This window comes from Euleptes europaea, chromosome 12, assembly GCF_029931775.1.
Source record: "Euleptes europaea isolate rEulEur1 chromosome 12, rEulEur1.hap1, whole genome shotgun sequence".
NCBI lineage: Eukaryota > Metazoa > Chordata > Lepidosauria > Squamata > Sphaerodactylidae > Euleptes > Euleptes europaea.
In genome coordinates, this window is record NC_079323.1 from 18,763,916 (window position 1) to 19,340,631 (window position 576,716).

General features: G+C 43.5%; 9 protein-coding genes and 1 non-coding gene across 10 annotated transcripts; 5 read left to right on the forward strand and 5 right to left on the reverse strand.

Annotated features, from left to right (window-relative positions):
- Window positions 1-20,952: 20,952 nt before the first annotated feature.
- Window positions 20,953-36,412, forward strand: RAB39A (RAB39A, member RAS oncogene family). Its single transcript, XM_056858598.1, has 2 exons — window positions 20,953-21,275; window positions 35,921-36,412. Exons 1-2 carry the CDS (start codon window positions 20,953-20,955, stop codon window positions 36,345-36,347), a joined length of 750 nt encoding a protein of 249 aa, XP_056714576.1. The 3' UTR covers window positions 36,348-36,412.
- Window positions 36,413-47,867: 11,455 nt separating this feature from the next.
- On the forward strand, window positions 47,868-80,461 carry CUL5 (cullin 5). The gene is made up of 19 exons (XM_056858592.1): window positions 47,868-47,895; window positions 55,338-55,447; window positions 57,231-57,330; window positions 60,708-60,884; window positions 62,142-62,283; window positions 63,725-63,870; window positions 63,956-64,036; window positions 64,367-64,460; window positions 65,498-65,628; window positions 67,454-67,561; window positions 68,668-68,732; window positions 72,019-72,151; window positions 73,958-74,089; window positions 74,243-74,366; window positions 74,527-74,702; window positions 74,835-74,996; window positions 76,207-76,325; window positions 76,784-76,907; window positions 80,045-80,461. Exons 1-19 carry the CDS (start codon window positions 47,872-47,874, stop codon window positions 80,237-80,239), a joined length of 2,343 nt encoding a protein of 780 aa, XP_056714570.1. The 5' UTR covers window positions 47,868-47,871; the 3' UTR covers window positions 80,240-80,461.
- Window positions 80,462-89,826: 9,365 nt separating this feature from the next.
- Window positions 89,827-103,719, forward strand: ACAT1 (acetyl-CoA acetyltransferase 1). The gene is made up of 12 exons (XM_056858594.1): window positions 89,827-89,880; window positions 93,370-93,417; window positions 94,910-95,027; window positions 96,169-96,264; window positions 96,438-96,538; window positions 97,270-97,413; window positions 98,487-98,637; window positions 100,020-100,115; window positions 100,370-100,483; window positions 100,822-100,886; window positions 102,944-103,101; window positions 103,522-103,719. The coding sequence occupies exons 1-12, from the start codon at window positions 89,845-89,847 to the stop codon at window positions 103,640-103,642; spliced, it is 1,248 nt and encodes a 415-aa protein (XP_056714572.1). The 5' UTR covers window positions 89,827-89,844; the 3' UTR covers window positions 103,643-103,719.
- A 2,840-nt stretch (window positions 103,720-106,559) lies between these two features.
- Window positions 106,560-131,029, reverse strand: LOC130485405 (protein NPAT). The gene is made up of 19 exons (XM_056858591.1): window positions 130,973-131,029; window positions 126,464-126,582; window positions 125,753-125,813; window positions 125,329-125,331; window positions 124,574-124,646; window positions 123,301-123,341; window positions 122,343-122,573; window positions 121,729-121,810; window positions 121,158-121,302; window positions 120,518-120,609; window positions 120,337-120,424; window positions 119,260-119,359; window positions 117,953-118,081; window positions 114,782-116,401; window positions 112,513-112,628; window positions 112,321-112,423; window positions 112,011-112,074; window positions 109,126-110,248; window positions 106,560-106,738 (listed from the first exon to the last, which is right to left on the reverse strand). Exons 1-19 carry the CDS (start codon window positions 131,007-131,009, stop codon window positions 106,661-106,663), a joined length of 4,305 nt encoding a protein of 1,434 aa, XP_056714569.1. The 5' UTR covers window positions 131,010-131,029; the 3' UTR covers window positions 106,560-106,660.
- A 6,954-nt stretch (window positions 131,030-137,983) lies between these two features.
- Window positions 137,984-195,333, forward strand: ATM (ATM serine/threonine kinase). The gene is made up of 62 exons (XM_056858073.1): window positions 137,984-138,055; window positions 138,136-138,248; window positions 139,356-139,501; window positions 139,946-140,110; window positions 140,491-140,656; window positions 142,546-142,784; window positions 143,615-143,778; window positions 145,669-145,838; window positions 145,920-146,291; window positions 147,227-147,421; window positions 147,926-148,021; window positions 148,905-149,130; window positions 152,270-152,395; window positions 152,847-152,972; window positions 154,079-154,168; window positions 155,345-155,510; window positions 156,371-156,570; window positions 157,612-157,694; window positions 157,775-157,930; window positions 160,448-160,523; window positions 160,612-160,745; window positions 161,700-161,820; window positions 162,315-162,491; window positions 162,860-163,020; window positions 163,959-164,205; window positions 165,288-165,406; window positions 165,842-165,968; window positions 166,860-167,059; window positions 167,394-167,568; window positions 169,742-169,906; window positions 170,801-170,933; window positions 171,288-171,377; window positions 171,835-172,000; window positions 173,381-173,522; window positions 174,641-174,817; window positions 175,068-175,245; window positions 176,099-176,186; window positions 176,644-176,799; window positions 178,196-178,304; window positions 179,814-179,902; window positions 180,082-180,184; window positions 180,899-181,047; window positions 181,300-181,404; window positions 182,225-182,344; window positions 182,801-183,029; window positions 184,852-185,019; window positions 185,240-185,359; window positions 185,519-185,736; window positions 186,086-186,293; window positions 186,804-186,917; window positions 187,250-187,408; window positions 187,666-187,804; window positions 188,202-188,284; window positions 190,493-190,633; window positions 191,808-191,924; window positions 192,390-192,539; window positions 193,119-193,284; window positions 193,993-194,079; window positions 194,173-194,287; window positions 194,529-194,592; window positions 194,885-195,021; window positions 195,109-195,333. Exons 1-62 carry the CDS (start codon window positions 137,984-137,986, stop codon window positions 195,290-195,292), a joined length of 9,177 nt encoding a protein of 3,058 aa, XP_056714051.1. The 3' UTR covers window positions 195,293-195,333.
- A 2,074-nt stretch (window positions 195,334-197,407) lies between these two features.
- Window positions 197,408-217,269, reverse strand: C12H11orf65 (chromosome 12 C11orf65 homolog). Its single transcript, XM_056858879.1, has 9 exons — window positions 217,256-217,269; window positions 216,043-216,160; window positions 213,822-213,914; window positions 212,666-212,719; window positions 209,504-209,704; window positions 208,214-208,347; window positions 201,636-201,806; window positions 201,363-201,418; window positions 197,408-197,538 (listed from the first exon to the last, which is right to left on the reverse strand). The coding sequence occupies exons 1-9, from the start codon at window positions 217,267-217,269 to the stop codon at window positions 197,408-197,410; spliced, it is 972 nt and encodes a 323-aa protein (XP_056714857.1).
- A 6,869-nt stretch (window positions 217,270-224,138) lies between these two features.
- POGLUT3 (protein O-glucosyltransferase 3) lies at window positions 224,139-229,333 on the reverse strand. Its single transcript, XM_056858880.1, is given in 6 exon segments — window positions 224,139-224,264; window positions 224,883-224,899; window positions 225,563-225,665; window positions 228,857-229,027; window positions 229,029-229,052; window positions 229,277-229,333. Coding segments are annotated over 6 exon segments (498 nt in total).
- Window positions 229,334-240,356: 11,023 nt separating this feature from the next.
- On the reverse strand, window positions 240,357-287,575 carry EXPH5 (exophilin 5). Its single transcript, XM_056858881.1, has 6 exons — window positions 287,457-287,575; window positions 270,216-270,373; window positions 265,645-265,825; window positions 250,242-250,299; window positions 246,481-246,601; window positions 240,357-245,166 (listed from the first exon to the last, which is right to left on the reverse strand). The coding sequence occupies exons 1-6, from the start codon at window positions 287,573-287,575 to the stop codon at window positions 240,422-240,424; spliced, it is 5,382 nt and encodes a 1,793-aa protein (XP_056714859.1). The 3' UTR covers window positions 240,357-240,421.
- Window positions 287,576-307,451: 19,876 nt separating this feature from the next.
- Window positions 307,452-388,526, forward strand: DDX10 (DEAD-box helicase 10). Its single transcript, XM_056858882.1, has 14 exons — window positions 307,452-307,634; window positions 316,001-316,061; window positions 316,589-316,719; window positions 318,525-318,683; window positions 319,844-319,964; window positions 321,966-322,155; window positions 326,443-326,569; window positions 329,373-329,535; window positions 332,118-332,202; window positions 350,007-350,108; window positions 354,062-354,149; window positions 362,741-362,829; window positions 371,313-371,718; window positions 388,431-388,526. The coding sequence occupies exons 1-14, from the start codon at window positions 307,452-307,454 to the stop codon at window positions 388,524-388,526; spliced, it is 2,001 nt and encodes a 666-aa protein (XP_056714860.1).
- Window positions 388,527-490,822: 102,296 nt separating this feature from the next.
- Window positions 490,823-490,894, reverse strand: TRNAT-AGU (transfer RNA threonine (anticodon AGU)). The gene has a single exon. It is a non-coding gene; the product is annotated as a tRNA-Thr (tRNA).
- Between the last annotated feature and the right edge of the window lie 85,822 nt (window positions 490,895-576,716).

Genomic DNA, 576,716 nt, shown 5'->3' on the forward strand with positions numbered 1-576,716 from the left:
TTATCTACAAAGAGATACCACTACATGCAGAATAAGCAGACTGCTCCTGCCCGGCATAAAAATGCACTGCACGCTGCATTCTGGCTAACTTTGTCCTCAGTTTTTATCCAACATGTTAGATTAATCAAAAATATATTGAGATTTTTCATTAGCATTTGTCAATTCCATCTTCAGTATTGATGGTAGGAAAGGCAGTTTGGAAGTTGTAACTGTAGCCTGGGCACAAGGCCAAAAAGCAATTTCAATTCTTTTTTCCCTCCAGCTATTACAGGAATTAGCAATAACCCTTAAATCCTTCATGTGTCTTCAAGAAAATATTAGGAGGTTCTACTGGGCATTTTTATAGTTCCCACTTTGCATTTTCAACCTCAACTAGGGTTGCCAACCTCCAGGTACTAGCTGGAGATCTCCTGCTATTACAACTGATTTCCAGTCGATAGAGATCCGTTCACCTAGAGAAAATGGCTGCTTTGGCAATTGGACTCTATGGCATTGAAGTCTCTTCCCTCCCCAAACCCCGCACTCCTCAGGCTCTGCCCAAAAAACCGCCCACCAGTGGCAAAGAGGGACCTGGCAACTAGGGTTGCCAACCTCCAGGTATTAGCTGGAGATCTCCTGCTATTATAATGGATTTCCAGCCGATAGAGATCAGTTCCCCTGGAGAAAATGGCCACTTTGACAATTGGACTCTATGGCATTGAAGTCCCTTCCCTCCCCAAACCCTGCCCTCCTTAGGCTCCCGCCGGTGGCGAAGAGGGACCTGGCAACCCTGCTGGCAACCCTAGCAACAGGTAAGAGATAATTTCTTACAATTTCACAATGTTTTGGAGCTTTTCTAGGGTTTATTCAGGAGGTTATTTTATCTATGTCCTACATTTCCATTTAACTAGGTAGTCAGAGGCATATAAATGTGTGTACTGTAGTTCGTGTAGTATTGTTCGTTGGTTTGTTTATACCTTGCCTTTCTCCCTACTGGGGACCCAAAGCTGCTTACATCATTCTCCTCTCCTCCATTTTATCTCCACAACAACCCTGTGAGGTTGGTTAAGCTGTGTGACTGGCCCCAAGTTAGCCAGCAGCTTCCATGGCAGAGCAGGTATTTGAACCTGGATCTCCCAGATCCTAGCCCATCACTACTCCATGCTGGCTCCCATATTTTAAATGTGTATATAATAATTTTTGTAAACAATTTTATGTATATCTGTAATTGTTGCAATTTATAATTAAAACGACAGACCGGAGTAACTCTGCATAGTATCGCACTACAAGCCTGATAGAATCAAATCTGTTTCAGAATTCCAACTCAGCAGCTTCTAGAGCACTGGTTCCCAACCAGGGGTCCGTGGACCCCCAGGGGTCCGTGAGAACTAAATTAAGGTCCGCGAAACAAAGTTATAAACCCATAATAAATTAATATTTTCAATTAAAAGTTCTCTATTATAAAAATATATATTCAAATATTATTCTAAGCTTAATGTTTAACTAACAGTTATGATTAAAGTTTATTTTAAAATTCTTGGAATTTTTATTTTGAACCTTGGGGTCCCTGCACTGAACAAAAAAGTCCTAGTGGTCCCTGGTCAAAAAAAGGTTGGGAACCACTGGAGAAAATGGCGATAACATACCTGTATTCATTGCTACCACTAGAGGCCGCCTGTTAATAGCTCTGCAATTTCAAAATTGCAATGGTGTCTCTTGGAGTGCCTTTAATTTTAATTTAATATACTCTTATGGGTTTTGTTTAGTTTTCGCAAACCCCCCAAATCGTAATATAAAAATATGCTACCCTTAAATCATATTGCAATAATGTTTGGATGCCATTGCAATTAGAGGAAATCGCAAACCAGTGATTAAAAGGCCCAGATCATCCCTTTTGGTTAATTCACAGATTGGTTAATTCACAAATTAACCCTTTTGGTTAATTTGGTTAATTCACAGAGAACCACAGCCATCTACATCTCTGTTGCCTCTTCTTGGGAAGAAAATGTCCGTCTCCTAAGAGCTGGTGTAGCAGAAAAGCTACGGAGCGGAAAGACCCTGGATCAAACCTCGCCCTACCACCTTAACTCACTAGGACAAGACATGCTGCTCTCTCCCAGTTAGGGTTGCCAGGTCCCTCTTTGCCTAAGGAGGGTGGGGTTTGGGGGGGGGAGGGACTTCAATGCCATAGAGTCCAATTGCCAAAGTGGCCATTTTCTCCAGGCGAACTGATCTCTATCGGCTGGAGACCAGTTGTAATAGCAGACCTTCTGCTATTACCTGGAGGTTATATTCAAAAATCACAGATGTAGGCTAATGATTCACTTATATCAATGTTTATAAATATAATTTCCTCAGATTACACTATTGCTTCATAGTGCCTTTTCAATCAACAAAATTAAATGTACAGTTTTATATATACAACAAGGCAAAATTCATAAAAAATCAAATTCAACAGAAATTAGCAATTGACTTGTGGTGTCTTTCTTTCATGAATTATGCATATATTGTCCATAAATGTCCTTGAGTCCAATTGGGTAGAACAGGATTCCGGTATCTTTGCCTGTTTCAATATTTCTTCAGCTACCCTGAAGGACATATATTTATGACGTCTGGATCCTCTCTCAGAACGTCCCTTGTATCCTCAGCATTTGTTTGTAATATCAGAATGCTGGTCTGTTGATAAATTATTTAAATAGAACTATAAATTAACATTCTAAGCATTGTAATATTAATTATTTTACACATATATAATATAATTACAATTATACTTACAATCATAAACGAATTTTCATACACAGTGACTTGTGTGGTGTCAACCGGACAAGAATCCTTTCTTGTTTCCAGTCAATTAATTCCATACAGGCAGTATACTTAAATGCTTACTGCATTACTCATTAGGATCGATCCCAGGTGCAGGTGTTAATTTACAAGAAGGAGGTAAGATCATTGACCATATTTAACCCCTTAGGGGATATGCAGTCAAAGAGTTGCACAAAGCATGCTTCCTGCTGACTTAAAATTCGTTCTATGTTAGATCTCTGGAACTTCTTAGGTGTTGCTTGCCAAACCGCAAAGAACTGAAAGTCACTATCTGTATGTTTGCACTTCAACCAATGCTCCACTAGGGGCGCCTCTAATACTTGATTTTTTATTCTGGACCTGTGCTCCCCAATTCTTAATTTAAGGGGGCGTGTGGTTTTTCCAACATAAATTAATTTGCACATACAAATGACTAAATAAATAACATTTGCAGAGGAGCAATTTGTAAATTGACGCAGTACATATGTGAAGCCAGTGTCTTCCCTTGTGAAACTCTTTACTGGGAAGGAGAACCGGCAGACTGCACATGATCCACAGCGATGATGTCCAACAGCCCCTGTGGTGGGAGGTGCTACATTGAGATCTGTATGTATTAGCGCGTCTCTTAAAGAGCCCGTTCTTTTAAAACCAATCAAGGCTGGTATTGCACATCCTGCAATGCTCTGTACTATGTGCCAGTGTTTATAAATGATTCGTTTTATCTTAGTTGCCAAATGTGTAAATTGTAAAGAAGCTGTTAAATTCTGTTTATCACGTTTCTTGCAAGTAAAAAGAGTAGACCTATCTATCCCATCAGCTCGAAGGCGTGCACTATTGATGATATGTGGTGGATAACCTCTGCTCTAAAGGGTGTCTTCCAATTCTGATGCTGCTTTTATATAGTCCTCTGTGCGTGTTGCATTCCTTTTTAACCTTAAAAACTGGCCATAAGGTAAATTGTTCCTCATAAAGGAGGGATGATGAGACTTATAATGTAACAGAGCTCCCTTATCTGTGGGCTTTTTATAGGGAGCTACCCAAAGCTTTCCCACTGAGTCAACATTAACAATTACATCAAGAAATGGTAGACTGTCATGATCGGTCTGAAAATCAAACTGAATATGCTCATTGTATTGGTTAAGCTGTTCCAAAAACACATTACAATTCTCTTGATTGTCAAATAACATGATCAGATCATCCACAAAACAGCGAAAGAATAGAACATGTTTTTTAAATACCTCATTACAAAAAATAAACCTCTTTTCAAAAGAAATCATAAAGATATTTGCCACCGATGGAGCCGCTGCTGACCCCATCGCTACTCCCTTGATCTGCTGATACATCTCTTCACCAAACCTAAAATAATTGTTCTCCAGGAGTAGGTCCAGCAGATCCATTAAATAATGGGTTGGAGGTGTTTGGTCTGCTCTACTGCTCTACATCTGTGATTTTTGAATACTACCAATTTACAGTTGAATTTACATTTTTTTGAAAATTACCTGGAGGTTGGCAACCCGACTCCCAGTCTAGATCTCCCACAAAATTTGTACCATAGGGTTAATAATACTGACCAACCTTGCTGGGTTGCTGGACGTGAAATGCGTTGAAATCTTGAAATTGCTATACAAACAGTAAATATTAAGATAATGTCACTATCATAAATTTTAATTAGAAGTATAAAATAATTCTGCAGATGATCCGTTTGGGTTTTCTCTCAAGCTGCCATCATAACTAGACCAACTGTCCCATTTCCATGTGTTACAAGATAAAGGATTGCCATCTCCCTTCTTTGGTCGTTATTTACATATCTTGTAGGGACAGAAAAGAAAGCTTAGGTGGGGGATCTAATATCCTACGTGTCTTTCTTTGAGGAATATCAATATTTTTTTAATTTTCTGTTTCAGTGGAATGTCTGGAGAATTACATATTTTTGTATTGCATTTATTGAGAGCACTGATGTTATACATATTCTCTGTGTTGCAAGTAACCCTGAAGTTTGACTACTGCAACATGTTCTACATGAGGCTACCCTTGAAGACCATCCAGAAACTGTGATTACTATCAAAAATCTAAAGGGCTGCCTGCCCCTGTCTGTCCCTTTGTGTCAGCTGGGGTCTTCCCCTTGACATTTTCTGGATGTTCCCTCACTAAAGGCAGTCAGCTCACTGGCATCAGTTAGGGCCTGTGCTTTCTCTGTGGTTGCTCGCACTTTATGGAACGGGCTCCCCTGGGCGCTTCAGAAGGGAGTCATCCTTGGAAATTTTCAGGAGATCCCATAATATTTTATTTTCTACAGCTTTTATTGGAGTGTAAGTTGTAGGCTCATTGGAGTGTAAGTTGTAGGCAGGAGCCCTATGGCGCAAAGTAGTAAGCTGCAGTACTGCAGTCCAAGCTCTGCTCACGACCTGAGTTCGATCCCAACGGAAGTTGGTTTTAGGTAGCCGGCTCAAGGTTGACTCAGCCTTCCATCCTTCTGAGGTCGGTAAAATGAGGACCCAGCTTGCTGGGGGTAAAGTGTAGATGACTGGGGAAGGCACTGGCAAACCACCCCGTAAACAAAGTCTGCCTAGTAAACGTCGGGATGTGATGTCACCCCATGCGTCAGTAATGACCCCATGCTTGCAGAAGGGACTACCTAAGTTGAAGGCATTTTATTAGGCTGGGGGTGAACTGGGGTTTTATATCTTTGGATGCTTTTAATTATGGGAGCTACCTTGAGTCATGGAGAAGGCAGGGTGTAAATGTTTAAATAAATAAATAAAACTCTGGAGCTTGGGTATTTTGGGGAGTAACCTGGTGACGGTTCTCTGTGTGGTTCTCATTGCTGCTGCTGTGAATGCAGAGGCACTCCCCCCCACTGTACCACTTGAGGGGTTTGGGGTTTTAAAACAAATCTGTAAGTGACAGTGGTTAGAATGTCAGACTATGATCTGACAGATCCAGGTTCAAATCATCTCTCGGGCAGGGAAGCCTGCTGAATGACCTCCAGCTAGTCTCTTTTACTCTCTCTCTCTCTCTCTGCCTGACCTGCCTCTTGGGGTTGTTGGGAGTGTCCGGCCCAAAGAGTGTCCGGCTGTCCTTAACTAGGGCCAGGGCTTTTTCGGCCCTGGCTTCAGCCTGGTGGAACTCCCTTTCCACCAAGACCTAGGCCCTGCGGGATCTTAAAAAATCCGCAGGGCCTATAAAATGGAGTTATTCCACCTATCGTTGAGGGCCAGCTTTGGTTATCCATCAATGCTGGCCTCCCTACCCCCCCCCCACGCCCTTGTTCTGTTAGATATTGTTACCACCTAAAATGGGGTCCTGACTACCCTTGTGGGCCTTGCAGTGGCCCCTATTCTCCAGTTATGAGTGCCATTGTCTGTTTTGTCTTGTTAAGCTTGTTTGGAGGTTCTAGCAGGGGAGCGCAGCTATCGTATACCCTTGACCGAAGAACGGTACACTCCTTCTATCTGGGATGGTCGTCCTCTTCCATCGAGCGCGCAGCTTTGGGAGGGACGCACATGGAGCGGTAGGGAGGTAGGGGACACCCGCCTAGCCAGCCAGATCAGCTGAATCAACCCTGGCGGTCAATGGGGTTTTGTCTTGTTGATGATTTATGGGGCTGTTTTATTCTATATTGTTTTATTCTATATTGTGATTTTATTGTATTTTACTGTGTTTTATTGTATTGATATCATGTTGTAAGCCACCTTGAGCCTGGCCTTGGCCGGGGATTAAAGGTGGGATGTAAATCTAAATAAATAAATAAATGGAAGAGGGGAGAACAATGTTGTAAGCTGCTTAGAGTCCCCATTGGGGAGAAAAGTAGGGTACAAATGTCCAGACAAATACGGCTACAGCTACGGTGGTGGAATGTGCCATCAAGTCGCAGCCGACTTATGGCAACTCCATAGGGTTTTCAAGGCAAGAGCTGTTCAGAAGGACATGTTCATCACCAGTTTTTAGCACAAAAAAGCCCTCTGATGGCACAGGAGGAAATGGCAGGCATGAAGGACATGGGGCAAGGAAAATGGCACCAATGCAAGACCAGGAAAAATATGTACTTACCGTCCACAAGACATCCACCCTGCTTTGTGTGCAACGTTTCCAAAAATGTTGTTCTAAAGCAGGTTTGGGAAGATTACAGCAAAGCCCAGGGAAGCCAGGAGGTGTATGAATGGAATGGGCAGATACTTGAAAAAAGACTGCTCCTGTTTAGGAACTCTCAGCTAAAACCATAGTTTCCACTGATTCCTAAAGCTGAGCGACATCACTTTTCCCCCCCCTTGGAAATGACATCACGTCATTGCCCAATGGGTGATTTTTTTTTAAAAGATTTTTTTTATTAAGGGTTTTTGTTTTGGGGTATAAAATGAAGGAAAGAGGAAAGGGATAAAAAGGATACACACACAAAAAAAAAAAAACCAACCCCATACATGATCTCACAATTCAAACTTTCTCCCTACCACCCACCATTGTTGTTTCTTCTCAATTCTTTTAATCTGTATAAAATATTTTTTTGGCCTGTCGTCTACTTAATTTCACTACAATTGTTGCATTGTCTCTTTATTTACTCCCTTTTTACAAATTCAACGCTTTTTGTTCTACTCTTACCTTTTACTTAAGACAAGTATCAAAAACTTTCAAAACTTTCGTCATTCAAATCCTGATACGCTCTAGATTAGTCTAAAGTAGTAAACATCGTTGTTTATTAATAGCCGTTGGGTGATTTTTAAACAACATTATTTTCTCCTGCCAGCTGCAGGAAACGGGAGCTGGGTGGGGATTTCGCACCCCCTGTGGGAAACTGGTACACCTGTTTTAGGAGCCACAGCAGTGCCAACTGTAGTGTTGAAACAGCCTTGAGGACTGATTACTTATCACCACAGTCTGTTATTTTGCAGCCTGATTATGCCTAGCATGATATTCTGTATTGGATGAGACAAGGTAGCTATTACAAGTTGTATTGTTTCTGAGTTACCTTTGTGTTGCCTAAAACTAACTCACTCACCCTTTCTCTCTGTGCGCGTGTTTCTTTGTTATATGCTGCTATAGGGGTACCAGCCTCCTGTTCTTTTATTGTACACTGCATGTGGTCCTTGATGAGAAAACCTTCCATTTATATGCGCACAGCTGCACAAGTATTTTCTTACTGGCATTAGTAATGTTTTTATTTGTATCAGATAGCCAACTGCAGATTTTACATATTTTTTCTAAAGTGCAGTTCTATATATTTATATCAATTTAAACTTAATGCTGCCTACTGTAGGGATCTTTACTAAGATGGATGGAGGGTATAAAAATTCTTATAATAAAACGAATAATATATCCATGCCACTATAACATCGAGACTAGAGTACTGTAATACACTCTGTGTGTGTGTGTGTGTTAAGTGCCGTCAAGTCGTTTCTGACTCATGGCGACCCTATGAATCAATGTCCTCCAAAGTGTCCTATCCTTAACAGCCTTGCTCAGATCTTGCAAATTGAGGGCCATGGCTTCCTTCATAGAGTCAATCCATCTCTTGTTGGGTCTTCCTCTTTTCCTGCTGCCCTCAACTTTTCCTAGCATGATTGTCTTTTCCAGTGACTCTTGTCTTCTCATAATATGTCCAAAGTATGACAGCCTCAGTTTAGTCATTTTAGCTTCTCGGGTCAGTTCAGGCTTGATTTGATCTAAAATCCACTGATTTGTTTTTTTTTTGGCGGTCCAGGGTATCCGTAACATTCTTCTCCAACACCACATTTCAAAGGAATCTCCTTTCTTCCTATCAGCTTTCTTCATTGTCCAGCTCTCACACCCATACATAGTAATAGGGAATACGATGGCATGAATTAACCTGATCTTGGTTGCCAGTGACACATCCTTACACTGGAGAGCCAGCATGGTGTGGAGAGCCAGCGTGGTGTAGTGGTTAAGAGCGGTGGTTTGGAGCGGTGGAGTCTGATCTGAAGAACAGGGTTTGATTCCCCACTCCTCCACATGAGTGGTGGAGGCTAATCTGGTGAACTGGATTTGTTTCCCCACTCCTACACACGAAGCCAGCTGGGTGACCTTGGGCAAGATAGTTTGAGTCTCCCTTAATTGGTAGAGAAAGTCGGCATATAAAAACCAACTCCTCCTCCTCTTCCTCTTCCTCTTCTTCTTTTCTAGCTCCTTCATGGCTGCCCTTCCCAGTCTCAAACGCCTTCTGATTTCTTGGCTGCAGTCTCCCTTTTGGTTGATGATGGGTCTATTCTTAAAATCAACTTGGAGATCCTAGTTGGTACAAAATGCCACAGCTCAGTTATTATCAAGAGCTAGGCGTAGCCAGCGTGGTATAGAGGTTAAGAGTGGTAGACTCTAATCTGGTAACCCGGGTTGGTTTCCCCACTCCTCCACATGAGCGGTGGACCCTAATCTGGTGACCCGGGTTGGTTTCCCTATTCCTATACATGAAACCTGCTGGGTGACTTTGGGCCAAACTCTCTCAGCCTCACCTGCCTCACATGGTGTCTGTTATGGGGAGAGGAAGGGAAGGAGATTGTAAGTTGGTTTGAGACTCCTTAAAGGTAGAGAAAACCAGGGTATAAAAACCAACTCTTCTTCTGCATCCATTCTGCAGCTGCCTGGGTTTGATTCAAGTTGCTGGACATCACATACAAAGGCCTTCATGACCTTGGACCCTCATATTCACAGGACCCCATCTCTGCTATGCTATGTTGGAGTAAAATGAGACTCAGCATGCCAGGATACTAAGAGGGGTGCTATATTTCTCTTTCCATTGGAACCAGATTGTGTGTATTATCTCCTTAGTGGATGGGGTACCTCTTGTTGTCTAAGATGGAAGTTCCTTTGACTCCTCCTTCTCTTCTGTCCGTTTGTAGTCTACCCTTCTTCTCATGGTCTTGCTAGAGGTAACATGTCTTTGTGGACCAGCAGTCGTCTTGTTTGTGGGCTTCCTGGAGGTACCTGGTTGGCCACTGTGTGAACAGACTGCTGGACGATGGACCTTGGTCTGATGCAGCATGGCCTTTCTTGTGTTCTTATGACCTCTCCTGCAGGAGGCCATACAGATCACACCTGCATTCAACTGATGCTAGACAAGCTAGTTGGTTGTTTTGGAGGGGGTGGGAAGTATTCTTTAAATTAGGCTTTTATCTATCTCTGCTACAATGGATATAAACCTACTTCAATAAAAGTAAGTTTTTTTCCCTAATATATTTGCCTCACATGTTTGTTTATTTGCTGTAACTTTGTCAAGGCTGACCCTGCCTGGTGCAGTAACGTAACCAAGCTTCACCTGGGTGTGGTCTCAGTAACTCCCTGAGTAATACACACCATAAAACAAAAGGTGGCTTTATTGAAGACTGTTAAGTCTGCGTGGGCAATACACAAGCCCAGAGACAGAGTTCCAACAGCAACTGCTTTATTAGGTAACCGTAGAACAGAACTGGCGAACTGTGCCCCAAACCCCTGCTTATATGCCCGCTCAGCTGCCCGCAGCCACGCCCCCCAAGTCCATGATTGGGCGGTTGTACCTCGGGAGCCAATGAGAACATACAACTCAGGAGCCTGGGGAACTCCAAGCTCAACAATAGCCCAGCTTCCCGCTGCATACATAACAAAGACATTCAAGAAAAGGTATTAAAACAAAGCATATACGGTAGTTCAACGGCAGTGTAACGCACAAAATAATAAAGCTATCTAGCTGACACTGACTCACTTTAGATCCTACTGCAGAAATGATGGTTTTTAAACACAGAGTCCCAGAGCATAATATAAATATTAGCAGCAAAGGAGGGGTAGGGAGGAAAAGAGTAAAGGGTCAGAATCTTCTTCCTAACACAAGCTGTATTTTATAGAAAACTGCTGCCCGTAACCCCCTGACCTTCTCAAGCAATCACAGGGCTATACTGATGGAACTTTCTCGGGTAATACTGAGCTCCCCCCCCATGCCAGATTCACAGCTAGGGTTGCCAACCTCCAGGTACTAGCTGGAGATCTCCTGCTATTACGACTGATCTCCAGCCGATAGACATCAGTTCACCTGGAGAAAATGGCAGCTTTGGCAATTGGACTCTATGGCATTGAAGTCCCTCCCCTCCCCAAACCCCACCCTCCTCAGGCTCCGCCCCCAAAACCTCCCGCCGGTGGCAAAGAGGGACCTGGCAACCCTATTCACAGCTGAACTATGTGAACTAATGAACAGAGCTGAGTATATTACCTTGATGAGTAACCGCCAGTTTTTTTTGGGGGGGGGGCAGTGGCTGATACCTGTAGAGGGTCAAAGAACAGTAAAATGAAAACTTAGCTGGAACTAACTGGAAAATTCCCTTAAGATGGCTTCCCTCAATTTATGCTGAAATGGCATATGATTACTTTTTATGATTACTATTTAGGTGGCAAACAAACAATTCAATAAGGTTGAAGGCAATTTGTAAGAGAATTCATAGAGATATATAAGATATGCATATGCCTAAGACATTTAATAGAAGCCATGGTATTAGATTTTCTTAAGTTTAGCTGATGTGGAGGCTCAGAGGATGAAATATATTTCTTCTCTTTTAGAGAATCTTAAGATGCAGTAATGTTTAGGACGAATGATAGAATATCTGGTAATATCTTTTCTTAACCTTTTAAATTTAAACTGTGTGGAAGCTTGGAGGATGATGTATCTTTTATTTTACTTTCCCCCCTCCCTTTTTTTTCCTTCCGTATCCCTCTTATATAAAATAAAAAGGGGAAAAAAGATGGCTTATCTCTTGACAACCTTCCACCCATGCTTGCTCTGCTATGCAATTTAGCTGTAGAAACTAATAAACATCCCTGCTATGCTCCACCATGACAGCTTTGCTCATCTGAGCAGGGCCGTCTGGGGGTGGCAACCTATAAATGGGTAAGATCAACAACAGTACATACTCATGCCTTCTCTGCTGTGCCCCCCCCCCCTTGTGGAACGGCCTGCCCGAGGAGGTCAGAAAGGCTCCCATGCTTCTGTCAGTCTGCAAAATGTGTAAAGCAGAATTGTTCAGAAGGGTATATTTTGAAAAGTGACAGAGCTACATTATAACAGAATGGCTCAGGAAGGCGTTTTAATGAAGGGAATAGGACTGTGGAATATATATACACCATGTGTAGAGTATATATTATCTGTGCTCACTTTGGCAGCACAGATAATAAAAACATATAATTATCTTTTTCCTGTCTGTATTATCTTACCACCCTGACCAGGATGTCCCAGGCTTGTCTGATCTCATTAGATCTCAGAAGCTAACAGGGTTGGCCTGCTTACTTGGGTGGGAGACTCCCCCCAGGGAATGCCAGGGTTGCTACGCAGAGGAAAGCAATGGCAAACCACCTCTGGTAATCCCTACTGGGTTGCCATAAATTGGCTGCAACTTGATAGTACTTTACACACACACATTATCTTACTTTCACTTATTGTTTCTGACTTTATGCTAAATCCCATTTTCTGCATTGCTAACATATCATGTCTAATACGTGTGCTTTCTTTCAGATTTCTGTAATCTTAGTCCTATTGATTGCATCAGTTTATACTATGTAATCTGCTTTGAGTCTCACTGAGAAAAGTGGACACTAAATAAATAAATAATCAGAGATAATGAAAGTGTTCCTTGACAAGCAATGATAACACCTTAAGTTTCTGCTTTATGTTAACCTACTTTTAGCTGCTTCATGCATGAAGCTAAACTTTCCTTTCCATGCATTCTTATTTATCTATTTTATTTATATCCTGCCTTTCTCCCCAAAGGGGACCCAAAACAGCTTGCATCATTCTCCTCCTTTTAATCCTCAAAACAACCCTGTGAGGTAGGTTAGGCTGAGTGTGTGTGACTGGCCCAAGGTCACCCAGCAAGCTTCCATGGCAGAGTGGGGATTTGAACCCAGGTCTACCTAGATCCTAGTCCAACACTTTGACCACTACACCATGCTGGCTGAACATTCTGAACATTGTTTAGGTGAATCAATCATGGTACTTAAAATCAGCATCAGGCCACCAAATTATTCTCAGGGAATAAATGTTAATTGCAGCTCTCTGATGCTCTTCCTGGTACATAACCAGGCTGAGATACCAGATCAACAGTATAATCTGAAAATGCAATACACCTTTCTCAGGCTGCTGATTTCAGTTTACTGAGAAGTGTACAACTCTCTTCAGGACTGCATGGTCATCTTCAATGCAAAAGAAGACCAATCCTTGCATAAATTAACCTCTATCTTGGCAAAGACTGAAGATGCATCCTGATTAGATTTACCTAAGGAATGCCTCCCCATTTTCTTCTTGACAGTATAAAAAATTCTATTTGGAAAGTGGACATGAAGAAAGGAAAATTGGCTCAAATGTAATGAGGCAAATAATACTATAATGGGAACAATCCACCATTCTGTATTTAAGGAAGAGAAAACTCTGCCGCGCTCCAGCATAAATATTGAGAGAAAGCAGAGGAATGTTTGCAGTTCCAACATGCTGTAGAATCTGTTCCTTCAGATTGCTGGAATTCTTGCTGGAGCATCAACATCTGTTTCATATTTGGATTTGGCACTATGGTTTTTAATGGATGAGGATGGCCTTCCCAGGGAGGCACAAACCTTGTTGACCCTGTAGGGGAGCTGGTTGGCCATCCAATGAAACAGGATGCTGGATTGGGGGAGCAAGCCAAAGTAGGCCTACTCAGAAGTAAGTCCCATTTTATTCAATGGGACTTACTCCCAGGAACACATTCTTAGCATGGCAGCCTGGATGGACCACTGGTCTGATCCAAAAAAGCATCTCTTACATTCATATACTCTACAGGCCACTCCGATGGGCAATTGTGCTGAGACTAAAGTTTGGTTAATTCACGGAGGCCATTTTAATAGGCAAGAGCAAGTTTTTATCCAATGTTTTGGCTCAGGGCCAAAAGTCATGTTAGCAATCCTTTTTCCCTGGTGGAAATTGCCCCATCTCCTCAACTTGCTATTAGCTACTACAGTAAAAAAGAAGGAGGAGGAGAAAAAGAAGAGCTGGTTTTTATATGCCGGCTTTCTCTACCATTTAAGGGAAACTCAAACCAGCTTACAATCACCTTCCCTCCCCCACAACAGACACCCTGTGAGGTAGGTGGGGCTGAGAGACCTGTGACTAGCCCAAGGTCACCCAGCTGGTTTCATGTGAAAGGGTGGGGAAACAAATCCAGTTCACCAGATTAGCCTCCGCCGCTCATGTGGAGGAGTGGGGAATCAAACCCTGTTCTCCAGATCAGAGTCGACTGCTCCATACCACCACTCTTAACCACTACACTACGCTGAAGAAAGAGATATACCAATGTTATCTCTGTCTCCCATTATGGTTAATAAGCATACAGTTTTGGGTGGGTAAATTTCTGTTGACTTCGTAGAGGCATCTAGTTGCCCACTGTGTGAACAGACTGCTGGACTTGATGGGCCTTGGTCTGATTCAGCATGGCTCTTCTTATGTTCTTACGCTCAATTTGGTGGGTCGATTTCTATTGATCCCAACTCCGTTCCCCCTCCCCTTGCCTTTCTGCTTTTTGTTCTTAATGGTTGGAAGATCCAAGATCAGATCTTCTGAGAGTCCAGCTAAACGTGACAGCATCCATGAGTTCACCATGGGGGCACCTCTGCCATTTTCGGGATAAGCTGGGGGGGGCGCTAATCCTGATTGGGCATGAGCCGCTGCCCCCCCAATGCCATTTTCAAGATCTCAACCCCCGGCAATTTGGGGATGCCATCCTGTCTAGCTTACCACTCTGCGCCATGGGGCTCTTCCTTGGTTTGAGTAGGCTACTTTAATAGGGAATGAAAACACATCATTTTCCTTTTAACAACTGGTGGCAGCTTTTTTTTTTTTAATTGAAATTATAAGTTATGCTACCCTTCCCTCAGTGTCTCAAAAAGCCATATATGCTGAGATTGGGTAACATGCAAATTTAAATGGGATTGGTCCAAAGGAGGGGATTTCTCAATTAAAAGGCTTTCTTTGATGTACCAACCGACTTCTCACCCCTCCAGATGCATCTCATCTGATCCCTGAAAGATACACATTGTAAATTGAACCCACAGCATTTTCTTGTTAGAGAGGGGAAAGCACAGGGGCAGAAAAATATGGGAAGACAGGCTTCTTTCTAAGGACTTTTCTCCCCAATTTTTTCACTATTTGGAAAAGTCTGGGGGATTCTTATGAAATATATTCTTTCGGATTTGATAAAATTCTGTTCATAGGATAGCGTGAAGGTATTGATGTTAGACAATCAGCCCATGGACTGAGACCCTTAAGTGGGTCACTGACTCCAGTCCCCCCCCCCCCCGCCAAGCTGGGTCATAAGAAGGACCCTATAGAACCTCGTTTTTCTGCTAGCTCATAAGCTTAGAGACCGAGGTCTCCATGCTTCCTGTCTTTCTTCATATGCATAGGCAGGTTCAAACACCCCTCCCTGAAAAGCTCTCCCATATCTTTTCTCCCTTCCCCAGGCCATCCACCCCTACCACTCGAGCCCTCTGATACTCCATGTTTGCTTGCAGTGTGGATAGCCCTCCCCACAGGTGACGTCATATCTCTGGCCTCTTCTCTTCCTGTCATGTGACTGACTTCTATGACTTCCTGCCACGTGATTGCAGATCAATGTGTCCTGTGCTGCCATTAAAGAGTTAAATGTGTGCCCTGGGCTTCGAGATGCTGAAGACCACTGATCTACAGCATTAGATAATGATAATTGCTATGTATACTGTAGACACATGTAACATATTTTCAAGGATTGTTCTTCAAATGTGACTTTTTTCGTCCACAATAAATATCACACACAGCGGATATGACAATAATACATGATTGTAGGAAATCATTGTTTTCCCTGCTGTTAATACAATATCCAAAAACACTGATTGCTCTTTACACTATGACTGTATAAAGATGGTTTCCAGGACCAAATGATAAATCTTCTTTTGTTTACTACCAAATCGATGGTTTCTGTTTTCAGCTCCCCCCGTTTTCATCTTCCCCCCTCTGTTTTCAACTTCCTCCCCCTGTAATTGCCAATCTTTGTATTGGTTTACCTACATCATGTGCTATATTGGAACTGAAAAGCGATTAGTGAGATCCACTTAATGATTGTGTTAGGCGTGGATCTTTAAAAATTTCATCCTTCAACCTTAATCTAGGCTCATTGTGTAATCTTGGATCAAGTCACTATAGCTTTTTCTAACCTACCTCTCAGGGTTCTTCTGAGATATATATTTACTTCATTTGTACCCTGTCTTTATTCCCAACAGGGATTCAAAGTGAGAAAGGGAGCCCTGTCTACAAAAACCTGGAACCAGGCCTGACTCTAATCACTACAACACTTTGTAGTTCCTTTGGACAAGATCGCCTGACAAAACCTCTCTTTTCATCTTTGTTTCAGTGAACAGAAGGCTCAGAATGTAGAGTGCTTTCTTCGCTAGTCATGATCCAGATGGCATAACCAATGAACGCCTAACTCAGTGCGAGCACATAATGAATGACAACTTACCATCTCATAATACTGATTTTAAGCCAATATGCTACATCCGTTTTCCAGCAGTGTTTTTTAGCACCTACATGTGCAATGCCATATTTCAGGGATCCCAGTGTAGCACCTATGGGAACCATTGCACACACACCCCGACACCTTTCCTGGTACCTGCCGAGTGTTTCTAGAAAGTGGGTGGGGCCAACTGGGACACCTGCTCAGCAGGGTTTCTGATTGGCTATGCAGTTTTTTAAAAAGTTGCTTCAGCAACTGCTACCACCACAGCATCCTGTTTCAAAATCCAAAAGGTGCCCTCTGGCTCGGAAAAATTGGGGACCCCTGCCATATTTTAACAGACAGGCATCCTGTACACATCCTGTACTTTGCTGCAGAAGTATAAGAAATACATCTCTCAAGACTCATAGGGCAACCCAGCGTGGTGTAGAGGTTAAGAGCAGTGGTTTGGAGCGGTGGAGTCTGATCTGGTGAACCGGGTTTGATTCCCCACTCCTCCACGTGAGCGGCGGGTGCTAGTCAAGTGACCTGGATTTGTTCCCCACTCCTACACATGAAGCCAGCTGGGTGACCTTGGGCAAGTTACAGCTGTTAGAGCTCTCTTATCCCCACCTACCTCACAAGGTGTCTGTTGTGGGGAGGGGAAGGTGATTGTAAGCTGGTTTGAGTCTCTCTTAAGTGGTAGAGAAAGTTGGCATATAAAAAAAATGCTCCTTTTTAGGCCAAGAGCCCTTAAAATGTCCATTTCATTTCCACTGCATGGAGGGAGGCCTTTGATGGGATTGCAAAGCCTTCCCAGGAATCAGGGCATTTGCTGGAACACCAGGAAGGTAATTAGTGGCAGAACATTTTAGGCCTGCCTCACTCCCCGCTCTTCCACATGAGCGGTGGAGGCTAATCTGGTGAACTGGATTTGTTTCCCTGCTCTTCCACATGAAGCCAGCCAGGTGACCTTGGGCAAGTTACAGCTCTGTTAGAGCTCTCTCAGTCTCACCTACCCCACAGGGTGTCTGTTGTGGGTAGGGGAAGGGAAGGTGATTGTAAGCTGGTTTTATTCTCCCTTAAGTGGTAGAGAAAGTCAGCATATAAAAACCAACTCTTCTTCTTCTAAGCAGTTACCCCATCCTAAATCCACTGAAGTCAATTGTCTTCCAAGGACGAAATTCTTTCTGTTTACTGTTGGGCTGTGTTTTTATCGCTGCATCAGCTGCGGTACTTTGCTCCCAAGGAGTGCTGAATGGACAGCTCCCTTTCTTTCCGCCTTGGTATATCAGGCAGGCTCCGTTCTCAGTTCACCTTCCCTTTGAAAAACAACAGGACACAAAGCCCAAACCAGTTCTGCCACAACAAGGGCACCCGCCCTCTCCTTGCCAAAAATCTTTCAGTGCTGCTAAGGAAACCAAATCCCACCCTGCCGTCGTCCAACCCAAAAGAGCACAGGGAGCGTGACCGCTTGCCCCCTCCAGAATCACCAAAGAAATCACCAGTTTTCTTCCCTACAATCTCTTGCCACAACTAAACAGCTTGAACATATGAACATCCAACATTGATATCTGTGTTTGGAGTATGTGTGCGTAAGATTGCAAGAAGAGCCCTGCCAGACTGGAAAGAGTGGTTCCTCTAGTCCAGCATCCTGTTTTACATAGCTGCCAAACAGTTGGTTTCCTCCAAAGTCATACAAACAGAGCACACAGGCCAAAGCCTCACTTGGTTGTGGCGCCCAGCAATTTGTATTGAAAGATACACTGCCACTGAACATGGAGGTTTCATTTAGTCATTGTAGCTAACAGCCATTGAAATATGATATTTTATTTTTGCCCCTCTACAGTGTGGGTCTTGGCTTGCCTGGCTTACTTGAATGGTGCACTTTACTTAGAGAACAAAACGCACAGCTCCAGGTTACATGTTCTGTCTGCAAACGGTCCCTCCTTGAAGAGTTTTGCGCAAGGCTGGTAAAGCCCTCTGCTTGAGACCTCGGAGAGATACTTCCGGTCAGGTTAGGCAATGCCAGGCTAGACAAACCAATGGTCTTACGATAAAGTTTGTTTCAGACACAAATGTAATGTGTGAATGCAGCAAACACACGTTTGCAGCCACAGAAATAATCAGATGTCTTGGGGCTCCTTCAAGACACTTTTATTCCAGCATAGGTTTTGTGAACTAGACCCTACATCTTCAGAGGATCACTCACTGGATCCACTCACGGTATATGAAAAATGGGCTCTGGTCTATGAAAGTTTACACTCAAACTGTTTGTTAGTCCACAAGGCCTTTGTTTATTTTTGATGCAACAGCCAACACAGCTGCACATATGCGCTCCAAAGAACCAGGGTGAGTTCCAGCTCTCTGTTAAATGTTCACCAGTGGCAGATCCAGAGATGGCTTGAGTTTATCACTGGACAATGAGCAAAATGATTCCAGGGCAGCTGCTTGTGGGAGGGAGAGGATGCTGCCAGCCCCATTCAACTTACAGGGAAGGGCTGTGGCTCAGTGGGTAGCGTATCTGTTTTGCATGCAGAAGGTCCAAGATTTAATCCTCAGTACCTCTGCCTAAAAGGATCAGGTAGGAAGTGATGTCCAAGACCTTTACTCCAGACCCTGGAGAGATGCTGCCAGTCAGAGTTGATAATACTTATCTTGATAGACCAATAGCCTGACTCAGTATAAGGCAGCTTTCTGCATTCATCAGAAGGCAAACTCCACTCCCATAAATATTTGGTGTAGTGGTTAAGAGCATGGTGTAGTGGTTAAGAGCGGTGGTTTGGAGTGGTGGACTGTAATCTGGAGAACTGGGTTTGATTCCCCACTCCTCCACATGAGTGGCAGACGCTAATCTGGTGAACCGGGCTGGTTTCACCACTCTTCCACGTGAAGCCAGCCGGGTGACCTTGGGCTAGTCACAGCTCCCTTAGAGCTCTCTCAGCCCCACCTACCTCACAGGGTGTCTGTTGTGGGGAGGGGAAGGGAAGGTGACTGTAAGCCAGTTTGATTCTCCCTTAAGTGGTAGAGAAAGTCGGCATATAAACACCAACTCTTCTTCTTTTTAATATAAAAAAGAAAAACCCGCCCTACAATTCTTCCATGAAGAAAGCAGAGCTCAACTGCAGCCAGAGCTGAACCCCAGAATCTGTTTCCCAGGCCAGCCCTGGATCATGTGTGTGTGTAAAGTGCCGTCAAGTCGCAGCCGACTTATGACGACCCCTTTTGGGGTTTTCATGGCGAGAGACTAACAGAGGTGGTTTGCCAGTGCCTTCCTCTGCACAGCAACCCTGGTCTTCCTTGATGGTCTCCCATCCAAATACTAACCAGGGCCGAACCCTGCTTAGCTTCTGAGATCTGACGAGATCAGGCTAGCCTGGGCCATCCAGGTCAGGGCAGCCCCAAATCATGCCCTCCCCCCAAAATTAGCGTGCCTCTGAACTCGTACAGAAAGCCTATCTCTGGCCACCGAGCATCTCTGGCACATCTGAGATGAAGGGCGGCAGGTTTCCTGATATCTCTCAGGCCATTGATGCCGGGGAGGTTTTGCCTTGGATGTGCCGCTCTCTAGGTGCACATTTTCCCCGTTCAAATTCTCAGGACTCCAAAATCAGCGCCCCCCGGGCAGAGTTTTGACCATTCGGACGGGGAAAACGTGCATCTAGACAGCGGCACATCCAAGGCTAAGACCTCCCGGGCATCAATGGCCTCGTTGTCCAAACCGGAGTGCAGGAGGAGGAGGAGGAGGAGGAGGGAAAAAACACACTGCGGCCATTGACGCCCGGGAGGTTTTGCCTGGGATCTGCCGCTCTCCAGATGCACATTTCCCCCTTCTGGATTCTCCAAACTCTGCACGGGGGCCTGATGGTTGAGTTTTGATGATTCGGGTGGGGAAAAACGGTTCGGTCTTAGGTAGCGAGTGTCATTGTATTTCAGCCACTCAGGGGTTAAATTGTTTGTAACCAAGCTGACCAGATCAAAGGTGATGTCACCTACAGTATGCGCCAAGTAGCTATCGGCTAAACAGGACAGTTGTAAAAGTATGTGCATGCTAGGGCTTCTTCTTTGTTCTAGCAAGAAGAAGCCACCGCCATTGCATTTTAGATTTGACCATGCGGAGACGTAAAGCAGCAGAACTCCCAGCTTCCGGGGTGGGATAGGAAATTGAGAATGCAGTAAGCAATTTGTTGTTTTAAATCCAAGATCCCCTTCCCTGATGTCAGTAAGCAAAAGGGAGTTTTCGCTAAGAGAAGAGCCTGCGAGCCTTGGTGGTGCGCGTGCAACATCAATGAGCTTGCACCGCTGACACCATTCATAGTCAGCGACCCGTTTCCTCGGACAGGGATATCCTTCCCATCCAAAAACGGGCATCGGGAGAGCGGCAGGCGCCAGGCAACACCTCCGGTGCACAGCCAAGCAGCGGAGAAGGCGGGAGCGCACGAGGCGAGCGCCTGCCAAGGCCTGCCCGTGCGCGCAGGGAAACTCCAAGCCCCCTCCCACTCTTTCTCCCCCACCCCCAGAAAGAGCGAGAGGAGACCCCGCCCTCGCCCTCCTCTGCACCCCCGTCCCTGGGAGGAGGCGTGGGGAGAGCTGCTGCCCGCCCGCCCGCGCTGCACGGGAACAAAAGGCTCTCCGGGCGCGCCGGCCTCGTGGGCAGGGGGGAGCCGCCCCACCCGCGCCCCTCTCCTCCTCCTCCTCCTCTCGCGCCATGCCCGGGATCGGGGCCGTGGGGGCCCGCTGCAGGCACCGCCCCAGGAGGCGCCCCGACCCGGCCGAGGCCGGCGGCCCCCCCGCCGCCAACGCCAACGCCGCCGCCGCCCTGTGGCTCTGGCAATTCCGCCTGATCGTGCTGGGCGACTCGACGGTGGGCAAGTCGTGCCTCCTGCACCGCTTCGCCGAGGGCCGCTTCCCGGGGCCCGCCAGGGCCGACCCCACCGTGGGGGTGGACTTCTACTCCCGCCTGCTGCAGCTCCAGCCCGGACCCAGGATCAAGCTGCTGCTCTGGGACACCGCCGGCCAGGAGCGCTTCAGGTACGCGCGCCGCCCCCCCTCCCTCCCTCCCTCCCTGCCCCCCCCCGGGGGCCTGCCCTGGGGCCGAGGGGCGCGCCCCCCTCTCGCAGGCGCCCGAGCGGAGGCTGCGGACGACGGGCGCCGCTGAGCAGGTGCAGAGCGCCTGCCCCGTAAAGGGCCTTTCCTTAAACACCCAGCAATCTTCTCTTCCAGTTTTCTGTCCCCCCCAATACCAGTGCTGACCAAGTGTGTAAGGAGAACGCTTCTGAGCATGTGCAAAGGGCCTTTCCTTAAACACCCAGCAATCTTCTCTTCCAGTTTTCTGTCCCCCCCATACCAGTGCTGACCAAGTGTGTAAGGAGAACGCTTCTGACCATGTGAAAAGGGCCTTTCCTTAAACACCCAGCAATCTTCTCTTCCAGTTTTCTGTCCCCCCCCCCATACCAGTGCTGACCAAGCGTGTGATAAGGACACTTCTGAGCATGTGCAAAGGGCCTTTCCTTAAACACCCAGTAATCTTCTCTTCCAGTTTTCTGTCCCCCCCATACCAGTGCTGACCAAGTGTGTAATAAGAACGCTTCTGAGCAGGTGCAAAGGGCCTTTCCTTAAACACCCAGCAATCTTCTCTTCCAGTTTTCTGTCCTCACTGTTCCCAGAGTCTGTTCCCCCCCTAGGGTTGCCAACCTCCAGGTACTAGTGGGAGTTCTCCTGCTAGTACAACTGATCTCCAGCCAATTGAGACCAGTTCACCTGGAGAAAATGACCGCTTTGGCAGTTGGACTCTGTGGCATTGAAGTGTGCCCCACCTTCCCAAACCCCGCCCTCCTCAGGCTCCGCCCCAAAACCTCCCACCATTGGCGAAAAGGGACCTGGCAACTCTACCGCCCCATACCAGTGCTAACCATGTGTCTAATAAGAACGCTTCTGAACATGTGCAAAGTGCCTTTTCTTAAACACCCAGCAATCTTCTCTTCCAGCTTTCTGTCCCCGCCTTTCGCTGAGTCTGTTCCCCCCAATACCAGTGTTGACCATGTGTGTAATAAGAATGCTTCTGAGCATGTGCAAAGGGCCTTTCCCTAACCCCCATAGCAATCTTGTATTCCAGTCTTCATCCCTTTCTTTCCCCAGAGATTTTTTTTGCCAAGGTTCAGCCCTTTAAGGCCTCTCATGCCAGTGCTAGCATATGCATATGCTTCTGAGCATATGCAGTGTGCTTTCCCCACCCCTGCAATCTATTGCAGCCTGCCCTCCCTCCCTACGCACCTTCCCTTCTCTTGGTATCTGCAATAACCCTAACTTTTCCCCTTTCCACTTGAATATGCTGATTCAGATCCCCGCCATTAGCAGCCAATGTCCACCCGGTGTCCAGAGCTTTCACTTCCATTCCCAGTGCTCCTTTCCTGCCAAACCTGGCATTAGGAGTCTTGGAGCCAGAGTACAGCTTTGGATCACATAAAGCAGAAAAGAAGATGAGTGCCTCTGAGTGCATATAGAGGAAATTTGTGTCGCTACTGCTGATTCCCAAAACTGCACAGAGTAGGGGCAAAGAATCCCCGTGAGAGTCAAAGGCATCCCTTCCCCTCCTCTGGGCAATGTGTGTTCTCAAAGGAACAACTGTTTCCAGCTCTCTTCTCACTCTCTTGCTTTTTTTCTGGTGCAGGCGAGCAGGTGGTGTTCTTCCTTTCCCCTCTTTTTAACCTTCCTATGCATTTGTGGCTAACCTGACTTCACTTTCCCCATGAAAACAGATCTGCGCTGTGAGTAAACACGTAACCTGAGGTTTTATGCTGCCTGCTTCCCACATCAGTGAGAAGCTCGAAAAGCCGCTCTTACCTGGCATAGTTGCCTTTGCGAGAGATATCGCTGGAAACTTCAGACATCACAGCAGATCTCATATCAGATTTTCAGAGAGAGAGAGAGATCCTGCACTCTTGCATGCGCACACATACACACACCTTGCTTCTTTCTCTACCCCTTCCAGAATCTATATTGCTGTTTACACAGATTAAAATAGTTTAGGGGGGTGGTTGTGTTGATCTGCAGAAGAAAAGCAAGATAAAAGTCCAGTAGCACCTTAAAGACCAACAAGATTTCCAGGGTATACGCTTTCGTGGTGAGAACCAGCATGGTGTAGTGGTTAAGAGCGGTGGTTTGGAGCAGTGGACTCGGATCTGGAGAACCGGGTTTGATTCCCCCCTCCTCCACGTGAGCGGCGAAGGCTAATCTGGTGAACTGGATTTGTTTCCCCACTCCTACACACAAAGCCAGCTGGGTGACCTTGGGCAAGTCACAGTTCTATTAAGAGCTCTCTCAGCCTCACCTACCACACAGGGTGTTTGTTGTGAGGAGGGGTAGGGAAGGTGATAGTAAGCTGGTTTGATTCTTCCTTAAGTGATAGAGAAAGCCAGCATATAAAAACCAACTCTTCTTCGAGAGTCAGCTTTCCTTTCGTCAGATACCATCAGACAAATGTGGATAAATGTGTGGTTTTAATCATACATCCAGCTGTACATATGTTGAGCGTAACAATTACAATCACTAAATGCATATATAAAGAAAACCCAAATGTACACTGTAGATGGATTGCACGTGTGTTCTGTGTAACTTGTGATCAGGGCTATTATCTTTCTTTTTAACAGGGTCTGGTTTTCCCCAGCACATCACTTTAGGCCAAGCTCATAGGATAGCCTTGTTTACTGTACATTCACACCAAAATATTCATATATTTTATGTATATTCATAATTATTTTATGCAGAACCCTGACCTGACTCTATAAAGGAAGCCAGGGCCCTCAATTTGCAAGATCTGAGCAAGGCTGTTAAGGATAGGACACTTTGGAGGACATTAATTCATAGGGTCGCCATGAGTCGGAAACGACTTGACGGCATTGGTTCTTGTAGGTTATCCGGGCTGTGTAACCGTGGTCTTGGTATTTTCTTTCCTGATGTTTCGCCAGCAGCTGTGGCAGGCATCTTCAGAGACACTGTCCTTCAGTGTTACTCCTCTGAAGATGCCTGCCACAGCTGCTGGCGAAACGTCAGGAAAGAAAATACCAAGACCACGGTTACACAGCCCGGATAACCTACAAGAACCAATGAACTCTGACCGTGAAAGCCTTCGACAATATTTTGACTTGACGGCACTTCATACACACACACACACATATTTTCTATCCTGTGTTTTAAGGGGAGAAGTGAGAATCCAAAGGGTCTGACTTGAAGTGAGTGTAGCTGTAATAGTTCAGGAGCCATAGATAAAGATGACCAGAATGAGAAATGGCGGAAAACCACTTAAATATGAAGAGTAACTAAAACACCTGGTGTAGCAGTGTCTCTACAGCTTTCTCTGGGACAAGCAAGGATCATGTGACCTTCGGGCAAGTCCACAAAGTTCGGGTGCCTTGACACTGTTAAGCGTAAGGGAATGTCTCCAAATTGTAAATTCTGTCACTGCAGGCATCACATCCCCTGGCTTAAAGTATGGCTCATGCTGAACAGGTATAGAGTAGGGGTAAGGGGGATTTCACACAGGAGGACAGGCAGAACAGGGGTGCCGAACTGTCCCTCCAGCTGCATGCCCCATCCCCACACTGAAACTGCTCATTCCCTCGCTTGCTGCTTCGTCTATTCCTGCTTCGGAGCCCAGCCTGGGGGAAAAACAGCTTTGAATCTCTAGTGATACAGCACAATGCCCCCAAAGCGCTTGCGGCAATTGAGAGCATCAGCTGAAAGTTATTTTTACTTTTCTCACACCATGCAATATTATAAGAACTGGATTTGGGCATGCTTCCCCCTACCAGGGGTGTAAACTATTGTGGGGGGGAGCAGGGCTCAAGCCCCCCCCCCCATGGAATTTTGGGGGGAAACTAATCTGGCTATAGGATGGGATTGTACTGCCCCTAACAGAGCAACGTTGCAGTTTGGACAGACACTTTGAGGTGACCCTTGTTGAGCCAGTGTGGTGGTGTGGTTAAGAGTGGTGGACTCTAATCTGGAGAACCGGGTTTGAATCCCCACTCCTCCACTTGAGCAACGGGCTCTAATCTGGTAAACCGGGTTGGTTTGCCACTCCTGCACATGAAACCTGCTGGGTGACCTTGGGCTAGTCACAGCTCTCTCTGAATTCTCAGCCCCACCTACCTCACAAGGTGTCTGTTGAGGGGAAGGGAAGGCAATTTTTAAGCCAGTTTGCGTCACCTTAAAGGGAGAGAAAATCGGGGTATAAAAACCAACTCTTCTTCTTGACCGTGGATGTCAATTCTAAGCAACGTTATGTTGACTTCAAGAGCCTTAGAGGGCTATAACTAATTAATTTGCTCCGTAAGGGACAAAGGTAGCCAGGAGTGCATTTTCCTGTGTAGGTTGGTTTACCAGCTGTGGGCTTTGCTGGAAAAGGCTGGCCTGGCCATGGTTACGCAAGCATGGGGACATTTGGGTTGGACTGCTATGATGTGGTCTACATGGGACTGCCTTTGGAGATAGTTTGGAAGCTTCAACTGGTTCAGAATGTGACAGCCATGATGCCTATTGGGATTAGCCTCAGTGAAAACATTGGTCTCATCTTGTGCCAATGTCATTGGCAGCTCATGTTGTTATTGGCCCAGTAAAAAGTGTTAGTATTAACTCTGAAGGCCCTAAATTGGTTGGGTCTAGGGTACTGGGAGGGGCCGTGGCTCAGTGGTGGAGCATCTGCTTGGCATGCAAAAGGTCCCAGGTTCAATCCCTGGCATCTCCAGTTAAAGGGACTAGGCAAGTAGGTGATGTGAAAGACCTGAGCCTGTGACCCTGGAGAGCCGCTGCGGTCTGAGTAGACAATACTGACTTTGATGGACCGAGGGTCTGATTCAGTATAAGGCAGCTTCGTGTGTTCATGTATACTTTGTCGGCTGCCCATCACTTGTAAATACTGGCTTGGTACCCACCTTGTGCTCTTTGGAATTCCTTTTCCCCAGCAGATTTCCTTTTTGAAAGGCCTTTTATGTAATTTTTCTCTTTATTCTATTTTGTTTCTTTTTATTCTTTGTCCCCGGTGCTTGTAAGTTTTTAACAGTTGTTATTTATTTTAACTGTATTGTATGGGTTTTATGGTGCAATCCTAGGGAAAGTCACACTGTAGGTGTAACCTGGGGTTCCATTTCATTTGGTCATGCCAAGAACTGGATCCTAGAGTGGGGACATGCAGATGAACCGGTAGAACTATAGAGAAAAGTACTAGCTCATTTTTGAATGGGATGAAGTTCTCTGGTAGTGGTCCCCAGTGTAGCACCTGCTGATGGTTTCTCAGAGGGAGTCCATCCGTGTCCTGTTCTCAGACCATTTTTACCTGTAACCCACATAATGTGGTTTGCTTATTATAAAAAGCATCTCTTCACCACAGCGAAGAACTGGTCCTGATTTTCTTCCACCTCATTGGAGCAGGAGGTTCTTCAGAAGAACAAAGGAGGCAACGCCCATTCTACAACAATGGGACAAACCATTCTAGTGGTTTGTCCCAGCGCCCTGACCTGGATGGCCCAGGCTAGCCCGAGCGAGTCAGACCTGAGAAACTGAGCTGGGCTGGCCCTGGTTAGTGGTTTGATGAGAGACCACCAAGGAAGTCCAGGGTAGCTACAGAGATGCAGGCAATGGCAAACCACTTCTGTTCTCTACTTACCTTGAAAACTTTTACAGGGTTATCATCAATTGACTGTGATTTGACCACTTTCCTTCACAGCCCACGGCAGCCATTTTGTTATTGTTGCCCTTTTGTGGTGGCACTATCTCCCTGATCTAAGAATTCAAAACATGCTCAAAGGCTTGACAAGATTGGGGACTCCTGTTCTGTAGGCTAAAATTAAGTGCAATGTAGGGACTTCTTGACTCTTAGGTCATTTATGCATGGGTACCTTCACTCACGTTCGCCCCTGGTCTGTCTCGGTTCCTCGGAGTTGTGCATGAGTTTTCTGTCCATTAGGGGTGACCTCGCTGCCAGCCCTCACAAATCCCGGGTCTTCCTATTCCTCTATCAACCTGATTCTTCCCTCTACTTCCATCTCAGTCCGGGTTAAATCCCCATGCATAAGGCAAAGTGTGGGACATACAAGCTTGGTTTCTCTCACAGCCAATTGCAAAACTGCATGCAAAGAGGCGGGGAATCAAATACTTCCTGCTTCCTGGGAACTCTTTCTGAACAGAAGAAAGGCTTTTTAAAAATAAGGCTTGGATTTCTCCCCCCCCCCCTTCCTTTCAGATTGCTCCATTTTTTTGTTCTTAAAATGCTTTTTTGTGCGGCAATTGGGTTTTTTTGGGGGGGATTTTCTCTCATAGTAAGGTCTACAAAGTAAGTCAATTACAAAGCAGCATTTAAAGGGGAGGGGACTTGGTTTGAGCTTGGAGACTGCTAGTGCATAGATTCCCAACAGGAAAGTGTGGATCCAGCAAGCAAGGAACCTCAAGTAAAACTCCCATGCATAAACGACTTTAGGAACTGAAGTCCGGAAGGGCAGAGTTATCCCACCCCATAGATGTTTCCAAATGCTCCCCTTTACTTTCTGCCATAGAAATTTATGGTTTATTAATCCTGTCCATTATGTCATTAATATCCAGACCTTTCCTCAAGATGCTAACCCAATAACATGCAGTTGGTATTTTTCTTCTTTCCTGTTCTTTTTTTTAATGTTTTCTACTCTGCTAGCTTGCATGGAGTTTTCTGGGACGGAGCCAGTTTTTCTGATTACAGCATTCATTTCAAAGAGGCTGTAAATAAGCCAACAGGCCCATAGACAAGAGACTCATCTATTATTCCAGCTCAAATTACAATAATAAGGATAATAATTTATGATGACAGTGGTGCAGGGCAGTATATCATAACCAACCATATAAGCATGTTGATGTTTGCTGTTTCTCTGCTGAACAAAGAGACATGCTGGAGGAAATAGGACTCAAAGGTACTTTTGCTTTACTTATCTGTTTTGACACTTCGCCTAGGACAAATTATGGAACAATACGTCATGTAGCATTTTACATATGTTCAGGCGAATTACATACATACTTGATGTATTAATTTTGCATACTGTGTTCTCACTGCTTGCTGAGCGGCAAATAAATCATGTGACACACAATTCCTAGGACTGTATTATTTCAACCTGTAAGTGCTAGATTGAAAATCTGAAGAAGTGAGCTGTGACTCACGAAAGCTCATACCCTGTCTGAAATTTTGTTAGTCTTTAAGGTGCTACTGGACTCTTGCTCTTTTCTACTGAATATTTGAATGTAATGTACAAAGCTAGCATATTAGGGGAAAGTCTAAACTAGAATCTTCTACCTGATAGTCTAGTATTTGATGGGCAGGGATATTTTACTTGGGGGAAATGTGGAGCTGCCCTTTTAGCCCCAGGAATTCTGTTGTCCAGGGCCAGCATCTGGCCTAGGGTTGCCGGGTCCCCCCTGGCCGCCGGCGGGGGATGGGGTGGCAGGGTTGCCAGATCCAGGTTGGGAAACTCCTGGATATTTGAGGATGGAGCCTCAGGAGAACAGGAACCTCAGTGGGGTGCAATGCCCATAGAGTCCACCCTCCAAAGCATCCGTTTTCTCCACAGGAACTGATCTGTGTAGTCTGGAGATGAGCTGTAATTCCAGGGGATCCCCAGGTTCCACCTGGAGGCTGGTATCCCTAACCTGGTCCAACCTCAACCAAGGTGTCTGCAGCAAAGCTGGGGACTTCCCCAATGCTGCAGGAGCTGAGTGGGTCTCACCCATCTCCCACATACATCAGCTTGACCAGAACTACCAGGATGAGGTCCAGGTCGGCAGGTATTTGTGGCAACTGGGTGTGGGACTTGATACCTCCCTCCTGGGCCCCAGAGCTTTGGTTGTTGGCTGCTGACCTCAGTTCCCGATGCCAAAACAACAAAGAAGAGGCCCGGGAAGAGGGAGCCTCAGAGGCCATCAGGCCAGCCAGCTAGGGTTGCCAGCCTCCAGGTACTAGCTGGAGATCTCCTGCTATTGCCACTGATCTCCAGCCGATAGAGATCAGTTCCCCTGGAGAAAGTGGCCGTTTTGGCCATTGGACTCTATGGCATTGAAGTCCCTCCCCAAACCCCGCCCTCCTGAGGCTCCACCCCAAACACTTCCCGCCGTTTACAAAGAGGGACCTGGCAACCCTACAGCCAGCAAACATGCAGGCTGCCAGTAGAACCGCAAACATGATAGTCTGGGTGGGGCAAAGAAGGAGCCCATCCATGCAAGAAGCTGGGAGGAGCCAGGCAGGGAGGGCCTGGCTGAAGGCCTCCCAAGAACTGGCCAGGGAGAGAAAGGGGGAAGGTCAACAAGGATAAAGAAGGAGACTGGGGGAAGTGCTGCTCCAATCCCTGTCCCAGATAAGGGTTCAGGCCAGGGAGGCAGGGCTGGGGCTGATGAGCAGGGGGTGGGAAGGGAGCATAAATGAACACATGAAGCTGCCTTATACTGAATCAGACCCTTGGTCCATCAAAGTCAGCATTGTCTGCTCAGACCGGCAGCAGGCCTCAGGCAGAGGTCTTTCACATTACCTACTTGCCTGGTTCCTTTAACTGGAGATGCCGGGGATTGAACCTGGGACTTTCTGCATGCCAAGCAGAGGCTCTGCCACTGAGCTATGCCCCCCCCATGGTAGCTCCGCAACCAGGTGAAGTAGGCCATACTTAGCAGGAACACTGCTCCAGGAACGAGAGGCAGGACTTGGGTGGTTCAACCCTGTGCCCCCCTTTCCTATTCTGAGGAGACCCTGGGAATGTAAAGTGATGCAATGGCTAAAGGCCCGGGGGTGGTGCCCGTGAGGGAAGAACCTCACATCTGCATTATTTGGTTTATATGAATGAATCACTTGTCTTAAATTTGTATGCATGTCTCACTGATCTCAATGATAGTAGTGCAGCTCTGTGCATGCAGTGAATCTGGTAGTTAGTGATGCGTCTTGACATACTGGTGTTTTCTTTCTTTTCCTGAAAGGTGTTGCTGTTGGAATGGGTACGTCACAGTTGGTTTGCGTTAGCTCTTCTTCAACTAGGGTTGCCAGAACCCTCTTTGCCACTGGTGGGAGGTTTTTTGGGGCGGAGCCTGAGGAGGGCGGGGTTTAGGGAGGGACTTCAATGCCATAGAGTCCAATTGCCAAAGCGGCCATTTGCGCCAGGCGAACTGATTTCTATCGCCTGGAGATCAGTTGTAATAGCAGATCTCCAGCTAGTACCTGGAGGTTCTAACACAAACAATCACCTATGCTGAAATAGTATAAGCTAGAAATAAACAGCAGCACGGGGGCTCTTAAATTAGTAGTACCATATATTGTGAAAGAAATATATATGACTAATATAATAACAACCAAGACTGAATGTCCAAGGTAGGTATATTACAAGCATACACCAGGTAAGATTCCCAAATCACAAATGTTACAAATTATACATAAATGAAGAAGGTTACTTCACCTGAGAGATTGAAATAAACAATACAGGTTGCTTCACCAAAGAAAAAATGACAATACAGGTTGCTTCACCAAGGGAGAACAATAGTAATATGGGGTTAAAAAACCTTACAAAAGATCAATGAATACAGACAAAGTATAACCCAGAAAATTTCAGTTTCTTCAAAGTAACAGCGAAGAAAATCTCTCAGGCAGCACCCGAGAAAGGTCTCTCAAGAAAATAGCCCATGCGAGCATAAACAGCATCAAGAACAAAAGACGACACCTCCGGATTGGTGAACGTTTCGCTTTGGAGCAGCTTCTTCAGTTGTGTTCAGGGCAATGCCTCGGTGTGAAGTTTGGCTTTATATGAATATCATTCTAGAGATGGGCATATAAGCCTCCGAGTACAGAAGAGAACGACCCAGCGGGTTCCCTAGCAATGAAGTGCTAGGGAACCCGCTGGGTCGTTCTCTTCTGTACTCGGAGGCTTATATGCCCATCTCTAGAATGATATTCATATAAAGCCAAACTTCACACCGAGGCATTGCCCTGAACACAACTGAAGAAGCTGCTCCAAAGCGAAACGTTCACCAATCCGGAGGTGTCGTCTTTTGTTCTTGATGCTGTTTATGCTCGCATGGGCTATTTTCTTGAGAGACCTTTCTCGGGTGCTGCCTGAGAGATTTTCTTCGCTGTTACTTTGAAGAAACTGAAATTTTCTGGGTTATACTTTGTCTGTATTCATTGATATTTTGTAAGGTTTTTTAACCCCATATTACTATTGTTCTCCCTTGGTGAAGCAACCTGTATTGTCATTTTTTCTTTGGTGAAGCAACCTGTATTGTTTATTTCAATCTCTCAGGTGAAGTAACCTTCTTCATTTATGTATAATTTGTAACATTTGTGATTTGGGAATCTTACCTGGTGTATGCTTGTAATATACCTACCTTGGACATTCAGTCTTGGTTGTTATTATATTAGTCATATATATTTCTTTCACAATATATGGTACTACTAATTTAAGAGCCCCCGTGCTGCTGTTTATTTCTATCTAGTACCTGGAGGTTGGCAACCCTAGCTCCAACACCAGCATTTGCCACGCTTGTCAATCCCTTGAGATTTGGGGGTGGAGCCTTGGGAGGGTGGAGTTTGGGGAGAGGAGGGAGCTCAGCAGGGATGTGATTCATAGAATCATAGAGTTGGAAGGGACCACCAGGGCCATCAAGTCCAATCCCCTGCACAATGCAGGAAATTCACAACTACATCCCCCCCCCACACCCCTAGTGACCAGAAGATGGTCAAGATGCCCTCCCTCTCATCATCTGCCTAAGGTCACATAATCAGCATTGCTGACAGATGGCCATCTAACCTCTTAAAAACCTCCAGAGAAGGAGAGCTTACCACCTCCCGAGGAAGCCTGTTCCACTAAGGAACCGCTTTAACTGTTAGAAAATTCTTCCTAATGTCTAGACGGAAACTCTTTTGATTTAATTTCAACCCGTTGGTTCTGGTCCGACCTTCTTGAGCAACAGAAAACAACTCGGCACCCTCCTCTATGTGACAGCCCTTCAAGTACTTGAACATGGTTATCATTGAACATGTTATTTCACAGAGTCCGCCTTCCAAAACTGCTTTTTTTCCTTCAGGAGAGCTGATCTCTGTAATTTGGAGATTGCCTGTAATTCTGGGAGAACTCCGGGCCCCACCTGGAGGATGGCAACCATAAGGCTCTCAGTCCTGTGTGGGAAATCATTTTGAATCTTGGAAGAGTTTCAGAAACAGAATGTGATACAGCATGGGGAATCTTCTGTTCTGAGATGGAAGGATGAGGCAGAAAATCTGCTGGTTCCTAAAGTGGCTCTCTGGATTGCAGCCCTAAGCTTGCAGATTGGTACCAGTGCCTGGGGGAAATCTTCTTTCCAAAGAACCCAGTGGGAGACCAAGAGAGTTCCCAGTCCAGGGGTGGTGGTGAGATTTCAGTCTCTGCCTGACCTCTTATCCCTCCTCACATGAACACATGAAGCTGCCTTATACTGAATCAGACCCTTGGTCCATCAAAGTCTACTCAGACCGGCAGTGGCTCTCCAGGTTCTCAGGCAGAGGTCTTTCACATCACCTACTCGCCTAGTCCCTTTACCTGGAGATGCCAGGGATTGAACCTGGCACCTTCTGCATGCCAAGCAGAGGCTCTACCACTGAGCCACAGCCTCTCCCCAAGACTAGCAGAAGCAGAATCCACAATGCCAAATCAGAAATGTGTCCATGTTCCATGATTTAGCTAGGTCACAGGCTTTGCCTCTGGCTGGCCTATTTTTAGCAGAGTGGTCTGTGTCCCATCCTGTACACGTAGGCTGACTAAACGGATAACACCAGTTTTAGAAAGGATTATTGTCAGGTGTCTTCTTTCTTCCCTTTTTTTACTTGAATTATTAGGAAGGCCCATGCAATAAATATGGGTCATTATCACAAGTCCATTTTCAGCTTCTTTTTATTTATTGTAGTGGTTTAATGCCCTGACCTGGATGGCCCAGGCTGGCCTGATCTCGTCAGATCTCAGAAGCTAAGCAGGGTCAGCCCTGGTTAGTATTTGGATGGGGGACCACCAAGGAAGACCAGGGTTGCTTTGCAGAGGAAGGCACTGGCAAACCACCTCTGTTAGTCTCTTGCCATGAAAACCCCCCAAAAGGGGTCGCCATAAGTCGGCTGCGACTTGAGGGCACTTTACACACACACAGTGGTTTAATAAAAACCAAAAAACATGATTCTATGACCTTAGGCAGATTGTGAGAGGGAGGGCACCTTGGCCATATTGTAGGCATGGAGTATGGGTCACTAGGGGTATGGGGGGAGGTAGTTGTGAAATTCCTGCATTGTGCAGGGGGTTTGACTAGATGACCCTGGTGATCCCTTCCAACTCTATGATTCTATGATTCTATTCTATGAGGATGAATGCAGTGCAGTGACTCTCACATGGTTTTTGACCTGAAAGCTGGGAGACCGAACCTCACAGTCCAAGACTGTGACAGTAGAGTTGAGCAGTTCATTCCAGGGCCCAAGCATAATATATGGTGAGTTGCCATTGCCTTTCTCTGCAGAACGACTCCAGTATTCTTTGGTGGTCTCCTATCCAAGTACTAACCAGGGCCGACCTTGCTTAGCTTTTGAGATCTGATGAGATGGGCCATCCAAGTCAAGATCCAGGCAGCATATATATATATATATATATATATATATATATATATATATATATATATATATATATATATATATATATATATATATATATATATATATATATATATATAACTGAAATACTGTTTGCTTTATAGATATAATATGATATGAATCATAAAAGTAATATTTTCTCTCTCTACCCATAATGTGTATATTTGAATAGGAAATGGCAATTTGAGTTTACACTCCCCATATATTTTACATATCACTGTGGGATTGGGGTTTTAAAATGTTGACTGAGATCCTTTCTAGATACATAATGAAACATATATTAGTTACAGTGAGATCTAATGTATAGCAGTTTTTGCAAAAATGAAGTGATGTTCCCCATTAAAGTCACAATTTATTGTATCTTGAAAATTCCAGTCTTCCCTGTATCTCGAGAGCTAGGAACCTACCAGAACTTCCTAGTGCATGGATGAGCATAAGAATGGCCCTGCTGGATCAGGCCAGTGGTTCTTCTAGTCCAGCATCCTGTTTTACACATCTGGCCTGGAGGGCCAACAAACAGGGCGTAGAGGCCTTCCCCTGATGCTGCCTCCTAGCCCTGGTATTCAGAGATTTACTGCCTCTGTTCGTGGAGATTCTGTTTAGTCACCATAGCAAATAGCCATGGATGGACCTATCCTCCAAGAATCTGTCAAATCCCCTTTTAAAGCCATCTGTTCTAGGAAGCTAACGCTACATCCACTGGGACTGAATCCCACAATTCAATTATTCATTAAAGAAGTATTTCCTACACATGAAGCCAGCCGGGTGACCTTGGGCTAATCCCAGTTCTCTGCAAACTCTCTCAGCCCCACCTACCTCACAAGGTGTCTGTTGTGGGCAGGGGAGGGGAATGGAAGGTGATTGTAAGCCAGTTTGATTCTTCCTTAAGTGGTAGAGAAAGTCGGCATATAAAAACCAACTCTTCTTCTCCTGAGTCTGTTGCCCATGCAATTCATTGGGTGGTCAGCCTGTCGTGGTCCCCCACTAACTGTTATTGACCCTCCCCCCTAACTGTGTTGTTATATGTTTTGTGTGTTTATATGTTTTATTGCATAGCTTAAATATTTTATATATATTTGTATTTTAAATCCTTTTTAAATGTCTTGATGTTTTAAGTTGAAATGCTTTAATGGTTTGATGTTTGCCGCCTTGGGGACCCTATTTGGGTGGAAATGTTTTAAATAATATAGGAATGTTTTAGAAATAATATAGAATAGAATATAGAAATATGGAAATGTTTTAGAAATAATAATTTAGAAATAATTTAGAAATGTTTTAAATAAATTAATCATTCTGGTGCCATCAGTAGCATAAGCTGTAGCCAGTGTGGTGTAGTGGTTAAGAGCGGTGGTTTGGAGCGGTGGACTCTGATCTGGAGAACCGGGTTTGATCCCCCACTCCTCCACTTGAGCGGCGGAGGCTAATCTGGTGAACTGGATTTGTTTCCCCACTCCTACACATGAAGCCAGCTGGGTGACCTTGGGCTAGTCACACTCTCTCAGCCTCACCTACCTCACAGTGTCAGTTGTAGGGAGGGGAAGGGAATGTGATTGTAAGCCGATTTGATTCTTCCTTAAGTGGTAGAAAAAGTTGACATATAAAAACCAACTCTTCTGCTGCTGCTGCTTGTGGGAGTCCCACGTTGGAGCATGTGGGCCTGAAGCCCTGGCTATGGCCAAGAGTCTGGCCAACAATCCTGCCTGCCTTTCCCCATCTGCCTTCATTCAGCTCAGCAGACTAAAGGCAAAACCCCAGCCAGGCACAGGCTACCCATACACTTTAATTCATGCAAGGAGGGCAGTCTCTCTGGTTTTGGAACACGACTTGCAGCATGCTTAACTAAAAGAAGCTGGTCACCACTGAAATGGACCATGCCTTCTTTTTTTATTATTATTTAAAGGTTTGGTTTTGTTATGTTCCAGGACTGTGGCTGATTCCAACAGACCGTGCTGATTTTTAACGTAAATGTAAGACTACAAATTGCATCCCTGTTGAGTTTCTCTCTTCCCTTTAATCTTTACAGATCAATCACCCGCTCCTATTACCGGCATTCCGTCGGGGGCTTACTGGTGTTCGACATCACCAACCGGTCTTCTTTCGACCACGTGTGCGATTGGCTGGAGGAAGCTAAGATGCACGCGGACCCTTTCCAGCTGGTCTTCATCTTGGTCGGACATAAATGTGACTTGGAGTCCCAGCGCCAGGTCCCCAGAGAAGAAGCAGAAGAATTGGCTTCCGCCTGCGGCATGAAATACATCGAAACCTCAGCCAAGGATGCCACAAATGTGGAAGAGTCTTTTACCATCCTGACAGCAGATATATATGAACTTGTGAAGAAAGGAGAGATTACGGTGCAGGATGGATGGGAAGGGGTGAAAAGCGACTATGTCCCAGACGCTGAACATTCCCCGGAACAGGAAGACTCACCTGGAGACCACTGCCCCTGCTAAAAAATGCTTGCATGCTAAAGAGCTGTATCATACGGTGATGTGTTGGCGCATGAGGCCAGTGTATATAACAGATCGTTTATGGAAAGGGGCTGTGTGTGGCTCACTGGTAGAGCATCTGCTTTGCATGCAGAAGTTGGCGGTTCAATCCATGACATTGCCATTTAAATGAGGAAAGGGATGATGTGAAGTGCCGTTGCCTTGACTCAGTATAAGGCAGCTTCATGTGGTTGTGTATTTACCTATCCAATCACAGGGGAGTGGCAAATGGGTTCCGGGCTGCCTAGGGCATCCTGAGTGTAGCCGACAGGCTCCTGTTAAAATCCTGAGAATTACACCAAAATAAATGTTTGATGATGAAATATGGGATGGCAAAAATCCTGAAGGGCTGAAAACAGGGTAAAAAAAAAAGCAGCTTGATTTCATTACGTTTTGTTGAAATCAACTTTTGTGATTTTTTGAAATGCTGTATCAAGTTGTTTTTTTTAAAGGGCTGACTCGGGTCTATTAAAGCTTATTTGCTAATCGTTTTAGAATATAACTCTGAACATCATAGTAAAAAAAAGTGCAGCATGTTGATCGTGTGTAGTCTGGCATCCACTGTGTTCATGAAAATGAGCTGCAAGTTAATTTAAAAACAGCAGCAACAGAACAACATTCCTACGCAGTTTTGTGATGCTTCCCCATCTGTTTTTAACAAGGGCCTCCACTCTAACCTTGCTTAGTATGCTAACATCAGCTCACTCATCCTGGTGGAGGTCATAGAGACCCAGACACGTCACAAAATGATAGCTAAGTGTCATGTTCCCTGCCCCTTCTTTATATCCTCATGTAACAGGCAGCTTTATTTTTTTTTTCCAGTGAAAGCATGTGTTACTGATGTGCAAAAGACAGATAATGGTAGCAAGCAAACTACTGCTCAAAAGCAGGATTCTTTGACTTTACATTGTAAAAAGCAGTCACAATAAAACTCTGGAATATGCCTTGTATTCTGATAAACTCCCTGCTTTGATTCACTTACTTTGTGACATCTCAGAAACAAGTACATGTGGATGAGTGTAACCCCAAACCGCTGAACCCTTGTGGGACTTCATGGGTACATGTAAGTTCTCTAGGCCCTACAGTGAAGGGGCCATTCTACGCATATATTAGGAAGAGAGGCAGCGTGGTGTAGTAGTGGAGAATGGTGGACTCTAATCTTGAGAACTGGATTTGATTCCTCACTTCTCCACATGAGCGGTGGACTCTAATCTGGTGAACTGGGTTGGTTTCCTCTTTCACATGAAAGACGGGCTGTGGCTCAGTGGTAGAGCATCTGCTTGGCATGCAGAAGGTCCCAGGTTCAATCCCCAGCATCTCCAGTTAAAGGGACTAGGCAAGTAGGTGATGTGAAAGACCTCTGCCTGAGGCCCTGAAGAGCTGCTGCCGGTCAGAGTTAGACAATACTGACTTTGATGGACCAAGGGTCTGATTCAGTAAAAGGCAGCTTCGTGTGTTCATGTGAAGCCAGCTGGGTGACCTGGGACTAGTCACAGTTCTCTGAACAGTCTCAGCCCTGCCTACCTTGCAAGGTGTCTGTTGTGGGGAGAGGAAGGGATTGTAAGACAGTTTGATTCTCCTTAAAAGGTAGAGAAAATCAGCATATAAAAACCAATTCTTCTTCACATCCAGGCAAAGGCTTGTGTACATTATAATCCCTATGCTACTGTGTTTCAGTGTCATACATTCCTATTGTGATTCTTTGCTCTTGTTGAAATAAATGTACTGCAAAAAAATGCAAAACGGTTGCTCCATCAGTAAATATTTTTTCTTTGCTATCTCTTTAGTGAGAAACCTTATTAAAGGTGAATTCAATAAGCATTAATATATGTTCACATCTTTAAAAGTACATAGAGCAAACATAATTTAGAATGAATTATTTTTGCGTTTTCAGTCTATATGACTCATGTGACTAATGGACTAAGTATGAAATTGATTTAGATCTTGCCAGTGGTGTAAATAAAGCAGCTAATTTTTCTGATAGGGAAAACATTCCAAAACATTATTTACAAAGCCAGCCTTGTAAATAAATGCATAACCAGTTACCAGCTTACCTTTTTAGCAGCCCTCTTGCCTGAATGTACCCACGTTACTAATTTGTAGTACATTGACAACATGAGAGTGTTTTCCCTTCTGATGTACAAAAGCATCCCTTCGTGATCACCTGGAGGTGATGCTTACTTGTCACAGGCGACCAGGTGAGTGTTTATCTGCTTGGCAATTATTTTATTTCCTGATAGGTTTTTCTGAGATGGTCAGTTTCAGCTTATCTGGGATCATGCTGTAGTAATTAAGCCTTTCGTCCATACAAATTCCAGAGAGGTAGCTAGTAAGATATTGCAACAAGAAGTATTGTTTATAATAGTGGTGTATAATGCTATGGGCAAACACATCTATAGTGGTGTAAGCTTTCAAAGGCCACAACCCACTCTGATAGATACAACAGTGGTATTTGTTATTTTATTTATTTGTGTAATCCATTTGTACCTCACCTTTCTCCCCAATGGGGGCTCAAAGCAGCTTACATTGTTCTCTTCTCCATTTTACCTCACAACAATCCTGTGAAGTAGGTTAGGCAGAGAGTGTGTGACTGACCCAACATCACCCAGCAAGCTTCCAAGGCACTAGAGGGGAATTGAACCCGGGTCTCCCAGGTACTAGTTCAACACTCTTCACCACTACACCACACTGGCCCTCACGTAGGTGGCACATGAATGTGTGTGTGTGTGTGTGTGTATATATATGTGTGTATATCTGTATGGTGTCACAAGATTCATTGTTGTTATCCATGGAAATGTTTGTTGCAGTTGGTAATCTAGCACAGCTGTCCATACCTTTTAATCCACTGCCAGCCAACAAGTACACAATATTATCATAAAATGCCCCCAAGCTAGAGGTGAAAAATTAGGATATAAAACCGGCACGCCAGAGAAGAACATTACTGATATAGTGGCTAACAGGGTTGAAACACATCTAATCAATACTGTCATAAAAATAATTACCACAGAAAACACAGGCCATGATACCAATGAAAAGACTTTCATCTAATGCGTATCTTTCAAGCCAGGACAATAACCTTGGGATATCAAAAAGCTTCTGTCCCAGGATGAAAACCAGCCAGTTTCCAATTCCAAAAGCAGCTGGGAACAAAATGGCCTTGCACAATTTTCTAAATCATGCTAGAGAAGCCACCCATGTACTTTCTCTGATCAATCGTTCCACAGACTGGAGACAGTGGGGGTTACCGCATTATGTATTCCCAGCGATGTATTAAGGGTTTGAAAATGTTATAAAAAACATTCCTTTAAAAGGGTTTTTGGATGCCACGGCTAAAAAATGGTTGGAAGATGTCTTCACAGCTAAAGGGGACTCTATGGCACTGAAGTTCCTCCCCTCACCAAACCCTGCCTTCCCCAGGTTCTGCCCCCAAAAAATCTCCCACCGGTGTCAAAAAGGGACCTGGCAACCCTAAATGTTTCCTTCCTGGACAGATTGACTCAGCTATGGCTTAACCCTGCAGACAGGGTGCAGCAGCCAGGAGGACAGGAGCTTGAGCTGGGAAAAGGACTCAGGCTGAGAATGTGGCCCAGCACCTAGGTGGGAATGGGTGAAGGCGACGAGTGGTGAATGGCAGTGCCAGTTCCAGGTTTTGGAAGGCCCTGAGCAAATAGTGCCCAGGGGGCCCCTTCCCCTTCTCACAAGCCCTCACAACCACCTGCGCCACCTTCATGTCCTTTCCTTCCCAGTGCTGGCTGTGGTGTGCAGCTGTTGTGGCCAACACGGGGAGCTGCCACTATTCAGCACCTGCATGCACTTCCCCGTGGGTTCTGTATCACTATCAGTCTCACTGATTTAGCATTGTGTAGTAGATTAAATTGATATATACTGACACAGCTCTGCTGAAGTCCAGAATCCTTGCCCACAGTTAACTTTTGAAGACATTTCCATTTTTAAGATTTGGTACCAAGAACATATTTGGGATTATGTTTTTAGAAAATGCGTCACCAGAACGGTTTGTGCATTCTACTAAGCAACCGGAGCTAGAAGAATGTACACACAGTTCTGTTTGTACAACCCACGGACAGAATCTGGTTCCCAAAATACCCTCATATTTGTATGTGCCACCTGATCATGCATACATGCACTTGGAAGTAATTCTCTTTGAATAAAATGGGATTTATTCTCAGGTAAGTGCCCCGTGGCGCAGAGTGGTAAGCTGCAGTACTGCAGTCCAAGCTCTGCTCACGTCCTGAGTTCAATCCCAACGGAAGTCAGTTTCAGGTAGCCGGCTCAAGGTTGACTCAGCCTTCTGCCCTTCCGAGGTCAGTAAAATGAGTACCCAGCTTGCTGGGGGTAAAGGCACTGGGGAAGGCACTGGCAAACCACCCGGTAAACAAAGTTTGCCTAGTAAACGTCAGGATGTGACGTCACCCCATGGGTCAGGAATGACCCGGTGCTTGCACAGGGGACCTTTACCTTTTTAACACTGAAGTCTTATGATGCAAGCCCTTCGACTTTGGTTGAGGGCGAATGCTGACTCGCTGACTCTCTCGTCTTTTGAAAAAGAATCAAAGACCCTCTTCAGCAAAGGTCCTAAGCCTAAACATGAGGGCACAGCACCCCTCACAAATTCCCACATTAAGTGATATGTTCTAAAAGATGCTTTGTTCTATAAACACACATTTTTTTAAAGAAGCCAATGGACCATTGCGGTTTTAAGTGGTAACTGAGGATTCCCTAAAATCATGGGTGTGGGAGGTAGGGTAGTGAAGCTAATAATGGCAGCCTAGAAGGTCTAAATATTTGCTTGCTTTGAAAAAAGAAAAAGGTAGCTAACGGGTGAAGCTTGTCATCTGAGATCTCAGGCTCTGCCCTGGGTGCTGTTTTTCTCGCAGAGGTCTATGTTGATTACCTCTCACATCTACCATGTGAGAATAGGCACTGTGTTATTTGTCAGCATGGAAGAAGAAGAGTTGGTTTTTATATGCCGACTTTCTCTACCACTTAAGGCAGAATCCAACTGGCTTACAATCACCTTCCCTTCCCCTCCCCACAACAGACACCCTGTGAGGTAGGTGAGGCTGAGAGAGCGTGACTGGCCCAAGGTCACCCAGCTGGCTTCATGTGTAGGAGTGGGGAAGCCAACCCGGTTCACCAGATTAGCCTCTGCCGCTCATGTGGAGGAGTGGGGAATCAAACCCGGTTCTCCAGATCAGACTCCACCACTCCAACCTACATCATTACAAGTCTCTGCCCTACGCATCACTGAGGAACACTGCATAGCTTTACTTCAAATTCAACCTTCCTGCTTTTCTCCTTTTGATCAGTCTTTTTTTTTTAAATACAGTAAAACACACACACAGAGTAACATGCAGGCGCTGGGACAGAACTTTTATTTCGGTTTTTAATGTAAAAAATTAGCCCCCAAAATGGCATACAACAAGAACTAAAAACATACAGTGATTAAATGTCACAATATGTATTTAAAGGTATTTCCCATCCTTCCCTCCAATATGATCCCTAGGTGTGCCTTACATCAACATTTAAAAATATAAAGTCAGCATAATACAAACCACTACTCTTAACCACTACTTCACGCTGGCTCTCAGATAATGCCTGCAACTGCCAGAGTCCAAAAGAGAGATGCAATGTTAACTAAGCAAGCAGGATTGCTTTGGATTGGCTCAGACAGTAGCTGATGGAGGCAACCAGGGGCTAGCTGATGCAAAGACACCAATGTTATTGGAGGGGGCGGGGAGAGAAATATGAAGAAATGTTGGGGGTGGGAAGGAGAGGGGACTGGGCAAAGGGCCAGTGCAGACAGTCATATGTTTCTTTTGCTTGAGCAGCTGAGCAGGAAAAATTCTGCTAACCACAATGGAAAGCATGGCAACCCTTTTTAGTAATCAAAGAGGGGACAATCTTCTTACACAAAACAGGGAATCTAAAGCATGGCCATTAAGAGGAACACCATTCCATGGCCCAGCCATGTTTGCTGTTAGGAAGTGCTGACATTTTCATCCAGTTTTAATTCAACCACCGGAAAAACACGGGTAAGTAGGAGGCCAGCAGGAAAAAGCTGACCAGGCCAGAAGGACACGCTCCAAAGGGAAACTGTCCGAACTATAGGCAGAGAGCAAGTTCACTGTCAGACTTTCTAAGAGTAGCACACCATTCCCTGGCCACTCAACCTTAGGAATTTTGCACCAACAACCATCTGGCATGGATCTGATGAGCCGCAGCTCAAGGGAAGTGTATAGGCTTTTCATATGTCCAGTTCCACCCTCTCATGGAGTTAGGCCAGAAAACACCCAGTCAAGATTCACAGGAGAGATGTCAGAGCAGCCAAGCAATTTGCAGTTGGACCAAAGATCTTGCAGAGAGCAACTTCCTTAGTGCTCATGGTTGAGGATGTGAGTCATTTTGCCCTGCATGCTCCGTCCTGTCCAGCTTTCCTAGTAATCCTCCCCCATATACACACATTTCTGTGTGCAGAGACTATTTGTACATCCTCCCACAAGGGGAAGGGGAGGGAGGAAATTATTATTTGCTCAAGCAAAGTTAATTATTTGGTTTAAATTCACACGCTTGGTATTCTCTAAACTGGATGGCCCAAGCTAGCCCGATCTCATCAGATCCTTGGAAGATAGGAAGGGTTGGCTCTGGTCAGTATTTGGATGGGTGACTACCAATGAAGACCAGGGTTGCTATGCAGAAGCAGGCAATTGCAAACCACCTCTGAACATCTCTTGCCTTGAAAACTATACCGTCAGCTGCGACTTGATGGCACTTTACACACATGACAAGGTATCTGTCAATTACATTTTTGTCCCACTTTTCCTTTAAGGAGCTCAGGGCAGCGGATACGTTCTTTGGACACCGAGATGTTGGTGTGGTGTTCATGTTTACAATGCAATTCTGTGTTTCATAGAATCATATAGTTGGAAGGGACCACAAGGGTCATCTAGTCCAACCCCCTGCACATTGCATGAAATTCCAAACTACCCCCCACACCCCCAGTGACCCCCTACTCCATGTCCAGAAGATGGCCAAGGTTTCAAGTTCAAACACATGTGCAATCCCCAAACCAGTTTTCAAATGGGGGAAAGGACAATGCATTTGTTTGTTTGTTCATGACTCCAACTGGCAGGACACCGTTTTCAAGCCACTGTTTTCAAGGTGGGGGGATGTGAAAAGCAAAATACACTGAAATGTTGCCTCTTGCCTTGTAGACTGAGATAGTGGAATGAAACCTGAGCGCATTTACAAAATTGTTCTCCCTATGAACCTAAAACTGCAGTTCCACCTTTGATTTTAGGGAGAGGTGGAGTGTACGTGCCAAATACATTATAAAGCATTATATGAAGCATGGTCTGTTGTAATTTACTAGTTTTTATTTAATTTCTATTCAAACGCAGAGGGCAGAGTTAGGAAGGGAGGGAGCTTAGCAGGGATGTGATCTCTATGGTATACCATAGAACCTGCCCTCTGAAGCTGCCATTTCTTCAGAAGAACAACTGCAATTCTGGGAAAACCCCAGCCACCTCTTTGAGTTTGGCAACCCTGCTGTATTCTTCTGTACCAGGTCTAATAGCAACACTAGTGGAAACGGAAAGAGTTCAGCCCCTTAGCATTGCAGCCCTGATTGAAATCCCTTCTAGCTGCATTCTGAGTTTAAAATGCATATTGGGAGATGCCCAATATGTGCAGTTTGACCCTTAGGCCAAGCTCTGGCTTGATTTCGAGCCGGAGATAAGACCACAAATCCAACAATGAACTCTACTTCAGCAGGCTTCCTGCTCCGTTCTGGCTAGGCTAGCTAGATGTCATCTTTTTCAGAGCACAGTCCTCTTTTTTTCAGGCCTGTCCCCTAAAAGTTTTTGTCGTCAAAACCTCGTTCATAGTATTTGGAGAAATTCCTCGAGCCATATCTTCACCACCGGTTCCTTTGGGTTTTAGAACAGTGGGAAATGTAGTTTGCTGAGGGAGATGTTACAGAAACCCTCTCTAGATCCCATCCGCTCCTTCAAACTACAAATCCCTGCTCTCGTTAGAGAAAGGCCTTAAATCTTTATTCTCTGGATAGCCAGGGTGGATCATTTCTGAGGAAAACATCCTCAGAAGTGTACAAGGAAGTATTTCTTCAAACAAGGCATAGTTAAATTGTGGATCTCCCTGGCCCCAGGATATAGTGATGGCTGCCAACTTGGAAGGCTTTAACTATAAGAGGGGAGGGGATATGTTCATGGAGGATAGGGCTATTCATGGCTGCTAGTCAAATTTAGGGTTGCCAGCTCCAGGTTGGGAAATACCTGGAGATTTTGGGGGCATAGCCTGAAGAGGACAGGGTTTGGGGAGGGGAGGGACTTCAATGCCAATTGCCAAAGTGGCCATTTTTTCCAGGTGAACTGATTTCTGAAGGGTGGAGATCAGTTGTAATAGCAGGAGATCTCGAGCTAGTACCTGGAGGCTGGCTACCCTAAGTCAAAATGGATACTAGCCATTATGCATACCTATTCTCTCCAGGATCAGAGGAGCATGCCGAATATATTAGGTGCTGTGGAACACAGGCAGGGCAATGAACACATGAAGCTGCTGTAATGCCCAGATATAAGGGCTGGTTTAGAACACTATGTATTCATATGCACCTGGAAGCTTTGGGAAGTTGGCATCCGGGAGCCATGAACCAACAAATCATGCTCTCTGTGCCTGGTACGGCCTCTCACCAGTAGAGAGCTCTGAATTACGTTCATCTTCAGGAATGTGGTTTCTGGTTACCGAGCTCACAAGATCAGGCACTCACTAAGTGACGCCTTCGGCCAGACAATGTGCATTGGTGCTTTTGTATATCAATCTGCTTGTCAGCAGCCATGGGCCTGCCCCATGCGAATGCATAAATGATACTGACTTTCCTTTGTTTCTCTGCATCTTATTCGTGGATTATTTCACCCCAGGGTCTCTGTTTAGCTAAATAAAGAACTCTTGTTTATTTTAACCTCCTCCTAGTTGTCTTCATTGGACTCTATAAGACAACCAGGGCACTTCACTGCCTTATACTGAATCAGACCTTTGGTCCATCAAAGTCAGCATTATCTACTCAGACTGGCAGCGGCTCTCCAGGGTCTCAGGCAAAGGTGTTTCACATCGCCTACTTGCCCGGCCCCTTTAACTGGAGATGCCGGGGACTGAACCTGGGACCTTCCGCATGCCAAGCAGACGCTCTACCACCGAGCCATGTAATGCCTCTGAATCACCCTTAATAGCCCAAACAGTAATTCAGGGAGAGGTTATTTCATTTCATTTCTTTTACTGGCCAGTAAAGAACAGCAACGCGCGTGGAGGAAGCTCTTAAAATGTCAGCGATCTTCCACCCCCAAACGAAGGGATACAGCTTGTTTTATATTCAATTAAACAGACAGCACTAATTATCATTGCGTGTAACAAGTGAACCAATAAACCGTTATAGATGTATAAGCAACTATTTGCATGTCCAATAGAAAGTGCTCTCCAAGGCGTTACCTAATGGTTAATGAGGAAAGGAAAGCTAAGATTCCTGGCTGACATTTCTTGTCTTAAATCAAAGCTTCAGGCCTCATTAAGGGGCCTGGCTGTGCCAGCAAAGAGAGAGATAAGAGAATGGTCTCACCAGCACTTGACTAGAAGTGGTGCTGGGTCAACCTGACCCAGGCCTCACACTAGTGAATCTCTTGACCAAAGATTTCTACTTTACCCATCATACATAATGCATAATGTTTTACATACGTATCAGAATGATATTATTTTAATATCAGGGTATTAAAATAATGAGAATAAGGGGAGGTGCAGGGAAATAATAATAATAAAAGTTTAATTTACATGATAATGTTATGTATGTGTAGTTCTATCCTAGTTTTTGGAATAATTTATACCCCATTAACCTTTTTAATTATTTTTAATGTGAACTAATCATATCAAATAGGGTTACAAAGTTATGGAGTTTGCATGGATATTAGAAAGAAATAGATAAATAAAAATAAATATATAATGTTTTAGAAGGATAGACAAAGAATGATACAAAGAAGTGACCGGATTAAGAATGGCACTGGTTCCCAACTGGGGGTCCATGGACCCCCAGGGGTCCGCGAGAACTAAATTAAGGTCCGCGAAACAAAGTTATAAACCCATAATAAATTAATATTTTCAATTAAAAATTCTCTATTATAAAAATATATATTCAAATATTATTCTAAGTTTAATGTTTAACTAACAGTTATGATTAAAGTTTATTTTCAAATTCTCGTGATTAAAGTTTATTTTCAAATTCTCGGAATTTTTATTTTGAACCTTGGGGTCCCTGCACCGAACAAAAAAGTCCTAGTGGTCCCTGGTCAAAAAAAGGTTGGGAACCACTGGGTTAGAGGAAGTTGGGGGAGGGGGGGGAGTTCAAATTGTTATATGTATTTTACTATGAAGATATCCATTCAGCATTGTATGATTATTGTTTATATATGGAAAAATAAGCTAGATGGCATATCGAATGGGATTATTGTATCAACGTTATGGAAAAAGCAAAAAAAAATTTTTTTTTGTAAAAAAAAAAAAAGAATAGATGCGTCTGATGCTTAAGCTCTTATACAGGAGCATGGCATCTTATGTGAGCTTGTGGATCTGCATGCATGTGAAAGAATATGTGTTTTCCCCATAAATGAAGTTAATAAGGCTTTACAGCAGTGGTTCCCAACCTTTTTTTGACCAGGGACCACTAGGACTTTTTTGTTCGGTGCAGGGACCCCAAGGTTCAAAACAAAAATTCCGGGAATTTGAAAATAAACTTTAATCATAACTGTCAGTTAAACATTAAACTTATTATTATATTTGAATAGATATATTTTTATAATAGAGAACTTTTAACTGAAAATATTCATTTATTATGGGTTTATAACTTTGTTTTGCGGACCTTAATTTAGTTCTCGCGGACCCCTGGGGGCCCACGGACCCCTGGTTGGGAACCAGTGCTTTACAGCCACAGCTCAGTCGTCTTGTTTGGGGGCTTCCTACAGGCACGTGGTTGGCCACTGTGCCAACACACCGCGGTGCCTCGGTCTGACCCAGCAGGGCCCATGTCCTTGCGGGAAGCAGGGAGGCGGCCTCCGCTCGGCAGGGGTCGCTGTGGGCCGCCGCCGCCGCGCCGCTCTCCCCTTCGGGCGGCGCATCCGGCTCCTGAGCGCCGCATCATGTGGGCTCGCCCAGCCCCCCGCGCGGAGCCGGGCCGCCGCCGCTAGTGGCCGGACGCTCCGCCTGGGTTGCGCCATGAGGCGTTGAGAGCGGCGGCAGCAGGGGGGACGGGAGGAGCCAGAGAGGCCCCGAGGCGCTCGGGCGTCGTCGTCGTCGTTCGCGGCGGCGGGGACCATGTAAAGCGAGACCCGCTCCGGAGACCGGGAGCCGCCGCCGGCCCTGCCACAAGGCCCCGCCGTGCGCGTCTGTGTCTGGAGGGGGGGGGGTGGGGATCATGGCGACGTCGAATCTGCTAAAGGTGCGGGAGGGACGGGGGAGGCGGAGGGAAACCCCGGGGGGGAGGGAGGTTTGGGTTGGGTGATATGTGGGGCGGAGGAGGAGGGGGGGATTGAAGAGTGGGGTAGGCGGATGAAATGTGTGTCACAGAGAGGCTGGTGTGGGTCAGGGGGGAAGCTGAAGGCAGAGGGGCCAACAGTGGGGACTGGAGGAGGAGGAGGAGGGGGGGGGGAAACACCCACGAAAAACGGGCCTCCCCGGAAAATGTGGGGAAAACCCACACACACACACTAATTCTTCTGCTTTTCCTCTGTTCTTCCTGTTTGCAGCCCCCTTTCTCCTTCCCCTAAACCAGTGGTTCCCAACCTTTTTTTGACCAGGGACCGCTAGGACTTTTTTGTTCGGCGCAGGGACCCCAAGGTTCAAAATAAAAATTCCGGGAATTTGAAAATAAACTTTAATCATGACTGTTAGTTAAACATTAAACGTAGAATAATATTTGAACATATATTTTTATAATAGAGAACTTTTAATTGAAAATATTAATTTATTACGGGTTTATAACTTTGTTTCGCGGACCTTAATTTCGTTCTCGTGGACCCCTGGTTGGGAACCAGTGCCCTAAACGAATGGCCTAAAGAGGAAGGATTGGGGAAACCAAGAGAGGTGCCTCAGGTCTCCAGGTTTCGGGAGGGTGCCGCCGTGTTCTCTTTTCATCCCCTTTCAGGGTTTTCTAGAGCAAAGCTTAAACTGTGGGTCATGACCCCATACGGGGTCGCGTAAGTGCATGTGGGGGTTGCGACTTTTTTTAAAAATATGTTTCTTTTATGATTTATTATCAGTAAGTGTTTGATTTGTGTACCTGTTTTATATACCTGTATACCCAGGGTCGCGTGAAAATTTCTCAGGCGAAAAGAGGTCGCGAGTGGGAAAAGTTTGAGAAGCCCTGTTCTAGAGGAGGCCGGTGCCACTTAAATCCTGGCTGCGCCCACGCCGTTGTGGATATTGTGCACTGGTTGTGCTGCTGTAGTCATTCACGAGTGGAATTTCCTGTGTGAACGAGACAGTCCAGTTGTGAATTATGGTTATCCAGTAATAAGAATGTAGTACCCATCAGCGTATATATGCATTTGCTTGTGATGCTGTGGAAGGTGCTTTGCACATAGCCTGTACGCGCGTGTGTGGGAGGGGATGCGTGTAAGAAGAAACCTGTAAATGCAGGAGATCATAAGAGGGTTGGAGATGAGGACTTGAGAGCAGAGCTCTGGACCAAGGTTTCTTGAATACTCTGTACATTTGTGAAGCTGCTTTGTGCTGTCAGTCCAGTACTATTTATGTGGCAGCGACTGTCCAAGGTCTTGATTCTTTCACAGTCTTAAGATACTTTAACTGACATTGACTGATACATAAAATCTGATATATAAAACTGGAGATTTATATATGTTACCACTGAGCCTAAGCCTGAATCCTATGCACTCTGCTTGGGCATGAATCCGATTGATGTGCTTGGGAATTGACTTCTGAGTAAATGTGCATAGGATTGAGCTGTAAGGTAGGCAATCAAAATCCTACCCTTTCTCCTCCAGCACCAATTAAAATTGAGGTTCAAGTTTGCTTGCATCCCTTCAAATAAGCAACCATATTCTTGTGCAGCTCCTGTTTGTTTCAGTGGGACTTGTGCAGGAGATGTTCCCGATGGGTTGGTGCCCCACCTGTCAAATTAGATCTGCCCTTAATGCTACCCAGAGCCTGCCACTTCAAGTGGCTGCTTCACTTTTCCTTTGGATAGCGCCTTATGGGTTTGCCAGTTGCCACCTTCGCATTAGCTATTGCACATTAACCTTTAGTGTAGCTTCTGTACACAGGAGTATTAATGCAGGTGAGAGTCCCCACTTTGCCTGCTAACACATGCTGCAAAGTCTGAGGAAATAATTCTCTCTCTAATGTGCTCCTACAGTTCACCTGTCAGATATTGTCATAGCCTTTGGTAATTGACTCAGAAGCATAATGTGGAGTAGCTGTAGTACAAGGGTTTCCAACTTACTTCTGAGTAATTAAAAATATTCTGTGCTATGTCCTTCCCCCCTCATGTTACTGAATTTTATTCTGTCCTAAAAACAGAACATAGTCTAGGACAGTGATGGCGAACCTTTCAGAGACTGAGTGCCCAAACTGCAACCCAAAACCCACTTATTTATCACCGAGTGCCATTGTGGCAATTTAACCTGAATACCACCCCCAGAGGGGGCCCAGAGGGAGAGGCTAGGGTTGCCAAGTTCCTCTTTGTCATTAGTGGGAGGTTTTTGGGGTGGTGCCTGAGAAGGGCAGGGTTTGGGGAAGGACTTCAGTGCCATAGAGTCCAATTGCCAAAGTGGCATTTTTTTCCAGAGGAACTGATCTCTATTGGTTGGAGATCACTTGTAATAGCAGGAGATCTCCAGCTAGTACCTGGAGATTGGCAACTAGTTGCTTAGTGTTTTCTCTCTACATATCAAGACAAATGGAAAGGTGTTTGGAGGATGGCTTGTGGGCATTCCAAAGATGGAAAAGGACTGCACGCCCCTCCGCCCGCACTGACCCAGAGGGCGCCGAAGAAGCCGCTGGAGGGAAAAAAGGAAGGAAGGAAAGAAGGAAAGGGAGGGAGAAAGGGAAGGGAGGGGGAAAGGCAAGGGAGGGAGGGAGAGAAAGAAAGAAAAAGAGAGAGAAAGGGAGAAAGAAATGGAGCGAGGGAGAGAAAGAAAAGTAGGGAAAGAAAAGGACGGAGAAAGAAAGAGGCCACTCAAGCATGGGAGGTTTTGCCTTGGATTTGCCACTCTCCAGATGCACATTTTCCCCCATCCGGGGCAGGGCAGAGCCGGAAAGGCCAGCGGCTTGGAGGAACCGCACGTGCCGGCAGAGAGGGCTACGCGTGCCGGAAGTGGCACCCGTGCCATAGGTTCGCCAACACGGGTCTAGGAAGAACACCAGAAATGAAGCTGTGAGATATTAAGTACAGAGAAAAATCCTATGAAATAAAAGCTTTAAAAAGCCTATAGCAGATATTTTTGAAGTCTTTTTGGAATTTAGGGGTTACACAAGCTGCAGAAGTGTAGCTCATAAACTACCTGTTGTGGAACCCTGATACAGGATGTAGTGGTACAGAATTAAAGGGCTGGAACTAGAGAAGCAGTCACATGACAGCATTTTTTTTAAGGAAATGAGGGTCAGAAATATTGTTTCCCTCATTTCCAGAAGCAAAGTCTGGTGGCAATATGAGTTCAAGATCCAGGAAACTGAGAAAATGATTTGAAAATGTAATGAAGTAGCCAAAGGGAAACAGTGAAGAAAGGTTAGTAGAGGGCAGCAACTATTATTATTTTTGTTTACAGACCACCTTTGTCATTGGTACCCAAGGCAGATTATGATAATTCAAAAAAAACTTTTCAGTTAATCAGTAGGCAGATTACAAAATTTGGTAACATTGGGCAATCAGTAAACAGATTACCCAATATTATTATATTGTGAATCTGTCCGCAAAGATTCCTAGTAAGACTAGGGCTGGGATTGTAGAACATGGGGGGGAATACTAGAACAACTCGTGCAAATATACCTGTTTAAGGCAAAAAAACAATCAATGTACTGAAGACTTTATTCCTAATAAAAGTCACTTCCTGAGCTGAACCGTTATATGGCAGCTTTGCTCTTTCTACAAGAATGCTCTTCTGAGCAACTAGAGGGAAGCTATATTCTTTGGGGGGGAGGGCTGTGATTGTTAAGCTCTGTTTGGTTGTTTGTGTGTTATGTGTGTGTGAGAGAGGAATGTGTATGTAGAAATGTGGTATTCGTAGAGGGTAGAGCTGGAAAATTCCCCAATCTAGAAATTTGATGCTTGTGCATGGAAATACAGGAGGCATTTTTTCAGCCTTATGCCATGCTGGTTCCTCTGAAGCTTGTTCTGAAAAATCTGTGACTGAAATGTAAAAGTCTGAAATATTTTCCATCTGGGCATGGAGTATGGGTCGCTGGGCGTGGGGCAGTTGTGAATGTCCTGCATTGTGCAGGGGGTTGGACTAGATGACCCTGTTGGTCCCTTCCAACTCTATGCTTCTTACAGAGACACTATAACAAAGCTTCATTTAATTCATAATACTTGGGTATTAAGTGCAGTGTTTTGCAACTAGTTTTGCTTGTATTATCTTTCTGGTTTCCTTTGCTCCAAATAGTATAACATTATGTTATATACCTGTAAATCAAACACACTTTTCTTTTTTGCCTGAACAATGGAAATTGATATGCCCTGAACTTGCTCATAAACAAAACAATGAGTTATAAGTGAATGTACAGCAATTAGGTCTTTTGCCATATTCTTTACTGAGAGTACACCTTACCCAGAAAAGGAATAATCACAAGCCACAGAAATTTTAGTTTGTGTTAAGTTGCTTGTTAACTGACTCTTTTGGTCCTGATCATGTTGCTATCAAATGATAAGTAGATAGAAAATGTTTGATGTTTTAAAACAGTACAGTATTTCTTTAATAGCAAATGTGCTCTCACCAAAGCTGATTGGTGGCTTTTCTTTGTGCAATGCAGTTGAATTGATTGGAGCACTCATAATATTTCAATACCTGGGCGCCATTACCTGAGGACAATGTCAAATGTCCTGTGTAGAATTCAGATAATTTAGTGTTCCATATAACCCAAAATGGAACTTCTCTTGTACTTTTTAACTTCGTTTTTACGGTTTTCCCATGGCATCATCTTTGTCCAAAAATTGCGGTCAGGTTGACCTTTTGTTTTCTGTCTTCTCCGTCTCTATACTCTGTATATTCCTCAGCCTTAATAAGTTGCTGTGTGGATGTCTCATTCCAAGCATACCCCTTGTCATTTTTGATAGCATTGGGGTAATTTTTGCTACCGATTTCATTGAAAGGGGAACTGAATGTTGGATGAAATTGAGAAAAACCCTTTCCTCAGGGATCTCAGCGGTACAGCATCAGAATGCATGAGCTACATGATGCATCTTTATAAAATCATGATCATATGTGCAAGGCGTGCACATTTCTGGCTCTCAGGATAATGTTAGAGGGTGGAGAAAGCCTTGAGAAATAGAAATTGGCCATCCCTGCTCAAAAGCGTTACTGTTCAGGAAAGTTGATTATAAAAAGTAGTTCAAAGTTTGGGGTTTGCTAGCTGATCGCTGGAACAACTGTTGCTTCCTAGTTTCCAGTGTCCCAGTCATGGCCTTCAAAATAAAATTTCCCATGCATGCACACAAGGAAGTAAAAAATGGTGGCATCCATGAATTTCGTGTTAGGGAATTTTGTATGATAGAGGCATAGCCACCGACGTGATGCAGCTCAAAGGCTGCCTATTGAGGAACGGGGTTCTAGGCACTCACCAGAACCCGAGTGTCTGCCTTGACTTTTGTGTAAGCTTTTGATATCTTATCTCTCGGCATATGTAAGGAAACAGTAAAGGGCTTGGCACAAGTTAATAAGGTGTGTTGGATAATTTTGAATTAAATGTTACCAAGCCACTTTGGAATAGAGTGAGATCTAAAACTAGGTAAAGTAGTGCATTAGTGAAGTTCTACATGCAGCGAACTTCCACAAGCCTAAATGGAATCTTTGATTGTCAGAGAGCCACAGTCTGCATTGTTTATTTGCATCTTACACTGTATGATCACACGGTTGCTTGCATTGTTCAGTTTTATACAGTTAGTCAATCAGTCAATCAAACCTTTATTGGCATACACAATACCTGCAGAGAGCATAATCATACGATTTTACTCAACAGAGCTCGCCTGTTCCCATTTACAGTGTCTTTCGTGGATCCCACAGTTAGTCCTATTGCATTATTGATTTGAGGTCCTATACTGTATGATTACTTCCCCTCCCTCCCTCTCTCTGTAATCCACCTTGAGTCTCAGTGAGAAAGGCGGGCTTTAAATAAGCTACATAAGTGGAAACATCCTTCTGAGTAAACATGGGTAGGATCACCTTACCACTTTTCCCCCTCTTCCCAGAGGCCCCACTCTGCTGCTGCTTGTGCAGCAGCCCTCATTGCTTGTCACCTTCACAGTGTATATAAACCCCCTATTTTCCCACAACCCCTGCTTTCCCTCGACGGTTTCTTCTGTGCATCTCCCAGACCTAGTTGATCAAGCTATGGCTGATCTCCTTAAATATCACCACTACCAGCCTGTCAGATGATACTCACCAGCAAATTTATTCTCCAAATGGATCTAGTAGCTGTAATTGACTTGCTTAGTTTTGCTATTACTACTATATAGCTCTTGTCACCCTGGTAGCCGGATACCAGCTATTTTCAAACCACTTCTGCCCTTTCTTCTCCCCCTGTTCTCCTTTTAGTTTGTAATTATAAGTTCAGTTCTGTGATTCATGCCCTTTTCTTCCTATTATATCTGAGAAGGCATTCCAGAGTTTACCAGCAAGTGACACAGAACTGAGGAAAACATTGCAACGTGGAGTTCCTTTAATGACTTACTGACTCTTCCAGCATTTTTAAAGTCCATCTCTCTGGTTCTATTACAGCTGTTGTGCAACTGCATTAGAATTGCAGCAGCAAGAGAGTTGTTAATGGGCTGTAGTGCTTAGGATCCGATTTCGTAACGATTTGAAATACGTGTGTATATAGTTGGATTCAAGCAATCTTTGGACTGGGCTCTCCTACCCGTGATCTCACCTCCTAGAACAACATTGTGTTACAAGATCATATGAAACCCAACAAGCAGTGTAGCGGACTCTGCCTCGGGTGATATGACTTAGTGTTTCACTGACTGCTTAGTGTGTACCATGCAAGGCTCCTGAAGATAATCACAGCATGCAGTGCTGTTATGATTATATTAGGAGAACAGCGCGATGCTTTCAGAATCCTTTAATCCATTATTTTAGATATATGCTACAGCAGTGTTTCTCTGTAATTATTTGAAATTCGGTAGATCTTACAGTTCATAACAGGTCAAGTCGTATTCCTGCCTTATTTATGCTTATGTGTAGCAGGAGGTGGCCCCTGATCTATAAGTCAGCAGCTGAAATGACAACATGAATTGTTCAGATGGTAGCAGGGGCACAAAAATATGATTTTGCACAGTGCCCTGGAGAGGACAAGGGAACAGAACCTAAGGGATTATGAGAGCTATATTGAGCAAATCAGTGAACAATGGGGGTTACCGTTATATGTATTCCCAGCAATGTATTAAGAATTTGAAAATGTTATAAAAAATACTGTTCACACTTTGCTTGGTCCCTTTAGCTGTGAAGACGTCTTCCAACCATTTTTTAGCCGTATCCAAAAACCCTTTTAAAGCGATGTTTTTTTTTATAACATTTTCAAACTCTTGATACATTGCTGGGAATACATAATGCGGTAACCCCCATCGCTTGATGTATTTGTTTCTGAACAAGTGTGTGGTTTATATTTTACCTGCATTTAAATTATGCTTGTTCCTTTCTTTCTTGGAAGAATAAAGGTGCACTTCAGTTTGAAGACAAATGGGATTTCATGCGCCCTATTGTTCTGAAGCTTTTACGCCAGGAATCCGTCACCAAGCAGCAGTGGTTCGATCTGTTTTCGTAAGTAATCCTTATAACTTGCAGTTCTTAAGTACTGTAAAAGAAATACAGCTATGGTATTTTGTAATACCATCATAAGCATTGTTCTAGGAAAGATCCTATCAGAAACATTTAAATTACAGTAAGCATTTTTTGTGATTGCTAGCAGCCATCCCTGAAAATTATGAGTAATTCAGCTTCTGTGATTTACTTGGACTTATTGTGTACTTTAAAAAAAATTGCCACAGATTGATGAACTGTTTTCTCATTCAAATAAACGGTTAGATGATGATATCTTTTGCTGGCTGTCGCTGCTCTGTTGACAGGGTTGTGAATTCTATTCAGGTTATTAACATTCAGAATAGAAAATATGCTAACTAGAACAATTAGCATAGCTCTGATTTTTGCCTCCTCAAAACTAGGTCAGAACGGTTAACAGTACACAAGCTGCAAAACATATATGGTTTCAAGAGGTGTTCTTTTTGATTCCGTGAGGGGAGAGGCTAAGACTGTATAAGAACTGGGAGTGGGGGAAGGGAAAGTGGAGGAGAGCTGAGTGAGTGAAACACAAGACTTTCCCATCCGAAAGCTGCCTTGCTCTTAGAAACGTTGTTGGCCTTGCCCTCGGATGATTTTTTCCTCTGCTGATGCCTCCTTGGAGTGCAAGTATTCAACTCCAGTATTCCACTCCAATAAGTGGAATGAAAAGGGTATAATAATCTTGGGATGGGTGGGGAAGGTTGGAGTAAATCTTTGCAAGGTTTTTTTTTATTATTTGCTTTTCGAAAGGCAAAAGGAACCATCTAATCTTTGCAGGGATTCTGTTATAGTTGCTGAGTTGCATAGGTGCCTGGTTGGAATTTTTTTTTTTTTAAAATATATGTATACACATTGGGGATACAGAAAGAAAAGGGGAAAGGTAGAGTAAAACGTATTTCAACTTCTGAGCCTCAACATGGTTTACATTTTAAAAAAGAAAATAAAAATATTTTCAGATGTTTTATCCTTCATCCTTAACCATAGAGCGAGTGCCTGGTTGGAAGTTGATGGATGCAAAAAGCTGAAGTTAGGAATCTGATCTCTGTTGTCCATATTGTTTCCTATTCTAGAACTGCAAAGAATAGAACATCGCCATAATTATTCTTGAAAATTTGTTCAGTTCAGATAACGTACTTTAAGCGGACCACTTGTAGGGTTCCATTAGATTTGTAGTATGCTGGTGGGCAAATCAGCCACTGTGAGGAGACCCCTGTTCTATGCTGATTGGTAGCTCACGGGGGTCTTAAAATCTAGTCTGTGAGATTAGCTACAAATGCTTCTCTACCTGGTGATAACAGGCATCGAGGCTAGGATCTTGTACACAAAGCTGTATGATCTAGTATTAAGTTACAGCCTTTCCTGTGTATGTTTAAAAAAAAATTCTTGTTCAAGCTGTTTTCAGTTTTTTGCCTTTTTTCCTCTCCCGGCTCTCCCGTAATCTGTTGTCCTGTGCCTAAGCCAGTACATTATTGCAAATGAAAAATTCAGTACACGGTAGCATGGGGTTATTTTAATGTTTCTCAGATGGATTAACTTCTTTAGATGTTAATACTATACCTTGTTGGTGCCGTTGTGAAATGACTTAGTGGAAAGGAAGTGTGCGTGGCTCCTCCCCCACCACTGTGGAGTTTCCTACCTATATATTTAGTACACACTATTTTGTTAGGCAGATTGTTCTAGGCGCCCATTTGTTTCTGAATCTTACTGGTTAATAGTTCAGAGGTTTTTTTTTCTTTTGTGCTGACTGTATGTATGTACTTTCTAGGGATGTGCATGCAGTTTGTTTATGGGACGATAAAGGCCCAGCAAAAATACACCAGGCTCTAAAAGAAGACATCCTTGATTTTATTAAACAAGCACAAGCAGTAAGTGTACAACTGAAAGAGTGCAAATGCTTTTCTTGCTGTATAGTGTTAGAGTGTAAATGGCTTCTTTTTATGGTTTCTTTGCATAAACTCAGGCAGTCCAATGTGGCATATTAGGCTGTGTGAAACCGAAAACTGGAACAGACGCTATGGATCATCTCTCTCAAACACCTTCCTTGAGAAAGGCTATGCTATTCAAGGGCTGTGCAGATTGTGTTCTGGACAAAGTGTAGAATTCTAACAACTTGATATATTAAGTATGCTAACAAGACATTAATTTTTTTTTTACTATTCTGAATAGCCTTAATAAGCGTAGTAAGGCATGTGCTTTGTGGTCCATGCTTGGGGAAATAAGTGTCGATGAGTTCAAGGGGACTTATTCCCAGGTAAGTATGCACAAGAGTAGAAACTTAGCCATGTACTGCAGGCCTCCTAAGAAGGAAATACCTTAAAAAAAAATTTTTTTTTTTAAATTCTGTCTTGGCAAACTCCAGACAGGTTAGCTGGGAGAAAATCATTAGAGATGTTGGCATTTGACCAGAAATATGCAGGGGTCAAAAACTAGGATTCTGCCTAGAATATCTGTGGTCTCAAAGCGTGTGTGTGTCTCTTCTCCTGCAGGAGATCCAGGGGCAGCATCCGGGGAGGGGGCATTTGGGGCTGTTGGGTGGGAGGAGGAATCAGCAGAAATCGCCCTCTCCACTGCACTCACGGAAATTCTAGGCAGGATCCGAGCCATAGTATATAGACGAGCGTGCTTGCCAGATATTCCACTATCTTTACAAGGTCCAGCTTAAAAATAAAGTGTTAATACAGTGATAAAATGCAGATGGCAGCCAAACAATACTCCAAAAAGACTTCCCTGGTGTTACAGTTTTCAGGCAGGATTTTCAAGGGACTTACAAAGGTCTTCACAGTTAAAAGCATTGAAACGCTGTACAAGTGCATGTTTGCAGCCCCATTCCATGCAGATTTAGGGCTGATGTAGATGTTAACATTTGTCACTTTTTGTCCATGGAGACTGGCAGCCATAAGCCAGCTGCCAGTCCCTGTGGAGGACTCCCTCTAAAAGTGTTGTGGGGCCTTGATTCTGGTTGGGACTGTGGCACGGCAGGAAAAGGGGCGCGCTGCCCCATGGTGCTGCTTTTGCTGACCTGAAATAATGCAGGGGAGATGCTTGCCCATTCAGGCGGCTGTGAATGCACAGATGCTTGCGCATGCAGCCACCCGGAGGGACAAATAATTCTTCCAAAGATCTAGATTTTATTTGCTTTTTAGAGTTTGAAATAGAGGCAACAATCTTACCATGTATAAAGTCACATCTATTTAGGATTCCACAAGTACATATTAAATAGTCAACTATTGAGTCTGAAGCACTTCTCCATATCTGAAATGAGTGGCCAGAATGATAATAATTCTGCTGATTTAATTCTTTTTGGAAATCTGTAGATCATTCTACAGAGAAATGAACTTGTAAGCTGAATTAAGCCACCACAGAAAAAGAGGGCTTTGTTCTCTTCCTCTCTTTTCCTGCAACTATCTATAAAGATGTTTTTTGATGCTAAACTTTGCCTCGAATCACTGTTTCAGCACTATGCTTTCATTTATAAAATAAGAGGCAAGTGCATAATGATTTGTAGGCATGCCAAAGATGAATCTATAGCAAAGTTTGTTTTTCCCTGCTGCCTTGAAAGGAAGCACTACTGTACAGTGTTCATAGCCCAAGATTAACACTTCTAGTAAAAGGAAGTTGTTAGTGGGACTCTACGCTGCAATAGTGACGATTAAGAACAAAATACGGCCATACGAGTAATTATGAGCACTGATTGGTGCTGGACCAAGCTGGCCAGAGGTTCAGGGCATCTCCTTGCCCCTGAAAGGTTTGGATGGGTATGGTGTGGGAGGCCCAGTCGGATCCCAAGGACATTCCCAAGCTTAGTAATCATGTCAGGAAGTGCTGCCTGCCAAGCCATAGGGGCAGAAAGCAAGGCCCAGGGGTGAGGACAGAAGGTATGCCAGAGAGCCAGCATGGTGTAGTGGTTAAGAGCAGTGGTGTGATTCCACACTCCTCCACATGAAGCCAGCTGGGTGACCTTGGGCTAGTCACACTCTCTTAGCCCCACCTACCTCACAGGGTGTCTGTTGTGGGGAGGGGAAGAGAAGGTGATTGTAAGCCGGTTTGATTCTTCCTTAAGTGGTGGAGAAAGTCAGCATAAAAACCAACTCTTCTTCATCATCTTCTTCTTCAGACTGGTGGGGAGGGTGTGCTGTGCCTAAGTTGGCTGGGCTAGGGGTGGTTAGGCTAGGATGTTGTCATGTGAGACTATGGGGAACATCCTCAATTTACAGAATGATCAACAGGTAGCCAAGATAGAAAAAGGGGTGGGTGTGCCTTGCCCAGGGTGGGCTCATGCTCAGGCCTTAAAAGAGGTGTCATGGCGTAGCCTGGGGCTAGAGTGAGAGGGCAAGGTGACAGTGCTCAGCCTTGTCCAGTGGAGAAGGCTGCTCCGTAATGCAGGCTTGAAGCACTGGAAAATTAAAGGAAGCCTGTTGCAGGGAGTGAGACGCATGACCATGACTGAGTGGCCAGTCACAGTGGGGTGGTGGCCCAGATCCAGGACGCAGCAGGTGTAAGTGGAGGATGCGATGCACCGTTTCTTAATCTTAACTTTGTTTCTTTTTTTAAAAAGCACTTTTTGTCTCTGGTGGTTGTGAAGTTATGCTTGCAAGTGTATGGATTGATGTCTGGGGAAAGTAACTGATGCCAGGGAGATTGCTGAACAAGGTCTCCAGACGGAGTGGCTTCAGCTCCTTGTCCTTCTCTTGACTTTCCAATGCATAATAGTTTTGAATTGCTTGCTTCAGTGGCTTACTGATTTTTCAAGGTTTAGTCTTAATTTCTTTGTCTTTTTTTGTGTTTGTAGAGTTAGGCAGAAGGATCCCCTATATCATTCCAGGACAGTTGTTAGGCGATTTAAGTTCTGAAGCTTTCTCACAGAACTGTGCTGGTAATAAAAGATGTTGCAAATTTATTATGTTTGGCATAGTTGCCCTGACCTGGATAAACCCATCTCATCAGATCTCCGAAGCTAAGCATCCTGGTTAGTATGGATGGAAGACTGCCAAGGAATACCAGGTCCGATAAGCAGGGCATGCAGTGGCAAACCCCCTCCGAGCGTCTCTTTCCTTGAAAACCCTACGAGGTCACCATAAGTCAGCTGCGACTTGACAGCAAAAAAAGAAAGTTATCTTTTAAAAAAAATTAAGTTTCCAAAACTGAGTTAGTAAAGAGGCGTTATCTCTACAATAGGAAAGCTAATTTGCAATGGGAATATTTTATAGATGCCTTTATATTTGGATCTGCCTCTTCTTTTCAGAGGGTGCTGAGCCACCAAGATGATACCGCGTTACTGAAAGCCTATATTGTAGAATGGCGGAAATTCTTCACGCAGTGTGATATCTTGCCCAAGCCATTTTGCCAGCTAGAGATTACTCTTATGGGCAAACAGGGCAGCAATAAGAAGTCCAATGTAGAAGACAGTATTGTTCGAAAGGTAGGTTTTAACGTTGCCCTTCAGAAAACTCCCCATCGTGGAGATAAGGTTTGTTACAGTACTTACAAATGTATGAAGATACTTTATGTCCAGTCCAGCCAGCTCAGTATTGTCTACTCTGACTGTCAGTGGCGCTCCAGGATCTTGGACAGATCATAGTCTTCCCCATTCCCTGCTACCTGAGGTCTTTTAGCTGGAGTTGTCAGATTACATACAAAGCAGGTGCTGTCGTGCTGGACTGTGGCCCTGTCCTGATGATATGCTAAGGGTCATGCTACCCCCAATCTAGTGAGACCCAGGCCCTGCGGGACTTGGCTCAGTTCCGCAGGGCCTGCAAGATGGAGATGTTACACCAGGCCTATGGTTGAGGACAGCGATGGTCTATACATCTAAGCTGGCCCTTCCTCCTTCTCCCTCCTTTCTCCTCCCCCTGGGTCCCCCATTTTTATCTCTGCTCCAACCATATCTGAATACAGGTAGAGTATCCATTATCCAGGCATCCGATATCAGGACTGACCCGAAAACCGGACTTTTTGAGCCACCATGTAGGCATTGCTCTCAGCAGTATGCCAGTTTGCTTTCTGATGGCTTAATGTACACAAAATTATTAAAAATATTGTTTAAAATTACATTCAGGCTGTGTGTATAAAACATACCGGTATATTAATTTTGTGTTTAGACTTGGGTCCCACCCCATCTCATTATGTATATGCAAATATTTTAAAACACGGAAAGATTCAAAATATGGACCACTTCTGGTTCCAAGCGGTCCAGATAAGGGAACCTGTACAACTATTGGGGGTGCCAAAAGATAATGACATGGATCTGTTATGTTTTAATGGGAATATGTTTTACTCACTTCTAATGATATTTTTTTATTGTGAATGTATTATGTTTTCATATAGAATTACTTGTTGTGTGTTCATTGTTGGGAGCCACCCTGAGGCCAACTTGTGTCAGGGGAGGGTGGGGTATCAATTGAATAAAATAGAATTTTAAAAAGTAATGCTGATTGATACCTGCAGCAACAGAGGAATTAAATTCTACTGCAGCCCCAAGTGTAGACATTAGCTGTGTGTACACACAGCATATCTGACTGGGTACAGAGCTAGTACACACAGAGGGGAAGGGCAAGCAGGAGTGAGCCTGCTTTCATGAACTAGGCTTAGACTGAGTGCTTAATATCCTTATTTGCTACTTTGTTTGCATGCCTGGCAATTAGGGTTTTTAACTTTTTCCCCCTTATTGTATTTGTAGCTCATGTTAGATACGTGGAACGAGTCTATATTTTCAAATATAAAGACTCGCCTTCAGGACAGTGCCATGAAGCTGGTACATGCTGAACGGCTGGGGGAAGCATTTGACTCTCAACTGGTCATTGGTGTTAGAGAATCTTATGGTATGTCTTGTTACGTGGGGCATAACTGCAGTCTCCCTTCTAATATACAACCACCAATATCTTGCCTCCAGTTGGAAGGTGCTTGACAGCAATACATTGCTACAGAAAATCATGGTTTTGACAGTTATAGCGACTGACAAGTTCAGAGAGCTGTCAGTGTGGTGTAGTGGTTAAGCATGGTGGACTCTAATCTAGAGAACTGGGTTTGATTCCCCACTCCTCCACATGTGCAGCGGACTCTAATCTGCTGAACCTGGTTGGTTTCCCCACTCCTCCGCATGAAGCCAGCTGGGTGACCTTGGGCTAGTCACAGTTCTCTTAGAGCTCTCTCAGCCTCATCTACCTCACAAGGTGTCCGTTGTGGGGAGAGGAAGAGAAGGAGATTGTAAGCCGGTTTGATGCTCCTTGAAAAAGGTAGAAAAAATCAGCATATAAAAACCAACTCTTCTTCTCTCCCCCTCCCTTCCCAACCAGTCGCAAAATTTGTAATCTTAAATCTGCGTCAGTGGTTTAAACTGCTTGCAAACTGTGAGCTCAAGTCCTTTAACTAGCTGGTTAAAAAGAGATTGCCTCATACACTATCAGTATTGGTTTTTGAAAGCTGTGAGTTGGATTCAGAGTGCTATAAGCAGAGCTCTGCAGATGGAGCAGAACATTCCTGCCTTCCCACTGACCTCTATAAAATGCTGTTCATGAGGCTTTTGGGAATAGCATGTGGGGCAGATGGAGGGGCAGTAGGAGGGGGTAACAGGTAACCCTCCCCCTTTGCTTGCTGATGCACTTTCCCTCATTGGAAGATATCCTTTGTGTCCAAAACCATGTCAGTATCAAGCAGATGCCCTGAGACATATTTGGCGGGGGGCAATCCTTGGAATCACTCTGCTCACAATTGTTCAAAAGCATCCTGAGACCTTACTCATACTACACCTGTTGACTTTGAAAAAAGTGAATCCCCCCCCCCCCCCGGTACATTTCTGTTAAGGGAAGGTGAGGGAGGGGAAGGGAAGGTGATTGTTAAGCTGGTTTGATTCTTCCTTAAATGGTAGAGAAAGTCGTCATATAAAAAACCAAATCTTCTTATTCTTAATTCAGAAATCACTTGTTAGGCAAATTTCTAAGGACTGGTTACTGATATCCTGCATAGTCATTATTAAAATCTGTACGGAAGGCTAAACCATGGGCACTTTCACACATACCAAATAATGTACTTTCAATGCACTTTATTGATTATTTGCAAGTGAATTTTGCCGTTTCACGCAGTAAAATCCAGCTGCAAAGTGGATTGAAAGTGCTTTATTTGGCATATGTGAAAGTCCCATCATGTTTCTGTGGATGTGTCTTTGGACTGCTATATTAATTTCTTCAATCAAGTAAAGGAGAGGTGTTTCTTCATTTTAAAAGTTCCAAAATGAAATATCTAACTTTACATTTCTTTCTATAGTTAATCTATGTTCTAATCCTGAAGATAAGCTCCAGATCTATCGGGATAACTTTGAAAAAGCTTATCTTGATTCGACGGAGAGATTTTACAGGACTCAGGCCCCTTCGTATTTGCAACAAAATGGTGTACAGAACTATATGAAATATGTAAGTGAAAAGGCATTAATATGATGAAGGCTGGTTTTGGTCAGTGTCAGTACTTTTCAGTGATGGTGGTTCTGCTTCTGCACAGGCAGATGCTAAATTAAAGGAAGAAGAAAAAAGAGCACTGCGATATTTAGAAACCAGACGTGAATGTAACTCCGTAGAAGCGGTAAGTACATGCTGTACGTGAGTATGTAGCAGAGTCATCTGTCTCCTTTAATATTGGCAAGGATTCACATCTTAAAACTGTATTAAATCGGAGCCCTTCTCCTACAATCAGGAATGCCATGTCACTGTGTCCTCAAATTCTATCCAGCTTATATACATTAGGGCTGAGTGCACTTAAAGTGAATCTGAAGTCTGAACAATTAAAAGCTGAGATACTACGCATGGAAGAGTCTTTTCTGTTCAAGAAGCTTGTGCATCGCGGGATCCAAGCCACTGGGTTTGTAAAACAGCACTGTCTGAAGCATACTAATGGTTCTTAACTGCTTTTCAGCTTATGGAATGCTGTGTGAATGCTCTGGTGACATCTTTTAAAGAGACCATTTTAGCTGAATGCCAAGGCATGATCAAACGAAATGAAACAGAAAGTAAGTGGAACTTTAAAATACCTTTGTCCCATTAGATTGGCTTAGAGTAAAAGGCATTTGAGACATACTCCTGTTTTGTAAAAGTAGTGGACTAGAAAGACTGTGTGCTGTAAGCTACAGCGGAATGATTTCATTGCCTTAACAAAGAAATTTGTGTTCATTCAGTGGAACAGGTAGAGTAGGTAGCTTTAATGGTTTAGAAGTGATGTTAATCAAGTTACAGTTTGAAAAGTGTGTCTCTGCTCCTCTCACGTGCGTTGCCACTGCACTGTATTCTGTTGCTATGTGTTTTTTATCATTTAATCTACCATAAGAGAGTTGCAGAGTCACGGAGTTATTGTCACATTGAAATGGAAATAAACAAGGATATAGTTTTGCCCTGGTAATCAAATGAACTTATGCATTTTGTTGGCGAATGATTCTGTTAAAGATGGGGGATATTTAGTTGTGATCCATGTATGGGGCCTGGAAGGAACAAACTGGGGGGACCAAAACATTCTTTGTCAGTGTTCTACCTCCCTACATGGAAACATTACATAACTATTCCATACGATAGATGAGAAACTATTAATGGTTTGAACAATGGGCTGTTAATTCCCAATAAGAGACTTCCAGCTTTCAGAGCGGAAAGTTGTACTCTTGAGCTTGGGAATTCAGAAGGCAATCTGACCTTAAAACTATTCCTGACTCCCTGTCCTGACAGCGCTTGTTTGGATCTGGTCCAGTGCTGAATATAGCAAGATACCAAACCGCATGCAAGTATGACTATCATCTCTCAAGGCAGAATTGCTACTATGGAAACATTGATTACTGAACATGGGAAACTGTGGAGAACGCCAGTGAAATTCTTTATACATAAACCCCAGTTTCTTTCCCATTGTTTTACCAATACTTTCCCCCAGTAGCTTACAGTGTGCGTGTGCGAGTTGCACACAGAGCATTACTGTGAAGTAAACACAACTGTTCGAACCGTCCTTCCAGACTGCTTGCGAGTGTGCGGATTGACTCATTGTTTCTTCAACTTTTTGTATCTTCAGAATTGCATTTAATGTTCTCATTGATGGATAAAGTTCCTAACGGAATAGAGCCTATGTTAAAAGATTTGGAAGAGCATATTGTTAGTGCTGGATTAGCAGATATGGTAGCAGCTGCTGAAACTATTACTACTGTAAGTGGGTGTTTTCTTGTCCTTTTCCCCACACCTTCTTGGAGAAAAATGTCCCAAAATCATCAAATGCCTTGCAAGGATACATTTTAAGTTGCTGTAATTAATTACGGGAATGCAATTTTTTTTAAAAATTACTAAACACGGTAAGAAAATATTACGTGTTCCTTAAAATTATGGGATTTAGAAATGTATTTCAGTGAAGACAAGCAAGCTTTACTGAGTGTAAAAGGTAAAGGTCCCCTGTGCAAGCACCGGGTCATTCCTGACCCATGGGGTGACGTCACATCCCGACGTTTCCTAGGCAGACTTTGTTTACTGGGTGGTTTGCCAGTGCCTTCCCCAGTCATCTTCCCTTTACCCCCAGCAAGCTGGGCACTCATTTTACCCACCTCGGAAGGATGGAAGGCTGAGTCAACCTGAAACCGACTTCCGTTGGGATCAAACTCAGGTTGTGAGCAGAGCTTGGACTGCAGTACTGCAGCTTACCACTCTGCGCTCCGGGGCTCCTTTAACTGAGTGACATGATTTTAAAAATGAGTTCTCCTTACTGACAGTTAAAATGTGACTTCATGTTATTTGAGAAGACTAGCAGCAAGTCAACTTCCTGGGTCTTGGGGAACTAGAAAGACCTGCCACTATGCATGCTCCATAGGCTCCCTGCACCAGTTATCATTCAAACTAACACATAGTATGCCATGAGATTTTTCTCACAGTGATAGGAATTGCAGGCAGTTGAAGTAGGCTGCCCATATAGGAAATGGACTCTACCTTCTGGAGATCTTCTCCAGAAGTTTCAGTGAGAATGCCTGGTATATTTCTCCAGTCGGTAACTTCGGGTGGACCGAAAAGGTGACCACAGCCAGGCTCTCCAGCTTGATCTGTTAACCAGTACATTCCTTTTTTTAAAAACTGGAGTTTGAAGCTGTTTGTAAACCCTGGTTTAAGCAGAACTCCAACTGACATTAAATTATAGTTATTGCTGGTTCAAATGCAATGGTGATCCACAGTTATGGCAGACAAGGGAATGGAGGGAATTTGTTGAAGGGAGGAGAAAGTACACAACACAAATGTTTCTGAAGCTGATTCCTGTGCAAACTGGGATGGGAAACCTGTGATGTGTGTGCGCCCGGCCACAGGAAGCACTCCTGAATGGGATGTTCTGTACTCCTAATCCTACCACATCAAAATAGGATGGAGCCTCTTAAGACAGGGGTGTCAAATAGGCTCCTTGAGAGTTTTTATCCGGCCTGTGAGCCAGCCAAGGCAGCCACCCCTTCCACTCTCAATCTGGGCAGGCGAGGCATGGCTTGGCCCCTACCAAGTGACATTTATGTCATATCCAGCCCTCATAACAAATGAGGTCGACACCCCTACTCTTAAGAAATGCACTTGGGGGGGATACATAATTGAAACAACTCCATGTAATGAGTGATACAGTTTCTATTTACAATGTGCCACACTTTGGAAGGGGGTGTCCAATCTTTTGGCTTCCCTGGGCCACATTGGAAGAAGAACTGCCTTGGCCCGCACATATAATACACTAACACTAACTTAGGCCGCACATAAAATACACAGATATTAACGATAGCTGATTCATAATGTTTTAAGTAAGCTTATGATTTTGTGTTGGGCCGCATTCATAGCCGTCCGGGGCCGCATGCGGCCCGGGGGCTGCAGTTTGGACAAGCCTGACTTAAAAGCATGAGGAATAAGCAATTCACAGTTTGTCAGTGCTACTGAGTAATGATCACACATGCGATTTCTTCCCCCCATCACATATTTGGCTTTTTATTTTTTGCTGTTCTCTTTGTTTTTTTATTATTAGGATTCCGAGAAGTATGTAGAACAATTGCTCACATTATTTAATCGATTTAGCAAGCTGGTAAAAGAAGCTTTTCAAGATGATCCACGATTTCTTACTGCCAGAGATAAGGTATGCTGTTATAAATTCAATTGACCTGTTGCTTCAGTTATTCATATGGACTGTAAAATCTAGAAACTATTGCTTATGTTTTCAAAACATACATGATGTAAGGGTTGGGCTCCGTGGAGCTGTTCTACTCCTTGCATTGATGAAAGCGCCAGTGATAGTGGAATGGATCCACAGTATTCACCCCCATTATCAAAGAGTGCTGTTGTACCTGCAGGATTCAGCAAATTATTTTCTGTGTATGCTCAAGTATTAATAGTTCCATTATCTTAGTTAGAAACTTCTCAGAAAGTCAGAGAATTTACTGAAGGTCCTGTTCTAGGGGTCCCCGCCTTTTTTGAGTCTGTAGGCACTTTTGGAATTCTGACACAGGGAGGCGAAACCAACCACCAAATGGCAGGAATATTACTAGCTATTGAAAGTTATCTATGAAGTTATGAAGCTACTTCAATAAACTCAGAGTGCTGCTGCTAGTTGGGGCTTATTGCAGTCTGTTCACACAGTGGCCAACCAGGTACCTCTAGGAAGCCCACAATCAAGTCAACTGCAGCAGCATTATCATGCCTGTGTTCCACAGCACCTCATATAATAGGCATGCTCCTCTGATCCTGGAGAGAATAGGCATGCATCATGACTAGTATCCATTTTGACTACTAGTCATGGATAGCCCTCTCCTCCATGAACATGTCCACTCCCCTCTTAAAGCCTTCCAAGTTGGCAGCCATGTCCACATCCTGGGGCAGCGAGTTCCAAAATTTAACTAGAGGCATGACTCTCTATACTTTGTGGGCTTCTGAGCTGCTTCCCCATGCTCTTCCTTGTTGGCTTACTTATTGCTTATAGTGTTTTGTGAACCAGGCTAAACATGGTTTGATTTCAAGCTGGCGTTAGCAAGTCACCATGGTCACTCTGATTCAGATGTCGAAGTAAATGATAGTTGCCATGGGGAAGCCATAGAGATGGGGAGGGTATATTCCAGGTTGCTAAATCATGGTCCAACTTGACTTCTAAACCAGGTTACTGAGAATGGTGAGAGATGTGAAATTATTGTTTTAGAGTTTATTCCTGCATTACAGAGTTGAGTGACTGGTTTCTTTTCTTTTTGTTAGGCATATAAAGCTGTTGTAAATGATGCTACAATCTTTAAACTTGAATTACCGTTGAAACAAAAGGGGTGAGTAACTTTGATCCGTCTTTGAATCTGGTGGCATTCAGTTTGAAATTGTTAAGGCAAGCTCCATTACAGTTTGAATGAATAGTTAGCTCTTTTCTTATTTCCTAAATGCTTGCTTAGAATTTTGTTTTTTTGCTTTTGAATCTCAGAGATTGAATCTCAGCAGCAAAATAATTTAAAGTGGATACAATAAATACTAAAATATTTGCAGTGCTGACTTTTGGCTGTCAAAAAGTGACAAAATAAGGAGTTTTCCTCTTTGCAAGAGGATCGGGGTTTGTTGAGTCTCTAATGAAAGGTTGTTCCATACATACTGTGGTTGCTTGAACTTGTAATGCAAATATTCATAATTAAGGGGGTCCAATTCATGGAAGGTATTTTTAAATGTATGTAAAATTGACCTGGTGATGGGACAATGGCTGAAAGTATATGAGTGTGGGCAATCACTAGTCCACCTCACACTAGGATGATGTATGACAAACTACTTTCACTGGAAACTGAGCACATGTATCATCCACAATAGACAGAGAATAGTGACTTACCTTAGAGGTTGGTTGTAACCATTACTAAGGTAATGCACAGTATGTGGATTAGATAACACTGTAATTATAACTGTTTTCAATTGAAATGTAATGAAAAGTGGCTAAAACAGCTGTTTTAAAACTTCTGCTATCCAGTATAATATAGTCCTCCAGAGCCGAGTACCAGTAAAGCTAATGATATTTATTTAGAAAAAATGTATGCTGACTCCAGGAATCTGCCTGATTTGGCTTGCAAAATAATAACAAAACATTAAAAGGTATGTATTAAAATTCAGCATTAAAAATGCCAAGCATAAAAACATATACCATTAAAACAGACCACTGATCATTAAGATAAGTTTCCAGACCAAGATAGTTCAACCCCTTAATTAAATGCCTGGGTAAATAGCAGCATAGGTGCCAGGTGAGCCTTGAGGGAAGGACATTACATAAACGAGGGGCCCTTACTGAAAAGCCCTGTCTCCGGTTGCCACTTGCTTCACCTCGGAGAGCAGCCCCAGTATCCTGCCCCTGACAATAGCCTAGCTGCTGCATTGGGGACGAGCTGAAGTTTCCTGACTGCCTTCAAAGGTAGCCACGTGTAAAACTCATTACAGTAATCTGAACTGATTGTAATCAGAGGATGGATCACTGTGGCCAGATCATGCTTTTTTGAGGAATGGCCATAGCTGGCATATCAGCCTAAGCTGATAAAAGGCACTGTGGGTCACAGGGGAGGCACAGGCTTTCAAATGTTGGCCAGGATCCAACTGTAGCCCCAAGCTGTGAACCTGTTCCAGCAGGGCCAGTAGAGCCCCCTCCAGGACTGACTCCTCAAACAGCTTTGTTATGGACCAGCAGCATCTCAGCCTTGTATGGATTTAGTTTCCGTTTATTAGTCCTAATCCCTTCCATTACTGTCTTCAGGCCACCAGTTCAGGACGTCCACAGAGTCACCTGCCTCAGCTGTTAAGGAGCTGTGGATCTGGGTCTCATCTGCCTATTGGATGGTGCCTTCCTGCAAATCCCTCGATGATCTTTCCCAGTAGATGTTAAATGAAATGGGGGAAAGGATGGAACCCCTGTGTGGCTCCATAGGATAAATGCCATGGGGCTGAGCAGCAGTCCTCCTGGAATATGCCAGTCGAGAAAAAGTGGAACCACCACAGTATTCCCCTAGCCGATGGCATCAAGCTCCACAAAAGAATTCTGGGAGAACCAACAGGGGCACCCTCTCCCTGTCACTCTCCCAGTAAAGATCATCCCTCAGGGTAACCATGGCTGTTTCTGTCCCAAATCTAGGCCTGAATCTGGGCTGAAAATGGGTTTAGATAATCATCTCCTCCGAGACCACCTGAAACTGCATGGCTGCCACACGCTCAGGTACCTTTGCCCAAAAGTGAAACGCTGGCTGCCGGGCAGCAGTTGTTCAAGTCAGCGGGTTCCAAGGATGCCTTCTTCAGGAAGGGGCAGACAACCGTCTCTTTTGGGGTGGTGGGAACTGTGTCCTGCCTCAGAGGGCCTTTACTGCCTCCCGGACCCATTTGACCAAACCAGCCCAGATTGATACCAGTAGCCACGAAGGGCAAGGGCAGGGTCTAGACGTGGTGAGTCGCACACTTCTGAGCGCTTCATCAGGCCTCACTAAGAGTCATTCATACAACTAGGACCAGACTGCACTCCAGTGGCATCCTGAGATTGAACTGTACTAATTGTGGAATCTTATGGTGGTTGTGAGTGATTCTTAATCTGCAAAGTGCATCACAAAATCATCATAACAGGCAGAGTCTGTGGTTTCAGGAGCCTGGGATAAGAGCTCCTTTACAACCCAAAAAAAGCTCCACTGGATGATGTTGCATGAACACAGTGGTGGCAGAGAAGTGAGCTCATTTTCCGCTATCACCAACGCAGAGTTGGCACGATAATGTACTCTCGCCTGTGCTCAGTCACATTTCTGGGCCTGATTTCATCACTGTTTCAGTCTTGTCTGGATTCAGTTTGTCGTATTAGCTGCATTCAGTCTTCAACCATGAGCAGGTACCATTGAAGGTCCTGGAACACTGGTTGAACTGGAGGGGGGGGCCTATGGCTCAGTGATTGTGCGTCTGGTCTATATGAAGGAACTTTCCAGGTTCACTCCCCAGCATCTCCCCTTAAAAGGCTCAAGTAGTTGGGGATGTGAAAAACCTCTGCCTGAGATCCCCAAAGAACCGCTGCCAGTCAGAGTAGATATTATTGATCTTGATGAGCCAGTGGTGTGATCCAGTACAAGGCTGTGTTGCATCATTTGCTTGCAACAAGAACATTTCTGAATCCTTAATTTAAACTGTCCTAATCTAGATGCTGTGAAACAGGCCACCGTATTTTGTGACCCTTTTGTTCTGTAGCCTTTCTGTTGTAACCCTTGCTTGTTCACCTAGGAGTGGGCCAGTAGCTTAAAGCACGTACAGCTTGTGCTGATTGTAGGGTTGGAAAAACCGGTTGTCTTGGATCGTTCTGCACTCATCTTTCATGCACAGTTCGACTTGTTTTCTGTAGCCTTCTGAGTACAATTGATCTTGCTAACTAGTTTGTATTAATGAATTAGGAAAACGTGAATCTTTTAGAGGAGATGCAGCAAATGGAATTTATGAAAGTTGTGGGTGCTATTGTTGCCCTTGAGGAGAATTAAGTTGTCCTTCATTTGTTAGCAATAACCTGTGATTGTATAATGCAGGAATGTAGCATGGATAATCTTGTGACCAGTACTCCTCCTCTTCTATTAGGGTTGGGTTGAAAACGCAGCCAGAGTCTAAGTGCCCAGAGCTACTCGCTAATTACTGTGACATGTTGCTAAGAAAAACACCGCTAAGCAAAAAACTGACCTCTGAAGAAATTGAAGCAAAGCTGAAAGAAGTGGTACGTTCTTATGGTTTTTTATGGCCTTTCATTTGAGAGAAATAAATTTTAAACATCTCTTGCCTTCAAACACACCAGAGCACTACGCGAGTGGTTTGCAGAGTTCGGCGCTAAATTGTTTCTAAACTTAATTTAGTTGCTGACCAGGGGAGTTATATTGTGTTTGACTGGTAAAACTGATAACTAGCAGGTTAGCTCACTTTTATGCATGACTTTTTTTTTTTATTTGACTTTCTGGCATGCACTTGTTGGCTGGATGGCAGCTACTCTTTTGTATTATCAGCATTTAGCCCTTTCTCCTTCTTATGGAGTATTCATTAACAGCCCCATATATCCAGAGCTAAGGGCAAAAAGTTGCAGGTCATGTTTGAGTCTTAGTACATCCGGTTTGGCTAACTTTCCCCCAGGCTCCAGTATTCTGTTCTTGAGCAAGATGTTTGAGTATGTGGTGGCAACATTTTTGGATTAATGATTATTTCCAGTTTGGGTTTGTTTTGTAACACAGACTGCCTTGGTCACCTTGGTGACTTGCCTCGTGAGATACCATCAAACTTGGTGTCCTTCTAGACTGGCTGGCCAAGTTAGGTTTGAGGTAGACCATGGTATGGAGGGTTTATTCCTTCCTGGAGGGCAGGTGTCGAACAGTAAACTGTTTATTATGTTACATTATTACATTAGCTAATGCTGACTAAACGGAGGCTATCATACTTTGGTCACATTATGAGAAGACAAGAGTCACTGGAAAAGACAATCATGCTATGAAAAGTTGGAGGCAGCAGGAAAAGAGATGGGTTGAGAAGCCACGGCCCTCAGTTTGCAAGACCTGAGCAAGGCTGTTAAAGATAGGACATTTTGGAGAACATTGATTCATAGAGTGGCCATGAGTCGGAAGTGACTGACGGCACTTAACACATGCACACACAATGCTGCCTGCTGGCTTTTTGATTTACTTCTTTAAGTGTTTTTTTTAAAACTCTGCTCTAATGGCTTTAGGGCTCAGTGGAAGGTTTCCTTTCTGTCTGTTTGCTATGTTTGATTTGGTTTTTGTTTGTATTATGCTGACTTTATGTTTTTAAATGTTGATGTAAGGCACACCTAGGGATCATATTGGAGGGAAGGATGGGAAATACCTTTAAATACATATTGTGACATTTGAGCACTGTATGTTTTTAGTTCTTGTTGTATGCCATTTTGGGGGCTAATTTTTTACGTTAGAAACCGGAATAAAAGTTGAACAAAATACTCTGCCCCAGCATCTGCATGTTACTCTGTGTGTGTGTTTTACTGTATTAAAAAAAAAAGACTGATCAAAAGGAGAAAAGCAGGAAGGTTGAATTTGAAGTAAAGCTATGTAGTGTTCCTCAGTGATGCGTAGGGCAGAGACTTGTAATGATGTAGGTTGGAGTGGTGGAGTCTGATCTGGAGAACCGGGTTTGATTCCCCACTCCTCCTCATGAGTGGCGGAGGCTAATCTAGTGAACTGGATTTGTTTTCCCACTTCCACACATGAAGCCAGCTGGGTGACTTTGGGCTAGTCACAGCTCTCTCAGCCCCACCTACCTCACAGGGTGTCTGTTGTGGGGAGGGGAAGGGAAGGTGATTGTAAGCCGGTTTGAGTCTCCCTTGAGTGGTAGAGAAAGTCGGCATATAAAACCAACTCTTCTTCTTCTTCTAGTATGTTGATAGGATGTGCCTAATGACAGCAAAATAGATTTGGGACTAGGTTGCTAGTACTTCCGGGTTGTCTGTAGTGACAATATGTGCTAACTGTGGGTAGTGAAATTTGTTTAATGCTTTTTTAAACAGCTCTTGGTGCTTAAGTATGTACAGAACAAAGATGTTTTCATGAGGTACCACAAAGCTCATTTAACGAGGCGTCTTATATTGGATATATCAGCAGATAGTGAAATAGAAGAGAATATGGTGGAATGGCTGAGAGTAAGTATTATCAAATCCTGTTGGCCTTTAACTACACTTCATACTTTTGTGTTTACTGCTTATATGTAAAAGGTGGGGCCTTCTGTGTAATTAAGGCTCTTACTTGTAGGATCCTGATAAGCATTGGCTTAATTTGGCACCTCTTTTTTGCAGGAAGTAGGAATGCCAGCAGACTATGTGAATAAACTGGCAAGAATGTTCCAAGATATCAAAGTATCTGAAGATTTGAACCAGGCCTTCAAAGAAATGCACAAAAATAATAAATTGGCCTTACCAGGTACTTTTTCCTCACGTTTACATTGAGCAAGATTGTTTCCTTAACAAACTGCATGGAATTAGACTGTATCTGCTTATCAGAGCTCTTTTTTTTTTCTCCTGCTGGTTATGTGTTGCATTTCAGTTCTAGGTGCTTCAGTGTTGTGTTTTTATTTTTACAGCCGATTCTGTGAATATAAAAATTTTGAATGCCGGGGCTTGGTCCAGAAGTTCTGAAAAAGTATTTGTATCACTGCCAACAGAGCTCGAAGATCTCATCCCTGAGGTAGAAGAGTTCTATAAAAAGAACCACAGCGGCAGGAAGCTTCACTGGCATCACCTGATGTCCAACGGAATTGTACGTTGTCGCACTTGCGGGCTGCCGCTTCTCTTTTACATTGATTTGCAATATGTACTCGCTCTTGGCGTACTGGGACATATTTGTACGTCAGTACAGCTGATGCTCTTGTGTTTGGTTTCCCATTAACAGATAACTTTTAAGAATGAAGTTGGCCAGTATGACTTGGAGGTGACAACATTTCAGCTGGCTGTGCTTTTTGCGTGGAACCAAAGACCCCGAGAGAAGATCAGCTTTGAAAATCTTAAACTGGCGACAGAACTCCCGGATGCTGAGCTTAGGAGAACTTTATGGGTATGGCCCCACTTCTTAAAACCACTTTCTTGGTTATGGGATTCTGGGAGCATCGCATTAAGTGCTGGATGAAGGCTTTTGAAGCAATGTACAGAGTGGTTTAATGCTCAGGGTGTTGGACTAGGATCTGAGAGACTCGGGTTCAGCTCTATATAATTCACTGGGGTGAGCTTTGTCCCGGCTTTCTCTCCCTCTCTCCCCCTACCTCAAGGGATGATGTTGTGGGGAGAAAATGCGGAAGTAGAGAATGTGATGTAACCTGCTTTGGGTCCCCATTGGGGGGGAAAGTGGAGTATAAATATATAATTTAAAAAAATCTTTTGCTGCTATCTTAATGATAATTTTTTGAGCTATAGCCTAGAATGGGGGAGAGTCAAGTTACCAGAGCAATACACTTACTGGGGAATTGCGAGAAGATATGTCAGATGTGAAGCATGGCAGAACAGTTGGCCTTTGATCATATTTCATATTGTCCTTTTTGTGGTTTAGCGGAACAGTTAAGTGACTTTTCACAAGGCTATGGTCCAAACAGTTTATTATTTGTATGGGGGAAAGAAATGTGTCACGGCGCCTGATATTTATTTATGTGTTTATTTTATTTACAAAATTTATACCCTAATGTAAAAGGCAGTGACGTACGTATTTCACTTGTTAGCCGTTAAGAATGGTGACAGATTGTTTACCATGTTGGTTCTTCTGTTTTTCCTGTTAGAAATGGAACTTACCCCAACCATTTACTGTGGAGGGAGGGATTGAAAATGGGAAAGGGAGAAGAGTTTATTATGTTTGCTATCATATTCTCTGTTCAAAAGGACAGAGAAACGGAGCTTGTCCACTATTTTCCTTCATTCTGATCCTGAGCTCCTCCTGTGAGCTTCATTTCTTCAAAATGAAAGCTAACATTTTTACTCTTCCTCTGACATGCACACATTTATTCTGCTGTGCTTTTGCTTCTGCACTAACAGATGAACTGAGTATACCGATGGAGAGAATAAGAAAATAACCTTAATTTTATTAACAAATTGCTGTGCCAAAGCAATTTTCTTTTTCACATTATTTTATTATCTCCTTGACTCATTAGATTTTTTAAAGCTTAATTACATCCAGCTCATCATCATTTCTTAAGTGCTTCAAAATACTTGAACAATTTTTTATTTTTTTATTTAAAAATATTCCCTCTCTTTCTCTTTTCTTTTTTTTTTCTTAACAGTCTCTTGTAGCATTTCCAAAGTTGAAACGTCAGGTTTTGTTATATGAACCTCAAGTCAATTCACCCAAAGACTTCACAGAAGGAACTCTCTTCTCAGTGAACCAAGAGTTCAGTTTAATGTAAGACATATTTATTTTATTTACTAATTTTATTTATAGTCTGCCTTTGTCACTGCGGTTCAGGGCAGATTCAACAGTGTAAGTAGATCCAGTCAATAGGATGAGTCATCTAGGAAGCTGTGTAATAAGACATTACCGCTGGCCTTTTCCCTGAATATTTCTTAGAAAACAAGTTTTAATATTTAATGGTCCAACTATTCCTAAAACTTGTCTCTAAGTTTCATCCCATCATGGCAAAATTTAAAATTCAGAGCCTCTGCATTTTGTGACTGACAGCCTTCTATTATAGTTGGGAGTAAATGTTTAGTTAAAGACTCTGGGGCGTGAGAACTGGAGAGTAGTTTTGCCTAAGATCCCGGAAAGCCTAGATGGGTTAAAGGAGCTGCTTCTATCCTGAGTTGCAGGGGGGGGGGTCTTTGTTTTTATTTTTTGCTTCATCTCCTATTTGATTCTTTCAGAAAAAATGCTAAAGTTCAAAAAAGAGGTAAGATAAACCTAATTGGTAGACTGCAACTAACTACAGAGAGAATGAGAGAAGAGGAAAATGAAGGGATAGTTCAGCTAAGAATATTACGAACCCAGGTATGTTTAACACTACAGTGTAACTTACTGACTGGCTTTCCAATTTTCTAGCTGCTGCTTCAGTTTACAATGTATTCTTAAATGTGTAGAATGTGATCTTTCGGTATGCTATTAAAAAGTTTGGGAGTGCCTCAGCAGTTGACAGTTGGACCTCCCTCCCCCACCATTTGCAGTATATCTAGTTAAAGAATAGGGACAAGCAACAGTGTACGATGTGGAAAGGCATATTTAAGCATCTCTCTTTGTGATCAAAAGAGCTTGACAATGCAGAAAGCTAAGAATCAGTTTTGCTCTATAGTGATGCAAAGCTTAAATGGGCAACTTCACTAGGGGTTCATGCATATTTCAGTACTAAAGAGCAGCAAGGGGCGTACGGTGCAGTTCTAAACAGAGTTATACCCTTCTACACCCATTGAAGTCATTGGGCTTAGTAGGGTGTAACTCTTAGGACTGCTCTGTGAGTTGTACACCTGTCATGAGGTTGTTATGACCAGGGCCATTTCTGCAAGAGCACCAAAACATGCATGCTCTCAGATAGCAATATTGGCCACAGGCTTCAGATTCCTAAGAATCTTTTCTTTCCTTTTGACAAAACCCCAAGTTTCTAGCCCTGATGACTGAAAGTGTGGCTGTGTGTGTGTGCTGGCAGTGCCTTTTGGAATCGTAGAAGCTAGGAAAGTAGCCAAGTAAGATTTTTCAGTGGCTTAAAGCAGAGCTTCAGTGTACTCTATCCTCCTTTGACTAGAGAACCTAGCATAAGCTCTGCAAAGCAGCAAAAACTGCAAAACAAGAAATTGTGCTATTTGCATGATTTATGCAAGTAACAGCATTGTGATCACTTGGATGCAGCCTCTTCTTTTTTAGCATACTATATTCACAGCCCCGATTGGTATTCAGTAGGACTTGTACAAGAAGGGGGAGTTGTAGTTCAGTTTCAGAGTGTGTGCCGAAGGTCCCAAGTTTGAACTCTGGTGGCAGGGCCTTGGAAATCCTGTCCCTCGAACCTTTGAGAGCCATTGTCTGTTGGACTAGGATAGGTGGACCTGTAGTCTGACTTGGGATAAAGCAGTGTGACGGTGATGTAGCATAGTAAAGCCAACTCACAGCAGCATGCTAAAGCGGGTGCAGTTGCAGGGAAATTAAACTGACAGGTAACCTCTCGACCCTTCTCCATTGCCTACAAAAGGAGCATAGCTAGTGGCTTTGGAGATTAAACTTCCTTCGTACAGCTTCATGCAGCTGTCCTGATTTAGTTTTTTTTGGCAGGTAAAGCGAGAGTGACAAAGGTTGGTGGCAGCAAATAGATGTCCATAAATAGATTTTGCATGGCTTGGCCTGTCTGGTTATCGACCAGCGCCCGGGCCTTTCCCATCATGGCTCTTGGTCTGTGGATTGGGCTCCCTGAAGAGATGAGGGGGAGCCACCTCCTTGGAGATCTTCAGTGTTTTAACTGGAAACGGTTTTAACTTTTATTGTAAGCTGCCTTGAAGCGCGAGGAAAGGAGGAGTTATAAATGTTTTAATAAAAGTGACAGTGACAGCATTTAGTGCTGTGGTGCTGCTCTGACACTATAAGCCAATTCATATGTTCACCATCTCAGTATTACATATGAAGTGTGTCATGAGCCTTAGGAAATGTGTGCCTGGCTGCCACAAATGTGCATATGTGTGATTTGCTTGATTTTGTATGCTGCCTTTCAGCCTTAATACTGGTCTCCTTTCGAAGACTTTTCTTTTTGGCCAGACATAATGCCTTACCCCTCAACAAATTATTTTGTAGATTCTTAGATAGTCCAATCGAACAGAGAGTCTCCCCGTGTGGAGAGGCAAAGGCAGAAACACTTACGCATTTTTTATTAAGTTGTGATTTATATTCTTCTGTAAGATCTTCTCTTATTACTCCATTGATTTCACACTTCCTTGTATGTACTCACAACTATCATTTAATCTATCTGCTGTCTGGTAAAGATAAGGCTGTTACTCTACCCATAGTTTATTACTTAACGGCCGCTTTGAAGATACCCTGAACATTACAATCAAGTTACGCCTGAATGCTCATTTGCATACAGGTGCTCATTTTGCCCTGGAACTGGAATATTGGCCTCCAAGGAGAGGGCATTTCCATTTCTCTCCAATTTGATCTGAAGTTCCTGATTCATGTGTTGTACACTTCTTGTATGAATGACATGTTCTGAGCACCATACATGCTCTACAGTATGGGAGCTTGCAGCCAGAGTGAATATCTGAACTAGTGCTATGATCACAATGGGTCCCAATTGTGTGTGTGCATAAATCCAAGTAAGCGTATTCCCATAATCTTCTAGCCAAAAGCGATTAGTAACTTGTGCTGCCTATGTATTCAGGCTACATACATTGACATTGTATAATCTTAGGCTAGCTGCTTACATTATACAACAACAACAACACAAATAATTTTTGAAGTTATGTGTGCAGCTTTCTAAAACCATCAGCTTTCCTGGTTAAAAAAGCCTAGATGTTTAGAATCCTTTTCACTTTAAAAACATGGTTGCAGTTTCTCCCTCGGTTTCTTCCATGCTGGTGGTAATAGCAGGTCTGAGGGCTTCCTCCCACACGTGGGTTCCTGGCGCGGTATGTTCAGCAGCCTTGCAGAAACACCCTGGCCTTCCTGTCACCTGTGTGGTAGCTCATGGTGTTGTTGAAGCAGATGGCGTGGGTATAACACTGCTAAAGGTGGCTGGCCTGAGCTTGGCTATCCTTGAGAGGTATTATCTGCAAGCTCCAGGTTAGATCCTGAGTAGCATCACCGTCCTGAATTCTGTGGAGTGGGACTTCCCGGTCTCTCTCATCCTGCTGCAGCTGACTGTCTGAAATTCTGATCCTGGTGGGTTAAGTGACCCTCAGGAGCCATGTGGGGGGAGGACCTGCAGTAGGATAATCTGAAGGAATCCCCTTTCTTCCTTGGCCAATAGAAGCTCCATTCTGCTGATGTGACACCACCTTAGGATGCCCTCTGTTTTTTCAAGCACTCCTGCCCCATTCTAAAGTGCAAACCTCATTCTTGTGAAAGTGGCTGTATATTTGCTCTGGATTGTAGCTTGGCTAGACTTGATCAATGTATATCATAAGCACATTTCCCCTCCCTTGTCGTTGCTTTAGGAGGCTATCATCCAAATAATGAAAATGAGGAAGAAAATTACTAACGCTCAGCTTCAGACTGAACTGGTAGAGATATTAAAAAACATGTTCTTGCCGCAGAAGAAGATGATAAAAGAGCAAATTGAATGGCTTATAGAACACAAATATATCAGGAGAGACGAATCGGATATCAACACTTTTATATACATGGCATAGCGTGGAGGCTCGCTGGAAGATGCCAAGAGAAAAGTGCATTGAAGGTGGCTTGGGCAGACAACTACCGGAAAAGGGACTGAGCGGGAGAAGGACTTGGTTTGACTTGCATTACATATTCAGATCCCTGCCTTGCCTTACCAGAAAAGAACTTTTGTTTTGCCAACCTTTTTCAGCTAGCATGATGGCATTCCCTTCATGTTGCACACATTTTTTTAACAGCATGCTGGGTTGTTGTTTTTTGTGGGGAATTTTACATTCATGGAGAGTCTGTTGTGAGCGCTTTTTTTAAAAAAATAGGTTTGATTTACACCCACTTGGGGGGAAGAACAGATTTGGAAGGGGGGGTTAGATGAACAATTCTTGCACAAGGAAAAAGATCTTCAAATATTCATGCACTGAGGAACTGCTTATTAGTTTTCACTTTTTAAAAAAACAAACAGATAGGACTAGATGTAGCACTTCACAGTTTGTGTTTTGAATCAGCAGCTTAAGTATACTGTTCTTCGATCCCTTTTTATGTATAAGGTTTGAACGACCACATGCACATCGCAGCTGAAGGTCCGTGTTTATCTGTTGGCTCAACCAGGGGCTTCAGGAGAACACCTGGGTTTGGATCCTGAGACATGTGGGTGTTAAACAGGATTATCCAGTTTGTCAGTTTTCTTTACAAAACTGTGGGTCAACCTGATTTGTTTATATGGACAAATTGATTTCAGTCCCCCCCCCCTTTTTTTTTAAAGTGTTGGTTTCTCTTAAATATTATTTCACCTTTTAAAAACTGTACTTCATGGATCGGTCTGTTTATAGTGAAACAAGATGAAATATTAAGTGTATTCCTTTGTACATTTAATATTTGTATTCACGGTGTTAATATGCTTGTATAAATCTGAATGCATTAAAAAAATAGCCAATGCACAAATTACCCCACCCACTCCATAGAAATTAACTTTTTGACAATCCCTCTATTTCTTCCTTGATTATTTATTTGAAAATATTTTAATGTTACTTTAAAAAATACAATGCAACTCTGAAAAATGACGGTGTGGAAGGAGACAATTCTTTAGCCTGGTTGGTAGGTCTGCTTTGTATGCTTTATATATATATATATATTTAATCCCTACCACCACTTTCCTGCTTGTTATGCTGACAGTGTAGAACAATCTAAAAGGCCCTGCAGCTGCTCTATTACGGCTGCTGCCAACTTACGTTTCTTTCTGTGGAACCTCTAGGAGCCCCACTTGTGGATTCCTTCCCCCCCATTACAAAAACTGCATCCAACATCAAAAAGCAAAGCAACTGGGAAGCGTACAGTGAGGCTTAGGAGGAAAACCTGCTTTACCTAGAACAAGGGAATGGCTGTATTACGCATTAAAGCAAAATGCAAATGTCTCCTTCACCCAGTCCTAAATCATTGCTCGCCATCTTCAGCTGCTTTGGAATGTCTGTCGTCTCTTGGGATTTTTGTTTGCGGCCTCCATACTTAAAAAAAAAAGGCAACGAAATCGAATGGAGAAAACGCAGCTTTTATTATACCCTGCCGTTTCTTTTGCATTTTAGAAAGCAGTGTTGCCACACTACCTTAAAAATTTTGTAGGCCCAGGTGTACACTCTCATCCCGGGCAGTTTGTGTTGGCCAGTGGTGATGTTTAGTAATTCTGACTGTCATGGATCCTGCTTATTTGGGTAAAGAGAGAGGCCATTACACAGGTATGTGGGCAGAAATAACTTTATAAGGGCTGTTGTATTCCAGGATGGTAGGGTTCAACAATGTCTGTTCACATAGAGAGGTTTGTATCTGAATCTCTGCCCTTAAGCAAGCTCCAAAGTACAAAATGGCGGGGGTGGTGTGGAATTGTGAATTCTTTTAGATGCCATTGAAAACCAAATTGTGTAAAGGCGGGGGAATAAAAGAGGGTACTGATCTAAAATCCCATGTGTTCAACTTCAGAGTTAACATAGAGTTGTTGAAAAAAAATTGTAGATGAGAAAGGGATTTTGTGTACCTGTCAGTCGCAGGCTGAACATGCTAAAGAAAGAAACCTGTAGTTGGTTCTGTGGGGGGTGTTTTGGATATGCTTCAGGATTTCTAGATTTCTGCGTTTGATTTGGAAGTTCACTTAGCAGCAGTGGGGTGGGGAAAGATACAGATGGGTATAGATGTTTCTCCTATACATTTTGATTGGATGCTTTTGTATTATAAGGGCCCCTTTTGATTCTGCTTTGGAGGAGTGGGCATGACATGTTAACTATAAAACCAGCTAAAATCCTTATGTTTACTTGGACTCCCCCCTTTTGGGGGGGGGGACACACTGACAACACATGGTTTAGAAATATTCCCCTTTCAGTCCCTGGAAGTGCAAGTATTTGTGAAGACTGGAATTAATGGCTGGGGGCGAAATGGCGCTCAGACTTGCATTTGTGCCCTGGGACTGTTAAGAAGTCCCACCGCAGAACTTTTTTTTCTCCCATCTTCACCCCAAAAAGCCATTCCTGGAGATAGTGGGGAGGGGGTCTCCAGAGCAGCATCCAGTGCTGCACAAGTGAAAATTGCCGTCTGTTCCCCTCTGTGGGTGGAGGTACAGAAGGCATGTGCACGGAGCTATTTGGGGCTTGCCAACGAGTAATTTTTGAAAGGGATTCTGTCTTGTGCATTCACACTGAACACTGAGTGCTCGACATGTCCATATTTTAATGTACGGAATAATTATACATTGTCTAAATGTGTGTAAGGCGAGGGGATTGGAATGGATTGTGTGCCTATAACGGTACCAATCCCCCCCCCCCGTTTTGTGTATGTTTGAACAAGATGTCATGTAGAACACAATCTGGAAAAATCACACCAGCAATTTTTTTAACAGGTGCAGAATCATATTTAGCATTCCTTGTCAGGACAATTTTTTCACCAAGATGCCCTTAAGGCTAAAGTTATCAGGAGTAGAACGGTGTGGTTTTTTTTGTTTTGTTTTGTTTTGCAGGAAGATGAAAACATTCAGATCTAAAAAATGGAATTATCCTCTGTCGCAATATGGAAACATGGCACTTTTAAATGACTTTTAGCTTTGGATATCTTTCTCCAAAGACTTAGAATAAAAAGGGTGCTGCTTTTGAACAAACATTTAAAAATGTGTTACAGCAAAGCACTGCTATTGTGGTTGATATTAAATAAAACAAACCCTAGATGTGAAAAATAATGTAGGCTGCGTTGATTTTAAGCATAGTTCTAAAAACGCTTTGTCCCAACAAATGAGATTCAGATTTATTAATTTTTGAAGTCTTCCACATTTTCCCTTTACCCCACTTGGTGTCCCTGGTTTTCTGTCTAATCATTTGTTTAACCCATTTGTTCTTGTTGGAGTAGAGTGTAGTTAAATTATGTTTTAGTGGTGGCTCTCCCTCTTTTCCCCCCCAACATTGTTGTATGGCCTAAGAAGTCAATCATTTTGGATTTATTTGCATTGTGATACCTGTTGTAAAAGATAAAAATTTTAACAAATGCAGCCGAATAAAAATGTTTGATAATTTCATGGAAAGATTTGGTATCTTCAGCGCAAAACTATTTTCTATTTTCATGGAACTGGCTGGGATGCTACCTTTGTAAAGTTGAGGTCTTATTTGTGAAATAAATACATGAGAGCTTTTCTGTTAATAGACTCTATGTAGCCTGGAGTGCAGTGCAAACTTGAGTTTCCTAGGTTGTATCTATCTACATACGGTTATTTACATTTTTTTTGAATGTGTGCCACTACAAACTCAGATAAAATGCTGTACAATTTTGACTGGTAGCAGTTTTTTCTTGTATGGCAGTCTGGCTGAACTATTTTGATGTACTGCTTAATTTTTGAATTTTATTTTTTAAGTTGTATAATTTATTTTCTTGCAAAATGTAATATAAAATATTATAAAAAAATCAAAACATTGTTGTGTCCTCTCTGGAGCCTTTCCTAAACAAGTATTAAATACATCTTCTAAACACAGTTCATTAAAGTAGGAATCGTAGAGTGTGACTCTTCGATTGAAAGATTCCAGTTCTAGTATGCTGGTTTGAGTTCTAGTAGCTTAGAAGTTTTGTACTCATATGCTTTAAAAACCATTGTCAATTTAATGGTACCTAGATGAGCAATATAACAGGGATGAACATTCAGATATGTATTTGCATCATTATCAGCCACACGTGTAGCATGTGCTTGACTTATAACTATAAGATATAAAAACATAAAATGTAATGGTATCCTGTCAACTACAGAGGATTATCATTATGTATGACAAGGAAAAACTGGAAAGGAATAGGTGTTCCAGCAAGATGTAACGAGGATCCATAATAGCAAAAGCCCTTCCTACAATACCTCGACTCCAAAACTTGTTGGCAGTTCCCCATAATATGGATTTTTTTCCCTGCACTGCATGCCTATTCCATAGGTCAGTTAATAGTTTTTAATATTTGATTAGATTCATGTACAAAAACAGTATAAAACATAATTTAAAAAAGGTAAAGGTCCCTGTGCAAGCACTGGGTCATTCCTGACCCATGGGGTGACATCACATCCTGACTTTTACTAGGCAGACTGTTTATGGGGTGGTTTGACACTGCCTCCCCCAGTCATCTTCCCTTTACCCCCAGCAAGCTGGGTACTCATTTTACCGACCTTGGAAGGATGGAAGGCTGAGTCAACCTTGATCCGGCTACCTGAGACCGACTTCCGTTGGGATCGAACTCGGGTCGTGAGCAGAGCTTGGACTGCAGTACTGCAGCTTACCACTCTGCGCCATGGGGCTCCAATGAAAGATAATACACAAAGCTTTTTACGTACCAGCCACATAAAAATAGGGTGTAGTTGGGTTGCACCTATCCTGCTCTCTGTTCTTTACAAGTATGAATCTGATCTCCAGAAGCAATGATAGTTGTGAATCTCTGGAAATTACCATTATTCTGGTGCCTTGCTGTATGCTTTTAGAGAGGCATGAGGTGAGCACAGTGGGAGAGGCAATGAAGGGAAGTGTTCGTGTGAATCCACTGGTAATTTAACTGATGGAGGTACCTTACAACCAGATAAAGTAGCTGGAATTCTTCCCCATCCTTTATGAAACCACTCTCCTGAATAGTTCCATTGTATAACAGTAACCTGTACAGAAACACAAGCAGTTCTAGGGAATTTTCAAATGTGATCACAATTGCAGGGATGAGGATGCCCCTGTCCAAAGTGAGCATGACCACACAGATACTCCAAAACACTCAAGCAGCGTCCTCTGCTCATGCTACATGACAAACCTCTTCCAAAGCTCCGGGGAATCTTGCAAGCTGCTACGTTTGAGGGCTGCTCAAAAGAAAAATAGTTGCCCAAGTCTTAAAGGAGTGTGTGCCTGTGGTGCATACACATGGAAAGGTCACAGGCGCTTTTCTACAGCTGAACGTTTATGTAAAAATTCATAAACTTCTATGGCCATTCCACCCACACTCCAGACTACGGTGATCTCTTTGCTAAAATAACATTTACATAGCTCAAAGCCGGTCGTAAGCTAATCTTGTACAAAAACCTTTGGTTTTATTGCCTAATCCTTTACAGCATGTAGCATATGCGTAGGGCTTCACAGTCTTATTTGGTCAGCAATAAAACTCCTAGCAATTCTAGAGAAAATATCGATAAATAACCTGGTTAACTCAATTGCTTAAAAATAAAAACTTTAGATCAGGTCCAAAGGGTTAGTTCTGTTGCTTTTTAAAAGCCAGAAATCTGATGGTGGCCAAAATACACAGAACTGCATAAACGTGATGTTTCCTGTATAAGAGTTGGTTATGTTTTACTCAGTAAAGCCTCTGTTTCAAGGATCCATTTATTAAAGAAAGTCTGACAAGATAAAACAGATTAAAACAACACCTCCTTCCATCTGCACACTATAGCCACTTCTAGAGTGGTGTAGTGGTTAAGAGTGGTTGTTTGGAGCAGTGGACTCTGATCTGGAGAACCGGGTTTGATTCCCCACTCCTCCACGTGAGCAGCGGAGGCTAATCTGGTGAACTAGGTTGGTTTCCCCCACTCCTACACATGAGGCCAGCTGGGTGACCTTGGGCTAGTCACACTCAGCCCCACCTACCTCACAGGGTGTCTGTTGTGGGGAGGGGAAGGTGATTGTAAGCTGGATTGATTCTTCCTTAAGCGGTAGGGAAAGTCTGCATATAAAAACCAAGTCTTCTTCTTCCTACATCCTGGCTTATATATGCCTCCTTCCTCCTTGAAAATCCTACAGGGTTGCCATAAGTCAGCTGTCACAACAGCAAAAGACCGAAATAATGTCCTCCAAAACATCCTATCATTAACAGCCTCTCTCAGGTCTTGCAGACTGAGGGCTGTGGCTTCCTTTATAGAGTCAATCCATTTCATGTTGGGTTTTCCTATTTCCTGCTGCCTTCAACTTTTCCTAGCATTATTGTCTTTTCCAGTGAGCAAATGTGGACACATATATGTGTAACACACTGCTCTCACCAAGGAAACTCACCTGAGCCCAACTGTCCCCTTCGCTGCATATGTACATGCCATTCCTTCTTTCTAAAGCCTCTCCTTGGCCTGCTGGATATTGTGTTCATTTTACTCTACAGCAGCTGGTTCAGCATTAGCTACCAAAACAAGGTTAGCTTAATCAATTGATCATAACAGTTTCCTTTCTCCCTGTAACAATCTTTAATAAAATATTTAGTGTTAAATCAAATGTGGTTAGAATCATAGAGTTGGAAGGAACCACCAGGGTCATCTAGTCCAACCCCCTGCCCAATGCAGGACATTCACAACTACCTCCCCCCCCCACGTCCCCAGTGACCCCAACCCTCCCCCCACCATGCAGGATCCCACAATCAAAGCACTCCCGACAGATGGCCATCCAGCCTCTGCTTAAAGACCTCCAAAGACAGGGACTCCACCACCCTCCGAGGCAGTGCATTCCACCATCGAACAGCCCTCACCGTCAGGAAGTTCTTCCTAATGTTTAGGTGGAATCGCTTTTCTCTTAGTTTAAATCCATTACTCCGTGTCCTAGTCTCTGAAGCAACAGAGAACAAGCTAGTTCCCTCATCAACATGACATCCCTTCAAATATTTAAACATGTCTATCATGTCTCCCCTTAACCTTCTCTTCTCCAAACTAATATGCATAAGCAACATTCATTTGAACAGGCACTTGTGGAAGGTATAAAGGAAAACATAGTGAGCTGGATCCAGGTTTCCATGCAAGGATGACAAAAGAATCATAGAATTGGAAAGGACCAACAGGGTCATCTAGTCCAACCCCCTACACAATGCAGGAAATTCACAACTACCTCCCCCCACACCCCCAGTGACCCCTACTCCATGCCCAGAAGATGGCCAAGATGCCCTCCCTCTCATTATCTGCTTAAAGTCATAGAATCAGCATTGCTGACAGATGGCCATCTAACCTCTGCTTAAAAACCTGCAGGGAAGGAGAGCTTACCACCTCCCGAGGGAGCCTGTTCCACTGAGGAACCGCTCTGCAAGAAAAATTCTTCCTAATGTCTAGACGGAAACTCTTTTGATTTAATTTCAACCCATTGGTTCTGGCCCAATCTTCTGTGTTCCGACACTGCTGTGTTCCCCTTCTTTCTGCAGCCCTGAAAAGTTGCTCCTGTATGTGTGTGTGTACATGGGTATCACTGAGTATGGTGTAGAATGTGACATGCAGTGGGAAGGGAGTTGGTAGAAATTGTTCTTCTCTTCCTGCAGGACCTCTTTCTCCTTTTGCACAAGAAGGTTGAGCATGACAATAGGTCCTGCATTTCTATAGCTGTGGCTTTTAGTCCAGATGTGCCCTCCTCACAGAGAATCGAACTTCTAGAAAAGCAAGGACAGTGAAATCACAAAAGGGATTTATTTATTATCAATAGCCCGCCTTTCTCACTGAGTTTCAAGGTGGATTACTGGGCATAGAGCAGCACAATCCAACAGTATGAGACAACTAACGAACAATGCAATTGGATTCAGAACAAACTAAAACAAAGTGATACTATAAACACAAAGTGGATTGCAAGATATAAAACAGTGCAGTAAAAGCAAGATGATATAATAACAGTTGCAACGGACTACAATCCTGTTCCATTATAAAGGTGCCCTCCTGGGTCTTTTGTCCAGCCTTGATTGCATATTTTTAAGGAGAAAAGTGGCAACTGTGTGCACACTTACTTGGGAATGAATCCAGCTGAGCTCAATGGGCGTTCTAGGAGAGGATGCTGTAGAAGAGGGCTGAAAAGTGCATTTGTCTTTGTGCCTAAATCAGTCCGGGTTTGGGTTTCCTCTATTCTTTTCACACACACACACACACACACACTTCTAAAATTGAATATCTGCTTTACCTTCACATATGAGCTGGGAATGAGGGCAGGCTATAAGTGCAAATAAATAAATAAAATATTTGTGATAAAGAGAACGGAATGTTTCTTTTCCCAAACTGGATGTTTGTGCGGGGAAACATCCTCAGCCCCCATGTTACAGCCCCTCCCCTACAATCTCACACAATCCCATACAGGCGACCACTGAGCTTAAATTGTGGAACTCCCTGCCCCAAGATGTGGAGATGGCTGCCAACTTGGAAGGCTTTAAGTGGAGAGTAGACATGTTCCTGGAGGATAGGGCTATCCATGGCTACTAGTCAAAGTGGATACTAGTCATGATGCATACCTATTCTCTCCAGGGTCAGAGGAGCAGGCCTATTATATTAGGTGCCGTGGAACACAGGCAGGATGGTGCTGCTGCAGTGGTCTTGTTCGTGGGCTTCCTAGAGGCACCAGGTTGGCCACGGTGTGAACAGACTGTTGGACTTGGAAGGCTTTAACAGGGGAGTGGACATGTTCATGGAGGAGAGGGCTATCCAAGCTACTAGTCAAAGTGGATACTAGTCATGATGCATACCTATTCTCTCCAGGGTCAGAGGAGCAGGCCTATTATATTAGGTGCTGCTGCAGTGGTCTTGTTTGTGGGCTTCCTGGAGGCACCTGGTTGGCCACTGTGTGCACAGACTGCTGGGCTTGATGGGCCTTGGTCTGACCCAGCATGGCCTTTCTTATGTCCTTATGTAGCAGGCCTATTATATTTCTTATGTCGCATGCCTATTATATTAGGTGCTGTGGAACACCGGCAGGATAATGCTGTTGCAGTTGTCAGGTTTGTGGGCTTCCTAGAGGCACCTGGTTGGCCACTGTGTGCACAGACTGCTGGACTTGATGGGCCTGGGTCTGACCCAGCAGGGCTTCCTTACGTTCTTATGCTCTCTGCGGGAAACCAGCGCCTGCCGCTGTCCCGAGCTCCCATAACCTCCCTAGTGACCACGCCCCCTTCGGTGTTGCAAGCCAATAGAACGAGGCTCTGATCGCCGCGCCTTCCCCCCCCCGCCCTCCCTCGCTCCCTCAATCTCCGCGAGGCCCGCGGATAAAGCGGCGCGTGCGTCACTCCTGAAGCCCTATTGGCCGAACGAAGGGGCGGGGCCCGTCGGAGGCTCGTGCGGCTGAGGGTGACGGAGGCGCTCGCGCTGCCTGGCAGTCGGTCGGTGTCCTCTGAGGGGGTCGGTCGGTGTCTGTCGGGAAGCGCTGAGGCCGGCGAGAGAGCGGAGATGATGGGCGGGCGGCAAGTGCCGAAGGCGCTTCGGGTGAGGGGGAAAAAAAAAAACGGCTCCCGGTTCCTGGCCTGACGATGGCGGCTTCGGTTCGGGGCTCCCGCTGTCCTTCGGCCGCCACCTTCTCTTGTCCTTCTCCCCTCCCCCCCCCTTCACGGGAAGGGCGACTCGACCTGAGAGGGGCGGCCGAGCACTGAGCCCCGCCCGCCTTGGGCATCCTTCCTTTCGGCCTGGTCTGCGCGCGCGGTAGAGTGAGGCGGTGGAGTGGGCTGTACCACTTCAGACTGCGGGGAGGGGTGTGCGCACCGGGGGTGGGGGGGGGAGTGGCAGGAGCGCTCCCCCCTGCGCGCAAGGAAGTGTGTAGATTTAAGCCTGGCCACCTCGCTAATGTGCAAATTATTATTTTTTATTCTCAACATGTCTGCCTTTCTTCCCCTCCCTCTCCATTTTTTTTAAATGCTCCCACCTATAACAATCCCGAGTCCCATCGCTGCAATATTTTAAAAAATAGAAACACACCTTTAAAGACTGAAAGGGGGGGGGGAAGAAAAACGAGCAGAAAAATCAACAGGATCTTCACTGCAAAGTAATTTGTTGGTAAAAACCAAACAGCATGGTCACGCTCAAAGCTGCCTCGAATCCCAAGTGGGGAGAAAAGCAGAATATATGTAACACCCAGGCTAGCCTGATCTCGTCAGATCTCAGAAGCTAAGCAGGGTCAGCTCTGGTTAATATTTGGATGGGAGACCACCAAGGAAGTCCAGGGTTGCTGTGCAGAGGAAGGCACTGGCAAACCACCTCTGTTAGTCTCTCGCCATGAAAACCCCCAAAAGGGGTCGCCATAAAGTCAGCTGCGACTTGACAGCACTTTACACACATAAGTAACTGCACTCATGTGAAGTTGCCTTATATTGAATCGGAACAATTGATCTGGCAAGGTCACTGTTGCCTACTCTGGCTGGCAGTGATTCTTCAATCTTGGATCTTTCACATCACCTCTCACCTGGCCATTTTAACTGAAGATGATGGGGTCTTACGGGCGCAAAGCTGGCGCTCTGCCTCTGAGCCATGGACCCTTCCCAGGGTCATAGAGCTATAAAGTGCAGGAAATACAGGGTGAAGCCTTCCAGGAAATATATAAAGATCATTCAGTAGTTGTGCTAGTTATTTGATTGGATAACCAAAAATTCCTATATAATGAAGATCTATTCATTGAATCTGAGGTGGGCATTCATGGACATTTAAACTAGGAATAAAGTGTTGTTAGTCAGTACAATACCACAAGACTACTGTTTATTTTTATTACAGTCTGGCTTCCTATCTAGACTTTTTGCAGAATAAGTTTTTTTGTGGGCTAGTACATTGTCAGGTAAGGGCTGTAGATCAGCAAGCGTATGTTTCAAAAAGCAGTTCATTTTTGAGGTGCAACAAGACTGCTTTTGCTGCTACCATTCTAACATTTCTTGGTCTGCTGCATCACTTTGCTGCTTGTGTACACCAAGCTTTAGAAAAGACCTTTCTCCAGTGGAATGCCTAGAGCAGCAGTTCCCAGCCTTTTTGGTATGGTGACCCTCAAGTCCAAATTTACTTGGTATGGTGACCCAGCCAGGGCTAACTCAAGGTTGTTGGTTTTTTTGCACCCATCTAATTCAACATTCCATTTTCTACAGTGGCTAACCAGTTGATTTTGAGAAACCAACCAACATTGCAGCGTCCTCCACTGTGAACCCCAAGCAAGTGGCATTCTGACATATACAGCCTTTGCTTACAGAGGTTATATTCCAGCCTTTGACCACCCTATCATTCTCCATTAGTCCCTCTAATCCCCCTTAAGATTCTAAGGAACTCACTCTAGGAACCATCAGAATTATTTCCAGGGTCAGATCTTGGTTTCCAAAATGCAGAAGAGAGCAATGGAAAGGGCAGGAGCAGACATAAGGGAGGGCTGGCCTATGACCCACTTTCAGAGGCTTCACAACTCACAGGTTAGGAAATGCTGGCCTAGAGGATTCTCTGAGATCCTTCTAAAGGTAGAAACCAGAGTGTACAGCGTAAACTTTAGTCTTCTCTTGTTTTTATGTGATAACTTATTTTCCAATAATAGATTTTATCCTGTTATTTAGTAATAATATTTCATGTCCTATTGCATGTTTTAGTGGGTTTTAATGAAGAATTTGAATGTTTTATGTTTTTATTATGTTTTATTTTGAAAACTGCTCTAAGCAGGTTTCCTGGAGTGGGCGCATAAAAACTCTGTAAATCAATAAAAGGAGAAGGATTAATTTTTTTTTGCTCCTAGAGGAGCTCTTACAGGTATATGGGGTCTACTGAACAAGATTACCACAACAGATTTGCTTCCTCAGGTACAAAATTCCAATGCTACTCACCCCACAGTCCCCCCGCTAACGAACAAGGAGGAATGAAATCCAGAGGGTGTTCCCCTCAGCAAGGCTTCAATTGATAGTGTTTGCAGGGGAGAACTCCTTGTGGTTGTGACTTCGTAGGGCAAATCTGTTCTTTAATTTGGTGTGGAAAACATGCTGCCTGAGGTGCTGCTTAACCTTAGCTCATAATTCCTTGCCTATCAGGAAGTGCTCATAAAGTCTGTATTGTATAGGGGAGCAATAGCCTTTCCTTAAATGGCACACCTGTTCAGTAGTTTGAGCATGGGAACTGGAAAAAAGAAAATTTATAAAAATACTCTGGTGTTCTTACTTAGGATGCCTTGCAGGATTGCCTTAAGGGTGTGCTGCAGCAGCAAAGCTAGCCCAACAGACAAAAGCAGAGAGACTGTCCAGCCTTTGGAATTGCTAATGTTTGTTAACCTAAATTACTAAATGGGGCAAAGTTTGTAGGATCAAAAGGTTAAATAAGCAAACTAGATAACTCAGCAATGCTGACTTGTTTATAATGAAATACTGCACCATTATTAACTGTCAGAAACAGGTATTTTAAGCATCAGGATTTTTGTGGTCATGCTAGCCAGAACTATTCACCAGTTATTCCAAATGTTACCTCTTTAAACCTCTTCAATTCTCAATGCATTTAGTAGGTACAGTTGCAAAAAGAAACTTCCCTGTCCTCCTCGTGTTACTAAATATATTGTGCATATAATGAGCCCCGTGGCACAGAGTGGTAAGCTGCAGTACTGCAGTCCAAGCTCTGCTCATGACCTGAGTTCGATCCCAATGGAAGTCGGTTTCAGGTAGCTGGCTCAAGGTTGACTCAGCCTTCCATCCTTCCGAGGTCGGTAAAATGAGTGCCCAGCTTGCTGGGGGTAAAGGGAAGATGACTGGGGAAGGCACTGGTGAACCACCTCGTAAACAAAGTCTGCCTAGGAAACGTCAGGATGTGACGTCACCCCATGGGTCAGCAATGACCCGGTGCTTGCACAGGGGACCTTTACCTTTAGTGTGTATAACTAGTGTGTCAAAATTCTTAATCCCCAGCATTTTGGAGTCAAATGGGATATGCTGTACACAAAGCTATTACAACACAATGAAAAACAAATTCTGTTTTCAGGCGATGATGTATGCAAGCCGGGGTTATTCATCACAACGTGGCTTAAATGTAAGTATTAAACATGATGTGATGTCAAGTGTTATACCTGCTAAGTTAGGCTGTATTCTTCTGTAGCACAAGCTTGAATTTGTTCGGATATGGGGGGTGGGAGTGACTTGAACAAGCTTGAACTTGTTCGGATAAATACAGATAGGCTGAAGTCCAGAGATGAAGTCATTTTTTTTTTGCCAGAGTTCTTGCTATCCAAATATTCGATAGAATACCACACAAATATTTCTAGACGAGAACACATGAAGCTGCCTTCTACTGAATCAAACCCTTGGTCCATCAGTCAGTATTGTCTACTCAGACCCGCAGCGGCTCTCCAGGGTCTTAGGTAGAGATCTTTCACATCACCTACTTGCCTAGTCCCTTAAACTGGAGATGCTGGGGATTGAACCTGGGACCTTCTGCATGCCAAGCAGACGTTCTACCACTGAGCCATAGCACCTCCTTCTACACGGTCACTACATGGATTCCCTTTGAGCTGGTTTAAAAGGGAAAGCCCTGGAAAGGCCACAAGTTGTGGTTTGAATAAGTGGGTCATTTGAACATTCTTTAAAGCAGGGGCTTCCTGCTTGTGTGAAAAATCCCCACATGGAAGCAACCATTGTTTACTTAACTGCTGTCAATTGTACATTAACCATATCAAAGGCTAAACTGCATATGAAAGTCGTTCTATGAAAGGAGTTCCCAGTGTGTTTTTTACCCCTTAAAATCACTTGTGTTCCCCCTTCTAATCAGGGCCATACGGTTATCTTCCTATACCTACCACTTTTCTAATCGGAAACTTGTTTTGAGGACCTACTGTTTGCTCCTACTGTGGTGCAAACATACAGTTACTGATTCAACTCTTTTTTTTTTCTGCAGTGGGACGAATAGCAGCTGCCTGGGGGAGAAGGCTTAATTCCAGCCCTACCTTCATGCATGCATTTTAAAGAAATGAACTGCATGGAGCTCCATTCATTGAATTCCCACCATCACGCTGGGTGGCGGGGCGGGGGCAGCATGGTGTAGTGGTTAAGAGTGGTGGTTTGGAGCAGTGGACTCTGATCTGGAGAACCGGGTTTGATCCCCCACTCTTCCACATGAGCAGCGGAGGCTAATCTGGTGAACTGGGTTGGTTTCCCCACTCCTCCACATGAAGCCAGCTGGGTGACCCTGGGCTAGTCACACTCTCAGCTCCACCTGCCTCACAGGGTGTCTGTTGTGGGGAGGGGAGGGAAGGTGATTATAAGCTGGTTTGTTTCTTCCTTAAGTGGTAGAGAAAGTCGGCATATAAAAACCAACTCTTCTTCTTTACCTGCAAATATAGTGGCATGTCCTATATCATTGAAGAGACTGGAACCAGTTCTGAGATCTTTACTGCATTATGTTAATCAGGCATTCATTTAATATAAAGGATTTTGGACCTACACAGTCACCTAGTCTCAACTTTCTTATGAAAGTATAAGATACATGCATTAACCATTGAACCAATTATAGTATTTTTGCTTGTTAGGACGTAGTCATCGTAAGTGCTGCCCGGACACCCATTGGCTCTTTTCAGGGATCTCTTTTCTCACTACCAGCTACTGCTCTTGGCTCTGTTGCCGTTAAAGGAGCAATTGAAAGAGCAGGTAAGTAAAGAGATTAGTTCAATTATCTACACTATCTTTAGACGCTGAAGTAGGGTTGTTAGAAAACATCCAAGGCCTTTCCTAATAATAAGCCTAAATTAAAGATGAAATAGAAACCATGGAGACATTTGATAGTCTGGTTGTGTCAGTCTTAGCAGGACTGCAATCTGCCAGGATGGTCCAGTGTGGAATGGAAGTGAATAGCTCATTCTAATGGAATCTCTAGGGGGCCAAGATCTAGGTGGCACTCTTGAGCCTTACAAATTTTAGGATCTCTGTTACATTTCCCCCTTTGAAATTCAGTTCAGGCAGGCTTATTTTGAAGAACTGCTGGTCCAAACGACAGTATGGGATGTTGGATACTAACAATGAGACAGCTTATTATACACTGAACTTCAGAAATTTCAACAAAGAAAACAAAATTACAGCATCAAACAATATATGCTTCCTGGTACATAGTCTTTACACAGAAGGCACATTAGGAAGGACTTCTGGACATCAGCGGTTACATTGTTCTTGCCTTTAATGTGTTTGATCTCAAATTCATAGTCCTGCAGGGCTAAACTCCAACACAGAAGCTTGGCATTAGTCCCTTTGGCCTTGTTGAGCCAACAGAGAGCCAGTGTGGTGTAGTGGTTAAGAATGTTTGACATTAAATAAATAAAATAATAAATATTTGTCATGAGCACTACTGACCATTTTGCTATAAAGCTGGGGCAAGTGAACCAGTGGACTGTCTCTAGGGATTGTCCATAAAGTGTGTCATACCAAGGCTACCTTAAATGTCATTTTAGGTAGAAAGATGCCATTGAAATCTTTCAGTTGAAGCAATATGTTTATTTTGAGCTGTTTTCAGATCCTCCTTTGCCACAGCTGTCTTTACCCTCCACGCTGTAATTCATGAGCAATTTACCTGTTGGAGAGGACAAAACCAAGATGACCTACAGTCTTGTGCACTATGAATTGGGCTTTGAGTTTGGGTTTTAAAAAGTACTTTCTTTGTTTCACTTCTCATTCTTTAGTGCAGAAGTTCTGAACTAGAACTAAAAAAGTGTAGCATCTCCTTTGTACGATCTCTCAGAATGTATTATGTTATAAGCCTGTTAAAGCTCCATGGTTAGAAATGCTTTCTCTGTCATAGGCATCGCTAAAGAAGAAGTGAAGGAAGTATACATGGGTAATGTTATCCAGGCTGGGCAAGGACAAGCTCCTGCAAGACAAGCAACACTTGGTGCAGGTATTAAAACTATTTTTTTTACTGGTTATGATTGCTTAGGGTGGTGGTCCCCAGCTGGTTATGACTGCTTAGGGTGGTTATCCCCGACTGGTTACGACTTCCTAGGTGCAGTACTTGCATTTGCAAGCCAATTGTCATTAGTTTCCATAGTAGTTTGTCTTTATTTGGCCCAGGTTTACCAGTTTCTACTCCTTGCACAACTGTCAACAAAGTGTGCGCTTCTGGAATGAAATCTATTATGATGGCAGCACAGAGCCTGATGTGTGGGAATCAGGTAGGATCACTATAGAGCGTTCACAAGATTTATGAATACGTGGTCTCTGAAATAAGCCTAATGTTGCATTTGGCTATAATAATTGTTACAGGGCAGTGGAATCTTTGCATATGCCTCTTTATAGTGATAGCCCTGCAACTTCTTTTCATTTAAATAGAACATGTGCAGGGAATGTTTTACCCACTGACACTGCTTGAATTTATACGCTAGTACTGTTCAGTGACAGCTGGCATATCTGCGTTATTTCTGCTATTTAGCTATAAATATAACTGACCCTAGAAGCTAAAATGACTAAACTGAGGCTACTGTACTATGGTCACATTATGAGAAGACAAGAGTCACTGGAAAAGACATGCTAGGAAAAGTGGAGGGCAGCAGGATAGGGCATTTTGGAGGACATTGTCAAAGATAGGGCATTTTGGAGGACATTGATTCATAGGGTCGCCATGAGTCAAAAGCGACTTGACGGCACTTAACACACACAGCACTATAAATTTATTCCTTGGAATGACATTGAAAATTGTACCTACTCTTGGGTCATAAAATAATCTTTAGTAGGTGGCTTCATATAATAAAGCAGAAAAACGGTAAACTTTTAAGAGGTGTAGTGTAGGGGTTTTTTTGCCTTAAAAAAGAATAGACTCAAAGCATGATTAAAATGTTTAAGTATTTTGTTCTCCTTCTAGAAAGGTAAAGGTTTTATATGTCATTGTAAAAATCTTTCTGAACAGGATGTGATGGTGGCTGGAGGGATGGAGAGCATGTCTAATGTGCCCTACACAATGAGCAGAGGAACAACACCTTATGGAGGAGTAAAGCTGGAAGACCTGATTGTGAAAGATGGTTTAACTGATGTTTACAATAAAATCCACATGGTAAATATTCTTGATGTCTTGAAGCCTGCTGGGTGACCTTGGGCTAGTCACAGTTCTCTCAGAAGTGTCTTAGTCTCGCCTACCTCACAAGATATGTGTGTGTCTGGGGGAAGGGAAGGCTATTGTAAGCTGCTTTGAGACTCCTCAAGGTAGAGAAAAATGGGGTATAAAAAACAACTCTTCTTCCTCTTGCATGCCTTTACTGTACATAGAACGTCTAAACAGTGGAAAATCATTCCCCTCCCTCCAATCTTTGCATTTAATGTACAACTCTTCACTAAACCCAGAAAGGATTATCTTCCACTGATAAAGAAGAGTAAACATAAAGGGTGATTCTGCAGTCTTTGCACATTTAGGGCTTTGTTATTTTCCCTATCAGTAACTCCCAATTAGATTGTTTGCAAACAAGTATATAGTTTGGTCCAGCTGGAAGCTGCTGGGTGGCATTTATTTATTTAAAATCTTTGTTAGCATCTGTCTCCATTTTTTAAAAAATGGCTAAAAACATTGAACAGTCAACAGTAAACGCAGCAGAGAACTTCATAAACTAGCAGCAAATAAAACAGCTTGCAGCCAAAACATATTTGTATTGGTTCATTGTTTACCTTGGGACTCTATCCAAAGTTGACAATGTTTTTTTTTAAGCTCACCTGCAAGGCAAATAGAAGCTCACCTGCAAGGCAATAGAAGCTGATTTTTTTGTATTTTCAGTATAGGATTTTGAAGATTATATGATGAAACAATTCAAATTTTGAGGCTTTCTGTCAGTGCTTTTACTTGTAATCTGATACAAGTAGTGCTAACAATGGTAAAAATCCTCTGAGTTCTTATGATATAAACAATGCAAATAAATGCATTGTTTCCATGTGGAGGCTCATTTTTACCAATTGAATTAATGGAAGAAACGATCCAGTCTTGAGCTGCTTTAAGTGTTGAAAAGAATTGTTAAATTAAGCAGTGGTACAAGAGCTACCGAAATACAGGGGTTTTGTATTATCAGAGCAGATTGGTGTGAAAACCTGTCCTATTCTTAAAAGGACTTTTAATTGCCTTTTCTCCCCTTTCCTCCGTAGGGTAGCTGTGCAGAGAATACTGCTAAAAAGTTTACTGTATCACGGGAAGATCAAGATGCCTACGCCATCAGATCGTATACAAAAAGCAAGGAAGCTTGGGGCTCTGGAGTTCTTGCAAAGGAAATTGTACCTGTTACTATTTCTCAGAAAGGTATTGTGACTAAAATGTATGATGTGACAAATTAATTACTGAGGGCAGCTGTGCTGGTCTGTAGTAGACTCAAGTCCAGTAGCACTTCAGAGACCAACAAGATCTAATGATTATAAGTTTTTGAGAGTCAAAGCTATCTGATGAAGGGAGCTTTGACTCTTGAAAGCTTGTACCCATAACATCTTGTCTGTCTTTAAGGTGCTGCTGGACTTGAATCTAGCTGTGACATTAAATTAAATGCTTGAAGCATTGAAAAGTTACATTAGAATGGCAATGGTGTTTGCAGTCTGAAAAATGTGTTGTGGATATGAATGAAGATTTTTCTTTTCTTTTTTTTTGGAAAATGTATTCTTTATGCTATTGTACTTTGGTCACATTATGAGAAGACAAGAGTCATTTGAAAAGACAGTCATACTAGGAAAAGTTGAAGGCAGTAGGAAAAAAGGAAAACCCAACACGAGATGGATTGACTGTATAAAGGAAGCCACAGCCCTCAGTTTGTAAGATCTGAGCAAGGCTGTCAAAGACAGGACATTTTGGAGGACACTGATTCATAGGGTCGCCATGAGTTGGAAGCGATTTGACGGCACTTAACACACACAACACATTCCTTATGGAATTAAAATGCTATCTAGAGAGGGAGAGAGCTTTGATGAGGGAATATGAAGCCCCCTTGAGCTTACAGTAATAGTTTCATGGATCTTGGCCACTCTTTTCCCGTGATGTTTATTCAAACAGCTAAATGTGTTGACTAGTCAATGATACTATTTCCATGCTCTGGGTTTACTGTTCTAGATCTGAACAACTGGTTGTAATCCAGTGCAAAATTGAGCGCCCTTGAGTCTGTGTAACAGCCCTAGCTTTTCAGCTTCTGTTCACCAAGCCCCTTGCTTCCCTCCATATGGACTTTTCTGTTGAGCTAACATAATGTTAAATACACTGGGAAATGAATATGCCTGTAAACCTCAATGGAGATTGTAGTAGAAGAACATGAGTACAATTCTGGTCAGCAGTTATTTTTGGAGGCAGGGGTTGGAGATCTAAGCTTTCTCCTTCGTCCTTTTTCCAAACTGTATGGCTTGCAGCCAAGCCTAGCTGTGGTTTTCCTTTTTCGTAAAAGCGTAGTGGAGAGGTGAGTGGTATACCAGGAAGACTGGGGCAGTGTATAAAGACCAGAGCTTAAAGGGTGCAAGAAGAGCAATGCGATGTAGAGTATGCTGGGCTGCACTGTTGTTTTGTGTCCTCTGCTTCTGGTTGTGAAGGAGGGGGTGTGCTGACTAACCTGTCTAGCAAGTTCCAAAGAAACTCAGTAATATCTCTGAGGCTGAATTCAGCCACGTGTTACAAGCTGAACTTTTTATTAAACAAAGTCTGCATTTTAGGAAAACCTGACACAGAGTTTAAAGAAGATGAAGAGTACAAACGTGTTGATTTTAGTAAAGTTCCAAAGCTGAAAGCAGTTTTCCAGAAAGAAAATGGTAAGCTTTGAAAAGGTGATTGCTGATTATTTGCATGGCAATAGTTTTCCCAGGGGCTAGTAGAATTGCAGTGCTTTTAACCAAAATTGTTTGTGGTTTTTTTTCACTACCCGTGGTACTTTAGTATAACACCAGCAGTGTTGATGCTGATTTGTTCTGTGTAGTACTGGGAAATGTTTTGAATACTGAAGACTGTAATATTAGAGGAGTGTCAATTCATTATTTTTGCCTAAAGGATTGTTAACACTTTTTAGGAACAGTAACGGCTGCCAATGCCAGTACCCTCAATGATGGAGCAGCTGCTTTGGTTCTGATGACTTCAGAAGCAGCCAAGAGGTTAAATGTTAAACCATTGGCTAGGATAGCAGGTAGGAGTCTTTGAAATACCAACTTTTGGGAAACCCTTTAGCTCTAGCTGTAGATGGCAGACTGGAATGGTTTCATTTTACTTTTTATTTTGGGGTTCAGCTGGAAGAACAGAAAGACGGGTCATAACTAGAAACTTCTGATCATCTAGCAGTTTCTCTAAAATGTATTTGTTACAAAGAACGATCTGCAACACTATGCCAGAAGGACTGCAAATGTGTCTAGGTCAGGATCATTGTGGAAACAAATATCTAAGACATTTTATTTTAAATGAGGACCATAGATCTGGCTGAAATACAGTAAACAAATGTTTTTCTGACTAGCATTTATGATCTTGTAGCTTTTGCAGATGCTGCTGTTGATCCTATTGACTTTCCCATTGCCCCGGCACATGCTGTTCCCAAGGTAGGAACTCCTGTATTGTTTCCACATTCAAAAAGTCTGTCTTTAAGCAGCACTGTGAATATTTGTCATCTCTCTCATCATAGTAATTTAAAAACCCTCTATACTTTGAATGCTTTAGGGTGGTTTGTAAGTTGTCATTCCATCAGAATAATACCAGCTCTTCCAGAGGAATGCCACTTCTATTTGCAGAGGACAGGAGGGTAACTCTTGGCTGGATCCCCATTTTGGTCTCACTTAATTTTGGGGGTTCGTTGACAGCAGGAGCACAACTGGGGGGAGCACAGAAAACTACTGTGGGAAGCAGGGAATTGGCCTTCCTCTAGTGTGATTCTTTCTGTACTAATTAAGATTCGAGCCTATGATATATATGTATTATGTAAAGTTTGAATTTGTGATTAAGATTCGCTCTGAGCCTGAGTTTCTTATAAGATTGTTTAAACAAAACCATAATATAAGCTTTTTTTTTTAGCAAGCTCCAATTCCCATACAAATCTTACTATATTTTTATTTCATTAAACTTGGGTAATGACGGAGTACAGCTATCAGTCTAACTCAGTGGTTCCTAACCTTTTTTTGACCAGGGACCACTAGGACTTTTTTGTTCAGTGCAGGGACCCCAAGGTTCAAAATAAAAATTCCGAGAATTTGAAAATAAACTTTAATCATAACTGTTAGTTAAACATTAAGCTTAGAATAATATTTGAATAAATATATTTTATAATAGAGAACTTTTAATTGAAAATATTAATTTATTATGGGTTTATAACTTTGTTTCGTGGACCTTAATTTAGTTCTCGCGGACCCCTGGGGGTCCACGGACCCCTGGTTGGGAACCAGTGGTCTAACTAGACGTGGAATAAATAACTCTTTCAATATGTTTTCAGGCATAAGTGACTATTCTGTAATCTTTAAATTATACCATTTAATGGTATTAAATCTACATTGTGTTGTATATGTTGAAAGTTTTGAGAACATTAGTGGTGGTTGTTCCAGTTCCTTTGTTGCTCAAAACCTACATTAAGCTTGCTAATCCCAGGAGAGCTGACGAAATCCCAACTAATGCCAGTTGATTAATATTTAATTACGTTAAGTCTCTTTCAGCTCAATCTTACATTCTGGATGTTGATACCAGTGTGGCCCATTTAGCTTGTTGGTATCCTGTACAGTCCCCAGAGAGAAAATAAACGGCAAGAAGACCCAACTCGCTATTGGAGGGGGGGGGGACATAGTGCAGGCATTGGGCTAATACCCATCCTTTGTAGGGAGCTGGGTTGGATCTTTGTCTAGTTTGTGTGGAACTTCAATCCTGCAAGGCAAAATGTATCATGAGTGTTTGTCCAGCAGTCGAAATAGTTGATAGTTAAAGAGAAATGTGGTCCTACTGTGTTTTCCCTACTTGCATGTGGGGTGACACCAACATTTTGGTGATCAGTCAGCACATCTCCGCGGAGTCAGAACATTTGTTCTCGTGCTCAGCAGTTTATGCATTCTTGCCAGCCTGTATGTGTGCGTGATATGAGGTGCGGCAGATCCCCTTGCTTCACACTCTTTATACAGGGTCAGGGGTTATGTAATAGGTGCACTGTGATTGGCTACAGTCTTAGTAGGTATCCTAGGCTGCATTGTAGGTGAACCCAATTTGATGTTTATGTCATTTTACTTGTAACAAAGGTAAAAAGAAAAAGGTGCAAGAACCAGGTCATTACTGACCCATGGGGTGACATCACATCACCGTTTACTAGGCAGACTGTGTTTACGAGGTGGTTTGCCAGTGCCTTCCCCAGTCATCTTCCCTTTACCCCCAGCAAGCTGGGGACTCATTTTACTGACCTCAGAAGGATGGAAGGCAGAGTCAACCTTGAGCCGGCTACCTGAGACCAGTTTCTGTCGGGATTGAACTCAGGACGTGAACAGAGCATTGACTGCAGTACTGCAGCTTTCCACTCTGTGCCATGGGGCTCTCGCTACTTGTAACGAAACACAACTAAAATAGATCTTTTATTAGCACTTCAGTGTCTGCTGAACAAATGGTTCCAACTGCAGTGTTTCCTTTTCAGATACTCAGTCAGACAGGACTCAAAAAAGAAGACATTGCAATGTGGGAAATTAATGAAGCATTCAGTGTTGTGGTCCTAGCCAATATTAAGATGCTGGGCATTGATCCAGAGAAAGTGAACATTCATGGAGGAGCAGTCTCTTTAGGACATCCAATTGGGTATGTGATGTGCTGTTTGTCTGTATTACAGGAGGGATCGTGCTAGTTCTAACAGATGTGGAAGAAAGGAAAAAAGTATGCTTGTCCCATTTGAAGCTCAAGATTAAGTCCCAACCGTATCTTAGTACAAGGGACAGAGAGGCTGAAAAGCCAGCTCTGCTTGCCTTCAGGGTCAAGAACTGATGCTAGAACTTAAAACCAGGAAACTTCAAGTAGAAAACAGGCTCTTTGTGAGAAGGTTCAATTTTGGCTTAAACTTCACAACCGAGGGCAGGAGAAAGACTGGCTGTAGGAAGCAAGCCGGAGGTAAAGCCTAATCCTTGCATTTTTTTTTTCCTTTTGGAGGTAGAGGGGAAGATAGTCGGGTGGCTGGAGAACCATCAGCATTCTAACTGACTTGGTATGCTTTTTCTGTCTTAGGATGTCTGGAGCACGAATTGTCGTTCACATGACTCATGCATTGAAGCAAGGAGAGTATGGTCTTGCTGGAATTTGCAACGGAGGCGGTGGTGCATCTGCAATACTGATTCAAAAGTTGTAGGCTCTTTGAAAGGCTTAAACTTAATTGGCTGTTACAGATATTTATGGACTTGCCACCCGTATCTTAAAACTCAGTTCATTGTTTAAAAAAAATAATGTTTTTTACTACAGCATGCTTCAAAGCAAATGTGGTTTTATACTATGGAATTACAAAACATGTTAGACTTCTAATCAAGAGAATAAAGATGGTATACAATCATGATTTACTAGTAGACATGTTAAAATAATTCAGCAGAAACTGCAGGATTTGCACATATTTTATTCTGGCCATAACATTTAAGTATTTTCATGATGTAGTTAAAAAGCTCCCTGCTGTGTTTCTCAAGTCAAGAAAGAATTGTGGGATGTGGTTTCCATTTGCAGTATAAAAAGATACACAGCAGCTATATTGAGTTTGGGTTATTCTGCTAGATATGTACAGATAGAGCTAAGCATCCTACAGCCGTTGCATCAGCTGGGGGAAAAGACCAGAGAATTCTGCTTACAGCTTGCTTATGTATAGATCTTTACATAAGTATAAGTTGACTTTTTGCTTGCTGTAGGCATTTAATTGAAGGCTTAAAAGTAATAAAATGGGCTATGGCTTAGGGGTGGCACTTGTGCTTTGCATGCAGAAGGTCCTTGCTTCAATCTGTGCTATTGCCTATTAAAAGGATGAGGTGCACGTCTCCCAATTCACCTATTTCGTAAGTCCCTGGAGAGCTGGTGTCTGAATAAATGAGAGGTTCCCACCTTTTTGAGCCTGTGGGCACCTTTGGAATGCTGCCATAAGGTGCCAAGGAGAGAAGTGCTTAACTCTTCAACATTTCAGGCAGAAATTGTTTAATAGATTTCCTTTTAAAATGAACATATTCTATAAAAATATTTTCTTGCATACATAAAGCATCACTGCATGACTGAAGGTAAGAGCCTACTGCTGCGGGGGCAGCTGTTGCTGAAGAAACTTTTAAAAAATCTGCACAGCCAATCAGAAGCCCTGCTGAGAAAAAGCCACATCCAGCTTTCTCAAAACACTCGACAGGCACCATGTTGAAAATCCCTGGAGTAGGCAATACTTTGATAGGCCCATGGTCTGAGTCGGTATAAGGCAGCTGCATATGTTCATAGTTCTTCAGAGGCAGGATTTTAAAATGACCCACATTCAGCTCTAATATGGCAGTGGGGGCACCATAATGTCTAGCTGTGCCCTGTAATTTCTGATTGGTTCTTAAAAAAAAGTAGCTTGTGTCAGTAGCAGTCATTTGAGATTTCAATCCTAGAACAATCAGGTCATTCTTTACTGCTCCTGGCCCACATAGTCCTGCAAGCAGCTCCAGACTGTACTTGCATGTTCCCCCAATGGTAACATTGGACAAAAGGCACGTGACCTAGGCCTGCTTTGTATATTTAAACACCCCCTTCTCTTCTCCAAAACATTGCAGACTGGGCTGTATAGTTTCTTTTTTAAAGATGACATTTTTCTGTCTCCAGTATTACAGGACTTCCACAATTTCTCTCAATATACACTTAAAAAAAAAAGCTGTCATTAACAACCTCCCAAATCCCCCGGGGGGTAACCTATCCAGCCCAACTATGTTTCAAGAGTTTAAAAGCACAGGGTATTTAGGGATGCAGTTAGGGAGGGAGACTGATTAACCTTAACCGAGAGCTTGTTTTAAGGCTTCTTCTCCCCCTACCCATTTATTACAAGTCGTTGACAGGGGTGTGTGTGTTTCGTCCAACACCCTGCTGCTTGTCTTTTCCTAACTGGCACTTACAAACTGTGGTCTGTTACCAACAAAACTAGTACATTAAACCAATTTGGTGCACAAACCATGATTTGACCTCCAAGTGAAGTCACTGCCTGACTTTGTAAGAACCAAAATGAAACCAATTTAAATTCTGTTAATAAAATGCCTTACTAGGTGATATAAGCCCAGTACTGCAGGCAGGGGCCACTTTTCAAAAAGCAGCAGAGAATACAGATGGCTAAATCCAAAATCCCAATCCAAAGGGATGGCTAACTAGAGCCCTTTTTAGAAAGCTAACAATTTGACCACTGTCATATGAGGCCACCAGCTAAGATTTTATTCCTCATGTGTGTTTCCAAAGAGAATGGGAAGAGGGACAAACCACAGCACAAATTGCTAAAAGTTCTGCTTAAAGTAAGAGTCTCAACTCAAGATCTCAGGATAAAAAAAGCCGATGGATGTAGTTGAAAGTACCAGAATCAACTTTGGCAGTGGAAAGAGCCATCAAGGCACAGATGCCTTATGGCAACCCCATAGGGTTTCCAAGGTAAATGATGAACAGAGGTGATTGGCCATTGCTTGCCTCCTCATAGCAGCCCTGAACATCCTTGGTGGCCTCCCATACAACCCTGTTTAGCCTGGGGCATTACTTCAGGAACCAACCAACTTTAACGAAGACAAAAATAAATTGACTGTTTAAGATTGACAGGTGTTATCAGAAAGTTGAAAAGTTTTTATTGTAACATTTAACTAGAGGGAAAGATACGTAGAACAGGAAAAATAAATTCCCCATACAAAAGTAGCTGAATTTTCATTTTTGTAGTTTAGCTATCCATTGAAGACTTGAGAAAACCACTAACTTTCCCCCAACTAAACCCACAGTCTGAAGCTTAGTTGCAGATTCTGTGACCTCAAGTATAACCCCTTGGAAGCAAGTTCCATTGATTTTAGTGGTATCAACATTTAAGTATGTTTCAGATATGTAGATTTAGCAGAAAACAGCCAGTGTCTGCTGTCAATAAAATATTTTGTTTTAAAACTTCAACATCTGTACAATATTTACAGCAACCAAACACCTGTGCAAACTTAGAAGATGGCCTCTGTATTAAGTGCTCTCTCCAAAGCAAGTTCACCAACTTGAAATTCTATTGATAAATAGCAACTCCCTTCAGAAACCCGTGTGATTTTCTTTTACAAAGTGAAAACTTCAGTTTTCCAAGTGTGCAGCATACAATTTGATTTCCTTAAACTCACCAGAGAGCAACATGATCTGAAATCAAGACAGTTCATTATTCATCATAATGCAACGATAACAAGAACTTATCCACATCCATTCCAGCAGGAAAGGAAATCGGCAGCTTCTTCTGCTGAAAGAAAAAAATATATATTTGGGTGCTTAAATATTCAATACATACACATAGCCCACTGTTCATGAAAATACTATATAACTATGTAAAAATTAACATTGTCTAGTGTTTGAGGTAATCTTTAAACACCTCCCCTTAGTCTCCTGAAGAAGCCTACGAGCATTGAGAACACAAATGAAGTAGAGGTCAGAATGCTGGAATAGAATCCGGAATACCAAGGTTCGAATCTCCATTCTGTACACAGAGGGATCTTGAGTCAGTCACTCACCCTCAGGGCTGCTGTGGGGATAAAATGGGATACAGTGGGAGAACTATGCATGCTATCCTGAGCTACTTGGAGGAAGGCCAGAATAAATGCGTATACATAGATAAAAACGCCTCTAATGGAATTTGTATGCAAAAAAATTAAAAACTAAACACAACAGGTTGAACCCAGGGAAGGAAAATTCCTCAATAAGCGAAAGGGGGTCACTGAACCTGACCCCATCTAACAGTCCTTCCCCAGAAGGTACAACATAATGTGTTGGATCCTGTGACGCATGAGTGGAAAGGATATGTTCTTAGAGCAACAAGTGCACCAACACGGTATTTAATGAAGTAATGTGCACACAGAACAACAGCATGTGCATAAGATGCTTCATATGATCCCATTTAGTTCTGAAATTTTATCAGAATAATGTCTGGTAGGGATCTGGATTTCAGGAAAGGCATAAATGTTATTTGGGGGTATTGGGAGGAAGGCTGGAGTGGCTGTTTTTCCAACCAAAACTAGGGAACCTAGTGCTGCTTGTCCACTAAAGATCACCCAAGTTTCAAGCAAACTGAACCAAGAGGCCCAATTCTATGTGCCCTGAACAAGGTGCCCCACCCATCCTACTTGTCTCCATGGTTTCTAATGGGGGGCAAATTCAAGGAAGCCAATAGCCAAACACACAAGACCACATCCCTAACATCTCGCCCAGGTTAAAAAAAATGTATAGCGAGGATACAGTCGCTTTCATCTAGCACAAGCAGACAACAAGGAGTCATTTTAGCACTTCCGTTTGCATGAGGACTGTTGTGGAGGTGGATATATTCTATGGGATCCAAATCAGTATTTGGAATTATCTGTCCAATTACTATTGACATGCTAACATTTTACACAGTAGACAGGATTCTGGGTTTAAACGGTCAATTGGTAAATACACCAATTTTCCATAGTTACACTCTCACCACCAATGAATCATGAAAAATCATCCAGTATAAAACAAAATTGCATTTTCATATACTGGCAACAACTGGCAAAGTGAACAGGAATGTTTCTCCAGTGTTCACAAACATGATCAAGACAGTTGCTTGATCACATTTGTGAACATGATGGAAAGACACCTTTTCGGTTACGGTGCTTTCCAGCAAGGAGCAAGAATAGATGGCTGTTTCTATGCCATATGACATTGCTGTACGAGGTACACAATCCGCATCATACTATTACACTAAAAGCTGTTGTTATCCAGCATTCATGAGGAATAGGTATTACTGGTTAAACAAATAAACTGGATTCTTGATCTTATTCTTCCGCCTCACCTGCTACCCAGAAGAAACCACAGTAACCAAACCCATATCCTTGGAAATGCCATGCCGACAGACCCCAACCCTAGCAGGACCCTTACACTTCCCCTGAGGCCACAGAACTGTCCTAACCCAGCAGGCAGATGAGCAGACCAGCAGCTTAAAAGCCATCTGAGGAAGTCAACTGGCCTCAACTGCAGCTGTAGGCATCAAGCCAGGCAGCTGGTGAGGAGCCCATGGAACAACCACCTGAAGACGTGGTGGCTGGAGAGCAAATCAAATCATCTTTATTACAGCCAAAGGCCAGCATAAAATATACATCCTATGATAGAACCATACAGCTCCCACTTAACATCTCATCCATGCTTACTAGTCTGAAGATTTATCCGTAAGATCTTTGATCATCATTAATCCTTTCCGTTTCCAACAGACATAAGAGCAAAATTTTGCTGCGGCGTGAGAGATAAAAAATCACCCTATCTTTCAGTAGTTATCCTACCAAAGAGGCCTCGGAGGTGTACTGAGATAGCAGGGAAGTAATTAAACAATTTCTGGCATCATCATGTTCACAATGGAACAATATACATGCTAGCGTCTCCACCATATCCACAGAACAAGAACATTTGTGTGTCTCTCTTGGGCAATGAAGAAATCTTCCTGAAAGTACAGCTGATGGAAGGGCATCAAATAGGGCCTTAGAGAAAGGCCCATCTTAATGTAGGAGAAGTAATTGAGGTTAGTGGCTGGAGGGCAACACCGGTTAACTGCGTTTTCTGGATGCTCAAGTGCCAGATAATAAAGCTTTTACCGTATGTTTAAAATGAGTGAAGTCTGCTTACCTTTGCTTTCTTCTTTTTTAATGGCACTGTGAAGTTCTGAGGGTCCTTTTTGCTGGCAGTCCGAGAATTTCTCTCACACTCTACCCCGTCATCCTGTTTCCTTTTTTTTGCTGTGTTCCTTAGAGGCCTAAACTGTTGGGCATTGTCTTTGAGGGGTGTATTCGTACTTGTCCTTGCAATAGCTGCTCGCGAAAGTATCATTAACGTGTGGGCAGCCATGCTAACACTGTTTTCACTGCCCGTCTCACTAGCTGGGCTACAGGCTGGCAGGTCAGGGGTCGCTGGAGGGACCATGATCCTGGGCGTAGTACTATCCTCACTATATCGTTTACATGTTGGTGTCCTTATCATATCAAAGGTGTCCTCTGAGTGTCTATCCCCAGTTCCAGAAGGGGTACGGGGTACTGGCAAATCCCCGTTTTCAGGAAGTTTTGTGGCAGGGCTATGCTTCTGAATGTCATGGAGAAGCTCCACGGCTTGTTTGGTTAACGGGCTGGTCAAGCAGTGGGCTTGGCTAGGAGATTTTGTTTGGTCCTTAGGCTCCTTCGAAGTCAAAACTCCCGAATTTTTGCTATTTGCATTCAGTGGGAACCCCGGCTTTTTAGTAGGCTCTTGTGCAGGTAAGCCGTTCTTCTCAGCATGAAGGTTAATACTTTGTTGGCCGTTGGACAGGGAAGCCACTTCGTGGTTAGGACTTTTTTTGTCCACACCTCTTTCGAGCTCATTCTCTTTATTGGCGGTCTGCTTTCTCAACAGGTCGGAGGCCAGTCCTGGGCCAGACACCTTCCTCTCAGACTGGGCTTCTTTCACAGCCGTGCTCCGATTAGTGATGTCTGGCTTACACAAAATTCTAGGCAACGTCCTCTCTCGCTCACGTTTGCTGGGCTGGGTTTTAGCAGACAAAGGTGCTCCACTGGGAGAATGCCCAGAGAGTAAAGAGCTTTCATTCCTTTCTTTCTGTGAAGCTGGAGGGCTCCCTCCTGCACCACCCAGAGCGCTGTCAAAGCAAAGCACTCTTCTGTGGCTTCCGCTTTGCTTGGGACTGGAGCTTTTGGTGTCAACAGCAACAGCCTCTAGCTTCTTTCTCAAGTTGGCACAAGCATTCCTCTCCGACTTCCCAGCCCTGAAAGAAAACACACAGTTTGGGATATTTGGGAGATCATGCAGCTTTCTCTAGCACAAATCACCTTCAGTTTTTCTTTGTGGGGAAGGGTTGGCACTGTTTTTTGAAGCTATTGCTGTGGGTCAAACAAGACGATATTTTCATCTTCAGGATCCCTGAAGCCTTTTTCTGTCCAGAGGTCAAAGCCGCCACTTTGAGGAATAGAAGGATTAACCCTTGAACACATGAAGCTGCCTTATACTGAATCAGAGATGCCAGGGATTGAACCTGGGACCTTCTGCATGCCAAACAGATGCTCTACCACTGAGCCACATCCCGTCCCCAAGAGGGACGGGGTTAGAAATTTGCCCCGCCTTCTACTGAGCTTGGAGGTGTGCCTGACCTCAACATGCTTGTGCATGTGTGAATGCACCCACCAGTCCTCCAGCATCGGGGGTGGAGGCTTAGTAGCGAGCTCACGAAGCAAGGGTGGGGAAGCCCGCTTACACATGAACACACGAAGCTGCCTTAAACTGAATCAGTACCCTTGGTCCATCAAAGTCAGTATTGTCAACTCAGACCGGCAGCGGCTCTCCAGGGTCTTAGGGTTTCTGCCCTTACACAATTCTGCACCTTCTTGAAGCTGCTATTTGTCCCATGCTGAGAGTACCTGTAATTTAACCTGCAAATAAGAGCTTTGAGAAGATGGCAAAGCGATTAAATGGGAAAAATAGGGTTAACACCCCTCTTCCCTGGAGTCTCAGCTGGAACCTCTTGACTCAGCTCCCCTCAAAACTAAAATAAACGTGGACGGTCTCTGCATAACTGATCTTCTGATAAATGGTCAAAATTGGTCCTGAGTGTTGTAAGGCTGCTGGGCATGTTAGTAAACCATATTATCAAACAGGGGAGCGGCGGTGGCTCAGTGGTAGAGCATCTACTAGGTATGCAGAAGGTCCCAGGTTCAATCCCCGGCATCTGCAGTTAAAGGCACTAGGCAAGTAGGTGATGTGAAAGACCTCTGCCTGAGACCCTGGACAGCCACTGCTGGTCTGAGCAGACAATACTGACTTTGATGGACCGAGGCTCTGATTCAGTATAAGGCAGCTTCATGTGTTCATGGTGATTTAGGAAGGATATCCTACTCTTCATCCAGAGTCCTGTTGAACGGTTCAACTTCTGTTTTCATTTTCTTGCCATTTCAAAAAAGCATGAACAACAATTTATTATATATGTATTACTTAGGCTTATGCCTAAGAGGGAGAACATATTCAAATAATTAGTTGCTTTACTTTTACAAACACTAATGCTGGAAGTATATTTGTCACTATTTTAAAAATCTGAAGTTCTCTGAACAGATGTTACAAGCGCGAGAATGTTACGGATGCAAGAAAGCTTCTACTCACTACGCACGTCTGATGCTGTAGCCAAAATCTTAACAGGCCACCAGGGGCAATGAAGACAACTGCTGTGTAGGAAAAGAAACAAGGAGGCCCCAGTACTTTTCCCTTTACAGGAACTGTCCAAACTAATCCTGATCAGACACACACATGAAGAAAAGTACTGTATGAACCAAGTGATCACATGGTCACCAGCAACTCCTGCAACCACAGTGGCTAAAAAAAAGTACCATTGTCAATATTAGAAACAGCTGCCAGCCGCATCTGTGATTGGTTAGTTCATATGCTTGAGGAATGCCTTCTTGGGGACACCGGGAGCCAAGAAAGATACTGCATAAAATTGCTCCTTGCTTAAAAAAAAAAGACAAAGAAAAACTGCTGACCTTTGCACACGAGAACCAGGACGATTTACACGATCTGACCCATTCTGATCCATTTTTAGCTTTCCTTTAAAAAAAGAGAGAGAATGAGAAAACATTTTTTGAAGAAAAAACGAATCAGCTGTCTTCCATAATGGCACCCAACTGTGCAGTACAAGTTAAGTGTCCTATTTGCGGTCTCCTAACAATATACTAGCCTTAACTTCCAGTGATAAGAGTTTCTGGGGAAGGAAAAGTCCGTTAAGCTCAGTTCTCCCAGGAGTGCCGTCTGGTGCAGAATTACAGAACTTTGCTCAGCATCCTGCTAGCTTACCAGCATTTGACTTGCCTCTCGGGAATTTCTGAGATTTGGGAGGGAGAGGTAATTTCGGAACACCTCCACTGCATAGAGAAGTCTGTACAGGCATGTGCAGGATCTTGGGGAAAAAATGAAAGCAGCACAGTGAAAATCTTCTCGACATTTTGAGCTGGAAAGTTTTATGCTATTAAGACTGTATCATTTTACCTGACGGGAAGGATCCGAGAATGCATTTCCACTTTGTCCCATTATAGATACAGGAATCATTCCCACCATTCCTTGCAACACAGGCTGCACCGGAGATGTGATTATAATGGCAGAACCTAAAAATTAATGGACTTGCAGGTCAGTAACAGCTTTTACTTTTTTATTCATAGAGATTTCAGAGACAGTCTTCCGCCACACTAATTAAGAAAGGCCGAAGAAGGGTCTGAATGCATATTACCTCCTCCTCCCAAAACTGCATACATCTGGTCTAGTAAGCTGCCCAGATGGAAGATGATCCAGGAACCACGTGTAAGCAACTTTAAGCTCTTTAGAATACAGATGTTGCAAATGGATATCCAGATAGCCACACATTTAGCTACCGGGCTGACAGATGCAACAGAAATGGGCAACACCCTCCCCATACAGTGTATGAATAGCAGGTACAGACTGGTCTCTAAAGGGTGGCTCAGGCATAAGCTCTTCCATGTGGACTGGCATAGCATATCCAACAGTGCTGGTTCTAGGTTTTGAGGGGCCTTGGGCAGGCAGTGCCCAGGGGCCTTGGGCAGGCAGTGCCCAGGGGCCTTGGGCAGGCAGTGCCCAGGGGCCTTGGGCAGGCAGTGCCCAGGGGCCTTGGGCAGGCAGTGCCCAGGGGCCTTGGGCAGGCAGTGCCCAGGGGCCTTGGGCAGGCAGTGCCCAGGGGCCTTGGGCAGGCAGTGCCCAGGGGCCTTGGGCAGGCAGTGCCCAGGGGCCTTGGGCAGGCAGTGCCCAGGGGCCTTGGGCAGGCAGTGCCCAGGGGCCCCCTTCTGCCCACCACCAGCCCCCCATGCTTCCCTTTCCACATACCCACCTGTCCCCTCTACCAGACTGTGCATCCTTCCCTCACTTACAAGCTCTCCCCCACAGTCTGCACCGCTTTCCCATCAGCACTGGCTGATGTGTTGCTTCTGTGCTTGCCAGGAGTGGTGCAGCGCACCACCCACATGCACTTCCTCGTCAATGTTGGGGAGATGAAAGCATGGGTGGTCAATCACTTCCAAACAATTGGGCAAGTGCACGTGGGGGGTGTCAGCAGCACTAGGGCATTTTCAGGCAGAGCTCCTTTGCTCTTCTTCTCTCTGCCTACATGAAAGCCAGCATGGTGTAGTGGCTAAGAGCGGTGGTATGGAGCGGTGGACCCTGATCTGGAGAACCGGGTTTGATTCCCCACTCCTCCACATGAGCGGTGAACGCTAATCTGGTGAACTGGGTTGGTTTCCCCACTCCTACAAATGAAGTCAGCTGGGTGACCTTGGGCTAGTCACCGCTCTCTTAGAACTCTCTCAGCCCCACCTACCTCACAGGGTGTCTGTTGTGGGGAGGGGAAGGCAAGGTGATTGTAAGCCGGTTTGATTCTTTCTTAAGTGGTAGAGAAAGTCGGCATATAAAAACCAACGCTGCTTCTTCTACCTGGCCAACCATCTATTGCAGCAGTCTAGAGCCTCACAGAGAATTCTTACTCGTGTAAAGTCTATCTCAAGAAAGGGGATGGAGGCTGCCTGGCAACCAGCAGCCCAGTTACCCAGTTCTTCTAATTATCTGGCAGCAGAAGGTGGCACGGGACACTGCCACCATCACACTCTCAGAACAACCCATGGTAGAAGGGGTGTCTCGGCCCAAGGCAGTGAGGAGATTCAGAAAGAAAAGCTCCGGCCTCCTATGATTCCTGGATGGATTTTCCACTTCCGTTTGGTGCACCCACACGTTGCCCATAATGTCTGATCTTAGTTTGGCCAACAAGCCTTGCCAGATACCCGCTAGCTGTATCAAGGATATGTAAACTGCTTGTACGCTCTCCCAGATGTTACAAACAATGTTATTTTAATGCTTCTATGGACTATTTGGTTTTTGTAATCTTGTTTTATAACTACGGTGTGGTAAATGCCTAATAAAGGTGATGATGATGCCTTGTCAGTTGCCAAAGGAGGCACAATCCGCTCAACCCTGCTTCCACTGCCCAACACTGGGGTGAAATCAAGCATCAACTAATAGTAATTAAAAACAAGTAGACAGCAGCAATGGAGTCCTCCATGTTGTTATCCCCTCCCTAACACACGTCTAGAATTGCTGGACCCCAGGTCTATCAGCTGCTATAATTTTCCATTTGGCTATCACCCACGATTATCTTCAAGTGAGGGGCACAGTAACCTATGCACGAGCTCACTTTAAGACTAAAGCAAACAGTTATTAGCTAAAAGCAGCAAAAGTCTTAGTTATAACCACTAGTTACCCTGGGAAAAGTTTGGAGACAGTGGTGGGTTCATGGCAAACAAGCTGTTGGTTCTGGGAGGCGTCCGTAACTGCTGTGCTGTCGGGACCTGCGATGCGAGGGATGTTGAATTGCCTGGCAACACGACTAAATTTGATGGAATAACATTTGTACTCAGAGCTGTTGTCTCAGTCACACAGGTTGTGATATAGACACTGCTGGAGTTGCCAAAAGACGTGCTCGTGCCTGGCATCAGCTGTATAAATCCCCCATCCTTGGCAACACTGGACGCCCCAGCAACGGAAAATACGGCGCACTCTTCATTCTGAGCGTTGAGCGTACCCACGACAGAATCTTGAGCTCTAATGATGAGAAGATTCTGTTCTCCCAAAGCTGACTCCCCCGTTCTTTCAGTCTCTTCTGGATTTACTAAGCACCTGGCTGGTCCCGTCACCCTGGCTGGTGACTTTGCTGGAGAAGACAATATGATAGTTGGCAAATTATCTCCCGTGATGCTGGAAACGGCACTGTTCAGCTCAGCATCTGATGAAAGGAAGGGGTCGTCACTGATGATGATTTTTAGGGAGACGATACTGGAGGGATCTTCGTCAGGGGCTTGACTACTAGATGAAATGCTGCCTTCTGCTTTGGTCCCTGGACTTGATTCTCCGGCTGGCTCTGGAGGAGGAGAACAGCAAGTGGTGGCTGCGGTGGGATTGCTTTCCACAGGCGTTTCTGAACGTTTCTCGTTGTCAGAAGACAGAAAAAAGCTATCAGCATCTGGTTTTGTAGAAGATGATGGCTCCTGCCTTTCTACCAGTGTCGCCTCAGAATCTGCTGATTTACGGTTTTGGTATTTGGAACAAGACTCTTCAAGCACAAGCTGATCCTCAGAATGCACACTGTTGGAAGTATCTACCACTTCAAGTTGGAGCTCTATTGCAGCTGGATCTGGTGCATCGACTACAGACGCTGTAATGGAATCTAATGTCGATTTATTCTGATCTTGCAAGTTGGAGAGAGTAGGACTGGTGGGATTTTGCTGACTGGGAGCAGGAAGCAAAGGAGATCCTTGAGCTACCACCTCCACAGTTTTATTTGACTCTTCCAAATGGTGAGAGTCGGCTACATTTGTTCCTTCCGGCATCTCACTGTGACCAGAACAGAGAGGAGAGAGCAATTTTGCATTTTTCTCAGATAATATATTATCAGGAAATGAACAACACTCAGCTCTTTCTGAGAGGGACTTCTGTTGAGCATCCAACTGATCGTACTGCAATTCAGGTAAGCTTTGGACATCCTGATGCAAAAGACCCGTTTCGGTTTCCGTATCTATTCTACTTGATGCTGTTTCTTGCTGTTGGTAAGAACCTGCATTGTTTACATTGAACTCGGGTGCGGAAACATGATCTGGCTCAGTTTCAAAGGTAGTTTTATGCTGGGGCTGTTGGCTATCCAATCCTGTTTCATCTGAATCAGTTTCAGTCCTCACTTCAGAGACCCCTTGAAATTCTCCACCCATTATACTTTGCATCTTCAGATGTTCCTCCAGGATCACATCATTGCCACCAGCCTTCAGGATACAAGTTGCCTCTTTGGAATGATCTCCTGTGTAGGACAATCTCTCTTGAGAAGCACCACCTGCAACAGAGTTTCAGTAAGTTTGGTAAACTAGCTGCCTGCTTGCACCCCTCAGAGGACCCATGCAAGATCAGAACTTAACACCACGGCCTGAAGAATCTGCTTTCTACCCTTATAACTTTTTTAAATTTTGTAACATCCAGCCCGATGAAGAGTTCAGGTGAGCTCAAAAGCTTGCACAATGTGTTGTGTCACTTTGATTGTTCTTAATAAAAGATATTACTTGGGTTTTATTTTCTCTTGGTTTGATAGGAGACCATAGCTCTGCACTCTGGGGCTTACAATGTTTAATTTAATAATTTATTTACGGCTATTTGCCAGATAAAACAGACAAACCTTACAAAAAATGCATTTTCAGACCAAGTCTAATCTCAGTATAAAATACCAGGTTATACATTTTCTGAATTAGATCGGGGGAGTACTCTAAGGTGACATTCCTTGAGGGCAACCGCACAGTATTTAGCCAGCTGAGAGGTAATTGTGGAATTATCACCCAACGAAAACCTTTTTGCCCAATTACCCTCTCCTCCAGCGCCCATTTTCCCGATGAGGGGTTCAATAATTTTGGAGCGGGATGTCTTGTTAAAAGGGTATCTGAAAAAGACATGTCCATTAGTCTCCAGTTCCCCTGAGTAACAGGGGCAGTCTCTCTGCCCTAGGGACCTTCTTGAATTTCCTGGCTTGCAGCGTTTTATTTCTTTTAAAAGCCCTCTTATCATTAAAAAAACAGATTCCCAAGAGAAACAGTTAACACAGAACACAATAACTAAAACTCACAGTAAAAACAAATACAGCCTCATACTGAAATTAAGATCATTCCAGTCTTCTGCCTCAAGGCGAATCAATTCAAAAACAGAAATGCAATTTCCTTCCACTTTTACCCATGACTATAAAACTCTCTATGGCTGAGATTCAGGAATTAACTAAGCCCATGCACTTAAAGTTAAGTTTTGTGCTGCTGTCTTGCAATTAATATGTCATTTATGCTCCAAAGCCAACTGCTGGCAGTAGCAGTCTTGAAACCATCTATATATCTGTTTCTCAAGTGTGGCCCCCATCTGAAGGTATCTGCAGATCTGGGCCACACTGACACTAAACAGATTTTCCTAAGGACTTGGGGGACTCCCCAGGTTTGCAGAAAAATCTGACATTAAAAAAAATACACTGGGGGGAGAAGTAGAAAGGGGAGTAGGTTGTCAGAGGAAGGGTGGGGGCAAAAAAGATAGGGGTTAATAGATAAGGGGAGAGGGGAGAAAAAGGTGGGGAAGACTGACTGAAGGAGAGGGGGAGAAAGAGGAAGAAGATTGTTAGAGAAGGGGGAGAGGGAAGGAAGCAGTGGTGGGAAGGGGATGCACCCTCCCCGCAAGTTTCTTGCGGGTCCCCACCTGTAGAAGAAGAATATGCAAATATTCAGAATAGTGGACCCTACAGATCTGTTCTCTTGATAGCACAGCAAACCTTTCCACCAGAGGAAGGCTTTGGTGTCAGGGAAGAGGAGCACAGGATCCAACCCAGATAAAAAAACCCAACGTTTTAGAAGCAAGTTCTTACTAATTTCTTTTGTTCCAATATAGCTTTCAAGTGCTTGCAGGTTTTCTTCATCCACCAACATGGTATTCTCTTCCCCTCCACTCTGAACAAGCATGTTATGAGAAGCATTTTTTATACCCTTGGTTTTACCTATTAAAAACAGAAAAGAAAGCGTAACTTTGGTGGGGGTGGGGGTGAGGGAATAATGCAAGTGAGTCAAGGTCTAGATGTTGAACTGAAAGAAAGGTACAAAAGTTACTCATTAAATCTTACTGAGAATCAGGAACATTTCTGTTTTCATTACCATCACTCTTAAAGCCATTCTGGCCACTGGCAGCAGTACAGAAATGATCAATGATCCATTCTTTCCACCTGGCATTCCGCAAATTCTAAGTTAAATATGAATCATGCCCCTCAGCTGTTGTGCTGCCCTTTCTGGGTGGGAGAAAGATTTCTGCTATGAATCAGCACCAATATTTAATAGTTACCAGACATAAATGCATAAACATTGAATAATTCAAGGTCTGATAATTCTCTACAGAACTGTTGACTGGTAACCAACTGTAGGAAAAATCTCTTTGTTGCCTAATAGAAAAAACCAAGCAGACCACTGTGATGAAACATCCTTCCCCCATAAAAAGCTCAATGAAGAGCATGATACAACCACCATTAAATTCCAGTGATTTAAACACAAGAGAAAAGTACATATTTAAATCTCAGTTCAGATATAACACAAAACCATGGCTTTAAGCTTCAACACAATCAATTAAATCCTGGTCACCACAACAAATACTGCTTTAATTTCCTTCTTTCTTTTGTTGGAGGAGGAGTGTCACCAGAGAAGTAGGATTAAACCCTGTAAGGCTCCTGTCAGCTCCTCAGTTGAGACACCCCAATTTCCTTTTAGTTGTTTTGAACTTAATCTAGTTTGAATTGGTTGGTCTGTTACTCTTTCTCTTGAGAATATTGTGCAGGAATAAAACCTCTGTACGCACAGACACAAAAGATCCTTTGTTCATCTGGCTGGAGACCCTGTAACAAGCTTAATTTCCCCCTCTCTAGGCCCAGTTCAGATATCACACTAAACCTCGTTAAGACGAACTACAGTTAATAAACCAATTTCCAATTCTGTTAGTGAAGTTACTTTAATTCATCCATGGTTTCATACAATGCCTTAACTGAGCCATGGTCTCTTCCTGAAATACACAGAATTTTAAAACGCCTAACTCTCTCCACATAGCTGCTTCACCTTCAAAGCTACCCACCATTAAAATTCATGGTTTATGTTATTTTCGATATACAGAGAAAAAGAGTGTGCAAAGTCATACCGAAATCAAACACATCAAAGAGTCCTTGAAATGCAGGATCCGACTCTGTTTGCTCCAGAATTTCCCGGATGGCCTCCTCAGTCATGTGAATCTCACCCTGCTGTTTTAAAACAATCAAGCAATTCGTTTAAATATAAAACCAGTTTCCTCTAAAACTAGTGCTTGTTCCTAAGGCTGCATTCAGATGTGACAACGAAGCAATGCAATGTTTAAAAAAACCAAGTTTACTACCAGGTTTGTGTGCATGCCTTGCTCCTCTCCCCACCTGGCATGTGGAGTTAGTTAAGATTCTCCATGGGGGAGGAAACGTAAGAAGGGAGGTATGCACGCAAGCAACAACAAGCTGGGTTCATGAACCCCCTCAATATCAGCTTACTGGGACATCTCAAAGCAATGTCAGAAACGCATTCCTGGGAGCTAAGATATTTGATTTCTGCTAAAAAGCAGAAGGAATTCTTCAAACAGATCTCGTCTCAGTGTTAGAAGTTGAAACGATGCTACAGATGTAACGAATACTGGAGCCCTTTCCCTACCACCCACACACCTAGGAGCAAGGCACATCAACTGCCATGCCAGTGCACAGAAATCAATGTGCCAGAAAGAGGAATGTTCAGAGGCAGTCAGCCTCTGACTCCCAGTGCCAGCAGGAAACATCAGGGGAAGGCCTCAGCCTTCAACCTCTAGAACAGGGATGTCCAATCTTTTGGCTTCCCTAGGCCACATTGGAAGAAAAAGAATTGTCTTGGGCCACACATAAAATACAGTAACACTAACTATAGCTGATTCAAAATCTTTTAAGTAAGTTTGCGACTTTGTGTTGGGCCACATTCATAGCCGTCCTGGGCTGCATGCGGCCCAGGGGCTGCAGTTTGGACAAACCTCCTCTAGAGGAACTGGTTGGCCACTGTGTGAGACAGGATGCTGGACCAGACGGACCACTGGTCTGATCCAAAGAGCACCACCCAAAAAAACCTCTCGCATACAGTTCACTAAAAATAGTAACACCAGATACTCTTGCTGATATGGGGCAAATCAGCATCATCATTTACATTTTATGCATTGCATACTAAACCTTACTTGGAGACCAAGGAACTCATCAATTGAAGACTCTTGTATTGTAGGGCCACTCTCTGGTTGCTTTGGAGTCTGAGAAATAGCACCATCGCTGAAAAAGAAACACACACAGAGTTATAAAATATTTAGTACAGACTTCAGAAATAGTGGTGATTTGGAATAGGTTTCAAATGGGATCTGTTACCTGCCCAAGAATTTGTTAATATTTTCAGCCAGCTTCTCCTGAAGACATTTGTTGCTCAGAATTTTCTCCCTGGCATTTTCAATAACCATTTGCTACAAGACAAATTTGAAGACCAAATCATTTTTTTTATCATTAATAAGAAAACAATTGTTTTATCAGTGCAAGGGATCCATTCCTTTTCCAACATCTAAACTGGAATTACAAAAAAGGGGACTTGGAAACATTTATGCTATGGCTGATCAATGCACAAGTACTCCCCACATGCCAGCTCTCTGCAGCACATTTCGTACATCCAACTCTCAAGGATACTCTCACACAATTAAACCAGAGGAGCAAAGATAGGGCCGAATTCCAAACTATGTACATTTTAGAATGACACAGCAACATCGAAAGTGGATGGTAACGTCAGTGCTGCAAAATCCTGTGGTAAACTACACTATCTAGTCACATATTTGTCATGCATCTGAAGCGTGCAGCTCACAGCTGCTCCATATTAGCATCAGTCCTTCTACCTAAATTCTAAGGTACTGAATCTGATAGTCTGTCCGAAGAGGTAATTAGAAGTTACACAGAAAAGGATCTGTTATTGAAGCTCCTGACCCCTTTCCTTTTATAAGTAGTCATTTTCCATTCTGCTTACAGGGAAATTGCCATCTATAAGTTCTTCAAGTGGCTCACTTTCTTCTTCCATGGGTGAACTCTCTTCTTCCACTGTAGGAGAATCCTCTGCGCTACTATTCGACGACTGTGGTCCAGAGGGTATGTTTTTCTTCTTTTGGGAGTCACTGAAATATTTGAGAAGTTCGTAAGGAATGGAGAACGAACTGACACAAAGTGACATGGACAGCATGAAGACAAGAGCTTAGCAATTCATGCTAAACACATTATTTTCCAGTTCTCAGTTGGAACGTTGTGGTCTTACTGAGATCCACATCCATTACAACATTTATTATGATTTTTCTCAACAGTTTGCATTCTAGAGACACTAGATTCAATGTGGAGGGTAAAACTGAAGGGAAGTGACTCTGCACAGGTTTGCATACAAGGCAGTGGGAAAGCAGGAAGAATCAAGTGAGAGGTGTAAGCAGAGCATCCTATGCCCTCTCTCCACGTGATCGATCTGTGGACTTCACTGTTCAGCTAACGTTGCTGAACTTCGAATAAACAAGGGATGCATAAAACTGCAACCCAAGCTGGAAACTAGCATCTACCTTCTTCGTTTTCCTGGAGACATCGTACTTGAGTGAAGCTTCTGTTCTTGAACTGCCGCAGAAACTAAACTGAGAGAATCTCCTGCTTTAAAAGAAGATACCAGTAATAATTTTCAGCAGCAGAAAATGACAAGAAATGCCTACATTGTGGGGATGCCCCTTCCCCCCCCCCCAAATCTTCATTCTCCTTTAAAGCAGCAACTGACTACACGGTTTTAAGTGTCTTATGAGGATTCAAACCTTTTCTTGTTTTTAAAGACAGTGGAAACTGAAGTAGCCCTTGGGAGTCTTATGAGAGAAAGCCATGCTTGTTATGAACACATGAAACTGACTTATGCTGAATCAGACCATTGGGCCATTAAGGTCTGCACTGTCCACTCAGACTGGCAGGAGCACTCCAAGGTCTCTGGCAGAGGCATTTCACAATGCCTACCATCTGTTCCTTTTAACTGGAGATGCAGAGATTTCAACATGGGACATTTTGCATGCCAAACAGGTGCTCAACCACTGAGCCATGGCCCTTCTCCATTAGTCATAATTCAGCTGAAGATTTTTAAGCCCTCTCACCTGCAAAAAATAAACAAACAAAAAGATGTGCATCAAATTTCACTCACTGTTATTGCTGTTTTCCTGAGCTTGGGGCTGGTGTGCAGATGCAGCGCCTGATCTTGTCTGAGCCTGACTTGGAGTTGCAACTGGATTAAGAATGACTTGCGTGGCTGTCATTGGAGCACAGCTCAGCTGTCCTGGCTGAAGCAACAGACATGATGATCCAGAACTGGACGAGGCTGACGACTGGAGACACTTCTGCTTTTTCATATCTGCAATTGTGCTTCTTGTGCGGCCTAAGAGAAGGTTTAAAATTAAGTTATTTACAACATGTAAATTAGCCAAGCAGCCATCTCGACAGACCGTTAAAGCTGTATTTTTACTACTCAGATGACTTTACAGCAGAGCTGAAGTAAAACCAGTTGCTCCTCTGCCTCTGAAGCAATTTTTCAGCCAAATCGGGTATACAATTAGTTTTGTTGCCAACTGGATTAGGCATTAACTGTAAAGAGAGAGTGGGAAAGCCTAGTTGTAGACGATATTGTGGAATCACACATGAACTTCAGGGGCACTGAAGAGCCCTTATTGCCTGGGTCCCTTCCAGATCAAGCTAACAGTTGCAGCTTCAATGCTCAACCTTTCTGAACAGGAATTCTGAAAAGTTTACCTTGCCAGTCTGCTTGGTAAGGGGATGAGGACAAACCCACAATAAATGTTAACTACAGAGAAATGTTTTTAAAGTTGTGTGTGGGCAGGGAAGTCTACACCAGTACACACCCTACTACAGCATTTTGCCCCATCTCTATTGGGCTACATACATTAGTATTAAGTAATTACAATGAAAATGTTTTGGGGAAGGGGGTCTTATGACTTGTTAAGACTGAAACGCTAAGCTTGCATACTTAGAAGTAAGTCTCCCTGAAATCTCTGGGACTTACTTCCAAATAAATGTGATTCAGATCAGGCGAAGACTTACAAAGAGTAATTTCATAGAACATACAATCATAATTTTCTGATACATACCCCTTTGGTAAGCAGAAAACGCACTAGAATTCTGCATGCTCCTGGAAAAAAAGATTGACAAACTACATTAAAATACACTATGCCATTGAATGCAGAAGATACTTTTAGTTTCATATGTATTGGATGGATGACAGTCACGTAATATTGTTTGTGTAGGATGCAAAACAAATGCAGAAACAAATTCAAAATCAATGTAATATATCATGGTTATACTAAATTCTGAACATGCCCCCCCAAAAGTTAATAAAATAACCAGGCAGAATATAGCCATGTACAGAGAAGGGAGATTTTCCTACAAACCTAAGTGAGAGAGATTGGCTGCCATCTTCGGAGTTGCCTAGCAACCCCCAAGGTGCACTGGCAGAGAGGAAGGCTGCATGAAGGGGCAGTAGACACTGAGTGCCAGTGACGTCTGGGCTGGGAGAAAGCCCGTGGATAGTTTGGTGGTTGGCAGCTGCTAAAACCAACGGGCACTGCTTGGGGGGAGCAACAGGTGGTAAGCGCCAGAGATGCCTGGCCTGGCAGAGAGCCAGTGGCCAGTCTAGTGCTCATCAGCCCCCCAAAATCTATGGGCACCGCTGGTAAGGAGGGGGAGAAGATTGCAGCTGGAGGTCCCTCCCAACCCACACACACACACACAGTCAGCACACAGTGGCCACCTCCTCTAGCTACCACTGTCTTTCCCCCCTGGTGGCAAGGAGGAGGGAGCCCAAGAAAAAAAAGGTACTGGGTGGGGGGGGGGGGCAAGAGGGATCCAGTGTTGGGAGAAAATGGTAGAAGGAAAGAGATTAGCGTAGGAGGCAGTGGGATGAGGAGAGTGGAAAAAGGTGGCCAGGTGGGGAGGAGATCAGAATCTGGAGGAGACCAGGCATTAAATTTCCATGCAAGTTTTTCATGGGTCCCACTTGTATATCCCATGTATTTGTACATGTACAATTTGTGGGGAGTTGTAGAAATAACTGTCATTAAAATTGTATCAATTACCTAGATGTTAGCTATCTACATTTCACAAACACTTTAATCATGCACAGGTCAAGACACCTTTCTACCACTCCTTTATTTGGTTGTCTTGATTTGATAAAACACCCCAAAACTTCACAATCACTTCAAGAGCTAATAATTTAAGGTTATCAGGGAGATTACATCAATCCAGCGACCACCACAACACAACCACGCTGGCAAACAGGGAGGAGACCTTTAACTCCTTTCATTAGTAAGTGAAAGCAGACTCCCTGAGAAACATGGGCTAGTATTTCCATTCAAAACAAGTTACCTGATCTGAGACAGTGTGTAGTCCAACTTCTTCCACAAGGACGACATCATTGCAGGAACATCATGTGGAGTTTCTTTTTAAAAAGAAATCAAACACAAACTTGCATCAGATAAAGGAAGAAACTGAGACTGGAAAGATAGAGAGCCATATGGAGAGACTGCACAGTCGGTAAGACCATGGGGGCTGAATCCACAGAAATCCAAATGGAGAAGAGCTCAGAAAACGAAGGTAATTTTGCCACCTCCTCTTTTTCACTGCAGCCCCCTGGGCTCACTGAAAAGCTACTCCTGAGTGTTAGGCAACTCTCAGGAACAATGAGGGAGGCTGCAGTAGGAAGGAGGAACTGGCAGAAATCAGTCCGTTTTGTGTATTAGTGGAAGGGCACTTATATGCTTGGGCAAACCAATAAATGGGATAATGCTTACTGTCATAAAACCCTGCTCCTTTTAGTATATATAATTTGAGGGGGGAGGTGAAAATCTGAGGAATGTATTAACTAAAAGAAGAAATGTTTACTCGGAAATGAGTCTCATTAGCTTCAGTGGAGCTCACTTCCTAATAAGCATGATAAGTTTTGCATCCTTGGTGATTTAATTTATGTATGTGTTGTCCCCCCCTCCCCCAATTTCGGCTTCCCCCCTTTTAAGTTCTATTCTGTTAATAAATGTCATCGTGGTGCTATGTGGCCTGCTGCACAAATATTTATGGAAAACCAAATTACAAAAAAGCTATTTAAACAAATAGATTTCCTGCACCTTCTTAAATCTGGCAGTTCACATAGCGAGAAGTTATGCATGCTAAATATGTCATCTTTTCTTAACCACATTTTGATTTTCACAAAACAGGCAGCTTACCACGGCTTAAACAGTGGCACCGCTCATGGAAGCAAAAACCATATTATTAATCTGCATTATTGTAGCCACAACATAACAATCCACACCCAGTTGAACAACAGTTTCAATTACACCCATTTATAGCTTCCTTGAAGTCAACTTTACTCAAGACAGTTGGATGAAACTACTTTGTTTCACTTGCTTGTTACTTCGAGCCAAATACTGGAAAAAGAACCGTGTGGGGAAAAAATCATCATATAAGAGGGGTAGGACCTTTGTTCAGAATCAAAATAGCCAACACCCGCCAGCAAATCCTTGCATTGCCCAAACCGTTCTCCCTACTTACCTTTTGTTTTCATTGCTATGTACTCATTCAGGATGGTGGTCAAGTTTTTTCCAAACAGAGACTGCAGAAGAGAGAACATTGTTAAAGCTAAAGAACTTCCAGTAATAACATACTGCAAAAGGTCAGCTCGGCAAAAGAGTAGTGACCACAGAGATACCATGGTTGAAAATCCATCAAACAAACTATTTTCAAGGGGAATCCATTTTCATGGTAGAGAATACAGCTCTTGAAATGAGCTCAGGTTTAATATACCAGTTTCACTTGGAAAATTTCACTGTTGCATGCAAAGGTTATAAAAATGGGACAAATACGCTCTCAAACCGAAAGGGTTGAGCTTAAAAACATTAAATTTTCAAATATATGTTTTCATATGGTGCACAGTAAAATTAAAAACACAGGGCCCATATAGTAGGTTAGTAATTCACAATAAATAAATACATAAAACACATACACAGTAGATGTATAACAATACAATGACAAAGTAGGACCAGACGCGTTTCGGCTTTATACAGGCCTTCCTCATGAAATTGTAATACAGTACACATCCTAACAATCAAATTTCATAACGCAAGGTGTAAAATACAAACAAGCCCTTTTTGTAAGTCAAACACACTGTTTGATGATTACACATCCTTCGGTTTGGATTCAACATTTTTGTTGAGTTTGTTTTTCCGCCCCCCCTTTTTTTCATTGTTACAAATACGCACTCACCAATAAACAAGCTGGAACAAAGCCATCCCCTGTGCAGTGCTCTGCATACTCTTTTAAATCTGAGCTTTCCACTATAAATGTTCGGCATGTGGTCAAAAGTTTCTCTTGCTGTAAATACCCTGCAACAGACAAAGCAAAAGTTTTTTTGCTACATTATGCGTCACTGTGACTAAGGGGAAAAAAGCCAGAGGACTGATATACCAAACAGATCGTTTATTGGGGAGGGGCCATGGCTCAGTGGTAGAGCATCTGCTTGGCACGTAGAAGGTCCCAGGTTCAATCCCCGGCATCTCCAGTTAAAGGGACTAGGTGAGTAGGTGATGTGAAAGACCTATGCCTGAGACCTTGGAGAGCTGCTGCTGGTCTGAGTAGACAATACTGACTTTGAGGGACCAAGGGTCTGATTCAGTATAAGGCAGGTTCATGTGTTTGGCTCAGTTCAGACATTGTGTAAAGCCATTGTTTACATATGCTAACTATAGTTAGTGCGACTGTATGATAGGGTTTGTCAGACCAAGACCTGAAGCTAGACTGTGATGTTTATTAACTAAGGTTAGTCTTAACTACGATTTTGCATGATCAATGAGTGCAGGAATGCTAGTTTTATCTTGGCTTGTTCCTCAGTGATGCCCTCCTGGGCAACAGAGAAAAGGAGATGAAACCAGCACCTGTTGAGGCAAACCAGGATTTGAACGGTCATTTGTGAATGGAGTCCTGAGTTCACAGACTAACCACAGCTAAAATAAACCATTGTTTGATGAGATGTTTGAACTGAGCCATGTTTTCAGAAGTGCAATCCCATGAAATGTGATGAGCAGTTTTTAATATTGAAAAAAATGAAGAAAACTATAAGAAAAAGCTGCTTATACCATGTGAAAGAGAGCCACGTTCTCTTAGGTTCTGCTTCATTTATACCTTGCCTTTCCCCTCAATGGGGACCTTCTGCTCCATTTTATTCTACAACCCTGTGAGGTAGGTTACACTGTGACTGGCTCAAGGTCACTCACTCAGCAAGCTTCCATGGCAGAGCGGGGATTCAAACCTGGGTCCTCCCAGATCCAAGACCGACACTCTTAACTGCTACTCCACACTTCTGGATCAATGCTAAGAATCATATTCTAAGAACTGAGAATTTTAAGTTAATCAATGACAGGACCACCCACAGCACGAAGTTAGTCAGAAGGTGAGTATGATTTCCGTATTCAAAATGCACTTCGTATCCAACAAAAGACTATCGAAGACCCCTTTTCCAGTCTTTTCCAAATTAATAACGGAGAAGTGAGATCACACCTCTCTGCCCTGCAAAGAAGACGGGGATTTCAACAGACCACATGCGTGCAGAATCCAATGCATTACAGCCTAAACAGGTTGTTTTATAGCAATCAACTACACAACTGGATTCTACACACATTAGATTTACATAGGAACATACTATTTCAATTTTTTGACCACACAATATCCAGCAGTTCTGGGACACAGAAGTGTCCACTGGATGGGGAGGCGCATGTCCCAAATCCAGGTTATGGAGAATGTTGTTTCATCCAGGCTAAAGCTAGATTCCAGATCAGGAAAATTTGACGGTATAAAATGGTGCATACACCAATGGCTTGGGACCAGATACTTCAGATCTCTCCCTTTTCAGAGGGCAAGAGCTGTAACATCTTTGCTATTTCTCTCTTTACGCCATCTTCTGGGGATGATTCTGCCAATAGTGCTGGCAAGCAAGAAAGCAATAGCTGCTCGTGGTACCAGTTCAGCATACAAGTGCCAGTCGCATACCAACTACGCTGTACTCCAAACCCCACATGACCTTGCTTGACAACTTCATATTAGATATTAAACAGTATATCAGGACAAGATGGTGTGGAATACCACCGCACAAACACCACAGGGTCAAGCAATTATTTCTCAGCATTACATTCTGGTAATCGTCTGAGAGGTAGGAGCAGAACCTCTGGAGCTCAGTCCCTCTCCATTTCAGCTAGTCATCCCAGAAGGGAACCATGGTTGATGGTATCAAAAGCTGCTAGAAGGTCCAAGAGAATCAATAGGGTTGAATTCCCTATTTATTTCCTGGCAACGTTATCAGTTAGGGTGACCAGGGCAGTTTCAAATGCAGGCCTGAAGCCAGACTGAAAGTCCAGGTAATCAGTCCCCTCCAAGTAAGACTGGAGCTGAGCAGCCACCACCAGCCTGAGCACACTGCCAAAAAAGGGGGATATTTGCTACTGGCTGACAAATGTTTCAGCCATCCAAGTCCAGAGAAGTCTTCTTCAGGAGGGGCCTCATCACCATCTTCTTCAAGGCAGTAATTCCCCCTCCCTCAAAGAAGCATTAACCACAGATGGAACACAGACTGGCAGCTCCTGCTGGCTCACTATTAAAAGCCAAAACAGGGAGAGGCGTAGGTAACCAAAGTTGTAGGCTGTACACCTCCAAGCAATCTGTCCACATTTTCTGTATACAACGATTAGAAGTCATCCAAGCAAGTGCCTGGACTGTGCCATGTCTCCATTGACAAAGTTACAGGAATAATAGTGCCTAGTCAGGATCTCGTCAGATCTCAGAAGCTAAGCAGGGTCAGCCTAGGTTAATATTTGGATGGGAGACCACCGAGGAATACCAGGGTTGCTATGCAGAGGAAGGCACTGGCAAACCACCTCTGAGTCTCCTGCCATGAAAACCCCAAAAAGGGGTCGCCATAAGTTGGCTGCGACTTGATGGCACTTTACACACACAGTTCAGAATAGGATCCATAATAACTCTGGAGGTGGGCATTCAATTAAACTGTTGGGAAATAGGTACAGGACCGATTGAAGGAAATAGTTCTTATCACAACAAGCAACTAAACTGTGGAATTCAATGCTAGTGGAGATAGCTATGGCCATGAGCATCGATAACTTTAAAGGGGGACCAGACAAATTCATGGAGAAGAGGTCCAATAATGATGACTAGCTAAGGTGACTGAAGAGACTCCATATACACAGGCAGCAAACCTCTAAATACCAGTGCTGGGAGGCAGGCCCAGCAGAAGGCCTTGGCCTCTATGCCCTGTTGGTTTGGTCCTCCAGAGCAACTGGTTTGCTACTGTGTAAAAGAGTGTGGACTAGATGGATTAGTGGTCTGCTCCAGCAGGCTCTACTTATGTTCTTATGACCTCCACCCCTGAGGAAGTTACAAGCCACAATGAGCCTAAATTTCACCTGTTAATGGCTGGTAAATGACACAACATCCAACCACATCATCCAACTCTAAATCAAAACTGAACCCCAAATCCAGTGTGTGATCTGCCATATGGATGGGTGACTACCGTAAATGCATTGCGACAACAATATATCTTTCAAGGAAGCCATGACATCTGGAGTTCCAGCAGTTAAAATGTACTCATCTGCTTGCAAAAAAAAAAGCATACATGATTTTGAATCACACAGAACTTTTCATCTGCCTGGGCAATTCTGTGTAGCCCTAATGCTACTTAGCATTATATACACCTTTCAGAGTTGAAAGCACTTCCTGTGGATTGTTACGTTGCAAATGACACCCTACAAAAACCGAAAGCCAACATTACTACAGATGAGGGAATGACAGAAGCTTGTTTAAAAGCCCCTGTTAAATTCATGTCAGCCACAAGATTTGAACAGGGAACCTCACCAATTAGCCACCGGCTATACCCCACCATGGCTACCTGCATTTCCATAGTGGTGAGCACGATCAGAAGCTCTGCTCAACGTCCAGCTGTTACTGCCATCGGATAAGATACCCCACCACATAATACTGACTGTCCACATGATACGGACTGTCCATACTGAGAGATAAGGTGTGTGTGTGAGAAAAAGACTTTAGAAAAATCAAGATGGAGAAGAAATTAAGTACCCAACTCCATCACTATTTTCTTCATTTCTTCCAAGAAGAAAAAGAAAACTAGAAGAAGAGCTGGTATTTATATGCCAACTTTCTCTACCACTTAAGAAAGAACCAAACCGGCTTACAATCACCGTCCCCTCCCCGCAACAGCATGAGGTAGGTGGGGCTGAGAGAGTGTGACTAGCCCAAGGTCATCCAGCTGGCTTCTTGTGTCAGAGTGGGGAATCAAGTACCCAACTCCATCACTATTTTCTTCATTTCTTCCAAGAAGAAAAAGAAAATTAAAAGAGCTGGTATTTATATGCCAACTTTCTCTACCACTTAAGAAAGAACCAAACTAGCTTACAATCACCGTCCCCTCCCCGCAACAGCATGAGGTAGGTGGGGCTGAGAGAGTGTGACTAGCCCAAGGTCATCCAGCTGGCTTCTTGTGTCAGAGCGGGGAATCAAATCCAGTTCACCAGATTAGCCTCCGCCGCTCCAAACCACCGCTCTTATAACCACCACATCAGTCCGGGCACCCAGCAGTCCTCTTCCCCCGACATGCCCTACCTGGAGGCCCCGAAAAACAAGCAGACAGTGAGCCAAAGGGCATTGCCCCAGCAGCCCTCCTCGAAAAGGAGCGAAGGTTTCCCGATGGCTTACCTAGCACCAAGCGAGCCACGTCGGAGGGCAGCAACATGGTGAGATGGGGGGGGTGTCCCCCCAAGAGGAGCGACGGTGGCGGGCCCCCAAGAGGCGATTCTCCCGCCCGTCCCGCCTTCCCGAGCCTCCCCGACGACAGAAACGCGCCTAAAGCTCCCCACAGAAGCGACTCTCACTCTTCGCCCCGCCCAGCAACTTCCGGTATCAGAAGTCACAACAAACTTTTTTTTCCCGTTTCCTGTGAGGACGGTGATACAGGTGGGGAGAGGAGCATGTTCCATAGAGGGGAAGCCGGGGGGATGCATAGAGCGGCGCGTGGCGTGGACTTCCGGTAAAAACTGAACGCGGCGGTTGGCCGCGAAGGGCGCCGCCTCTGTCCCTTGGCCTCTCTATGGTGATAGCGGGGAAACCGGCTCGGTTTCAGGCCGGAAGTGTCCTTATTCCACACACGCGCTTACTCTATCTCTGTGGAGATCCCGCCTCAGTTTGCTCTCTCGCTTTCTGCCCTGAGTGGGGGGAAAGCGGTGAGGCGACGCAGGTAGGGCGCGCGGCTGAGGTCGGGAAGGGGGGGGGCGGCGCTCGCTGAAGCGAAGGAGGGAGCCGCGCGGGTGCCTTTCGGGTCCGCTGAGAGTCCCTTGCGCGAGCCGGTCGCTCCTCAGCCTAACGGTTCTCCTTCTCCCCTCCCTGGGCGGCTTTTCTCTCGTGACCGCGAATGGCCTGGCTGCTTTCCTTGATCACCGGTGAGTTTTGCACAATACCGTCCGAATCCAGGGTGAGATGGTGATAAATATTGTCGAAGGCTTTCACGGTCAGAGTTCGTTGGTTCTTGTAGGTTATCCGGGCTGTGCGACCGTGGTCTTGGTATTTTCTTTCCTGACGTTTCGCCAGCAGCTGTGGCAGGCATCTTCCGAGGAGTAACACTGAAGGACAGTGTCTCTCAGTGTCAAGTGTGTAGGAAGAGTAATATATAGTCAGAAAGGGGTTGGGTTTGAGCTAAATCGTTGTCCTGCAAAAAGTATCAAAGTAAAGTATTAGCACACTACCTTTGATACTTTTTGCAGGACAATGATTCAGCTCAAACCCAACCCCTTTCTGACTATATATTACTCTTCCTACACACTTGACACTGAGAGACACTGTCCTTTAGTGTTCCTCCTCGGAAGATGCCTGCCACAGCTGCTGGCGAAACGTCAGGAAATAAGAAAATACCAAGACCACGGCCACACAGCCCAGATAACCTACAAGAACCAGATGGTGATAAGCCTGTCTTATTGTATCAATACCCAATAACAATAAAACAGTAGGAGGTTGAAGATTCAAAGCAGTTCGTTTTATTGGCCGATACACAAAACGCCTGGTGAAAATTGCCCAAAGTGCAGGACAATTCACACACACATCAAAGGATTGCAAGCATGAATATAGACTTTGACAATGGGTGGTTACAGAGGCGTAATACACACGTAAGGACCCAAATGCCCAATACTCGGGACCCCCAAATTAGAATAACCTATTACAGAATTGTTACAGAGAAAGTGATGATCTCATGCTCACTAATAAGCAAGAAGACCCTTCAGTGTCAGGTGCTATTCTGTTTGATCCTAAGTTACTGCAGTTCTTCTTATCTTGGACCCTGGCAACTGCCAAGGCTAACTAAGGGAGTTTTCCTAGCTGGCCCTTATGAGTGGGGAGCCAGCTTATGAAAGCATACTAAGATCGTCTATAGCCGTGTTGGCGAACCTATGGCACGCGTGCCACTTCCGGCACGCGTAGCTCTCTCTGCCGGCACGCGCGGTTCCTCCAAGCCGCTGGCCTTTCCGGCTCTTCCCCTCCCCGGATGGGGGAGGCTGTAGCCCAGGGGTGGGGAACCTCCGACATCACTGGCGGTGGCGGCGAGGCCGAGCCGGGCGGGGGATCCTCCTCCTGCTGCTGTTCACCCCGGGTACGTGGGAGGCGGCCGGGGGGGCCCAGCCCCGTGCACAGGCGAAGGGCGCAGTGGCAGGGCTGGTGGCTGGCGAGCCGCGGGGCAGGAAGTCAGACGGAGGCTCTGGGGTGCCTCCTTCCCCTCCCTCGCTGGCAGCGGGCCCGGCTGGGCAGGGGCAGCTGTCAGCAGGGCAGGACACCGAGCCTCCGCGGGAAGGGAAGGGTCTCCCAGCGCCCATGCGCTGCGGGCTGTTTTGTGCACGCGCCCCCCTTCTCTGCTGCCAGCTGAGGGGTGTGTGTGTGTGTGTGTGAGAGAGAGAGAGAGAAAGAGAGAAGCGGGAAGGCTTTCCTGTCTTTGGCCATTCATGCATGGGATGTTTTGCCTTGGATTTGCCGCTCTGTAGATGCACATTTTCCCCATCCAAATTCTCAGAAATCATCAGTAAGTCCCCATGCAGAGTTTTGAGAATCCGGAGAGTGGCAAATCCAAGGCAAAACCTCCCATGCATAAATGGCCTCTTTCTTTCTCTGTCTCCCTCTGTCCTTTTCTTTCCCTACTTTTCTTTCTCTCCCTCGCTCCATTTCTTTCTCCCTTTCTGTCTCTTTTTCTTTCTTTCTCGCCCTCCCTTCCTTCCCTTTCCCCCTCCCTTCCCTTCCCTTCCCTTCCCTTCCCTTCCCTTCCTTCCTTCCCTCCCTCCCGCCCTCCCTCCAGCGGCTTCTCAGGCGCCCTCTGGGTCTGTGCGGGTGGAGGGGCGTGCAGTCCTATTCCACCTTTGAAGTGCCCACAAGCCATCCTCCAAACACCTTTCCATTTGTCTTGATATGTAGAGAGAAAACACTAAGGAACTAGTTGCCAATCTCCAGGTACTAGCTGGAGATCTCCTGCTATTACAAGTGATCGCCAACCAATAGAGATCAGTTCCCCTGGAAAAAATTGCCACTTTGGCAATTGGACTCTATGGCACTGAAGTCCTTCTCCAAACCCCGCCCTCCTCAGGCGCCACCCCAAAAACCTCCCACTCATGGCGAAGAGGAACTTGGCAACCCTAGCCTCTCCCTCTGGGCCCCCTCTGGGGGTGGTATTCAAGTTAAATTGCCGCATTGGCACTCGGCGATAAATAAGTGGGTTTTCGGTTGCAGTTTGGGCACTCGGTCTCTAAAAGGTTCGCCATCACTGGTCTATAGCTTCTCTAATTAACTTCTAACTAGAGGGTAAAACGTGGCCTCTTTAGGTTTGAGGCCTGCTAACATCTATAGGTGCTTGGTGTGACTTTATAATAGATGCCAACTCTTATATGCTGAGTCTGGCATGTTTATAAGTGCAGATATACTTTATTGAATACAAAGAATATATTTCAAATCAAAGAATACATTTCCCATAGCGTATAATGATTTCAGGCATTTCAGTGGCATTTTGTAGCCCCTTGACTCTGGTATTTCTTGGTCCTTCGTGTTCTCATGTGCGTGTGCATGCACGCGCGCTTGCCTAGTCAGATCCGCCGCATGCATGTGAGGAAGCGGGCTGCAGTCCCAAAAACCTTATGGTACAATAAAAAAAAAGCGTATGCATTTGAGGTGCCGCACGACTCCCTTACCAATTCTTTGCAGCAACAGACTGATGCAAAGTCTACCCCCATCTGGAATGATTGTAGTCACACACAAAGCTGCCTTGTACTGAATCAGACCCTTGGTCCATCAAAGTCAGTATTGTCTACTCTGACCGGCAGCGACTCTCCAGGGCCTCAGGCAGGGATCTTTCACATCACCTACTTGCCTGGTGCCCTGACCTGGATGGCCCAGGCTAGCCTGATCTCGTCAGATCTCAGAAGCTAAGCAGGGTCAGCCCCGGTTAGTATTTGGATGGGAGACCACCAAGGAATACCAGGGTTGCTGTGCAGAGGAAGGCACTGGCAAACCACCTCTGTTAGTCTCTTGCCTTGAAAACCCCATAAGGGGTCGCCATAAGTCGGCTGCGACTTGACGGCACTTTACACACACACTTGCCTGGTCCCTTTAACTGGAGATGCCGGGGATTGAACCTGGGACCTTCTGCGTGCCAAGCAGATGCTCTACCACTGAGCCATGGCCCCTCCCCAGTCCTCCTCCTGTTTCTCTCCTTACATAATGTTTTTCTACTTAGCTAGGGTGCCAAACTGCCTCTGTTCAGAGCCTCCTCCCTGACAGGGTTGGGAAGGTTGGGTCCCACCTGGCGGGGTTGATCTACTAGAACACAGCATTGGTCAGGTTCAGTGCAGAAAATACATTTGGTGGCGGAGGAGACTTGTTACGGAGGGTGACTGTTTGTGTTTATGTACAGTTAAATGGAATTGGCACATCTCAGTTTAAAACACCTGAGAAACTGGGGCTAAAAACAAAGCAGCCTAGAGAAAGCCTGATTTTAAGCAATTCTAATTTTGTTCAATAGGATTTAGCCCCAAATAAGAGTTCATCACTGTGGTTTCACTTCTGCATTTCCCCCTGCTTTATTGAAAGCCCTGCTGTCACTTTCCTCCCCTGTCTCTGCTGTGTTCCTCCACCCCGCAATTGAAATGCAGTGCAATCCTAAAAAAACTTACTTGGGAGTAAGCCCCATTCGTTAGACTTTAGTAGAATTTTGAGTAGAACTGATTAGGATAGCTCTCTTGGTTATTCATTGTACTGTTGTGTGCCATGTAAAGTAGCAGCAATCGAGAAATAAAAAGCAATGGATTATAAATGAATTGATAAATAAAAGCTATTGATTATAATGAAAAGATACTGATCTCTGAGTGCCTTGCTGTTCAGCGACTAACAGCTTAACGAGCAGTATCTGCAATGAAAAATATTATGTTTTAAGATGATAAGTAAGCTTGCATTGTAAAGGTTGCGCTAGTGTCCATTTCATGCTTGCAGTCCATCATTGCTTGATGTTACAGCAAACAGAAAATTAAATGCCAGCCATGCTTGTTGGGACAACTCCTGGCTGTTCTTAGTTGTGTCTGCTGTAACTTCACTATAGGGATTGTGCATAAAAGGAAAAGTTACCCTAAATACTGGTACACAGTTCATCCAAAATGTTGGGATTTTGTGCAGGACTGTGTCAACTGTAGCCTGGCACTGGAACCTGTTTTTGGAGTTCAGTTGTGAAATATTTAAAGAAACAAATGCCGTGGAATATGTGCAAAGCGCATTTCCCCCTCTCGTCAACTAACTGTGCATCACCCATTTGACCCAGCCCAGAGTATAGTTTACAAGTAAGCAGTTTTTAGCCCTGTGGCAAGCTGTGGAAACTAGCCACAGTCTTTGACGCTTTCACTGTCTTTGAGAATTATAATTTACACTTTTATGTTTACTTTGCACATGAAAGGATAATTTTGCGAACGAGTTCATGAAGTTTGGCTTAAAGCTTCTACATACATCTGTGTTAGTCTATTCTTATTTAGCTTTTGGTTTTGTTAACAATATGCAAAAATTTAACCTCAAATTTAAAAAATGTAACTGACAAAGTGTAGATTCTCTGCCTTCTTTTAAAACTTTAGCTTGTATTCATTATATCTAAATATCTTTAAGTCACTCAGATTAAAGGGCAACTTATTAATACCACTAAATGTTGTACTTCTCGGGATTTTAATCCTCTTCCTTAATTTCTGTTGATTAAAACTGAGAGCTGAATAGACATGATAAGTAGGTAAATAGAGACAAAAACTCTCTTTGTACCAATATGATCAATTTACAACTACAAACCAAAGCTAAAAATGGCTAAGAAACCCTCCACTTGAAATACAAGCTTTAAAGTCAGCTTTTGGATGCTAATTTGTATTTTGGCTTTGGTCATGGAAGTAAATAGCTACATACATTCTTGGGTGAAGATAAAGGAAACATTTTTGCATCAGCAGGGCTGTTTTGAAGCACCCTCAATGTCCTTACTCAAAATGTACTTTTCAGGATCAAGCTCTGGATTTGCCTGTGATATCACCAAGAAGGCTGCCATCTCCAATTTCCAGAACAGTTTTTTGTACTTAAAACACAACTATTTTCTAATTAATTTCTTCTAATTAAACTCAACTTTTTCTGATTGATAATTAACAAATTTACAGATGAGTGAATATTGTATGAGCAGGTGCTGCGTATACATACTTCCTGAAACAAGTAAAGATAGGCAGGTCTGACAGATGAATCAGCACTCAGCTTGCAGTGTTTGAAATTTAAGTTTTGAGGCTGGGTCCCTCTTTTTTGAAAACAAAGAAGCAATAAAAAATGTAAGGCCAGAAATGTAGAAATTTTTAAAAAGTAATTGAAAACTGACAAAATACCAATACTGAAACATTTATCATAAACTAAGTATCACTATTTATGAAGTATCACATAAATACTGACAAGTCTAAAGAAGCTGGGTCCTCATCATAACGGAAAAAGTGTGAGCTTTCCGTTTTATATTATGTCTGTCTACAGTCTAGGATTAGGGCTGTTATTGAGGGTCTGATCCTATGGATTCTTTTACTAATTACGTAGCTGTGACAACTCAATGGAACGTCTGCGTACAGAAGTAGCAGCCTGAATTGAACCATCTGTGCACATAGTTTTCCTGCATTCATCTTGGTTCCTGCAGCCCCTGCTGACCCTGGCTGGAAAATCATTTCTGTGGTCCATCATTTCTGTGGTTGTGAGGTCCGTGCATGAAAATAGATAGCTGGAGAGGGCTGGAGAGAGGGGAAAAGAGAAGAAATGGCTCCTCCTCAGTTTTCTGCAGTTCTGCTGAGGGGAGGGGCAATTTGATTACCTTTCATGCTTAATTCCTATCCCTCAGCACACATGACTTCCTCAAAATGGGTTTTTCTGCAAGTTGGAAAGGACTGCAAGAAAACTCAGTGTGCCTTTTGTGTATGGATAGTATACAAGCCAGTGCACTGCTGAATGCCACATAAGAAAGTGGTGGTAAACAGGGTCAGACTGTCTTGTGGATACCTAGAAGCATCTGCTTGACCCCTGTTGAGAATGCTAGGTTAGATTGACCTTGGTCTGATCCAGCCAGGCAGTTATTATGTTCTGACATAAAATGTGACTGCATTTCTATTCTTAGGTCCAAGTTGCATATGCATCCACAACTGAGCCATGAGCCTTGCACTCCATGAACTGCTGCTTTGCTGCCGTCAACTTGAAAATGACAAAGCTACTGAGCGAAAGGTACGTTTAACCCTATCCCCCTTTTAATGCACGGCAGTGAAATAACGCTAATTATGTTTCCCCCTTTGCTATGCTTTTAGAAAGAAATTGAAAAGTTCAAGCACCTCATCTGTGATCCTGAAACCATTCGGCAGCTAGACAGTAATTCTGATTCCAGAGATGCAAAACAGATGAACTGGGATGCTACGTTCAGGTAGAATATTTGTCCTGTGCAGTGCAGTATTTATCCTGTTAGATGATGGGCTGCCAAAATAAACTGTCGTTTCAGAATTGACATTCAACTGAAAGGTTATTCAGGACCCCAAGAAGCGTTAGGGGATCTATGGGTATTTGTATACAGGTCATGGGTGCATGTACATGGATGAGGGAAGCTTTATCTACTCTGTTGCTTTCTGCACTTCTAGCCCAGTTCCAATTTTGGAAGTGAGGTGAAAGAAAAGTGCTAAAAGCAGTAAAGCATTATGAGGTAAGGCTGGTGAAGGCTTAGGAGCTACTTTCCCTCACCTGTATAATCTGTTTAAAATATATGGAGAGAGCCCTTCCTCTTCCCTGTTTCAAATGTGAACATTTGCAAAGATATACATGAATCCCCAGTCGCAAATTTTGTCTGAAAAAAGCTTGGAAATGTAATGTCTGTGTAGCTGGAATAATACTTAGCATTTATGTAGGCTGTTTGACATACATAATCCATACACAAGCTCGGTGAGGATATCCCCCCACCCGTATTGTAGACGGGAGGCAGACAGTGAGCGCTTGCAGCTTACCTAAGTTCCTGGTAATAGTTTACTGTGTGTTTGTGACAGATATGAGGTCTGGGACTGGAGCTTCCTACTTCACAGCTCATTTTCTAAGCTACTAGCTCTTTGGGGTTGGGTTACCAGAAAGGAAGCATTCCAAAACGATGTAAGAATATCTCATTATTGCAGCCTTGCAAATAGCGATCCAGAGAGGCCTGGTTCTTCTGACTGTTTCTCCTGTATCTCCTCCTCTGGCTGTTGCTTCTCCCCCTTGCTGAGTGACAGTAATGATCCCAGCAATCCTATATCTGCCCTGTTCTTTTCCAGCTTGAGAAATGTAGCGCAGGGCTTTCTTGGCACACTCTGCTACTTGCCCAGGGACAGTTGCTACTTGGCATTCCTAAGTGGCAAAGGTTGGGGCTGTTTTTATTTTTATGTGACTATGGAGGGTGGCAGTATCCTATGTGAGATTGCACCATACCTTGGTGATCTGAAAGATGACTGTTCTTATTATTTGATTAACTCGTGTGCTTATGGAGGGCATTTAAATTTTGTCTTTGAAGGTTTCTGCAGAAATATATTCAGAAAGAAACAGAGAGCGTCAGATTAGCGAAGCCCAATGTCTCTGCCTCCACACAAGCAGCAAGACAGAAAAAGATGCACGAACTCAGCAGTCTGACCAAATATTTCATCCGATGTGCCAACAAAAGTTAGTGGTGTTCATATAAATATCATTAGGAATGTTGAGATTCAGTTCATGGTGTAGTGGTTATGAGCGGTGGACTCTAATGTGGAGAACCGGGTTTGATTCTCCACTCCTCCACATGAGTGGCAGATGCTAACCTGGTGAACTGGGTTGGTTTCCCCACTCCTCCACCTGAAACCTGCTGGGTGACCTTGGGCTAGTCACAGTTCTCTTCAAGCTCTCTCAGCCTCACCTACCTTACAAGGTGTCTGTTGTGTGGAGGGAAAGGGAAGGTGATTGTAAACTGGTTTGATTCTTCCTTAAGTGGTAGAGAAAGTTGGCACTCTTCTCCTCCTCCACTGTATCGCTTTTTCTTAAGTATCAATTTTCTAATAATGACATATATCCTACCACTCCATTTCGCAGAGTTAAGAGCCTTTCTCATGTTTATATTCTGCTTTTGCACAGGAGCACCCAGGTTGAAATGTCAAGAGCTTCTGAGTTATGTGATGTGCACAGTGAGCAATCCATCAAGTTGTGCTGTTTATGGAACTGACTGTAGTAGCATATTGCTAAAGGATATTCTTGCAGTGAGGAAATACTGGTGTGAGATATCTTCACAACAGTGGTCAGGTTAGTAGGTGTCATCCTTTCTCATTAAGGCCGCCATGCTATGTACATCTCCTGGGGAGTTAACCCCAAGAGTAAATTTTGGAGTAAAGATGCACAGGATCAAGCTAAAAGTAAGTTTACAAATGCCTAATGTATTTTCCTTGGATAGATAATATATTGCAGTGTCTCACTCATTTATCAATAATGCAGTATCTGTTCTTGATTTGTTCTTGTGTCCTAGAATATCATAGCTGTTCAGCTTTTCTGACAGTTTGATCATTTTGCAACCAGGAGCTAGTTTTGAAAACCTTTTAGGAATAAAAAGGAGAAAGAATGTAACGGTTCAGAGTGGGTAAAACATCTGAGGTATCGAATAATTTGAATTTGGTTTCCTGCTCTAGATCTTCAGAACCTGTACTGCAAATTGTTTCTCAAGTCGTCCAGAGACATTAACAAAGTTTTGGTGGCTAGAATAATTTACACACTGACCAGAGGACTGTGCTTCCAAACTGATGGGTTAAATTCTGATCTTTTTAACTTCTTTTCAAAAGCTATGCAGTCTGCGAGGTAAATTTTATCTTGCTTTATCTCTTGAATTAGAGCTTAAGATACAGTTTTTTAAGCTCTCAAGTTTCCCTGTTAATTGCTTTTGTGTTTATTTAAACACACTGAAATAATTTAAATATTTTCCGTATGTTGCTCTGAAGTGTTAAAATATTTGAATTGCTTGTAAGTATGCAAAAACCTTTAAAGAATAAAATAGGTATGTCAGAACCTATTTTCTTGTTTTCCTGATTAAAAGTTGCTCGTAGCTGGTTTTTGTTCTCATTCTGAACACCTGCATCTCGTATCATCTCATATCATTATAGTTTTTAGTTGTTTTTTTCTCAGTTGTACTGTCAGTTCTGTAGCTTCTCTACTGGACAGGTGATATCATTTTTGCCCTGTATAATCCTTCCCAGATTGCTCGGTTGAAAAACATAAAGACTCCTTGCTTCATGTGTTTTCCAGAGGTTGTAGCCTGCTAACAGCACTTTTTTCTGACACCTTAGGCTCTTTTGCCAACGAGAGGCTCTTTGTGTGTCTGCAAAGTGGTATTGTTAGGGGAACTCGCTGCAGGATCCAACTCCTGGTCTCTGAGGAAGAGGAGTTGTAATTCCAGTAATAACATAAGAACCGCAGGGGTTTTTTAAAAATAATTTTTTATTGATTTTCAAAATATAAACTTATCAACAATTTAACAATGAAGGAATAAATCTTGGACATAAAAATGTCCATATGTTGTTATAAATGTAATTTAATGAATATATATACTGACTTCCCCACCACCTCCGTCTACCTCAAAATAAAATGGTATAATCTATCGTTTATAGTTCTGATCCTAATATTATTCCAAATATCCAATTTACCCTTAGCTCTTATTCATTATATCCATTTTACTTTTCGATCAATTATAAAGATAATACATTATGGATCAGATTAAGAAATAACTTTCCATTTTCCCAAAGTGTAATTCTTGTTCACAATAATTCCTTCAAGCCTCCCATTCTCCCAAGAATTGTTCATTATCTTTTTGGTTTATTGTAGCAGTTAATTTCGCCATCTCCACCAGTTCTAGCATTTTTATTATCCAATCTTTTTTCTCTGGAACGTCCGTCACTTTCCATTTGGCTGCTTAAAGCAATCTTGCTGCCATGGTGGCATAAATAAGAAATGTTCTTTGAGTCAAAATGTCATTCGGAATCATACTAAGTAACATCATCTCTGCTGTTTTGGGTATATTTTTCTGAATAATCAGTCTTATCTCATTATATATCATGTCCCAAAAGTTTTTCGCCTTATCACATGTCCACCACATGTGGTAAAATGAACCAACTTCTTTATTACATTTCCAACATTTCGGTGACATCACCTTATACATCTTCACCATCGACATAAGAACTGCAGTTGTTTTGGGTTTTTCCTAAAATATATATTCCATGTTCTCCTCATCTTGCTTAGAGTTATACCAACATTCCTAGTACAGTAGTTAAGGTTTGCAAACGTTTCTTCTTAAGCCAGCCTTCTCCCTCTAGGCAATTAATCAGTTTATGAATAATGCTTTCTATAACACTTGCAAAATTTAATCACGCTTTTAGTGAGTTCCTCAGTCTCAACATACTGGCTGCTTCCACATGTATGTAAATAAAATCAACTGCATGGCTAGCTGTTCAGATATCCGAAATGATTACTTGTCAGTGACCATGTCCCATGACCCTCCTTTTTTCTAAAGCCTTTCTGTAAACTTTATCTCCCATATTGCAACAGGAAGCGCTGGATAGTGATCTGCAACCCTATATTGTTTTGGTGATAATTTCTAAATGATTCAGCTCCCAACATCTTGTCCTAGTTGATCATAGAGCTTTATTTCAACTAGCTAGTTAAGAGTGATACAAACTGCCTTATTTATTTTGTAGGCAAGAAAGAAACCCTGCAGGCCTGGAACACATTATTGAAGCAATGAACATATTTTTGGGTATATGTGCAGTAAACTACCGAATGCGGGTTTGTAAGCTAGGGGAGGAAATTCTTCCAACAGTCCTTTATATATGGGCTCAGCATAAACCAAATGATTCCTTGAAAGAGCAAATCATACAACTAGTTCAGCTGCAGGTTCGTGTTCACCATCCAAATGGAACTAAAACTCAGGAAAAAGGTATGCATACCATCTTACATGACCGTATGTGACAGGGAATCTCTGTACAAATATCTGGCTTCCTCATGATCTGACTTCGGGTTGCTTAAGCTGAAGGTGTTGGAAATTTTCAGGACTTCGTAGGTCTCTTTTTATATGGTTGCTATAGCTTAATTTTTCTACTTATTGTCAGAGTGTTTAAATACTTGTTTGCTTTAAATTCTAATCAAATAATTAGTTTAGACAAGTGGGAGACCCTCATGACTTCCCCCTACCTGGCTCTCTGTGCCACCCACTTGCTGGTCAGCTCACCTGCATGAAACACTGCCACCTCCACTTGCGTGGCTTATAGGGGGGCTCCCTCAGCCCACAGCTCTGGCACTACCTATCTAGCATGTGGCAGGTGGCTTCTGTTTTTCCCAGCTGGTAGAGGTGGGGTGGCTCCAACTACTACCTCCCCACAGCACCTCCTACCTGGATCAGGTGGTGGCTTCCCGCCCCTATTGTTCACTTAAAATGGCAGTTGAGGTCTTGCAACATGGCATCGCAAGATCTTGGTATTTCCACTTGTAATTTACGGTAAATTTTTGTTTTCTTTTACTTTTTTGGATTTTTGTGCAAACCTGGGAGCTGACTCAGCTTTGTACAAACATCCCCCTACTCTGTAACTGACCTCAGTGTGCAGATTTCACAATCTACACACTGAGGTCCCAGTTCAGAATTACCCAGTTCATGGTATACATACATCGATAATTGCTGGTAAACCCCTGTAATCTTGAACAGGCCATTTGTTGTGTAGGTGATATGTCATGTTAGATGAAAACTAAATTGTTTTATTTTTGCGTAAACAGGACTTTGTGACTCAGCAAAATGGCAAAGTATTTTGTACAACCTGTATGATCTGTTAGTTAATGAGATAAGTCTCATAGGCAGCAGAGGAAAGTATTCTTCAGGCTCTCGCAATATTGCTGTGAAGGAAAACCTGGTTGACTTAATGGCTGATATTTGTCATCAGGTAAACTTGTTACCTCTTTCATATATTGTTCATGTAGAGGCCAAGATTCTTCTCTTTATGGGCATGGTGGAGTGATGCCCATAGACTATAATAACTGTGTGCAGGCTAAAGCACCCAGTCGAGGCCGTTCTAGAATTGAGAAGTGTGTGTTCTTTTCCAATGTTCCCATCCAGTCTATCCACTCAATCAAAAAATGGAGTTCAGAATTCATGTTTCTTAAATGAGCAGAAGGGGAAGGGCTAGTCATCAGTATGTTAGGTGCACTCGGTTATCTTGTCTTAATACCAGCTTGTGCATTGACTGCATGCATGTAGGTGTGGGGGAACTTGGGGGTTTTATGTCCTACTAGAGATGTGCCCGCTTGCCAACCGTGTAGCTCACCGCACTTGCAATATTTAATGGTCGTTTGAATACTGAATGAGCAGTTCTGCCTCTTGCCAAAAGAGCTGCAGCAATACTGTATGAAGCACTACTAAGAGCAATCATCCTTTTTTGCAAGTTGTGGTCAAAATAAGATTGGTAACAAACATCATACCCTGCCTTTGTTCCCAATGGGGACCCAAAATGGCTTACATTGTTATCCTTCGTTTTATCTTCACAGTAACCCTGTGAGGTAGGTCTGGCTGAAAGTGTGGGACTGGCCAAAAGTAACTCAGCAACATTTAGAGAGCAGAATTCAAACCTGGATCTCTTTGACCCCAGTCTGACATTCTAACCACTACACTGGCTCTGGATTCTTAACCCACTTTTCAAGAAAGGAGGGGATATTTTCCACCCTCCCTGTCTGTGAAGCTTTTTTCACCAATACGGACCCAAAACAGCTCACATTGTCCTCCTGTCCTCCATTTTATCCTCAGAACAGCAACCATGTGAGTTACATTAGTCTGGGAGGTGTGAGTGGCCAAAGGTCAGCCAGCAAGCTTCTGAGGCAGAGTGGGGATCTGAATCTGGGTGCTCCTGATCCTAGTCAAGTACTCTATCCATTACACCGGACAGCCTGTGATAATTCAGAGAAGTTGTTGACCTCCATTGTTTTGTCACAGAGGGAATATTTTTCACCCTTGCTCTCTGCGCTGTTTGCCTATTCCTGGCTTCTTGTGAGTAAACAGCAAAGGGTTTGTCATGATAACTAAGGGTTTGTCACAATAATCGTGGGCCAGGATGGCCAATATTCAAATCTCTAGCTTTATTTTCTAATGAGTTTTGCCTGCTAGAGACAGTTCATAGAATCATAGAGTTGGAAGGGACCACCAGGGTCATCTAGTCCAACCCTTTTGCCCAATGCAGGAAATTCACAACTACCTCCCCCCCCCCACACCCCCAGTGACCCCTACTCCATGCCCAGAAGATGCCCAAGATGCCCTCCTCTCATCATCTGCTTAAGGTCATAGAATTATAGCTTCCAATGCAAAAAGTGGGGGTCAGGGGGTGGCCTGGAGAATATAAGGGCCAGAATGTTCTGATTCTTTTCATGTTTGGCACTGCAACTCCCACAATCATCCTGAAGCTGGTGGCCACTTTTGAAACCCCTATCTTCATTTATTGATGAGTTATATGTGCCATGGAGGGACATCCTTTTGTTACTATAGACATGGGTATCCCTCTGTGCCCCCCAAAATGGGTCTGTGTGTGGGAGGTATATAACTGATTTATCATTTTCTGTAACTGCTGTGTAAATCTTTGGGTTCTTTTATGCGTTTTGTATGCTTAAGTTCTGAAGAAGATTAATTCATGTGAAATTTTGGGGATGGGCCAAGCTAGTTTTGATATCAGCAGCCGTTTCTTGAGCCTCCCATTACACCAATTGGGCCTCAGTACTTTTAGTGCATTTATATTTTAGTATAAAAGTATGTTAATTATATTTATTACCTTTCTATTTGTTTGCTCCAGGTCTTTACTGAAGATACCAAAGTCCTGGAGATAACTCAGTCATATGCCATTACCCAGAGAGAGTGTGGCGATGGAGAAGGACCTTCCAAACGCAGGAGAATTGAATTGGGTTGGGAAGTGATTCGGGACAATCTGCAAAAATCACAGAATGATTTTGATGTCATACCTTGGTAAAAATTAGCTTATTCTAGTTTTCCGCTTTAAAGTGCTAATTTTATCCAGTTCTAACTGATTTTTTGCATGTTTTCAAGGTTGCAGATCACCATCCGATTAGTATCAAAGTGTCCTATGAGTCTTTCTCTTCATGAGCTGCCTCACTTACTCAACATACTGTATCAATTACTACCTCAGCAGCGTCGGGGGAAACGCTCACCTTACGTGTTAAAGTGCCTTAAAGAAGTTGCTTTGTGTCAGAGCCAAAAATTAGATCTGAAAACCACACAGAAGATAGAGCTGCAGCGAATGTGGTCAAAAATTTGGTCTCTTGTTGTTCGTAGTCTAAATTTTCAGCAAACAGAAATGGAAAGTTTTGGGTTACTTGGAGTCATAATTCAAGAACGCTTAGTAACAATGGACAGAGAAATTTGGAAGATATTTTCTGGAGCTGCATGTAAGCCCTCAAGGTAAAGTGGGAATTTTTTTTATATGCATTTTCATGGTCCAGTTAGTGCTGGCTTTGAAGATTTGTGCTTTTTTGCATGTGTTGTCATCATTATCTTCTGTAATGAATATGAGCACATTTGTCTGTTGGAATCTTGGATAATTCAGGTTCCAGGATGTTCTGTAACCTAATTACGTAAATTCAACTATACTGCATATGAGGTGCAAAAATATAAATATTTTTGATAAGATTATTTTTTAGGCATTTACAAGTCAACCACCTGTAATATTTAAACCTGCGTTTGATAAGAACAAATAGTGTTTTTTTTCCTCCCAAAGGCACTTTTCATTAATGGAATGATCATACAATTTCTAAAAGAATAATTCCCTTGCAACTTTAAAGTGTAGTATTAGGGATATAATTTGTGGTATCATAATGTGTAGTATCATAATGTGTAGTATCATAATGTGTGGTATCTTGCACATAAAAATACCACATTAGTAACACTTCTAATCTCTGAATTATGGGTAAGAGAAGGATGTAGAATCATGTAGTTCTTTTTGTAGTCTCTCCCCTATCAGGCAGAAATACCCATGCCCGCCCTTCTTCCATTGGATTTAACCATGGTTAAAGGATATATCTACAATGTTTATAACCATGGTTAATAACAACCGAGTTGTGAAATCCCATTTCAGACTCATGTTAGAATGGCAATCCTGGTTAGTATAGCCATAGAAGGTTGGAACTGACATTATCCTTTTGAAAGGGCAGGATGACACCCTGATCTCTGAACCATGGTTGAGAGTTTGACAGAGTCATCCTAAGAACACTTTCCTAGAAGTAAGCCTCATTGAACACAGCTGAGTTGACTTCCTTAGGATTAGTTTCTCATAGGTATGACATAGCACACAAACTGTTAAATTCAGATGATAATCTTGTGGGAATGATCTTTTATAGTTCTGCTGCTCATTGCTTGGTGTTAGCAATGACAACTTTGGGAGTGCCAGAAACTTTGAACATGGGGATGGCACAGAATTATTGGGAAGGAAATGCCGGCTATACATTGAAAGAAACAATAATGAAATGGCTTCTGTTCTGCCATCTGGAAGAAGACATGGAAGATAGTATGAAGCTGCCTCCTATTTTCGGCAGGTAAATAACTTGAGAAAAATAATCCTGCATGGTAAAATTTCTCTGATAGGCTTTATGGGGAGGGGCCATGGCTCAGTGGTAGAGCATCTGCTTGGCATGCAGAAGGCCCCAGGTTCAATCCCCAGCATCTCCAGTTATAGGACTAGGCAAGAAGGTGATGTGAAAAACCTCTGCCTGAGACCCTGGAGAGCCACTGCCGGTCTGAGTAGACGGTACTGACTTTGATGGACCAAGGGTCTGATTAAGTATAAGGCAGCTTCATGTGTTCATTTTTATTTTAGCTGTTATTTTAACCGCTTGATTTTATATATAGATAACATGGTGTTACTCCCTGAGAAAACTAGATGTACAGTGAGGAAGCAGGGCTGAATGTGTATCTGCAGCCATGAAAAATTATGTGCTCACGACTTTAAACATATTTAGAATTGTGATTTTTAGAGGGGGATTCAAGGGATTACATTACAGGACTTCTGCTTCAACTTACTTTTCCAAAATTCCTTACAGTGACTTTCCTAATCTGGTGTTGCAGAAAATCCTTGTAAGCCTGACAATGAAGAATTGTAGAGCTGCACTAGAATTTTTCCACAAAGCTTCAGAATGGTATGTTTCAAAAATCAGCACGCGTGGTTCTGGAACTTAGAGGCAATATTTTTCAACTTAAAGGTTAGAAGTCTGGATACCATCTGGCTTAGGAAACTAGCGACTTCTGAAAAGTTCTATGCAATCCAAAGGGCGAGGATCCAAAAAACCATTTAATTAACGCTGCACCCAAGAAATATTTTTGACAGCCTTGCTCAGGTCTTGCAAATTGAGGGCTGTGGCTTCCTTTATTGAGTCAATCCATCTCTTGTTGGGTCTTCCCAACATATATAATAGAATAACAAAATTTGGGATATATCACCAACTGAGGTGCTGACAACGCTTTCCTGAACAAAATTACACCCGTCTAAGCTCATGGATGTCTATGGGTATAAAAGGCTGTAACTCTGCTTAGGATTGCGCTGTGGCTCACCAAAAAGCATAGCAGCAGGGCACCAAAAATTCCGTCGATTCCCTTTGAAAACTCTCTGGACTAAAAACTTACCACCAAGGTTGTTGTTATTGTCAGAACACTGTTGTTATTGTCAGAAAAAAATATTAACCACTGGATTTGTGTGGGTATTTTAATTTGAAAAAAATGCAGAAATCTTTATCGACACCTCCCTCCCCGAATCTTTCAAAAAGGAATTCATTTTACAGCACAGAGGTCTGCTATTGAACAACAACAACAACAACAAAAACCCATTGAAAGGACAACAGGCATGGTCAGGCTTAAAAGAAGCTTTTTAGATCCACCCATAATTTCTGCATAAAGACATTAAAAAAATATTGAACAGGAATATTATTTTCCTTTGAACGAGTGTGTGTATGTGAATTTTATTCGGTCTTTGGCAACGATTATTGTAGTAAAATATCACAGATAATCTTTCTCTTTTTTTTAAAGTGTGCAACATTCACAAAAGAAAGAAGAAGCCAGCCTCTCAGAAACAGAACCACATTTCATGCAAACAACTTTTGATGAAATTGTTTTCTTCACAAATACAACTGATAGGACATCCGCAAACAAAGTGCCTGGTTCCAGACTGATTGCCAGTCAGAAACTGAGAGATGCCCTGGAGCACGATCTTTTACTGATGTCAGAACAGCTTCTTAATAACATCTCCCTTGATGTAAGTTTTTTAAAAAATTGAAGTCTATATTGTTCATTTTTATTTACAAGGTGATTCAGACGTTTCCGGTGGGTTGCTGTGTTAGTCTGCAGTAGTAGTAGTAGTAGTACAAAATTTAAGCCCAGTAGCACTTAAAGGCAAACAGAAATTCCCAGACTATAAACTTTTGTGAACCAAACCTGACTTTGTCAGATACAAAAATTTTTTTCTCATGAATAATGGTCAGCAGCTGTCAAGATTTTTACAGCATAGCAAATTGCAAAATGAGTGCACCGCGTCTAGCAACTGTATCTAAAATTCATGAAATTATCCTGAAGTGTAGAGCAGTGGTTCTCAACCTTTTTCCGACCATTGCCCCCTTCTGACCTTGTTTCCTTCCTGTGGCCCCCCTGTCCTACTGGTAGAAAGGTATCTGAAGAAGTGAGATGTGGCTCACGAAAGCTCATACCCTACCAGAAAATATTTTTGTTAGTCTTTAAGGTGCTACTGGACTCTTGCCCTTTTTGACTACTGCAAACAGACTAACACGGCTACCCACTGTGAATTATCTACTGGTAGAAAGGTAGCTATATAAAAGTTTTGTTTGTAAATAGCCAAGGAACAAAGAAGCATAAACAGCCACACAAAATGCACACATGCAGTACTTATTGGAAAACTGAAATTTACAAAAAATACCCCACAAAAAGGGAATACAACACGCTAATAAACAACAATGTTCACATACAAGAGAGAACAAAGCCTCTACCACCGTTTTCTATTTTCTTCACTTCTCTGTTTTCTGTTTTCTTTTCTGTTTTCTTTTCTCGGTCACTTCTCTGTTTTCTTCACTTCTCGCTTCCTTCTGTGGCCCCTTAGTCTCGTGCTGTGGCCCCCCATTTACACAATTTTATCCTGTGGCCCCTTGGAATATCCTGGTGTCCCCCTGGGGGCCATATGGCCCCAGGTTGAGAACCACAGTTGTAGATAATAATAATAAATAGCCCTCATTCTCATTGTGTGGTAGCCAGCATGGTGTAGTACTTAACTTAAGTAGTTAAGTAGTTAAGAACAGCATGGTGTAATCTGGAGAACCGGGTTTGATTCCCAACTCCGCCACATGAAGCCTGCTGTGTAACCTTGGGCTAGTCACAGTTCTCTCCGAACTCTCTCAGCCCTACCTACCTCATAAGGTGCCCGTTGTGGGGTGGGGAAAGGAAGACGATTGTAAGCCACTTTAAGACTGGTTCTTGTAGGTTATCCGGGCTGTGTAACCGTGGTCTTGGAATTTTCTTTCCTGACGTTTCGCCAGCAACTGTGGCAGGCATCTTGAGAGTAGTAACACTGAAGGACAGTGTCTCTCAGTGTCAAGTGTGTAGGAAGAGTAATATATAGTCAGAAAGGGGTTGGGTTTGAGCTGAGTACTGTCCTGCAAAAGTAATGTGCTAATCATTGTCCTGTAAGTATCAAGATAATGTGCTAATGAGGGTATGGTATGTTAATATGGAACCATTGTATCCTGAAGTGATCTGTTAATGTGTGTAATCCAAAGCTAATTTGCATGGCTATTGTTGAATGTTGTCTTTGTTAGTCTGGAGGTTTTCAGAACAGGAAGCCAAGCCTTATTCATTCTTAAACTCTCCTCTTTTCTGTTAAAGTTGTGCTGATGTTTATGAATTTCAATGGCTTCTCTGTGCAATCTGACAAAATAGTTGGTAGAATTGTCCAGTCTTTCAGTGTCTTGGAATAAGACCCTGTGTCCTGTTTGTGTCAGTCCATGTTCAGCCACTGCTGATTTCTCAGGTTGGCCAAGTCTGCAGTATCTTTCATGTTCTTTTATCCTTGTTTGTATGCTGCGTTTTGTGGTCCCAATGTAAACTTCTCCACAGCTGCAAGGTATACGATATACTCCTGCAGAGGTGAGGGGGTCTCTTTTGTCTTTTGCTGATCGTAGCATTTGTTGTATTTTCTTGGTGGGTTTAAACACTGTTTGTAGGTTATGTTTTTTCAAAAGTTTCTCCATCCTATCAGTGACTCCTTTAAACCAAACAAAAATCAGAAAACTCAGGAAAAACAGTCTCCCATAGGAAAGGTATTCTTGCCATTTATTAAAGGAGTCACTGATAGGATGGAGAAACTTTTGAAAAAACATAACCTACGAACAGTGTTTAAACCCACCAAGAAAATACAACAAATGCTACGATCAGCAAAAGACAAAAGAGACCCCCTCACCTCTGCAGGAGTATATCGTATACCTTGCAGCTGTGGAGAAGTTTACATCGGGACCACAAAACGCAGCATACAAACAAGGATAAAAGAACATGAAAGATACTGCAGACTTGGCCAACCTGAGAAATCAGCAGTGGCTGAACATGGACTGACACAAACAGGACACAGGGTCTTATTCCAAGACACTGAAAGACTGGACAATTCTACCAACTATTTTGTCAGATTGCACAGAGAAGCCATTGAAATTCATAAACATCAGCACAACTTTAACAGAAAAGAGGAGAGTTTAAGAATGAATAAGGCTTGGCTTCCTGTTCTGAAAACCTCCAAACTAACAAAGACAACATTCAACAATAGCCATGCAAATTAGCTTTGGATTACACACATTAACAGATCACTTCAGGATACAATGGTTCCATATTAATATACCATACCCTCATTAGCACATTATCTTGATACTTACAGGACAATGATTAGCACATTACTTTTGCAGGACAGTACTCAGCTCAAACCCAACCCCTTTCTGACTATATATTACTCTTCCTACACACTTGACACTGAGAGACACTGTCCTTCAGTGTTACTACTCTGAAGATGCCTGCCACAGTTGCTGGCGAAATGTCAGGAAAGAAAATTCCAAGACCACGGTTACACAGCCCGGATAACCTACAAGAACCAATGAACTCTGACCGTGAAAGCCTTCGACAACACTTTAAGACTCCTTGTGATAGAGAAAAGCAAGGTATAAAAACCAACTCTAATAATAACAATAATAGTATTCAGTACTGAATAAACTTACCATTTCTGCTCTAGTTTGGATACTGAAAAGAAACTGTGTACAACTTGGATTTCAACAGTATGTAACTGTTGATGAATTATAATATAATACAACGCTTATGATGTATTTATGTTGTTCATTTAATTTACTCTTAAGGCTATACTTGCAGAAATCCTAGTGCATTGTGTTGGTCTCTTGACTGGTGTTCTTGGTTGCTATTGCTATGCTGGCATACAGACAGAAGAGGAAGCATACAGATCAGAGCTTTTTCATAAAGCCAAGGTAGGACTTTCAGTTATTATTTAGCTGAAAAATATGCTAAATCCATGATTACCAAACACTGGCACGACTAGCTGTGCATGTTGAAAGGGGCATCTGTCATGCACTTATGATATATGTAAGGGAAATCTTGCAGTGGTGGTGTCTTTCTCAGATGATCTTCAGGCAGTCCCAGGATGTAGGATTTTCTTGGCCAAAGGTTTTTTCATGACAGAATGCATGTAATTTTGCTCTTCCAGCCATGGGAAGGGATAATGATGGGGAAGAGGAGGCAGATGATTATAGATGTATAGGCCAAAGATTTGTATTGTGAATATAGTTGACAGGAGCCATACAAGTAAAAACTAGGGATTTGTAAAACAGGACTACTGGTGTGCATTATGTCATTTTAAGGGAATAAGAATGTAAATAGATAAAAGTTTCTTAATGTTCTGTTCTGTTTCTCTTTGAATAGTCTATTATGCATTATGTTGGAGAGAGCATTTCTCAGTCCAAAAGCAAGCTAAATGAAGATGCTAGGATAATCTCTCTGAAGGCTTTAATCATACAATGTACTAGTTGCTTATGTAACTGTACCCAGGTAAGACATTTCTTGGTTTTCTAGTCCAGTATACATATTAGTGAAGCTGAAACTCTTTTTTTGCCAGTTTTTAATTTATCTTGATTAAGATTACATAATAAATTAGCAATAATATTTGAAATAACATTCCACTGAAATATTTGAATTCTACTTAATTACAGCAGTAGAGCAACTCTTGAAAAGAAAGTTTGCCAAGGTACATTTAGTTGAGAAGCTGAAACTCTTGTAGCTAAGCCTGTTAAGGTCCCATTTGAAAACACACATTATAGCAAGCAGTTTGTTAGTTTGTAATCATATATGTGGATATACATGAACGTACATACTTGTGGAACAGTGCAGTAGCCAAAACGAATGTTGCAAATTGCTGTCATCTCTTACAGATGGTATCTGCAGGGCTAATCTTAAATTAAAATATTAAAATGAAATTCTCAGCCCTAGTTAAGTTGCATAAGTGCCATTAAAACCAATAGGATATAAGCAGCCTAGCCATGTGCAGAATTAAGCCTAAAAGAGTTCAATGAGGAACTTAGCCATAGCTTTTAAAGCAATAATTCACTCTGTGACCATTTAAAGGCATTATAGTACCTTTATTTTATGACCCACCTTTCTCCCCCGTGGGGAACCAAAACATCATTCTCCTGTCCTCCATTTTCTCTTCACAACAACCGTGTGAAGTAGTTTTGGCTGAGAGTGAGAGTGACTGACCCAAGGTCACCTAGCAAGCTTCAATGACAGAGTGGGGGGTTTGAACCTGGTTCTCTGAGAGCCTATATTAACCACTCCACCACAGGAGCTCTCTAATTAGTAGAATGTAAGAGATTTTTAAATTTGGTAACGTCTGCAATCTCTATCCATTTCTACTTTTACTTGGTTCTTTGGCATTTTATTTAGAAGAAAGAGAATTAAAAATGCACTGCAAACACAGAGTCATATAACAAACGTAAGCATGATCAATCCAGTATCAGTATTTCAGGGGGAAACTTCCTTGCTGATCTAGTAAATCAAACTCAGTCGTTTGGTGTTTGCTGTGTGCCTCACAAAGTAAAATAACCAGATTTTTTTTGAGGCTGCAGTTTTAATTGGCATATCTTTTGGATTTTTGACAGAGCAGCCCAAGAAAGAGCCTGTCTACTTTTTTCTTGCATTTGTTAACGTCAAAGATGATGAATGATCTTGCAGATATTTGCAAACATCTGGTGAGTAGTCACTGTATGTAGTGTTTTCTTTCTCCTCGAAGATTGTGTATGTATTTAGTGTAGCCAGAAGGTGTGTTAAAGGAAACTTTTATTACCCACGTGAGATAACTATATTGTACCTGAAGGACAGGAAATGCTGGGTTTAGTCTTCCCTGTGTTGGCTAAGAATGATTGTGTACAGGCTGTGATTTTTTTTAAAAGCTAGAAATTTCTAGTTGGGACTTTTAGCTACACGACTTGTTTGAATTAGAAGGGCAAGAGAAAATGCCTTCTCAGCAGGGGTCTAGTTCTGTGGTACACTCATGCTCCTGCCAATATCAGACAAATATGTTTGTTCACACACACTTTTAGTGGCCAGGGATGATGTCTTCCTGGTTTGCATATAGATTGAGGCTTTGTGTGTGTGTGTGTGTGTGTGTGTGTGTGTGTTAAGTGCTGTCCCATGGGAGTTAGGAGAGAGAGCTGCAGCAATCTTTAATTTCTCCTAAGATCCTATGTGTCATGGGCCCTGCCTTGGGAGCTGAGGACTCAGAGGACTCTGAAGCTGAAGTGGAGGAACAGGTTGCCTCTGGGCCTTCAGTACCTCCATTGCAGTCAGTAGCACAGGAGCCTGAAACAACTCAGCAGGAACCACAGCTAGGCAGAGAGATGGAACAAGGGCAGACAGAAGCTACTCTTCCCCCAACCCCTGCAGCAGAAGCTGAGAATGGCAGCCCTCCAAGCTCACCTGAACCTGATAGGCATATCAGGACTCGGCAGCGTGTGGCTTTGCAGGGTAGAAGGAGGAGTGCTCGCTTGGAGAGGCTAAACAGACAGAGAACTGGTGCTGAGTCTTTTCAGGATGAAGCCTAGCTTGGAAGTGCACTGACTGATAAAGGCAGTGCAGGCATGCTTTCACTTTGCGGAAGCAACCGTGCAGTTTCTCTGTGTTCCTGCTACTGCCTCTGATTAATCTTTCCGGCCGTTGACTCCTGCCTGCTTTGACGACGCCTCTGACTTCTGACCCTGGTGGATAGCATAATCTTTGTCGCCTGCTCCGAAAGGGGCTAAATACCTCCCGCACGTCTGAGGACTGCGGGCACCGCCCAGCCCTTGGCCTACGCCGGCACACTATGATTTTGTTGTAAGAACAGATGAATGAAAGAATTCTAAAGAAATCAATCATATTTCTGTTAGATGGCTTTTACTGGAAAGCCAGGTGAAGCTGGAGACATGGATTTAATGGAAGATGATGGTGAAGGGAGTAGAATGGATGGAGAAAAGTCAGTATTGGATTTATTTGATGACCATTCTGCTGATGCTGGTGATGTAAATGAGGCTGGGGAGTTACAGATTTTGACAGGTATTTTACACTGACCTATACATACATTTATATGATTTTATAAAATAATTTTGATATTTTAAGTATTTATTTGTCCGCTTTCAATGTAAATGCAAGGAAATGATAAAACAGCTATCAGTAAACAGTAAAATTAAAGAAACACCAACTTAATTCTTAAGAGCTTGTAGACTGGGAAAGTCTTAACCTGGCACATAAATGATAATAATTAGTGCACCTTCAGGTAGTCTGAGGGAAGGCGCCAGTACTGAAAAGGCCCTTCTCCAGTCATCCTGAACGAATTTCTGACGGTGGAGGTACCCACAGAAGGGCCTCTCTGAAACACATCCTAAAAAGGTCAGGTTTCTATGGGAGAAGGGGGTACTTCAGATGCTCACTAGCACTGAGTACTTAGTCTTGTCTGTTAACAACCAACAATTTGAGTTCTTGAACAGAATTCCTCCTGAATCCCAACAAGATTAAAAGCGCTGTGATATTTCGGTTTAAATTTGAATCTCTAGGACAAAATCATGTGAAAACTTTTCAGCATCTGCTGATGAATAATTCTTCAAACGATTAAATTGCTGGAAGAAGATAATTATGTAATTTTTTAAAAAGTAGAATTTTTTACTTTTTTTCCTCCCAAAGGCGCACAATCTCTAGCATGGTTGGCAATAGACATGCTTTTTCTTTTGAGGCAATATTGTGTCACTCCTGAATTGTTGCTATATGTGACAGCTGCAGTGTGGAGGGCACACAGGTCTTGAAAAACTTCATGATGTGCTTACCAACTAAAATTTGATTGTAGCTCCTTAGTGAATGTCCACTTTATGCCTGAAGGTGTGGGTTTTGTTTTCCTTACTGTAATAAAACTTCATTTACAGGTGCTGTAAGCCCCTTATCAGAAGAACATCTCACTAAGCAAGATTTACTGCTCCTTGATATTGTCAAGTTCTTGTGTATAGCTGTAACAGCAGTCCCAGTACAAACTGTTTGCTTTAGATCTTCTGAAATTCGGAGGAAACTCATAATGTTAATTGATGGAAATGCATTTGATCTTGTTAAACCACTGCATCTGCAAATGGTGAGTGACCATGGTAAGGGGAAATTGTTCTGTTTAGCAGATCTGTATCGTTGCAGCACACCATGTTAAATGGCCTTTGTCTTGTGCTCTCCATTTTAGCAAGAGTTTCCTTTTCCTGGATAAACATGAACATTTAAAAGCCAAGTAAACATTTTTGTAAATGCTTCTACAGTTTTGTGTTTAATAACTGAATAACTAATCACTAAATAAGAACTGTTTTCAGTGCACTGAGAATAGTTGGTGGGTGTCTGGCAAAAAGAGTTTAATGTCCTATACCGGTGTCCCCCACACAGGTGCCCACTGCCACCTTTCCTGAGACTCAACAAGTGTTTTTAGAAAGTAGGTGGGGCATTTGCCCCAAAGGGCTTCTGTTTGGCCCGTGGCGATATGATTGGCTGGGCAGATAAAAATGGTGGCAGCAGTCACCACAGTGCTGGTTTAATCCTTACTACTCTTTCCCAGTATATTTTTTACATTACGCCTCTTTTCCCATGTGCTTGGGCTTCCTCTGTCTGTGTGGCTCTGCCTCTTGTGGAAGCCTTTTTGTGGTTGTGCACCACCCTGTGTCAGAATTCCTATGATACCCACATGCTCAAAAAGGTTGGGGACCCTGTCCTATGCTAACATTAAGATAATTGCAAATCGAGAGCCAGCGTGGGGTAGTGGTTAAGAGCAGTGGTTTGGAGCTGTGGACTCTGATCTGGAGAACCGGGTTTGATTCCCCTACTCCTCCACATGAGTGGCAGAGGCTAATCTGGTGAACTGGATTTGTTTCCCCACTCCTACACACGAAGCCAGCTGGGTGACCTTGGGCTAGTCACACTCTTTCAGCCCCACCTACCTCACAGGGTGTCTGTTGTGGGTAGCGGAAGGGAAGGGGATTGTAAGCTGGTTTGATTCTCCCTTAAGTGGTAGAGAAAGTCAGCATATAAAAACCAACTCTTCTTCTTATAACCTAGTGTATGATCACCCTTTTATTTCTGTAGGTAGATGGTATAACCTTATACACACTGATTTTTTTTAAATTGTGCTTTATACTAGTACTTACTCATGTTGAAGGAGCTCCCTAATGAAGAAAATCCTTTGCCAGAAGATCATGTTACCTTACTTCTCAAGCCTCTTTCGTAAGTAAACAATCTTGTTTAATAAAACAACTGTAATTCAGATTTTTCAAATACATTAATCGCACTTCCCCTTCCTTCAGGGATGTGTGTTCCTTTTACCGGCGAGATCAAGAAGTTTGCTCAGCAATTCTTAGTCATCTGATTCCAGTGGTGACTGCTTTGGATACTGCCAGAGTAAATACTGAAGATTTAAGTGAAGCTCAAGGGCAGTTTTTAACTGTTATTGGAGCGTTTTGGTATGTTAAACCAGTTTCCGGTTGTAGTGCATTTTATGTCCATAAATAATACCGCTGCAGTCATTTAAAAAAGTGGAAGGTCTGCCCCAATGAATTGACCAGAAGGGAACACGTAGACTCTGGCAATAGAAACGTAAGGCAATAATTAGACATGTGTATGTGATAAGTGCCGTCAAGTCGCTTCCGACTCATGTTGACCCTATGAATCATTGTTCTCCAAAACATCCTATTGTTAACAGCCTTGATTAGATCTTGCAAAATGAGAATTTGAGAAGCAGGTTGTTGAAAGCATCAAGGCAAACAATAAAACATTTATTTAAATGTATCCGGAGCAGGAAACCAGCCACAGAAGCAGTTGGGTCTTGGGATGACCAAGGAATAAAGGGATTGCTAAAGGAAGATGGGGAGATGGCAGAGAAGACACTGTCCTTCAGTGTTACTCCTCTGAAGATGCCTGCCACAGCTGCTGGCGAAAACATCACGGTCACACAGCCCGGATAACCTACAAGAACCAATGGCAGAGAAGCTCCATGAATATTCTGTATTCCCTGTGGAAAGTGTGGGCATGCATCCATGCCACAACCACTATTTTCAGGAAGGAAGTCTAAAGAACTGAGTCAAATTGAGGTGATGAGAGATGAATTTCTAGACCTATTGTGGAAATTAACCGATAAGACGCCACGTGAACCAGTGTGATGTAGTGGTTAAGAGCGACAGACTCTAATCTGGAGAACCAGGTTCAATTCCCCACTCCTCCACATGAAGCCTGCTGGGTGACCTTGGGCCACCTCCAAATGTCTCTTGCCTTGAAAACCCTACTGGGTCGACATAAGTCAGCTGTGACTTGATGGCACACACACACACAAGACTCCATGTCCTGATAGCATGGCATACATGAGTTCTTAAGGAACTCAAATGTGAGATTGTTGATCTCCTAACTCCTATATGTAACTTATCACTAAATTCAGCAGCTTTACCAGAACTGGACCGTAGCAAATGTTACACTGATTTTAAAAAAAGGGATCCAGAAGTGAACCAGGAAATTACAGGCCAGTCAGCCTAACATCTGTTCCAGACAAATTAGTAGAAACTGTAATCAAAGATAGCATTATTAGGCACATAGAGGAAAAAGTCCGCTAAGGGAAAATCAAAGAGAAGTCCTCCCTCACCAACCTTTTGGAATTCTTTGAGAAAGTGAACAAGCTTTTGAGAAAATGAACAACATGTAGACAACAGTGACCTGGTAGGCATTATATACATGGACTTTAAAAAAAGAATGGGTTCTCTTATGGATTAAAAATTGGTTGTCTTGGTGGATGTCCTGTCCCAGGAGATGGAGGGGGAATGCAACTCTGTTAATTCTCTTGGACCGCTTGGAGGTTTTCAGTACCCTTGATTATGGTATCTTTCTGTACCACCTTTCAGGGTTGGGATTGGTAGGCACCGTTTTGCAGTGGCTTTGGTCCTACCTTGAAGGCAGGTTTCAGAGTGCAGTGTTCGGGGACTGCTGCTTGGCCCTTTAGCCTCTGGCCTTCAGGCGCTCATTCAGAGCATAGTTACCGCTGAGAGGCCTGGCAGAGCAGTCAGTGCCCCACATAGTTAATAAAAAACAGAGAGGGTGAGGGTAGGGAGTAGGGGGTAGGAATGACATGTGAATTAGGCTTGGGAAATCTGTGCTGCACAATCTCTGACCCTAACCTCTGCAGCGTAACATTATACAGCACAGATAGGGACATATAAAAATGCCCCCTCTTCCTTGTATTTATTTAGATTTAGGGTTATTTCAGCAGCTTCATGTTGACCTAGATCTGCACTTTTTCAGTCAGCGGTATAGGTTAATTGTTCTATAGCACTGAACTATTGAGATTCAGGACTCGGGGAAGGACTAGACTGTTAGTTACAATTAACTTTGTAGCTGAGTTGTAGCCAGTGACCTTCAAGCTGTTTGTTGTGTTGACAGCTCATTGAGTTGGATCTAGCAGTTACCTTTTGAGTTGTCATCGTCTTTTGGAAGAAGTTCTCTGCTGGTCCAAGAGTCATTCTGCCAAGATGAAAATTCCTCATTTTGCAGCCTAGATCCCGACAAAATTTTTTGGGGTGGAGGGATTTCTCCCTGTGAAAGTGTGACTTCCCTGCCTCTTCCCACTACAACCCAAATTGCTCCCCCATATTGCCCCTGGGGGGATGGGGGATCCCTGGGAATAGCGAGGGGGAGTGAGTCACGGATCAGCTGATGGAAGGGAGGAACTGGCGAAAATCACCCGCACCCCTTTGTGGATGTGGAAATTTGAGGCAGGATTCTGCTAAATGATTGCCAAAAAATTAACAAACTTAAATGAAAGCCTGGTTTGCTTATAACCATTATTAACACACTGTGCTTGAATCTTCACGAGCTTAAAAATATGACAAAGTTCTTTTTAAAAGACTTAAAAATTCATGTAGCATAGAACTGTAAATAGTTATAGCAGTTTTTCCTCTGATGTTCCTAATTCAGTACTCAAATACTATCTGTTCCAGGCAATTGGCAAATAAAGGGAAATGCACAACTCCATTGAGAATAGCATTAGTGCAATGCATGAAGGCCATAATTCAGGTAAGTCGAGAATCAGTAGCATTTATCAAAAAAACAAGTTTCTTACATCTTTATGACACGTAGGATGCTGACCTTTTTTTTTTTTTAGGCTGATCCTCACTCAAAGTGGGCCTTGCTTAATGTTCAAGGTGAAGAAGGTCTTCCTGTGCGCGACGCTTTCCCCCACTTCCTTGCTGATAGCAACTTCCAAGTTTGTATGGTTGCAGCTAAGTCAGTAACCAGGTATATCTTATAGGGTTGTTTTAGCGATCTAAGTATCTTCTAAAGAGAATTAATCAAGAGTTGGCAGTTTAAAATTGCCTGTTATTTTTTCCCTCCCACTGAAAGAGTCATCAGTTTCTTCTCATACTTAAGGTGGTTCTGTTAAAAGAAGAAGAAAAAGAGGTTGACTAGATTGGAAGTCCAGGGCTTCATATTGTCAGGAGAAATTCTATATATATTCTACTAGTAAAATGCCAAGCGTTCAGTCCTATATACTTCTAGCAGAAGACACAGGCAGAGACTGAGCTTTCTTGCCTTCCCCTTCCCTCCAGTAGCCTCTGTGAGCCCTGGAAAGGGAGATCCTTGTAGATAAAAAGTCATGTAGTAGAGGCAGCTGCAGTAAGGAGGGGCAAATTGTCCCCTCTGCCTCTTACGTCAGTTGCGCCTCTTGTAGTAACAGAGGAGGAGCAGTTTTGCCTGATGACCTCTTCTTGCTGTCTCTACAGCTCCCAATGTCTTTATGGGTCCAAACCCCTGTATTTTCATTATTGACAGGGTGTCTTCTGGGTAAAGGGGGGATTTGCCATCACTAGTGCCTATCACTGTGCATAGGACGCAGCCCCAAGTTTAAAAATTCAGAAGGGCAGGTCTTGGGATAGATCTTGAAACTGCTAAACCATCCTGCAAGAAGTAATGAGATAACGTATGTATTTAGGCAGGCATGTTAGTCTCCTTTGCTTTCTCTCTCTTGTTCTGCAAGCTGGTCCTTATTGGAAGGACTCCGTTTTCTCCTGTTGGCATTTATGACACCATCTGTATCATCTTGGTTGCTCGGTCATAAAGATATCTTGGGGGAGGGGGCAGGAACAGTAGTGAAGAGCTCAAACTAAAAACATCACAACACTTTATTTCCTTTATAAAACAAAGTCAACCTGCAGAGTATTCTGAATTATTTTCTTCTGTTTGGGTTATAAGTTTGTTTCAAGATGTGAAGCTGAGAGACTCAACTGGCTTACTGAAAGCGCTCCCTTTGAAGCTCCAGGAAAGGGCTTTTGAGCTGTTATACATGAATGTTCAAGAAGGCACAAAGAAACTGGTAATACAATTTGTTGTTAAATATGCATAAAGATGTAAAGAAGTAGGAATAAAGCATTTTTGCATTATTCCAAGCCAGTGGGCCAAGAAACCCAATTCATGTTGGGCCTTTTTTTCTTTCAAAGTCTTGCATTGGAAGTACAATGTCTGAAAAAATATATTTGGGACTTAATTGGATGTACTACTTTTTAAAGCCTTTGTTCTTGATTTGTCTGCTAATCAGTTTATATGAGTAATGAATATCTGAAACTGCCTTACACTGATTCAGACTTATTAACTTAAGATGCTTTTAGTACTTTTGATCCTTTTGGAGGTATTCCTAAAATCTAGACTTCCAATGGGGAAAACCTTTAAATGATTATGACAAAGTAATCTTCACAAACTTCTTGCATTTCTGTGTCAGAAGACCATTTTGTTGAAATGTAAACTAAGAGTCATTTTGACTGGGTATAAGTAAACGAGTTCTCTGCCATTCTGTATCCTCTGTGACCAAAGGAACATAACAACGGGAGCCAAGAGAACCTTCCTGACGAAGAGTATAATAGAAAATCAGTTCTCCTCATGTTAATATCTATGATTTTATGCTGCAGTCCTGTGTGTGAAAAGCAGGCATTGTTTGCAATGTTCCAGTGTGTGAAAGAGAATGGATTAGAACCTCTGCTTGTAAGAAAGGTAAGTGCTTTTGAGACTATGTGGCTAAAGAAGGTAATTGCAAGTGCAGTGCTAAACAAGGGTTTTGCATAGTTTTCAAAGAATGGACTCTTGATGGGAAAAGGCATTTAAGTCATCAAGCTTCGTCATTTAAAATTCCACTGTGGTATGTTCTACCGTAGTTAGAATAAATAGCTTTGAGAGTACTATTGCTAAGTACTTTGTTTCCATGAAGTTCATTTATTATTGAGGAAAATGGGAGAAGCCTTGGCATTTAAGAGCATCATGAGCACCTATTAGAACCCCTTTCCACTTTAAATACTGTTCTGCCATAAATAATATGATTCCACTATTGACTGTTATCTGGTGTTGCTTTTTTCCAAATGCAGGTATTAGAAAGGATTTCTGGCACTTTTGGCTATAAAAGTGTAGAAGACTTCATGAATGCCCACTTAGATTATCTTGTTCTGGAGTGGCTGAACTGTGGATATAGTCTTTCTGTTTTTCCATATGTTCTGTTGAATTACTCTAGTTTGGAAGAGTTTTACAGGTACATTTCTACTTTTTTTCACATAAGTGGGGCACCGTAACAACTCCCGAGGGTCATTTTCCCTGTATCTCCTTCCACACGCTTTTTTCTTTTTTCTCTTTTCCTGACAGCCACCTTTCCTGACAGCCACCTTTTCCTGACAGTCTCTTCCCTTTCTCTGCTTCTTTCTCTTCTTCCCAATCACAAACCAACTTTTCTTTTATCTGCCCGGCCATCTTCAGCTTTATTTATTTACCTCATTTGTATCCCACCTTTCTGAACCAGGGTGAGGACAATGACATTTTACGCATACCCTGGGCGGGAGGGGGCATTCATGTTGTTCTCCCTGCGTTATCAGTCCATGTGGGGCTAGCGCTTCTGTTTTTTTCCTTTTTAAATTTTACTCCTCGATTGATTAAGGCAGGAGTCCACTGTGTTATCCTAGCAACACCTGGAAGCAGGTTGCCCAGTGGTTGCTGCTGGCCCTGGCCCCCATGAGTTTTTCCTCCAGGCAGGAAGGAAGGGAACAGGGGGTGGACTGGAAAGCTAAAATAGCTCTGGAAAGGGCCTTACCCCCTGCCTTTACTAAAAGAAATGAAGACTTGATGTTGTTGCCTAGCAACCCCCTCAGTGGTTACAGAGGGCATTCATTCTTAAAGGTATAGGCACTGCTTGTATTATTTTGGGGTTTTAACCGCTAAAGTTTTTTCTGATTTTTTTTTTTTTGCAAACTTGGGTTTGTAGAAAGATCTTTGTCTGTTCATGGCTCAAATTTCTGGATTTAAGAATCCATGGTTACAGCCTTGTTGAGAATTTAATATATTGATGGGTTTTTCATATGTACTGAAAAAGCAGAGAATCTGGCATATAACAGTACTGGATGCTAAATTCTCTATTTTATTTTGTAGAGCAGCATGCAGTGTTTTGTCCAAAAGCTCATGAAGATTCTTAATTTGCAGGTCAAGTTACAAAGTTTTGATTCCACAATTGGTGATCAGAGATCAGTTTGAAGAAATGAAATCCATTGCTAACAAGATTGAGAGAGACTGGCGTCAGCTTCTGGCTCATTGCTTTCCAAAAATCCTTCTCAATATTCTTCCTTATTTTGCCTGTCAAAACCAAGAAGATGGCGAAATTGCACACAAAAGAGAGAGAGCTCACAAAGTGTACGACATGCTGAACGATGAAAATTGCTTAGGAAAACAGGTACTGTATAGCTTGTTTCTGTTTATGTGATGTTCAAAAGTTTAAATGTTGTAACGCTATAATATCCTCTTACAAAGATTCTGTAAGTCTGTCTGTAAATATGCTTCTGAGAAAAGCTGTTTTCCATATGCTTTTGTCATGTATCTTTTGCTATGTAATATTTGTTTTGTGATTTTTTGAATGCTATGTTGATTTGTATGCTATATAATTGCAAGTCTGTGGTAGGATTGCAAGCGGTAGGATTTAAAAAGGGGTGGGAAAAGGGCAAAAAAACAACAACGTGGAAAGCACCCAGCAACGACAGCACAGAGAGGTTCATATGAAAAGCAACACAGTTCAGCTAGCTAAGCTAAACACACAGTACCTACTCCGTAGCAGGCTCCTCAGAGCATGTGCAGAGTTCCTTACAGTAACAAGAGGTTGAAGGGGTCATTAACTCCTACCCTGTTGAAGGGGTCATTAACTCCTACCCTGTGGATTCAGTTTCTACTGAAGGCAAGGGAAAATCCTGAATGTCCAAATATTTATGGTAAATGGAATTGGACTGAAGCCGGCCTAAGCAATGCCACTTTAGTGAATCCCACTCAAAGCTCCGTCTCTGATATCAGAGGCTGCTGTTACCAGTCAGAGCTGGTAATGGCTCTGACCTTCCATGACAAATAGGTGGTCCGGTCCAAACCCGGATTGTCCTCTGTCCAAAAGAGATCAAGTCTGCCAGGATGGTACAATGGGGAATGGAAATGAATGGGGGCATTCTGATAGAACCCCCAGGCGTCTAAGATCCCAGACCCAGGCACTCTAGGTGGCACTCTTGTCCTAGTAAGGTGTTAGGGTTTCTGTCATGGGGGGGGGGGGGAACCCTCACATTGTGTTTCATTATTTAATCATTTCTTCAAAGAGCCTGCCTCCTAGGTGAAGAGGAGATTGCTGAGATTCTGGACTGGTGTTGATCAAGTAAAAGTAGAATTAGCAAGGAAGCAAATTCTCCAGTGTCTGAGCTGAGCTCTGCATGCAAGGGAACTGCAAGGCTGTATAGTAACGGTCTTTTTATTGTGATAAAACTCAGTTGTTGTTTTTTACAGCTGATGGACAATTTAATTCACAGTAATTTACCAGAGATTGTGGTTGAGGTGTTGATGACCTTACATGAGCCAGTCAGTATCAGAGCAGGAGAAGATTCTGCCTTAACAAGATTTACAGGGTACAGTTTATTTTTGTCTGTTATTGTGTTGTGTGTATTATACAGATTGTGTATGATTTTGTTTATGTGTAAGTGACCATGATTGTCACTTAAATGTTTATGGAGATGTTTAAGTGGGAATGGTATGGAGAAGTTTCATGGTCTTTGTCATTTTTTGCCTATTGAATTCAATTGAGCCAACATGGGCCCCCACATATATTTGATATTCAATTCAGATTAGTAATATTTTAAAAATACATTTAAATTTTAATGGATTAAAATGTGCCCTCATTCTTTAAAAAACTGTTCTAATGTATTATGATCTATTTCCTGTTACGAGAAATAACCTATCAGTCCAGTCTGATCCTATTTAATGCCACTTAAACTGTTAACATTTATATTTGTGGATTCCAGAAAGTTCTGAGAGGTAAGCAGTCTTTTCAATTTGTTTTCCAGAGATCTAGATCCCATTCCAAATCCCCCTCATTTCCCATCATATGTCATCAAAGCAACATTGGATTACATTAGTGGTTGCCATAAAACAAAGTCAAAAAGTCTTGTTGCAGTTCTTTCCAAAAACCCTGTAAGTAATGATGCTCAGCTTTGGGGTACGTGATCTGATAGTATTTCCCTATAGATTCTGTTGTGCACCTTAGGATTGTTTTACGGGAAGGAACTCTATATTTGCTAAAATTGGAAGTATGTAGTAATCCTTTGTAAGGTCAGAAAAGGGATGTTTATATTGTATGTATGTATAATTTAACTGCTAATAAAACTCACTTCTAGAAAATTAGGATGATTTCTTGCAAAATAATTTGAGTTTAGTAAAAAGTATCACAAAGGATATTATTCTTCTTGCTTCTATTTGAAGGACACTGTGAAGGTTGTGGGACTTGCCTATGTTTTAAAACAGTGAAGAGTGTCATCCAATTTAATTTATCGTTTTTTATTTAATAATGACTTAGGTTTTTATTGATGAAGACCTGCCTGAAAGCATTTCAGGAATGATACCAAAACATGCCGTTGAGTTTGGAAGCTGTTTGTCTCTGTCTGGGGAAAAAAATTACATAAATGTACAGCATTGAAGCTGGAGCGAACCATGACACCATACACATCCCTGTTGCTAAAAATGGCAGCTATATCTCTAGTTCTTCCTTTCCACTTGATATGCCTACTACAGTGTATCTGTGTTCTGATGTCACAGCAGTGTGCATTTCTCTGTCACCTTTGAGCAGCAGCCAGTAATCTGTGTATAGCAATGGGAGAATCTACTACAGTGACATAAAATAAAAAGGGAAGAAGGGGGGGTTGGCATGTGGCTGTCATTTCTTCCTGTAGTCTCAGCCTAAGGAAAGCAGACTTCTTAAGTGTGTATTCTCTTTTAGAACATTTTTATAGTAGTCTTTCATAAGTGGCACCTTTTAAAATCTACTTATATATGATATTGCTTTTAGCATTTTTCTCTGTTTTTTAGGAGTCATTCCAGAGAATCTTACTTGCCATATGTAAGCAGTCATCTGGAACAAGTAATGTTTACCAGAAACATCGGAATCTCATGATATATCATTTTTTCGTGAATTTATTACTAAAAGAAATAAAAGATGGTTTAGGAGGCGCATGGGCTTTTGTTCTTCGGGATGTGATTTACACAATAATTCACCACATCAGCAACAGGTAAATATAGTTGTTATTTACAAAACGCATTATGCACTCATGTGATGGATATAACATACACATATAAAACATATATCCTGCATCTAGTCTTGAACTATGTTCAAGCAGTCCTTTTTCCAAGGTCACCAGCAGAGGTCTTTTCCTTTACTTCCATTTGTTTGTGGGACTTAGAGGACTCGTTCCTGCTGTAAAATTATTTGTATGGTTTGTTCCTTGTCCTGATGTATTCTGATATCAAAGTGTTTGTTATTCCTCCCTCAGTCTTGACACCCTCCCATTTATATATATTGCATTATTTCTGTTATTTTTATTTATGCCTTTTTTTTAATTAAAGGCCTTTGCTTCTGAAAGGGGTGTCCCTCCGGAGCTTCTTACTATGTTGTGACCTTCTCAGTCGCGTTTGCCACGCAGCGGTCACCTATTGTGAGGATGCCCTGGGGAGTCACCTGCATGTTATTGTGGGCACGCTAATACCTATAGTTGGAGAACAACCTGAAGCCCAAGAAGAGGTAGGTTGTTAATAAGCATTTGCTTTGTATTTTAATACTGATTTTCCCCCATTTTGGTTAGGATCCAAGTAGCTGCTTGGGTATTCCCAGTGGAAACATTCAGCTTTCTCAATCTGAATATCAGACTTCTTATTCAGTAGCACAGACTGTTTGTGAAAGGCCCCCTCTGTTTCAGGCAGGGGTTTGGCATTAGAGGGTGTTGGTATTTATACAAGCTCGGAGCCTGTTAGGGTGCACAGAACTAGTTGCATTATTCTTTGGATCTCATTGATATAATCCATACAAGGAATTCCGTTTATTGATTTTACCCCATTTTCAAGTTTAATCTGTTGCTGTGTCAAGAGCTGTGGGAAGGCCAGAAAAACCATAATTTGATGAACTAATACTTCAGTTATGGTCAAATGTACCCCCCAAGAACTACCAGTAGGGAGTTTTCCTGGCTTAGCTAAGAATTGGACATGATATCGGAAGTAACTGTTGAAGAAGGGGGCGGGGGAGTCCCACCAGGGTGTTCCCTTCAGTTTTAAATGCATATTGCTCAAATGCCCACATTTTTTAACTGGTCAAACTATTCTTCATGTACAGCCACCTAATCTGCACTGTGTTTAGTTTTATGTGAGGACATCTGATTTTTTTCATCAAAACAATTAAATGGCTGCCCTCTTTTTAAGACACTGGGAAGTAGTGGGATCTGATTGCTGATAGGATTAAGGTGCGCAATAAAAGGAGGTATGCTTGTAGAAATGTAGAGGAAGTAGCTTGCAAGATATATATGGTGCAGCTCTTAATTATAACTATTAAGTGTCTGCCATTAAATCTAACTAAGAACCACAAGTACTAGCAGTTGCATTTATACTAATTTGGAGACATAGTAATAAGGTATTACACTTATCAACTGAATGTAACTACTACAATTATATTTTAAAGTTCTGTTACCTAGTTTTGCTGTATACCTCAGCCAAGCTGCTATATTCTGGGCCACATAGAGTATAGTATGTGGAGAAATTTGGTATTTAAGTGCCAGCTAAGTGATCTTTTTGCGAAAATCTTTGTAATTATCATCAATATTAAAGCTGTTCTAGGATTTAAATTAATGCGACGTGTTTGTCTTTGAACTTTGAAAGAGCATGTGTATGCTTTTACATCTCAGGATATGTTTTTGAAAGTGATTTTCTTCTCATTAAAATCTGTAGCATGTTTGAATGGTAAATATTGTTCCCAAGGACGACTCTAAAGTGAACATTCTGTCAGAGTTTGAACGGAATTTGCACTGATGGGAACATGCAAAATTTGGGGATTTTGGCCCCTCCCTTTCCTTCCTACCCTTGTTTTTGCTTTGTGGTCTTTTACAGTTAAAGCTAGTTACATAATGGGGATGTTTAGGTGCTATTTCCTTCCTTTGCTTTTATGCACAAGGAAAAAAGGGGCAGGCCTTGGATGATCATATTTTGTTCTCATTGCTTTCCCTGCTTCCCTCACTTCTCACAGAAGTGTACTTTTGGATGGGACACATTATCAATACTCATTTTTGTCCTTGTCCTGGGCTGGTTTAGGAACCAAAACAGCTTTGGTTGTCCAGTGTTTAGAGTCGAAGAGTGACAGTGGCAGTCCATTTCTGTTAATTTCCAGGGCTTTTCCAGTCCATTTCCAGGGCTTCTCACTCAACCCTGTGAGATCTCTACTGTTGAGTTCTGCTTTGTCCTGTCTTGTCCCCCGTACTGTTTAAAATCCACATGCAGCTGCTGGGAGAGGTTATATAGTCACCACTACGTGAATGCCATCCAGCTTTATTTCGCCCTAACAACAGAATCAGGTGGCGTGCTTGGCGTGCAGAAGGCCCCAGGTTCAATCCCCGGCATTTCCAGTTTAAGGGACTAGGCAAGTAGGTTATGTGAAAGACCTCTGCCTGAGACCCTGGAGAGCAGCTGCCAGTCTGAGTAGACAATACTTACTTTGATGGACCAAGGGTCTGATTCAGTATAAGGCAGCTTCATGCGTTCATGAGTGTCTGGAGGGTAGTAATGGGCCAGAACAGGGCTAATAAACTGTTCAGTCTTGATAAGGATGAGGTGTTACTGGTCAATAATGTGGTAAACCAAGGACTTATGGAGTCAGCATATTCCGGATGGGAAATTTTCATGACTCGTTTCCTTATATTTTTCATTTCATTTAGGTTTTGGGTTTGCTGAAGTATCTCGTGGTAGATAATAAGGAGAACGAAAATCTATACCAGGCAATCAAACATCTAGATCCTTTTCCAGATCATCCCATGTTTATGGAATTACGTTCCACTCAGCAAAAAATAAAATACAGCGGAGGGAAGTTTTCACTTTTGGAGGTAATGTAACTATTAAATTTGTGAAATCATAGCATGGTTTTAATCACAATCAAAGTCAAAAGTGCAAATTGCTTAAATACTTTTACTCTATTTAGCTAGAAAGACCGGTCTTTTTATTGTTTATTGTATGAGTGTTTTTGTTAAAAGTTTTTAAACTGTGACAAATGATTATAATTACACTGTAGATAAATATGTGTTAGGTGTGTCTGTGTTTCATTTAATCATTCAAAGTTAGTCGTTGGGGTCCTGGGCAGCGCATGCAAAACAGAAGCTCTAAATGCAATAAATTTACTGTGTAATGAACAAGAGGAGGTTGAGGGGGGGACATGATTGCTCTCTAAGTATTTGAAAGGCTGTCGCTTAGAGGAGGCAGGGAGCTCTTCCTGTTGGCAGCAGAGGGTAAGACTTGCAATAATGGGTATAAATTACAGGTGGAAAGATACTGGCTGGATATTAGGGGGAAGTTTTTACAGTAAGAGTTGTCCAGCAGTGGAATCGGCTGCCGAGGGAAGTGGTGACCTCCCCCTCACTGGCAGTCTTCAAGCAGCAGTTGAACACTTGTCAGGAATTCTCTAGGCCAGAGGTTCCCAAAAGTTTTGAGTCACAGAGCACTTTTCAGGAGAGAAATTCGTCACGGAGCACTAATTTTCACCTAGCATCTATTTATGCTAAACCGAATGACAGTAGTATATTTCTTTCCAATCTCTTCACGGATCACTAGGAGACGTTTCACAGAGCACCAAGTGCTCCACGGAGCTCAGTTTGGGAACCTCTGCTCTAGGCTGAACCTGCATTGAGCAAGGAGTTGGACTAGGTGGCCTGTATGGCCCCTTCCAACTCTTATGATTCGGTGCATATCTTGTATCCATCATATAAATTGATTGATATTTGCAGGAAATTACTCATTTCCTATCCTTCAATATCTCTGATGCCTTACCAATAACGAGACTTGAAGGCTTAAATGATTTACGCAAACAACTTGAAAACTATAAAGATCAGATGAAGGACCTCATGAAAGCATCTCAGGGTAAGAGTTTGAGATACTGTATATTGTAGTCTTTGTATTGAGACAGCTGTTAGAAAATGCTGTTTCTAAAAAATAAATTTTGTGCTAAGTTGTTATATCCCAGGTTGGAGATCACATTCTGCAGCAGCCATGGTGAAACGAAGCCTGATGGGAGACCACTTTTGGGTGCACCACTGATTTGATCCATTAAAAACATAGAGATACATGCAATACTAAATATGGATGTGTTTTGCGTTTTGATTTATTTAGTGAAGAGAGGCATATTATGCAAACACTTTCCTGGGAGTTAGCCCCCACTGAGTAGACTGGAGTAGGATATACATATATTCTAATACTTTCTTTTTCAAATGATAGAAAATCCGAAGGACTGCATAATAGTAAAGCTGATGGCATGCTTGTTACAGCTCTCAAAAACTGCTGTAAACTCAACTGATACTGTTTTGGGTAAGTAGCCGTTTTAAGTGAGTGCATCTTCTTTAACTTCAATGAAAAAATCAGTTTCCATGTTTTTGTATACTACCAAAGAATTGTAACTTATCTGTAAAAGAGCATAACCATAAAGCAATCATTAGCTCATATTTTAATATTAATATTCTGTTAATGCAGGAGTATAAATAATGTTTAAAGCATTGGACCCAGGGTGCTGTCAGAGAAGCTCAAATGCTGGAGCAGGTCTCTCCTGCTCCTGGGGGACAACAGAGACACCCACACTGATGTGTTAAGCTCAGGATGATGCGAAGCTCCTGTGATCGAAACCTTACCGAAAATCCAATATAGTCAAACAATTAGAATACGATGAGATTTTTTTGTTTGCTTTTATGTTCAAAGGGTACTGACCTACATATATAAGGTGTATGTATAGTAACATCTGTGTTTTTAATATTAATATTTGCATTTGCAGAAGCCGTTGGAAGTTGTTTGGGAGAAATTGGTCCAATAAATTTTTCTACCACAGCTTTGCAACACAGTAAAAGCGCATACAGTGCAGTTAATCTTTTCGATGACAGAGAACTTCAGTGTACCTTCATAATGTTATGTCTAATAAATAATGCTTTAATAGATCATTGGTAAGTATATTGTTAAGTATCTATATACTAATGGACAAGTTGGCCAAATCTGCAGATACTCATATCTGGTGACTGGAACTGTGAATGGGCAAGACAGGTCTTTCTACAAAACTGAAAAATGCCCCAGGTTTGCAGAAAAATATGAAATCTAAAATAAATACATTGGGGAGTTTAAAACCACCCAAAACAAAAAACAGAACACCTGTAGCTTTAAGCAATGGATTCCCTCAATGGCCATCACTAGGCAACCACAGATTCCAGACGTGGTTCTGTCAGTAAAAGGCAGGGGGAGGGAGCAAGGCCCTTTCCAGGCCTATTTTGGCATTTGAAGGAGGACTTATTGGGGCCTGTACTGGCTCCTAGGGTTGCCAGCTTGTTGGGAAATTCCTGGAGATTTTGTGGTGGAGTCTGAAGAGGACAGGGTTCAGGGAGGGGAGAGGCTTCAGCCAGGTATAATGCCATAGAGTTCACCTTCCTGAGGAGTAATTTTCTCCAGGGGGACAGATCTCAGTCATCTGGAGTTCAGTTGTAATTCTGGGAAATGTCCAGGTCCCACTTGGAGGTTGGCAGCAACCTCTAGGTGACCTGATACAACCGACTTGCATGACTCAACTAGGCCTGGTTGCTTGCTACAGTTCAAAAGCAGCCACCCTATGAAAGCCAGTGTGGTATAGTGGTTAGAGCTTCAGAGTAGGGTCTAGAAGCCCCAGGTTTGAATTCCCATCTTGCTGTGAAAGCTCACTGGGTGATTTTAGAGCAGTTACATAATTTCATCCTACCCTACCCTACAGGGTTGTTGTAAAGATCAAAAGGAGGAGAGGGGACTGATGTAAGCTGCTTTGATCCCCACTGTGGAGAAAGGTGGGGTAAAATAAGTAAATAAACAATAAATATAGCTGAAAATTAAGGCAGATAAAAAGTGGGTTGGTGAATGACTGAGAAGGAGAGAATGAGGCAGGGGGAGGGGAGAGGATATGGGAGTTGCCAGGAGGAGGGAAAGAGGAAATAGCGTGGGGAGTGGGATACAGGGGAGAGTGAAGTGCCACCTCACAAGTCCTTGAGGGTTCCCTATCAGTCAAGTGGGAGAGGCCCAGTGGCTGGCACCACAAAACTGGGCCACTGTTTTCCTAGGTAGAGGCTGCTGGGTACGAGAGGGAAAGCGTAAGTCAGAGGGGCAGATAAATGTAGGCTGGCTGCTGGGTGGGAAGGAGGGAAAGAAGCAGGAAAAGGGGGGAGGTTATGGGGGCTTTCATGAAATGAGGTGCCTACCATAAGTCCTTGCGGGTTCCCATGGGATGGATATAATAATTGCACGTTGGTTTCAAAATAAGTGTGTATGATCATGTGATCTGAATTGTAAAACAGTTGTCCTTCTTTTAGCATTGAAGTCCGTTCAGCCGCTGCAGCTTGTTTGAAAAACATTTTAGCCACCAAAACTGGTCAAAAATTTTGGGAGACGTATAAAAGCAAAGCGGATACCATGCTTATCTACCTACATCCTTTCAGAGTATCTAAGAAAAAGGTATTGTGATTTGTGTTGTGTAACACTAGATGCAGAAATCCTGCAGTAACACTAGATGCAGAAACCCTAACCCAAAATTACAGATGCCACTACTGATTTCCATCAGGGGGTAGCAGGATGCCAAATCTTTATCTCTCCCCCCCCATATACATTCACTATTAGCAGGTCTTCCCTAGACATCCTAGATTGAATAAAGAAGGCAGCACAGTGAGGTTGAGGAGACCAGTCAACCCTGTACAGCTGTTATGTCAGGTGGGGTGGAAGCATCTTTCTTCAGTTTGCGCAGAAAAGAATATTCACTGCTGCACATATGGGGCAGAGGTGGAGCTTCACAGAGTACGCAACAGTGCAGTTGTCCTGAGAAAGAAGAAATTCGATTTTTTTTTTTAAGCGGCATATTTTAAAGAATGTATTTATTTGAATGATAAATTACATTTAAACATGAATTCAACATATGTAACACAGGTATATAGTAAACAACACTTGTTAGCCTAGTTCTTAGTACCCATACCAATATTTACAATTAATATCTATACATGATTGCAATAATGAACTAAACTCATGTTGAATCATTTATGTAGTCTGAAATATCCCTTGTTGTAAATATATTTAGTTTCTCCTCATATTTATCTGATACAATATTGAACTGGAAGTATGACAAGACAGGAAACATTTCTCATAAAATGTACATTGATAATTAAGGCTTTCAATTTCTTTTATTTGGGAAGATATTTTATCTGCTACCATAATATCACAGATTTTGTTGTACCAAATAGTCATGTTCAAAAGTTTTCTTTTCTTCCATATGTGAACCAGCACATTTTAAAAAGTAAAATTAGGTAATGCTGTAGCTGCTGATAATTAAAAAAAAAGTTAATGTTGAAAGCACTTTGTTTCTGTTTGTTTACTCTGTTGATGCTAATCAAGGTGAATGAAGCCTAGAATTATCTTCAGAACTTTTATCAAATATTATTTTATTTCTCCCCCACCATTATGAATGTGGCAAGGAGAGATTTGAGTTGATAGCGCCTTTGGAGAGAGTGATATATATGCCTGGTGAAAGAGTTTTGCTGACTCCTTTTTTCTCTTTCTCTTTTTCAAATAAAAATGATATTTAGTTATTGGAAGTTTCTGTAAATGCAAGAGAAAATCCTTTAGAAGATTTGGATAATAAAAACATTTGGATTCCTCAGAGTAGAAGCCATGATGTTTGGATTAAGACTTTGACTTGTGCATTATTGGATAGTGGAGGGGTAAAAAGTGAAGTCCTTCAGTTCCTGAAGCCCTTGTGTGAGGTAACGCTGCCCACCTTTCTTCTTTTGCTGCCATGTGTTCTACAGCCTGTCTTCTGTTTATTATTTATTTTACGTTGTAGTTAAAAATCTGTTACTGCATCGATTTTTCATCTCACTGGTCAGTTGTTAGTATGTGACCTTTGTAAGTAGAAGATATTATATAGGCTTATTATATGAGTGAAAGTGACCACAGGAGGCATATTAAAAAACTAATGTGAATTTTCAGCAGTTTATTTTGCGTTTATTCTAGGTTCAAACAGATTTTTGTCAAACTGTCCTTCCTTACTTGATTCATGATATCCTACTTCATGATTCCAATGAATTGGGACAAACTCTACTGTCCACACATATCCAGATGTTTTTCGCAGCCTGCTTCAAATATGCTATGACTTCCAGCCATTCGTCAACACCTGCAAATTCAGATCCAGGTAATACCACAAAAATTCTCTCTTTTTTCCCCAGAATATATGATCCATGTGAAATAATTAATTCATCAAACATCAAAGCAGCAACATGAGTTTTAGCAGATTTTCAGAACTATTGTAGATTTTCCTTTAAAGTGATTAATTGTTCATACACCACTGTCCGTTTATGTGGGGCATTGCAGATTCCCTGCCTCTCTTGCTTTGCAACTTAAAATGTTGGCGTTGGAGAGAGAATGGGAGAGGTAAAGTTAACAAGCAGTGGACATGAACAAATGCAGTCAGGTATACTTTCGTTTTAGTTGAGAATGAGAATTAAAGAGATTTAATATCAGGCTTCATGGAAAGTGGGCCTTGAAGTAGAAAAAGAGAGACTGCAATGCATAGGTTGTTCTGTGAGGACTTTCAGGATAAGTGGAGTCATGTATGTGTTTTTCTTTCAAATAATAATTTCATTGAGACACACTATAGATTTTGATAAATTGTATTGCCAAATATCCTTATTTTTATGTTAGGTTTATCCAAACGGGAAGTATGAATTGAAGTTGTGTCTGATTTACTCTTAATATTTAGCTTTACTTAATCATGAGGGGCACCATGGTCCAAGACAGGGAATTTTAAACTGGGTTCAGATTTCTGCTGCACCGTAAACCTCATTTTTAAAGGCTATGGGGAAATCTCCATTATTGTAAAATGGGTGTATCAGTGAAGTGCCTGAGATGATTTTTACAAAGATGAATTGAAATAAGGATTCTAAAGCACTTAGGTTTTCAAAGTGAAACTTTGGGGTATTGTTGTTTACTGTGAATTGCTGTTACACATCAGTAATTAGTACAATTCTTGGCTCTTTAAAACACAGACTCAGAAACTCTTGTTTGTGGAAGTGTGGATAAAATATCTCGACGGGCAATGCTTGCTGTGGTTGATTACTTAAGGCGGCAAAAGAGGTGGGTTTAATTTTTGTGGTTCTGTTTATATTATCTTATTGCACTGGTATCATACTAGTGCTCAACTTAACCCATCTAAACAAGATCTGATATGGGGGGGGGGGGAAGGAAGTACTTAGAAACTATTCAAAGCATGTAATGAAAGTTGCTTTGTGTTTAGCCTGGAATAGTGCTGTAGATTAAATTCAAGCAACTTCTACAAAATTTCTAATAGCATTCAATCATTCTAAAGTAGCGAGCTTTTTTCTCACTTCAAATTATGTTGGACTTTTTCTCTTGGTCTTCCAACAAGTTGTTTTCTTCAAAAATAAATCATTAAGAGCAATAACTGTTAAACATCTGACTGTAAATAGTGACTGGCAGAAGGTAATTCAGTTATAATATGGGCCCCTTTCTGTTAAAAGCAGTCTCGTACAATGAGGCGAATATATCTGTGTGTAATATTTTATGCTTCTAGGAGTCCTTCCAGCACAGTCTTTGAAGACAGCTTCTGGCTAGAGTTAAACTACCTCCAGGTTGCCCTGACAGCCCAGTCTTGTGCGGCTCACTTCACTGCTTTGCTGTATGTAGAAATCTATGCTGACAAGATAAACTTAGACAAACAACAGAAAAGGTAACGTCATTAAATGCAACCTGTTCCTGTTCATCTGAGATATTGGTTAATATTTGTGTGTGTGGAATGAATTTAGCTTCCAGTTGTGCCTCTTGCCTTGGAAAAAAAAGTAGTATTTGTCATTCGCCAATACATTCCTGCCCTGACCTGGATGGCCCATGCTAGCCTGATCTTGTCAGATCTCAGAAGCTAAGCAGGATCAGCCCTGGTTAGTATTTGGATGGGAGACCACCAAGGAATACCAGGGTTGCTGTGCAAAGGAAGGGCAAACCACCTCTGTTAGTCTCTTGCCATGAAAACCCCAAAAGGGGTTGCCATAAGTCTGCTGTGACTTGACGGCACTTTACACACACACACACACACACACACACACACACTACATTTCTAACACTAAAAATATGGTGCCTGTAAAAAACTTAACTTTTAATCAAGCAAACAGCAGTTTTGTACCATTATGTTCAGTAAAATGCACCACCGACATCAGTGAAACTGTGGGTGGGATTCCAAGAACTGCAAGTGGCACAAAACTGTTGGGATGAGACTTTCCCATCTCTTCCTTCCCTCTGCAGCTCCCATGCTTCCTCCCAGTTGCTTCTGAGGGGTGGGGACAGAGGGCTGCAGCTTGAAGGAGGAATTTGTGGAAATCATAGATGCTTCCCCCCCACAAACCCGCCAAAATACATTCTCTTCACATAAAGGCCTCTCTAGATTCTGCCTTGTATTAGTGGGAAGGGCATGGTATCATTGCTTTAATTGTTGAGATCCTATAGGTAAAATAATTACCAGAAGTGAGCCTTACCACCACCACCAAAACATTTAGACTGAGATGTGGGCTGTGACTCAGTGGCAGAGCATCTGCTTTGCATGCAAAAAGTCCCAGGTTCAGTCCCCAGCATTTACTGTTAAAAGGATCAGGTAGTAGGTGATTTAAAAGACCTCTGCCTGAAACCTTGGAGAGCTGCTGCCATCAGAGTAAACAGTAAATCTTGACAGAACAATGGTCTGCCTCAGTGTAAAGCAGTGTAAGTGTTCAAAATTAATATAGTTATTCAGTTTGCATTAGGAAAGTGAGTGGCAGGCCTTCAAGTAATTGCGGATTACTAGTGCTTGTCTGTAACTTAGATAGATATCTAGCTACATTTATGAAAGCTACCTTTCACTTCACCTGAACCCATGAAGCTGCCTTATACTGTATCACACTATTAATCCATCAGACCAACAAGAGCTTCTCCAGAGTCCCAGGTGGAGGTCTTTCATATCACCTATTATCTGTCCCTTTTAACTGGATTTGCCAGGAATTGAACCCAGGACCTTCTGTATGCCAAACAGATGCTCTGCCATTAAGCCATGGCTCCTTCTCTACCATCTGCTTATTTTGTTAACTCCCTTCTTGTAGGTCTTCTTCAAAAGCAGCTAAACAACTAACATTTGAAGAAGGAAGTCAGAATGTAACAATTACAGGTTTGAGTGAGAAGAGTAAAGAAGAGACTGGAATAAGCTTGCAGGTATAGTAAGGCTTTGGGACATAGTATTTGTGGTAGTGTCCCCGACATCAGTTTGTTTTTCATTCCTTCTTCTTTTGTAGTAATCTCAACTTTTAAACTGTTTTGTTCATGTTTTGTTTTTATTCTTATAAAAGAAAAGAAAAATGTTACTATAAAACCAGTTTTGTTTCTAAAACTTCTAACATGTAGATTGATGGTCACCAGGCCAAATTACAGTAGTGTGGCCCCACTGACCTCTGAAAACTGTACCAAACATAAAAGCCCTGCCAAATTTTGAAGTACTAGGAAGTGTGCTCTAGAGTAGGGGTAGGCAAACTCATTAGTCAAAAGAGCCAAATATCAACAGTACAACGATTGAGATTTCTTTTGAGAGCCAAATTTCTTAAACTTAAACTATATAGGTAGGTACACTGTTTATTAACTTAATAAACTTTAATTAAGTCTTAATTAAACTATAGGTACACTGAATAAAACTTGATATCATACTTAATAGTGCTCTTATTTATTGATAAAAAATTGTAAGTCCCTGCCATTTCCCCCTCCCCGTCCGGAGTCCTCGTCTGGAGGCCTGGTCTACCGCCATAAAAGCCTATTGGTGTACCTAGCCTCCGGCTGAGTACCATTGGGAGGCCAGGTCTACCCATTGGCTTTCTTGGCAGTAGACCTGGCCTCCGGAGGCCCATAGAAGCCAATCGGTAGACCTGGCCTCTGAAGGGGGACTTTTCCCCCTCCTCGGAGTCCAGGTCTACCGCCAAGAAAGCCAGTGGGTAGACATGGCCTCCCAATGGGACTCAGCCGGAGGCCAGGTCTACCAAAGGAAGCCCGCCCTGCCCAACAGCTGATAGGCGGGGGGGCAGGAACCGCCAAGCCGCCCGCCCAGCAATCGCACGGCTAGATGGGAGGGGAGGCTTTAGCCTCCCAATCATTGAGGGCAAGGGAAAGGGGGACCCGGCTATTCTCCATGGCGGCGGGGGGGGGGGGGAGAGACAGTGCGCCCGCTCTCTCTCTCTCTCTCAGGCATCCCGGCTCCACAGCCCGGCTGCCAGCGCGAGCAGGCGCAAGAGCAGGGGCTCCGAACCAAGTTCGGAGAGCCGCACTCAATGGGCCAAAGAGCCGCATGCGGCTCTGGAACCGCAGTTTTGAGACCCCTGCTCTAGAGGTTTATTATGGTTTACAGCAAAGATGGTGCTTTGAACTCAAATAACACTCCGGGAGCTAAAGGAAAACCTTGGCTGTAGCCTGTTTCTCTTGTATGACACAACCTGCATGTTGATGTGTTTGCCCACTGTGATCATGGCATCTGACCAGAATCCAGAGGTACTCAAGCACACTCCATGGAACTTAAGATTTTATCTTTTGACCAGCAGTTCCTCTTATGGTATTGCAGTATGTTCAGAATTTACTCACTAGATGGTTGCAGTATACTTGCATATTTTTGGTGTACTAGAATTAATACATAATAATACATGATAATAGTACATGATAATATTTTTTTCCTGTTGGATTTAGGACCTTCTCATGGATATCTACAGAAGCATAGGAGAGCCAGATAGTCTCTATGGCTGTGGTGGAGGAAGAATGTTGCAGCCTTTAGCTAGGTATCTGTTTTGTTAGATAATCACTAACTCCATCTATTTTATATGACATTTTTAAAAACGTTTCTGTCACATACTTTCTCAGAGTAATTCACAAAACTCCAGTATTATAAGACAAAATCATATAAATGTACATATGAAGGCTAAGCATTCTAAATCTTTCCATTCTTGACATGTAACAGGATAAGAACTTACGAGCATGAAGCTGTATGGGAGAAAGCCCTAGTCACTTATGACATTGAAACAGACCTTCCACCCTCAACTCGGCAAGCAGGAATAATAGAGGTAATTCTTAGTACAGTATAGCTGTTAATAGGTCACTGAAGTGATCAAGGGTTCCTGGTATCAATAAACTAGGAACTAAATAGTGTTCAGATTTTTATTGGCCATGGTAGCAGTAGGTAAGTTTTCATAATACCATATTTCCTCTGTGACAACAGTTCTGGGCCATGGTTTGAGGGAGTATCTACCCTCTCCCAACACCCCCCCTTCCACATTCTGATTAGGAAGCTTTACTTCAGGTGCAAAGTTGTCATCCTCAAAAAATAGTACTTTCTCCATGGTGGCAGCTATCTTATGGAATTCTTTCCTAAGGGAAGTCTACCAGAAACATGCCACGTTCTCTCTGTTAGAAGGTGAGTCCAGGAGTTTCGTTCTGCTAGGCCCTTCTGCTGCTGCTTTTGTGTTGTCTCCTGCTGGCTATGTTATATATTGGGGTTTTTCCAGTAGTGTAATATATATTTGTTCGTTCTCACCGTTGTCCAGTAGACAATACACTAGGGTTTATGGTTGACTAATATGAAGTACCGGTAACTCTGTGCAACAAGGGTTGTTGTTGTTGTTGTTTTTACTTCAGCATTTCTTGACCCAAAACATCATACCTCAAATGTCCCACAAGTCTCAGTAGGGTGCAGTCTAGTTTAGTTGGTAACGTTGGGAATATCTTCAAGAATCAAATCTGATTATTCAGATGCTAACCTTTTATCTTGCGGATTGTAGGCCTTGCAGAATTTTGGGCTGTGTGACACCCTTTCCGTCTACTTAAAAGGACTAGAGCAGGAGAATCCTGAATGCTCACTGGAATTACAAGAGCTTCGTTATCAGGCAGCTTGGAGGAATATGCAGTGGGACCAGATCTCTTCTGTCAAGTAATACAAACCCTACCAATTATTATTATTTTTTTAACTGTGGTACTTAATTTTAGCTACAGGTATTTCATACCAAAAATATAAGCTGCATTCAAGGTATATTCATTTGGGAGTGAGTTAAATGCTTTTGGCTCTTTATTTATTATTAAAGGAGACCTCATGGCAGTCAGTATACCAATTAAAGGCTACTTTTATACAGTCAGTTAAATGTTTGTATACAACTGTATTTCTTTTGGTTGTTGTTTTTTAAAGAGATGAGATGGGAGAAAGAGGCTACCATGAATCTCTGTATGATGCTCTGCAGTGTTTGAGGGACAAGGAATTCCCTACTTTTTACGAAAGACTAAAGTGTGCCAGGTAAATAGCAAGACTTGAAAGTACCCCTTTTTACCATTATGCTGCCTATGTTATTGCAAAATGAAATGCTGTTGTTTATGTTCTATGCTTTTATTCTTTTTGTTTTCTTGAATGTCACAATGTACATTAATGGGAGATGAATGCAAAACCAACCGCTTCTTGTTCAAGAGGTCTGCACAGGTTCTAATGAGTTTTCCATCTGAATAATCAGTTATAAGGCTTAAACTTGAATGGATGAGAAAAATAAAGTTAAGCTACACAAATATGCCAAGATATCGCCAAGAGGGATGGTCTCGGAGGGACAAATTAAAGTTTATGTAGCGATTTCACTATGTAGAATTTGGCTTACCTTTCACATGTAGCCCAATAAGCATCCCCTGTTCAGCATTATAGTACTCGCTAAGTCAGACATCGTATAAGCTAGAGGTTTGTGTTTCAGTCCAATTTTATTTTCATATGAGAAACTTTGAACTGATGCTGACTTACAGTGACTCAGGCCACTGATCCATCTAGCTCAGTGTTGTCCGCTCTGCATGCCAACAGCTCTCCAGGGTCTCAGACAGACAAAGGTGTTTCCTGACTGAAACCTGCAATCTTTTAATGGGAGACATTGGAGATTGAACCTGGAACATTGCATTCAAAGTACACATTCATATCACTGAGCCAAAGGGCCTTCCCCTCTTAAAAATGATCTGGTCTAAAACGCAGGAATATATTAACTGTGCTCCGGCACGAAGTCCTTTGTTTTCTGGTGCTATCTAAAATTATTTTGATGGTAAACAGCATAATGGTTCCCATAATCTGTTTCTTGTATTCATAGAGTCAAGGAAGTCGAAGAACTGTCTAAAGGCAGTCTGGAGTCTGTGTATTCTTTGCTGCCAACACTTTGCAGACTGCAGACCATAGGAGAGCTGGGACACATAGGACAACTTTTTTCTGGGTATTTTGTTGTTTCTTTTAATGTTTCATTTTCGCTGTGCTATGTTGCATTCAGAGATGTAAAACTGTGAAACAGGCTGCACTAGCAGAAATTAAAACAACTGCAAAATGTGAAAGGTGCACAGAGAGTCTTGAACACAATTTGGAATCATCCTATTAAATTGTGTTCAAGACTCTGTGCACTGAATTGTCCTTTGTACAAAAGCAATTAAGGCTGGCAGGATGATTCATGGAAATGAATGGGTTACTCTAATGTAAATGCCAGAACCTCTCACAATCATTCTCCCATTGAGTGGTGCTGAATACATTGCTTCTGCGCATGACTAGTAAAAGCTTCGTCAACAGGTTTTGATTCCTGAACTGTCATTTGAAATCAGCGCCATGCCTCAAAATTATATCTTTGTGCCTTAATAATATTCAGTGCGAGCTCTTCACTTTCATAACATCTCTGTTTCAGATCTCTTACTAACAAGCAACTGAATTATATGTATACAAAGTGGCAGAGTCAGTCCCAGCTTCTCCAGGACAGCGATTTCGGTTTCCAGGAGCCGATCATGGCTCTGCGCACCGTGATTCTGAAGGTCCTGCTGGAGAAAGAGAACGCCAAAGTGGAATGCATTAAAGACACCCTCACCAAACATCTTGTGGAACTGTCAAGATTGTCTCGAGTGGCCAAAAACACACAGGTATTGGACTGGGAAGGTCGCATCTAGGCACGCTTTCAGAGTGCCTGCTGGCAAGTATATCAATTAACTTACAAATATGGTCTTGGATCCTGCTGAAAATCTTTGCTGATGGAAGGATTTCTGTCAGAGGCACATGACTCCTCCACTTCCCACTAGAGCCCAAAACGTCCCCCGAAATGCTGCTGCTGGGAGACAGGGGGCTGCCAGGAACAGGAGGACAGGAGAAAGATCTCTGCCATGGGAGGTGGGAATCGGCTCCCTCTTTCCGTCAGCAGAAATGATCCATAGGACCCAACCCATTAGTTGTAGCTTTATGGTTTTATTTTTTAATTAGACTTCTTGAGACATCTCCAGGTTGAGAATATAGCTCTGCTGTTCTCCACTGTTGTTGTTAAAACCTCGTCTTTATGTCATAGCCACATCTGCTAGCCCAGAAAACACAAGATCTGAAAGTCAAACCATTGTGCTTTTGGCAAGTGTGCTTCCATCATTGGACTCTTCTTTAACAATGTTAATTCAGAATTATGGCACATTGGTACACTTATCTGCTTGATTTCCCCAATCAAAGCATATGCAATGACACATGCTGAAACGAAGCGTGGCAGTCTGAAAAATCTTGCAAACGTCATTTGTTATGGTTGTTGACAAATAATATCTGCTATTGCATTTTCATGAATTATTTTAGTTATGGCAACTCATAATCTTCAAGTGATTCTGTCATGTGTGCTAACACAGCATAGAGCCAGAGGCCCAGATGTCTCTTGTTGTGAAGCCTGGTGCTACATTGACAAGCCTGTAGTTATTTTTATTCTGAATGAATTCATTGTCACTAATGTTAAAAATTCTACGCCTTTGGTCTTGAAGGTGTTTGTGGGAATGAATGTACAGGGGCAGTCGTTCCATTTACTCTTCAGATTGTGAGGTAGACAAGGCAGATAGAAGTATATTGTGGGTTACTCATCTGTGATAAGTGATCTAGAGTAGAGGTTGGATCCTTCTAGCTTTCTGCTGGAGCTGAGGAGGGATCTGGTCCCAATCTCACTGTTCTCCCATCCCTGATTGGTGTGGCTTTTTCTCTGTTAATAGCATTTTTGGGAAAAGGGAAAGTCAGGGAACTGCATTTTGCCAGCAGAAAGCCAGCTGGTAGGATTCACCCCGCTTGTCCTGTTGCTGGTATCGAGTGTGAGTCATGGGCCTAAAAGTCCACAGTTCGCATCTCATCTCGCTGTAACAATTGCAAGGGGGCTTAGGCAAGCTGCTGTCTCTTGCTTCAAACCCACTGGTACAATATGGGATGATAATCCTGTACAGCAGTGGACCTTACTGCTATAATGTTTGTGAAGGGCTTTGAATCACTTGAAATGCACCATAAAGGTGTTTACTATCCATGTCCTCCGCTATCTATTTGCACTGGCTCTGTTCTCAACAGGATCTAGATTTTTCCTACATCCTGATCTTACCAGTTAGATGGCAGCCACAGAAGAATTACTTGTGCTGCTGGTACAGTCCTGTGCTTCATAAAAATGGTATCAGGGCCTAGTATGTATCTTGATGTATTTATTATTACCTCACCTTTCCTCTTGGCTCAGAGGGTAAAGGGTTGAATTTTGATTGCATGCCAGCAAGAAGCACGCACATACTGGCTCTTCAGAGTCGTTGAGAAGACAGATTTCTGGAAGGCAGTTGGCTAGATGTGGTATGCATGCACATGGGATTTAACAGTAACATGGTATAACTGAATTTTGGATTTCAGAAATGTGAGTCGATGGACCATATGTCACGAAAAAGGAGGAGAAAGTGAACAATTGTTCTTTTTTTTCAGCTTCCAGAAAGATCGATGTTTCAAATTAAACAGTACTGCCCAACGAGACATGGGGTGTCTGAGTGGCAGCTGGAGGAAGCCCAGGTGTTCTGGGCTAAAAAGGAAGAGAGCTTAGCATTGAGTATTCTAAAGAAGATGATCAAGAAATTGGATGAAGATTGGTTCACGGTAATGTGCTATATTCTGTGGGCTTGATTGTTTAAATCCCTATTGTTGAATTGAAGAAAAACCAGTCAGTATACAGTGTTTAAAAGGACCAAAATGCATGTAGACAGACTTAATCTAAAGGGGGATTAAAAACGAAGGAAGGATCTCTGCATGTTGGGAGGTCACTTTACTTTATGGACAATTGTTAGTTAATATGTCTGAATATTATTGTTCTTCTAAGGTTGAAAAAGACCCAAACCTGAAATTAATTTACGCAGAATGTTTGAGATTATGTGGAAGCTGGTTAGCAGAGACTTGTTTGGAAAATCCTACAGTCATTATGCAGAATTACTTGGAAAAGGTAAAAGACTTCGAATAAGGCAATTTTGGGAAATAATCAAGAAAATTATTATATTTTTGGTATAGTTTTAAAGATACTTTATCTGCATCTATACAGTTTGTTGTTTAATTATTAAATAGCCAGCATGGATTATTGTCATTCTTCTAATATTCTTTCCAGGCAGTAGAAGTGGCAGGAAGCCAAAATGGTGACCACAGTGATGAGTTAAAGAGTGGGAAAATGAAGGCGTTTCTGTCTCTAGCTCGTTTTTCAGATTCTCAGTATCAAAGAATTGAGAACTATATGAAATCCTCAGAGTTCGAAAACAAGCAAGCCTTGTTAATGGCAGCCAAGGAGGAAGTTGGCCTACTAAGAGAGCATAAGATTCAGATGAATAGGTAGGTCTCCTAAATGAGATGTTGTTGGCAAAGATGACTGCCGTGTTACCCACTAATGAAAAACAAGCTAATGGGGGTCATATAGCTGGTTGAATGGATGTGATCTTAGAGTTACTCTGATTTAATGGCACTTTAGTCTTCAGGAGAAGGGGCAGCGATTTACTGGTTGTCCCCTCATGCTGTAGCCCCTCACTTTGACTCCTGTGCTGATTCTGTGGCTCTGCTGATCCCCCCCCCCCCCGGAACAAAATTTCAGGGGGCTCAGAGTGCTGAGAAGCCGGGATGTGTTTGGATGGCTGGATATGTGCCCCGAATGTAACTGTTTTATTTCTGAATCTTTGTTGGTAAGATATACTGTCAAAGTTCAGCGGGAGCTGGAACTTGATGAACGCGCGATTCATGCACTGAGAGAAGATCGCAGACGTTTCCTGTGCAAAGCGATTGAGAACTACATCAGCTGTTTACTGAGTGGAGAAGAGTATGACGTGTGGATCTTCCGGCTTTGTTCCCTCTGGCTTGAGAATTCTGGAGTTTCCGATGTCAATGCTATGATTAAGGTTAGCTCCTCTGTAGCTTTCCTGCTCCTGTATTTGTATGCCAATACATGGTGAAGGATGAAATTGTTATGGTCTCAGGATATGGTTGGTGAGCACAGGATACAGCAACTGGTTTGGGTCTGGCCAGTGACTGGGTGTGTGTGTATAGTTTTCTTCTACCTACAAAATACTGTCAGAATGAAAAAACTTGCCTTCTAACACATAATGTGAATTATCATCCTGTTTGTCTCCTGTCTGTACATGATACAGTCATGTCTATGAAAGCTGATCTTTACTGATGTTTTTATGTGTTCACGCAATCATCTGGTAGTCTTATACCACAGTGCTGTACAATATTTGGGTAGCAAAACAGTAGCCGTTTACATCTCTGACATTCATAATATTTAGGAAAATAAGTTTTGAAATGCACTGATATCTGCACATACATGTTGTGGTTTTAAAATGTTAATTCTTTTCTCCTGTTGTTTTTGTTTCCTTGTCTGTATTACATGTGCTTCTGCGGTACAACAGAGAGAGGCAGAGAAAATACCGTCCTACAAGTTTTTGCCTCTGATGTATCAATTGGCTGCTAGAATGGGAACCAAGATGATGGGTGGACTAGGATTTCATCACATTTTGAATAATGTAATTGATCATCAACCATAAAACCTTTCTTTCCTTTGAAATGCAAATATAGATTTTTCCATAATAGACAACTATTACTTGCATTGTACACTTGGTTGATTAGACACTGAGAATATTTATCACTTTTCTGGTCGAAAACATGAAAGCTCATTTTACTTGTGACATTTTAAAGTTGTATTTGCAATAACGTACTAATTGGGATATATAAAGCAAGACTGATATAGAATTAAATCACATTGGATGTTATTATTAAACCTTTGATGCTTTAACGCTGAGATCACAAGTAACATTTTATTTATGCAATGTTTCCAATGTTTTACATTTCCTAATAGCTTCTAGCAAGGATTTCACTAGATCATCCACATCACACTCTATTTATAATCCTGGCTTTAGCAAATGCCAACAAGGACGAACTTCTGACAAAACCAGAAGCGGCAAGACAAAGCAGACTGCCTAAAAATGCACCAAAAGAAATTTCCCCGTTGGACATGGTACTTGACCTCTGCTGTATTTTTAAAAATTTAATTCAACCCTGCAGTAGCTTTATGCTGAGAACATGTTTCGTATCTTCATGGTCAGTGTTACAATTACTGTTTTTCACATTGTTCAACATTGCACAGCAGCAAATTGTCCTATTTCCTATTTCCCCTTCCCCCCTCCACACACACAGTGCTAGCTGATTTTAATCTGATATATGTGGAATGGACAGTTTGTATTTTAAGTAATACTTCGTTTTTGGATTCTGTAGGACCGAATGGAGGCTGCTAGCAATATCATTAACATGATAAAACGCCAAAGAGCTGATATGGTGAGAAGCGTTGAAGCGCTTTGCGATGCTTATATAATTTTAGCAAACATGGATGCAAGTCCTTGGAAATCTCAGAGAAGTAAGTGACTGGAGGGATGACATTGCGGTGAAATCAGTACTGATAGTAGCTTGAAGAGAACAGCCTTTGTATATATTTATCACTGATTTTATGAAAAGTATTTTTCTTTCCTATCACACAAGGTGTTTTACATACCTCTTAATGGGATAGTTACCCAATTAACTAGTCTAAACTGTGCATAAATAAGTGCCACTATACTGGAACATCCACATATCGCCCATGATTGCTAAAACAGATTCGTAGGTGATACTGAGATATATGGAATAATTTCACTAATATCAAGAGGGAAATGTTATATGTTTTTTCATAGACAAAGGGCCCAATGCCCCACTTTTCAAAATACAAAATGTCAATGTGGTAAATAAATGTTTAGAACTTGTATTTGTTATTAATGCAGGAGGTATAAGTATCCCATCTGATCAACCTATTACAAAACTAAAGAATCTAGAAGATGTTGTGGTACCTACCTTGGAAATTAAGGTAAATAAAGCTTTACTTTTCTCAATAATAGTTCCTGCATAGTCACATTAGAGGGCATTAATGTTCATGGAATGGAATGAATTGTAACAGGTTCTTCTATGCATGTTCCCATTTAGAGATATAGTTGTCATTGTGGCAATAGTTCATTGTGTTTTTATTGTTAGTTTTTTTTAATAAAATTTTTATTTTTCCAAAATTATTAATCACATAGTTTAACAATGACATAACAGTAAACAATAAAAACAAATAGGTGACATTGTTAAAAAATTTATATATAATAAAGAATTGTTGACTTCCCCTACACCTCCCTTCATCTTGTGATGAATTAGTAATCTCTTTTGCACAAAATTCTAATCCTAATACTATTGTTAATATTTATTGATCTCTTTGACATTTATATTTTTCAAGGGAAGAAAGATTAATAGTTAATAATATCATATAAAGGAAAGAAAACAAAAAAGGAAATAATAATAAAAGAAAAAAGAAAAGAAATAGTAAATCTCACTAATAATAAATGGATTAGTATAATAAAAAGCATTTGATTATTTCCATTAAAAATTAATTATTTTGTAAGTCCTCCATTTCTCCCTAACACTCATTTAATACATATTGTTTTTCTAGTAAATTGATATCATATATAGTTCTATTTCCATTATAACCAATCCTTTTAACCAGTTCCTTTTCGATCTTAGCCAGAAGAGACACTAGACTCTTTTAAATTAGTCCCTTTATCCGGAATTTCCAGCATTTCTTTCTTTCCCACAGTAGCAGTAATCGTCGAAGAGCATCCTTGAAAATTGGTGGTAAAGTCTCTTCTGCAGATAGATAATTTCCATAGTAAATATCTTCCATAGTAAATATCTTCCATCCCAAATTCAAAGAAAAAGATCCTGACAGCCCCAGTTTTTCTACTCATTAAGTCCTCCAAGCAGGTGTTGAAAAGTTCATCAAGCAGATTGAGGGGACAGAAGTCAAAATCACTCACATTCAAATCCATTGTTGTCAAATGAGCTATTGCAGATTGTTTATTGTAATCCCTCGTTTCCTTTGCAGGGTTCTTCTGTTCTTCATCTCTCTTGTCAGCTAGAGGGCCCTCTAGTATCTCCTCTGATCTCATTGTGATAATTTGGGTTTTTATGTCTTTAAGTTCATCTGAGATAATGTCCAGTTTTTGATTAATAAATTGAAATGAAGTGCTCATCAAAGCAGAGAGTTGTTCCATCTTTGTAATCAAATGTTCCATGGTTACTGCTTCTGAAAATTTCTATTGAAACTCAGTTAATAAGATCCAGGCAAATTCCAGTGTAGTAAATAACAACGAGGTGCTGCAGGAATCAGAGTCATAGACCTTCCGTCAGGAACTTGGGAAATATTTGCCAGTTACACACTGATACCACACTTCCGATTCCAAGTTCTCTGACTCTCTCACGATGATAGATTGTTTCCGGGAAGGACATGGCAGGAAGGCTTGTTTAGTTAGAAAGACTACTCTTCAGGGGGGGGGGTTCCACTCCTCCCTCCCCTTTATTCGTAGTAGATCCTGATTGACAACTGAAGCGCCTTTCAAAAATCTTAGTTGTTATGTCTTCCCACTGATCAAATTGATAAGATCCCTGCCGGGTTATCAGATCTTTTCTTGTTTTTAAAAAGTCATTTAAACATTGAGTGGGGAGATACGGATTCAACTGATGTATTTAGCAGTCTCCTGGGACTTCCAAATCCAGGTAAAACAAAGGAGTTCTTTTAAACTTAGATTTTAGGAGAGTAGGTATTCTTGCTTCTGTATAGTTGCTAGATGGTAATAGATAGGGGAGAGCAAAGCTTAAATTCCAAAGAGACGTCTGCGGTGATTTATGACCCCTCAAGCAGGCGGGACTGCTACTGAATCTCCGAGGTCGTAAAACTCAGAGTTCAGGAGTCAAACCACTCTTCATCGTCTGCAGGAGATTTCCTGATACCCATTCCACTATTTAGGAATCGGGAGGGGCGCGTTTACACCCCTATTTAAGACGTTTCTTGGTTCCCCCTCCGGGAGCCCCCGGGGAGACAAGTGCTTCGCTCAGCTGCCCTAGTGGAAGTCCTTATTGTTAGTTTTAATGGATTATAATTTGTACCTTTTTATGCTGCAAACTGCCTTGTAAATTTACTATTGACAGGCTTAGTAGATCAATGTGACATAGCGGCATCTGCAAATATTTACCATTTTAGGTGGATCCAAGTGGAAAGTATGAAAATTTGGTTACAGTAAGATCATTCAAGCCTGAGTTTCGCTTAGCAGGAGGCGTCAATCTACCAAAAATAATAGACTGTGTTGGATCAGACGGGAGAGAGAGGAGGCAACTTGTCAAGGTGAGTACTGTGTGCCGCGGTTCTTAGAGGGGTGTCCTTTCACCGACTGAGAAAGCTTTCAGTTGTATTGAGTTTTTTATTCTTATGCAGCTTGGTAGGTCAGGTAAGTCTGCCCAGGAAATGTCGGGATGTGGCGTCGCCCCATGGGTCAGGAATGACCCGGTGCTTGCACAGGGGACCTTTACCTTTACTTTAGGTCAGGTTCAGACGTCTGTCTGATCACTAAGCCATAGTTTAAGCACTCCTAATTGCCAAAGCATGATATATAGTTGGATACCGTGATCTCTAAACTAGGCCTTAGACACCATTTAACGTTGGGTGTGCATGCCAGCGTGGTGTAGTGTTTAAGAGCAGTGGTTTGGAGCGGTGAACTCCAATCTGGAGAACCGGGTTTGATTCCCCACTCCTCCACATGAGCAGTGGAGGCTAATCTGGTGAACTGGATTTGTTTCCCCACTCCTCCACATGAAGCTAGCTGGGCTAGTCACAACTCTCTCAGCCTCACCTACCTCACATGGTGTCTGTTGTGAGGAGGGGAAGGGAAGGTGATTGTAAGCTGGTTTGAGTCTCCCTTAAGTGGTAGAGAAAGTCGGCATATAAAAACCAACTCTTCTTCATGCAAAAAAGGACTTCTGCCATTCCCTTTGGCAGCATTCTAAGATTTGCAGTTGTGTGAATTTCAATCTTCTTTTTAATACCCATTGCAGTTCAAGGTATTTCAGCGGTATGAAGAAAAATACAGGGGAAACGGTAGGCAGTTGATGTGATGCGAAATAGGAACTCAGTCTTAAGTATTTTAAAGTTAGTAGGAATGTGTTCTGTACAAAACCAAGAAGAAATTTAATTCAGCACTTGCAACAAGACGGAAAATAGAATGGATTGTATTTTCAAGCTCCTGAGCAGTTCTGGAAAACCAAGTTATAAAATGACAATAGTACCATTCACCACACTTTTTGTTCTTTGTCTTGGCTTCAATGTTGTATGGAGATGTTTTGTGCTGTTTGAGGCTGTAATCCTGAGAAGAATTACTTGTGAGTAAGTTCCGTTTACCTGAGTGGGACTTCTGAGTAAATGAGCATAGGGTCAGGCTGCTGCTTGAATTCTTTTGTGCTACCATTCAGCTTGCTGTGCCAGGAACGTTCCTAAGCTATTGCCTTTCCTATGTCTGCTAAAGGGCCGTGATGACCTGAGGCAGGATGCCGTCATGCAGCAGGTTTTCCAGATGTGCAACACTCTGCTGCAGCAAAATACCGAGACCCGAAAGAGAAAGTTGACGATCCGCAGATATAAGGCAAGGGCCTGCTTCTGTTGCACCAAAATGTCCAGAACAGACATAATGCCAGCTCCTTGCAAGCTTTTTTTAAAAACTGGGAGCCTGTGTGTGTGTGTGTGTGTGTGTGTGTGTGCGTGCGTGCATGCGTGTGTGTAAGTAAAGTTCCGTCAACTTACCACCAACGTATGGCAACCCTGTAGGGTTTTTAAAGCAAGAGACTAACAAAGGTGGTTTGCCAGAGCCTTCCTCTGCACAAAAAACCTGGCATTCCTTGGTGATCTCCCATCCAGTTACTAACAAGGGCTCACCCTGCTTAGCTGCTGAGATCTGATGAGATCAGGCTAGCCTGGGTAAATCCAAGCCGGGATTCGATCACCCTGGTTCCATTTTGTATGAACTCTGTCGCAAAGCATGGCTTTTAAACATGATTTGAAATGAGTTTGCCAATTGTGCCCACTTAACGTGCATCTGGTTATCTCCTAGGTGGTTCCCCTCTCTCAGAGAAGTGGCGTCCTAGAGTGGTGCACAGGAACAATTCCTCTGGGCGAATTCCTTATCAATACTGACAACAGTGCTCACAAAAGATACAGGCCACAGGATTACAGTATCAGCGTTTGTCAAAAGAAAATGATGGTGAGTCGAAACAAAAGGATAAAAAAAGGCCGGATCCTACGCACTGCCAGCAGAGGCAGATTTTCCCTGCTTCCCCCTTCCTCCAGCTGGTGCCTGTGAGCTCTCGAAGGTGGTGGGGCTGGTTAGGGAAACCATGTGTTTACATGGCCTCTGTGCAGTCCCACATGGGAACTGTGCATGTGCAGCTGGTTGATGAACAACAGTTACAGGTGTTACGTTGTTTATCTGAAAGACATGCGGAACGGACAGCTGCAGTGAGGAGGGGAAAGTGGTCAAAATTGCCCCTCCTGCCTCGCGTCAGCAGCACCTTTGCTGCCAGTAGAGAGGAAGTATCCGATCTAGCTCCAAATAAATATCTCATTCCCTTTAGTGAACGAGGGAACTGCTGACTGCTCCACTGGGGAAACTGAAGCCGTATCAACTAACCAGTTCCTGCTTTGTAACACTTTGTGTAATTGTGTAGCCTAATTAAGGCATCCTCAGAATAAAAAAAGGTCTTCATAGCATCTGTTCCTCCAGAGTAAAGGCTAGGCAGGGAAGCAATTACTGTCTCTAAATTATTAATATTTCACTTCACAGGATGCACAGAAGAAAGATTCTGAGGAGAAATATGCTACCTTCATGGACATTTGCCAGAATTTTCAACCTGTATTTCGCTACTTCTGCATGGAAAAATTTCTAGATCCAGCGGTGTGGTTCGAGAAACGTTTGGCATACACATGCAGCGTGGCTACATCATCAATAGGTAAATTGGTTTTGCCATGGTTTAGCAGTTAAACATTTTCCGACCTATTGCTGTTGTATTATTCTCCATGAAATTAAGCATATGACCCTTCCCCAAAAGACTGATGAGAAGTTGTGAAGAATAGCATTTTTATCCAAGCAGTTGTGATTAGGCCTAGAAGTTTTAATCTGTTTGACAGACTCGACTGCTTAACCTTTCGTTTGTTAATTGGTATGTGTGGAATTTGATCCCTGAAGGTAAAATGTAATTGGAAATGGTGGACACTTAAGGTGCGTGCTTTATTTTTCTTGGGTATTTTGATTCTGGTGCTTTAACTGTGTTAGGGGAATAAAAAGAGTATATTAGAGATGACCTTTCCTCAGTCAGCAGGCTTGGGGTGGCAGCTACACATGCACCAACCCTCTAACAGCCCTGGAAAAACCATTCTGGTAGGTAAGGGGACCTTTCAGAGTGTCATTCAGTGCACCAAGATGGGCTGTGGTGGGAAGGGAAAGAAGACACCCATCCCAACCATTCACAGAAGCTCTTTGGATCTTGTGCAGCTTCTAAAATAAGAGCATGTGTAGAGTCAAACAGGTTGGTTTATCTCTGGATGTGCTCTATTTTAGAAGTTACATAATTTTTAAAAAATACATATATGAGACACAGTTGAATGAAACGTACAGTTAATGTACTTGTTGGCTTCATTTTGAGACTTTTCTCTTTCAGTTGGCTACATCCTTGGCCTTGGAGACAGACATGTACAGAATATTCTGCTAGATGAGCAAACTGCAGAACTAGTACACATAGATCTAGGTATGTATTAAACGAGAGAATTGGGTTTCACGTTTTATTTCGTTTGTTGGATTTTTATTTTAAAAATATTTGTGTGTCTCCTGTTCCTGTTAGGTGTTGCTTTTGAGCAAGGCAAAATCCTTCCTACCCCAGAAACTGTACCTTTTAGGTTAACTAGAGATGTAGTGGATGGAATGGGTATCACTGGAGTTGAGGGAGTCTTCAGGAGGTAAGGTGGTTAATGCAAATGCCGTGTCTTAAGATAACAGTTCTACATTAAATGCTCAGTAGAATCCTAGCTGTTCAGTTCTTTGCAAAACTGCCTAGAATATTGGCTAATTAATTAGATACATGTGTTACCATATAATATGTGAGTCAAGTAGAGCCAATAAACAGTTGTAAAAAATGAAAAGTAATCTCGCGTTAACATTAATATTGCAAACTGGTTCAGAAAGTATGATATTTTCTAGGTGCTGTGAAAAAACTATGGCTGTTATGAGAAATTCCCAAGAAGCTCTGCTAACAATTGTAGAGGTAAGTGTTTCTTCACGTCTCCAGCTGCAAACTGAAAAGTGTGTTTTAATTCCTTGAATTCTTTAATGTTACCAAAATGACATCATTATCGGCTTCCCCCAGAATCACCATTGCCATTAATGCTTGTGTCTGTGGCACATTGCACACTAGATTTGTCACCATGCCAGAATTTCTCTGTGGCTTGACCTGATACCCAGCGTAAGAATGTCACACATGGAGGCCCAGAGGTTTCAGCCTAGGGATGGTACTGCTGGCTTTATGTAGAGACATCTTTGTGTCTTGTCACATCCAGGTGCTTCTGTATGACCCTCTTTTTGACTGGACCATGAACCCTTTAAAAGCTTTGTATCTGCAGCAAAGGCCAGAGGATGAGGTTGATGCCAGTGGAAGCTTCAACCCTTCCAACCAAGAATGCAACACTAAAGCAAGGTAAGGAACCTCTGTCTACCTTTGTGGTGGTGTTTTTGTTTGTTTTTTGCCGACAGGTTTCATAACTTTCCGTTTTCTTATTCTCAGTAGCGATACCCAGACCTTTAATAAAGTGGCTGAGCGTGTCCTGATGCGACTGCAGGAGAAACTGAAAGGAGTAGAGGAGGGAACAGTGCTCAGCGTGGGAGGTCAGGTGAACCTTCTCATACAGCAAGCAATGGATCCCAAAAATCTCAGCCGCCTCTATCCGGGGTGGAAAGCCTGGGTGTGAGCATGTATGGTAGGTTTAAATGAGCAAATGGGTTCATTTGAGAGGAGCAGGAGGAGTGGTCAACATTTCATATTACGTAAAAATCCCTTGAAAACTTTTTTTTTTACATGTTGTAAGTCCTTCTTGTTAGTCAATAAAAGGCCAGGGGTACCGGGTTGCTTTTCTGTTGAATAAGAATACACAGTATATGGTTATGAAGCCAGAAAAGAAAGAAGACCACTTTATTTCAAAAAGTTAATACTACTGCTATAATTTGCTTGAATTTAAAATAAAAGAAATGGTTAACGTATTTCCAGAACTCCCACCTGGTTTACAACCTAGGAATGGTACTGCAATATAGTGCTGCTCTTTGTGGCTTCTATGTATTAAAAGGGCCAGAACTTTGTCTTCAAATCTGGTGTTGGGAAATGCACAGGGGTCACTTTGGCTGGCTGCCATACAAGGTACTCCATACAGAGGTCACTTCCAGACTGATGTGAGTTCCCCTATCAGAAATACATAGTAGTGCGGTTGAGAAAAGACACCCGCCAATTTTACTATGCACACTAGCTGTGGGAAATAGCTGGGAACCTTTATCAGTAATATGTGGATGGTATCTTTGTATACCAGGCCCGTAAAACTGTCCCTTGTGTTTAATCCACGGCCCAAAATATCATGCTTAAAACTGATATAAGTTATACAGTCCAGAAGACTGCATTTCAGTACTGGAAAAGAAAGACATTTGGAAATGATAAAATTAATGTATAATGTAAACATTTATATTTGTAGATAGAATTTTACTTCGGCAGTTGTTTATGGCTACAATTGTTTGTATTATTGAGGGTAAATAGGCACAATAAATCCCTCCACTATAAACTGCTGGATAATTTTTTGCTTTTTATAAATACTGGGTAAAATGCTTGTTTTAAAAGCTGAAGGCACATATCCTACCATTCCATGCAGCAAAGTGTGAAGCCTTCTTGCTGCCTAAAGAGACTTCCTCCAACTGAAGTGGAAAGAAGAGCCACTTACATTGGAGACAGGCTCCTTAGGCTTGAGGGAACGCTCCATGCCAGAGAATCTAAATCAAAATCCTAGTGTCATCCTGCCCACGTGCAACGTGTGCTTTTCACCGATTCTATATCATGGAAATAGGAGCCTTATCCTACAGTTCATGCCCCTTATTACCATTTAAAGGGACATTAATATGAACTTACTATGTGAGTAAGCTAAAATATGTACAATCACAGATCTGCTTCTTTATATTGTAATACTTTCTGGAATGTATGGTTATCTTAATGGAAAGAATAAATTTTCATAATGTCCTTCTTTTTGAATTCTGTGCTGATTCATCATTGATATGATATAAATGGGAACAGTATTTACTACATCCTGACCACAGCTGGGGGCTGATCTGTAGTTTAAAACTGAGTGGCAGCTTTATTATGTACAGGAAAAACAAAGCCCATACACAATTTCTTTATCTCCAAAATATATTTTACAGTTTATTCCCTTGCAGTGTAGCAGTAAGAAAAAAAGACAAAACTAAGATATGAGGCAAGTTGCAAGAGTTTTACTATGGTACTAGAACAGGGACTAGATCATTCTTGTTAGGGGGAGGCAGCAGCTTTCTCTGTGGATTTCAAACATACATGTCCAAGTTTTATCACTTACTTGTTCCTAATAAGACTTACTGACAAACTTCTCTGTTCTTGCCAAGGATTGCTCGTTGTTCTCATTCTGATATAGTAGCGGAGAGCTTTCTCCCCCCCTCCCTTCTCAGCTTTATTCTAACTTCAAACTTAAACAAGACGGAGCAACAGTCTAATAATCCAATCATTTTAAACATATTTTAGACAAGTAAAATTAAGAAGCACTCTTCATTTTAACAATTTATAACCATATAAGTACTTCAGGTTTTTTAACTTTACAGCACAGTACAGTTAGATCCAGTTTGGATAGTGTGTTCGTGTGCCAGGAAATGCAACAATGACACATGCAACAAGGATTCTATTTCTACATCCCACTAGCAGAATTACTTTTTATCTCCGTAAGTTTCATTTTACTTAGTGCTTAAGAAGTTACCATTGCAATTAATACATTTATTTTTCCAGGCTCCCCCCCCCCCATCCATCTTCAGTTATACAGGATACTTCTTGATATTGACATTTTTTTAACTAAACTCTGTTGCTGTTGAGGTGCATTTTGGATCATCTCTTGTCTCTCAGATGATTCAGGTGGTTTGTAGCTTTTAGTAAACCAGGAACCTAAACATTAGAAAAGGAAATTAAGGAAATCTGAATAATATAGGGGAGGGGCTGTGGCTCAGGGGTAGAGGATTGAGCCCCAGCATCTCCAGTGAAAAGAATCAGATAATAGGTGACATCTGAGACCCTGTAACATAGCTGCCAGTCAGAGGAGACGATGCTGACCCAGTAGTAGTAGTAGTAGTAGTAGTTAATAATAAGGGATAGGCCATCACTCCATAGTAGTGCACATTCTTGTTATTCAAGAAGTCCCAAGGTCACTTCCTAGCAACTGGAAGAGACCTTTCTGCTGCTATTCCGAATACACAAAAGTCAGATAAATGATAAGTGGCAGAAAACAGCTTCATGTGTTCAACATAATCTATGAGCTATACATATTTGGGTCAAATTTCACTAAGCCACTAAGTTACTGGATGGCCATATGAGTTTATATCAGAGCTCTGTATACTCTCAAAGCCATCCCAAGCAGAGTTACACCCTTCTAAGACCATCAAAAGACCATCAAAAAAAGTGGGTTTAGAAGGGTTCGACTGCTTAGAAGAGCACCGTCGAACCTTTACGGAAAACAAGCCTTTGCCTTACAGTGATACGAATTCTGTAACCTTCAGAACTTATGCATATTATCGCATCTGGCCAATGTTCACATGGTACCATAACAAACACACAAAAGGAATGTTGGAAATGAAGGGTCTGTTGGTGGAAGAAGAGTCCCGAAGGTGGGTTACTCTATGCAGCAGGGCTATTTAAATTAGCAAGGTGTGGAAGGATGCCCTTCCAAGTTTTGAAATTAAGTTTAGCCATGAATAAAAATTGACTCAAACTGCCATGACTAACTCTAGAAGATCAGAAACTTATTGATGCAATATGACACCAATAGGGGAAGAGTAAGAATGAAAAAAGTGGGAGACAGCCAGGAATACTGTGACTAGCCCAAGGTTACCTAGCTGACTTCATGTGTAGGAGCAGGAAAACCAACCCGGTTCACCAGATTAGAGTCCACCGCTCATGTGGAGAAGTGGGGAATCAAACCCGGTTTGAGTTCACCGCTCTTAACCACTACACCACACTGGCTCTAAGGGCTACCTCTAAGAAACAGTTTGAATTAAAGTGGCCACAGAGGTACCATTCTTCCCTCTAGCCCAAGATTGTAGAAACAGTAGTAAATGGAGACCTTGATTCATTTCTGCAAGTAAGAGATTAAGTGCTTCTCTCTCACCCTGCAGTGGAAGAACCAAGGTCTCTGCCTACATCAGTGTGTAAAGGCTTTCAAAATATCACCCTGCAGATTTTCCCTGAGGTTGCTTTTTAAAGTGAAGTAGTTCTTTGCCAAACCATAAATAATCCTGGCAGTAGGCAAGTTTACAACAGCCTATTGCGTGATCTCATGTGTTTCTTTGGCCTCTTAGAAAATGCCTTAGAATGCTCAAATGCACTACTTAATTGTGGACAACAGCGCTGATAATTAAGTAATGTATGTGCCTGCCTCTTCTCCGGCATTCTTTAAAACTGAAGACCCCAATGTAATAAACTACACACAATGACACCCAGTTTAATCAAATTTTGGGGTTATCCCTGGTTCTGGATTGGGTTGCAGCATGGGGTGCTCCTGGACTGGGGTGTCCTGTTTGATAAACTGGCGGCAGCGAAGGCCAGGGTTGCCATTCATCTGCAGCTCTTCCTTTGCAGAAATGATCTTGCCACTATGATGGATGCCTTGGGAACATCTAGATTAGATTACTACAATACACTCTATATGGGGCTACAGCTGGTACAGAATGATGTGGCCAAAGAGTTCAATTGAGTGGGTTCATAGGGACCATATAACTCCACTCTTGCTCTATCTTTGCTGGTTTTCAATTTGCTTCCTGATTCAATTCAAGATACTGTTATTGACATGTATTGACCTTTAAAGCCCTATAAGGCCTGGGACCAACATACCTCAAGGACCCCCTTCTCCCATATAAACCTACCTGTTCACTCTGGTCATCTTCAGAAGCCCTGCTTTGGTTGCCCCCACCATCTGAGGCTGGATGGGTGGGCAACCTGAGAAAGGGCTTTCTTGGACATGGCACCAAAACTTTGGAACACTTTCCCCACGGAGATTCATCTGTCTTCCTCTATCCATGACCTCCACCACCAGGTGACCACTTTTTGTTTGGTTATATCCCCAATAACCTATTGGCCTTCCTTCCTGGTTCTGGTATTTTTTTATGTATTTCTATTGAATTATTTTAAAATTTTAAATGTTCACAGAACCATAGAGTTGGAAGGGGCCATAAAGGCCATCTAGTCCAACTCCCTGCTCAATGCAGGATGTGCCTAGAACATCCCTGACAAGTGTTTGTCCAGCTGCTGCTTGAAGACTGGCAGTGAGGGGGAGCTCACCCTCTCCCTGGGCAGCCGATTCCGCTGCTGAGCTACTCTTACTGTAAACAATTTTTTCTTAATATCCAGCCGGTACCTTTCTACCGATAATTTAAACCATTACTGCAAGTTTTTTAAAAACTGCTTTAATGTTTTTATATGCACCGCCTTGAGGATCCTGATCAGGTGAAAAGGTGGCATAAAAATGTTTTAAATAAATAAATTTTAATACTATAGGAAACGCATATTAAAAATATGGTTCAACACCTACTTTTTCCAAGCAATACATTGATCCTTTTACGTGGGATAGCTTTTTCATATAATGGGTCAAGATTGGGTTTTTGCAATAGTAAAATTCCACAGTGACATTTTTTTATCATGCATCAAAAATGGGTGTAGGGCAATAAGGTGCAACTAGTGAGGAATGGGCCCCCACGCCAGCTTCATGTAAGGTAATTTGGGCTTCGTTTTGGATTGGGCCCAAACCAATTCAGCCATCCCGTTCTGAACTAAGAGTTCAAAACAAACACTCATGCCATGCTGAAAGTGGCATTTTCTGAACAGAACTTGGCATTTCCCCTCACCCCTGTGACTCCCATGCCATTTCTCTAACTTACTCTTGGAGGGGAAGACTTGCAGGAGGGAGTTGGGGAGGGGCCGTGGCTCAGTGGTGGAGCATCTGCTTGGCGTGCAGAAGATCCCAGGTTCAATCTCCAGCATCTCCAGTTAAAGGGACTAGGCAAGTAGGTGATGTGAAAGACCTCAGCCTGAGACCCTGGAGAGCCGCTGCCGGTCTGAGTAGACAATACTGACTTTGATGGACCAAGGGTCTGACTCAGTGGCTGTTACCACACTAGGTATTCCCAGCGATGTATCAAGAGTTTGGAAATGTTATAAAAAACATCGCTTTAAAGGGTTTTTGGATGCCACGGCTAAAAAATGGTTGGAAGACGTCTTCACAGCTAAAGGGGCCAAACAAAGTGAGAACAGTATTTTTTATAACAGTTTCAAACTCTTAATACATTGGTGGGAATACATAGAAAGTGTGAATAGTATTTTTTATAACATTTCCAAACTCTTAATACATCGCTGGGAATACCTAGTGCGGTAACAGCCAGTATAAGGCAGCTTCATGTGTTCATGTGAGTTCTCCTGGCAGCAGAGTCTTCAGGCTTAAGAACTAGAGACTCTTCCGTTGCTGCCAGGAAGCATTCATGTATTCAGGAGTGACTAATGATCTCCAGCCCAAGCCTTAGGAACTCCAATTCCTGTCTCTCGGTGTCAGTGGAGGAGTATTTGAGCTTTGTATCAACTGAGCTTCAACTGCTGCCTACGGCAAACCTCTTTCCAATTGGTTTCCCACGTACCCCAAAAATCATTGTAGATTTTGTTCTATTTTTGTGTCACTTTTGAACAGAACGTTGCACAGAGATTTGCTGACAAGAATTGTGGTCCCATACCTGAGAAGTCTTCCGAAAGCTTGCTTGTTCCAATTGCCTTCCATTGCTTGACGTACCTAGACACAACAGCATACAAGCACATTCCATGAAATCGAACAATGACAAGCGAAAATACATGTTACGGTTTTCTGTTCCCAGAATGGATTTTAAACATAAAAACTGTTGGAAAAGTATCGCCCTCAATACAATTGGAAAGAAACCAAGATAGCCTTTTCAGCAATGAAGAGTGTAGACAGAGGAGGAAAAAAGGGCCACTTAAAAAAAAAAAGTTACTCTTCATAGTCGAGCGCGTTCGTCCATTTTAACATTTCGTCCACTTCCCATTCCATCACGCCATCAAATCCTTCGGTTCCCAGGCAGGAAATTAACCCTTCCGCTGCTCGTTGGATTAAGAAGGTTTTGGTTGGGTCCAGCGTTTTAACCTGCAGGCTTTGTCCATGGTACCTAGAAAACAGGGGGATGTGTTTTCATTGTATATGTTTCGCTGTTCTCAAAGTAGGTGGCAGTTTAACCTTAGGCTTACACAGCAGCTTAGGTTTTTTTTTTTTTAAGTCATTTTACAAGCCTATAGCTGAATGCTGCAGTAAGAATCTAATTTAAATTGCCTTTTTTGTTCTTCTCAAAATATTTCTAAAAAATATTTTTTACATGAGTAAAATGTTTGACTTTCTCCCTGGATATTGGCCAATGTTAACCCATTGGAGCAGGGATCTCCAACCTATTTGAGCCTGTGGGCACCTTTGGAATCCTGACACCAGGTGGTGGGCGCAACCACAAAATGGCCACTGCGGGAGTAGAGCCCCCCACACTCAGAGGAAGCACAAGCACAGGAGACCAGGGGAATAATTTTTTAAAATGTACTGGGGGGGGGGAGAATTGTGAGTGAGAATAAAGCCAACGCTGCAGCGGCTATTACCGCTGAAACGATGTTATTTTAATCTGCACAGCCAATTAGATATTCAATGGCCAATCAGAAGCCCTTCTAGTGAGAAGGCCCCCTCACACACACCCTTCCTAAAATCATTTAGTGGGCGCCAAAAAAGATGTCGGTGGGTGCCATGGTGCCCTTGGGCACCACTTTGGGGTCCCTGCGTTACAGGAACAATGTAATGATTAAAAGGGCAAAACAAAGCACATGAATAGCATTTAAATGGGCTCAGCTAAGAAAATAATATAACAGAAATTAGCACATCTGTAATACATTCAGGTACACTTTTGTTTACAGGACAATGCTAAGGAAAACCCTAAGCACTTTTTACAAAGAGATGGGAGCTATTCTCAGCAGGGAGGAACCAGCACTTACATTACAGGCAAACTACAGGCTTTGAAGAGAGCTCCGACACTTATGTAATGTTAACAAGGTGCTGTATGATCAAGTGAATGTCAAGGCAGTCCTGGCTGTGCAAGCCCTCCCCAGTGGTCACCTAGGGCAGCGATATTTCTAGAGGCATCCATGTGTGATCTTAGAGGTGTGTCCCTCACCCTTTGAGGATGCACGGGCACAAGTTCCCAGTTACGCACAGCCACTTGCAACCTAATTCCAGGGACTGGAACTCATGCAGTGTCTTACAAATCTCAAAGTCCTGCATGGCAACAGGTGTCTCCATTTTGGCTCCTCCTAGTTAACTGGCTTTAGTTCCGCATGAGAGTTCCGACAAAGCTCCTCAATTTGTCCGTTAGCAACAGCACCCGAGATTAAAGGAAGCCTCCTTGAGCGGCTTCCAGCAATGGTGCCTTCCAAGAGCCCAGCACAGAGTGCTGTATTCAAAAGAACTTCCTGATGCAGGCTTTAGAGCGACCAACTCCATTCTGGTGAACCTGTAGCTCCGTCCTCTGCGCTGACCTTGTCAGTCTGCTTTTGGTATGGGGATGAGCCCTCTTAATGCATGGGTTTCCAGTCTTCTAACTCCGAGAGCTAGCAAAACAAACTACGTGGATACACCTTGTGAATAGGAAGCTTCAAAGTTGCAACACCAAGGATGGATATTAGCAGGACTGGTTTCCATTTTTAACAACAGTTCCAAATTTGCCTGCCTCTCCATCCCACCCAGCCCTGCACCAGAATGAATTTAGTTGGTCAACTAATTTGACCTTCTGTGTTGACTGATAAACAACCTATTTGACCTTTTTCCATCATTTACTATTTCACCCACCTTCCATACCCAAGAAAGAAATGAATATTATAAAAAACAACAACCGAGAAATGCAACAAATGCTAAAATCAGATAAAACAATTTAAAAAGTTTAAAACGCAGGGCAACAAAGCCCAGTATTCTGAAAGGCTTCTGAGAAACTTGATTTCAGAGAGAAATTTAGTTAGGGCGCCATCTGTATTAGCCAGGTTTTTTTCTAGGATTTTAACGATGAATAGAAATGTAGATTTTTATGCTTTTATAAATTTACCCTGTATATGATTTTATGTCACCGTATTGAAGCGTTGTAAGCCACCCTGAGCCTGGCTCTGGCCGGGAAAGGGCAGGGTATAAATCTAATGAAAGAAATAAATAATCATAAACAAGTGTATTTTTAACAGGGAACTGCAGAGACAGCAATGGGAGACAGAGCAGAACAGAAGGGGGCTTCCAACGCGTGGATGATAGCAGCTAAAAAGGCCCTCCCAGGAGTTCCACCCAGTCATATTTTAGCCAGTGCAGGTTCCTGTTGCCCCCGACCCCCAGCAAACTTCATGATCCAGGCAAGTTGATATGGATGGAAGTGATCCTTCAGAAACTGGGGGCCCAAGCTATAGAGCTTTAAAGGTCAACACAGCACTTTGAACTGGGCCTGGGAAACTGGAACCTCGTGCTGTTGGTAAGGCACTGGGGTTCTACTGTCATTGTGGCAGCCCCTCCCCTCTGACATTTCCGGGCCATGTTCAAAAACAGATCCCTGTAAAACACCGAAATGAGCATGTGTAGAAGCCATCAGGTCCAATTCATCCAGGAATGTCCATGGTTGGTGAACCGGCCTAGGTTATAAAAGGCACGCCTGGCTACAATTGTCATGTGTTTATCCAGGGACAGTGATAAATCTAGAAGCACCCCAAGAATGCAAACTTGATCTTTACAGAGAAATACCAAACCACTCAGAACAACCTGTACACCTATTCCCACATCAGCTTTATTCCCATCACATATCTAGCTGTGTCATTCAAAAACACTTGCAGTTGTCAGGCTACTCTTTCCAATTATGTTGCTGGGAAACAGTAAATTAAAGTCTAGCCTGTAGTTGCTCAAATCCCTAGCTTCAAGGGGCAGGTTTTCCAAGAGGGGTCTCATAACAGTCTTTTTTCAAGCCAGAGGCACCAGGCCCTCTGTTAAAGAGGTATTATTAGCTCGTTTAATTTCTTGGGATAGTCTCCTCTTGTCTCAGATTAATATTGTCATGCCCTGCATAGAACACCAAAAAGGGTATCGCCATCTATGTGCATAGGGCTTAGTGCAAATGAAGACTTCTCTATGGCTGTCATGGTGACCATGAAGTCCTTATCTGTCCCACACAGTGAAGAGTTTTGAGTCTGGGAACCTCTAGTACCAATATAACGATCAATTCAGATAGCTCATGTTGGGAGACTGTTAAGCAGTTAGGTGGGCGGTACACCAAAAGAAACCCTAGGCTGTCTTGTGAGACCAACATAAGATAACATCACTCACTTTGGTAACTCACAACAAGATCCTGGTACAAGTCTGACAGACTACAAGATCTCTGGCCCTCCTTCCCAACCACTGGATCCAGCCTGCTGTTGTACCAGGAAACCTGGGAGACATATTTCCAACAGATCATTCCCACTTCCCTAATCAAGCCCAGTCTTACGAACACAAGACACACTGGCATATTTATTTAACATATAATCCTGGATAATTACTGGACTTCCGGATCCGGGGGGAATGCCGCGGTAGCGCGAACGATCGCGCTCCGGGCTTGAAGTGGCGGGGGGCAGGGAATCCGCCCCCCAACACCTGGCAAACGGCACCCCTTGAAGAAGTGGGGATGCTGACTTTGGCGCCGGTGGGCTCCCCATCCTAGGAGCGCTCGTTGCCTCAGAAGCGGCGACGAATGCTCGGATAGGTGAGCCGAGGAGCGGGCGCCATTAAAGTCCAAGGAGCCGGGGAAAGCGGCAGAGAGACCTGGATCACTATAAAACAAGGGTTTTTTTTACATTCTATGAGCTATTAAAAATCAACTTCACTGAGGTGTCTAACAGTAATTGGGAAAGAATTAAAAGTACTCTGGATTGGATCTAAAACTCGCTAACAGATCCAAACCGAAACTTGGCTTTTTGCCAGCTGTGGCGCACTTGAAATTCAGTCCTTCCAGCCAAGCTAACTGTTAAAACAAATCGAATTAAAGACTTGAGGGAGTTTAAAGCTGGCAAATGATAGCTGACTGAAGAAACAGATGTGTTAATGTACTCTCCCGGTTCTGGATTTTGAATCAAGTAAAGTTCCAGTGGTAAATGTGACTTTTAAACTGATGATTTAAACAACAAGCATCACCCCCCCTTTTTTTCCCTCTTCTGGATTACAAATACAGCCATCTTAAACTTTTTGGGGATGGGAGATAAAGACAAAGAGAAAGAAAAGAAAGATACAGAAAAGCATCCTAGAGGACTTATCAAAGAGCCTAAACAGCTTCAGACTCAGCAAACTTTATTACTCCACAGAAGAGCCTCTGTCACCAGCACAACTGTTTCACCAGCCACTTCACCAGTGCAAACAGTGACCTCTATAGCTGCAAAGATGGCAAAAAAACCTGATGCTACCTTAAATTCTCTACATGAACTGTTGACTAAAACACTTCAGGAGGTGACATCAGTGAAACAAGAAGTGGAAGCAGTAAAACAGGAGATGGAATCAGTAAAACAAGGCCTGAATCAAAATACAGTGGTTGTTGGACAAAATACAGCTGCCATTTCTGCTCTGAAAGACTCTATTTCATCTTTGACAGTGAGACGGGACAAGTTAGAGGCAAAACTTCAGAAACATTCAAAGGATAACAAGGAAACCAGAAAACGAGTTGATGTTTTGGAACTGTCAATGGAGGCAAGTCAAGAGAGAGAAGAAAAACATGATGACCATACAGCAATGTTAGAATTAAAAATAAAGGAGAGCTGGATTCGCATACGTTGCCTCAAAGAAAAACTGGAGGGGAAGGACTTAAAAAATTATTTGAAATTGTTGTTGGCTGATTTTCTTCAGGAAGATGAAGCAATTGTGGAAGGAATGATTATAACATCCTATAGAATCAACTCTGCCTATGCAACAAAAAATAAAGTTCCAAGGGATTGCCTGGTTCAACTTTTTTCCAGAAGTCATCGGGACCTCATTCTCAATAAGCACTACTTGAATCCACTTACAATAGAAGGTACACTGGTGAGGCTAATGAAGGAGATTCCCGGAAGACTACTGAGGAAAAAAAAGGGCTTTGCAGAGATTGTGGAACGACTGAGATTTAATGGAATTCAATACAAATGGGAATTCCCGCAAGGTATTTCTTTTCTCTTCAAAGCAAAAAGGTTTAAGATTACAGACACTGTCAAAGCTGAACAATTCCTAAGAAGATATGAAGGAGATCTGCGCAAACCACCACGTCAACCATCTAAAGACTTAGTTGGAAAGGATCTCTCTGAAGAAGAAAAGGCGGCAGAAGCAAGTGGGGGAGCAAAACCATCATTGTCAGAGGAGGACTCTCAATCAGAAGATGGCTGAACTATTTAAAGGGGAAACTAAGGAGTAAGGGGGGTGGGGGTGAGATTAGAATTGGAAAAAAAGTTTAAGTATGGGGTTTGATTGAACGCAAAAATGTTACAAATATTGTCATGGAATGTTAATGGTTTGAATTCTCCTAATAAGAGGAAGAAAATATTTTATCACCTTCGGCTGTCTTGTGAGACCAACATAAGATAACATCACTCACTTTGGTAACTCACAACAAGATCCTGGTACGAGTCTGACAGACTACAAGGTCTCTGGCCCTCCTTCCCAACCACTGGATCCAGCCTGCTGTTGTACCAAGAAACCTGGGAGACATACTTCCAACAGATCATTCCCACTTCCCTCATCAAGCCCAGTCTTACGGACACAAGACACACTGGCATATTTATTTAGCATATAATCCTGGATAATTACTGCTCTACCATTGATTCACCAGGCGTACAACAAACGGGTTTTTAGACTGGATGCATAAGAGACGGAGCACCCTGGGTGCTGAGTTCTTGGGTGCCATCTTAAAAACGGGGGATATTGTTTTTTTGAGAAGTTACAAGAATATTATCCTGCTGGGAAAGGTTTTATATTGAATAAAGATTTACTATACTTTATTTATGAGAGCTAAGCGGCCAGTGGCTTTCATCCCCAGTGATCAATTGGATCCAAATTGTGTTTGCTGTTTCCAGCAGGTATCTAGTTTTATAATCCTTGAAACCAATGCTGAAATACTGTGTTGATCACGCCTGCACTATTTATGTCCCACCAAGCCAAATGCAACTTATCACCCTGTCAGCTGCACCATCTTTACAATCCCAGGCAGGTAGCAGGAAGGGTGGTGGGTGCACGACTGGTTGACTTTCTCAGGAGTAAACTCCATTGAATAACACGGGACTTAGTTCTGAGATGTTTAAAATTGTGTCACAGTTTATGCAGACCTGCAATAAGCAGAAAGAATCAGCCTAAAAAATTTCTGACAAGTAGTATTTAAGCCATGATTTATAGCAGGCTCTGACAAACTAGCCATTAATGGAGTTGTGCAGGGATATTTATTGGACCTTGGTTATGATTCAATACAACTAATTTAAACCACTGGGGGGGAAAGGTCTACTATCACGTGCCAATCTTCCATGAGCAGTAACTCACATTTTTTTCAGCCATTCTATTTTTTTCTTTTTTCTTCTTTTCTCTATTACTTGTTTCTTCAGCACCTTGCTATAATGAAATTCCTTTACTTTAACGTTGTCTTCAGCAGTTACACTGTCCAGGGTCTTCCAAAACTGAAATATATTGTTGGACCAGGTTACAAACTGTTTCATGTGAAAACTTCTACAAGAATATGCTAAGCATTTTCCTCCCTTGATCAAGACTTGCTGTAGGGTGGCCAACCTCCAGGTGGGGCCCAAGGATCTCCTGGAATTCCCACTCAGGTCCAGACAACAGGGTTCCGTTCCTGGGGAGAAAATGGTGGCTTTGGCAGGTGGTCTCTATGGCATCACATCCCTGCTGAGCTCCCTGCTCTCCTGGAGCTGTGACCTCCCCAGGCCCCATCCCCAAATCTCCAGGAATTCCCCCCAACCTGGAGCTGTTGTCTCTACTCAGTGCCCTCAAAAACACTCATTTTAGGCCAGAACTAGGTCACCGGAGACCCCACGGCTGCCACCATCAACACCAGCCCCCCCTCCCTCTCACCTCTTTCTGTCTCTGGTTACATTTAGTTAACAAAACGTGCAACATGTTGTTGAACTCTGGGTTTGGCTGCCATTTGCAGAGGAAACAGTGAGCATGACAAAGTCTTGTTGTTAGAATGGGACAACAGTGTCTAGTTTTGCCCTTAATGTGTGCTGAAAGTTATCTTGGTCACAAAAAATTGTGTAGGGCCCGTTCTTTCACCATAGTAAACCTTACCAAAGAAGAAGAAGAAGAAGAGTTGGTTTTTATATGCCAACTTTCTCTACAATTTAAGGAAGAATTAAACCAGCTCACAATCACCTTCCCTTCCCCTCCCCACAACAGACACCCTGTGAGGTAGGTGGGGCTGAGAGGGCTCCAAGGGAGCTGTGACTAGCCCAAGGTCACACAGCTGGCTTCATGTGTAGGAGTGGGGAAACCAACCTGGTTCAGCAGATGAGCGTCTGACGCTCATGTGGAGGAGTGGGGAATAAAACCCGGTTCTCCAGATTAGAGTCCACTGCTCTTAACCACTACTCCACGCTGGCTCTCAATGAAATGTGAGTGCTTGTCATGAGACCAGTGATCACTTTGGAGTTAGCCACATTTGTTTACAAACGCAACTGATATAAGAATATATTATAGAAAGCCCTGAATGTAAGTAAATAAGCAAGCATATCACATTTACAACCTTGGCCAAATAGGATGTACTGGTATTTTTGTAGAAGACAATAATAAGACTGGTAAAGGGAACGATTTTCTTACCCTGGGGGAAAGAAGTCTCCAGCCATTATTCTCTATCCGTTGGTACCACCCACATGAGTCCTCCCCTTTTTCTCCCTGGGACTTTCCTCGTTGCCCCTTTAGGGTTGCAAGCTTTGCATAGTCTTTAGGACTGTTAGCACACATATCCACAACAGGTCTGTGGGTAAATACTTTGTAATATATGCATGGAGGAAACTTTAGCTGCAAAGAAATAGCCGTTTTAAAATGAGAAATCCAAGTAATATCCATTGCCATTACAGTAACAAAATGCGCTAAAGTGGTCTTAAAATTCCCTACACATCTCTGTGGACTAAGATACCTCACTAATTCAAACTAGGGCATTCCCTCTCCAAGTAGAGTAGAATGTATTTTTCTTAAAATATATATTTATACCCTGACCCCAAACACATACAAACATGGAGGGGTAATGTGATAGTATTTTTCCTCAGATGTACCACTTCAGACTGCTGGTTGGGGACTGCTAGGCTTCTCCTAGCCTGTTAATCTTTTGTGCAGATCAAAGGTTTTTCTCCCAAGGGAAGAGCATCAAAACATGCCCCTTTCCTGCAAACTGAAACAGAAAATTCCAGGAAGGACTATTCCATGTGAATATCTGAATTCGATCAAAATCAACAAGACCTGCCAGCTCAAGAGGCCACAATGCATGTAACAATTGACCATGTGAATATCTGAATTCGATCAAAATCAACAAGACCTGCCAGCTCAAGAGGCCACAATGCATGTAACAATTGACTTATTTTCCCTGAAACATCCTAGGTCTCATCACCTGACAGGTAGAAAGAAGGATCCCTCAAAGGAGATATCTATGTGTGAGTAGCAGTAGAAGAAGAATTGGTTTTTATATGCTGTCTTTCTCTACTTTTTTTTTTTAACGGAGAATCAAACCAGCTTACAATCTCCTTCCCTTCCTCTCCCCACAATAGACACCTTGTCAGGGAGGTGAGGCTGAGAGAGTTCGGAGAGAACTGTGACTAGCCCAAGGTCACCCAGCTGGCTTCATGTGGAGGAGTGGGGAATCAAACCCAGTTCACCAGATTAGAGTCCACCGCTCATGTGGAGGAGTGGGGAATCAAACCTGGTTCTCCAGATTAGAGTCCACCGCTCTTAACCACTACACCACACTTGCTCTTTCCCGTCTCTTCTGAGCAATTCTTTGTTCCTTCTCCCCATTGCTCTCCCTGAAATCTAGTAACCTCAGGCATGTAGTGGGATGTGTGTGGGGGAGGGAGGGATGTCTGGGCTGCAGATTCACTAGTCAGAATATGGTTTCAGGTGGGTAGCCATGTTGGTCTGCAGTAGAAAAACAACTAGATTCAAGTCCAGTAGCGCCTTTGAGACCAACAAGATTTTCGGGGTATAAGCTTTCGAGAGTCAAAGCTCCCTTCATCGGATACCTGATGACTCTTTGACTCGCGAAAGCTTATACGCCAAAAATCTTGTTGGTCTCTAAGGTGCTACTGGACTCAAATCTAGCTGTTCTACCGCAGACTCACACAGCTACACTCTTGAAACTATCTTCAGCAGAAGAGCAAGAGTCGAGTCCGGTACCACCTTAAAGACCAACAAGATTCCCAGGGTACAAGCCTTTGAGAGTCAAAGCTCCTGAAAGTCTTGTTCGTCTTTAAGGTGCTACCGGACTTGAATCTTGCTCTAGTCAGGATAGGATTTCCAAGTCGGTAGCTTATTTCTAGTGTTCAGGGATAAAGCAAAGGGGTTCAAAGGGACAGTTTAAAAGAAAATTACAAGTTTTGATGCTATGTTGCTTATTCGGGCTAGGCAGCTTCCCATTGTATTGCTATCTGCATAACTGAGATGAGAGATAGTTCTTCTTCTAGGCACAAACCTCTGACAACTGGGGCAGCGGGGAGAAGAACAGTCCCTCTTCACTCTGTTGGTTCAGGGAAAGGAGGGAGGGGAGTTTGATCAATCACCTTCTAGAAGTTGGAGACTGGTTGCCCATCTATTTTATTTACTTCATCTATAGTCTGTCTTTCTCACAGAGACTCAGCACAGACTATAAAAAAATTAAAAGCCTACAATAAAGTTTTATGCGCACAGTCATCTGACTGACACACAACTATTTTAAGGTGTGGAATTCTCCTGCCAGCGAAGGCTTTCCTTCAGAACACATTGATTTAGTTAACTTCATTTATACACCACCTTTCTCCCTCAATGGAGAGCCAAAATGGCATACAACATTCTTTTGTCCTCCATGGTATCTTCACAATAACCCTATGAGGAAGGTTAGGCTGAAAGTGTGTGGTTGGCCCAAGACCACCCAGCAAGCTTCCATGGCACCACATGAGTAAACAGATGTTTGTCATGTGTGAAGCAGCCAAAAATCTTATGTAAAGGGGAAGTCTGACTTAAGTTGCAAAACTGTTTCTAAACCCGTCTATCTGGCCTATCAAAACCTTCAGCTGTGGTGATACATATTTATTTTACAAAATTTATATCCCGCCTTTCTACCCTTGCGAGGGTTACCGAGGGGGCTGACAAATCAAAACATACGTAATAAAATCACATTTTAAAACTATTGAAACCAATCAAAAAGAAAATTGTCCTACTGGAGGCAGAATCTTGGCTGAATGGTTGAATGACTGAATGGCGGTGTAACGCAGTGGTTGCGAGAAGTCTCTGCTTCAAACCTTACTTCACTTATTAACTTACCAGATGGTCTTTGGCAAAGTTAATCTCTGTCACCCTCAGCCCCTATTGCATATAAGGATGATAATAAATTTACCTTATCTCAGTAAATATTTCTGTCAAGATGTATATGAAATATTCTGAACACTCAAAACACTATATATGAATGTTAAATATTATTATATATCTCTGCCTGCCTTATATGAAGATGGAGGGGGATGAGAAATACTCATGTTAGCTATAGATTGGCCCTCAGGCTGATTGCCATTTGGATGGACTGAGGTGCTAAACTGCTGTAATCAAGTCTGAGAAATCCTTACTAATTTAAGCTCAGGGCCTTTTTTTAAGAAGAGCTGGTTTTTATACCCTGCTTTTTTCTCTAATGTCAGGAGTATCAAAGAGGCTTACAATAGGTTTCAAAACATAAAGAACAGAAAAATGTGAAAATATGAGTGCATTTGCACTCTTAAAAATCTTCATGCTACTTATACATACCCCACCTAGTCTGAATCTGATATGCACCCCAGCTGCAGCATCTAAGAGTTCCGCCTGCAAGCAACGGAAAAGAAGAATAAGGCCTTTTGATTACAAGATCCTTGGAGAACAGACCTGCCAGTTCTCAGAGTTGTCCAGCAGTTCCTTAAACTGGGGTCCAAGGACCACAGTGCGGGAGGAGGGCGTTTCTTATTGTAGCCACCTGGCTAATATCAAAATAGGATCGCCTGAGTTTTCTATTTAAAAAAAATGGGAAAGGGACTCTTCACCTCAGGGGACTACAACAGAATCTGCTTCCCCCTCTTCTGAAGGCTGCTGCTGCCCACAATTACCAAGCTTCAAAATCACCTCAGAGCACTAGGGAGAAAACACACTGATTTGTTCGTGACTCCAAAGTACAGTCATCATGGTTACTTCAGATATAACATTGAACTGATTTTCATTCTGTTTCCTAATGCAAATTATTTCAGCAGAGAAAAAGATACAGACAGAAAGAGACAGAGAGAACCACTCTGAATCACAAAGAAAATAACAGCCAATTGCAATTTTCAGTTCAGAACCAGAAGTTCAGGTTTTATCTATTTCTATGAGCTCTGAAATAATTTCCAGGCCTGCTCCCACTACTGTTCGGCAGTCTAGAAGTTAACCAATAAGGAAGTTTCTTGCTGTCTCTGGTATAAAAATCTTGGGTCAGGGTCTTGGGAGTTGAGGCCCTACAGAATCAGCTAACCCTGAGACCTTTATGTATGGATAATGAAGTCATGTTTCTTAAACTTTGTTTCCTGGGGTAGCTGATAAGAGTCTCATAGTATTGTTTTGAAGATGAAGGGAAGAAAGAAGCTGCCATGGGGCCTTTGTGACTTGCCAGATATACTTTGACAAGGAGCCGTCCAGTGAATGACGGAAAGGGAGGAGAGGAAGGGAAAAATATTTTAATCAAAAGGAGGAAAAGCGTTGGTTGCTGAAGTCTGAGAATTTATGTTATGGACTATTGCTTACCTACATATTCATTCTAAATCTTGCTTATAGCCATGTAATTAATTGCTGTTCTAATCAAGTAATCCAGAGTGGTACAAAGTAATTGCTTCTTGGAGCCCCAAACTAGACAAGGCAATGGGTCACGAGGTGTTTCATCAGATGTCCTCCTCAAACCTACCTCTTTAGGTTCAATGTACCTCATCAGACGTGAAGGTTCCCCACATTGCTTGAAGCCGATTAGATCTTTATAGTAGTCAAACACACCGACATCCTGCCCAAGAAACAACATTGTTATCACTGCTAGGTTCTCTGACCCATTTTGTGCACACCATCACTATATCAGATCGAGGCCGTTCTCTGTGTGACTTATGAAAGCAGTAAAACTGGGTCGGCCACAAACAAGGCAGAGGTGTCTACACATTTGAGGGGGTCTCCAATTATAAGCAGCAAACACAACCCTCCCCCCCACACACACACACTCAGTCTGATGCTCTAGGAACACAAAATGTTGAGAGCAGCTATAGAAAAAAAAAAGGGTGGACAAAAGTCAACCTACTCAAGCTCCCAAGAGTTCATAGAATGTCTGAGAAGTCGAACATGGATTTACAAACTGTTTTTCCCCTTCCTGCAATTCCCTGTCAAACTGTATTGCACAATGCTCAGCCTCTCACACGCTGAAATTAAGGGAGGCCGTTCAACATCAGTGCTCGAGGAGTGGCACCCTTGTGAAGTCACCATTAAATTTCACAGAATACTGCCCAACATGCTCTCCCGGATTTCAAGAGTCAGGAGAAGGAACCAATAAATGGACTCTGTAGTAGGCAACGGATCAGGCAACGGATCAGCACAGTGGATGGGAAGCAAGATGCAAATTCAGAGCCTTATGCTGGCCATTGGCCGTTAACAAACAAACAAACAATTCAAAGCCCTGGAAAGGTATCTGTCCATCCTGCCCTTGGGATAGAGTTGCCAGCCTCCAAGTGGGGCTTGGATATCTCCCACTATTACAACTGGAGCTCCCCTGGAGAAAATGGCAGCTTTGGAGGGTAGACTCTATGGCATTGTACCCTGCTGAGGTCCCTGCCCTTCCCAGGCTCCACCCCCAAAATCTCCAGGTATTTCCCCACCCAGAGCTGGCAACCCTACATTGGGAGTCACTGCCTTTATGAAGACATTTCAGACGAGTAGCAAGGGATGAGGGGAAGTTCTCAGCTGACCATCACAACAACAAAGACACTGCTGAAACACTCTTGGCTTTTATGGACCAAGGTGGAATGAGTTCTGAAAGCAACACACAGAAGCAAATGTTGCCAGCCTTTGTTCTTACAGGGCCCTCGTGCCTGGCAATAAACATACACCACCTTCTCTCTCAGATCAGACTTGTAAAGAAACTGTTTTCTAGTCTGAGACGACATCAAACTTGCATAGTGCAGACTGAGAAAATGACTGATAAATCAAAGCTATTTCTCCCTTCAATAAAGGAAGCCACAGCCCTCAATTTGCAAGTCCTGAGCAAGGCTGTCAAAGATAGGATGTTTCAGAGGACATTGATTCATAGGGTTGCCGTGAATCGGAAGCCACTTGACGGCACTTAACACACACAACACACATTTCTCCCTTCACACTTCTCTGAGCAAAGGCTGAAAACAACACAAAGGCTGATTGTGTCTCCCTTGTGTCAGTCACAATGTGACCACTTCCATATTCTAAGAGCAGTTGTCAAAGTGAAACAAATAAGGAGGGAACCCTTTCAAAATCTGAACAAACATTTAAACAAGTTGGGGATGGAGTAGTTTTTGATATAGTGGCTATATTTCTAGGGATAAAGTCAGCATCAGAAAGACCAACACCTATGAATTCCAAAAGAACTGGAACTGTTACTTTGAATATGCAAATTTGAAGCTATTAAAGAAGACACTAGAATGTAGAGAGAAGCTGTAGTGATTTTGATAAGAAAGTAAAAGTGCAAATGGCCTTAAGAAATTAAATAATACAGAAGAAACCACAGTTTATAGCAAAAATGACAGATAGATATCATAATGTTAAATGTAAAGTTTAGAAATATTAAGATGGCGATATATTGTGACTTTAAGAACTGTTAAACATCAACCCTGGAAGAAGCCCAATTTGTATATGAATGGGATGAACGTAGTGTTTGTTATGTTTGTTAAAATTTAATAAAATGTTTTTTAAAAAAGAAAGACCAACACCTGCTCTTGTTTCAATGTAATGGTATGCAGCCTGAGACGATTCTCTGGCCTACGCCACTGGCCTCCAACCACTTCCAACAGACTCAGCCAGCAGACATTTTGAATAGTGACTTGACAGGTACTGAACATTTTGTTGTGATTCTGGACTGAATACACCAGCATTTTTTTAAAGTGACGCTTTTGACTCACCAGCCATCTTCTCCAGGCTCTCTGAATCGTACTTGCAGCTCTCCCCCTCATTTTTTGTTCCTCGAAATGGTAGAAATCCACAAGAGTCTCCCTTCTACCCTTATGTTTTGAAAATATCCTAAAATAATATATTTCAGGAGTATCATTCACAATGTTAATAAGAATTGTTTTCAAAATCCTTTTGCTTTTTGGCTAATTTTTAAAATTTGGTCAGACAGTTCCGTCGATCAGCCTTTTATTACCAGACCTGTGATCCATGAGGGAAATTTTGTCAAAAATTTCATCATTTCATAATGTAAGCGAGGTATGAACAAAGACTATATGCAGAAAACCCAGATAACTCTGAGAAATATATGCATATGTAAAATATCCCTTGTAGTGAGTGCCACGAACAGCATTTAATTCAGATATTCTTAATGATCACAAATTATTATTCTCATTAAGTTTCAGCTACTAATGAACTCTTGGCTTTGCTGGCCAAGACCCCTTTCAAGGATGCTTTCACTAGTGATATTTAGAATGGAGCTTAAACTCCTTGAAACAGCAACGCCAAGAGCAGTACACTACATTTTGCATCAATACCCTAAAGAACATAAAAAGAGCTTTGCTGGATCAAACCAGTGGTCCATCTAGTCCAGCATCCTATCTTACACAGTGGCCAACCAGCTCCTCTCAAGATTCAACAACGGCATAGAGGCCGAGGACCTTCCCCCAACGTTGCCTCCTGGCACTGGGGTCAGAGGTTGACTGCCTCTGAATGTGGAGGTTCCCTTTAGTCACCATGGCTAGTTGCCACTGATAGCTTTAAAAGGGGATTGGACAGATTCATGGTCTGTCAATGCCTGTGGCTGTCATCTGCTTTCTGTATCACATCACTACCATTCAGAAGTGATGCGATGGAACTAAAAGGCTTACAGACAACCAGGTCTTATGCACATTAACTCAGAAGTCAATCCCATTACATTCAAGAGGGTTTACTGCGCAAGAGTGCATAAAACTGCAGCTGTGCAGGCCAAGCCTAAGCATTTTTACTCAGTAGTAAATCCTGTGGAGTTTCAGGATTGCCCAGGGTGATCTTCCCTCTTGTGTGGCCCTTATTCCTCTAGCAAGTAATAGGGACCACAGTGAAGCTTATTTTTGAATAAACATGCACAGAATTAAACTCTTCATCTAATCTGTTAGGTATACGTGACTCTTTCAGCTATAGCCGTACTCTGGGGTGCTCATGGCTCTGATTCTTCTAGCTCAGCTTTCTGGAAGATGCTTGGTGCTGGATTATCCTAGAAAAATAATAAGTAACATGGATTATAGTTCCTGTTCCGGTTCCATGGTGCTCATTTTCCTGATTTATGACTGTTATTAACAGTAATTATTACATGGCCTGAATGGAAAGAGAGCAGCAAAGCCTGCAGAGTTAGGCTGCGGTGTTAACAGTTCAGCAAAACTTCACAAGAAATCAACTTCCATAAGTCATCTGCCTATATTTTTTAGGAAAAGCAAGGATGTGAAATATACCTTTACTTCTCTGTCAGAAATCCAACATGTGGGGGCAAAGTTCCCCTCTCCCACATGATGTAGTGGTTAAGGTGTCGGACTAGGATCTGGGAAACCCAGGTTCGAATCCCCACTCTGCCATGGAAACCTGCTGGGGGACCTTGGGCCAGTCACACACTCTCTGCTTCGACCCTGGCAAGTATTTAGATAGCTGACCTCCAAGGAATACCAGGGTCGTGATGTGGAGGCCGGCAATGGCAAACCACCCCTGAACATCTCTTGCCTTGAAAACCCCCATAAGTCAGCTGTGACTTGACTGCACAAAAAAAAGACCGCAGCCCTAAATTACAAAAGGAAGTTTGGTAAACATACTTTAATACACAAATCAAAAAGAACAAACCAACCGTAATTTGCCTCCGTACAGATAAAGAACAGGTCTGTGGTAGGGAGCAAAGGAAGCAGGGAAAGTGATGAGGCTCCTAGAGAAATAAGGAGGAATTCTACCCTCTTCCTTAATAAGAACTAAACTTGATGTCCAAGATATAAAGGCATAAAGAGAACGCCACACAGTAAGCAGCTATATAGAAGGAGAGTTGGTTTTTATATGCCGACTTTCTCTACCACTTAAGGGAGAATCAAACTGGTTTACAATCACGTTTCCTTCCCCTCCCCACAACAGACACCCTGTGAGTTAGGTAGGGCTGAGAGAGCTCTAAGGGAGCTGTGACTGGCCCAGGGTCACCCAGCTGGCTTCACGTGGAGGAGTGGGGAAACCAAACCGGTTCACCCGATTAGCAACCGCCGCTCATGCGGAGGAGCGGGGAAGCAAACCCGGTTCTCCAGATTAGAGTCCACTACTCCAGATTAGAGTCCGCTACTCCAGATTAGAGTCCGCTACTCCAGACTACCGCTCTTCACCACCACTTCACGCTGTTACCCAATTCAAGAACTGAAATCAAGACTCGTCCGCTGCATTTATGTTTTGCCTGTGTCGTTCTGCGTTTCCCAACCCCACCCCATGGATGCGTAGGCGCTTTCAGTACTACTGTCCTGGCTGGAGAAATGCAGAGAGTGAAATAAGATGTCTTTTGCAGAAATCAGCAGGCAGCTCTCCCTCCTCCCATCCTAGCATGCCTGGAAAATAAATAAATAGGCAACCGCCTCCCTTCTGTCTGGGAGGGAGGGAAGTCTTTATGCTTCCCTTCGAAGGGAACTTGAGCTAAAGGGGGTATCTAATATCTCCTTCCCTTTGCGATCCAACTTAACAGACTCTCCCCCTGCCCCAGGTTGTTGTTACCGTTAGCTCCACCTGAAGGAAGTCGTTTTTTACTGGCTGTTTGTTTCCGGTTGCCATAGTAACCCCATGGCACCTGGGCCCGGCTAAGGCCTGGGAGCCAGCCAGAAAGAAAAGGGATTTGGAAAAGAAACACGGAGGGGAGTGACGAAGAGGAAGCGAGTTTGTGTGTGTGTGTGGGTTTTTTTTAAGATTTTTTTTTATTTTCTTATGAAGTCCCATTCAATTTCAATATTATCATCTTCAGAGTTACATAAAATAAAACAATGTCAGACTAATCAGCCTAATCAGTGTTGGCTTTTCTGACTTCCCCTCTCCCCTCCTCTATCAAGTTAATATCTATCTCAGTGGTTCCCAACCTTTTTTTGACCAGGGACCACTAGGACTTTTTTGTTCGGTGCAGGGACCCCAAGGTTCAAAATAAAAATTCTGAGAATTTGAAAATAAACTTTAATCATAACTGTTAGTTAAACATTAAACTTAGAATAATAGTTGAATATATATTTTTATTATAGAGAACTTTTAATTGAAAATATTAATTTATTATGGGTTTATAACTTTGTTTCGCGGACCTTAATTTAGTTCTCACGGATCCCTGGGGGTCTGCGGACCCCCGGTTGGGAACCAGTGATCTATATAATCCCCTCTGTATTCGTTTTCTCACTCATTATAATTCATTATATCATTTCTATGAACTACATATTATCATCCTATATACTTTAATTATTGAACGCTTCATCCTTTCAGCATTGATCAATTGAATTAGATGAAATCGTAGCCTTTAACATTTCCCATATTTAATTCATTTCCACAGTATGTTATCCATGCCTCCCATTCTCTCACATATTCTTCATTGTCTTTTCGAGTTACTAAAGCAGTAAGTTTAGCCATTTCTGCTAGTTCAAACATTTTATTTATCCAGTCATTCTTGTCTGGTATCTCAGACATTTTCCATTTAGTCGAAGAGGAAGCGAGTTTGTGGGGGTAAAAGCAAACAGTAACAAACTGGCTTCGGGCATCATGGCAAGGGTGGGACGGTAGCTTGCGCTCACAACAGTCTTTCTATCACGATTTCAAGGCAAGTCAGCTTCACGCGGATCAGCTAATCTTATTTAGAGGCGAGGGGCTGGCAAGAAGAGCCCGAACGCGTTGGCGGTTTGTTTAAGATGGAGTGCTGCTTGCAGGGACCCTTTAGCGGAGAGTTAAAACTGGCTACTGAAAAAGGACCCTTTAGGTGCTCTTTTTCAACTGTTGGTTGCAAAAGACTGCAATGCTGTTCTAATTTCCTTGGGAATAAGTCACAGTGAATGCTGTTGGACTCGTTTCTGAGTAAACATACTTAGGATTGCACGGCACGTCTATTATCAAACCAGTTGCTATTTCATCTTAAATCCTGAGAAGCAGCAGCAGAACAATGGCAGGTGTTCCTAGGGAGCCTGATTGAGAGAGGATATATGGTTTTAAACTATGGGATCAATGTAATTAATTGCAAGATAAAGCAGCTGCTAGTTTTCTCTTGCTGAGGTTAACTCACAGGCAACAAAACATCCAGGTACACCTACTCCTGAACAGGGAACAGCAGCTACAGAGCTGTGAGCCAGCCTACCCCTCTGAAGCTCCAGTTTGATCTTATGTATAGCCCTTGGCAATGAAAGATCCCAGCACAGTCTTGCTGGGGCAGAGGTTGCAAGATTAAAATAGTGTTCCCAGCACTTTAAATGAAAATCAGATGGAAATCAACACTAAAGATCAGAGTTCGGGTTACGCTTTCTATAAATGCTCCATGTGCAAAGCTGGCACTGCTACAGCAGCTTCAGCCTGGGATATGTTTTCACCCAGCTGGAACAAATCAGTCCAGGTAATCCTGCTGCGTTCTTGGTCTTGAGTCACTCTGAAACCAGCTTCCATGAGAACTAGGAGAAGTGTTTACACTAGCTTAAAAGTGCTTTTTATATGAATAAAAACATGAATCACATACACAGGCTACTAAGTGAGGATAAAAGTGTCTCTTCCTCTGCTGTCTTCTCATACACCTCCTCGTCTGTGTCTTTCTAGATGAGGCCCACACAGCTTGTCCCTCCCCACCCTGAATGCAGCTCATGGATTCTACCTGGTGGCCCAGCAAGGACTTGATTAGCTTCCTGGTTTTGCTGCTTACCTGGAAGGGTTGTTGGAACACCTGGTGGGACCGAATGTATCCCTAATGGGCTGTGTTCAATTTTGTGTGCCACAAATTTTGCAGGCTTAATTGTAAAATCAGAGGGAGGGGCTCTATTACTTATATCGTACATTGTCCTTTTTTTAAAAAAAAGGCACCTAAAACACATTCTCTTGAACAATTTATTTTGGGGAACCCAAAGGTTTTGATTAGAGTAATTAGAAACCATAAAATTAAATCAAGTAAGCAGCAACAGCCAGATTTGCTGATTTCAGTGTTTAAAGTTTTCTAAACTTTAGCTGGATTGTGCCATTCTCTTTCAAGCCCCAGTCAAACGTTCCACAGGATATGAAACTACTGACTATATGGTTTCTGCATTCCTAAAGACGGCTGTACCACTAATTGGATTTTGAGCTTTAGGCATCCCCTAAATCCAAATTATTCACAAATTTGTGTTTGTATCCATCAATGTCACCCAATTTTTAAAACATACATTTGGGTTTGATGTACAGGAAAGTGAAATTATCCTTGATTGGCCAACTGAACTGGGATCAGGTTCATACCAAATACTTTTAACATATGAATGGCAAACTTGGTTTTACTCACATTCAACAGCACAATTAAAACACTTCTTTTTCTCCAAGGGCAATCAGAACGTTACCACAGCTATTAAAATTTTCGACCTCAAAACATGTAGCCAAATACTCTATGGTATTCCAATTTGGATAAGGGTCTTTAACAGCAATGTGGAGAGCCTTCAGGCAAATTTTATAAGATTTTATAATCTTATTATAAATTTTTTATAATCCCAAAATGTGTCTCAAATTCAACCATCTCTCTCGAAATTGGCCACAATTTAATAGAGACGAAAGCCTGGATATTGACTTTTAAATACTGGATTAAAATCCATTTTAGAGCCAACTTGAAAGATCTAATGTTCCATCTTCTGAAGGATCCATACAGGGCCAGCTGGTTCTCGGCAATTTTAGCCAAACTTAATCAAATTGGAATTAACCTGGATGAATTATTAATGCTAGAGGAAAAAGCAGCTTTTTATATAATCAAACAACGACTCTTAGATCATGAATAGCAGAAAATATGCCCGCTCACTCCGCCAGTATGTTCCCCACTTAAAACGGGTTTGTCAATATTACCCGGAAGGATGCAGCAATATTTTAGTACATTTGAGGAACCTCTTCAATGGAGAGCATTTATGCTAGCTTGACTCAATTCCTTTCCATCTAAGGTTTTATACGGGAGATTTACTAAGACTCCCTTTAACAAGAGGGTATGTCCATGCGGAATGGACCAGCCAGACGCCCTACATCACATTATTTTAGATTGTCGTTTACATGAAGAACCCTGTAAAAAATTCATATTACCCTTAATCAGCAAATGGATGACCCCTTATAGAACATCCACTTGCCAATTCTTGCTGAACGACATTACAACTGATGTTACGGTGAAGGTAGTGGAGTTTTTGGCAGAGGTTGTTAAGGTTAAGATTCAAACTCAATTTTAATCTAGATATGTATTATCTGTTTATCTCTGACGTGACCATCAATTTTATTATGCCAATAAAGGTTATCTGATTCTGATTCTGGTTTTACTCAGTCATGTATGGAGAGACTCTTCTCAGAAAAAGCTTAAACTAAATATTTCTTAACTCATCTTTTCCAGTGTGACTAAAAAAACACAACTAGAACAAAAATTGTCTCCGTTTAGGAGTCTTTGGGTCAATTTGGGCCATTTAAAAAGATTACCAAATGAGCAATTAGTTGGTCAAGTGAATGCCTCCAGAAAGCTTCTTTGGTAGAAGAGAATTACTTTGCCCCAAGAACAAACAGTTAATCCTATGGATGATGTACTTCAATTCCATGACCGAGCTTCATAGAAGTTTTGGCAAATTTGTATGAACTTTCATTTCCTGTTCATGGGAAGAAAAGAGTCTAATTACCCTGCAACTTCAAAAGATAATCCAGTGCTTTGCATAGTGACCTAATTTAAAGATCCTGTCAGGCAACTTTTTATACATAGGTAGGCGCATGTTTTGAAATCAAGATGCTGCTTGTGTTCATAACAACATTAAACCCGTCGACAGATAATCAGACTGTAATTTCACCTGTCTACAGAACATTTATGGAGCCTAATGTCAAACACAAATAGAATACAGGTTCATTCTGAATGGCCTGGAAAATATGGCAATTATTTCGATAACCATAAATTCAGAAAAGAAAAAAACAAAGATGGAGCTAAGAAACTAGTTGCTCTATGTTATTAGATTAATAGGCTATAGCCTATCTCAGGACAGTTTTTTAACATTTAAAAATTACACAGGTGAAGGGGGCTTTCATCTCACTCTGCTCTGGGAAAGGAAAGTGTGGGAGGCTTTAGTCTCTCTCTCTCTCTATATATATATCCAAATTCCCTGCTTTATATTCCCTCCAAATCCCCTGCTTTATATTCAAACAACAAAGACGTAAGTATATGTCTGTGGGCAGTTACAATGAATTCAACACACATATGGCAAGAAATGTTGTTACGGCAAAGAATCTGTGCTGCTTAAGTCCCTGATTCAAAATGCATCTCCGCCATGAACTCACCTCCACGTGGCGAATAATTATTCTGACCAAAAATGAAGGACTGTTTGTAAAGGCCTTTGAGATAAATGGTATGTGAAGCACTCTAACTGGACGCCTGCTAAATATCATTACAACGGACTGCGGTCACCCAAGCTGTACAATAAAAACAGAACTCAGAACATGGCTCCTGTATGCATGGGAGAGAAAAAAATAACGACATGGTGTGAAGAAGAACACAGTTCCAAATTCCCAGTTCCAGTTTATAAAGGCACATATAAAGCAGATGATGAGAGGGAGGGCATCTTGGCCATCTTCTGGGCATGGAGTAGGGGTCACTGGGGTTATGTGGGGGAGGTAGTTGTGAATTTCCTGCATTGTGCAGGGGGTGGGACTAGATGACCCTGGGGGTCCCTTCCAACTCTATGATTCTATGTGGCAACATGGAGGGTGAAAAAGAGTGAGAGAAAGGTGTCTAAATAATGTCTCAGCTTTCACAGCTTGAATGCCACCGGATGCCTTTCATCACTCTTGCAACAGACAACGCTCGATTCCCATCTGGCAGAGTGACTTATAGCTCGTCCCTAGAAGGCCTTCTCCTGTACCAGTCGCAGATTGAAGTCCTGTCATCCGGCTGAGGCACAAATTCCATCCCATCCCGTATTTCAGGTTTGCTGGCTTGGCGTTCGGCATATTTCTAAAACATGTAAATCGTGTTTAAAGGAACTGAAACGGCATTGGGATCTTCAAAACAGCAAGACTGCTCCCCTTCACTCTAGCCATCGTGGTAATGATGTAACAAATAATCCTTACCGGGCTTTCTTTATAACACCTGCTGCACCCCAAGTGGATTAACATGCACAAGCTTTCTGATTATGTTTTTAAGCACTGTTTTCAGCGCACTCTAACAATGCCCTGTGACACATGCTCACATTGGAAGCACGAATGTTGCTTGTGTTCTCACACACTTGCTCAAATGTAAGAGGTCGTGGCTTTCTTGCAAGCATTCTGGATTTGTGTCCAGTCTGATGTCAAACTGATGCCAAGGGTATTGATTATCAAGGATAATGAGTTGTATTCAAAGCTACGTATTCAGAGCTCTTCAGTTGATTTTGTTTAGATGTTCTAAAAATTCTATACCCTGGTAATTTGGAGGGGGGGTTTCTCCCATTTAAAAAACAGACTTCCCGCACAGAGAAATATACCGTGTCAGGGAAGCTGGACTCCTCTCCCTGATATGCTGGTTTTCTTTACACTTTGTTTTAAACACATGATGCTGTTCTCTGTATATTAAGGAATACTAACAGTGTGGTACCTCTCCTTCCTTCCAGCCTGCTGTTAATACAGGGGAAAGGCAGTCAAACTGCATCAACACTATGTAGGCTTCCCCAGTTGTGCAGGGCTTTGTCATATACAGAATAAAATCTACACAACTGTGGGATCTTCTGCCACAAGATGTGGCGGTGGCTAACAGATTAAAAAGCTTTAGAGGGGGAATTAATTAATGGAGGAAAGGTCTGTCAAAGGCGATTAGCCATGATGGCTAAGAAGAACTTCCATATTCAGAATCATCGTACCACAATACCAATGAGAGGGGGCAACAATAAAGGAAGGCCATTTCCTCTGGTTGTGGTTTGCTGGGACCTTTAGTCAGGCATTGTTGAAACAGGATTGTTGGCCCAGAGGGACTTTTTTTTTGTATTTTTTTGTTTTGTTTTTAATGACCATTAGCAAGTGATAGTCTGAGATCCAACTACAAGGAACCAAGATTTGCCAGACTGTTCAGCCCTCGGATATTGTTAGATATTGGACTAGTCAGGATCTATGGAAGAGACCTGGATAGCCTCAGGCTAGCCTGATCTCAGAAGCTAAGCAGGGTCGGCCCTGGTTAGTATTTGGGTGGGAGACCACCAAGGACTACCAGGGATGTGACGAGGAGGCAGGCAATGGCAAACCACCTCCAAATGTGGGAGAAAGTAAAGAAGTTAGACTAACCTGGAAGACTGAAATAGTAGCAATAAAACCGGTGAGGCTGCAGTAATACTCTTGCTGCTGCCTGAGCTTCCTTAGCGATTTTCCTGACCTTCCTGTTGTTTTCCTGAGAAATGGGAAAGAAGCAAAGAATCAAGGTATAGCTGACTATTTTGTGGATCAAGCTGTTCCCCCTTGTGGTGTGACTGTGTTCAGAGCAAGGGGACAGTCAGATCTTTCAGCACATGAAGGAACGCTGTGTGCAGCTACTGGATGTTGCAATGCGACTGTGCAAGTCTGTACATCACAAGATCCTGAGATACTTATTTTCAGCCTTTTCATACTTCACCCAGTATTTTCAAAGGCTTCAGCAGCCCCCAGAGTGATCAGTAGCATCTTGGGACAATTAAGGAGGGGGGTTTCATATCATTTTTGGAAAGCTAGCTTCATTTTTTTGCCCTCCAAACCTCAGGGAAGTGTATGGACGAGTCCGACATCTCTCACACAGTTCTGGTTACTCAGAACACAGAGCTGTTATTGTCTTCTCTCACCCATGCTGTCATTACCTATTTATGTGCCAAGGGCTGTGGTTGCATTAAGGTCACAAAGAGACACATCCTTGCTCATATAAGGAAAAAACATTTTAGCAGTTGTAAAATATGCAAAATTTATGGGTGTATTTATACTTAGCTAGTTCCAAGTTTTCAGTGATTTATCTAGATTAGAACTTCTGGAGCTGGAATAAATTTTAATGCCTCTGTCTTTCTATTAATCCGTTTTTAAACCAATGTCACCATTGATACTGTTGGTGGTTTAGAAACCACCTACTTCTGTTACATGGGATTATGCAGCAGTATTCCATCTAGATGCAATCTTGGTCATTGACAGTGCAGTCCTAAACGGAGTTACAGCCTTCTAAGCCCTGTAAACAGTTAGTTGACATGACCTGACCACATCATTTGCTAAATAAGCTCTGTGTGTGTGTCAAGTGCCGTCAAGTCAATTCCGACTCATGGCGACCCTATGAATCAACGTCCTCCGAAACATCCTATCGTTAACAGCCTTGCTCAGGTCTTGCAAACTGAGTGCCATAGCTTCCTTTATAGAGTCACTCCATCTCATCCATCTCTTTTCCTGCTGCCTTCAATAAGCTAGAGAGTCCCAAATAATGAAAGCAGAGTAAGTAACTCAACAATAAACCCTTAATTCACATATGCTTAGTTCCCTCTTTTGTGCCTAGTTATGGGGGTTTAAAAATCAACAGTATTTAAGAATGTACATATTAGGTGCAAAACAACAGCATTAATTCACACAGTTTATTCTAAAGGTAGTCCCCTGTGCAAGCACTGGGTCATTCCTGACCCATGGGGTGACGTCACATCCCAATGTTTACTAGGCAGACTTTGTTTACGGGGTGGTTTGCCAGCGCCTTCCCCAGTCATCTTCCCTTTACCCCCAGCAAGCTGGGTACTCGTTTTACCGACCTTGGAAGGATGGAAGGTGGAGTCAACCTTGAGCCGGATACCAGAAACCCACTCCCGTTGGGATTGAACTCAGGTCGTGAGCAGAGCTTGGACTGCAGTACTGCAGCTTCTCACTCGGCACCACGGGGCTGTTTATTCTAGTGTTCTTAAATGTATAACATGGAGTGTTATTTTGGCTATGGAACCCACACTCTCTTAATTTTAGTATTGTGCGTTCTGGAAGTCAATGCTCAGTTCAAAAATTTTAAAAAAAACATACTGGTTGCAATCCACTTTCATGTCGTAGTAGGTATTATGAGACTACTAGTAGTGTAGACCTAAACAGAGCCACACCCTTTCTTGAAAAAGAACTGGGTAAGCCAAGGGGTGAATCTCAGCACTGCACACATATCCCTTTGTCTGAAAAACACCTACCAACCCTTCTCACACGGTATTTTTATAAATGGGAAAGTGATAAATAAAGCATTCCCCATATTAAAAAAGGTTATGTAAGTCAGTGTGGACCATCGTTCAGTGTCAATAAAGAGTCTTGGTGGTCCTTGTAAGGGCAGGAAGGTGGGATAACAATTTTGTACATAAATAAATAAAGCACTCAGTGTGGAAAGATTCCTGCCCTCTCCCAGCCAGGAGGCTCATCAAATGGGCCTTGGCAGTAAGAATTGCACAGAACTTTGCACAATGGACTAGAGCACTGGTTCCCAACCAGGGGTCCATGGACCCCCAGGGGTCTGCGAGAACTAAATTAAGGTCCGCGAAACAAAGTTATAAACCCATAATAAATTAATATTTTCAATTAAAAGTTCTCTATTATAAAATATATATATTCAAATATAATTCTAAGTTTAATGTTTAACTAACAGTTATGATTAAAGTTTATTTTCAAATTCCCGGAATTTTTATTTTGAACCTTGGGGTCCCTGCACCGAACAAAAAAGTCCTAGTGGTCCCTCATCAAAAAAAGGTTGGGAACCACTGGACTAGAAGGTTCCTAAATCAAGGGTGTAAAAGGAGGTGTATATCATCAGAACTCAGAAGCTAAGCAGGGTCCTCCCTGGTTAAAATCTGGATGGGAGACCACCAAGGATGTCAAGGGTCCTGACGCAGAGGCAGGCAGTGGCAAACCACTGAACGTGAAAACCCCGTAAGTCAGGGTTGCCAGAAGTCAGCTGTGACTTACAGCAAAACACACACACACACACAAAGACAAGCGAGCTCCGCAATGGTTTCCAGTGACAACTTTCCAGCTGTCCCCTGCCCCATGCAGGCTCCAGCCACAGAACTCAGACAAGGCTTTCAAGCAAATGAAAAACCCAAAGCACAAGGCCAGCAATGTCCTGCTTCCCTTATTCTGACCAGAGAAGGGGGCCAGAGTGAAAGCCTCTATCCCAGCGGGCAATCTGGTTTCCTCCCTACCAGGGCCTGGCCTCTCTGGTATGAGGAAGGGAGGGAAGGGCATCTAAGTGCTGATCCTGCTGGTGACCTGGGAAGATGGGCCCTTTCAAACATCAGTTCTTTTTCCATGGCGATGGGTGGAAGGAAGAGCTATTTATATTGCAGGTTGCCTCAAAACAATGTACATCTAGTAACATAACAGGAACAGCTCACATGAACTGGTTTTAAAGAGGTCTAAGGACTGGCAGCTGCTCTCCAGTCTCCAAGCTGAGTACTTTCACATCACCGACTCCCTGATCTTTTAAAGTGGAGATACCAAGGATTGAGATTTAGGACCTTCCGCATGCCAAGCAGATGCTCTACCATTGAGCTGTGGCCCCACCCCCAGATGCTCCTCTGTTTATATTTCTGCTTTTCTTCTGCTAGCAACGATGGTTATTACCTTAGACCATTTTATTTTTCCAAGCAAGACTTCCAAGTTCCTTTTAACTGGAACTTAATGATGCCACGGCTCCAGCTCTCTGCAGAAGTGTTCATAGTACTGCGAATACTGCTTCATCACAAGGCTGTCACCCAGTAAGAGGTAGGGGAACCGATATGCTGCCACCGTGCCCATCTACACTCACTTGAGATTTGTACTGCGCAAAGAGAAAAAGAGAAGAAGGAAAGCAGCATGAACAGTGTTTTGGCCAATTTGATTCATCACAGGCTGATGTACGCACATCTGGAAGCATTGTTAATTTTGTATCAGATTGTGTAAGCAACTGTCCATGAGATGGGTTAAGAGTTTACAGCAAGTCACACAAAATATTAGATTAAAATATCTCATAAGGTTTATTTCCGGGTGTGTTTTTTAACTTACTGTATTTATGACCACTGAGGAAGGCCTGTTCAGGCCAAAACACGCCTGGTCTTGCATTGGGTGTATATCAACTGTGTATAAGAATTTTACAACTGATATTTTTATATGTAGCCTGTATTCCAGGCCCTGTGTTTTTAACAATTTTATAGTGTATACCTGGCAATAAACGTAATTGTTTTGTTATAGTGTATAGTGTGTTGCTCAACCTTTGAAGCTCTCTCGAAACTAGACCCTGGCCAAAAACACAATTTCAAAAAAGTGCAGACAAGTAAAAGCAGAGCTTGTTTTCTGGTCACTTTTCAGCCTATGGCTGGAGTCCAAAAATACTACTTGGGGAATTTCAGCATGCACAGTGGGGGGGGGGGGGCGTTATGAGTCTCCCTTTGAACCACAGCACAGTCTCACCTGACAGGTGGCTCCTGAAACTCTTTGGATGTAGCTGCTGATTCAACAAGAGGAAGTATGAGCAGAACAGGAAAAGAAGGAAACACCAGTGTTGGCAAGGAAGTGCGTGGAGTATGCCGGTTGGATCCTTTGGCTTTTGCCTTGTAGTGAAACTAGAGACTACTCTTTTATGTTACAAAACTCCAGTGAAGGAGGAAAAGGTGATAACTCAGCAAAAAAGAAGATTTATTAGGATGAATTTATAAGCTATTACTTCAATTTGACACAGAAACAGAACAAGTTAAAACATGTATGGTTAGATGGATGCACAACTTTGAGAGAAATATTGTCGAAGGCTTTCACGGTCAGAGTTCATTGGTTCTTGGTTATCCAGGCTGTGTAACCGTGGTCTTGGTATTTTCTTTCCTGACGTTTCGCCAGCAGCTGTGGCAGGCATCTTCAGAGGAGTAACACTGAAGGACAGTGTCTCAGAGACACTGTCCTTCAGTGTTACTCCTCTGAAGATGCCTGCCACAGCTTTGAGAGAAATATTTCACTAACAATGGGAAACTTTATGAATGATATAAAATTTACAGGCAGTCAAAGGAATTTGTAAGCTATGATAGGTATGATACTTAGGCTTTCACCTACCTCACAGGGCTGTTGTGAGGATAAAATGGAGGAGCTGAGAATAATTGTAAGCCGCCTTGGGTTTCCAATGGGAGAAAAAGAAGGGTATAAATATCTAACTAAATAAATAAACTCCTAATAAAGAGTGCAGAATAATCAAGTCTATGTGTATTCTGCAAGGACATGCAAGAACAGAAAATTGCAGAATTTTGTGCAGATAGCATAATACTGCAACCAGTACCAGCATTATGGGTGACTTGGTCCTATAGTTATAAAGGTAAAGGTCCCCTGTGCAAGCACCGGGTCATTCTTGACCCATGGGGTGATGTCACATCTCGACGTTTCCTAGGCAGACTGTTTACGGGGTGGTTTGCCAGTGCCTTCCCCAGTCATCTTCCCTTTACCCCAAGCAAGTGGGTACTCATTTTACCGACCTCGGAAGGATGGAAGGCTGAGTCAACCTTGAGCAGGCTACCTAAAACTGACTTCTGCGGGGATCAAACTCAGGTCGTGAGCAGAGCTTGGACTGCAGTACTGCAGCTTACCACTCTGTGCCACGGGGCTCCTACAGTTATATAGGTAACCAAAACAATAACAAAATAATGTATTTTGTGCTATGCTATCATCCCGGTGGAAATAAAGCAAGGAAAGCAAGAAGAAATCCTACAAGGTTATATGAATACTTGCAGATTGATAAACACAACCAGCTCTTCCAGCAGTATGTTATGCGTTGCCAATACAGATACGGATCAGGAAGACTGAACAGGATTACTTTGTGTGTGTGTTAAGTGCCGTCAAGTTGCTTCCGACTCATGGCGACCCTATGAATGAAAGTCCTCCAAAATGTCCTATCTTTGACAGCCTTGCTCAGATCTTGCAAACTGAAGGCTGTGGTTTCCTTTATTGAGTCAATCCATCTCTTGTTGGGTCTTCCTATTTTCCTGCTGCCCTCAACGTTTCCTAGCTTTAATACTTTAAGTAATAAAATATTTAAGTATTAAAGCAACATAAAATATTTAAGTACTAAAGCAACATAAATGGGATGAAATTTAATAGAACAAGCCTTGGAGATGATCAATGGTAAAAACACCTACAGCAGTTAAAGCAAACAGAAGCAACCTATGTTAACCTGTTTGTTAGACGTCACTGATATGTAAAGTCTTAACAAATGTTAAAATCAAAGAACATTTAAATGCACATAACGCAATGTCATAGAAGGCAGCCGTGCTGAAGGCAAACCCCCCAAAATAAAAGAACGATTAGTCCTTAGATCAGCTTCAGGAACTCAGAACGTTGTTGATGTTAAAACAGCCACATTATGAGCCAGAAAAAGTATAAGCTGGGTAATACTACTGAGAAGTGCATGTAATGTTTGGAAGCGATTGAAGTTGCAAGTGTATGTTTGTTACTCCACTTTTTTTTAACAACATAGCAATTATTTAACTTTCATTTAATTATTCAGATGCTTACTGCTTGGGTAGCCTGACAATAAAGGCTGGTTCTCCAATTGAAGGTGAGTCAGGCCTGGTATCCTCCTCTCCTTCTAATGATGCATCACACTACCTTAGGATGTGGCAGGCTATTCGCTGCCTTGTCATTTCCAGTTTTCATCTTGCACTCTGTTTTCAAAGGATCTGAAAGAATATTACTCCTATTTTGCTTTTAGCCAACCATCTTATCATCTTTTTTTTAAAATTAAAAATATGTTTCCTTCTGCTGCTCCTACTTGCTACTGGAGAAAAGGAGAATAATATAAACCGCTCTGGGTTCCCACTGGGGAAAAAGGTAGGGTATAAATGAAGTAAATAAACTGCATTTAACACTGGGCATCTTGCCCTAAGCCTCCCAGGAATGAGATAGAGTTTGAAATGAAATGAAGAGGAAAGAACCTCCTGGTAGGACCATAGAGATAGGCTAAAATATACTCTAGTATGGTCTGAATACAGTTTCAGTGAGTACAATAGCTAGATTCAAATCCAGTAGCACCTTAGAGACCAACAAGATTTTCGAGGTATAAGCTTTCGAGAATCAAAACTCCCTCTGTCAGATATGGTATCTATGGGCACCATTAATGGGTTTCCTCACATCCATCTGACAAAGGGAGCTTTGACTTCGGGGAGGGGCTGTGGCTCAATGGTAGAGCATCTGCTTGGCATGCAGAAGGTCCCAGGTTCAATTCCTGGCATCTCCAGTTAAAGGGACTAGGCAGGTAGGTGATGTGAAAGACCTCTGCCTGGGACCCTGGAGAGCCGCTGCCGGTCTGAGTGGACAATACTGACTTTGAGGGACCGAGGGTCTGATTCAGTATAAGGCAGCTTCATGTGTTCGTGTGACTTTCAAGAGCTTATACCCCAAAAATCTTTCTCGTCTTTAAGGTGCTAATGGACTTGAATCTGTGGTCTGAAGGTACCTGATGCAGCAGCCTTACCAAAATTCTGACGCTAAACTGAAAGGCACTGCAGACAGATGGGATGTTATTTTATCCCTGCATCTTTAGGATGATAGGTACATATCAGGAGTCCCCAAGCTCACAGAACCTTCTGGGCACTTTAAAAATGGGGAATGGGGGCCGCCCCAAAATGGCTGCCACAGAAGGCAAACACAAAATGGCTCCCGCAGGGTACTGAGGCCCATCAGAGAATGCTGGGAGCTGCAAGCCAAGCATCGTCCTATGGAGGTTGCTGTTCTGAATGGGCGCTCCCTATGGACTCCGAGCTGATTCCCTCTGGGTTTTTCTGAAGCAGGAAGTTGGAGGAAGTGGAAAACCAGGACCGGCTTTTTGCTTTGGGTAGGAAGCAGATGGGTGCCTGGAAATGCACTGGTGGTGCCCACAAATGCCACGAAAGGGATCACTACTCTACATGCTTGGTATTGATCTTGAACACATGAAGCCGCCTTATACTGAATCAGACCATCAAGGTCCATCAAAGTCAGTATTGTCTACTCAGACCAGCAGCGGCTCTCCAGGGCCTCAGGCAGAGCTCTTTCACATCACCTACTTGCCTGGTCCCTTTAACTGGAGATGCCGGGGATTGAACCTGGGACCTTCTGCATGCCAAGCAGATGCTCTACCACTGAGCGATGGCCCAGTAGCGGCAGTGGGTTCAATTTAATACTGGGGATGCAAAGTTGCACTCTGCGGTGGGACTGGGACTGATCTGATAGGTCTGTCCAAGGTTCTTGCCAAGAGCACCTTGGCTATGTCTCACTCTAAACTTTGCCTCCTTGAACCTGCCAGTTTCTGCTTGCCCCGTGAACTTGAGTTTGCCTTTGAGTGCGCTTGTATAGCCTCAGTTCCTCCCCTTACTCTGGTATCCCTATACCTCATCCTACCAAGACTTGTTTTGCCAGTCCTAACACCTCAGAGGGAAAATAAAACAAATACAACATGTCCTGTCTAGTCCTCCAAGATATTATAAAGGCACAGTTGGCCACTGTGTACCGAGGAATCTAACTTAATTCTAGTAAGAACTGAAGAGTGGCCTTTTTTCATCAAATTAATGGTCCATCTTGTTACCATTTTGTTCCCCCCAGAAGCCAACCTGATGCTCCCGGATGGCCCACAAACAGGACAAAGAGGGCAGAGGAGCCCTGCCTCTAAATGATGAAGTACTATTTAGCTATCATGGCTAATAACTGTGATGCATCTTTCATCCATAACTCTGTCTAATCGCCTTTTAAAGCTGTTCAAGCTAGATATCCTGTGGTGGTGAGATCCATACACATTGTGTGTAGTCTGCCACTCATTATTTTCATAGGGTCTAGTATTTTGGAAAGCGAGAATAAGTTCTCTCTATTCACTTGCTTCCTACAGTCAAGATAGGTGTGCAGTGACATTGCAAGGGGGAGGGAATGGTTAAGCTCAGGTTTTTCAGCCCTTCCATGGCTTCTTCAGCAGAAAACAGAACCATTCCTTATAGTGGAGGTATTTAAATAGGATGCCACCTCTTGAGAACAGGACTGCCAAAAAGTCATTGTGTGTGGGTGTGCCGTCAAGTCCCAGCTGACTTATGGTGACCCCGTAGGGTTTTCAAGGTAAGAGATGTTCTGAGGTGGTTTGACATTGCCTGCCTCCGCATGGGCTGAGAGTTCTGAGAGAACTGTGACTGGCCCAAGGTCACCCAGCAGGCTTCATGTGGAGGAGTGGTATTTCTTAGGGGTGTCATAACATTAAAATGGCTCTCACCCATGCTGGCTGTGTTGGAAGTGAAGGACTCTGCACTGTCTCTTAGCCTCAGACTTCAATGGGGGACTCTAGAGAGACAGATATGTCAGGACCGTGAACATCCTTCCTTTCTACGTACCACTCTCAGGCTATCCCTTTGGTACTCTCTGGGAATCTTCCTTCCTTCTGGCTGACACCCTCTCTTCCCACACTTCCTGCCCCAGGATGTGGTGATGGCTGCCAACTTGGAAGGCTTTAAGAGGGGAGTGGACATGTTCATGGAGGAGAGGGCTATCCATGGATACTAGTCATGATGCATCCCTATTCTCTCCAGGAACAGAGAGCATGCCTAATATGTTGGGTGCTTTGGTACTCCTTTGGAATGACAAGAAGCAAAGGCAGATTGTGAAGGGATTAGTCTGTGAGCATCAGAGGACAACTTGGTGATCCTAAGTCAGCATGGATTTGTCTCCAACAGGTCCTGCCAGAACAACCTCGTTTCCGTCTTTGATCTGGTGTTGAGCTAACTGGATAGTGGGAATGCAGTTGATGTTGTTCATCTTGATTTCAGTAAAGCTTTTGACAGGGTTCCCTGAGATGTTCTGATAGGTTAGCTGGAGCACTACAGTTAGGCTCTAGGATAGTTAGGTGGATAGGAAAAGTGTTGGCAAATGGCACCCAAATAGTAGTCAATGGTATTTTATCCAGTTAGAGGGAGGTGTCCAGCGGAGTGCCACAGGGTTTGGTTCTGGGCACAGTACTTTTCAATATTTTTATAAATGATCTGGATGAGGGGGTGGAGGGATTAAATTTGCAGATACCACCAAATTAGGAGTAGTGAACATATCGTTCGTAGAAGATATAGAATTCAATGAGATCTGAACACACTGGGAAAGTGGGCGGATGTGAACAAGATGCAATTCAACAAGGATGTGAAGAATTCTACATTTGGGTAACAAAAACGAGAAGCACGCATACTGGATGGGGGATACACTTCTGCAAAGCAGAGTGCGCGAACAAGATCTTGGGGGGTACGGGTGGACTAAGCTGAATATGAGCAGTGTGATGCAGTAGCAAAAAAGGCTAATGCAGTTTTGGGGTGTATCATTACATCCAAATCACAAGATGTCATAGTCCTGCTGTATGCTGCATTGGTCAGGCCACACCTGGAGTACAGACCTAGCCTAAAGCCTAATTTAACAATAATTCTATTACCTGTATGACTTTGGACGTGGCCAGTGTCTTGTTTAAATGGGGCAGTGCTACATATGAGAAGTGTCTAAGCATGCAGTATGAGCATGTCAGCATGAGCATGAGAGATGTGCAAAGATAACAGATAAATTCTTTTGGTCCTGCCAGTATTGCCTTTAAATCAGGTCTGAGAGGTGAGGGTGCTGAACCAGATAGGCCAGGGGAAAGGGACTTGCTGTCTCTCCCTGCTGGAGTGTCCAACTGCCTGAAGAGAGAAAAATGCCCTGCCCCTTTAACAGGTTTAATGGGGATGCTATTTACCTCCATGCCATGAAAAGCTTCAGCTGCTTATTTGCACACATTAAGCATCTATGAAAGGGACAGGACTGTTTTCTCCAGGCCTGTTGGCAATCCTACTTCCCTGCCAAAACCCAGACTGGATAATCACGAATGGGTGTGCTTCTGACCCACAAGATTCTGCCCTGGGTCTTTCCCTTTATCTTCCAGATTTTCTCTGCCTTGCCGAATTCAACCCCATGCTCCACCCTGATCCAGGCTACTTGCATGTTTAATCCTTTGGGGACCCTTATTCAGCTCTTTATACTCTGCTTTTCTCCTCGATGAGGACCCAAAGCGGTTTACATAATTTTTGCCCCACAACATTTACCCCCACAACCACCACCCTTTGAGGTAATGTGGGCTGAAAGAGACCGGCCCAAGTCACCCAGTGGGGTGTCAGGGCAGAGTGGAGATTCAAACCTGAGTTTCCCAGATCGTAGCCTGACACTCTAACCACTATACCACACTGACATGAAACATCCTATAATGATAAAAGGGGGGAGGAATAATTGACACCTGCATTTTTATATGTATGTTTGGCATTAAGATGTATGCATTTCTTTGGCCATTTATGCTTGGTAATTAGCAGCGCGTTCCAGGCTGAATTGCTCTGCATATTTTTTCCCCACACTGAACCGTCATTCAGGAAGTGACTGCGAAGCCGGCACATACCTGCTTCGCATTTCTTAAAAGCCCCTTTAACGTGACCTTTTGTGTTTGCTCCGCCAGGAAGAATCCCCTCAAGGATCTGTGCAAAACCACAGCCGCCCATTAGCTATGCACACGGCGGTTGCTAATGGCTATGCAAACAGGAACGAAGGAGCAGGCAAGTGGTGGTGATGGTGGTGGAATTTCTCCTTTTGCGTCGGGACCGTGAATAGGCATTTTAAAAGTTGCATTAAAAAAAAGAGCTTTGAGCGAGCTTCAAAATTGACCCTGCATAAATGGCCTCTGGAAAAAAAACTATTACAGCATTCACAATGACAAACAGAAATAAGACGAGTGTCCATGATTTGATCATAAATACGCTCCATTTATTTAAAAATAGTCCTATTCGATATTCATAGCTTATTTTTAAGTGGAAAAAACATTTTTTTGCCCAGAACACGGGGGGCCAACTTGCAGTGTGGGTGCCCCAAGGCAGAACGCAGCCACTCCTGAAGAGGTCCACAAAGGCACGTGGGATTATTCTGTAGCTTCAGTTTATATTCCTGCCCCTCTCCTGCACTGTACTGCTGGCATACTCCACAGGATACAGGCAAAACTATATCAAGAGACATAGAAATCTGCATACCCTCTCCCCCTTTAGACGTGCCCCGTGGCTCACCTGCAAAACAAAACATTGGCTACCACTAGCTTTGTGTAGTATAATCGACCAAGATAATGAATTTGCAGTCCAAATCGCAGGTAGTAAATAGACTATTAAAAAAAGAACTGGTCTGGAGAAGGCAGCAAGGCATGCCAATTCAGTTTCACATGGCTCTGAAGCGCACATGAAATTCATGTGCAGCGCAGCTTATTTGAACAGAGACAACAGATCTGTGTGGTCAAATACATACAGGATCTAATGCCTCTTAAATGAACAGGGCAAGGCTTTCAGGCAGGGAGATTCTGTGCGTGCTTTGGGATTTCAATATCTACACGAAAAGCACAGAACTAAGGCACATGGGTCCAATTTCCTTCTGAGCATGCAGCTGTGAGCTGAGTTGTAATTTATCTTACTGGGCTTCTGTGGACATTTTAACAATCCATGGGTATGGTCTATTTGTGGGAGCAGCGTAACATCAGAGAAAGAAAGGAACTCAAAGAAATTTGGAAATCCCAGATGGAAGCTGATCTACAATTCTGGAATTCACCCTATTCACAGAAGACCATCTGCAGAGCTCTGTGAGTCCTCTCCTCTGATGCTACACTGACACGCAAGTAGACCATTCCTGAGCTACCGAACTGACTCGAAAGAGGCAGTGAAGCTAGTGGTATGAACTGTTAGTTGCATTTGCTTAAATGTGGAATTAAATGAGGAACAAAACTGACATTCAGTGACCTCAATCAACATACAGGTAAAAAAAAAAGACATATTATAATCCCCAGTAAAATTAAACAGGAGTCTCGTGGCATCTTTAAAGATTATCAAAAACTCATTCCACTATAAACATTCATGAGTAAGGGTTCACGTCATCAGATGCATCTGATGAAATAAACTCTAATTCAAAAAAAGTTTATGCTAGAATAAATTTTTTGTTTATGTTTAAGGTGGTACTGGACTCCTGTTTAATTTTAAGAACATAAGAAAAGCCCTGCTGGATCAGACCAAGGCCCATCAAGTCCAGCAGTCTGTTCACACAGTGGCCAACTAGGTGTCTCTAGGAAGCCCCCAAACAAGACAACTGCAACAGCACCATCCTGCCTGTGTTCCACAGCACCTACAATAATAGGCTCCTCTGATCCTGGAGAGAATAGGTATGCAATGACCTGCAACAGACTTAAATGCAGCTACCCCGCTACAGTTTATAGCTCCCCATTATATGTTTACCATGTGAGACCCTTGTCAGGTATCCAGAGGCAGAATTTCATTCAAAAGTAATCTCAGAGAAAGAATTTTTTTTTACAAAATTCAAAAGAAAAAAAGTGCAAAGTCTGAAACAAAAAAAAGCAGAAAAACAACGACATAACAATTTATATATATGTAAACATTGATCTTGCATATGCCTTGCTGGGCCTGCTAGACTTCTTGACACCGGGACAATTTTTTCCCCTTCTTTTGCGGTACAGTCTCGAAAACCCAACACTCCTTTCTTTGTTTTCGGTACAGAAGGCTGCATTGGTTAATTAGATCCATTTACTTAATGCACCAAAATAAATTACATTTAAATAATCTTTTAAAGTAATGTGTTATCTTGTGCTTTCAAATGCTATCAGAACAGTAGAGGTTGCATGAACCACTTTGGATATAAATAGAGTTTTCATCAGTCATCACCTGTACACCAACATCATCACACAATAAAATAGCATTTAAACTTAAAGGCACACACATTCCAACCATACACACACAGACACACACACTTCTTTAACGAAGCATTCAGTAATTTAAAAGTACCAGTTTTAAGTTATCAGTTTTAAAATGCTGGTACTTATCGGTCAGTTATAAAAAGAGAGACTGCACCTCAGCCACGCCCCCAGAAAGCTCCCACCGGGGGAGCAGAGGGGCTTGGAAACCCTACCAATTGGCTATCTCAGAACTCTGTCACCTCACTCTGTTGCATATGCAGACCCAACCAAAGACTGATGACCACACTTCTCTGAATATAGGTCTAAGATTCCATCCCATCCTTAAGGCTGCGAACACCAGATTAGGACATTCCTGAAGATTTGGGGCTCGTTCCTGGGAAGGGAGCAACTTGGGGGAAGGGAGGGACCCCAGCAGGGTATAATACCATACAGCCCACCCTCCAAAGCAGCCAAATTCTCCAGGGGAACTGATCTCTGTCATCAAGATCAATTGTAATTCTGGGAGAACTCCAGGCCCCATCTTGAGGATGGCAACCCTGCCCACCCCCAGAAAGACCTGTGTATATCAATAATTATATAATAGGCAGATAGTCAGCAGGTGAAGCTTTTCCCATCTCAGTGCAGAAAAGGTTTTAGAACTGATCTCTTCCCCATTACATAGGTGCCCTGAATGGTGAAGAAAAGGAAGATTACCCCCCTTTTCAAGAACCTTTACTACATTCTCTTTACCATTTCCACCGCGAAGGCCCTCTCGAAGGTTCAGTAGGGGCTACACTTTAAGGCCTCTTGCCATAATAAGAACAAAACATGACAGATGTACAATGCACATAAAAACAAGTTCTGAAACTTATCAGATGCCAACAAGTTTACAAGACTCTAAAGCTGAAGCCTCCTGTAGGGTTGCCAACCTCCAGGTACTAGCTGGAGATCTGCTATTACAACTGATCTCCAGCTGATAGAGATCAGTTCACCTAGAGAAAATGGCTGCTTTGGCAATTGGAGTGTATGGCATTGAAGTCCCTCCCCTCTTCAAACCCTGCCCTCCTCAAGCTCCACCCCCAAAACCTCCCGCTGGTGGTGAAGTGGGACCTGGCAACCCTAGCCTCCTCTGAGCTAGAGGCCCAGAACAAACGGTCCTCCCGTTGACCCCTCCATTGGCCTTACCACTGCCACGAGGAACACAAATAATTCTTTTAAGGATTATGTGAAGGTGATCAGTTGTGCATAGAGCAGAACAAAAGGTAGGTTCCTTGGCGATTTTTCCAGTGACCACAGCCACGTACGCACTGAACAATCAGATCACCGCCACTGTGCACCAAAATCCCTGATACGTTAACCAAAATCCCTGATACGTTAACCAAACAGCCCAAGAACTAAGAAGCCATTTTAAGATAAAAGCATTTTCTTGCATCTCATTCTACAGCCTCTCAAAGTTCGGATTCTTTATCGTGCTCATTTGGGTAGTATTCATCGTCTGTAGTGGTGTCAGAGTCTGTTTCTGAATAACTCGCAGGGACCTCTTCCTCGCAGACATCAACGGGCTTCCTTTCGGATGAACCTTCTTCGGGCTTTTTTCTCTCAGCAAAACCTGAGCTCGAGAGCTCGGACTTGTTTGAGGAGCAGCCCTCTTCCTTTCTCAGAAAACCGGGGTTCTTCAGAAGACACGGCCTCCACAACCTTCCCTCAGTAAGTGATCTCTTTATATTATCCAAGAAAGCTTGCTGCTGCTCTTTTCCAAAAATGCCAAATTCAACAGATGGATACATTAATTGCCTGGATCCAAAGGTCCTGTTAGGGTCACTGTAGGCCTCCCAATTCTCATTCTCATCACAGGTCAACAATTCAGAATAGGAATTAAACTTTCTACGGTTAGGGCGGATCAAGCCGCTTTTCGAGGCCAGGATTTTGTGGGGTTCTTGTGCGTAGGAACTTTCAGAAAAATGGCGTTCACGCGGTAGTCTGCTGGGACTTGGCTCAGCATGGGGTAGGGTTTGACTTTTTAACCTATTTGGCTGCTTAATGCGTTGATAGTGGTCATATCCTGTAAGGGGAACTGCCTTTTGCTGCGGGCAAATATTTGCCTTTGAATAACTTTTAGTAAGATTGCTTGAGTTTTTATCAAATGAAGGGGAAAACAAGGAAGACTCACCAGTGGTCGTGACATCTTTTTTCTTTTGGCTGAGATCCTCAGCAGTCACTCTGGAAACTATGGGGCAATTGCTATTTTCTAGTCCCTTATCATGGACTTGGGAATTATTTAGTGCAGACTCACTTTCTTTTTGACGTAAACCTGCAGGTTTTAGAACATTGTTCTCTATATTTTTGTTACTGGAACTGTCAGTTTCCCTTTTTTGATTGCACAAGTTTGTAAAAGGCCTCCTGTTCTCACTGGTAATCAACGGAGGTCCCTCGTGAGTTTGTGATTTCTTGTCCTCAGATTTGCCAAACGTTGGGCTATCAAGCTCAGCAGGCAGAGGGTTCCGATTCTGGTCCTCAATCCCAATTTGCAGAAGGGGCTGGGGAACGACTGACAAGATCAACAGAGGTTCGCTAATCTCTGAAGAAGGGGCCTCGTTCTGTGAAAATATACTACTTACGTGTGGCTTAAGATTTTTCTTATTAGAAAACTTTCGGCCTGTTTTGCACATGGCTGCCAGTCTGTTTTTAATTGAAGGCCTGTTTTTTCTTTTTTCTGCTTCACTGTGGGCATTATCCAGGGTAAGATTATTTTCAGTCGTTGAACCATCAGGCGAATCCAGTGTGGTATTTGGGAACTGATCTTCTGGGTTAAGATTCTGGCTATCTACTGAGCTACTCACAGACGTCTGTGAGCTTGTGCAAATGGTGTGTACTGGGTTATTCTGCAACAGCTGCTCTTGCTTAGGGTTTGGAGGCTTCAAAACACACGTAACAGGAATATTTGGTTGAAGTGATGCTTTAGGTACAGTAGTTGCTTCCACTGGAAGTGTCTGGTTGTCAGAATGTGACTGTACAGTGGTCTGTGAAGTTAATGTTCTGCCTATGCCACTTGTGACACATTCATTTCTTGGCTGCAACCCATCCCCCTTTTTGCTATGTAGGGCAAGGATATGGCATATATGACGTGCCCGCTCTTTGACCTTTACGTCCCGCCTCATTTTCTCCTCAGTAGAGCTCACCGGGGCATCAGTTGCTGGATCGGAAGCACATTTCCTTTTTTCATTATCCATCAAACAAGAAAAAAGAATCTGTGGATTGTTGCTCCCAGTTGTTTCATCCAATGGCTGACAGCCCAAGGGATTCTCTTTTTGCGCATGCCTAGCGTTTAGAGTAGAAGACGGTGCGGCAACTGAAGGAATTTCCAGATTTGATGTGCTAAGGCCTGGTGGTCTGTTGCCACTAAGTGCTTGAGCATGCATTAGGTGTTCCGCTGCTTCTTTCCCATTACTCTCCACAAGTTGTGAATGAGGAGCAAAGAGCAAGTTCGTAATGGGACTTCTAACATGGTAGTCTTCTAATTTAGACTGGTTTGGAATTTTTGAGTTCTGTGATGTACCAGGTGCAGCAGATATTTTGGCAGGCAAATCTGTTTTTTCTAAATTGCAGGGAAAGCCTGCAGCTTCTAAACCAGCACGGACACATTTCTTGGAGGGGCTCAGTCCTGAGGGTGGGGAAGAACCTACATTATTGGAGCCATCTAGAAAGAGGTTACCCAACATTCTTGAATGTTTCCGGGGTAATGTATAATAAACCGAAATCAGCTCATGGTATTTGATGTTATCTTCGTCAACGCTAACTGTAACCATACTGGTCGTTTTGCATTTCTGCAAAGAATTTTCTGCATCCATTTCTTCACAGTCAGCGAGCACAGTAGTTTCTGTTTTGTCTAGACAACACGTAATTGTGCTTTTTTCCAATTTTCTAACAGTCTTATTTGTTGCGCTGAAGGTGTGATCAGGATGGTGGGCTTCAGTCTGTGGAATGTTTCCTTCATAGGTGACATCTTTAAGTAATGAAGAATGGGCTGGATTTGCAAAGGCAATTTTCTCTCTTGGATTCCAAGAACTTCTTTCATTTCTATTTGATACAAGTGTCTCTAAATTATCTTCCAAAGCTGCCTGGTTTTCAAATGGGATCCTTCTTTTAGGAGAAGAGAGGGGTTTCTGTGATATAGAACCACCGTCAATACTGGCAGATTTTCTAGGTAAGGTGTAATACATAACCGGAGATTTAGGAGGACTACTACTAGGAGAGCCAGTGATACTGTTGCTAGTTCCATGTCTAACAAAACTACTGTGCTTGTTTGGATTTTCAGTGCAAGGGTCTGATAATTCATCACGTTCAAATACTTTCAAGGCTCTACCAAAATGAGGTGAACGAATATTCTCATGCTGTTTCTTGTGCATGGAAACTCTCAAGCCTTCAGAATGACGTGTCCCTCGCCGCAAGCTTTGAAAAAAAGAATCCCTCGTCCTGTTACCAATTAACCAAGGAGGAGATATTTGATCGAGGTCACTATTTAAAGCACGACTGTTTTCCTTGTTTGGTCCATTTCTGTTCTGAGCACTTGCTGAATACGTTCTTTCAGTATCCCTTGAGAAAGCTGATTTGGTTTGCATGTCTGAACCCAGCGAGACAGGGGGTTTAAGAGATGTACCGCTCTGTGGGACAGCTGCCAAAGAGTTTTTAGGAGGACATTCAGTTGGACGGTTTGTATCCACTTCCCCAGAAACCAGACCCGATATCCCTTCTTTAAGGTCTCCATTGCCTGCTCTGCTTGACTGGCCAGTATCCCTCAACTCCTCTGATGCAAGTGTCTGGAAGTCTTCCTTGGCTTGTGTGTTTGTAACCAAAGGCTTTACGGATGTTTCTCCAGACCTAGAGAATAGATTTTGCCTTTGCACTGCGTATTTTCCTGGGCCCTTTGAATCAGATAGGACAGGCTGATTGGAAGCCCTTGCTCTGATGAACGGCAAAGGGGCTTTTGGAGTATACATTGGATGGTTCTCTATGCCTTTTCTGTGCTTTAAAAACTCTTCAGTCGTTTCACCTTTTAAACGATCCATGTTCCTCATGTGTTCCACTACATTATTTTGAGCGTTGCTCTCACGTTGTTGTAAGCCAATGTTTTTCGCACTTTGCCAGTCATTAAGATTAGTTGGAATCCTTTCAGAGTCAGCCTCAGAGGTGAGAAAGGGGTCATTATAACACTGGTTACTTTCAGGCCCAAAAAGCTGCCCCTCCATTCTTCCAGGAGGAAATCTCTTGTTGAAGAGGTGCATCGTACCGCGCAATGATGAGTATCTGTAGCGAGGGCTTGTAACATTTCCTTCTGGCTGACGCAATGCATAATTTTCCCAATTATCAAAACACGGAGAGTCTGTAAGCTTGTCAGGATAACCAACCCTGCTCAAATGACTGGGATTTGGTACTGCTCTTCTGTGATTGATGTTTGATCGGTAAAATTCATATTTTGCATTGTCCCTTGGAGAACAAGGATGTGTATCTTCAAATTTAGGGCCAAAGTCCATTAATGATTGAGTCCGAAGTATCCTGTCTTGAACTAATGGATGTTCTGAAGGGGGTGGCGGGTTCCATACAACAGACGACAGGGGAGTCCGCTTGGAATGACGGTGATAGTTCCTTTGCATGGATCTTCTGTTGCCTTCCACTGCCCAAGGATGTTGCAGAACATCTGTGGAAAGCTGCTCAACAGATCCTGAAGAGTGGCGCCTAGAAAGAGAAGACAAAGAATAACTTCTGCTAACTGTATCTGTGCAAGGGAAGTTCCTGCATCGAAACCCGCTGCCACTTGGGCCTGAAAGGTGCTCCAAGCTGTCTTCAGAAGAATGTCCAAGAGAACGTGTAGAGCACCATCTCCTTGAAACAGAAGACCTTCTGTTCAAAACATTCTGGTTTGCATAGTCTTCCACATGGTATTTTTTCATGTATGTATCGTAAAGGGTCCTTGGTCGGAAGAAATGTTGGTGTTCCTCACTGGGTCTCAGGGTCTTTGCTCCATCAGGCAAAAACATGCTCCGGTTATTCCTCTGTACTCTCCGAAAACTCTGTCTGGTAACAGTGGGGTACTGATTGGTGTCTGATATTCCGTAGCCATGGTCAGTTGAAGTCCTTCTTTTCACTGGACCCTGGGCTTGTTCCTGTGCCAACTGCTCATCCAGACTCCACAGAACTGAAAAGGGGGAGAAAAAAGGATCAATATCCTGGCAGATACTGTCAAACCTTTAATCCTTGCATAATCGACACAATTCAACATTCTAAATATTTTGAGTAAACTGCAGCTCTCACAGTAAGAGAGAGACGAAATTAATTACACCGAACAACTGCAAGTGTGACCAAGTCGGGGATGGAACTGGTTTTTTGGATTTGGGTCTCTTGCCAGCAGGCTTGCCTTTCCCCTGCTGGGTGCTTCCTTGCCACCACTCAGCTGACCAATCGGGGGGGGGGGGTAAAGGTAGTCCCTTGTAGAAGCACCAGGTCATTACTAACCCATGGGGTGATGTCACATCCCAATGTTTCCTACGTAGACTGTGTTTACGGGGTGGTTTTCCATTGCCTTTCCCAGTCGCCTACACTTTACCCCCAGCAAGCTGGATACTCATTTTACTGACCTCAGAAGGATGGAAGGCTGAGTCAACCTTGAGCCGGCTAACTGAAATTGACTTCCGTTGGGATCAAACTCAGGTCGTGAGCAGAGCTTTGACTGAAGTACTACAGCTTACCACTCTGCGCCACGGGGCTCACATCAACCAGGGGGTACAGGGAAATGGTGGGAAATGAGGAAGGAACGTCAGCAGCATCTTGGCGTGCTGACATCACTCCCCATGTGCTTGGAGGTGATGTCACCAAGTGGCGCTGGGGACATTATGGTTAAACCATAGTATGACCAGAGAACATTCATCCCTATGGTGCAACCCTAAACAGAGTTACACCCTTCTGAGTCCATTCAATTAAATGGGTTTAGAATGGTGGAACTCTGTTTAGGATTGTGCTGTTAATGTGCCCAATTGGATAATTATTGCTGGGCAAATAAATAAACTCAACTGTATATCTACTATTTACATTTGTTCAGTCAAACCATGGTTCCTCCTGTCTACTGGTTTGATGGCAATTCAATTATCTTGATGCATGAAGATAGATGTCTTCCATTCACTTACTGTCATTTGTCAAAGGTGAGGCTTTAGAGCAGTGGTGTCAAACATAAGGCCCACAGGCCAGATCCAGCCACTTGAGAGCTCGTATCCGGCCCGCGGGCCAGCCGAGGTCGCCACCCCCACCCCCCATTCTCTATCTGGGCTGGCGAGGCATGGCCCGGCCCGACCAAGTGACATTTATGTCATATCCGGCCCTTGTAACAATTGAGGTCGACACCCCTGCTTTAGAGGTAACAAGATATGTTTTCCAGGAATCATCTCCTGTATCTTAGTTTTGTGAACAAATGTTGTCAAGAATACAAAGCCAACATGGAGTGAGGACCTGGGCTTACCCCGTAACAGTTCTGTCTCTAGCTGCTCGTTCCAAGTAGAGGAGTTGTCTTCCTCAGCTTGCTCTGCATCAAACCGCTTATTTGCTAGTTTAGTGGCCACAGGAGAGTTGCATGTTTCAGTCTGTGGAAGGAAAACAGTCAAAGAAGTATCCAGGTTGCCTCAAATAACTGGAGTTAAAACTTAAAGAAGCAGCAGCCTGAATAGCTCAGTACATGGGAGTACATGACACATTTCCATTTTCCCATGTACGCTCCACTTCATAAAATTCAGAAAGCCATATCCTATTTGCATAGACTTTCCTACCTTCTTTTCAGTATATAATGAAACTAGGTCACATCAAGAGAAAAATTATTCACATAGAACCATCTATGGGCGTGGTTCTTCACAAAGCACAAGATGAGAGGTCCCTGCCCCAAGGGGCTTACAATCTAAAATTTCCCATAAGAGAGACAAAGGGGGTAGGAAGAATGTAGTAATCAAGAACCAATTGTTCATCAGTAGACTACACTTGAGCACTTTCTTGGGGTCTTAACATATAGGGGGAAATGAAAACCTATCAATTTCTGGGCCTGGCTGGTTTTAAGAAATAGTTTCCTAAACGTTTAATACATGCAGGGCTCGAGAATGGAGAGGGAAATGGGTACATTTTACCAGGGCCCAGCCCAGGCTGCAAACCCATTACCACATCATCTATTAGTGTTCTTTCAGAAATAAAACAGACAGTTATTCTCTTGTGACTCATGGGAGCGTGTGCGTGAGATGTGATCTGGGGAGAATCTTACAAGTTTGTACCAGGCCCAGAGAAGTACGTAAGAACTTAAGAAAGGCCATGCTGGATCAGACTAAGGTCCATCAAGTCCAGTAGTCTTTTCACAGTGGCCAACCAGGTGCCTCCAGGAAGCCCACAAACAAGACGACTGCAGCAGCACCATCCTGCCTGTGTTCCACAGCACCTAATATAATAGGCATGCTCCTCTGATCCTGGGGAGAACAGGTATGCATCATGACTAGTATTCATTTTTACTAGTAGCCATGAATACCCCTCTCCTCTTTCTCTTAAAGCCTTCCAGGTTGGCAGCCATCATCACATCCTGGGGCAGGGAGTTCCACAAGTAATTCCTGTGCCCTGAACAGCTGTGGCACTATTTTTCTCTGGATTAAAACGTGAGGCACACTTTATTCTTACACACACACAAAATACATGCACACTTTATTCTTACACACACACAAAATATATGTTTATGCTTTCTTGATCAGCTTCCAAATCAGTAGACAGGAAATCCTCCTCCCAACTGCAGAACAGGCGAGTGAATAATGCCTCACAGCCTCTTGTACTCCCTTTTACACAGTCAGCCAGAGCTCAGGAAAGGAACCACCCTTTCTGGTCCCTACTGTTGCTTCTGGGATTTCCCCATACCTGTCAGCTGCACTGTACGCTTTATCAAGAAGAAAAAGAAGAAGAGTTGGTTTTTATATAATGACTTTCTCTACCACTTAAGGAAGAATCAAACCGGCTTACAATCACCTTCCCTTCCCCACAACAGACACCCTGTGAGGTGGGTGGGACTGAGTGTGACTAGCCCAAGGTCACCCAGCAGGCTTCATGTGTAGAGGTGGGGAAACAAATCCAGTTAACCAGATTAGCCTCCGCCGCTTATGTGGAGGAGTGGGGAATCAAACCCAGTTCTCCAGATCAGAGTCCTCTGCCCCAAACCACCGCTCTTAACCGCTACACCACGCTGGCTCTCCATCAGGGGACAACAGTGTATTCTTAGGATGATGTCACTTCCCATAGGTTGACATGGCATGGCTTTATGCTAAACAAAGGCTCCCCCTACTGCAAAGGACATGGAGTGGAAGATGCATTCAATCTGCGGGCTTAATTTTTCCAAGGAACGCTTGAATGCTCCTGTTACCCCAGAAACCTGCCCTGACCCACATTCTAGGAATCATGGCATTAGAATAAAAAAGTGGAACACTGAACCAACTTTATTGATGGTTTCCAAGGATTGTCTTGTAGTTCCTCTGAGCATGAAGGGGTTCTTAGAGAAAGAATAGGTCATGACAAACCAGCAGAAGGCGTAACACGGGCGGTTCTCTCTAGCCGAAAAGATTTGATCATAAAATTCGAGGCCAGTGGATTCGCATGTCTTACATTTGTGACATCGTGACCGTTGTCACTAATGGTGTCAGAGTCACAGTTACTATGACAACAGTCACTAGGCAGAGTCACATCTGTGACATGCTCATTACACAGAGGCACACTAAGCCAAGGGGTAGCGAGGTGGGACAAGCTAATTCCCAAGAGGAAGTTCCTTCAAAAAAACCTGGCTCTAGGTAAAAGAGTTTCACAAGGATTTCTGCCAATAGCTCTAACACGTACTAGCAAATGTGAACTCCACGCTGACGTCCGAGTTGTGCGTGTGTGATTTTGCAGTCAAGACACAGACAACTTATGGCGACCCCGTAGGGTTTTCAAGGCAAGAGAGACATTCAGAGGTGGTTTGCCACTGCTTGCCTCTCTGTGGGCTGAGAGAGTCCTGAGAGAACTGTGACTGGCCCAAGCAGGCGTCATGTGGAGGAGTAGGGAATCAAACCCGGTTTTCGAGATTAGGGTCCTGGAGAACCAGGTTTGATTGCCCACTCCTCCATATGAAGCCAGCTGGGTGACCTTGGGCTAGTTACAGTTCTCTCAGAACTCCCTCAGCCCACCTACCTCAAAGATCTCTCTGTTGTGGGGAGTGGAAGGGAATGTGATTGTAAGCCACTTTGAGACTCCTTAAAAGGTAAAGAAAACGAGGTTATAAATGCTCTTCTTCTTCTTAACCACTCCCAAACAATATCCCCTCTCCTGCAACTCTTTTTAAGGGGCAAATTGCACATCTGATGTTTCAGTCAGAGAACTCCAGTGTTGCGTGCTGCTTGGCCCTCCGCTCTGTTTAAAGAACCCCTTCAAAGAATGCACCTGCCCATTAAAACCTGGTGGGTTTTTTTTACCAGGCAGTCCTGATACTGGCAGTACTCAGTCCTGTTTGCAAGCCAGGCTTCTTCTCCCTTAAAAATAAAATGTCCGCCCAACCAGATAATCACATCATCTTTTCTGAACTGCATCTATCCAAGTCCTCCGCTGACACACCCTACCATGCTGCTCCCGGGTGCCTGGAAGCGATACTGATAAGACTTCAGTTTGCAGACCCGGAAGTACTGATTCGATCTGTGTTACAGGCTCATTTCCTAATGCTGAAGGTGTTACAAGCACCTCCTTCCATGATTTTGGCATGATTAACAGGGATGGGAGAGGAGTGGAGCTCTGGGGCTCCTTTCCTAGTGGGGGAATCTAAGAACTGGGTACCCCACTCATTCTGGCTCAGTGGTAGAGCATCTGCTTGGCATGCAGAAGGTCCCAGGTTCAATCCCCAGCATCTCCAGTTAAAGGGACTAGGCAAGGAGGTAATGTGAAAGACCCCTGCCTGAGACACTGGAGAGTCGCTGCCGGTCTGAGTAGACAATACTGACGTTGATGGGTCAAGGGTCTGATTCAGTATAAGGCAGCTTCATATGTTCCACCATGCATCCTGATGTGTGATTGAAATATCACGTGCCAAGGCTAACATATAACCCCCATTGAAATAAGCAGCATCTTGGAAAGAGTGCTGATTCCGCCAGGAAAAGGAACACAAGTATGAAATTACCCATGCTGTGTTCCAAATGCCCCCTGGCCCTAGCATTTATAGAGTAATAATATTGTTCAGCGGCTCACCTTTGCCATTTCCTCCACTTTGGAAGATGTACTAAGACCTGGAGCGAAGCAGTCATATCTGTAAGAAAATAATTTAAAAGGTTGCTTTGAAGACGAACACAATTTTTTGGAAAGCAATAACCTCATGGCTATTTTGTCTTATTACCCGTTGAGAATCTTCCTTATTCGATGGAGAAACTAGAAAAGTCAGGCTGCTGTCCTCATGCACAGTTCTTTGGAGTAAGCCCGACTGAAGCGGCATGTATTTCAGAGTAGGCAAGCCTAGGACTGGTGTTTTTATAACCATCTCTTTTTTTTTGTTTCTATATGGGTTGAGTTCTGTTGTTCTGGGCACGGGAGGGCAGGATGTAAGCTAGGAAGTGTACGGAGAAATGGGGAAACAACCTATGTGGTTTAGGAGATCTTCACTGTATAACAAAGAAGAAGGAAAATGTATGTAATCTTCTAAAATAAACTACAAATTAATTACTCTAAACAGCATTTACCAACATTCCACGCTCCAACTTGACCAATAAACAAAGCCCAGGATACAGCTATGCAAATAAAGGAGCAGGGCTATGCAGAGAAGAGCTGGCTTGATTTTTAATGGCCAGAATCACCAGGGCAGGAAAAAGAAGAGTTGTTTTTTTAAATATGCTGACTTTCCCTACCACTTAAGGAAGAATCAAACCGCTTTACAATCACCTTCCCTTCCCCTCCCCACAAAAGACACCCTGTGAGGTAGGTGGGGCTGAGAGAGCTCCAAGAGAGCTGTGACTAGCCCAAGGTCACCTAGCCGGCTTCACGTGGAGGAGTGGGGAAACAAATCCAGTTCACCAGATTAGCCTCCGCAGCTCATGTGGAGGAGTGGGGAATCAAACCCGGTTCTCCAGATCAGAGTCCACCACTCCAAACCACCACTCCTAACGACTACACCACACTGGCTCTCATTTGGAGGCAGACTGATGCCTTCCCCCACCACACAGACTCAGATATTCCCCTTTTTATTTTATGTTGTATGTAAATGGTTGCTGTTCACTCCATGGGGAAAAGCACTGCGCTCAACAGGGAGACACTGAGAGCAAAACCTAACTACCTACCACACTTCATACTAGGTGGGGCTAGGCATTACTGATAGACATACCACACAGTATACACAGTAGAGGCCAACAAGATTTTCGGGGTACAAGCTTTCAAGAGTCAAAGCCCCCTTGATCAGAGCTCCCTTCTTCAAAGAGCTTTCACTCTCGAAAGCTGATACCACGAAATTCTTGCTGGTCTCTAAGGAGCCACTGGACTCAAATCTAGCTGTTCCACTGCAAACATGCCTACTCACTGAAAATATACACAATGTGCCTGTGTGCAGAACACATTTTACATTCCCAAGGGTTCTTTGTATTGTACAAGTCTTTCACACACACACCCCTGTCATAATTACAGGCCTTTTGCTAGTAGTAGCAATAATTAAAGGTATTAATTCACCATCAATTTATTTAGAATAGCCACACTCTGAACCTTCCAACTGGAAAGGCAAGAAATGAAGAAGAATGGGCTGTGATTAACCATTGTCCTGACTGTGAAAAGCTTACATGAATTTTGTTTGGGGTATATTCCACAACCTTCAACCAAATTCCAAGGTATCAAGAATACATTGTTTTGTGCTGTACTCATTTGGGGTGCAACTCGGGTGGAATTTCCCCCACATAACAAACTTCATCAGCATTATAATTTTCCTGCTTTCAGCAAGATGCACCATTAAAATGATAAAAAAAATGATTAAACTTTGGTATTCTCAACCCTCTTCAACTTTTTTAGTTCTTGGGATGTTCTGCAAACTGAACTGTGCCCTCTGAAAAAGAACAGAATCATAGATGCAGCTACTGCTACTGATCTTGACACTAGACAAGAATTCACAGTCCCTCCCCTTCCACCATAAGCATTTTATGTTATTCACAGGGTAGCCAGCTTTGGGTTGGGAAATTCCTGGAGATCTGATGGTGGAGCCTGGGGAGGGCAGGATTTGTGGAAGTAAGGGAGCTCAGTGGAGTATAACACCATAGTGCCCATTCTCTAATGCAGCCATTTTTTCTAGGGGAACTGATCTCTGTAGTCTGGATATCTCCAGGCCCTACCTGGAGGTTGGCAACCCTATGACACACTGGTGTAACATTTACTATTCTGCCAAGAAGTAAAACGTCTAACACCAAAACCGCACATCCCAGTGAATGCTTGATAACACAGGGACGTTAATAAGGGCAAGTATCCTGCCACTTCATTGAGCAAAGTTTGAAGCTCTTCTCTAGCCTAAGAAGTCTTTCTCTAACTTAAGCAGGGTGTAGTGGTTAAGAGTGTTGGTTTGGAGCGGCGGACGCTAATCTGGAGAACCGGGTTTGATTCCCCACTCCTCCACATAAGGCCAGCTGGGTGACCTTGGGCTAGTCACACTCTCTCAGCCTCACCTACCTCACAGGGTGTCTGTTGTGGGGAGGGGATGGGAAGGCGATTGTAAGCAGCTTTGATTCTCCCTTAAGTGGTAGAGAAAGTCGGCATATAAAACCCAACTCTTCTTCTTCTTAAGCAGCTTTCCTGTTGGAGGAACTTTCCTTAGCCTTTAGTAGTTATGAGCCCTTATAAAATAAAGTTTCACCCGACACCGACACTGCATGCAAAACAGCATATTTATTTAGCTTTAAGCTGCCTTACTACCCCTACCCCGTAGGTCTTTATTGAGGTTGTCTGAAATCATTATTCAGTGTGATTAATCTTGTAGCATCAGCTACAAATGTAAATATATTCATCTAATCTGGCTCCATTCAGTTCCTTCCTAATAGAGGCTGACAGCAACACTGCAGTTGAGCCACCAACGTCCCATCTGAAGCAGTCGTCCTGTCTAAAGTTTGATGGGTTTCTGATGAGCATGTGGAAACTCTGCGCAAACAGGAGATGCGACATTTTAGTCCGCCTCTGGAGGCAGCTCCACACGTGGGCAAAGCCACGCATGTGATTGATTTGTTTGTGAACTAACTGCCCGGGGCAGGGATAAAGCGTTTTGCCCTAACGCAGCAAACACAATTGGTCAATAGAAACCAGTCATTACGGAAAAGCTCGATGTGTGGGTGGCCATTTGGCAACTCCATGCCACATGCAATGCCATAAGCTATCCTATAAGCTTCCCTACATAATAAGGGTTGTCCTCAGATGCTGCACTGTTAGAGTAGAGGGGAGTAGGCATGTTCATGGAGGACAGGGCTATCCTTGGCTACTAGTCAAAATGGATACTAGCCTTGATTATATTATCTGTTGTTATGGTATATTCAGATGAGGATAAAATTAAATTTCTGCTGTCTGACATAGATGTTTATGTAACACATAAGGTTTCTTTGTTTGCTCTAGCAGCAAAGAAAATAAGATCTAAGGTTTCTGAAGGAGTTTTTAAGTTAAAAACCGTGAGTCAGTACATTTTGGTATCTGTTATAATATTTTAATCGTTGACTTGTTTTATTTATATTGCTATATTACTATGTTTTAGCTAATTGTATGCATGTACTACTATTTGTTGTATTATTATGTTTTAGCTATTTGTGGTGGCCAACGGCCATATACAAAAAAATTTCTGGATTCTTACTAGTCTTGAGGCATACCCATTCTCTCCAGTATCCAAGGAGCATCCCTATTATATTAGGTGCTTTGGGACACAGGCAGGATGCTGCTGCAGTCGTCTTGTTTGTGGGATTCCTAGAGGCACCTGGTTCGCTCCTCCCAGAATCACTGAGTTGGAAGGGACCACCAGGGTCACCTAGTCCAACCCCTTGCACAATGCAAGAACCCCTGCACAATGCCACTGTGTGAACAGACTGCTGGACTTGATGGGCCTTGGTCTGATCCAGCATGGCATATGTTCTTCTGCCTGGAGAAAAATGTCCGGTCCCTTTAACAGAGGCTCAATGAGGGAAAATGGGCAGCTGAAACTTTTCGTGATACAGAAGTAAACAACATCACCCAGTAAATAACTTCCCATTAAGCCTCTACTAAAGGGGCAGAATATTTTTCTTCAGGCCTGCTGGCAACCCCACATACTGTATGTAAAACATTCTCCTTCCAGAACTTCCTTGACCAGGATGGTGCACTTAAGATTGTTTTTTCCAAAGGGTATAAATGATTAATTTGTCTGGGTAATAAGAAACCAATACAGTCGCTGTAAAGGCTCAAAATATCACATTCATTGCCATATGCCACTATAATTGACTCTAACTAGCTAGTTCATTAATGGATCAGTTAGTAAAAGATAAAACTTCTACACAACATAGGCCTTTTCATTCACAGTCCATCAGTTATGTATGGTGACTCACCACCAGGGACCCAATAAATCACTTGGTTTTGTTGCTTGAGCGGGCTGCAAAGCCTGCACTAGGCAGATAACAATGCACAGTCTAGTTAAAGGGCAACTCCACAAATGAGTACAGCAGAAAACAATCCATAAAAGCATGCAGGAGCCAATTCATACATAAGCTCAGCTCATTTGAACCTTTCAGTTCAACATGCACGGTAGCCAGGCCTGGGAAGTTCTAAAGAGGACTGGAGGGCTGTCATCATTTCCGGGTATCCCCTGGAAATGATGTCACTCCGTTGGGCTGATGGCCATTTCCCCATGTCTGCTACGTTTTTATGTATCCCTGCGTGGAACTTGGTGACTATCCTGAATTTCTGAATGCAGTCATGAATTACTGAAGCTGGAATAATATAAGATTGACAATTTAGGGGACTGAGGAAGAACTTGACAGAAGAATATTGCAACGGCTGAATCCCATTTCTACTCTGACTTTACTTCTTGACGATACCAGCCTGACATTGCCTTGTGCGTGATTTTTGGAAAAAATATGCAAGGACATGCTATGAATATGTAAACTATGGATATTGATGCATTGACCACAGATTGTTGTGATGGATGATATTATGTTGGTAGCTCACAAATAGATATTTTTGCACTTTGGTTACATGTAGTTTTGCTCCTGTACTAATTTCCTAACTTCGCAGTATCAGTACAGTGGTGTCTGTTTTTTCTACAACCTCCAGGCAGTAGCTGGAGATCTCCTGCTATTACAACTGATCTCCAGCCAACAGCGATCAGTTCCCCTGGGGAAAATGGCTGCTTGGGCAATTGGACTGAAGTCCCTCCCCTCCCCAAACCCCACCCTCCTCAGGCTCTGCCCCAAAAACCTCCTGCCGGTAGCAAAGAGGGGCTTAGCAACCCTAAGTCTAACAGACCTTGAGAGGGGAAAAAGAACATTCTTTATTAAGAGACTGCATACAGAAACACTTGATGGACAAACTTTTAAAATATACAAACACTGAGACATTTTAGATTGGACCACTCCTGTCTTTGCTACTGTAATTTTTTTTTCTCTTAAGAAGGGGAATTATAATTATAATTTCTTATAATTAAGAAATACTCATAGTGTCAAGAGAGTTATGATTTTTTTCCAGAATGGAATAAGTAGATCCAGTATTGCTTCTTTTGTGTGTGTTGTCAAGTCACAGCTGACTTATGTCAGTCCCGTAGGGTTTTCAAGTCAAGAGAGTTTCAGAGGTGGCTTGCCATTGCCTGCCTCCACGTGGGCTGAGAGAGTTCTGAGAGAACTGTGACTGGCCCAAGGTCACCCAGCAGGCTTCGTGTGGAGGTGTGGGGAATCAAACCCAGTTCCTCAGGTTAGAGTCCGCCGCTCTTAATCACTACACCACACTAGCTTAGTAGTGTTTGTTATTTTATAGAAATTGGTTTTTAAAATGCTGTGTCATGCTCTGGGTTTTTATTGGTTTGTTGATTTTAATGATTTTATGTTTTTTATTATTTTTGTTCTTGTTTTATGTTGAGTCCACGTGAGGAGGTCTCTGAAGAGGCAGCATACACATTTTCTAAATACATTTTTAAAAATATTGTAAAACTCACTAAGAGCCAGCGTGATGTAGTGGTTAAGAGTGGTGGCTTGGAGCGGTGGACTCTGATCTGGAGAAACGGGTTTGATTCTCCACATGAGCGGTGTGGGCTAATCTAGTGAACTGGATTTGTTTCCCCCCTCCTCCACATGAAGCCAGCTGGGTGACCTTGGCCTAGTCACATTCTCTCAGCCCCACCTACCTCACAGGGTGTCTGTTGTGGGGAGGGGAAGGGAAGGTGATTGTAAGCCTGTTTGATTCTGCCTTAAGTGGTGGAGAAAGTTGGCATATAAAACCCAACTCTTCTTCTTCTTAATCAGAGATAATTGTGCTTTTATTGTTTGTAACAAGTGGTGAAACATTTTACTTATTTACAAAATTCATAACCTGCCTTTCTCCCCAATCAGGGCCATCAAACATTTTCTACTTTGTAAAATACCCAGTGTGTCATCTAAAGGTTTGCCTGGTTGTTACAGTTTTCCCTAACCAGGGTTAGGGAACCATTTGCAAGGTTGGCCAGCTTTTGAACTGGCTTCTGTAGCCTTGAATTTGCAGCATTTTGCCAGGAGTCAAGCCTGGATATAATTTAAGAATTGAATGATTATGACTTGGTCATTCCTCTCAGGGAAAGAGCACAGATGGATAACTGATTGAAGCTAGTAGAACTCAGGGATTGCCATAACATCTGGCAGTCGCCTTACTTATTATGAGAAACATCAGTGAACTCAAAAATGGAAGCAATTTAGGGGGCATCCGTGGGCTCTCCTGAGTATGCAAAAAACTGCATGATAGAAATTCATGACGTGCAGCTTCTCTCCAGTAGAGAAAACTTCGCCTACTGAATTGCTAAACACCATGTCTCTGGTACAGGAGCCCAGGCATAAACGCAGCCGGCAACCCTACTAGAATTTATTACAGAGCAAATAAATAAACGCACAAACTATTTATTAAGTATAGGCTTAATTGAATTCTTGCCCTGGGTCGCCCAAGCCTGGCTAACCTAGCGAAAGAGACAGAAGGTTTACGATGCTTTCATCCTAAATGAGATAAGATCAATTTAAATGCAAGGACTACCAATTCAACTGGTTTGAGAATCAATCTGATAAAAGAATATTATTGCTTGGCATGTATTTAACTTAAATGTTGCTTTGGAGTTATTGCGTTATTTAGGTGGGGGGGGGGGCAATATGTGATCCTTATCTTCCAGTCTCCTATTTTTACAATCCCTAAGAGTTTTTATTTCATGGACCTCCCCCCACCCCCCAAGAGGAACAACCTGACATTTGCCTGAGTTGCAACGGACAAACTCTGGCATGAGTCTTTCTGTTCTGAAATCTTTGGTTGGCGTTTTCCTGCCCAGGTACCGATGCACATCAATCATCTACCCAAACTGATATCACTGCTGTGATTTGTTTTCTGGCAGGGCTTCTTTAAGACTTTTCACAACAGGAAAAAACAAACAAGCACAGGGCTTTCCTAGCATAGAGTTGAGATCAGTGCGGCGTCTCCCCTACAATTCCTACCTGTCACTTAGCTTTTAAAAGGTACAGGGGAGTGGAACAACCTGTCTAAGCACTCCGGAACAAAGGGTAGATGTTCTCCCTTTAAAGACATGATGTAATGATTATTCCAATCTAATAACAAAGTAAAATGAAAACTGTTGCTGAAGGCAAGCGAGACAGAAAAGCTAAGCTGTAGTTCTAGGTCAACGGGAGAGAAAAAGATGCCTGCATTCTACTTAAGAGCCCACACAAACATGACTCAATCCAGTCTTCAGCGCTGCCTTCCAAAGGAACCCCCCACCCCCAGTTAAAAGGAAAGCTGCTTACCCCAGTGTCACTCCTCGCTGCAAGTAGTTTTACCTGCCACGACGAGGGGTTGCTCTCCTTTCGATTTATCGTCCTCAGCCTTGGGGTTCGACTCACTTCACAACATTCATTTCAGAATGTTCTCTGCCCCCTTTCCTGCACTTTGGTCCTCCGAACTGGCTTGTGTATTCAAGCAAGCTCGCTTTATTGTGTTTCGGCAGCAAGTATAAACTGGCTGGCTGGCATGCTTCGGGTGTGCGCATAGGAGACTTCCCTCCCAAAATGCTTTGTCATTTATTTGTAATGAGCTTGCAGGCGTGGAAGAACAAGCTGAAAGGAACAAGGGCTTTTTTCTTCTTCTTGCTCTGGCTTGAGAGACCAGAGTAGAATCTTTCTCCTGCAATGCAACTTCTGCCAGAAAATGCCTATTATTCCCAGTAGGAGGTTGTGTGTGTGTGTGTATGTGTGTGTGTATATATACATACACACACAAACACACATGTGTGTGTGTGTTATGTGTGCACCTTTTAAAGGCTGTGACGGGCATAAAGTCAAGAAGTAAAACTTTTCTCATTACTGTCTCTGCTGTCGTCTCCCCATGCTCAGAAATGATGCACCTGTTGACTTTCTGCCCAGCACATAGCAGTTAAAAGCACAGGGTAAAGGTAGTAGTCCCCTGTGCAAGCACCGGGTCATTCCTGACCCATGGGGTGACGTCACATCCCGACGTTTACTAGGCAGACTATGTTTACGGGGTGGTTTGCCAGAGCCTTCCCCAGTCGTCTATACTTTACCCCCAGCAAGCTGGGTACTCATTTTACTGACCTTGGAAGGATGGAAGGCTAAGTCAACCTTGAGCCGGCTACCTGAAACTGACTCCCGTTGGGATCGAACTCAGGTCGTGAGCAGAGCTTTTGACTGAAGGACTGCAGATTACCACTCTGTGCCATGGAGCCCTGCCAAAGCACAGATTTGGCCACCCTCACTTGACAGGGCCAGCCTTTAATTGGGTCAGAGTCCAACAGATCCAAGCCCTTTTACTGAGTGGATTTTTTTTTATGAGGATATCATCTCAGATGCCCTTGGAACAGCAAAATATGACAGTCTCGTGAATCGCTCTACTAGCTCTGACTTTGGCACAGCGTTTCAACAATGCGCTCTCCACAGGCCAGATGTGAAATGTGGCTAAAAGGAACCAATCTGGCAACCTCTGCCGGCTGAAAGCTTGTTTTCTGTACTTAGTGCAAGAATGTTCTCATGGGTAGTGGAGGTATTTGCCTCCCCCTTGATGGGTGGGGGTGTACGCAGGGCTTCTGCATCTTCAGTAGTTCTTAAGGAGGGGAATTTCTCAGCTGGTGAAGCTTTCTTCAGTCCTCCTGCAAGGACCAGGAGAACCAGCCAATGTTCTCTCTTCTACACAACTATTTAAAAGGCACAGAAACCATTTGCACCTGGCTTCCCTCCTTCCTGGAGAACACTGGCTACGCTCCTAGGTGTCAAATCACAGAACCTGGAAAACAGGAACTCCCAGCATTACTAGGGCAGCTTCATTTACTCCCATCTAGCCTGTACCAAGAGGCAGCTCAGCCACTCCAGGAAGCCGAGTGACTTGTGGACTACCATACTGTGCCATCACACTCTGCTCAACGATCTAGTGCTCCCACCTCCTTAGGCAGAGCCAGCTGCAAGAGGTGGGCTTGGAGCTATTCTTCAGACATCTGGAGCACTCTTGGTTTATCATGCCTGCTCCCAGTTAACCTGGTTTGGCAGACACCCTAGGCCCTGCAAACTCTGAACCAGTACGATGCTTACCAGGGTGCAGAAATCTACCTGACTATATCAACCAGTTGCAATAAATGCACAAAATGGGCAGAGGCCCCACAGAGAATAACGATGGAGCAACGTTCCTCCACTGGCTCTTAAAGCTAGTTATTGTGCACGATGCTGATACCCGTATCCCAGATGCTATAAACAGTTAAGGAACATGGAGTATGCTATCATGGCCAAAATGACCCACATGATGAAAATAACAGATGATATGACACATGAACAATTCAACGATAAATGGAAACTATTTTATAGATATACTGAAGTTGAAAGATAAACCAGAATGACGTCTAAAATTCAATGTATACAATCAGTCATAGCCGCTTAGTCAATTAGGAAATCATTTGGCTAGTTATAGAATATGTATAATGCTTATTTTTGAAATGTACTTATACTCTTGCATGGATAGTAATTGCAAATGATAACTATAACATACTCTGCTTGACAAATCTTCTAACATGATGCGTTATTCTGTATAGTATTGTTTTTCCCTATCACCAGACGGATCCCCCCCTATTTCCCCCATCCCTCTTTTTCCTTCTGTACCCATACAAAAAAAGACAAATTTAAAAAAAGTTAAGGAACGTATAAGAGACTTTCTTTTGAACAAGATCATATACTGATTTCAACTTTTCTCTCAAGCTATCTCTGCTAATCACCTCTCGCCATCCAAATTACTATGGGCCAGAAAAAGAATACAGAAGTAAGAGCCAGCGTGGTGTAGTGATTAACAGTGGTGGACTCTAATCTGGAGAACCGGGTTTGATCCCCCCCTCCTCCTCCACATGAAACCTGCTGGGTAACCTTGGGCCATTCACAGTTCTCTCAGAACTCTCTCAGCCCCACCTACCTCACAAGGCGCCTGATGTCCAAGGGGGAGAGGGAAGGCAATTGTAAGCCACTTTAAGACTCCTTAAAGGTAGAGAAAAGCGGGGTATAAAAGCCAACTCTTCTTCAAAGCATACCATGAGGCTGCACCGAGACAGACGTTTAACAGATATATCTTGTCCCAGTAAGATGAAACACCTTCCTTGTTGGATTAGTCTCATGGAGCTGTTATAAGACTCAAGTAACCTCAACCCACCTCCAAACGATTTTCAAAGGCTAGGGGGTATGGCTTTCAGGTAGGCTCTGAAAGTCATATACAGTGTGTGTGTATATGTATATAATTGAACCTACTTCCAATTTTTCTTCCCAGATTTTAGGACACCTCAGCCCTGGAATTTCCATCAGTTACTTTTCAGGAGAAGTCTTTAAGTCAGTTGAGAATGCTTTCTGAAGCCACCCTCCAATCATCACCCACTTCTTTCCAAAAGAAGAGCATGATTTGAGTCCAGTAGCACCTTAAAGACCAACAATATTTCCAGGGAATGAGCTTTCAAAAGTCAAAAGCTCTCTTTGTCAGACACATTGCTGTCTTTGTTGTTTGACAAAGGGAGCTTTGACTCTCAAAAGCTTATCCCCTGAAAAACTTGTGGCTCTCTAAGGTACCACTGAACTTGAATCTTGCTCTTCTACTGCACACCAATATGGCTACTCACCTAAAACTGGTTTCCATAAGTATTATTTTTAACCGCTCCTCCCTCTTTGTTGTTAAGGACCTTTCAGACAATAAACAGACCCACCTTTGCCTGTCTCAGAGGCAGAAAATAACCTTACAGGTGTCAATTGCTCCTGCCCCCAGTTATGCTAATGTTCTTCCCCTCTGAACTCCATCCAACCTGTCAGCCTTTTGAAATTAAAGCTCTGTTTACCCATGAGTAAATATTTAACTTAATTACTGTGAACTCCAGGAATGCCCTGGCTGCTTTCTACTTCAGGGCCCCAACAGGGGTTACAGGTACGTTGTCTAGCTGGTAGCTGGAGGAATGGTTACAGAACACAGGATTTGTAAATTCCACTGCATGTAATAAGGACATGTTGATAGCCACATGGGGGGGGGGTAACCCTTAGACAGAGAGTTGTGCTCAGAGGATTGCTTCCTAGTGATTATCTCGGGCATCTCTAATATAACAAACTGGGACCTGCAATCAAAGACTGGGTGGTTATTTAAAATAGGTGGCCACCTTCCTATTCTGTGATTTCCCACCTCATAGGTGAAGGGGTTTGCTAGTTTTTGAACCTGCTTCTGTAGTTGTCCCTTTAAGAGCAGCAATTAGAAGGTGATCATGCCATAAAAAGCTTCTTCACCTGCTGATTTCTTCACAGTGGTAGAAAGTGCTGCCAAGCAGTGGGGTGACCCCATAGGGCCATTGCCAGCCTCTGCACAGTGACCCTGGAGTTCCTTGGTAGTCTTCCATCCAAGTACTACTGTTGCTAACCTCCAGGTAGTAGCTGGAGATCTCCTGCTGTTACAACTGATCTCCAGCTGATAGAGATCGGTTCACCTGGAGAAAATGGCTGCTTTGGCCACTGGACTCTATGGCGTTGAAGTCCTTCCCCTACCCAAACCCCGCCCTCCTCAGGCTCCACCCCAAAAATCTCCAGGTATTTCCCAACCCAGAGCAGGCAACCCTACCAAATACTACCCATAGCCAACCCTGCTTAGACTCTGAGATTAAACTAGCCTTTAAAACCTCTCTGAAAGGGACAGCAGAAAGCCAGGTTGAACATTTTCTGGGAATTTAGCAATCCCATTACCCTCTGTAATTACTTCATAGTGAGGGGGAAGCGCTGTGCCTATGGTCAGAAGAAGATCCTTCTTTTTTCACTCGGGCTAAGTTCTGGCACTGAAAACAGATCATGGGCTTTTGGGACTAACCACACAAAACTCCAACTGAAGTCCTCCGAATAGAAATCCAGAATTGAAGTAGGCCCTTAAAAACAGGGTTGCCAACCGCCAGGTACTAGCTGAAGATTTCCTGCTATTACAACTGATCTCCAGCCAATAGAGATCAGTTCACCAGTAGAAAATGGCCGCTTTGGGCAATTGGACTCTATGGCATTGAAGTCCCTCCCTTCCCCAAACCCCACCCTCCTCAGGCTCCACCCCAAAAAACTCCTGCCGGTGGCGAAGAGGGACCTGGCAACCCTACTTAAAAAGCAGCCACGGGAGGGACTCTTTGGGATTGGGGCCATGGTGCCTAGGAAGATTTTTTTAAAGAAGTTTTAAAGCCCCCATAGGGTACCTGTGACTACAAACATAGGTCCAGCAACCGGCTGAAAAGCTGGCAACGCTAAGCAGCTGAGGAGACCAAAGAAGGAGGTAGAGAGGTACCGAGATAAGAGAGAGACAGTGGCCGATTATGCATGCTCCCTGGGTTGGGGAAAACTGTATGCATTGGCTTGAATGATCAGGGAATAAACTGTGTGCAAATCGGAGGCATGAATACAGAAAAGCAGTCTCCCAAGTTCAAATCAAGCCCCCCCCCTTTAAATGCTGGTCTGTGATTGGCTCACCTCATGAGAGAACATTTCCTTCCCCCCTCACCCAACCGCCGCATGAAAAAGCATTTTAAGAACAAAAAACAAAAATGGAGCCATTTGAAAGAAGGGGGGGGGGGCAAAATCCATGCCTTATTTTAAAAAAGCCTTTCTCAGAAAGAGCTCCCAGGAAGCCATTGAATCCCTGCCTCTTCATGATTGGCTGTGAGAGATGCCAGTCTTCGTTGATTCCCCTGTATGGCTATCAGCAAACAGAACAGAAGAGGGGTTTGGAAAAGGGGCGCAGAGGAAAGTATATGCACGTTCTCTGGATCTGGTTTCAGCTAGGAAAGACCGTTTGACTCGGGAAAGAAGAGGAATGGGAAAAGCCGAGTTCGTTTAAGGTTGAAACGGGGTTGAGTCAAAAAGGAATGAGGTAATGTGCATTTTCAAAAACTTGATCCTGGCTGAAACAGGGGATGAAGGAGGCTAAACCGACCATGCAAAACCAACCAGTGGCTTCCTTCTCTCTCTTCCGACTCTTAAAGGAACAGGCACCATTTCCCAGCTTGCTACCACCTAGTTGATGCAACTGTCTTCCTGCATGAAAAAAAAAATCCATTTGTAGACTGTCTGCCACCCACAGAATTTAAGCTGGTTAAGGTTCTTGCAGGGAGGGAAGGCGGCATGGTACAGCCTGGTCTTGTCAGATCTCGGAAACTAAGCAGGGTCAGTACATGGGAGACCACCAAGGAAGACTCAGCAGGCGCTGGCAAACCACCTCTGCTTCTCACTTGCCTTGAGCTTGTTGGGGTTGCCATGAGTTAGCTGCGACCTGACGGCACTTTACGCACATATAGGGTTTTTGCAAGACTTCTGCGCTTCCTGACCAGCAGCAAAAATCAGCAGGAGAAAGTTTCTCCAGGTATGCAGATGCATTGATGGTTAACACTTTGCCAGCAGAATTTCTTCATCTGCTTGTAGCGCGGCTGTTAAAAGCACGGGAGTTTGTTGGGCAGGGGGACAGACGACCACCCACGCCTGGTTGTACCAGTGCCAACTATAGCACTCCACCTCCTTCCTCAACGATTTCCCTCTGGTAGGTGGCAAAGAATCTGTCACACTCAGTCGTCATGTAAAACAGACTCAAATAGCCTTTTAAGGAAGGTGGGGACTTTTGCAAGGAGGCGGCATAAACAGAGCGTTTAGCAAGTCAGTTCGGAGATTGCCCTGTTTGTTTACATTTCGCACAGGCTCTTGGTATGTCTCTGCAGGGAGCCATTGCATCAGATGAGGCCCGAAGGTGACAGGCAAGCCAACCCAGCCCATCCTGCCTGAGAGGAAAACCCATGCGCTCTGGCATAACAACTCAAAGCTTCTTGACAGGTGGAGAAAGTGCGCATTCAGGCACAGAAATACAGGCACAGGTGATGCAAGGCAAACGCGCCATGAAACACAAACAAAAAAAACACAAAACAAACCATACAAGTATCTAGTCTTTGCTTGTCACTGAGACAATGATCATCAGCTCTCCAGAACATGTGCAGAGTTCTGCACGTTAAAATGCTTCTGCAGGTTGTTGTATAAGGAAGGAAATGCTCAGCACACCCTGTGGGAAATTCCTGTATGAGCATAAAACCATGTCGCGAATGGAACATGAAGCCCATGAAACTAGGGCTTTGAGTCATACAGATGCTGTCTGAATTTATTACCATTAGTAATAACAATAGCCAAGGCCAGCCTAGCCCACTCCCTGACATGAGCAAGCCACAACAAGCGCGTTTGCATGGTTTGGACTCAATCTACAACGTCCCCACAACAGCCACTTTTGACTACAAAGAATAGCCATGTCAGGGGTATTGCCACAGTTCAAAAATAATCTACGTGCATATTTAGGCCTCTTCTACTGGAATAACTCAACTGAGAAACAAAAACCACACATTCTGCGACCACCCAAAATCTTCATCCAGCTGCTGCTGCTGGGCATGTGTCTTTGGCATGTTCCCAGGAACACAAGCGCCCTTCAAAGGTCACACAAGACGATGCAGTTGATGTGCAGAAGAAACAATTCTTACGTGAATAATGCGACTGCGCAAAGCCATCCAGCAAAGATGTAGGAAACAGAGCAATGAAAGATAGAATCATAGAGATGGAAGGGACCACCAGGGCCATCTAACCTCTGCTTAAAAACCTCCAGGGAAAGAGAGCTCACCATCTCCCGAGGAAGCCTGTTCCAACTGAGGAACCGCTTTAACTGTTAGAAAATTCTTCCTAATGTCTAGATGGAAACTCTTTTGATTTAATTTCAAGCTTTGGTAGGTTAAACAGTGCTCTCCCCTTCCCAGGTGGCCCTGATCCAAATCTGGACTGCATACGGATGCAATCAGCTTTTTAAAAACAACACTGGAATGAACCTGTCCTGGATCTTCAGAATTTCTTGAGAGAGAGGCCAGAGCAATTGAATGGACAGAGACAGGGTGTTTCTAGCTCACCGTGGAGGGTGAAGGTGCTGCGGAGGCGGTGATGTCGGAGGCTTCAGTGGCTGCCTTTTGGGTTTTCTGAAGGAGGAGAATAGAGAAGCAAAAGGCGTCCGCAGTCCTCCCAGGATGGAAGGTGATCCGTTTTTCTGGGCTTGGGGGCTTTGTGGGGCAGAGGGCTTCACAGTTGTAGAATCTGAAAAGAAAAAAAGGAAGAGGCTGAAAGACTCATCTGTGGCTCCTCTGAAATGCAAACGTCTTTAATATAAATGCTTCTGCACAGATATTACTGTCTGGGTCAGGCTCCATGTCTTCCAAAGCGTGCATGGGTCTGTGGGTGAAAAAAAATTGTCTTTAACTCCTGGGACTGAGTGTGCTGGATTTGAGCCTAGCAGACAGCTGGTGTGTAAAATCCATTTTCACCACAACAATCACATATTTGGGGGCAGGTCAAGGGACTGAATCCAGATCTCCTTTTTCCTGATCCATCAAACTATCAGGGGAGGGCTGGCCCTTTACTGGGGAAAGGCTGCCGGACTACTGCCCAGCAAAGCCACAGGTGGTCAGGAGAAAGCGATGCAAAGTTCCAGTGGTCCAGTTGCAGCCCCAAAGAATGCACTTGGCTGAATGTCATGGCCCAGCCAGGTCCAGGGGACACCGATGACTTCTCTGATGAAGAGTCAGCCAGCAGGCCTGGCTTCTATACACAGCCGGAGGTGGCACAAGGAGAAGCAGCTCCTGCAGGGTCAGACCCAAACCAGGGACCAGCGCAGCAACTCCTCAGCCCTCCAGCTCTGAGTCAGCTGCAGAAAGCCAGTTGCCTGTCTGCTCACTCCCCTCGTCATCAGAGCCTCAGGAACGGTGCAAGAGGTGGACAAGTAGGATTGTACAGGATCGGAGACGAAGTGCTCTGCTGGCAGCTAGATATGCACCCCCACGGACAGTGAGGATGAGTGTTCACAGGAGCAGGTCTGAGGTGGCTGGCAGATGCATGGCATTACAGGCTGCCTGTGTGGCGTGCTGCTGCTAAGCAGCTGAGAAGAGCATAGCTGTGTGGAAGCAACACGTCTTTCTACTCCTGACCTTGCAGTGACCTGTTTGCTCTGACTGGACTTGAACCCTTGGACTTGGCTTTTGGATTACCTTTGGACTTGCGCTTGTGAGGTTTGAAACTGTTTGGTGTATGCGCGCTGGGGGATCACGACACAGGGATACAGCCAACAACAGAGCAGGAGGAGGCATTCTACTAATCAAGCCAATCAAAATATTGATGCCAATTACCACTGTCATCGCAGTGCCTGCCGAGGCTATTCCGCTTGCCTTGTTCCTGGGTCGTTTTATCAACCCAGTGTTCCGCTGCGACACACATAAGCCTCCTTACCACAATGGTTTCTTTGGTCAAATCGAGAAGGGGGGGAAGAAATTCGCATCTGCATTTGGTGCATTGTTTGAACCTCGTCAAACATCTCAGAAATGTTGTGCACACATTGGAGTACACACAAAACCTTGCCTTGGGGATCTCTCTTATCTCCTATTTATAATCACGAGGATCAGAAATTTTTTTTTGCTAAAGAGGGGGCTGCAATTTCAGAATTCAGCTGGGTCCCCAAATCCTGCAATAGATAGAACAGGAAAAGGCCGAAGTTTCTCATAATCTCTAGGTCTGTGTCGAGACACTGGGCCCCAATCCTGTTAAAATTGGACACGACCAAGATCCACCAAAAGCAACGGGACTTAAAAAGAAAAAGAGGAGTTGGTTTTTATACCCCAATTTTCTCTACCTTTAAGAAGTCTCAAACTGGCTTATAATCTCCTTCCCTTCCCCACGAAAGACGCCTTGTGAGGTAGGTGAGGCTGAGAGAGTTCTGAGAGAACTGTGACTAGCCCAAGGACATCCAGCAGGCTTCATGTGTAGGTGTAGGGAAACCAACCCGATTCTCCAGATTAGAGCCCATCGCTCTTAACCACTACACCACACTGGCTCTCTTCAGTCAGTCATAACTAATTGGTTCTAATTGATTCAATCATAATTATCTTTAGTAGGATCAAGATGATCGTTGCAATTTAGTATTTTCTGGATGAACAAGGATAACAGGGTGGAGTCTTAAGTCCATTCAATCCAGTGGGAGTTTGTCACAGATGTCAACTGCATGCAGTTACATGGCTATGATCCACCAACCACGTCTGCAGAACATGGAAATCACAGAGTCTCATAACTAAAGTGGACGGTCTGTGCCAATCACAAAAACAACAAAACCAGGCCACCCACAGACAAGGCAGAGGCTTCTATACACTCAGGGGACACCTAGGTAAAGGTAACGGTCCTCTGTGCAATCACCGGGCCATTCCTGACCCATGGGTGACGTCACATCCCAACATTCCCTAGGCAGACTTTGTTTTTATGGGGTGGTTTGCCAGTGCCTTCCCCAGTCATCTTCCCTTTACTCCCAGCAAGCTGGGTACTCATTTTACCGACCTCAGAAGGCTGGAAGGCTGAGTCAACCTTGAGCCGGCTGCCTGAAACCGTCTTCCGTCGGGATCGAACACAGGTCGTGAGCAGAGCTTTTGACTGCAGTACTGCAGCTTACCACTCTGAGCCACGGGACTCTTTTAGGGGACTCTTTTAGGGGACACCTAGCCAGTGCATAAAAACATGACCGTGTAAGCTAACCAAAATAAATTGCCCCTTCCACTCCTCCAAACTCTGGTCCTGATAAGGACTGAGCATGCTTCAAAAGGCATGGACTGCTGAAAGGGGTCAGCCCAGACAATGAAAAAAGTAGCTAAATTCTCCGCTACTATATACAAGATTCATCAGATAAAGCGGGGGCTTGGCAATCCAACCTAAAATGGAGAATGTTATTTTAATCTGAGGTTTTATATAATTCTTAAATAGATAAATAAATTAGCTATCTCATAGTTTTAGATACTGCATCTTAATTCTATCTTGTAATCAATATGAATATCTTAATGGCTTTGCTGTATTAATAAATAATCTGAATAATCTGACTGTTGAAAGCAGTTGAGAGTCAAAGGAAAGAAACACTGGAGGGAGAGGGTGAAACTGCCCTGCTCAACCTCCCCGAGAGATTAAAAACAAAATACTAACATCCTGGTTTTCTTCATATAGTTCCAAGGTGGCTTATTGAGTTGCAGAGGGGCAGATTTGGAGGGTGATCCTTCAAATAATTTCCCATCCAGTCCCTCCCAAGAACCTCACGTCTGCGCTAGGACAGCAAGGTAAGAAACCGATTGAAGCAACAGTACCTTGAGACAAACTCCTCCCGTATCAGTATCAAGCATGGCAGCCGATGAGCTCCATCTTCCTGTCCCAATTACATCATCGCTTGTTCACTTTCTGAGCCCCATCTAATCTGTCAAGGTTCCACTCATCCATTTCATTTATCTAAATTGAGTTCCTGTCCTCTGGCAAGTGGGCTGAGAAGCGGCCTGTTTGTAATCTGCAATTTGATTTATGTGATCATCTCCCCGAGAAAGACTGAGGAACTTGAGTGTGATAAGTCAATCATTGCATTACGGTTTCCCCTGTGATATATTCTCCCCACCCCCACCCACCCCGTGCTACGGAACTCCTAAATAGTCATCATATAATAAAGCTAACGCTGCTGCAATTTCATCACATCACTGTAGCAACTCTATTAGTGTCTGCAACAGGCCTAATTCCAAAGAAGAACAGTTGTTTTTTATATGCCGACTTTTTCTACCACTTAAGGGAGACTCAAACCGGCTTACAATCATCTTTCCTTCCCCTCCCCACAACAGACACCCTGTGAGGTAGGTGGGGCTGAGAGAGCTCTAACAGAACTGTAACTTGCCCAAGGTCAACCAGCGGGCTTCATACATAGGAGTGGGGAAACAAATCCAGTTCACCAGATTAGCCTCCGCCGCTCATGTGGAGGAATGGGGAATCAAACCCGGTTCTCCAGATGAGTCCACCACTCCTAACCACTACACCACGCTGGCTGGATGTAGGAAAGCTCTTTTTAAATGTACTTTTATTTTCAGGGGCATCAATTCCACCTGAGAAACTGAAGGCCTTTGGGCAGAAATGGATATGTAGCGATACCCCTTTCTCTCTTTTAATGAGGACAAAAAGGAAGCAAATATTTTTGTGCTCTTCTTTTGTGTTCAGAAACAGTACTTATTCTGGCAACTGTGAAAAGCTAGATTGCATTCCCCCAGCCCTGCTCGCTCCTCTCCTGCAAAGGAGAGGCCATGGGTAACCACAGACAGGGACTTTTCAGTGCTGGTGCCTTGCACTCTCCCCCTTGAGGCTTGCCTGGCATCTACATTACTGCCTTTTAGGCAACAGGCCAGAATAGGTCTCTTTTCACAGACTTATTAAGAAAGGGATCTTTCGGTTTAGTTCCATTTTATGGTCTTATTCTATCCTGAGGGGTTGTTTTATATCTGCTCCTAGGGGGCTCCTGCCTGGTTTTTTTAACCTGATTTTAATGTTGATCATTTTTATGGGATTTGTTTTTACGATTTTATTGATGTTTTGGTTTTTCCTTTGTGAGCTGCCTCAAGCGTATAACTCTTCCAAATAAATAACTGTGACTTACCTGTTTTCATGGCCTTTCTCAGCCGATGCGCTAGCGGTTGTTTAAGCATTTTGCTCACGTCAGTTTCACTCTGAAATTTTCTCCTCTGTATTTCTTCAAACCATTCTCCAGTCACTCCGGGAAGTTCTGTTGTATCTTCCTTTTTCTTGTGAAGTTTGCTAAAACAAACAAACGTAGTGATTCAAAATGGGGTTTTTTTCTTTCAAAAATTATGCTCACTAGCATTCCTGGAAGAGTGGTTCCCCCTCATAAAAAATAATACTTCTCAATTTCTTCAGTCCAAACAAGTATAATAAAAAATCGGTGCTGTTGCTCTGTTAAAGATATCATAGTTGGTTAATCATATGAGTTCTAGTCAATTAATCAATTATATCTGCATACATTTCCATATGACAAAAATAGCTATACAGGAGAAAGTCTATTTTTATTGATTGAGATTTGCCAAGGGAAATCTAAGATGATGCTTGTCAGCTGCATTACTTATAAGTAGTAATTACAAATAATTAAAACAATTAAATCAATAATGAATAATAAAATTAATAATTTAATTTCGATTAAGATGATTGGAATATTTGGGGTTGGATCCAGCCAGCTTTTTTTGCTCTTTAGTCAATTCTCTTCCTCGTTACAGCTGCTGTTTCCCATGGCTTTTGACTACACAGGTCCCATGATCCCAACATAATTTGGGTGGTCAAGGAGGACCTCCTCCTCCCCTTTTCAGAGGGGTTGGATCTAACCCTTAAACATCTACTGCCAAACTAATCAGGGGCACCTTTAGAGTTGGTACAAATTACTTTAAATCAGTCAAACATTGCAGCACAAACTCTTTATATTGATGTGGTGAGCATCTCTAGCAAGGGATCAGCAACTAGAATCCCCAGGGACAAATCTGCCCCCCCCCTGAAAATTGTGGATTGGCCCTCCAGTTGCCAACCTGGCAGAGGTATCTGTGACAGAGGCACTTTCTGGTAGTCAGCTTTGAATGGGCTTGCTGGTCAATAGGTGGGGTCCTGGCCCAATATCCCTCATGGGAATGTAAAAAGTACCACCACCACTAGTGTGATTAATGTCCAGATCCTATAGAGATGCCAGCTACCAGGTTGGACCTAGGGATCCCCTGGAATTACAGCTCATCTCCAGACTACAGAGATCAGTTCCTGTTGAGAAAATGGGTGCTTTGGATGATGGACTCTACAGCATTGTACCCTGCTGAGGACCCTGTCCTCCCCAGGCTCCACCCCCAAATCTCCAGGAGTTTCCCAACCTGAATCTGGCAATTCTCTCCCCTGCTGGTGGCCAGAGGGGACCTGGCAACCCTATGATCCTATAAGCTGCTGCATTCCGTTCACACGGTCCTCTGCAAATTCGCTGAAAGAAAGGCTGAGTAATATCACTAATTAGATTTTCTTGCCGGTAGGTGGGTCAGCCTGCCTCCCAAGCGAAGCAAGGAAGCAGATAACCCTATGAATGAAAGTCCTCCAAAATGTCCTATCTTTGACAGCTTTGCTCAGATCTTACAAATTGAGGGCCGTGGCTTCCTTTATCGTGTCAATCCATCTCTTGTTGGGTCTTCCTCTTTTCCTGCTGCCCTCAGCTTTTGCTAGCATGACTGTCTTTTCTAGTGACTCTTGTCTTCTCATAACGTGCCCAAAATACGATAGCCTCAGTTTAGTCATTTTAGCTTCTAGGGTCAGTTCAGGCTTGATTTGATCTATAACCCACTGATTTGTTTTTTTTGACATCCACGGTATCCGTAACACTCTCCTGCAACACCACATTTCAAAAGAATCAACTTTCTTCATTAACTACCGACAATATTTTCAACCAAGCTTTCTTTATCTGCGCACACCTCCAACCATGTAAGATGTTTAATGTATTGTGTGCCCTCTAGAGGACAAAGACCTGCTACTGAAACCAGCAGATGCTGGCGGTTTCCCCATGGGGACAGACTGGTGCAATTTCCCTGTTGCCAGTGTGGCGGCTGATACAATGAAGTGGCAACAGGATTTGCACATGGCAGGTTTCCCAACAGTTCCTGTACCCCAGTCCCCCAGCAGCAGTCATCCCTCTTTTTTAGATTGTTCTGCGTGGTGTAGTGGTTGAGAGAGGTGGTTTGGAGTAGTGGACTCTGATCTGGAGAACCGGGTTTGATTCCCCACTCCTCCACATGAGCAGTGGAGGTAATCTGGTGAACTGGATTTGTTTCCCCACTCCTGTGTATGAAGCCAGCTGGGTGATCTTGGGCTAATCACAGCTCTCTCAGCCCTACCTACCTCACAGGGTGTCTGTTGTGGGAAGGGGAAGGTGATTGTAAGCCGGTTTGATTTTTCCTTAAGTGGTAGAGAAAGTCAGCATATAAAAAACAACTCTCCTCCTCCTCTGGGTTACTAGGGCTTTTTCTATTTTCTCTTAAAATTGTCAATTTTGTACCATTTCCCCCAATATGCTGTTTCTAACGATAAGTGTAACAGGTTCTGTGAATTCCTAGATTTCATTATTAAAGAAGTAAATCTTCAGCTCCTTCTGTTATAGAGATATGCCTTTTCCCCATATATCTCCGCAACGGAAAAGACTAGAGACTTAAATTTAAACAAAAATTAAAACTGGACATTCTTAAAACTTGTTATACTTAGTTATAACAGTATATTGATATAAAAATATGAAAGCGACAATTATTTTTAAAAAGCTTAAGGTCACCCAGCAAGTTTCCATGGCAGAGTGGAGATTCAAACCTGGGTTTCGCAGATCCCAATCCGACACTTTAATCACTACACCATGCGGGCTCTACTGCTGTTAAGAGTATCATATTACAACTTGGAGGGGCTCGAACTACTACACTCCTCTGGAACATCCAAATACCTGTGAATCTGCAAGATCTATTACTAGATCCTCGCACAGAACCCGGTGCCAATTGCTTTAATGTAACCTCAGCCCTACCTCCAGCATACATACATTAGTGGTACAGGTTTTGTTTTTGTTTTTTATTGTTGCTGCATAATGATCTCCTTTCTTCTCCTAGATTCTGCATGTAGCATACAGGAATTAATTTTCTGAATGACTAATACAAACAAATGTACCAAAGCAAAATTAAGTGTATACTGGGTATAGAAAACAAAAAAAAAATGTATGTTTCCCAAGGAGGAAGATGGGGAGGAGCCATGGGAACGCCATTCAGGTTACAGGAGGGTTAAATTGGTATTGAACATTAGGAGACACTTCCTAATGGTGAGAGCAGTTCGACAACAGAATTAATTTCCCACAAGACATAATGCAGGGCTGGACAGCTATCTGACCAGGATGGTCTAGTTTCAGATTTTCTACCCTGAACCTATATAGCCCCTTCCAGCTCTTTGATTTTCTTAGCCATGCGTGCCAAAAGGTCCTTTGTTTCGAAAGAAAAAGATTATTCTGCATAGATAATAATAGCAACTGTTAGTGTGACGCATGCAGACATTACTCTCAACAGATGCCCTTCAGATATACACTTTTGTTTAGGGGGTGCTATTTCCCCCTTAAATGTATCAACAATGATTTGGATCTTGCGGAACATCCCACATTATTAAAATATTTTTGCCCCTCTCCTACTGAAATGGCACTCTATGGGGACATAAAACACAACCAATGAACAAAAACTGGACTGCAGAGAACCTGGTTTGTAATACCATGTGGAGAAACATCCCTGATGAATCCAAATATAAATGGTAACATGGGGGTTAATCTCAGGAAAGTGTTGTTAGGATTATACCCATAATGCCTTTATTGTGCCCAGATATACTATAACAAAACAGCAAAAAAAAAAAAAAAGGCATTCTCAAAAAGATAGCACACTACTTTGTGCTATTTAGCTGGTCCTTCTATAAATATGCTATTTATTTATTTTTGGGCATTTTTATTCTGCACTTCCTCAAACGTGCTCAGGGTGGCACATGTGGCTCTTCCCTCCTGCATTTATCTTCACATCAATGCTATGAAGTAGTTTAGCTTGAGAGAGTGACAGACCCAATGCGACCCAGTATTCTTTTTTCTTTTATTTTCTTGTCATCACGTCACATCTGACTTATGGCTTACCCCTGGTGGGGTTTTCAAGGCAAGAAACATTCAGAGGAAACAAACGGAATCTATACGGATTCACAAGCATATTAATTCCAAGTTCCCATTCCTGAGAGTTAATAACAGAGTCATTCTTCTACCCAACAGCTATCTCTGATGCTGCCCGGCGCCCTGGCCAGTGCCTCATGTGTTTCTTCTGTGGCTGTTTACGATGCTTTTATTGGAAGCAAAGCTACAGCTTCCAAACACAGTTAAATCACCCAACTTTTCTTCTTGCTGCGATTATCCCCTAAGCTGCCGTTTTGTCTGCCTTAAATTGAAAATATTTCATCCCCCCCACCCCTTAACTTTAGCGGATCAACCTCCAGGCAGAAAACACGAGCTGATAAAAGAGTTCTTTGCAAACAGAACCTCATGAACGTTTTTTTCAAAAAGGTGCTGCAGGGCAGCTGTCAGATCTTAGAAGACAGAACGATCACCTTTGGGGAGGGACACAATTTCCCCTGTTGTAGACGCCTGGAGATCAAGAGGCTGCCTAGCCCAGCATCCCTTTAATCTATCAAATGTTAGAAAGCAAGGATGCAATTGTCAAGGAAATATATTCATTCTCCCTCTCAGACTTCTAGAATGATTGCTGACAACTGAAGTCTTTTTACATCAGAAGATGGGCAAGAAAAAGAGGAGGATGCACCAAAACAAAACAAAGGTAAAAAAAAAAAAACACTAATAATTGGTGCAAGGGAATTACATTTTAATAAATTCTGTAACCCCTGTGCATTTTGTGCAAGCTTCTTCAGGGGGATCTTTGGAGAAAGATCCCTCTGAAGAAGCTTGTGCAAAACATGTAGGGCATGAAGCCATTCACGGCCTTGGTCTTTCACAGATGTGGAACCGCCTCTCCCCCTACGCTCCACCATAACCTCTTCGCTCATTTGGGCAGGGCCTTCCGCAGGTGACACGCAGCAAATGGGGAAAATCCACAAATGCTCCTACATGTGCATTCTTTGTTGTGGCCCCCACTTTGTTGTGGCCCCCACCTCACAGAATTTAATCATTTTACAGTATTTATATTTCACCTTTCTGCCCTCACATGGGCCACCAGCTAACAAATTAAAATGTACACAGTAAAATCACATTTTAAAACCTGCCAAATCACATTTTAAAATTAGCCAAACAACCGCAACATATCATTAAAACATTGACAAAAAAATATACAACGGCATAATAACAACAATTAAAACATTTGAAGCAATTAAAACATGGCCTGCCTGATGAAGTCAGGAATTCTCCCACACTCCTGGCATTCCACAAACTATGCAAAATTGGATTATTCAGGAGGGCTATACTGAAATGAAATGGTTTCAGAAAGAGGGTTTGGTAAAGAGTTAGAGACTGTGAACTCTACTACTGGGCATAGTACATATTATCTGTTGCTGGGTTGTGCTCTTACAATATTATGTTTGCATCATTTAACATGGCATATTAATCCTTATGCATTGTTTCAGCACTTTCTGATTGTTTTCAGATTTCTGCAACCCAAATCCTATTGCATTGTTTAGTGGATATCCCATCCTATTGATTGTATTGACTTACACTCTGCCTTGAGTATCAGTGTGAAAGGTGGACTATAAAAACAAATATTCTCAGTCTCCTACAAAAACGCAGAGGCAGACTGGCCCTCTAACTTCCTGGGAAAATATCTCATGGGCCACTGCGCAAGAGGGCCAGTGGTGGCCAGGAGCAAGCTAAGCCCAGTGGTCCATGAGATACCAGCAGTGCTGTAGCTCAGTGGTAGTGAGGTAGAGCATCTGCTTGGAATGCAGAAGGTCCCAGGTTCAATCCCTGGCATCTCCAGTTGAAAAGACTAGGTAGGAGATAATGTGAAAGACCTCTGCCTGAGACCCTGGAGAGCTGCTGCCAATCTGAGTAGACAATACTGACTGTGATAGACCAGTGGTCTGATTCAGTATAAGGCAGCTTCATGTGTCCAACATCTGCTCTGCTTGGACCTAAAGGCCTTAATGACATGGCAAAGGGTGTAGATTTGCACAACGGGTGAGCCATGTAAGAGCCAAAAGGATCCTACAGTACTACCAGCACAACAGTAGCCACATAGCTCAGCTTGCTCTAGCAGGGCTGCCAGGACCTCCTGCCTAGCAACCTCCGACCTCCGTTGCTTCTCGGTAGGGCAGTGGTAGGAAAAATGCTGGGGAAATTGTCATGCTCCAACACCACAACCTCAAAGTGACAGCAATTTACATGCCTCCACCAAGTCTCCTGCTGGTTGCCAGCACTTGGCTAGAAGAAGAGTTGGTTTTTATATGCCGTCTTTCTCTACCATTTAAGGAAGAATCAAATCGGCTTACAATCACCTTCCCCACAACAGACACCCTGTGAGGTAGGTGGAGCTGAGAGAGCTCTGAGAGAGCTGTGACTGGCCCAAGGTCACCCAGCTGGCTTCATTTGCAGGAGTGGGGAAACAAATCCAGTTCACCAGATTAGCCTCCGCCGCTCATGTGGAGGAGTGGGGAATCAAACCCGGTTATTCAGATCAGAGTCCACCATTCTTAACCACTACACCACACTGGCTCTCCAGCAACCCTATACTCTGGGTTTGTTCAGTTGTTTAAATGTTCCAGTCTGTGCCTGCAAAAAATCAAACTACACGAATCCCTAGTCTTTTTAACTCAATATGGCCCACTGACAGTGGGTCTCAAGATTCTCAGGTAGAGCAATGTCGTGCCTAATGTCTCTTACCTGAGATCTGTTTACCTGGAGATGCCAGGGACTGAACCGGTGACCTTTGGCATAAAAAGCAGGTGTTCTAACTGTAAGCTGACACACTTTAGCTTGGTTTCTTTTAATTTAATGACGCCTGCAAAATACCTGGATTTACAGAAGCTACAAACGTCAGACTTTTTAGCTCCAAAATCTTGTCTTGAAACAGCTTCTCCCTCCCCCATTAACCCTTTCCCCCTGTTTAACAACCAGCCTGATGAAGAGTTCTTGGGAACTCCAAAGTTTGTATTCACCATATGATATTTTGGTTGGTCCTAATAAAAAGGTATTAAACCATTTTTATTTGGGACTCTCATATTCGTAACTTTTCCTACATCTCATCTTGAAGTATCACGTAGTCAGTGATAAAAGTATCCTAGTTTGGGATAACCAGTATTGTATAATAATTGGACTAGGATCTGGGAGTTCAAATCTCCAGTCTGCCATGGAAGTTTGTGAGCTGACCAAGGGCCAGTCATCCCGCTCCATGGTTGTTATATGAGGATACCTCACATGGTTGTTATATGAGGATAAAACGAGGGAGGGGAGAATGACGAACACTGCTCTGAGCTCTTTGGAAGAAAGGGGGGATAAATATGTACTAAATAGCTAACCTTTGCTACTTGCTTGTGCCAATGCAAACTTGGCAACTGCCATGAAAACTAAACCAGTTAAAGCACCAAAAAGGACCACTGGCATCACAAAGAATCAGTTCCTGGCCTCCCTGTGAAACCTTTTGGGGAAAAATACCTGTTGGAAGGTCACTGGTAAGCAACAGTAACCAGTAACATTAACTGAAGGATTCAGATAATGTTCTGGAAACACAGACACTTACCACTGTATTCCTTTGATAGATAATTGCTCTCTGGTGTTTGCTTACAGAGACTGAGTCTAAAAAAAGGTGGTATTGTGGGAATTATTTCCCCTCACTCTTTCTTTGTTATTAACCCAAGGGAAATTGTACCATGGGGGGCAAAGAACAGTACTGGAAACTTCTTGAAATGAATGCACACAACCCTCCCAATGCAGCTTGCCCTCACTCACTATTGCTGCTATGGACATCAAATTGGCAAATAATTTTTAACACAGCCCATGTGAACAGTCACATAGGAAAAGTTGCACAACTCTCATTCACTCCTTTTCACTTCCTTCTCTGTCATTTCTTCATTTATGTTGGCAACCAGTGGCTCTGGGATTGGTAGCTGAGAGCACCTTCAATCGCATACAAACACTTTTGGCTCCAAAGTAAGCTCATCCGACCCAAGAAAAGGAATGATTTCAGTCCCCACACAAGCTAGTACAATTCCCTCTTAACTCTCCCTGCCTTGACACACAACATTCTCCACCTTCTCACATGTTTAATCCATATACCATTCATGGTGAGGGAACTGAAGTCCACAACCCCGTTTCTGGTTGCCTACCCGCTTCCTCCTTTTCTGTCTGTTCTTAGCCATCTCCTTGCTCCTGACCTATCCACGTCTCCTTAGCTGCTACTGGGGAGGAGAATAAACTAAGAGCCCCAGCAAAAATCCTCTCCCTTCAAAGACAACAGGAAACACCTCAGGGCATGTTCTGACCTCCAGTCTTGTCCTGATCCTGTAGCAGCAGGTGGGCCCTTTGAAATGCCCAAAGACAGATGCTGCTCCACCTTCCTCTTCTAGCCCTGCACGAACCTTACACTGATAGCATAATTATATAAGGTGCTCCCGAACCAGCTGCCTCTCTGCTTGTTTTGATGTTTAGAAAAGTGTCTAATTTGGCATTTTTGCCTCACCTTAAGACCTGCTTATGAAGATAATAAGGTTGCCAGGTTCTCCCTGGCCACTGGTACCAGTAGGGGGTGGGAGGGGAAGGGTTGCCAGTTCCAAGTTGGGAAACTCCTGGAGATTTAGGGATAGAGCCTGGGGAGGGATGGACCCCAGTGGGGTACAAGGCCACTCAGTCCACCCTCCAAAGCATTTTCTCCAGGGGATGAGTTGTAATTCAAGGGGATCCCCAGGTCCCGCCTGGAGGCTGGCATCCCCAGAAGATAAGCAGATAAGGAAAACCTGGGGGCCAAAACTCAGCTAGCCATTCAGATAAATAATTGAGAATGGTTTTGTTAGATCACATGAAGCACCACCATTATCCAGTTACCAACTTGGCTGCCTAGACTGAAGAATGCTAGTCCCAAAGCTGCATATCATCTTGAAATGTTTGTAATTGTGAAGAGAGCAATATATAGAGGGCATGTAATTTTTTTAAGGGTCACAGCAGTTTTCAAATTTCACTGCATCAGTAGTACAAAAGGCTTCATGAATCTTCCCCCCATCCCCATTTATTCTCACCATAGTAGTCTGGTAGATTATGCTGGGTCTTGATCTGGATGGCCCAGGCTAGCCCGATCTCATCAGATCTCAGACGCTAAACTGGGCTCTGGTTAGTATTTGAATGGGAGACCACCGAGGAATACCAGGGTCGCTGTGCAGAGGAAGGCAATGGCAAACCACCTCTGAACATCTCTTGCCTTGAAAACCCTACCAGGTCGCCATTAAGTCAGCTGCGACTTGACAGCACTTCACACACACACACACACACAGATTATGCTGAGAGTCACTAATCTGTGGGATGAATTGCACAGATTCTAATTTTCTTCCTCCATCGCATCCCAACACTATGGCAACTGTGTCACTGATGATGCCATCCTAAGCAAAGGTTTAGTCAGTGGAATTAGAACAGCGTAACCCTGCTAAGAATAGCAAGATTCAAGTCGAATTGCCCCCTGAAGACCAACAGAACTGAGCTTTGACTCTCAAACTCTTATACCCTGGAAATCTTCAAGGTGCTACAGGACTTAAGTCTTGCTCTTCTACGACAAGCCAACATGGCAGCCCACCTGAAACTATCTGCTTAGAATTGGTCTGTAAAGTTCCTATTCCCCCCCCCCCCTCAGGAGAGGTCTTGTGCCCAACCAGTAATGTCTTTAGTAGGTGAAGCTCTTTCTCATCACCTCATACCCCCCCACAAAAAAAACACCCTTTACTTACTAAATGGCTCTCTACCAGCATTTGTCAAAAAGCATGGGAATCCTCGCCAGAAGAAAAGCTGGTGATCCTGTCCATCACTCAAAGGGTCTGTGAGGGATTGAGGTTGACACAATACCTTGTATTCCAATATTTAAAATATTTTCTTGGTTATTTTTTTCTGCCGCTCAGCATCCTGGAGGTCTGCATAACCCTCCAGTCAGTCAGTCTTCGCTTCAAAGCCCTAGATTCAGAACCAAGCCATGGCAACAGCTGACTCATGTGATGATGGTTTTCCTAGATTGTAAACTAACAATTTCAGGAGAAGAATTAAATGTCTCAATCACTTCCCCGTGTATAATATTTATATTTAAAAACTATACACAGCCAAAACTAACACAAGAGGGAGAATATTCCAGCAATGGCTCATTTTTTTGGGGAAAAATTCAAATATTTGGTGCCTTACCTACGGATTTAAGGGGTACAGTCCAGCAACAAATCTACCATGTGACTCTGGTGACTGTATGACTTGGATGCTGCCTAGAATTTCCAAGGAGTGAGGGTGATTCAATTATTTCCCCCCTCCTGTAAGAGCCAATGTGGTGTAATGGTTAAGAGCGGCGAGACTCTATGTCAGGCTCAGGCGTCTGCCCCTAGCATCCCATAAGCAAACTCATTCAGGCAGGAAGCAGTGAAACTTTATTAGGAGCAAATAGGCAGATTAAAGAAGCTGACTGCTTACACGCAGGTGAGGCTAGTAATGGCGAAACATAGACTGCGTACATGTTTAAAAGCATTACAGGCTACGAAGGTAAACACGGCTTAAGCATCTCCAAGATAAGAATTTCCCAGGACAAGAAGACTAAACAACGCTGCAGCTGTAGAAACAGGATGAAGAAAACTGTACACAGAGTTTACAGGCATGGTGGCACTTTACGCACACACCTGAAAGACCCCCAAAGTGTCCTTGGAGGATGGGGGACACTCAGGGATAGCTGGGGGGGATCATAAATCACCCATGGGGGCAGGTATCAGCAAAAACTGGCCCCTCCCTGTACTTGCGGAAATTCTAGGCAGAATCCAAGCCCAAGATGAAGATCACATAATCTGAAAACACCCTTCTAATATTTCTGGAGACAAAGGGATACAATAAAAGGCATGGCATTTACTTGCTCAAAGCACCATGAAAAGGAAGCAAATACCTAACTAATTATCAAACAAGCACCTTGCACCTCTTTTGGAAGACTGCAACAATAGGAACATTTACATTCCTGTGGTTACGGATAACGGCAGAGTTCTTCACAGGCATACTGGTGGCACACAGCACAACTTTGTGTGTGTGTGTCCTTTTGTGTCCCAACTTAGACTAAAATGCATTGTGCCATTTTTTAATAAATGGTCCACATTTTCTCAAGCAACAGGTTCAATTCCTCTTAGAGGACTCTGATCCTCAATGTAATTATATTGTTGCTCGTTCTTTAGAGCAGGGGTGGGGAACCTTTTTTCGGCCAAGGGCCATTTGGATATTTATAACATCATTCGTGGACCATACAAAATTTTCAACTTAAAAATTAGCCTGCTATATTTGGTCAAACATTTCGCCAAGAGGCACGACCGGAGACAGCTCCGAGTGCCTGCCACGTAGAGCAACTCGCTTTTGAGCTCTACTGTCCCCAGCTGGGCCCGAGAGATTCAGGCAGGGAAGCAAACACAAGACGGAGTGAGCGACAAGCCGCTTGGGGCTTGTAGGTGAAGGAGCCCGGTTCAGTAATGCCCCAATCCGGCATTTTCCCGCCCTATGCATCTTTTGCAGGACTTAGAGGGGAAAGAACCAGAAGGGAGAGGGAGTACCGACCAAGCCCCAAGCAGGCAGCTGCCCAGATGACACACACTCCGGCGTGGGCAAGCTGGCAGGCATTCAACTGGTGGCACACTCGCCCACCTGGTCTGTTGCACCAGCCGGGTGTAGCCATCCAGCCGCACGCCAGGGTTGCTCCTGCTCCGCATGGTCTGGGCCAGATTCTACAGCCGGCTCCTGCTACCTCCGCCTGCAGGGATGAACTGAGGACACACTGGCTAAGAATTCCCCCACCCCGCGTATTCTGCCCCTGCCCCCTTGAACCCCTCCACTGTCGCCACTTCTGCCCCCAGCCCTCTTGTCGTACAGAGGGAATATGTTTTCCACGGCCCGGGTGGGAAAGGGTTCTGTCACGCCTTTCTTTTGCCATCAAGTTATGTCTTACTTATGGTGACCCACTAGGGTTGTTATTGAAAGAGACGTTCAGAAGTGGTTTGCCATCACCTACCTCTGTGTAGCAACCGTGGGCTTCCTTGGTGGTTTCCCATCCAAATACCAATCAAAGCCAACCCTGCTTAGTTTCCGAGATTTGACGAGATCAGGCTAGCCTGGGGTATCCACGTCAGGGCCACGTATTAAGCCCTAAATATACAATAACCTTGAAGAAAAGAGTAGCTATATAGATTTGGTGTGGCAGGAACTTGCCCCAGAGACTCTGCATTTATCATCCCTGTTTGAGCCTCTTCAAGAGAAGGCAGACAACCTAGAACTCTACTGCCTTGTCCAAGACTCCACAGTTGAGAAGAAGTTCTAGAAGAATAAAGAGTTATCGGCACTTGTTACAGAAGCCACATAATCTTTGCTAACTCATCCATGGCCAATTTTTATGTGGCTGGACTGAACCTGAGCGCCAAGTAACAATTCCTTTTCAGCTGATGCAACACTTCTAAGTGCACCTTCTCTCACTCATCACAGGTGTGGTGAGATACTGTCTTCATATGTGGCACACAACTTGCTACTAGGAACCATGTTAAGGTTATTGCCCATGAGGCATAAAGTTAATTCGCACAAACAACCATGCCAAACCACTCCTTTCTACCAGCGGAAGCCACTCCAGCTAGAGGGGTACGCAAAGGCAGCCAAATTCCATCTGGAATTTGCCTGCATCTGTCCCCACAAGCAAAAGTCATTGTTTAATAGTTCATTTCCTCCCAGAGGAAGAGAAAGTCTTCCTGTCACCTTCAGGGTTCACATCTTTAACTGCTCCCTTAAAATTTAAAATGACAGCGCCAGGTCATCTATTCCACATTTATGTGCTGGATCACATGAAGGCATCTCACACTACATCAGACCATTGGATTATCAAGGTCAGCATCGTCTACTATGATGGCACCAGTTTTCCTGCATCTAAAGTCTTCAGCATTACCTACTACCATATCCTTTTTTTTTTTTAAACCAGAGCAGCTGGGATTGCTCCCCTTTGGAAAAAAAGAAGAGGCAAGACTTTGTACGTATCATGGCCAATAAATGTGGATTCTGTAGATATTTGCAAAGAATAGTGCAAACAGTGAAGCAATATAAGCAGGGCCAGTCTGTGTCAAAGATGCTGATAAGAGAGACTTTTTTTGCCGTCAAGACACAGCTGACTTATGGCGACCCAGTACAGTTTTCAGGGCCAGAAACATTTAGAGGTGGTTTGCTAAGACCTAGCAAAGATTAAATCTTTTAACATATATCATAGAAATTAAATGTCTTGTTTTGATGGTGCATCCCAAATACAACAGCTGGTATTTCAGCTCCTAATGAACAGCTCTGCTACACAGTTCTGGCACCCTGTGAGTTACACGCCAATCCTAAACAGAATTACACACCCTTCTAAGTCCAGTCCACTGAAGTCAATATGCTTAGAAGGTGTAACTCTTTGTTAGGATTGCCCTGTAATGGTGCATTCCTAAACAGAGTTACACTGTTCTACATCCATCAAAATCACCGGGCTTAGAAGGGTGTAACTCTGTTTAAAATTGCACTGTTAGTCACCTGAGCTACTGGGCAAAGTCCTCCATGGGAGGGGGCAGAGAGCAGGTAGCTTGTAAGACGTTTTAAAAGAAAAACAGAAAATAGTTGACCTCTGCCTTAGTAGTAGTTTTCCTCCTTCTTAAGTACCAACCCTAACCTGAAATTACACACAAATCCCATTGAAAAGCACCCCGCCCTCTACTCCACATATGATGGTTGGGTAAAGTTAAAAGGCAGGAGGAATCTTTTCAAAAATCACTGTACGTGGAGCAACCCATAATAATTTGTATTCACAGGTGACCTGAATCAAATCTGGCTTCAATAGTCCTGTGGTGCAAGGCAAAAGCCCTACCCTGGCCTCCTTGGAAGTTAGTTTGGAGGCAGGATATAATTTTCTGAAAATATTAAATTAACATATGTCCCATTTGTATTCCATTGTTTATTCCATATTAATAATATCTACAAGTGGCATCAAGACTCACTTGTATTTTTAAGACTCCCATGTGTAAAGAAAGTAAATTAAGCGGGAGGGGCTGTGGCTCAGTGGTAGAGCCTCTGCTTGGCATGCAGAAGGTCCCAGGTTCAATCCTGGGCATCTCCAGTTAAAGGGACTAGGCAAGTAGGTGATGTGAACGATCTCTGCCTGAGACCCTGGAGAGCCACTGCTGGTCTGAGTAGACAATGCTGACTTTGATGGTCTGATTCAGTATAAGGCAGCAGCATGTGTTCATGTGAAAGACTTAAGAAAATTTATTCCAGTATAAGCTTCTATGAGTCAGAGCTCACTTCATCAGATGCTTGAGGTGTTCATCTTTACGTATGTGTATACACTAAAAGCCATTGAGTATTATGGTTGAAAAAACAGTTTAGCAGCATGATCTGATGCACATTTAATCTGAAATAAACCCTGCTGAGTATTATGGGACCTTCAAGAAAGTGTGCCTAGGACTGTAAACTAAAACTTATTTCACATTCAGCTTAACATTGGAGAGAAAAGTCTGTGTTGACTTTGTACCTGCCCCAGCCCACGGTTTATGCACTCACGGGATCAGGCTTTTGACATTGACGTTTTGGAGGATTTGTAGTGGCATGCCGAGGCCAAACCTTATGCTTGCCAGCAAACGCACGCAGCTGGCTCATTATGGGCTGGAATCGCTGAGAGTCAGCACAGCCTAAGGTTTCTCCTGCAAGTGTTGGCAAGAATTCTTTTTGAGCATGAGGCACGAGTGTTATTAATGTATTGAGGGAAACAGAAGAGAGCCATTTAAAGACCTGATGTACATTTTAAAGTCAATGTAGCTTCTTCCCCCCTTGAGGAAGAGGCTGTGGCTTAACAGTAGAGCATCTGCTCGGCTCGAAGAAGCTCCCAAACTCATCCTCCAGCATCTCCACTTAAAAGGATCAGGCATTAGACGACGTGAAAGACCTCTCTGCCCAAGACCCTGGGGAGCTGCTGCCAGTCAGAGCAGACAACACCGACTTTGAGAGACCAAAGGTCTGACTCAGTAGAGGGTAGCTTCATGAGTTCATGAATCAGGCAATAAAAACAGGAACAGCAAAATTAAATTAAGATGTCAAATGCCACATAACAAACATCATCAAAACCACAACATCACTGAACCCTGGAACCTCTTTAGCATTATAGGTTTCAGACTTGCATTTTGCAAAAATCATCATCGTCGTCATAAATGGGGGTGGGGGCTTCATTGTGCCTCTCAACATTGTAGACTGCCCATTCATAGCACTGAGCAATTATAGCCAGCTCACTGCGACCCGGGCATAGTGCTCCAAGATTGAAGAGTTTGCATCCTAACCTGGCAGAGCCGAGCCTTTTCCCAATCAGTGAAGGCTTACTCGGAAATCGTCGTCCATAAACCTCTGAAGTCCATAAACCTCTGGAAAAGACCATCATGCTAGGAAAAGTCTAGGGCAGCAGGAAAAGACGAAAACCCAACAAGAGATGGATTGACTCAATAAAGGAAGCCACGGCCTTCAGTTTGCAAGATCTGAGCAAGACTGTCAAAGACAGGACATTTTGGAGGACTTTGATTCATAGGGTCGCCATGAGTTGGAAGCGACTTGATCCCACTTAACACACACATAAACCTCCGAAGTAAAATATGCATTTCAGACCAGAGTAGAAAACAGCCTGCATTTATGCAAGGGAGGTTTTGCCTCTCTCTAGATCAGAGTTTCCCAAACTTTTTGAGTAATGGAGCACTTTTCAGGAGAGAGATTAATCACGGAGCTCTAATTTTCATCTAGCACCTACCGTATATAGTAGACTGAATGACCGAGTATTTTTCTTTCTTTCCAAACTCTTCATGTAACACTAGGAGATGTTTAGCGGAGCACCAAGTGGTCCTTGGAGCACAGTTTGGGAGCCTCAGCTCTAGATGCAAGTTTTCCCCATCTGAATTCCCAGAACTCTACACTGGGAGCTTATTTTTGAGTTTTGAGAATCTGGATGGGGGGGGGGGAATGTGCATCTAGAGAGCGGCGCATCCAAGGCAAAACCTCCCAGGCATCAACGGCAAGCAAGAGAAGCTGCGGAGAAGGGGGGGGAAGCACTTTAGCCCCAGGTGCAGAATCCAGAGGACCGACTCCCTGCTGCTTGGGATCCGGGCAAGATCAAAACAAACTTCTTCGTTAAGTCCACGTGGGAAGGATTCAAGATCAGAGAGACAGAGTTCCACAATTCACAGTGGGTAGCCGTGTTAGTCTGTTTGCAGTAGTCAAAAAGGGGCAAGAGTCCAGCAGCACGTGAGCCTGTGGCTCACGAAAGCTCATACCCTTCCAGAAAATATTTTTGTTAGTCTTTAAGGTGCTGCTGGACTCTTGCCCCTTTTGGAGTTCAACAACACAGCTTTATTTGATTTCAGCACAGAAGTAACTTACACGCTGAACGCGCCCTGCTTATTTCCAATAAGCCAAAACCAAGATCCATCACTCTGAATGGTAGCAGATTAATTGAGTTTCAGATCCTAACAATATGCCCCCCTGGCCGCCTGCGGCCACTCCCCCCCATCTATGATAGGGGGGGGAATACCCTCTGGGTGACCAACAGGACATGCTGGCTTAGGGCCAATAGGATCCGTTTGCTTAGCCAATAGGGCGAGCAGGGTTTAGGATCCCCCTCGCGCAACTCAAGCTCCTAAGTTCTCCCCTTGCTTACTACCCTACTAGAAGATAATTCACAGTGGGTAGCCCTGTTAGTCTGTTTGCAGTAGTAAAAAAGGGCAAGAGTCCAGTAGCACCTTAAAGATTAACAAAAATACATACTGTTCCTCTACTTAAAGACCGATGGATTCCCATTCTAGCTGTATCTGAAGAAGTGAGCTGTGGCTCACGAAAGCTCACCCCCTGCCAGAAAACATTTTAGTTAGTCTTTAAGGTGCTACTGGACTCTGGCCCTTTTTTGACTACCCTACTGGATACATAACACAACATCCTCAGCAATTGCAACGTGCCAACAGCGCCGCTCCGCAACCTCCCCCTCGCGTCCTGCTTGCACCACCGACCTCCTGGACGGGAGGAGGAGGAGGAAGAGCCCACGACACCCCCGGGGATCTGCAGAAGGCGCCTTCTCCCCCTTACCGGATCCTCTCCCTCTCCGCCCTTCTGAGCCGGGCGTCCCGCTCCAGCACGTGGCAGATCTGCCGGGCCTCCTCCTCGCCCAGGAAGCTCAGATCCACGCCGCGAGCTCCTCGAGCCATGTCGGGCCGGGGGTCTCCGAGGGCGGCGGGGGCTGCTGACCATCGCCGCCGGGGGAAGCCTCGGCCTCCCTCCCTCCCTCCCTCCCTCCCTCCCTCTGGGGGGCGCCTGGCCGGACACCCACCCACCCCCGTCTCCCCAGGGAGCCCCCAGCAAGGCCGCCCGCACCTCCTCTCCTCCCGACGGAGTCCCGGCCGACCCTCGCCTGAACCCAGGCGCACAGCGCCCAGAGGGAGACGGCCTGAGTGGCTGCGCGCTCGGCCAGTCAAGGCGGGGGAGCGGGAGGCCGAGGAGCGGAGCAGCCAATCCCTTGCTCGCAAGGGGGCGGGCTCGCTCCTTCCCGCGGGGGCGGGGGGGGGAGGTGGAAGGCAGTGGCTTAAGGAGCCCGCCTTGCGGGTCAAATGTTTGCTTTTTTCTGTATTGGATTATGATTTTATTATTATTACTATATATATGTTTTCTTTCTTTTTTCTTTTTTGTATGTTTTATTATAAAAGCAATAAAAATTATTTAAAAAATTTAAAAAAAAATTGCTTTCCAAGGCTTAGCTTTGTGGTTGTTGTTTTTTTGGGCTGAAGTGAAGCTGTGGGGATGGGTCTAGTTAGGTAGGGAGCGTGTGACACCGTTGGGATTCACGCCTTGTCAGTTATTCGGGCTTTTTTTCTTTTTTTAAAAATAATTTTTTATTGTTCATTTCATTAACATATATGAAAAAACATCAATTACTTAAAATCTCACCAGGTAATAGGGGAAAAAAAGATAATTGTAACAATTAAAACATAAAATGGCTTCCCCCTCACCCTCTTCCGTCCTCACTTAAATTGTATATACTTTTGCTAATAACGCTAATCCCCATCCTGTTAATTAATACATACTTATCTCATCAAATTGTTAATTCAGTTATCTTAATATGAGCATAATTCAAAGTTATATAAGGGACTAAATCAAAGAATATCCTTTAAACGGTCCCATTAAGAATAGCTTTTCACAATAAAGTATCCACGCCTCCCATTCCCCCCAAAACTGTACATGTTGTTTGGGCTTTTAAAGTCGCTGGAAAGGACAATCATGCTAGGAAAAGTGGAGTCTAAGAAGTTTTCCTAAGAAGTTTTTGATGGGGGGGAGGCTCCTCGTCTCTCGCTCCCCACTGCCAGAGTTTGCACCATCGCAATTAAAATACGCAAAAACAGGGTGGAAAAAAACTTAAATTCTTTTATGTGTGTGTGTTAAGTGCTGTCAAGTCGCTTCTGACTCATGGCGACCCTATGAATCTAGTAGGCCATTTATGCACGGGAGGTTTGGCCTTGGATTTGCTGCTCTCTGGATACACATTTTCCCCATCCAAATTCTTAAAACTCAAAAATAAGCTACTACGTAGAGTTTTGAAAATTCAGATGGGGAAAATGTGCATCTATAGAGCAGCAAATCCAAGGCAAAACCTCCCATGAATAAATGGCCCAAGTCCTCCAAAATGCCCTATCTTTGACAGCCTTGCTCAGATCTTGCCAATTGAGGGCCGTGGCTTCCTTTACTGAGTCAATCCATCTCTTGTTGGGTCTTCCTCTTTTCCTGCTGCCCTACTTTTGTGTTGTGCACTAATATTTTATATTTTATTAATACCAGAGTTTTATCAACTTTTGTAATTTGTATCAGTTCTACAGTCTTATCAAGTTAGACAATTTGATGTACTAACTTCTGGCTTGTCAAATAGGCCATAACAATAAACCTGACGTGACGTGCAATATTAGTGATTCGGGTTTTTAAAGTCGCTGGAAAAGACAATCATGCTAGGAAATGTTGAGGGCAGCAGGAAAAGAGGAAGACCCAGCAAGAGGTGGATTGACTCATAGAATCATAGAGTTGGAAGGAACCACCATTCTTCCTAATGTCTAGATGGAAAATCTTTTTATTTAATTTCAACCCGTTGGTTCTGGTCCGGCCTTCTTGGGCTCCGGCCTTCTTGGACTCTATAAAGGAAGCCACGGCCCTCGGTTTGCAAGACCCAAGCAAGGCTGTTAAGTACAGGACGTTTTGGAGGACATTGATTCGTAGGGTCGCCATGAGTCGGAAGCGACTTGACCGCACTTAACAAGCACACACACACGCACAAATAACCGCTCCACCACACTGGCCCTCAAAATGGTGACCCTCCACTGCAGTCCAAAGTGTTTCAGGCCATTCAGTCCTCCCTAATTATCATTATCACCTCATTTTGTCACATGTATGAATCTAGCCACAATTATTCAGTTTTACGCTGGTCTCTAGTTTATTCTTGGTCTTGTTTTACATTACTGATATTTTGTATTTTAAAGGTTTGTGCTCAGTTTTTTGGAAGCCCGCCTCAGAAACAAAAAGCTGAAATGTACTAGAGCAGTGATGGCGAACCTTTTAGAGACCGAGTGCCCAAACTGCAACCAAAACCCCACTTATTTATCGCCGAGTGCCAATGCGGCAATGTAACCTGAATACCACCCCCAGAGGGGGCCCAGAGGGAGAGGCTAGGGTTGCCAAGTTCCTCTTCGCCATGAGTGGGAGGTTTTTGGGGTGGCGCCTGAGGAGGGCGGGGTTTGGGGAAGGACTTCAGTGCCATAGAGTCCAATTGCCAAAGTGGCAATTTTTTCCAGGGGAACTGATCTCTATTGGTTGGAGATCACCTGTAATAGCAGATCTCCAGCTAGTACCTGGAGATTGGCAACTAGTTCCTTAGTGTTTTCTCTCTACATATCAAGACAAATGGAAAGGTGTTTGGAGGATAGCTTGTGGGCACTTCAAAGGTGGAATAGGACTGCACGCCCCTCCGCCCGCACAGACCCAGAGGGTGCCGGAGAAGCCGCTGGAGGGAAAGAAGGAAGGAAGGAAGGAAAGAAGGGAAGGGAGGGGGAAAGGGAAGGAAGGGAGGGAGAGAAAGAAAGAAAAAGAGAGAGAAAGGGAGAAAGAAATGGAGCAAGGGAGAGAAAGAAAAGGACAGAGGGAGACAGAAAAAGAAAGGCCATTTATACATGGGAGGTTTTGCCTTGGATTTGCCACTCGGTAGGGCGCGGTGGCAGGCTTGTGAGAGGCGAGCAGGGTGGGGCAGAGGGCGCCTCCTTCACACCCACCGACCAGCCATGCCCCTCCGCCCGCACAGGCCCAGAGGGCGCCGGAGAAGCCGCCGGCCATGCCGAGTGTGAGCGCTCAGCTTCTGTTCCCCGCTCTCCCACCCGCCTGGCTGGCCGCGCACGCTCCAGCGGCGGCAATGGCGGCAGCTTCTGTGGGAGAGTCCGGGGGCCACTGCCAATGATGTCGGAGGTTCCCCACCCCTGGGCTACAGCCTCCCCCATCCGGGGTGGGGCAGAGCCGGAAAGGCCAGAGGCTTGGAGGAACCGTGCGTGCCGGCAGAAAGGGCTACGCGTGCCGGAAGTGGCACCCGTGCCATAGGTTCGCCAACACGGTACTAGAGTGTGATACAAATGTACAAATGTGATAGCTGAAGAAGAAGAGTTGGTTTTTTATATGCCGACTTTCTCTACCACTTAAGGAAGTATCAAACCAGCTTACAATCATCTTCCCCTCCCCACAACAGACACCCTGTGAGGTAGGTGGGGCTGAGAGAGCTGTGACTAGCCCAAGGTCACCCAGCTGGCTTTGTGTGTAGGAGTGGGGAAACAAATCCAGTTCACCAGATTACCTCCACTGCTCATGTGGAGGAGTGGGGAATCAAACCTGGTTCTCCAGGTCAGAGTCCATCGCTCCAAACCACCGCTCTTAACCACTATACCACGCTGGCTGAGCAATTCCCTGTTTTTCTTCCTTTCTATACGAAGCATTGGGAAATTGTTCCATAACCCCTGGAGCATTTTTACATGATTCTAACTTAGGGTAGATGGCTCAGATGGACTCGTTTGTATATGGCCTATGAGGGTTGTACCAGGTGATGGTTCCAAATGTTTGTATTAGTCCACCTGCAGTGTACCTTGTTAAATAAGGCAAATCCCTCCAAACTGACTTTCCTTTTTCCAGATTCCTTGTTCTGACCCAGTGCAGCCCCACCTGTCCACCAGAAGCAGGTGTCTTTTACAGCTGAAGCTATGCACCACATATTTTTTGGTACACACTATTGTTCAAGTCCCCAAATGAACCAAAATAGAGTATTGTTTTGTGAAAAGCACGAAAATAAGAACATGTTACTCAATTTATTTACTAATTAAAACATTTATATCCCTCGTGATTCAAGGCAGCTTACAATAACAGTTAAAACCATTTTTCAGCTGGAACCAAAAATTAAATAGCAAACCCCAAATATCTCCCCCTTCCCCCCTTTAAAAGATGCCTGACATTCGAACCCCATCAAAACCCCTGGCAAACAGGCAGGCCTTGCAGCGCCTCCTGAAGATTTCAAAGGAGGGGCCCCCACCTCTTCAGGGAGCCCATTCCACAGAGCTGGAGCCACGATAGAAAAGGCCCTGCCTCTGGGCGATGCTAGGCAGGCCACCCTAAGTGGTGGAATAGCCAAGAGATGGCTTCCTGGTGACTGTAGTTGGTGCACAGGGACATATGGAAGGAGACAGTCTTTCAGAGTGCCAAAATTTGCCAGAATTTTAAAAAAAGATCAAAGGATTGGATGGGGAGGAAAGAAGAGTGCACTTGTCCCTCTGTTATCTAATTAGAATGCAAAAATTCATGTGTTCTTCATGCATTCTTCCTTCTTGGAGCCATCAAAGCAGTCAATCATTTAACAGCTGTGGTTATGCAATGAGAATTAAGGAAATAGCATAATGCATGCACTCAGAGTAACTCTTTTCTTGGCAAGATTGGCTTCCAAGCTGAGTTGGTGCTGAAAGCATGTTCTGGAGCTTCAACCCAAGACCTTCCTAATGCATCTAATCTTATATTTTCCGAATGTGTCTAATCTTATCTTTGGACTCATATCAGACCATTACCTGCACAACTGACTCGCCCATTTGCAGTTGGCATTACTAAGCGTTATCTAGCGCCAATCACTGACTTGGCAGCTTGAGTCTGGCTAGGGTAAGTATGGTCAAGAGAAAAAGTATACCTCACATCCTTGCAAAAGCTGTTGAGGCCTCAGCTAGCGAGAGAGAAGTGGTTTTACAAATGATAGAGTGTGTATTTTCAAAATACTGTCTGCTATGATGCCCCAACAATGAAAGGAATACATGTACAAACAGTTCCTCTCTATAACCTCCACTTTTAAGAATCATAGAATCATAGAGTTGGAAGGGACCACCAGGGTCATCTAGTCCAACTCCCTGCTCAAAATTCTTCCTAATGTCCAGATGGAAACTCTTTTGATTTAATTTCAACCTGTTGGTTCTGGTCCAACCTTCTGAATCAACAGAAAACAACTAGGCACCCTCCTCTATATGACAGCCCTTCAAGTACTTCTTCAGTCTTCTCCTCTTCAGGCTAAACATACCCAGCTCCTTCAACCTTTCCTCATAGGACTTGGTCTCCAGACCCCTCACCATCTTTGTTGCCCTCCTCTGGATACCTGAGGTCTAACCAGAGCAGAGTAAAGCAATACCATCACTTCGCATGATCTGGACACTATACTTCTATTTAGATTTTTGTGTTTTCAGGCATGATGACCAGTGCCCCTGGAAGCATTTCCCAGACAGGTTTAGACACAAAAACTTTTACAGTCACCTTGAGCTAGCATGTGTTCTATCAGACAACGTAAACATGTTCTTGTGACATAATGAATGTCTCAGTATGTGGAGAAGCAAAGTGGCTGACACCAGACATAATTTAATACTGTTGATGGTAGGTACTGACACATCTCTTTTAATGACTGGGCAAGCATGACCCTGCCTACCATGTCGCTTTGTCTGGAGATCTGTTTTTTGCTTTGCATCTTTGCATATAATGTGTGAGAGACGCTAAGGCCCCTCATTCTCAGTGGGTGTTTCCAGAGTGGCGGAGTTGCAAAAGGGCTGAAAGGTGTGTTAAACAAAAATATGTCAAAGTATAGAAAACGTTGTCCTGAAAAATCAGTAGAATCTTGCTGCAATTAGCCCAGAGGAACTTTAGGATCAAGTCTGTTCCTGTTTGAATTAATTGCAACGTGAGATAATCGCTAAGATTAGAACGTAGCGTGCCAGACAGGTTTAATTAAACTCGTGCTTTTAAATTACAGAGGGGGAAATAACACCAGCGTGCAAATGTAAAGAGAAAGCATTTTGTGCAGATGTATACTGTGTTTCAAAAAGGCTTTTCCACATCTGAAAACAATTCCCCCCCCCCCGTGCTAACTTATGTCAGTAAAACATGCAATCGCATCTTACATGCTTAATAGTGACATTTGGGGCTTTGCTGCATTCATCACTACTAGTAGTTCAGTAATTCAGGGACAGACATCTTTGTATATAGATTACAAATATGCCCGGAGCTTTTGTTGGCATTGGAGAGAATAGGGCAGCCGGTCTTACTCAAAGTTTGGTGCATACATTGGTACTTTAGGCCTGGTGAAGGTATTTATTTAACTATTTAAGACATTTTTATGTTGCCTTTCCACCCAAACAGGGTCCCCAAATAGGTATGACTACATATTATATGTAGCTTTGTGAGTCTGGCTTTTTTATTGAGCAGATCAGCTGTGGGTGGCTTCAGATTGATAGAGGACCAAAGGGGCAGATATGTTTAAAAGCAACTATTTATCCACTCACAGGAATCACGCAGGAAGCTGCGCTATATTGAATCAGGCCCTTGGTCCATCAAGGTCAGTATTGTCTAGTCAGACTGGCAGCAGCTTTCCATGGTCTCAGACAGAGGTCTTCCACATCACTTACTGCCTGGTTCTCTTAACTGGAGATGCCAGGGATTGAACCTGGGACCTTCTGCATGCGAAGCTGAGGCTCCTCCACCGAGCCACAGCCCCTCCCCATAACTCGAAATTGACCCCCTCAAAGCTGCTTTTCTTCAGGAGAGAGAAAATTTACAGAATTGTTCCGTGATTGATCTGTATTTCGTTAATGTTGGCCTTTTAAATTATTTTTAGATATTTATGCTTCACTTTTCTTCCCAATGGGGCCATAAGGTAGCTTACATTGTTCTCTCTTCCTCCATTTCATTCTCACCACAACAACCAGGTGAGGTAGGTTAGACGGAGAGATCGTGTAACTGGTCCAGAGTAATCCAGTGAGTTTCCGCAGGTAGAGCGGCAATTCAAACCTGGATCTCTGAGATCTTAGTCCGACATTCTATCTTCTATACACCACATTTGAGAAGCTACTACTAACATTTAGGTCCAAGCTAGATGTGACAGCTTCAGTTCCAGATATTTAAACAAGAAAATCTTCTGCTTGTGTGGAAAGAAGAGAAGCCTGTTCTAAAAGCAAAAGGGGTGTGCAGGTTAGCAGTTCAGAACACTGCGCCCCCTCCTCCCAGTTATCTACCAAGCATTCTTTTACTAGCAAGGCTCCGGTTCCAGAAGTGACCCTGGCTGAGGGTTAAATGTGTCGCTGGCAAGACAAAAGAGCACATCGGTGTGACTTTGGACTTTTACAGCGTCTCTGGGTTGCTCCCTATGCAAAACTGACTTGTGTGCGTTGAGGTCTGTAGACCCCGTGTTGTGGTTGGTTTTTACTGGCGCACCATGAAAGCACACATAGCTGCTCTGCATGAGCAGCAGCCGGTTCAAATGAGAAGCTGCGAGAGCGCAAAGTCCGACGAGATGAGTTCTTTTGCCTCACCTGTGTCACGCCTGAGGGGGGGAAAAAGCTGAGGGAGGTAGTCACGCATCTCTGAATATTCATAGCTGTGTGGACAAGACAATCCAGCCACACACAATTGCTGTTCTGCAGTACAGTTAATGTGCCTCTGTTTATAGTAGCATCCTAAGCAGAAGGAGCCCCGTGGCGCAGAGTGGTAAGCTGCAGTACTGCAGTCCAAGCTCTGCTCATGACCTGAGTTTGATCCCGGCGGAAGTTGGTTTCAGGTAGCCGGCTCAAGGTTGAGTCAACCTTCCATCCTTCCGAGGTCGGTAAAATGAGGACCCAGCTTGCTGGGGGTAAAGGGAAGATGACTGGGGAAGGCACTGGCAAACCACCCTGTAAAACAAAGTCTGCCTAGTAAACATCGGGATGTGACATCACCCCATGGGTCAGGAATGACCCGGTGCTTGCACAGGGGACCTTAACCTTTTTTAAGCAGAATTACACCCTTCTGATTCCACTGAAGCCACTGTGTAACTCTGCCGAGGATAGCCTGTATGTGTCAAAACCTATTGGTTCAGCCAACTGCTAGCCAACATTGTATTACTATGACACATGAAAGCTGCTTTGGTCTATCAAGGAGCGTACTGTCTACTGCTCTAATGAGCAGTGGCTGTCCAGGCCCTAAAGCCCGTCACCTACTACCTCATCCTTTTAATCTATTTATTTATATATTTGTTTGCTTAACTTTTTTATCCTGCCTTCAATCCCCAGCCAGAAGCAGAAACTTACTTAGAAGGAGCATACTTTCAGTAAGAGACAGTATGTATAGTCCACAGTCCCTATTCCTCTACCGAAGCATGTTCCTGAGCCATTCTGTTCCAGTACATCCCCTATTATCTGTGTTAAAAAAGCCCTCCTGAATAATTTATTATATAGTTTTATATAGTTTTGTTTCTATGTACGCTTGTTTGAATCCTAAGTGGGAAAGTGGGATATAAATGTTCAAATAAATAAATTCATAGTGTGCACTACCAAATCACAGGCAGACCAGCCCACTTTTGTTGTTGCTTTTGGGAGCAGGGCGGGCTCACCCGGTGAGCAGAACAAGTAGAGACCGACGGATTTCCTAAATCAGGCTGGAAACCAAGAGATGCATGCTAAATGGTATTTGTATCTCTGCATTCCCACACTCTACCCACATCCCCGCCCTGACTCCCAACGCTATGGCTCATTGGCGGTCGCCCGTAGCCATGGATACAGGGCACCACCTCCTAAGGAACTGCACCCCCCATGCTGTACTCTGCAAAGTTATCCACTAATCAGACCCATCCCACTCATTAAGAGAAGCGAAGCAATCGCTTCAAGGACGCAGGCAAGTTTACAAGGAGCAAGACTTTTCGCTCCCTCCGCACATGTGCTGTAGCTGTGAAACCCGGTCCACTCCTGGTCTACCCCCTCCCCCCAATTTGGTCAATATTGATTGACCAAAAGCCGCATAATGCAGCTTTTGGTGCATAATTTCTGGTGCCTTGCCAACTAAAGCAGTCATCCCGTGCCCATGATATTTTTTGTTAAGTGTTTCTTTTAATTTACAAGTTTGCCTTTAAAATTATGCATGGGGGGGGGGGAACTTTGAGCGGCAAAATCCGAAAGCAAACTTAACAAAACCCTCGCTACACTGAGGGCCCAACCCACAAACTGTATGGGAAAAGGTTTTATCCTGTGTTGCATAGTGGTTAGAGCATCTGAAAAATATCTGGGAGACCCAGGTTCAAGTCTGCCATGAAAGCTTGCTTGGGCCTGTCATACTCTCTCAGCTTACCCTACCTCACAGGGTTATTGTTGTGAAGATAAACGTGAGCGTGGGTCACACTACACTGCTCTGAGCTCCTTGGAGGAAGGGGGAAATATAAAAATGTACTAAATAAAGAAATAATAAAATGAATAATGAAAAGGTGCTCACCGAACGAAAGCCAGCGGTCTCCTGAAGCCTCATGGAAACAGCCAGAGAAAGCAGCCACGATTTTGCTCCCAGTCTTGCTCTTAAATCAAAAGTAGGTTGACTATTACAGGCTTTAATCACACACTGCTGTGGTTCTGTAGTGCTTAGGTGGACAACACTGGGACAGCGCCTTGTTATGTAGCTCCTGCGGGGCGTGTCCACGGTATCCAAACATCTCGGTAATGAATGATGATGAGAATAAGTATTGTGGAAAATATACTTCTAGAGAGGTTCATACATATAATCATATACCACCCATGGTAAGAACACCAATGGGAACTGTTTCTGCACATGAGAAGACTTATCACCCAATTGTCATAGTTAAGATTATTTTGAACGTACCCTTTGGGATTACTGGCTTTTATCTTTCCACTCCGCTCAGCAAAGTTTGAAGCCGTTGGAGGAAGAGCCTCTTACATTGGAGGAAAGCTCCTTAGGCTGGAGGAAGTTCCTCCAGCCTAAGGTAGGATGCCACCCACTGTGGCATGTTCCCTGTCACACACAGAGACGCACCCTTGGCCATGTGCCTCTGTTTACAATGACAACGGAGAAGAAGAGGCGGAGTTGCTTTTTGCTTGCTTGCATTTGTGTGGCCTTGTGCTTCAGATAAGCGTTAGTAAAGTCCCTCTGGCACATGAGCTTGTACGTGCTAGGCTAGGCAGTGCAAGAGAGAAAGCACACAGGGCAGCAAATTAGCACTTTGAATTATGAAATGCTATCAGCTGTGCTCATAAAATGACCTTCTTTTATTAATAACATCCCGTGCCTCTATGATTTTATTTGTTCGTCCACATTCTCTTCCTGAACAGTGTGGGCAGGAAGAGGAAACATCAGAAAATGAAGATGGCAGAGAAGGTAATGGCCACTTTGGGGGAAATCACACTCTTTCCCCTGAGAAAGAGACGGATGGATACCTCAACCTAACTAGAAACTATACTGCAGAATATTACTCCTTTCCCTTGCTACAAGCAGCCATTATGGTAATGATCCACAGTATGCATTTTTTACCATTTAATGGGGATCTTGGGAAATACGTTTTTAAAAAAACCAAAACACTAACACAGAATCGCAGGAGTGACCAGTTGATCTGGTTTAATCCATTTGCTTTGAAATCTGATTCATAACTAGGCAGCAATGTGGCATTATGGGAATGAATTTTGTCTTCCAATCTGAAGCGTGTCCAGGAACTGCCTACTTCAGTTTTGCTCAGTGACATCTAGTAAAAAAAACCCGGCTTGCATGGAGACTAGGTACTAAAAATGAATCCAGCGGAAAGCATGACAGTGGAACTGTGGAATTATGTGTGGCAGGCTGACACCTTCCTTAAGAACATAAGAAGAGCCCTGCTGGATGGGACCACCTAGTCCAGCATCCTGTCTCACACTGTGCCCAACCAATTACTTGGCAGGGCCTACCGGAGGGCACAGAGGGTGAAGCCTTGCCCTGATGTTGCCTTCTGGTACTGTTATTTAGAAGTTTACTGCCTCTGAATGTGCCGTGCCTGGAGGGGGAAAACAAACAAACTTCGAATCTCAGGAACATTTGAAATACAGCTGACATGTTTTGGAAGTCTGTTGTTACAAGAGAGAAGGGAGGTCAAAAGTCCCATAATAAAAGTCATAATAACTGTGCCACAGAAACAGAACCTTTCTGTGTAACTTTGCTGAATTTGCTGCCAAAGAGCCTGAAATATACATGGGGGGGGGGGAGTGTTTCAAAGCCTAAAGAGAGAGAGAGAGAAGCTAAGGTTTGAAAAACCGCCATTTATTTCATCTACCGAATCTGATCCAATAAAAGTTGTCAGCTTGTCTGCTGCAGCTCCGATTCTTCACCGTCAAACCCAGCAGGGCTGTCTATATCAGTCCATTTCAACACTCCTTTTTTTCTGCATCAGTAAAAATGATCAAAGAGCCCCCCTGATCTTACATTGTGATTATGTTGCTTCTATCATTGAGCACACTTTGATCTCCTTGATGCACAGGAAACCCATCCTCCAAAGTGTTTAAAGTCTAAAGCGCGCTGTGCAAATGTGTATGTTAAGAGCCCTGGTGGTGGTATCATCATCATTAACATTATCATCATTTAATAAAATATTTTTTTCTGAAAGAATCAGTCTGTAGAGGGTAAGAGAAGAAGAGTTGGTTTTTATATGCCGACTTTCTCTACCACTTAAGGGATACTCAAACCTTCCCTTCCCCTCCCCACAATAGACACCCTGTGAGGTAGGTGGGGCTGAGAGAGCTCTGACAGAGCTGTAACTTGCCCAAGGTCACCCAGCTGGCTTCGTGTGGAGGAGTGGGGAAACAAATCCAGTTCACCAGATTAGCCTCTGCCACTCATGTGGAGGAGTGGGGAATCCAACCCGGTTCTCCAGATCAGAGTCCACCGTTCCAAACCACCGCTCTTAACCACTACACCACGCTGGTGTAGGGAGAAGAGAAGAGGTGCTGAACCTTTTTCTTTAACCACCGCTTCTTTGCTCACGATTGTTCCTTCCTGAAGCTGTTGCTTTTCTTTTCAATATAGGCAAGCCATCTTGTAAATGCAGATCAAGGGCTCTGGTACATGTAGCTGCATGCAATGGGTGTTTAGTCCCTGAGGCTGAAGCTACACAGTGACCAAGACCTGTTCATTAGCAAGAGGAAAGCGTTAGGCAGGATGTGTGTGTGGTGCTTTCTGCACAGAGATTTCGCTCCACGTTCCCTCCCCAACTGCAGCAATTTTGTTTGTTTGCCTCCACACAAGGATGTCATGCTCACTGGAGCACTATGTGTGTGGCTCCCAGTCCCAAGGCTTTCCACTTTTAGCCACCAAAAAAGCAAGCAAGCAAGAAAGGTCCAAATAGTCAAAATTCTGGCTTCACAGTGAAACACTGGGGGAGGGGGCTACTGTGTCTGTGTGGATGCTTTGCCCACAGCCGGTCTGGGGGACAGATATAAGCTCTGTCTTCAAAAAGGTGGAACAAAGCTCTGCTTTTCACTCCCACCAGACAGCCATTTAAGAGCTTTTACAAATTTAACAGCTAAGCTGAAGTGTTAAGAGGGAAAGGGAACTGCCAGGCTGCAAGGGGATTGCCTCAAGATTTTAATTGTGTCAACGCTTCTACACTGATAAGAAGAAGAGTTGGTTTTTATATGCCGACTGTCTCTACCACTTAAGGAAGAATCAAACCGGCTTACAATCACCTTCCCTTCCCCTCCCCACAAAAGACACCCTGTGAGGTAGGGGAGGCTGAGAGAGTGTGACTAGCCAAAGGTCACCCAGCTGGCTTCATGAGTAGGAGTGGGGAAACAAATTTAGTTCACCAGATTAGGGTCCGCCGCTCATGTGGAGGAATGGGGAATCAAACCTGGTTCTCCAGATCAGAGTCCACCGCTCCAAACCACCCCTCTTAACCACTACACCATGCTGGCTGGTGATGAAGAGGAAGGGGGCGGGCATGTGGACACATCCTCTACTTTGCTTGCTCCTGCTTCCAGGTGGAGGCGACTTTTCCCATCTCTGTGTGCAAGTCACCTTGTTTCTTACTAAAAATAACATCACTATCCCACTTTTCTCTCCAAAGCTGCTTACAACATCATTCTCCCTTCCTCTATTTTATCCTCAAAACGTGTTGTAGGTTAAGGTAAGAGAGAGGAACTGGACCAAGGTTCTCCAGCAAGCTCCCATGGCAGCGTGGGGATACCTGCTGTTTCTTCTCTGCAATGGTCTCTGTTGGAAGAAGAAAAAGAAGAGTTGGTTTTTATATGTCGACTTTCTCTACCTTTTAAGGAGAATCAAACCGGCTTACAATCGCCTTCCCTTCCTCTCCCCACAACAGAGCCCGTGTGAGGTAAATGGGGCTGAAAGAGTTCAAAGAGAGCTGTGATTAGCCCAAGGTCGCCCAGCTGGCTTCATGTGTAGGAGTGGGAAAACCAACCCAGTTCACCAGATTAGAGTCCGCCACTCATGTGGAGGAGTGGGAAATCAAACCCGGCTCTCCAGATTAGAGTCCACCGCTCTTAACCACTACACCATGCTAGCCCCTTTACAGTTTTTGACCAAGTGAGGAAAGCAGCCAAGAGAGGAGTTATTATTACATGCATATCCTGCCTTTCTTCCATCATGGAGCTTAATATGGTTGTGACAGCATTCCCAAGTTTCTCATCCAGGCACGGATCAGCTCTGGGCAGCTTCAGCAAGGTGGGCTCCATCGCGTGTCTTCCAATCATTCCTCATTGCTAACGCTTTTCAATGAGACGTAAATTCCATTAAAATAATAGTATACAATCATTTTGGATGACCGCTATTGAATCTGGCAGGCCTTGAGGCAGAAAGATGGCATAGATGGAGGTTTGCTCTAATCCAGCAAACCTAAGAATATCCATCACAAAATATCCCCATGCAAAAATGATATTGGCTGCATGTAGGTTTTGTTGTTGAATATAATATGTGTGCAGAGCCAGGTCAGGTTATGGAGAGTCTCAGGTGCTGGAAGCTGGAGGTCCTGACAGCAGATTGAATGCAGCCACTAGGAACACACAGCAGGAGTCAGGAATTACAGTCCACATGCAGGGGCAAGGTCAATAGTTCGGTCCAAATAGTCAGAATTCCTTTGAGTCCTTTCAGGGAAGCGTTAGCAGCAAAGTCTCTGCCTTCTTTGCAAAGTTGCTTGCCCAACTCCGGTTTGTCTTAGGCACGGCTTTATCCCGCTTTCTGCTCGTCTCAGCTGTCATTCTCTGATGACTCACAAGACATTATTAATCATTAAAGAGCTGGGAAGGTTTGTCTAGTGCTCCTTATTTAATATCCATTACATTTTCTACTTTTCGATGGGCCTTTTCAAGAGCCCGATTTAATGCTTTCCCGTCAGCTATGCTCAGCGGGAGATTTCAGCATATACCTGTAGAGGCCAGATTACGCCCCTGTAATTTTAATTCAGTTGAGACAATTATACATATTTTATTACACTGTGAATTTTATCGGGAGGTTAGAAATAAGCTGATTTTACCTGTGCTGTCTAGAAATTTTAGAAATGTTAGCCATTCGGATGATTTTATTAGAAGATAAAGATGCTTTTATCTCTTATGCAGTGGCAAAGTTCTGTTATGTAGCCAGTAAGATACGGAGGTCCTCAGTCAGGGTTTTAAAATTGTAAATTTTTCACTGATACTTGCTGGTCAAATGACTGTAAATAAACTGAACTGAACTGGTTGACTCACAGTCCTCCATATGTCTCCTTAGTGCTTCTAACCATGCACTGCGTCTTTTAGCCTGAAGCTCCGTTCTACTCCGTTGCCTATGTTATTTATCTGCTTCAGGTGAGCTGGGGGGGGGGGTCGTAGGTGCGCTGAGTTGGGTCAGCGAAGTGAGGTGGTTCTGCAGCCTCTCTAGAATCCTTGTATTCATGTTAACATCTTGGCGGTAATGCTGAATGCTTAAGGAGCAACAGGCATTAAGTTGTAAAATGTAGTCCTGCTGTTGGTAAGCTTAATTGCATTATAAATTGAATTGTATTATAGATATATTGGTTACATAAAGCTCCGTGTATCAAGTTGTTTCATCTGTAAGTATGTCTAGCTGACCTGTTACCAACTGTATGAATCCTTAAAACGGAGACAAAAACGAGCCCATCTGATGTCGGACGCATGACGCTTGGCTTAATATTGCTGATTAATAGGCAGCTGACGAAGATATTTGGAAACAGGTTTAAACTACCAGACACCTGTACTGATTATTATATTATTTAAGTTTTGTTGCCGTTGTGTTCACAATTTTGGACTTTTGAGGACCGGGATACTCTCAATGAATTTGTAATGTATGAACTTGATTCTTTAATTTGATTGATGAAATTGACCATATATACGTTGGCTAAATACACATGCTTGTATATATAGTGTGGAGCTTATAGATTTTTTAAAATTATTGTTTAATATTATTTTGGCCATTGAGGCTGCAAGTTCCTGTACTACTCTAGAATCCTCAGCAGGGCCGGCATGTGATTCTTCCTGCTGGGGTTCACTTTGGCATGGACTCTCGGCTGTTTGACATTCTGGGGAGACTGGTTCATCCTGGCCTGGCTCTTCCTCTGACGATTCCTCGCCTGGCGAGGTCTGGGAAATGACAATATGTTTCCAAAGTCAGTCTTGACAATACAGACATGTACTGTAAATGCAAATATTTGTCATTGGTCAGCTGTACACATAAACTACTAGAAAAGCAAATATATAGGAAATCCGCAGTTTAAACATAAGTCTATGCTTCCTCCAGTCTTGTTTGTAAAAGGTGGGTCCCGCCAAAATGACCAGGAGACGGGACAAGGCTACTCTTATTGATTCCATGAGGACACATGTCTAAAGCAACAACATAGTACATTAATGTACATCAGATAATGAAAATAATGGAAGAAATTCCTTCATTACTTTCTGAATTACGTGTAAAATCATTAGTGGAGAGGATTCATATCTTCTTATTTGTTCCCATAGCACTGGTCTCTCCTCATATCTTTCCCATTTCCTAAATGGTTATTAATTCTGGGTAAGTTTCTACATTGCAAATTTATGCTGGTGTAATACCAGTTTACCCACTGTTGCTTCCCCCAAAGAATCTTGACAACCATAGCCAGGTGAAGGTGCTGAGTATTAGAGATGACTAGCTCTCTCAGAGGACTACCATTCCCAGAGTTCTCAGTGACACAGAAGTCACTGGAAGTGACATAGCATATCCCAAGCACTTCTTCTCATTCATTTTTCATTCTCATCACATTTTAAAATTACAGGTTATTGCATCCTCTTCTACTTCCTGGTTTCTGTCAAGTGTCAATTTTCATCTGACGGTAGAGAATAGCACCTACTTAACGGTGATTAAAAAAGAATTGAGTACTAGGCTTAACAGGAAATATGTTGAAGAAACAGGAAAGTCAGTGGGTGGTATCCTGCCTAAAGCTCTGGGAAGTTCCTTATTCCAACAAGGATCACTGGAGGAAGAGCCACCTAAGTTGGAGGTTGGCTCCTTAGTCTGGAAGAAGGCTTCACACTTTGCTTAACAGCACAATAAGATACAAGTCACATGAACACTGCCTTCTACTGAATCAGACCCTGGGTGCATCAAAGTCAGTATTGTCTACGCAGATGGGCAGCGGCTCTCCAGGGTCTCAGGTACAGGTCTTTCACATTACCTACTTGCCTAGTCCCTTTAACTGGAGATGCCGGGGATTGAACCTGCTGCATAGATGGTGCTGCTGCACTCGTCTTGTTTGTGGCTTCCTAAAGGCACCTGGTTGGCCACTGTGTGAACAGACTGCTGGACTTGATGGGCCTTGGTCTGATCCAGCAGGGCCTTTCTTATGTTCTTATGTTCTTAACCTGGGACCTTCTGCACGCCAAGCAGATGCTCTGCCACTGAGCCATGGCCCCTCCTCTTGTGTCCATGTGTTTTGAGCGGCAATATGTTCTTTATTGGGGATTTTCATCTTTATCTGTGAAACAGTCTCATACAGGACTTATATGGTCATAGTACACTGAATTTGCCACGATGAAGAGCTTATTACCCCCCCACAGTATACTCCATATCAAACATACATAGCTATATTAGGTCATCAATCTCTCTAGAACTGCATCCACACATTCCTACATATTGCACTACCGTTGCACATAGCAATAATTTGCTACTGGATTTTCCTGTTGGACAAGCCAACCCAGTTGCAAATGATTGCTATGTGCAATGGTAATGCAATATTCAGTGATGTCCAGATACACCCTAGGTCACTATTCTGTATGGTTTATATTGGCTGTCAGCAGCTGTCAGGAACAAGTCATTCCCAGATCCATTACATAAGAGCTCTTTTAACTGTAGATGTCAGGGAGTGAACTTTGGATATTGTGCATGCAACCCATGTTTATTTTATTTTTATTTATTTCATGTATAGTTTGCCTTTCTTGCTGAGGCTCAAAGTGTATGAGCTATATATAGTAATTTTCTTAATGTAAAATGTGTTCCATTATTCTGGATTCACACACATAATTAACATATCAGCATTAACTATGTATTTGTTTCTCAAGTGTGGGCCAATCTGTGGATATCTAAATCCGCAGATCAGACCCATGCTGAAAGAAAGGAGATTGATCTCCAAACTTGAAAGACCCAGCTTTGCAGAAAAATCTTTAAAGCTACAAAAATTATATTGGGGGCTTATCCTAAGTGTGTGTGGGGCACTTCAAATCTGTTAAGTCTTTATGTATTTCTTGTTTTGGCTGCAAACAGATTAGCCTTCTGGAATTTGTTACTATTCATTTATATATTTCAGAACCTGGCCCTGGTGTTTTGAAACAATTCAGGTCCACACTGTGCGATTTCTCCAGTGAAGTTTCTATACATATCCAACTATTACGACCTCTAGTGGTCTGCCATGCAAAAATCCCTTCTTTAGTTTATGGGTAAATCTGATTTAGTGGGAACAGCATCCTCCAGGATATCTATTGGGACCTGAGTTATTGTTGGCTTTGCTTGCCACTTCAGCCCTTGGTGGTAAAGACACACCTTTTCTCTGTATTAGTATTGCCCATGCCCCTGTCATGATATACATGCTAAACATGTAGGTGCTTATGTTCTTATAGCCGTTGTAGAAAGTGCACCAGCTGGTCAGGAAATACACAGGATTTTAAATATTTAACAGTCAATTAATTAAGTTGTAGAAAAAAAGGAGCCCCGTGGCGCAGAGTGTTAAGCTTCAGTACTGCAGTCAAAAGCTCTGCTCACGAGCTGAGTTTGAGCCCGATGGAAGTCGGTTTCAGGTAGCCGGCTCAAGGTTGACTCAGCCTTCCATCCTTCCGAGGTCGGTGAAATGAGTACCCAGCTTGCTGGGGGTAAAGGGAAGATGACTGGGGAAGGCACTGGCAAACCACCCCACAAACAAAGTCTGCCTTGGAAACGTCTGGATGTGACGTCACCCCATGGGTCAGGAATGACCGGGTGCTTGCACAGGGGACCTTTAACTTTACCTTTAGAAAAAAAGTAGAATCATCGCTTTTTAATTGCTAGTGAAGTATTAAATATAGCCTTTTAAACTTTGCTTGAGCAGTTAACAAGTATTTTCAAATATAATCTCAGCAGTGGTTGGCCACTGTGTGAACAGACTGCTGGACTTGATGGACCTTGGTATGATCCAGCATGGCCTGGAGCAGAGCCTCAAGGTCAACACAGTTCAGCACAGCTGAGTTCAACAGTTCAATAGTTCAGCATAGTCCTTGCACCAACTAAATACATTACAGGCACAGTGACCACTTACAGCATAAGTGAACAGGATATCCCCTAAGCTTGTTAAACCTGGGAAGCTAATTCAGAGCTCCTCCCGTGCAACATGCTTTCCCCAAAGGTCAGCGGTGTTACAAAAGCAGCCAAGAGGGATTGCAGAGAGGCATTTCTTGCGGCTTACGCATTTATAAAGTTGGGGAAAATCTCTCCGCCATATTGATAACGACTAAACTGAGGCTATCGTATTTTGGTCACATTAGAAGACAAGAGTCACTGGAAAAGGCCGTCATGCTAGGAAAAGTGGAGGGCAGCAGGAAAAGAGGCTGTCAAAGACTGGACGTTTTGGAGGACTTTGATTCATAGGGTCGCCATGAGTCGGAAGCGACTTGACCACTTAACACACACACACACACACACACACACACATATTGTTAAATACTGTCAAAACACCTCTCCGGAAGTCCAGTGGTGATGGGATACACTGTTAAGGTGGGTGGTGGATATTAGAGCACTGTATATTTTAAAAAATTATATTATACATTGTAACTACAATGGCTGTATAAGTGCTCTTTTTGTATCTTGGTTTTTTTGTTTTTTTATGATTTATTTTATTTATTTGTTTTTTGTTTTTTTATGATTTATGATTTTTTAAGGATTTGTTTTATATAATTTGTGCTTTTTTTTTACTTTAAAAAAATAATAAACAATTTATATAAAACAAAACCCACACGCGTGTTGATAACATTGCAACGTCTAGAAGAGCCCATTGCACAGACACGCGACGCCTTCCCGCAGCGCGCTCCCCTGCCATTCCAACAAGGCTCGAGGAGGCGGAGCCTTTCCGGCTAGGGGGAGGAGACCCCCCCCTGGTGGCGCGTGACGCCATCTCCGTGCGCCCGGCTCCTCCCCCGCTCGTCGCCTTGCACCGGAAGCGGCGTGTGCATGCATGCTTGCTTGCTTGCTTCCTTGCTTGTCTGCCTGCTCGGGAGGATGGGGAAACGCGGAGGGGTCTCCGCGGGCCCGATCCCGGAGCCGGTGCGCAGCTTCGAGCGCTGGAAGAAGAAATACGCCCAGCGCCAGACCAAGCTGCGGCTGCAGCGCCGGCAGAAGAAGCGGCCCGAGTGGGAGGTGGAGAGGGAGGCGATCGCCCGCCTGGAGCGGCGCTACTCGGAGGTAAGAGGACGCTGCTGCTGCTGTTGCGCGGGCTTGTTGCTTGTGTGTGTTAAGTGCCGCCAAGTCGCTTCCGACTCATGCCCCATTTATTCATGGAGGGTTTTGCACTGGGTTTTTCACTCTATAGATGCACATTTTCCCCATCTGAATTCTCAAAACTCTGCATGGCGGCTTATTGTTGAGTTTTGAGAATATGGATGGGGGAAAAGTGCATCTAAAGCAGTGGTTCCCAACCTTTTTTTGACCAGGGACCACTAGGACTTTTTTGTTCGGTGCAGGGACCCCAAGGTTCAAAATAAAAATTCCAAGAATTTGAAAATAAACTTTAATCATAACTGTTAGTTAAACATTAAGCTTAGAATAATATTTGAATATATATTTTTATAATAGAGAACTTTTAATTGAAAATTTTAATTTATTATGGGTTTATAACTTTGTTTCGCGGACCTTATTTTAGTTCTCACGACCCCTGGGGGTCCACGGACCCCTGGTTGGGAACCAGTGATCTAAAGAGTGGCAAATCCAATGCAAAACCTTCCATGAATAAATGGCCATGGCGACCCTATGAATGAAAGTCCTCCAAAATGCCCTGTCTTTGACAACCTTGCTCAGATCTTGCAAATTGAAGGCTGTGGCTTCCTTTATTGAGTCCATCCATCTCTTGTTGGGTCCTCCTCTTTTCCTGTTGCGTGTTACCGGGGCCGGATTCGTTCTTGGAGGGCGTGAAGGCACGGCGGTGCCGCTGAGCGTGTGTAGAGTGACTCTCCTCTCTCGCCGACGGTCAAGGAACCAGCGCCAGCCCCCCCAGCATATCTAGGATGAGGATCTTGAAGAAGAAGAATTGGTTTTTGTATGCCGACTTTCTCTACCACTTAAGGGAGACTCAAACCTGACCTGGATGGCCCAGGCTAGCCTGATCTCGTCAGATCTCAGAAGCTAAGCAGGGTCGACCCTGGTTAGTATTTGGATGGACCACCAAGGAATACCAGGGTTGCTGTGCAGAGGAAGGCACTGGCAAACCACCTCTATTAGTCTCCTGCCATGAAAACCCCAAAAGGGGTCGCCATAAGTCGGCTGTGACTTGACCGCACTTTACACACAAACCAACATACAGTCGCCTTCCCCTCCCCACAACAGACACCCTGTGAGGTAGGTGGGGCTGAGAGAGTGTGACTAGCCCAAGGACAGCCAGCTGGCTTGATGTGTAGGAGTAGGGAAACCAACCCAGTTCACCAGATTAGCCTCCGCCGCTCACGTGGAGGAGGGGGGGAATCAAACTCAGTTCTCCAGGTCAGAGTCCACCAAGCCACCGCTCTTAATCGCTACACCACGCTGGCTCTCAAATTGGACTGCGCGATTTCCAGGCAGGGTTGAGTCCAGCTATCCGTTCATTAAGTTCGAGAGGCAAGACGACCCCCCCCCCTGGTGGCAGGGTCATAAGTTATAGGACAGAGGAGCACGAGCGTACCTAAGGACAGAAACCGAGTCAAGATGAAGAGCTGCGTGTTAGTTGGACCCAGGTCCCTAAGGGTAAGAGAGTAAGCCCCATGAAACACATGGTACTTCTGAGTAGATCTGCTTATCGTTGCTCCCTAAATAACCACCAGACAGTAGTTAAATCTCTGGTGACTTGTCCTGGCTGCGATTATTTGCTCCCTGTTTTAAGGACAAAAGAGGAAAAAAACATGGTTGGTTGGCAGGAACTGTTGAAAAGTTGTAGTAGTAAAGTTAAACATAATACTCAATACTTAGCACTTCGAGAAATCTTTAAAAGGCAAAGTCACACATCCATGGTAAGTAACTAATTATTTTGGTAATGGAGGCCTTTCCTACACTTTAGGGTAAGGCTATTTTCATTCTGGGTGTTGCTTTAGAGAATGAAAAAAAATCTAAAAGATAGATTCCCCCTGAACAGTGAATGCTAGCGGTTTACTAAATTGCAGATTTCCTTGTACTTTCTTTAATATTTCAAGAGAGCAACTATACTGAGAATGGTTGGTTAGGTGGAAAGAAGAAACTCTAAACCAGGGGTGTTGAACTCATTTGTTATGATAGCCAGATATGACTTAAATGTCATTTGGTCGGGCTGGGCCATTTGTACCATCAAATTTAATGCCAGGTACTGGAGATGTAAACTTTATAGAAGACATAGGCAAAGTCAATTAATATTATTGTTTACTTAATGATATTATTGTTTGCTTAAAATACAAACATACTTAAAACAATAACACTGTTAGAGTGTTATGTTTTAAGCATGTTTGTATTTTATTTTTACTTAAAGTAAAAATTATGATTATTTGGCTTTGTGTGTGTCTTCTATAAAGTTTGTGGCTACCTGGGCTGGCGAGCATGAATCCAGCGCAGATGGCTGGTGAGCCCAAAGCCCTCCCCCTGTCCAGAAAGACAGAGAGAAAGAGAGAGACAGAAAGAGTGAAACAGAAAAAAGAGGGAGACAGAAGAAAGAGGGAGAGAGAGAGAAAAGGAAAGAAAGTGAGAGGAGAGAAAGAAAAAGAGAATGAAAGAGGGAGAGAAAGACAAAGAGGGATGAGGGAGGGTAGCTGCCTGGGCTTGCAGGGCGCTGTGCCCCACTGTGCCCAGAACAGGACAGGGGTTGCTGGGTGGCTGTGCGATACCCAGGGATGGGGGAGGGGGGCTGGCTGCTTTGGCTCCGCAGGCTGGAGAAAAGCCCTCCGCGGGTCACATCTGGCCTGTGGGCCACATGTTCAACACCCCTGCTCTATACTTTGAAAAATTGTTTGGTAGTCATGTACATTTGGATGTACTAACCTAAAAGAGCCCTGATCTGGCTGGCCCAGGTCAGCCCGATCTCGTCAGACCTCGGAAGCTAAGCGCGGTTGGCCCTGGTTGGTACTTGAATGGGAGGCTGTCAAGGAAGTCCAGGATTCTGTCTCTTTTGGTGGTGGTGGGGTTGAAGAAACTCATGGTCTTTCTGGGAGTGAAACAGGTGACATATGGGGTACAGATCCAGCGTCTGCTCCGGCTGCATTTTTCTTCCAGAGAACGTTTTTGATCTCAGTTAGAATCGTCACAGGAGGGGAGGTTGATAGATTTACTTTAATCCCTTGCTGGTAATAGTGGCCTTTCTGGCTGTTCTGTGGAGGTGGCAGCATAATATTTGGAATTCAGGAGGCCAAGATTGTTCTTGCCACACAGTCCTTCCTGTGCTTGAGCCCCGAGGACTCCAATAGCAGGCATCTAACCCTCCTGGTACAGGAATCTAGGTTCTGTACACACCCTAAGTTGGTATGGTCCTTCTTGGGGAAACTCCCCTGTCTGACTGAGTGAAAGAACTGGCGGGGCCCTTAAGAACATCCTCTGAAAGCATTCCCCTGACCCATAGTGGCGGCCTTGGGATAACTCTCCCCTCACGGTCTCATAAGCAGAGTTTGGGGGGGGGAGCACTAACAAAAGAGGATATCTTGGTCAGACAAACTCACAGGTTGTTCCCAAGGCTTGAGAGTTACATGAAGCTCAGGGACAAACAGTTTTCTAGAGCCTCCAAATCCAGGCTGTGGAGTCTTTTGTGTACTTCTGTCTATGATTTGTGCCCCAGAAGGTCGGACCAGAACCAACAGGTTGAAATTAAATCAAGAGTTTCCGTCTAGATTCTAGACATTAGGAAGAATTTTCTAACAGAGCGGTTCCTCAGTGGAACAGGCTTCCTCGGGAGGTGGTAAGCTCTCCTTCCCTGGAGGTTTTTAAGAAGAGGCTAGATGGCCAAGAATCAGCAATGCTGATTCTATGACCTTAGGCCGATCATTAAAGGGAGGGCATCTTGGCTGTCTTCTGGGCATGGAGTAGGGGTCACTGGGGATGTGGGGGTGAGGTAGTTGTGAATTTCCTGCATTGTGCAGGGGGTTGGACTAGATGACCCTGGTGGTCCCTTCCAATTCTATGAATAGCTTGTGTATTTTATCACATTTGAATTTTATGTAATTATATCTCACCCTGTACTTTCTCAATGTCATGGATTTTTAAAGTTTATAAATGCATGCCTAATGAAGACCCATTGCCTGCATCTGACCATGTCTGTGCAAGCTTATGCTGGAATACAATTATTAGTCTTTAGAGTAATTCAAGACTCCTGTTTTATTGTGGCTGCAACAGAGTAATACAGCCACTCCTCTGGAATTATGGCTTTGGATCGGTGTTTGATACATCTGTTCAGTGGAAAATAAATGTATATGTTTTGACTTGGAAATCAAAACTCATGACAATTCAGCTCCGCTTGTACTGGTAACCATTTGCTTGTGCCTGTGAAATGGGGCCAGTGGCCTGTAGACATTAAGTGTGCTGATTGGTGTAAACACAGCAGTTGTCTCCTGTGGTAACAACCAGGAATGACCCATACTCTGTAACCCATCCCTTAGAGCAGGGGTGGGGAATCTTTTTTCCACCAAGGGCCATTTGGATATTTATAACATCATTCGCAGGCCATACAAAATTATCAACTTAAAAATTAGTCGACCAAGCCCCAAGCAGGCAGCTGCCCCAGATCACCGTCCCTCTGTGCGGGCAAGCAGGCAGGCATCCAACCAGTGGCGCACTCGCCCAGCTGGTGGCACAGGATGGTCTGTTGCACCAGCTGGATGTAGCTGTCCAGCCGCATGCCAGAGTTGCTCCTGCTCCGCATGGTCGGGGCTGGATTCTACAGCCGGCTCCTGCTACCTCTGCCTGCAGGGATGAAATGAGGACATACTGGCTAAGAACTCTCCTCCTCCCCCCCGTGCATTCTGGCCCTGCCTCCTTTAATTCCTCCACTTCTGCCCCCAGCTCTCATGTAGTACAGAGGGAATATGTTTCTCCATGGCCCGGGTGGGAAAGGGTTAACACAGTTTATTGGGAGGTCCTAGCAGCTCCATAGCTAACGACTTCTGCAAGGGGAAAAAAGTTCCTTTTCTCGCAATACAAACTCATATCTGCCTTGAGTTTAGGGTATTCCTGTCCGCGGGAGGGAGTGGATCACCAGTCTTAGATCCTTCTGAGCTAGAGATCTGCCAGGACCCACGAAGGGCCAGACCAAATGATTTCGTGGGCCTTAAACGGCCCCAGGCCTGATGTTCCCCACCCCTGTCTTTGAGAATCTCTTAACTGCAAACTGATACTGGCTTAACCATCATTCCTCCTTCCAAGGAAGCTTGGGAATTGAGAGGAAAGGCAAGAAAGACTACAGATTTCTAATGAAGTATCAGCATCTCACCAAACAACAGTCCCCAGGAGTCTTTGAGGGAAGCCAAGACAGTTAAACTAGTATAAAGTTAAAGCAATATAAGTTTGTATTGTAGGTACTCTGTTAGTGGTCCAGAGGATACAGTTGTTTGCAGCTGTCTTTGTAGCTGTTCCTTTCTCAATGTCCAATCAGTTTTCATATGACTGTGTACCCATGAAGCTGCCTTATAGTGAATCAGACTACTGGTCCATTTAGGTCATGTTGTCTACTCAGATGGCAGCTCTCCAGGGTCTCAGGCAAAGGCCTTTCTCATCACCTTCTCCTTGATCCTTTTAGCTGTAGATGCTGGAGATTGAACCCAGGACCTTCCGCATGCCAAGCAGATGCTCTACCACTGAGCCATTCCTCCCTCTCAAAGTTTTAAGATAATAAGTATGGTTGACCTGCCCCTACCAGGTTTTAATACGACAACATACAGAATTGCCACATTATTTATGGTGGAGTCAAAAGATGTTACTTTTAGTTTAAACATCATTTATGAAATGCTTACATTTAATAGAATGCATCTTTCTTTGTGGGGGGATTAGAGGAGTAAATGCATGATTCAAACTGTTAAAATATCTAAAGCCTAGTGTATTGTTGAGAATAACTCAACACAGCTATTATTCAAAAAGAAAAACACCCATTCCGCCACATACTGCATCATATTTTACAAATCAATTTTCATTTTATGTATTCAGAAACTATAATTCCGTCCTTATTCAGTACTCTTAAAATGTGCTTCTCTTACCTCAGAGCCTCTGTTCTTAGAGCTAAATAGTATTGCCGTTCTCACTGAAATTAAATTTAAACTGTTCACATATCTGGCATTTTGATGATTGCGTTACACGCCAATAATAGGATTTCAAATTGTTGGTACATCTAGTGGCATGAGAAACTCACTGAATATGAAAACAGCAACAGCTTTTAATTTACACCTACATCTATATTCCAAGAGGGGGAAAGATTGTTCAGATTTGTTATGAAAATATATTGTGAGCCTTTCCCCCCTAAGACAGAGCTATAATCCAGCTGTTGTTGCCTTTAGACATCCTCCTGATGAAATTTATGTTATGATATGAAAAAAAAAGTAAAGGTGAAATATTTTGAGATGACATCACTTCCTCTTATTTAAGCCCACTCACGTGGTACTTGTACCTGCTCACCTCTGAAATGAAATGACTTTCTGGAGAGTTTCAGATACTAGAGTTGGACACAGATACAAAGTGTACTTTTAGACGTGCTGATTGTGTTCATCTTTCATGACTTTGATGGATCGAAACGAGATGTTTGATGTGCCAAACGTGGAAGCTAAATACAGGTAGGATTCAGGAGCAGGGGTAGAATGACAAAAGTAGTCCTGTCTGCTGCTTGCCCGCGTCCTTAGCTGTTGTGCTTCTAGACGGCTCCCTTTCTAAACACCATTTGGTGAACGATTAAGTGATGAGAAATCAAGTTACAGGAGTGAGACCTGCATTTCAGATTTTAAAGAACGGCTTTCCAAACAATAAAGGCTTTATCTGGCTTTTCTTTTATGTCGCACCTCCTTACAAACCTTGGAGGTTTATTGCCTTTTAACTGTGTTTCAGGCTTGAAACATCAATTTCCCAAGGGTTGGATCATTTATGTTCCATGAGAATCTAGTAACCAAAAACTTAGTTGTGTTTTTAAATGAAAAAAAATTTTTTTTTGCAGCTGGTTGTTGGTAGGGATATGTAATTAATTTTTAAGCCTTGTATTTTGTTGCTGTTTTAAAGAGTTGGGAGAAAGGTTCTCAGTTACATAGTCAGTTAAACTAAAGGGTTGTGAATCTTAAAAAAAACAACACCAACAACTATTAACTAACCCTGGATGCTGCGTCTAGAAATAAGGGGGAACGTTTGTACCCTCCCGGGGATTTCTTCTGTAGCCAGCTGCTTTATTTGCCACCCCAGAAGGCAGCAGAAATTGGGTTGCTTTTAATTTTGTGTTTTCATTAGTTTGGAAAGAAATTCAGGGTTCTGCAATGGCTCAGTTAAGCCATCATTTGAAATTGTGGCTTGATTAAAATAACTAAAGTTATTGAAGTTTTGAAGCATGGGCTGCTCCACTCACTATGATGGGTTGGTTAGGGCCTGTCAGATCAGGATCTGATACCATTGTTGGAAGTTAGGTTCTTAACCTCAGTTAGTTTTCACACCATGTATGAGCACAGACATCCTGGCTTGTTCCCAGGTGTGACCCTTGCTGCAGTATAGGCTAGGATAACAGTCTGGGATTTAAGAACATAAGAAAGGCTGTGCTGGATCAGACCAAGGTCCATCAAGTCCAGCAGTCTGTTCACACAGTGGCCAACCAGGTGCCTCTTGGAAGCCCACAAACAAGACAACTGCAGCAGCATTATCCTGCCTGTGTTCCAAAGCACCTAATATAATAGGCATGCTCCTCTGGTCCTGGAGAGAATGAGTATGTATCATAACTAGTATCCATTTTTACCAGTAGCCATGAATAGCCCTCTCCTCCATGAACATGTCCACTCCATGAAAGAGTGATGGTGGTCAAGTCAGCATTTGTTGAGGATTTGAAGGACTGTCTGTGAGTTGAATCCCAATGGCACTACCCATAGTTAAAATAAGCCATGGCTTTGCATTAGATATGAAGTGAGCCAGCAAGGCAATTTTGTGGGTATGCATCTATGAGTACGCATATCCATATGCGCACACATCCAGATATGTAAGGTGTATGTGTGCCATCAAGTCACAGTTGACTTATGGTGACCCCTGTAGGGTTTTCTAGACAAGAGACATTCGGAGGTGGTTTTGCCATTCCTGCCTCTGTGTGGGCTGAGAGAGTTCAGAGAGAACTGAGACTGGCCCAAGGTCACCCAGCAGGCGTCATGTGGAGGTGTGGGGAATTGAACCCAGTTCTCCAGATTAGAGTTCGCTGCTCTTAACCACTACACTGGCTCTGATATGTCAGGAGTCCCATCCAATTTGCATTCTCTCCAGGAAACATTATTGGAAGGCTTGTAATGTTTCTTGACTTTTCCTTAGGGAGATATACCTACTACCTGTGTTATATTTTGAATTGAGATTCTTTTACATTTTACTTGATATTTTAAAAATTTATCTTGACCTTTTCTTTGCCTGTTTTTCAGATAAATGCAAATGAAATAGTAAGGTTTTCGGATTTCCCTCTATCCAGGAAGACGCTAAAAGGTAAGTCCAATAAGTTGGTAGTAGCTTTGCCAGGAATGTGTCAGGGCTTTCCTTCCTCAATCCTACTCCATATTGCTGACCAATGGACTCTTAAGGCTTCATTTAATTGGCCTGCAGCCAGCTGGCGTTCCCATGTGATGTCATCCATGGGGACCACCATATAGCAACTATGCTACCTCATTAGATGAAGTGAGTCCTGTTGAGGTCCTGCTCCACCCAAGTGTGCACATTTATTGCACTTTTTGTATATGTGGTGAAAGAAGTGTGTGCATGATATTCTCAGGAAACATTTACCATTCCAGTGAAAATATCTTCATATTTGATACACATAAACACACCCTTGCAAAGAAGTCCAAATGTGTTTCAGTACCCTGAAACAAACCAAAGGAACCATCTTTCTCCCACCTTACAAATTGTTTCCTGGCTGGTCACCAGGAAATGATTTGGTATTCACCACAGGTAACCAGGCAAATGGCTGTTTGTATGCATGTGGAAACGTGTATATTTTTCCCCCTTTCATGCATCAGGTTTGCAAGAAGCTCAGTATCGCATGGTGACTGAAATCCAGAGGCAGACTATAGGTTTGGCGTTACAAAGTAAAGATGTGCTAGGAGCTGCAAAGACTGGTTCAGGCAAAACCTTGGCTTTCATTGTACCTGTAAGTAATGTATCTCCACTCTGGGTATTATGTTGGAAGTTAGTGTTCCATGACCTGTATCCTTCTACTCCGCTCACAAAGTTTGAATCCTTCCTCCGGTTTAAGATGCCTTATTGCCGCTCAAGAGGCTCTTCTGCTGGATTAAGATCCACTTCCATTGGAGGAAGGCTTCATAACGTTGCTGAGCGAAGTAGAAGGATACAGGCCCTGGCATGTTTAAGAATGGATGAACTGGCCCCAAACTGGGTTATGTTTGCAGAATCTGTAGCTGCCTGCACTGAACAAGTAGGTGATCATTGGACACTCTAGATGTGCAGTGGCCGTGGTTTTGTATTGATGATGTTCATGGTGGTACTAAAGCAGTAATACTCGTTCAGTGGTTTGGGAGCCACATGGCTGTTTGACATGCGGTTAGTTAGAGCGGTTCCTTAGTGGAACAGGCTTCCTCGGGAGGTGGTAAGCTCTCCTTCCCTGGAGTTTTTTAAGCAGAGGCTAGATGGCCATCTGTCAGCAATGCTGCTTCTATGACCTTAGGCAGATCATGGGGCATCTTGGCCATCTTCTGGGCATAGAGTAGGGGGTCACTGGGGGTGTACAGGGGGAGGTAGTTGTGAATTTCCTGCATTGTGCAGGGGCTAGATGTCCCTGATGATCCCTTCCAACTCTATGATTCTATGCCACCTGTGGTTCTTCTGGGTACCGTTCCCCAGTGTGACATCTGCCTCATGTTTTGGAAAAGTGGGCAAGGCCCTTGTCTGGTGAGACTTCTAGTAGGCTTCTAGTTGAAACAGCTGCAGGCAAAGGCACAGCTAAGCTGTGAACTTCCTTGAGGTGTTGCTCCCTCATGCTAGGAATGAGAGTAAATGTGGTTCTTTTGGTTGACGATCCTTGTGAATGTGGCTCTCTACGAGAGACAGAGTAAGTTCTGCTTCCCTGAAGTACTCTCGGTGCAAACATAAGCAGGTATACTTGGAAGTAAGTCCCATTGAATTCAGGGGGACTAGTTTCCTAGTGTTTAGGAATGCAACCTCTCCATGCATTGTCAAGCAGAGTTACACCCTATTAAGCCCATCTGTTGAGGATCATCCTGTTAATTTCCTCTTCTGGGAACCAAGCCACAACAAATAGGAGAATTACATCTGGTGTACCACTTAATACATGGGTGGTGAATGCTCCCTATATTCATAATGCACCGCAAACAGAAAATTAGCTCGTCTTGGAAAAATTTGTTGCTTTTCTTGACATACAATTTTCCTCAGCGAGCATCTAAGGGAGGATGACATTCTGTCAGGTGCCTATTCAATTTTTTTGCTTAAAAAAAGTCTTGATGGAAGGGCATTCTGCATCCTTTCAGGGCTGCTGACTCCTACATTTAATGTGTTACTTTTACCATATGTCTCTTCAGGGAATGCTGGTGTGTAAGTAAGTAAGTAGATATTTATTACGGTCCTAGACCAGAATGGGGTGTGTGTAAATAAATAAATGCTGGGGTAGAGGTTATTAAATAAATCAATTATTTACATGTAAGCATCATAGATTTCTAAGAAAGCATTGAGAGCTATGCTGATCGTTCTTGCCCTGGAGCTATGGTATCCATGCCCCACACTGGAGCCACTTTCATCCCTTCGATGCGCAAGATGGATTCCCCCCCCCCCATTGCAAAGCCGTTCTCGCTCAGAGCATTGGCACCACTTGAGCCCATTAAGATTGTGGCAGGCTGCTGGCAAGAGCAGCTGTTTTAATTACAAATTGCTGCACGAAGGGTTTTTATAGGGGTTTCTAATTAGAGTTTTGGAACTTTGCAGGCTCTGGAAATCTTGTATCGCCAACAGTGGACTTCCATGGATGGGTTGGGAGTTCTGATAATATCACCAACCAGAGAGTTGGCCTACCAGACATTTGAGGTCCTGCGGAAAGTGGGAAAGAATCACGACTTTTCAGCGGGGCTCATCATTGGTGGAAAGGTTTGCCCTTTTTTTGCCTGTATTCCTTTGTGCATGGAGAGTATGAATATTCCTGTGGGGTAGGGGAGAATGGCCAAGATGTTAATTGCATGCGGTCATTATTTTTCTTACATTTCTCCATTGTCTCCCTCCCCACTTCTCAACCTTACTTTCTACTTCCACATGTGCCGTCTTTAAGAACACAGACCAGTCCTTCTTTGGTGGTGTAGTGGTTAAGAGCGGTGGTTGGAAGCAGTGGAGTCTGATCTGGAGAACTGGGTTTGATTCCCCACTCCTCCACTTGAGTGGCGGAGGCTAGTCTGGTAAACTGGATTTGTTTCCCCACTCCTACACACGAAGCCAGCTGGGTGACCTTGGGCCAGTCACAGTTCTATTAAGAGCTCTCTCAGCCCCACCTACCTCACAGGGTGTCTGTTGTGGGGAGGGGATGGGAAGGAGATTGTAAGCCGGTTTGAGTCTCCCTGAAGTGGTAGAGAAAGTCGGCATATATAAACCAACTCTTTTTCTTGTACAGGGGGTCGTCTTCCTTCACCCATAAGGACTGATCCATGGATTGGAAATTATTTTGATGCATCCTTAGTTATGAATTCGGTAGAGTGTAATATGGGCAGAGATCCCCTGAAAGATTCTCCTGGGCAGGTTGCCTTCTTATACAGGAACGTTTTCATGGGTCTTGTGGAGAACGAGCTATAGGTCAGGGATAGAGCACCAGTTTTATATTCAAAAAGTCCATGCTCAGTCCCAAATATCTTCAGCTAAAGGATCCAAAGTAGCAGATTTCTCCATCTGCCAGACAGTAGTGTGCAGAAAAGGTCTATGGGTCACATGGGACACATGAAATTGCCTTGTACTGAATCAGACCATTGCTTATCAAGGTCAGTACTGGCTCTCCAGGGACGCAGGCAGAGGTCTTTCACATCACCTACTGCCTGGTTCTCTTAACTTGAGATGCCAGGGACTGAACATGGGATTTTTTGCATGCAAAGCAGAGGTTGTTCCACTGAGCCACAGCCCCTCCCTAAAATGGGGAAAATGTCGAATCTACTGTGAATGGAAGCTTTTGTGCTCACTTGCTCTCTTATACAAGAGCTTCTTATGTGAGAGCTGTCTATTTTGAAATTATTATGCCTCTTAAACCCAAATTCCATGTTGTATTTCAGGACTTAAAACAAGAGTCGGAGAGAATCCACAATATAAATATACTGATATGTACGCCTGGCCGGCTTTTACAGCACATGGATGAAACGTCGTATTTTCACGCCTCTAACCTGCAAATGTTGAGTGAGTAAAAGGACTTTTTTTTCTGTGCAGGCTTCTTGTGAATTCACTAACGTCAGACATGTGCTTCTGTTCAAAATACTTGTAGCCCTTATCCTGTCCTCCAAAACATTAATAATGTACATGGGCTGCCACTTTAGTGTTGAGAAAAGCTCTCTCTACTAGAGATGTGCATTTGGGTAAAACTGAACCAAAAATACACATGAAAAATACCATATCAGAATTTTTTAGGTATATTAAGTATCCTATATATATATCTAGGAATTTTTTGGGATACCGAAAAAATGGTCCTGGAAATATCTGGGATTAACCAGTAAAATCAGGAGCCAGCATTTGCAGGCCTCTAGGACTGTATTGTTTTTTCTTTTTTTGACCCCGTTGTTCTTTGTTCTTTGTTTCTGTGTCTCTTGGGAGGGTTCTATCAGCTTGCCAGGCCGCTTTTGTATTTCAGGTCTGTTGGTCAAGAGTTTTTTTTTGTTGTTGCCAGAATTGGGGAGGGGCCGTGGCTCAGAGGTAGAGCATCTGCTTGGCATGCAGAAGGTCCCAGGTTCAATCCCCGGCATCTCCAGCTAAAGGGACTAGGCAAGTAGGTGATGTGAAAGACCTCTGCCTGAGACCCTGGAGAGCCGCTGCTGGTCTGAGTAGGCAATACTGACTTCGATGGACCAAGGGTCTGATTCAGTATAAGGCAGCTTCATGTGTTCATGGGTGCTTTGGTTTGATGTTCTACTGTGATTCTCCGGTTTGATATTACTCTAAAGGTAAGGCTGTTACTCTATACAGAGTTTATTATTTAACGGCCGCTTTGAAGATATGCTGCAAGTTATACTCAAGTTATGCCTAAATGCTCATTTACATACAGGCGCTCTTTTTGCACTGGAATACTAGATATTACTCCTGTTGAGCTTGCACTGCCAGAGTGGAGCTGGGCTCTGTGGGCATCTATACATTGTCATTGGTTCTGCTGGGCTTGGAAAAGTTCACCCCCACCTTCAGTTTCTGCTATAGAGATTCTCTGGTTTGACATTGGTTCTGTTGGGCTTGCGCTGCCCAACATAGTGGCTCTGGGTTCTTCTGGGCTTCTGCACATTGCCATTGGCTCTGTTGGACTTGCAGAAGTACTCCCCCACACCTGGAGTTTCTACTGCAGAGATTCTCTGGTTTGATTTTGGTTCTGTTTGGCTTGGCACATAGGCTTTGTTCTATTGGGTTCTGCAATGGTTCTGTTGGGCTTGTGTGGATTCTTCCATGGGAGACATTTGATTGCTGCTTGCAGTATGACTTTTGCCCTGGAAGCAGCTTGGAGATTCCCCCCCATAAGAAATAGTGTGAATGGCTGGGGGGCACCCTCTTCAGGGGCTCATAGACTTGGACCCCTTGGCCCAATCTACTTGAAATTTGGGGGTTATTTGAAGGACAGGTGCCAGCAGCTCTCCTCTAGCAAGTCTTGGTGTTACAGAGCAGCCTGAGGGTTATTTGTTAATTTTATTCTTAGCCTCACCTTTTAGTCAAAATGTCAGCTTGCTGACACAGCTTATTCATAATTTAAAAACCTTCTCAGAAAGTGCTGATTTAAAAATACAATTAAAAATCAGAAGGCATTAAATTTCCCACTCGATAAAACTTTAGTAGCAGCAGCTCTATCCTTCCTAAAAAGGAACGTCCTGATCCCCTTGGGAAAAAGTTCCATCTCCCCTCCAAAAGAGTTGCCCAATGAAGGAGCCTCAGTGCAGAATGCCTTGGCTGGGGTAACCCTTTGGCGAGCTTCAGGAAATGGAACCTGGGTCAAGACCTTTGCCCCAGGGATCTCTGTTCATGAGAGTTGTTGGTATTGGGGGGTATCTCGGTTAACAACAACAGAGTCCTTCTTGTGTGAATTGTGGAGCAATGCCTTTCATATGGATGAGGCCCAGCAGCGTTGTGGAAATTAGTCCTTGCTCTCTGTTTGAAGGTAGAAGATTTTAAAAAAAAATCCCTCCAGCCATTCTCTCTCTCTCATTCCAGTACTTGATGAAGCTGACAGGATTTTGGACATGGGCTTTGCTGATACAATGAATGCAATCATAGAAAACCTTCCCAAGAAACGCCAGACACTGCTTTTCTCAGCAACGCAAACAAAATCGGTGAAGGACTTGGCGCGACTCAGCTTGAAAGATCCGGAATACGTCTGGGTACACGAAAAGGCAAAGTTCAGGTAGGAAAAGTCCTTTCTGTTTCAGACTTCAAAGAAAGAAGAGAGCGGGTAATTTCTCTCCTTTCTTTTCTTGTTTGTGAAAGGAAGAAAAATTGTTATCCATCCCGAGGCCTTGTATTAAAGCCAGAAAATTGAAGTGGGCAGGAAAAAAAACAATCTGGTTTGTAGAAGCATGGTTGTGGAAATCTTTGCTCTGGCACTTAAAGTATTGTGTGTATTGCCTTTGGGCAGGGGGATCTGTAGGCTAAAGCAAGTGCAAAGAATATTCAGGAAACTGGCTGTCAAAAGACAGTCTGAATCATTTCTGGTTGATTCATTGGAATGTACAACCTATGCCTCCCAAAAGCCTTCAGCATGTAATGAGAAAACATGAAGACGAATACTTGGTTTTTAAACCAAGAAGAATACTTGGTTTTTTCTCTACCTTTAGAGAGTCTCAAAGCACCTTCTCTTCCCCTCCCCACAACAGACATCTTGTGAGGTAGGTGAGGCTGAGAGAGATCGAACTGTGACTAGCCCAAGGTCACCCAGCAGGCTTCCTATGGAGGAGTGGGGAAACCAACCCAGTTCACCAGATTAGAGTCTGCAACTCTTAACCACTACACCATGCTGAGATCTCATTAAGAAATCTCATTAAGATTCAGTGAAGAAAAATACAACCCGTTAGGCAACTGAAAACATAATTTGTTCTTCCAGTATGCATGCTTAGGATCGAGCTTTATTAACCTGAGCCGAAAGCAATGGGACTTGCTTCCGAGTAAGCCTGATTACAACTGGGTTGTAACATTTGCAAACCCAGAGCTATAGGCATTTCCCAAACTTTCAGAGCATCTGGCAGTTTTCTTTAAACGACGATCAAAATTGGAGGCACATTTCACTCTCAGGTTCAAAATGAGGCTTGCTTATATTTTTGGACCTGCTCCCAGAATAATGGGCAACATTCATGTCATCTGCAGGGCAGCTCAGTTAGTAACACTGGCTCCTGTCATGCTGTTCTCCCTTTCTGCCAAGCAGTTCAAGGCTCTGGGATGGCACCGAGCTTTCTAAGATGTGGTGATCCTTTGGGGGTTCCCTCTGTGCCTCTTGGCCATACTAAGGGCTCTGTTAGGTGATCCTGTGTTAGGTGATCTCCCTCCTTAGGTCGGTGGTGTTGCTCATGGGCTGAAAAATTTCCACGTGGAGTTTTTCTGCTCTAGGTACAGCATCCTACCTGATGGCTTAATTTTTCAAGGCACGTTTCCACCCCCTCTTGGGTTGCTCTGTGTGACTTGGGACGCCGGAATGCAAGTACAAGCCCCAGCATCTCGAGTCAAAGAATCTGGCAGTAGGTGTTGTGAAAGACTTCAGCCTGAGATCCTGGAGAGATGCTAACAGTCTGATTAGCCAGCGTGGTGTAGTTGTTAAAAGCTTTACTAGGTTGATAACTGCACACATCGTATAAGGGAGACATATGTAAATCAATATTACAACTAGAGTCAATCTTACCAGATGTTTGAGTAATTTGTATCATAGTATACAACCTTTATACATGCCTGGTTTGATTTAAACTGTTTGTCTATGTATATATTTGTGTAAATGTGTGCAGGTATTCTACCCAACCTTGGGTACCCAGCTCTGTTTTCTAGGTTGGGTTTTATTCCCCTCTTTTTTCTTCTACTGTAGCAGTTAAAAGCGACAGACTCTTAATCTGGAGAACCGGGTTGGTTTCCCCACTCCTCCACATGAAGCCTGCTGGGTGACCTTGGGCTAGTCACAGTTCTCTCCGAACTCTCCCAGCCCCACCTACCTCACAAAGTGTCTATTGTGGGGAGAGGAAGGGAAGGCGATTGTAAGCCGCTTTGAGACTCCTTAAAGGTAGAGAAAAAGCAAGATATAAAAACCAACTCTTCTTCCTCTGATGGACCAAGGGTCTGATTCAGTTTAACGCAGCTCCATATGTGTGCTCCTGCATTGGCCCCTCTTCTGAGGGAATGCAGGCCTACCTTGACAGAGTGGTTAATTGCCGCACTAAAGTTTGTGAAGTGACATAAGCACTCGGGTGCTTAACAATTAACAATATATTAATGTCACGCTTTTAAAGAAAGGTGCCCCATCCAAATGTGGAATATATTTCCTACAACAAAAACATTCCTTTTCTTTACAGTTGTACTGTGATCAAATACAAGGACCTGCGCTGGCCGCTGGCCTCCGTTTGGCCACCCTGGTATAAGAAGCTGATGAGCCTAAATAAAACATCCTGCTTTGTGGATTTTCTTTCTGATTGTATACATTCACTTCTGATTGTATACAGTTTGCTTTTCTTCCTTGATCAGAAAATAGTAACGTTTCTTTGTTGAAGAAGAAGAACGTGCCTTCGAGTCGCAGCCGACTCACGGCAACCCCATCCATGAGGTGTCCCAGGCAGGAGATGGTTTGCCACTGCCTGTTTCTTCTTAGCAACCCTGGTCTTCCTTGGTGTTCATTCATCCAAGTACTGACCATGGCCAACCCTGCTTAGCTCCCAAGATCTGACAAGCCCAGGCTAAATATTCTGTGAGCTTGGATTACACAATAAAAACAGAATTCTGCTTCTTCATAAGGAATTACCATTTTCATCAGTTTACTAGAACAGGGCTGGGGGTGGTGGGGGTCCAGGAGAGATTATTGCTAGATGGCAACTACAGTTGTATAATTTACAGAGCAGTGGGCTGAATCAAATCATTATGGGATGCTGTAATTTCTACCAAACCTGTAGCATCGTCTGTAAAACAGTGGGAATATTGCTAATAGTTCCAGGTTCAACAGTAGGTGGATATAAAGATATAGTTGACATAGTGTTCGGGATTGTCTTTTCCATTACAAAATAATGGAACGGTAATTTAAGATACCAGTTTTATATTTCAACAGGGGTGTTGTGCATGCCAGTGCGCAGTCTGATTAGAAGGAACCCCTTGGTGGTATTGTACATCATAAACTTCCAGTTGTGACATCGCTTTTGGCCATAGCTCAGAGGTAGTACATGTCCTTTGCATGCAAAAGTCTCTCAGGTTCAACCTCCAGTTCAGGAATCTCTAGCAGAGATCTTCCTTTGCACAAAGCCCCAAAATGCCACTGCTTGAATTAGATGGACCAATTATCTAACTTGGTATAAGATGGTTTTGTATGTGTCAGTGAGTTTTTAATAAGAATGAGAGCCAGCGTGGTGTAGTGGTAAAGAGCAGTGGACTCTAATCTGGAGAACCAGGTTCAGTTCTCCACTCCTCCACATGAAGCCTGCTGGGTGACCTTGGGCCAGTCACAGTTCTCTCTGAACTCTCTCAACCCCACCTACCTGGCAAGGTGCCTATTGTGGGGGGCGGGGAGGAAAGGTGATTGTAAGCCACTTTGAGATTCCTTATGGTAGAGAAAAGCGAGGTATAAAAGCCAGCTCTTCTTCTTTTAAATAAAAAGTGTTTTTTAAAAAGGGCAAAGGAATTGGAATGTGACTATTTAAGACATCAGAATCATATTTACCTGTTTTCAGTGGGGCTTACTCTCAGGAAAAATGTTTTTAGGGCTACACTCTGAATTTGGTGCAAGCATGAAGGACTTGGTGGGTTATCTTTCCTTGCCATAAGAGATTGAGATGGGCTATAAGGAGAAGGTAGTCTTTAATGTATGATGGTGGAGGAGGTTTTGAACAGAATTCAGGTCCTGGAAATTCAATCTAAACTGGCAGCTGTTCAACTAGCTAGTTTTCTCCTGTTCTTCAAATTTGTAAATGCCGTCATAAAACAGGAAGAGGCTTTGAGTCTGGTACATTAAAGAAAAGCTTTTGCTGTGCTAAGATTTCAGATAATGAAAGCGGTAGCCCTCCAGGGTCAACACAGCGTTACGGTCGTAACGGTATATCACATTCATGATACAAATCGGTGACACTAAGCAACACATAAACCTTGCTGTTAAATTTAAAAGTCGAACGTAACAGTTTGTATTGTGAGCTTTAACATACTTTCCTCCGTGACTTCCTGCAGTTATTTATGTATTGATAAGATTTGTATCTCACATGTGCCAGACTTTGCCCGAGGCGGCCAACAACATAAAAATGAAGCATTAAGTAATACAACTGTAAATCACACACACACACGGTAAACTTAACAGCAGCAATCATTAGTAGTTTTTAAAGATAGCAATCAAAGAAATCAGTGTAAAAGGAGGGAACAGGACAAGGGGATAAATACAAACAGAATTATATTTCTCCTTCCTTGATTTGATGTTTAGTGATGGTACCTAATGCTTAATCATGGAACTATTTTCTTTTAATCTTAGCACCCCGGCAACTTTGGAACAGAACTATGTTGTTTGTGAGCTGCCTCAGAAAATCAGCATGTTGTATTCATTTTTGAGAAGTCATCTGCATAAGAAGAGTATTGTATTTTTTGCAAGCTGCAAAGAGGTATTGCATTTATATGAGATAAGAAATGAGACAATAAAAGGTCAATGAATTGATTTAAATTGTGGATAGTAGGGACCATATCACTTCAGTCTTAACCCATCTACACCGGCCTCCAGTTTGTTTCTGAACACAATTCAAGGGACTAGGCAAGTAGGTGATGTGAAAGACCTCTGCCTGAGACCCTGAAGAGCCACTGCTGGTCTGAGTAGACAATACTGACTTTGATGGACCAAGGGTCTGGTTCAGTATAAGGCAGCTTCATCTGTTCATGTGTGAACTGGGTTTAAAATGAGGCCTAGGCCTCAACGTTGCAGGCACATTTACATTACTTCCGGAAGTGACGTCGGGGGGACCTGGCAACCCGGGGGGACCTGGCAACCCGGGAGAGGGCCTTTTTGGTCCTGGCATCAAAACTCTGGAACTCTCTCCCCAGGGAGATTCGTCTGTCCCCTGTCTGTTGTCATCTTCTGCTAGCAGATGAAGACTTTTTTGTTTTGTTTGGTGTTCCCTCTGTGATCCCTGCTTCCTGACCCCTGTTTTAATTGCTGTTTGTGTTTTTTTGTGCGTATTTTAACTCTGTTTTTAATTGTTTTAATGAAATGTGTTTTTTGGGTAGGAGTTGATTTTAGTGGTCTTAAAATGTGATTTTATCGTGTATTTTTTAACTTGTTACCAGCCTTGGTAGCCCTTGCGAGGGCAGAAAAGCAGGATATAAATTTTGTTCAATAAATGAATAAAAATAAATAAATCTACATCTTATATAAGCAGGGGGAAACAATCTGAAGGAGAAAGCACTTTTTATATTTACTGTATCTGTCCATGTGTTATAGCAGACTCATGCCTCTTCTTAATTGGAGCCAGCTGCTGGCAATTTTTATAAGCGTTTTTATTAACAATAATTTATTTTAAGCGCTCCTGGGTCAAAGAAATTTGAAAAGAGGTGTTATTTTTCTAATGATTCTGCACTCTGTAAATTGAGCCTGGATCTTTTTTGTGGTTGTTATAAAAGTTTGATGGATAAAAAAGAAGAAAAGCCCCACACGTCCCTTATTGAAAACATGTTAGTGGTTGTAAAGATTTGGAGGCAAACCACTGGGAATCTGATAGCTGATGCTAGACCATGAAATGATTGGGGAAAGCATTCTCAGTGGCTGAAATGGCTGTTAACAAGAATCAATGCAGTTTCAGAAAGAAAATTTATTTATTTGCTTCGTTTGCTGTTCTTATTAAGACTCAAGGTGGATTACAGAATTATAAAACAGTCCAATAAAGACTAGTTTAATACATCCGCTCTGACCTGGATAACCCAGGCTAGCCTGATTTCATCAGATCTCCTAAGCTAAGTAGGGTCGGCTCCGGTCAGTATTTGGATGGGAGACCACCAAGGAAGTCCAGCGTCGCTATGCAGAGGCAGGCAATGTAAACCACTTCTGAACATCTCTTGCCTTAAACACATGAAGCTGCCTTATACTGAATCAGACCCGTGGTCCATCGAAGTCAGTATTGTCTACTCAGACTGGCAGCGGCTCTCCAGGGTCGCAGGCAGAGGTCTTTTACATCACCTACTCGCCCAGTTTCTTTAACTGGAGATGCCGGGGATTGAACCTGGGACCTTCTGCATGCCAAGCAGATGCTCTACCTCTGAGTCATGGCCCCTTCAGCTGTGACTTGACAGCAATAATAATAATAAAACACCCAATATTCAATGCAATATGAAGGGGGTGGGAGGGAAAAAAACTGCCCACAATTTTTCTGATAAACTGCAACTGTCGTACCCTCTGTTACAGATCGGGCAGCCCATTCCTAAGGGGGGGTTAGGCAGCACCCAGAGGCGGTGCAGCTGCACCACCTCTGGGTGCTGCCTAACCACCCCCCTTAGGAATGGAATGGGCTGCCCGTTCTGTATCCAGAACGTTCTGTATTCCAGCGCCCCGCTGAAGCAAAACTCCTGTCCTTACCTGCAAGCCCCATGGAACCGCTCCGTAGCGTTCACTGGGCTATGCCACCATCTTCGGTGGCATAAACTTGAGTTAGGGCAGAGGGGGCATTCGGAAGTGGTGTAGAGGCAGCTCTGCCCCTGGGAACGCCCCCCTGGATGCTGGCGCGGGGGGGGGGGTTGTGCTGTTGGAGCTCTGCCGGGAGGCTGTACTGGCTCCTGAGCCCCGGGCTGCGGTGCTGCTCCCCCAGGGCCGGCGTAAATTGCCCATGGCTGACGTCCATGCCGATTTGCATGGCGTAAGTGGCATGGACGCCGGCGTAGGGGTCATGCCGTTTCCTGTGTGACTCCGCCCCCCTTCAGGGTTACACACTTAGTCCTCTTTTTCTAGTCTCTTGGAATAATTATCGTATGTTATCAATGACAGGTCTTCTGTGTAATGTGCGTTTTGGCCCTTAATAGACTGCATTGTTTGTGGTGCTTTAAAGGTAAAGATAGTCCCCTGTGCAAGCACCGGCTCATTCCTGACCTATGGGGTAATGTCACATCCCGACTTTTACTAGGCAGACTATGTTTACGGCATGGTTAGCCATTGCCTTACCCAGTCATCTGTGCTTTACCCCCAGCAAGCTGGGTACTCATTTTACCGACCTCGGAAGGATGGAAGGCTGAGTCAACTTGAGCCGGCTACCTAAAACCGACTTCCGTCGGGATTGAACTCAGGTCGTGAGCAGTGCTTTTGACTGTAGTACTGCAGCTTCCCACTCTGCACCACAGGGCTCTTTGTGGTGCTTTACAAAGTACAATAATCAGAAGACAGGCCCTTGATGTAAAGAACTGACAAGCAAAATTGTTTCTGGTTTCCAGGTTCAATACCTGTTCAGAATGTTCTGCCGCCTTCGTCCTGGCCTGCCCGTCCTGGCTCTTCACGGCAAACAGCAGCAGATGAAAAGAATGGAAGTCTATAACGATTTTGTGCGCAAGAAATCAGCAGTTCTCTTTGCTACGGATATTGCCTCTCGGGGGCTGGGTGAGTAGTTTCAAGTACTTATACGTCCAGCAACCTGGAAAAGTACTTAAGCTTTATTTCTCTGATTGGGGTGGGGGGAGCCATGCTAGTCTGCTGCAGCTAAAGTTTTTTTAAAAAAACACCTCTTGGGGAACCTCAAAGACTAATAAGTTTATTGCGACGAAAAACCTTTGTGAGCCTTGAGCCCCCTTCGTCAGACGCACAATTTAGTGCGATCCTGTGAGAGTGTGGCTGAGTACAATCCTGCCTTTTAATTTCTTTTGAGTTGGAGCCAAAGGACCTTGAAGGGAACTTGTGACAGACACTAGGGGCTGTCCTGCCCCCGAGAGGTGAAACAACCATTCAGCTGTTTTGATACCTGAACCTATTGGAGTGTTGCTATTAGAGTGCTAGTCTCCTTCCAGAGGGGTGTTGAGGCCTGACTGAGGGAGAGGGCAGGCAAAAACGGGGAATTGTCTCAAGCAAGGGAGTGGTCAATTTTGTGTGTAGCTCTGCCTGGCAGAGTGGTTGAACTCAACCACAGGAAGAGGATAGAGCTGTGAAACCTGTCTCTGGTGATAAGTAGACCTAGTAATTACAAGCTTTGAAGAGAATTCAGCACATAACCTGTCTGCCAGTCTATTTTCGAGTTCAGTTCAAGGTACTGGTTTTTAAAGCCCTTCACGACCTGGATCATATGAATTTAGAGGATCGTCTGCTTCTGTGTGTACGTATGTGCTAACTACGGTCATCAGACAGCTATCTGTTGGCTATCCCACCACCTAGGGTGGCCCATCTGGCACCAACCAGAGCCCGGGCCTTTTCCATAATGGCTCCTGCTCTGTGGAATGGGCTCCCTGAACAGGTGAGGGGAGACCCCTCCTTGGAGATCTTCAGAAGGTTCTACAAGGCCTTCCTGTTTGCCAGGGCTTGGATGAGGTTTGAATGGCAGGCATCTTTTATGGTGGGGGGAGAGATCTGGGATCTGCTATTTTATTTTTGGTTTTAACGAATATTATTGTAAACTGCCTTGAACCACTAGGAAAGGCGGGATATAAATGTTTTAATACATAAATAAGTAAATGGATCTTTATTGTTTGATTAAACCTCCCGCTTCAGTGATCTCTGTCTTCTTCAGGGCCAATACAAAACTTACCTCACCACAGCGAGCCAAAGTCTTTACGTTTGTTACCCGAAGAACGTCTTGTAACTGAAGGGAAGGCTTATATCTCAAAACCAAGCAGGTTTTCCAAATTCATCAGAGAGGCAGTGTGGATCCCCTTGATTTCAAGAAAGGGCCTATCCCAGACCTCCACTCAGAATGTGTCTTTCCTTCTTACTGCCACCCTCTGTGCTCCCTGAAAAGTGGCTCCTGGGAGTTGTGAGGCCCTCAATCCTGCTCCAGGCTGAGGTCCACAAAACAAGGTTTTGCAGCAAAGGCTGAGGGTAAACTGAGGCCTTAAATACTCCCGCAGGGAGGTGGAGATGCACCGCGCACCCCTCTGGGAGCAGACTACTAGATCTTAAAGGTGCTGCTCCTGGTTATGGTAGCAAGCGTTCCAGCAAGGTTGGAGTGGTTGAGGGGTTTTTTGAGGCCTGAGGGGGGGGGGGTCAGTTGGAGAGAGACCTCGGGTGCTGTAATCGACTGTGGGATAAAAGGGTTCAGGGTCTGAACCAGAGGGCAGGGCTGTATCTCAGGGTTGAGGGGGATGGGTCAGACTCCTGAGGCTCTTCTTGTTCACCAGAAGTGTTCTTTGAGGTATCTTATCTGCCTCCTTCTGTATGGTGTCGTCAGGTGTTCAGCACCCTCCTCATCTGAGTCTTTGGCCCCTTTGCCTTGAGGAGTCCGTACTCTAATCCATGACACCCTCAGGAACAGTTTGGGTGAGAAGGGAAGGGGAAATTGGCAAAATTTGTACTCATCCCTGTTCCCGTCTTGGAACCGACCTTCTGTTTTAAGAAATGTGTATCTTGCCTCCTGTTGTTAAAATAACTTCCAAAGCAGCTTACATCAGTTCACTATAAAAATAAAGATAGGGTTAAAATAATAAAAATGAATCAATAAAAGGTAGAAAGCAAGAAGTTGTAAAAACGGCTCATAAGAACAGTCATAACAGAAGTTAATTCAAAGATCAAGGAAAGAGAGCAACTGGGCGAACAGACAGCTAAAGCTATAAATAATGTACAAATAAAACTTAAAAATAGTGCTAAGTTGTATGTTTGGGTGAAGGATGGTTCTTAGCTCTGGAAAGGTTTAAAACCACTGGTTTAAATAATGAAAAATTGTTAAAGAATTAAAAATTTAACATTTATAAAACACAAGTAGTCTGTCTATCCACGTCAAATATAAAATTACATTCTCTTTCACCATCATTACTTAGGAATTGAAGAAACCATTAATTTTAGTCTTACCTGACGGAGATATGATATATGTGATTAATTTGACTTTGTCTCTTTAAATTGAGTGTCTCTAAAATGGATCTGAAGTATAGAACTTGTAGCAGGCAATACTGCCAGATGAGAAGCCTCTTCCACCTTTTATTTGTATGGGGGAATAACTTTAAATGTTTTCTGATTTCAAGACCTTTTGCCTCCCTTCACAGATTTCCCTGCAGTGAATTGGGTCATTCAGTTTGACTGTCCAGAGGATGGAAATACCTATATTCACAGAGTTGGAAGAACGGCCAGGTATGTTTTGTAATTTCCTGTGGTTCACTGTTTTATTTATTTATTTTGAAAATTACAATGCTACCTGTGGAGAAATGCCCTCCACCAAGAATTCATTCCAGTATTTCAATCATTGGGACCACACCCCGTGAGTTCTCAGGAACCCAGCGGCAAACTAGAAGCTGGCAGAAAGGAGCGGGTCACACATGAACACAAGAAGCTGCCTTATACTGAATTGGACCCTTGGTCTGTTGAAGTCACTACTGTCTACTCAGACTGGCAGCAGCTCTACAGGGTCTCAGGTGGAGGTCTTCCACATCACCTACTTACCTGGTCCCTTTAACTGGAGATGCCGGGGATTGAACCTGGGACCTGCTGCATTCCAAGCAGATGCTCTACCACTGAGCCACAGCCTCTCGAAGGAAGGAGCCATCAAGCTCCGAGCACAAAGTACTCTTGGTTATCCTAATGACTGGTTGAAGTAGGACTTGCTAGTAAGTCACACCTAGAACCATAAAGCTGGGAAGACTAGAGTAATAGAACAAAAGCTCTTTCTTTGGGACTGGAAGGTCATCCCAAGGAGGGAGGGAGAAAGACAAGTTATTTAAACTCAGGAGATGTAGAAGAAACTCCCTCTAGCTTCTAGCTCCTGAGATGGGCACAAGCCATGAAGGGCCACGATTATACCTAGGGACTCCATCATGTCCACATGGCCAGGGACAACAGAGATAAGACCCAGCCATGAGAACTTTATAGTATTTTATTATTTACATAGTGAGCCGTCTTGATTTCCTATAAGGTAGAAAGGCAGCTAATAAATGTTTTAAATAAATTAGTAATCAAAACTAAAAATGAACTTCCAAGCTTCTACAATTTCAAGTAAAGCCAGCCTATCCTAATTAACATTTAGGATAAGTTGTGAGTGTAGGGAAAGGGAACTGTGTATTTTCCCGGTTACTTTGTTCCCCTGCTGAGTCTGAATGCTTGAACAGAACATGTGTATCTTTTTATTCATTTATTCATTAAACTTCCTTATATTTTGAATGCTCTAAACACAGTCTCTGGAAAAACACCACTCTTATTTGGCCATATTTATTTATTTATACCCCACCCTTTCCTGGTGAGGCTGGGCTCAGGGTGGCTTACATCAACAAAGCAAAACAATAAATAAATAGGTAAAATACAAGATTAAAACATTATATTTAAAATCGTAAATCCTGATCTGGCACAAAATGGTGCCCTAACTATACTCCCACCTCACATATAATTTAAACCAATATTCATCACTGATATAGGGGGAGTCATCACTGATATATCTGAGGTGTGTTAACTGGGAGGGGCGGTGAGTAATCTCACCATCCCTGGTGAGCTTGAAAGTATGAAGATGCAATAGATTGCCTCAGCTTTTGCTTGTAGAACTGTAGCAAGGAGGTGTTACAAATAGGCGGAGCCTCTAAATGGTAGTGCAAGTACAGTGATAGGTAAATGGCTCCATTTGGCAGGAGATACACTCAGAGTTGTTGGCAGCAGCAGGTGGTACCAGTTTCTTTTGGCACCCCTGGGGAGCAGGGGGAAGGGGTGGTGGCACCAGGTGGAAACTTAGAGCAGCTGTGGGTTTTTCTGACCTCCTGAGGGCCAACTGAAAGGAACAAGGAAGAGTTTGCAAGTTTTTTACTTCACACCACCTCTCCTGAGAACCTGACTGAGGAAGCTTGTTGAAGCATACTTGTTAACAGATTGCAGAAAACTCCCTCAGACTGTGTAAGAGAGATTAAACTATATTTGTGTTTAAAAATACAACTGGTTTACAAGAAACCCATCTTCCTTAATCTTGATCTGCTCTTAATAAGCACCCTGATGTCACACATTTTAAGGGAATGCCAAATATTAAATTCTGCTACAATTGTCATAACCCTGCAGGCGGACTTAAGGTATTAGCTTGAATTGCTTTTGCCTGTTTCTCATTCATTTTTATGGGGAAGTGGTCTTATTTTATTTTAGAAAATGAATATGCCTTGTTTCTGTTACTAGAAAGAGCATCCAAAGCATCTTAGTTTTATTGGTTGTTCTAAGTTGGATGATGTGTTTTATTGTTTTGCCAAAATTATCATCAGCCACCTCAGGCATGGCTATACGGAGACAACGAGATACAAATGTTTTAAATAAATAAATGCAAAGACAAGATAAAAGTGAACACAATGAAAGTTAATTAGCAAAGCAGCTCAAAATACTCATTTAAAAGTTCGTAAAACGGCAGCCAGTACAAAAACTCATAGATAAAGCAGCAGTGGATTTAACAGCTATAAAACAAGGAGTATATTGGCACTAACGGACAGCCGAGAAGATATCAAGAAGAAATGGGGTGGGATATAAAATCAGCAGATGCCCCCCAGAACAAAAAATTCCCGTCCAACATGGTGTGCTGAATGTGAGGGTTCAATGCAAACCTCCTTCGACAGTGAGCGCCACAGTCCAGAGGCTGAATTTGCTTATCTCTGCTCTCTGGCCAAATGCACTAAAACAGCATGGTAATCTTAGCTCATGCTCAAGCTTCAGTGGGTAGAGGCAGTACTTCAAGGTCTTTGGTTCTAATCTCAAAATATCACCCCCCTCCTGAAAATGTGGCTGAAAATTTCCACTATCTTAAAGTTCTGAGTTTTGACTGGGGGTACGGATCAAAAAGAGAGGAGAGCCCCATGGTACAGAGTGGCCAGCTGCAGTACTGCAGCCCAAACTCTGTTCACGACCTGAGTTGGATCCTGACAACTATCTATACTACCTATCTATGCTCCTAAAATCTCCCTCTTTGTCTTTGCTGCGCCTTTCTCCCTTCCTTTCTGATCATTGGGAAAAGGTTCTCTTAGCCAAAATGACTGCTGTTGTGATCCTGACAGAAGTTGGTTTCAGGTAGCCGCCTCAAGGTTGACTCAGCCTTCCATCCTTCCGAGGTCGGTAAAATGAGCACCCAGCTTGGTAAAGTGTTGGTGACTGGGGAAGGCAATGGCAAACCACCCCGTAAACATATTAAACATTGGGATGTGACGTCACCCCATGGGTCAGTAATGACCCAGTGCTTGCACTTTTACCATTATATGGTCAAAAAATCAGCATGAGTCCAAGTACAGAGAGGAGCGATATTTCTATATATCCAGGTTAATCCCCAAGCTTGCAGAAAATTTAAAATATTTTTAAAAAATGAATCTGGTGAGGGAGAGAGCTTAAAACTCACCCCAAATGCGTGTGCCTGTGCATATAGAAGGTTTTAAAAGGAGAGTGGACATGTTCATGGAAGAGAAGGGTATTCATGGGTACGAGTAAAAATGGATACTAGTCATGATGCATACCTATTCTCTCCAGTATCAGGGGAGCATGCCTATTATATTAGGTGTTGGGGAACACAGACAGGATAATGCTGCTGCAGTCGTCTTTTTGGGGGCTTCCTAGAGGCACCTGGTTGGCCACTGTGTGGACAGACTGCTGGGCCTGATGGACCTTGGTCTGATCCAACAGGGCCTTTGTGATGTTCTTAGTGGTGGATAGCTCTGTCAAGTTGCAGCTGATTTACAGTGACCCTGTAGGGTTTTCAAGACATGAGGCATCCAGTGCTGGTTTGCTGTTGCCACCTGTGCATATACTGCAGCTTTGAAAAAATAATAGTTGAGATCTTGCAAGGGCATGGTAGGCTTTGTGAGGTTCTTCAGCAACTCCATACAGCCAGGCTTTTTTGTTTTAAAGGAAGGAATGGATCTGGGGAGGGAGAGAAAGTGGTAGCGACAGGAGGGGTGAGAGGGAGGAGGGAAAAGCAGCCCTAGTGCAGGGGGGTTGAAAGAAAAGAGAAAACAACAGTGGGAGGGTTTGGGTGACTGGGAGGAAGAAAGCAGCAATGGTGGAGTTGGAGAAGGAAGAAGCAGGGATTTGGGGGATGGGGATGAGCAAGAGGAACCAGGAGGTGGGATGGGATTTCCCTTCCCCATGAGTGCTTGCAGGTCCTCCTCTTGTATTCTGTATTAATGGTAGGCTGAAGTTTATTGAGGTTTTAAAAACTGTGTACCTATATCCTGCTCTTACACAGGGCTCCAAGTAGTCTTCCATAAAAATTGCATATCAGATCTATCCCTGTGTAGCTTCTATAATGTTGCAGCATCCATTTGCAGATCCTCCATTGGGGTTGTAATACATGAAGCTGCCTTCAACTGAATCAGACCCTTGGTCCATCAAAGTCAGTATTGTCTACTCAGACCGGCAGCGGCTCTCCAGGGTCTCAAGCAGAGGTCTTTCACATCACCTACTTGCCTAGTCCCTTTACCTGGAGATGCCAGGGATTGAACCTGGGACTTTCTGCATGCCTAGCAGAGGCTCTACCACTGAGCCACGGCCCCTCCCCAAATACTCCCCAATACTTCTTTACACATAAATAATCTGTTGCAAAAAATTCAGATAGGCTCTTATTTTGGTTCACCTTACTCCTGAGATTGGGTATGTGTGTACATGCATCATGCTGCTTCTGAGACGCTTTATGTTTGCTTGGGTAGGATACTAAGCTCTTCATCTTCAATTTATTAAGCTTCTCATGCTTATGATGTTGAGCAAAGTGACAGCAGGAAGCGCCTAGAGACTTGGAAAACTGGGGTAGAGATGTAACATTTTGCATGTTTAAAGGCATGATTAAAATGCGTCCGAGTGTGCCTGCGTGAGTTTCTAAGAAAATGGAAATTTTAATAAAACCTGAAATATTTACTGTACTCACTTCTCCATCCATACCTAATATGAATTTGTTTTGGGATCTGGAAAACCATCCGTAAAGCAGACCTGCCCTGATAATTTATTGTGCATTTACATAAGAAACTCATGTTTGTAGAACTGGTTGGAAAACATGTTTATCTGGTGCATTTAACTGTGGATTTCTTTTCCCGTTTGTATCTTTTTAAAGTTCATGTTTGGGTTAGGTTGAGAGGACTGCGTGGCCGAATAGGAAAATCAGCCAAAATATCTGGGCTGGTGAGGCATGGCCCGACAAGTGACATTTATATCATATCCGGCCCTCGTAACAATTGAGTTTGATACCCCTGTTTTAAGTAGATATGTAATTCCTTTTGACTGCTTCATGCAAACTATGGGAATGACTAAGGGAACAATCTTAAGTAGGTTTACTCAGAAGTAAGACCCACTTTATTCAGTGGGGCATACTCCCAGGAAAGTGTTCTTAGGACCATTGTATATCATTGTATATCAAAACCTTTTGAGAAAATATGCAGTGTTTTGCAGAGTGATAAATAAATGGTAAATAAATAAATAAATGGATGTTACTTCCCTGCAGGATTTGTTCCCTACGGGTAACTGAAATTTCCAGCCTTTTTAGATGACCCAGCAGTCTTTCATTTAGAGCAGGATTTTTGTTACATCTGCCTGAGCATAGATTGGATTTCAGTGCCATTACAGTCTCTCTCAAAATGATTTTCCATAATTCAAGGCTAGAATAGTCTCATTTAGTTCTTGCCTTATTGAATTTTGGTAGTATTTATAACCGAAACGCGTGCTCTTTCAGCGCTTGCTGTTGAGTCATTGCAGAGGATATCTCCCTTATTGCATTGCCATAGTAATAAGCAATTTCTTCTTAAATATTTGCTGTTGAAATTTAAATTGCTTTTGTTACAGACTTGCTTCACATTTATAGCCTTTCCTCCTTCTAAGGATTTCTAAGCAGCCTGCTTGGGGGGTCTTGGGGGGCATAAGAACAGCCTTGCCCTCACAGGCCCAGGTCCGCTGAGCCAATCAGAAGTTCATAAGCTACTTCAAAAGGTGGTGGATCATCTTCTGTTGTTTATCCCAGCAACTAATAATCAGCGGTATACTGTCTCTGAACATGATGGTTCCACTTAACTATCTGTAAATTAATTACGCGCTGTATGAAGAAGTGCTCCTCTTTATCTGTCCTTAACCTTCTGCCAGTTCGTTTTCTTGGATAATCTGAAACTCTAGTATTACGTTGGCCATGTATGGGGTATTGGGTGCACCTAGTTCTGCAGAGGTATGGAAATGAAGCTGCACCAGGATCTTTGAAACTTCTTTGGATTTATACCACGATCCTATAAGCAATAGGTTGACTGTGATAGTATATGTAGTGGCTTGTGCTGATGTGTTAGTGTTGACATTAATATAATTATTGAACGGGAGGGGGCCAAAGGCCATTGAATCCAATCCCTTGTGGTGTAGCTGGTCTGTATAATGCCTCCCAGCAGATTAACCCGCAGTTCAGGATACAATGTACCACTAGCCGTGAACTGCAAAAGATTATTAGCAGCAAATTAGAAATCGCTGTCACAACTTAAGCTCTTTTTAAACGTGTCTTTTAAAACACCTTTTATGGTCTGTGGTCAATTCCGTGACATTTTGAACTGCTGAACGTTGTTTCAAGTTGTTTTTGTGCCCTCCTTTGTACTCACGCTGTGGTTTTTATGGCTTGCTTTTATACTTTTAAAAATGGTTTTGTTGTACCTGCGTGCTGCCCCATGCAGGTCTCAGGAGAGGCGTTATAAACATTTTCCTAAATAAACTAACTAATAATCATACCTTACCCAGTATGGTTGTTGACACTTCCATGAATGTACTCTACTGGTCTGGGGTATGTGTGAAGACTTCAACCTGCACTGTCTTGTTTCCTGTCAGGTTCACAGTATTGCTGACATCTGACCTTTAAGCAGATCGGTTACGTGCATAATTTGTCAACTTCTCATGAAACTCAAGTATGGGGTAGAAGTCTTTATGTACACCTGGAGAAATATGCGTACTGTCCTTTTAATAGAGGATTAATATATGCAAATGGTCAGATGGAACTTTTCATGGCATGGTTACATCAAAACTGACAGCATGTAAAATTAGAATCCTTATTTGGACAAATGACTGATAAAATGATTGTAAATTGGCTAGCTTTAGCCCTTGCCCATTTTTTCTGCTTACGTTGAATTTTCATTAAAAGTGTTAACGTGATGTTAGAGAATTGTCTAAACAAGTTTGAAACAACCCAAATAATGTTGGAACTCAAGAATGCTGTAAGTTATACCTTCAATTATTGTATTATTGGTCTTTCTAACAACTCTGCATGCTCTTGTTATGAGGTTGCAGCTCTTGAATGCAGCAGAGATCAGCAAGTGAGGAAGTGGTGTACTTCTTTTCTTTAAAACTTAATAAAAACTAAATTGACAGTTTAGCAGCCATTAAGGAAGTTAGAGATAATTAGAAAGTTTCATGGGCCATGTAAGTTCATAACTCGTAGAAGGAAAGCTAAATTAAATGCTTTACTTAATTAGGAGCCTGTGTGCCCACAGTAATTAGAATTGGGTGGACAGGCTACTGTTTAAGTCTGAAGTTATTAGATCTATGTGCAAAATTAACTAAAATCTTTCTGTGCGTTTTTAGAATGGGAGGATTTGGTGTCTTATAACATCACATCAGAACATTATGCTCCAGTTGTTCATGTTTACTGAGGACAGTATCTGAAACCTGTCCTGGTAAATCACTGAGCCTATATTGTTTTTTGGGGAAGCTTTTAAAATATAGCTAGTACGTGTACATGCACGTTAGACTGCATTGGCTTCCTTTTTTCTCTCCTTCCCCTCCAAGGATTTATGGCTTAGGTAGGAAATGATGTTGATACTTGAGTTACAGGTGTGGCCATTTGAGGTTAAGTATTCTGTTAAAGATTCTTATTTTCCTTGTAAAGAAATGTGCAGGCAGTTAATGAATATACGCTGCTGTAGAGCCTGGGCATTGCAGGGTGAATGAATGAAAGCATAAGGCAGAGCGTGGCCTGCAGCAATGTGGAGCAGTGGATGCTTGGTGTGGGAAAAATGGCTATTATAAACATTATTGATTTCTTTTATTTTTTTTTAAATCTTGATTCTTATTCCCAGAATGGGCTCATGAACAGATGAAGCTGCCTTATGCTGAACCAGAGCCTTGGTCCATCAAAGCCAGTATTGTCCACTCAGACTGGCAGTTGCTCTCCAGGGTCTCAGGCAGGGGTCTTTCACATCACCTACTTGCCCAGTCCCTTTAACTGGAGATGCCAGGGATTGAACCTGGGACCTTCTGCGTGCCAAGCAGAGGCTCTCCAACTGAGCCACGGCCCTTCTCATAGGGAATCAAAATCTAATCCAAATTAAAGTTAAATAAAAAATGTCTCTTGGGCAGGCAATTCTCAGCTGAAGGGGGATTCAGGCATGATGGAGGGAGTATCTAGTTACTTCCTACCCTCCCCACGGCCGCATTAATGGCACTTGAAAACTGGAGGATGGGTCTGTAAGTTGGACCTGTGTCTGCGCACAGAGGAGGGTAAAATTGGTACTAGCCAGATCTGCCTGGTGTTGTGTCGCGATTAGGGTGTTGGACCAGGCTGTGGGAGACACAGGTTCAAGTCCCCACACTGTCATGGAAACTTGCTGGATGATGGTAGAAGAAGAAGAGTTGGTTTTTGTATGCCAACTTTCTCTACCACTGAAGGAAGATAAAATTGGCTGACAATCAATTTCCCTTCCCCTCCCCACAACAGACACCCTGTGAGGTTATTGGGACTGAGAGAGCTCTTAATAGAACTGTGACTGGCCCAAGGTCACCCAGCTGGCTTCGTGTGGAGGAGTGGGGAAACAAATCCAGTTCACCAGATTAGCCTCCGCCGCTCATGTGGAGGAGCGGGGAATCAAACCCGGTTCTCCAGACCAGAGTCCCCCAAACCACTGCTCATAACCACTACACCATGCTGGCTCTACACCACAGTAGGCAGATCACTTTCTCTCTCAGCCTAACCTGCCTTAAACAGTGGTTGCTGTGAGGATAAAGTGGAAGATGAGGTGTATTGCCCTGAGGTGCTTGGTAGAAGCATCAGATAAAAATGTATGAGGGTAGGGAAATGTATGAGCCCCGTGGCGCAGAGTGATAAGCTGCAGTCCTGCAGTCAAAAGCTCTGCTCATGACCTGAGTTCGATCCCGACGGAAGTTGGTTTCAGGTAGCCGGCTCAAGGTTGACTCAACCTTCCAGCCTTCTGAGGTCGGTAAAATGAGTACCCAGCTTGCTGGGGGGTAAAGGGAAGATGACTGGGGAAGGCACTGGCAAACCACTCCGTAAACAGTCTGCCTAGAGAACGTTGGGACGTGACGTCACCCCATGGGTCAGGAATGACCCGATGTTTGCACAGGGGACCTTTACCTTTAGGGAAATGTAGCACTGTTTATTTATTCAGCTTGTTAACACTTTCGATTATTGGGGGGGGGGGAGTTTGGATTAATTTGGAAGTTAAATCACAAGTTCAGTGGTTAATGGTATAATTGGTTTTGTGGAATTTTAGAGGGGCCGTGTCTCAGTGGTAGAGCATCTGCTTGGCATGAAGAAGGTCCCAGGTTCAATCCTAGGCATCCCCAGTTAAAGGGACCAGGCAAGTAGGCGATGTGAAAGACCTCCGCCTGAGACCCTGGAGAGCCGCTGCCAGTCTTAGACAGAACTGACTTTGATGGACCTTGATGGTCTGATTCAGTATAAGGCAGCTTCATGTGTTCTTTTAAAATGTGCAGGAAAGAGTTCCGCTGGTTTCTTATCAGTATTTGCTCTTCATCCACCCACCCCACCCCCGGTGCCCTTTTTTTGTAGACTTCAACACACAGGTCAACACTAACATTTTGCTGACCTTTATTCGTGGAGGACTGTAGGAAGGGAATATCTTTGAATGTGTGAAGCTGCCCTATACCATCATGCCACTGTTTATACTGACAGGCAGCGGCTCTCCAGGGTCTCCGGCCCAGAAAGGTCTTTTGCGTCCTGAGAGCCTTTAAACCGGAGATGCCAGTCCAGGCAGGCGTTTTTTAAAACTAAATAAATAATATTTTGTATAATATATTGGAATATAATGCCACTAGAGGACAGCAGTAGTTAGCTTTCATTTTTGAAAGGCCACGCTAATGTTTTTTTATCTGACTGAAGGATGCAGCACGTTAAATTTTGCAGTGCACTTTTAAAAATGCTTTCATTTGTAGACCTAAAAAGCACCAAGTGGATGCAGTGTTTTATGATAAAGTGCATAAGTTATGTGATGGTGTTTGTAAAACTGGATATTGGCCGTATATAATGTTGTTTTGTAAAATGTTGTTAGCTGACTTAAGGACAAAAGAAGAGTCCTTCTGGATCAGACCAGTGGTCCATCTAGGCCTGCCTCCTGTCTTACACAGTGGCCAACCAGTGTCTTGATGGCTCCGGTGGTACTTTTTTTTTTTTTAAAGGGTACAAAGATCAGGGATTGGCTGTGGCTCCCTGTCAGGGGTGTACTTAAAGTCAAACTGGGGTTTGTTACTGCTGTGTGTTGAAACGGAGGCTCTCATTGCTGGAAGCCGGCCTGCCAATGAGCTGAAGTCATTAGTGAAGAATTCTTACATCGGAGAAAAGGGTTGGGAAGATTGGTAGCACTGATCTTTGCATCCAGTCGTAAGGCTACTGGTAAAAATGGATACTAGTCATGATGTATGTCTGTTATTTCCAGGATCAGAGGAGCATGTCTATTTTATTAGGTGCTATGGAACACAGGCAGGGTGATACTGCTGCAGTTGCCTTGTTTGTGGGCTTCCTAGAGGTTGGCCACTGTGTGAACAGACTGCGGGACTTGATGGACCTTGGTCTGATCCAGCATGGCTTTTCTAAGGCCTACATAGCAGTGTACCATAACCAGAAGCTATAACAATAAGGTTTCTTATTATGTGTGTTATTTATTTATGTAGGTATTTATAACCCACTTTCCCCCACTATAATTAATTTAAGTGCTATCAAATTGCAACTGACTTATAATGAACTCTCAAGGGGTTTTCCAGGCAAGAGGTGAGCAATGGTGGCTTGCCATTGCCTTCCTCTGCATAGCAGCCCTGGTGGCTTCCCATCCAAATACTAACCATGGCCAACCTTCTTAGCTTCCGAGCTCTGATGAACTTGGGCTACTCTGTGCTATTCAGGCTGCTTTTCTACCCTACGGGGAGACCCAAAGCAGCTTACAATACCATTTCCCCTCCTTCATTTTATCCTTGCAACAGGAACCCTGTGAGGATGAGAGAGTAACAGCCCATTCCTGAGAATTGGGCCGAAGGTTTTGTGGAGGCAGCGTGACCTCGCCGCCAGCGTAAGTACATGTAAACGCGTGTTTACACGCACTTATGCTGGCGGCGAGGCCGTTCCCGGCGGTGACAGAGCGCCGCAGGATCCCTCCTCCCCCCTCTGCCGGCGTGGCCTCTCTGTGGCGCCGGCAATGGTGTGGAGAGGCCATGCCGGCGCAGGGGGCGTTCCGGGGGCGGGGCGGGGCCAGCGGTGCTGCGCCTGCTATTTATCAGGCGCAGCCTCACTGTTTTCAGTGGGGCTTTTGGCCCCGTTCAAAACAAAGCCGCAAAACGGCTTTTTTTGTTTTCCCGGCCTGCTTGAATCGGCTCAGGAGGAGGCGCTGCTGCGCCTCTTCCCCATCGACTCAGCACGCCGTCACCTCAGGAATGGGCTGTAACTGACCCAAGGTCCCCCAATGAGCTTCCGTGGCAGAGAACAGATTCAAACCTGGGCCCCCTAGCCTGACACTAACCACTTCACAACACTAGCGCCCGCAGGGGCACACAAAGGGGAGTTTTCTAGTTCTTCTTTGTGCCTTTTTGCACAGAATGATTGAGGCGCTCTTAGCATCAAGTGCTACTTTAACTTTCCTTTCCTTCTTAGCTCCCATGAGCCACTGGTCTTGAGCAGTTAATGGGGAGTTTTAAAAAAATATTTCTTTAAGGAAAATATGGTGCAGAGATACTTGGCCACTGCCAGTATCATACTTGGATCTCTGTGTGTGTGTGTGTGTTAAGTGCCGTCAAGTCGCTTCTGACTCATGGCGACCCTATGAATGAAAGTCCTCCAAAATGTCCTTTCTTTGACAGCCTTGCTCAGATCTTGCAAATTGAGGGCCGTGGCTTCCTTTATTGAGTCCATCCATCTCTTGTTGGGTCTTCCTCTTTTCCTGCTGCCCTCAACTTTTCCTAGCATGACTGTCTTTTCCAGTGACTCTTGTCGTCGCATGATGTGACCATAATATGATAGCCTCAGTTTAGTCATTTTAGCTTCTAGGGTAAGCTCAGGCTTGATTTGATCTATAACCCACTGGTTTGTTTTTTTGGCAGTCCATGGTATCCATGGACCTCTATCCACCAGCAAAAAGGGGACTATTTTATCACCTATTATGGTGGTGGGTAGTTTCGTTAAAATAGGAGTAATCCATTGGCCACGTTGGAGTTTGAAATGGGGACACTCCAGCATCACGTGAGAAAGCGTATCAATTTTCTTCATGTTACATGAGCAAAGTCTTTCTGAGTAGGGTTAATTGCTGTACCTTCCATTTAGCACTGTGTTCAGACTAGCAAGCATAAAGGCTTGGAGAATCAGGCGCTACTGATCATCCATCACCAGAGAGGGTGGCATTGGGACATTAATGCAGTGGTGCAGTTCCAGGTTTAAGAGAGTGTGGGAGCATCTCAGCAAGATTCAGAGTGTTGCTGGTAGATATTCTCAGGGTTATGTTGCACAAAACAAACGAACTGGCCCTGTGTTGGCGAGAGTTTCTGTGGTTTTAAATTCTTCAAAATAACTAACTATAGCAATGGTATCCCCCCTCCCCCCACCACTTTATTTTAAAGCAAACAGTGCAGGTTCATGCATACCTAGTGTGTGTGTTAAGTGGTGTCAAGTCGCTTCCGACTCATGGCGACCCTATGAATCAAAGTCCTCCAAAATGTCCTATCTTTGACAGCCTTGCTCAGGTCTTGCAAACTGAGGGCTGTGGCTGAGTCAATCCATCTCTTGTTGGGTCTTCCTCTTTTCCTGCTGCCCTCAGCTTTTCCTAGCATGGCTGTCTTTTCCAGTGACTCTTGTCGTCTCATGACGTGACCAAAATACGACAGCCTCAGTTTAGTCATTTTAGCTTCTAGGGTCAGTTCAGGCTTGATTTGATCTATAACCCACTGATTTGTTTTTTTTTTTTTTGGCAGTCCACAGTATCCGTAACACTCTCCTCCAACACCACATACCTAGTACATGAGTCTTTTAGTTGTTCCACATGTGTTAATGTAACAGAGCTGGCCAGTTGATATCGCTGATTTTGAGGAATGGGTTTCCTAGGGCCTGAAAAAAACAACAACCAGATGTGCGCAATAACCCTTATGTATATAGTACATGCTAGCCTGCAAGCAAAGCTGTACAGCTCACTTAAAGCTCCTGTGGGTAATAATTTCAGCTGCCTTAAGCATCCAAACTAATGAAACCCAGGCATACAATGCTCAATAGACCCATAATACATAGATTTGGACGTTTGTCCACCCTTGGTTTTGAATGCTCAAACAGCTCATTGTGTTAGCTTGACCAAGCGTTTTAACGTTTATTAGGCAATTGCCTGTAATAAAAAAAAAGCCGTTCATACTTGGCAAATCCTTTTCTTTCTTAAAGTGCTGTCGTGTGCAGTGTTTTCAGAATGGGTGTGTGTGTCACCCATCTGAAACAAACAGTTTCTGGTTAATTGAAACTGATAGAAAGACGCGGTCTGGTTTTGGACTTTGTGTGTGTGCTTTGAAACATCGTTGGAGACGAACCATCTGCTGTTAAATGGACTGGATAATTATCCAGTTGTGTTTACATATCTTTTGCATATTGCCAAAGTTTAGCCACAGCAACTTTGGGAGGATTTTGAATGGTGACAGGTTGAAGTAGGAGATCTTTAGTGCTAAAATTTGCACAGTTCCATGCCGTGCTTGCAGAATGCAAGGCAATCTTTTTTTGGGGGGGGGGAAGTCTATTGCATCAATTTCAGTGAAGTGAGAGGCGTCCCACACCTACTCAGTCCATGTGTTGTTTCAGAGATGACTGAAGCTATATCAGTGCTGTGGTTTTGCTTTCCTGGAGATTAGGAACCTTCAGACATCATTGCCACAGGCAAGCATGTCGCTTATTCTCTTATCTCTGGAGCCCAACGAACGATGAGGCCTCTCCCTGAAATTAGTCTGTGTCTCAGACTAGACCCGTGTTGGCGAACCTATGGCACACGTGCCATAAGTGGCATGCTGAGCCCTCTCTGTGGGCACGTGCGGAGCCGTCGCGTCTGCCCCCTCCTCCACCCCTCCTCGCAAGTTTCCGCCACGCCGCAGCCAACTTTGTCGCGAGGTGGAGGCGAGGCGGCAAGCTTGCAGTGCGAACGGCTGGGTAGCCCTTGGGGCCGAGCATGAGCGGCTGGTGGTGGCAGCGGGTCCGGAGAGGCGCCTGGGTGGGGTGGCGGCGCTGCTGCTGAGGCGGAGCGGGGCGGCGGGAGGCATATGGCTTGCGGTGGGGCGGCTCTTCCACCAGCTGGGGTGGTGCCCCCGCCTGCGCCGCCGCTGTGGTACCACAAGGACCTGAGCCGGGCGGCGGCAGCCGAGGAGCTGCTGGCTCGGGCTGGCTGCGACGGCACCTTCCTGGTGCGCAAGAGCGTGGCCGGCACCTTCGCCCTCTGCCTGCTGTGAGTGGCCCTGGCCCCTTGGAGGCCGGGGGAAGAGGGGTTTCTCTCCCCCCCCCGGTAGGCTGCGCTGTGATCGGCGGCAGCGAGTTGGGAATCGCTCCTCCCCTTTCCCTCCCCTCCCCTCGGAGCCCCCCTGAGTCGGGAGCTGCTGACATTGGCACTCGGCGATAAATAAGTGGGTTTTGGGTTGCAGTTTGGGCACTCGGTCTCTAAAAGGTTCGCCATCACTGGACTAGACATTAGGAAGAATGTCCATCTAGACCAGGGGTCGGTAAACTCATTAGTCAAAAGAGCCAAATATCAACAGTACAACGATTGAGATTTCTTTTGAGAGCCAAATTTCTTAAGCATTAAACTATATAGGTAGGTACACTGTTTATTAACTTAATAACCTTTAATTAAAGTTTTAAGTCTTAATTAAACTATAGGTACACTGAATAAAACTTGATATCATACTTAATAGTGATCTTATTTATTGATAAAAAAGCCTATTGGTAGACCTGGCCTCCGGCTGAGTCCCATTGGGAGGCCAGGTCTACCCATTGGCTTTCTTGGCAGTATACCTGGCCTCCGGAGGCCCATAGAAGCCAATGGGTAGACCTGGCCTCTGAAGGGGGACTTTTTCCCCTCCTCGGAGTCCAGGTCTACTGCCAAGAAAGCCAGTGGGTAGACATGGCCTCCCAATGGGACTCAGCCGGAGGCCATGTCTACCAAAGGAAGCCCGCCCTGCCCAACAGCTGATAGGTGGCCGGGCCGGGCCAGGGACTGCCGAGCCGCCCTCCCAGCAATCGCGCGGCTAGAGGGGAGGGGAGACTTTAGCCTCCCAACCATTGAGGACAAGGGCAAGGGGGACCCGGCCATTCTCCATGGCGGTGGGGGGGAGAGACAGCTCGCCCGCTCGCCTGCTCTCTCTCTCTCGCTCTCTCAGGCGCGCCGGCTCTGCAGCCCAGCTGCCGGCGTGAGCGGGCGCGAGAGCAGGGGCTCCGAACCAAGTTCGGAGAGCCGCACTCAACGGGCCAAAGAGCTGCATGCGGCTCGGGAGCCGTGGTTTGCCGACCCCTGATCTAGACATTAGGAAGAATTTTCTAACAGCGGTTCCTCAGTGGAACAGGCTTCCTCGGCAGGTGATAAGCGCTCCTTCCCTGGAGGTTTTTAAGAAGAGGTTAGATGGCCATCTGTCAGCAATGCTGATTCTGTGACCTCAGGCAGATCATGAGAGGGAGGGCATCTTGGTCTTCTTCTGGGCATGGAGTAGGGGTCACTGGGGGTGTGGGGGGGAGGTAGTTGTGAATTTCCTGCATTGTACAGGGGGTTGGACTAGATGACCGTGGTGGTCCCTTCCAACTCTATGGTTCAGAGAAGCTCAGATAGAAGCAAGCTGATTTCCAAGGGCCTTGACGCTGAGCAAAATAGGGGTGCCCCCCTCCCCACTCTATGTTTCCTTTGGCCCCAAGATTCAGGTTTTTGGGGCTCCTTTTCAAGGCCTCAGGGCTGCAAGTTATAATGTCAGGGCCCCCAGGTAGCCACGCACACTTGATGTCTTTTCCCCAAGTCTTCAGCACATGCCTGCTTTTGATAACCGCTACCTGTGCAAATTGGAGATAATTAGCCACTATTTGTTTTTATTTTGTGTGTGTATTGAATAGTCCATTTGTTCAAAGCCATGCAATTTCAAATGCACATGTGCACATATATCATGTGGCACAATTCTTGGGAGTGCTGTTATTCGATGGAATGTCACCCCACACTATTGGGGGTTTGGATACTGAAGAAGATGTCAGTTTGTCGGACCTGGAGAGGAAAGCAGGAATTTGCCCCTGCGGTTGAGCAAGGCCTTGGAGTAATTCTGAGCCCCTCCAGCACTCAGCAGCGTTAACATTCTTTGATAGTGTGGATATGGCTTGTTACCGCCACCACCCCCGCCATCTGCCATGGTTTGGGCTCCATGCATCTTTGCTTCATAGAGGGTAGTAAGAGTGCGCAAAAGATTCTGTTTCGGTGTAGTGATTTTGCTGTTTATCTGGCATGCATTTTTAATGTGCAATTAGCATTTACTTGATAATAGATCACATCAATTAGAGCACATCAATTAATTGATCATCTATCCAGCCTGCGAGTGTTCTCAATTATTGATGCAAATTGCAGAACACCAATAATCAGTCAGGGCCTTCCTAGACATTTTAGTACAGACAAATTTTTGAGATAGTGGCTGGTTAAGAAGAAGAGTTGGTTTTTATATGCCGACTTTCTCTACCACTTTAGGCAGAATCAGACTGGCTTACAATCGCCTTCTCTTCCCCTCCCCACAACAGTCACCCTGTGAGGTAGGTGAGGCTGAGAGAACGTGACTTGCCCAAGGTCACCCAGCTGTGTAGGAGCAGGGAAACCAACCCGGTTCACCAGATTAGCTTCCGCCACTCATGTGGAAGAGTGGGGAATCAAACCCGGTTCTTGTTTCTTTACATTGTGTAGGCCATTTGTGCCTAATTTCTTTTACAGTTAATTTTTTTTTCCGAGTTAGTTTTTACTTGTGTAGGAATATCAGGACAGTTTTCAAAAAAATATCAGCTTTGTTTATTTTAGTTCCTTAAAAAGTCCCAGCCACACTTAGAACATTGCTCTGCTGTGCTGTAGTCAGTGTGGTGTGTTCTGTATTCATTGAATGTAATAAATGTAGCAGCATCTTTATGTAAACCAAGGATAAGAAGTTGGAAGCCCAGGGGACTTCTCAGTCTAAAATCACCCCCCTACATTTGTACTGTGAGGGAAACATACAGGAATTGTACAAACAGCTGCTTCCAAGGGGCCATTTAGATCAGGAAAATGGAAGAAAGGATCCCCCAACATTACTTTGCTCCCCTCGCAGCTGTTTCTTTGACCTAAACTGCAAAAGCCAATTGTTGTTGAGATCCCGATCATGGGTCATCTGCTACATCATGTCTACTTTGGCCCTTCGACTCAAGCAAAGGGCTCTTTGGCCTCTCCCCAATAGCAAGACAGACTCTCCCAATTGTGAACCTCACCAGTTACAATGACAGCTGCCCACCATCTTCTGCCCACATACGACAGCAACAGAGCCTCTGTGCAGTGCCCACTATTGTGCATCTCAGCTGATTGGTCCTTGTGCAAGCCAAGATATGACCAAAGAAGCTGAACAGTCAATACGCATAAAGGGGGGCCTCTCAGAGAAGATGTAAATATTTACTTACCATATGGAAACCAGACCATTACTACTACTGCTGCTCCTACTGTTATTGTTGTTAATTTTGTTGTTGTTGCCCCTTGGTTTAGGTACAAAGAAGGCGGAGAAGCTTTGCTCATACTTCTTCCTTCAGAAGAAAAAGGCATGGTTCAGCAGCTGTTGCAGAAGAAAGTTCCTATCAACAAAATCAAGTAAATTCTTTAGTAAAATATATACTTTCTCAATTGTATAGCATTTTATCTGTGACCCACTCCTTCCATATAGGCCAGTGATTCCCAAACTTTTCGGGCCACTCCCCTCTTGGTTCCACAAACTCAACCCCAGCGCCCCCTATCCTATCCAACAACACAGTTGAAGGGGCCCACCTCTAGCACCCTCCTGCTGCCCCCTTGCCTCTTAGTGCCCCCCTAGGTAATCCCACTGTCCCCCAGGGGGTGGTACTGCCCACTTTGGGAACCACTGATATAGGCTATAATATGTTAAATCCCAAATTCCTCGCATGCCAAGAGAAATATACCCACATAAAGAGGAGTCTCCCTACTGTGTTTCTGAATGGTTTAAAGCTCTGACTGGGGGTGATAATTCTGTCTCGTTCTCACCCTGATTAGAATATTCAAGCACAAACTGTAGGGATGCGGGAGATATGCCTGTCAAGATTTTACATCTCTGTATGAGTTACTGCTCTGAGAGGCACATCCAGTACAGTGAAACACAAACTCCGGGAGTGAGGGTATTTTTTATGCTCTGTGATTCTTAAAGTAAACTGTTTTCGGAGTGCTTCTAATAATAAAAAAAAAAGTGTGTTGCAGTTATTAGAAGCTTGGTATAATATGTTCCTCTGCTGTTGTATTAAAATACTAATTGGAAATATGGCAGCATCAGGTCTCTGGAAACATGGCTGTCTTAGTCCTTTTCCTCAGAGGAAAGCTCAGTTGAGTGTACCAGTAGTTTCCTTGCTTTATTCATAATGACATCTGCTTTATATCTTCATGCATGCAAACCTAATTACCATTTGGTGCCTGATATCTCAGTCACTCAGTATACGCTGAAATTGGTTCATGTGGTCTTAGTGAAGTAGCTGTGGTGGTAATGTTGTTTACAATACTGTTTTAAATCACAGATGATAAAATGGGAGTGCGGTAAAGCTCGCAGCTCTTTGTCAACGGCCTTTCCCCTCTTTTTTTTTTAAAGAGATGCAATTCTTTGCAAAGGTGGTTTTAAACAGCACAGGAGCAGTTCACTGTAGAAAAGAGCACATTTTGTGTTGGATGAGCAAACGGCTTTTGCGCCCAGAAGCATTGTGCCCAGAGGCCTTTTTTTTGCTTTTCCAGTTTACATGAAGGATTTTACTCAGCAGGCATTCCTGCTGATATTTTTATATCAGAAAGACAAAAGAGAGTAACGGGCCCTTCCCTGTAATATAACGTATCATTTTTAAAAAATTAAAAATAAAAACTTAATAAAACTACTCATTCATCCCAATGGGCTTGAGCATCCTTTAATATATTTAGGGAAGCACCTTTAGGATATTCTGTAGCCCCTATCGTTTCAGGAAGTTTCTTGTTGCACTGGTTAAGTAAAGCCCCCCAGAGATGGGGCTTTCTCTGCTATGGCATCTCATACAGGGAATTCCCTCCCTGTGCCTGTTCTTTTGGTGACTTATCCTTCTGAGATAAAGATGGTTTTATTTCCACAGCTCTTTCACGATAGGTAGTAGTTATGTAGTTAATTTGTGTGCACGTGCGCTACTGTTCCTAAAGCTGTTGCTGTATGGTTGGATTTTCTACTGTAATAAGCTGAGGAACCATGGTGAATTGCAGACGAAGGGAAGAATGATAAAATCCTCAGCTCCCAAGATCTCCACCTTGAGTATTCAGTGGCTTGAGCAGGCCAGTTCCTCCCCTGCCCACTTACTTTAACTGATTCTCAGTTGCTTTTAATGTTCCTTGCTTCTGGGGCATAATCATTCCTCAGGTTGTTTGAGGGTTCCCCCCCCCTTTTCAGTTGATTTACAGAATCATATTTTTCTACATACCCAAGGAGTTCCTTATGTTGAGATTCCTGCCATGTTTGTAGGTGAATTGCTGTTACTTTTGTGATTATCATGAGGGCCAACCATTTGACAGAGTGGTTTTAACATCGATAGTCTTTTATGATTGCTGACTTTACTGACTTTTATTGTAATTGTACAGGTAAGTTTGCAAGGCATGGTATAAACGTCTTAAATGAGTAAAGTTCATGTCCTTAAAACATCTTTTCTGTATACATGAGTCAGAGTTGGTTGTCACTGAAATCCCAAAAGTAATTTATCTAGGATGCTCCACAGCTGAGAGAAACCATGGAAGCAAATATTGTTTAAGGCTATAATGGGCCAGTTTGATGTTGACACAGATATGGCATAAACATGCCCCATGATCTTCTGGTGGCGTCACTTAATCTTCATATCCGTCTGTTCTACCTGTCTGTGAAACCACCGTTAAGTTGAAATGCCTCAGGCTTTGGCACTTCCCAAGGAAAGTCTTATTTAAGCACTTAAAAAAAAAATCTTCCACAGTTCTCTCAGGAGAGTAACCATGTCAGTGTGAAGTATTATTGCCGTATATTTTAGTCGCCTCTTCAGTATGAGCTCAATTTCCCACCCTTTTTATAAGCTTAAGAAGCAATTTAATGTTAATTGTGTGGCTTTACCTTGAAAAATCATCCAGTATTACCGGTTCTCTGGATAAAAGGCCCAAGCTTCTGTTTGCATTTCCTGCATTATTCATTTGAGGAGACTGGTCTTCATGCCTGACATGATTTCAGTTGAATCCTGTTCAGAGGAGCAGTAGCTTTTATCCATTTTAAAATAATACAGAGAAAATGAAAAAATGCTCCTATGAACTTTGTAGGAGGCGTGGCCTCTGGGTCTCCCACCCGTTGCTCCTCCGCAACCTGAAGGGGACGGGCCAATGGAGCTTCCTCGGCCTCAGACCATTTGAAGGGAGAGTCCGAGTTGACCTCTCCCTCTGATGAAGCCAGAGTCTCACCACTGCCAGTCGCCAGCACGGAGCCTTCTGACTATCCTCCTCCTTGGCCTCTGCTCCAGTAGCCTTCTTTATAGGCCTGGCTCCACCCCCTCCTCTCTGGCCCCACCCCGAGGCCTCATTAGGACTTTGCGAGCCCTCCCCCGGAAGCCGGCCTTCCTTGGCTGGATTCCGTCCCCGCATCGCCGTGCTCACACCCGGGGCACGCCCACCCGCCTCCCAGCTGCTCTGCGGGACTGCCGCCCGTACTCCGGGCTGAAGCGCCGCTGCGATCCCGCCCAGGACGCGCCCGCCTGCCTGTCAGCTGGGCGGCAGGGCGGTTGCTTAGGAGTTTGGCTGGGATGCCACGGTCGTGCGCCTCCCCGCCCTGCTTCTGCAGCGGCCTCTCTGGGGCACTCCTCCGGCCGTCGGCTTCGCCCTCCGATGGAGGTGGACTGGCCGGCTGCTTCCTCTCGGGGCGTCCCGTCGGTGGTCGAGCCTGCGGGAAAGAAAAACCCTTCTGGTAAGGGGTCGGTTACCCCGTTCTTCCTGGGTCCTTTCTGACCCCTCCCTGTCTCCTGCGGTCTGCCTGGGTGGGAGGTACTGTTCAGGTCCCGATCCATCTTGGGACAAACTTGGTATAGCGTTTTGAAATCCTAAAAAAAACCCAGCCATATTCAACAATTTTGTTCCACCGATTCCTACATGTTCCTCGTGTAAAGTACCTTCCTCCGATTCAAGGTGTATCTAGATGCCTTTTGCAGAAGGATTGTGTGGATGCTGACAGAACAAAATGGTAGAAACTAACCAAGGGTTTGTATGTGAGCGAATAAAGCTGTCTTATATTGAGTCACACTGTTCATTGTCAGTGTTCTCCATTCTGACAGGCGGGAGCTGACCATAGTCTCAGGTGGGAGATCTTTCACATCACTTCATAATTGATCCTTGTAACTGGAGATGCTGGGGCTTGAATCTGCAAAGCAGATGATCTACCTCCGAGCCCATGCTTCTCCCAAAAGAGTTAGCCCTGGATTTGAACTCACTTGTAGGTGTTGAACTTGTGACCTCAAGGATTTTACAAAAGGAATGTAATGTCTCTGTACCACCACCCAAGTGTCCTTCCCTTTCTTCCCCTCCTCCAGAATCAACCCTGAGAAGCTTGTGGACATCCAGAAGAAGATGCAGTCCTCCTTAGCTCAAGATCAAGCATTGAAAGAGAGAGCTCAAAGAGTAAGTTGGCTATTGGATGGCACTCTACTGATGCTTTTGATATAGTGTGGTATGTTTTTGAAAGCAGTAAATTTAATTACATTCCTGATTCCTATCCTTGTCATTTTAACCGCATTGGAGAGTTTTAAGGTACACATGGATTCTCAAATTCATTAAGTTGTATAGCCTAAAGGTAAATATTCAATGCCGATAGGAAATATGCTTTCTTTTTTTTTTAAGGGAGCTGTGGCAAGCTAAATCTATTCTGCGTTATCTTTTTCACAGTGTAAAATTGGATTGCTTTCTTTTTAAATTAAAGAATGTTCATCAAGGGTCATAAATTCTGCACAATACTCCCTACCAGCACACACCTTCAAATTCCCTGTTAGAGTACATTTATCAAATCTGCCAGATTGCTTTAATTCTGGTTTCTGGGGACCTAGCTCATACAAACAAGTGGATGAAGAGGTGAAAATGTTCCTCTTGGGACTGTAGCTGGGAGAACTGCATGTGCTTCCATGAAATAGAAGAAGAAGAAGAAGAGTTGGTTTTTATTTGCTGACTTTCTCTACCACTTAAGGCAGAATCAAACAGGCTTACAATCACCTTCCCTTCCCCTCCCCACAACAGACACCCTGTGAGGTAGGTGGAGCTGAGAGAGCTCTAAGAGAATTGTGATTAGCCCAAGGTCACCCAGTTGGCTTAATGTGTAGGAGTGGGGAAACCAACCCGGTTCACCAGATTAGGGTCTGCCGCTCATGTGGAGGAGTGGGGAATCGAACCCGGTTCTCCAGATTAGAGTCCACCACTCCAAAGCACCGCTCTTAACCATTACACCACACTGGCTACAAGGGAAGGATGGGTTTGGATCTCACCTAGAGTTTCTTTGGCTGAAGGGAGGAGGAACAATTTTCACTGGTTTCCTCATGTCCCCAGTAGCAAAAAAATGCTCCCCGAAATGCTGTTCTTGAGGGATGAGAGAACCTGTTCATGGAAAATGCTTTTCCTGTTGCAGAAGGGACAAATTGGCTACCTTCCCTGGTAGAAATTCTAGGCTGGATCCAAGCCACTGATTTGTCTCTACAGGAGCATTCAGTTATGTAGCTCCCCCTCACTTGCAGCATGAAGTTGGTTGAGTCCAAGAATACTTTACTGCCTCAGTTGAGCCGGACATTCTTACCAGAACTAAAGAGTGTGTGGGTAATATATGGATCAGAACCTGTAACGCTCTGCCAGGTAGTCATATCGCTGGTTCTACAGCTTTTCATTCTGATGGATTCTTAGATTGGGTTGGATCTCAACTAAATCTTCTGCTAATGTAAGGGGAGGTGTGATGTCTGCTGGTTCCCCTTCCTGCTGCAGGCTCCTGGTTTCCCTCACATGCCGTTCCTGAGTGTCCTTTGTTCCTCAAGAACAGCATTTTGCCGAAATCAGTGGGCTTTAGTGAGATGGGGGAGGCAGGAAAGTTCTGTTCCACTGACGGAAGTAACCTCAGTTAGTGGGAAATTTAGCCTGGATCCAACCCATTCATTTTTGACACAGTCACTATGAAGAAACTTTTGCCTGATACTGTTTCTTGACAGACATTTCTTTTTTTGGAGAATGCGCTTTCCCACTTGACAAAAGCTGTTACACGTATACGCATGTGAAACATCTTATCATGTGAAAGTGCATGCAGAAGAAAGGCACGGGAGCCATTCTAATAAATGGAGCATTGAACTTTGTGGAGATCTTGGTTTCAAATCCCCATTCAGCGATGACACTTGCTAGGTAACGGTGGATCAATCGCTATCTCTCAGCCTAAGAAGCCCTAGAGGGTTTCTGTGAAGGTAAATATGAAAGAATCTGTTTCTACAGCAACCTTGGAGAAAGGGCAGGCTTCAAATGTGATAAATTAGCAACAAAAAAGGAAAATTTAAATGGAATAGACTGAAAAAAAGTTGAAGTTTCAAGATCGTGATGGAATGAGTTCAAGTGAGGGCTTTCGTCGCAGCGGACAGACCTTGCAATGAACCTGCCCTGTAAATCCAGTTTTTATTGCTGTATTTAAAAAATCATTTTTGTTGCTGCACAATACAAATGTGAAATTACAGTCTCCTTCCTTTCTGTCCAGTAGGGCTTGTGGACAGTTTCAAAACGCCTAGGTTAAAGAAAAGAACTAGTTGATGGCCCCAGCCCATATTTTTACTCATGCGTTCGTAGGCAATCTGGACCGTTCTGATGTCTCCTTCTGTTTTCTAAACTTTAAGGAGTCCCTGTTTGCTTATCTTAAGTCTGGCTGCAGTTCTGTGAGTCCTGAACAGGCATGCTGAAAAATGTCTTGTGCAGCTGGTTGGGTGGAGCTTTTCGCTTGCTCGCTCGCTCCAGCAGTCCGTTCTCACTCATCGTTTTGGCAAGCTGTGGATGAATTTCAAAACAGTCGTGAGAGGGATGGGGGACCGCTGAGATGGCGGTGGTGGGTACGGGAACATGAGTGAACTGTAATGCATGTGTTCTGTAGCTGCTCTTTGTGGCTTCTTTCTAATTCTGAAAAAAAGCCTCCTGTCCCCAATTAAGAAGCTGCTGGTTAGACTCCTTTGGTTATAATTAGTGTTGTATGTTTATGAATGGTGCTGTACAGTGTTTAAGCAAACATTTGTGTAAAAGGCTGGAAACTGGAGCATTTTTTATGACCTTAAGGGCTATGGCTGGGCTGTGAGGATATAGTTGTCTCTCCCTGTGCCTCCCCCCCCACCGCTCCAAATCAGGGTAGGTTGGAAAACTTAAGGAACAGCATCCAATGCAGTGCAAGGGGCTGCAGTCCAGGGGGGGAGGAAGTTCTGGAGAACATGCAAAACTCTTTGTGTGCAACCAAGGGACTTCTTGAATCCCAGTCCATAATGGTCTCATACTTATGAACCTGGTGCAGCCCCGTTGGGGAGTGGGCCTTACAATTACATACTCCCTTCCCTGGAACAGGTCTCCCTCTTGCCCTAAGTGTGGTTGAGGAATTTGCCCACCTTGCTGTGCTGCAGTTAAGAAGAACAAGAATTGGTTTTTATATGCCGACTTTATCACTTAAGGGAGAATCAAACTGCCTTACAATCACCTTCCCCCCCCCCAACAGACACCCTATGAGGTAGGTGGGGCTGAGAGAGTGTGACTAGCCCAGGGTCACCCAGCTGGCTTCATGTGTAGGAGCAGGGAAGCAAATCTAGTTCACCAGATTGGCGTCCGCTGCTCAAGTGGAGGAGTGGGGAATCAAACCCGATTCTCTGGATCAGAGTCCACCGCTCCAAACCACCGCTCTTAACCTCTACACCACTCTTTAACCAGCTGGTTAAAGAATTCTGGTTAAGTGGAGAACCTGTTTAGCCTTAACCATGGACAAAATAGGCGCAGATGTGTCTCCTAGCTGAAATTAACACTAGGCAGTGGGTTCCTTAAGGAGGAGACTGTGACAGGGAGTGTGTGAGGCCAAGGTACTGCTTTCCGGCCCCTTAACTATGGTGAAAAGAGGCCTATGGTGGAATAAAGTTGTGTCAACTACATCTTGCAAGTTTCTCTCACGTGAGAATGGAGCGGCAGGAAAAGAAATACTTACTGCTTCTTTTGGATCTCTTGTATCTGTGACAGCCTTAGATATTAAAGTCATACATATCCATCCCTTTGCCATTGGGCCCTGCGGCATTGTTAGAGATATTGCAGTGGAATTGCCAAATTGAATTTTGAATTCAATCAAGCTTTATTGCTTCAACTTTGGTTATAGTAGGCACATTAAACACACAAACACATACTTTATTGTGTACGCATGTTTGTTTTTTTAAAGTGTCTAATGCACTGTACCATGAAAATACAAATGTTTCTGTTTAATTTTTTTCCAGTAGCAGTATAGCATTAAGTTTATAATGCTGGTCAACCGAGCTAGAAATGTACTCAGTGCCAACAGGTTCAGTTATGGTTCAGTTTTATTGATCTGATTGTTGCTGATGATTTTAGTGAAATGCTGAGATTGTTTTCCTTGTTCAAATGTCGTAAGTGGCTCTGAACCTGACTTAGACAGGAAGAGCGGCCTAGAAACTCAATAAAATAAATAAATAACACACGTTTAAAGTTTGTCTAAAATATTTTTGTGACTGCTGCAGCATCAAAATGGAAATATAACCCGGATTTTATGTATGTGTCAAGCTCCCTGATGCAGATTCTTACTGGGTCATCTAATCGAGTTTCACATTGTAACTGGCTGTCGGCCTTTTAAGGTCTTGGGTAGAGGACTCCTGCCCATGATCTGGTAAATGAAAGAGTTGAGGACTGCACTGGAGACTATCTTATTGAGGTGTAGCCCCTCCGTGAAAATTTACAGGGCTTGAGAAACAGTTCGTTACTGTGGAGAAATGATATAAAGTGACTACTTAACTGTTAAGGGTGGCGTTTTTGGAAGAAATAGTGCTATTGAAGCACTAGAAAGCCAGTGTGGTATAGTGGTTGGAGTGTTGGAATAGGATCTGGGGGACTCAGGTTCAAATTCTTACTCTGTCACAGAAGCTTGCTGGGTGATCTTGCTTGGTGATATCCCATCTCCAGACCTAAAAACTAAGGCCTTAAATTTCACACAATACAAATGTCTCCTCTCCCCTTCTCTTATTTTAATAAATGAGGCATTTGGGAACACTTCTAGTCCTCAGTGAGGGCAATGCTTGAACTCAGGGTGCCACCCAGTATTAACTTGGCCTATTATCAGGGGGTTATAGACTTGAGCCCCGTGGCGCAGAGTGGTAAGCTGCAGTAATGCAGTCCAAAGCTTTGCTCACGACCTGAGTTCTAACCCGACGGAAGTTGGTTTCAGGTAGCCAGTTCAAGGTTGACTCAGCCTTCCATCCTTACGAGGTTGGTCAAATGAGTACCCAGCTTGCTGGGGGAAAAGGGAAGATGACTGGGGAAGGCACTGGCAAACCACCCCGCAAACAAAGTCTGCCTAGAAAATGTTGGGATGTGACATCACCCCATGGGTCAAGAATGACCCGGTGCTTGCACAGGGGACCTTTACCTTTATATAGACTTGAAGAAACCACATAGTAGGCTTGAGGAAACAGGTTTATTTCAGCGGCATGTCTGGCTTGGCTGTTGCTTTGTTTTCCTTTATTTCAGCCCTCTCAGTATTACAGTAGCAAAGTTACTGGATAGTTGGGAGTCTGACAAAGCGTAATACAATGCCAAACTGTGGTTTGCTGCTATGTGAATGAACCTGGGAGATATTCAGGTTCGTGAGACAATTAGGTATTTCTAAATTGCCCTGCAAATGGTAGCTTGCCATTAAACCTGAACAGGAAAACTGGGGTCTGAGCTTGCCCTACGAATTTCAAACAGTGCCTCCTTCCAAACTCACTCTTGTGATATCTAACCAGCCCATTGTTTTGCAGTATGTGTGATTGCTAATAATATAGATGACAGTGCACATTTTTGGCTGTTGGTTGAGATTCTTACTGTGTGTGGTTAAATGTCTGACCATGAACTCCAGCAATTCTTCAATATCTTTCTGCCTTTGCTATAAACAGCCCATATCTGCGGCAGATACTGATTGTGATGTGCAAGCCAAAGTGTAGTAAATAATGCAACCAATACAACATGCTCGCAGAGAGTTTTTTTCTGCAGCTCATGTTAAAGGGTGTGTGCGTGTGCGAGAATGAAAGCCGTCAAGAGTTATTTTAAACAACCCAATCACTTAGTACATTTTTTGACTCTGCATTTTTCAATATTTTTTTTTAAAAAACGTATAGTAATAGATTTTCCATAATGGATTTTGGAGAACGGGAGTTGAAATGAGAATTCCAAAAACAAACCAGTAAATATACCTATAAAAATAATTCTTACTCCCTGGTACTTCCCAAAACAAAAATTACAGAGCAGTGCAGTGGAAACATAAACAATATGATTTAATGAATGATACACTTGAGTTACCAGCCAAACGAAAGGGCATGCTGGTAGCAGCAGGTTATTCCATTTTATAGGAGTGATTTTCCAGTGTTTTATTGCAGCCTGGGTAATATGAAACTTCAAGCAAAAGCTGTTTGTATAGTTTCTTGTGCTGTTGTTTCAGCTGCCAGGCTTTAAGGGCAAAAGAATCCCATACTGCAAGTTCTATTATGTTTAAAAATGGTTTTCAAGAATGAAGCAAACAGCTTCGATTTGAAGATACATGGAAGAGAGAAGGTCATTTTGAAAGGCGATGGGAGGAGCATGGAAAAAGGTTAAGTGGGTGTTATGTGGGGAGGTTTTTAGCACTGTGAAATAACCAGAATCACTGAAGTTTCCCAAAAGTACATTCTAGGAGAAAGACCTGTGTGAGTAGTGCATGGCATTTAATCCCATTTAATATCTGTGGAAGAGCCCCGTGGCGCAGAGTGGTAAGTTGCAGTACTGCAGTCCAAACTCTGCTCACGACCTGAGTTTGATCCCAGTGGAAGTCGGTTTCAGGTAGCCAGCTCAAGGTTGGCTCAGCCTTTCATCCTTCCGAGGTTGGTAAAAGGAGTACCCAGCTTGCTGGGGGTAAAGTGTAGACAACTGGGGAAGGCAATGGCAAACCACCCCGTAAACATAGTCTGCCTAGATGTGACATCACCCCATGGGTCAAGAATGACCCGGTGCTTGCACAGGGGACGACCTTACGTAATATCTGTGGAGCTTACACTCAAGCGTACCCTGGGGGCGGGGAAGCTGCTAGGGCCCAAGGTTTCTGGCAGGGCCTACTGCTTGAGATCCCCCCAGTCACATGCTGCTAAGAATGAAATGGTGGCACTCTTGGTGTTCACAGTGGTGGAGTTCCTTTCTGCATGCCCCGCCTGGCACCATCAGGGAAAGGGCACATAGTCCGTAGGAAGGCTCACAAATGGGTAGGGAAAGGAAAGAAACACAAATGGGTTGGGTTGGCTGGAGGGAAGGCATGAGTGGGGGTCATTGTGGGGGCCAGAGGAGGAGAGGATTTGGCCCTGGATTGCAGGCATAGTTTAAAAATGCTGGATTGGATCATCTTAATTGTAGTTGAGCAGTTCCTTTGTACTTTCCTGGTTTTTGTTATAAATGGCAGTCGTCCATCATTTATTTATTTTCCCAGTTTGAATAAGAAATCAAAGTACGGCAGTTGTTTTATTAGTTGTTTTTTTAAGCAAAAACTGTATTCTGTTGTTGCTAACTGTCAAGGCTAGGCCCGGACTGTTGGCAGTTATACCCGAATAACTGTTGACAGTTATAACCTCTCGCCTGAACTGTTTGGGGATCTCCCCTAATGATATCGATTGCCTTAGTCTGACCTCTATTAAAAATCTGATTTTGAAACGTCTCTGTGCCTTAGATGAACTCAGTACCTGAAGCCGGGACCATAGAGTTTGTTCTCCTCTTTATTTGGGATTGGCTTATCCAAACTCCAGCCCAGTCTATCTTGACTTCTTGACAGTTCCCAAATACTGATGAGCCTTTATGATGGCTCGCCTTAATTCAATCCCAACAGCAGAACCTTTTGGACGCTTTGGGAGGATTCCATTTGCAGATCAACTTTGTAGCTGTGATGCAGGGAGCCTGGACACCTTGCTCCATTGTCTGTTGGATTGTCCAAAAATTTCATAGGTATAGAACTATGTTTGTTTCTCCCTTTCTAAAGGATCTGGTTAGCATTCCAGCCCATTGTAAACTACAGACCCTTTTGGCTGGAAGTGCTCATGAAATCACCCCGGCAGTTGCCAAGTTTTCCCCCCATGTAATCAAATCTATCAGATAGATCTGAGCAACCTGATGCCTTAGTTGTCATAGGCGTATTTATTGTTAATATTATTGTTACTCTTTTTGTTGTTCTGTTGTTGGTACAGTTCGTGCTTGACACTGTTGTCATAAGAGCAGAGAATAAAAGAAAGGCAGTTATACCCGAATCTAGTTCTGGAAGGTATGTTGTCCCTGAGGTCAGTTGCTTGAGCTGGAGAAATAAGAGCCTGGAGCAGAGAAAGCAGCGGGGACCAAGGGAAAAACGGAACACTGGGGCTCTAATATCTACCCTAAGCCAATCCAGAGATGTCATACTACTAGCCAATTATGGGGTGGATGTTGCACACTGCTAGTCTTATTGTGATGTGTTGGAGGTTTTTACCCTTATACATTGCTTTGAGAACCCATATGGTGACGAGGCAGTCAATACATTTAAGTAAAGCATTGCTTTTCCTCTAAGTGAAGCAAGCATTTGCTTTTTGTTGGCAAATTCCTTGATTTTACACCCTGTTAGTTTCTGGTTCAGCTTGACTCGTAATTTGATTCAGACTCTTCAAGTACCAGTTTACATGATTGTGCTTCAGCTGGGTTAGTTTAAGTTGTAATCTGTAGCTGTTACTGGTGTTCAGAAGATGTGGTTTCCCTAAAAGAGGTATACACAAATGGCATAATCGGGGGCAGGGATAGAGGAGATCATCTCTTGACTTTGAAACTGACAACGACTGATAGGGGATCTGTTTGAATCTTAATTAGTTTTAGCTGAAACACAGTGCACAAATTACAATTGCAGAACATTTTGGATCATTTTATCTGTTTCAGATTAAAGACAGAGCCTCTTTTTACTGTTCAAAGTAATTTCTTTCCCCCTTTTTCCCTTTTAGTGTTTTGTTTCCTATCTGCGATCTGTCTACCTAATGAAGAACAAAGAAGTATTTGATGTATTCAAGCTACCTGTGGCTGAATATGCCCTGTAAGTGCTATTATCTCTAATATTACAGATGCTAAAAGTGTCGTGTAAGTCTACAGGTTTGTTTGTGTGTGGCTGATTTCTTTTGAACTGCACAAACAATGGCTGCTCTTTTTTCAGCTGGAAATGACAGCATTCTTTTTCCCATAATTAGTATATATGCTACACATATAAATATAGATCATTAATATATAGATCTAAGCAAACCACAGAAAACACCAATAAATAAATAATTATTCTCTACCTTTTAATACCAGATTCCACACACAATAGCTGTGTGCTACTTTTGCGGCTCTTTAGCCTACGCAACCATTATTTACAAAAAGATTAAAGCCATTCTGCACTGCAATGCTAATTCTATATTACAGATAGGCAGCTGGTGGTCCAGGGGGGCCAAGCAAGGCTCCTAAAGTCTTTCTATCTGTGTGTCCCCCCCCAAGTCTGATCCAAAAGACCAGACTTTCCTGCCACACTATTGACAGGTTCTTTAATCCCTTCTCTTGCAACACGGACTGCAAAATAGGCTTTGGAAGAGCTTTTCCTGATTAAGTGCAACTAGTGCTCATGCCATCGTATTCCCTATTACTATGTATGGGTGTGAAAACTGGACATTGAAGAAAGCTGATAGGAAGTAACCCATGCCGTTTGCCTGCTTATACTTACTATTTGACAATTCCTCATCTTTCTAGAGCCTTCTGTGTAGGTAGACTGAATGCTGACCCCTCTATGGTTATGCAGGGCAGGATTTTGAATATACCATACCCAGACAGGACCTGTCCTTGCTCTTCTGGCTCTATTGATTCATTAGCTCATTCCCTCTTGGAATGCCGTCTTTATGAGGAACTTCAATCATGGCATATCTCTCCCCTTTTAACATATAAATCTAATGCTTCTGTCTCTGACATAATGCCTTTTTATTAAGTGACAGGGATCCCAAGGCTACATTGTCAGTGGCAAGATTTATTTCAGTCCTTATATCCCTCAAACATTAGATTTACGCTGCTCAGGATCAATGGATCAAGGAGCTTCTAAGGGATAAAGGATAGGAAGAAAGTAGATTCCTTTGAAATGTGGTGTTGGAGGAGAGTGTTACGGATACCATGGACTGCCAAAAAAACAAATCAGTGTGTTATAGATCAAGCCTGAACTGACCCTAGAAGCTAAAATGGCTAAACTGAGGTTATTGTATTTTGGTCATATTATGAGAAGACAAGAGTCACTGGAAAAGACAGTCATGCTAGGAAACGTTGAGGGCAGCAGGAAAAGAGGAACACCCAACAAGAGATAGATTGACTCTATAAAGGAAGCCACAGCCCTCAATTTGCAAGATCTGAGCAAGGCTGTCCATCAAAGTCAGTATTGTCTACTGGCAGCGACTCTCCAGGGTCTCAGGCTGAGGTCTTTCACATCACCTACTTGCATAGTCCCTTTTACTGGAGATGCCGGGGATTGAACCTGGGACCTTCTGCATGCCAAACAGGTGCTCTATCACTGAGTCACAGCCCCTCCCCTCCTGTGAACTCACACAGACATCTGCCTCGTGCTAAGTCAGAATGCAGAAAACGAGGCCACACTAGTGCAGAATCAAAGAAAAGAAGGGGAGAATAGTGCACTGGGAAAAGAAATTTTATTTCACTCAAAGTTCCCCACACTTTTGGAATGATGCTTTGTGAGATTTGTAAGGCAACCATCCCTTAAGAGTGTTCCCGCTATAAAGCTGCATGCAAAGTGTGTAGGGTCTTCAAATGAAATAAAATTTATTTTATCAATGCATTACCATTTTTTCGTCTTCTTTGATTATACTTTGACCATTAATCCTTTAAACTAGAGAAGCCAGGGGTTGAATCTCAGGGGGGTGGGGGTGGCTCCAGACCAAGCTTTTTTTTTTGGTCTCCCCTCACAGCTGAGCAATTGGGATTTGATTTGCCATGAAAACTGTGGGCAATATGCTGTTTACAGGTTTTTTCTTAGCTGAATATGTTCTTAATCGGGTCCATCTGCTTGAATAGGACTAAAAGAAGTCCCTATCCTATAGAATCCAAAGATAGAGGTCTGGAAGGGGAGGCAGGGGCACCCCAACAGTAAAAGCAAATTCAACCATTTTCCCAGCTCCATGAGAACCTAGGGTCCCACTGGTTCCCTTCCCTCAGCAGCTCTAGCGAGTAAAAAGCTGGTGTGGGTGCTTTCCTTGCCCCAGCTCACATTCTTTGGGCTGCATGTGATTTTGGTGACCTTTAATAATTACTGCTTCCAACCTTTTGCTCTCTGCTGAAATGGTTGCTAACAGAGGGAAGTTGCCATTCAGTGGTCTTGAAAATTTGAGTAGTTTTGTACTGGGATCGTTCAGTGCTCTATCACTGCTCTATCACTCTATCAGTGCTGCTCTATCAGTGCTCTATCAGCATGAAAGTAAGACCGTTGGGTACTTTGTTACAAAATTAAGAAAAGGTACTGGCTAATTAGCGATGGTGATGCTGTTGTATGTCCGATCAAGTTTTTTTTTTAATTAGCATACTTCTAGGGCATTTTCCATTTCAGACTAGAGCTAAGGAACCACGGCATGTCTTATAGATCCCCCTCTCTTCCAGACCTTTGTCTTCTGATTCTTGTGGTGGAAAGTGTCATCAAGTCACAGCCAAGTTACGGTGACCCCATAAGGTTTTCAAGGCAAAAGACATACAGAGTTGGTTTGCCATTGCCTGCCTTCCTTAGAGACTCTGGACCTCCTTGGAGGTCTCCCAAACCAAGTACTAACCAGGGCTAACCCTAGTTTCTGTGATCTGACAAGATTGGGCTAGCCTGGGCCATCCTAGCCAGGGGCCTTCTGATTCTACAGGGAAAGGTGTTGCTCAGTAAAGCCTTGAACAGGATTAAAAAACAAAAAACAAAAAAAAACCTTTAAGCCAATAGCTCTCAGTATGGGAGCCAGTAGCTTTTTTGGTATGGTGATGGATGAGTCCAAATTTACTTGGTATAGTGACCCACTTAGAAACCCCCCCCAGCATATTCACAAATTGGTTAAACTTCAAAAGCCTGGGATTACCCACACCCCCTCGCCCCAGATGGGAAACAATGCCTTTAAGCTAAGCAAAAAACTGTAACTTAATACAGCCACAATTTCAAAACCGAGCAAATCCAAATCGCTCAGTTTGCTCAGAAGTCTGGTTCTCTCCGCAAGACTTTATTGGAACTGCTTACTCATTGGATTTTTTTGTCATGGAGAGGCATTAAAGCAAAAACCCACATCCATCTTTTAAGCACCGTAGTCTCATTTCGGAATACTGATGAGACTCTTTAGTGTGGTATCGCTATTGTTAAGACTGCAACCTGGTAGTTGTGGTGAACGAAAATTTCAGAGGGCTGAACTTTATTTTGATAACAGCTTTTCTTCAAAGAACGTTGTTGAGCTATTTCTGAGGCAGGCAGAGAGGTTGAGGGGGGGGCGGCATCTGTTAACTGCCAGGATGGAAAAAAAATTGTGACCACATCAGTCGACATTCTGCAGATATAATAGCGGAGACACCATTTTCTCCGCAGGAACTGGATTAAAATTTTGTCCTTCAAAAGAAAGTTATCTGTTCCCTTGACTCTGACACACCAGATAAAGATACTTAATAGAGGCTTATTTTCAACAGCTTGCCTCTTGTTTGAGGACGTAACTGCTTGAGGGACAGATTTTAGATGTGTTTATTACATAATAGTTTTATGATATATTACGCTTTAAAACAACATTGCCACCTCCAGCACTTTGGACATGACCCAACTTCTCCTGTAGGCTGAAATGTGAGAAGAGCCGAAATTGTAGGAAACATTTCATGTTTATAGGGTTCCTTGCGGGTGGAAAGAGGGGGCTGGATCAGGACCTAATAGGTTTTATCACCCTTTTCATTCTCTTTGCCCACAAGAGATTTTAATTTTGTAACATTTTTCTATTTCGCAGAAGTAATAGAATAAGGACATAAGGTTTTACATACTATGGCCAACCAGTTGCTCTGGAGGGGTAATAGGGCATTGGAGGGAAGGATTACTGTGCTATGGATATCTCATACACTGTGGTATTTTTCAGACTTCTTCCCCAGACTTAGATTTACCTATCAGTTTCCCCGTGGCGCAGAGTGGTAAGCTGCAGTACTGCAGTCCAAGCTCTGCTCACGACCTGAGTTCGATCCCAATGGGAGTCGGTTTCAGGTAGCCGGCTCAAGGTCGACTCAGCCTTCTATCCTTCCGAGGTCGGTGAAATGAGTACCGAGCTTGCTGGGGGTAAAGGGAAGATGACTGGGGAAGGCACTGGCAAACCACCCCATAAACAAAAGTCTACCTAGAAAACGTCGGGATGTGATGTCACCCCAAGGGTCAGGAATGACCCAGTGCTTGCACAGGAGACCTTTACCTTTTTCCCCCCCTAGTGAGCGTGAAGAGATTTTCACTAGTATATGAGTTTGTGTGTGCAGCCCACTGCTGTGTGTAAGGTACAAATTGATTATTAGCAGTACTAATTGAATATTGGCAGAAGAACAGTGTTCTTTCTACCCCACAGACAGTCACCCTTGCTTTTGTGAGGAGAGTATCTCTTTCCTTCCCCCCAGTAGAAAAAGAAAGGCTTAGAGGCTGAATTCGAAAGGTGAATAAAAATATGTTTATTATTTACAGAAAAGGTTTTTTAGATTGTAGATTGTTTTTTCAGAGAGGCGCAGAGCTTAAATGGTTAAAGGCAGTTCAAAATCTTAGTTGGTTTCAGGCACAGTTCTTAGTTTAAAAAGTTCCGTTTCTTCAGGATACTCAGTAATAAGCTTAGATGTTATTCATAAATATTCACAGATTCAAAATACTTGGTGTAGACTCAAACTAACCTAGTGCACACAAAATACTAGTGAGTGGAGGTCCGTCCACAAACTTTCCCACTCCTTAGATTTGCCCATCTCCTGTGGTAAACAAATCACTCTTCCCCAAAACACTGAGTCAGGAGTCTCCCTGTTTCAGAAACCAACTCCCACCAAGTGACTGAAGAAAGGGGCTATCACACACTGCCACCATCTTTCCCTTGTCACTACTCAGGTTTGGTTTTAAAACAAGCTAGGTAGGAATTGAGCAAGTCTTCAGAGCCTCTCCACACCACCACACAGTTCAGGAGCACAGAGCTATCTCCTTCCCAAAAGCTAACTGCTCAAGATCTCGGGCAAAACGCATGGTCGTTTTAGACTCCTTTGTTCCCTGTTTCAGCCAGGATTCAGCCAGGATCGAACACATGCGTTTTTGCCAAACGTGCATTCGATCCTGGCTCAATCCTAGCTGAAACAGGGAATAAAGGAAGCTAAAGAGACCATGCGTTTTCGCCCCTCCTCTCTCACATGAAGTTTCCTTATACTGAATCAGACCCTCGGTCCATCAAAGTCAGTATTGTCTACTCAGACCGGCAGTGGCTCTCCAGGGTCTCAGGCAGGGGTCTTTCGCATCACCTCCTTGCCTAGTCCCTTTAACTGGAGGTGCCGGGGATTGAACCTTCCAAAAAGAACCCTGTCAGCTTTCCAGACTCAGCCCACTGCTAGCTGGCTTTGGCTGACAGTTACCAAGTTATACAGTTTAACACTGTATCCGTTACATCAGCCTCACTTACCTAATTATGTAGATGCTTATAACCCACTTTCTCCTTAGTGGGGACCCAAAATGGCTTATAATGTTGTTCTCCTCTGATGTGTTTTTTTGAGGTAGGTGAGGCTGAGAGTGAGTTCCTGGCCAAAGGTCATCCAGTTAGTTTGTATTAGTGGGAATTTGAATGTGGGTCTCCTAAACCCTAGTCCGACACTCTAAGCAGTATATCACACTGTCTCTCATGAATTTATAGGTGGCACCTGTCAACCAAAATGACTTTGGGAGGGGCTCTGGCTCAGTGGTAGAGCATCTGCTTGGCAGGCAGAAGGGCCCAGGTTCAGTCATTGGCATCTCCAGCTAAAAGGATCAGTGGAAGGTGATGTGAAAGACCTCTGCCTACCTGGAGAGCCAGTGCTAGTCTTGTGTAGACCATACTGACCTTGATGGTCCAAGAGTCTGATTGAGTATAAGGTTGCTTCATGTTGGTTCATGTGACTCTCGATGTAGCATAGTTAAAACAAGATCTGACAAACCGTGAGTGATAAAAAGGATGTGTTTAACCCAGTTCTTAAATGATACACAATAATATTGTTACTGCAAAGCATCAGCTCTTCCTTGGAGGAGGAAGGTTCCACTTACTGTAGGATCATCACCCTCTCTTGAACTTCATGCCCTGCCGCAGGAATCCTACAGTCCTTTCAGAGGCCATGAGTGTAAATCTGCTGTTGTTTGAGAACTGAGGGTGCAAAATACATCCTGCAAGAAGATGAAGGGCCGTGGCTTAGTGGTAGAGTATCTGCTTGGCATGCAGAAGGTCCCAGGTTCAATCCTCGGCATCTCCAGTTAAAGGGACTAGGCAGGTAGGTGATGTGAAAGACCTTTGCCTGAGTCCCTGGAGAGCTGCCAGTCAGAGTAGACAATACTGACTTTGATGGACTGAGGGTCTTATTCAGTCGAAGGCAGCTTTATGTGTTCATGTGACATGTGCTTCAAAGAAAAATGCTGTCAATTTCTCCCTGCATCTCTTGCTGCAAAAAATTATTAGTATGAAAAGAACACCTCTATGCTAAATTAGCACAATCGCAAAAAAATCAGCATAGGAAACTTAGGCTTATTAAAAACAAATGTACATTTGCGTGTGCATTCTTGGCACTGAAATTTTTGGGCTTTATCATTTCTGTGTTGCTCTATTCCCTGTGTTAACAAATGTTCGGCTTCTGATAATAAAGTACGCTGACGTTCAGTGACTTGCCTCAATTTACCTTTCCCCTCTCTCCCTTAAAGGCTTCTGTTACATGTATTTTCTCTTCATTCTTTTCAAGGATATGCCGGGCGGCAGCTATCTCAAGTTGTGCAGAGATTGTATGCAGTCCTTCAATAATTAATCTGAAAATTTAGCCCAGTAGAAACCAACAGTTCTCTGGCAGGGAGTATTAGGATGAAACATTTCACCATTCTCTTTCCGGAAACGCAAGTTTAAAACGGCTTCCCTTTTAACGCAAAAGCTTATTGCTGTTTTCCATTTCATCTTGCAAAATGAAATACTTAATTTCACCTAGTAGTGCTTGGGGGAAAAATGTTTGCAGGACAAGCAAAAGTTTTACCGAGCCAGTAGTATTCATGACTATTGACAAGACTCTGCCGCTAGAGGGGAATGGGAAGCTATAGTCCATAACTGTTTAATTAAATGGTTTTTGAATGTTAGGAAGCTCAGTAGGCAATTTGGCCGAGCATTTGCTAACCCGATATGGATTGGAAGGGAGAAACTGAAGCACAGCTACTGATTCTTTTTTGTGTGGATCTTTTACATATATCTTGAGCCTTGCCCTTTTTATGCTGACGTTCGAGCCAAACTCCTTAACCAACTCTTAGTTAATTGGAATGGATCTTCGAACAAGTGCAAGGTACAACTATTTCTTTCTGTACAAAATCCTGCCACAATAGACAGGGTAACAGTTTTTTTGCAACTGGCTATGAGGCTCCGAGAATTTAAATTTGGACTTTGTTTAGTCATAGTTTTGCACTCTATAGCAGTGGTTCCCAAACTTGGTTCCACAAATGCAACCCCAGTGCCCCCTACTCTATCCTATTAAAAGCAGTATTCAAAATAGGGTTTGCATGACGCACTAAAGAAGATAACAATAAAATTTCAAAACAGTAACAATTAATTGCACATCTACTCAAAATCAAATTAAAACTTTTTAGTTGAAATTTGTTCAACAAAAGTGATGAACTTGATCCAGTGGTGCCAGCTCTTCAAAGTCTGGAAAAAATTCTGATAGTTTGCAGCAAATTTTCCAGCATGATGCCATAGCTTGATCTATTGTAAATTAGTGAACAATACAGTTGAAGGGGCCCACCTCTAGCGCCCCCTTTTGCCCCCTTGCCTCTTAGTGCCCTCCTAGGTAAGCTCACTTCCCCCCCCGGGGGGTGGTACTGCCCACTTTGGGAACTACTGCTCTATAGTCTTTGTACTTATTGCTGACATATGCCAGTAAAGGTGTTGTTGTATATCTTGAGGCCTTCCCAAAATCTTTCCACCACTGTGCAACTGTGAGCCTGGTGGGTATCTGCACGCGCATGAAGCTACCTTATACTGAGTCAGACCATTAGTCTGTCAAGGCCAGTATTGTCTACCGTGACTGCCATAAGCTCTCCAGGCCACCAGGAATTTTCCATATCACCAGCTACTTCTTTTAACTGGAAATGCCAGGGATTGATCCTGGGACCTTCTGCATACAAAGCAGAAGCTGTAGCATTGAGCCATTGTCCCACCCTGGATGTTTCTTTTTCTCCAGTTTGCAGCTGGTTCTTACGGAAGAATGAGAAATCTTTTGGGCCCTTTACAGACAATGCAGGGAGAGTTTATTCTTACGACATACTTAACTATTTTGCAGCTCCCTTGGACTTGCGGTGGCCCCTCGTGTGAGATTTCTACAGAAAGCCCAGAAGAAAATGCTTGGAAATGACCCTGAGACAGAATGCCTGTTAGGGGGGACAGATCACCCTGAAAAAGCACCTTCTTCTTTAAGCAACGAAGAGGCAGAGAAATGCAGAACACTCTTCAGTGAAACAGTAACATTAGCAGAAGAGATGCGAGAGCTTCCCAGCAAAGACAATGGAACGGAGGATGATGTGTTGCAGGGAGAGTCTGAGTCAGAAGACGAGCCGCTAATGCACAAGGACTTGGAACCTCCACCTGTGCAGTTCTTTGAAGATGACGACGACACAAAGGATGTCGATGTGCTGACCGTAAAGCGACGGAATGTCTTTGGCTTGGAACCCAGAAGCAGTGTGCCTTTGGTAAGTTCTTTCTAATGGTTTCTGCAACTTCTACTACAGAGCAGGGCAAAATCATAGCCAGGTAGTTCTTACTGAGTTTCTCAGATGTTGCAGAACAGGACCAGTTCTGCACCCAGATAATTGCCTGGGGTGGCATGTTGAGAGCACCAACACACTGTCGGGGCTCATCTTGCTCTATATCATTGGTGGTATGAGAGGCAGTGGCATCACTTCCTGGACATGGCCAGTGGCAGTCTGGGATGACACAATGAGCGTACCTAGCCTGGGGTGCTTAAATACCCTGAATCGGCTGTTTCAGATACTCATTGGTTCTCGGTAGTCTTTGTATTGAGCCAGGGTAGATGACCTTCAGGTTTTTTTTCTCGTTAGCTTGATTCTATGACACCATTAAAAGTTTCTCAGCACTAATGTAACTATTAAATCATAGATTTAATCTTTATGTAGGCTTTCACTTTTGGGAACTCTGCCAATAAAACCAGGCAGCTACTACGTGCTAAAACGTAGTGTTAAAGGTTTAGTACAGGTGTTCCTGTATTTCGGTATTCTGATAGATGTTTGGACCTTGTGCTCTTGTGGGGTTTTTAAGCAAGAATTTAGCTCTTACTGCATTTGGTAGCAATAGTCAGTATAGATTTGATATATGAGAGCTGTAGAGCGTAAGTTACATTTTACATGTTTTCAACTAGTTCCTTTCATTTGAAATTTTTAAGTAGCTGGATGTCTTGGTGAGGATATTGACCTTTTTTTTTGGTGAGAATGTGACCCTTTTTTTTGTATATGACATAGTTGCCAGTGTAGATTTTTTTTATATTAAAAAATCTTGGTCCAACAAAATAACTGCACTTAAATGCAAAGAAATGTTCATGTTATGAAACGTGGAAAGGATCTAGTACGAGCAAAGGTGTGAGACAGTTTGTGGTGCATATACTTGCAGTGACTAAATGAGCAGAAAGTGGGTAACATAGCTTAGGCTTTTTCTGTGGGAAGATTTTTCTAGGTTCTTGGGATGAGTTTTCAACATGAATGACATGTACATTTGAATCCATGGGTGTACAGTATAAGAAAATGGGAAAAGTAAATATTGAGAGAGTCCTTTAAATATTCTTTGAAATAGTACTATGCAACTTTAGACATGCTTAGCTGTATCTTCTACTAGTTTATTTTTCCTGGAATGTCCACCCTGTGAGTGAGATTCTGCATGGCAGAATAAGATTGTTGAAGCAAAGAAGAAAGTCTTGGCCCAAGCAAGATACAGCCTGTTGACTTGTTGCCTCCATGTTAGTTCAATCAGTGTATGATACCAAACCAAGGTTTGCATTAACTAGGGTCCAAACCATGGCTGGAGTTTCCATAATGTACAAACAAACCATGGACTGCTTGTTCATTTTTCATCTGCTCAGTACTCAAATTACCATGGTGCATGGGCCTCTAGAGGTACACTGTGGTTTGTCACTTCAGCCAGAGCAAACCATAGTTAGCACAAACCATGGTTTGCTGAACAACTTCATACCATGGTGACTGAATCTGGTTTGTTAATTCAGAGGTTACATCAAACCCTAATTAAGCACAGTTTGGAACTGAATCGCTGATGTTCTCTGAATGTTTTTTCTTAGGAAAAAAGAGTGCATATCAACACTTCTGTGTATAGCCTTTTTATTTTTAAAAAAATTCAGTCCCTTGCAGCATACTTCTCAGACACTGACAGTTTATTAAATGCTGTCAAGGAGGGAACTAGTTGCTTAATTAATTTGTTTTGTAATTTTGGTATCTGCTATCTTCATGATCTAGAGCAGAGTTTCCCAAACTTTTTGAGTCATGGAGCACTTTTCAGGAGAGTAATTCGCCACGGAGCACTAATTTTAACTTAGATCCTATATAGTAACTAAACCAAATGACAGTAATATTTTTTTTCCCAATCTCTTCATGGAACATTAGGAGATGTTTCGCGGAGCACCAGGTACTCCTTTGAACACAGTTTGGGAACCTCTGATCTTTAGTACGGGTGATCAGTGTTCTAATTCTTAAAGGGAATGTTTTCATAATTTTCTCCTTCTGGATGATCTTAGAAGACACTTTGTTGTTCAGGTTAAGAAGTAGGTCACCGAAGACTCGGAGGGGTACATCTCATCCCTTCTACTGGTTGGTCCTCCTCCCCAGGCTGTCTCCACTTTTTGTCCTTTCCGGCCCCTTGCATCCCCTGCAGCTTCTCCCCTTTCACCACTTCCTTCCTTTTGTCCCACTTGCCTTTCTAATTTGCCCCTTCATCTGCTATTTTTCCTCCAGTACATTCTTCCTCCCCTCCCCTCTCTACTTCTCCCCTTTTCCTGTATCCTTCGTCCCACTAGACCCCATTATTCCCATACTCTTTTCCTCCATTTTTCTTTTTGCCTTCCCTCCACTCAGGCATTACTCCTCCCTTCTTCCTTCTTGTCCTTCTGTGCCCTCTCCTTCTCCCCCTCAACTCACCTGAAGTTTTATAATGAAAGTACAGCAGCTGTTTTTTTTACCTAGACAATCAGTGTTCAGATTCCTAAACAAACCAAAACAGCTACGGAGATTTCATGAGGGGATTTTATCCCACTGCTTATTTATTTTTAGATGTATGATTTCCCCGCAGATTTGGAGAAACACTTCCTTTTTTCTTTACCTTGCCAAACTGTGTCAATTTTTAAATCTGTGTTCTGGAGTCAGATTGTGGTGTGCGTGACTCAGTGGTTGAGCGTCTGCATGGCATGCGCACGGTCACTGGTTGAATCCTTGGCATGAAAGTTAAAAAGCTCAGGTAGTAGGTGATATGAAAGACCATGGAGAGCCTCTGCCAGTCTGAGTAGATAGTACGGACCCTGATGGACCAATGGTCTGATTCAGTATAAGGCAGCTTTATATATGTTCATATGTGTTTATTCTAGAATTAGATATATAGATAGGAGTGATTTTGTTTTCTCTGTCCAATACTGATGTGTCTACAAGTAGCCGATTTGCCTAAAAAGAGCCTACAGAGTGATTGTCATTTAAACAAAGTCGTACTGTGATAAATACTTAAAATCTAGTAACAGCTAAGATTTAATGATCCTGTAATTAAAACAATTTATACAGTTTATTAAAACTATAAGCAACAGTTAGTTGCAGAGTGAGAGAAAGTGAGTAGATTCTAAACTCTGCAGTATAAGAATGGTTTCACCAAAATATTTCACAAATGAATAGAAATAGACAGGATGTAATTCATTGTGGACAAAGGCATTGGGTAACAGCATCCAAGAGACAATTACTGCTTGGGAAATGTCTGTCTTACAAGTAGCATAATGGAGTAGTGCCCGGAGAGCCGGGTTGCTCAGCTGTAAATGAAATAGTGTTGATGCCATTACGACTCACTATTTATCAATGCAAAAATTTTATTAAGTGCTTTGCAAAAAAAAAAAGGTTAGGGAGACAGGGCCCAGTTGCAGACTTCGGTGTTTAGAATCAGTCATGACACAACAGGAAAGAAGGAATGCAGAGAGAGAGGCATCAGGGAGAGAGGAAAAATTATCCCCATGAGGAGAGAATGGAGACAATTAAGAAGCATTAAACCAATAAGTTTTGGTTTATCTTAAAAATAGGGAAGAAAGTTGGGTGGGACAGTGTGTCCTTTGAGGTGTGGGGACGGCACTGCTATGTGCAGAGTTCAATGCATAGACCTTTGGGCTGGAGCCTTGGTGTAAAAATACAATAACACTCATGTTAAACCTGAGAGCCAGCATCGTGTAGGGGTTAGGAGTGGTGGACTCTAATATGGAGAACCGGGTTTGATTCCCCACTCCTCCACATGAGTGGTGGACTCTAATCTGGTCAACGGGGTTGGTTTCTCTTCTCCTCCACATGATGCCTGTGGGGTGACCTTGGGCTAGTCACAATTCTTTCAGAGCTCTCTCAGCCCCACCTCACAAAGTGTCTGTTGTTGGGAGAGGAAGGGAAGGTGATTGTAAGCTGGTTTGAGACTTTTAAAAGGTAAAGGTCCCTTGTGCAAGCACTGGGTCATTCCTGACCCATGGAGTGACATCACATCCCGACGTTTCCTAGGCAGACTTTGTTTACGGGGTGGTTTGCCAGTGCCTTTCCCAGTCATCTTCCCTTTCCCCCCAGCAAGCTGGGTACTCATTTGAACGACCTCAGTAGGATGGAAGGCTGAGTCAACCTTGAGCCGGCTACCTGAAACCAACTTCCGTTGGGATCGAACTCAGGTAATGAGCAGAGTTTGGACTGCAGTACTGCAGCTTACCACTCTGCGCCACGGGGCTCCTTTTGAGACTCTTTAAAGGTAGAGAAAATTGGGGTATAAAAACCAACTCTTCTTTTTCTTTTTCTTTTTTTCTTCCTCTTCTTCTTTCTCTTCGTGACAGGGGTGGACTTGGAGGCCAAAACAGCTCTGGAAATGGGCCATGCCCATCCTACAGCCACACCCCCTCCTACTGCTGCACCCCCCTCACCTGATGGAGGGCCACAGAGTTCCTCCTTGACAGCTGCATCTTGGACAAGTCATCAGAGCAAAGGCAGGCCCTGCCATGCTTCTCCTCTGCAGACACACTGTACCTCAGCCAGCACAGGGTGAAGCCAGGTGCTACTGCACCTGTGCTCCTCATCACCAGCCTGCCCACCATGGAGTCAGCGAGGAGGAGTACGGGTGCCTCTGGCATAGAACGAAGCTGGGTGCCGTTATGCCAATGTTCCTCTTCGTTGGTGTACTAAGGAAGAACATAGGCACAGTGGCTCCTGGCTTCACCTCATATCAGCAGCACCTATACTCCTCTCAAGCTCCACTGAGGGGCTAGGCAGAACTTAGAGTGATGGCCTTCTGGTATTTTCCTCAGTAAAGTAAATCATAGAATCATAGAGTTGGAAGGACCACTAGGGTCATCTAGTCCAACCCCCTGCACAATGCAGGAAATTCACAACTACCTTCTCCACACACACCCAGTGACCCCTACTCCATGCCCAGAAGATGGCCAAGATGCCCTCCCTCTCATGAACTGCCTAAGGTCATATATTCAGCATCGCTAACAGATGGCCATCTAGACTCTGCTTAAAAACCTCCAGGGAAGGAGGGCTTACCACCTCCCAAGGAAGCCTGTTCCACTGAGGAAACGCTCTACCTGTTAGAAAATTCTTCCTAATGTTTAGATGGAAACACTTTTGATTTAATTTCAACCCATTGGTTCTGGTCCGACCTTCTGGGGCAACAGAAAACAACTCAGCACCCTCCTCTGTATGACAGCCCTTCAAGTACTTGAAGATGGTTATCATATCCCTTCTCAGTCTTCTCCTCTTAATGCTAAACATATGCCCAGTGTGCCCTGGTACAAGACCATTTTTGTCAGGCAGGGTTTCTGTAACGGTCCACACGTGCAGTTAAAACATGGATCTTGTCCCTTTTCCAACTTTTGCAAGTGGCAGAGTCTTGTCTTGGGTGTCGCGACAAGCTTTATGGGCATTCCAAAACCCCTTCATAGTGCAGTGAAATTGTGGGGGTTGTTCCTTATCCTTCTCCCCAGCTCTGGTCTGTGGACCTTTGTACTCACTGAGAGGTCATTGGTAGAGTTATTTTGTGTGTTTTTTTAAAAAAAACAGAGGAATCTAGATGATGGTAATGTTAGGTTTTGTTTATGTCAGCATCTCTCACACACGAAAAGGACTGCTTGCTCTGTTCGTGGATTCATCTCCAGGACTTCACAGTTAGATCATACTGCTGACTGACTTCCTTGTCCTATAATAAGGGAAATGTGATTACTTAAAACTGTGCTTTCTGAAATTGGAGTGTATAAAAAGATATGCGATTTTCCTGGAGCCGCTTTTCTGTTTTACTGAATGTCAGTTTTATGTAAGTTGACAGCTAAGGTTAGAATGCATATGGAAAGAGACAGTTCAAATAAAAGGAACCATTCTATTAGTGGCAGAAGCTGCAGCTAGTCTGTTACATTTCTCAGAAGTCCTGGGTGCCCTCTTTCATATACATTTCCCACTCGCACCCAATTTAAAACAAGTACAAGTTAGGATTTTCCAGAACCTGTTTCCTGAGGTCTGAGATGTACTAATTCAGAAGCCTCAGGCTTGGTTCACATGGGAAACGGAATGCGTTAAGGGAATTGTCAGGTGGCAGAGTTGACTTTACAACTTTAAACTGTAAGTGTTATGAACATATATGCACATATGAAACTGCCTTATACTGAATCAGACCCTTGGTCCATCCAAGTCAGTATTGTCTACTCAGACCGGGAGCGGCTCTCCAGGGTCTCAGGCGGAGGTCCTTCCCATCACCTACTTGCCTAGTCCCTTTAACTGGAGATGCGAAGGATTGAACTTGGGACCTTCTGCATGCCAAGCAGATGTTCTACCACTGAGCCGCGGCTCAGTGTTCCCCCGTGTAACAAAAGAGAATTGTGGGTTCAAGTAAAACGAAACATTCAGCCATGAAGCTTACACAGTTACCTTGGGCCAGTCACAATCTGTCACTCTTTGTCTACCTCACAGGGTTGTTATGGGGGCAAAATGGGGAAAGGATAGCGTATGCCACTGTGAACTCCTTGGGCAAAACAATGGGACAAAAATGCACTACATAGATTTCAAGCTTAGGTTTTCTGACAAGGTATGCATAAGTAGTGTTTCAGTTGCTTCTATGTTACATGGCTTTAGTGTGTAATATTTTGGAACTTGTTGTTCAGCATGGGTTCAAATGTTTTATTTATTTATAGTCAGCCTTTCTTGCTGGGTCTTATATGACAGAATATAAAGTAGTGCAACCAGAGAGCATAAGAAAATCAATGAACAATGCACTTGGAATGGATTACAAAGGTAGAGAACAATGTGAACAAATAACTAAGGCAAAGATATACTATAAACAATACAGATAAAAGTGAATAGAATGATATAACAAGGGCAAGACAGTTAAAGCAAGTGATAACTGCAATAATCACCGCACCACTAGCATTTTCCGTTTTTGATCATTGTACCTGATGATTGAGAGCTCCGTGGCTCAGAGTGGTAAGCTGCAGTACTGCAGTCAAAAGCTCTGCTCACAACCTGAGTTCGATCTTGACGGAAGTCGGTTTCAGGTAGCCGTCTCAAGGTTGATTCGGCCTTCCATCCTTCCGAGGTTGGTAAAAGGAGTACCCAGCTTGCTGGGGGTAAAGTGTAGATGACTGGGGAAGGCAATGGCGAACCACCCCATAAACAAAGTCTGCCTAGTAAATGTCGGAATGTGACGTCACCCATGGGTCAGTAATGAACCCGGTACTTGCACAGGGGATGGAGGTAGATGTGTGAATTGACTCCATTTTGAAGCATTGTCTCTGCAGTGATGTGAAATGATATTACATCTGAGGTGATCCAGACAAGCATGGAAGGTGATTGTTTTATGGGATTGGAAACAAAGTAATGAAATACAGTTGGCTTGCTTAAATATTGCTAATTGATCCTAAATGAATCCTTTTTTAAAAAAAACCTAATGACGCCCTTGTTTGATTATTGACCTGTATACAAGTCCTAGCACCGTGGTACTGTTATCTGATTTGCCGTATAAGAGCTTGTTCTTTTGAATAGGTGGCAAAATAAGTTCTGTTGTTTTCACTGGCATAACCTCCACAGTGCTGAAAAATATCACTTGCTTTTTAGTTTCTATGCAATTTATATTATATGGAAATGCTCTAGGCAGATATTTTGTGTTCTCCTGGAGTCTTTATGCGTAGTACAGATACGTTGGGAGTCTTTATGCGTAGTACAGATATGTTGGGAGGGGCCGTGGCTCAGTGGTAGAGCGTCTGCTTGGCCTGCAGAAGGTCCCAGGTTCAATCCCCAGCATCTCCAGTTAAAGGGACTAGGCAAGTAGATGATGTGAAAGACCTCAGCCTGAGACCCTGGAGAGCCGCTGCCCGTCTGGGTAGACAATACTGACTTTGATGGACCAAGGGTCTGGTTCAATATAAGGCAGCTTCATGTGTTCATGTGTTCACTCTGCTAAGCAAAGTTTGAAGCCTTCCTCTAACCAAAAGAGTCTTCCCTCAACTTGAGCGGCTCTTCCTCTAGCTGGAGCAATTTCCTCTAGCCTAGGGTAGGCTAGCCCTAACCTGGATGGCCCAGGCTAGCCCAACCTTGTTGAATCTCAGAAGCTAAGCAGACTTGACTCTGGTTAGTACTTGAATGGGAGACCACCAAGGAAATGCATGGTTGCTAAGCAGAGGCAGGCATTGGAAAACCACCTCTATTCGTCTTTTGCCTTGAAAAACCCTGTGGGGTCACCATAAGTTGATTGGAACATGACGAAATTTTTCATCACCTAGGCAAGATAAGGACCAGCCCCTGTTAGGACAGGTCATGTATCCAGAGACCAACTTCAGATATAATAGCACTCAACCAAGGTAAAGGTGTCTTTTAAACAAGACAAATCCCCTCCATTAGTGGTTAATCTTTGCTATTCAGGACTTAAGCATTATTAATATTGCATTGTACAGGTAAATGTATGACAATGGGGGTGACTAAAAAAAAAAGGAAAGAAATTCCTAGCAAGAAATAATGATAGGAATACAAAGGCATGTGGCTTTTCAAACAGGGGGTGGTTGGGGGAGCAGGATGAAGGGAGGACACCATAATGATATGTAGGAGGAATACATAGGAAGTTAGACAGAGAAAAAAAACCCTAATTGAAACATTAAGTGGGGGGGAAAATGCCGTGGAGACAGCCCTACCAATTAAATAAGTCTTAAAAACTGATGAAATAACTATTTTCTTTGACAGACTTTCTGCAACTCTATTAACAATGGTTAGGAGAGAGTAGGAGGTGATGTATTTTGATGGAAGAATGAAAGAGTCAAATTGTTGGCTTGCATGTTGGGCACACAGTCTAACAAGGGATAACAAGACAAGTGTTTTCCCCCCCTCCTTCTTAAACAAAGCAGACAAAAAAACTCGCCTGCTGCACCAGCGGGTGACTTCCGAACTTCAGAAGGCACGTGGCAGCAATTCAAGAGAAACTCCTTTTAGAACGGGTGCCCAATATTCTAATCAAGAGTTCAGCTTGTTCGTTGTCTTACCGGATATTTCATACCCTCCTGTTGCTGTTTTCTTAAGGGAGAGATGTTATGAAGGCTGACAGCTTTGCTGGATGCCACTTGCGGCCTGTTTCTGGAGAGGAAAATGGTTTTTGTTCTTCATGCGGGGAAAATGCTTGAATGGTCAGCAAACCTAATTGAGTTTATCATCAGCTTGGCATGTCTTGTCTTTTGTGGTGTGGAAAGAGTGAGCTTGATATTTAAATTTTGCTTTAAAACAACTTTAATTTTTGATCAAAGTGTTTCTCAAGCTGTGTAATCTTCTCGATAGGGATGTTTAGTCCTTACAGTTCATCTGTCAGAAGAAAGCAAGCTTTAAATAAGTTATTTGCAGTTTGATGAAGATAGACAATTTCAAGCAATCATTCTTACCAGTGTTGTGTGTGAGACAGCCAAGGTATGTGTGAAACTCTGTAGAAGAAAAAGCAATTTGGGGAAGAAATATGATGATAAGAGTGATTGTCAAATGGGGTTTTGGAAAATGTTAAATTTATTTCTTTTGCATAAAAATTGTAGGTGGGAAAAACCTACATAAAATGCTGACCAGAACTGCAAGATGCATAAAAATGTTCTTGATACATTATACCAGTGATCCCCAGTGTGGTGCTCACTAATGTGCTACCTAGCACACATTTCTTCCTTAAAACATCTCTTCTCCAAAGCCAGTAGCCAGTTATGGCTTTTCTTGACCTAATTGGAGAAGGAAGTGCTTCAAAAGAATTCATGTCTGCACCCTTTTTGAAAACAGTTGTCTCTGTTATAGCATGGTACTTGGGTTGGAACCTCCCAACATTTTGTGATTGTCCTCTGTTCCCTGTGGCAGCCATTTGGTGATTGAACTTCCTTACATTGTGTGGTGGTGCCCACTCCCCATTTTCAAATTTCATGAAGTGCCCACAGGTTGAGTGAGGTTGGAGGCCCCTGCCACAGATCAAATTCTATCTGGTCTAGCATTTGGTCTCCATGCTTCTAAGCAGCTCATAATCAGGGCATAAAGGAGATGATCATCTCTTGGTTGTCCCTAACATCTGATGCTCAGCAGCTTATGACATTGAAACATGGATATTGCTTTAGCCATTTTGGCTAAATCATGGTTGGTAGGTGTGTCCTCCATGATCTTGTCTGATACATGTTCCTTGTATTGCCCTTAGAGCAGTACAACAATGGTCTCTCCTGGATGCAGGCTTTTCTGTTCTGCCTTTTAATGGTTCTCTTGGGTCTAATGATTCTCTTGGGTCACAGTCAGAGGATGTGTTGCTGGAACTTGACCCAGTGATCTTCCACTTGCAAAGCACATGCCCTATCACTGAGCTACTGAAGGGGTGTGTGGTCCTGAGGTAAAGGTAGATACTTAAGGTATTAATATGCAGCTGTAGGTGAAGGTCACATTATAAGAAGACAAGAGTCACTGGAAAGGACAGTCATGCTAGGAAAAGTTGAGGGCAGCAGGAAAAGAGGAAGACCCAACAAGAGATGGATTGACTCAATAAAGGAAGCCACAGCCCTCAGTTTGCAAGATCTGAGCAAGGCTGTCAAAGATAGGACATTTTGGAGGACTTTCATTCATAGGGTCACCATGAGTCAGAAGCGACTTGACGGCACTTAACACATGCACACAGGTGAAAGTCTCTTCACAGGAAGAAACAGAATTGTAGAAATTATTTCTGTCTCAGAAAGTAGCAAACTGCGTTATCCTTCTCACATGGAGATCTTTAGATGTGGAATTGCCTTGCGGTTTTGTAAATATGCACCGGCTCTTGCCTCAAGTCTATTGCTGGGTTTTAAAGGTGGTCAGAGAATGCACAAAGAAAAGCAATGCAGTGTCTTCTGGGGAATCTCCCCCCCCTTTGTGTGTTCCAGTTCTCGCTTTTAATGTGGAATCGAAGCTCAAGTGTTAGTAAATTATTGTAGAGAGCTCATCATAGCATAACACAAGAGGACAATTAATGTGCTGTTTTTTAATTGCTTAGTACTGATTAATGGGAAATATATGCATTGTGCTTGGCTAGTAGTTTCAGATTTGAGTAACTATCACAATTCTCCTTACATTTCCAAACGTTCACTAGTTTACAATCAAGTTTAAATTTCCCATTGGGCCAAAATTCCTCATTGAAAACCTTTTTCTTATTTTGGCTTGTTTATTATTTAGATTTTTAAATAACTAGCATAGAAGATAGTCCACCAGATCAGAGGTCATGCTTTGGCGGTAATGAGTAATGGAACTAGGGATATGACTGATTAATAGTGAGAGCATGTTATAGCAGATGTGAGGCTTTTATCAAAAATGATATCCCTGTGTTGCTTCCTCCCTTTTCTCCTCATGAGTAATTTTGTGTACCTTGGGATGTGACATGGTCATCTGTATCTTCCTGTCACTGTTCCAAATCACTGCCTGCTGATGGTGTGTATATGGACACTAGTGAAGTGTATGTTATGAAGGAGAACACATACACTAGTGAAGTGTATGTTATGGAGGAAGGGCCAATGTGGTGTAGTGGTTAAGAGTGGTGGTTTGGAGCAGTGGAGATCTGGAGAACCGGGTTTGATTCCCCACTCCTCCACATGAGCGGTGGAGGCTAATCTGGTGAACCGGGTTGGTTTCCCCACTCCTACACATGAAGCCAGCTGGGTGACCTTGGGCAAGTTACAGCTCTGTCAGAGCTCTCTCAGCCCCACCTACCTCACAGGGTGTCTACTGTGGGGAGGGGAAGGGAAGGTGATTGTAAGCCGGTTTTGAGTCTCCCTTAAGTGGTAGAAAAAGTTGGCATATAAAAACCAACTCTTCTTCTTAATCGTGACAAAACGGGGGTGCTTCTGGTGGGGGAAAGGTCTGATGCAAGAACTGGGATGTCTTCTGTTGTAGGTGAGATTGCACTTCCCCTATAGGAGCAGATCATGGCTTGGTGGTGCTGCTGGTCATGGGCCTCCTGTTGGATAAATAGCTGGCAGCAGTGGCCAGCTTCCGCGGGTCTGCCTGCTTCAACCATTCCTGGGCAGGAAGATTATTGTGGTGAGCTCTACATAGGGCTGCTCTTGAAGACTGTTTGGGAGCTACAATTGGTACAGACCGCTGCTGCCAGAATGCTGACTAGAGTGGGTCGTAGGGACCAAATCACTCCAGTCTTGTTCAGTCTACACAGGCTCCTAGTTTACTTCTGAGCCCAATTCGAGGTGCTAGTATTGACCATTAAAGCCCTGACTCCCCTTTACCTTGATTTCTGGTACAGATTCAGCTCTATCTGTCTGTCTATTTGTCTATCTCCATCCATCCATATCCATCTATCCATCCATCCATCCATCCATATCCATCCATCCATCCATCCATCCATCCCCTACCTTTCAGTCAGCTGTAGAAAATAGTCTAGAAGCTGTGTTGTGTGTATCTGCATCATTAATTCTGTTTTAAATTATAATTCAGGTCAAATCATACACTGATTTCTGAAAAAGGTTGAAACCATACTCCAGTATTAGAAAAATATAAATAACCAAATAAATGAATAAAAATAAATATAAATAGGTTTTGAACATTATTTGAACCATGTACCATGAAACATGAAGAAATCAATGTGTTCTTTTTAGTAGCATTCCCCCCCCGTGCCTTTAAGAATGTCCTTGTCTATGTCTGTCCTTTTAACTATAGCATGTTTATTAAATTGATTTAAAAATAGATCTAATTTAACCTTGACGAGAAGCAGAGGCTTCTATAATGCCCTTACCTCTTGGTTACGCTTGTTTTTAATAGCCTGTACTCAGTAGCAAACAGTAGATGCGTATGGTGGAAATAGTAGATGCGTATGGTGCCTCTCTAGACTATTCCTTGAAATATCCTTTGCTGTCTCCCTCAAAGGAGTTTCTCACTTATCTTCCACTGTCTAACATCTCTAGAATATGGCAACCAATCATATATACTTAGAAGCTGTTTTGTTGCCTTTGGGGTGGGTTTGCTTTTTCCTGCAAAATATTCGTTATTGGGTAAAATGTTGGCTGTTTGCTTTTTGTAAAAGCTTTTTATATATACTAGATAAATACGCTTATCTTCCTCAAGCTTTACTGATTTCACATTCAGAGTCCTCGCATCAATAGGGCTGTTCATTTTCCTGTAGCCATACAGACTTTATTTTTAGATCAGCTTTCCTTTCCTTTTAAAGTGCCTATTCTGTTTGGGGAGTTAGCGCCTGACTTGCTTGTGGTTTCGATAAGACCACCCTGTGAGAAAACAGTGTATTGGGCTTAGGTGGTCAGGCGGGAGGGAAATTCCCTAAGTAGGATGAAGCAATAACAGCAGCAAAAAAATCTCTAAAGCGTTGCAGAGAAGAGCTTATTAATCAAGGACCAAATCTCAGTGTGTTTGGAGCAGAGCGTTTTCCTCTTTACTTCTCTTCTGCATTGGAAGTAAACATTTCCTGAGGTAAGGGCCCCTGAGAAATAACAGGGCAGGTGATACAGGCTATTGGGACCCCCCAATACCCGCTCATGGTAAAAGACTGCTAAGCTCCAGTACTAGATGTATAGCTCTTGGCTCACTTTGACCTGAATCTCACCAGTCGGGTGCTAATTAAACAATGCCAGACTGCTGAGATTCAGGGCCAAGTGAGCAGGAAGGAAGTTATCAAAACCCAAACTTTTACAGTGCAATACTAAACAGGCTTGACATCAGCGGCCTTAGGAGAGTGTAACTCAGTTTAGGATGCAGTGTGGGGGAGTTTTTTCCTTTCTTTTGGGAGGGATTGCCTCATTACACACATCCTTAATCCTATTTACTCCCCCCGCCCCCCGCCCCCCCACACACAAATGTTGGATTCTTCTAAGCCAGAGGTTCCCCACATTTTTGGTATGGTGACCCCAAAAATCTAAATTCACTTGGCATAGTGACCCACTTGGGAAAAAAAAAACAGTGCATGCACAATTCAGTAAAACTGCAGAAGCATAAGACCCACTTCTTCGGGCTTTGCAACTCACTTCTGAGTCAGGACCTCTTAGGGCTAGAGAGCCCAATGGTACAATTCTAAGCCTCAACAGTTGGTGGAATTGTGGAACTCTCTGCCCTAGGATGTGGTGATGGCTGCCAACTTGGAAGGCTTTAAGAGGGGAGTGGACATGTTCATGGAGGATAGGGCTATCCATGGCTACTAGTCAAAATGAACACTAGTCATGATGTATACCTATTCTCTCCAGAATCAGAGGAGCATGCCTATTACATTAGGTGCTGTGGAACACAGGCAGGACAATGCAGCTGCAGTCGTCTTGTTTTTGTGGGCTTCCTAGAGGCACCTTGTTGGCCACTGTGTGCACAGGCTGCTGGACTTGATGGGCTTTGGTCTGATCCATCATGGCTTTTCTTATGTTCTTAACAGTTGTAGAAGGGTGTGACTCTCTTTAGAATTTAGCACTTCCATCCCCTTTCTCTGCCTGTTTTGCTTTCCCCCCTGCTAGCTGGTCCTCAACCCATAGTGAACTGTTTTTCTCTTTAAACTTAATCACTGATTTTTCTGCAAGCCTGTGGAGCTTCCCAAGTGTGCAGAAAGCCGCATCTTGTCCGTCCGTGCCTTTGACTGTCCCACTGATAGATGCAAAGCAATCAAATTTGCTGTTAGGACTGGGGGTGTCTAAATTTTCCTTAATGGCTTGAAACACATTTGGATTTGCTTCTCGATGTATCAACTCTTTTTTTCCCTGCACTCATTTAGATGCAGCTGTTACATTTAAACAAAGATTTAGAGCCATGTTTGATTGCCACATCTGGAAATTCCCACATCTGGCATTACACAGATCATGTTGAAAGCACATACGTCACACAAAAAACTCAGCAAATGAGGGACCTTGGTATTTCTGTCATTATGTTAACAGCGTACTTTGTCTGATTGTAATCACCTCTGGTTTTTCCTGCACTGGCAGCCGAAACCACTTTCTCATCAGCTTCTGATTCCAGATTGCCCTCAATGATACTTCTTCATGCAACACAGCCCGAACATTTTCATTGGTATCTCCAACCCGCTGAAATTGTCTTCTGGAGGAGCTTAGGAAAACCAGGTCTCGTTCTGATTATCATAGGAGGTAGAAGACGTTTCTGCTTCAATTAGCTTATAACTAACTAACACCTTTTTCTGAGAAGGGGTTGTTTCTACAACATTGTTTCTCGAATTGGGATTCACACATCGCAACATTTGAGTCTTTGTGGGAATGGATATGTCCTCATCAAAAGATGTGTGTGTGTAAAGTGCCGTCAAGTCGCAGCCGACTTATGGCGACCCCTTTTGGGGGGTTTTCATGACAAGAGACTAACAGAGGTGGTTTGCCAGTGCTTTCCTCTGCACAGCAACCCTGGTATTCCTTGGTGGTCTCCCATCGAAATACTAACCAGGGCTGACCCTGCTTAGCTTCTGAGATCTGATGAGATCAGGCTAGCCTGGGCTACAATTGTTTCAAATGGGGGGAGGGTAGAAATAGTGTTTATTGTTTTATGTTTTTAACCCATTCCATTGCTGACTGCTGGAGGTAAAGTTTGCACAAACGGTCTGGGTCCAGAAGTTCAATTCCGCCAGTGGAGCAGCACTTCTAGTGGTGATGGGGCATGTGATTTTCTTTTTTACGAATTCGGCCCTCCCACTGTAGTCCCACCCCTTCATTCTGTTACGGAGGGTCCCTTGAACTCCTCCCCCCCCCCCGAGTTCAGAGGGCTGCAGCAGGAAGGGGGCGGGCTGGGAGATTCCACTTCACCAGCTTCACTTCACTGGTGTAGCTTTGGATCTATCCCATGGAGTTAAAATCAAGCCGTAATGACATGGTAAAATCTCAGATACGTAAAGACGAAACACTGGCCCCCACAAATCACCTCCCGAGTTAGGCCAGGCAGCGTTATGTAACACCATCCTTTAGTCATGTAGAGAGGATGTTACTGTGAATGAAACTGGGCATAATTTGGTGTAGACCTACTTAGGATTGCTCCCTTTGTGTAGGAATTTAAGCACAATGGTTGGATATGCTTCACTGGGTGGTCAGAGCTGAAGAAGGCTTGTATTAAAACATAGCTCATTTCCCCAAAACATTAAGCACTTTGAATTTAAGCTTTTAATTTGACTTTGCTAGCTGTAATTTTCTTCCTGGCTTGTACGGAAACTTTGAGTGGAGCAACTTAAGGGCAGGTATTGAATTCAGCCAGACTTGTGGTCGAGTTATTAAGCAGCCCTGAGTAAATTCTGCCGCTTTGGGCTTTATAGGACAGCTATTTAAATTTGACAGAACGTTGCTGCTTTGACACTTGCTCTTAGAGAGAGTCTAAATTTAGCTATTCTTTGCCAAGGGCTATTTCTTCTCAGGATGGATAATTCTGTTCCCCTTTTTAAAAGTCTCCTTCTCTCCCACCCCACTATACAAGCCACCTTTTGTTCACAGGAAGGTCCTTTCCTAAGTTTCATCATGTAAATTATTCTAATTACATTCTATAATGTTGAATTCATGATTTGGTTGTTTTGCTTGGCAAACAGGTGGTGCTGGTGGTGTTATTTAGTGACAAAATGCTCACCAAAATGCTCCAGCAGTGCTCATTGTTGATCATCTCTGATGTTGACCACATTAATTCATTATCGTTTTGTTTCCAGGCATGTTAATTGTCCCTTTCCTCGCCCCTTTTCTTAGTGTTTGTTGATGGCTAGGCATGCAAATGGCATTGAGATGAAGGTCAGGATTGATATAATGGCTGCTGATATCAAAAAGGCACTGATTGCCTCCTGAAGAAAGTTCTAGGGCTGGGAGTGGCTAATGAACCTTTTATAGGTTTCTCATCTTACTACTTTCTTCTCCCACCCCAGCGATCTAATGATACTTCTTCCATCTATATCAGCAGTGGCATTAGGAGAAGACAACAGATGCAAAAGTGAAGGATATTTATTATAGAAGATCCATCAAGCAACGATGTAGCACTTTGTAAGCACAGAGGTAGAACTGTGTCCTTCCTTGTGGTAATTCAGATTAGGAGAGGTTATAGATACAGTAAACATGTCAAGATTCTTTAGGAGAAACATTTTGGGATGCCTTGAAGCAACCGTTGGTGAATCTGAATAGCTGGGCTAGTGAGCTGACCTGCCTTAGAAAGGTTTTTTTGATAGTAGTAGGAAAAGTGAAAAAGGATTTTCTTTCCAATATTAGGAAGAGTGAGGCCATCCTACATGTTAAATAAATATTATATCAGTATGTTTGTAAAGTTTGTAAAAGCCACTTCCAAGCTTTCCTATCCAACTACAGCATGACCAAAACACATAGTCAAATGCTCCTTAATTCTCTTTGGCTCCTGTTTTGTTCTGTGGGTTGGAGTAAATGGACTGCATTGCTTGGAGTCTGAAATGGTTCCAGTGTGAGTTTGAAATTTTGCACTTGCTCTGTGAGATCTGAGGCATCTGAATGAGGAAATTGCATTCTTCCACTTTAATAGGATTGGGGGCTGAATCAAGTTGAGACAACTTCTTTTGCCGGGCCCTCCAGAATAGGAATATCAGTAATGTGTAATTTGGATTGTAACACCTGCCTCTGGTTGGTTTATATATGCAGATTCTCTTCCCAGTATCTAACACTGCTTTAAAACACCACATTTTCAGAACTTGTCAAATGACTGATAATGAAAGGCTTGACTTTTTTTTTTTTAAGTGCGTGACACTTATAAAATACCTTCTTGCTTGGGCTTTGGCAGTTTTCAGATGGACGTTCATTCTGTAAAGTAGGGGCCACAATAAAAGGCCCTGTCTTGTCCTCCAAGCAATTTCAAATTGGAGGCTCATTCAGGACAAGGAACATTGTCCGTACTCAGGTCACTAAGATTTTTATGAGCAGTAACTGGTTCCTTGAATTAGACCCTGAAACTAGCAGTTAACAGAACTGCACTAGTTAAGATCAGTAGAACATGCTTTCATCTGTCAGTCTCTTAGGAGGTGGGTGTGTTACATTTTGCTCCAGCGAAACCTTACAAATGCATTTCAATTGTTTCCCCATGTAGAACATATTGTAGGAGAAGTAACGTATCTCCTGGTATCTAGGTCGCAAAGTCTGTGTGTGAGATAGACATTATGGTAACGCACTTTACACATGCCAAGAAAAACTCTGTGTTTCATTTTATAGGACAGACTGCTGCCTCTAAAAACAGGTGCCAGAGCTAAGCTGTGCCTCAGATTTTACCCAGTAGGAAATACTAGGAATCCAGTAGCCCAATGTACTTTATTAGCAAGAAGATGAATGGTGGTGGGTTCCCTTCTGATCAGTACATCATGACTCTTTAGATAGCGATAGTGTCTAGAGCAGGGGTGGGGAACGTCAGGCCTGGGGGCTGTTTAAGGCCCGCAAAATCATTTGGTCTGGCCCTTCGTGGGTCCTGGCAGATCACTAGCTCAGAAGGATCTAGGACTGGCGATCCGCCCCTGCCCGCGGAAAAGAATAGCCTCTGTTCAAGGCAGATGTGTGTTTCTTTTGCCAAGAAAGGGAACCTTTTCCCCCTTGCAGAAGTGTCATTAGCTATGGAGCTGCTAGGACCGCCCAAGAAACTGTGTTAACCTTTCCTACCTGGGCCATGGAGAAATGTATTGGTCGGCTAATTTTTAAGTTGATAATTTTGTATTGCCCGCGAATGATGTTATAAATATCCAAATGGCCCTTGGCGGAAAAAAGGTTCCCTACCCCTGGTCTAGAGCCCTAATTTGAAGCCCATTTCTCTAAATTAAAGATCATGATAATCTGGTTTCAGAGGGTAGCTGTGTTGGTCTGCAGTAGAACAATTAGGTTTGGGTCCAGTAGTACCTTACAGACCAACAAGATTTTCGGGGTATAAATTTTCGCGAGTCAAAACTCCCTTCATCAGATCCCTTTGCCAGATATGGTAATCTGGGTCTCACAAATAACGAGTTGCACATTATTAGTGAGGATGTGCAGCTTTCAAGGGAAGGAAAGATTTTTTAAAAAATCTGTTGGGTCTGCACGATATAAATAAGTCATTCGCTGGCTCTCCATCCATTTTCCTTTTCTCTCCCACCATCTCATGAAATTCCATTGCAGTGTATTGCTAGTGTGCTTTGCACGCTTGGAGTCTAAAATGGCTTCGACGTGAAATCAGAATTACGGGCTTGTGCTGTGAGACTTGAGGCATCTGAATGTCACACTGCATGGGAGGAAATCGCATTCTTCCACTTTAATAGGAATGTGGGCATAATAAAATTTCAATTTATAGCTGGCACAAGGAGAAGGTCAGCAGGCTGATCAGAAATGAATTGGAAATTGACCCTCTTCCCTCATCTGTTTGAAGTTAATTTACAGAGGGGTTAGCCTTTTCCAGCCCTCACTGAGATATTTAGAATTCTCTCCTTTTTTTTGGGGGGGGGGGATACAACCAAGGTTGACCTGTATGTCTTTGGATCACTTACAGTGCATTCCTCAAGGGGGGGGGGGGTAAATTGCGGCAGCCGGGACGGCGCATCTGAAAAGCCTCCTTAGAGGCTTCCCAGTTGCTGCAGAGGGGGCCCTGGTCTCATTGGAAAGGTAGTTCCACCAGGCCTACAATCACCATTAGAAACTCCTGCAGTACTTTGTTTTGAATAAAGATGGCGGTATTAATATCACAGATGCGTGGCTCTTGTGCTTGAGCTTGTAGCACACTGGCTGATCTCCAGATCTCACTTGATTTCTTAAATTGTCATGATTGTAAGATACAAGACATTTAAGCCAATAGTGTTTCTCCTCTAGCCATGACTCCCAAATAGGGTTGCAAGGTCCCTCTTCCCCACCAATGGGAGTTTTTTGGGGTGGAGCCCAAGGAGGGCACGGCTTGGGGAGGGGAGGGACTTCAATGCCATAGAGTCAAATTGCCAAAGTGGCCATTTTCTCCAGGTGAAGTGATCTCTATCGGCTGGAGATCATTTGTAATAGCAGGAGATCTCCACCTAGTACCTGGAGGTTGGCAACCCTACTCCCAAGAACTAGAATACCAGGCTCTTGTAAGTTGTAAAACATTATACTTTCAACATTTTGTGTTCTCTGAATTGGGGGGAAAGCTAACAACTGGTGAAAGCTTTTTGAATTCTCCCCCATCTATCATATAAAAACGCTTGAGCAAAAACTATACAAGTGCTGATAAGGTCAGTTAAGTTTCAGAATGCAATTGTCTTGGACTGATACGCAGAAGCTGCACCATTTATCTCCGGGTTAAGGAGCAGATACTTATTCACTTTGGGGAAAATACTTGTTTTTGTGTTTTGTTTTGTTTTGTTTTAAATCAAGCACGGTTTGGACTTCTGACTGAAAAGTGCCAGAAGGCCCAGCTGTGTATTAAAGTGTAACTTCAACAGCTGTCCTGAAATTTACTTTGACAGCTGATTTGCTTGCAGGCTTGTCGGAGGCATCAAGCAAGGCAGGGAGACAAGGAACAACTTTTTCTGTACTGGCTGTGCATAAAGCCCAGTATGTACCACGTCCCCCTTCCCCCCGAGGTAATTCAACACAGCTTGGTTGAAAATAAAGTCACGAATAGCATCTCGCCTCAGTGATGCAAATGATTGAGTAGAGTGTGCTTTGGAATAATAATGTTAACAACATTTTCCAGTGGTTATTTTTATGATGCTTGATGCATGTTTTGAAACCCCTAATGATAATGGTGATGAGCGAGTTTTGGATTTTCCTTCCTTAAAGTTCCTTCCTTCAATTTGACTACCACTCTTAATCCTTTGAGTCAGCGTGGTGTAGTGGTTAAGAGTGGTGGTTTGGAGCGGTGGAGTCTGATCTGGAGAACCGGGTTTGATTCTCCACTCCTCATGAGCGGCGGAGGAGGCTAATCTGGTGAACTGGATTCGTTTCCACACTCCTACACACAAAGCCAGCTGGGTGACCTTGGGCTAGTCACACTCTCTCAGCCTACCTCACAGGGTGTCTGTTGTGGGGAGGGGAAGGGAAGGTGATTGTAAGCCGGTTTGATTCTCCCTTAAGTGGCAGAGAAAGGCAGCATATAAAAACCAACTCTTCTTCTTTGATTCTGGGCAAGAAGGGAATATTTTCTGACTGCCCAGAGGCTGATCCTACATTGGCAATTTCAGTGTGGTTTTAACGTATTTGGTACTTATTGTATCTTTGTTATATGGCTGTTTCCCTCCTTGAGTCCTGTCTTGTCAAGGGAAAGGCGGGCTAGTAAGTGGTTTAAATAAATTCTATTCTTGGGTTTATTTGGAAAATTTATCTGCCACCTCCAGAAATCTGCTCCAGGTGGCTTACACCTCAAACCATAAAACAAAACCATCAAGAACAACATGTTAAAAACAAGCCAGGGTTAAAAAGTATAAAACAAATACTGAGCAGCCTAAAATGATATTGATAAAACAAGAGGCCAGAAGCAGACCATAATAGAGGGGAAATCCCTATAATTAAAAGTCTGGGTAGAAAGGAATGTTTTGGCCTAGGGGGAAGGCATTCCAAAGGTGAGGTGCCACTACAGAAAAAGCTCTGTTTTGGTTTTAAAGGGAGAAGAGAAAATTTGGGGGGTGGGGGGGAAGCATCCATGAAAATGTCATGAGTGGGATGGAGTGGGCACGGTTGGATTTAATACCACCTGTCTGTTTGGTGAGCGGAGGCACGGGGGAGGAGGACAGGGCGCTTTCACACATGCCAAATAATGCACTTTCAATCGGCTTGCAGTGCACTTTGCAGCTGGATTTTACTGTGTGAAATAGTAAAATCCACTTGCAAACGATCATTAAAGTGCACTGAAAGTAGATTGAAAGTACATTATTCGGCATGTGTGAAAGTGCCCACAGTTTTCGCATGCGCTTGAAGCGGAAACAGCCTCAAGTCAACAAGTTTCCTTTTTTAACGTTTCATTCCTCTCAACATTGTGCTGCTGTTGTCTGTTCTGCAAACATGGTTTGTGTGTGTGTGTGTGTGGGGGGGTTTCTCTGCTTGTTTTGCGTTGGTGCCAGTACCCAAGTAAGGGAACCGGGCAGAGGAATGGTGTAAGGGAGGATTCGCTTGAGCAGAAGGGCAGCAAAAGAGAGCACTGGTGCAAAGGTTGAAGGAGCTGGGTGTGTTTAGCCTGGAGAGGAGACGACTGAGGGGTAATACGATAACCATCTTCAAGTACTTGAAGGGCTGTCATAGAGAGGATGATGCCAAGTTGTTTTCTGTTGCCCCGGAAGGTTGGACCAGAACCAACGGGTTGAGATTAAATCAAAAGAGTTTCCGTCTAAACAGTAGGAAGAATTTTCTAACAGTTAGAGTGGTTCCTCAGTGGAACAGACTTCCTCTGGAGGTGGTGAGCTTTCCTTCAAGTGTGGTTAAAAGTGGTGGGTTGGAACGGTGGACTCTGATCTGGAGAACCAGGTTTGATTCCTCGCTCCTCCACATGAGCGGCGGAGGCTAATCTGGTGAACTGGATTTGTTTCCTCGCTCCTACACATGAAGCTAGCTGGGTGATCTTGGGCTAGTCATACACTCTCAGCCCCACTTACCTTACAGGGTGTCTGTTGTGGGGAGGGGGAGGGAAGGTGATTCTTCCTGAAGTGGTAGAGAAAGTCGGCGTATAAAAACCAACTCTTCTTCTTCCCTGGAAGTTTTTAAGCAGAGGCTAGATGGCCATCTGTCAGCAATGCTGATTCTATGACCTTAGGCAGATCATAAGAGGGAGAGCATCTTGGCCATCTTCTGAGCATGGAGTAAGGGGTCACTGGGTGTGTGTGTGGGAGGTAGTTGGGAATTACCTGCATTGTGCAGGGGGTTAGATGACCCTGGTGGTCCCTTCCAACTCTATGATTCTATTAACAAGCCAGGCTTTTTAGAAGTCAATACTGAAGAGGAAGGTGGTGGAGAGAGAGTGGCAGTTCGGTCCACGGAGAGATAAATTGGTGTCATTCTGAGGAGAGAGGTGCCCTAGAAGAGGTTGACACGGGAGGAGTCAAAGCGTGACAATTCTAGATGAGCTTGTTGGGGGTGGGGAAACTGAGGGTGGTCAGGAGCTTCCAAGAAGCATGCTAAGGGTTTAAGCCAGACCAAAAGGCATGGTGCTTGGAACTGATCACAGCATCTTAAAATGTATTTGTTTCAGCAGCGGCTTCTTATGCTGCTTTGAATTCTGGGCTCCTTTCATTTTCATTAAAGTGTCAGGGAAGCATTAAACGATTGATTGACGCCTGTGCGGTGCAAGTCTTCGAGCCGAAAACCCCGAAGGAGCTTCTTCCGCGTGTGTTGTATTGCCTGAGTTTTCTAATTGAAAAATACCTCACATCACTGAATGAAGGTGACAGTTATGGACAAAGAGGGTGCCGGACGCCTGGAAGGAAAAGGATACCAAAATGGTGGCCACAGCAATTGCCCGTTGTGCAGGAACGGTGATGTTCTTTTGTAATGTACGTGTTTGAGCTCTTCATGCGATCCTGCATTTGTTGCTGAACCAGCTTTACTAATCTGTAAGCTTAGAAAATTCTTTAAACTACAAGGCAGTGGCACTTTGATGATAAAATGTGCTCATTTTACTTGCTTGGTGGTATGTCCTGAGGAACAACAGTTGATTCTGGAGAACAGATCACAGGAAGTAACTTGGTATTCTATCTCAAACTCTTCTAGTTTGCATAATTGTCTATCTGTGATATGATGTGGGTTGAGAGCCGCTATATCTCTTCCATTGTTTCAGCATCCAAGCCTGTAGCTACGGGGGTGGGGGGGGAGGGCACATGTGAGCAATGCCCCCCTTAGAAATGTGCCACGCCTCCTTCCTGAACTTGTAGCTTTTGATTTTTTTTAAAGTCTCTGGCTCTTTTTGTTGTAGGGATCTAAGAGAAAACTTGTAAGCAGTCTTTTTTGGCAGGGATCGCCAAGGAATAGGGGTAGGGGAAGCAGAAAGTTAGCTGGAGTGAATAAGTGTTAACCCTTTGCAGACCAAATACTTTATGCTCTGTCTCAAAACCCTTTCTCCCTTTGCTTCTGTCTTGTTTTTTCCCCCCAACTCTCTAGTGCCCATAGTGACAAATGAGAATATTGCACAGAAAATCTTGAATGAGATTTATATTTACTGGGTGCTACCTCCTCTAAGTGAAGGTGGAAATTTGCTTCAGAAGTAGGTAAGGGTTGTGGTGGGGGGCAAAAGGCATAATGCCTGGGGTGTGGCCTTAAACTCAGGAACTTTTTTTTGTGGGGGGGGGCACAATACTTCATTGCAGAAGGCCAAAGGGGGCATAACATCCAGACAGTCTTAAGCCCCAGAACAACTCTCTGTAGAAAAAGGTCTTTGGGGCAGTAATTAAGAAACCAGCCTCGGACCATGGTTTCAAATCTTGATTTGACAGATCTTAACTAACCAGATTAGTGGAGTGTCCAACATTCAAGCAGTCACTCCCTCTACTTTTGGTTTAATTAAACTATAATTCTTTTTTTAAAAAAGATTTTTTAGTTACATTTTCAGAAAAATATGACAAACAAACATACACTTCCGTCCACACAGTTTATACTTACTTCTCGGGTCAACATGTATCTTAAACATTATATTATTATTATTATGACGTTCTCTTAATATTCTCAATCTATGATAATTTGAAGTAGAATACTGGTTAATTAACAGTTGTTGCTTTTATCTATGTTTATATTCTAAGTTTATCTTAATCTATATCTTATTCCAAACATCATATTCTGTCTCTGTTATAAATCAGTCTAAACTTTCCAGTTAGCATATTCATAATAATTTTCCCATTTCTTCTTTATATCTTCAAACAGTCTGTCCATCACCGCAAATTCCTCCATTTTTTGTTGCCACTTTTCTAATTCTGGAATAGTCTCTTGCTTCCATGAGGTTGCCAACACTATTCTTGCTGCTGTCGTCAAATAACCAAATAGTTCTCCGTAATTATTAAACTACAGTTCTGTGTTATATCTGAGGGAGAATTTTCCAGCTACATTTCGTGGTATGAGAATCAGCTCGTTAGAGGAACATGCATGTACAGGTTGAGTATCCCTTATCCAGACATCCAATATCCAGTCTGATCTGAAAACTATATATATGCACAAATTCCAAAATATTCCAAAAAACGGAAAGATCCAAAGTACACACCACTTCTGGTCCCAAGCTGTCTGGATAAGGGATACTCAACCTGTATTTACTTTCCACCTGTGATTCTGTGTCCTATTGAAGACCTTTCGGCTGTCTGGTTTACTTGAACCCCGGATCAATGCATTAGTGAAAAGTGAAGGTGTGAAAATATAAAATAAAATCTCTGGCCTTCTATTTCTTTGTCACCTCCACTCCATTTATTTTATTAGTTGCATTAGGTTTTTCTCTCATGTCTGCTGCTGCATGTTTTACCCGTTTTTTTCCCCCTAGACCGCTTCCAGCAAGATAAACTTCTTTAAATCACTTTGTCATGCGGAGAGTTCTTTGCGATTCCACGCTTTTCGCTCTAATAAAGCTAAGGCTTTGCTTCATAAGTTACTGAATTAAATGCATTTCATTTCGATTAGCAACTCTTCAGACTGCACTGCTTAGATTTTTAAATTAAGAGTGTATTTGAAAATATTGTTTTAAATTACTTTATTGACTGGCTGATATCAGATTCTGTTTACGCTTTGAATAGCTCCATACGTCATGTTTTTATATAGTACTTTTTATCAAAAGAAACACATGCTGAGTAATACTACATCAAGTAGAATAATAATTCTTCAGGGGTCTGAAGGAAGATTCTCCATTGCATTCATTCTCTTAAGTATAGCTAGAAATATTGAAACTTGCTTGCAAAAAAGGTAAATTTTCTGTATTATGTCCCTGAAGCTTCATATGTTTGTATCTGTCAATTTGTATCCTAACCAGATGCACAAACATCAATTTGCATGTTTTTAATCAGTTCGAATAGGGCTGTACAACAATGTGGAAACAAATTAAAATGTTGGCATTATGGTACAGTTTATTTCCACAGGCCAAACTGGAACTGAGTTTTGCTTCTGTCTCTGCAAATATTTGAACCAGAGCTAAAAGGGCAACATCATTTTCCAATGATACTTCAAGAAATTATAATAAAATATTTTTTCAGACTCTGTAAGAACCTGGCAGGTGCTCGATAAACCTTCTGTGTTTGCTGTATGCCAAGGAGAGAAAGAGAAAGGAGGGACTTGGGCAGCTGGAAGTGCATAATTCATGGCTGGTAAATTGCCAGTGCAATTCTAGGCAGAGTTACACCCCTTCTAAGTTGTTCGGCATCAATGTGCTTGTAGGGAGTGTAACTCTATTTAGGATTGCAGTGTGCATTTGCTTTTGGGGTGTAAAAGTTGTGTCACTCAAAAATAAATTGTTATTTATCTTCGTGGCTTCTGTGCAATGCCCCAGGGGACCCCGCTTGTGCAGGCCTGCAGCAGAAAACGATTCCAAAGCTTTCTAGCTCTCCCTTGGTAAGGAGCGCCCTCCCCCCCCCCCCAAGCCAGCGTTTTCCCACCCAAACTGGCACGTGATGGAGGCAGGGAGAACACTCCTTCCCTCGGTTCTCTCTTTTCCACCGTGGAGACAGGACACTTCTGTTTACCTCAGCTGCCATCAACAGCTCCTTTGTCGGTATTTTTTCTTGTTGGTGCCGTCTCCCTCTAAAAAAAAATTATGACCTTTTTTCATGTTTGTCGTACTGAGGCTGTAGCCTAGATATTGGCTGAGTTCTGAGGGAATGCCTTGTTGCCTCTTCTGTATTTCCTGCTGAGGCAAAATGACCCTCTTCAAGAAATGAGCGCGGGATGAAAATGGCAGATCACCGCGACTGCTGCCTTCAGTGCCTTGAAGAGTCCCACAATGTAAGTGCTTGCTCCATATGCAAGCAATTCATCCCAAAAGCCCGGCAAGAATGAGCCTACTGACTGAAGGCGTTCCTTTGGGGAAAAGGCTTTGGGGACACTGGATGAAGACCAACCCTCCCACAAAGGGTCACAACTGGAACAGAGAGCTCGCACTCCCTCTTTGGGTTCGACCTCGGAACCGGCGCCATTCTTGGTGCTGAGACAACCATCGGTTCCATGTAGGTTATCAGAACCACCTCCACAGAAAAAGAAATCTAAGTCTAAGCTGAAGACTTTTCATACTTCGTCGGTTTGTCCGTCACCTTTGAGGCCGCAACCGTTGCTGCCTCCACGTTCTTGAACCCCTTCCCTGACTCAGACCATTTGTGATTCCTCTGTCTTTGGATGATGAAGTGCAAGTACCTCCACCGCCATCACCTGTTGTCGACCCTCCCCCTGTTGTCGACCCTCCCCCAGCAAAGCCACTTCGACATGCCTCGAATGAATCTTCAGTTCTGTAATACTGGGACTCTCCTCAAACTCCATGGTTGCCAAACCCACCTGGACCACCAATATATTGGCAACCTCCATTCCAGTGGGAACAGCAAGACTACTTCCCTACTATTCTTATGTCTCCAGCACCAGAACTGAATCCTTGTCTTTGGCACCAACCATCCTCAACCTTCTTTCCATCGGACCTGAACCCATCCGACTACAATGATAAAATGGCTCCATCTATTGTTGGTTCCGACATACCCTCAGAACCATCACTGGAAAAGACAGTTGGTGATCCTTCCCCTAATGGAGGACCTTTGACTATACTTCCAACAATTGGTTCTCATGGCAAAATCCTACAGTTAGACAATTATTGTTTAGAACTGGCAACCTCAGGTCCCATCCTTAAAGTCTTACACCCACTGAATTCTGGACCTGTGGCATTTCCCATGTAGCAGGTCCTACTTGATATCACCAAGGGAATATGGGCTCAGCCAGCATCAGCCTCCCCCACAGCATAAAAGATGGATAATATGTACAAGGTCCATGAGGAAAGCTGTGACTTTGTGTTCACACACTCTGTTGCCAACTCCATAGTCTCTGAGGTTATTCCGGCCCAACAGCGCTCTGGATCACACTCTTCCCCCTTTGACAGGGAGGGCGAGTGATAAAGTTTATTGTTTGTGGCCAAAGGCCATCACAATCTATCATACAAATAATTAAAATAACATTAAAATAACATAAAATAACATAAAATAACTTTAAAACAGTCTGACCCCCAAGAAGCCAGTAATTAAGTTTAGACAGGGAGGGCAGAAAGCGTGATGGTTTGGGTCACAAACGATATTCCTCAGGGGTACTTAGAATGGCCAATTTCAACACCGTAATGGAGGCAATACTAAATGATCTTTTAGGAACACATTGCCGCATTCATTGACAGCTTCCCTGAGGGGGAAAATAAAACCCTAGCCAAGGTTATGCAGGCAGAAGACCTCAAGCTTGATAAGCAGTAACTGAATGCTGCAAGACACATCGCAGACTCTGCCGGTAGGTCCATTGGCCTCAGCTTTGATCCTTATATGGCATAACATTTATGCATTGTCTTAAAATTTCCAACTGATGTCTTCAGGGATCTTGTGGGCTTCGTAGAGGCGCCTGGTTGGCCACTGTGTGAACAGACTGCTGGACTTGATGGGCCTTGCTCTGATCCAGCAGGGCCTTATCCTTATGTTCTTATGGGAAATAGAGTAGATTTTTTTAAAAGTTATGTTGATAGACATTTGGTAGTTCTCAAATCTGTGGTTGACTTAAAGGTTTCTGCATTTTACAAACCTCCAGATTTCAAGAAGCTTTTCACGAACCACTCTTTATCAAATAAGTGGATTTGTAATTTGCTGGTTTACTAAGACGTTTGTGAGCATCATTCGTTGAGATTCATACCTTTGAGACGCACTACAGTTATATGCTGAATGAATGTAAATACCGACACTCTTCATAGCCACTCTAATGAAGAGGGTTAAGTGCATTGTTCTAAAAATGCTGCTGGTATTGACAGCTTGTTCGTTTTGCTTTAGTTAGGACTATAAATAAAAGGTGCTTCATTTACATAAGCCTGTTAAATGGTATTCTCAGGAGGGGAGTACTAATAATTTCAGTTTGCAGTGTTTTGACAGCTGATCCATTTACAAATGAGTTTGCTGAGAGTTGATGGAGGAAAGGTATGACTTATTGAGGGCATGCCAATAGCATCAGAACTTTCATAGTTTGTCAAGATGGGATGTTCTTGCCCTCTCAAAATCGATAGGTTCACCGTTGTGTCCTCTTTGCAGGCACATATGTGTGCCTGCAAAGAGGACCACTTGATGAACAACAGTTACAGGTAAGTGCAACTCTGTTTCTGGGACAAAGGGGCCTTTTAATATTTTGGGAGGAGGAAGAGGTGGAGGTGGTTTTTATACCCTGTTTTTCTCTACTGTTAAGGCGTCTCAAAGCAGCTTACAGTTACCTTCTCTTTTCCTGCACAACAGGCACCTTGTGAGGTAGGTGGGGCTGAGAGAGTTCGGAGAGAACTGTGACTGGTCTAAGATCACCCAGCAGGCTTCATATGGAGGAGTGGGGAATCAAACCTTGTTCTCCAGATTAGAGTCTGCCACTCATGTGGAGGAGCGGGGAATCAAACTCGGTTCTCCTGATTAGAGTCCACTTCACCACGCTGGCTCTCATAATAAAGGGGTGTGTGGCAAGCTCAAGGCTGTCTTGGCAGGGCAATTAACTGAAACGTTTCATCCTATCTGCACTTTCCTTATCGGAGGAATTCAACTCAAGTCATCCATTAAGTGTCTGCGGCAGTTCTGAATGACTTGTGACTCAGCCAGTTGAACTATTTCCCCCCAACTCCTAGAAAATACAGAATTCAGCAGCAGCACTCTGCCCAAACAGACATATTTTAAAGATCATTATTTCAGCCAGTTGCCTTGCTTCTTTTCTAACTTGGGTATTCATTTACCAGCTTCTTGTGGGACATTCTAGTAGCGCAATCCGCAACCACTCAAAGCAGGCCTGTACAACTACTGAAGCACCATGCGGCGCAAAGCAGATGTGTATATATGTCAGCTCTCAGGGGTTCTAGAAATCAATTTTTGCAAGTCCTCTGGGACTTGCAAAGCTAAGGGAGCTTCTATTCTCTTGGCAGGCTGCCACACAGAGCCCATGGTCTCATTAGACTCGAGTTGTGTAGACCTGCTATACATTAACGGTGTATGGAATGTTGATTTTTAGAGGTTATGTCCTCCCTCTTCCATAGAAGTTAGAGGCCTGGCATGGCCAAACAAAATGACCTATTCAGTGGGTTTTAGCTTTGGGACCATTTATGCAGGGTCGATTCTGCTCCTCGCTCAATGCTGATTTTTTAAATCCGACCTTTAAAATTACTATTCATGGTCCTGATGCAAGAGGAGAAAGTCAAACATATTCCTCCCCCACACACACTCACCTGCTCCTTCATTTGCATAGCTATTAGCAGTAGTCATTTGCATAGCTAAGCCTCGGCTGGGATTCTGCATGCTTCCTTCAGTGAATGCTTCGATGCGGGGGCGGAACAAATACAAAAGGTTGCGTAAAAGGGGCTCTTAAGAAATGCAAAGCAGGTATGTGCCGGCTTTGCAGTGAAGTCTGGAATGACGGTTCAGCGAGAAGAAATAAAAAAAAAACTGTGGGTCACTTCAGCCTGGAATGCGCTGAAGCATAGTTACCAAGCATAAACCAATGCCAAGTATTGATCATGCTGCATTTAATGGCTTAATTTATTCAAGAGCTCAACTGGTGTTCCCACCATTGGGCACCAAGTGACCCTGAAGGTGTGTCATTTCTTTCCATCTCCACTGATTAACTACAACCATGCTCTCCTCCCTCACATTCAAGGGTAGCATTTCTGGGTCGGGTACTATAATTCATATGCGGGCTAGAGTCCTGACGTTTATTTATTTAAAATTTCTACTTCTTATTTTTTTATCTATTTATTTTTGTTTTAGTGTCAAATCACACACTCAATATGACAAATGAATGTGGGAGTTCCTGGTGCAAACATTGCCTTCTATTCACAGTGAAAATTACTGGGGGAGGATAACATTGAGTCCAAGAGACTGCTCCCAGTCTCACTTCATGGAGAAAAGAAGAAGTGTTTTCCAACCAGCCTGGATCCCCCTCCCCCATTTATGGCCAAAGATGAGCAACATTCTAATATTAGAGTTCAAAATAGGTTTTTAACGTTCACATTGATGAGTGTGTCAGAACTGAATATGTCTGAAGTATGTTATAGTTCAGTTGTAAACTAATTTAACTTCGTATGAGTGTAAACATAGGCATTTTTTAAAAAATGCAAAAAGAAGAGACTCGGTATAGCCAAGGGGGTCAGGCTGGGCCCTGACGGAATGGCCAGGGTCATGGACGCAACCCCCCCCCCCCATAGATTAAGCTGGTGGCCAGGGTATGGCCAGGTGATGCAGGAACTTGTCCGAGAAGACAGCTGCATGGACATTCCAATAAAGATGGCTGTATGGGCATTTCAGTAAAGAGGCTGTGAGTTGTACTTAACTAGTTTGCTGCTCATTATCAGAGGGCTGGACGGGTGTGAGTTTGTTTGTTTATTTATTTATTTATTTTTCATACTTCTAGCCCTCCCTACCCCGGCCAAGGCCGGGCTCAGGGCGGGTTAAACCATTAAAATTTACAATATAACAATAAAACATATGAAACCATAAAACCATTCCATTAATTATAAAACGATGGTCGCCATATATATACAAAGTGCCCACTGTTGCAGATGATGCCAAACGTAGAATAATAACTCAAAACTGGGTCAGCTGTCCACCCCCAATAAGTTGGTTGTAGGCTAGGAAGGGGGGATGGGGAGTAGGGAGGCCAGCACTGATCTCACTTTATCTCACCTGCGGTTGTCCTCAACTAAAGGCCTGGAGGAACAGCTCTGTCTTACAGGCCCTGTGGAACTCTTTCAGGTCCCGCAGAGCCCTGATGTTACTAGGCAGACCATTCCACCAGGCTGGAGCCAGGGCCCAAAAGGCCCTGGCCATAGTCAAGGACAGCCGCATACTCCTCTGGCCCGGGGACCACCAACAAGTTATTATCAGCAGAGCATAATGTTCTTTGGGGGGTATACCAAGAGAGGCGGTCCCGAAGATAGGAGTTGTACGCACCTAGTTTGCTGCTCATTACCAGAGGGCTGGACAGTATGAGTTGTACTTACCTAGTTTGCTCCTCATTAGCAGCGGGATGGATGGATTACCCTTGCCCGTCCTTCTAAGCAACCCCACCCTTCATCACCCTCAGGCGGGGCCCGGGAAAAACCTAGAGACCACACTTGGAAAAAGGGAAAACACTGAAGGAGTAAGACATAACAGAAGTATCTCTTGTGTTATATCCTTGTATAGGCAATGCAGTTTTCTTTGGAAGTTTAAAAGTATAGCTTTTGTAACTTTTTGTGTGACTTTTTCTCCCTCTCTTTCTTTTTGCCTGAGAACATTCACAGGCTGTGCAGTCAGTGTGATGAATTCAAATGATTGCATAACTGTAAAATATTGTTTGGTTGGTGTGAGAACAGCAAATGAAAACAAAAGCAGGGACGAGGGAATAGTTCTGGAGGAAGTTATTTCATATTGCTTGAATTAATTTGGAAAGAAATATCCAACAATGGTGTAAGAGCAATATATATTACAAAAGCAAGAATATATATCAAGGATTGCATTCACGTAAAATGAAAGTTCTGTAGGCAGGCAATCCGGATTCTGCATCAAGAAAAATAGAATTCTGTGTATAATGTAAATTGAGCTGATTTGCATAATTGCTCTTCATTTGTGTAATTTGGTTTAGAATTCCTGGCTAGCATCAGATGTTTTTGTAACGAGTTTAGATACTTTCTCCACAATTTTGAAGGTCTATGGGGCAAATTGTGCTAGAGATGATACCTTATCTCTGGAGATGGTAACCATGATGAAGCCCTTTGCCACAAGGAAGAACTTCAGTTGGTCCTTAGAAAATCTCCAAATCAAGGGAGTTAGACAAGGTTGCCTCCTTGCTCCTCTCTTGTTTAATCTATACCTGAATGATATGGCAACCAATTTCTCAGAGTTTTGCCACCCCCCAAAGCTTGCAAGTCATCCCACCCCAATTCTACTCTATGCTGACGATGCAGTTCTCCTGTCCCACACAAGAATTGGTTTGAAAAGATCTTTGCAAACTTTTTCTGAGTACTGCTCTAGGGAAGGTCTTAAAATAAACCATCATAAATCTAAGATTATGATCTTCACTAAGAGGAGAAAAATGCTGCTTTGTCGCTGGGTATTAGATGGCTTTGAGGTTGACCAAGTCAAGGAGTTTGTTTACCTTGGCATTCTTTTCCCCCATAACCTAAATTGGAATGCCCATCAAAAAACAGTGTCCAACAAAATTAAACCTGGGGTTGGTGCTATTGTCAACTTTTTTCACACCAAAGGTGGCAAATATATTCCAGGGGCTATTCAGGTTTTTAATCTGAAAATTACCCCAATTATCCTCTTTGGTGTTGCCATCTGGATAACAGTCATCAATGAATCTATAGATCGTCCACTGCTTCAGTTCTTACGAAAACTCCTAAATGCCCCTCGATGTGTTGCTGGCGTTACTCTTCGTTCCGAGTTTGGCCAAATGTCACTTGAAGTTAGGGCGTGGTTGGCCGCCTTTAAACTACACCTGAAACTGTGCTTTAGCACTGAGGGGTTCCTAGCTTCTCTGAAGCATGACCCTTTAAAATCCTCATGGCAAAAAATCTTAGATGAGAAACTGTAGTTGCTGGGCTTCTTGCAGGATATGTTATTAGATCTTGGGAAAACTGAAGCTTTTACCAAAATTAAAAAGCGCATTAAAGAGCTCGATTATAACAGTACTACTTTTCGTGCTCGTCGCGTCTGTTCATCCCAGTTTTTCGGAATACCCCCTCCATGTGGTGTGCCTGCCTATACATATTATCTGATAACTCCTCGTCTTTGTAGAGCTTTTTGCTTAGCTAGATTGAATGCTAACCCTTCCATGGTAATGCAGGGCAGAATTCTGAATACCGTATACACTCGCGTATAAGCAGAGTTTTTCAGACCAAAAAAAGGGCTGAAAAAGCCGGCCTCAGCTTATACGCGGGTCAATACGGTAGGGGAGGGAGGAGGGAGGGGGAAACTTACCGCCATCGCCGCCGGGCGTGCCCGGCTCCCCCTGGCCAGGAGCGCCCTGGAGGGGCTTCCTGCGGCCGCGGGAAGGCCGCGCCTCCACCTTCGCCAGGCGCGCCCGGCTCCCCCCCGGCCAGGAGCGTCCTGGAAGGGCCTCATGTAGCCGCGGGAAGGCCGCACCTCCGCCGCCGCCGGGCGCACCCGGCTCCCCCCGGCCAGGAGCGCCCTGGAGGGGCCTCCTGCGGCCGCGGGAAGGCCGCACCTCAGCCTTCGCCGGGGGCGCCCGGCTCCCCCCGGCCAGGAGCGCCCTGGAGGGGCCTCCTGCGGCCGCACCTCCGCCTTCACCGGGCGCGCCCTGCTCCCCCCGGCCAGGAGCGATAGGGTATGGTTACTTCACCCTTAGTACCCTGCTCCTTCCTTAACCCCTTCCACCTTCTCTGCATGCCTGCTAGTTCATTAGTAGCCTGAGTTGGATTTGCCACTAGGGCCTTGATCCACATATTAATTAATCTGGGTCTCACAAATAATGAATTGCACATTAGTGAGGAGGTGCAGCTCTCAAGGCAAGGAAAGTTTTTTTAAAAATTTTTTTGCGTCTGCACAATATAAATAAGTCATTCACTGGCTCTCCACCCGTTTTCCTTTTCTTTCCTACCATCTCATGAAGTTCCATTCCAGTGTGTTGCTACTGTGCTTTGCACGCTTAGAGTCTAAAATGGCTTCAAAGTGAAATCAGAATTACAGGCTTGTGCTGTGAAACTTGAGGCTTTAATTAATTAAGTAAAACATTTACACCCTGCCTTTCCTCTTGGATCAATGCCGCTTACAAAAATACTTAAAAACATTTCTGGTTAAAAACAGAATAAAATTACGCCCCCAAAATCTCTCCCTCCCTTCCCTCCTTAAATGATACCTGCCAATTAAAACACCCTGAAGCCTTGCAGCGCCACCTGAAGATGTCCAGGGAGGGCCCCCCCACTTCTTCAGGGAGCCCCATTCCACAGAGCAGGAGCCATGATGGAAAAGGCCTGAGCTCTGGTTGATGCCAGACAGGCCACCCTAAGTGGTGGGATAGCCAATGGATGGCTGCCTGAAGAACGTTGTTGGGCACAGGGACATGCGGAACTATGGAACACCTGGTCAGAGCTTAAAACATGCCCAGTTTAATACCCCCCACATTTGCTGCTGTTGTACATACCTCTGTCAACCCCTGTTCCTAAATATTCCTTTATTCATCAAGCAAGATTTGTCCTTATCTTATAATTTGCTTCTTTTTCTTGGTGAAAATATACATTCTGGTTTACATTGGTACCAGGTTTTTTTCTTCTTTTCCAGATCTCTGTTTAATTGTTTAGAAGATGGATTGTTTTACCTAGCATTTATCTGCAGCACACAACCAGTCCCTTCTGAATCATTTATTCATACAGTTGAACTGACACCTACAGATGTTTTTAAATTATCGTAATTGTTTAGCACTATGTAGAGCAAGCAAAAATCTCTTCAAAAATACAATATTCTGTGTCGGCTTAAGGAAGCTTTAGCTTACCAAGTTATCTTGTTTGGAATGGGGGGGGGATTCGAGAATACATTATCTCAGGATTTTGAAATTTGCTGTTTATATATCATTTTAAATTTGAAGAGCAAGGCACTGAATGTTAAAGATGTTTGTAAGTAAACTGGCTGAATGCTTAGTAGAAAAATGGGTACAGCTTCTTAAAGATCAGTGAGATTGGATGTCGGCTGCCCACAGCCCCTTCTGTCCCTAGGCCCCATTTGGGGGATTTATCTAGCCCCCTTTTCCCGTCAGCCCGTTATTTTCTTCTGTTATCTGCTTCCTCATCCTTCCTTTTCATTTTTCCATCTTTCCCTCAGGTTTCTCCTTCTCATTCCACTGTCTAATAGGTTTCCTTCCTTCTAGAACTCTTGCTTCTTAGTTTGTCACCCATGATCTTTCCGCCCAGCTACCTGTCCCTTAGCCTGTGACTTATCCCTCTCTCTGTCTTCTCCTTCCTCCTAATGGTCATATTCAGGAATCACAAATAAATCTTTGTTTTTGTCTATGATGAACCTGAACTTGGCATGTTGCTATGATTGCACACTCCCTTTGCTTCTCTTCCACTCCTGCACACAGTGCATTTGAAGGTTTCCTGGTTTCTGAAGCCTTGAATCAAACTCCCAGTTTGCAGTGATGACTGATTTTCAACCTGGTCTATTTGGAATTGGTTCCCTTCCTACAAATTGGGATTCGGGTGTCTGTGTTTCGATATTACAGCATATTGAAGTTTGATTCAACGTTTCTGAAATCAGGAAGTGTTTAGTCATGCTCTGGGCATTGGGGGGTAGGGAGAAAGGAATTATTGAGCATGACTCCAAGCCCTTGTTTATGTCTATCACAAACTGAGGCTTGTTCTTGATTCCTGAATGTAGCTTTTAGTAGGAAGGACAAAAAGAGTTAGGGAAACTTCAGAGGCAGAAAGGTTATGGTGAGGGAAGCTGAATGCTGCCAATATCATATCCCCCCCATACATTAACCTGCCTAAGTTGACCTTTTGTGTTTGCTCACAGAAGCTGCATTCTGTCAACACTGTGTCCCTGACCAGTTCCACTTAAGCAGTTAGAGTGTTCTTGAACTTTCAGACAGACAGCTATTTTTAGCTTATATTAAAAAAAATAAATGCCCAGCTTCATTGGCGTTGGGAGCAGAAAGTGTCACAGGCTTTAGAAAGTAGTACAATTTTTTTTACTGTGCAATTAACCGAGCAGAAAATATGCCTTTGCAAGATCTCTTTGCGCTTGTTCAAATTGCACTTGCCAGATTCTAATCTTGTTGCTGGATTAGATTTAGACGAAGGTGGGGTGAAAATTGCTGGAAGGAACGTTAACAGTTTGAGATATGCAGATGATAACATGTTGCTAGCTGAAAATAGTGAAGAATTGAAACGACTTCTGATGAAGGAAAGTGCTAATGCAGGAGTACAGCTGAACATTGAGAAGACAAAAGTAATGATTGCTGGGAAATTACCCAACTTTAAGGTTGATGATGAAGAAACTGAAATTGTTCAAGATTTTCTATTCCTTGGTTCCATCAACCAAAAGGGAGACTGCAACCGAGAAATCAAGAGATTTGAGACTGGGAAGGGCAGGCATGAAGGAGCTAGAAAAGACTCATAAGTGTAAGGATGTGTAACTGACGACCAAAATCAAGTTATTTCATGTCATAGCATTCCCTATAACTATGTATGGGTGTGAAAGCTAGACAATGAAGAAAGCTGACTGGAAAAAGATTCCTTCGAAATGCGGTGTTGGAGGAGAGTATTATGGATACCGTGGGCCACCAAAAAGACAAATAAGTGGATTCTAGATCATATCAAGCCTGCCTGAACTCTCCCTAGAAGCTAAAATGACTAAACTGAGGCTATCATACTTTGGTCATATTATTGAGAAGACAAGAGTTACTGGAAAATACAATAATTCTAGGAAAAGTTGAGGGCAGCAGGAAACGAGGAAGACCCAACATGAGATGGATTGAGTCTATAAAGGAAGCAACTATCCTCAGTTTGCAAGAGCTGAGCAAAGCTGTTAACGATAGAGCATTTTGGAGGACATTAATTCTTAGGATCGCCATAAGTCAGATGCTACTTGACGGCACGTAACACACAATACACGCAGGACTTTCACGTATAGAATATCTCTGCTGTGCACTTAAGTAGATGGCTGGATTGGGTTTACCATGTTATTCAAGTACATTTTAAAAAATCTCTGGCCAGTAGAGATACAGTTTTTGCATCTGTCAATAGGGTGATAGAAGGTCAGGTATAAATCTGGGCATTTGTAGGAATGTCTGTTTCCCAGTTACCTGATTTGGATTTTCCCCCTCATTTATTTTTTTGCAAATGCTATTCCTCCCCTTTCAAAATATTATATTGCTCATTTTTTATTCTAAATGACATTTAAATAAAATGAAGTAGTAGGATGTGCATGGTGGTCCCTGCAGATATTGAAAATCTGTTCTTGCATATCAAATAGGCTCTCCTTTCTGATCACAGCAAACGGTTTAAAAATAGCTTTACAAGCTTTCAGTGCTTCAGAGTTTGAGCTCTTCAGTTAAATTTTTTAAAGCTCACTCATTGGAAGGGATTAAAAAAAAAACCAAATGGAGGGGGAGACGATAATAAATGTTTTGTTCTGCCCCTTTGGGTGGGTACCATGATAGAGACCACTGCTCCAATCTCTCTCCCATTTTATGTTTCCACACCTTGCAGAACAGGTGAGGTGAGGAATATGTTGCTGTTCTGTCTTTGCTTCTAATCTCTTATGACAAAATATTGTCACAGACTCTTAAATTTAATAAGGAACCTTGAGTATAACTGAATCTAGCTGCTACATTAAAGCAGGGTTTTGTATAACAACATACTATAAGCATCCTTGCCAGTTTACAAGGATATTCCATCACTTCCTTATATAGCTTGCTCATCCCAGAACTGTTCTTAGAGTTAGAAAATTCGTAATGTTTCGCTGAGTGACCCCCTTGTAATTTAAAACCTTGTTACTAGCAACATGCCCTTTATTATGGAAGGTGGTGGGACGTGTAGAGGGAACCTGCTGATAAGAAATACAAGTCCAAAGCCTTTGTGGCCATGAAGAACTAGATGCGCATTTACTTTGGATCCCAGTCGTAGGTATTAACCTGTTTTTTTTAACATGGTACTCACTGCTGAAAGAGAGAGAAGAAAATAAGAGGAAAAAAGCTAGCAAGCGAAACACAAGGCTATTTATGGCAGCAGCTGTGTGTTTGTGTGTTTTTCTGATGTATTCTTTCATTGCACACTGTGGGGGAGTGGACACTCTAAACCACAGCAGCCACCAAATTTTCTAAGGTGACAGTATTCCTGAGCTGCAAAGCTGGCTTTTCAAGGGGAGTATATCAGAGGAGCTTTCCCACTGGTTGTTTGTTTGGATGTGTTTTGGCTCTTCTATAAGTTCCTGCAAGTGTTGTGTGTTGTACGTTTTTGGCATATTGTTCGAAGATCAATGAGTGCCAGAGCCATTGTCACACTAGCTGTATTTAAAACAAATGCCCTTGTCAAACCTCCAGGGCCAAAGACCACTTTTTCACTTGGGCGTTCCCTTAGTCTCTCCAACAAAGGGCCGACACCCAAGCGATATGGTTTATTGCATAGTTTGCTTGAAATAACAGAGCTCCATGTTCAAATGCCAGATTACAGTCTAGAGGTCCACTTATCCCTTACTGTCTCCACTTGGTTCCTTCAAGGTTCTGGTCCTATTCCCAGGCCTGGTTCCTTTCTAGAATTCCTTACTTGCTGCCTCCTGGCTGTTGCTCCCTTATCACAGGGTTCGGCGCTGAGGTAGACAGGCCCCATTAAAATAAACCTGCTGCTCTCCTGGAGAGAGTCTGTGGCTCAGTGGTAGAGCATTTGCTTGGCATGCAGAAGGTCAATCCGTGGCATCTCCTGTTAAAAGGACCAGGCAGTAGGTGATGTGAAAGAACTCCACCTGAGACCCTGGAGAGCCACTACAAGTCTGAGTAGACAGTACAGACTTTGATGGACCGGCTGTCTGATGTAGTATATATTGCTCATCCTCTTGCCACATCCCTCTCTGGTTTGCTTGGCCTACTCTTGAGAAGCCTTTTATTTCCCAGGAGGTCTCTACTACTGAGGTAGCCTTTACTTCTGAATCAACAGAAAATTATGAAAAGTATTTGAAGGGCTGTCACCTAGAGGAGGGCAGGGAGCTGTTCCTGTTGGCAGCAGAGGATAGGGCTCGCAATAATAGGTTTAAATTACATGCGAAATTTTTTTTTACAGTAAGAGTTGTTCAACAATGGAATCAGCTTCCTAGGGAGGTGGCAAGCTCCCCCTCACTGGCAGTCTTCAAGCAGAGGCTGGGAAAAAACTTGTCAGGGGTGCTCTAGGCTGGACTACATGGCCTATATGGCCCCTTCAAACTCTATGATTCGCTTCCTTCAAGGGATTCTTATCAATTATTTTGTCACTTCTGACACATGCCTCTTGCCAGAATACTATTCTGCAATGAAAGACAATTGAAATGCATTGCTTAAATCTGAGAACAGGAAGTTGGCAATCTTTCTCCGGAACTCACATGTATTGCTTATCCTCCTAATCTTGCATTGGAACAAACTCAACCCAAAAGCTATCTAAATTAAACCTTTGCTGAAAGGTTTAATTTCAGCACTGATCCACAGTGCCAGACCACAAGGCACAAAGACCAGACAGAAGCTTGCGCTGCATACCATTAACAGTTTCTGAATCCAGTTTGGCTTCAAGAAAGCAACCCCTAACTATGTGATATAGTACAGGCAGATAATATAAAGCAAACTAAGCATCATATAATATAAACTTGGGGGAAAAATCCCTTCAATAGATCTTGCTTTTCATTCTTTGGAACAATTACAATCAAAATATTGTGCAAAGATTAACTTTTTGTGAGGGTGATCCCTCTGCAAGATGATTTGCCTAAATGAGAAATCACTTTGTTTCTTAGCTGAGAGGTATGGATCATACTCTTGAATTTTGTTTATGAGACTATTGAACTTCATCTTGCAGTCTTCCCTAAACAAAATTTCCACGTAAATCTGTGGAAGCTTTTAACCCAATTTCTGTTGCAGTCAGTGTCATAGCCTAGCTGAGAAACATGATGATGATTAATATCTCAAAGTCAAATTATCAAATTGGAATTGGATATATTAAAGGCTACCAAAAATCTCCATTAGAAGCAGACAGCAGGAGGAGGCAGGTAATTAACTGCAGTGGCTTAAGCAATTCGAGAAAAATGACTTTTACCTTATTTTTAAAAAACTTAACGTATTTTTCGCTCCATAAGACGCACTTTTTTCCTCCTCAAAAGTGAGGGGAAATGTCAGTGTGTCTTATGGAGCGAATGCAGCGGTAGCGGGGCGCGGAGCCGGGACGCCGGGGCCGGCTGGGATGCCGCCAGCCAGCTGGGGGGGAGGCCCCTCCCATCCGCCCAGCGCAGCAGCAGTGGGGCGCGGAGCCGGGCAGCCCCAGGAGCTGCCTCGGGTGCTGCCAGCCAGCTGGGGGGGGAGGAGGACCCTCCCATCCGCCCAGCGCAGCAGCAGCGGGGCGCGGAGCCGGGCAGCCCCGGGAGCCGGCTCGGGTGCTGCCAGCCAGCTGGGGAATGGGAGGCCCCTCCCACCCGCCCAGCGCAGCAGCAGCGGGGCGCAGAGCCGGGCAGCCCCGGGAGCCGGCTCGGGTGCTGCCAACCAGCTGGGGGGTGGGAGGCCCCTCCCATCCGCCCAGCGCAGCGGCAGCAGGGCGCGGAGCCGGGCAGCCCCGGGAGCTGGCTTGAACGCAGCCAGCCAGATGGGGGGGTCGGAGGCCCCTCCCAGCCGCCCAGCACAGCGGTAGCAGGGCGCGGAGCCGGGACGCCGGCGCTGGCTTGAATGCCGCCAGCTAGCTGGGGGGGGTGGGAGGCCCCTCCCAGCCACCCAGCGCAGCGGCAGCGGAGCTGGGCAGCCCCGGGAGCCGGCTTGGACACCTCTGTGCTGCCATCCCAGGTAGCGCAGAGGAGTTTAAAGACCCCCCTGCCCGGCTTTCAGGGAATCCCTGGAAGCCCAGCGGGGGAGGGGGTCTTTAAACTCCTCTATGCTGCCTGGGATGGCAGCGCAGAGCACTTTCAAGACCCCCCCCCTCCGGGCTTCCAGGGAGTCTCTAGAAGCCCGGCGGGGGTGGGGGAGGTCTTGGAAAGTGATCTGCGCGGCCCCGCCTGCCTCCCAGCTGGCCGTCGGGGCGGGGAACGCCGCTCACTCCATCCCGACGCGCCCTCCATAAGACAAGCTTTTAGAGGAGGAAAACAAGATTTTTTCTTGTTTTCCTCCTCTAAAAACTAGGTGCGTCTTATGGAAAGGTGCGTCCTATGGAGCGAAAAATACGGTTGTATCACACTATGAAACATACTGTTTTGGGGTTAGAAATCTAAAAAGGTACCTGCAAATGGACTGCTCACATGCATGTTTATTCAAAAGTAAGTCCCAGTAAGCGGAGGTCAGTGTGGTAGTTAAGAGCGGTGGACTCTAATCTGGTGAACTGGGTTGGTATCCCCACATGAAGCCAGATGGGTGACCTTGGGCTAGGCACCGCTCTTTTAGAGCACTCTCAGCCTCACCTACCTCACAAGGTGTCTGTTGTGGGGAGAGGAAGGGAAGGAGACTGTAAGCTGGTTGATTCTCCTTAAAAGATTAAAAACAGCTCTTCTTCTGAATGGGCCTTACTCCCACATAACGATAAAATAGGCTTTCCACATTTCCCCTGGAAGTAATGTCAGTCCTCTCTAGGAATCAGCAGAAACGCTATGGTAAAACTGTAATTTCCAGTAATTCCTAGAGAGGCATGACATCTCATTGGGGTTTCCCCCTAAGTGATGTCACACAAATGGCCTAATGGCCATTAAAAAAAATCTGCTGCCATTGGAGCAGTGGTAGTGGCAGAAAATGAAAGGTAGGGATTGGGGATCCATCGCTGGAGGTCTGGCAATCCTAGATACGCAGGATTACAATCTTGTTTACTTGAAGAAAACCCTGAAATACCAATCCAAATATATTAAATTAATATTAACCACAGATCAGTAATTGTTCTTGGCTTTACAGTTGGCTCCAGGGTATATTCGAACGTGATTGTCCATTAAGACCATTTTATGTGTATATTTATGTGCTAAGGTAAAGGTCCCCTGTGCAAGCACCGGGTCATTCCTGACCCATGGGGTGACGTCACATCCCGACGTTTACTAGGCATACTTGGTTTACGGGGTGATTTGCCAGTGCCTTCCCCAGTCATCTTCCCCAGCAAGCTGGGTTCTCATTTTACCGACTTCGGAAGGATGGAAGGCTGAGTCAACCTTGAGCCGGCTACCTAAAACCAACTTCAGTCGGGATCGAACTCAGGTCATGAGCAGAGCTTGGACTGCAGCTTACCACTCTGCATCACTTATGTGCTAAGCAACAATCAAATAAAAGCAATTAAACCACAAATATAATTTTACAAATAAAAAATAAAAGACCAAAAATAAAGCGAGATAGCAGCTTAAAATTCAACTCCTTTAAAAGAAACATAAATTCCATTAACTTGAAATCTGTTTCAATGTTTTGTTTGGCCATCACAGCTGACTTATGGCAACCTCATTGAGTTTTCAAGACAAGAGACGTTCAGAGGTGGTTTGCCATTGCCTGCCTCCATGTCACGCCCCTGATATTCCTTGGAGATTGCCCATCCAAATACTAGCCAGGGTGACCCTTCTTAGCTTCTGAGATCTGATGAGATGGGGCTAGCCTGGGGCTATCCAGGTCAGGACATTTCAATAATAGCAGCATTGAATTAAAAGCAGCATTTCATCAGAGCCATCAAGAATATATGCAGACCAAAAGGGAAAGATAGGAATGGGGGAAAAAATCCAGTCAAAATCTCTGAAAACAAAAATGTCTTCTCCTGTCTCCTTAGACTCAACAAGCTTGATGCCAAACCAATCTTTGTGGGGGAGAATTCTGCAATCTGTTCTGCTATTTTGAAATATCTTTTAGACAGGTTTTGCCTTGAAGGCTGTTTAAGGCATCTTTTTCTTGAGATAAAGGAAATCAAGCCTTACTAAGAGGCAGAGATCCTGTGTCGAGAAAGATCCTTGTGCTGTGGTGGCAGCTGCTGCCAAAGCAACATTTAAAAAAATCTGCACAGCCAATCAGAAGCCTTGCTGGGCAAAAGCCCTACCTGGTTCCTCCCACTTCCTCAATACACTTGGCAGGCACCAGAAAAGCTGGCTTCCATGGGCACCATGTTGGGGACCCCTGGCTTACGGAACATAACGTGTGGGACTATATTGTATTCTAGCTTGTGTAGAAAATGGTTAGAACAAATGTTTGTCTCCATATATTTTATATACTTAAGCAAAGGTATTTCTTTTGCATCTGTTATAGCTCTCTTCTTGAAGTAAAACAATCCACAAAGAAGCATGTTGTGTATGTATTCGTAGGCCTTTCCCACAATGCAGTTTCTCCTCCCACCATCTTCGTGTCAGTTGCCTGTCTTAAAGTTGTTGCAGCCAGCAGTGTAAAACGGAGCCTTCTGCAGACGTTCTTCACAGAGCATTCTTAATTCTCTACCACCATCACATCATATCTATACAAAGCTGTTGAGCAGAACTTTTCCTAGGCGTGAGGAGTCTTTTAATCAAAAACTTCCCTTCCGGCCATTTCTGCAGAATGTTATCAGAACTTATAACAGTTGCTCGGGAGGATGTACAGCCTGATATATAGACTAGTTGCATGGAGAAGCACCGCCTCCCAGGTCCGCACTCGATCCTTGTATATCCTGGTTTATTGCATCTTGCTGGAGGGGGATTGTCAGGTTGCTTTTTCCGGGAACTAATTAATGCTTCGGTAAAAGAGCTTGCAGTGCTGAACCACACTGAAACCCTTCTCAAAGAAGCCATTCACTAGACACAAACAAGGTGAATAATGCTCTGGTTGTAAATAGCTCCTCTTGGGCAAGGTGCTCATGCAGTTCTTCTAGGGTTGCCAGGTTTATCAGTGATTTATTGCTATTCCCAGTGGTATACATCTACACCAGCTAATTAAGATGAATATTGGGGTACTTCATGCTCTAATAGTTCTGGTGTAGTGGTTAAGAGCTGTGGTTTGGTGGACTCTGATCTGGAGAACCGGGTTTGATTCCCCACTCCTCCAGATTAGCGGCGGAGGCTAATCTGGTGAACTGGATTACACACTCCTACACACAAAGCCAGCTGGGGGGTCACCTTGGGCAAGTTACAGTTCGATTAAGAGCTCTCAGCCCCACCTACATCACAGGGTGTCTGTTGTGGGGAGGGGAAGGAAAGGTGATTGTAAGCCGGTTTGAGTCTCCCTTAAGTGGTAGAAAAAGTCAGCATATAAAAACCAACTCTTCTTCTTCTTCTGTTCTGGCTGGCACTAGATAGTGTTATTGGAGCACAGCTTTTCATCCCCTTGAATGGAAACACGACACGCAGTGTGCCAGTGGTGGTTGTGGCAGCGGGGCAGGTTTGGCCTGCTGATCACAACTCTATTCTCTGTCTCCGTAGGTAAGGAAATTTGCACAGGACAGGAAACAGCATGCTCAGTTTCCAGTGAATTTACTCTAGGAACCGTACATATTGTCTGATAGTATTCAGTTTGGAGTGGGAGGGGAGGGCAGAATCAGAACGACAGGAGCCTACCTTAAAATATTTGCTGTGAAGGCAACTGATTCCACCATACACCCTTCCAGGGCACTTAGCAAAGAGTTTATTTTTAGACACATCTATGCTTTGATTTAAGAAGCATCTGTAAACAAAGGAAGGGGAAAGCTATGCACCATGATACTTTCATTGCTAATAAAACATCAAGAGATGATATTTACCATAAATACATTCAGCCTGTATATGGTAAATTTGTTTTATGATTCTTTAAAAAAAAAAAAACCTTCAGAATTCCCAGGGCAAAAGAATTGAAAGGCTAATGACAAATTCCTTGCTTCCGTAGAAGGTTTAGACTGCTTACAAAGCCATTTAGTGTCAATTATTTTACCCGATCAGCTAATATGCTGATATATTCCTTGCTTAAGGAGTCCGTTAAATGTCACAGTGACAAAGTTAATTGCATGCTTACATGCTACGAAATCTCACAATAAAGACCTTGACTAAAAGACCTTTTATTGCTCGCTGTACCCAGGGCTGGGTGTATTTTGTGCCAAGAAAATTCAGATTCAGCTGCCATCAATTAGTGGCATATTTGCATATCTTTTCGTTAGTAGAATTTATTCTGCTCACAAGGTTTAGAGTTTTCAAAGAACTTGAAATCTGTGTTAAGGGCTAGGTGGGCACAACAGTAGAAAAAACAGGTATATTTATTGGGAATATACAAATATTTTATTGGTTTAGCTATTAATTCCTCAAATTTCTCCTCAACAGGGGTTCAAAATGCTTATAGCATCTTTATTTTATCATCCCAACAACATGAGGCAGCTTAGGCTGAGAGAGAATGGCTTGACCCAAGGTCAGTCATTCTCTCTCAGCCTAATTTACCAAGGTCACCCAGAAAGCTTCCAAGGTAGAGTGGTGATTTGAACCTGGTGTTTGAGATCCTAATTCAACACCCTACACTGCGCTAGATCTCAGAATGGGAGTCATGAAACTGGAGCCCCTCCATGTTAAAACTTCCCAGTGCATTTGAGCGCATGATAAAAACAGGTTTGGTGGGAAGTGGGGAAGCCGCCAGCCTCCCAGCATATGATTGGTTCCAGAGAATCCCTCCCAGTTTGGGGGCCCAAGGACTAAAACTGTCAGCTTGTTTGGGAAAAGTTTAAAGGACAAGCAAGGATCGAGGTGTGTGTGTGTGTGTGGGGAGGACAAAACCTGAAGCTGTACCAAGGTTGGAGAGCAGTCTTTGTTAAGTCCCAGCCACCTTCGAACCCATTCTTCAGAAGAGGAATGTTGAGGTAAAGCGCAGATCAGTCTGGGTCAGCCAGTTATTCTCTTCTTTATTTCTAGTTCTCTACAACATCTCTAGCTGTGCTCTAATTAATTAATAATTTATCTATGCTGGCTTTTCTGTAGGATTTATGCTGGTTATTGAAATCCTTTTCTTGTAAAATGTGCTCACATCATTGAACTCTTACTCATGCACCCTAGCTCAGGGGTGTTGAACTCAATTGTTACGAGGGCCAGATATGACATAAATGTCACTTGGTTGGGCCGGGCCATGCCTCGCCAGCCCAAGTAGAGAGTGGTGGGTGCTGCCTTGGCTGGCTCATGGGTTGGATAAGAGCTCTTAAGAGGCCAGAACTGGCCCGCAGGCCTTATGTTTGAAGAAGAGGAGTTGGTTTTTATATGCCGACTTTCTCTACCACTTAAGGGATACTCGAACCTTCCCTTCCCCTCCCCACAGTAGACACCCTGTGAGGTAGGTGGGGCTGAGAGAGCTCTGACAGAGCTGTAACTTGCCCAAGGTCACCCAGCTGGCTTCGTGCATAGGAGTGGGGAAACAAATCCAGTTCATCAGATTAGACTCCGCCGCTCATGTGGAGGAGTGGGGAATCAAACCGCTCCAAACCACCGCTCTTAACCACTACACCACGTTGGCTCTCTTCCCCTTCCCTAGCTGTTCTCACATGCACATGCTGCAAGCAGACGCTGTGGGGAAGTGGGATTTAGGGACCTTGAGTTGATGGCATAGCTATAGATAGCCATGGAAGTTTTTTTGGGGTGTGAACAAACGGCTCCACAAGGCACTGCAAACGCGTAGCTGCAGCTCCTATGATTGGGAATGTTGAGGTGGATGGCAGTTGGAGAAAATGGACAGTTGAAAAGAGAGATGAGGTGTTTTCTCCGAAGAAGTGGATGGTTTATATGGGAGGAGAAGTTCCAGAGAAGGCAGCCTAAAGAGCAATGAGAAGGCAGTGGGCAGAAGAGTGGCCATTTTCTGGCTTGGGCCTTTTGTTCAGGAGAGGGGCGTTTTGTTAGTTTTTGTTGTTGTTGCTTTTCTGTCTCTGTCTCACCAAGCATCCAGATGTTCCTGGAGCGTGGAAGTTGGTTCCCACAAACTGAGATTTACTTAATCCTTCAGTCTGGATTTGGGGCTATGCAATGTATTTTATTGTTAACACTGTTTTGTTCAGAACTCCCTTTTCTCTTCCTTTGTAATCCCTACCGTTCCATAAAAGCTGTGCTTGGTTGAGCAAAAGTGACCGCTCGTGTGACCACTAATCCATCCCTTCTGAGGCTGGAAGGGTTACCACTGCATCCTTCAGCTGTGTTTTACTGATGTTTGCCATGAGTTACTGTTGCTGTATGCGACACATCCTGATCTGTTTTATCCTGAGTCAGATTACTGGTCCTTCTAGTCCAGTTCTGCCTAATCAGACTGGCTGCTAATCTCAAAACAAAGGCTTTTCCCATCCATTATGTTTGACACCTTGAGTTGGAATGGCCAGGGATTTAACCTGGAACTTTATGTATACAGAGCATGTGCTGTTCTACTGAGCCTTGTCGGGGTAAGGAAAGAGCTTGCACTTCACGAAGCTGCCATCTGGGCTTCCTTATATAGATGCCCGCCTTGCATTTTAAGAACCCATGGATGCAATTAATGCCATTCAGTTGAAGTGCACAAGCCTGCAGCAGAAAGTGTTCCCGCACCAAGGAAATGAATGGCGACTATGTCATATGACCATGCTCCTGAGTTTCAGTGGCGCTTGTACCCGGAGAACTACTCAGCTGAACCGAGCCCTTTCTGTGCATATAGCCGTAAAACTTTGTTATGCAAATGTCATAACAGAACCCTGGCTTGAGTAATACTGTTGCTTTGGTATGCTCCTTGTTTTTTTGTCTATGATTTATGGTCATACCGGTTTAACATTTTACCTAAGGTAAAAATCAATTGCTTTTTTAAAAAAAGTTTGTTTTTTGTATACACATACATCATTTACCAGTGTTTCGTCAGGTAGCAAAGGAGCCAGATGTTGGAGTCAGGGCAAGGCCAAGTATTTAGAGTGCCCCAAACTGGTGCCTGCCCCCTAAAAATGCTACCATTTGTGCTTTTTCCAGAACTCCCCAAAAAAATCAGAATTCCCAGTACACACATCCTGCCTTTTCTTGGTTAAGGGAATCCCTCTGATATTGCCTTTGCAAAGCCTCCTCAAAGTATTAAGAATACTTGCTCAAGATTTTTTTACCTGTACTTAGTTTGAATGGCAGTGTATTTTCAGAAGAGCACAAACAAACATTTCAGTGTATAACTTACAAACTACTATCTGGAAGATACAGGGCGCAAGTTAGAATGTGCAAAGAAATAACAATGTTTTTCTGTGTCCAGCTTTTCCTTTGGACCTAACTGACCCCTGAGGTACTACAGACTATTACAGCAGTTGGCTACTGACTGAAAAGCATGTGTTTTCTTGCTGAATTGCAGTGCTGCAAAATGGCTGAAAAGCCTGCTGCAAAGCATACTATTTAAATATTTGCACCCCACTTTTCTCCTTGACGATATCCAAAGCGTGTTACAACAGAAAAATCTACTATATACGTAAAACAATAGCAACAACATTTTGTTTTTTTAGGACTTTTAAATTGATTTTTAAGGGGTTTTATTATAACTTAATTTTTATCTTATTGTGTAAATCACATTGTGCCTGGCCGGGGAGGGCGGGTAGAAGATTGACAAAATAATAAACACAACAAACTACATCTTGGGCTAATCCTACACACATTTGCTTGGCTCATCAGAAGACGTAGGGTACATGCATAGAGCAAGGGGTCATTGGGGGAGTTGGTGGGGGGGAGGTAGCTGTGAATTTCCTGCACTGTATAGGGGATTGGACTAGATGACCTTTGTGGTCCCTTCCAGCTCTGTGTTTCTATGGCTGTAGCCCATGGCCTACAAACAAAGTGCCAGGCATCCTTTGGTTCTTACCGTTTGGCTTGCACCCAAGCACTTGTGCTTCTGGCCCCACCCAAGCACTAAACCATAACAATACTTAACTTTGAATCCACAGTTAACTTTTATTTGTCAAACACAGAATGTCCTTGTGGTAAATGCTTAGTGGTTCAAGCTATGCAATTTTAGTCTCTTTGCTACTGAATATGCCAATACTCCTTTATAGGCAGGATATTGATCACATTCTGTTTGTGGACTGCACTGACCTCATTTATTTTCCCCTAGGTTTGCTCTGGCAAGTTATACTAAGTACTGAAAGCCATTGATTTTCTGAAGAGCAGAGTGAATAGATAAAGCAATCAATTACCCCAGTTAGCTTCCATACTGCAAATGGTTAGAAAATAAGTTACGAATAAGGTCTGACTTGAAAGAATCTCTTTTATCCTGGTTATTAATTTTACTTCCGTATGTGAACTTTGAGGCGGTATCAACAAAAACTTATGTTTTGTGCTGCTGCTTAAAGATGTATCAGTAACGTTTGAAGTTTTGGAAAGTAGGTGGGGCTTTCGCCCAGCAAGGCTTCTGAATGGCTATTGGAGATTTGATTGGCGCTGCAGATTTTTTTTAAAAAAACGTTGCTTTGGAAGTAGCTGCCGCCACAGAATAAGAAGCTTCACTTCCATTTTGCAGCTGGCTCTGCCTTCTTCGTCAAGCCATTTTATGCTGCATCCACCACATCGTGTCAGAATTCCTCAGGTGCCTGCTGGCTCAAAAAGGTTGGGGAACCCTGGTTTAGTGACATAGCCCCAGTGCTAGGGTTCCCAACCTCCAGGTACTAGCTGGAGATCTGCTATTACAGCTGATTTCAAGCCGATAGAGATCAGTTCACCTGGAGCAAATAGCCACTTTGGCAATTGGATTTTATGGCATTGAAGTCCCTCCCCTCCATAAACCCCACCCTCCTCAAGCTCCGTCCCCAAAACTTCCCACCTGTGGTGAAGAGGGGCCTGGCAACTCTACCCAGTGCAGAAGAAGAAGAGTTGGTTTTTATATGCCGACTTTCTTTATCACTTCAGGGAGACTCAAACCAGCTTACAATCACCTTCCCTTCCCCTCTCCACAACAGACACCCTGTCAGGTAGGTGAGGCTGAGAGAGTGTGACTAGCCCAAGGTCACCCAACTGGCTTCGTGTGTAGGAGTGGGGAAACAAATCCAGTTCACCAGATTAGCCTCCGCTGCTCATGTGGAGGAGTGGGGAATCAAACCTGGTTCTCCAGATCAGAGTCCACCGCTCTTAACCACTATACCACGCTGCCTCTCGGCACTTGCATTGTGCATGTGCACCTTGTGAACTATAAAAGCCCAATGCAGCTCTCCAGCCATGCTTGTGGCCTCTGTTTGCCCGCTGGGTTTGAAAGTCCAGACAAGCAGCAAGGCCAAGAGGTTTGCTGCGCCTCTCGAGCAGCACAAACAGGAAGCATGTCAGATCTTTAGATTGCTGCAGAATGCATCTTTTTATTTGCGGGTCACCAGTTGCGTAGCCCCGCTTTAGGTGTTTGTGTCTTGGCTACGCTGCACTGAGCTACTGAATTAATATCGGAGTTAGGAAAGAAGCGAGTCAGCAGGCGGAAAAATGATATTTACAATAAGCATTTTAAAGCCTGGGTAGACCTGTGTGTCGCTGCTATATTTTATATTTTCCAGTGGCTGGAAAAAACTATTCACACAGTTTTGCCTGTATTTGTCATAATAATTGAGATTAGATTTATGGAATACATGGTGGGTAATAGCAACATTTTTAAAAAAAATCTGTCCTGCTCAAGCATTAAATGTTCCATTAACATGTATTTCATAACTTTTAAAATCAGAAGTAGGCGTACAGATTGAAATATTCGTATTGCCTAGTCTTTAAACAGTAGTTATGTGGGTAAATGAATAATTTTTGTTTTTTATGTTAATCTGTGTAGGGGAGGGGGCAATTTATGGAATATTCTGAACATTACTTTTAAGGTAATATTTCTGATTAAAATGCAGGGCACAATTGGATAAGAAACTGCATGTGCTGCGCTTGCAAATGATTCAGTTTATTATTACCTTGTTCTTGGAAAACATTATCGCAAATAATGTGCATGCATTAACTTCTTTCTCTGTCAAATTGGTGTTTTCAAATTCTTATACAGTCTCAAGAGATTTATTCCATGTCTGGCAATGTGTCCCATTAGATCACCAAGAGAAAAGAAGATTTTTTTAAAAAAAACTGTGAAAACACTCCCCCCCCCCACACACACCACCTTTTTCACTTTCAAAAACAAACAGACAAGCACATATTTCAGTGATTTAAATGATTAGGAAGAAACCTGATTTAGGTGGTGTGATGGAAGGAATAAATAAGCTGGGGCCTGATTTAGGGTTGCCAGTCTCCAGGTGGTAGCTGGAGATTTCCCAGAATTACAGCTCATCTCCAGGTTACAAATGTCAGTTCCCCTGGAGAAAATGGCTGCTTTGGGAGTTAGACTATATGGCATTATACCCCACTGAGGTCCCTCCCAAAACTCCAGGAATTTCCCAGCCGAGAGCTGGCAACCCTAACCATTGGTAAGGCTGGTGCCCCACCTCCTTGCTACTCTCTTGTTGGTTATTTTGGTGCTAGTCTCATCTTACCGAACACGGGATGGGATTTCGATTCATTTAATTAATTCCTCACATTTATATCCTACTCTTCCTCCATGGAGCTCAGGCACATGGATGGATGATCCCATTTATTTCCTCACAAGATCTCTGTGAGGTAAGTTAAGCTGAGAATGACTGGGCCCAGGCCATCCTGTGATATATGTGGCCCATGCAGGGTCTTAGATCCTGGTCTTTCCAATCCAAGCCCAACATGCTAATACTTTCACCTCACGGGCTTCTTGGTGAATGTGGCCAATACCTGGCTCAAAGTGGTTTCTGGAGTGGCTGTTAAATGGTGCTGCTACACATGGATTGTTCACCTTACCTTTACAGACTGTACATAATAATAGTAATAAATAACAACACATGTAGAAGTGTGCCCTAATTATGATTGGGTGTCCCTTCATTGAAAGTTCCTATTACATGTAGGGGTCTCTGTAAATGAAATTCTATAAGTGGGTTTCTTGGCATGACCAATTCACATGAGGAACATTGACTGATGATCTCATGGATGAAATTTAGAGCGTGTTCCTGAGATCTGAGGACGAAAGCCCTCAGGCTAGTCTGGACTAGTTGCCTAGTTCTGGGCTAGTTCTTTTGAGGATTCTCAGACATGACTACATCATTTGTATCTCTGCATCGAAGCCCCCTGCTCATTTCTCTCTGGTTGTATTTTTTCCCTCCAGTTTTATACCATGATTTATTGAGCCCTTTGTGCAATTGAAACAGGTGGCAGAATCCTTTAAAAAAAAAGAAATAGCAGAGCCAGACCACATGCAGTGAAAAGGTTCGCAGAACAAATCAATCTGAACATGATGCCTGTAATTAAAGCTGAGATGTGTACACATTTCCTTCTCATTTATCACCACTGTGGCTTAAGATCCAGATTGTGCACCCGTTGAACCAACATGAAAAAAGTATGATGAATATCTCCTGTTCTACCCCCAGACATCTCTGCCCCTTTGTGCTATGGACTGCAGTTTATCTGAACTTTGCCATAGTTGTAGAATGGAAAGGTCAAAGGGCACCGCTGAACTAGGAAGTCCCTTTTCCCGCTCCAGGCAAAAGGGGCATCTTGAAGCTTGGGTTTTCCCGCCCTTTGCTCGGGGAGGCAGGACCAAATCTTCTCATTTCCTGTCTCCTGGGCGGGAAAGCCTCTAGCTTCCACTTTTAGTCCTGCCTTTGCGGGGAGAGCAAGCAACTCGCAGAGCTCTGTTGCCTCTTCTTTCTGGTTCGTCTTATTTGTGTTAGTCGTGTCTGTTCTTCGTTCCCGTTGTGCTCCTTCCGTCCTCCGTCCCAGTCTGTCTGTCTGTCTAAAAAAAAAAAAATTAGTTAGAAATCGCCCGACCCGATCCAAGATGGCGGACGCGGCGAAGGACGTCCCTAGAGAGGACGACCTGTTATCCGTAAAGGACTATGATCAGTCCCTCAAGACTCTGGGGCCTCAGTCCCTGGGGGAATCCTCCGTCAGCCGCCAAGGCGGACTCTCAGAGGACGCCAGCCATGCCGGCCCCTCCTCCTCCTCCTCTAAGAAGAAAGGAAAGGTGGGGGCGAAGCGAAAGCACACAGGCGGCAAGGCTCCCGGCTCAGGCGGCTCCAACAACAAGAGCCGAAAGCAATCGCTGGACCCAAAGCACAGCTCGGGTGTCCAGACGGCCGCGCCTACCGACTCCTCTTCCTCCTCTCGATGTGCTGAGCAGTCGGTCCGTTCCAGCCCAGGGAGAAAAAACGGATCACACGACGGTAACGTACCAGGCGCCGGGAACTTGCAGGCGTGGGCAACCATGTTTTCTGTAAGCGATATGGAGGCGATTATTGAGAGAGTCCTGGACCGCAGACAGGCTAGACAAAGCGCCCCCATTCTGGCCCCACAAGTCCATCAGCACAGGGCACACACATCTCCCTCCAGATCTATGGCTAGCGAACCCTGCTGCAGCCAATCTTGCTCCCTTGCCCCCCTGCACTCTAAGGCTGCCCCAAAGGCTTCCAGTGGCGGTGCTCAAGCACATGAGGAGCAAGCTGATGATTCCCAATCATATTATTCTGAAGAAGATAGAGAGGAGGGAGAATACAACTCTGACACAGAGATTGATATCTCACCAGGGGAAGAGCAGCCTAGGCTTTTCTCCCCTGAAGATTACCAGTACCTACTCTCTAAGGCACTTGTGGCATTGGAGCTTTCTGATCAGCCATCCACTAAGGCAGATGAGTCTGTTCCTAAGGTCTGGCCAGTAGGCTCTAAGGATTACTTCCCTCAGGGTGCCCCTAAAGCCAAAAGGGTCCCCCTCCCTGAGTACTTTGTAAGGCTCATTAGAGCGGAGTGGGAAAAACCCACTCAAAACAGACAATTCCCATTATCAATCAAAAAGCTGTATGAGATGACTCCACCAGCCATGGAGTTTCTGGCCTTACCAGTAGTAGATGCCCCAGTGGCTTCCCTGCAATCCCCAGATGGTCTATCAGAGGAGGGGGTGGGCACCATAAAGGACCAATTTGACCGTAAAATGGAATTCTTATCCAGAAAAATTCATGAATCCACAGCTCTCACTATTCAAGCCAATGCTACGGCTGCCATCATAGCCCGGGCCTCCATTGCATGGGCTAAAAAGATTTCTCAGCTACTAGCAGGAGCAGACAGAAGAATCAGATGGCATGGACAGAATAATTTTAGCATCTTCTTTCCTTGCGGACGCAGCCCTGGATGCCCTCACCTTCTCGGCCAGATCCATGTCCTCCAACGCGGCAATCCGTAGGGCGCTTTGGCTCAGAACCTGGCAAGTGGACTCAAAGTTTAAGTCCGTTCCTCTCTCCTACCCTCTTCAAGAAGGGAAACTATTTGGCGAACGTCTTGACAAGATGTTAGCAGAAACCAAGGACAAGAAGCGAGCCATGCCCAAGTCATCCAAAAAAGAACAGAAGGGTTTTTCTCATTCCTTTCGCTCATCTCACACCCTTCAACGATTCAGACAGGACCAGAGACGACCTTTCTGGTCTCACAACAACAACCAGCCCTTTCGTAGACAAGGACAGGGCCGTTTCAACAGCCGACCTTACCACTCCCAGTTCAGAGGAGGGGACAAGGCCAGCAAATTCCCTAAGACCAACAAACAGTGACGCCAAAACAATTCCCGTGGGGGGAAGACTCCAACACTTCTACCCACGGTGGGTGGGCTCCCAGTCGGATGCCTGGGTGCTCCAGCTGATACAGGAGGGCTACAAAATCGAATTCCGCACCCTCCCTCCAGACCGCTTTGTGCCCTCTCCAAGATCCAAATCAGAAGCCAAACATCTCAGAACCATACAAGCAATCAACCATCTTCTTCACATCAGTGCAATAGAAAGAGTCCCTCTCCCGGAGCAGTTTGCAGGGGTCTACTCGACCTTCTTCACTGTTCCAAAGAGGAACGGGGACTGGAGGGCTATTCTAGACCTAAAATTTTTAAACAAATATGTCCCCACAAAACATTTCAGGATGGAGACTCTACACTCCATCATAGAGGCTTTAAAACACGGATCTTACATGACATCCATCGACCTTACGGAGGCATACCTCCACGTCCCAATTCACCCTCTACATCGAAAATACCTAAGATTTGCGTATCACACAGACCATCTTCAATTCAAAGCCCTCCCATTCGGCTTGGGATCAGCCCCCAGGGTATTCACCAAGGTGCTGGTGACCCTCATAGCAGAGATGCGACGCGAAGGGATGCAGGTTCATCCGTATCTCGACGACTTGCTGGTGTGCGCTCCCTCACTACAACAGTCGCGGTCTCATACCAGAAGAGTCATCAACACCTTGGAAGACCACGGATACCTCATCAATTACGCAAAAAGTCACCTTCAACCCTCACAGACTCTGCTACACCTAGGTGTAATCATCAACACGGCCAAAGACACCATCATCCTACCCGAGGACAAAGTATCCAAAGTATCTCTTCTTGCCAAGCAACTTTCCAAAGCACAGACATCACATCTCCTCACTCTAGCAAGTCTCCAAGGGCTCATGATCTCTTACATCCCAGCCGTACCCTGGACCCGCTTACACGCCAGACCACTTCAGTGGCTTCTCAGACCTCACCAGGCCCAGATCACCAAAAAAGTCAACTCGATCATTCCCCTGAATCAAAAGACGAGAACAAGTTTTAGGTGGTGGAGTCACTCACCGAATCTCCGGAGAGGCAAATTGTTCATCTTGCCAGAACCGGTACAGATATTCACCGACGCCTCTCTCCAAGGGTGGGGAGCCACCCTAGAAAAGGAACTGATTCAGGGCATCTGGTTCCGGGAGGAACAAAAGCATCATATCAACCTCCTAGAGCTAAGGGCAGTTTACCTGGCCCTCATCCACTTTCACAGTCGCATCCACCACCAATTTGTCCTCGTGCGGACGGACAACATAGCAACGAAGGCCCACCTCAACAAGCAAGGTGGGTCCCGGTCATCCATCTTGCATCAAGAAGCGGAAAAGATCCTCAGATGGGCAGAAAAGAACCTTCTCCACATCCAGGCAGAACACATCCAAGGAGTGCAAAACGTGCGAGCAGACTGGCTCAGCCGTCGGACAATAGACGAGGGAGAGTGGTCACTCTGTCATCAAGCCTTCCAACTGATCAACCGCAAGTTGGGTCCGCTTCAGGTGGATCTATTTGCATCACATCAGAATCGACAGCTCCCCAGGTTTTTCTCCCGCTTCTTCCATCCAAGCGCGGAACAGATAGACGCTCTACTAGTCCCATGGCCTCCAGGCATCCTGTTTGCGTTTCCTCCTCTACCCATACTCCCAAGGGTACTCAGAAAGATTCAGATGGAAAAGGCCCTGGTAGTCCTGGTCGCTCCGGATTGGCCCCGACGACCATGGTATGCGGACCTAATGGCAATGTCCATTCAGAGGCCATGGCGCATCCCGAATTTCCCAAACCTGTTACACCAGGGACCCATCATCCACCCCAACCCAGCCTGGTTCAAGCTCCACGTGTGGACATTGAGAGGCTGAGGCTACGGCAGCTGCAACTGAGTGAAGAGGTGATCAATACCATTATAGAAGCCAGACGACCCTCCACTCGGAGGATATACGAGTACACCTGGAGAACCTTCGTCAGGTGGTGCAGACGCAAACACACGGATCCCCTCCATCTGGACCTCCCATCCTTCCTGTCCTTCCTACAGGATGGAGTCCTGCTGGGCCTACGGACGAATACCCTGCGCAAACAAGTGTCGGCCATAGCTACAATATCTCCTGTCCTGGATGGCTACACCCTTGCGAACCATCCCCAAGTCAAAGCCTTCCTTAAAGGAGTAGCCCAAACACTCCCTACTCCAATTCATCGCTTCCCCACTTGGAATCTTGGTCTAGTTCTTCGAGCACTCATGAGACCACCTTTTGAACCCTTGGACATCGCCCGTCTTCCATATCTGGGGATGAAGACTATTTTCCTCACGGCAATTACTTCCGCAAGAAGAATATCAGAGTTGGGAGCTCTCTCAATCAGGAAAGAGCTGTGCCTTTTTCAAAAAGACAAGGTGGTACTTAGACCTGATCCGGCCTTTACCCCTAAGGTCAATTCTACCTTCCATAGACAGCAAGAAATTTACCTTCCCTCCTTCTGTCCTCATCCTACCAATCACAAAGAAAAATTATGGCACACTCTGGACGTCCGCAGAGCCTTAAAAATATACATCAACAGAACAGCTCCTTTTAGGTCTACAGACTATCTCTTCATTTCTATTTCGGCCCCTAACAAGGGCCACAGACTATCCAGACCTTCCTTAAGTCGAGCAGTCAAACGCTGCATTGCTGAGGCTTACCAACAATCCAATCTTCCGATCCCAACAGGCATCACAGCCTACTCAGTTCGTAGTGCTGCCACTTCAGCAGCAGCTACCAGACAAGCGTCAGTCGACGAGATTTGCAGAGCTGCTACATGGGCGTCCAACTCCACCTTTGTAAAACATTACCGCATTCACACCTATTATTCGGCGGATGCGGCATTCGGAAGAAGAGTTCTACAGCATGTGGTAGAGGAAAGGGAGAACTAATTCCCACCCAAAATACTACTGCTCTTGGACATCCCAAGCTTCAAGATGCCCCTTTTGCCTGGAGCGGGAATGTAGCCCTGTTACTCACCGAGAGGGCTCTTTCCGCTCCGAGGTAAAAGGGGCATCTTGCCCCACCCTAGTCTTAGAGGGGCAGGTTCTAGGCAACCTGGGCTTATTCAGATCACTTCTGTGAGCATAACTTGGCTGAACCACATGCACATTAGGATACGACAGCCCAGGGATTCCCATGTGTCTGTCCTACCTTCAGGGAAAGGTCACTCTTTTGCTTCTTAGTTTCCTACTACACCAAGTAGAAGTCTTGTGTGTGTAGATAGAATGTTAACTGTTAAAAAAGTTCCATACCACGTTGTTTGGTTGTGGTTTTTTCATGTTTATGTCTTCTCTAGTTTTTTACTCCTGTCTCTAGCAACGGCCTCTTGGAAAAGTGGAAGCTAGAGGCTTTCCCGCCCAGGAGACAGGAAATGAGAAGATTTGGTCCTGCCTCCCCGAGCAAAGGGCGGGAAAACCCAAGCTTCAAGATGCCCCTTTTACCTCGGAGCGGAAAGAGCCCTCTCGGTGAGTAACAGGGCTACAATTCAGATCTCATTTCCATCATAATTCCTTTGGGGCCTTGGGTCTTTGAGACTCCCCTCCCCACACACACACAATATGGGAATAATAATGATCCTTTTTTTGCCATCAAGTCACTGCTGACTTATGGTGACCCCTTAGGGTTTTCAAGGCAAGAGGTGTGCATTTGCCATTTCCTGCCTCTGTATAGCAACCCTGGACTTCCTTGGTGGTCTCCCATCAAGTACTAACCGGTGCTGACCCTGCTTAGCTTCTGAGATCTGATGAGATCAAGCTAGTCTGGGTCATCCAGGTCAGGGCAATAATACAGAATTGTTATGAGAATTACTGAGATAATGCTAAGCCTTTTTATACATTGTAAGTTCTTGTCTGTCTCTGGGGAAAGGGTTTGGCAGCAGCCCTATATCTTGGAGTGCTGAGGTGGGGTGGAGATTGTTTTTTTTCTTTACTGATTGCGGTGGGTAAGAATTTTAAGGGCCTTTCAGTGCTGAGAGTTCTTACCTAGCTCGCTAGGTGTATTAGGCCAAGAGACTGTGTCTTAGATAAGATCGCTCCGTGCCATACCTGTAGTCTGAGATCCTCCGAGACTGGTCTTTTCTGCTTGCCCAGCTTCATGTGAGGTGGGGTTGGTGAAGATGCAAAGGAGAGCCTTGTTTGCTGCAGCCCCCAACCTGCCTTTCCCTTCCCCTAGTCCCTTCTGTGTGGGCCTTCTGGACATCAGTAAAGACTATTCTCTTCGGGAGGTTCTCTGCGTTTATTGCTGATGAATTTTTATGTGTGGTAGAGAGTGGTATTATTCTTATTGCCTTTTAAGTTTCTTCTTCTTAAGTTTTTTAGCCACTGGATTTATTTCTTGCAGGTTGATAAACTTTTTTTAATTGCTGTGGCATGTGTTTTACATGGAAGGTTTTCTTTATTTTCACACACCCACAACCCTTGTTGGCCTGTGTCCCCAATGCTACGCTTCCTCCCCTTCCTGTTACCCCCTGCATTTACGTCAGCTCCTTCCCACCTTGCTGGATCCCACTTCCCCCTCCACTTTTGCCAGGGGTTGCCTAGAAACCCAGAATGGTGGCTAGAGATCTCCCAACTTATTTTCCCAAGAACCCAGTGTCATTCTTCTTTTTTCTTTAACCGGCAATACCTGCCCATTGTTTGTATGGATCCCCTCCTTCTGCCCTAATTGTAATGGCCTTTGGCCTTGTACAGTGAATGTTATGCTACAGTATATTTGAGGTCCCCCTTCCTTTTAAAAGGTTTTGGATTTTGCACTTCCCAAGATTTACAGGAAGCTGTACTCTATCCGTGAGGTGGCCCTGCACTTGTGTGTGCGTGTGTTTTGTTTTTATTCTGAACAGTGGGATCATATTCGTGAATTAAATAATTGATTGGTTCTTGTAGGTTATCCGGGCTGTGTAACCGTGGTCTTGGAATTTTCTTTCCTGACGTTTCGCCAGCAACTGTGGCAGGCATCTTCAGAGTAGTAACACTGAAGGACAGTGTCTCTCAGTGTCAAGGGTGTAGGAAGAGTAATATATAGTCAGAAAGGGGTTGGCTTTGAGCTGAGTATTGTCCTGCAAAAGTATTGTCCTGTAAGTATCAAGATAATGTGCTAATGAGGGTATGGTATGTTAATATGGAACCATTGTATCCTGAAGTGATCTGTTAATGTGTGTAATCCAAAACTAATCTGTATGGCTATTGTTGAATGTTGTCTTTGTCTGGAGGTTTTTCAGGGCAGGAAGCCAAGCCTTATTCATTCTTAAACTCTCCTCTTTTCTGTTAAAGTTGTGCTGATGTTTATGAATTTCAATGGCTTCTCTGTGCAATCTGACAAAATAGTTGGTAGAATTGTCCAGTCTTTCAGTGTCTTGGAATAAGACCCTGTGTCCTGTTTGTGTCAGTCCATGTTCAGCCACTGCTGATTTCTCAGGTTGGCCAAGTCTGCAGTATCTTTCATGTTCTTTTATCCTTGTTTGTATGCTGCGTTTTGTGGTCCCGATGTAAACTTCTCCACAGCTGCAAGGTATACGATATACTCCTGCAGAGGTGAGGGGGTCTCTTTTGTCTTTTGCTGATCGTAGCATTTGTTGTATTTTCTTGGTGGGTTTAAACACTGTTTGTAGGTTATGTTTTTTCAAAAGTTTCTCCATCCTATCAGTGACTCCTTTAATAAATGGCAAGAATACCTTTCATCCGTAAATCAAACCTTCAGTTAGGTCACAAGGTCTACCGGAAACCAACTCACACAGATCGCTACTTACACAAAAACTCCAACCACCACCCCCGACAGAAAAGAGGAATAATCAAAACATTAATGGACCGTGCAAAACGGATCTGTGAACCACAGTTTCTCAAGGAAGAAACTAACCATCTAAATCACGCACTGCTAGCAAACGGCTACTCCAAGAATGAAATCAGAAGGGCCATTGAACCAAACAAAAATCAGAAAACTCAAGAAAAACAGTCTCCCATAGGAAAGGTATTCTTGCCATTTATTAAAGGAGTCACTGATAGGATGGAGAAACTTTTGAAAAAACATAACCTACAAACAGTGTTTAAACCCACCAAGAAAATACAACAAATGCTACGATCAGCAAAAGACAAAAGAGACCCCCTCACCTCTGCAGGAGTATATCGTATACCTTGCAGCTGTGGAGAAGTTTACATCGGGACCACAAAACGCAGCATACAAACAAGGATAAAAGAACATGAAAGATACTGCAGACTTGGCCAACCTGAGAAATCAGCAGTGGCTGAACATGGACTGACACAAACAGGACACAGGGTCTTATTCCAAGACACTGAAAGACTGGACAATTCTACCAACTATTTTGTCAGATTGCACAGAGAAGCCATTGAAATTCATAAACATCAGCACAACTTTAACAGAAAAGAGGAGAGTTTAAGAATGAATAAGGCTTGGCTTCCTGCCCTGAAAAACCTCCAGACAAAGACAACATTCAACAATAGCCATACAGATTAGTTTTGGATTACACACATAAACAGATCACTTCAGGATACAATGGTTCCATATTAACATACCATACCCTCATTAGCACATTATCTTGATACTTACAGGACAATACTTTTGCAGGACAATACTCAGCTTAAACCCAACCCCTTTCTGACTATATATTACTCTTCCTACACCCTTGACACTGAGAGACACTGTCCTTCAGTGTTACTACTCTGAAGATGCCTGCCACAGTTGCTGGCGAAACGTCAGGAAAGAAAATTCCAAGACCACGGTTACACAGCCCGGATAACCTACAAGAACCAATGAACTCTGACTGTGAAAGCCTTCGACAATATTTTAAATAAATGATCATGCTGCTGCTCAGCTAGTAGGGATTTGAACCTGGCACACTCAAACTCCTTGTTAATCACCAGATATCCTTAAGGTTGGCAACCCTCCATTTTATAGTGATTAGCTTGAGAACATCTTGCTTTGTTGACACCATGTCGGTCTGGCTATAGCGGTATTAAAAAACACACACCAGTTGTCTCAATGTCTCACTTTCTAGGTATGGGCTTTGAAGAAAGGTATTGACAGATGTGTAAAGTAGCGCGATTTCTCTGAATTAAAGATGCAGCACCCTTCAAGGAGTGTCCTAATATGTGTCTCACACCTATGCAGCCTGAAAAATTATCAGTTCTGTTTGTTCAGTGTAACTGAAAGCAGAAATGAAATGATAGAGCTGCATTTTGGGCTGTGTTCCATTAACATTTTTCTGTCCCCTTTTTTTTCACCTTTCTCAGAACGCACAAGCTTAATAAACCTGTAAAAACGCAGCAGGCCTGCATAGGAAAGATGACTCAGAAACATAGCAGCTCTATAGCGATTCATATACTACTTTAAATTGCTTCTTGCTAACACCTTCTCTTTATCCTTTTACCATGAGATAAACCAGCTGTTCTCCCCACTCTTATAGCTTTTTTTTAACCTATGCCAGTTTTTCTGATGTACTCTGCTTCCATCACTGCTTTTTGTAGAAAAACTCCCCTCACGGGGTGAGGGGGGCAGGATCTGCTCAAAACTACCCCCTTCATTTGAGGCTTACCTTCTCCCCTCTCCCCCCCTTCACTCGCTTTTCTGCTCAGCCCAAATCCTCATCCTTGAAGTTCTTCCCTCCTTTACACATCTTTTTGGTCCTTGAAATCTCACATGGTGACACAATGTATATTTGAACTTTTTGTAATGCTAAGTATTGAAGGACAATCCGGACAAAATATTGTTGAAGGCTTTCACAGTCAGAGTTCATTGGTTCTTGTGGGTTATCCGGGCTGTGTAACCGTGGAAAGAAAATACCAAGACCACGGTTACACGGCCCAGATAACCCACAAGAACCAATCCGGACAAAGTTAAACAGGAGTAGATCCAGCTGCAATCAGTGGGGTTTAAGGACACATGTAAGTCTTTAAATCCCACTGGTTTCGGTGCAGTTTAAACAGCCAAAACTATTTATGGATTATGCCCTTTGAGCTTACTCATCTTTTCCTTTATTCTTCTTCCATCATTTAATTTAGGGTGGTTTGTGTGTGTTTTTTCTCTCTGTCCTTTAGGGCATGCATGGTGTGTGTTCTGTCTCTCTCTGTCTCTCTCTGTCTCTCTCTCTCTCTTTTAAACAATTAAAATGTATTTCAAGGTGCAAAAGCAAACACCTCTTGGGTGAAAATAACAAAAGTCTTGTGGCACTGAAAAGACAAGCAAATTTATTGTGGCATAAACTTTCTCGAGTCAAAGCTCACTCTGTCAAATGTGTGTAGGGTTGCATTTAGTTTGTTCTGAGTTTTATACTCAAAGGTAAAAAACACTTTCCTGTGGGACTGTCCATTTTAGCAGCATCTTATTTAAACTGGACTGCCTGTGCAAAGCAGCTACACATGCAACATAGCTGTCTTGCACAGGTAGCAACCCAATATAAGAGGGATATTGTGTTCCTCCAGAGAGTGCTTTTGACAATGGTGCATTTAAACCAAACCTAAGAAGCAGAAGGAGTATTTGAATGTGGTTAAATGAACAGGGAGGGGGTACAAAGGAGAACAAGTGAGTTAGGAGGGATGCAGCGCCAGAAGGGATGACAGAGCAAGTCTAGTTCAGATAGACACAGAGAGGTTTAAAATGATAGACCTTAAGCCTGAAGTAAATGCAGATGGTGGTAGGGGACCAAGTGAAAGACAGAAGGAGATCTGTGCCAGAAGTACATCAACGTGGGGGGGGGGGGCGCACTGTGACTTTGCTGAAATCTGAAGGCTATGTAGGAAGATTTGTATAGCACTGAAGGGAAGAGGTGAGCAGATTGTGCCCTGTGGTTTTATTTTAATGTCTACAGCTGGAATGAAAAGCTGCAGAGCCACAATTAGAGGTATGCAGATAGAAGCTTCTAGTGTCTGAGTCTGCAGTGATAAGGCAGAGTCAGAAGTAACCTCTGTCTAAGACACTCATGGACTTTGGATAGTAAAGGAGAAATGTACCTTTGGTTATATGAAGAAGAGTTGGTTTTGATATGCTGACTTTCTCTACCTTTTAAGAAGAATCAAACCGGCTTGCAATCTCTTTCCCTTCCTCTCCTCCTTGTGCGGTAGGTGGGGCTGAGAGTTCAGAGAGAACTGTGACTAGCCCAAGATCACCCAGCAGGCTTCTTGTGGAGGAGAGGGGAATCAAACCCGGTTCTCCAGATTAGAGTCCACTGCTCTTAGCCACTATACCACTCTGGCTTGGAATGGCAATTTTTTTTAATGCATTGGTGTGTTTTTTTTAATGCATTTAGGATATTTTAAAGTAGGTTCTTGGCTTATTTTAAAGTGGAGAATAAAAACATTAAAAGCAACATAAATCAGCACATTACAAAACATAAATTAGAACAAAATATTGTCGAAGGCTTTCACGGTCAGAGTTCATTGGTTCTTGTAGGTTATCCGGGCTGTATGACCGTGGTCTTGGTATTTTCTTTCCTGATGTTTCGCCAGCAGCTGTGGCAGGCATCTTCAGAGGAGTAACACTGAAGGACAGTGTCTCTCAGTGTCAAGTGTGTAGGAAGAGTAATATATAGTCAGAAAGGGGTTGGGTTTGAGCTGAATCATTTTGCAGGACAATGATTCAGCTCAAACCCAACCCCTTTCTGACTATATATTACTCTCCCTACACACTTGACACTGAGAGACACTGTCCTTCAGTGTTACTCCTCTGAAGATGCCTGCCACAGCTGCTGGCGAAACGTCAGGAAAGAAAATACCAAGACCATGGTCACGCAGCCCGGATAACCTACAAGAACCAATAAATTAGAACAACCAAATTTATATGTTTGAATGATCACACATGCCAGCAAAACTGAAGAGGTTTCTGTTAGCTTTATGTGACGCTGGTAAGGAGAGATTTGTGTGGTTTGAACCACAGAAGAAAATACCTTCCTGTACTTTTGGATGCGTTTTAACGATGGGCTTCTTGGTAAAAGAGCTCTGAAGTGACGCTCTTGTGATACAATAAGAGCATAGTGCTTATTGAATAGATGTTGTCCAGAGCTGTTGACGCTGATTAATAGGAGGCACCAAAGCATCCTTTTCAGCAACTGAACATTTCAGGCAGGGAAGCAAATATATGTGCTGGTAGTGGAGCCAGTGATAATTTACTGAGGATATTTTGTATGCTTGAAAATCGGGGGCTGTTTCAAATTGACTTTTTTGGGAGGCTGGAAGCAACTGCCGGCAAAGTTAGGATTTATACAAGGTATTTTACATTTTGATTGTCTTCAGTGCGCCTCAGTAATTTATAGTGCCAGAAGAGAAGGCTCTTGACCATGGTTGGGAAGATTTATGTTCTGAAACCAACTTGATGGGATCAGAGTTAATGAATGCATTAGCTATGCAGTGGGACTGGGACAAGCAACATTATCCCTCTGCCCGTGTTTATGCCCCACAATACATCCTGTGAAATACAAGATTTTCTAAGAGTCTAGGCCCGTGTTGGCGAACCTATGGCACGCGTGCCACAAGTGGTACGCCGAGCCCTTTCTATGGGCACGCGTGGAGCCGTCCGTCCGCCGCCCATCCCCCGCCCGCCCCCCCGCCCCCTCCTTGCGGCCTCGACGCCATCTGCCTCCGTTGCCCCGCTCCGCCTTAGCAGCAGCAGCAGCAGCAGCGCCGCCGCCCCACCCAGGCGCCGCTCCAGAACCGCTGCCGCCCACTCATTCTCGGCCCCGAGGGCTGCCCTGCCGGCCGCACCGCTACGCCTACCGAGTCGCCCCCTCCCCCTCCTCCGCCCCCTTGGCTGCCCGTCCCCCTCCTCCGCCCCTCCTCGCGGCCTCGGCGTACGTTTCCGCCGCGCCGCAGCCAACTTTGTCGAGGGCGGGGGCGACTCGGCGGGAGTAGCGGTGCGGCCGGCAGGGCAGCCCTCGGGGCTGAGCATGAGCGGCCAGTGGCGGCGGCGGGTCCAGAGCGGCGCCTGGGTGCGGCGGCGGCGCTGCTGCTGAGGCGGAGTGGGGCGGCGGGAGGCTTGCGGCAGGCTTGCGGCGGGCGGGTCTTTCGCTTGCCACTGAGATGCACATTTACCCCATCCAGAGTCTCAAAACTGCATGGGGGTGGGTGGGTTTTGTTGTCTATTTGTGAAAGAGAGGTTTTGCCTTGGACTTGCCACTGAGATGCACATTTACCCCATCCAGAGTCTCAAAACTGCATGGGGGGGGTTGGTTGTCTATTTGTGAGAGAGGTTTTGCCTTGGACTTGCCACTGAGATGCACATTTACCCCATCCAGAGTCTCAAAACTGCATGGGGGGGGGTTTGTTGTCTATTTGTGAAAGAGAGGTTTTGCCTTGGACTTGCCACTGAGATGCACATTTACCCCATCCAGAGTCTCAAAACTGCATGGGGGGGGGGGGTTTGTTGTCTATTTGTGAAAGAGAGGTTTTGCCTTGGACTTGCCACTGAGATGCACATTTACCCCATCCTGAGTCTCAAAACTGCATGGGGGTGGGTGGGTTTTGTTGTCTATTTGTGAAAGAGAGGTTTTGCCTTGGACTTACCACTGAGATGCACATTTACCCCATCCAGAGTCTCAAAACTGCATGGGGTGGGGGGTGGGTTTTGTTGTCTATTTGTGAAAGAGAGGTTTTGCCTTGGACTTGCCACTGAGATGCACATTTACCCCATCCAGATTCTCAAAACTGCATGGGGGTGGGTGGGTTTTGTTGTCTATTTGTGAAAGAGAGGTTTTGCCTTGGACTTGCCACTGAGATGCACATTTACCCCATCCAGAGTCTCAAAACTGCATGGGGGGGGGGGTTGGTTGTCTATTTGTGAGAGAGGTTTTGCCTTTGACTTGCCACTGAGATGCACATTTACCCCATCCAGAGTCTCAAAACTGCATGGGGGGGGGTTTGTTGTCTATTTGTGAAAGAGAGGTTTTGCCTTGGACTTGCCACTGAGATGCACATTTACCCCATCCTGAGTCTCAAAACTGCATGGGGGTGGGTGGGTTTTGTTGTCTATTTGTGAAAGAGAGATTTTGCCTTGGACTTGCCACTGAGATGCACATTTACCCCATCCTGAGTCTCAAAACTGCATGGGGGTGGGTGGGTTTTGTTGTCTATTTGTGAAAGAGAGGTTTTGCCTTGGACTTGCCACTGAGATGCACATTTACCCCATCCTGAGTCTCAAAACTGCATGGGGGTGGGTGGGTTTTGTTGTCTATTTGTGAAAGAGAGGTTTTGCCTTGGACTTGCCACTGAGATGCACATTTACCCCATCCAGATTCTCAAAACTGCATGGGGGGGGGGGTTTGTTGTCTATTTGTGAATGGGAGGTTTTGCCTTGGACCTGACACTCAGATGCACAACTCAACAATAAGCCCCCCTGCAGAGTTTTGAGAATGCAGATGGGGAAAATGGTTTTTGTCAGTCATTGCCATGATTTAATTTTATGGATGACAAAGGATAGTACAATTAGTTCTGAAAATGAAATCCTTAAAGTGTGGAATTCTCTGCCAAATAATTTTAAATCAATGAAAGCACTTGGGATTGCTTTCCTTACTTTGTTTGGATCATTTTATGCTTGTGAGCATAAGATGTTAACGTATGAGTTGTTTTTTCTAAACTAAAACCTCAGTATTCAGGTTAAATTGCCGTGTTGGCACTTTACGATGAATAAGTGGGTTTTGGGTTGCAGTTTGGGCACTCGGTCTCTAAAAGGTTCGCCATCACTGGTCTAGGCACTCTGCCTCACAGGTCTGGTGCAGCCGTAATGTTGGTTCTCTGCAAACCCTGGTTAGTAAATTTCAGCCCTTGAAGAAGTGCGTTTTCTGTTGTCCCGGAGGATCTCTGCAGCCCAACGGAGCCAGCTGGCAGCAACACAGCAAAAGTCATGAGCCCCCTCCCCAACAAAGGCTGCAAAAGCAAACAGTGTGGCCCAAGAATAAGTGTGTGGTCTCTCCCCATTTGTGCCACCCAGGTCTAAGAGGCTGTGGATAATCAGTCTGTTGGAGCTGGGTGGTAGTTGGAGCAGGAAGGGAATGGGCAGCTCCCAGTTCAGAAAACTCTGCAGCCTGCCTTGATCTCGGCTAGCAAGCCATGCCTGGCGCCCCCTGATGTTTGAACACTCCAGCCAACTGGTTAGAGCACACGAGCAGTGAACCAGCCATGCCTGGCTAACATTAGCCATGATTAGTGTCTGCATGCTCACGTAACTCTAAACCATAGTTAATGATGCTGGTCAGGGAATTAAGTAAGTAAAGTGTGAAGCTGCATCAGACAGGCAATTAATCTCTCCGTGGTTTAAACAGTTTAAAAGAAATCACGTCAGAGCTTCGTATCTGGTCAATATCCCCTTCTACAATCTCAGAATAGCTTTCACCTCAATCCGGTTTCAAACCATGATAGTGGCTTTGCTAGCTGGATGTTACTCCCAAACACCTTGGACCTCTCATCTGTGCCTTTGTGGAGCCGCAGTTCCAGAGGACCTATTGCATGATATTTTATTCTGCCCTCTTTATACAGTACCCAGAACCACCTCTTACACCACTTCTAACAGTGCATTCCTAAGAAGAGTTGTGTGTGTTAAGTGCCGTCAAGTTGCTTCCGACTCATGGAGATACTATGAATGAAAGTCCTCCAAAATGTCCTAACTTTGACATCCTTGCTCAGATCTTGCAAATTGAAGGCTGTGGCTTCCTTTATTGAGTCAATCCATCTCTTGTTGGGTCTTCCTCTTTTCCTGCTGCCCTCAACTTTTCCTAGCATGACTGTCTTTTCCAGTGGCTCTTGTTGTCTCATGACGTGACCAAAATACGATAGCTTCAGTTTAGTCATTTTAGCTTCTAGGGTCAGTTCAGGCTTGATTTGATCTGTTTTTTTGGCAGTCCACGGAATCCGTAACACTCTCCTCCAACACCACATTTCAAAGGAATCTATTTTCTTCCTATCAGCTTTCTTCACTGTCCAGCTTTCACACCCATACATAGTAATAGGGAATACGATAGCATGAATTAATCTAGTCTTGGTGGCCAGTGACACATCCTTACACTTCAAAATATTTTCTAGCTCCTTCATGGCTGCCCTTCCCAGTCTCAATCTCCTTCTGATTTCTTGGCTGCAGTCTCCCTTTTGGTTGATGGTGGAGCCAAGGAATAGAAAGTCTTGAACAATTTCAATTTCCTCATTGTCAACCTTAAAGCTGTGTAATTCTCCTGTAGTCATTACTTTTGTTTTCTTGATGTTCAGCTGTAGTCCTGCTTAGGCACTTTCTCTTTTAACTTTCAGCAGTAGTCGTTTCAAATCTTCACTATTTTCTGCCAATAATGTAGTGTCATCAGCATATCTTAAATTATTAATGTTCCTCCCTGCACCTTCATCTAAATCTAATCCAGCTTTCCTAATTATATGTTCTGCATATAGATTGAAGAGATAGGGAGATAAAATACATCCTTGTCTGATACCTTTGCCAATTGGAAACCATTCCGTTTCTCCATATTGTGTTCTAACTGTGGCTTCTTGTCCAGAGTACAGGTTGCACATCAAAACGATCAGATGTAGTGGCACACCCATTTCCTTTAAAATCAACCATAGCTTTTCATGATCCACACAGTCAAAAGCTAAGGAAAGTTACTCCAGTCTAAACCCATTGGGCTTAGACTGGAGTAACTCCCCTTAAGAATGCAAATGACCTAAATCTCTTTTACGATTCTGAGAAGCTGCTCTTTCTCCTCTCATGCACTGATCCAGTTGTCTCCTATAGTGTCACTCTTTGCCTTAGCGGCCAAGAAAATTTGGGCTAAAGCTGTATTTAATCAGGGCATTTAATGACAAACATTTTTTGATAAGACTGTTTTAATGTTATTATTTATGACTAGGTTTTATATGACAGATTGTAATGGCCTTTGGCCACAAACAAACTTTATTGTATCGTAAGTACTGTAAGCAAGAGCTGCTGACCAGCCTGGCAAAAGCATCTTCCTGCTTCCTTATTAGTTCCTTTTGTCATACAGGAAGTCTGGAATCAAAGAAAAACATGGGGAGGGGCCATGGCTCAGTGGTAGAGCATCTGCTTTGCATGCAGAAGGTTCCAGGTTCAGTCCCTGGTATCTCCAGTTAAAAGGATCGCAGAAGGTTCCAGGTTCAGTCCCTGGTATCTCCAGTTAAAAGGATCAGATAGTTGGTGATGTGAAAGCCTCTGCCTATCCACATCGCTCCTGAAGGATGACAGCAAGGCTGAGCAGGGTCCTCCAGTGCTGGTCATAGCTGTTGGGCAGGCTCATAGGAGAGCGGGATGTCCTTCGTCCTGATCCCAGATGGTTTAAGTCTTTAAAGAAATTGTTGAATTGTGGAACTCCCTGTCCCAGGATGTGGTGATGGCTGTCTCCTTGGAAGGCTTTAAGAGGGGAGTTATTCATGGAGGAGAGGGCTATCCATGGCTACAAGTAAAAATGGATAGTAGTCAGGATGCATACCTGATCTCACAAGGATCAGATGAGCATGTCTATTATAGTAGGTGCTGTGGAACACAGGCAGGACAATGCTTCTGCAGTTGTCTTGTTTATGGGCTTCCTAGAGGCACCTGGTTGGCCTCCGGGTGAACAGATTGCTGGACTTGATGGGCCTTGGTCTGATCCACATGGCCTTTCTTATGTTCTTATGTAACCATCTCTCAGAACTGAGCTTTTTAAATGAATTGACATCCAGTGAAGCTCTTTAAGTAATGGCAAGATGTGTTTCTTCTAATTAATGCCTGTTTGCAGTTAAATCACTTAACATTCCACCACATTAGCTTTGAGTGTCATATGCATACCGCACATGGAGAAGAGTTAGAGATTTAAGAAAGCAACCACCGTGAGCTCAGGAATTATGGGAATCGGCCATACATGTTAGGAGCCTTTGGGCAGAGGGGTTACTTATATACTATACATATAGCTTGCCCTGTGATAACAGGTTTGTAGATTAAATAGAAATAGTTACAAGTATGTCTCTTTCAAGTGTCAAATGAGCAATAACTATTACTATACTTACCCTGTAAAATTCTACTGAAAAATAGAAACAAGTAAATGAGGAGATTGTGAAGTTGTGTAACACAGAGAGACTAGGATTGGTATGTGTGGCCGTTGCTGTTCTAAGCACGCATAGCTACTGAGTCCAGAAATTTTAGTACAGGTTGAGTATACATAATGAGATATCTTAAAGATGGGACCCAAGTCTAAACACGAAGTTCATTTTTGTTTTATACATACTTTATACATATAGCCTGAATGTAATTTTAAACAATATTTGTGTACGTGGTGTAGTGGTTAAGAGCAGTGGTTTGAAGTGGTGGACTCTGATCTGATTCCCTGCTACTCACATTTCCCTGCTGTTGAAATGGCCCTGCAATGTCAAACCAGCTCTTGGGTTCAAAGCAGGGTTCTCAACCTCCAGGTGGAGATTTTCCAAAATTACAACTGATCCCCAGGCTACAGAGATCAGTTCCACTGGAGAAAATGGCTGATTTGGAAGGTGGACTCCACTGAGGGTCCCTCCCCTCCCCAAACAGCCCCCTCCCCAGGCTCCACCCCCAAAATCTCCAGGAATTTCCTAAACTCAGAGCTGGCGACCGTAACCCTTCTCAGTCATTGATGACCTTCCGTAAGTCCTATATATCACCTTCAGTTCTCCAGCTGGAAAAAACAAACCTGTGTACAAAGATATTTGCAGCAATGAATCAAGCTTGTAAAACACTTCACATAATGTTCATGTTATATAAATTATGAAGTAGTAATGAAACAGACATCTGTTCGGAAAAATTTTTAGCACTACACAAAGTCTTATTTTTTTTCTTTATACAACCAATAATGTTTGTTTGCTAAGCAACCTTGTTAGCTACTCTCTCCATTTTCCTAATGAAGAACCTAATGAAGAACCACAATCATACTTGATTTTTTTTAACCTCTATTAATTTATGTAAGAAACACTTCTATTGTACCATTTTTTGGGTAATTTTTTAACATTTTATGGGGTTTTTTTTAAATAAGGAAAGCGGGTCCCTTTCCTCAAGTACACAAAATGGAATCAATATTGCAGTTGTTGAGGAGCTGACATATTATTGAATGAAAGAGTGAATCAGGTTCAAGTTTTTTCCTGAATTGCCTCCAGCTGCCTGTTTTCCTAATGTCTGAGGTAGTTATTGAAAGTGGCAGGTTAAAAATTGGATTCCAGAGGGCAAGATATGATTGACTATGTAATTTTGCCAAAGCCCACAAGGAAATGTATATTTGTGCCTTCATTTCCCTTTTGCTTTATTTTGGGTAGAGATCGTTGTGGGTAGCGCACTAATGATATCCATTTCTTGCTTACTAAGATGGAAGCAATGGAACAGGAAATAAGAAACAATGTTCTTTCTTGTTGTTTAATTGAATTGCTCTTGGCCTTGGGGGCTATGCAGCTGCTTTTGTATGATTTCAAGCAGGAGTTGGCAAATAAGATACCTGAGCTAAATTTGAAAAAAAATTTCTGGTGCCCCCCCCCTTTGCTTAGTTCTTACTAAGAACATTCATAGTACAATGCTTTATTGTACATTTTCAATATGGAACACTTCCTGTGCTATGTAGGCAGTCTTTACTTACTTTTAATGATAGGATATTGTTCACATGGCCAGTTTGGCCCTGAACAATACGTAGGCAATCTGTGTTATGCACTTGTTGCCATATTTCAGCTATTGTGTGGTAGAACACAATGAATGCAGAAGCTCTGAGGGCTGATGCATACACTGCAAAAAAAATTGTTAACCTGAAAACATTTCTGAATGAATGTGAAGCTGGGGTGTGTACTGACGACATCTAACAATCTTAGTTTTATTTGTTTATATATTTATACCCTGCCTTTCTCCCCAGTGGGGGATCCAAAGTGGCTTGCATTGTTCTCTCCTCCATTTTATCCTCACAACAATGCTGTGAGGTAGGTAGGGTCGCCAACCTCCATGTAGTAGCTGGTGATCTGCTATTACAACTGATCTCCAGCTGATAGAGATCGGTTCACCTGGAGAAAATGACCGCTTTGGCAAATGGGCTCTATGGCATTGAAGTCCCTCCCCTCCCCAAACCCTGCCCTTCTCAGGCTCCGCCCCCAAAATCTCCAGGTATTTCCCAACCCAGAGATGGCAACCCTAGAGGTAGGTTAGGCTGAGAGTGTGTGACTGGCCCAAGGTCAGCCAGCAAGCTTCCTTGGCAGAGTGGGGATTTGAACCGGGGCCTTACAGATCCCAATCCAACACTCTAACCCCCTACACCACGCTCCCTAATAGGTTTTGATTCACTTTAAGCTTGCTCAGAAAGTACAGTGAAAACACGAGTTATAAGAAAGAAGAGGGTTGGAGATCATATTTCCCTAAGATTCACTGTAGTCTTCTGAAAGCAACTGGTTTGATTTTAAAAGACAAAAGAAAAACCTATCTTCCGTGAGCAGAAGGGCCCTTTCTGCTCACATGTTGAGGAAACAGTTTTGCCGACTACTCCTTCCCCTTTCATACTTCCATTTTATATCTCATATTATTTATTTAGTTAATTAGTTAGTTTTATATCCCGCCCTCACTCCCCGGCCGAGACTGGGCTCAGGGCGGCTCAGAGCATATAATGAATACAATAAAAACAGTATAAAATACAATAAAATCCCAACAAATAAGCTACATAGTAATAAATACTTAGGCAATAAAAATAGCAGATGGTGCTCATAGAAACAAAGGCACCACTGCAGGGCCTACAGGCAACCAGCCCCCCCCCCCCCATAAATTACAGTAACGTATTCTGGACAGTCCCCCATTCCCTGAGCAATACTTCGTGAGAAACAGAAGAGGCTGCAGTAGGAAGGGAGATATTGAAAAGACCCATTTCATGAGTAAAGCTTGGCTTGTGGTCCTTTGGAGCTATCTTAGTATGTCTTTCAAATGTATAGCATCAGTCTGTGGGAATGAATTAGTGGTGGTATAGGCTTATTTTAGTTACCCCTTTCTATGTATTTTAACATTACTGTCCTTGGATGGCTTTATCTGCTCTGAGCCTGATAATAAAAACCTAAATTAATAAACTTGTATAAAAACCTTGCAGGCATCAGAGTGACTAATAAAGACATTTATTAGCATTCAGACACTTATTATGTTACCCCCAAGCGTTCCTTCTGTATTTCAAAATTTGTTCTTGGAAAGTAATCTGTTTTCATCGTGGCAGGTAGAATATTACTAATGATGTTTGAATAGGCTTAATGATGCCAGGGACAAACTAGTTCTCCATAAATAGGTTTGGTAAGCCAGTCCAATTGGAAACTGCCAAAAACATGTTGGAAAATAAGAAATTACAAGTATTTTGATACTGTAAAGTTAATATATCTTTGCAAGCCTAATTGAAAGAAATAGGATCTGCCTTGGGAAACGAGTTTGTTTGAGAACAGCTCCCTTCCATCTCACTCCCTGTGTGCACAACAGAGGATCCAAAGATTCATATCCTTTGTATTTTCCATAGTGATGGAGTTTTTTTTTAAAGTTTTCCTATAATTCATAAAAACACAAATGCAGAAGACCTGCAGGTACATATATTCACATTTGTTCCCTTTTACAACACAGAAAAGAATACAAACGAGCGTCAAGTTCCTCTCCTGAATTATATCTCGCACCGATTTTCAAAAGAGCTTTTCAAAGTTTTGTGTGTGTGTGTGTAAAGTGCCATCAAGTCACAGCCGACTTATGGCGGCCCCTTATGGGGTTTTAATGGCAAGAGACTAACAGAGGTGGTTTGCCAGTGCCTTCCTCTGCATAGCAACCCTGGTATTCCTTGGTGGTCTCCCATCCAAATACTAACCAGGGCTGACCCTGCTTAGCTTCCAAGATCTGACAAGATCAGGCTGTACCATGCTGCCTTCCCTCCTCAAAGTTTTATACAAAGCCAAAAACTTTTAAATGTGAGGGTCCCCCCCCAACACCACCCATATAGATATCTAATGGTGAGTTACATGTTTGACTAAGTTTATAAGATTTTTTTAAAGTTTTCCTTTTTATTACTCCTCTATAACAGACAGTCTCAAGTACTTCTCCAACTTACTTTGAAAACTAAAATCTGGCTCTTTCAAATTTAACAACATTCTGCATATATTCCAGATAAGACCTTTTGTCCTATTACCTTCCATGAGCAATTCAATCCTAGATGCAGAAACTTTGGAACATCGTCTTCCACCAGCGGGTGAAGACTTTTTTTTGTTTTGTTTCATTTGGTGTTCCCTTACCAACTCTTACTAGCATCCTTCCCCCATTAGGGTGTTTTTATGTATATACGTTTTACTTCATTGTTTTAAACAATTTTTCAAAAATTGTATTTTAAATGCTTTTTAATGTTTGAAATGTTTTAATGTTTGCTGCCTCGGGATCCTGAGTCGGGTGGAAAGGTGGCCTAGAAATGTTTTAAATAGATAAAACAAATACATTTATCTCTTAATGTCTCATGTTTCCTTATCAGAGAAACTGCTGAATTACAGTTGATATTCAGACTAAAGTCAATGCATTTACCTGGGCTGAATAAAGACCTCATTACCAATGCTGATTTCTCCACACCCATCTCTCCCCTGGACATCACAGACTCTTCTGCATACCACACCTAATCCCATCACGCCTGCTATTCACATTTACATACTGTTAACATTTACATACTAATGCTTGTCTGAATTCACTCTCCTCTACTTAAAGACAGATGGATTCACATTCTAGCTATATCTGAAGAAGTGAGCAGTGGCTCATGAAAGCTCATACCCTACCAGAAAATATTTTTGTTAGTCTTTAAGGTGCTACTGGACTCTTGCCCGTTTCCTTATCAGTGAGGGTATTATATAGAAAATCTCCTGAATTCTCCATTACTTGAGGGTGTTAGGGGAGAAATGTTTTAACGAGGACACCTTTTGGACTGTAGTTCTATCATTCCTGTTTTGAAACCAAATAAAGATAGACAACTCCTGTTTTGGGATTTCCTGTTCAATCTCAATTGTTTTATATACCTGTGTCCAGCCTTTCATAGCTGCAAATATAATTGCCTGATTATTTAACCAAATTTTAACCAAATATCCCATGCCTTCTTTTTCTTCCTGCATGTACAACTCCTTGATAGTTGATTACTCCAAATAAGTATCATCATCCTTTTTTGCCATGTGTTCAGCCATTTTCTACTGATTTCCAATGGCAGGCTTATAAATAACCACAGTGATTTTGATGGTATGTCCATCTAAATAATTGCATTTTTCCTACCCAAGTCAACTTGAAAGTAGACCAAAAGTCCATATCCTTTTCATCTCATTGTGGACATTTTAATAGTTAATCCAGTTAACCTTTAAACCAGACCCCTAAATACTTTACTGGTAGTTTTGCTTTTCTGTCTTCGGTATGCCAATTAATTCCCCTCCACTGAAGCTGAAACCTTGCCCTTACTTGCAAGCCCCGTGGAACCGCTCCATAGGGTTCCATGGGGCTAAGCCACCTCAAAAGGCGGCGTAAGTGCAAGTAAGGGCAAAGGGGGTGTTCCCGGGCTGAAAGGGCTTAGGACACCGCCTAAACGTGGCTCCTCCCCTGGAATGGCCCGGGAACACCTCTGGAATGCCCCCAGGAGGACAGCACACCGAGGTGCGCCATCCGGATGCCGGAGAGGCTGTGCTGGCATCCCTGAGTGGCGCTGCTGTGACAGTGCCGGGAGGATGGCGTGCACCCCCCTGCCATCATCCATGCCACCCTGGGTGGCATAAGTGGCATGGGTGCAGGGGGCCCAGACACCAGTACAGCCTGGCCTCTTAAGAACTCTCGTCTTTTCAGCTCAGGAATGGGCTGTAAATGTTATATTTCTAATATTGTAATCTGAACAACAAATCATGTTCCTATTGGTTTGATGTAGTCTTAATTTCTGCTGCTTTCTGCATAGAAAAACTAGATGGATGTGTGCTTTCGGTGTAGCCCAGGACACATCTGGAGTTAATCTAATAATAAATCTCCAAGGCCTGTTTAATTTCTTCTACTAGATTCTCATGGTGAAGTAATGGATTATTTAATCCCCACTGTTAGGAGAGGTCAAAACACTGCTGTGTCATTATGACTGGTGCATGATCTGCGTATGTCATGGGGCTGCTTTCTATGTTGCTTATTCCAGTCCAGAAGCTTGGAAAAACCAGTACCAAAATATTTTCTTGAATATGATTTATGCTATGGAGACAAAAAGGTAAAACCTGTCCTGTCTTGATTTTAAAAGTTCCAGTTTTCCACTAACCCAAATCTATGTGTAGCCTTAATGAATGTTTTTGTAAATAATTTTATATTAAGGCTTGCTTAGATCTATTCAGATTCAAGTTGAATATACCACTACAGTCATACCAAATATTAGATTGGAAATGGCAAAACTTTATAGCTATTCCAAAAGGTACCTAATAACTGTCTTTGTTTTTGGTGGGGGCCAAACACACACATTAGTATTATATCTCCCAGTATACCTCTTAAATTTTGAATCTCCTGTTTCATCTGTTATATCAGGGATGGCAAATTAACTTGTGTGTACTCCAGTAACCACTCCATTAATTTTGGTTGCATTGGATATTGAAAAGGCATTGCATAGACACAGTAATGTGAAGTACTTTTCACATTTGTTTTTATGTGAATAAAAATCAGCCTTTGGCCTCTGTGTCTTCAAATTGACAATTACAACTTGTATAATAACTGTTACAGAGTTTTAGCAAACTGCTGTGCTTCTTAAAACATCTTGCAAGAACTTTTTATACATTTTCACTCTTCAAGCCTAATGCGCTCTTGTGATTGCGTGCACACACTCTCTCTTTTGAATTATGAAGATGATTGGTTAGATCCAAAGAACCCTGAGCGGAAGGGAAATTGCCACTATCACAGTCTGACCAATCCTTGCACAAGAGCATGGACAAGGGTTCACATGGCTCTGTAATCGGTGACAATTTTCATGCTTCTGCTTGTTCAATGGGCTGTGCAAGCTCTGGCAGAAGTAGAAGAACATCTTTGGGTTCAGTGTCCCCTTTCTCGCACAGTACTTGTGCATGAGGACGTGGTCTGTGTGAGGAAGGGCACCCTGGAATCAAACCCAACATTGTTATTGCAATTCTCACTTATTCTACTCAAAGGCTCAGAACAGAATGTGGAATTTCACATATATCGCTGTAGTTACTGCAAGCTGCCTTGAGCAACAGGTTGTTGGATAAAGTTTCTAAGGTTCTTAGATAAAGTTATCTAAGGTTCTTAGATAAAGTTTCTAAGGTTTTTTAAATCCTTAAAAGTACAGAAAACTCATTGAAATGCAAAATATGGAAAATCCTGACTGTTGCAACATCATAAGAACATGGCCCTTCTGGATCAGACCAAGGCCCATCAAGTCCAGCAGTCTGTTCACACAGTGGCCAAACAGGTGCCTCTAGGAAGCCACAAACAAGACGAGTGCAGCAGCACCATCCTGCCTGTGTTCCACCGCACCCAAAATATAGGCATGCTCCTCTGATACTAGAGAGAATAGGTATGCAGCATGACTAGTATCCATTCTAACTAATAGCCATGAATACCCCTTTCCTCCATGAATATGTCCACTTCCCTCTTAAAGCCCTCCAAGCTGTCAGCCATCACCACATCCTGGGGCAGGGAGTTCCACAATTTAACTATTCGTTGTGTGAAAAAAATACTTCCTTTTATCTGTTTTGAATCTCTCACCCTCCAGCTCTAGCAGATGACCCCGTGTTCTAGTATTATGGGAGAGGGAGAAAAACTTCTCCCTGTCCACTCATTCCAAACCATGCATAATTTTATAGACCTCTATCATGTCTCCCCTTAACCGCCTTCTTTCCAAGCTAAACAGCCCTAAGCGTCTTAACTGCTCCCCATAGGACAGTTGCTCTAGTCTCCTGATTATTTTGGTTGCTCTTCTCTGCACCTTTTCAAGCTCTGTAATATCCTTTTTTAGGTGTGGTGGCCGGAACTGTACACAGTATTCCAAGTGTCTCACCATTGATTTGTACAAGGGCAGTATGATATCAGCAGTTTTATTCTCTATTCCTGTTCTAATTAGGGCCAACATGGAATTTGCCCTTTTTACAGCAGCTGCACACTGGGTTGACATCTTCATTGAGCTATCCACTACCACCCCACGATCCCTTCCTTGGTCTCCCTGCCAGCACAGATCCCATCAGTTTATATGTGAAGTTGGGATTTTTTGCCCCAATATGCATCACTTTACACTTACATTGAATCTCATTTGCCATTTTAATGCCCATTCTTCCAGTATGTAGAGATCCTTCTGGAGCTCTTCACAGTCTGATTTTGTTTTAACCACCCTAAATAATTTGGTGTCATCTGCAAACCGGGCTACTTTACTTTTTAACCCCAACTCCAGGTCATTGATGAACAGGTTGAAAAGCACCGGACCCAACACAGATCCCTGAGGCACCCAACTGCTCACATCCCGCCATTGGGAGAACTGACCATTGATTCCTACTCTCTGCTTCCTATTTTTCAGCCAGCTCTCAATCCATAAGAGGACTTGTCCTCTTATCCCATGTCTATGAAGTTTGCTTAGCAGTCTTTGGTGGGGGACTTTGTCAAAAGCTTTTTGGAAATCCAGACACACAATATCCACAGGCTCATTCCTGTCCAAATGCTTATTGATGCTTTCAAAAAACTCTAATAGGTTAGTGAGACAGGACCTACCCTTACAGAAGCCATGTTGGGTTTTGCCCAGCAGACCTTGCCCTTCTATATGCTTGACAATTCTATCTTTAATAATGCTTTCCACCAATTTACCCAGAACAGACGTTAAGCTAACTGGCCTGTAATTTCCTGGGTCCCCCCTGGAACCTTTTTTATAAATGGGTGTTACATTGGCCATTCTCCAGTCCTCTGGTACAGAGGCTGATCGAAGGGACACATTACATATCTTTGTTAGAAGTTCAGCAATTTCCCATTTGTGTTCTTGAAGAACTCTAGGATGAATACCGTCTGGTCCCTGTGACTTGTTAGTTTGCAGTTTGTCTAGACGTTCTAGGACTTCCTGCCTTGTTACCACTATTTGCCTCAGTTCCTCATTTCCCCCTCTCCAGAATCTTTGTTCAGGAGAAGGAATCTGCCCTGTATCTTCAACAGTGAAGACAGATGAGAAGAATTCATTTAGTTTTTCAGCAATCGCTTTATCCTCCCTTAGAGTTCCTTTACTCCCATTGTCATCCAATGGTCCAACCGCTTCCCTAGCTGGTTTCCTACTCCTAATATACTTAAAGAATTTCTTATTGTTTGTTTTGATGTGTTTAGCAATAAGCTCCTCAAAATCTTTTTTTGCATCTCTAATTATCTGCTTGCATTTCCTTTGTGCAAGTTTGTGTTTGCTTCTGTTCGCCTCATTTGGGCAAACCTTCCAGTCTCTGAAGGAAGACTTTTTTCCTCTAATTGCTTCCTTCACCTTACCCGTTAGACATGGTGGTGACCTCTTGGACATATTACTGCCTTTCCTGACCTGCGGTATACAAGCTAGCTGAGCCTCTAGTAATGTGGACTTGAGTAACCCCCCACCCCCAACATCACTACTCTTCTTACCTCTGACTTCAAGAGAAAGGAAGGGGCAGAGCTCAGAGTACAGCAGGATCTTCTGCAATGCTAACTGGAATCTCAGTTCCTTTTCTTAGAGATAGCATGTCTTCCACATAGCCTCGGAGCAGGGAAAAGCAGACCTACTTGGAGGATTTCCATTTAGTTGTTTAATAGAACTGTTATTGTGAGTAGCAAAGTCACAGATAACAGGTATTTGAAGAGGAAATAATCATAGTATTTGTGTGTTTTAATATCGCAGGAAAAAAGCATTCAAATATGCTAAAGCAGGGTTGGATAATGCAAGGCCTGCAAACTTCATCCATGCCACCAAATTTCCCCCCAGTCTTGGGCTGCTCTGAGGTGCTATGTCATATGTATTCCAGTTCTTCCAGAGAAAGGAGATGGTAGAGGAAGAATTGTATTTTCTGCTCACTCTGGAATACCTAATGCAATCCACAGGTCTTTTATTGAACACTCTCATGAACATCTTAAGTGAAAGAATTGGCTATGATTTTATGTAATGAATTCTTTGTTTCTTTCCACGTACTGACTTAAGCACTAGTCTGGCCCAGATCTACTTTTTTTAAAAAAACTTATTTTATAAAGCACATAACACAAAAACAGAATAAGAAACACATAGCAATACATTGTAATACAAATACTTAAACTAACAAAACAAGATAAGAACAGATTTTTACTGGGTGAGCATATAAAAATTTACCACCCCCTTACTATCTTCACTATGGTCCACTATTATAACTTTCTATCATGAATTTTACAGCTTTTGGCCCAGATCTACTTTTGTAATGTTTGTCCGCTAACTGCGCCAGAGGATCAACCACTATGCTTTGTATGTTGTTATCTTTGAGGAAGTAAGGCTTTGGCAATATCTTATTAATATAACAGTTGTCATTTATGCTCAGACAAATTTCTCTTGTGGTGTTTCCAGCAGACAGAATGTTCTCAAGTTCAAATAATGCAAGCAGCCGACTGTAAATTAACGTTTTGTTTCAGAAAATAAATTGTCCAGTGTTAAGGGACGCGCTCAGTGATAGAGCTTCTGCTTTGCATGGAGAAGGCCCCGGTACAATTCTCAGCATTTCCTGTTAAAAGGATCAGGTGTTGTGAAAGACCTCTGCCTGAGACCATGTACCACTACAGCTGATCAGAGTAGACAAGACTGATCTTGGTAGACCAGTGGTCTGACTCATTGTAAGGCAGTTTGATGTGTACGTAGACAATATAGGCAGCATAAGCTCCTTTCTGATGATGTTTGGAGTGGCCTGTTGTTTCCTATTGTAGCCTTGGACCAGACTACCTTCCTCTATTGGATAGTGACCCAGTGTAGTATAACGGTTAGAGTATCTGATAACAATAAAAGAGATCTGGATTCAAATGTCATGAAACTCACTGGGCTAATCATTTCCCCTAAACCTACCCTAACTCAATAGGTGGTTGTAAGGATAAAATGTGGAGGGGAGACCTATGTATGCTACCCTGAACTTCTTGGATGATGGGTGAGGAAAAAAATGTATTAAACAGCTAACAAATATGGACTCTCCAAACTTACTTATCCTCAAGATGTTTGCATTATATTTTTCAGCATATTTCTTGCAGCTGCAGTATGAGAAACCTTCTGTTGCTGGGATTTTTGGTGGTTAAAATATAAAATAAAACACGCAGAGGGCCGTATGTTTTTCTCGAATCTTCTGCGCTATGTTCTAACCATGTTGTCTACGTCTGTCCTTTTTTTGTAGAGCTCATCAGAATCAAAATCAGAATCCAAACTGAAGAAGAAAATAACTAAGACGAAAGAAGCTAAAAAAGTATTGAAGAGAAAATTTAAAGTAAACACAAAAGTTGTATTTACTGAAGATGGGGAGGTAAGATTAGTCAAAGCATTTTGCTTATCCTTGTAAGATGGCCTATATGTGTAAACTGCATTTGTCGTACAGCAGCCGTTCTCAAGCTTTCAGTTTTCACAGACCGTTCTCCCTATTGACTTGCTTGTTGAGGAACTCCTGGCTGTCTGGCGTGGAATTCTTGCAGTGGTTTCTGGGATGCCTAGTTGAGCTGGTGGCAACTGGCAAGGCCTCCTGGATCTCACTCAACACTCCTTTGAAGTAGCACATCGAGAACAACGTGAATCAACATCGGCAGATAACTTTTTGCAGGAGCTTATCCGCTGTTTAAATCTTCTCCGTGACAAATTCCTGAGGGTTCCTTTGATCACAGTTTGGAAACCATTGGCCTAGAAGCACTATACATGGTTTAATGTAAGCATGACCATCACTGTGTGTTGAAATTCAGAAGTTCTTTTCTAATCAGTGTCCATTTAAATTGGGCCCTGTGGAATACTCTACCCACAAAATATCTTGGATTCAACAGAGTATTTGTGCATATGGAAGGATTTCTTCCCATAGTGTGACTTGCTTGCGTCCCCTTCCCTCTGCAGCCTCAGCTGTTCCCCAGAATGCTGCCCTGGGGTTCAGGGGGCAGCAGTTTGGGCTGCAACCAGAGGGGAGGGGTAAGAAAGTTGAGCCCCTTGGCTGGTATCTTTCCATCCATGCAGGCGCCCAGTTGGATCCAAGCCAGCTTTTCTGATGATCCACAATGCGCTAGAAGTAAATACTGGTGCCCTTTTTCATGACAAGTGGTCACAAATGCCAGTTTAAAACCCAACTGCTCATGTACTCGAATGAAGCTATATTGAACATCTTTTGTAGAGAGAAAGGGCAATTGTCCATGATACAAGCAAAGGTTGCTAAGTCTGTGCATGTTGAGACATTGAGACATTTGCCAGTCAAAAATTATTCTGACACATCCGTGGATTTAAGTGTGTGATGCTCCAAATCATCTCCTAGCAGCTTTCTCTCATGGATCGGTGGCAGGGACCCTCACGTTTTTGTTTGGCTTACCATTCAGCTGTTAACTACTAGCAGACAAGTACGTTTATGGAACTCTTGTTGTTGGAATTCACCCTGTGTCTGTGTCCATGGTGCTGAATTCCGTTAAGAACGCATTATAGCATATTTTTGTTTGAGATTTACTGAAAGCAAACCAGAAAGCTATTCCACCTGCACAGAAAGAGGTAAATGCTCTGATTAAGCTTGAAATCGTAATGGTTTGCTCCTTGAAATAATTTAGCCTACTGTTTTTTTTCCAAAGGCCAACTTGGAAGCTAAGAACGATAGACAGCGAATGTAGCAGCTGATAGAAAGCGGCTAGAATTTCTTCTTCTTTTTTGCAGGAAGTGCTGTAATGTGTTTCTGTGGCAGCCGTGGATGCTGAACTGTCAGTTTCTATAATTAGGTCGATATATTAAGCCATGTTCTATGCATTTGTGTGAGGAATGATCATGTTGAATGTGATGCTGGGTTTGGAATGCTGAATAGCAGCGTGGCTTCTGAGCTGATCTCACAGGGGGAGAAACAAGAAACAAGACTTTAGAGACGCAGGGGTGGCCTTTTCCAACATGTGGGCACATGGGGTTGTCATTTTGAAATAAGCACATTTTAGAAATGCTATTTATATATCACCTGTTGATTTTAGTCACTTAGTGAATATTGCATTGTTGTTATGTCTGCTTTGCATGCCTTGCACGCCAGTATTTTTCCTGTGCATGAGTGATGTGCATTCACCCAGTCTGTTGCTTCTCCCTATCACTGTGCAGCAGCTCCAGATAGTTTCTCTTCTCCTACACTGTTGTAACAGTTCCAGGTGCCTCTTTATACCCCAACAGTTCTTCCTTCCTTCTCCCCCTCCCTGTTGCAGAACATGGTAAGGGGTCTGGAGACCAAGTCCTATGAGGAAAGGTTGAAGGAGCTGGGTATGTTTAGCCTGAAGAGGAGAAGACTGAGAGGGGATATGATAACCATCTTCAAGTACTTGAAGGGCTGTCATATAGAGGAGGGTGCCAAGTTGTTTTCTGTTGCCCCAGAAGGCTGGACCAGAACCAACGGGTTGAAATTAAATCAAAAGAGTTTCCGTCTAGACATTAGGAAGAATTTTCTAACAGTTAAAGCGGTTCCTCAGTGGAACAGACTTCCTCAGGAGGTGGTAAGCTCTCCTTCCCTGGAGGTTTTTAAGAAGAGGCTAGATGGCCATCTGTCAGCAGTGCTGATGCTATGAACTTAGGCAGTTCATGAGAGGGAGGGCTGGCCATCTTCTGGGCATGGAGTAGGGTTCACTGGGTGTGTGTGGGGAAGGTAGTTGTGAAATTCCTGCATTGTGCAGGGGGTTGGACTAGATGACCCTGGTGGTCCCTTCCAACTCTGATTCTGTGATCTCTCTATAACATGTTGCTGCCATGTCCATTCACCTAGTACCTGATAGCTTTGTGCAATCTCTTTCCATGTAACTGCGCCTGTTGATTTTGAGTTGTATAGATGTCATCATCTTCAGTAAAGATGGAGTGGTAACTTATTTCATGCCTGTTTATTTGAGGTAGATGTAGTGTAGGGCACCAGGGTCGAACTGGGGACCCTAGCGAGAGCATTCAGGCATCTGATGGCTAAAACCTGGGCATTGTAGCATCAGAGAGTATGCTCCCTGCTGCACTTCGCCGTCACCACTGCAGATATGCAGAGGATGATGGTATAATTACTGGTGGTGGATAGTGCCATTTTATGGCAACCCCATAAGGTTTTCAAGGCAAGAGTGCCGCAACCCTGGACTTCTGTGGTCAGTCTCCCATCCAAGTACTAACCAGGGCCGACCCTGCTTAGCTTCTGATATCTGACTAGATCAGGCTAGCCTGGGCCATCTAGGTCAGGGCATAATTACTACCTCAGCAGAATCAAGAGGTGCAAGGTGCCCTCTGGCCCTGCAAAGTTGACTCTCACCTGGCCCCTCAGTCTGAGCAACTTCTGTCTCTCCCTCCTTCCTCTTTCCTGCCTGATAAATTGATTTCCAGCTTAACCTCTAGATTCCTTTCAGGCAGATGGTAGCCCAATTATACATTGTGTGTGTTGAAATGCTAACTGTGCTTGACTGGGTCAGTCTTGACCTGAAATGAATAAAAATACATTTCTGAAAATGGATTCTTTAGATCTCATCAGTAAGAATACAGGTTTATCTGTTTTACATCTCTAATTCCTGTGGGACCAAAACAGCAACTTCTGTTTCTTTTTGTTCCCCCTCCTCCCTGACTTTAAGACACCCTTGTACAGGCAGCAAGAACTCAAAGGAGGCCATTGCATTGCCTTTAAAACATAGTGTGGGAAGCAGGGACACTCTGCATGAGTAATAGACTGTGCTATAATGTTTTTATTGTTCTTCTTTGATTCAGTTAATTCAGCAGTGGCCGCCAGCACAGAAGTCTGTCCAGAATAAAGCAGAAGAGGGTGATGATTCTGGAGGAATTGATCTTGAAAGAGCAAAAGAGAGACTACAGGAGGAGGACAAATTTGACAAAGAAGAATACAGGAAGAAAATTAAAGAAAAACACAGGGTAAGTCCAACTGCCTTCCCATATGTGGGTTTTTGTAAAAACAAAAGGCATCATAACATTGAGAGTGAATTTTTTTTTTCAGTTTTTACCCACTGAAACATTTCAGGTAACTTTATAGTTTGTTGAAATATTCTGTAGTGTTTAGAATGTTCCTGTCTTTTTCATAGTGTGAACTATGTGGATTTCAGGAGGGTAGCCGTGTTGGTCTGCAGTGGAAGAGCTAGCTTTGAGCCCAGTAGCACCTTAGAGACCAACAAGATTTTCAAAAGCGTATACCACAAAAATCTTATACCGCAAAAATCTTGTTGGTCCCTATGGTGCTGCTGGACTCGAACCATTTGGATTACGCGACATGACTACTGATTGCCAATCCTTGGGGAAAGACAACCCTGGCATGGCAAGAAATTGTGCTGTGGGTCCTCCTAAGTGATCCAAGTACACAGAATTGGAAACCACACTATAACTATACACTCCGCAGGGCTATCAGGCCCTTAGTCTATTGAAGCAAGATTAAAACATTCTCGTTCTGGGGCTACAGGCATCTTGCAGACAGTGGGTTTTGCCATCACGTGCCCAGGGAGGCAGGACTAAAATTCAGCTTCCTATCTTCCTGGGCGGGAAACCCGCCTAATCCAGTTTCCGTCCTGCCTTGCTTTGGGGAGGCAGCGTTGCCGTTTGGCTCCGACGTTTAGGAAAATTCTCACCTTTTTCACCTGTTTCTCTTGCAAGAACCCAGAACGAGTACAGAGGGCAGCGATAGCAAAAGGTATGGGACAGTTTTCCATCAATAAAAATGAGGACTAGAGAGCATATAAATGAGGTATTCATCATACTACCTTTTAGTTAAGTGTCTGATGTGGGTTTTTCCATAGATAAGTTTGAAGCGTATTAAACATGCTAATGAATTATTCAAGGAATGGCACTGATATAATGTGATTGATTTGGGCTATAATATAAAGCTTTTGAGCGGCGCTTTATAACCTTTTTGGCATTTAAGAACATTTTGAATTGTAGGCCATAAAAATGTCGAGATGGTTTCTGGACCATTTATTTTTCATAAACGAGAGCTGGAAGTTTGAGAACTTGACAGCAGAGAATAGTTATAAATGTAACATGGTCTTGTCGATGCCCATCGATTGTGCTCCCTCTTCTTGTTATTGTTATTTATAGTATTTCTGTTGTTGTGACGCCTAAAAAGCTGTAAGGAGATTGAGCTGGGTTCCCTATAGAGAACAAATGGAGTGTGTTTGAGTGTGTTTCAAAGAACAGAATGGACAAGAGCTTAAAAAAAAGTTACTGAAGTTTACAACAAAGTATGGAAAACGTTTTTCCAGGAGGGCTGTGTATGAAAAACCTGTTCACCTGACTGAGAAGGACACTTCCATTAGTGGAGTAGGGGAGGGCAGTTTTTGTTTATTCCCCTCTCCCAGTGAAGATCCGTAATTTAATCTCCCCCCCCCCCCGCACACACACTATTTCTGATGGTCCTTTGACCGCCGGATGCAGAATTTCAAGGAATCAGTAAGCTGCAGGGCAGGGATTAAATCAAAAGAGTTTCCGTCTAGACATTAGGAAGAATTTTCTAACAGTTGTAGCAGTTCCTTAGTGGAACAGGCTTCCTCGGGAGCTCTCCTTCTCTGGAGGTTTTTAAGCAGAGGCTAGATGGCCATCTGTCAGCAGTGCTGATTCTATGACCTTAGGCAGTTCATGAGAGGGAGGACATCTTGACCATCTTCTGGGCATGGAGTAGGGGTCACTGTGGTGGGGGGAGGTAGTTGTGAATTTACTGCATTGTGTAGGGGGTTAGACTACATGACCCTGGTGGTTCTTTCCAACTCTATGATTCTGTGATTCTATGATTCCACCAGCTTCACTCCACTGTTGGTGGTTTATATCAAATCCAGTGTTTTGACATAAAAACCTAGTTAGGTTTGCTGTGATTCACAGAGTTCTTAATTTTATATTATTTTTACTCCTATTTGTACCCTGCCTCTCTCCCCAATGAGGACTCAAAGCATCTTACATCCTTCTTCTCTCCTCCATTTTATCTTCACAACAACCCTGTGAGGTAGGTTAGGCAGAGAGAGAGAGAGAGAGTGACTGGCCCAAGGTCACCGAGCAAACTTCTTCCATGGCAGAGTGGGGTTTAGAACCTGGGTCTTCGTAATCCTAGTCAGACACTCTTACCACTACATCACGCTCGCTCTCAATGCATGTGGTTGATATTCTAATCCACTTCTACTCACACCTGCCATGTAATCTCTGTCTCCAAGAAGCTATGCACTGGGTTTCCTGCTAACTGTAGTTAATGAATTGAGAATCCTCTCAGTTCAGCCTCATCATGAACAGTTGTAGATCACACCATGCATTTCCCATATGAGATAGTGACAGTCAAGTGTAGTGTAGGGATGGTGGAGAAACACACAAACTTATGATATCCCGTTGCATGTTTCAGTAAGAACATGTTAGAGGACAGAAGGGAAATTTGACCTGTAGTTGTTTTCAGCAGAAGCCCTGGGATGGGCATCATATCTAGTTCCACCCCATATTATAGTCTGGAATCTAGCTAATGTCTGCTGGATCCCGATGTCCCACTCTGCTTTTTTTCTCATGTATCTGCAGACTGCCCTGACCTGGATGGCCCAGGCTAGCCTGATCTCGTCAGATCTCAGAAGCTAAGCAGGGTCAGCCCTGGTTAGTATTTGGATGGGAGACCACCAAGGAATACCAGGGTTGCTGTGCAGAGGAAGGCACTGGCAATCCACCTCTGTTAGTCTCTTGCCATGAAAACCCCAAAAGGGGTCTCCATAAGTCGGCTGCGACTTGAAGGCACTTTACACACACGCGCACACACACATCTGCAGACTGCCTTGCAAAAGAGGTGATCTTATGATTGATTGCAGTAGGACTTAATCCCAGCTAACTTTCTCATAATTGCACTTATCATATGGAAGTCAATCCCTTTGACTTCTGTTAGACTTATTCTGAGAATGTGTAAAATTTCTAAATGGTCTGCAGTGGTGTTTAGCAAATTATCATCTTTTGAACATGAAAACACTGCCAGAGATTCTTCAAAAACTGTGCTTTTGCTTGTCTTTGAAACAGAGCTAAATTGTCAGCTCCTGTTCTCCATCAAGAGTCACTAGGATACTTTTGTCAATATGCTGTTATTATCATTTCTACTTACTTTCATTTCATAATGGATAATCAGGTCTATTGTACAAAAATAAATACCTTGAATTGAGTAATAAAGGTTTTGATAAAGTTTGTTTCTGCTCTCAAATTCTGTACTTTAAAACAGTTGTTTCAATGTAAATCTTAAATGAAGCGATTTTTAAAGCTGCAAATAAATGTCAAATTAACGCCATTTGTTCACTTCTGCCTTATAGAAATATAAGTAGTCTGAATGATTGACTGATAAAGTATTTAATAACTGGATTCAAACAAGAGAAGAAGCAAAACTTATTTTTCAGAGTTCATGAATTTGTCAAGGAACTGGCTCATTGATTTGTAATATTCCAATCAGTCTCTTCACATTTCTTCATTACCTCATGCCCTTGAAATATAATTACTTCATTTCCATTTTCAAATTAAAAAAAAAAAAAACCTAGCAAGCTGGTTTTTGCCAGCTACTTGGAAAGGAAAATAAGATAAATTATTTGTTACTTATCCTTTAGTTCCTCATTCTGGGAAAACTTCTCAGTTGGCTCCTAATTCTTATTCCAGTGACGAGTATAGGTATAACGGTTGGTATATCATAATTTTAGGAATTAAGGCTGAAGTTAAGGATGCGTTGAAGGCACTGGAAGCCATTCAGATCATCCAAGGTATGTAAAGGCAGTAAAACACTGCCTTTCAAGTTGTTTGCTGTTAGTTTTAAACTCATGCCTTCAGAGAAGAAAAAGCCGAGCAGCTATGCTAATCAAAGTGGAGGTTCACATTCACCTTCCCAACTTCACCATGTGTGTGTGTAAAGTGCCTTCAAGTCACAGACAACTTATGGCGACCCCTTTTGGGGTTTTCATGGCAAGAGACTAACAGAGGTGGTTTGCCGGTGCCTTCCTCTGCACAGCAACTCTGGTATTCCTTGGTGGTCTCCCATCCAAACACTAACCAGGGCTGACCCTGCTTAGCTTCTGAGATCTGACGAAATCAGGCTAGCCTGGGCCATCCAGGTCAGGGCAATTTCACCATAGCAAGGTTTAAAACTGATGTATACTTGTGTTGAATACAATTAACCTAGGCGCAGTAATAGACTATCTTGAACCATTCCCTGATTTTCCTAGGTAAAGATTCTACTAATTTCACTGTATGCCATGATTAAGATGCCATGCCAAACCATGGTTTGGTGGTGTATGAATGAATGTGCTCACCTGCTTGGTCAATTAATGTCTTCCATCCTAGTAGAAACCATTCTTTACCTGTATATCTTAGTTGTCCATGTTTAACTCAGAGAGAAAAGTAGATACATAAATAAATCCATACTCAGATCACATCCGGATTTTATTACTGCAGTGATTGCAGTGCAGGACTTCCCTTGAAGACTGTTCAAAATTGTTTTTTCAACACTCCCCCTTCCAAAAAACCATAAGTTTTTAAAAATTAGATTTTATTTTCAGAATTACACATAGCAACATCAAAGACAATCCACACACAACATTCTACATTTCATACATTACACACAACAGTACATACGTCATCTACTCTCTGGGCATATACAAAACATTTTAAAAGCCTTTTATGATTTTTAAGGAAACACCATTTAGCTAGCAGGGGGAGAATTATTAATTTTAATACAAATAGTATTTAAAAAGGTAAAGGTCCCCTGTGTAAGCATCGGGTCATTCCTGACCCATGGGATGACGTCACATCCCGACTTTTCCAAGGCAGACTTTGTTTGCGGGGTGGTTTGCCAGTGCCTTCCCCAGTCATCTTCCCTTTACCCCCAGCAAGCTGGGTACTCATTTTACCAACCTCGGAAGGTTGGAAGGCTGAGTCAACCTTGAGCCGGCTACCTGAAACCGACTTCCGTCAGGGTCGAACTCAGGTCGTGAGCAAAGCTTTTGACTGCAGTACTGCAGCTTAACACTCTGCGCTACGGGGCTCCTAATAGTATTTACTACATGTAAATTTTCTCTCACCAGCTCTATCACTTATAATGTGCTCTCTAGATAATTATATCTATTTCACTCAACTAATATATATATAAAAACATTAACTAGGCAGATTATGATTACAGGGTTGTTTGCCATTGCCTTCCTCAGTCGTCTACACTTTACCCCCAGCAAGCTGGGTACTCATTTTACCGAACTCGGAAGGATGGAAGGCTGAGTCTACCCTGAGCCGGCTATCTGAAACCAACTTCCGTCGGGATCAAACGTAGGTCGTGAGCAGAGCTTTGATAATAGGGATGAGGGTTATTTGGGATTTCATTGTGTTAAGCAGAGAAGTATCCTCAAGGTTCCAGAATCCTCCAGCAGCAGCAGATCTCCAGAGTAACAGACGTGCACACTCCGGAAATCTCTCCTTGTAATGGAGTCTAGCTGCAGCTGGGGCCTGCTTTTATGCTTTTTGCCCATGGTCAGAGAATTTGAAGCAAAACTAGCGTATGAGACAATTGCTGTGATTGGGCAAAGGGTATGGCTCTTCCTGACATGCAATCCCATTTCCCTGTGTGAATTGCCTCCTTCTCCCCTCCCTCCTATAGCCTGGGAAACCTTCAAAGGGAGGGGAAAAACAGCTTTGGAGAGCTTTAACTGCTGGCTGTGGATTTTCCCAAATAGATCTGAATACATCAGATATATTCGGGATTGGGTTTACCGGCTTTGCTTGCGATTCTCCATTGTGTATTCAGATCCGTATATACTCGAAAAATACCAATAAGAGTTTTTTCTGGCATATGTTTGGATTGGCTATGTCCAAGCACATATCCTTAATACAGTGCCATCCTAAGCAGAGTTATAGCCTTCTGAGTCCATTGAAGGCTTAGAAGGGTACTCTGTTTAGGATGGCACTGATACTGTTGAGTCCAGTGACCACCTTCCAATGTGTTGGATTCTATGACACCCTTCCATTAAGTTTTCCTCCAACAGGGAAAGACTTCCTTCAGCAGAGAGATCCCCCCCTCCATCAGAGGAAGCCTTTTATCAGAAAAGGTTATTGTCCATTGGAGGAAGTCTTTCTCCCTCAAGAGAAGTCTTAGCAGAACAATCATAGTATCCGACTAAGCAAGAGGGATCTTTAGATACATTAGGGAGAGGAGGGAGCATAGAACATTGAGCAGGACATATTGCAACCTGTTCCACATGCCTTATTTGAGAAATGCTCACTTTGTGCTGCCAATGGAAGAAACAAAGTTCAAAAGGTCCACTGAAAAAACAGAAGACGGGAGAAAAAATGGAATTTGCATGTAAATCTGAAGTCTCAGATTGTTTAACCTTGAAAGAGGAACAGTTAATAGTCTTGACTGAAGTACTTAAACTTATTAAGAATATAATAAAACACAAATCGATCTTGCTTTCTGTACTTCTGTAGTACTTGAGGAAGAGCTTGCTGGAAGTTAATTGCAAGTGCCTTCTATCAAAGGAAGATCGAAACTTTCCCCCAATAAGGCACTATCTGCAGGGGTGTAACGTGCATTCGATTGGGACTGCATAAATGACTTTTGGCTGTGCTTTCTTGCAATGAGAACGGTTTAAATAACGAATACTCTAATCGTTTCATAGCACGTTGTAAGCACAACTTCACTTAATCCTTATACCCTTGCAAAGTAGGTCAGAGTCATTTTTTTCACATTACAGATGGTGGTGCGGAGACAAAAAGGTGATGGCTTGCCTAAAATTACCTATTTAGTGCAAGGTTCAGAGAAGATTTTAATGGGGGACTTCCGGCTTCATCGTTCCAGTTAGCTGCTGAGCATTGTTCGGGCTCTGATAGCACCAGGATATTAGTTAATTAAGTTTTTTTTTTCTCCTGCAAAATGTAATGGGATAGGCATGCTGTTTGATGAAGAATTCTGGAGAACTTGCAAGAATTCTGGAGAGCTCACAAGAGTTCTGGAGAGCTCACAAGAGTTCTGGAGAACTCACAAGCTTGCACGCTGTTTTGTGGTATCTTAGTTGGTCTTGATAAAGGGTGTTACATGACTTTTGCTTTTTGATTCTGCTCAAAGAATCCTTCAGAATCCTGAAGATTTTCCTGTTCATTACAAAGCTGTCCATATAAACTGGTTCACCCAAGAATTGGTCTCTTAAGATACCGACCTTAAAACTTTATGATTATCAGGTATTCAGGAGGTTTGTCCTTGCTTCCTCATTAAGCATTTGATTTATTTGGGTATGCAATTAACTTGAAATTAATTTTTTAAAAACTTAAAATGAACTTGAAATAAGAGGTGATAAGGGTAGAATTTGCAGTATTAATTCTCCCACTTGAGCATCTTTAAATATTTGCTGTATGCGCCCATACATAAACTGATGTATGTAGATCAGTGATTCCCAACTTGTTTAGTGTGTAATGTACACTGAAAAAATAAGCCAGCGTATTGGGTGTGTAACACCCTCTAGCTTTATTTATTTATTTTATTGCATTTTTACCCCACTCTCCCCAGCCCAAAGAACTTTACAGCACTGGAATGAAATGTGTGTGTCAGGAGAATTCTAAGAGGGTAGAGCCAAAAAGAGGATTTAGAGTTGGAAAATGTCTCACAGAGAGTAAAAACAGCAAATTGTTTTATTGTTTTGATATAGTAGTATTAGTAAATATGCTAAGTCTATTCATTGTGAGCTTGTTTAGTTAACGTCCTTTTTAATGTTATTTGAAGACACAGAAATATAAAAATTGCCCTCAACATTGACTCTGCCTCTCCCACTTACTTTGTTCAAACCCTGAACCCTTGACAGATGTGTCTACCGCTGTGCCCTTCAAAACAGCAAGGGCCTTTGCAGTATTGATCCCCGCTATGCTCTGCCAATATGTAGTCAATGACCACTTTCCCAAGGGAGGAAGAATGCATCAGGATTTCTTACCACTGTTGTAAGAATACTAGAAAAAGTACTATTCCCTGTTAGGCGCAAGGGAGGGAAGGCAGCATGGTATAGCCCAATCTTGTCAGATCTTGGAAATTAAGCAGAGTCAGTACTTGGATGGGAAACTACCAAGGAAGACTCTGCAGAGGATGGCACTGGCAAACCACGTCTGCTTTCACTTGTCTTGACAACCCCTTGCTCAGTTGCCATAAGTCGGTGTGTGTGTGTGTGTGTGTGTGTGTGTGTGTGTGTGTGTGTGTGTGTGTGTAGGCGCAGAGCTAGGAGGCAACATTAACATGAGTTATCTTACATTTGGAAGGGGGGCTGCCAACTGTTTTGGGAGCTGACCCAGAAAATACATATAATTTTAAAGGGGTGAGTGAAGGGTGCTCCCCAATTTTAACCCAGAGGAAAAATCTATCCCAGCATGCTTGATGTAAATGCTAAATCTATCCCAGCATGCTTGATGTAATGTAGAACTATTTGCAATTTGAAGCATTATCAAGCCTGGGAAATTTCAGTGAAACCAAAATAAGCAAAAATAACAAAGGCTGCCATTCCAAAAACACTTTCCTGGGAGTAACCCCAATAGAATAAAATGGAATTTAGGATTGCTCCCAAAAAGTAAGTTCTTGCATATTAATAGATCTTCCTTTACTGAATCTGTACAGAATGATTACAGCATAGCATTCTGGCTGTTTATTAGATATTACAACGGCCTCCTTCAACATTGTCAAGATGCCCTCTTTCCAGACAATGCAGGTGAAGATACCATTTCTGTCTCCTCATGCTCATATTCATAATCTTGTCTATAATTCCTTCATTCACTTACTTGGGGTATTTTCTTTTGTTGCTGGTGATTTTTCTTGACAGTGCCCCAGATGTGACATGTTGGCAGGCATATTAAAATAGTTAGGAAGTACAGGATGTCTTCAGAATATTGACTCTGAAGAGTCTGGAAGATTGCCTGAATCCCACTTCCCTGTACAGTTTTGTTTTTTTAATTTTTCAAACTAAACATACAATTTTCTCTTAGCATTTGGCATTCCGTAAACTGTACAGTTTTGACATTATGATAAATGTCCCAACTGACTGCAGTCTTTCAGTTAATAAAAGTAATATTTTTGTCTAGAAGGAGACTTTGCCCCCTCACACACACACACACCATTTTGTTTTTTTCTGACAAAAAATTAAATATGTTTAAAAAGAATATTGTTTTCTAGGGGTCTGCACTTTTTTCATTATTTTTCTGCTTCAGGTTTATTAAGCCTGGACATTTTTTAAAAACCTGAAAAGCCGAATACAATGGATTCTGCTTTTCTGGAAAATTGAAAACTTTCAGGTTAAAAAAAACCTGAACCCGAAAAATACCAGCACTGGGGCATCTTGCTGCCTTTTGGCCCATCCTCCACGTGTAGGTTGGAGCTGGCAGGCAGTGGGGCTGCACCCTGGGGCTTAGCTCTCCCTCCCCTACAGCTGGCACTGCAGCCCGGCGCTTAGATCCTCCCCTTCGCCTGAGTCCTCCATGATTGAAGACTGCAGGGGAGGGGGAGCTAAGCCCCAGGCTGCAACCCGCCACGTAACTCCCTCTCCCCTCCGATCATGGAAGATGCATGGGAGTAGGAGCTAGCAGCATGGTGGATAGGAAGACAGGGGCGTTCCTAGCCCTGCTGCCTCCAGGAGTGAGCCGGTAGCATTGATTGGAATGCCCCTGCCTTATACATGCTACATGCTTGGTCGGACATGGAGGTCCAACCCGGCAAGCAGTGTGGATAGGAAGGCAGGGGCATTCCTACCCACACCTCCCCACTTCTTTGGAGTCCAGAGAAGGCGGGTGGCATGGATGTGCCTCAGATCCACTTCTGCGGCTCCCATTTATTACCACCATTTTTTTGCTGGTAAAAAAAAACCCACCCCAAATACCTAAAATGTATTTTTCGGATTTTAAAAAATCGGCATATTGATATGAACCCCCGTGTTTTCTCTCTTTGTTTCATATGGACTTGTGTAAGATATTCCCCCCGCCCAAAGGCAAGCTAAGGCTGACAAATTTCTAGGCTGTCTAATTTGCAGGTATGGTCTGACAAATATCCTCAGGCAAACAGTAAGGTCATATATTAATTATGATTGGAAAATTACATTTTCACCCTTTTCAAAGAAAGAAAATCTACTAGGTGCATACAAAAGAGCATTAAAAAACCCCTCAATGGATGTGTGATTAATTTTGAGAAGTCTCCTGCAGCACTGCCGGTTGGGTCCAAGGTTACATATGTAGAAGTGTTCCAATCAATCCCTATGTGAGTTGATACAGGGCCAGTCAGGTAATATTTAAAAGTTACTCTAAACCAGAGGTTCCCAAACTTTTTGCATCATGGAGAACTTTTCAGAAGAGAAATTCGTCACGGAGCACTAATTTTCACCTAGCACCTATATACTAAACCAAATGACAGTAGTATTTTTCTTTCTAGTCTCTTCATGGAGCACCAGGAGATGGTGTAGTGGTTAAGAGTGGTGGCTTGGGTTGGTTTTTATATGCTGATTTTCTCTACCTTTAAAGGAGAATCAAACTGGCTTACATGGTGTAGTGGTTGAGTGGTGGTTTGGAGCGGTGGACTCTGATCTAGAGAACCGGGTTTGATTCCCCACTCCTCCACATGAGAGGCGGAGGCTAATCTGGTGAACTGGATTTGTTTCCCCACTCCTACACACGAAGCCAGCTGAGTGACCTTGGGCTAGTCACTCTCTCTCAGCCCCACCTACTTGTGGGGAGGGGAAGGGAAGGAGATTGTAAGCTGGTTTGAGTCTCCCTTAAATGGTAGAGAAAGTCCGCATATAAAAACCAACTCTTCTGCTTCTTCTGCTTCTTCTCCTCCTCCTCCTCCTTTTCCCACTGAAATATTTGTCCCAAGTGTAGCTGAGTCTAGAGGCAGGATATTTGCAAGGTCACCCAGAATGTTGCACAAAATGGAGGATGGGAGTGTTCCACTCTGTCCACTACCCCAAGCAACCATGCTTGCACTGCTGTGGTCTCCATTTTTGGGCATTCCAGGGCCTATTTCTACCAGTCTGAATCATTGGGTTGCATGCTTTGGCCAAATATATGCCAATACGGCTGCCTTGTCAGGGATTCCAGGCTTGAACCAGGCACTGTGAAGTGTGTAGCTAGAATTTAGCCTAATAAGATTCCCTGGCCTTGTAATTTGATAGGTAACATGAAGCCTTCGAACTGTGCTGTTCAGCAGACCAGAGCCTCCTGCCTGCTGTGCTCAGGACTTTCTCCAGTTCTTCCAGTTGACTGACTTACCTCAGCTGAGCTCCTCCTAGCCCCAGCCTGGCTCTTATAGTGAGCATCAAACTGTGTGGCCTTTTTCTTGGGCTGTATTCAGTTGTCACTGAACTGCAATTTTCATTAAATCCCAGTTCAGTGTGACAGCCGAATGTTAGTCATTAAGTAAAAAATTCAGGAATCGTAGCAGAAGCTAGGCTTGCTTGGTCGCACTGCCCCCAGGGCATGAAGTCATGGCTGCAGAGTGGCAAAATCCTCCCAGTCACTGCTAATACAGTCAGCTCTCATCAGTAGCAGACAAACTGGGGTTTCTGACAAGACTCTGGTTAATTTGCTCTACTGTGTTTTAAACTGAACTTGTCAGAGCTTGGAACTGAAGCGGGGTTGGTACTTGGACGGGGGGCCACCAAGGAAGACTGAGGCTGCTAATGCAGAGGAAGACCACCTCTACTCATCTCTTGCCTTGAAAACCCATGAGGTGGGATTTCATGGGGTCACCATGAGTCGGTTGCTACCGGAAGGCACACTTTACCTTTTATGTCTTAAACTAACCATTCTAAATCATGATATCTGATCTTCCCCTAATCCTTTATAGTCAAATAGCTGGCAGATAACTCTTCAGAAATGTTATTGAGGGGGTTAGCTGATTTCTGAGAAGTGTATTTATAAAATATATCATTTGCTTGGTGACAACATTACAGAGTTACTGCTTACATATAAATGCCCAAAGTACCAAATTATTTAAATACACAGGAGGAAGTGCCATGGCTCAGTGGTATTCTCGTTCAGTCTGTGGTATCTCCTGTTAAATGAGTCCAGTTGCTGGTGAAGACCCTAGAGAGCTCCTGAACTTGGTAGACCCATGGTCTAATTCAGTATAAGGCCATTTCATGTGTTCGTGTTGGGAAAGTAGAAGATGTTAGCAGGCTGAGTAGTGTTAGAGCTAGGGGAAAATATAGAGCTTCCCATTAAACACAAACATTAAGTTTACAAGCTCTAAATAACGTATATCCTGTAATCTGCCTTGAGTCCCACCGAGAAAGGCAGACTATAAATAAACAAAGAAACATGATTTTAATCATGGAGGCTTTCCCTGTACATGATGCAGCAAAAAGCTGCATTCTTACTGTGAAATATTAACATGTAACCTCCAAGAAGCATTGTCTCGTCTTTAGTCACTTACAGTGGCTCAGAAAGAATCTGGAGATCTGAGTGATATCAGGCGAAGTCTATAGATACTAGCCTCGCTGTAAAACAAGATCTACCTATTGAGCAAAATAAAAATATCATATGTTAAATTTTTGTACTGCCCCCTTCCTCCCATGAGCTCAGCAGTGTAAAGGGGTCCACCACCATTTTATTCTTCACTGCTACCCCATGAGGCAGATTAGGTTGAGAGACAGTGACTGGCACAAAATCACCCAGCGAGCTTTGTGGCAAAGTGGGATTCTCTTTTCCCAAAACCCCGCCAGGCTGTCGATCGAAACTCCATGCTTAAATAAATTATTCCATATATTATGGTGCCGTTTGCCCTTCTCTCAAATGCACTGTCCTACTTTTACATACACTACTTCTGTGAAATGCGATTCCATGTGCCCCTCCCCCCAAATATTCTCCTTTTTTTACTGTCAGGTCACAGCCTGCTTATGTTGACCTCAAGGCAAGAGACAAACACAGGTGGTTTGCCACTGCCTGCGTCTTCATAGCAACCCTGGATTTCCTCAGTGGTCTCCCATCCGAGTACTAACCAGGGCCAACCCTGCTTTGCTTCGGAGATCTGATGAGATCGAGATGGCCTGGGCTATACAGATCACAGCAAATATTGTCTAGCTGGGTATTAAACCTGGGTAAAGTCTGCCAGGCACCGCCGCTTTGTTCAGCGGGGCCTGCGCAGGCCCTGGTAAAATGAATGGTGCTTGCATTTCACGTGAACAGCCTGCCCGCTGAATTTGCTTCCTGTCTTTTCCATTTGGTTCAATTATGCTTGATGGACGTGATGAGGGAGACAAACGAGTGTTGCCAGAATAGCACAGGGTAACAAAATAACCCTGTGCTTGGAGGAATCTTTACTGTGCTGAATTTTTCATGTTGTCCGCTTTCAAATCTGTTTTCATCCAGCTCTGGTTTGTCAGCTTGTCTGGATTTTTCCCTCCCCCCCCCTTCCTCCCAGGTCACTGTTAATGTGTCTCTACTCATTCCCCTCCCCTTTCCTTTTTCAAAGGTAGCACTTTAAAGGGAGCCGGTAGTTTTTCAGAGAAATGGGCAAGTGACACAGGTTGACAGGCTATAGCAAAGTAGGTCACAACCGAGTGGCTGGGAAATTGGATTGGCGCAGGTAGAAAATTGAGTATTGGCTTGGAGGGGCAAGGCGCTTATATGAAAGGCACCAGAATTGGACAAGTCACAGCTGTGCTGCTGGTGTAGAGAAAAATTGCCTATTCCTTGAAATATTTTGTTGTGGGGAGGTGGTGGGGGGAAGAGCAGATTCCTAGGTCCTGTCTGCTTCATCTGGAGTTGGAGTTATTCTAGTTTTCTTTTCCTCTTCCCTTCTATAGAGCTGAAGCAAACAAATGTGATGCAACAAATGGTATGCATCTATATGTGTGTGTACTTTGAGTGCAACCAAAATGATCGGGTGCAACCAAAATGATCAGGGGACTAGAGCAACTGCCCTATGAGGAGTTAAAACACTTAGGGCTGTTTAGATTGGAAAGAAGGCGGTTAAGGGGAGACATGATAAAGGTCTATAAAATTATGCATGGTGTGGAGAGAGTGGACAGGGAAAGCTTTTCTTCCTCATAATACTGGAACACGGGGTCATCTGCTGAAGCTGGAGGATGAGAGATTCAAAACAGATAAAAGGAAGTATTTCTTCACACAATGCATAGTTACATTATGGAACCCTACCCCAGGATGAGGTGATGGCTGCCGACTTGGAAGGCTTTAAGAGGGGAGTGGACGTGTTCATGGAGGAGAGAGGTATTCATGGCTACTAGTTAAGATGGATACTAGCCATGATGCATGCCTATTCTCTCCAGGATCAGAAGAGCATGCCGAATATATCAGGTGCTGTGGAACACAGGCAGGATGGTGCTGATGCAGTTGTCTTGTTTGTGGGCTTCCCAGAGGCACCTGGTTGGTCACTGTGTGAACAGACTGCTGGACTTGATGGACCTTAGTCTGATCTAGCATGGCCTTTCTTATGTTCTTATGGGTGGCAAGCATGGGTTTTGGAATCTAGGTTGCTATTCCTGCTGTGCAAAGCTCCGCGAGAAGAGGAACTTGCAGAGCAGAAGGCAGCATGCTTATTCTTTCCTACACAAACACACACATCACACATCGCTGTTTTCCCCCACTTGATACTACAAAAATGTCTAGGAACATAGTGACAGAAGGAAAGGAGGTCTTGGGAGAAAAAGCACAGGACATGGGAAAGTGAAGCACCCACCCTCTGTTTCTCTGGTGCACTTTGTGGTTCTTTCTCTTCTCCTTCTTCCACCTCCACCATTTTGAAATGGAGAAGCAGTCGTCTGGGTTTCCCCAAGATCTGTTTTGCTGTGTTTTGTCCTTGTGATAGGCAGACATTTTGAAGTAGTAGTGCCCCCTCTTTGGAACTAGCCTGACTATTCCGGTTCTAATATCAGTATTCAGGGGCAAAATTTGCCAAGAGTGGGCAAAATTTTACCCCCGACTCCCCAGTGTGTCAACACTAATCAGCATTGCTTGACTGCTGCCCTCTGAGTTTCAAGGCGTTGATAAGGACTTACCATGGGGCAGCATCCTGTAGACATTTTAGGCAGCTTGGTTCTGTTTCCCCCAACAAATTATTTGTCTTACTCCTGAACTGGTGAAATATCTTGACACTAACAGCTAAAGTCTGATCTTGTCTCTGAAGTTTATAACATGCTTTCTATAATTACTGATATAATTCTTGGACCACTTAACACTTTTAATGCATAGTTAAAGCATGTATGTTCATTAAGACCCATTGCAGGATGTCTCCTTTTCAGAAGTTAGCAGTTGACCATCAGGTACAGGGCCTTCTCGGTAGTGATACCCAATTCAGACTAACTTCCCCCCAGATACACCTTTGACACGAACTCTGCTTTCTTTTAGGCATCACATTGTTTATTTATTTATTTTACAAAATTAATACCCCACCTTTCTCCTCTCACAAGGGCCACCAAATTAAAACTAGTACAATCACATTGTGCCACGCCCCTGACATCATTCCCATTTCTTTGCCCTTTGCTGCCGCTACAGCCGCCATTCTCTTGGCATCAGAGCAGGGCCAGACTCCCAACCGGGTGTCCTGGCTGTCCCTGGCTGCTCGGTTCTTGCGCCACCTGAACCAGCCAGCCTGCTTCCTCCACAGCCATCTGGGCTCTGCCTTTTTCAACTCCCCTTCCCCCGCACCACGTGGATCCCCATCAGCTATGGCATCCCCATCAGCTCCCCGGCGCTCCACACTCTAAGCCTCCCCTGGGTCCTAGCTCTCCCTGTGCCCCCGTTCACTTGTGCTCCTTCCTCTGTGCCGAGAGCTGGGCCTCACTTCCCCTCAGTGTCTGAGCCACCTCGCTTCTCTGCTCCTGGGCCCGAGTTGCAGCCAGCAGTCGTGACCACAGTTTGCTCGGGCGCCTGGCTGCTCCCAAGGGGCTCTTCTGCAAGGGTGTCTGCTGTGGTGGCAATCCCTCTGGGAGCTGCATACCCCATGGCTCTTCCTGCTCCTGGCCCAGACTCCCCCCCCCCCAGGTAAGTGCTGGATCTGCGGGTTGTGGAAAACCAACCCAGCAACACCATCATAGATCAAAACAGTACTGGCAGAGCTTGGGTTACAAAATAGGAAATTAGGCTTGGTTATTGGCCTCGTTTTTGTTGTTGTTGTTGTTTTGTTTTAAGTTATATTGACCATGTTTGTTCTGGGGAGGATGCTGCTGCCATTTTGTTCTGCTCAGATATATCAGATTGTTTGTGGGTTGTGGTAGCTAAGTGGGTGGTTACATAGTGTAGAGTAGATACAGGGTATAGGAAAGATGAGCTGTTGATTAGGTAAAAATGCTAATGGCGATAAAAATGCTTTGCTGGGAGAAACTGCATGGTAATCGAGCATCGTTAAGTCCCCATTTGGGGGTAGGGGGAACAGGATGGAAAATGCCTAAATATCATCTGGGCTAAATTAATCAAAACGTTATCACTCTGTCTCACACAATGTACACAGAGATTTTACAATACCATAGCAACTTTCCCCCCGAGCCAGCATTTTAAAGGGTAATGGTACAATGACTTCAGCATGGTACACATGTTGACATTAAAGGGACTTAAAGCTACTCTGTATTACATCCTACTCCTGGGGAAAGGGCCAGATAGACATTCAGATAAATGAATAAAAGAAAAAGATAACCTGCCCTTCACTTAATGGGTCTTTTGGTGCCATGGAGGAGAAGGACAACGGTGCACTGGCTTCTGATGAGAGCAAAGGGCTAGAAAGAGAATTTCCTTGGCAGGCCGGATAGATGCTGTTACAGAATCTCAATGGAAAAGATAAACCTTGCACAAATTAAGGCAAAATTAGATCTCTCTTCAGTCATGCGTTTATTATTTTACACTTGAATGGGAAGGGTAAGTGGCAAGCAGATACTGGGAAGGCTCTTTGTAGAATGGTCAGGATTGCTTTTCTTGTTAATAATGCCTTTATTTAAAAAAATTGGCTTAATTGGTTTGATTTTTTTCACAGGAGAAAAGGTTAAAAGAAAAGGCAGCAAGGAGGGAATCCAGGAAGAGGAACACAAAGGTAAGGCTGATTTCGTTTGTTCCCTGAAATTCTGTTTGTTTGGGTGGGATTTTTTTCTTGGAAAAAACAAAGCTTACAAACCCACTTGTGATGACTTTTTTTCTTTTAATGTATTACTATATAGCTGCCAATGTTTTTATATCCTGATTATATAGAATGGCGCAGGGAGAAACCATTGTTGGAGTCGGGTCTAACAATGCCATCCAAAGCAGAATCACACCCATCTAAGCTCCCTGACTTCAGTGAATTTAGAAGGATGTAACTTTGCTTAGGATTGTACTACGAATAAGCCAGGAAATATACTAAAGTCATAGATTAAAAAGCAAAATATTGGCTCAGGGTTTTGCGGTAGTGATGTGGGAAAATGGCTAGGAATGACTAAGAAAAGGAGTGGAGGCATGCCAACCTAACACCAGTATGTGGATCTACAACAGGCCAGTGTAGCTCTAATGCTTCCATTGTCTTAACTGGTTAGACCAGGCCACAAGATTTCGCACTTTCTCCCCTTTCCTCTTTACCTCTAATTCCTCCCTCCCTTTTCAATGAAGTCTTAGCCACGTGTTTAAGTGTCTTGTCACCACTTATTTTAGCCACAACGAACACTAAACCTTGTAATTGAGATTTGAATTCTTGGTTTGAAGCTGGATAACTACATCCCACTGTTTTTCCAGGTTTGTGTACAAGCCCCTCTTCTTTTCAGAACAGTAGGTAGACTGAGAGATAGTGACTGGCCAGAGGTCACTTCGGCCAGTAAACTTTGTGGAGGTGTAGAGATTTGAATCTGGAGCTTCACAATCCAAAACAACACACCACACCAGCTTTCCAAATGCCTGCTTGTGCACTTCTCAAGAATCTGGCTTGTCACTGTTGGGAATGGAGTAGATAGACTTTGGAGTGATCCAGCAGAATAATTTTTATGCTATCTTGTTCTTTACTACACTTTCTTTGGTTGTTTATGCATGGGTACTTTCACTCACATTCGCCCCCGGTCTGAATTGGCTGTTCCTTGGAGTTATGCAAGAGTTTTCCGTCCATTAGAAATGACCTTGTGCCCAGCCCTTGCAATGTCCGGGTCTTCCCATTCCTCTGTTAAACCAACTCTTCCCTCTTCCCTGAGCAAAGCTCAGGTGAAATGCCCATGCAGAAGGCAAAGTGCAGGTTTCGCTCACAGCCAGTTACAAAGCAGCATGTCTAGAGGCGGGGATTCAAATACTTCCTGCTTCTTTGAAGCTCTTTCTGAGCAGAAGAAAAGCTTTTTAAAACTGAGGCTTGGATTTCTTCCCCCCCCCCCTTTTGGATTGCTCTGGGTTTTGTTGTTGTTTGTTCTAAAAATGCTTTTTTATGTGACAATTGGGTTTTGAGTGGGGGATTTTCTTTCACAGTAAACACTACAAGTAAGCCAATTACAAAGCAGCATTTAAAGGGGCGGGACTTGATTTGAGCTTGGAGACTGCTGGTGCAGAGATTCCCAGCTGGAAAGTGTGGGTCTAGTGAGCAACGAACCTCAGGTAAAACTCCCATGCATAAATGACCATAGTGTCCCTTTCTCCGTCATAATTTTAATCCTTGTACGATATAGGTTCTCTTTTTTTAAGTGTGTACTTGAACCACACCTTTGGGTGGGGTGTGCATGGGAAAGGCCATGGTTCAGTAGTAGTGCATCTGTTTTGCATGCAGAAGGTTTCAGTTTAAATCCTCTCTGTCTCCAGTTAAATGGATAAGGAGGACCTCTGCTTGAGATAACTGACCTTGACAGACGTACTGATTCAGTATATGGCAGATTCATGGGCGTTCACACAGCAGTGACTAAGATATTGCAATGAAACTTTACTCATCTAGACTTCAGAGAGAATATTCTTCTAACTGAAACTTGAAATGCTCACAGTGTAGATAATTCCCAGAAGCAAGCCTTCCAATGAAGATGTAAATGCAAACCACATGTGGAGATATAATTTTGCACTGGTGTATTTAGTGCAGCAGGAAGATCAGCCTGGGTAGAGGACATTGACTGAGGTGATTCTTTTCCCCAGGATGGAGGTTGAGGCATGTGCATCGTTTCCCACACATCTTATTATGTTGCACCTAAATAACCATAATTTGTGCTTGGCACTTAGCAAAGATTGGATTCCTTTGAGCAAGCTCCTGACGTTATTTTCCTCTCTGTGCTGTCAGTGGAGCTTGGAGAACAGGACTGGGAGAATAATTCACATTATAGTTCAGAAGCGGATAAGTAATTACTCTTTGTTCAGGAAGAAGAAAGGCTGGTTGTGCTGAGTAGTAACAGTTACACTGCATTGAAGGGAAGAACATTTTACAGCATGATGCAAAGCAGACATGGCATGTGTGTTCTCCAGCTTGGGGCCCTCAGGGTCAGGAGCTGGAGGCTTGGGGTAGGAGCTTGAACTGGGACAGGAAGAACAGCAGAGCTAAGCCTGGAACTGGAGCCATTTTTGGTGCTGCTGTGGAGTTCACGTTCCACCTGTCTAGAGTCCTGTTTGAAGTGGCATACAAGAAGAAGGGTTAGTTTTTATGTGCTGATTTTCACAACCTTTTAAGGAGAATCAAACCAGCTTACAATCTCCTTCCTTTCCCCACCCCACTACAGACACCCTGTGAGATAGGTGGGGCTGAGAGAGCTCTAAGAGCTGTGACTAGCCTAAGGTCACTTAGCTGGCTTCATGTGTAGGAGTGGGGAACCCAACCCCATTCACCAGATTAGAGTCCTCCGCTCATGTGGAGCATTGGGGAATCAAACTCAGTTCTTCAGATTAGCGTCCACAGCTCCTAACCACTACACCATGCTGGGTCTCCAGCATGTAAAACCAATGCTATAAAAACATCATGAATTACCACTATAAAAATAAGCCAGGTGCATTAAAAAAAACAGCACAGAACAAACATTGAGCACCTTAAGTAATAGCCTTAAATAAAGCCAAAAATTGACGGTTAAAAAGTGAAAACAGAAAATCTTTTAGTGAAAAGCATGAAAAAAAATGTTTTGGCCTGGCACTTAAAAGACAGTCCACCACTCTTAACCACTACACCATGCTTGAGGGGAGAGACCACATCATGCTTAGAGGCAGGACAATTAACCAGAAACTTCTCTAACCTAATTAGTTTTGTTGAGCACCCTTTAGCTTAATGAAAACTGTTCTGTTGGTTCTTGGTGCAGTAAAGCACGTTATTTTAGATATCCCCCAATGCTGCGAGGCGGCTCTGAATAGCTGCCTTTGTTGGGGAGAGAGCTTGAGAATGGGCTCCCAGTGGGAAAAAACCTGACATCTGGAACTCAGATTCTAGCGAGAGTTCAAGGGAGCCCAAGACGATGTGTAAATATAGCCATCCCAAACTGACAGGTGCCTGAGGAATTAATTTGGAACCTCCTGGCTTGCTCTAGAAATCTTAGTTGTAGCAGCAGTGCCTGAAGATTTCCACAGTTCACCCAAGGTCAGGATCAAGAAGCCGCATGTGGGCTTTCAGATTTAATACACTGGAAAGGAGCTGTAAACCGAGCTTGTGCCATTACAAAAGAAACTGCTGCGGCCTAACCAAAAAAAATTGGTTTATTTTGTGTAAGAATCCAGGAAAAGCCAGTTTTGGCAAATTCAGTTTAAGCAGAGCAAATTATGAAAATACCACTTGGTCAATTGAGCTATTCAGTTATGTGGGCTCTCATCCCATTCAGAATTAGGGCCGAACCACACATTATGGCTCCACGGGTCTGACCTTTAGATGCCGCTGCTATTTTGGAGCTGGACCTGGGCTATTTAAAAATGCCACGAGGCCCCAATCTTGAATAGCCCAGCAGCACGGTGGGACCAGAAACCTCTGAAACAGCTGCGGGGAGTGGAGTTTTGACACCAGGAAAGGTGCAGGGGGAGATAAGGACCTACCGCACGGGTCTTCGTGGCATTTTTAAATGTCTTGAGTTCAGTTCTAAAATGGTGATGGCAGCAGCCACAGATTGGACCCATGAACACCTTAACGTCTAGTTTGGTCCTTTAGAATCTCAGTTAATTTGTAACTACAACATAAAGGTAAAGGTCCCCTATGCAAGCACCGGGTCATTCCTGACCCATGGGGTGACGTTACATCCCAACGTTTCCTAGGCAGACTTTGTTAACGGGGTGGTTTGCCAGTGCCTTCCCCAGTCATCTTCCCTTTACCCCCAGCAAGCTGGGTACTCCTTTACCAACCTCGGAAGGATGGAAGGTTGAGTCAACCTTGAGCCGGCTACCTGAAACCAACTTCCGTTGGGATCGAACTCAGGTCGTGAGCAGAGTTTGGGCTGCAGTACTGCAGCTCACCACTCTGCGCCACGGGGCTCTTAAACGACAACATAGGTGAGGCAAAAAAGGAGACTTGGAAGATAAGGGGGTACTGGCAGTTGGCAAGATGGTGGAGAGGCAGGAACTGGGGGCCGTAAGGAAAGACCAGTGAAGAAGAGAGTCAGTCTACCTTCTTTAGAAACTCTTTGACAAGCCTCTTCTAGTCTTACCATTTTTATTTTTCACTGCCTCCTCCCCGCTTTTTCTGCAACACTGGGAACTACAATTCTTGTGTGTTTTTATTAAGATCAAGCTGGAGTTCTCAGTCATTGTCATACTTGAAGTCATTATTTAGGATGACACCAAGCGTCAATCTGTATGTGAGAAAATAATATTTTATAAAATGGCTCTTATAGCCATGGGGGAAACTGGTTTCCTCAGCAATCTTTTCCTTCCCACTCTTCCATTAAACTATTTTTGTTAGCAGAGTTTAGGAAACACCTGAGCTTGTGTTGCTTTTGAGCGAAGTTCAATAAACCCAAGGAGCTTATTGAGTGATCCTCACCACATTTGACCGGGAGAAACTGAACATTGGTGTGTAATGCTTTCTAGTCTTCGGAGCACTTCAAATACATTATCTCAGTGATCGTTATGGCACCATCACAAGGCAGGCGAGTGTTCTTCTCCCCATCATGCAAACTGAAGTTTACAGAGAGCCAGTTCACGGCTGGGAAGATAACTGAGCCAGTGGTCTCTTGGTAGTCACTGCACTGCCCACTCTCCAGGCCCAGACTAATCACCACAGCTAAATCATCAGATTGCCCTTGTGAGGATTTTGACAGTACAATCCTAAAGGAAGTACATGGAACACATGAAGCTGTGAATCAGACCCTTGGTCCATCAAAGTCAGTATTGTTTACTCAGACCAGCAGCGGCTCTCCAGGGGCTCAGGTAGAGGTCTTTCACATCATCTACTTGCCTAGGCCCTTTAATTGGAAATACCAGGGACTGAACCTGGGACCTTCTGCACGCCCAGCAGATGCTCTACTACTGAGCCACTGCCTCTCCCCCTAAGTAGTGTAGTAGGTGCAATGTTGGGATTAAGATCTAGGAGATCCAGGTTTGAATCACTTCCCTGCCATGGAAGCTTGCTAGGTGACTGTGGGACAGTCATTCAGCTGACCTACCGCACAGTGTTGTTGTGAGGATAGAGTAGAAAAGAGGAGAATGATGTTGGGTCCCTGCTGGGGTTGAGAAAGGTGGGGTATAAAGGAAGTAAATAAATACATTCTAGGTCCCTCGAAGACAAGGGGCTTAGAAGGTTGTAACTGCTTAGGATTATGCTGGCCATTGGCCGTAACAAATAAACAAACTGACTGCTTAGGATTGCACTATTACTCTTTTTGTTATCCCCCCCCTTTAGCATTGATAAAACAAGCTTCAATTGCTTATACATTGTGCATGAAGAAGTGTGTGCGTGTGGGTAGGAGAGGTGTTGAAGTTATAGATAGGTAGATTTGGCTTTGCATTCTAAAACAGCGAACCTTAGCATGAATTTTGAGCAGCGTTTTGAGAAGCAGGAAGTTGATTTGCTGTCAGTCGTGCTAGCATGCTGGGCATCTGGCTGTCCAGCTCTCGGAGACAGAATACTGGTCTTGATGGGTGGGCATTTGTCATGATTCAGCAAAGCCCTTCTCAACAGGAAGTTGATGTACCAGATTACCAGTGATATGGCACTCGCTTGTAGTGTCCAACCTTGAAAATATATATTTTCACCAACCCCATGCTAGTGACATGTTTTAAACAGCACTTCCCATTTCGTAGTGATCACAGAATCATTCCTAGTGTATTAAAGTGCTGCAGGTTTCCTTTCTCTTTGTTTACAATCACATGGGGATATAGAATGCCTTCTTGTGTCCAGAATTCTTATTTGGTTGGAAACATATGTGGACAATAAAGCAACCAGCCCTTACAAGACAGTTTGAATAGCTACACTGACGCTGTGGGGTAGCTTCTCTCCACTTTGTGACTTGTGAATAGATCTATAGTTAGGACTAGGATGCAGCCCCCCCCCCCCAATCTTTAATTTCTTCCCAAAACCTTGGATGTCACAAAAAGATAACTTTGCACACAGAAGGAGACAAATCTTAACAGCATTATTAGAGTTGGTCGGATAATAAAACAGAAAGAGATTATTGCAGTGCAGTTTGAAATCCGGAGGTGAAAAGTTGTATTAAGTTCAAGCGAACAAAGAGGGATAATAGAGATATTCGAATCTCTTTTATGCTTCAGTGTATATAAAACTGGCACTTAATCTGCTTCGGCCATAAAAGATCATAGCTTCTCTAATTGTGATATCCAGAACAAAGTCTTTAAGTGCAGCCTTCAAAGAATACCGGGCCTCCAAAAAGTTCCACAGGTGCTCATTCTTTAAAAAAAAAAAAATAGCAAAAGAGAGAGAAAAGTCCATGCAGGCCACATTGAAAAATCAGGTTAGTCATGGCCCTCTCTTATCTCTTGAAAGGGAAGGAAGTGGTAGAAATTGCTTTGGGGCAGCACATAAAGGAGGGACAGAAGTATATGGAAAGAGCAAATAAAGGGGCAACCTAGAAATGGGAGTTGAAATTGGATGCCAGACCGCAAAATTTTCTTTCTTTCTTTCTTTCTTTCTTTCTTTCTTTCTTTCTTTCTTTCTTTCTTTCTTTCTTTCTTTCTTTCTTTCTTTCTTTCTTTCTTTCTTTCTTTCTTTCTTTCTTTCATTCATTCATTCATTCATTCATTCATTCAACTTTCTACCCTGCTCTCCCCAGCCAAGGCCGGGCTCAGAGCAGCTTACAAAGGGGTATAACATCAATGTCACGCACTGAGCTTCGTGGTGGGGTGGGGACTTGAACTTACATCACAGCAGTTAGATTCGGTTGGAATCTGACACTAAACACTATACAATATTGGTCCGGACCAGTTCCAGATTTAGGAGGGCCTGGAGCAAAAAAGTGCCTGTGGGGGGGGGCCCTCTCCTCCTCTGACCACTGCCAGGACCCCTGCTCATGCTTTCCTTTCAGCCCACCCACATCCCCACCTGCCTGTGTGCACTTCCTTTCCCCGCCCGTTGGTGAGCCTCCACCCTGACAGTATGCTTTTTCTTGGGCTGGGTGGTGTGTGCAGATGGGAATTACCACCACTGTGCCCACCAGGATTGCTGCCATTGTATAACCCCTTCACATCCTTCCCTGGCAGCGTATGGTTTGGGGGCAGAGATCCTGGGCCCCGGCAGCTGCTGTACCTCAGGGTATGCTGATGCCAGCCCTCATTCTGGTTTTCTCTGGCTCTTTCCAGCATTTTTATGCGTCAAAGAATGCCCCCCTCCCCATTTTAAATCAGAACATTTCACTTCCAGGGCTTCCTCCTCCCTGCTGCCATTTGCAGCTTGCATTCATACATGACTTATTAACAGCATGCTCCCTTTGCCCTCATTGGCAACTCTGAAAAATAATCATCACAATCAGCAATCAGAAAAACATTGTTGTTTTGCTGGTTAATTGTTTTAGGGACAATTATTCAAATTAATTGAGGCTTCCAGGATCATTAAGATTCCAGCTGCTGGAAGGGCCTGTGAGCATATTGCTGAACTTCTTGTTTTGAAATCTGTTAGGGAGGTTTCAAAGATTTAGATCTTGTAAAATGTTCTCCCGTCTTCACCATTATGCCATCTATGAGCAGAATTGGCAGAGAAATGCTTGGCAGCTTAATCATTCTGTCATAATATTTTTAAAATATATTTTAAAACAAGAGTCAGAACTTGGAAAATACTAAAAAGGTTTTATTAAACATTTTAAAACTGCTAGAACAGCAGTTGTTTAGGAGAACAAGATTATCAGAAAACAGTGAGCAGGTTTTTGAGTTCCCCGGAATGTTTCATTGAACCTACGGCTTGTTGGTCTCCTGCCTTGAAAACCCTACAGGGTCACCGTAAGCTGGCTATGACTTGACAACATCCCTTGATTTCCCCCTGCTCCCCAGCCTCAGTATATGAGCTTGTTCACAGGTTGCTACTCTTTTTTTGATAGCACTAAGGACAAGTGGCCCTGACCTGAAGGCCCAGGCAAAATCTCAGAAGCTAAGCAGGGTCAGCCCTAGTTAGTACTTGGGTGGGAGACCATCAAGGAAGTCCAGGGTTGCTACGCAGAGGCAGGCAATGGCAAACCACCTCTGTTCATCTCTTGCCTTGAAAACCCTGTGAGGAGTTGCCATGAGTATGTGGCGACTTGGTGGCACATGATGCACAGAAATGAGTAATATCTGGCCACCTCTTGCCTTGAAAACCTTATTGGCTTGCCCTAAGTCAGCTGTGACTGGTTAACAAATATATTGGCTTGCCCTAAGTCAGCTGTGACTGGTTAACAAATATATATATATATATATATATATATATATATATATATATATATATATATATATATATAAAATCCGGTGGAATACACCCTGTTAGTAAGGGCTTCTTGCCTACATTCTGTCCTAGTGAATGGTCATCAAAGCACTTCACGAATTTTAAAGGTAAAAATCTGGGGCTGTTCAAGCCCCCCCCCCCCCCCCCGTCCTTATGAGGTTCTCTGAGATAAATAACTCTGGTTGTTTGTACAAGATTGTTTAAAGTTGTGTCAGCAAAGCAAATCACATATAGACAAGAAAGAATGATCACTAATTACAGCCAGAGTCAACTCATGCTTATACAATTGATTTACCATTTAGCTGCTCTTTGAGATGAAAATCTATAAAGCACATTGGGTTTCCTATTAAAAGTTCTTGCATATTTTTCTCAATAATATATGTTGATTGTGCAATATAAAAAGATAAACAATTATTGTTAGGCTTTTAAAATTCATTCCCTTCCCAGCAACAGATGAATGGGCATGACTATCAGCAGTCCCAATCACATTCTGTAGGGAATAGTCAACAGGCTGCAACATTAGACATGACTTAGAAAAGGTAACCCTGTTCCTTGCACCAGACACTGCAAGGGTGTTTCTGAAAGGTCTTGTACTTCCTCCCGTAGAAGTAAATGGCTGCTGTTCATATCTTAAGGGGGGATTTAAAGCGCTGAGGGTGGAAAGTGCTGTCAAGTCACAGCTGACTCACTGCGATCTGTAGGGCTTTCAAGGCAAGAGGCAGAGAGAGGTGGTTGGCATTGGCCTGCCTCTGCATAGCGACAGTGGAATTCCTTGGTGGTCTCCCATCCAAATACTAACCAGGGCCGACCCTGCTTAGCTTCCAAGATCTGACAAGATCAGGCTGGGCCTGGGCCACCCAAGTCAGGGCTATTTAGAACACTGCATTTGGGCAAACTCAAGAGCCTCATGGTGCAGAGTGGTAAGCTACAGTACTGCAGTCAAAAGCTCTGCACACACCCTGAGTTCGATCCTGACAGAAGTCGGGTTCAGGTAGCCGGCTCAAGGTTGACTCAGCCTTCCATCCTTCCGAGGTCAGTAAAATGAGCACCCAGCTTGCTGGGGGTAAAGTGTAGATGACTGGGGAAGGCAACGGCAAACCACCCCATAAACAAATCTGCCTAGTAAACGTCGGGATGTGACGTCACCCCATGGGTTAGGAATGACCTTTACCATTGAGGTCCAAACCTACTTCTTCACCTTGATCCTTGGTTACCCAACCTCAACTAGCACATCTATGTAGTAACATAGGTCTAAAACGCATGGTCAGTTAGCCCAGTTCCAGCCCAGTTCCCTCCCAGTTTCACCCAGGATCAAATCTTCGCAAACGGACGGTACCTTATTTACTCTTCTTTCAGCCCTGTATCGAAGCGAAATGAACCCGCCTTTTCCCATTCCTCTTCTGGAAGAAACAGAAACAGAAATAGGGGAAACAGATGATTGGCATCACTCACAGCCAATCACGAGGCAGTTTGTGAAGAGGCAGGAATTCAAATGCTTCCTGCCTGCTGCTACTTGGGAGCTTTTTCTGAGAAAAAGAAAGACTTTTTTAAAATGAGGCTTGGGTTCCCCACCCTTCTTTCAGGTAGCTCCGTTTTTTGTTTTTTTTAGTTCTTAAAATGCTTTTAAAATTACAAGCGGGGGGTGGTGGTGGGAAGCCTTCATTAGTCAATTCAAAAGGACCAATCACCAGGAGCTGGGGTGGTGGTGGGGAGGGCTTACTCAGCAGGAACCCGCATTTTCTGTTTACATGGATCCTTTTGCACATAGTTTAGTCCCTGCTCATTCCAGGTAATGTGGGTTCATTTGATCCTGAGTGGAACGGGGATGGAACTGGGTTGGAACTGTGCTAAGTGACCATGCGTTTTAGACCATACTATTCCCCCACCTACCCCCCAGGACTTCCTGAAATATACAAGCTCTATACCACCCATCATAATTATGCTTATAACTAATAATGCCAAAAGGAAAAAAAAGAAGAGGAATGCTTTCCAGGTTAAAACCAATAACCTGTTGTAATCCTGTCTCTGCCTTCAGTTTTCACTTTTGGAGAGAAAAAAAGTGTGACTATGCTTGTATCGCAGGGGGATGAAATTTTTTTTGCTTTGTTTTCCTGTATCTCAATGTGAGAACGAGTGGCAGAGTTCACCGCTGTATTGTTCATTTTTTGACGGAAATACGGCATCTGCTTATTTGGAGATATAATACCCCTGGCTGTTTGGTTTCCTTCACAATGTATTTCTGCGTGCAGCTCAACCGCTTTGAGTCGCAACTTTTTTGTTGTTTTTGATTAAACAGCCATATGCTTTTGAATTAAACAGTCCCAGTTGTTATATTAAATTTGTAGATGACTCGATACCTTATAGAACTCAATTACCTCGCACCCCCCCTCACCCCGTACCCAGTCAGCCCTTTTAGAAGGGAACAGATGGACGAGCTCTGCCGCGCCTTCATGTTTTCTTGACTTATGATTAGAATTTCTAAAGATAATGTGTCACTCGCATGTTTTGTTGTTTCTCCTCTCTGAAGATCTGCTTTGATTGCTCTCTTCTGCAGCCTGCAGACTTTGCGCAGCTGCGAACCCTTCTGGCTTATGATATGTAACTGAAACCCGCCGCACATCGAGATGGGAGGAAATGGCTCTTCTGTTTGCTCTTTCTGAGCCCGATCACCCCAAGGATAATGAAGTATTCCCCCCCCCCCAAAAAAAAACCCTCCTATGATAGTTTTGCTGGCAATTTTTGCTTTCCCTTTCCCAGGGCCATGTAAATTAAAAAATACAGCTGTCTGGTCTCTCATGTTGAACTAGACCAGTTGCTTTTGAACGTTCTACGTTGAGGAAACATGTTCCTTTTCATTGTGCATGTGGAGGAAACCTTACCCATGGGATCCAGAACTTCTGCACATGGCTAAGAGCCAGCATGCCGTAGTGGCTAGGAGCGGTGGACTCTGGAGGACTGGGTTTGATTCCCCACTCCTTCACATGACCGGTGGGCTCTAATCTGGTGAACCGGGTTGGTTTCCCCACTCCTCCACATAAAGCCTGCTGGGTGACCTTGGGCTAGTCACAGTTCTCTCAGGACTGTCTCAGTCCCACCTACCTCACAAAGTGTCTGTTGTGGGGAGAGGAAGGGAAGGCGATTGTAAGCTGGCTTGAGACTCTTTAAAGGTGGAGAAAATCAGAGTATAAAAACAACTCTTATTCTAGAAAGTGTGCTGCTCTCAGTGCACACAGGATCCTGACTGAGGCCCTTGAGCCTCATTGGAAGGTGGGAGGTTTTGTTCTTATGGTGTAAGCATATATTCTGTATACTGGATGGGAAAGTAACTATGAGCATACAAACAGTGCCTACTCTTAAATATAATGCATACTCCAAATCTGAACAATTCATTCTGACTTCAGAGAGCTGTCTGAATTTATTTACTTCACTTATACCCGGCCTTTTCCCCAGTGGGGACCCAGTGCAGCTTACATCATTCTCTTTCTCCTCCGTTTTATCCTTGCTTCAATCCTGTGAGGTAGGTTAGGCTGAGTGTGTGTGTGACTGGCCCAAGCTTCTATGGCAGAGTGAGGATTCGAACCTGGGTTTCCCAGATCCTAGTCCAGTATTCCTACCAGTGTTAGAAATGTTCTGATTTAATGGTTTGTTCTGGTGCTGTGCTGTCCAGGCTTTGCTTGGGGCATGGGACAGTGAGGACAAAGAACGACCAAGACTAGGCCTCATCCAACCAGAAGAGTTCATGATGAACAAGATCTTCCAGATTGCCGTTTTTGGTGCTCTGAGCTTCCAAATTCTGCCAGTTTTATCATTACAGCTTCAGGAGGGCTTTAAAAGCTGAAAAATCTGCATCCCGTGAAGTGGGGATGAAACTTCCCTTTTCCCTGGCCACTGCTAGATTTGTATCTACAAAGATTTGTTTTCTTTAGTCAGAGTTCTTGTACTCTGGAGCTTGCTTTGCTGAGTGCATCTTCCAGTGGCTGAGCTGCATGTGTGTATTTGCTTGCTTGCTAAGCTATCTGAGAGAGTGAGATCAGATTAGGCTGGTATTGGGGTTTTCTTTTTCCTCCTCAACCTCCCCATTCCCCTTACCGCAACTATTAATGTATTTATTTATGTAGAACATGTGTATGTAGGGTTGCCAACCACCATGTACTAGCTGGAGATCTCCTACTATTACAACTGATCTACAGCCGATAGAGAACAGTTCCCCTGGAGGAAATGGCTGCTTTGGCAATTGGACTCTATGGCATTGAAGCCCCTCGACTCCCTAAACCCCACCCTCCTTAAGCTCTGCCCCAAAAACCTCCCGCCATTTGTGAAGAGGGGCCTTGCAACCCTATGTGTATGCCTCCTTTCCAGATCATCCCAATAAAACAAAACAAAAAGTATAACAAAAGGAATAAAAACAATTAATAGCAGTAAAAGCATAATAAAACAACAAGAACAAAAATAATATAGGTAAAGATAGTCCACTGTGCAAGCACCGGGTCATTACTGACCCATGGGGTGACGTCACATCCCGACGTTTACCAGGCAGACTATATTTACGGGGTGGTTTGCCATTGCTTCCCCAGTCATCTACACTTTACCCCCAGCAAGCTGGGTACTCATTTTACCGACCTCAGAAGGCTGAATCAGCCTTGAGTCAGCTACCTGAAACCAGTATCCGTCGCAATCAAACTCAGGTCATGAGCAGAGCTTTTGACTGCAGTACTGCAGCTTACCACTCTGCGCCATGGGGCCCCTTTCAATAATAATATAAGCTACCACTAAAAGTAAGCCAAGGCATAAATGTGCATAAAGCAGTAGAGCAATTTATAATAGTGTTAATAAAATAGCCCTCTTTGGCCCAGGGCATACCATGAAACAGCTAAGAAAGATGGAACTCCTAGTTAAAAGCAAATGTAAAAACGAACATTTGGGCCTAGTGCCGAAAGGCACCAGACAAGCCTGAAGGGAGAGGGGAGATTTCGGGCTCTCAGTGTTGCACTACACAAAATTGAGAGTTCCAGGAGGGAGTTTTGTCATCCAGTAAAATAGCCTTAAGGGGAAGGGCATTCCAAAGATGAAGTGTGTAGAAACAGGAATCCAGAATTATCGGTGCAAAGAAGTACCGTCCGTATGAAGAAAGGCTATAAAGCATTTAGCTTTTGTTAGTTTAGGAAAAAGTGACTAAAAGGGGCCAGGTAGTGAGGTAGAGGCACATAAAATTATGAATTACATGTAGATAGATTTTTCACGAGCTCTCAAAAATCCCCAAAATGGGGAGAAGTCACCTACGCAAGACTGATAAGAGATTCATTCTACAGGATGTATGAGTGTGGGGGATTAATTAACAGTTGGAATGACCTGCTAAAAGATGTGTTGATAGCCAGTGGCTTAAATGATTTTAAAAGAGAAATAGACAAGCCCATTCATAGAGGATTCCATGGTTATTAGCCATAATAAGTAAATGGAACCTCTTGGCTTGGATCCAACCAGCTTTTTTACTCAATCTCACCCAATTTCCTTTCCCTACTACAGCCCCCCATCCCATACAGCTTTTGTACATGCAGTTCCCATGATTTCCAGCATTGCCTTTTATTGGTGGCCAAAGAGGGTCCTCCTTTTTTTCTACCAGCAGTAAAGGTAGTTGGATCCAACTCCTTGTTCAGAGGCCATATATCTTTGAATGCAGTTTGCTTGGAAAGATTGTTGTCTCCATGCCCGGCTTCCTAGGAACATGTGACTTGCTACTGTTGGAAATAGGATGTTGGGCCAGATAGCCCATTAGTCAGTTTCAACACAGCTGTTGTGTTTTTCCACTGTTTTGCTTTTCTGGGTATTTACTTTTTTGCGATTTCTTAGGTTAGATCTTCTATATGTTTTCTAATTACATTTATCTCACACCTTTCTTCCATTGTGGTATTCATGCCAATTTATCTGGAATTCCCAGGAGTCTCCCATCCAGACACTAACCAAAACCAGACTTACTTAGCTTCTGAAAGATTGCTGTATCATGTGTCCTTGAACCATATCTCAGGATCTAGCTAGAACAAATGTATAATTTGGAATAACAATCTTGTGCTAATGATTGCCAGAAGCCTTGAGGCTTTCATTAGTTGAATATTGTTTTCCAACAAGGATGCAAAGGCTTCTTTGAACACACATATTCAATGTTTGTTTCTCCCATGGTTGTGTTCTCTAGAACTCTTTCCTCATATAACCTAATGGAGGGGTCTAGGTGGGTTGAACAGGATTTCAAGTATTTTCTGAGATACTATTGGTGGCCAACATTCTGGATAAATGATCCATATGTCCAGGTCAAGGTGTATGAGAATACTACTTGAATCTGTATAACAGTGCGTATATGGTTTACCATATCCTAATTTGAACATAAGAAGCTGACAGTGGGATTCTTAGTTCATTTTTTCCAGTATTATCTACTCCAACTGGTATTAGTTCTCCAAGGTTAGCAGAGGTTACTTGAGGTCCTTCAGCTGGAGATGTTGCTGATTGAACTGGGGATCTCCTGCATGCAAAGCATATACTCTGGCACTCTCCCATCCCAAACCAGGGAACAGACAGATAACATGGCTCAGTAGAGTCTGGGAGGAAAAATATGTGGACAAGAAAAGGCCTGGTGGCATGACTGGTACGCGTTCTTGCTCCAGTCTAGGAATACTACAAATGTTTGTTTCCTGTGTGATAGGTTGCCTTCCAAAGAGACAGAGATTTTGGCTAAAAATTGAACTCATGAAACTGGTCCATAAAAGTCAGTAGCGTCTACTCAGACCGGCTGCGGCTCTCCAGGGTCTCAGGCAGAGGTCTTTCACATCACCTACTTGCCTAGTCCTTTAAATATAGGCAGACTCGCGTTCCATAATACATGAACATATGAAGTTGCCTTATACTGAATCAGACCCTTGGTCCATCAAAGTCAGTATTGTCTATTCAGACCAGTAGTGGCTCTCCAGGGTCTCAGGCAGAGGTCTTTCACATCACCTACTTGTCTAGACCCTTTAACTGGAGATGCCAGGGACTGAACCTGGGACATTCTGCATACTAAGCAGAGGCTCTACCACTGAGCCACACCCCCTCCCCTTCAATAGAGTATGGTCTGGGAAAGTTCTGGTTTATTATCTAATAGCCTTCCTTTCTTGGATTGATCTGGCTCAGCTAAAGTTGCCTGGTGCTTATTTGATTATGCTATATTGAGAATTTGTATGCATTACTAACGCCAAAGGTGCATTTGACAAACTTGGAGCAGGGTTTGGAATGGCCTTCATTTCAAACCATGGTGCATGTTCTGATCATCATTGACAGTTTCCCAGGATGGTGAAAATTTATTGTGTGTGTTGCTTAAAGCAGCAGACTTGTCCTAATTGAAAGGCCAGCCAGCGGAGTTAATTAACTGAGATGTAAAGGGTCTGGCATATAAATTCACTATTACATATGCAAGGGAGGGAGAGAGACAGAACGTGTTTCCCAGGTGCTCAGCAAAATATGCTTCATTGTATTTTTCATGTGCATTTGTAAGACAATTCCCAGCGTAATTTATTAAACTTTGCCTTTCCAAGTAACCTTCAGTGAAGTGGTTTATATTTTAGCGCATTACTAATTGCATTTGACTGTCAGTCTTTCTGGTGAATTAAATTTTGAAAGCCATCTTGTATGAATACCAAAGAGAATTAAAGAGATTAATGTAGCTTGCATAAACGTTCACATTTTGTATCTGCATTGCTTTCACCATTAAGAATACAAGATGAGATCAAAATATTTAAAACTCTTGGCATGAGATCTGTTCCTATGGCCAACTAGTAAATTTGGCAGGTTATCCACAGCTTAAAAGGCATGAACAGACAAGTAAGCGATGGTGCTGTACTATAGATATTCCCTCTCATGTTTTAATGTATATAGTTCTTATATTTTATAAATATAGAAAAATCAAATACTAAAGCTGCAAATATGGAATTGTATGCTTGTATGTTCTTCCATTGGGGGAAAACATCCCTATCTGCATATAGAAAAATAGCCTGTCAGAAAGAATATAGGGCTGAACTCTTCTTCCTCATACTAGGTTACTACTTGAAAGAAACATGTAAATTCCAGCCTCCTGCCTCTAGTGGTACATTGGTACCATATTATATGGGAAATTGTTTGTAGAATTTAGTCATAGAAAATGAGAAGATACTCATGTTTTGGAGCAACAGGTCAGAAATGATCATGCCTACAATATAATAATAATGCTGCTGATCATTATGAAAAAGAGAACATGTCATAAGAGGTCTTTCAGATTTTACACCAACATTTCTAGTTTATTATTTCTGGCCTCATGTAGAGGAAAAAACGGGAGTATGTGTGTGGCGCAGTGGTGAGATTTAAGACCAAAACCCACCATACTGACAGAGAAATCGCTTTCAGTAAATAGAAATAAAATCTAACAGGTGTAAAGAAAAACGGAGGTAAATTTTGTCAAAATTTCTCTCAGAAAGACCCAAGAGTATGAGGTAGGAACTGAACCAATTTGTGGTGATTGAGCTGCTGAGATGAGGAGGAAATTGTGGGAGCAGAACAGAAATATGGAAAACGAAGAGGCAAATAGCCCCAATAGCACAGGAAGAGGGACAAAAAAGTGAAATGGGTAAGCTAGCCCTCCCCCCCCAACAAAAGACATGGGGAGACATTTTGGGTCCCAAGAACAAAAAAGGGAAAGCAAACCACAGACAGCTTGGGAAAGCCCTTTTAAATTTCCTTTTAAGTGTGAGATGAAAATTACTTGTTAACGGTATTCCCCAAGGAGGACAAGCAAAAACAATACCACACAAACATGCTTAAACCTTTTTTTAAAAGATTTTTTTATTAAGTTTTCAACGTTAAACAAGACATACATAAAAAATACACAACATACCTATTTAGTAACATAATTATACATATTCTAGACAAGATTCATGTGTATCTATATAAGTATGAGGTGGGTCTACAATCAGCCTAATTTCTATTATTCTTTAAAAATTATCGTATTTTAAAAAGTATAATTGAAAAAAAATGAACTCATTTCTAAACAGTTCTAAACAATAAAATATCCCACTATATTTCTAATTATAAATCAAGAAGGCCTATATTAGATCTTATAGTCAATACTAAAAATATATGCTATTACTATACATGTAATAATAAAGTATCCCAGTTTACCTTTATATCATGACTATTTGTATTTATTCCCAAACTACCACACTAAAGCCTACTGTAATTATTCACATTAAGTATTAATTTCTATTTCACTTTAGAGTATATTCAAAATACAATTTCCAGTTCTTTTAGAAGTCTTAAATATGCTTAAACCTTATTTTGAAAGAAGCAAAATGATTCTGTATGTGTATTAAGAAGGGGAGGAGGAACAAGTTTTGGAGCGATGGGGGATTATTGATTATCATGATGGGAGAGATCGTCCGCCCTAACAGCAGAATGGCTTGGTCATGTAAAAACTGTATTGGCACTGTTCCAGGGTGTACTTTCCACTATCCCTGTAAAGACCCAGCTCGCTGCAAAATTCAGAACGTTGATGCGCCCCCTGTAGTCACCACCCCATACAGGGGTGATGGAGGGAAATCTTGCATGCATTGACAAAGACATAAAGGACATGCTGCATTTGGGAGTTGTGGTCTTCTCAGGGATGCCGTGGTCTGTTTCCATAGTATGGGTGCAAAAGCCCTGACAAGACCATTAGGTTTTCTTATCAGTTATAAAAAAACTAAACAAAATCACACATGCAGACAATTCTCCCATGCCCAAGGTGGATGAGTTGGGGAAAATGCTAGGAGTGGCCCAAGGCATTGCCACCCTGGGATAACAGAGGCACCAGTGGTACCTGAGGACCAAGCTAAAACTACCTACAGTCCTCCTCTTTGGCCTCTGGAGTTGTTACCCAAATCATTCCCTGTACCCAGTCTGCCACGAAAAAGGAGTCCCCTTTTCCACATATGTACAGACTAAGCCTACGACACTGGGGTAAATGGAGCTCATGCTCCACCCCTTTTGTGCTCATGATTTTACCTGAGTTTCAGTGGTCAAACTGGGCAAGGAACTAGCTGTTGAACTGAGCTGACCTATGAGGGAAGAGGTCCCTGAATATTTATGAGATGACCACCTGAGGCAGGTGTTAAGTTTTAGCTTGATTGTACCCAGGGAGATGGGCAAATGGACCTTTTGGGCAGATAACTGATTTGTGTGGCATTGCATATGCAAATATGAAACAAAAGGGTTGTTGATAGTTTTATCTTGGAAACCTAGGTCATTGCATGAGCCAAAAGTTGTGCGGAGCCTGTGCTGGTATCTCCTTGCTTCCCTTGAGGTGCCAAACAACCTTTCCTGCAACAGCCTTTCCTGCCAGGGATCCTGTTTTCTCCTTGGTACTTGCAATCCTTGAGATGTAAAACAAAAGGATGCCTTTCTCTTCACCTCAGATATTTATTGACCAGAAAGTTTTTGCATCCTGCCTTTCTCAGATTCCTGGATTTCTGCCATCTGTTCAGGTCAGACGTTCCCAAGCTAAGATGCTGCCAGAGTTACTGAAAGAAAGATACTGGAGTGCTCTTCACCCATTGCTGGTCCCTGTAGTGGGGTACAGGCTATAGTAATAGTGTGACCCTGCCACATGCCAAAGATGAATCGACAAATTATTGGGCCTCTATGCTTTTGTCTTGGCATATATTGGTATTTTTAGTCAGAGCTGGGGAGATTTCTTAAAACATCTGTCAATTGTGTTACATCACATTAATTAGGCTGGCTAAATCTTCAGAGCCACCTTGCCTTCTATAAGGTGGGCATGTTGTGGGAGGAGGGGTTTCAAGACCTGAGTCACACAAGCTGAGGGTAATTAGGTGATGGTCTGAGCCTCTAACTAAATGCGAAATGAGATCTTTTCCTGGTTGGTCTATTGCAGATTTCAACTCCCTCATTGCACCATTGGGAGCCAGCGTGGTGTAGTGGTTAAGAGCGGTGGTTTGGAGCAGTGGACTCTAATCTGGAGAACCAGGATTGATTCCCCACTTCTCCACATGAGAGGTGGAGGCTAATCTGGTGAACCCGGTTGGTTTCCCCACTCCTCCACATGAAGCCAGCTGGGTGACCTTGGGGTAGTCACAGCTCTCTTAGAGTTCTTTCAGCCCCACCTACCCCTTGCCACTCTGGCTCCAAAGAAAATAATGGAAAATGACTCCAGTGGAGTCTATTGCAAAATTTGACTATTAAAGGAGGTTAAAAGTTACCTATTGTTCTAATCTATTTACTATTAATGAGATTTATTTTTTAAAAATTGTGTTAGTATCAACTAATTTTTTAACGAATATATTCAATGCTTTATCTTTAAAATTACATGTGATTTAGTTTAATGAATAAAATTAAAATGTTAGGATTAGAATTATCTATACTAAAAGAGTACATAGTTTTATTGTTGGATGGAGGGAGATGGAGGGGAAGTTTTCTTTTTTCTCTTTTTTCTTTTTCTTTTTATATAAAATATACTTTCAACAATAATATAACGTGTTTTTTCTTTTTATGAATGTTTGTAATAGTAGAAATGTATATGTTTATTGGATTTAGAAAAACAATAAAAATATATTAAAAAAAAAAAAGAAATGCCATGATCGTGATGTGGAGGCAGGCAATGGCAAACCACCTCTGAATGTCTCTTGCCTTGAAAACCCCACCAGGGGTCGCCGTAAGTCAGATGTGACGTGACAGCAAAAAAGAGGAAAATATTGGATTTAATTAATGAATTAATTAATAACGATTGCATCCACTTATATTAAAAACCATCTCTGCGTGCCCTGCCAATGTGCCCATCACATGGGGGTTCCCAGTACTACATTTCTTCTCTTCCATTCCTTTGAACGGTTACTACTTTATATAATCCTACAAGACTAAAAATAAAACAATTAGCCTGTGTGTTGACTCATAATATTTCATTCATATTAAAATCTGAATGTTGGAAGCTAGCCAGACAGCGTTGGCTACTGTATTGATGACTGCCTCATGATTTTTACTATCCAGCAAAAAACCATCACCCTGTGTAATTACAAATTTTATTGCTCGTTAAACTCTTCAGAAACCTTTTAAAATTCTGCTGCATTTGGCTTAAAAATCTGCTGTATTTTGCTCCTCTTGTTGGTTCAGAACAGTATGTGTGAGTCGATATCAGTATTTTCTGGACCAACGTCTGTTGATTTAGGTGCGCATCAGGCAGAATGAAAGAGAGTGGAGAGAGAGAGTCAATTTTTTTAGCTAGGTAACAGGTGCAATTTCCCCATTATTTCAGATTAGCTAATGGGCTTTCAGACAGATGCCCTACTGGTAATGTGCTAAGTGACCCAAAGTTGATCAGTAGAGATGAAGAATTACTAAATTAACAGTACAAAATGTGCAATGTTTTATATGTTCAGTGGTAGGTAGGCTCCTATAGTTACCGTAGTTCACACATTAGAAAAAACGCCACAAGATGAGCCCTGGTTGTGTTTAGCATCATGTGCACATAGGGACCCACAGCATGTAAATTGCAGACTGGAAAATGTGCATGATTGTGGAATTGGTACTGGGAAACTAGGGCTGCATCCCCAGGGGGCTTGGTTCAGATGCTGCAGCTCTCTGTATGACTAGGTTCTTTGGAGCAGTTGGGGCACATAACACAGAGAGCCCCTTTGTAACATTAGTCATTAATGACAAGGATCACGTTGCTTCTGGAAGCATTCTCAGTGGAATATCACCTTCTAAAGAAGAGTGAGGACTAACTAGATATGGTGCTGAAGCAATTAAACCAGTGTAACACAGTTTTGCTGACTTGGTTACAGGGTTCCTGGATTGTGAGCTACTACTACAGTAGGATTCCTCCTACTGCTTGATTTACAGTCATGCTAGGGAAAGTTGAAGGCAGCAGGAAAAGAGGAGGACCCAACAAGAGATGGATTGACTCTATAAAGGAAGCCACGGCCCTCAGTTTGCAAGACCTGAGCAAGGCTGTTAACGATAGGACGTTTTGGAGGACATTGATTCACAGGGTTGCCATGAGTCAGAAGCAACTTGATGGCACTTAACACAGACACACACTGCTTCTTACACTGCTGTTACTCCTAAATAACTCCTTGATGGAATTAGAAAAAACACTTGCAACCTTTCCAGTTTTAACGTAAGGGGGGGGGACTTCTTACAGCTGCAAAGAATGTGTACTTTTAAGTAGACAAATACATGAGCTGTTTGGGGGCAAATCAAAATGGAAGCTAAATGGATTAGTGGAATGCAAATGTTGTGCATTGGTTGGAGACCTGGGTTCAAATCCCCCCTCAGCCGTGAAACTTACTGGGTGACTTTGGGTTATCACACTCTCTTAGCCTCACAGGATTGTTGTGAAGATAAATTGGACAAAGGGAGAACCACATATGCTGCCCTGAGCTCCTTGAAAGGCAGTATGAAAACATGATAGGTCTCAAGCTTATAGACAGTTACATGAAACTAAAAATGGTTGCTTTGGAGGGTGGACTGTATGGCATTATGCCCTGCTGAGGTCTCTCCCTTCCCCAAATCCCGCCCTCCCCAGGCACCACTCACAAAATCTCCAGATATTCTCAACCTAGATCTGGCAGTCTTGAAAGAGCATAGAAGAATTGACTGCAGCAGGAACAAACAGAATATCAAGAGGTGTAGACTGGCAATTGGAGAGATTTTCAGTGTTTTCTCCCCTGCTACTTTTCTACTCAGATCCCAAAATATGAAAGAAAAGTGCATTGCTGATATGAATGGTAACTGTAAGCTCAAAACCATTAACTCAGAACATAAAAGATTCTTTGGATAGCACTACCCATAAGCTCAGTGAAAACCAAGCATTCACAAGGAAGAGGTAACTTGAAACTTTTTCATCTTTATATACAATGTTGTTAGCACTTCATTAAGAAAGGCACACCTAAAAAGTAACAGAATGTCCTTTGTTTGACAAAAAAAAATCCATTTTATCATTGCAGACTTAATGAAAACAGCCCAAGTGAGGTGATCAATAAGATACTAATTGATAACAATAAAAGATATGCATATCCTGGCAAAAATGAATATGACTACCACAAATAAATGATTGTATACAAAACCAGTTGCACTGCTACGCAAGCTGTACTGATTTATCGCACTGTGCCGTTTACTGCACTGTACCATTTTGTCTGGACCCATTTTACTAGCATAAAATTACAGCTTGGGAAAGTCTCGTATAAAACCTCATCTCTATTTTATTTTTAAGTGCCAGTGGTACTGAAATAAAGAGCGTTGCCTCATTTTATCCAGTATTGCTTGCGGCTTTTGTTCAGGGGCAGGGAAGATAAAAATTCATTGAATTAGAGTGAGATGCAGTTTTTTTTCATATGCAGGCAAATTCTCTGTTTTTTCTTTTCATCCGTTCACTTAAGATGTTCATTTTGCCATTAAAATGTGCCGGGAAACTTTCTCCATTATTGTACGGGGAACAAGGTATGAGAGACTGTCTTTTGCTATCAAAATAGTTTTTGTTAGCTGTCTTAGCAATTATCTCTCTCAAGCTGTGTTTTGTAACTCAGGTTTAAAATGTTAGGTATTATTACGAAATGCTGAACCATCATACTGAAACCATTGGGTGTGGGTACGGTTGGAGGGCACATGCAGCAACCTTGCTAATACTGAGCAGGTCCAGTCAAATTCTGAATGGTAGACCTCCTGGAAATCCTATGTATGTTGTCTAGAAAGGCGAGCTAGAAGTATGATAAATAAATATGTGGGGAAATAGGCTAGGCTGGGGGCCGGGAGGGTGTGTGAGCAGATTTATCCACAAAGATTTATCATCATGTACACAATTGGAGTGGAATAGAGAATAAAATTGCTGCTGTCATACTGCCCTTGTACAAATCTGTGGTGAGACCACACTTGGAATATTGTGTACAGTGCTGGTCACTACATCTAAAAAAGGATATTGCGAAGCATGAGAAGGTGCAGAAAAAGAGCAACCAAAATGATCGGGGGCTAGAGCAACTGCCCTATGAGGAGCGGTTAAAAACGCTTAGGGCTGTTTAGCTTGGAAAGAAGGCGGTTAAGTGGAGCCATTATAGAGGTCTATAAAATTATGCATGGTATGGAGAGAGTGGACAGGGAGAAGCTTTTCTCCCTCTCTAATAATACTAGAACTCAGGGTCATCTGCTGAAGCTGGAGGGGGGGAGGTTCAAAACAGATAAAAGGAAGTATTTCTTAACACAAAGCATAGTTAAATTGTGGAACTCCCTGCCCCAGGATGTGGTGATAGCTGCCAACTTGGAAGGCTTTAAGAGGGGAGTGGACATGTTAATGGAGAAGAGGGGTATTTATGGCTACTAGTCAAAATGGATACTAGTCATGATGCATACCTATTCTGTCCAAGATCAGAAGAGCCTGCCTATTAAATTCGGTGCTAGGGAACACAGGCAGGATGGTGCTGCTGCAGTTGTCTTGTTTGTGGGTTTGCTAGAGGCACCTGGTTGGGCCACTGTGTGAACAGACTGCTGGATTTGATAGACCTTGGTCTGATCCAGCATGGCCTTTCTTGTGTTCTTATGAGTACTTTTAATGTCTTGTTGGCTGTTTAGTGACCCTTCCCCAACTTTGGTAGGTTCCTATGGCATTCCTAACATACTTTCAAGATTTTTAAAAAGGAAGCCAAGATTCTCAAAATGATGATGTACGCCCAATTACTATTTCTCAATTTTTTCTGCCCCTGTACAAAATCATAAGGTTCACACCACTAGAAATATTGTATATGTATATGCCCCGTGGCGCAGAGTGTTAAGCTGCAGTACTGCAGTCAAAAGCTCTGCTCACGACCTGAGTTCGATCCCGACGGAAGTTGGTTTCAGGTAGCTGGCTTAAGATTGACTCAGCCTTCCATCCTTCCGAGGTCGGTAAAATGAGTACCCAGCTTGCTGGGGGTAAAGGGGAGATGACTGGGGAAGGCACTGGCAAACCACCCTGTAAACGAAGTCTGCCTAGGAAACGTCGGGATGTGACGTCACCCCATGGGTCAGGAATGACCCAGTGCTTGCACAGGGGACCTTTACCTTTACCTTTTTAATGTGTGTACATCCACAATTATAATTTATTAATTGTTAATTTTTTGGGAAGCTGTGGTAATACCAGATTTTTTCAGGTAGAACCTTGCTTGGTTCTACTGCCCGTGTGACGGATTCTTACTTGTATTACTCCATTTGGTTTTATCACTGTCACAGAGATGACAACTAAGTTTCGATTGGATGGTAAGCGCTCTTAAGATTTACTGCCCTCTGCATAATTTTGTGTCCTATGCATCCTAATAAAATTACAAGTTGCATATCTCCTTTAAAACATTCTCTCAACTTTGTTGTGGGCTTCAAAATGACTGATATATAGGGGGGCGTAACACCAGGGAAAACTGTTTCTCCAGTGTCAGTCACTGTTTTAACTTTGGTGGCGGTGTTTAAAATGCAGGGAAGTTATTTCAATTCTCTTTTATTCCCTGACACCACAATCTGCAATTTGCTACCTGTGTTTCCAAATAAAATATGCTTTGACAAATGGAAATAGGCTTCAATATTACTTATGCAAACCAATGCAAACTTGGTGGATTTAAAAGGCTGGGAATAGAGACTGGGAGAAATTGACAGATTGATTATCTGGGAGAGGGAAAGCTGCAATCCGCTTTTAAAAATAATGCAGGGGGAAAGGTACTAATCATAGATTTGTGTCTGTCAAAGCTGTGGCAGGACTTCCTGGGGAAATGTAGATACTATTGAGAGCCAGTGTGGTGTAGTGGTGAAGAGTGTCGGACTAGTATCTGGGAGTCCCGGGTTCGAATCCCCACTTGTGCCATGGAAGCTTGCTGAGTGACCTTGGGCCAGTCATACACTCTCAGCCTAACCTACTTCACAGGGTTGTTGTGAGGACAGAATTGAGGGGAGGAAAATGGTGTAAACCACCTTGGGTCCCCGTGGGGGAGAAAGGCGGGGTACAAATGCATCATTCATTTGGTTTAAGCAACAAAAGAAACTAGATGATAAAGGATAATGTTCAGGGCTAAAATGTATTTGGGCTTTGGTCTTAGTCTAGGGCCGGCTGAGTGTTTAGCTGCCTTCCATTTCTTGCCAGTAGTAAAGAACTGTGATTCAGAGACCAGAATGTACTGCAAAAGTCCAGATTAACACTGAGATTAGTTTAAAGAAGATATATTTTAAATCCAGGTTCCTTCTGATCCATCTGACTTTTAGATAATTCAGCAGTTTTCATATAAATCAGAAATAATAACTTTGTTGTCCTAAATACTGAACAGTCTTCTTTCCTGCAAGGATAACAGCTGGGTTTTTTTGTCTTTAATTTTTGGTGAGTCAAAAGATGTATATTCAGTTTTTTATTTTTCAGAATAAAACTATTTGTTAGCTAGTATTGCATCCACAGGCACATGTAACTCAGCCTGGATATGGAAGGAAATGATTCAGAATTTACAGAAGCAGCTGAATAGATTGAAGACATCTCATTTAGACCTATTTGCAAGATGACTCTTATCACAGAAAACCAAGCCTTGCAATATGTTATCATTTTTATGAATACTATCATTCTAGACTGTGTACATACAAATGCTGTCTGAGACATATTGGAGAAGTATTAATAAAACAGCTCTAAAGAAAAGTATTGTAAAATGAAAGAGTTCCACTCCAAGGTCCTCTACTTTCCCTTTATAGAATTCTATTGGAGCATGTTTTAATGTGGAAGAAATTGTTTCACCTCCTGGGGTGCTTAACAGTGATTACATCTTCTTGATCAGGGGTGTCAAACATAAGGCCCGTGGGCCGGATCCGGCCCCTTGAGAGCTCTTATGTGGCCCTCGAGCCAATCAAGGCAGCCACCTCCCCTGCCCACACACACTCTTCAGGCTCCACCCCCAAAACCTCCTGGTTGCAAAGAGGGACCTGGCAACCCTAGATAGAACAGATCTCTGACAACACATTAGTGATCCAGCATCTGCTGTGGCAACCTAGAGACATCCAGGCACAATTCAAAGTGCTGCTTTTGACCTATAAAGCCCTAAACACCTTGAGTCTTAACACTTCAGAGACTGCCTCATAAGAGTACCTGGAGGTTGGCAACCCTAGTTCTATCAAATGCTTAGACGTGACCAAAGAACAGCAGAGAGGAAGTTGGAATCCAACTGTATCGTCCACTTATTTTTTCTTTCCAAATTGAGACAAATGCTTGTTTTTCCATCTTTGAAAGATTTTGCTGGTATGCTTGACAGATAGTTGCAGAGAAGGAATATGACAAAATAAGAAAAAAAATTCAGCTATCATTACTTTTCACTAAATTAATTCAAGATGTTTCAATTGTGGAACAGTTGAAGTTAATGTATAGCATTAATAACTGCAGCTTTGACAGCCCTTTGTTTTGATTGTTCTTATCCACATTGTCCCAAAATGTAATCTTCCGGGAGCCGAGAAGCCTTGTTTCCTGTTTTTTATGAATGCTCAACAGAGGTCATCAATCACCAGATGCATTTCCTCTTGCTTGCTGTAGATAAGTTACACTCTTTACGCAGTATAAGGATTTGTCAAGTATTCCTGTAATAAAGAGACAAATGAGTGAGCAGCTTGGAAATGTATTACGTTTACGGATGAAAAATAGGCATTTCATAGACTGCAGAGAGAGCTTTAATATGTGTAATAAAAACAAAACAAAACCTGCCCATCTGTTAATGTGCTATGGTCCACACGTTACACAAGGGCTCACTGCAGTTCTCTCCAGCAGTCTCTGTGGACACTCTTGCGTGGAAGAATGTAATGTATGAACCGGGTAATCTACAGAGATTCAGCTGCAGCTTCTGGCAGCAATTCAAACATGGAACATGCCCTTCTCTAAATGACAGGTGGCTTGCTGGTGCAGGCAGAAGAATTCCTCCCAAAATTCCCAGGATTGCATTGATTGTATATTTTTGTACAAGACCTAGTACAACAACACTCAATCAATGACCGCTGCTCAATCAGAGTAGGCAGTACTGAAGTAAATGGATCAATAGTGTGTGTCAATGCGAAGCAACTTCATAATGCTTTATAATATGACCAAATTAACAGATGTGGTAGTAAATTAGCAAAATAAAACTTGTTCAAGCATGCAACTTAGGGATCTGAATTCACCTCCAAATAATGTAATGTATGGAGAGCCAGCGTGGTGTAGTAGTTAAGAGTGGTGGTTTGGAGCAGTGGACTCTGATCTGGAGAACCGGGTTTGATTCCCCACTCCACCATGTGAGCGGTGGAGGCTAATCTGGTGAATTGGATTGGTTCCCCAACTCCTACACATGAAGCCAGCTGGGTGACCTTGGGCTAGTCACACTCAGCCCCACCTACCTCACATGGTGTCTGTTGGGGGAGGGGAAGGGAAGGTGATTGTAAGCCGGTTTGAGTCTTCCTTAAGTGGTAGAGAAAGTTGGCATATAAAAACCAACTCTTCTTCTCCTTCTATTCCCAAATTAAGCCTTTATTTGAGCTTGCATTCAGATATCAAAAGCTTAGTTGTGTTGATAATCCTGTTAAAATTATATGCAGTACTGAAAACTCTTGCAAACCCAGCATTAAGTATGATTTTAAGAAATACAGGAATGATTTTCACCATTTCAGTTGTTCAGATTTTTTTAAGAAGTTTGTCCAGCCTCCTATGAATATCACATCAGAAAACATTAGTTACAAATTGTTTGTTAAGCACATTTAAATCCTGCCTCTGCAGATAACCTTTACTTCACAGATATGTAATGTGCTGTATTCATATACTCGGATCCAATGATCAGAATGTAGGATCCTTGCAGGTGCAGGACTGGCCTTTTTGCACATGTCTCTCTTCTGTTTCTCCTTAAATGTATGGGAGAGTCAGTTCAGGCAAGCGTCCAGTTTCCTCATTGGGGCACATGTTTGAGCCCTGACTGGGGTAATGGGCTGCGAATCTGCGCAGTTGTGTGTGCTCAACTACATCATCCATAGAATTTAAATGCATGCAATTGAATGCAATACTGCAGCTACACTTGCAGGCTACAGAGGTTTCCAAAAGGTCTCCCACTCAGGCATTGTTCAAACCCAGACTGTGTAGTTTCAGCAGGGTTGCTCTATCGGTCCACTGATTCAAACCTTATGAACACATAAAAACATGAAGCTGCCATAAAAACTGAACCCCAAACCCTTGGTCTATCAAAGTAAGTATTGCCTACTCAGATTGGCAGCGGCTCTCCAGGGTCTCAGGCAGAGGTCTTTCACATCACCTACTTCCAGATCTTTTAACTGGAGATGCCGGGGATTGAATCTGGGGCCTTCTGCATGACAAGCAGAGGCACAATCTCTAAGCCATGGCCCCTCCTCCATTTCCAGAAATGTAAGTTTTTTCTGTTGCTTGAGAACATGACAAATGGTCGTGCAAACCAGGCTTTAAATTCTGTCTCATGTGTGACATTTTCTAGATAAAAAAACATCTAAATATACATGGACTTGTTATGAGACACCTTTATTTTCTTTACAAACCAGCATAAGGAATACAAGCAAAAATCTTCAGCTCTTTACATCCAAAGATCATGACAGAAACAAGACTTTTAAAAGTTTTTTTCAAGGGTGATTGTTCTGCTTAGCTTCTGGACTTTGGATAGTCAAGTGTATCAATCAGATTGTTTATTTATTAACTTATTTTTCTCTAGTTGGATCCAGGCTAAATTTTCTATTAATAGAATTGAATTTCTTGGCTCTTCCCTTCCATTTCAGCCCACTGATCTTCGAAAAATGCTTCTCCTGTGGAATAGGAGACCCTGAGGGACAGGGTCTGCAGTGGGAAGAGGGAATCGTTGGATATTGCCCATTAGATCCAACCCAATTTTGTGTTTGAAAGGGTTTTCAATACAACAATAAAGCCATAAAAGTAGCAGCAAGACAAAATCATGAGGGTTATAAGCCTACATTCTTGGGGTGGAGTGGGGGGAGAAATGAACTGAGCTGTATAAACGAGCTAGTGATGGACTGTTGACTATACATTTTCCAATGAAGGCACGTATACCTGTTCGCACATGCATTCATTTTTAAAGTTAAACTAGAAACCAGTACCTTGATAAATATGGGATTTAAATCATGGTTTCAGCCTTACATGTGTTGAACATAACATAAGTTATACTTGAACACACTAAGAAAAATGACGTGTGCCCAGATTGTACTGGGTGTGCTATGATGTGTGTTGAGATCTGCTCTTAGCTAGAATTCAAACATTCATATGATTAGGTCACATGAATGCTTGGATTCAAAAGGAACTTTGAGCTTGGGTTTCTTGAACCAGTCCCTCGATTACTGCCTGATGCTCAACTTCTGAAAGGAGTTTCAAAAGCAGTTTGTCATTTTGTTGGTCTTGGGAGCAAAGGTTTTTTTTTTTTTTTAATCCAGTAGGGTAATGCAGGTTCCCCCGAAGTAGCTACTCCCAACTTCTGTTTGACTATATTCCTTAAATGGCTATTTTAGCACATAAAGAAGAAGAAAAATACAGCCATCGTCTGTCTTTAGATTTTCTCCCTCCTGGCAGCAATATAAGCAAAGTTATAGAGAAGTTACATAAAGTTATATAAACCAATTTCTCTTGTGTACGTATTTCCCCAACGGGCTTATATTGAGCTCCCCGAAGACGACGACGTGTTGAAACGTTTGAACACAAGACTACTTTTGAGAATTACTTTCTGTACATGGGCTGACAGCCGTGACTTCTGTAAACCTGAATGCGTTGAAAGCGTGTGTGAGATGAGAGTTGACATGTCAAGTACATTTTGTATAATGTCGGGTATGTGTGTATGTGCAAGATTTAAGCTCTGGATCTTTTTGCGGTTGAAACGGGATATTTTTGCTCTCACGTCTTTTACTTTCCAATTTTGTGATGTCATCTTAATCTTCCCAGAGTTCTTTATGAGGTACAAAAGACAGAGATTTTTTTTTATTAAAAAAACCCACCCTGCTTTTGTTTATTATTTATTTTAGGTACTTGTACCCTGTTTTTCACTTAATAGGGACCCAAAATGGTTTATAACATAATCCCCCCCCCCTCTTCCTTCATTTTATCCTCACAAGACAAACTCTATGAGATTGATGAGGCTGAGAAAGTGTGACTGGCCCAAGGTCACCCAGCAAACTTCCATGTCAAAGTGGTGCCTTGAACTCAGTCTGACCATACTACTCGGTTAAGGGTTGCCCTGTTAGTTAGCCATAGTTATCAGTATTTTCCAGTATGTATTAATAGATTGCAGGAGCATGATTACGTGGTGTGGCATTTATGGCACATTTTACAGTACATGTTGCTTTACAGCTGTTACAGTCTAAAATTAGATGACCTTGGGAATAGATGAGATAGAACGAATTGACGCATTCATAGGCTTTGCTGTTGTTGAGGATGAGGGTAAGCTACAGTATTGTTATTGCTTGAATATTTAAAGCCACAAGAGTTTTTGTTTTTGTTTTCATTTCAAGCAAAATAGAAAGTGGGAAATGGTTGGCTTAAAGAAGAAAAATTCAAGCGAAGGGATAAAGTAGGCCTTCAGAATATCTTCCTCTGTTGGGTATGAGTTCTGGTTCTCCTCTCCTCATTCCAGTCTGCTATGGTTTGCTCAATAATCCCACTCAGTGGTGAAGTTTACTTATTGTCTTTGGGCCAACCACTTGCTCTCACCCTACTCCCCCTAACTAAATGGGGGGTTAGAACCAGTTGTACCACTTTGAGTTTCTTTAAAAAAAAAAGAATGTAACAAAGAACAGTAAGTATACTGGTGTTCATTTATTTAAAGACAGCTCTCAAAAAAGGCCATATTTTAATAATGGTGATCATGTATCATATGCTAAGGAGGACCACTTGAGAAACCATCATAGATAAATATCAGTATACCTAATTCTCGACATGGTCTGCTTGGTGGATACTTAAATCCACAGACTGGGGCCATGAAAAGAGAAACAAGATATTACTTCAAACTTGGATTTTTCTCCGGATTTGCACAAAAAGTATGAAAACCTACAAAGGGGGATTTTCCCCAAACTGGGGAATATTATCTTTGCTTGCGCAGACAATGCTCCTCTGCTGGGCCTGCACTATCCACCTTCCTCGCCACATGTGGGAGACATCAGAGGAGGGAAAGTGGACACTTGAGCCGGATAGGAGGAGGAAGGCGGTAGCCACCACCTCTCCCTGCAGAGTGGTGAAGAGGCAGATGGATGGGGGAAACAGCAGGGGCTAGGCGAAAGAGTGGGTGGCAGGTAGGGGAGGGGAGGGACTGGGTGAACACAAGTCCTCTCCCATAAATTTGATGGAGGGGAGCAGGAGCCTGAGCTGCCACTACTGCATCAATGAGGCCCATGGAGGCAGCAGAGCTGAGGCTGAGTGATCCATATGCATCATGATTAGGAAGGGTGGCTTTCCATGGCATTGCCATGATGGAGCAGTGCTCTGTTAACAACTCCAGTATGGTACAACGTCCATGAGAAACTTCTGATGAGGATGTTCAGTTGAAACAGGATATAATTCTACCGGAGACCTGTTAAGGAACATTATGCATGGACATGTTCTTTTGATACGTTAAATAATTGGATACTTACCTGACACTGCATGGAATTGAATTACCTTTGGGGTGACATGCCCTGAGTGGATGCATATGGAAACAATTGTATTATTGTGTCACATGTGACTTTGTTGTTAAATTTATGTCCTTGGCATTATCATATTATTATAACATTATGGTTGTTTAATTCTAATGAAACTCTACACATTGTTGAATTTGCCTGGGTTGCTTTGTTTTTGATAGTATTGTACATTAAGCAGCTGAATTTCCACTCCCTTTTTTGACTGAGCGAGCGAGTAGGCAGGCAGGCAGAGTGGTGGTAGGGAAGGGCAGAAGATTGAGCCCATAGTGTAGCAGCCAGGCACTGTTGCCACTGGGATGCCCCCCCCCCATGAATCTCGCAGGTCCCCACTTGTACATATGAATGGTGGAGTGAGAAAACAATGGTGGAATAGGGAAACCCAGATTTAAGTGTGGCAGTCTAATCTGCCATGGGATGCATTCCTTACAGCCATCATGTGTTAGGAAGACAATTTGTCTACAACATCTGTCCGTGTAGGATGGTGTTTGTACAGGATCAGCCAGTATTTAGTTCCTAAAATTATTTGTAGTCTGTTTTTCTTTGGCATCTTTCCTTTGTGGTTTTTTAGTCATTTAAGAACTTCCTTTCCTCTCCATTGCTCAGAGATATTGAATATGCAAAGTGGAATGCCAAATAAGCTTTCCAGTTACTGGACCACTGGATGCCAACCCTGCTTTTTATTGGTACCACAGCCAGAAGCAAGATAACAAAAATAGGTGGTGGCATTTTCCTGAACTCTGCAAAAGAACAATTGAAAAATGCATCTTTGAAGCTCCCCATAGGTTTTCAAACAAGTTCTTTTTATGTGTGTGTGTGTTTTTTTTTAATTGGTAGTTTGCAGTGGTGGTGTATCCAGTTTTATTGATAATTCTGATCTTTGGTTTGGTATATGTTAGGAAAAAAATGATCCAACCTTGACCCTGACTTTATATAGCCTTTTTATAGCAAGCCTGATCCCCTTCCCCGCTTTTCTCATTGTCTCTCTGTGACCTTTTAAATACTGCAAGAGAGTTTCATTGGGAAATGATAAGGGAGTCTGCAGAGGTGTCTAAGCCATATTTTCCATCTTGTGCTCTCTGCATCTCCAAAGGTCAACACTTGGAGCTTTACTGGGAAAAGCACAAATTTTTCTGTATTGCTAAAGTGTTGTCCATGTGCCTGAAGTGCAGCGTTCATTTATTGCTTTTGAAAAAAGCAGCTAAAGGAAAGGAGAATGCTAAAATTCATAAGTTCGTTAAAAGATGAAGTAAAAAAGCTAATCGTTGCAAAAATTGTCCTTCTTGATATAGTGAGACTTGCAGGGAAATATTGAACATTAATATACATTAGCAAACTATACATCATTATGTTTTATGAGTTTGGAGGGTGCAATCTGTCTTGGTACAGTCTACACACAGGAATGCATGGCATTCTCTCTTCGCCCCTCTCTACTCCTTCCCCCAATCCTAGGATATTTTCTTTCACTGCCAGTGTGGCCACAGGGATGATGGGGGAGGGGAAGGTTTTGCTTCCCGTGCAAATACTGCCTTTACTTTCCCTTCACAGAAATGAATGGCAGCCATTTACTTCTAAAGAAGAAATTAAAGGGGGGGGGAGGCTCTCAACAATCAGTCCTGTTCCTCTCGACATAGCTCTTGATCTGCATAGCCCCGCTCTAGTTTTTTTATATCTTGATCACTTAAGAGGAAGATATGCAGAACATGTGACCAACCCACCATGTTCAGTGGCTTGCTAGAGGCTGGGTAACAGGCAGACCACAAAAACAAGATGTTTATTGAGCCCCTTATTGGCTTGTCATACATGGGTGATGAACAGCATTTGTCTTGTTGGGTCACATGTTCTGCCAGCCTGCTGTGAAATGTGATGGTGTTGTGAGAACAGGGTGTGAAGTTGGGACTTGCATAGAGAAGACTGCAGTCAAGCAGGTGAATTCAAATCAGTGCATGCAATCCACTATCCTGCTCCATTTCACTACCTCTTGGCCCTCGCCGCTGGTGATAATGCTGTGGTGATGACTGAAGTCACAGCTGGCTTCATCACTTTTGTATAATTATTTAAAAACGTAGGGTAGTTCTCCCACTTTAAAGCTGGCAACTCTATGGTGCTATTTACACAGCCCAAATAATGCACTTTCAGTCCACTTTCACTGCACCTTAACGATAGTTTGCAAGTGGATTTTGCCGGTTCGCACAGTAAAATCCACCTTCAAAGTGCATTGAAAATGGATTGAAAGTGCATTATTTGGGCTGTGTAAATAGCATGGCTCCTTGGTTCCTGAGTTCACAGTGCCCATTTCCATCAATCCCTACTGAGAGAGACAGCATGGCGTAATGGTTTGGAGCGGTGGTTTGGAGTGGTGGATTCTAATCTGGAGAACCGGGTTTGATTCCCCACTCCTCCACATGAGCGGTAGACGCTAATCTGGTGAAGCTGGTTGGTTTCCCTACTCCTACACATGAAACCAGCTGGGTGACCTTGGGCTAGTCACACTCTTTCAGCCTCACCTACCTCACAGGGTGTCTGTTGTGGGGAGGGGAAGGTAAGGTGATTGTAAATCAGTTTGATTCTCCTTTAAGTGGTAGACAAAGTCGGCATATAAAAACCAACTCTTCTTCTTCTGCCTCCCTTTCCCTCCATTTCGCACATGTCATCTTTGCATATTTTTTTTTAAAAAGATTTTATTTTTGTAAGACACATGCACAGTCTATTAAAGTGGAACTTCTAATAATCTACATTATAAGCAATGCTTGTGGAAGTTTTTAATTCTCTAAGAGCATTTTTACGCATGCGTATGTTTTGTTTCTTGGCGAAACTACCATCACCATCTATGTATCTCTCAATTTACTTACCTAAATAATTCATTCTCTGGTTTGGTTTTAATTATTTCCATGACTTAATATCAAGCCACAGTAGAACTAAACTGTTGAAGTGTAAGACGAGAATTTTTAAAAATTGATTTTTCCTTTGGTTGGCAGAGAGATTCCTGGCACACCCAAGCCTTTTGAGGGTGTGTGGAAGATGCTCCTCTCCCGCCTGTCTTCCCCCCAAAATGTTACGTTACCACAGACAGTTTGATTAAAGATGAAATATGTAAGCATCTGACTCTGTAACACTTTATGTACTCAGGATGAAGAGGAAGAAGTAGCGTTTTTGGACCGCAGTGACAGCGATGATGAATTTGATCCAAGCACCCTTCCTGACCCTGACCAATACAGAGAGACTGACCAAGAGGATGAACCTGAAAGCTTTGGGTACGTGTCGCATCATGTAATGTGATGAAATATGACCCTGACTTTTACTTCTAGTCATGCGTCACCTTAGCCAAGCTGTGCAAAAATACGTACGTAAGTGATCTTTATCCTATTGCATTTAGGGATTTATAAACAATTTGACTTCTGTGGAAGCAGAAGCAATGGAATTATGAAAATGGCCAAGTGCAGTTTGCACGCTGCCCTTTGAGGAGGTTGTGAAACCAAAATTGTGTGGTTTGGCTAGCAGGTAAAGGAGGAGCCAGTGTTGTGTAGTGTTCAGAGTGTCAGACTAAGGCCTGGGAGAACCAGGTTCAAATCCCCCTCTTAGCCAAGAAGCGTCTTTAGTGATCTTGGGACAAATCACTTTCCTTCAGCTTAATCTCCCTCTCAGTGTTGGTGTGGGGGCAGAATGGAGGAGTAAACCATGTACACCACCCTGAGCTTTGTGGAGGAAGAAAAATACTAACGTTAACTCAAGCCCGATGCTGTATCAAGCCACTGAGTCCAATTTAGATTCCAGACCAGGTTTAGTGTAAATTTTGAGCAGGCATAGCAGCTGCTGCATCATTCAGTAAGGCAGCCTAGGCCCAGGCAGAACTCCACCCTTCTACTTCCTGTTTCCTGTCCTACACTTCTACATCACCCAGCAGGCTCTGTTGTTTATAGCCACTGCTGTATCTAAGCACACCACACCCAGAGAGCCAGCGTGGTGTAGTAGTTAAGGAGTGGTGGAGTCTGATCTGGAGAATCAGGTTTGATTCCCCACTCCTCCACATGAGTGGCGGACATTAATCTGGTGAACTGAATTTGTTTCCCTACTCCTCCACATGAAGCCAGCTGGGTGACCTTGGGCTAGCCACACTCTCTCAGCCCCACCTACCTCACAGGGTCTCTGTTGTGAGGAGGGGAAGGGAAGGTGATTGTAAGCCGGTTTGATTCTTCCTTAAGTGGTAGAGAAAGTTTGCATATAAAAACCAGCTCTTCTTCTTCTCTTTGGCTTTTTTGCCAAGCACCCTCATGAATTTTGCAGTCAGGATTGGACAAGCATGATGAACACCTTATTCCGATTGCTGGTTGCAGAACAGTAAAGGAGTCTAGACTTTTTTTCACCAAGCTCTGCATATTGAATACCCTAAAAATACCCCTTTGACTGCATCAGTACCATTACTTGTTATTTAAAATAGGTGTGTAAAGTATCATCTGGACACCTTCATTTAATTTTTTAAAAATCCTCCTAAGGATTTAAACAAAGGAGACTGCTTATCTGATCAAGCCCACATGCATGACTCAGTACAGTACAAAGACTTATACCCTACCACTCCACAAAGGAAAGGTCACTTTCACACATGCCGAATAATGCACGCTCAATCCACTTTTAATGCTCTTTAACAATTGTTTGCAAGTGGTCTTTGCCATTTCACACAGTAAAATCCAGCTTCAAAGTGCATTAAAAGTAGATTATTCAGCATGTGTGAAAGTGCCCAAAGTCTGAAGCCTTCCTCCAATTGAAATGGCTCTTCCCCCAAATTAAGAGCCACTGAAATTGAAAAAAGTCTCCACGCAATTCCTCCTGGTTCACAAAAAGAAATGCATGAATGAATTTCTCTCTCTTAAAGAAGCATAAAACTAAACAGTGAACTCCGGGCATCACAGATGGCTTCTCCACCCCACCCTGTTCCGCTTTTGTTTTCACAGTAGCTCTCTAAGGTAGGATAGGCCCTGAGGTAAAACGTGCACGATATCAGTCAGTCACTGTTGATTTGAATTTCCCTCCTCTTCAAGCAGCTCAGTGGTATGCATGTTCCCCTCTTCTCATCACAACAGTCCTTTAAGTTAGGTTGGACAGAGAGAGACTGATTGGCCCAAATTATAATCATAGTCTCATAAAGTTGGAAGGGGCCATACAGGCCATCTATTCCAACCCCCTGCTCAATTCAGAGCATCCCTGACAAGTGTTTGTCCAGCCACTGCTTGAAGACTGCCAGTGAGGGGGAGCTCACCACCTCCCTAGGCAGCCGATTCCACTGTTGAACTACTCTCACTGTGAAATATTTTTTCCTAATATCCAGCGGTACCTTTCCACCCTTAATTTAAACCCGTTATTGCGAGTCCTTTCCTCTGCTGCTAACAGGAACAGCTCCCTGCCCTCCTCTGAGTGACAGCCCTTCAAATACTAAAAGAGAGCAATCATGTCCCCCCTCACCCAGTTCACCCAGCAAGCTTCCATAGCAGAGGGGTGATTTGAATCTAAATCTCTTAGCTCTGTAATGGCTATGCCACCCTGGCTCCATATTACTCTATGTTCTTTCCAGCCAAGGCTAATATAGATGTCTTTAGTAGCATCTTTAAACCCAGTATGAAAAAGAGAATGTGCTTTTGAACCTAATTTGTGTTAATTTGACTATCATCAATTTAAGTCCCACATAGCTGACTGGTGTTTTTTTCCCCTTTAGAAAAAGCTTACAGTGTAAATTTGCCCTGTTTTTGATACTTCTCCACGGAGAGGGGGATCTGCCAAGCTGTTTCATGCTGTCTCTCCTGAAGTTTTCTGACTTCCTTGGTTGGCGGCAAAGACTGAATGCTTTAAAAATTTGCTTCTAATTACAGCCCCACTGAACTCTGTTGGGAAGCTTCAGGGCACAGCGTTAAAAACCCTTTAGGCTAGCCAGGCCACTGAGTAATTGTACAGTAACGGGAAGGAAGTTCCGATCAAGTGACTGCTCTAAAGATGGGAGTGTGGATTCTTATTGCCTCTTTTATGAGAGAAAAACATGGTCCACACATATTATTTATGTGAGCTGGGAAGGCATCATTGTATGCAGGAGGGTAGGTGCAAGCTTGATCAGATGTACAGGGGATTCAGTCTTGCTGTATTTGCACAAAAACCCAAGGCTTTTTCTTGTAGAGATATAGTACCCTGGTCAGCAGAGGAGTTTTTCCTTGGACCCCACCCCCATTCATTCCTTGACCATTCCTTGGTGATCTTATTTTTATCTTCCTCTTCTTCCTCCTTGGGCTAGGGAAAATTTAGGAAGGTTACCTTAGAGGGAAAGCTTGAGATGGGTGGTGGTTTGCCATGAATAATTTTTTGCCTTCCTAGTATCTTGGATTAATTATGGCACTCGTGTTGATTTTTGTGCTCTTTGTGCTAAAAATAAAAGAAGTAAAAACTTTGCTCCTGAGCAAATCATAGTCTGCAAGATTCCTAAAGCATTGTTCCAATTTGCATAATTCCTCTTACTTGGTGGAATTGATTCCATCACCCATCCATCCAGCGGTGTGAAAATTACTGCTTGGATGCAGGCTTAAACAGAGATGGGTTGATGGGGGTGATAGGTCAGTTCAGGCCAAATGAAGCTTGAGAATCAGGCGTTGAGGAAGAAGGAACCATGAAGCCCATTATCCAAAACGAGCGCTTGATTAGATGAAGCCTGCATGGGCTGTCTCTATTTTTATCATTGTATAGTGCATAGGTTTTTTTTTTGGGGGGGGGGAACTTAATTAACAATAATAACTATGTTTTGCTTTTGAAATTCTGAGACATGCCTCAGAATAGAAACAGATTCTAGCAGGCATTGCTTATTTTAAAGGGAAAATAGTTGTTAATTTTTTAATGGAAAAAAACCCCTTTCAGAAAGGCAGCTCATTCCTGAGTGGGGGGGAGTGGTTGGGCAGTGGGATGTGAGGGCGATCTAGCTGCGACATCTGTCACCCCATTGATCGCCAAGGTTGATTTGGCTGATCTGGCTGGCTAGGCGGGTGTCCCTACCTCCCTCACAGCTCCATGTGTGACCCTCCCGAAGCTTCGCGCTCGGTGGAAATGGACGACCAACCCAGATAGAAGGAGTGACCGTTCTTTGGTCAAGGGTATACGATAGCTGCGCTCCCTTGCTAGAACCGCCGAATAAATTCAAGGTCCATTTGTAGGAGAACATAGGGTAGTCAAGGTTAGGCGGTGACCAGAGATGGTGCAGCCGCACTGCCTCCGCGGCAGGATCCAGCCCCTCCACCGAAGCCAGAATGCTGCCCTTGCTTGTGAGCCCCATGGAACTGCACCATAGTGTTCCACGGGGCTACCCCACCTAAAAAGGTGGCATAACTCGCAGTAAGGGCAAAGGGAGGCGTTCCCTGGCCAAAAAGGGGTTCGAAAGCAGCCTGATGGTAGCTCCGCCCCCAAAACTGCCCCGGGAATGCCTCCCAAGCTGCTGGCGCCGGGAAATACAATGGGAGAATGCCGGCAGGAGGCTGTGCTGGTGGCTGAGCCCCCGCAGCGGCATGGCATCCCGGGGCCGGCGTGTGTGCCGCCTGGGACGGCATAAGCGCCTGTTATCCTGGGTTAAACAGGCACTTATGCGGCGCAGGGTCTCGCCAGCTCCTATGGAGCTTCCTCCCCCCTCAGGAATGGCCTGTAAGACTGTATCCTATGCATTGTACCTTGGGAGCAATCCCCTGTAATTCAGTTTCCTTCTGAGTAAACGTGCATCAGACCAGGTTGCTGGAAACTTTTATTCTAAAGAAATGGCAACAGATGAAACTGCCCGTGACATTTTTTTAAAAGAACGGTTAATCTTTTATCCACATTAGTGGCATCTTTGTTTTTCTTCCACCATGAGAGCAAAAATTATACCATCCACTGTTTTAAATTTGCCTTTAAATGAACCCTCCCCCAAGCTACCCATCCACCAGATAAGTAATTAAAGACTCCAAGCATGTAATATAAGATGAATTTTTGGTATATCTAGTAGCATTTATCACATTTCAGTTTAAGGCTATCATAACGTTGAATAGTTAATGAGATGAGGCATTTGTAGCGGGCCGAGCAGGGAAGCGGCTGAGTGGCCTAAATATTCATTAAGTAGTAAAATTGAATCCTTAATATAGCTAATCCCTCAACCATTTTGAAACGAATCTGAAGTAGAACAAAGTTGCTTTTGGACTTTTCATTACCTTCGGTTAATCTCTTAACATATATTCATTTTAGTGCTCACTTTTAAATGTGCCCAACATGGCCTCCAAACCGGGGTATATTTTAGGGTGAAAAAAATTCATTAGCACTAATTGTATCATTTTAGTGGTAGGCACTTATGTTCAGAAAGTCTGTTATTTAATGAATAATGCAGTTATGTGCAGAAATGTTATGAGAAGCTGAGGACTGGAATAAACATACAAGAAAATGGAGCTAGTAGAATGGAGGTACCACTTCAAGTTATTGTAGAGAGTTTTAAAAAAAAAAATTTCCCCATGTAAAAACTCTTTGCATTTTTTAAAATGCCCTAGACAGTAAAGGTTCTGTTCCATCCCACACTCTGCTGTGCTAGTTTTCTGCTTGCAGAGAATGTTTTCTATAGGGAAGTGTTAAAAAACTTGACCCCCCCCCATCTGCAGAATGAAATGATAACTCTATTCTCCCACTTCATTACCACCTCATACTGTTGCATATGTAAATCAGGTCTCACCCATGGAACATCTTGAATCTGGTTCCTCATTGGGCCTAACCTTTTCAATTTAGAATAATGGAATCATAGAGTTGGAGGGGGCCATACAGGCCATCTAGTCCAACCCCCTGCTCAATGCAGGATCAGCCTGGCGTGTCCCTGACCAGTGTTTGTCCAGCTGATATTTGAAGACTGCCAGTGAGAGGGAGCTCACCTCCCTAGGTAGCCGATTCCACTGTTGAACAACTGGTACTGTAACTTGCATCAGACTGACTTCTAGTTTGTTGCTCAATGCTGTGAAGTGACCTCCCTAAAGACGCTCAGAGATGCTCCCTTCCAGAGGTGATATCAAGGCCACCTGTTCTGGGTGGCTTTTACTTTATGAGGCTTTGTATGGCTGCTTCTGTGTGTTCATGCTGTCGCTGAGGCCGACAGGGAAGAAGGCAAGCAGGGCACCTCTCCATCACGCCTGGATCCAGCTCAGCTGAGAACCCGTTTCCCAAGGAACATCTTGACTGAATTTTAGTTATCAGTCATCTGATAACTAATCTGGTGAACTGGATTTGTTTCCCCACTCCTGCTCATGCAGCCAGCTGGGTGACCTTGGGCAAGTCACAGCTCTCTTAGAGCTCTCTCAGCTCCACCTACCTGACAGGGTATCTGTTGTGGGAAGGTGATTGTAAACCGGTTTGATTCTTCCTTAAGTGTTAGAGAAAGTCAGCGTATAAAAACCAACTTCTCCTCCTCCCCGCCCCCCATTATGCCAAACAAAACTAGCTTTCAAAAGAGATTCATGGAAATCAAAAGTCTGATAGGTTCCTGTGAATCTCTTTTGGTAGCTAGCATTGGCTGAAAAGTGAGAATTATTTTTTCGTTCAGTTCATTAGGTTATTTGTGCTGTATTTTATTGTATTTTAATGGCGGTAGTAGTTGCTGTAAGCCACTGTTGAGCAGCCCATAAATGTTTTAAATAAACAACGACAGTAGCTTGGAAGAAAGTGCCAAGGAGAGGAGCGGTTGAAGTGATCTGAAATGCTGGCCACAAAAGAGAAGGGAGATGCAAAAAAAGAGAAGAAGCACGAGATGGTTTGAGGGCTGTTGCAATACAGGCTGTTGAAGGACATTTTAATCTCGTGTGCAGCATGGTGGAGAGGGCACAGACTGTGTAGCACTGAGTGATGGACAGTGAAGACGGTTTTGGCAGCAGCAGTTTCAGTGGACTGGGGAAGATGAAGTTGAGCTCCCGAAGGAAACGAGAAGAGGAGGCTTCAGAGGCAGTCGATGATTACTTGTTGGCCTCATCATGAGTTGTATATTTATGGCATAGGCCTGGGATTTTGTTATCGTTCTAATTGAATTGGACCATAGTTTTGAACTTCCTTTTATAACATGTCTTGGCTTTTGCGTAATAGTTTAAAAACAGGCACGGATTTAGGTGAATGCACACAATTGTCTGTAAGCTAACAAGGTTTGTAGTGGGAGGGAATAATCAAAGGTGGCGACCGTGGTGTTTTTATGTATTCTTTTTCATTTATTACTTTTTATTCTCTACATTTCTTTCAAGAAAGGAAGGCTCACTACAAATTTATGCGTTCATGAACATACAACAAACTTGGGGGGGAAACACAAGTGCAGGTAGCTAATTTAAAAAGATGTTGATTTGTCTTCTAAGGATGGATTCCCACATTACACAGCAATAGACCTAAGTTTGTTACTGAGCGTACACTCAGTAGGAAACGGCAGTCAGCCCCGGCTTGCACCTGAACAATTTACAGGTTTTCAAATATCTGTTCTGCACTTTCATACCCATAGATGTACAAATATCTGTACCCATAGGTGTACAAATAGCAGGTTTTCAAATATCTGTTCTGTACTTTCATACCCATAGGTGTACACTTAACAAATCTTGGGTTTAAGCCTAACCTTAAATGATTTGTTCTTTCTCACATAAGTGAGGGAGAGGTTTGTGCAATTGCTGGTCTCGAAGCATGGAGAATTCCTGTATTGTATGATAATGACATTTTCATAGGTATTGTTTTATCTATTTGTATTTAGTGGTAGGGCACATCACCTTGTATAATTACTATTTCTCATAGTAGTTTTACCCAGACAATTTTCATTATCCCCAGGCCAGCCTGATCTCATCAGATCTCAGAAGCTAAGCAGAGTCGGCCCAGTTTAGTATTTGGTTGGGCAACCTCCAAGGAGTACCAGTGCTGAGGCAGGCAATGGCAAACACCTCTGAACGCCTCTTGTCTTAAAAACCTTATGGGGTCACCATAAGTCAGGTATAACTTGACGGCACAAAAACATGTATTGCTTTAGGAAATAAGCAGTGATGTAATTTCATCTCTGGCTACAGATTCTACTAGATGTACTTAGGCAAGTCATTGCCCCAAGCCTTAACCCTGCAGTTCCAATACAGGGCGAAAAACATCCCATGTATATTACAAGGTACTTGTAAAGGTTATTAAGATGATGATAAGATGTGGAACTCCCTCCTCCATCAGGTAAGGTTAGCACAATTACTACAGGCCTTCCCCAAATTGCTTAGAGCATTTGAATGGCGTTATAGAACCTTGCTGATATTCCTGTAAAGGTTTCATCCAGTGCAGTTTGCTTGTTGATTTTATTACTTTTAATACTTTATTTTATTTTACTTTATGACTTTTATTGGAAAAATGCCCACACTCCAGCACTGAGTTTGAGAATAAGGCTAATTATTTTTATGTCTATTCTGTACTGGATTGTGCCCATAAAATGCAACCCCATTTAAACTTATTATCCCTGGTGCATTCCAGAGATTTTGGAAAGTTGCCAGCAAGATGGTTTTACAATAATGATGGGGCGTCCTCTCATTAAGACGTCCTCTTAACAAGAGCAATAAGGGAATAGAATATATTACTAACATTGTTGTTGGCCATTTCATGCAGTAAAAGAAAACCCATCTCCATTTTAATTACATTCTGCTCACCCTGTGCCGCAGTGCCGTGCTTAACCCAAACCAAGTCCATCCAGTTATTTGAGACCAGGACATATAAGGAATCTCAAGCTGATGGATCTTTTGCCTTAGTTGTTTTTATAAACCTCATTTTAGCAGGTTTTCGATGGGCATTAAATGAAATGGCTGGAAAGCAGAATAACACAACACAGTATATATTTTCATTACTAGTACTGTGTGCAGTCAACATTCTGATGCTGAGTGAGGAAGAAACAGGGCCAGGGTCCGCATTATTTAATTTTCATTAGAATCATTGCCACGGCCTACAAATTAAAACGGATGTGTATCGTTTCTTTAGCGCTGCCTCCTTGATTGAGCAAAATGCCAATTCTTAAGGGGCTGATTATTTCTGAATTCTCTCTTCTGCATTACGCTAGAAAACCAGCTTCCTTAGGAAATAAGTTATTCCAACCGCAAGGAGTTAGATGTCAGGCATACCATGTTCACTGTCAATGTTGAATATACCCAGTTGTTCTTCCCTCTTTGGTGGTACATTTGAGTTGGGAAAGCAAGACAGGGTTTTGAGGGAAGGAGAAATTATGCTCTCTAGTTAAATACTTGCAAGCCAGCCCAGGCAATGTTTAATTTCTGAAAGGAGCAGAGCAGTGATTCATCCCTGTTTGGAAACCAGGGCATCTGTTCTGTCAGCCCTGCTCTGTAATTTTATGTGGGGATGGATCAGGCTATGCTTGCACAGTGGGAAAGGAAAGGCACTCTCCATGTGCTCAGAGGCACTGCTTACGATATTCCTGTTGACTGCCAAGCCCCTTCCTGTGGATTTCCCTGGGTTAAAGCAAGCATTTCCATCATTTCCTTCTGAAAGAATACCAAGATAACTGTGCTGGGAAAGCTGAGACCTTGGAAATCTCCTTCCAGTTGGGGTAAGCCAATACAGAACATGATGAACCAATCATCTGACTTGGTACAAGGCAGCATTGTGTGTTCATGCGCCTGCCATAGTTTAAATGGGAAGGCCTGCATTAATTAATTTTCTTTAGAATTCTTGCTATGACCTTGCAAATTCCAGTGTGTGTGTGCCTGTCTCTTTCTGGCTCTCCCCCCGCTCCCCCAGCCAATTTTCATGGCATGGTTTTCATATGGTAGAAGGTTGCTGGAAATGTTTCCATAAGAGGTGTAATGCAATAGGGGTGAGGACCGCTCACCATAGAAAGAGGCTTTGTGATAACTGGTGCATTGCCAAGTGAACCCACTGAGGCCATGGCTGGCCTCTTCAATAGGAGAATATGGAAAACTCTCTTTGGTTGTTTACGCATGGGAGTTTTACCAGAGGTTTGTTGCTCTCTGGACCCACACTTTCCTGTTGGGAATCTATGCACCAGCAGTTTCCAAGCTCAAATCAGGAAGTATTTCAATCTCCACCCCTTGAAATGCTGCTTTGTAATTGGCTGTAGTGAGAAAAACGTCCCCCCCCAAAAAAAACCAATTGCCACATTAAAAAAGCATTTTAAGAGCATTTTAAGAATGAAAACAAAAAAGGAGCTATTTGAAAGGAAGGGGGGGGGGCTCAAGCCTTGTTTTTAAAAGCCTTCTGCTTCCTTCTCCTGCTTCCTCTCTGAGAAGCAGGAGAAGTATTTGAGAGTCGCCCCCCCTTGACATGCTGTTTTGTAATTGGCTGTCTTCTTGCTGTGAAAGAAACCAAGCTTCTGTGTCCCTCGCTTTTCCTATGCATGGGGATTTCAAGCGGGCTGAGCTCAGGGGAGAGGGAAGAATCGGATTAATAGAGGGACAGGAAATCCCAGGATTTGTGAGGGCTGGCAGCGAGGTCATCTCTAATGGACGGAAAACTCATGCATAACTCCAAGGAACAACCAAGACAGACCAGAGGCAAACATGAGTGAAAGTACCCATGCATAAACGACCTTTGAGGCCTTTCCCATTTCCCCCCCCTTCCCCTCAGGGTAACAGGTCTGTATGTAGCTAGTGAGTGAAGCTTCCTTTGGATTCTGCCATCCTGTTCTCTTTTTCCAAAGAAAGTGTATTGTGTATTTTTAAGTTCTTCATGTGTCTTCTTGTGTCTGTCCTTGATGGCCATCTTTTCCATTCATTTACTGACTACCAGAGACGAGATTGTGTTGACATCTTCCTAAAGTCAGTCCTTTCGGAATTTAGTTGAACAACACCGCTTTCAGTGATCCACTGACCAAGATGTGTCCCAAAAGAGTTGAATAAATTTTCGTGGTTTTGATGAGTTGAAAAAAAAAATTAGAGCTCCACTCCACTTTATTTAGAAGAAAAAAGCATTTGCTAGGCTGATTTTAAAAGTAGATTGTACTGGTCCAGTCTTTTTTTTTGTTTTAAAATAAGGCTTTTTAAAACAATTTGTTAGGCTTTCATACCCTTCAAGAATTTTTTTTTTATGTTGTATTTATACAGTTGAGGTTTAAGTGCTTGTTACGAACAGGTGCCCTAATTGTAGCTTCAGTTAATTGTAATCCTCCCTGGTTTAGAAAATTGGCAGAATTGCAGGATGGGCAAGAAATATTATTTTTAATTAATTTATGTTAAATAAAAATATTGCTGTATAAAAAGGTAGGCTCCAATATACAGGTGCCTCTTCCAGTGTTATTACATTACTCTGAATATTAAATTTAACATATTATTTAACATATTTGTATACAGCCTGCCTTGAGGGGCCTCCAGATGGTATACAAAGTACAGACTATAAAATACTTAATATTCTTCAACTTTCACATTAAAATCATCTTATCCCCCTCAGCCCAACCAGCCATCACACATTTACGAGCCTTTAAAAGCTTTCTTAGTTAAATATGGCAGTTTTATAACTCCTCCCAAAGACTGGGCAGCCATGGGACATCCATTTCCAGCGGGGACCCATTCTGGAACTGTGACCGAAAACGTTCTTGACCCAAGCCAGTGCCAAGCATGCCTCCTTACCTGAGGGGGCAGACCCAAAAAGTTACTGGAGGCCATAAGGGGGTGCTCACAGGTAAAAACTGTGAGAGGTGCGACTGCAAATATGTAGGTCATGCTGTACCAGTTGAAGTATCTGAGCTATCTGTAAGGATAGCCCCACACAGCAATTGCAGTAATCTAACCTTATGGTAGCGTAGATATCAATCAGTCATCATTCCTTTATTGGCATAAAATCACAATACAAAAGGTTCTAAAAGGAATGGAGATAGTAAAAGGTGCCATTTAAGAAATAGTTAGTAGACAGTTATATCGAAGAACATTGTTTGTTGATACTACCATCTAATTAACTGTTTGGCGGGCTTTTAAAACAAGGTTCTTGTAGGTTATCCGGGCTGTGTGACCGTGGTCTTGATATTTTCTTTCCTGACGTTTCGCCAGCAGCTGTGGCAGGCATCTTCAGAGGAGTAACACTGAAGGACAGTGAGACACTGCCACAGCTGCTGGCGAAACGTCAGGAAAGAAAATATCAAGACCTCGGTCACACAGCCCGGATAACCTACAAGAACCAATGAACTCTGACCATGAAAGCCTTCGACAATATTTTAAAACAAGCTTTAAAAACTGTGCCACCATCTCCAATATTTGAGGTAGCGTAGGTAAATATGGCCAGGCCAGCTGAATCCAAGAGGGGTGCCAGTCTACATGCTTCATGTAGGTGGTAAAAGCATTCTTAGTGACTACACTAACCTGCTTTTCTAACGGGGGGAACAAAAGGAACCCCCCCCCCCAAGCTCTTCATACAATCGGTCACTAATGAGGAAACCCCATCTAAGGATGGTAGCAAAATCCCCCTTTAAGACATTAGCTTTCCCAGCCAGCATCACCTGTGTCTTTGTACGGATTTGGTTTCAGCTTGATTCCTCATGGCCACTTAGCCACTGTATCAAAGCACCAGCCCAGGATAGAGAGATATATTCAAGCCACCAGAAGGAGATGACAGAATAGAGAGCTGGGTGTCATCTGCGTAAAGATGGTATTTGGAGAAGATGGACTTTCACTTTGACGCCTTATGAGGCAAGCCAATATACTCTCATATATAGAATTTAAAGTAACAGTTTCCTGGTGCATTGCTCAAGCAGCACTGAAATACGTCTTGACAGTGTTGTCTTGCTCATGCGTATTGCAGAGATCCCTGATTGCTGTCTTCAAGCAACCCCGGAGACTGGCAGAAGGTCTCAGGTTCAGTCCCTGACATCTCTAGTTAAAGAATCTCCAGTGATAGGCGCTGGGAAAGATCCTTGTCTGTCTGACAGCCTGGAGAGCTGCTGTCAGAGTAAACCGTACAAGATGGACTAATGGTCTCATTCAGTATAAAGCAGCTTCATACAAGAGTACATGCCTTGTTATTAAGTCTCTCAACCCCACTTCCCCAGCAGTAAAATTGGACACTGTCGTTATAGGGCCGTTATGAAGATGATCACAGTAAAAGTGCCGGTACCCGCCTTGGACGCAAGACTTGGGTGTAAAAGAGCCATTCACTGCATAAATGAATGAATGTATTTTGTTTCTTTAAAAAGTGTCTGCGTCAGCTCAGCAATATGTTAATAATGATCTCTTCTCAGCTGTGCCACCATTGCCATTAAAGATCAGCCTTCGGGGCTTGCAGACAGATCGTCCCCCAACTATTATACTTTCTGCTCCTTGCTTCAGTTTAATAGATAGAGGATGACACCTAGGATGCTGTCTTGTTGACAAAAATAGCTCAGGTAGGCAGAGCATATGGGTAGAGCACCTGCAGTCCTACAGCAAAAAACAGGCAGATCTAATTTTATCTAACTAGAGATGACCAAAAATATGAAACTTTTGTCTGCTTTCTCTGTTCAGGGGAGTTTCACTGTGCTGATATATCGCCTAGCAAATTCACACAGTAATATATTGGTTTGAAGGGTTTTTTTTTAAAGCCCTTCTAGACGTTTCATAATAGCAAGCAAGAATCCCTGCAGTTATTTTGCGCTTGCAGTAAAGTAGGCATGAAATAAAGCTGCGCTAAACACAAAATGTGTTCGTCCTCGCTAGGTTGCTATGTTTTGAGTGCTCTTTGCCTAAAAAAAAAAAAAATACTAACTGGGAGTTCAAACATGAACTGGCATATGAGCTTGAAAGAGCCCAGCTGGATGATTTCATAACCCAAGGATGTGGATAAATTAGCAATCAGGGGAAGGGTAGTTGCCATCTTGAAATTTGGAGTAAATTTTTACCAGCCAGCTGATTACCATTTGGCCTTTTGCTTACTGAATTCTGGCAGCAGGAAATGAGTCCTCTGTGCACTTGTGTTGAGCGAATACCGGATCAGTTCCTTGGAACTTTAAACTTCCTTCACATAGAGCCTCATCTTGAACACATGAAGCTGCCTTATACTGAACCAGATCCTTAGTCCATCAAAGTCAGTATTGTCTACTCAGACCGGCAGCAGCTCTCCAGGGTTTCAGGCAGAGGTCTTTCACATCACCTACCGTATTTTTCGCTCCATAAGACGCACTTTTTTCCTCCTCAAAAGTGAGGGGAAATATCTTTGCGTCTTATGGAGTGAATGTGTGTCCCGAGACGGACCCTAACCCGGTCCATCCGGCGCAGGAGCCGAGCAGCCCGGACGGCCCGCAGAAGCCGGGAAGACCAACCGGCTGGGTGCGCCGGAACGACGCGAGCAGGCGTTCCCCGCCCCGACAGCCAGCTGGGAGGCGGGCGGGGCCACACAGAGCCGGCTGGGCGCGCCGGAACAACAGAGAGGAGGCCGAGGAGGAGAGCGGTCAGGAGTCCTCTAGCTGACGTCAGTCAGAGTGAGAGACCCTGGCTTCCACGGAGGAGGAGAGCGACTCAGATTTTTTCTTGTTTTCCTCCTCTAAAAACTAGGTGCGTCTTATGGTCAGGTGCGTGTTATGGAGCGAAAAATACGGTACATGCCTAGTCCCTTTAAGTGGAGATGCCAGGGATTGAACCTGGGACCTTCTGCATGCCAAGCAGAGGCTCTACCACTGAGCCACAGCCCCTCCCAGTCTTGCCTGGTGATGCATCTTGGCAGGCCTTAGAATTGCCAAACTATTCAAAAAAAAATTATCCAAGTAGGCTTTAAAGCTTTTGTTGACTTATTTGACTGTCCATTAGCTGTATTGAACCTGCCAGTTACTTTGTATGTCTCAGACAGATTTGTGCAGCCTTCCCAAATTGATTTTAAAAAACTGACTATGTTCTCCCTACTGTGAGAGCATAATACTGTGTCAAAGCTGCAGAGCATCCAGTCTCTCATCCCAGAGGTTGAGAGCCAGAGTGGTGTAGTCAGGGCCGGTGCCAGTCATTTTTGCACCCTAGGCAAGGCTAACTACTTGCCCCCCCCAAAACTGCTAACCAATTTTCAAAAACAGATGTATTGTAGACAAAAATAAAAGCACAAAACTTTTTATAAGACATTATAATTAATTATATTCCATAGCACTGTTGTGGTATTTATCTTAAAATAAAAACATATATAAATTGTCAGTTGCATTTTTTTCAAGAAGCTAATGTGTTTAAAAACTGTGCCCCTCAGGCCAGTTCTGCGTCCCTCTGAGGTCTGCGCCCTAGGCAACCGCCTAGTTCGCCTAATGGTAGCACCGGCTCTGGGTGTAGTGGTTAAGAGCAGTGGACTCTAATCTGGAGAGCCGGGTTGGTTTCCCCACTCCTCCACATTGTTTACGGGGTATTTGCCAGTGCCTTCCCCAGTCGTCTTCCCTTTACCCCCAGCAAGCTGGGTACTCATTTTACCGACCTCGGAAGGATGGAAGGCTGAGTCAACCTTGAACCGGCTACCTGAAACCAAAGTCCGTTGGGTTCAGTATGCTTACTTTGGCAATAATGAATAAGAAGGGAGATCATGGTTTTCATAACCAGTAGGACAGTCCTCATCAGATCTGCCGGTGTGGTGTAAGTGGTCAGAATGTTGCACTAGCATCTGGAGGACCCAGGTTCGAATCCCCGCTCTGCCACAGAAGCTTGCTGGGTGAACGTGGGCCTGTCACAGACACTCAGTCTAACCTACCTCACAGGGTTGTTGTGAGGATAAAATAGAGGAGAGGAAAACAATGTAAGCTGCTTTGGGTCCCCATTGGGGAGAGAGGTTGGGTATAAATAAAGTAAATAAAATAAGAAAGCATGTATATGTCTATTTCTAAGTATGTTTACACAGAAGCAGGTCCCACTGAGTACATTGGGATATTCTCTAATAAGCCTGTTTAGGATTGCAATCTGGTGAACCGGGTTGGTTTAAATGTTAGATGTTAGGAATCTTAAATGTTAGGAAGCTCCGATTCTGGCTTTTACAAGGACAGCAAAAGGTAAAACAAACAAAGATTTATTTGTGCTCAGTGCTCTTATAAAGTTTACAATATATTTAGAGATAAAAAAATAAAAGCAATTACATGGGGTAGCTTTTTTTCCCCTGGAATATGATTTGGATTTAGTTACTGTTGTATCTCTGAAAAAAGCCAATATACCTCTAAGGAAAAAAAAAAGCTGTAACTACCTACCAATATTTCATTTTTTGGCCTTTGTACATTTTTTGTGTTTACTTCTAATTCAAATCTGGTTTATATGCGACTCAGAATGCAGGATGCATTTTTCTTATCTTACGGTAATGTGTACCATTATGAGCTTTATGACTCACAGATTTTTGTAGAGTTAAGATATGCTGGATTCATCTCCTACTGGTCAAGGTCTTGCTAATACTTTATAAGAGAAAGCAATACCAATTTAGTAGCATCCAGATTAGGCAGGGATTCCTGCAAGAAGTGTATCTTGAATGCTCAAATTTTGACTTCTTTTAAAAGATGCCTTGGTATAGATATGTGTTTTGATGAGAAATGAAGAAGAGTTGGTTTTATATGCCGACTTTCTCTACCACTTAAGGAAGAATCAAAACCCGCTTACAATCGCCTTCCCCTCCCCACAACTGACACCCTGTGAGGTAGGTGGGGCTGAGAGAGCTCTAAGAGAGCTGTGACTAGCCCAAGGTTACCCAGCTGGCTTCATGTGGAGGAGTGGGGAAACCAACCCGGTTCACCAGATTAGAGTCTGCCTCTCATGTGAAGGAGTGGGGAATCAAACCTGGTTCTCCAGATTAGAGTCCACCACTCCCAACCACCACTCTTAACCACTACACCACGCTGGCTCTCAAATTCTCAAATTATTCTCAAGTCTCAAATGAGAATGACTTGCATAACTGAAAGCAGAATATTATGGGTGCCATTATTTTGGACTGAAAGGATGGATTCATCAGGGCCAGCCTTATGTGTAAGCAACTGTCTAATGAAATGTTTGGTAAGACACTTCAGTGCGGTAGCAGCCTGGGCCTTTCCGTCCTGTTGCCAAGTGATAACCTTTTCTTTTATAAGGGGCAAAGGGGAGGATAGAGAACCTGATGTGTAGAGATAGCAGAATGGGCAAAGCAACAGGCAAGAAATAACAAACTGGCACTTGGGGGTGGGGGGTGGCCAAGTGTCGTGGGTTTATAAATTAGGGAAGACATGGGCCATCAAACCCAGCCTCGGTGTAATGGATTGTGCTTGTCCATCCATCTCAGCAGCTCATGGGTAGTTGAATGGTTGGGCATAGCAGAGTCCTTACAGCTTTGCTATCCTCCATTATGAGGAACAAATAAAGCAGATTTAGACCACAATGTTAGAGTGCTTTCATTATATTATGTGATCTTGTTGGTTACCTACCATCAGGACTAAGCATAGTCCAAACCTTAAAGCAATACTAAATTAATTGGGATTGTAAATAATTACACATTTGTTTAGGTCAGCCAAACCAATGTCATCTTTCCGTTACATTTTAACCAATTAATTTCTGAATATAAACCCTGCTATACCACTTTGTGAAAGCATTTTCTCATTCAGAAACCTTCTGTCTATGGTTTTCCCTTTCTCAGCTGTCAGCCTTGTTCCTCTCTTACCCCTGTTCGTAAACCTGCCTTTCTTCAGGCGAATTATTTGACTGTGTGATGCTTATTGGCTTAAATGTGCACATTTTTAAAGCGTAATTGATTTCTTTCTGCAGTGGGCTTGGAACGGGCAAACAAGATTTTGGTGGAAGCAGAACAGCAGCAGCGCCAAAAAGAAAGAAGATGAAATTTAGCCACAAGGACTCATTTGCATCATTAGACACGGGCCTTTCTCTCGCAGAAGATGAAGCACTAGTACTGCAGCTGCTCAGCGGTCGCAGCTAATTATTCCTCTCCCACACTTGTTCTCCCACACTCAGCCATCTTTGTCCCTGGGCCACAAATGCACCTAATGAACTGAATACCTCTGAGTATTGATGGATAAATTCCACGCAGTCTGGACTTGACTGAGACCCTTGCATTTCTTACCGATGACGCATGGTCAGATTGGTCGGTTGTTTGGTTAATTTTATACTTATTAAACTTCTATAGACTTCCCCAACTCTTAACATCTCTTCTAAATGGCACCTCACCACTGATGCAACTCTGAAGGAAAATGTTCAGAGAAAGTTCTGGTTTGTAATATTGGCTTGTATACAAAAACTTTGGTGTACATCAAGATCATAAATCTTTCCTGTCTCAGCAAGCTTTGTTATGCAATACAAACATTGAAAAGAGTTTTATTACGGTAATGAATAAATTTTGGTAAATATTCGTTATGGTTATTTAATGCATATTTCTTAGATATCACTGCAAGGCGTTGGTTAACCTTTAATTATACATTCTGAAACTTTTGAATAAATTTTGCTTGTCTTTGCTCTCCAGCCAATTAACAGTGTATTAATTCCTGTCTGCAAAATATGTGTAAAGTCCAAAAGTATATCTTGCTCTAGACATCTAAAGTGATTGTTTTAATACTGTATCATAAGGTACCTCGTATTCTTGATCTTTTAAAGTGGAGGATGTTAAGGGGTGGAGCAGACCCCATGGGGGGACACCGGGTACAGTGGTGTAAAGTTCTAGGTAGGGATAGTATTCTGACGCAGGATTTGGGTGGGTTTCGAGGAATGATGAAACTTGAATTGTTGGGGGGGGGGGCTGCACTTTCATTGACCCCTCATCCCTAAATAATTGGGAATGGAAAACAAAGCTCCGTAGGTCTGAAAGAGATTCTGTCCTCTTCTAATGCCAGTTTTTGGAGTAGTAGCCAATATGGAGATGCCTGCATGTAGAAGCAGATTTTACCCAACTGCATGCAAAGATCTCTGTTAACTCAGGCGTGGAACACATAGCACAGGATTGGATGGGACATGCCAGAAAGTAGGTTAGAATTTGGCGGGGAGAGCGGGACATAAGAGTGATAAATAAATAAATAAAATAAAACATTGTAAGATGACCAGATTCACAGGAGTACAAAGTTCCTGTACTTTTGGGCAAGACCAGCAGCACCTGCCAAAATTCCTTCTTGCATGAATCTTTTAAAGGCACAAAAGCCAAATCCTCCCTTGCATCTGGTCAACCCATGGTATATGTGAGTGGAAAAGCCTTAAAAGTCTGAAATCAACCCGATCAGCCAACCTAATGTGGCTGGATTATTTAAGGGTCAGCCCGAAGCATGCCAAGCAGAACCATGAGGTGAGTTCGTATTATCAGTTTACTTGCTGGAATTACAGTGGGGCACAAGGAAGTACTCTCTGTGAGACGGTGGAGATCACCGGCCAATCGTGAACAAATTGCCTATTGTTCTGCCTCCGTTTAAGATAGTACCACATCTCATGTGTCTTCAATCATCATCATCATTGATGGATGAGCTTTCCTGGAAGATAGCTTGCCCACTAGTGCATAGCCATGGGGATATGTTCTAAAGAGTGCAGCAAAGTTCAGTAGAGCACAGATGTGCCTGATCAGAGGGAACCTCATGTGAATTTAGTTCGCATCTTTAGAAGACGGCCAGTAATCCTCTGAGGCACACAAGTGGCAGCTATATAAGTTGATGCGGAAAGGGGCCCTTCAATATCAGAAGTTTTAGAAACAGTGCCTGGTTTGGCTTTATTACTCTAAGAATGACACTGTAGGATTTGCTGGGTGAAACTCAGCTGGCAGTAGTTTGATTTTGCATTGCCGTATCGGCTCAACGTTGATCCACTTTTAGCTTGCTTTAGTGCATTGGTTCTCAAACTTTTCAGGCCACCGCCCCCTTGGTTCCACAAACTCAACCCCAGCGCCCCTTACCCTATCCAACAACACAGTTGAAGGGGTCCACCTCTAGTGCCCCCTGCTGCCCCTTTGCCTCTTAGTGCCCCCCTAGGTAATCCCACCGCCCCCCAGGGGGTGGTACTGCCCACTTTAGGAACCACTGCTTTAGTGGTTCAGATGGCTTTTTTTTTTTAAGGATTAGACCGTGTGTGGAGGGATGGGTCTTTCAACAGCTGTCAGGCATGATAGCTAAATGGGAATGTCCATGCTCCAAAGCAGTACACCTCTGAATAGGAGTTGCAGGCAAGTAATCAACAGGGGAAGGTGGGTACCACCATGGTCTACTAGTGGGCATCCCAGTGGCTGGCCACTGCTGGAAACTGGATCCCAAATTAGATGAACCCTACGTGTAATCCAGCAGGTCTCTACGTTTGTGCCTTTGTATATTTATTTGCCAATTCGGCTTTAAATTCACCTGAGAAAGCCCAAACTAATTCATAGTTCATTGAATGATACAGTGCGATGTAACAAATACCAGGATTGCTCTGAAGGCTTCATAACATTGAAAAAAGGCCTGCTTCAGCAAGATTTTGACATGATGAAGTAAGGTACTTTGGTGTGTAGTTCTGTGACGGCTGTATTGAGTGAATGATGAAGTCTGGCTTAAGGGTGAGTTACTGAATGAGAATGGACCATGATATTGCATTTACACAGAGATAGATTTCTTTGGATTGGTGCCATCTCTGACGCTTGCATAGTTCCTTAGATTTGTTTTTGCTTATGAAGTGTGGAAAGATTTAATTAAACTAAGCCGAATTTTGTTTCAAGCTCAGTCATAGTTTTTGGCTATGATGCGGGAAGAAACTCCACAAGAAACAGCCGAATAAGTAGCATTTTTACTAATCAAACGTTTTGACATCCATAGAAAAGAAAACCTGCTGCTTTTGATGGTGTTGAGGAACAGCAGAAAAAAACCTGCCTGATCTTTCTTTTTACATGTTGAATGTAATTTTAAATTGTGATTCAAAAGCCCACACACGAGTAAATTATATTTAATTCCAAAGCTGTGATCAATTTGAAGTTTCATCTCTGCTTGCCATTAGGATCCCTATGATTAGTATATGCAGTAGCAATCAAAAGTCGTTCTCATTTCAGTGTCATTGCATTACCGTTCAAAAATAGCAATGCTATTTGTAATTTAACGGTGAGGATAATTTGATCTTGCCCAGATATGTTTATATGTTCTGTTGAAACACCACTTGTTTTTTTCTTACATGCTTCAAAGTAAAACTTGAACCACTTCTATTTATCCTCTGACCAGGGGAGGGGCCATGGCTCAGTGGTAGAGCATCTGCTTGGCATGCAGAAGGTCCCAGGTTCAATCCCCAGCATCTCCAGTTAAAGGGACAAGGCAAGTAGGTGATGTGAAAGACCTCTCTGCCTGAGACCCTGGAGAGCTGCCGCCGATCTGAGTAGACAATACTGACTTTGATGGACTAAGGCAGCTTCATGTGTTCATGTGTTTTCTCACGGCAAAATCAACTAGAACAGTTCAAGACCTTTCTAGTATTAGTTTGAGAGATCAACATTAGGGGTATTCTACCGGGCCATTCATGCTGAAAGGTATTTTTAAGCATATGTACAAATGCAGACTCTCTGGATAAAATTGGGGGCAGAAGTGGAGGACTGGCTCCCATCTTGCTGAACCCTCGGTTCGGAGCAGCCTCTGGGCAGAGTTTTACCTTGTCATAAAATCCTCTTCAGTTTTGCCCTGCCGCGACTTTCTGTTAAGTTCACCTGAAACAAGCCCATCTTCTGCTCTGGTCTTACTAAACCCAGCAGCCCCTCTGACAGGAAACATGAAGAGGCTACGGTGTGTGTGTGTGTGTGTGTGTGTGTGTGTGTGTCAGGTCAGCAGCTCAAATTTCAGTTGTTTGTGTGATCCTGAAGCTGCATTCCTGAACTTGACTATTTTTGTTTCTTTTGTCTCACCTCCTTGCTATGAACTGCCCTGTCAACCCTTTCCCCAAGTCAGTCCTTTGCTCAAATCTGCCAGTATTGCTTTTTGCTATCTGTATCGCACTAGATCACGATGGATAGCTGTGTTAGTCTGTCTGTAGCTGTAGAAAATAGCAAGAGTCCAGTAGCACCTTAAAGACTAACAAAAATTCTGGCAGGGTATGAGCTTTCATGAGTCACAGCTCACTTCTTCAGCTATCTGAAGAGGGTATCTGATGCCCTCTTCCTGGGGACAGATTACCCCATCTTTTCCAGTGCTTCCAGACTATCTAAAATTCCTAACTATTCCAACCTTTTGAAGGCTTTTCTTCTTGGCCAGACATAACGCCTTACCTCTCATCGAATTATTTGGCAGATTCTTAGACAGTCCAATCTATCGGAGAGTCTGCCCGTGTGGAAAGGCAAGGACAGAAACACCCATTTTTTATTCAGTTGTGATTTATATTCTTCTTTAAGGTCGTCTTTTATCACTCCATTGATTTCACACTTTCCTGTTTGTTCTCATGATTACCATTTAATTTATCTGCTGTCTGGCAAAGATAAGGCTATTACCCTATCTGTAGTTTATTACTTAACAGCTGCCTTGAAGATGCGCCGGAAATTATAACCAAGTTACGCCTAAATGCTCATCTTCATACAGGCGCTCTTTTTGCACTGGAACTGGCATCTGAAGAAGTGAGCTGTGACTCACGAAAGCCCAGACCCTGCCGGAATTTTGTTAGTCTTTGCTACTGGACTCTTGCTCTTTTCTGTTTTTCTGAGGTCACTGTTAAGTCGGAAATAACTTGATGGCACATAACACACACAGGCACCTCTCTCCAGCCCCTGATCTGCTTTGCATCCAATGCTCCTGACTGCTGCTAACCCTTTGATAGGCAGCAGAGAGAAACGGCAGCTGATTCCCCCGCACACACACACTTCAAAGGAGCGTAGGAGCTAAGTGGCCACTCAAGCCGTTAATCTGCTGCGCAAAGCAGCAGTTTAGTACAAGGAGAATGACCCTTTCTTCCTCTTGTCTCCTCTCCAGCGTTTCATTGCTGGTACGTAATGGGGAGCACTATCACAGTACTCATCTTTTGGTGACCGGCAAGTTCATAAATGAGGTCCAAAGCTGCTGCCCCCCAACAGAGGATGCATTATTTTAAATGAGGAGCCATGAGGGGCTATTGCTGTTTCAGGGCAATCCTACTGCAGTGACGATCTGTCAAGGGTTTCTCTGTTATGATTGCTGGCCAGGAACACACAAAGCTACTTAATAAAACCACTTCTCCATTGAGGTCAGTCTTGTTGTCGACTCTGACCGGCAACAGTTCTCCAGAGTCTCTGGTAAAGTCCTTCCCCATTGCCTACTACTTACATCGGTTTAACTGGAGATGCCGGAGGTTGAAATTGGGATCTTCTGCATGCCAAGCAGCGTTCAGGTCCCCCAGTTCTTGTCCCTCCTCTCTATACCTCTCTTTGGCCACCTTGCCCAATGTAGGTTTCAAGCTGCTACAAAGAAAAAAAATCAGAACCAACGTTTTGACCGGGAATGTTTTTGTAAAGAAGAAAGGTTGCCTGCGTATCCCTTGTTACAATTTACTCCCCATGCAAAATTTGATTGTTAAGAACATAAGAAAACTCATGCTGGATAAGACCAAGGTCCATCATGTCCAGCTGTCTGTTCACACAGTGGCCAACCTGGTGCCTCTAGGAAGCCCACGAACAAGACAACTGCAGCAGCATTGTCCTGCCTGTGTTCCACAGCACCTAATATAATCGGCATGCTCCTGGAGATTTTTCACAGTACTGGCTAAGTCCCATTGCCCTGAATGGTTATGTTAAGAGGAACAGAAACTTGCTGAAGCATCATAGGTTTATTCGGTTCTGATCTTGCCTACATTCACCTCTCTGACCTCCCCACCCCGATCCGGCTATGAGGTTTTATGGCTCAATGAGACCCTGACATTTATGAATCAGTCTCTTTGAATTATGCTATCTAAGCAATGGTATGAGCAAGCATTCGGAATGGTTGTAATAATCATGCCCATTATCTGTTAAAACTTCCTTTTCCTGTAATACTTTGACAAGTCCTATAAACATAAGAAAATCAAGCAATTGGGTTGCAAGTGTTAACAACCCCAGGTGGTATTTCAGAGGCCTGCCTTTGATTGGAGAGAGCTGGTGAGCTTGTCTTTGGTCTGTTGCACTTTTATCAAGCCCTATTAGATTTGATGAGCCACACCATGAACACAAACAGCTGCTGTCTCTCTGAATCAAGCTGCTGCCCGCCACACTTCTGTGAGCACAGAGAGTATGACCAAAAACAAAGCAAAAAAACCCTAAATGGCAAAGAGGCTGGATTTCCACTGGTGAGAAAACCCAGATTAGCCATCTTGTTCCAGTTTGCATCTCCGCAGTGAGTTGTTACTTGTTTTCAACAAAGACAAGACTATTCAAGACCCTTTTGCATACAAGTTAAGGTTAAGCCAATTAAATTTCTAAAGGAAGGTGGTACAAACCCTCAACAGCTGTTTTGCTTTTCTGTGTTTTGGAACAAGGCAGAAGATTACCCTGAGGCTTTAATTCAGGGGGTTACCGCACTTGTATTCCCAGCGATGTATTAAGAGTTTGAAAACGTTATAAAAAATACTGTTCGCACTTTGTTTGGCCCCTTTAGCGGTGAAGACGTCTTTTAACCATTTATAAGCCGTGGTATCCAAAAACCCTTTTAAAGCGATGTTTTTACAACATTTTCAAACTCTTAATACATCGCTGGGAATACAAAGTGTGGTAACCCCCTCAGTCTTGCAGTGAATTACTTACTCATTGTTTGTGGCAAGAAGTTTCAACAGATAGAGGTGGTCACTAGGGTTGCCAGGTCCCTCTTCGCCACCGGCGAGAGATTTTTGGGGCAGAGCTTGAGGAGGGCGGGGTTTGGGGAGGGACTTCAATGCCATAGAGTCCAATTGACAAAGCAGCCATTCTCTCCAGGGGAACTGATCTCTATTGGCTGAAGATCAGTTGTAATAGCAGGAGATCTCCAGCTAGTACCTGGAGGTTGCAACAGAACAACAGCAGAATAGGCTAATAACCACACAAAGTTACAATGATGTGTGGAACTGTTACCACTTTCTACTTGACAACTGGATTGTACTGTGGCGAGACTGGGAACAACACTGGATAAGCTCTGGAAACTTATAAGCATTGTGTTGGACTCATTCAATTTCCCCTATATTAATAGTGGATTTGTGGATTTATATCTGACTGTTACACATTTGTATATTTTGTACTTTGGATGATTTGGATTTTGCATATATATATATATTTTTTCATTAGCATCATTGTAACTTTGTGTGGTTATTAGCCTATTCTGTTGTTGTTCTGTTGCATTTCCCATTACAGCAGGCTAATCTGTATCTAAGTGTTAAGTACCTGGAGGTTGGCAACCCTAGTGGTCACGCCCCTTGCCAGTGTCCCAGAAGCTGTTCTGACATTACTCCAATATCCTCTCTCATCAAAACAGGATGGTGGATCAGAGTAACAGCTGAAGACTTTTCAGGCAATAACACACCAGTTCACACACTCTGAATTCCTGCACTCTGCAGGGGCAGCCTGGGTCTATCAGGCATTGTATATGTGCAAATTCCCCCTCCACTTAAAAGCCTTTGTATCCTTTTTCGTGCACAGATAATTTGCTTCTTATGAGAAACTATCTCCTCCAATTTTAGTAGCAAAAGTGGAAAATGAAGCTTCCCCAACCAGAAATAAGCTCTTAAGCAGCCATTTTTAATCACACAGATAAAATCTAATCAGCATTCAGGGCCCAAGCATCATTTATCCAGGACAGCAACACACTTCTCTCTCCCCCATTAACACACATATACACTCATGAGTCATAAAATAAAATTCTCTGTTTAAAAAAATGACAAATAGATCTTAAGGCAAAGAACTTGCAGCCTCCAGGTCTTCAGTGAAGTATACTTGTGTCCACCAGCTACTGATGCTTGGACCCTGTCAACACATCCAAGAGTCACAGGGCTCTCTTGGAAAAGCAAGGTTTGAGTCCAGTAGCACCTACGTGGGAATTTTACCTGAGGTTTGTTGCTCGCTGGACCCATACTTTCCTATTGGGAAACTATGCACTAGCAGTCTCCAAGCTCAAATCAAAAAGCATTTGAATCCCTGCTCCTTGAAATGCTGCTTTGTAATTGGCTGTAGTGAGAGGAAAGTCCCCCCCCAAACCCAATTACCACATAAAAAAACATGTTAAGAACAAAAACAAAAAACGGAGCTATCTGAATGGAACGGGGGGAGGAGGGAAGAAGTCCAAGCCTTGTTTTTAAAAGCCTTTCTTCTGCTCAGAACTCCAAGGAAGCAGGAAGCATTGAATCCCCGCCCCTTGACACATTGCTTTGTAATTGGCTGTACTGCTTGCTGTGAGAGAAACCAAGCTCTTGTATCCCGCGTTTTGCCTTATGCATGGGAATTTTACCCAGGCTGAGCTCGGGAGATAGAAGAATCAGGTTAATAGAGGAACAGGAATCCTGGGATTTGTGAGGGCTGGCAGCGAGGTCAGCTCTAATGGACGGAAAACTCATGCATAACTCCAAGGAACAACCGAGACAGACGGAGGGCGAACGTGAGTGAAAGTACCCATGCATAAATGACCAAAGTGAACTTCGGCTTTTGGAAACTCATGATGTAAACATCTTGTTGGCCTCTAAGCTGCTACTGGATTTGAATGTAGCTGTTCTACTGCAGACTAACACAGCTACCCACTGCAACTATCTTCTTGGAAAAGCAGGTCACTAGGTTGTGATTCAGTGGCTTCTTGCCACCATATAGCTTTCTGCCCTTCCCCTTATGTTGCACCTGTATGACAAGTGAGCGGAAAGAATAATCAACCCTTGAAGGAACGACTTGCCTACCAGATCATACTCCACCCTATGGTCAGCCTATGCAGTTATCACCCACTGCCTCCCTTTCAGACTAAGGCCCAATATTGCCCTCAGCCTTACCAACCACAATACCTGGGGAACATTACACAAATGACTAGTTGAAATTCTGCTTTTGTTACTTTTGTTACTTTTAAAATATATATTTATACATTTCTCTTGTGGCTCACAAAGAACACTCTGCATGCATAGTAAAAGCTAACACTTTTCATATTTATTTTCCACATTCAATACACTTTCCTGCCGAAGGTAACTGGGTGACAAAAGGTTGTAAAGGAGCTATTGTGGAAAAGCACTAATGCTCTGTCTCAGTCAAGCTGGGATTTAGGTCTCTTTGAGGCTTTATGGAATGATGAAAGTACATACAACTTTGAAAGGCATCAGCAAGAATCAAGAAATAAACTAACCTATTTATTTGAAGGAAGACCCCTGATTTCCTACATTTATTTTACAATATGATATCTGGGGGTGAAGTAAAGCAGTGTCTATATAGCCTGGATGAAGGACGGGGGGAGGGGAGGGATGCCCTTTTATAGGTATAATGAGACTTTTCAATTCAAGAATGGATTATACAGGTCAGCAAAAAGTATTCACTGTGACTTACTATTTAGAACAATTTATTCAGAAGGGATCCTTTGTTCAAACAGGGGTTCTATACTTACGAAGCATTGGTTCACAGTTACTTACGCAAACTCACCAACAGTGTTGCCATGGCATTTTAAGAACACAAAAAGGCCTGCAGTCATATGTTTTTGTCCATTTTTGGTCAATACAAGGTTACTTGTTTATTATAGAGACAACACCTTATTCCTGACTTCATCTCCCCCCCCACTTTGGATTATCCCTCTGTTGAATGACCCCCCTATTTTCCTCTTTCATTCCATAGCAAAACATGTCCAGTTTAGCTGAATTTGGCTCTGTTTTCTACCGTACTACTTGACCCTAAATCCCAGCAACATCCTGTTCCTGGCTGCAGTTATACCTTAGAAGCAACTACCTTGCCCTGGCTTGTGACACCTTGATACGATACCCTCGCTAACATTTTTGGGTTTTATTTAAACCCCTGCCATAGTATTCCCAGTTTCTTTCTCTTTAAAATCAAAATACCCAATTTTCAACAGCAATAAAAACCACACAAAGAGGATGAGAACATGATGAACATTTGCAGAAGATTTTTTTAAGGCCTGATAAAACGCATCTAATCATTACTGCCATTAAAATTGCCATATTGATCCTCTGTCAGGAAAATAAATTGGCCAGAGGCTTGCATGATACAAGTCTATTGATTCCATGGACATTGATGAGATGGATGCTTTCATCACCAGAAAGTGTGTTTATACCTTAATTGATATAATCTGTAATTTAATTATAGGCCTCTTGGGTTGCTTGAGGGGACAATATTTCTTTCTCCCTCCCTCCTTCTCAGTCTCAGCTGTTCATGAATGCTCCAGAGTACAAAGCTGTAGAGTTACAAAGGATCCAAACTTGGGGGGAAATTATAGCCTGTACCTCTAGCTATCTGCAAGACTTCCATTGCTTCTTTCATTAAAATTACCCAAAGATAATACATAAAACTTAGAAACACATCACTGCCACAGCTAAGAATGGAAACTCCAAATACAGAAGTGTATCCTGAAATGCCCTGACCTGGATGGCCCAGGCTAGCCAGATCTCATCAGATCTTGGAAACTAAGCAGGGTTGACCCTGGTTAGTACTTGGATGGGAGACCACCAAGGAATTCAAGGGTTGCTGTACAGAGGAAGGCAATGGCAAACCACCTCTGTTAGTCTCTTGCCTTGAAAAGCCTACGGGGTTCCCATAAGTCAGCTGTGACTTGACAACACTTTACACACACACATCCTAAAACACCTGAATGGATAGAAAACTAGAGGTGCATGAAGAACCGCTTCTACCCTTATGAGCCCACCTGCCAATTAAGAAACATTAAGAAGGCAGGAAGCTCCACTTACTGGACCAAAGTTGTGGCAGGTGAGGAAGAAGAAGAGTTGGTTTTTATATGCCGACTTTCTCTGCCACTTAAGGGAGACTCAAAGCGGCTTATAATCTCCTTCCCTCCCCCTCCCCACAACAGACACCCTGTGAGGTAGGTGGGGCTGAGACAGTTCAAAGAGAGTTGTGACAAGCCCAAGGTCACCCAGCTGGCTTCGTGAGTAGGAGTGGGGAAACCAATCCAGTTCACCAGATTAGCCTCCGCCGCTCATGTGGAGGAGTGGGGAATCAAACCCGGTTCTCCAGGTCAGAGTCCGCCGCTCCAAACCACTACACCACGCTGGCTCTGAGCACAGGGGTGGCTGCAAAACATTGGAACCTCCTTTCAGAGGATTCCAAAACGTTGTGTCTCTTAAATCAAGGCCTTCAGTTTCAAATTCTGACCGGGCTGTTCTGTATATTTTTTGTTTCAATTGTTTATTTTCTATTACTATATTCTATTGTTGCTGGGCTTGCCAGCTGACCTGGGCGAAAACCTCTGGTCCTTTTAAATAGAGGCTTAGTGGAATGTTATTTTACCAAATGATATTGCCTCTATGCCATGAAAAGATTCAGCTTGCCATTTCCTTTTGTCTTATTATTTTTTTTTTAAAAAACAAATACACCACAAATACAAAAAGTGAATCACTGCACGCAAACTGTGTATCATATTATGTACACTTCATATTATTTTCAAAAAAGCAAAAACAAAACACGAGTGTAGCAGTAATTGTGGGAGGAAGATAGAAAAAGACACCTGCTGTTAACTATATAGGTCTAATACCTGTTCTAACAACCCATGAAGTCTTAAAAAGAAAGTCTAATTTTATGTTTTGACCCACAGAGATATCAGTAAGCCTCTATTAAAGGGCATTTTTCTCCAGGCCAGTTGGTAAACCTAATTATTAAATGTTGCTAATCGAATAGCTGCCACCATGTGGGGGCCTAAAAGCCCCCCCCCCCATGTTGCACAAATAGCAACTTAAGGAAGCCTCCTTCAGTCTGAAAAACCAAACAATTCTGCGCAAAGGAAGGTGTCCATTATCGGATCCCAGATGGGCCCCTCTATGGCTAAAGGTTGCCAGCTGGCCTGGAGAAAAATGCCCTTTGACAGCTGTTCAAATGTTAAATCTTATTTAACAGGTGATGTTATTTATCTCCGTGCCATGAAAAGGGCCCATTTCCACATGCCCTGTCCTTTTAATGGAGGCTCAGTTTGTGGAAATGGGCAGCCTCATGGTGTAGGAGGCAAATAACCTCCCCTGATAAATAAACATCCCATGAAGACTCTATTAAGGGACAGGATGTTCCCCCCGCCCCCCAGGCCAGTTGGCAATCGTATTATGGCTGCTATGGACTCTTTTAGAAGCTGTCAGGGATCTGCTTACTGATCTCCACAAGTCGTGTCTCGCATGGCGCGTTATTGGGATGTGAAAACCCGTCCCTGGATGGACCCCATGGAAAATGAAACACTCTTCTCATAGATAGTCTCTGGATAATGGCGTGCATCCAGCCATCCGTGGATCAGCAAAGTGGGACTTTCCTGTTTTTCTCCCTGCTGCACAACTTTGAAATCTTGTTGGGGGGTGGGGTGCCAGACCCTCGGGGGTCACTTAAGAGCAAAGTGGAGGTCTGCAATGAAAGGGGGGAATTGGTGGAAATCACTGTCTACTCTTCAGCGTAGTGTATCGGTTAGGAGTGGTGGACTGTAATCTGGAGAACAAGGTTTGATTCCTTACTCCTCCACATGAGTGAAAGACTCTAATCTGGTGAACCGGGTTGGTTTCCCCACTCCTACACTTGAAGCCTGCTGGGTGACCCTGGGCTAGTCACAACTCTCTCAGAACTCTCTCAGCCCCACCTACCTCACAAGGCGTCTGTTGTGGGGAGAGGAAGTAAGCCAGTTTGAGACTCCTTAAAAGATAGAGAAAATTGGGGTATAAAAACTAACTCTTCTTCTTCTTCTTCTTCTTCTTCTTCTTCTTCTTCTTCTTCTTCTTCTTCTTCTTCTTCTTCTTCTTCTTCTTCTTCTTCTTCTTCTTCTTCACAGAAATGTCATTCTGTTGGAGGAACTACCCAGTTGGATACATGGTAGTGTTATAATTTTAGAATTATGCTAAAAGGTGGGTTTTCCCCCCTTTGTCACAAAACCTGTTTTAGGACTACACGACGGTGTCTTCTCTGCTGTACCACTCCCGCGTTTTTCAAATTCTGTGCATATGGAAGTATAGGACAAAATCTCTCTACCCGTCACAGTAGATCAGCCACCCCCTCTTTTATTTATCTTTTATAAAGTTGTGCTTCATCATTCACATGCTTGCCCTCTCAGAGGCTCTGATGGATGACAAAATTATACAAACCAAGAGCTGATAACTCTGATTTCTCCAGAGCCTCCATTGCCTCTGGCAAAAAGAGAGAGAGAGAATTCTGTATTTTCATTTCTTTGCATTTTTATCATTAATAAAAGAAATCTTTCCCCACTGCTAAGATTCCTTTGAAAACTCCACCAGGGCTTTTAGCCCTGCTGTATATTCCACAGGCGGAAGATGACACTTTTTACTGCCATTGAAGGTTCTGACCTTTCCTTTCCATTTTCTTTTGTTGGCTGGCAGATACCAGCCCTATCTGGTTCACTGTAATTGATTCCTGCTCTAATCTTTGCCTTTAAATTAGCTCCTGCAGCTTTGCCAGTCCTAGACTCACAGGAATTGGCCCTCAGCTGAAACTCTGCTGGCTGCAGATGCTTCCCTGGTAGGGCTCTGCCAGTTCTTTTTCCTTGCGTACTGTAAGGCTCCATTTATCACGGAGACAGCTAGTGTAAGTCCCCAGATGAGATCGCGACTCAACCATACACTTATTTGATGGCCATAGGCTGGAAGCAGATGTCAAGTCAGACACAGTGCTGCCACTGAAAACATCATTCCTATATCATGCTCCCCCGTCCCTGAAAATCTAGGGTGTTTATTTATTTATACATTCCATTTCACTTCCAACGGGAACCTTAAGAGCTAGCGTGATGTAGTGGTTAAGAGTGGCGGTTTGGAACAGTGGAGTCTGATTTGGAGAACTGGGTTTGATTCCCCACTCCTCCACATGAGTGGTGGAGGCTAATCTGGTGAACTGGATTTGTTTCCCCACTCCTACACATGAAGCCAGCTGGCTGACCTTGGGGTAGTCACAGTTCTCTCAGCCCCACCTACCGCACAGGGTGTCTGTTGTGGGGAGGGGAAGGGAAGGTGATTGTAAGCTGATTTGATTCTTCCTTAAGTGGTAGAGAAAGTTGGCGTATAAAAACCAAGTTGTCGTTGTCTTCTTCTTCATCATCTGCTTACAACATGGCTCTCCCTTCCTCCATTTTATGCTCACCACAACAACCCTGTCAAGTGGGTTCAGCTGAGGGCAAATAGCTGGACCAAGTTTCCATGGCAGAGTGGGGGACTCAAAGCTGGGTCTCCCAAACCCTAATCTGACACTCTAACCACCACACCATACACTAGTACCCCACTGTGAATCCCCCCACTTCCTTGCAGGGTGGGGAAACCTGCATACAATGACCTCACACAGAGTATTATTATATACCCAATTTTTAAGCAGCCCATTTTAATAAAGGTTTCCAAGTGGTCTCCAGCACAGATCTTAAAGCAGTTACACCGATGAAACAGTCAACTCCACCCAGAACAACATTCAGAACCCAGACAGAACCGACCCAAATATTCAGATGAACGCTTGAAGCTGCCTTTATACTCAATCAGACAAATGGTCCGTCAGGATCAGTACTGTCTACTCTGACTGGCAGCAGCTCCCTAGGGTCTTAAGGTCTTTTACATCGCCTACTACTTGATCTGTTTAACTGGAGATCCCAGGGATTGAATCTGGAACTTTCTGCATGCCAAGCAGGTGCTCTGTCATTGAGTATCAGCACTGGTAGGGGTGGTTATGTAACCATTACAATGCCCCCACCCCTAACGAAACCTATAACCTAATGTTTAGGAAGTCACGTCATCTGTCAACCCAAAAGGTTTCTGTGTACGTCTCCCTGCTCAAGCTATTTCAGATGCATCAGAATTTCCAGGCAATTCCACCTCAAAAACTGGGTGTCCCTTAGAAGGTACAAGGGCCTGTAATGACATATCTACCACCTCTTCCTCTGCCATTCCCTCTTCAGTGTGTTGCCCATCCTCTTCTACTTATCCCCTTAATTTTCTTTCAGTGAATTGGTTACCAGGTCTATGTACTACAACCAGGCAAGAGTGGCCTTTCTTTATCAGTAGTGTTGCCAGGTCCCTCTTTGCCACCGGCGGGAGGTTTTCGGGGCGAAGCCTGAGGAGGGTGGGTTTGGGGAGGGGAGGGACTTCAGTGCCATAGAGTCCAATTGCCAAAGCGGCCATTTTCTCCAGGTGAACTGATCTCTATCAGCTGGAGATCAGTTGTAATAGCAGGAGATCTCCAGGTAGTACCTGGAGGTTGGCAAGCCTATTTGTCAGCAAGGATAGCTCGCTCAGTCTCTTAAATATTTTATAAGGCCCTCTTCAAAAAAGCCTTTGGATTTTTCCAGGCTGTTTTTTCCAGTTGCAAAGCTGTACTTTTTTCCCTTCCTGGACTGGAATAAAGTGCATCTTGTCCCAAGCATTTTGGTTCTTTTTCCTCCCAGTACTGTTGATATTTTATTAAATATTGTTGCATAAGAACAACTATTCATTCTCTTTGCTGCACAGATGCCATCAAGTCACAGCTGACTTATGGTGACCCTGTAGGGTTTTCAAGGCAGGAGACATTCAGAGGTGGTTTGCCATTGCCTTCCTCTGCGTTACAACCCTGGTATTCCTTGGAGGTCTCCCATCCAAATACTTGCCAGGGTCAGGGCTTAGGGTTGCCAACCTCCAGGTAGTAACTGGAGATACCCCGCTATTACAACTGATCTCCAGCTGATAGAGATCAGTTCACTTGGAGAAATGGCCGCTTTGGCAATTGGACTCTATGCCATTGAAGCCCCTCCCCAAACCCTGCCCTCCTCAGGCTCCGTCCCCAAAATTTCCAGATATTTCCCAACCTGGAGCTGGCAACCCTATCAGGGCTTGAGAGTGTGTGATTGGCCCAAGGTTCTCCAGCAAGCTTCCATAGCACCTTGTATGCTATGCAAGTATTAGCAATGAGTATGCTAATTTTCGCTTCAAAAATGCAGTCTCCAAGGCATACATCTTATATATTACAGCATATTTTTCATCCCCCTGCTCTGTGGTATCCAGGCTGGCATTTGAAGTTCAATTGTAATATGATTTTTAGGGTTGCCAGGTCCCTCTTCGCCACCAGCGGGAGGTTTTTGGGGCGGAGCCTGAGGAGGGTGGGGTTTGGGGAGGGGAGGGGAGGGACTTTAATGCCATAGAGTCCAATTGCCAAAGCGGCCATTTTCTCCAGGTGAACTGATCTCTATCAGCTGGAAATCAGTTATACTAGCAGGAGATCTCCAGCTAGTACCTGGAGGTTGGCAACTCTAATGAATTTGTACATGTGAGGAACATGGTTTAGTCTTCAGATCAATCTAGTTGCTTGTCCCTTCAAGAAAGCTTCATTTCCTTGCTTTCCCATTCCCCAAATCAATAGTTATAGGACTGTTTACAGAAATGCTGGATTTAATAGTTCAAATAAACATAATTATGAATGAGTGCCGTATAAATAGATTTTGGTATAAAGCAAATGTGTGCATAAAAGCTCACTCACAGAGGTGGTCCTAACAAAAAATGTTAAAGCCTTGATGTTGCCTAGCCAAAGTAATGAGTTATAGTAGTTTGAAAACGTTGAACCAGTGTCACGCAATGGTGTGATGACTATTATATAAAGGTGCTTGACTGATAGCATATGCTTCTGCAAGTGGTAAAATAACAAATGCAGAGTGCAAACTAGATAAGGCTTTCCATTTGTGTGCCTGATTACTGTGGTATGCCTTATGGAATTAAAAAAAACATATCTATATGCACTCTGGTGTTCACAGCATGTAGGCTAAATTAAATGACAGCAAGGTAATTTAAAGAGCTAGAACTGAGTCCTTTAGCATGAGCACGCTTGGGGAAATTATTCAGTGCTTGACAACGCTTCGTACTATCAGTCTCTTGATTAGAGTAAATTGGAGATTACTCTCAATAATTCAGTTAGTACTTCTCCTAAAGATACTTGAATTAAATAACCAATTACAAGTTTTAGATTTTGAACTCCTTATTGCCTTTTTAAGTATCGGGTGCTTAAGTATCGGGTTTTGGAGAGGCATCTGGGCTTAAAAGATATACAGTGTGGTCTTTTGGACTGGGTAATCTAGCAGGTGACTTTTGAGGAGCAGGCGCACATTAATGTTTTTCCCTGTTGGGGCACACAGCCTGGGAGGGGGATACATGTATTGGGGAAATGGCACAGGAAAGGGCTAAACTCTCTTCCAGCAGTACGATGATCACGATTCAATAAATCTTCTGCCCCAGTGGGTTATTTTTATACAGATTTTAAGAACAAAGAGATCTGATCCTGAATCCCCTCAGATGCCAAAAACTCACTGGGGTTTTCATGGGGCAAGTTGTCGCATAGCTAAAAAGGCATTCTCATAGTGTGGCATCTTATTGACAGCTGTGTCCAGAACCTGGGAAGGGCCTTTTTGCTTCTTGCACTTCCTTGATGCTTTCCCTTATGACAGTGTTTTTAGTGTTCATCTACATGGTCAATGTGTTGCATCAAGGAACATTTGGAAGGGAAAAAATTGCATATAGAGAGTGGCAAATCCAAGGCAAAACCTCCTATGCATAAATGGCTTATGTGGGATGGGGACTGTAGCAAATATTAGAATTAGATGAGATTGAATGAGAAAGCTGGCTGGATCCAACCCCTGGCCTGGATAGCCAAATCATAGCAACGGTCTTTGATGGCTAGCAGCTACTCTAAGCTACCCAAATTTGCATCAAACTATACTTGTTTGGCTTCATGTGTGGCAGGGCTTTGCACTTTGTAGTTGACCAGAAAAAAAGCCTAACTTTTTTTGAAGTAGGCTTGCAAAAAAAGGAGTTTTGACAGTTTCTGTTATATGATTCAACTCTCATGAATCCAGCCATCTTTTTCATTCAGTCCCATCCCATCCCAATCCTTTCTACAGTCCCCATGCCACAAAAGTCTACGTGGGTCCCATGATTCCCAACACAGCCTATTTGAATGGGCAAAGAGGAGAAACCTTCTGATCTTTTCCAGCTGTAGAAAAGCTGATTGGATGCAGCCCAAGGTAGATAATGTCTGGAGAGGAGTTCATTTTGCATATCCAAATAACCACGATTGCAACAATTCATAGATACAGATGGGGAGGGAAAGTATCAATAATCGCATTAACACGAAATGACATTAAAACGACTGTTACAAAATCCATCTGTGACACGATGAAGGACAATGTAGTGAATGTGATGTGATGATGTCACAACACAACACAGCCAATCGGAATGAAACCTGTTCTTTGCCCCCTATCAAAATGAATGTGTTCATGGGGTGGGGAGGTAGGGTTGCCAACCTCCAGGTAGTCAGAATCAAACAAAACAACACCAGGCTATGAAAACTTACAAATCTATATTATCTTGATGATCCTTACTTTGCTATTATATAACTTGCTTTATTTTTGCTAATATAGATTTGTAAGTTTTCATAGCCTGGTGTTGTTTTGTTTGATTTTAACCTCCAGGTAGTAGCAGGAGATCTCCTGCTGTTACAGCTGATCTCCAGCCAATAGAGATCAGTTTGCCTGGAGAAAATGGCCGCTTTGACAATTGGACTCTATGGCATTGAAGTCCCTCCCCAAACCCTGTCCTCCTCAGGCTCCGTCCCCAAAATCTCCTGCCGGTGGCAAAGAGGGACCTTGCAAGCCTAGGGGGAGGAGAATACACCCATGTTGCTGATGCAGCTGGACCAGCATTCTCTGTTTTGCTCTGCTGAGCCAGTTTCGTGGCCCCTGTTGCCTCAGCCAAGGGACGTGCCACCATGGACATCCTCATACCCTCTCAAGCCTGTCCACCCCCACCCAAAATTGGCTGCTTTTTTTGGGGGGGGGGGCAAAAAGTCTGTGCAACTCCACCTTCTCTTGGGGCCCGGCACTACCAGAAATAAAATTGCTAGTTCACAACAGGCCTGTGATTTGAGGCATTGCAGCCTCATAATTTTCTAACTATTTTCGAGGGACTGTGGTTGTAATTTAGATCCTAAAATAATTTGACAGCATCTAATGTGTTTTAATAGAAGTCAGCCATATGTTGAAAATCGTGCATTATATTACATTTCCATGCCGAGGGAATTAATTATCCTGCTTCTCTGAAAACCTTTTCTGCGTTCCTTCCGACACTGACTTTTAGAAGAAACCGCTTTGTAAATAACCCATAGTTTATTCAATGGCAAAATTAAGAATATTCTGACACTTTTCTTTATATATGTATATGCACCTCCTCATTTAATTGCAGTGATTTATAATGCAATATTAATTTTATCCTTTCCACAGGGAGCTGATGTTACATTGCAGATGCCTGATCTTTATCGAAACTGACTAAGGCCCATAAATAACTTTCAGGGATATTTAAAAGAAGAGCCATTTATACCTTTCGTTGAACTGGAATATGGCTATGCATACAGAAGTGTTTTTTTAATAGCAAATCAATGAAGCAGAAATAAGGATTGGCTGTATTTTTCTTGCTAAGGGCCAGATCCACAGCTGTATAATAATGAGGGCTCTTCCCTCACATATGCATTTTCTCTCTCTCTCTCATATGTAAGCCTATTAAATCCCAACAACAGCTGGTGTCAATATGGCTTTGCTGCTTCTCTCAAATTCCTGTGGCTGGACTGGTTTCAGCAGGCCCAGGATATGAACCACGAATCTATAGCTTTCCGAGTCCTGACTGTGGGCTGTCGCAGTCAGGGATAATTCCCTGTCTATGGCATGCCAAAGTTTCACTGTAGGGTTGACAGGTCCCCCCTGGCTGTTGAAGGAGGATGGGGGTGGATAGGGCTGCCAGTTCCAAGGTTGGGAACTCCTGGAGATTTGGGGATGGAACCTGGGGAGGACAGGGACCTCAGAGGGGTACAATACCAAAGCATCCGTTTTCACCAGGAGAACTGATCTCTGTAGTCTGGAGATGAGCTGAAATTCCGGGGGATCCCCAGGTCCCACCTGGAGGCTGGCATGCCTAGTTCACTGGGATGTGGGAACTACTTATTATTTATTAGAACTGGGGAGAGGAAGGGTGCCTAGGGGTTGAGGCTGGACATTGGCCAAGGCTCCGAGACTGACGGGACCTATTGCCCCAACAGTGCTGTGTTTCATGGAGTACCCCAAAAAGACAGTATGAGTACGCCGTTTGAACACCCCGCTTTGGTTTTTACTACCCCACCTTTTTTTGACACAGAGTGCTCACTGGGGAAGACTTGTCCTGAGCACCTCAAATTCATGGAGCAGTACATGGAAAAGTATGTGCCACCTGTTGTATGCATCTTGGTAGTTGCTCTGTTTGTTTATGGTAATTCATAATTTATTTATTTTAGTGCATTGGCATCCCTCCCTTCTTCCAAGGAACTCAGGGCAGGGCACCTGGCTCTCCTGCCCTCTGTCTTATCTTCACAACAACAAACCCGTGAGAGAGAATGGCCAGAGTGTTTCATGGTGGAGTGAGGATTTGAACCTGGGTCTCCCAGATCCTATGCCAACATTTTGAACACTACACCACATTGGCTGCCATAACATTAGATTTACTGCCAGATCCAATGAACTGCTTCAGCAGCTGCCGTAGGAACAAGAACTGTTTTTAGATGAGCAGAAGTGCATCCATGCACTCTGTAGTCACAAAGATTGAAGAGGTGATAGCCTGTTGTAACAGCTGCAGATAAAGAATTAATAGAGGTTTCACCCCCAAGGGATGGGGGTGGAGAGCTGGAAGAAGCCTGTGATGTTTCTGTTGAAGTAAAAAATGGGAAAAAAATTATTCCAGAAGGTTAATAATAGGGAGAAACGTAAGCTGGTCCACGTATGACAAAAACCTTGTGACCCCCATGTGGCTGCCAGGAGGGCTTTCAACCTGGGAGTTTTGTGCTCAGAATTCCTAGGTGAGTGGGGAGGAAAGACACAAACGATCGTGATAACTAGCAAGAAGAGGCTTAAACTTTCCCATAAATGCTGTTTTCTTGGCCTCAACCAGCCCAGGGAAGCTGCTATTTGTCCCATTGGGGAAACTTAACTGCAGCCCTCATGTTAGAAATATTGTCGAAGGCTTTCACGGTCAGAGTTCATTGGTTCTTGTAGGTTATCCGGGCTGTGTAACTGTGACCACGGTTACACAGCCCGATAACCTACAAGAACCTCATGTTAGACTTTCCCGTTTCCTGGCGGGGACGGGGAATCCCCCTCTCCCATTTCCTCAACAACAATTATCATCATCAGGCAACGGCATGATGTCATTTCTGGGGGAAACCTGGAAGTGATGTTAGTCCGTTCTAGGAACTACCAGAATTCTAGGGTTTCTGACAGTTCCTAGGGAGGCATGTAGGGTTGGCAACCTCCAGGTGGTGGCTGGAGATCTCCTGCTATTACAACTGATCTCCAGTCAATAGAGGTCAGTTCACCTGGAGAAAATGGCCGCTTTGGCAATTGGACCCTATGGCATTGAAGTCCCTCCCCTCCCCATACTCCGCCCTCCTCAGGCTCCGCCCCAAAAATCTCCAGGTATTTCCCAACCAAGAGCTGGCAACCCTAGATTCACTTCCACGTTTCCCCTGGAAGTAAAGTCATGCTGTTGCCTGATGGCACCTACCAGGAAGTCAGCCCAAATGATTGATCAGACGGTTCCACTCTATGCTGTCCTTTTATTTCACACATTTCATTATAGACAAAGGCTGCCAGATCACTCCTACGCGTTCATAACCATTTGTTTATACCACACCTAAAAAAGGATATTGCAGAGCTTGAGAAGGTGCAGAAAATAGCAACCAAAATGAACAGGGAGGTAGAATAACTGCCCTATGAGGAGCGGTTAACATGCTGAGGGCTGTTTAGCTTGGAAAGAAGGTGGTTAAGGGGAGATATGATAGAGGTCTATAAAATTATGCATGGTATGGAGAGAGTGGACAGGGAGAAGCTTTTCTCTCTCTCTCATAATACTAGAACTCAGGGTCATCTGCTGAAGCTGGAGGGGGGGAGGTTCAAAACAGATAAAAGGAAGTATTTCTTCACACAAAGCATAGTTAAATGGTGGAACTCCCTGCCCCAGGATGTGGTGATGACTGTCAACTTGGAAGGCTTTAAGAGGGGAGTGGACATGTTCATGGAGGACAGGGCTATTCATGGCTACTAGTCAAAATGAACACTAGTCATGATGCATACCTATTCTCTCCAGGATCAGAGGAGCATGTCTATTATATTAGGTACTGTGGAACACAGGCAGGATGCTGCTGCAGTCATCTTGTTTGTGGGCTTTCTAGAGGTACCTGGTTGGCCACTAATGGAACAGACTGCTGGACTTGATGGCTTTTCTTATGTTCTTAATTAAAGGCCTTGAAACAGATGTGGGCTCCCCCACCATAAATATTGGGGGCTTTGTAAATACGAATCCCTAAATTCGCCTGATTCACACATGTAGGAAAAGGAGTTGGGGACAAGCTGGCAGAATGCTGAGGTGGTAGGAATGAACCGAAGTATTTTAACTGGCTGGTGGAGAACCACATTTTAGAATAGTTGGGGGAAATGTGCCATGTTAACACGTATGCTATGTTTTAGTTCTTTCTGGTGACTCCAGACTTCTAATATCCTAATACTCTGGTTACTAAATGTCCCATTTTGTTGACTGTACTGACTCACTATGTGTAATCCGTCTTTCCCTGTGAGAAAGGAAGACTATAAATAATGTAAATAAAATAAAATAAAAAGATTTTAAAATTCCCTTACAAATAGAAAACCAGCTACTCCAGCAAGGACAGCACCTTGCTCCCTGGAGTGCTACATTTCTATAGGAATGGAATGTTTTCACAAAGGAACATTCATGAGTCTGAATTAATTCCATCTCCTGCAAGCTAAAGTGGGGCAGTTTATTCTATTACCTCAAGGTATGGCCACTTTGGGACCTCCTCTTTTTCCTACAAATGTGAACCAGGCATTAGGTTTAGTTTTTACTGAAGCGGTAAATCTGGGCTGTTACCATTTCACTCTCTTGGGGGAAGGGTCACATAACTGAATGGCCCTCCGTTTTAAAAATCCCTTCAACTAAAACACTAGCAAGTCAGGTACATGGCTAAAGTATAATCCTTTTCACTAACGTCTGGTTTTGTATGCAGAGGCAACTTTTGGGGTGGAAGAACAATTAACCATTTGAACTCTGACCTGCAGTCTTTAATAGTATACTTCAGTGAAAATTATGGCATTATTTTACTGGAAATTGGATTAAATGCTTCGTGTTAAACCTACCCACCCACCCTACAGTATTAAGTACATAATGGGCAACCCAATAAAAGCTTCACTTGTTCTCTGTCCAAGAAACCACCAATTCAAGGAAACAGAACTCATTTATTTCCGGTGCTTGGAGAAGATGGCCAAAGTAGAGCTCTCTACAATTAATTTATGTGAGGGTCTCTGTCTTTGTGTCTCTGCTTTCCATCACCTGCGGCATTATCAGTGAACTCGTAAAAGCAGTTCACACCTTCTGGTCTCAGGCGCCAGGCCTGATGGCCCATGTATCTTCCCCCCCGCTGTTTTCCTGCCAGTACTCCCTCAGGCCGGTGCGGCCTTGGAAGTGTGATAGCCGCACCAGACTTCCTGGGATCCGTCTGATGTTTTGTATTATGCCAAGCTTGTAACTTCCCATAACAATAAGTGTGAACCCCAGTGCCCCAGTGCCCTGGAGTCAATATATTCTGTAAACCCGTATAGCCCCTCACTTGCAACTTTCTACCTGTGCCTGTCTCATCTCCTGAAGGCTTCAATAAATCTATTGTTTCTGTATCAACGTCTGAGCAATTGATTTGGAGAAGCAAACTCAGAGAGGGGGATCTCTCACATTAAGTTGCAAGTCCTTGCCTCTCGGACTGCAGCTGTACCGCTTTGGACAGAATGTCAGCCGACGAGGACACCACTCCTATCCCCGATGCCCCCAAGGCTCCGGACGAGCCGGAGAAGCCGGACCCGAAGGAGGAGGGAGCCAAGCCAAAGAAACCGAAGGGTCGCGCCCCCGACCAAGATCGGGACGAACGTCCCCGGGGGCTTACTTATTGGCTGGACTCTCCCAAGGGCTGGTCGCTCTCGCGGACTGCGGCGAAGGATCGCCGGTTGGCCTTCCCCAGCACGGGACTCGAAGGGGACCCGGCCCGCAAAGAGGCCCTCATGGAGGAAGAACGAAAGCAGTGGCAGGAAGACCGCCGGGCTATGCAGGAGCAGATGGAGACCATGCAACGCGTAATGGGTGAGATGGCCACGGCCCTAGATGCGCTGAAGTTGCAACCTCCAGCCGGTGCTCCCCCAGACGGGGCGCCGGTAGGTCCGCCCGCAACCCCTGCCCCCCCGGCCCGTCGGGACCTGAAAGTCACGTATGACGGGTCGGGAGACCAATTGACCTTTTTTATGGTCCAAGTAGACATTTTTATGCGGGAACAAGGCCGAACCTTCGTTTCTGAGGAGTCCCGGGTGCAGTACGTGGCTTCCTTACTGCAAGGGGAGGCGGCTGCCTGGATGGTGCTGCAGTATGAACTCCGCTCGCCGGTGCTGCGAACCCTGGACGAGTTCATGGTAGCACTCCGAAACCGTTTTGAGGACCCGACTCTGGGTGAGCGGGCTAAAGCCTCCCTGATGCAACTGCGCCAAGGGACTAAGTCGGTGGCGCAGTATGCAAGTGAGTTCCAGTCACTGGCTAGCCGAATTCTGGACTGGAGTGAAGCTACCTTGGTACAATGTTTCAGGGAGGGTCTCAACCCAGACCTCCAACATTGGGCCTTCATGCAAGGGAACCCCCCGGATGTGGAAGGTTGGGTTCGCCATGCTGCTGACATCGAGAATCGCAAGCAACTCCTGAACTTGTCCAAGCAACGGCTTGGGCGAGACCCCAGGCCCCGAGGTGACCGTGGCCGGGAACTCCGGCAAGGGGGTGGCGGGGGTCTCTCGGCCGCGGAACGCCGCAAGCGGTTCGAGGCCGGCGTCTGCCTGATCTGCGGGGGAAAGGGTCACTTTGCATCGCAATGCCCCTCTCGCTCAGGCCGTCCGACCCCCCCCCGCCAAACCCAGGCCGAGCCGACGAAACCGGCCGCCGACAGCCAGCCTCGCCGCAGAAGTGGACCACTGAGCCGGCGCTCCGGCGCACCCTCCGCTCTCCACGCGCGCCCCCAGGATGGGGCATCCGACTCTACGGTCCCATCGGGGTCCCGGATTACAAATACCGTCTTTGATTCGGACGGCTCCCCGGAAGCCACCACCCCGTCCCCCTCTTCCAGCGAGGAGGAAGAGTGGGAACAGCCGGCAAAAAACGCCGTCGGTCTGCTGTAGAGGGGGCTCCGCAGCAGACCGTCCCTATCGTTGTGCAAGGAGCTCCACCGATGGTAAGCGCCCAAGAGGACAATGTATTTGTGCGTGTTCATCTGTCCCTACCCAAAGGGGGTCCCCCGTTAGAGGTCCCCGCGTTGGTCGACTCGGGGTGTGCCCGCACCATGATAAATGAGGAAACTGCCAAGAAGTTGGGTGTCCGGCGCAAGCGGCTTCCGGGACCCCTCCGTTTTTCCCAAATGGACGGGAGTGACTTTAAACGGGGCCCTGTGACCCACAGAACTGCAGCCGTGATTATGTCCGTGGGGGAACATTGGGAACGGTTGTATTTCACCATCGCCCCTATTGTAACCCCTGTAGTGTTAGGGATGAACTGGTTAAGGGGACACAATCCCTCCATTGATTGGGTTAAACGGGTGCTTTCTTTCCCCGAAAACCCCTGTGGGTTGCATGACAAGGAACGGGTACTCAGAACTCCAGCCGCCGCACTGGTAGGGTCCCCCGCCCCAGTCTCTCCTCAATTACCCTCTGAGTACTCGCAGTTTACTGATGTTTTCGATGTTAGAGAGTGCGACGAACTGCCTCCCCACAGAGAAACGGACTGTGCCATCGAGATCGTAGGGGAAGGCAAACTGTCTAAGGGAAAGGTTTACCCCATGAGCCCCAGTGAAAAGACTGTATTGCGGGACTATCTGGATGTCAATCTGGCGAGGGGTTTCATACGCCCCTCCAAGGCTCCTTATTCAGCCCCAGCTTTCTTTGTAAAGAAAAAGACGGGAGATTTAAGACTGTGTATTGACTTTCGCAGACTGAACGCAGTCACCCAGTCTAATGCTTACCCCCTCCCTCTTATTCCTGACCTTCTAGCACAATTAAAGGAGGGCCGAATCTTCACCAAACTGGACTTGGTAGAAGCCTACCACCGCATTCGCATCAAAGAAGGAGACGAACCCAAAACGGCCTTTTCCAGTTGTTTTGGGATGTTTGAGTACCTGGTCATGCCGTTCGGACTTTCGGGGGCTCCGAGTGTCTTTATGCAATTAATTAATGAAGTTTTGCATGATTTACTGTTTCGGGGGGTGGTGGTATTTCTCGATGACATTCTTATTTACTCTGAGACCATGGAAGAACATGTGCGCCTAGTGCGAGAAGTGCTCCAGCGGCTGCGGGAGCACAAACTGTATGCTAAGGTGTCCAAGTGTGAATTCCACCAACCTTCTATTACATTTCTGGGGTATGTGATTTCCCACCAAGGGTTGGAAATGGACCCCGCCAAGGTCCAGGCGGTGCGGGACTGGGAAACCCCCACTACCCGCCGCCAACTTCAACAGTTTTTGGGGTTTGCCAACTTTTACCGGAATTTCATTCCCAACTTTGCCCAAGTTGCGCTTCCCCTCACTGCCCTGTTGCGTACCAAGGACAGGGGGGCTAGCGCCGCACTCCCCTCAGCCCGTCTGCAATGGTCTCCCCAGTGCCAACAAGCTTTTGAACGTTTAAAGCTACTTTTTTCATCCGAACCCGTTTTGGCTCACCCGGATTGCACCAAGCCCTTCGTGGTGCAGGTGGATGCCTCGGATGTAGCAATGGGCGGGGCCCTATTGCAGAGGGATGAGGGGGGACGGTTGAGGCCATGCGCCTACTTCTCCAAGAAGTTTTCCCAGTCCGAAATCAACTGGGCCATTTGGGAGAAGGAGGCAGCAGCAGTCAAACATGCCCTTACCATATGGAGACACTTCTTGGAGGGGGCCGAGCTGCCGTTCGAAGTGTGCACAGATCACAAGAATCTTGAGGCTCTCAAGGGAGCTAGAAAACTCAATGCCAAACAAATTCGGTGGGCCCAATTTTTTGCAAAATTCCGGTTCACCCTCAAACATGTCCCTGGCAAAGAAAATGCCCTAGCTGATGCTTTGTCACGACTTCCCCAGTATCGCAACGATTTCGATCGCCCCGTCGACTCTCTGTTCACTCCCGAACAGCGAGGGGAAGTCCCTGGCTTGGCCGTCACCACCCGATCCCAAGCCCGCCAACCGGAGACCCCCCCTACGCTCAAAGGTATCCCGGAAGTGTTCCAGCAGCGACTCCGGGACGCCTCCTTGCAGGAGGAGGAGCACAATCTCCTCCCCCCTGGCTTGGAACGAACCAACACTTGGTGGGTGCAAGGGGGGAAACTATATGTCCCATCTTCCCTTCGCAAAGAAGTATTGGGACTTGTACATGGGGCCAGGCTAGCGGGTCATTTTGGTTTCGTAAAAACGCTTCACCTGGTTCGAAGGCAATTCTGGTGGCCCGGTATGAGATCTGATGTGGAGTTGTATGTGCGCAGCTGCCCCACCTGCGCCACAGCCAAGAAACGGATGGGAAAACCCCCGGGGCTTCTCAAACCGCTTGAGAACCCCTCCCGTCCCTGGGAAGTCATCGCCATGGATTTTATCACCGACCTACCTCCAAGTCGGGGGAAAACGGTTCTCTGGGTTATCACAGACCTCTTTTCCAAACAGGTTCATTTCGTTCCATGTGCAGGTCTTCCTTCAGCCCAGGGCTTAGCTAAACTGTTCATCACGCACGTCCTCAGGCTACACTCGATCCCGAGGAAGGTCCTCTCCGACCGGGGGGTCCAGTTTGTTGCCAAATTCTGGCGGGCTTTCCTAAAGTTAATGGGAGTGGAGGAACAGGGCCTTTCTTCCGCCTATCACCCCCAAACGGATGGTCAAACAGAACGAGTAAATGCGGTAGTAGAATGTTATTTGCGCTGCTATGTAAATTTCCACCAGGATGACTGGGTTGACCTGCTGCCATTTGCCGAATATGCGTACAACAATGCGCCTCATTCCTCTACCGGCTTTAGTCCCTTCCAAGTTATATACGGGACGGATTTTGGCCCTTTCGGTTCTGCCCCCGTCTCGCCAGAGCTCCAGTCTACCCCTGATCTTCAGGAGTGGATTCAGGTGGTTAAATCCACCTGGCCATGGTTGCTCAAAAATCTGGAAAGGGCAAAAAGCAAGTACAAGGAACAAGCGGACAAACACCGGTCTCCGGGATGGGAACTCAAGGTGGGGGAGCAAGTCTATTTGTCCACCAAAAATCTCCGCTCTCTTCGCCCCTGCAAAAAACTGAGCGACCGTTATGTAGGACCTTTCCCCATTACCAGAGTAATCAACGAGGTTACCGTGGAACTGAGTCTCCCTAAGACACTCAAGGGGGTTCATCCAGTCTTCCATATAAGCCTCCTCAAACCTTATGTAGCAGCTCCCCAGTTCCACCCCCCTCCCGCTCATGAGATTCCTACCGTAGTAGGAGGGGATACCCATTTGGAAATATCCAAGGTTTTAGATTCCAAATGGAAGAAAGGGAAACTGTTTTACTTTGTTCGCTGGAAAAACCTTGGCTCCGCTCATGACGAATGGGTGGCCGCACCCCACATGGCAGCTCCTCGCTTGGTCCGAGAATTCCACCTCGCTTATCCCGATAAGCCTCGTCCTCCCGGAGGGGGGCCTTAAGGGGGGCAGAATGTGAGGGTCTCTGTCTTTGTGTCTCTGCTTTCCATCACCTGCGGCATTATCAGTGAACTCGTAAAAGCAGTTCACACCTTCTGGTCTCAGGCGCCAGGCCTGATGGCCCATGTATCTTCCCCCCCGCTGTTTTCCTGCCAGTACTCCCTCAGGCCGGTGCGGCCTTGGAAGTGTGATAGCCGCACCAGACTTCCTGGGATCCGTCTGATGTTTTGTATTATGCCAAGCTTGTAACTTCCCATAACAATAAGTGTGAACCCCAGTGCCCCAGTGCCCTGGAGTCAATATATTCTGTAAACCCGTATAGCCCCTCACTTGCAACTTTCTACCTGTGCCTGTCTCATCTCCTGAAGGCTTCAATAAATCTATTGTTTCTGTATCAACGTCTGAGCAATTGATTTGGAGAAGCAAACTCAGAGAGGGGGATCTCTCACAATTTAATTCTGGGGACTGTTTTTGATTCTGAGTATTTTTACAGTTATTAAATACCTTAATTCAAAAATTATGGATTATTACATCTAATGCAGTGAAGGTCAATTAATTCTGATTGAGGAGGCTGGGCTGTAGCCAAGGCACACAGTAAAACCAGGAGTTTTGCCATTGACTAACAAAGTAATAATTAGCAGGATTAATGCTGCAGAATGGGGAAATGAGCATCTGAATGGACTCTTCAATTTATAGATCCGGGAATTAATTTAAAGAGAGAACTCTGCATAGCTGAAGTCCTGTGCGGAACGGGTACCTTAATAAAAAGGATAATTATCAATTTGCTTCCTTATGTCCTAAACTTCCCCTTCGCTTCCTCTCTCTCTCACACACAAACACGGTATTTGTAGGGTTGCCAGGTCCCTTCTTTGCCACCAGCAGGAGGTTTTGGGGGCAGAGCCTAAGAAGGGTGGGTTGGAGAGGGGAGGGACTTCAATGCCATAGAGTCCAATTGCCAAAGCGGCCATTTTCTTCAGGTGAACTGATCTCTATCGGCTGGAGATCAGCTGTAATAGCAGGAGATCTCCAGCTAGTACCTGGAGGTTGGCCACCCTAAGTATTTGGGAGCCACTTCCTGGTATAATATCCTGTTAGGGAATACCTGAAACATGTGGACTTCAGCCTCCAAAGCAGCCATTTTCTCCAGGAGAACTGATCTCTGTAGTCTGGAGACCAGCTGTAATTCTGGGAGAACGCCAAGTTTTCCATTTGAGATTGGCAGCCCTATTCACAGTAGCTGCTGGGAACTTACCCAAGCACCACAAGGCCTGAGTCAAATCGGAACCACAGCGCCAGGAGTGGAGGGGCTCCAGCCCCACCCCAGTTTTCTTGAGTCAAAACCAACAGAGGAAATCCCTTCAAAGTTCATGAAGCAATTTACACAAGGCTGGGCAAAGAAGTCTCAAGAGAGCCATCAACAACAATCAATAAAACTCAACAAAGCATGGACCCACAATTGTAGATATGCACCACAGGCGATCACTGCCTACTTTGCTGGCTGAGAAGGCCAAAGACTCAGAACCCGTTGCCTCCAAATAGTACTGTTTGGTACTGTCAGAGCTACATGTACACATGGCTACACATGAAGCTGCTTTATATCGAGGCCTTTCACATCACCTGCTATCTGACCCTGCTATCTGACCCTTTAAACCAGAGACGCAACAGGTTGAACCTGGGACCTTCTGTAAGCAAAGCTAATTCTCTGCCACTGAGCCGAAGCCACTCCCCTAATATCATGTGCCATCTGCATAGCACGAAATAATCACAGTATCACAAAACTTTGTTACTCTGCAAAGAGCAAAAGACTGAGCAGTTTCCAATACAAGTTGAAGACACTCTTGTGCTATGCCCTTGACTCTGACTTTTGCTGTTCTAGTTTCTTCGGCTTTGTGAGGATACGGAAAAGCACCATTTGTTGAATTATACCAGTGTCTGAGTTGTTTGCAATCTTTATTGTTGTGAGGAGTCCAAGATTCTGTTCTATCTGATATCAGCTTGTTTTTCTGAAAATCAAGGCTGCAATTGGAAGATAAGAGTGAACTTTGTATATTAAAGAGAGAGAGAAGATTTTGGAGAAGTAAAAAAAAGCATGAACTAGAGCAGGAGAGAACTTTTGGGCTGCTATGCCACTATTTCTTTTGTAAGTGAACTGACGCTTACTATCCATAAATGTTTTTAAAGACATGATTTTCTTGAACCCAATCTTTTAATTTCAAAATTTATGTGCCGTTGGGAACGTTTCGCCTTTATGTAGTGAGGTTAAAAGTAGCTTAAGCAGACAATTCAGCCTTCTGAGATTTTAGGTCTAGAAACTGAACCTCCTCCGAAGGACGACGTGTGACAGTTTCTTATCTGTTCCTCCTCAGGCTCAGTTATTTCAGAAACAGCAAGGTGAGCCCAAGAACCTTGGTAGTCTAGCATTCATGTCCTTTGATGACTCTAATGGAAGAGGGCGAGGAAGGGTAATGAAACAAAATTAGGAAGCTTATTAACTCACCAGCTTCAGGGAAATACACCCATCCAGATGGACTCCTGACAGCGTCCCATCAAATTTTCATAGAAGCAATTAGTTTACTGAATTTAGAAACATTCAATTAGAGGTTTCCAATTAAGTTGCAACCCCCATCATTAAACCATTATTAACCCTCCAAAGTGCTACAAATATCGCGAAAGACGTCTCGAGTCAAGTTTGGCAAATTGGTTTGTTTAAAATAAACACCTCTTTTCTGGAAATAAATGCATCATCAAGTGTTCAATATTGTCTTCCTGCAGGAGTTCTGCTACTGAAGGCTGTCTCACCCCTGATATAATTTTTTTTTGTGAGGAACCATTGGGTGAATGCTGGCTAGTATCAATCCCAAGCAAGAGCCAGTGGAATCCAGTCATTCATGGAGCTCCTCACTGAAGAAAGACGCGTTCTAATACCTGTTCAGGCATAGGGCTTTGAGCAAGCTGAGCACAGTTCCCCCATGTGCAAGATGGGGATAATACTGAACTTCCTTCAAGGTTATTGTGAAGATAGCTGAATAAAGAAACACTGTCCGGGATTTACTTAGAGAGCAATCTAAAAATTAAGACAATTGGTCTACTGTTGAGATGCAGGCTACAATCCAACACAGACTTAAATGCACTTGTAAATCTGTTTGGGATTGCTGACCTGAAGAGTGCAAGTTAACATACACAAGGCTAATACGAATAATTCAGCCTCTAATAAACCCTTACTCTTCCTGAGGTACAACCATAGTGTGAGTCCTTTTCTTAGGACCCAATCAAAACATAATGAGAACAGCATGCAAGTTTCAAATTCCTCAAAACTCCATCAAGCTGAACGTTTGGTACAGGGGAAAAAGGAACGGAGTTGAAAATATTTGAGGGCGTGATGGAGAAACTGCTAGGCTGGATCCAACAATCCGTCTGTGGAAGGCTTTGGCAGACATGGATTTTCCCTTGTTCCTCCACTCCCTTGACCCCAGAAAAATTGATTCCTGTGGTCATGGGACCTGAGTGTACTAATAGCCGCATAGGTTGGTGATAGGGTTGCTCGCTCCGGGTTGGGAAATACATGGAGATTTGGGGTTGGAGCCTGAGGAGGGCAGGGTTTGGGGAGGGGAACAGGGTTGCCAGGTCCCTCTTCGCCACCGGCGGGAGGTTTTTGGGGCAGAGCATGAAGAGGGCAGGGTTTAGGGAGGGACTTCAATGCCATAGAGTCCAATTGCCAAAGTGGCCATTTTCTCCAGGTGAACTGATCTCCATCGGCTGGAGATCAGTTGTAATAGCAGGAGATCTCCAGCTAGTACCTGGAGGTTGGCAACCCTAGAGGGGAAGGACCTCAGTGCCATAGACTTCACCTTCCAAAGCAGCCATTTTCTCCAGGTGAACTGATCCCTATTGCCTGGATATTAGTTATAAACCCAGGAGATCTTCCGCTACCACCTGGAAGCTGCCAGCCCTAGTTGGTGACTGCACTGAGGAGGTGAAGAGTGTGAAATCACCACTCCTACCTTTACCAACAGCAGAGATAAACTGACAGAAGATTTCACTCTCTTCTTGCTTAGTGCGGCTCCCCACTCCCCCCCCCCCGTATGGTTATTAGCCCACATGGGTCTCTCAGCCCAGGAATCAAGTCCCCCAGGCTCAGAAATATCTGCTGAGCCAGAGGACAAGAGCCAAAAGCCTTGGGGCCTACAGATCACTGGATCCAACCTCAAGTCTACACAGTTTATAGAGTCAGAACAAAATACAGGGTGTGTTGCATCCTTAAGATGATCAGATGGAGCTGTGTTTGGAACAGGTTTTAAGATCAACTAAAGGCTACTGAAAGAGAAAGGGAAAAAAAATGGTGAGCGCCTCTTGAGAGTCAGCTATTAATCTGATCTCTCCTCTGCATGAATAATATCTTCTTGTCCACGTAAGGCAGAGAGCAGATGAAAAATATGACAGCCCTTACACTAGCAAAGTTGGAGATAAATTTTAAGTGATACACTAAGTGAGAACTGAGCCAGATTCAATTATATTGCCTAGCGGTTGGAGGGCAAACAACTCCCATAAGCAAAGTATCATTTGAAGGTAATGGAGCTCCCATTGAAGAATCTTTTTCTTTTTGTATGCATTGACTCCTTCATACAGAGATGTATAGGTATAGCATTTGAAGAAAGCTCTGTTGGCAAGTGAACGACATATTGAGAGATGTTAAATTAATCTCTGCAGTCAAGATGCTCGAACAGCTTCTTAGGAGCAAGTCCTAGGGGTAGCTAAGGTTATAAATCTCAATGACACCATCAGTGAAATATATAAAATGGCACCAAATAAAGAAATCAATTTATTTGCAGCTAGTATGCCAGATGAAACAGGTAAAATAGAAACTGACCATACAAAGTACTTCTTTACAACCAAGGCCAACAAAAATTTGGAATCACCCAATTTTACATTTCCACAGATCAAGGGAGTACATTGAGGCAATGTACCTTTGCATGAACACATGAACACATGAAGCTGCCTTATACTGAATCAGACCTTTGGTCCATCAAAGTCAGTATTGTCTACTCAGACCTGCAGTGGCTCTCCATGTTTTCAGGCTGAGGTCTTTCACATCACCAACTTACCCAGTCCCTTTAACTTGAGATGCCAGGGATTGAACCTGGGACCTTCTGCATACCAAGCAGATGCTCTGCCATTGAGCCACAGTCCCCTCCCCTTGCTATTGTGCAGTATTTTGCTACCTGGGTGGTAATGGGTGAGTCATCTCCCAGTAAAAACCTTTTGGTCCATTCACCCTCATCACCAGCACCCATTTCCCTATCAAAGGGTCAATAATATTGGAGCGGGCTGACTTATAGAAAGGATATCTAAAAAATACATGCTCTATGGTTTCCAGCTCCCCTGCGTTACAGGGGCAGAGTCTCTCCACCCTGGGGATCCTAAAATGGCACCACTTATTTCAGTGGTGCCCAGCACCCAAGGCAGCTGCCAAAATGGATTGGGTGCGCCCAGCTTGCACTGGGACCCTTTGCCATGTTCTTCTTTCCACCCAGTGATACAGAATACTAAACTGGTTTGCAGGCCTCTCTCCAAAGTGAATGAACTTTGCCTCTGTGTTGGGGGTGCTGCCAGAAAACTGGTGTCTCTCTGGTTGAACTTCACATCACGGTGAACTTGTCAGTCATGTGGATTCTCTGCATTTCCTCAGGGCCCCTGATCTGGGCAAGGGAAGTGACCACATAGACCAGCCCAGTCATGTGGCTATAGCTTTCGTATGTTACTAACATACTGTGGAGCCTGCGGCCACACTACAAATACAACACGTATATAGACCCTTGGTGGACTCTGATCTGGAGGACCGGGTTTGAGTCCCCACTCCGCCACATGAGCGGCGGAGGCTAATCTGGTGAACTGGATTTGTTTCCCCACTCCTACACCTGTAGCCAGCTGGGTGACCTTGGGGTAGTCACTCACAGCTCTCTTACAGCTCTATCAGCCCCACCTTCCTCACAAGGTGTCTGTTGTGGGGAGGGGAAGGGAAGATGATTGTAAGTCAGTTTGATTCTTTCTTAAGTGGTAGAGAAAGTCGGCATAATAAAAACCAACTCTCCTCCTCCTCCTCCTCCTCCTCCTCCTCCTCTTCTTCTTCTTCTTCTTCTTCTTCTTCTTCTTCTTCTTCTTCTTCTTCTTCTCCTCCTCCTCCTCCTCCTCCTCCTCCTCCTCCTCCTCCTCCTCCTCTTTTAACATCCCACACTTTCCCAGGAACAGCCACATTCCAAAGCATACGTATGCTAAGACCTAAGGTCCTTCCTAAAGTGTTTTTAAAAAGTCTCCTGAGATTGTATTTATTAATTAAAATATTTTTACCCCACCTTTCCTTGCGGCTCAAGGCAGCTTAAATTCAATTAAAAACCAACATAACAGTCCCCTCAGGGACTTCCTTGTAACAACAGATTACAAATCCCACAAGATCAGTCTTCTAAACCTGGGATGCAATCAGAGCAGAATGACTTATCTTTGGACCATGCTAATTTTTTTACTTGTATTGTATGTTTGTGGAAATTGGTATTTTATCTTCATGCTAATTAAAAGGGAGCCTGAAAATAAGCATTTGTTAAAGCTAGGACTTCAAAGAGAGGAAGAAGCATATGCATTGAATTTCAAAGGCACATTTTTCTACTTGAAATGTCTCAGTGGCAGGGGATAACCTAGGTGGTGCAGGGGGAGAAGAAATATATAGTAGGCAAAAGGTAAAAGTACTCCCCTGTGCAAGCACCTTTAAAATATCTTCTTGTTTAAGATTCAGAATTGGGCTACCATAATCATCTGAAATGTACTATATAAATGTAAATTCCAGAGGAGAGTCTATGTGACTCAGCCGCACACTAAAAAACAAGGAAGCTTGTGGCACCTTTAGAGGCTAACTAGTTGTGGCACCTTTAAAGGCTAACTAGAGCCAGCGTGGTGTAGTGGTTAAGAGCGGTGGTTTGGAGCAGCGGACTCTGATCTGGAGAACCAGGTTTGATTCCCCGCTCCTCCACATGAGCGGCGGAGGCTAATCTGGTGAACCGGGTTGGTTTCCCCACTCCTACACATGAAGCCAGCTGGGTGACTTTGGGCCAGTCACACTCAGCCCCATCTGCCTCACAGAGTGTCTGTTGCGGGGAGGGGAAGGAAAGGTGATTGTAAACCGGTTTGATTCTTCTTTAAGTGGTAGAGGAAGTCGGCATAAAAAACCCCAACTCTCTTCTTCTTCTTCTTCTTCTTCTTCTTCTTCTTCTTCTTCTTCTTCTTCTTCTTCTTCTTCTTCTTCTTCTTCTTCTTCTTCTTCTTCCTCCCAATACTAAGGGGGGAGCGGCTAAGCTGCACCCGGGGACGGTGCTGCTGCATCACCTCCAGAATGGCTTGCAAAAAGGGGTGTTCCCGGGCCGAATGGGCTTAGGGAGCTAACTTCAGCTCTGCCCCCGGGAATGCCTCAGGAATATTCCCATCGGTGCCGGCATAAGGCCTTCTAATGGAAAAAACACTGCCGGCGAGGCAGTGCCAGCACCTGAACCTCGCACTGCTGCACGGCTCCCCAGAGCCGGTGTAAGTCCTGCACTGGTGTTCATGCCCACTTAGCCAGCGCAAGTGGCACTTATGCTTGCGCAAGGGTCACACCAGCTCCTGATCAGCTCCACACACCCCTTCAGAATTGCTCAGTTAAGCTTTTGTCAGACAGAACCTGTTTTCCTAGGATAGGACAGAACCTGCTTTTCTAGGATTGGTAATGTAGGGAGGAGTATGAAAGGGAGGGAGATAATAGGAAGCAATCTGAAGGGTGGAGTGGTTGTAGGGAATGTGAGGAGATCAGGGTAGATGAATGGAAAGCTCTGAGGGGAGGGGAGAATGCTCCAGGGAAAAGGATGATAAGGTAATTGGACTGAGAATGAGGAGTGTGGGGGAAAGGGAAGAGGAGAGAACCGGGAAGGCTGTGGCATTATCTTGGGAGTTGGATGAGGAATGATAGGGAGGGAGAGGAAGGATCTTGGCAGAACAGGATGCTGCAGTAGGGATGGTATCATGCCTGTTAGTAGTAGTAGCAGTAGGGAGGATTAAAAGAAGGGGAAAGGCAAAGTGAAGGAGGGAAAAAGGGAGAAAGGGAAAAATATAAAAGGGGAGTAAGGGACAGGGGAGATTGAAAGCAGGTGGTGGAACAGATTTGTTTTTAACTGCTTCTCCATCATCTCCATAATTCTCAACCTCATCTGCAGTTTACCTGTAGGCTGTTTATCATTCTTGCTTCGTGTATATCTAATAACTTTCCTTTTTGGTGCTGAATATGTATTCCAATTCTTCAATAGTTGCAAATTTGTTTTCCTTACCCTGTGTCTCAGTTATACCGGTGTTGTATTCATTTGAACTTGTTATGCTTGAAGAACTTGTTTGCTTAATTTCAGTTTTTAACCCTGCCTTGAAAATGTTCTTTTGTTGAAACTATGTCAGAAATCATTGGGGTTTTTAAAAATGTATTTATTTGAATAATCTGGATGTTTGGGCAAAATGTTCATTTTTATTATTATTATCCAACCCCTCACTGAAAATTTGTTGGGGTAAGGCTTCAAGAAATCTCCAGAATTTGGGTTGGGCAAGACGTCTACTAGTCATGGTCAGACTACGGGACCTTATGTACTTCTATGTCTTTTGACCATCTGGACTTCACCCTTCAACTTGCTCAGTAGTTCATGGACTGCTTTAACATTCTAATCTGCCCCTTAAGATGTACAAGTGGGAACAAGCAAGGACTTCTGGGGGTATCTCATTTCCTATCCCCCAATATCCCCCCACTATTTCCGCTTGCCCTTTCCCCACAGACTCTCCCCCTTTTCCTCCCTTCTTCTCTCCTTTCCACCCACCAGCGAACCTACCTTTATCTCCCCACCATCATCTCTACCCTCCCTCCTGGCCACCCCATATCTTCACCGTTTCGTTACTTCCTTCTCTCCTTCCCACCCACCCACCTAACTTTTATCTATGTGGGGATAACTGAGATGAATTAAATGTTTCCCATGCAATTAACTTATTTTTATATCTCTATTTACTTTTAAAAAGTTATAATTTACCAACTGTGAAAAGTCTTGTCCAATCGCTATTCCTAAATATTTAATGTGGGGGGATATTAATGTTCATATTCATGATACAGCTCTGGTCAGGGAGCTCATTTATACTCATGTTAAATGATAAAGCTTTTGTTTTTTAATGTTTATCTAATACCCAGCCACTACTACATAAGAATCAATTTAAGTATCCTCAGATTTGTCTGGGTTGAGAATAAAATATGCAAGTGCAGGACCTTCAAGGACTGATGGGATGGTGTGGGAAGAGTCCCATTGACCCACTTCTCTTCCTCTTTCTTTTCTTTGTTACTTTTCCATCCTTGCTTGCAGCCTCTTGTATTTCCTTTTCTCTCTCACCCACCTACGCACGTACATATAGTACCTGCCTTTTTCTGTTTCTTCAGATAGCCTCTGTCCCCACTTACTCACCCACCTTCTTCGTTTCTCCATATTTCCCCTCCCTTTTTGTTTTCCCTCTTCACTTTTTCTGCTCCTCCATTCTGAAGCTTCCTCTTCTTTCCTTCGTATCTTGTATTTTGGCTTTCTGCTAACTCCCTCACTCCCCTTTTGCTTACAGGCTGTCAGCCAACCTCTCTGCCTCTCCCCCATCTTCAGCTCTTGGCTTGCTCACCCTTACCCCATCACCTGCTCTCTGCTTGTCCACCCCAGCCCCCTGACGCCAGCCCACTCCCCCATTGTTGGCTTGGTGCTCACCTGCCTGCTTCCCCCATAGTTGGCACGGCACTCACCCCCCCACCCCCCAAGTGTCAGTACTCTGCCTGCCCACTTGCCACAGTCAGCTGTCCTGGCCATAATGCTGCCACCAAGTTGTCTGGAGTCTGGAGGCAGATGCATTGTCTGCATTTCTGCAAACAAACAAACAAGCAAGCAAGCAAGCAAACAAACAAACAAACAAACCCCACTCTCTGCTGTTGTTTGGGGGGGATTTAACCCCCCATGTATGTTTTTAATGTTTTCCAATGTTTCTGCAAACCTGGGAGGGGGGGTCCCCAAGTTTGCTGAAAAATCTATCTTCTCTCAGTGTGGCCCTGATCCATGGATATAAGTATCCACAGATGGGGGCACACCTGACTATTGGAATGTATGATGATGATGAAGAAGAAGAAGAAGAAGAAGAAGAAGAAAACACATACATCTGTACTTGAAATGGTTGCAGTTGCTATGATTAAACTACATGTTTCGGTAAATGCACATGTCCCTGCTTCCTGTAATATTCTCTTCTGCAGCAGTGCATTATGTGAGTGAAGTGTGAGGAGTGTTAACTGCCCTTCAGTGTTGTACAATACTGAAAATCTTAGCTGTGGTTTGCCCTCTCATCACTATAACTACCACTGAGATGGCAATATTTTGCCCTCTCGTCACTATAACTACCACTGTATATTTCATACTAGTGAATAGTGGGAATATCAATTTGAGGAGGCAGCTTTTAATTTACAGCAGGGCAAAATGTGTCAGCTCCTTCTAACTACTCTATTATCTTTCATTCCTTCAAACTGCAAGGAAACAAATGAAGCGGCTTTGCTTCAGTGTCTCCATCCCTCTTGTTGCTGGTGATCAGACGTTGCAAATTGAGTTTTGGCCTACAGCAGATTTACACTTCAGCCAAGTATTAAAACCTTCAAATACTGAGTTTATAATGGAAATACTGAAAACAGCTTCAAACACAGAAACTACCATTGAGATGGCAAAATGCTATTAACTTCCGGCATGGCCATTTCTCACTGTTGGTCATAGTGACCATGTTTTTAATGTACACTTAAAATGTCACCAATGTTGGGGGTGGGGGTAGAGAGAAGGGAAATTTGCTTCAGCATTGCTCTTAATACTTTGACCAGTAACCCTGCTTGATTATTGATATATTGTCCCTTAGCTTCCCGAAAATAATCTCTGTGCAAAGGTTACCCCAATTTTACATGAAAAGCTCAATTCTGCCTCCTGCATGAATTATGCAAATCAAGGGCATTTGGATTATTGGTCTTATTTTGAATAATACCTATTGGTTGTGCCAGACCATGGGGAAGAAGAGGAGCTCAGAGCTTTGCCCTCTGGCCATGGGAGGAAGCCACGTTCAGTTGTTAATCTATTTATTTAAAATATGTATATACCCAGCTTTCTACTGAGCATCTCAGGACCTAACAGCAATCTAACCACAATATAAAACAACTAGATAAAAATAAACATTGGAAAACTCTTTCTGGCTTTTGATTTTTCACTAGGTTTACCTACAGCGCTGGCCATAGTTCCATTTTTCAGATTTTTTTTTTTGGCTGTCAAGTCACAGACTTATGGCTACCCTGTAGAGTTTTCAAGGCAAGGGGCATTTGGAGGTGGTTTGCCATTGCTTGCCTCGATGTCACGACCCTGATATTCCTTGGAGGTCTCCCATCCAAATACTAGCCAGGGTCACGGCTGAGTGTTCAACTGGCTCAAGGTTACCCGACAAGCTTCTGTGGCAGAAGTGAGGATTTGAACTTGGGTTTCCCAAGTCCTCGTCCAACACCAGAACTCCATGCCGGCTCTCCTTTTTTTCAGATAGAACTCCCCCCTCCCCGGCTATTTTTTCATATAGGACTAATTTAATTTAATCTCTCACTTTAAGAAGAGTTGGTTTTAATATGCCAATTTTCTCTACCTTTTGGGTGAATCAAACCGGCTTACAATCTCCTTCCCTTCCTTTCCCCACAACAGACACCTTGTGAGGTAGGTGAGGCTGAGAGAGCTCAGAGAGCGCTGTGACTAGCCCAAGGTCACCCAGCCGGCTTCATGTGTAGGAGTGGGGAAACCAACCTGCTTAACCACATGAGAGTCCACTGCTCTTAACCACTACACCATGTTGGTCTGAAACAAGGAATTCTGTTTCAAAATCCTCAGTCCTAAGGCCAAGCATGAAGGATGCTTCATAGAATCATAGCGCTGGAAGGGATCTGTTAGATTGCTCCTGCTAGCAGCTTCGCCGTCGCATTTTGGACCAGATGAAATTTCTGAACAGTCTTCAAAGGCTATCCCAGAAAGGGTACATCGCAGTAGTCCAACATCACTGTAATCAGAGCATGGATAACTTGCCACATCTCTCAAGACATGTCTCTCAAGGAAGCAGAGCTGCTGAAGCTGGTAAAAGGCACTACAGAGGAATTCTGTGCCTCTGTGTGTAGACTCCTGTCTGTATCCCATACTATGAAACTTCTCCTTCATAAGTAAGGTTGCCAACTTCCAGGTATTAGCTGGAGATCTCCTGCTACTACAACTGATCTCCAGCTGATAGAGTTCAGTTCACCTGGAGAAAAGGGCCCTGTGGGATCTTAAATAATTTCGCAGGGCCTGCAAAAAACTTTCCCAGAGTTTTTAAACTCCTCATTTTCCCTTTGTTCTTTTCTCATTTTCCATTGCTTAATAAATGTTAGCCTTGTAGCCACCAACATGTATTACCAGGGTTCATATATTCTGGCTGCTGCTACCCTTCTTGCATAATTGAGATGACAGACCAAAAGATACAATATTATCCCTACTTCCAAATTCCCATTTGTCATCGTGATGCCCATTTTCTAGGGCTCATAAGACTTGACACACAGCTACTGACATGGTGAAGAAAAACAAACCTTACCACTTGTGGAATGCCAGTCCTGACCACTATTCATTTTACAGATCTTATATAACTTCCAGGGTGAAAAATGCTATTGCATTGCCATTTTATAACAATTTCTCTAACATTAAGAGCTATGGAGAATTGAGGCCCATGTTCAGGATTTCATCTTGCAAATCTCTATTCCATTTGGCATAGAAGGTGTATGCCACTTCATATCAAGATCAAGGAGAATATAATATATTTTAAATAAGATATTTTTGTTCTTGGAGAATACCAATTTCTCAAAGTCTGTAGTTTTCTCTAAATGCATTGCATCTTGAGATAGCCAAAAATCTATATCTTATTTGGAAATATTGACAGAATAGAAGTTGCATTTCTCATAATCATCTCAGTAATTTTGTCATAGGATGAAGCCAAATCTAAAAAAAAAATTCTTAAAACAATCAAGTCTAAGTTCCATATTAAAAAATTACCAAGGTCCACTTTGAAAAGTTCATCACTGAGAACACAGTGGTGAACCTGATAAAACTAATTTATTTCTCTATTCATTGGTTACTCCAAGCAAGAAACTAACTAGGAAAATTGCATTTTGTGTGATAGGTTTGGTTTCTTGCAAATAAATAAATTGATTAAAAGCTTAATAGTTCAGAGGGAAAAGGTGGAATTTCAAACCCAGGGGTTTGCAGCAACCTATAACTCTAGGGCCAAATACGCCTCTTACAAAAAAAATGAAATATTTAAATTAGGATATATTGGAAGGGTAGTTTCAGAGGGTAGCCATGTCGGTCTGCTGTAATACAGCTAGATTTCTGTCCAGTAGCACCATAGAGACCAAGATTTTCAGGTTATGAGTCAAAGCTCCCTTTGTCAGATAGAAGAAGAAGAGTTGGTTTTTATATGCCAATTTTCTCTACCTTTTAAGGCGACTCAAACTGGCTTACAATCTCCTTCCCTTCCTCTCCCTACAACAGACACCTTGTGAGGTAGGTGAGGCTGAGAGAGCTCTAAGAGAACTGTGACTAGTCCAAGGTCACCCAGCTGGCTTCATGTGGAGGAGTGGGGAAACCAAACCAGTTCACCAGATTAGAGCCCGCTGCTCACGTGGGGGAGTTGGGAATCAAACCTGGTTCTCCAAATTAGAGTCTACCACTCTTAACCACTATACCACGCTGGCTCTCAAGTAGGAATGGAAATACTTGAGTCCTTATATTCTAGTCTGAAGGTGGGAGGGGTGTTGCTAAGAAAGGAATCAGGATGAAGAGCTACAATACAAAATCTAATTAGCTTGATTAGAGCAGGGGAGAAATGCTTCGGGGTAGAAAATCAGCATCTGTAGTGAGATAATCCTGTTGTATTGTTCCTTTTTAAAAATGCTGTAATAATTTTTTTTAAAGAATCCTGTTGTGTGCGTTAAGTGCCGTCCAGTTGCTTCCAATTCATGGTGACCCTATGAATCAGTGTCCTCCAGAATGTCGTAACTTTAACAACCTTGCTAGGTCTTGCAAATTGAGGGCCATGGCTTCCTTTATAGAGTCAATCCATCAAGAATCCTGTTAGAAAATAATGAGCAATTTACAGGTCTCTCTAGTCAGAACCTCAGAAGTATATATAAAGGTGCTGTACAATATATAAACATTTACATCCAGTACAACCATAGGTTTCTCAGCATTCCAAGGCCACATTGCTAAGTCATTCCTACAGCAACTTGAATTCTTAAACGAGAGCAAATGACACATTAAAAAAAACTATTTGCTCATTATTTTTTATATAGATACATTAAAGAGTGACTCTAGTTTAAAAAAAAATCCTGTTAGAGAGGTAGTAAGCTGTCCTGAATAGCCTAGCCTAACCTGATCTCGTCAGATCTCAGAAGCTAAGCAGGGTCGACCCTGGCTAGTACTTGGAAGGGAGACCTCCAAGGAATACCAGGTTCGTGATCATAGAATCATAGAATCATAGAGTTGGAAGGGACCACCAGGGTCATCTAGTCCAACCCCCTGCACAATGCAGGAAATTCACAACTACCTCCCCCCTGACCTCTTCTTAAAAGCTTCCAGGGAAGGAAAGTTTACCACCTCCCGAGGAAGCCTGTTCCACTGAGGAGCTGCTTTAACTGTTAGAAAATTCTTCCTAACATCTAGATGGAAACTCTTTTGATTTAATTTCAACCCGTTGGTTCTGCTCCGACCTTCCGGGGCAACAGAAAACAGCTCGGCACCCTCCTCTATATGACAGCCCTTCAAGTACTTGAAGATGGTTATCATATCACCTCTTCTCCTCTTCAGGCTAAACATACCCAGCTAACTTCAACCTTTCCTCATAGGACTTGGTATCCAGACCCCTCACCATCTTTGTTGCCCTCCTCAGGACACGTTCCAGGTTGTCTACATCCTTCTTAAATTGTGGTGCCCAAAACTGAACACAATACTCTAGGTGAGGTCTAACCAGAACAGAGTAAAGCGATACCATCACTTCGCGTGATCTGGACACTATACTTCTGTTGATACAGCCCAAGATCGCATTTACCTTTTTAGCTACCGCATCACAGATGCAGAGGCAGGCAATGGCAAACCACCTCCGAAGGTCTTTGCCTTGAAAACCCTATGAGGTTGCCATAAGTCAGCTGTGACTTGATGGCAAAAATAAAAAAGGTGTATATGAAGGGGATGGCAGGTGAAGATTGTTATGGGACTAAAGGGATTTTTAAGCAATGCTTTACAGAAAAGGGAAATGATAGAGGTGAACAGTTGCCAGTAATCCAAGTGTGAACGATGTGAAGATGATGTGAATGCACTAAAACAATCAAGCAGGATGCTGCGTTGGATATTTTATACTTACTGTGAGATTTTGTGTATGCCAGTTCCTAAAAAAAGCCTCACAACCACCTCTGTTTGGGCTGCTGAATGTTGTCAATTATCAGTAATGTTAAATTGTCTAGATTCAGTTATGCAAATAGGGTAGTTTACAGCGGCTCTCTGCTGATCTCTTGCTCTGAATTTTGATGTAGTTTGGCTCTTTAATTGCAAAAGGTTGTGAATTCTTGCTTCGATTCCAAAAATCATGGCTAGCTATTAGCAGTAATATGTTTGGCACAAAATCTATGTCCTTCTCAGCAATTACATCATTCTATTGCTAGCCTTTCATTATTCCAGACAAAACTAGAGTTGATCTCCTGCCAATTTCAAAACCTTTTTTTGGCATGCTGTGACATTGTCAAGCAAGTTTATTTGGGAGAAAGCATTAATTTTTGTATGTATTATTCTTCCAGGAAGAGATGTTTGACTTCAACCATGCTACAAAGTTACTTTGAACTTTCTTTACCTATTCTACTACTTTGTGATTCCATGTTTTAATGGAACCTTTAGTCTACTTCTTTATTTAAAACTGAGCCAACATGTATTCAAGGTGGTTTACAAGAAATAAAAATACAGAATAAATTGTGTTTAGTTTGTCCAATAAAATATTCTAATGACAAATCTATTGAAATCGATTGCTTTGACTTCTGCTTTCACTTTACAGGTAACTGACAATTTGTCTATAGATATTTATTCAATTGTACTGCTGAATCTTGAGTATTGATCTCACGTAAAGCTTCATCATCTGCGAACAAACGACAATAAATAAAATGTTACGAGCAGTGAAATTTTCGGTCAGATCTCTGATTCAGAATTGCTAAGAGTTTTCTTTCATGGGCACAACAGAGTACAGAAGGACTGGTGAGATCCAAAGCAGGCTGAACTTCCAAAGGTCATCCAGATATGTACGTTTGACAAATGTAAGTGTTCTCTTTGTTGGTCAGATATTTAACTTACTTCTAATTAAAGGCTCCAGGCGGATCTTTTCCAGAACAACACCTTCCTACTGCAGCCTGTACCCAAGTACATGGTTGGATCGTTTTTCATTTGATGACAGGAACCTCACATGAACATCTATGCAGAAAATGGGGGCAGTGCTACAAAACTCCCCATCACCACCAGGTCCACTTCTGAAGTAAGCCGTTGTGGTTTCTTCCCCAGGTAGACTGGTTTGTGTGGTGTTACTGCTTTCTGCTTATAGGGCTGTTCATAGGGGTTTCTGAGAAAACAGCTGCATCAAGCTGTTTATTCATTTAATAATGAATAAACACCTGGAACACTTGTGGGAGGCTGGAAAATCCGATCCCTCCCTTCCCTGCTTACTCACCCATCTGTCAGGTTCCAGCCTGCCTGACTGGTCCACATGGTTGAACAGGGGTCATCACAGGCTATTCCCTTTAGCCCCCACACCCACCAGCCTGCCATACTGCTGCCTTGGTGACTAGAGGAGGCTCCTCCTCCTCCATCCTTGCTACCTCAGTGGCCAAGGGAGGGATGGGGGGTGGCAACAGTGGCTCCCCCCACAGTAGGGTTGCCAACTGCCAGGTAGTAGCAGGAGATCTCCTGCTAATTCAACTGATCTCCAACCGATAGAGATCAGATCACCTGGAGAAAAATGGCCACTTTGGCAATTGAATTCTATGGCACTGAAATCTCTCCCCTCCCCAAACCCTGCCCTCCTCAGGCTCCACTCCAAAAATCTCCCGCCAGTGATGAAGAGGGACCTGGCAACCCTACCCCACAGGTAAGCTCATGGTGAGTTGGAATCTCGCTTGCCCATCCTCTCTCTTGTTCTGCCTGCCCACCTGCTTTCTCCCTGCCTCCCATCTACCCTCTGTCCTCCCCGCCACGCTGTGTCTTCTACACATTTCGAGGAAGGTAGATGCCACCAGGCAAAGTGCAGACAGGCTCCAGCCTTTGGGAGAAAGTTAATCCCCACATCACTCTTTAAGCAAAACAAACCATGTATTCCCTTAACTCAACTGAAGAGCCCGTGTCGTGTAAGGTTAGAATGTAGGACTTGGAGTGGGGAGAATTGGGACCAGATTACCATGTGCCATAAAATTCATTAGTTGATGTTGGTCCAGTCATTCTCTCTCAACCTGACCTACCTCATGGTTGTACTGAAAATAAGGTGGAGTAGGAGAGAACAGTGAACACCACTTGAGCTTCTTGGAAGAAGAGCAGGAAAAAAACTCTCTGCCTAATTGATTGAAAGTTGCCACTTTAGTCTGTTAAATAGCCACTCTCTTCAAAGTTACACAATTGCAATTAATAAATGGTATATATATCTAGTGGTGTGTGGAAATACTTAGTATTTTCATTTGGTTTGGTTCGGTTTAGACATTTATATCCCACATTTGTCCCCAATGGGGACACAAAGTGGCTTACAATATCTTTCTCCCCTCCTCCATTTTATCCTCACAACAACCCTGTGAGATGTTAGGCTGAGAGAGGGAGAGTGCGAATGGCCCAAGATCACCTACAGGGATTAAGTGGCTCACCCAGATCCTAATCTGAAACTCTAATCACTATACCATGCTGTTCTATCACCAAATTCTACCTTAGGTTTGCGATTGCTCACTGATTCCTGCTGCTGCTCACCAGTGCCCAGCTGGTTGGTGGGCAGAAGCAGGCCAGCAGAAAGAGGGGAACGATCCGTGTCCCTGCACGATGATGTCACTTCCTGCATGAGGTGGAAGCACCAGCATTGCACTTGGGGGATGCTCTAGCACTCTCCTTGAAAACTCTATGGTAACCATAAAGTGTGTGGGGGACAAGTGCAAGAGTGCCCCCTTGGTGCGATGCTGGTGCTTCCACATTGCACCGGTACTGACATCTTTGCATGGAGGTGTGGATCACCATCCTCTGAACCCGCCTCCCCAATGCTTCCACCGGTTGCCAGAAGGGACAACCCTAGTTCTGCCCCATAACATTACTGGACCCCATCAGGCCCTGAAGACTGAGTCTCAGAATTTGGGATAATGGAGACCTGGCAAGCGGGTCACTTCTCATATCCCCTTACTATAAAATGTCTGGCTATGTGCCAGTTATGAATAGGAGTAACTTTCTATGATTCTTATAACAATTGAGTTATAGGAGGAAGTCTTTTTTGGGTAGCCAGAGATTTATTCAAAATTACTCTTCTAATTCTTTGCCTGTTCCCCCATCTTTACATGCCAATCCAAACAAGCATGTTTGCTTGGAAATTAAATACCCATTGAGTTCAATAAAATTTGCTTCCTACTATGTGTGTTTAGGATTATAGTCATTTTAGGCTAGTCATTTTAGAAGAGTTGTTTAAAATTGGTTAAAGGCTGATAAGGGAATACACAGTAGATATAAATCGCCTACCTGGCTGATATGAATCCCAGGGAGTTAGAGCAATTAGCTAATGTACTTACCGAGCCACTGATCATTATGGAGGAGAAGCCCTGATATGTGTGAGGGTCTCTGTCTTTGTGTCTCTGCTTTCCATCACCTGCGGTGTTATCAGTGAACTCGTAAAAGCAGTTCACACCTTCTGGTCTCAGGCGCCAGGCCTGATGGCCCATGTATCTTCCCCCCCCGCTGTTCTTCCTGCCAGTACTCCCTCAGGCCGGTGCGGCCTTGGAAGTGTGATAGCCGCACCAGACTTCCTGGGATCCGTCTGATGTTTTGTATTATGCCAAGCTTGTAACTTCCCATAACAATAAGTGTGAACCCCAGTGCCCCAGTGCCCTGGAGTCAATATATTCTGTAAACCCGTATAGCCCCTCACTTGCAACTTTCTACCTGTGCCTGTCTCATCTCCTGAAGGCTTCAATAAATCTATTGTTTCTGTATCAACGTCTGAGCAACTGATTTGGAGAAGCAAACTCAGAGAGGGGGATCTCTCACATTAAGTTGCAAGTCCTTGCCTCTCGGACTGCAGCTGTACCGCTTTGGACAGAATGTCAGCCGACGAGGACACCACCCCTAACCCCGATGCCCCCAAGGAACCGGACG

Bases quoted from the DNA above. Each gene is read 5' to 3' on its own strand.
- RAB39A (XM_056858598.1), top strand. From the start codon at position 20,953: ATGCCCGGGATCGGGGCCGTGGGGGCCCGCTGCAGGCACCGCCCCAGG. The intron at 21,276-35,920 runs GTACGCGCGCCG...TAATCTTTACAG, and splicing joins GCCGGCCAGGAGCGCTTCAG to ATCAATCACCCGCTCCTATT.
- CUL5 (XM_056858592.1), top strand. From the start codon at position 47,872: ATGGCGACGTCGAATCTGCTAAAG. The intron at 67,562-68,667 runs GTATGCTGTTAT...TCTTTTTGTTAG, and splicing joins TTCTTACTGCCAGAGATAAG to GCATATAAAGCTGTTGTAAA. The intron at 76,326-76,783 runs GTAAGACATATT...TGATTCTTTCAG, and splicing joins AACCAAGAGTTCAGTTTAAT to AAAAAATGCTAAAGTTCAAA.
- ACAT1 (XM_056858594.1), top strand. From the start codon at position 89,845: ATGATGGGCGGGCGGCAAGTGCCGAAGGCGCTTCGG. The intron at 98,638-100,019 runs GTATTGTGACTA...TCTGCATTTTAG, and splicing joins TGTTACTATTTCTCAGAAAG to GAAAACCTGACACAGAGTTT. The intron at 100,887-102,943 runs GTAGGAACTCCT...TTTCCTTTTCAG, and splicing joins CGGCACATGCTGTTCCCAAG to ATACTCAGTCAGACAGGACT.
- LOC130485405 (XM_056858591.1), bottom strand. From the start codon at position 131,009: ATGTTGCTGCCCTCCGACGTGGCTCGCTTGGTGCTAG. The intron at 123,342-124,573 runs GTAACTTGTTTT...CTTTTTTTCCAG, and splicing joins TACACACTGTCTCAGATCAG to GAGCATGCAGAATTCTAGTG. The intron at 112,424-112,512 runs GTAAAATGATAC...TTTTTCCCCAAG, and splicing joins TCTCGGATCCTTCCCGTCAG to ATCCTGCACATGCCTGTACA.
- ATM (XM_056858073.1), top strand. From the start codon at position 137,984: ATGAGCCTTGCACTCCATGAACTGCTGCTTTGCTGCCGTCAACTTGAA. The intron at 160,746-161,699 runs GTATATCTTATA...TTGGGTTATAAG, and splicing joins GCAGCTAAGTCAGTAACCAG to TTTGTTTCAAGATGTGAAGC. The intron at 182,345-182,800 runs GTATTTTGTTGT...TCTCTGTTTCAG, and splicing joins ATAGGACAACTTTTTTCTGG to ATCTCTTACTAACAAGCAAC.
- C12H11orf65 (XM_056858879.1), bottom strand. The intron at 212,720-213,821 runs GTAGGTTTGAGG...CGTTGCTTGCAG, and splicing joins GGTACATTGAACCTAAAGAG to GCGGAACTCTTAGATGCTGC. The intron at 201,419-201,635 runs GTAACTTTTTTT...TGTTGTGTCTAG, and splicing joins AACGCGCTCGACTATGAAGA to GTACGTCAAGCAATGGAAGG.
- EXPH5 (XM_056858881.1), bottom strand. From the start codon at position 287,575: ATGGCTCGAGGAGCTCGCGGCGTGGATCTGAGCTTCCTGGGCGAGGAG. The intron at 270,374-287,456 runs GTAAGGGGGAGA...TGTTTGTTTTAG, and splicing joins GCGGAGAGGGAGAGGATCCG to CAAACTTCACAAGAAAAAGG. The intron at 265,826-270,215 runs GTAAGTCACAGT...TTTTCTTTTCAG, and splicing joins GAGAAAGGCCATGAAAACAG to ATTCTACAACTGTGAAGCCC.
- DDX10 (XM_056858882.1), top strand. From the start codon at position 307,452: ATGGGGAAACGCGGAGGGGTCTCCGCGGGCCCGATCCCGGAGCCGGTG. The intron at 319,965-321,965 runs GTGAGTAAAAGG...CTCTCATTCCAG, and splicing joins CTCTAACCTGCAAATGTTGA to TACTTGATGAAGCTGACAGG. The intron at 371,719-388,430 runs GTAAGTTCTTTC...CCCTTTTCTTAG, and splicing joins CCAGAAGCAGTGTGCCTTTG to TGTTTGTTGATGGCTAGGCA.